This window comes from Schistocerca gregaria, chromosome 3 (assembly GCF_023897955.1).
Source record: "Schistocerca gregaria isolate iqSchGreg1 chromosome 3, iqSchGreg1.2, whole genome shotgun sequence".
NCBI lineage: Eukaryota > Metazoa > Arthropoda > Insecta > Orthoptera > Acrididae > Schistocerca > Schistocerca gregaria.
Genome location: NC_064922.1, coordinates 538,396,405 through 538,973,120, shown reverse-complemented (window position 1 = coordinate 538,973,120; position 576,716 = coordinate 538,396,405). Strand labels below are relative to the sequence as shown.

General features: G+C 40.0%; 2 protein-coding genes across 4 annotated transcripts in view; both read right to left on the bottom strand.

The window, feature by feature from the left end:
* Nucleotides 1-173,421, bottom strand: part of LOC126354257 (coiled-coil domain-containing protein 22 homolog) — a 184,320-nt gene extending 10,899 nt beyond the window's left edge. The window contains exons 1-10 of one of the 2 annotated variants that reach the window (XM_050003775.1): nt 172,648-173,421; nt 113,058-113,226; nt 96,347-96,479; nt 91,325-91,525; nt 63,868-64,148; nt 56,557-56,754; nt 55,266-55,502; nt 52,303-52,442; nt 41,325-41,499; nt 40,460-40,594 (exon numbers count right to left, since the gene is read on the bottom strand). In XM_050003775.1, the coding sequence (XP_049859732.1) occupies nt 40,460-40,594; nt 41,325-41,499; nt 52,303-52,442; nt 55,266-55,502; nt 56,557-56,754; nt 63,868-64,148; nt 91,325-91,525; nt 96,347-96,479; nt 113,058-113,226; nt 172,648-172,697 (1,719 nt within the window). In that variant the 5' untranslated portion in view covers nt 172,698-173,421. Of the gene's footprint in view, nt 1-40,459; nt 40,595-41,324; nt 41,500-52,302; nt 52,443-55,265; nt 55,503-56,556; nt 56,755-63,867; nt 64,149-91,324; nt 91,529-96,346; nt 96,480-113,057; nt 113,227-172,647 lie in introns of both variants that reach the window. The other variant, XM_050003774.1, reaches the window with a different exon arrangement.
* Nucleotides 173,422-278,929: 105,508 nt separating this feature from the next.
* LOC126354444 (1-phosphatidylinositol 3-phosphate 5-kinase-like) lies at nt 278,930-573,148 on the bottom strand. 2 transcript variants are annotated; one of them, XM_050004130.1, is made up of 29 exons: nt 572,748-573,148; nt 537,105-537,211; nt 536,853-536,948; nt 523,353-523,542; nt 503,109-503,370; nt 502,302-502,511; nt 495,447-495,676; nt 487,358-487,519; nt 485,962-486,124; nt 476,805-476,966; nt 453,994-454,192; nt 445,611-445,878; nt 433,296-434,068; nt 423,647-423,826; nt 417,480-417,775; nt 414,032-414,275; nt 411,784-411,956; nt 392,284-392,459; nt 387,910-388,038; nt 360,233-360,409; nt 352,170-352,349; nt 342,185-342,330; nt 339,894-340,054; nt 310,015-310,137; nt 301,339-301,474; nt 297,315-297,495; nt 287,917-288,246; nt 287,601-287,762; nt 278,930-279,690 (listed from the first exon to the last, which is right to left on the bottom strand). In XM_050004130.1, exons 1-29 carry the CDS (start codon nt 572,860-572,862, stop codon nt 279,494-279,496), a joined length of 5,928 nt encoding a protein of 1,975 aa, XP_049860087.1. In that variant the 5' UTR covers nt 572,863-573,148; the 3' UTR covers nt 278,930-279,493. The 2 variants fall into 2 exon arrangements, with proteins under 2 accessions (XP_049860087.1, XP_049860088.1); XM_050004131.1 differs by lacking the exon at nt 310,015-310,137 and having other exon boundaries at nt 572,748-573,037.
* Nucleotides 573,149-576,716: the final 3,568 nt, after the last annotated feature.

Genomic DNA, 576,716 nt, shown 5'->3' with positions numbered 1-576,716 from the left:
AGGTTTTATTCAAATTTCGGTTCCAAGTAGTGACAGGGTTCCTGGAGGGCAGTAAATTAAGGGTTTTGTTATGAATGCTTTGACAGTTTACTGTTAATGTGCTGACATTTGAAGTGTCTTTACTTTGTATACTATCTCTCTCTGTTCTCTGCATATCAACTAACGAACCTCAAACTGTCTCACAGTCACTCAACTCAAATAAGCACTCCAAAAGTAGTCTGTTACCTGAGTAGATGCTTCCTCTGTGTAGTGGACCCCTCACCTATCTAAGCAAATCCTACAGTTCTACTACCCACAACTTAGGTCCAGAAGTCTGTAGCTGTACCATTACAGAATTGACAGAGCCACTCCAAACCAAAAGGACACAAATCATTTCTGGTTGCAATACTGCTAACTGTAAGCTCTGCTTTCAGCCCATGATTGAGGCTAGTAGTCTTTACCACTTCTGCCAGTCACCCATGTGGCCAGAGGATGGCGTCACAACTCTAGCGACATGCATCACTGATGCCAACATGAACCAAAACTTGCTAACACTGGAGCTCCTGACACCTAGCAAACCCCTCTCCCTGTAAGCCTCCTCAAACTCTGCTGAATGAGCAGCCACCAGTCCACTCACAGGGTGAATGTCCTAACACTGAGACTCTGCCTCAAGTGACGCAATCACATTACAATCTTTCACTCACTCAGCAGTGAATGTAGATCCCCCAATGTCAGGCAGGCTGGAAGGTACCTCTGAAGCAGAGCCGTGAGTGACACAAGTTATACCTGAGGTGTTCCATGTGAATGCCACTTCCTCCAACATCACTACACTCTGAGGCAGCAGCTTCCATACAGCTGACTGTGGCCAACAGCATCTTCAGCTGTTCATCATCTGCAGGCAGCTCCTCCTGCATCCACATGCAGTATGCAGACCCCTGAAGTGTTACATGCCATTTAGGTAACAACATTTCACCCTTCTTGTGTAGTACAAGGAATGATGATAGTGACAAAATAATATTAAGTAGGGTGTAAGTCATGGAACATATACTGCACAGGGGTGTTTGATTTCGCATGTACAGACATTAAATGGGAGTGAGGAATACAAGAAAACGGCAAGGTGTAATGGCAAGTAAACAGCTGCAACTGTTGTGAGCAGGGTCTTTTAAGTTTTGGCATCGCGGCTAGGCAGTGGCTTGAGCATGAAGGGGCAACTAGACTATCCAAGAATGAAAAGATAAGACAAGATGGTTTTCTGAGAGGAATTACAATTAAAAGAGGTAACTGTATCCAATTATAGTCCAGAAACTAATCCTTGTGAACGTGTTATGAAGGAATTAGGACAGTTGTGTAAAACATACTGTTCTATGAGGCACACTACCTGGACACAACTAGTGCTGGAATTTCAAAAAATGTTGAATGGATTACTGCATAGGTCAACAGGAATATCTCCTGTAAAAATTATGAACAAAACCTTTATAGGAGAGTCCTTGTTAAAATTGTTTAACATGGACCAATTCACCAGTGAATCTGATTACACACACATACACACAAAAAAGAAAGAAAATGAGAGAGAGAGAGAGAGAGAGAGAGAGAGAGAGAGAGAGAGAGAGAGAAGAGAGGCGAGGGGGGGGGGGTGTCCGAATTTTAAATGATAAGGCTGTTGGGCCAAACTTTAAAATGAATGATTTGGTATTAACACTTTCCTTCCACAAATTTATTTGCTTGGTGCCAGCATCGCTCATTTGGATTACTTGGCTCATCGCTGGCTGCTTGTCACCTTTCTGTTGATGACAAGCTTCAAACACATTGACTTTTGCACGCTTTAATTTTTCTGGTAATCCTCTATTTTCCCATATCATTCCACAAACTCTATTTTTCCTTTTCAAATAACTTCTCTGCAAGTTCTACATTGTTATAATAATTATCCATGCAGAGGTGATGTCACTTTCCATCAAAAGGTGTCAATAGTTCCATCACTGTTTTTGCTAAAGGCTATCCAGTGCCGCAATATACCTTGAATGAGGAAATGTATCCTGTACTCGAATCACACAGCATCCGAATAAGTACATCATACTTCGTAATTTTCGACACATTCTTAACTTTAAAATTTCTTCGTTCACGCCACGGTATCATTCCTTCATAAATTGTGATGTTTTGACTGAGATTAAACATTTCTTTATACTTTTTGGAAAAATAATCAATTACGAATTACACTATGAAAAGCCAGTTGGCATTATGTGGTTTTTTGTTGTTGTTGTTGTTGTTGTTGTTGTTGGAAAAATGTAAACATGATAATATTTGTCTGAATCTATTGTGGGACAACATTTTGCAAAATATCAGTTTGTCTATCACGGGATTCGTTGACCAATAATCATCGATCCTTGCTTTTTTTACAGTTCCCATAAGGATAGCAAACCCAAACCATTTTCTGAGTTCAGATCCTGTAACATCGACAAATTTGGCATTTTTTAAAATCCGGTTTCCTTTTATTGCAAATTTGGCTGTAGTACTTGTTGGTTTCGTTGCTAATATATTCAAGTACATTGTTCCCAAGATATAATTCTACTATATCATCGACGCTTAGCGTATCTTTGGGAAATATGTTTGGACCCAGAGATGCTTCAATTTTATTACTGGTCCTCAGTAAATCAAAGTCTGACCACTATGCACTGTCTTCTTCACCTGATTCATCCGAATCAATTGGCAACTATAGCATTCGCCGAATTCTTCTAGGACATATTCCACTATCTTCTGATGATTCTGCTTTACTTTCTTTCATATGCCATGATGAAAGGGCACAAGTACTTATAAAAACAAAAAAATTGTTGACGTGTGTAACTTCCTGTTACCTAAACAAAACACCAACATATACAAAAGTTACTTAAGTGTTGTTGCCGACCATTGCGCCATACTATGCTCACAATGCCACTGTGGCGTTGCAGGCTGTTGACTGCTATTTCACGCACAACACCACTGTGATGTTGCCAGATGGCAGGGTGTTAATATTAATTTTTCTTCATAGCTCGAATTTAAAGAAGGAAACGACTAAACTTTTTCTGTGTTACAGTGGACCACATCCAAAAACAGTATTTCTAATAGACCATGATACAGGATAATACTATACAGATATGATTAAAAGATTTAAGATCCCAGAAGGGTTTGTGCCCTTCACAAATTCAGTGATTGACGACCACCGGCTGTCCGAGTTAAATTGTTTCCGCATTCCTATCCTACTTTTCTCCGGAAAATTCTATCTTCTTTGATTACTTTAATTTTGTTGTTGTTGTTGTCTTCAGTCCAGAGACTGGTTTGATGCAGCTCTCCATGCTACTCTATCCTGTACAAGTGTCTTCATCTCCCAGTACCTACTGCAGCCTACATCATTCTGAATCTGCTTAACGTATTCATCTCTTGGTCTCCCTCTACGATTTTTACCCTCCACGCTGCCCTCCAATACTAAAGGAGTTTGTGGCACAACTTGACAAGAAGAAGGGACCGGTTGGTAGGACATGTTCTGAGGCATCAAGGGATCACAAATTTAGCATTGGAGGGCAGTGTGGAGGGTAAAAATCGTAGAGGGATTCCAAGAGATGAATACACTAAGCAGATTCAGAGGGATGTAGGTTGCAGTAAGTACTGGAAGATGAAGAAGCTTGCACAGAATACAGTAGCATGGAGAGCTGCATCACACCAGTCTCAGGACTGAAGACAACAACAACAACATCTTTTACAAAAAAAACAATAATTAAGAATAATTTAGATTTGCAGTAAAAACTAGAATTCTGCATGTGATACATAGTATCTATATTTGTGTGCTACATGTAAATCATCATATATCTTCAATATTTTCCTTGAAATGTTGATTTATAGGTAAGTTTATTAATTGAGCTCATGGCTATCTTCAGAAGTGTACAAAGCAATTGTTATTCAATAAACAGAAGATGCTATGAATACAGGTGTTGTGGCTGTTTTTATTTATTTATTTTATAGTGCTATTTCAGGAAGAAGTGGTGGTATAAGCTATAATATTAATAAAAGATAATAAAATAATTTTCCTGTAGGCAGTATCTATCTTACCTCTAGTGAGATAATCCTCTACATCCTCACATTTGTGTTCTATCCATCCCTGCTTAGCAATTTTGCACTTCCTATCAATCTCACTTTTGAGACGTTTGTATTCCTTTTTGCCTGCTTCATTTACTGCATTTTTATATTTTCTCCTTTCATTAATTAAATTCAATATTTCTTCTGTTACCCAAGGATTTCTACTAGCCCTTGTCTTTTTACCTATTTGATCCTCTGCTGCCTTCACTACTTCATCCCTCAAACCTACTCATTCTTCTTCTACTGTATTTCTTTCCCCCATTCTTGTCAATTGCTCCCTTATGCTCTCTCTGAAACTCTATAATCTCTGGTTTAGTCAGTTTATCCAGGTCCCATCTCCTTAAATTCCCACCTTTTTGCAATTTCTTCAGTTTTAATCTACAGTTCATAACCAATAGATTGTGGTCAGAGTCCACATCTGCCCCTGGAAATGTCTTACAATTTAAAACCTGGTTCATAAATCTCTGTCTTACCATTATATAATCTACCTTATACCGTCTATTATCTCCAGGAATCTTCCCTGTATACAACCTTCTTTCATGATTCTTATACCAAGTGTTAGCTATGATTAAGTTGTGCTCTGTGCAAAATTCTACCAGGCGGCTTCCTCTTTCATTTTCAGCCGCAATCCATATTCACCTACTACGTTTCCTTCTCTCCCTTTTCCTACTCTTGAATTCCAGTCACCCATCACTATTAAATTTTCGTCTCCCTTCACTACCTGAATGATTTCTTTTATCTCATCATACATTTCATCAATTTCTTCATCATCTGCAGAGTCAGTTGGCAAATAAACTTGAACTACCGTAGTAGGCATGGGCTTCGTGTCTATCTTGGCCACAATAATGAGTTCACTATGCTGTTTGTAGTAGCTTACTCGCACTCCTATTTTTTTATTCATTATTAAACCTACTCCTGCATTACCCCTATTTGATTTTGTATTTATAACCCTGTATTCACTTGACCAGAAGTCTTTTTCCTCCTGCCACCGAACTTCACTAATTCCCACTATATCTAACTTTAACCTATCCATTTCCCTTTTTAAATTTTCTAACCTACCTGCCCGATTAAGGGATCTGACATTCCACGCTCCGATCCGTAGAACGCCAGTTTTCTTTTTCCTGATAATGACGTCCTCTTGAGTAGTCCCCGTCCGGAGGTCCGAATGGGGGACTATTTTACCTCCGGAATATTTTACCCAAGAGGACGCCATCATCATTTAACCATACAGTAAAGCTGCATGCCCTCGGGAAAAATTAAGGCTGTAATTTCCCCTTGCTTTTAGCCGTTCGCAATATCAGCACAGCAAGGCCATTATGGTTAGTGTTACAAGGCCAGATCAATCAATCATCCAGACTGTTGCCCCTGCAACTACTGAAAAGGCTGCTGCCCCTCTTCAGGAACCACACATTTGTCTGGCCTCTCAACAGATACCCCTCCATTGTGGTTGCACCTACGGTACGGCCATCTGTATTGCTGAGGCACGCAAGCCTCCCCACCAACGGCAAGGTCCATGGTTCATGGGGATAGTTGTAAAAGATAGTTAATAAATATAGTTTAAATTTTAAAAAAATAACTACACAAATTAAATTTTAGGGCAAAAGTGAAAAATCAAACTCTTTTTTTCAGACTGTGTCCACTGTTTTAAGCCACAGATGTAGTTTTACTCAAGTCAGAGTGATAAGTGTCATAAAAACACGGAAAACAATAAACATGGCATTGAGAACAACATACAAATACTGCATGTTTATCACATTTGCTCCTCAACTCACAGGCAATTTTCATAAAAACAATAATTACGTATGTCTTCACTAGCATATATTTGATGAAATTTAAATCTAAATGACATAGCTATTTTAACTGAACAAAACCACGTAATGACCAAAATAAGAGTTGACACGGCAATGGTAAAATCGAAACTATATAGTTGCATCAGGAGGCAAAAAAACTAGCTAATGAGGCTAAAGTCAAAAATATAAAAAAATTAAAAAAAATACAACTGTTGCTTGGTCCTGTTGACTGTCAACTACCAGCACCAGAACTGAATTTACTGAAAGATTTCTCTACCTGTGATTCTCGTTAAGCCAGCTGGTACCATTGAAGAATAGTACACACACTCTACTAGTTCTCTGGCGCAATGTCTTCAGGAATTAAAGATATGAATATTCTCATTTGGCCTGCAATGATTTAATTGGAAGGATAAAGGTGGTGCAGTTTCATCCTCCTAACCACAGCATCTACACTTAGTAGTTTCTTTCTCAATACCCATCATGTGAAGGTGTAGGTTCCATGGCTGGTCATTAGTCTGAGAGTTTAATCTGCTTCTTGTTCCAGCCCAGGATTTCAGAATTTCTTTTGGAACTTGACTTTAGCCTCATTAGCTAGTTTTTTTGCCTCCTGATGCAACTATATAGTTTCAATTTTACCATTGCCTTATTGATTGTTAGGGAAGGTTCCAGTCCAATAAATGGAGCCATTGCACCTGTCCTGGCCAGCCTAGCAGATTGTCCATTGTCACAGATTCCCAAGTGATCAGGGACGCAAGCAGGTTTACCCAGTTGTGCTTTACCCTAGCCTCACAAGAACTTCATGGCATTCTGCAATGATCGTGGACCTCACTGCAAGGACCGAGAGAGATTTCAGGCCTGCTTGGCAGTCTAAATGAATGTAGATGCAGTGTGGCACCTACCCAGATGCTGCTACACACACACACACACACACACAGAGAGAGATAGTTTGGGCATTAATAATGTGATCCTTCTGTAGTCAGAGGGCTACCACTATACAGCTACATGATGACTCCCCACATGCAATGGCTACCAAGCTGGTTATTGGGTGACCTTCCCCACACGGCCTGCTCTTCTGTATATATATATAAAGTGCTCAAACCTGACTGTAGAAACTAAAGAGGAGTTATACAAAATGTTGCTGTTGTTGTTGTTGTTGTTGTGATCTTCAGTCCAAAGACTGGTTTGATGTAACTCTTTGTGCTACTCTATCCTGTGCAAGCTTCTTCATCTCGCAGTACCTACTGCAACCTACGTCCTTCTGAATCTGCTTAGTCTACTCATCTCTTGGTCTCCCTCTATGATTTTTACCCTCCACGGTGCCCTCCAATACTAAATTGGTGATCGCTTGATGCCTCAGAACATGTCCTACCAACCGATCCCTTCTTCTGGTCAAGTTGTGCCACAAACTTCTCTTCTCCCCAATCCTATTCAATACTTCCTCATTAGTTATGTGATCTACCCATTTAATCTTCAGCATTCTTCTGTAGCTCCACATTTCGAAAGCTTCTATTCTCTTCTTGTCCAAACTATTTATCGTCCATGTTTCACTTCCATACATGGCTACACTCCATACAAATACTTTCAGAAACGACTTCCTGACACTTAAATCTAGACTCGATGTTAACAAATTTCTATTTTTCAGAAACACTTTCCTTGCCATTGCCAGTCTATATTTTATATCCTCTCTACTTCGAGCATCATCAGTTATTTTGCTCCCCAAATAGCAAAACTCCTTTACTACTTTAAGTGTCTCATTTCCTAATCTAATACCCTCAACATCACCCGACTTAATTCGACTACATTCCATTATCCTCGTTTTGCTTTTGTTGATGTTCATTTTATATCCTCCTTTCAAGACACTATCCATTCCGTTCAACTGCTCTTCCAAGTCCTTTGCTGCCTCTGACAGAATTACAATGTCATCGGCGAACCTCAAAGTTTTTATTTCTTCTCCATGGATTGTAATACCTACTCCAAATTTTTCTTTTGTTTCCTTTACTGCTTGCTCAATATACAGATTGAATAACATCGGGGAGAGACTACAACCCTGTCTCACTCCCTTCCCAACCACTGCTTCCCTTTCATGCCCCTCGACTCTTATAACTGTCATCTGGTTTCTGTACAAATTGTAAATAGCCTATCGCTCCCTGTATTTTATCCCTGCCACCTTCAGAATTTGAAGGAGAGTATTCCAGTCAACATTGTCAAAAGCTTTCTCTAAGTCTACAAATGCTAGAAACGTAGGTTTGCCTTTCCTTAATCTTTCTTCTAAGATAAGTCGTAGGGTCAGTATTGCCTCACATGTTCCAACATTTCTACGGAAGCCAAACTGATCTTCCCCGAGGTCAGCTTCTACTAGTTTTTTCATTCGTCTGTAAAGAATTCGTGTTAGTATTACTTCATCATTAGTTATGTGATCTACCCACCTAGTCTTTAGCATTTTCTGTAGCACCACATTTTAAAAGCTTCTATTCTCTTTTTGTCTAAACTATTTATCATCCACGTTTCACTTCGATACATGGCTACACACAATACAAATACTTTCATAAACGACTCCCTGACACTTAAATCTATACTCGATGTTAACAAATTTCTCTTCTTCAGAAATACTTTTCTTGACATTTTATCTATATCCGAATCCCGCTCCAGCTACTGCCGGGTGGGTGCTGACGAGTCCTCTCCATTTGGCTCAGTCCTCCCACCACTTTTCTTCCTCCACTTGCTGCCAGGTCACACCTCTCCTTTCAACAGATATTCTCACTCCCATTTTCCACCGTGTTCTTGGGCGCCCTCTAGGTCTTTTCCCATCCATCTTTAGTTCTTCCATAATTTTGGGGAGTCTCTGCCCATGCATCCTCTTAACATGCCCATACCATCTTTCAATTTCTTCTCTCATACTTTCTTGTTTGAGGTCCTTTCTAATCTCTACATTCCTTACTCTGTCCATTCTTGTTTTTCCCTTAACTGCTCTGAGAAATTTCATTTCCCCTGCTTGAAGTCTGCTCCAGTCCCTTTCTGTCATGGTCCATGTTTCTCCACCATAGGTGACAATAGGGATGTAATAATTCTTATACATAAGGAGTTTTGCTCTTTCTGAAACCTCTTTATTCCAAATCAGATGTTTTATTGTTTGGTAGAAATTCCCTCCCTTCTGTAACCTATTAATTTCGTTAGTTATTCTTCCATCCCTAGATATTTCACTCCCTAAATAAGTGAAACTTTCTACCACCTTGAGGGGTTCTCCATTCAAGGTAATATTTCCATTGATTCCTTTCTCTCTTCCAAATACCATTACTTCACTCTTATCTTTATTTATTTTTAATCCATACCTTTTCATTATTTCCTTCCACGCATCAAGCTGTAACTGTACATCTACCTCTTTATCACCCCATATCACCATATCATCTGCAAAAATCATCTTTCTTGACATTGCCAGTCTATATTTCATATCCTCTCTGCTTCAGCCCTCATCAGTTATTTTGCTGTCCAAATAGCAAAACTCACTTACTACTTTAAGTGCCTTGTTTCCTGATACAATTCCCTCAGCATCGCCTGATTTAATTAACTACATTCTATTACCCTTGTCTTGCTTTGTTGATGTTCACCTTATATCCTCCTTTCAAGACACTGTCCATTCCGTTCAACTGCTCTTCCAAATCCTTTGCTGTCTCTGACAGAATTTCAATTTCATTGGCAAACCTCCACTTTTTATTTCTTCTCCTTGAACTTTAATTCCTAGTCCAATTTTTTCTTTTGTTTCCTTTACTGCTTGCTCAATGTACCGATTGAATAACATAAGAAAGAGGCTACAACCCGGTTGCACTCCCTTCTCAACCGCTGCTTCCCTTCCATGCCTAGAACGCTTATAACTGCATTTGGTTTCTGTACAAGTTGTACACAGGTTTTCGTTCACTTTATTTAATCCTTGCTATCTTCAGAATTTCAAAGAGAATATTCCACTCAACATTGCTAAAATCTGACTAAGCCTACAAATGCTATAAATGTAGGTTTGCCTTTCCTTAACATATCCTCTAAACTATGTCGTAGGACCAGTGTCACCTCACGTGTTCCTATATTTCTCCACAATCCAATATGATCTTCCCCGGGGTCGGCTTCTAGGGCTTTTTGATTCTACTGTAAAGAATTCATGCTAGTATTTTGAAATCATGACTTACTGAGCTGATAGTTCGCTAAATTTCACACCTGTTATAACCCACTTTCTTTGGAATTGCAATTATTATATTATTTTGACGTCTAAGGGCATTTTGTCTGTCTTATAAATCTTGCAAGCCTTTTTGTCATGACAGGCCCTCCCAGTTGTTCTGATGGAATGTCTTCTACTCTTGGGACCTTGTTTCGGCTTAGATCTTTCAGAGCTCTGTAAAATTCTTCTCGTACTATCATATCTCCCATCTCACCTTCATCTCAGCCCACTTTCCTTTCTTAAATACTGTCATCAAGCTCATCTTCCTTGTATAAACTCTCTACATATTCTTCCCACCTTTTGGCTTTCCCTTCTTTGTTTAGGGCTGGTTTTGCATCTGAGCTCTCAACAGCCACACAGCTGCTTCTCCTTTCTCCAAAGGCCTCTTTCGTTTTCCTGTGGACAGTATCTGTCTTTCCCCTATTGAAATATGCTTCTAAATCCTTACATTTGTCCTCTAGCCATTCCTGCTTAGCCATTTTGCACTTCCTGTCAATCTCATTTTATAGACATATGTATTCCCTTTCACTCGCTTTATTTCCAGCATCTTTGTATTTTCTGCTGTCTTCAATTAAATTCATGATCTCGTGTTATTCAAAGGATTTCTACTAGGCCTTCTATTTTTACCTGTTTCATCTGCTGCCTTCATTATTTCATCTCTTAAAGCTACCCTTCATCTTCTACTGCATTCCCTTCCCCCTGTTCTAGTCAGTCATTGCCCAACACTTCCTCAGAAACTCACAACCAGCTCTGGATGGATGGATATGGTGGATATGGGCTCAACAGTGTAGTCTTTAGCGCCCGAACGGAAACAACAACGGACAAGTGCCACTAAAATGCAGCAAGTGCTAAAACAGGACTAAAATTAAAGGTGAAAGGCTACATAGGCAGTTTGCACGTCAACAGTTGCAAAGTGGAATGCAGCACATAAGGAGGATAACTGCAAGAGAATGTAGGTGAAAGGGTTAAAATGAAACACATAGCACATGTTTGGAACTGGCCTATTACAAGTATAAAAAGGAGTGGTAAGCCACTCAGCAACACACTAAAAATTCCAACTTAAAATTTTTGGCTGAAGGCCAGAAACATCACAGTACCTTAAAACTTTCTTGACACTCGCCTCATCATCGGCTAGAATCAAGGGCAGATCCCCACTAATATTAACTTCCGCCCTGACAGAATGATATAAATCAGACTCAACTAAAATGTGGCGTACAGTGATTCGTACGCCACAGGCATCACACAGCGGGGGTTCCTCTCGCCATAGTAAGAAGGCATGCGTAAGGGGACAGTGTCCTATGCGAAGACGTGTACGGGGCACTTCGTCACGCCTAGGTGACCGGCAGGAGGAACACCACGGCTGGATGGTAGGTTTCACCAATTGCAGCTTATTTTCCCTCACCGCCAGCCATTCCTCCTCCCACAATTGCATATACTTCCGCCACAGCACAGAAACAATACCTTGCAAAGGAATAGAACATTGTGTCACCTCTGGTAATCTGCAGGTGTCCTTGGCAGCTCTATCAGCTTGTTCATTTCCCTGTATGCCCACATGCCCTGGCACCCAGCAAAAGGACACTTGCTTACCCTGTCGTTTGAGGATGTACAGTTGGTCGTAAATCAGCTGTTCCAACTTCACCGCTGGGTACAGGTTCTGCAGTGACTGTAATGCGCTCATTGAGTCAGAGCAAATTAGAAAGTTTTTGCCCTGAGTACACCGTATCTGCTCCAGTGCCTTCAGGATCGCGTAAAGTTCTGCGGAAAAAACAGTGTATTCCCGGGGAAGGCGAATCATGATGACACGTTCGGGGAACACTACTGAGCAGCCAAGAAAATCCCCCTGTTGGGATCCATCAGTGTATACTACTGTAAAATCATGATGCCTATCTAAAATGTTAAAAAATAAAGACTTGAAAGTAAAATTTGATGTACTGTCTTTCTTAAAATTTGCCAAATCTAAAATCAGTCTGGGCCTCTGGAGGAGCCAAGGTGGGTATCTGCTCCAACCTCGACATGAAACATTAAAACCGGCCACACCCATCTCTAAAATGCAATCCTTTGCACGAATTCCATAGGACCTTGTTGCTCGTTGCCGGTTGCGAAAAAGCCTTTCCAGTGGAGGCCGAGCAACAGTGTCGTATGCAGGCGTGTATGGTGTGGATAATGTTTTATAGGCCTGGCGCACCATTAGTAGACGCCGCCAGAGGTGAAGTGGCGGTTCACCTGCCTCTGCACACAGGCTCGGTATGGGGCTCGTTCCGAACGCCCCAGTGGCCAACCGAATCCCCTCATGGTGCACCACATCCAACAGCTTCAAATAAGTGGGTCTTGCACACCCATACACCGTGATCCATAATCAAGCCGGGACCGCACGAAGGCTCTGTAAAACCGGAGCGGACAAGTCCTGTCTGCTCCCCATGTGAGGTGACTAAGACATTTTAAAATAGACAGTGCCTTAAGAGACATTTTTTCAGTTCCTTAATGTGTGGCAGCCACGTAAGCTTAGAATCAAAAGTGAGGCCCAGAAACTTCACCGTGTCTTTAAAATTCAGAACGGTGTCCCTCATCCTCAACTCAGGCAAGTCAAAAATGGAACGAGAACGGTTAAAAAGAACACACACCGACTTATCAGTTGAAAACTGAAAACCACTCTTCTGTGCCCAGTCATCCAAACATCGGAGAGTGAGTTGCAACTGACGACTTGTCGTTGCAAGGCTTGAAGAGGAGCAAAATACAGAGAAATTGTCCACAAACAAGGAATACTGCACAGGACTTTTCACAACAGACGTAATACTATTAACAGCAATAGCAAAGACCGTCACACTTAAAACACTACCTTGAGGGACACCGTTCTCTTGTTCAAAGCGACTAGACAGTACGTCTCCGACTCGGTACCGAAAATAATGTGGCGACAGGAAGGACCGAATAAAATTGGGAAGACATCCACGAAAACCCCATTCGTGGAGCTGCCTGATGATAAGATGCCTCCAACTAGTGTCGTATGCCTTTTCAATGTCAAAAACTATTCCCAACAGGTGATGCTGGTGCAGGAAAGGCTGGTGTATGGCCGCCTCCAGGAGGGCTAGGTTATCAAAGGTGGAGTGATACCTCCTGAACCCACACTGAAAGCGACTAAGGAGTTGTCTGGATTCTAACATCCAGACAAGGTGGTGGTTGACCATCCGCTCCAAGGTCTTTCCCACGCAGCTAGTGAGGGCAACACTACGATAACTACCCGGGCACATGCGGTCTTTCCCAGGTTTTCAAAGAGGAATTAAAATTGCTTCATGCCACGAGTCAGGGAAGTGACCGGACATCTAAACTAGATTAAAAAGTCGGAGGAGAATTTCTTTATTTCTCTCTGTGAGGTGCCGCAGCATGCTATAGTGGATTCTATCCTGACCAGGTGATGTATCACGAGCTCCACACAATGCAGAATCCAGTTCCCACATGGAAAATGGGCAGTTGTACTCTTCTGTATTGGGTGAGCAGAAGTCAAAACTGCTCCTCTCAGCAGCCACTCTGTGGGGCTGGAAAGCTGGATTCTGACTGGCAGTTGCAGTAATAGCTGCAAAATGAGCCGCCATAGACTGGGGTCGTTTGGAGACTACCATTCCACATTATAGCAGCCATAGGGCACCTCCCACCTCTCCCAGAAATCCTCCTGATGGTCTCCCATACAATGGAACTTCGTGTAGAGCGATTAATGGTGTTAAGGAATTGCTGCCACGACCTCTTCTTGCTCTCTCGTATAATCCGATGACACTTTGCCCTCGCCACCCGAAAAGCTGCAAGGTTCTCTACAGTTGGCCGGCATTTGAACCTACGCAGAGCTGCCCGCCTAGCCCTGATTGCACAGCGGCATTCGTCGCTCCACCAAGGGACAGGCTGCCGCTTCGGTTGTCCCATGGACTGTGGGATGGACGCTTCACTGGTGCGGTGGATCACTTCAGTAATATGATCCACCCATTCCTGGACATTGACCCGATGCTCAAACTGGGCGAGTTGACTATACAGTGCCCAGTTGGCTCTACCGAGCACCCATCGAGGCGGTTTCCTTTCTAGTTCCACTGTATGTGGCAAGTGAATCCGGATGGGAAAGTGATCGCTGCCGTGTAAGTCATCAACTATTTCACATGCAGCAGTGTGGGCGATGGCTGGAGAGCAAAGCGATAGATCAATGGCAGAGAACGACCCAGTTGCAATGCAAAAATGCGTGCTTTGACCTGTATTTAGCAAATGGGCACTGGTAGACAGAAGAAGCCTCTCAATTGCTCTACCCCTGGGGCAAGTACTCACAGAGCCCCAAAGCATATTGTGTGCATTAAAATCACCACAGAGGATGAAGGGGTGGGGGAGCTGTGTAAGAAGATCACTGAGAGCCTCTTCGTCAAGCACATCATGTGGGGGCAGGTAAAGCGAACATACTGTTTGCATATAACGCACATGGACTAATATTTCAACTGCCTGTAAATCCGTCGTGAGGGAGAGAGGCAAGGAGTGGTAGTCTGTGTTGACGAAGATACCTACTCCTCCTCGAGCTCTCTGTCCACTCAGGTCGTCCTTTTTGTGGAGGACATAGCCAGGTAGTTCAGGGGTGTATGTTTCACTGAAATTTGTCTCTTGCAGACATACACACATAGGTCTATCCTGAATCAATAGACGTAGTTCCTCCACATGCGTCCTGAACCCTTGCAGGTTCCATTGTAGTATGGGAGCCATCACGGTGGTTGTATTTTCTGCCTCTCTTTCCGCCGAGGTGGGGAGACTGCAGCGGGTGGAGGCTCAGTCTTGGGGCGAGATGATTGCCCCATATTCTCAAACTCCATCAGCTCTGGGGAAGAGTCTGATGAAGCGTCTAGCGGGACCACATTAACATAATCCGAAGGATTACCAGCCGATTTAATCTGTTGATGCTGCTTCACATGTGCTTTCCTTTGTTTAGAGGGCTTTGCTGGAACAGGAGCTGGGGTGTTTATCACCACGCTGGGCTTTGGAACAGCCTCAGCAATCGGAGATGCCCGGGGCTCTTCAGTGTTAGCTACTGTACCTTTCGCTGCTGTTCTAGGAGGGGTTACAGGCTCTGATACAGTTGCTGCCTTGCAAGTGCACTGACATGTGCACGTGTTCGTGCCTACACTAACAACCTCCGTCTGTGTAGATGCATCAACCTTCAGAGGCGGCTTCTGAACAATGGAAGCAAAGGACGTAACGAATGTGGGGGGCTGCATGGCCTTAAAGATCTTTTTGGCTTGACTGTAGGGGATACGCTTAGTTGTTTTTATTTCTTGTATTTTACGTTCCTCTAGGAAGATTCTACAGTCCCTACTCCAAACAGGGTGGCTTTCAGAACAGTTTATACATCTGACAGGCGACGAACAGTCAATTCCATCATGGGCAGCCTTACTACAGTTGCCATACATCAGTTCTCCCTTACACCCTATAGTTGTATGCCCAAAACGCTGGCACTTAAAACAGCTTATTGGGTTTGGGCCATAAGACCGGACGTTTAGTCGAAGAAATCCTGCCTTCACCTGTTCTGGGAGTTTGGGGGTATTGAAAGTAAGAATGAAGGAGTCTGATTTCACCAGGTTCCCATCCACCCTTTTCATGATGTTCTGAACGTCAACAATTCCCTCCTGAGCCCACTCACTCTTTAATTCTTCTACAGGAATGTCAACGAGATCCCTACAAGTAACAACACCCTTACTGGAATTCAGGGTGCTGTGAAGCTCTGTATTGATAGTGTATTCCCCCAAGCTTTTAGCTGTTTGAGGGTTAACTGCTTGCTGAACAGTTGATGTTTCAACAAGTAGTGTCCCATTCCGTAAACGCTTCACTGATTTTAAAGTTCCAGCTATTCCTTCTAGACCCTTTTGAATATAGAAAGGCGAAACCTTTTCAAAGGAACCCTCTTTCCTTTTTATAATTAAAAACACATTCTGGTTTTCAGTATGTGCTCTGTTCCTCTGAACTGCTGTACGTTTGCTGACGCCGGAGTCAGGAGGACTGGCTAACCGAGCCCTCTTGTTGGATTGGGCGGTAGTGCCTACCAGCGGTCCACCCATCCCACTGGCCAGCGAAAAATTAGGAGGAAAAGAGGAAGAATTCGTGGTATTCATGGTCATCCCACGAGCAGCTAGGGAAACTTACGTCCATCCAGACAGAGCCCCGCATGCTTGGATAAGCCTTGTACAACTGAGGTGCGGCAGGTTCCCCAGAGGTTGCCCGCTAGCCACTATTCCACCTCAACAGCCATGCATCTTATCGGCGCGCAGCACACCTTAAGATTGAAGGGTTTTTTATACAGGTATGTACCGTCCTCGCGATCCAGGCAACCAAGCCAAGATCCCCAGTCCCTAAGACACACAACGTTCCACCGTTGTGCCAAACGGTGGTCGCTGAAGCATTCCCAGAGCTTACGGTACACCAGTCCACGGCTCGAGGACCCCGGGTTCGCCAAGCCCGTACCCAGCAAACAAATGCTGAGCCCCCTGAGGGAAACCAGCTCTGGTTCTTTCAACTTCTGCACATCCTACCTACATTTTGCAATTTCTTCAGCTTCAATCTACAATTCATAGTCAATACATTGTGTTCCAAGTCCGCATCTGTCCCTGGATATGCCTTATATTTTAAAATCGGGTTTCAAAATCTCTGTCTTGTCGTTATATAATCAATCTGAATCCTTCCAGTGTCCCCAGGCGTCTTCCACATATACAACCTTCTTTCATGATTCTTAAACCAAGTGTTAGCTATGATTAAATTATGCTCTGTGCAAAATTCTACCAGATGGATTCCCCTTCATTCCTTTCCCCCAGTCCATATTCACCTTCTATTTTTCCTTCTCTTCCTTTTCCTACTATCGAATTCCAGTCTCTCATCACTATCAAATTTTCATCTCCTTTAACTCTCTGAATAATTTCTTTTCTCTCCTCATACATTTCTTCAATCTCTTCATCATCTGTGGAGTTAGTTGGCATATTAACTTTTACTGTCATCATGGGTCTTGGCTTCATGTCCATCTTGGCTACGATAATGCATAACTTTATTGTTCAAAGTAGGTTACCTGCATTCTTCTTATTATTTTTTTTATTCATTATTTATTCATTATTAAACCTGATCCTGCATTACCCCTATTTGATTCTGTGTTTATAACCCCTACTACAGTAGTACAAGTTTATATGCCAACTAGCTCAACAAAACTGATGAAATGTATGATGAGATAAAAGAAATTATTCAGGTAGTGAAGGGAGACGAAAATTTAATAGTGATGGGTGACTGGAATTCAAGGGTAGGAAAAGGGAGAGAAGGAAACGTAGTAGGTGAATATGGATTGGGGGTAAGAAATGAAAGAGGAAGTCGTCTGGTAGAATTTTGCACAGAGCATAAATTAATCATAGCTAACACTTGGTATAAGAATCATGAAAGAAGGTTGTATAAAGGGAAGATGCCTGGAGATAATAGACGGTATAAGGTAGATTATATAATGGTAAGACAGAGATTTATGAACCAGGTTTTAAATTGTAAGACATTTCCAGGGGCAGATGTGGACTCTGACCACAATCTATTGGTTATGAACTGTAGATTAAAACTGATAAAATTGCAAAAAGGTGGGAATTTAAGGAGATGGGACCTGGATAAACTGACTAAACCAGAGATTATACAGAGTTTCAGAGAGAGCATAAGGGAACAATTGACAAGAATGGGGGAAAGAAATACAGTAGAAGAAGAATGGGTAGGTTTGAGGGATGAAGTAGTGAAGGCAGCAGAGGATCAAATAGGTAAAAAGACGAGAGCTAGTAGAAATCCTTGGGTAACAGAAGAAATATTAAATTTAATTAATGAAAGGAGAAAAAAATGCAGTAGATGAAGCAGGCAAAAAGGAACACAAATGGGCTACAGGAAAATTAAAGAGACATTTGGAGAAAAGAGAACCACTTGTATGACTGTCAAGAGCTCAGATGGAAACCCAGTTCTAAGCAAAGAAGGGAAAGCAGAAAGATGGAAGGAGTATATAGAGGGTCTATACAAGGGCGATGTACTTGAGGACAATATTATGGAAATGGAAGGGGATGTAGATGAAGATGAAATGGGAGATATGATACTGCATGAAGAGTTTGACCGAGAACTGAGAGACCTGAGTCGAAACAAGGCCCCGGGAGTAAAGGTTCCATTAGAACTACTGACGGCCTTGGGAGAGCCAGTGTTGACAAAACTCTACCATCTGGTGAGCAAAATGTATGAGACAGGCGAAATACCCTCAGACTTCAAGAAGAATATAATAATTCCAATCCCAAAGAAAGCAGGTGTTGACAGATGTGAAAATTACTGAACTATCAGTTTAATAAATCAAGGCTGCAAAATACTAATGCGAATTCTTTACAGACGAATGGAAAAACTGGTAGAAGCCAACTTCAGGGAAGATCAGTTTTGATTCCATAGGAATATTGGAACACGTGAGGCAATACTGACCATACGACTTATCTTAGAAGCTAGATTAAGAAAAGGCAAACCTATATTTCTAGCATTTGTAGAATTAGAGAAAGCTTTTGACAATGTTGACTGGAATACTCTCTTTCAAATTCTGAAGGTGGCAGGGGTAAAATACAGGGAGGGAAAGGCTATTTACAATATGTACAGAAACCAGATGGCTGTTATAAGAGTCAAGGGTTATGAAAGGGAAGCAGTGGTTGTGAAGGGATTGAGACAGGGTTGTAGCCTCTCCCCAATGTTATTCAATCTGTATATTGAGCAAGCAGTAAAGGAAACAAAAGAAAAATTTGGAGTAGGTATTACAATCCATGGAGAAGAAATAAAAACTTTGAGGTTCGCCGATGACATTGTAATTCTGTCAGAGGCAGCAAAGGACTTGGAAGAGCAGTTGAACGGAATGGACAGTGTCTTGAAAGGAGGATACAAAATGAACATCAACAAAAGCAAAACAAGGATAATGGAATGTAGTCGAATTAAGTCAGGTGATGCTGAGGGAATTAGATTAGGAACTGAGACACTTAAAGTAGTGAAGGAGTTTTGTTATTTGGGGAGCAAAATAACTGATGATGGTCGAAGTAGAGAGGATATAAAATGTAGACTGGCAATGGCAAGGATAGCGTTTCTGAAGAAGAGAAATTTGTTAACATCGAGTATAGATTTAATTGTCAGGAAGTCAGTTATAAAAGTATTTGTATGGAGTGTAGCCACGTATGGAAGTGAAATGTGGATGATAAATAGTTTAGACAAAAAGAGAATAGAAGCTTTCGAAATGTGGTGCTACAGAAGAATGCTGAAGATTAGATGGGTAGACCACATAACTAATGAGGAGGTATTGAATAGGTCTGGGGAGGAGTTTGTGGCAGAACTTGACTAGAAGAAGGCATCAAGGGATCTCCAATTTAGTATTGGAGGGCAGTGTGGAGGGTAAAAATCATAGAGGGAGACCAAGAGATGTCTACACTAAGCAGATTCAGAAGGATGTAGGTTGCAGTAGGTATTGGGAGATGAAGAAGCTTGCACAGGGTAGAGTAGCATGGAGAGCTGCATCAAACCAGTCTCTGGACTGAAGACCACAACCACAACCACAACCACAACCAGAACCACAACAACAACAACTACCCCGTGTTCACCTGATCAGAAGTCATTTCTCCTGTGAATGAACTTCACTAATTTCCACTATATCTGACTTCAACCTACCCGTTTCCCTTCGCAAATTTTCTAACCTATTTGCTTGATTAAGGGCTCTAACATTCCACGCTCCAATCTGCAGAAAGCCAGTTTTGTTTCTCCTGATGACAACGTCCTCTTGCATAGTTCCTGCCTGAAGATCAGAAAGGGGGACTATTTTACCTCTTAAATATTTTACCCAAGAGGATGCCATCATCATTTAACAATACAGTACAGCTGCATGACATCAGGAAAGATTACTGCTGTAGTTTCCACTTGCTTTCAACCAGTTACAGCACCAGCACAGCAAGGCTGTTTTAGTTAATGTTGCAAGGCAACATCAGTGAATCACTCAGACTGTTGCCCCTGTGATTGCTGATAAGGCTTCTTCCCCTCTTCAGGAGCCACACATTTGTAACAGATACCCCTCCGCTTTGGTTAAACCTACCATACAGCTATCTGTATTGCTGAGGCTTACGTGCCATCTCACCAATTACAAGGCCCATGGTTCATGGCTACTCAAACTATATGGTGTAAAACAATATTATGAAAAGGTAAGTTGCTACTCACCATATAGTGGAGATGCTGAGTCGCAGATGGGCACAACACAAAGACTGTCTTTTTGTTGTGCCTATCTGCGACTCGGCATCTCCGCAGTATGGTGAGTAGCAACTTTCCTTTTCACAATATTGTTACATTCCATCCTGGATTTTCCATTGTTTGATGGTGTCAAAGTTGTTGTTGTTGTTGTTGTTGTTGTGGTCTTCAGTCCTGTGCAAGCTTCATCATCTCCCAATACATACTGCAGCCTACATCCTTCTGAATCTGTTTAGTGTATTCATCTCTTGGTCTCACTCTACGATTTTTACCCTTCACGCTGCCTTCCAATACTAAATTGGTGATCCCTTGATGCCTCAGAACATGTCCTACCAACCGATCCCTTCTTCTTGTCAAGTTGTGCCACAAACTCCTCTTCTCCCCAATCCTATTCAATACTTCCTCATTAGATACGCGATCTACCCAACTAATCTTCAGCATTCTTCTGTAGCACCACATTTCAAAGGCTTCTATTCTCTTCTTGTCCAAACTATTTATCGTCCATGTTTCACTTCCATACATGGCTACACTCCATACAAATACTTTCAGAAACGACTTCCTGACATTTAAATCTATGTTAACAAATTTCTTTTCTTCAGAAACGCTTTCCTTGCCATTGCTAGTCTACGTTTTATATCCTCTCTACTTCGACCATCATCAGTTACTTTGCTCCCAAATAGCAAAACTCCTTTACTACTTTAAGTGTCTCATTTCCTAATCTAATTCCCTCAGAATCACCCGACTTAATTCGACTACATTACATTATCCTCGTTTTGCTTTTGTTGATGTTCATCTTATATCCTCCCTTCAAGACACTGTCCATCCCGTTCAACTGCTCTTCCAAGTCCTTTGCTGTCTCTGTCAGGATTACAATGTCATCGGCGAACCTCAAAGTTTTTATTTCTTCTCCGTGGATTTTAATACCTACTCCGAATTTTTCTTTTGTTTCCTTTACTGCTTGCTCAATATACAGATTGAATAACATTGGGGAGAGGCTACAACCCTGTCTCACTCCCTTCCCCACCATAGCTTCCCTTTCATGCTCCCGGCTCTTATAACTGCCATCTGGTTTCTGTACAAATTGTAAATAGCCTTTTCGCTCCCTGTATTTTACCCCTGCCACCTTCAGAATTTGAAAGAGAGTATTCCAGTCAACATTGTCAAAAGCTTTCTCTAAGTCTACAAATGCTAGAAATGTAGGTTTGCCTTTTCTTAATCTAGCTTCTAAGATAAGTCGTATGGTCAGTATTGCCTCACGTGTTCCCATATTTCTACGGAATCCAAACTGATCTTCCCCGAGGTCAGCTTCTACCAGTTTTTCCATTCGTCTGTACAGAATTCGCGTTAGTATTTTGCAGCCTTGACTTATGAAACTGACGTTCGGTAATTTTCACATGTGTCAACACCTGCTGTCTTTGGGATTTGAATTATTATATTCTTCTTGAAGTCTGAGAGTATTATTCAAAGAAGACATACAAAATGGGAAAAGCCATAATCGATCTCTCCTATGAACAGGCTAAGTTGTCAACAGGACATCTGCCCTAAATGCCACGTGTGAGAAAAAAAGATACAGGAAAGAACCAAGTACTGTGACTGTTCGGGGCTCCATGCTTGCCACTCATACACTAACAAAAGAGTCATGAGCACCCTTGATGAATGACTTTAGTAGAGATAATCATGTTCAGTAACGATCAATAAAGAATAAATTATAATGTATTTTTGTCTACATCTTGTAAATCACTAAAACAGGTCAAAAGCCACTAATGTTTGTTCTTATCCAAATGCAAGTTCAATGTTTTAAAATGCTAGATAACCATGGCACAAATACATCCCAGATTGCAATCAAAGATATTTCTGAAACAATTTACTATAATGTGAAAACACTAACAAGTGAAGAATGTTAAATGATAACAGACAGTCTTATTGATATTTAGTACAAATATTCACACTGTCACAATTTCATCTGCTTCTTAACTGAGCATGTCAAAGTTATGCATAACAGAGCCATTAAAAAATAAGGCTGCATAGTGCACATTTGCACAGCGTGTATTTACTATGTAAGTGGATACATATAAGGAAATAAACTGGCACAGTAAAGCCATGAAGCAGTGTTGGGTTCATAATAGTGGAAAATTTTTCAAGGTAAAGCTAATATTACCCACAATGATTAATATAAAATCTTGTCTTGCACAGCTCAAACATAAAAGCGTAATTTATCTTTACACCTGCACCTTCAAAAGACTGAATGAACAGTGCTTGACAAGGTGCAACTAGACACTACTTTGTCCAGAGGCTGTGGTAAATGATAGCCACAATGCAGATATGAACAGCAAGCAACATTGTTTGATAAAGCAAAATGAGAGATCACCACAATAAAATCGAAGTTAGAAAAGCAGTAAATATAAAATAAAACTTAAAAGACTGTAACCATTAATGAGGCATCAAAGATTCAGATATTTAAATTCATATGGGCATGGATAGAAACTACCCTGACAGACAGGCAGGCTATTGGAGAATGAATAAACTCATTAATGTTGAGTAGTTATCAACTATAAAACAAGATATTAAGAACTCTTGAAATAAATACCAAATGAGCTAGGCATTCAACTTTTGTACAGATGAAGGCAAGTTGGTTGAGGTACGTAACCACTTAACTGTCAGAAATATTAACCATATCAGATGATCTCTCAGGCAGAGGCCAGGTTGAGCCAATTTGCTAACCCTACAAGCACCAAGCATGGGCACAAGTTGCTTGTATATTTTTCTTTTATTAAAAAATCATAACAAATATCCTTCTGTGTTATGGGCCTTTTTCTACTTATCTTTCACCTTATAAAGTACTATACCATACATTTCTTTGGTTAAAATTTTAAAAATTGCAAATAAAAAATAGAAATTTTATGCTCTAGGGCACATTTTGCCCTGGTTTGTACAACATGAGACCATAATTGTATTGTCTTCCCTGCAACCACCAAGCATGGACAAAAATTGACCATATATTCTTCTTTTATTAAATTTCACATGGAAATTTCAAATGTGAGTTATACAGTGCCTTGTTGAGAGTAATTGTTGAGTTTCATTTTCATTTTTGATTACTAACCATCATTATTAGCAATTTGTCACAGTAGAGCAAATGCCTTTCTTGTAAAGTAGTTTTTCTAAAATGAGTTATACAGGCTTGAATGATGCAGAAATTCTTGTGAAACTCTTAGTAGATGATGATTTATCAGATTTCAGTGATTTTGAGTCAGATCACACAAAATAGAAGCAGAGGGCAATGAAGGAAAAAAACATACAGACAATTCTCTGAACAAATATGTTATAAGTTCTGGTAGAGCGTATCTTGCAAAAGCTCCAAGGCATTGTAAAAGGGATTTTGCCAACATAGTCTGTGAACACCAGGGAATGACTACTGATGGGAATAATTTAAGAAATTTTTCACTCCTAAAACAGCACAGGAAATTTTTGACCATACACATGAAGAAGCAAAGACGAGAACATATCTCCTGCTAGCATTTCTGAAACATACGCTTCGATGGGAATTTTAATTCTAGTGGGAATTTCTCAAGACACCTACCTATATTTTGTAATCTGATTTATGGCCAAATTTATTGAGAAGAGCTGTATAAAGAGGAACTGTAATTAAGACAAGAGCATATCAGCTACTGAAAATTCTTTGTTTTGATGATAAAAGAACCACAGCACAAAGACATGTAAGTGTCAAATTTGCACTGCTGCACGCAGTACTTGAAAAATTGAATGGAATTTTCCAAGGTACTTCAGAAGTGGACCTCACAATACAACTGATGAATTTCCAAAGACAAAACTAGAAAATATGCCATACTTGTCTGAATTCTTAGTAGTGCAAGTAAACAATACACTATAAAAATGGAAGTGTGTGCTGGAAAAGATAGTAGACTAGCCTGTGAGCAAGGTCCTTTTGAGATTATGAAGAGACTGGTGGGCCAATAAAGAATACAAGCTACAATGTCACAGCTGACCGTTTCTAACATCTGTGGAATTGGGGGACATTCTGTATGAAGATTACAAAATTAACATTGGTTGGCACACTCAAATCCAGTAGAAAACACATACCACAAGAACTTAAGATGACAGCAGAGAGCTGTATTCCTCCAAATTTGCATTCACAGATTCAGCCACCAAGAAGTATCCAGTAACGATTCTCGCTTACAAAAAAAATCTCTGTTGATGTTGTCAACACATGATGCAGGAGTAGATGTTGATACACCAAAAACGAAAACCCATCGATACCTGTACTATAATTCCACTAAGGGAGGAGTAGATGCCATAGATCAAATGACTAAGACATACTCTACAAAAAGGGCTACAAGAAGATGGCTACTGACAACGTTCTACATTCTACTTGATATACCAGCAGTAAACTCACGCACACTGTTCAAAATGAATGTGCCTAAGTGGAACGAAGGGAAATCAAATGCCAGAAAACTGTGTCTCCATGAATTAGTCCTTGAACTTTTGAAACCATATGTAGAAGAGTGATCTGAGGACTTGAAACGACTATTATTTGTGCTTTGGGAGACATCCTTGAAAAGAAACTAGAGGTAACCAAAATTGCTGCGCAAATGAGGAACCAACTAGGAAATCAAGATGCTTGAGGAATGCAAGTAACCAGATAGCCAGAGACAACATCACGAAAACCAAGTTAACATGTGAAAGCTGTGGTCTCCATCTGTGTAAGAGCCATTCAGGATCAACCATTTCGTGTGCAGCAGGAAAATGTCATCTGTAAATGATAGCACTCTCTCCAAGAGAAGAGTATTTTTTTGAAAGTTTTCATTGTACCATAACCTACATTTGTGCAAGCATTTTATTTCTGTTTTTGAAACTTTGCATCAAGAAGAAAACAGGATTATTCAGTCAATAGATCAAAGACTGCATAGAAACTTTGCACAGCCTGTGTATTCAAGTACAGACATTATGTTTCTAGTCTATAAAAACTTTCATTGTCCAATATTTGACCACTGTTGCTTGTTATATTCAACCTGTGTGTTCAAAAAATTACGTTCTTAGTATGTTGTCCCTATTTCCTTTTGAACTCATTTCACATTACTCATAATATGAAACACTCGTTAAGCAAAATATTTTATACAGAATGAGATTTTCACTCTGCAGTGGAGTGTGCGCTGATATGAAACTTCCTGGCAGATTAAAACTGTGTGCCGGAACGAGACTCAAACTCGAATACGAGTCCAGCAAGCAGTTTTAATCTGCCAGGAAGTTTCAAAATAATTTATCCTACATAATATGTAATGTGTTCAATGCAGAAAAAGTACTAAGAGATTTATCTTGTTCATATCATTTATTCAAAGAAAATTATAGATACAGTATTATGTACTTTATTAATCCTGGTCACATAACTAATTTTTTCTTACTAGGAAGCTATCTATACTCATTTGTTTCTGCCAACGCTCCAACACTTAGCGAAAATGTGACACAGTATTATTGTCAAATAAATTTGTAGCATACATAGCCACTGCCTTATTGGGTGATGATTTTCAGTGTACAATGCAACCGATTCCCATGCTTTCAGCATTTCTCTTATTGCGCTACAAGATTGCTGCTTTGCTGTTATCTCCTCCTCCTCCTCCTCCTCCTCCTCCTCCTCCTCCTCCTCCTCCGAATTCCTCTCCACAACTTCCTGCTGTGAAACACACTGCAACTCCATAAGCTCTTCGGTGGTCATTTCTAGGCTTTGATCTTTCACAAGCTTATCAATATTGCTGTTATCCACTTCTAATCCCATTCTCTTGGTCAAAGACACAATCTCATTGACTACAGGCTCCACATGTACTGACTCTAATGCCTCTGTCACATTCGACAGCGGATTCCGGTCAAACCTTCTTCCAAGCAGGAGTAAGAGTTCCAGAATGAAATTTTCACTCTGCAGTGGAGTGTGTGCGGGTATGAAACTTCCTAGCAGATTGAAACTGTGTGACAGATCGAAACTCGAGCTTGGGACCTTAGCCTTTTGCGGGCAGGTGCCCTACCAGCTGAGCTACTCAAGAATGACTCACGACCCATCCTCAAAGTTTTAATTACTTAATAGAGCTTAATAGAGCAGTTGCTTGTGAAAGACTAAGAACCTGAGTTCAAGTCTCGGTCCGGTACACAGTTTTAATCTCCCAGGAAGTTTCTGCCATAAGAGTTCTCTTGGTAACCACAAACCATGCCTTTTTGATCATATTGATGCAAGAAACGATGTTGAAGTGATATTTCCAAAACTCTCAGAGTGAGATTGGTAACTTCAGTCAACTCAAAGCAACACTCTAATAGAGTGCTTTCGTGTACAGCTTTTTAAAGTTACAAATAATCTGCTGGTCCATATGATGGAGTAATCGATGGAGTTGGGAGGCAGAAATTGGATCCTGATGAATTGAAAGTATTCAAAGACGTGGTTTTTTAGGCCTGTAGAACAGGCAGGAGGATTATCCATAACAAGCAAAGACATGGAGTGGCAGATTCATCTCAAGTAAATTTTTTTTTACCAAAGGATGAAACATTTCACTGATCCAATCACAAGAAAGATGACGTGTCACCCAAGCCTTGTTGTTGGACTTCCACATCAAATTTAACATGCTCATCTGGGCTTTACAGTTATTGAAGGCTCAAGGAGTTTCTGAATGGTAAACAAACAGTTGTTTACTTCCTGGCAGATTAAAACTGTGTGCCCGACCGAGACTCGAACTCGGGACCTTTGCCTTTCGCGGGCAAGTGCTCTACCAACTGAGCTACCGAAGCACGACTCACGCCCGGTACTCACAGCTTTACTTCTGCCAGTATCCATCTCCTACCTTCCAAACTTTACAGAAGCTCTTCTGCGAAACATGCAGCGTGAGTCGTGCTTCGGTAGCTCAGTTGGTAGAGCACTTGCCCGCGAAAGGCAAAGGTCCCGAGTTCGAGTCTCGGTCGGGCACACAGTTTTAATCTGCCAGGAAGTTTCATATCAGCGCACACTCCGCTGCAGAGTGAAAATCTCATTCTGGAAACATCCCCCAGGCTGTGGCTAAGCCATGTCTCCACAGTATCCTTTCTTTCAGGAGTGCTAGTTCTGCATGTTTCACAGAAGAGCTTCTGTAAAGTTTGGAAGGTAGGAGACGGATACTGGCAGAATTAAAGCTGTGAGTACCGGGCGTGAGTCGTGCTTCGGTAGCTCAGTTGGTAGAGCACTTGCCCGCGAAAGGCAAAGGTCCCAAGTTCGAGTCTCGGTCGGGCACACAGTTTTAATCTGCCAGGAAGTTTCATATCAGCGCACACTCCGCTGCAGAGTGAAAATCTCATTCTGGAAACAGTTGTTTAATTTTCAAATCGTCACTTGCATTGACACAGAAGAGCAGTGTGAGATGGTCTTTCATTGGCTTGTGACTGGGCAATGCATTATCCTCTGGTGATATAAAGCTACACTTTGGCATCTTTTTCCAGAACAGACTTGTTTCATCCCAATTAAAAACCTTTTGTGGCACATAACCTTCAGAATCTAAGTGCATCTTGAAATTTCTGATTAAGTTCTTTGAGTCAGAGCTGGCTGTTTTGCTGTACCTGATAACGCTGTGGATGCTGGTTCTCCTCTTCAACATCTCTAACCACCTACAGCTTCCCTTAAACACTTCTTCAGGTGCTGATGATCCTATCATCTTCTTAACCAGGTCGGTGAACATCATTCTCGCCTTCTCACAAATGATATTCTTGTTAACAGTGTTGCCTTGCAATTGCTTTTCATTTATGAATATACAGAGTAACATTTCAACATCATCCAGAAAAACAATTGTTTAGATATTCTGGTCATTCCCTTTGAAGCAGCTGTCTCCCTAATCTTGTCCTTGTTCTTTAGGATAGTGCAAATAAGTTGATGTAGACTGATTGTATGTGCATGCTGAATCAGCAATGCTCCATCACATTCACGTTTTTCAATGATTTTATGTTCCATTTCTAAGGTCATGTTCGTGAGGCTTCATCTTTGGGGACATTTCTATGAAGGTTATTAAAATTGGGGGAAAAAAAGCACTGGGTGAACACAAGTATAGAAAAATATGTGATCAGAAGTTGGCCTAAGATGGTAGCAGAAAGAGCATTAAACCCAGACTACAGTATATAATAAAGACATTGTTCATATGTCACTGCTTACAATGAAAAGGGTTCATATTGCTGAACGTTTCCCCCGTCGCATGCTAAAGGTTGGTGATGTTGCACTAGATCATCATTACTCACTATGCGAAACATAGCTTGTTAAGCATGTCCTTTTTGTACAATTGTTTTGCTTGTTATCGGAGGTGCTCGTTATGGCAAGTACTTGTTAAGCGAGGTTCCACTGTATTTGAAAAAGTGAATATTACAGGATTAACTGTTTATTATAAAAGGGGCAAAATTTGCCTTTGGTTGGTGCTCCATGTAAAACAACATATCTTTGTGTTCCTAAGGCTAAGGAAGTAAGTCAGAATAATGGGAAATCTAGGGTTTATCTAAAGAAATAATAACTTTTAGTGAACCCGAACAGCAAATCATGTCATACATTAAGTGTTTAATTCATAATACAGATTGCAAAACTGTCAAGGAGCAGAAATGTTTGATTGATTAGATCAGAATACCCAATGAATTTACAGAAACTGTGAGTGTGACCATAAAAAGAGACATTATTGGAGACACCAGGTTTGGAGAGACTGGGGTTAAGAATTTGGTCCCCACGTTGAAAGAAAAGTAATGGTACATGGTACGTACAACTATAATCAGGGAAAGTTTAACACGATGGAGACTGGAAGAAATAAAGACCCTATTGAGTGATAGTAAGTCGCTACTGGAAGATAAATTTCTAATTAAAATCCAACTGGTGGACAATATTAAAGACAAATTCATAAAGTGGTTCAAAAATGGCTCTGAGCACTATGGGACTTAACTTCTGATGTCATCAGTCCCCTAGAACTTGGAACTACTTGCTTAAACCTAACTAACCTAAGGACATCACACACATCCATGCCCAAGGCAGGATTCGAACCTGACTGTAGCGGTTGCGCAGTTCCAGACTGTAGTGCCTAGAACCGCTCGGCCACCCCGGCCGGCTCATAAGGTGGGCATGTTTAATATTCCTTCCTTTAAACACAATAGAAGTGTGCTCCCTGTAAGCCTTGTGCAACAGCAGATGCATACTGTACATTGTGAGGCATCCAGAAAGTGTGCTGTCCACTGGAGCATGCATAACCTTGTAAGAGTTCAATGGAGGGACAGAAAACAAAAGAAGACAAAAGTATAGAGGAGAAGCAAAACCAAAATTACTGATAAACTTATCAAAACTGGAAAACAAGTGGTAGGTGAAATAAAGTATTCTGTTATCTTCATCTGTCATACATTATTTTTCTTATGTAAATTGAGGACCATAGAAAAACTGTATAAAGGAAGAGAACTAAGAATTTTAAATGTGGTGTTAAAGATGGATGATGAAAATTAAGTGGGCTCAGAAGATTCTGATATTCTGGTCACATGATTTTGCAGGGCCTTGGGAAGGCATGGGTCTCTATGATGGCTGCTGGACAGTACAGCTGCATCTGCGAGTGCTAGTATTGCCTATGGAACACTGACATCTGAGTCACACGCACCTCACTGGCCAATTAGCACTTTCAGTCGTGCTATAAAGCTAACAGTTCTGCTTTCAGTTGTGTCTTCACTGCACTCTTATATATTCTCTGTAAATACAGTTGCTTTGGTCTCACAAGGGAATGGTCCAATAAGACATGTTGAAACCTACCCTGAAATTTTTTTTCACGGGAAGAAGACAATGAAAGAAATGTACTGGCAAAATTTTAGCTGCTACGAGGCACTGCAAGTATATTGTAAAAAATGATGAAGTTACACATTTTTGCCATGCGAAGAAGAGCTTGTAATAGTGGTTTGTACAGCCCTACCTGCCTAGCATGCGACTCGGTGAATCACTCACGCAGTGCTGCATAGCAGAATCATCCAGAGATCACAACACCAATTTTAAGCAACTAAAGCCTGGTTTACAATGGAGCAAATGGAAGCAAAAATGAGCATTTGCAGAAAACTCACTACCATTCACCTGTATATGGGTAGAATCGTTTATACTAGAGGGAATAGATAAGAACATGAGGTTGTGAACATTGCCTATGATTGCTGTGTTCTTAGTTTTTAGTTTTAGGAGCTAATATTCGGCATACAGGATACAACTCTATCTTCTTAGGGCCACAATGCAAAACTTTGCTATTCGGTGAGGATTATTTTGCTTGACAAGCGCACTGTTCTTGATGGAGTATGCAAAATGGTGCAGGGAAGGAAGAATTTAAGTGTCTCGATTTGTATGGAACCTTGACATGCATGGAGATCATGCACTTTACACAGAACTGTATCTCCGTTTCTCCTTAACAGTGGTCCAAAATTTTCCTTGTATGTCAGCTGCCAGTTTTCCCTGGTTTCTCATTACCATTGAGGGGAGATTTATAACAGAACACTAATTACCAACGTCCAGCATAATCTCAAGAGGTGACAGCTTGCATTTTCACAATGTGTGTAAGGTCTAATGGTCACATTATTTTTCGTTGTTTTTTTCTAAAACAAAAATGGTCTGGTTATAAAATGCAACGTGTGCTCCATGAACACGACTGTAATGTAGCATTTTCCACGAACAATAGCTTAAAACAGAATTTTCTTTGTTTCCGCAATAACAATTACAATAAGCTATTGCAACCAGGAGGTTATAAATTGAAATATAATGATTGCCCGCCGTATTACATAGGACAAACAGGTAGGTCTATAGCCATAAGATATAAAGAACATATGCCATCGAGGATGGGTTTGAATAAGAATGGGTCAATGTTTGCTGAACAAATCATCGAAGGAGGACATACAACCCAATCTTTCAATGACACCAAACTATTATGTAAAGAAGCAAAAGGGTATGAAACTAGATTTATTGGAGAAGGTGCAGATATACACGCACAAAAAGTTTGACAATAGGAATTTACTGAATGATCAATGTTATCTGAAAAGTTCCAGCTTCCTTGAAGGTTTTCAGCCCATATTGGCAGATAGGCACTAGTAGTTACTCGATTGTGCCATATGACTGTATGATTATCTTCTGAGATAAACTAATGTTTTAGGACAATGCTCCTGTAGGAATTTGTCAAAGTCATGAGCTGATTTTATGTTAACAGTGGTTATGTTGACGACAGATATGTTAATGCGCCCTTTGTCATCTTGTATCATGTTACTGCACTCATGTACTAGGGTGCTAGTCATAGAACTAATATCAATCACTGGTAATGTGGCTATGTACAATGACTACGGTTGGCTGGTAGAATTAGCCCTATATGTTATTAGAGCGTATAATGTAAGCTGAAGTTATATTTGCATATGATAGTCTCGTTTCTGAATAGTGCATCAAATAGTGATATAACAAACTCTGTTATATGAAATTGTTAATATTCTACCAATCGAATGATCGTACGCAACAGTATTTCATCTGTTGGACATTCGTATTAAGAAGTATATGATCCTTCATTTGCTCGTGTAGGCTGCTATAAATTTATTATCATACTTTTTGACTAGTTGCCTGATAAACGGTGCGATGTAGCTCATTGTGGTATGTGCCACCTATGGTGCAGGGGGTGCAGCACATTTGTTGACCATGGGCCCAGTATAACAGAAGTAGTGGCGGAGAACACACGATGACATATATAATTTTACTTATATTCTAAACAGGCTTATGTCTGTTGAAATTATTTTATTGGTCTTGACGCAGCTGCTGGGCGACGACATTTTTCATTTATTAGTTTGTACGTAAGTAATATGTTATCACTCACCTAATTTTGAAGTTTATGTGTAGATTGTATCATTAGTGTAGATGTTATTTTGATCATTTTTAAGACTTCTGAAGAAGGCTATATTATTACAGCAGAAGCCATGACCAAGGTTTAAAATAAACATAATTTAGTGCAACTGTGGGCTGTTTTTCATTTGAGGCGAAGCACATGCTTCATGATACAGAGAGTGTGGGGCCAAATCCCATTCAGACCACAACTTTTTCACTATGATTTTTAATGGAGCATTCATTCACTTCTCACTGACGTTGGAGTGGCCACGAAAGACATGTGATTCAGATTCCATGTTAAACTGCAGGTCTCCATTTTCAGATAAGCTAACTGGGGAAGGTAAAAGACATGTAAGTAGCTGTAGTGGCATCCAGTTGAAAGACCTGCAAGAGGCCAACAGGGTACACCAGACAGAATTCTATTTTACTCATTCTTGTTAGCTTCTTTGCTCCAGTGAAAACCTGGCTTAAACTATACAAACATTTTTTTAAAGAACTTCATATTGACAGTTCAATTCTTGCACATGTAATTCTGATAAAAGTGGCTAGCAGAGAAAATAAAATCCTGACAGTGTTTGATGTCACAGATGACATCCATCAATTAGGACTTTTAATTCGTTGAAATGAAATGTGTCTTGCAGTGTCACATTTTACAATAATTCCTGTAGGCCATTCCTTATAATAATGTTTGAATGCTGTACATCTGTCAAACAGTTCTTTGTTTATTCCCTGTAGCCATCACAAAAATGCAAAGTGTCTACTGAATGACAAAAACAAACATTTTTCTTGTGTCAGGCACACCAGATAAAGGAAAAATTGATGCAGTCAGGCACTTCACAGTAACCACTAGTTTTATTTAGACAGAACTGAGGTGCAGTCAGAAACGGTTCTGGCCGTTGTTCTGCATATTGTGCTGCATATCAGACATACCTGATGGAATCTGTAAAGTGTGGCAAAGAAAACTGGTAATGCACAAATGACTGGAGCTGAAGAATACTGCTCTGCAGATAAACCTGAAATGGGAGAGAGGTATCGGAAATTATGCTGTCTGATAATTTCCTGAAAAATGCTTTCCACTGTTGAAAAAATTCTTTGTCAAGAGGTTGAATCGCACTAGTAGTTCTAGGCGGAATCCACATTACATCTACAGATTTTTCGTCATCCTGCATAAGAACATGCGGCATCATTCTGCCCAGGCCATGAATCCAACAAAGGCAATGAATTAGTTTCTGCAGCTGGTAGGTACGCACTTCTAATGAAATGCTGAAAATTATTCTTTCCCATTTTTACAGATTTTGATATGTCGATTACAAGATTTTTGCAACTAAACTGTCAATTTTTTAGTTTTTGTTCCAATTTGCCTTGCAGTTCTTTAAGAAGCCTTTGCACACTCTGGGCTGCTGCAAGTTTCCCCAAGTGAAATTTCCTCATATTTCCCTGATTTTCAAACAAGTTTTAGCACAAAAAAGCTTTAGCATATTTCCCTGACAAATTTTGAGATCTCAAGTGTAAGTTAAGAAGTGAGTTGACAATCTGTCTTTGCAGCCATGGTACAAGAAACAATAATGCAAACAAGATCAACAAAAAAAAAACAAAAAAAAAATTGCATGCAGATTGCATTTCCTGATGTAAGCAAAAATAAGAAAGCAAGCCAAGTGGTATGTGTGTTTCATTGAGACCACTGATGTTATTTTATTTCAATAAAATGAAACACATTTGGTGACAAAAATATGCATTTCCTTGGAGTTGCAATACAGATTTAAAATACCTTCATTAAGCTCAGAAATAACCTCAGAAAAAGTAGGCATCTTGAAAGAAGTGTATAAGGTGGGGAACAATTGTGTAAACCAACACTGTAGGTGACTACCAATAAAATGTTGGTTCTACTATGCTCATTATTGTCAGTTGTTACCCACTGGGTTATATCTATTATTTTTACAGGTATTGTTTGATTTTGCTTCTGAAATATACGAGTATGTAGCATGCAAACTTCCAGCAACTGACAATTTTCTTTTTCTTATCATCCATACTTTCAAACATATAACATATAAACCAAAAAATGTAGTAGAACAAATAAAATGTCTATAAAATGCCACACTGTACAACATACTTGTGGTGAAACAGTCACAATTCTTTAAATCCACTGCCACTGAGGAGCCACTGAAGTCCTGGGTCCGTGGATAAACCATAAAAATTCACTACATTATGCCACACACAGACAGACCTGGCATGCAGTCAGATCTGTGGGACTACATCTGACGGGCAGGACCTGCACATTAGTGGGAACTGAATGGCTTCATATCAGCAGGCGTGATCCATTACAGATACCCACAGACATGGCCTGAAGTTTTAGACCGGCATAGAAATCCACTTGCATGACCAACTATTCACGACCCACATACAGCATGTTGATGAAATGAGACCACAGTGATCAATACATGCAACAGATAACTTGTTCAAATACTCTGAGAATCAATAATAATGAGAATAGGTAGCAACTCACTGTAAAAATGATTGCTGAGCTGCAGACAGGCATGTAGAAAAAACACACACTCAAAACACACACACACATATCCATCCATATATACACAGCACTGCTGCTTTCTTTGACAATGATCAACAAGAACCAAATAATAGACTGTGTATGATAAGAGTTTAGTGAAAATTTTTCTCCATTCGAAAATCTTTGCAGACGCTTCTTTAGTGTATGTATGGATGGATATGTGTGTGTGTGCGCGAGTATATACCTATCCTTTTTTCCCCCTAAGGTAAGTCTTTCCGCTCCCGGGATTGGAATGACTCCTTACCCTCTCCCTTAAAACCCACATCCTTTCATCTTTCCTTTTCCTTCCCTCTTTCCTGACGAAGCAGCCGCCAGTTGCAAAAGCTCGAAATTCTGTGTGTGTGTTTGAGTGTTTTATTCATTGTGCCTATCTACCGGCACTATCCCACTTGGTAAGTCTTGGAATCTTTATATATATATATATATATATATATATATATATATATATATATATATATATATATATATATATATATATATATATATATATAAACAGAAAGAAACTTCCACATGGGAAAAATATATTAAAAACAAAGATTCCAAGACTTACCAAGCGGGAAAGCGCCGGCAGACAGGCACATGAACAAAACACACAAACACACACACAGAATTACGAGCTTTCGCAACTGGCAGTTGCTTCGTCAGGAAAGAGGGAAGGAGAGGGAAAAATGAAAGGATGTGGGTTTTAAGGGAGAGGGTAAGGAGTCATTCCAATCCCGGGAGCGGAAAGACTTCCCTTAGGGGAAAAAAAGGACAGGTGTACACTCGCACACACACACACACACACATATCCATCCGCACATACACAGACACAAGCAGACATATATATATATATGGCAAGAGACTGCTATTTGTTGTTACTAACACTGCTGCTTTCTTTGACAATGATCAACAAGAACCAAATAATAGACTGCGTATGATAAGAGTTTAGTGAAAATTTTTCTCTGTTCGAAAATCTTTGCAGACGCCTCTTTAGTACATAACATTCTGCACAGAAATTAGAGTCATCTTAGATTTAAAAATCTAGTCAACTGCCGTGCCTCATTTCTGACTGTATCACTATTAGGCATAAGAATAATACAAATATCAACATGAGATGATGTGTATATTCTTCCGCATTTGCTGTTGTCTCACTCTAGTTTCGTAGTTTATTAGGCAGACAGGATTTAAATGAGACAGCAACAAACACGAAACAATACATGGCAAAATGTTTATATTTGTATTATTCTTATGGTGAAGAGAATACTGCATGTGATTCACAATTCATAAAACTTCCTATTAGCAACCATCTCTTTTCACAGGTAGAAAAAATTCAGAACATGGAGTTGGCCATATTGACAAACATTCCAAACAGTCTTGCCAGTCGGATTTTCGTAGTACATTGAAATGCTGCTACATTCAAAGATGAACAGTACGGAATTTAGATAATGTATGAAAATGCAGTGGTCGAAACTCAAGGCGGAGAAAAAAGGGGAAGACGAGAATTTTTTTAAATTTATTTACTGACTCAGAGGTTTACGCATCAGTATTTATCTTTGTGCCTGCAAAGCATGCCTGTTAAGCACTACATATATTCAACGGCAGAAGTTAGTTGTGGCGGCACCTACCAACATTTTTCAGAACTTCCGCTTACTTTGCACTCGATTCTAAGCCACAGGCGGTTTTTTGGATTACAAGATCCAGAAAAAAAGTGTGGCTTAGATTTGAGTAAATACGGTAAAAAAAAGATGTCAAACAAGGCTTTCAACAGAATTCGAAAACATACTAGGTCTGTTCAAAAAATTCCAGAACATTAGTAATTTTGTGTCAATAGAGTGTTGGAGCAAAATGTGGCTGATATCCCTACACACCCCTTTTTTAATGTGTAACTGCCAGAAGTTTCATTGTTGTATGTCTGTTAGTTATTGTTCAGTGCTGTATACAGTAGACTGTCTACTCTCACAGTTTGCGAATTTTGAGATTGGAGCGTTAGAGAAGCAACATATTTGCATTAAATTTTGTGTGAAACTCAAGAAAACTTTTACACGGAGACACCAAATGATGCAGGAAGCCTACCGTGATAAGTGCTTAAGCCGCACTCGGTATTACGAATGGTTCACATGGTTCAAAAATGGCTGGACGGAAGTTAAAAACGACGCTCATTCATGACGCCCTGCAACATCTACTGATGACATGCATGTCAGGAACATCAACGAAATTGTGCATACCAATCAAATACTGCCTGTCCAAGAGCTTGCAGAAGAATGTAACATTTAAGTTGGATCACTTCATGAAATCCTGGTGCAACATCTTGGAATGCATCATGTTGTCACAAATTTGTCCCACGGCTCATGGGTCAAAACCAGAAAGACCTTCGCCTCACGATCTGTGAAGAGTTTTTGGATTGTGCAAATGGGAATAAGATGTTTATTAAGAAAATCATAGCTGATGATGAGACATGGGTCTACGTTTATGATGTTCAGACCAAGGTTCAATTTTCACAATAGGTTGGGAAAGGTTCTCCAAGACCACAAAAAGCTTGGTAGATCAGGTAAAATGTCAAAGCCATGCTGATAGTTTCTTTGACTTTGAAGGATTAGTTCATCATAAAATCGTGCTACTAGGAATAATTGTTAATTGATGGTACTATTGTGATGCACTGTGAGCCTGACAATGTCATGCATCACAATAACATACCCACTCCTTCATTCCTGTTGACGCGTAACTATTGCACAAAAAATGAAATCAGTTTGCTACCCCGTCCTCTATACTCTCCAGACAGGCCCCTTCGGACTTTTATTTTTATTTCCTAAGTTTAAAACCCCCTTGAAAGGACGAAGATGAGATAAAAGAAAATTTCCTCCAGAAGTGGAAATGGCATTGGGAGCTGTGTATCAATTGTGGAGGAGAGTATTTCGAAGGATACCATGCACAATACATAAAAGGTAAGTGCTCGTTCACACGTACGTACACACACACACACACACACACACACACACACACACACACGTGTGCAATGACAACTCTCAGACACGACAACGGTCTCTGGCTGCCTTGCTCTATTGAGTGTATTTATGTTGTGTAATTTTGATGAAAGCCTGTTTGGCCAAAAGCTTTGCTTAACAGTCTTTTTGTTGTGCCTATCTGCGACTCAGCACCTCTGCTATATGGTGAGTAGCAACTATCCTTTTCATAACGACTGACAGTTCCATCAGTTCTTGGTACTTCATTTTATGCATTATGTATGAAGACGCACACTGGTGTCTTCTGTGTTTTCATTCATAATACATGTTTATTCTATGAGATGGTGTGTGTGTGTTTTCAGCAGAAGCTGGCCTGACAAATATGAAAATTATGAAAAATGTGCTGACAATATTATTATGTAGCTTGATACAGGTAAAGAAAAATATTGTCTTAGAAATGTGTTGCAAGGAAGTTTGTGGCAATAAAACAATGGATCGTATGTACTTCCAATTGGGGAAAGTTGAAACTTCCCAGCAGATTAAAACTGTGTGATGGTAGAGCACTTGCCCGTAGAATGCAAAAGTCTCTAAGTTCAAGTCTCAGTCCAGCACACAGTTTTAATCCGCCAGGAAGTTTCATATCAGTGCACACTCTGCTGCAGAGTGAAAATTTAGTTCTGGGGAAAGATGTCTGACCTGCCACTTTGGGCATGAGTAGCTAAGCATTCTGTCTTAAAAAAGGAGCACAGTTGTAAGTACACTGATATACAATAACAAATACACAAATTTATGCCAAGATTGATTGTTGGGTTCAGAGTTGCCCACAAAATTACTGAGGGTCAATACCATAATGTGCAAGGTCACTAGTACTGAGAATGTTATTACATGGATTTAATGTAAACGCATTAACAAGCTTCACATGTGCAGTTCTAGAAGTCCAAACAAACAGTGGAACTTGACATTGGATGGTGAATACAAACAAATAGCTCACCAGTCCAACATTGGATGGCACATAAAAACAAACAGATTGCCAAGTGTTGCATACCAATTGGTCACTTCACTGGAGTCATGTCCTATATGCAAGCAAGTGACAAAGATACCACCCAGCTTACAAGAAAGTGTGCACAGTCAACCAGTTTCCCAGAGCACAGATAATTATAATGTATATACACTAATGTTTTACTCACTCACTGCTTTCTTGCAAAAAATGAAATAATGACCAAACTGACTGGACAGCATAATTTGTCTGTCATGCTCATCATGTGACTTCTAACAACAGTTATTATTGTCATGAATTCTTATATAGTCCCTTGTTAAAAAGACTATCAACTCTTTATGTATCACTATAAGAGGTGAGGGCTCTTTGGCACAAGTTACTGTTCTCTACCTATTTGAGAACACCCATGTAATGAAAATATTAACATATATCCAGTTTGGATTCTTAAGTACTTACTATTATCTGTTATTTGCATTGCAAAATTACATACATGTGTAATGTGGAAATCAACAATAGTATTACAAACAGGGATGGGCATTATTCCAATAAATTTGCTTCTATATAACTATTCTAACAAATAGATCAGTTGTAAAATTATATTAGTGAATAAATTATTTATGGATAAGTGGATAATGCAGTTCTGTGCTTACATGTAATTACTTGTTATTTATTAATAGATCTTAAATAACAAAGTAGAATATCACCACCTTTTTCTTTGTTTGCTTCTCAAACAGAGCTGCGTCTTATAAGCAGTGTTTCTTCCTGTGACTCAGTGCAGTTTCCGTTTGATAAATAATTTATCAATGTGTTGTACAGCTGTGTGCCTCGGTGACTCATGGTCAAGTTCCAGACCACAAAGCCAAACATCTGGGATTTGAACCCCCATTGGTCCTAGCACTGTTTCTGTCACTTCACCTCTAGCAATGAAAAGAAGATAAATCATGTTGCACTGCATTTTGGTGTACATTTCAAACTATAGGTACCACTGTAACTGGCTGAGAAGTTGATTCACAGGACAGATGAAGGCAAAGGTAAACGAACTTCAATAGAACAATGCCTAGTAAAGCACAATATTATTCAATACAATGTTCAGCTTGAGCAAAGCTTTACAGTGTAACAAATGTAATGTGTAAATGCTTCATAACCAAATAGTCTTAGCTGATAGACTGACGTGGCCCAAACCAAAGACACGAACACAGCCAACAGAGACTGTAATCTGCAATATCTTCCTCAGCTGTACTACGATTACTAACTGTATTGATGTGGTTGATTGGTTAATTTTGGGGTGAGTACCAAACAGTCAGGTCATCAGTCCCATCAGATTAGGGAAGGATTAGGAAGGAAGTTGGCCATGCCCTTTCAACGGAACCAACCCAGCATTTGCCTGAAGCGATATACGGAAATCACGGAAAACCTAAATCAGGTTGGCCAGATATGGGTTTGAACTGTCATCCTCCCGAATGCAAGTCCAGTGTGCCGACCACTGTGCCACCTCACGACGTGAGTGTCTTTTTGATATAGTCACGCAAATGCCTCATTTTATCATACCCCTAGACCAACGAGCCATCTGACATGGCAAATGACTATTATTCCAGTGCACTGGGTCCCTCGATGTGGTCCAGGGTAACAAGGTAAGGGCTCTGTGGCTGGTAATGACTAATATCAATGGACTATAAATTCTCCTAAAATGGCACTAAGCGAAAAGGCATTGCAAAGTTACACAAACATCCACTGCTTACTTTTTTAAACTTAAAGATTGACACTCATACCTGTTCTTCAAGATCTCTGATTTCTCGTATTATAGCGCCAGTTTCTTCTACCATCTGAACTAGTTCTGAACAATCTGAGTGGAGTGTTGCCAATAACTTGTAGGCACGCCGTGAAACTTCATCCTTTTTGGCATCCTAGAATTAAAGTTGTAGCTGAGTGAGAACTAAGTTGGCAAATCAATTAAGAGGAAAATAAACACATATATGATGCAGTAACACAATATGTCTTCTCTGACAAAAGTTGTGACAGAAGACATAAAAGAGGAATAATGTAGTGAAAGATACATCACAACTTTAGGGCAGTAAGTAGCCCATAGAAAGAACATCTGCAGTAAAAACAGATAAGAGCAATTATGAAATACTGGCTGATAACCAGCACTCAAAGTTCAATTTTTGTTTTAAATAACAGCACTGAAGTCCAGATGCAGGCACTATATTATGATGAGAAAACTTCACACATGGTGACAAACATATCTCTGGAAAAATACTAAGCCACACCACTTCAGCACATGCCAAATTTCATAGTATTTGCATGTTGAGTAACTTTAGCACAAACACATTCCTCCACAACGTCTTTACGTTATAAATGGCTGCATGATATATCCATGTTTCACACATTTTTGTTGCACTGAGAGCACGTGACTAAATCATCACTGTGTGGGTTCACAAATTACATGCTGAGATCAAAAATTGTTTGCAAAATCAAACTTCAAAAATGTCCAAGTTAAACTTTGTATTAAAAACTGAACTGGCTGTAACATACACAGTTTGATACTTAATTTGCATCCTGGGCTATTTTATGCTATAAAGTTTCTTTTTCTAGTAATTACAAAATACATTAATGTGTCACAAAGAGGAGGCATACCCTAAATATAAGTTCATCAGCAACAGTGAATGATCTTTCAAGTTGTCCTGAGAGAGTGTTTATCTCCTTCTGAAGCTCTCGTGTATCTGCTAGGACCTTGGCAATTTCATCACGTTGCTTTCGAATGTTTCCAATGATTTCCATGATACGCCTGGTGTATGCTGTTCTGGATACCCTAGAAGTAAAGGGACTATTCAGTATTACAATTATGAAGTTTTTAATGCTTTTTATTTCCAAAACAAACATTAATATTACATAAATAATCACAGTAAATGATCTTCTAAGGCTCAAACTATAACTGAACAGAACAAAGAGAAGATTATTTCCACTGATATGGGACAATAATGTGTAGAAATAGAAAATGCACTGAGCATTAGACAGGCGTGTAGAAATGGACAATTATGAAGTGTATCTTTTTAAAGTAAGAACGGTTTTAAAATTAAAATAAAAGAAGTAGGTGTTTCTAGCAATTTTGTTTTTACATGAGTGCCTGTATTATAATCTGCTTTTCTACATAATTCACCCCAATATTCAGTGTGTTTTCATTTGTTTGTGATTATTTGAAATGCCTTCTCCAATTGAGAATCCCACTGACTGTGAAATATGTGCTGTGATTCACTTTCTTATTGCTGAAGTCATGAAAGCAGCTGAAGTTCATTGTCAGATCAGTGAAGTGCATGAAGTAAACTTCACAGGCAATGGGATCTTATGGAAATGTGTGACAGCTTTTAAAAATGACCATTTCAATGTGCATGATGTGGACTAAAGTGGGCACCCTTCAGTCATGAACTATGATTTGGTGCAGAAAGTTGATGAAAATGAGGCAGAGAACAAAAACATTACAATTTTGACATTATGTGACAAGTTACCTCAAGAGTTTAGAAGTATGCTTTCTGCAATTGTTGCCTATGAGGGTGGTATTCAAAAACTCGTCGTATGATATATGAGAGCAAATGCTCTACTGACAGAGTGCTATCCAGCCAAACTCAAAACTTGTCCATTGTCCTCTGAAGAATTACTTATATCCTGTAAGGATAGCCAGTAATTGTCCTCTTCTATGGACCTGTCTTCAGCTTGACACCTCTTCTGTTCTGAAATCTATCCCAATGCAGATATTTATTTTGAATTTTAGGAATCTCATGCACTCCGCAATGTTCTCGCTAACAATTTGAAGGCCATTTCACGTTGTTTTGATGAATATAAATAGAAGTGTTCCACATTTATGAACATGGTAGAGCTCTGCAGTCACAAGTTACTTCATGACTCTATCACATTTGTAACTTATATTTCTGTTCATCAAAATAACTTTTGACTGTGTGTACGAAATAATTTCTGTTCTGTGCCATTAACAGTTCACGAAATTTCCTGATCTGTCGAGTGTGCCTAAGTGCCAACCATCATTCATCTGCAGCAATTGGTTGCCTCTTTTTTCCTCCTCTTCCTTGTCCTGCTCCATCACCATGACAATCACCACCATCAAAATTCACAGGTAGCAATGACATTCTTCTTGGAAGTAGGCATAAAATACTTAATTACAATTTTGATTAATGGAATACAGGTTTACTTTTTAAAAAAATGTGAAAATTCATTCAGTTTCAACATGGTGTTTCAATACACAATATTTATATCAAATGTTTGCGTCTTACAGTTTGTTGTTTAGGGAGCATTTAACAGCGAGGTTATTAGTGCCCTTACAAAAATAAGCAGAAATGAAAATGATTAACATGTTGAAAAATTGATGAAAGGCATAAGAAGCAACTGATATAAAGCTACACACACACACACACACACACACACACACACACACACACACACACTCCCCCATTCTCACCCTGAGTAACTGGATCTTCAGGACGCTATCAGAGGAAAACACCCCGGCCACGGATACAGCTATATAGATGTGGTGTTCATTTAAAATGTCAGAAAATGTTGTGTTAAAAACATTTGCAGGAATGCAGCCCGTACTAAATCTAAAATTAGTCAGGGCTTCTGCAGTAACCAATGTGGCAATCACTTCCAACCCTGGATTTGGGTCTGTACTTGCCCCGGGTCAAGCAATTCAGTACATTTTTATTTATTATTATTTTTTAATGCAGATTCCAAATGCAGGGTGATCAGTCAGTCACCCTTCTCACCACTAGTCACCTTTTTTTGCTCTTTTAGGAAGAAAATAGTTTTGTTTCCAAGTTTCTATATTCATGTTCATTCACTTAACTTTCTGGACTGCCCCAAAGAAGAATGTACGTAAAATCTAACGTGAAAGGTTTCTGAATTTTGAGACAGATTTCCCCTTTTATTTTTGAGAGTTTCTGTAATTTGTGCAACTATTATTAGTGTTAAATATTCCTTTACTACAATTGTTTCCAGTTTTATTCCAATTTCTAATTTTTCTGTGGTAATATCGCTGCTGTGACACACTGTCCTGTTTTGAAAAGCAACTTTTTGAAATGTGGAAACGTAAATTCTGTAGTGAATGGTTTGAAAAGCCAGATAGTTCAGTTACATTTATAAGTTTCCATTCAGACGTAACCTTCACATTTGAAAAATGTGTCAACAGTACAGATTTTAAGTACCAATGATAGTTCTACCATTGTTGAATATGTTTGGACAATAAAACCAGTGATTCCCAATTACTCTACGGATTTGTCAAATTCAAATGATATACGTGGCTTTTTAAGTTGATGCTCCCTGATAGTCTTCCTGAACATTCTGCACTTTTGACAAAAAAATGAGGTACCTAATAATTGATGCATTTACACCGTTTCTTGTAGAATATAAATTAGAAAAACCATGTTCATCATACTACACATTCAGTAATGATGAAACTACCAATGTTAAAGACAAAAAAGAATTACAAATGACTATTGCATTTTGGTCAGAGAATAAGTGTTGCATAACAACACTTCGCTTAAGATGATTGAAAGTTACATCAGAAATTATGTGAAGCACTTTCTGAAGCCAACTTATCCCTAAATAAATGCATTACACTCGGATCAGACATACTTAATGTCAATAAAAAAGTGTTTAGCCTTTTAAATAGTGACGTCCAGGAGACTCGGGGTAGACAAACTTATAAATGTCGGAACCTGCAACATTCTTGCAATTCATAAAGCCCACAAAAAGACTTCATAATGTGTAGGTGAAGAAGCATCTCAGTTTCTGGTCAATATTTACCATTATTTTGATGTTTGGCCTATTTGCTGGGAAGAATATGAAAGAATTCAGTCTAATATTCCACACCACTAAGTGCCTTACTTTAGGACCTTCAGCCAACAGGATTTTGCAATAATGGAATGGTATTCAATATTACTGTTTTAAGCACACACCTCCACAAAAGAACTCTACTAGTGTTCAGTCCCAATCCTACAATGCCACTGTGAACACACTAAAAAAAATTCAATGATATCAGAACTTCATTTCGCAATTTCGTGTGCTGAACTATTCAGTAAGTACACACGATTTTTACAAAGCCAAACAACATTGATACATAAGTTGTAAACAGAAATTCTGAGTATTTCTGAAGTTCTTCAAATGGAACTTGTTACATTGGTTAATCTGCTTCCTCTTGAACAATTAGGTGTTAGTGAGCAAGTAACCAAAGAGCTTAGTAAATGGGAAGAATATGACAAGTCGTGGCTTCTAAAGAAGGGCCAAAAATATTACATTGCCACTCGCAAATGTGTGATGAAAATGACGTGCTTATCAAGAGCAGCACTGAAAAGTTTTACATTTTTAGACTACGAAAGAACGAATTAAGAGCACAAGCTACAATGCCATGTTAATGGTTGCAGAAATAATACTGTTCGATGTCCGGCAAGATTACTTGTCAGACGTGTGGAAAGTTGTACAATCTGTAAAAGAGGATTAAACTTTAGAAAACAAAGATATCGATAATTACTGGCAGCAGCGCATCTCAAAAACAGACTCATTCTTCACAGAGTTAAAGTACTAAAAGTTTCAAAACTTGTTAAGGTTTCTTTCATACTGTCCCATGGAAATATAGATGGAGAGAAGAGATTCCATTTTGAAGCACACATAAGGAGAAGTCAATGTGATTATGCTTAAAAGATTTTAAATTTAAAGAGCATTTTGACTGAGGGATGCTTAGGAACAATACCCATTTTTTTTTTTTTTTCTGTGCCCACTGACTCACGGCTCATTACCTGTGGACAGCAAACACATGCAACCTATACTCCTTATAAGGAAGAAAGTTAAATGGAATGAAAACGAATTAGAAAAAAAGCAAGAAAAACAAAACCAAATTCATCTTGAAAAGGAGATTAAATGAATGAATGACATGAAAAAAATCAACTGAATGAGACAGTGGCTCTGTAAGAACAGGGGGGGGGGGGGGGGGGGGGGCTAAGAAGGTACGAGATGATCTTATCTCTCAAGATTTAGCTAAACTGAAGAAAGCACTCGAAAAAAATTACTTAAAGCCAGCAAAACTGGTCCATGATACGCCTGAGGGTGCAGAAATTATGAAAGTAGAAGAAAGAGGGTAAGAAAGGGAAGTGGAAGTCAGTCATAAAAATCTTGAGAAAAGAAATCTAGTGTGATTACTGCTGTATACGTGAATGGTGGAACAACAAATAACGGAAGGCGTGAGTAATTAATGAGGTTTGTTTCACTACTGATGGAGAAGAAAAAACATAATAATACAACACTTTGATAACTGAGTTAATGTTGCCATTGGGATAATGATCAACAAAGCCCGTGGATGAACCTGATGGCTTGAGTACCCTGAAGTCCTTGAATAGTCTAGTTCCATCCAGAGTTGATAATCCAGATCAGGGTAAACTGAATGATATGGGATCAAGATATCCACAACAGGGAAGTATAACACAAGATGGCTGAATGAGGTGCTGTGTGCATTTATAAAGCTGTGGCAGTATAGGAATATGCCACCACCAATAAGTCTATGATGCTGTGATGCAGCGCAAATGGTGTAAGTACCGCCATGCAGCTATCTGACATGGGTACGCCAGCCAGGTGTTACTACTTTACTGTGGTGGCAGGTGTGTGCGTGGACCACGACCATGCTGTACGCTTGGGCAGCACTGCACGAGCCAGGAATGGTCTACCATAGGCTGTGTAACGTGTGAACTGCGGGCACATACTAGCAGGCATCACAGTGTGGGCATTGAAGATAAAAGAATCATTACATTTTTGGCTAAGATATTTAAGAAACATTAATTCAAAAATATTTCTTTTTATCTTTTCCAGTATTGAGGTGCAGAATGTCTCTGGCTGTAAAAATCTGGCATAGATTTTGTTTGTGAATCACATTTACCTGTATAGGATTACTAATGTATCTGCATATGTTAAACTATTATGCAGGAAAAAAAGGCCGTGTTGTTGCTGCTGCTACTGCAGTCTTCAGTCCGAGAAACTGGTTTCATGTAGCTCTCCATCTTAAAATACTCTGTGTGAGGTTCTTCATCTCCGAATAACTACAGCAACCTACATCCTTCTCAATCTACTTACTGTATTCATCTATTGGTCTCCCGACATGGGTGGCTGGAATTCGAGAGTAGGAAAAGGGAGAGAAGGAAACATAGTAGGTGAATATGGATTGGGGGTATGAAATGAAAGAGGAAGCCGTCTGGTAGAATTTTGCACAGAGCATAACTTAATCATAGTTAACACTTGGTTCAAGAATCATGAAAGAAGGTCGTGTACATGGAAGAACCCTGGAGATACTGAAAGGTATCAGATAGATTTATATAATGGTAAGACAAGAGATTTACGAACCAGGTTTTAAATTGTAAGACATTTCCAGGGGCAGATTTGGACTCTGACCACAATCTATTGGTTATGAACAGTACATTAAAACTGAAGAAACAGCAAAAAGGTGGGAATTTAAGGAGATGGGACCTTGATAAACTGACTAAACCAGAGGTTGTAGAGAGTTTGAGGGACAGCATAAGGGAACAATTGACAGGAATGGGGGAAAGAAATACAGTAGAAGAAGAATGGATAGCTCTGACGGATGAAGTAGTGAAGGCAGCAGACGATCAAGTAGGTAAAAAGACGAGGGCTAGTAGAAATCCTTGAGTAACAGAAGAAATTTGAATTTAATTGATGAAAGGAGAAAATATAAAAATGCAGTAAATGAAGCAGGCAAAAAGGAATACAAACGACTCAAAAATGAGATTGACAGGAAGTGCAAAATGGCTAAGCAGGGATGGATAGAGGACAAATGTAAGGATGTAGAGGCTTGTCTCACTAAAGGAAAGATAGATATTGCCTACAGGAAATTAAAGAGACCTTTAGAGAAAAGATAACCACTTGTATGAATATTAAGAGCTCAGATGGAAAGCCAGTTCTCAGCAAAGAAGGGAAAGCAGAAAGGTGGAAGGAATATATAGAGACTCTATACAAGGGCAATGTGTTTGAGAACAATATTACAGAAATGGAAGAGGATGTAGATGAAGATGAAATGGGAGATACAATACTGCGTGAAGAGTTTGACAGAGCACTGAAAGACCTGAGACGAAACAAGGCCTCGGGAGTAGACAACATTCCATTAGAACTACTGACTGAGCAAGATGTACAAGACAGGTGAAATACCCTCAGACTTCAAGAATTATATAATAATTCCAATCTCAAAGAAAGCAGGTGTCGACAGATGTGAAATTTACCGAACTATCAGTTTAATAAGTCACAGCTGCAAAATACTAACGCGAATTCTTTACAGACGAATGGAAAAACTGGTAGAAGCCGACCTCGGGGAAGATCAGTTTGGATTCCATAGAAATGTTGGAACACTTGGGGCAATACTGACCTTATGCCTTATCTTAGAAGAAAGATTAAGGAAAGGCAAACCTATGTTTCTAGCATTTGTAGACTTAGAGAAAGCTTTTGACAATGTTGACTGGAATACTCTCTTTCAAATTCTAAAGGTGGCAGGGGTAAAATGCAGGGAGCGAAAGGCTATTTACAATTTGTACAGAAAGCAGATGGCAGTCATATGAGTCGAGGGATATGAAAGGGAAGCAGTGGTTGGGAAGGGAGTGAGACACGATTGTAGCCTTTCCCCAATGTTATTCAATCTGTATATTGAGCAAGCAATAAAGGAAACAAAAGAAAAATTCAGAGTAGGTATTAAAATCCATGGAGAAGAATTAAAAACTTTGAGGTTAGCCGATGAAATTGTGATTCTTTCAGAGGCAGCAAAGGACTTGGAAGAGCAGTTGAACGGAATGGACAGTGTCTTGAAAGGAGGATATAAGATTAACATTAACAAAAACAAAACGAGGATAATGGAATGTATTCGACTTAAGTCAGGTGATGCTGAGGGAATTAGATTAGGAAATGAGACACTTAAAGTAGTAAATGAGTTTTGATATTTGGGGAGCAAAATAACTGATGATGGTCGAAGTAGAGAGGATATAAAATGTAGACTGGCAATGGCAAGGAAAGCGTTTCTGAAGAAAAGAAATTTGTTAACATCGAGTATAGATTTAAGTGTCAGGAAGTCATTTCTGAAAGTTCTTGTATGAAGTGTAGCCACGTATGAAAGTGAAACATGGACAATAAATAGTTTGGACAAGAAGAGAATAGAAGCTTTTGAAATGTGGTGCTACAGAAGAATGCTGAAGGTTAGATGGGTAGATCCCATAACTAATGAGGAGGTATTGAATAGGTCTGGGGAGGAGTTTGTGGCAGAACTTGATAAGAATAATGGACCGATTAGTAGGACATGTTCTGTGGCATCAAGGGATCAAAAATTTAGCATTGGAGGGCAGCGTGGAGGGTAAAAATCGTAGAGGGCGACCAAGAGATGAATAGACTAAGCAGATTCAGAGCGATGTAGGTTGCAGTAGTTACTTGGAGACTAAGCAGATTCAGAAGGATGTAGGTTGCAGTAGTTACTTGGAGATGAAGAAGCTTGCACAGGATAGAGTAGCATGGAGAGCTGCATCAAGCCAGTCTCAGGACTGAAGACCACAACAACAACAACAACAACAACTATGATTTTTATCCCCCACACATCCCTCAAATACTAAATTGTTGATACTTTGATGTCCATGAGTTTTCTTGCCAATTCTAGACAGTGCCTCCTTGTGAATTAGGCTATCTACCCACCTAACCATCAGCATTCTTCTGTAGCACTACATTTTAAAAGCTTCTATTCTCTTCTTGTTTAAATTGTTTAGTGTGCATGTTTCATTTCCACACATGGCTACATTTCATTCAAATACTTCCAGAAAAGACTTCATAACATTTAAATCTATATTCAGTGTTAACAAATTTTTCTTCTTCAGAAGAAACGCTTTTCTTGCCATTATCTGTATACATTTTACATCAAATATCACCTCTACTTTAGCCAATATCAGTTATTTTGCTGCACAAATAGCAAAAATTCATTTACTATTTTAAGTAGCTAGTTTCCTAAGCTAATTCCCTCAGCATCATCTATTACATTCCGTTAGCCTTTTTTTGATTTTGTTGATACTAATTTTATATCCTCCTTTCAAGACACTGTCCATTCCCTTCAACTGCTCTTCCAAGTCTTTTGCTGCCTCTGACAGAATTACAATGTCATTGGCAATCCTCAAAGTTTTTATTTCTTCTCCCTGGACTTAATTCCTATTCCAAATTTTTCTTGTGTTTCCTTTACTGCTTGCTCAATGTACAGATTGAACAACATACAACCCTGTCTCACCTCCTTCTCAACCACTGCTTCATTTTCATGCCCCTGAACTCTTATAACTGCTGTCTGGTTTCTGTACAAATTGTAAATAGCCTTTCGCTCCCTGTACTTCAACCCTGCTACCTTCAAATTTTCAAAGACAGTATTCCAATCGACAATGTCAAAAACTTTCTCTAACTCTACATATGCTGTAAACGTAGGTTTGCCTTTCCTTAACCCATCACTGATCTGTATATCACACACCCATGTTCTAGCTGCTGTCTCATTAAATCCCTATAAAACTGGAGCAGATTTGTCCTGTCTGTCCCACAAGACCTGTGGCTAACGTACTTTTAAGATATGAAGCACTTTCTGGGTCCTCGTTTTCAGATAATGCAGGTGTGGCAATCTTGGAGGTATGGAATAAAAAATGAGGCCCTAAAACCTCACAAAGTCTTTTAAAGTGCAGAATGATGTACATATAGATAAATGTAAATTAATGCAGATGAATAGGAAAAAGAATCCTGTAATGTTTGAATACTCCGTTAGTAGTGTAGCACTTGACACAGTCACGTTGATTAAATATTTGGGCGTAACATTGCAGAATGAAATGAAATGGGACAAGCATGTAATTGCAGTTGTGGGGAAGGCGGATAGTCGTCTTCGGTTCATTGGTAGAATTTTGGGAAGATGTGGTTCATCTGTAAAGGAGACCGCTTATAAAACACTAATACGACCTATTCTTGAGTACTGCTGGTGTTTGGGATCCCTATCAGGATTGAGGGAGGACATAGAAGCAGGCTGCTAGGTTTGTTACTGGTAGGTTTGATCATCACGCGAGTATTATGGAAATGCTTCAGGAACTCGAGTGGGATTCTCTTGAGGAAAGGAGGCATTCTTTTTGTGGATCGCTACTGAGGAAATTTAGAGAATCAGGATTTGAGGCTGACTGCAGTACAATTTTACTGCCGCTAACTTACATTTCGCGGAAAGACCACAAAGATAAGGGAAATTAGGGCTCGTACAGAGGCATATAGGCAGTCATTTTTCCCCTCGTTCTGTTTGGGAGTGGAACAGGGAGAGAAGATGCTAGTTGTGGTACGAGGAATCCTCTGCCATGCACCTTATGGTGGATTGCGGACTATGTATGTAGATGTAGATGTAGATCATAAGCAATAAAATAAGAACAATTCAAAGGAACACGTGCACAGCACGCACTCGTGGGTGCTCACACACACACACACACACACACACACACACACACACTCACTCACTCACTCACTCACTCACTCATCGGGAGTAAACTGTAAAATGTGTCTTTGTAGCCCACCCCTCCAACCTCTTCACTGTCAGTTGCAACTGATGAGCCACTGTTACATTGTTGGAGGAACAGAAAACTGCAAAATCATCATCAACAAATAAAGAGCTTTCACAGGATCCCTTATTGCAGACATTATGTTGTTTATGGTTATGACAAAGACAATTCCTTGGGGAACACCAATCTTCTGCTCAAAACTATTTGACATCATGTCACCAATTTGGTATATAAGAAAGAATTGAGATACGAAAGATCAAATTAATATGGTGAGGTGGCCATAGAAGCCCCATTGGTGGAGCTGTCAGAGAATAATGTACCTCCCAGTAGCGTCTTGCACGTTACTGATGTCAAAAGAGTCCTGATAAATGATGTCTATTTTGGAAAGTCCGCTAGATAGCCACCTTCAGCAGCGTTAGGTTGTCGACAGTGGATCAACATCTCCGCAATCCACACTAAGAGCGAGTAAGGAACTGCGTGATCTCTCATATCCAGATCAAACAATGTTTGACCATTTGTTCCAAGGTCTTTTCCATACATCTTGTTACAGCAACACACCAGTAACTACTGGGATATGTTCAGGCCTTTCCTTGTTTGAGGAGAGATATCAGAATTGCCTCCCTCTATAAATCACACATTATATCTGACAGAAGGAAACTTGCATCAAATCTTATCACCTCAAAACTAATATTAACAAACCTTGGTAGTATAATGTGAAGCCAGCCACCTTAGTTGTAGCTAAATGAAGTAAGAAGAGTCAGTAATTTGTACTCCTAGAAAGGATTCACCCGTATCCCCCCCCCCCTTTTTCTAAAAACGGATCACAGCTCATGTCTTCCACTATGAAAATTCATCATTTTTATCTTTGAACATTAACGATGAATGAAAATGTATGCCCATTCAATTCTAATTACAGAATGCAATATCATTAATAACAGTCTGCTGAAGCATGTATTTAAACTGTGTTGTTAAATAAGTGCAATACCAACTGACAATCAACTCTTGAAAGCATAAAAGTTTCTCACGTGTTTGTATCCTTTGACACCTTCTCGTAGTCTGCAAGTAACTGTGTATGAAGTTCTTCTTTACTGTGAACCTCGTCGGTAAGTTCACGCATCTTTTCTCGCAGTATTCGAATGGCATCTGCTTGTTTCTGGCTTTCTGACTGAAAACAGATTAATCATTCGATACTAATCAAAAATTTATTCTGATGCCATTTTTGATTATAGCATATTTACAATAAATTTTGGCTGTTCATTCAAATGCTCAGCACATATTTTACATAGGTAGCTGTATAGCAAAGAAACAAAGTGAATACAAAATTATTCCTAATAGTATGATATATTCAAATTCATCTCTCATGGGAGGAGGGGGGAGGGGGGGGGGGACTAATTAGACTGTCACACAAATTGTCCCTCCTGGGTCCTGAAATACAACAAAGTGCACAATGGCATACACAGACAGCAACGACAAATGGTAGTTATGCACATAAAAAGGCCTCTTAGCACGAAGTGAGGTCTGCAAGATTCCAGAAAACTGCTAAGAAAATCGTGCAACAAGACGATAAATGAGTAAGTTGCAGGGACAACCCAGGAAGAACAGAGTGATGACAAAAAGTACATAAAATACAAGACTTGGAGTAACAAAGTCAATGAAGCAAGTGGAGAGAGGAGGGGATAAGGATAGGGCCATAGGACTGGGAAAGGGTACAAGCAGGTTTATGACTGAATGCAGCATACATTCTTCTTGGTAAATATTACATGACTGTGCAGTGTATATTAGGAGCAGTTTACGAAAGGTCTGTTGCGCAAAGTCGAGCTACATATGCTTTGACAACACCTTCCGCTCATTAAGAGAGGAATGGTTCACCACTGTTGGCATAGCACATTTGGAGAACAAAGATGTACAGATGTGATATTTTAGTAAAAGGAAAAAAAAACATGCATTTTGCTTCTGTGGGTTGATAGTATTAATAAATTGGCTTAACACTAGATGCAGTCAAACCTGAATAGAACTGGGAATGAATGGTTGATTGACTAAGCTTTTAAGTCTTGCGAAGGCTGCTTTTCAAGTTTTTACAAAGACAATAAAAGGAAACTATTTTTTGGAACAAACAGTTTTACTGTTTCTCAGAATGTGTGCCTTTAATATTTTATAAACCTTTGCACTCATTCAAACAAATTGTGGACTTTTTCCATGCTGATGTTGAAGCTCAAAACATTTTTTTGAAAGTACTCAAGAATTTATTGAGGCTATGAAATCACTGGATAAGTATTTCGTGTGTTGATGCAAGGGAACAAAACGAAGTCATTTGAAAATAAACCTGGTAAATACAGGCAATGAGACATTAATTCAATGTGTTTCTCTACAAAATAATCCATTATTTGACATGTTGTGTGACAGCTTGCATTGTTGCATAGAAGAATGATGCCATGTTTTTTTATGTTTTTCTGTATTTTATCAATGACTTACGGCAAGTAAAATTTTGATTCTTCCCTGTGCAATTGTTCTCTGATCCTTTAAATCAGTGGTCAAGACACATCCCATGTGTAATACGAAAGTCATTTTCATTGAACTGCTTCACCAACAAAACAATTTTATTGTATTGGTTCGCTGTGGTCATGACACATCCCATGTGTAAAGAGAAAGTCATTTTCATTGAACTGCTTCACCAACAAAACACTTTCATTGTATTGGTTCGCTGTAGTCAAGACACATCCCATGTGTAAAGAGAAAGTCATTTTCATTGAACTGCTTCACGAACAAAACACTTTTATTGTATTGGTTCACTGTGGAACACCACAATCAGTTGACTAAAATCTAATGAGCTTTACTGTGCACCAGTTGACAAACCTGTTTGTGATCTTTGGTCAAACTGTACAGAATCGACAAGGAAGACTCTCTCTTTCATAGCTAAATGTATGCTTAAAACAGAATATACTCCAGTCTTCAATGCACTTAAGCATGTCTCTATGGGTAAACTCTTGGATCACATACTGATCCTCATACTGGGAATAATGAAGATTGGTTGGCCTTCACAAAATTGTTTCACAGAAGCACAACCTCGATGAAATTTTGCAAACCATTCATAAACAGTCTTAAGTGTGTGTGTGTGGGAGGGGGGGGGGTGTCTGAGGGGGGGGGGGGGGGCGTTTGGCAGGGGGGGCGGGGGGTGCCACACTTGCAGGTTGTCTATTTCCGGTGAAGGCCTTGCTGGTTGAAAGCTCACTTTCTGACAGTCTTTTCGTTGTGCCTATCTACAACTCAGCATCTCCACTATATGATGAGTAGCAATTATCCTTTTCATACTATTGTTACATTTATCCTGGACTTTCCATTGTTGAATAAACTGATTCAAAATGCACATTCACTCAAAAGTCAGAACCTCATTATGGTATGATAAAGAGTGCTGTAAACTGGCCAAAAGATGGATATGTGAGCACTTTACATTCTTATGATAAAACTGTTTACCCATTTGTGTGTCTGAAAATACCAGTTCTCCTCCAGGGTTACCTTTATAAATTTTATATGGTATGAAATGCTCTGGCAGAATGTAAATAATTTAGTAGTAAAGATAGCAACTCACCAAACAGGAAAATAATGAAACCTAGCTTTCAGAAAAATCCTTTTTCAAGCTAAAAATTGAATAGTGCGTGTGTGTTTCAAAGGCTGCTCCCATTCTTTTTATTTCCTGTTGTTCACTAAACTTCATCGTTTACACAATTCTCTGATGCAAGTATTACCATCTACAAAGTTTATGATGAAAGAAAATATAATTTGTAAGCAGTGAAATGCCTTAAAGGCACACCATGTGAACAAAATCTATAATGCCAAAATTCACAAGCAATAACTTCCAAGCTTAATAAGTGAGATACCACATTCTGGGTCTGTAATCTAAAAACTTCTTAAGTCAATATTGCAGTACCCTAACAATTCTACAAGAGTAACAATGAAGATGACATATTTAGTTGTCATTATATGTACTTACTGCACGGCTGGAGTTTCTGTGCCTGAGTTCACGATATCTGGCAAGAAGTGGTGCACGATGCTTCTCCCACTGAGCTGCTAGTCCTACAAGCCTCTGAGCACTGTTTTCAACCAGAGATTGAAGTTTTGCAAGATTTTCATCTGCTTCAGGCAGTAGCTCGTAAGTCCGTTGTTTGACAGCCAAACGATCTTTCTGTTCCTGAAGTGTTCGGTCTTCTGCCACAGTTTCTCCTGAAATCTACAACATATTATTGTAAGTCATAAATTGTTTTTCAACAAAAATTACACTGATGTGATACATAACACTTATGAGTAACAACCACTAAGCATGCATTAGACAGAAATGTCTACAGCATTCATGTTTTTCACACAGAGGAAACTAATTATAATATACAATTCACACTTGTGGGATTTTCAATGACAGATGCTAGTTTGATTTACAGTTGTAGCATACATAAAAGTTCAATAATTTCTGCAACAGTGCCAGACTAACAGAGACAGGCGACACAGCTATGCTGAAATCGTTTTGCTATCACCACTCCTCCACACACTACAGAGCTACAGGACTTACTTGCTCCACAGTCCTCATACAACCAACGATGAAGTTATGTAGTTTGTTCAAGTAAATTATTGTCAATGCTAATTTCTAATTCTTTCACAGAACTCTCAGAAGGCTTCAACACAAGTTCAACCTTACAATGTAAGAATGTAAGCTTTTGACTCTTACACTTATATTATTCAAACTAAATCATTAAAAAACAATTGTAGCTCAGAGATAAAGACAATGAAAAAACCAAGGCTTCAGCAAAAAAAGTCATGAAGAAAGTTAATTATTAGATGTCAAATTCAGTTTTTCCCTCAACTGAAGGGAAGGGGGGGGGGGGGGGGGGGGAGGTCAAGAGAGATTATTCGTGGCTTAAGTATGGGAGCCATCTAAGAAGTAACATTAATGAAAGAACATAGGACAGAAGAAGAAAGGAAATCAACAATGGAACATAAAAACATGACAATAGGAACTCAACAATGGAACGTGAAAAAATAATAATTTGGAAGTGGTATACAGGCATTTAAATACATCTGAAATAAGGGAAGAACAGACTGAGACGAAAAGAGAGTTGCTTTTGATGATTTTGGTACTGTAATAGTACCACCTTTCAAATAATTGAAGTACTTTTCTCAATATCAATCGTACTAAAATTTGTGCACAATAACTTCACATATAAAATTAGCCTTGGCAACACACAACATAAGCAGTAGCACAACTACGACTAATTACATTTCAGAAGAATTACCTGGGCAAGTTTAGCATTCAAACTTTGAATATCTAGTTCTAATTCTTCTATATGACGACAGAGCTCTTCAGTTTCTTTACGACCTTCCTCAATCAGTTGCTGTTGTGTTTTTCTTGGTTCTGGAATTGGTACTGTTCTTTCAGCTGCAATTATTTCTGCTGGAATTACCTCATTTTTAGCCTCTTTCTGTGATGTTTTCTGTTAATAAATTCAAACTAATATATAATAACCCAATAACTGAATCTGCAAATATGTTATTAGAATGAAATTTTCATCATACAAAAACAATACTTGACTGTTAAGAATAATGTATGATTTGAAACAAATACTTTTTCAACATTTTTTAAAATTAGAATAAAAGCACATAAATGTCATATACTCAACATTGTAAACCAGATATTGAACAATAATTGTGAGTCTGAAGAATAAAGAATTTCTTCTCTGGAATTTTAACAGATATGAATAATGATACACATTTTCAAATTTGTGCAGTTGACTGCGGAGTCCACGCGCGTTCCCTTTGCTGATTTTAGAGGAGAGGGCAGAGAGCAAAAGACATAAGTTTCAAGGGGAGAAACAGTACAAGGAAGTCAGTACTATCTCCACAATGCAGTGTGCTCAACACGAAGAATGAAGAACACATGAACAAATGTGGTATCATAATTGATACCACTCTCACTGTCGTCTCACAATTGGCAACAGAAATGTACATTTCCAACAGACGCCGATAGCAGTTGCCCAAGGACCAGACAGATCCACTGACGTGCACCCGCTGAGCCATGCCTACAGCAGCTCGAACTCTGAGCACCTTCTGCTGCTGCGATATAGGATGGCCGGCCACAGCTACATGGCCCAGTCTCAGTTTCAGTTGCAGTCGCAGTGATATCTTAGTCAGCCTTCAATAGTTTGCTCATGTATTAGTAGTGGAAGCCTCACACTGCACAATTCTATTTCATTGCTTCTTGTAGTAGCTGGAGCTCATTGCTGTTTGTTCTTTTGTAAAGTTTCTTCGCAATGCTGGGAGAAAGCTATAAGTTAAGTAAATCTTCCGTTTACTGTATTTACAGTTTCACTATTCATTTCTGCTCCTGTCCAGCTTCCCTACAGCTGCTGCACCACTCTGTAGCTCACCTTTCCTTACCGTTGTATACATAGTGGTTTACAACAAACCTGGCGATGAGTTGTTTTCATTTCTATGTGTGGCACTCTTCTGACATTGCTACTTTTGCATCCTTCTTTTTTTTCTCCCTGTGCTGTTTTGTATTGTTTTTCGTTTCTTTATGCATTGCTTAATTCAAAATGACTACCATGCCCCATTCACCTGCTGTACTGCCTGCCACTGATCTAACTTAGGTTAGAGTCACCAAATGGCACAACTGCTTCAAGTGATGAATCATTTCATGGCAGCACAGACGGCTTCAAATACATCACTGGAACCAACAGCAACCCACACCACATGCAGCCATTTCATCAATTTGGCGAGATGAAGGAAGACTGTCATGAATACCTTGCACACTTTAATATGCATATTGCAGAGCATCTTACACAAGGTATTTACAAACATTTTTATTTCTTGGTTCATGGCAGGGGTGACTGCTTACTGATTGTGCACCAAACTCTTTCCCACTTTATGCCTGGAACATGTAAAATATGAGAAACTTTTACAGGCACTTACAAAGTATTTTGAAGATAACAGCACAAGTGGCAGCTACCTATGACAAAATCTTTAGGATGCATAAAAAAAGCTACAAAGACAGTCATATTGTTGGTGGATGACTGATTTGAAAGGCCTTACCCGATAATGTAGATTCAAACGTCACTGTGGCAAATATTAGTGATGCAACGATTTGTGATGACATCATGCACAATGTAGCTGACTAATTTGGGAACAGTATTGCTGGAGGATCAGTCCATTTGCAATTTGACACTCGAGCTTCAGTGACTTTGCTCAACCACATTGCTCGGCAAACCTAAGTGTGCTCCTCATGCCATACACTGACAGTGTCTAATAGCCACAAGGCATTCTTTCCTAAATCTGACAAAGACAGTGACATTTACAGTGCTTTATACTTCTGAGACAGTGCTAACATTTTTGGTCTAGACTAATTTGATTTGTTTGGATTAAGCGTTCAGGACAAAGTACTTTCTGTTACTTCCTTCAATCCATGGGACTGTGTTGCTAAGTTATGTGCAGAATTTCAGGGTTTGCTTTCTGAGGGTTTAAGGAGAGCTAACAATTTTGTTGCTAATGATACAATTAAGAATGCTGCACAGCCATGTTCTTTCTGAGCGCATCCTGTTCCTCATGCTCTTCCAGAATAAGTGGCTCAGGAACTTACTGCTTTGCAAGACAATGAAAGCATTGATGGATAAATTGGATGCTGGATGTTATTTCTCCAAAACTGACTTGAATCCAGTGACGCTTACTTGAAAATATCTCTCGATGAGCAGTCGCAATAGGTCTTTGTCATTAACACTCATCTGGGTTCTACAAATTCTTGAGATTGCCATTTGGCCTCACTTCTGCACACACTGTATTTCAGCACTTTCTGGAGCAGCTGACTGCAGAAGCTCATATTAGCTTGAATTATTTAGATGATGTCTTCATCTCATGTTGCAATCCTGAAGATCATATTAGCAACCTTCATACTCTGTTTCAAGTGTTGACTGTAGCTGGTCTCAAATGTAACAGAGGCAAAAGTGTGTTTTTTGAGACAGAACTTGAGTACTTAGGCTATGTCAATTTCAGCCAGAGTGTCCATCCTATCAATCACATTTTCTTGCTATCTGTGACCTCCCACCCACATGCAATGTGTGAGAATTGCAGTCTGTGTTAGAGAAGCTCATGCAATACATTCTGTTTATTCTTAAAGCCATGCACATCACAGTAAAAATAAAATGTCCCAGAAGTCGTACAAGGGGGTCTCACTACCAGCGCCTCTGTCCACCATCCAATCTGTAGAAGAGCGAAACGTTGGTGTGATACTTTGCCTGACTAGGCAGCGCAAGTGACTTGATCAGGGAGAATGTTCCTTTTGTTTGGTCGCAAGTGTGTCAGTCTGCTTCCCAGAAGTTGAAAGATGCTTTGCTTACTGATGGAGGACTTGTTCATTTTGATTCAGCCAAACATCTGGTCTTGGCTGTGGATGCTTCCTCTTACAGCTTTGGTGCAGTTTTGCCACAAATTTCATTCTGTTGACAGGCTGACTGCCTTTGCATCAAAGATGCTGATCAAACTAATACTACTACTACTACATGATCAGGCCCAGTGGACCACATGCATCTACAAGTTTCCTCCTCCACTGTAGTCTGTCCATTGCTGCTATTTGCCATCCGTTCACATCTATTGACACTTCGTTTAAATCTTCATGGAGTCCATCCCTTCTTGGGTCTCCCTGGCGCCCTGGCAGTCTCTTTCCTGTAGGTGTGAAATCCAGGAGCTTCCGAGGCCATCTGTGATCCTACATCCAGGCCACATGGCCGGCCCACTGCATTCGTTTGGCTTTGACAGTTCCTGCTGTGTTGGGCTGCTGGTATAGTTCCTCAAGCTCTTGGTTATATCTGATCCTTCATTCCCCTGTATCTGCATCCAGAACCAGACCGAAGATTTTCTGAAGCACTTTTCTCTCAAAAACAAGGAGCTTATGGAAGTCCTGTTTCCGGACACTCCATGTCGCGCAGCCATAATGAACAACAGGATGGATCAGGGTTTTGTACAGTCGAATCTTGAATTAAAATGGAGGCTCTCACCATTTTATATGGTGTAACTAAGTTTCACCAGTATCTCTCTGTCAAGAAATTTAACTTGATGTCTGAGCACAAACCTCTTCAATCTTTGTTTAGCCCTTCTCAGTCAGTCGCAACTTATGCAGTCCACAAGTTGCAAGGGTTGGCTGCTCTTTTATCATATTACCAATATAAGATTGTGTATCGGCTCACTTATTAGCATGCCAACACAGATGCTCTTTCTCTTTCAATACTGGCCCAGATTCAGCATTCAATGAGTCCTCTGCTTCTTGTTGCTACACTAATGCATGAGGCGCAGATGTTTTGCACAGCTTTACACTTAATCACCAGAAAATTGCACAGGTCACAGCAGCAGATCCTGATATGAATATTCTAATGCACTAAATCTGCAGTTATTGGCCACATTCAGCCCAACAGATTTGTGCCCCTGTGGTTTGCCAATATTTTGGTTGATTTTGCTTCACACTGTTAATGACCAGCCACGTGTTGTGATTCCATAAGTTCTCCAGCCTTTCATGCTTTGTTCGCTACACCACGATCACTAAGGTGTTATTTGCACCAAACAGTTGACATGATGTCATTGCACTTTTAATGACCTGGACACACAAACTGAACATCTGACTGCTTAATGCCAAGCCTGTGCTGAACATCAATCAGCACCACCTAAGTAGTTCTTTGAATGGCCCAAACCCTCAAGTGTCTCAGCAAACATTTGCACTTCGATTTTGTGGAACATCACTGGAATATGCGTTGGCTCACTGTTGTTGACGCTGTCAGCAAATTTTCCTTCATGGTTCCCATGCACTCTACTACAGTTCAGTCCACAATCTAGGCATTATCATTAATCTAGAGGGATTGCCTGAAATGATTGTGACTGACAATGGACCTCAATTTGTTGCTGTCTAGTTTGAGTAGTTTTCCACCATCTCCGGCATCAACCATGTCATGAATGTACCATTCCACTCACAATCAATTGGCAAAGCTGAATGCACCATACTAACACTGAAGCAACATGTGGACAAACTTTGTGCCTCCCACACATGGGACCAAACTCTGTTGCTCTTCCTGTCTTCCCGCTGCTCCCAGCCACATGACGGACCATAGCTGGTGGAGTTCTTACATGGACAGTGTCCTTACCATTGTTTATGAAGTAGCACACAACAACAAACATTCAAATGTTCCACAAAAGTAAATTTTAATTTCTTTTATAAAGTAACAGATGTACATAATGATATATATGGCTACATCCAAAATCCTAAATTTAAAATACAAAGACTGAAAAAGGTTACTGCAGGTTGCCCCATCCCCTGTGTTTTTCAACTGTAAAGGCACTCTGACACGTGTTTTAACTGCAAAGGCAGATGACAACAGATGCAGATATATTGTTTGTTCCAAGTCTTCTAATGTCTACCAGCAGAACCAGGGAAAACAAAAATTAAAAACTGTGCCACCTGTACACAGGATTTCGGTACAATTAATGCAATGTCATTCAAAAAGGTGCACTAGATTCATTCTCAAATGGCTGAGTGTAATGATTAACCCTAAGTTTAATAAACTACAACAGAATTTATTCTAGCAACAAATAATCTAGTGGTTTCAAATATTGTTACTGACTAAACATATCATGTTAGTTTACACTATTTTGTTTCTATTGTTTGCTCAGTCGTGGCTGCATCACACTTTAAACTACTTTTCAACATGTCTCTAGGTTGACAGATGTCTTCTTTAAATTTATTTATTTGGCTGTAAAATATAAAATAATATATTTAACAATATTATGAAAAGGATAGATCGCTACTCAACATAAAGATGACATGTTAAGTTGCAGACGAGCATAATGAAAAGACTTTTTACACATTGAGCTGCCAGAGATAAAGGTTGTGCATGTGTGAGGTGTACTTCCTTGTATGAATGTGTGTGTGTGTGTGTGTGTGTGTGTGTGTGTGTGTGTGTGTGTGTGTGTGTTCTATCTTCTAAAGAAGGTTTTAACTGAAAGCTCTCTTTTTGTTGCTCCTTTCTGTTAACTCAATGTGTCATCTTTACACCAAGTAACAATCAGTCATTTTCATATTACAGGTTGTATCAAAAAGTATCATCAGATTTTAAAAAATCATAACTGTTATGTTACTTGAGATGTGTGTGTGAACAATGTACTGTTGGAAAGAACACACTCTAGAGTTTTACATGGTTCCCAATAGGTAGCAGTAGTGTGCACCCACTTCACTTCTAGTAAAAATGGTGTCAAGACAATAGAAAGCGTTTTGTGTTCTACGTATTGCGCATTACCGATCTGTGATAACTGTTCAGCGCAACTTTCGTACTAGGTGTGGTGTGGAGCCTCCTACAGCACAGAGCATTACACAATGGCATGAACAATTCTGAGAAACAGGTTGTTTGTGTAAAGGCAAATCACCGGGCTATCCCCGAGTGTCTGACACAGACATTGAATGCAACCACCATAGTTTCACAAGAAGTCTGCAAAAATCCATCTGCCATGCAGCTCGACAGCTCAACATGCCCCCAATGTCTGTCTGCCAAGTGTTGTGTTGATGTTTACACATAAAACCATACAAAATTCAGATACTGCAAGCTTTTCATAAAGGTGACAAACATCAATGCGTTGAGTTCTGTAATTTCATTCTTAGCAACATGGAGATGGGCAATTTTCTTCAACGCTAAGTGTTTAATTATGAGGCAACATTCCATTTAAATGGAAAGAGAAACTATCATAATGTGAGAATATGGGATACGGAATAACCACATGAAGTTGTACAACATGAGAGGGACTCGTCAAAATTTAATGTGTTTTGTACAGTTTCACAAGAAGAAGCGTAAGGTCCATTTTTCTTTTGTGCAGTTTCACAGGAGAAAGCGTATGGTCCTTTTTTCTTTGTCAAAAACACTGTTACAGGAAGCACATACCTCTATAAACTTGAGAAATTTCTTTTCCCACAATTGGAGACTTTGGAGACTTTTCATTTACCAACAGGATGGGGCACTGCCACACTGGCATCTGAAAGTGCGGGAATTTTTAAATCAAAGGCTTACTGAAGAATTGATTGGTCGCACTGGACCAAATGATAGGGGCCTTACATTACTGGTTACTGGCCTCTAAGGTCACTGGACCTGACTGTATGTGATTTTTTCTTGTGGGAGTTTATAAAAGACTGTTTATGTGCCTCTGTTACCGACAACAATAAACGAACTGAGAAATCGCATTACAGCAGCTGTGTTAAGTTGTAACTCAAGACTTGCTTGCTGCAGTGTGAAAACAATTTGAATACCACATTGTCATATGGTGTGAATCTCAAGGGGGACATCCTGAACACCTATTAAAAGGTAGGGATGGGAAAAAAACCACTTTTGGAGTGTCTGGTTCATCAAAAAGCAAAATTCATGGTATATACTTATTAGCTTCATGAACACAGACGTGTCAAATTGGAGGATTCTTTTTGATACACACTGTGCTGCTGAGATTCCAACCTGAACTTCCCATTTTTTGCAATAATGTGTTTCACATTTTAGTTTCCCAGAGTAATTTTTAAAATAATAACATTAAGTTACCTGTAAGAATGCTGGCTTTTGCTTCACTGGTGGTTTGGGTCCTGCTCGGGCTCGTGGTACCGACTCCACACCAGGTGCATGAGAATTTTGTCTTGCACTATCAAGCAAGCAATCAGAAAATTGCTGAGGCCATTTCTTGAGGCTTCTCGCTGATGGTAACACATCACACTGACAGTGCAGTAAGAATGCGTTAGTAGTAATTAAAGCAGGCAAAATCTGTCCATCAGGATTAACTTGCTCCGGAAATGATGGCAAATGAAGAGCTATGTATTCTTGGTATGCTGCAAAATTAATTGATAATCCATAGAACACATAAATAAGAATGAAGAATACATCCAATGAGCAATACAAATACTCTTAAAAACAAACTAACATGCCATGAAAGCCAAGCCATATGAAGTTAGAGCGGGGGGATCTATAATATTTCAAATTTCTGACACAAAACACACACACACACACACACACACACACACACACACACATTCACTTACTTATGGGTTTTTTTAATAATATTTTCACCATGGGCCTCACTGAATGGAGTGCCAGAGGCAAATATTAGTGGTCTCAGGTAATTGTCATGTGTACAATGTGCCCTAAGGCCCCAAACACAAGTAATTTTAATTATTTAAATTTTACAAAGAGGCTGCCTTTTCATCCAATGCCTTTTAGCTGATGGGACACCATCTGATCAGTTCATGCCAGAATAGACCAAATCAGCAGCAGCAAAGACACTGCCTTGCCAATCAAATCTCTCAGTGCTGCAAATGAAAAATTCTCTCTGTTCTGTTCTGTTCTGGGTTGCTACCATGAGCAGACATTTAATGCCTTAGTTCCTTCTCCTTTAAGATGCCCCCCCCCCCCCCCCCCCCCCCCGCCCATGAGCAACTAAACCAATACAGTTTCTTTTTCTAAACTTGAATACCAAACATTAATTCTGAGCCCACACCAGTTTTCAATTCTGATTACATCCTCGAGGTGGTGTACACATAGAAAAAAAAAATCTACTCATCAAGCAGCAGCAGAACACACACATAAAAGACCGTTTTAATTGACAAGCTTTCAAAGCTGGTGGCTTCTCCTCCAGGCAGAAGAGTTGCAGGGTAAGGAAGAAGGGTGAAGGAAAAGGACTGGAGAGGTCTATGAAAAGGGGTTGTGGGAGACTTACCGTACGGGATGAGAAGAAAAGACTGATTGTTGGGGACTGCATTGGACGAGATATGACAACCTGAGAATGTAAAGGTACAAGACAGGGTAATATGCAGACAGAGATTACTGCTTAAACAAGATGCATGAGTTAATATGAGTGAAAAGCTAAGTGGATTGTACATAACAGAGGTGGAAGGGGGTTGTGAAAAATAGAGGGGAAAGACAATGAAAGATGTAAGAAACTAAAATGGAGTACTTATAATGAAGAAATGCTAAGATGGAAGAAATTAACATAAATTAAGGCCAGATGGGTGGTGAGAACCAAGGACATGTTGTTGGGCTAGTTCCCACCTAGGGAGTGTCTGGGGGAAGAATCAAGATGGCGTGTGTGATGAAATAGGTGCCAAGGTCATAAATGTCATGTTGTAGAGCATGCTCTGCAACAGGATATTGCAAGTTGCCAGTATACACCCTCAGTATATGCCCATTCATCGTAATTGATAATTTAGTGGCAGTCATGCCGATATAGAAGGCCAAACAGTGTTTAATTAATATTATATTATATGAGAACCACTTGTATGAACATCAAGGGCTCAGATGGAAACCCAGTTCTAAGCAAAGAAGGGAAAGCAGAAAGGTGGAAGGAGTATATAGAGGGTCTATACAAGGGCGATGTACTTGAGGACAATATTATGGAAATGGAAGAGGATGTAGATGAAGATGAAATGGGAGATATGATACTGCGTAAAGAGTTTGACAGAGCACTGAAAGACCTGAGTCGAAACAAGGCCCCCGGAGTAGACAACATTCCATTGGAACTACTGACGGCCTTGGGAGAGCCAGTCATGACAAAACTCTACCACCTGGTGAGCAAGATGTACGAGACAGGCGAAATACCCTCAGACTTCAAGAAGAATATAATAATTCCAATCCCAAAGAAAGCAGGTGTTGACAGATGTGAAATTTACCGAACTATCAGTTTAATAAGTCACAACTGCAAAATACTAACGCGAATTCTTTACAGACGAATGGAAAAACTGGTAGAAGCCGACCTCGGGGAAGATCAGATTGGATTCCATAGAAATGTTGGAACACGTGAGGCAATACTAACCCCACGACTTATCTTAGAAGCTAGATTAAGGAAGGGCAAACCTACAATTCTAGCATTTGTAGACTTAGAGAAAGCTTTTGACAATGTTGACTGGAATACTCTCTTTCAAATTCTGAAGGTGGCAGGGGTAAAATACAGGGAGCAAAAGGCTATTTACAATTTGTGCAGAAACCAGATGGCAGTTATAAGAGTCGAGGGACATGCAAGGGAAGCAATGGTTGGGAAGGGGGTGAGGCAGGGTTGTAGTCTCTCCCCGATGTTATTCAATCTGTATATTGAGCAAGCAGTGAAGGAAACAAAAGAAAAATTCAGAGTAGGTATTAAAGTCCATGGAGAAGAAATAATAACTTTGAGGTTCGCCGATGACATCGTAATTCTGTCAGAGACAGCAAAGGACTTGGAAGAGCAGTTGAACGGAATGGATAGTGTCTTGAAAGGAGGTTAAAAGATGAACATCAACAAAAGCAAAACGAGGATAATGGAATGTAGTCGAATTAAGACGAGTGATGCTGAGGGAATTAGATTAGGAAATGAGACACTTAAAGTAGTAAATGAGTTTTGCTATTTGGGGAGCAAAATAACTGATGATGGTCGAAGTAGAGAGGATATAAAATGTGGACTGGCAATGGCAAGGAAAGCGTTTCTGAAGAAGAGGAATTTGTTAACATCAAGTATAGATTCAAGTGTCAGGAAGTCGTTTCTGAAAGTATTTGCATGGAGTGTGCCATGTATGAAAGTGAAACATGGACGATAAATAGTTTGGACAAGAAGAGAATAGAAGCTTTCGAAATGTGGTGCTACAGAAGAATGCTGAAGATCAGATGGGTAGATCACATAACTAATGAGGAAGTATTGAACAGGATTGGGGAGAAGAGAAGTTTGTGGCACAACTTGAACAGAAGAAGGGATCAGTTGGTAGGACATGTTCTGAGGCATCAAGGGATCACCAATTTAGTATTGGAGGGCAGCGTGGAGGGTAAAAATCGTAGAGGGAGACCAAGAGATGTCTACACTAAGCAGATTCAGAAGGATGTAGGTTGCAGTAGGTACTGGGAGATGAAGAAGCTTGCACAAGATAGAATAGCATGGAGAGCTGCATCAAACCAGTCTCAGGACTGAAGACCACAACAACAACAACATATGACATGTCATTTCGCAGTTGGCTCTCCCTTTGATAGTATATGTTTCTTCAGTTACAGGGCTGTTATAGGCAGTGATAAGTGCATAGGGCAAGCCTTACAGCGGGGACAGTCACAGGGGTAGGAGCCATAGGGTAGGAAGATGAGTGCTGAAGGAGCATAAAGTCTGACAAGAATATTGCGAAGATTGGGTGGGTGATGGAAAGCTATTCTAGGTGTGTTGGGCAAATTTTCAGACAGAATGCATCTCATTTCAGGGCATGATTTTAGGAAGTCATGGCCCTGTCAAAGCAGCTGATTAACACATACCAGACCAGGATAATACTGCGTCAACAATGGTGTGCCCTGAAGTTGTTTTGTGGAGGGATCAGCAGTACCAGGATTGGATGTGATGGCCTGGGAAATCTGCTTTTTTACTAGGCTGGTGAGGTAATTATGTGCAGTGAAGGTTGACGTGAGAAAGGTGGTGTATTGTTGTAAAGAGTCCGCATTCAAACAAATACGTTTACCTCGGTTGCCAAAACTGTATGGGAGAGGACATTTGACATGGAAAGGATGGCAACAGTCAAAATTGTAAGTACTGTTGTTTGTTGGTAGGTTTAATGTCAACAGAAGTGCATAGCTGGCCTTCGGTGAGGACGAGATCAACATCAAGGAAAGTGGCATAGTATTCAGAATAGGACCATGTGAATCTTAAGGAAGAGATTTGTGTAGAACTGTTGTTTAGGTAGTTAGTATGTAGCGAATTTCCGCTGTCTGCACTTTGTTTTTGGTTTGCACAGAGGAGAAGAAGAAGAAGAAGAAGAAGAAGAAGAGAAAAGCACGAGCAAAGGACATTAGTAAGATATGATGTTCTCAAGAGTCAATATCTGCTGTGAGAATGGCATTTACACTATGGCCTAGCAGTGTTTTGGAAGGCACGGAGCAGGCACCTCTGGCTACAATGACCACACCCGAAACCAGCTGAAAGAAGCTGAGGAGAAATATCATTCTCTTAGGTTCTGTTGAGAGATTTGCTCCAGATACGTTGTTCTGCGTAATGAGAGAATTGTTGCCTAACAAAATGTTGACTATGGGAATGATCAAATACAGGGCGCGGCAGCATTCATAGCGTAATTTGACTTGCGTAGTACGACATACTGCAGGAATGTGCACCAGCTCATGCTGCATTCGTGGTACTAATGAGCTGCCATTTTGAGTGTGACAGTGATATAGAGCGGTGGAGTGCACAGCATCGTGCCTTTGCTGTTGAAAGTTATTTCAAGAATAACGACTCTGTTATTGCTCTACAGCATCTATTTCGGCAACATTTCAACTTGGGATGTCGCGGGGAAAGTTCCAGATGGACAGACCATTTTGAGGTGGGTACGTACATTTCGAACAACAGGTTCTGTTTGCAATGGCAAACCGGGAAGAAGTGAAAGAACTGTGCGGACACCAGAAGCCATGGAAAATGTTCGTGCTGCACTATTGCATAGCCCAAAAAGATCTGCTCATCGTCAAACTGTACATATGTCCGATCGCTCATTCAAGAAAATATTGCACGAGGATCTCCAGTTACAACCATATAAGCTGCAGATTGTTCAGGAAATTATGCCTCGCAATTGGGTTTCACACTAAACATTCTGCTTAACCATGCGTGATCTCCTCACCAAAATCTACAAATGTTGCACACCATCCTGATGTTAGATGAAGCTCATTTAGAGTTATGTGGTTCAGTGAATAAACCGAATTTGCATTATTGGAATGATGTAAAGCCACATGAACTGCACATCAAGCCCTTGCACAGTTCTCATGTCACAGTGTGATGTGGAGTTGCTTCCTTTGGTATTATTGGTCATTACTTCTTTGAGGATGACATTGGTGTGGCTGTAACTGTCACCAATGAACGCTACCTAAAGATGCTACAAGACTTCATTCTTCCCCAATGAGGTATGGTTGATGTGGATGTGGGACAATTGTGGTTTCAACAAGACGGAGTGACCTTGCATACAGCCAGAATTTGCATGGACTTACACATTAATAAATGTCATACCTTTAACTATTACTTGACATACCGATCCCTTCTTCTGGTCAAGTTGTGCCACAAACTCCTCTTCTCCCCAATCCGATTCAATACTTCCTCATTAGTTATGTGATCTACCCATCTAATCTTCAGCATTCTTCTGTAGCACCACATTTCGAAAGCTTCTATTCTCTTCTTGTCTAAACTATTTATCATCCACCTTTCACTTCCATACATGGCTACACTCCATACAAATACTTTCAGAAACGACTTCCTGACACTTAAATCTATACTCGATGTTAACAAACTTCTCTGCTTCAGAAACGCTTTCCTTGCCATTGCCAGCCTACATTTTATATCCTCTCTGCTTCGACCATCATCAGTTATTTTGCTCCCCAAATAGCAAAATTCCTTTACTTCTTTAAGTGTCTCATTTCCTAATCTAATACCCTCAACATCACCCGACTTAAGTCGAATACATTCCATTATCCTCGTTTTGCTTTTGTTGATGTTCATCTTTTATTCTCCTTTCAAGACACTGTCCATTCCGTTCAACTGCTCTTCCAAGTTCTTTGCTGTCTCTGACAGAATTACGATGTCATCGGCGAACCTCAAAGTTATTATTTCTTCTCCATGGACTGTAATACCTACTCTTAATTTTTCTTTTGTTTCCTTCACTGCTTGCTCAATATACAGATTGAATAACATCGGGGAGAGACTACAGCCCTGTCTCACTCCTTTCCCAACCACTGCTTCCCTTTCATGTCCCTCGACTCTTATAACTGCCATCTGGTTTCTGCACAAATTGTAAATAGCCTTTTGCTCCCTGGCCGCTGGTCCTGATGGGATACCAGTTCGATTTTACACAGAGTACGCGAAGGAACTTGCCCCCCTTCTTGCAGCGGTGTACCGTAGGTCTCTAGAAGAGCGAAGCGTTCCAAAGGATTGGAAAAGGGCACAGGTCATCCCCGTTCTCAAGAAGGGACGTCGAACAGATGTGCAGAACTATAGACCTATATCTCTAACGTCGATCAGTTGTAGAATTTTGGAACACGTATTATGTTCGAGTATAATGTCTTTTCTGGAGACTAGAAATCTACTCTGTAGGAATCAGCATGGGTTTCGAAAAAGACGATCGTGTGAAACCCAGCTCGCGCTATTCGTCCACGAGACTCAGAGGGCCTTAGACACGGGTTCACAGGTAGATGCCGTGTTTCTTGACTTCCGCAAGGCGTTTGACACAGTTCCCCACAGTCGTTTAATGAACAAAGTAAGAGCATACGGACTATCAGATCAATTGTGTGATTGGATTGAGGAGTTCCTAGATAACAGAACGCAGCACGTCATTCTCAATGGAGAGAAGTCTTCCGAAGTAAGAGTGATTTCAGGTGTGCTGCAGGGGAGTGTCATAGGACCGTTGCTATTCACAATATACATAAATGACCTGGTGGATGACATCGGAAGTTCACTGAGGCTTTTTGCAGATGATGCTGTGGTGTATCGAGAGGTTGCAACAATGGAAAATTGTACTGAAATGCAGGAGGATCTGCAGCGAATTGACGCATGGTGCACGGAATGGCAATTGAATCTCAATGTAGCGAAGTGTAATGTGATGCGAATACATAGAAAGATAGGTCCCTTATCATTTAGCTACAAAATAGCAGGTCAGCAACTGGAAGCAGTTAATTCCATAAATTATCTGGGAGTACGCATTAGGAGTGATTTAAAATGGAATGATCATATAAAGTTGATTGTCGGTAAAGCAGATGCCAGACTGAGATTCATTGGAAGAATCCTAAGGAAATGCAATCCGACAACAAAGGAAGTAGGTTACAGTACGCTTGTTCGCCCAATGCTTGAATACTGCTCAGCAGTGTGGGATCCGCACCAGGTAGGGTTGATAGAAGAGATAGAGAAGATCCAACGGAGAGCAGCGCGCTTCGTTACAGGATCATTTAGTAATTGCGAAAGCGTTACGGAGATGATAGATAAACTCCAGTGGAAGACTCTGCAGGAGAGACGCTCAGTAGCTCGGTACGGGCTTTTGTTGAAGTTTCGAGAACATACCTTCACCGAAGAGTCAAGCAGTATGTTGCTCCCTCCTACGTATATCCCGCGAAGAGACCATGAGGATAAAATCAGAGAGATTAGAGCCCACACAGAAGCATACCGACAATCCTTCTTTCCACGTACAATACGAGACTGGAATAGAAGGGAGAACCGATAGAGGTACTCAGGGTACCCTCCGCCACACACCGTCAGGTGGCTTGCGGAGTACGGATGTAGATGTAGATGTAGATGTATTTTACCCCTGCCACCTTCAGAATTTGAAAGAGAGTATTCCAGTCAACATTGTCAAAAGCTCTAAGTCTACAAATGCTAGAAACGTAAGAGGTAATAAATAAATTACAGTTGCTGCCTGATGGTGTGTTTTTAATAGCCTACTATGAATGCTGACGCACCCTGTACTAAAGAGTTCTCTAAGAAGGTAGTCACATCATTTTGTAACAATCTGACATAGACATGAGCTCTCTTACTGCTCTCAATTTTCTGCAGATGACAAAGAAGTCGCATGGTACAAGTAGTGGCACGGCGTAACAGGTCCATGGCATCCAGATAACAAAAGACAACCATAAATCTTTAATGAAGTATATTTGCTCATTGCTATCAGGGTGACAGATTGTTCATGGAATCATTGGTTCAGTTACAACCCATAAACGGAGCCCTAACATTTCACTTTGGCACCCAAATGAAGTGACAGGGATAAAAGACACTGAAGCAAGAGAGCTTTTGTTATGATAAAAGCATTTTCTTGAAATAAAGGAAGATTATGTATCTACATCTACATGACTACTCTGCAATTCACATTTAAGTGCTTGGCAGAGGGTTCATCGAACCACGATCATACTATCTCTCTACTATTCCACTCGCGAACAGCGAGCGGGAAAAACGAACACCTAAACCTTTCTGTTCGAGCTCTGATTTCTCTTATTTTATTTTGATGATCATTCCTACCTATGTAGGTTGGGCTCAACAAAATATTTTCGCATTCGGAAGAGAAAGTTGGTGACTGAAATTTCGTAAAAAGGTCTCGCCGCGACAAAAGACGTCTACGCTGTAATGACTTCCATCCCAACTCATGTATCATATCTGCCACACTCTCTCCCCTATAACGTGATAATACAAAACGAGCTGCCCTTTTTTGCACCCTTTCGATGTCCTCCGTCAATCCCACCTGGTAAGGATCCCACACCGCGCAGCAATATTCTAACAGAGGACGAACGAGTGTAGTGTGAGCTGTCTCTTTAGTGGACTTGTTGCATCTTCTAAGTGTCCTGCCAATGAAACGCAACCTTTGGCTCGCCTTCCCGACAATATTATCTATGTGGTCCTTCCAACTGAAGTTATTCGTAATTTTAACACCCAAGTACTTAGTTGAATTGACAGCCTTGAGAATTGTACTATTTATCGAGTAATCGAATTCCAACGGATTTCTTTTGGAACTCATGTGGATCATCTCACACTTTTCGTTATTTAGCGTCAACTGCCACCTGACACACCATGCAGCAATCTTTTCTAAATCGCTTTGCAGCTGATACTGGTCTTCGGATGACCTTACTAGACGGTAAATTACAGCATCATCTGCGAACAGTCTAAGAGAACTGCTCAGATTGTCACCCAGGTCATTTATATAGATCAGGAACAGTAGAGGTCCCAGGACGCTTCCCTGGGGAAGCCTACAGCAACCCAAAGTAAAGAACAAATATGACACAGATTAGCACATGCCGTAGTGTGCCCCAATTTAATTACTGTATTTAAGAAGAAATTCTGTGATCTGGTAAAAAAAGAGTAAGTGTGAATCATCACAACAAAGGAAGTATACGGTATTAGCCAACCAGCGCAACAAGGTCAACAAGATATACATGTATGTGTTGACATAAACATTGACATATCAGTCAAGAAACATTATGTCGGTGAAACGAAGTTTCAGCATGCTGATTATGAGGCTGCAGGCACAGCAGCAATCACTGAGGAAGATTTTGCAGCAGCCAACCAGTGCAACATCTCTGCGGCTTCACTTCACAGGACAGCAGTCAGTCAGCTAACTTGCAATAGAAGCACAGTGGCGATCGTGATACTGCTTTGCGCAGGTGCAATGCATTAGCAGTGCAGTACAGCTACCGGTGTGCCCCATTAAATCAGCTGTGAAAAGCCCCAAGCTGAGATTTTTTCTTAGTGATTTGGTGGGTGGAATTGTAGTTATATACGTTTGTAGTGTTGTGCAGTGGGGTTAAAACTGTGTAATGACATTTTAAAGTAATTTATCAGGCATACTACTGTTCTTACTGTGTCTGACAATACTCACAAAATGTAGGGAAAACTTGTGGCCTTATTTGCTAAATTAGAACTAGCAAAAGTCAAATGGAAGGATTAAAGAATAGTAGCAAAAATCAAATGGTAGAATTAAATGAAGTATTACTACACTTCAAAGACAAAGAAAGGATTTAAAAATTAATATCATAAACCATGGCCAAGCATTAGGGGAAGTACCCATGAAAGTAGATACCATTTCTAAAATAGGAAAAAAACCTTGGTAAAATTACCTAAAAAGCTACATATTAAACTAGTTAAGTCTTCCTCTTGTAAACTTTAAAGGATAAATAACCAAATTTCAGGTTCACGACAATGCGAAAAGGCATTACGACATAGCACAGAAGTTTTTGTAATAACTATTAACCCAAATACCTTAAGTAGTTTTAAGGAATGAAAACAAGCATTAGTTGAGCAGAAAGTACAAGCTACAGTTGAATTTTTCATCACTACACCTGATTCTTTAAATGATACTGTAGAAAACTAAGAAAAGTTAACAAATACTACTGAAGTCAATACAGTAGAGTTATCAAATAACATGACAGATTTAAAACAAAATATAATGAGATAAACACAAAATTGTGTATATCTTAGATTTACCTATGATGTTACATGCCAAACTTAATTTATGTTGTAACCCAGAAGAAAATAAAGTCAATGTGGAGTTTAAAAGAGGTACATGAGATGTTATGATCAAATCTTCAGATATGCGTGGTATATAGGGGCATTAGAAGAAAATAGAAATTTAGATGAAATATTTAGTGTCACAAATACTGTGACCAGTTTGGAAAAACACATATCAGAACGAGATTAACCAAAGGTACAAGAGAATTGTTTGTTTTGTTTTAGGGCGCAAAAACAACTGGGGTCATCTGTGCCCAAGTCAAAATTAAAGAACAAGAAGACAGAGAGGAGTTAAAAAATGACTATACATCAATCCCAACTGATGTAAGAGAAGACAGCTAAAAACATGGTCTTAGAGAAAGGGCTACAAAAGACACTGTACAGAAACGGAAGTCCCAAACTAAAAATTAAATGGCCTTCACCATATTGCTTTTGCAGATAAAAACTAAAATGCAGTCAACAGCCCACGCATAATTTGCTAAAATGGCCAATAACTCAGACGGCAAACGCATGTGAGAAGGTAAACGATTACAAAATAGGCATTCCACCAGGAAGTGGCGGGCAGTTAAAACATGGGCACAATGTGTACAAAGTGGTGGAGGAGCACCACTTATCAAACAACGATGGCAAAAAGGTAGTGCCCAATATGCAACCTGGTTAAAATGACCTCCGCCTGGCAAGAGGGCCAAGAGGAGGTGGTCCAAGGCGCTGTGAGAGGCTTAGTAATCTGGATCTTATTCCCATGAAGGGAGGACCAATGACAATGCCAAAGGGACACCACCTCCTGACAGATGGCAACACAGAAATCACTGGAGGGAATATAGGAACCAGTGGGCTGAGGTATGAGGACTGCAGCACTGGCAGCAGAGTCAGCAGCCACGTTTCCTGGTGGACCAACGTGACCAGGATCCCACATAAACATCACAGTGGCTCCACCAAGAGTGAGTAAGTGACAGTTTTCCTGGACCCACTGCGCTACGAGATGAGCTGTGTATTGCGCACATAAGACTTCAAAGGGCGCTAAGGGCGCTGAGTGAGTTTGAGCAGATGTCACAACTGAAAAGTCTGTATCGCCAGATGTACTCCGTGGCCTGATACAGAGTGAAGAGCTTGGCTATAAATACTGAGCAGTGTGCCAAAAGCCAATATCGAAACATGTGGGCACCAATGATGAAGGCACATCTGGCGCCAAGGTCACTCCAAGACATCAATGCACACAAATGTAGTATCGTGAAGTTCCATGCAAAGGTCGTGAAACTGTGGGCAATAAGGTGAGGCTGCAGTAGTATCCTTAGGAAGCAAATGATGGCCAACGTTAACATGGGCTGCTTCACAAAGCCAAGGTGGTGAAAGGTTCACACCCACCGGGAACGTTGTAGGTAGCGTGAAGTTAAGCTGCCGGAGCAAATGCCGAAAGCAGACTCCAGGAGGTAACAGAGAAGAGGAACACTCCCCCTACTAGTGATCAAAGGAATTATCGAAGGAGGCGGCAGGATGGGTGGCCACACATGGTAGACAAATGGCATGCATACCTGCTGAGGGGAAAGTCATGGCAGTAGGGCTATAGTAGTTCTGCAGCTTCAGCATACAGACTTTCAACAAGGCTAGTGTAAAAGGCGCCAGTGGCCAAACGGATACCACAATGGTGGATAGTGTTAAGACAATGTAAGAGAGATGGACGTGCAGACACATAAACAAAGCACCTATAGTCTAGTTTCAAACAGACACAGGACCAGTACAAACGCACGAGGGTGGTTCAATCGGCACCCCAGAAAGTGCCACTGAGGATACACAGGACATTGAGGGATTGCATACAGCGGGCTGTGCCAGTTTAAGACACACAGGAGGACCAAGAGATTTTCCTATCAAGAAAGAGCCCCAAGAATTTCATAGTTTCAACGAACAGAAGAGCAACAGGCCCACGATGGTAGGAGAAACCATTGGGAGAAACCATTGCACCACCAGAAATTCATACAGACACAGGGTGTATACGTGGACAAGGAAAATAAATTCCCGGATTTTTCCCAGATTTCCCGGTTAAAAACACACTTTCTCCCGGGTGACAGTATATTTTCCCTTATCAATCCTTTGAACGGTTATGGTTTTATACACGGGCGTACTATTTCCCGGCACTTTAGAAAATAAAACTAAGAGAAAAAGACGCGTTTTGAAAAAACCTTTGATGTGCAGCAACATGTAAGCTGCGTATTTTCATATTACAAAAGTATACATTGGAATTCCACCAAACACCGCATGTTACTTTCCGAATCATTGAAATCGAAATTTCGATGTGCTTTTGTAAGCCGTTCGTAGCTCATGTCACGTGATCTCACCAGCCGATGACAGCGGATATTCAGAGTATAAGACACGTGATGTAGTCAGGCAACAGCAACATCACTGTTAAGTAGCACAAACATACAAACAGGGAAAGTTAATAGTTTAAATTAATATACATAGTGTTGCTACAAGAAAAGCAAAGCTTTCACATATAATATTGGTCTCAAGCTGCAAGACAAGCTAAGCTTTCTCATATACTGTTGATCATTTTTGCGCGGAGTTACACTTTAAGATATATCACACAAACGTGCCAGTAAAATTTTTAATAATGACATAAATCTTCAGGGTTCAAAATTCTTCTAAGTGGCTCGTCATCAAAGAGTTGATTTTTAAATGAGAGTCAAACGCTCCATGATTTAATAAATTCATGGTACAATCTTGCACATGGTTCAACTTACGTAAAAGGATATTTACTTCGAAAGTAACACTTTTCAAACCACTATTCTCAATACTTTCCCGCGACCTGTTAGAAATACGTTCGTTTCAGCAGTTGCCAGAGAGCGCAGATAGCAGGCGACACCGCGCTTGGGTAGCTACCATGACATAGGAAGCCCATATGTACTTACATGTAAAACATTGAAAGATCATACATTATGTCATTAAAGAAACAAGACATCAGAGGATACTCCAAGAGCATCGGAATTTCGTGAACCATATTAAAATTTGCACATTTATAATGTACATTTGTATGTCCAGATTCCCAATGAAGTAGACCTCGACCTGATTTAAGCATTTCAGTGTGGTTTTCGGGAAGTAAATTTTCTTGAAGCAGCAGCACTATATTATATCATGTTTGGTTCTTTGTTATGGCATAATGCCATACGTTCTAGAAAATGAAAACATGCACTTGAAATGCAGCGAACGGTTGAAACTAGCCAGCACTGTGAAAATAAACATTTCGTTTCAAATACATTGACTGCCTCTGCGGAAAAGGTTAACAAAAGTCAAATTTCTTTAGCAAACAGACAAAAACAACTTTATTGTTCCGCAAGCCAATTAGACTGTCGGAAAGGTGGAAATAAAATAAAATCTGAAAGTAATGACATATTTTAGCCTTCCGTAATTATGTGAATGTGTTTTAATACACTTGATAATCCCCGGCTACATACATCCATTTTGTTTTCATTTGACGTGGGAGTAAACGAAGGGGAAACAGCAAAATCAATAAATGTAAACACGGGTCACGTGGAGTCTACCCACTATAACTCAGGCTGCTCTGCGCACAAGCCCCAGATGTACGACATTTGCGAACCGGGTCAATACTAAAAAATTCGAATTTTCAAAATATGTTCATCTTATAGCGCACATCTTTCGGAAAAGTCTGAAACATATGTATTCGAGGAAATGTAAGACATATTGTTTGGTCTTAAGTATACCAAAGTGCAGTGCCATGCCTCTTCATAAAGCATTTTTCTACCGCACGTCCAAACTATATTCAGGAGAGTGGAAACTGAAATGTCCGGTGGTGCCTCTCCTGCTCCCAGTCGGTCGGTTTGACAGCCTGCCCATCTTTTTTTAAAAAAAGATTTTAAAAAACTCACAATTAATAGCGGATGGGATTATTTGTAATAGACAGAATAAGAACTCTTGACAAAATCTGAACTCTTTATTGCCTATTAGTTAATAACTTGCTCTTTTGTGTGACATAAAATTAAATGTAGGATATATAAAACCAATACTGACAATAGATAAGCAAGAAAGTACACATTTCTTCAAACCTTAGCTCCTAGCATTCTTTCTCTCTAATCTTGCTGCAGCTTTATTCCTTTCTGAGAAAGAATCTATTACCTCATCAAAGTTCATCAAACGCTTTGCTACATGAAAAATCGAAATGTCATTATCTAATACTGAAAAAGCTGTTAATACAAATAATACCCAAGACTTGTATGGTTTCTCAGTCTGATTACGTCTATTCTATCACTGTCTGATAGGTAAAACAAAATAGGCCTTTCTAATAATACGGTAGCAATTTTGTAACACAACAAATAAACGATACTGTTTTGGCACAAATGGCCACTTTTATAACACGACAGAATATAATCCACGAAGCACCAATATCAAATGCCTGTTAGGCCTGCTGCAAGCAAATAGCTGTATGTTAGGAAATAGTTTCACATTTCCATTCATACGCACCAGCTTCTCAAGCATGAGATTAAAAAGTAGTATTACGAAATTTTTATATAAATTTGGAATCTTCCTATTGTTTCATAATTTCTGTGATGTCCCCGTTTCTTCTCCTTCCTCGTTCTAACAATCAATCTTGCCATCACCAATTCTGTAGCTATTCCTGCCATTGTCAAAATTTGTTCACCGATTAACTTCACTAACCCTGCCAGATTCAAAGGTTTAGTTAACCCGCAATTATTTTCCGCATTACTTCCAGAATAGAACTTAAGTGGCAGCCGGCCGGGGACTGTACTACTGGTCCTTACTAGTGTAGTGGTCCCGCCAAACATTTTCTGTCATAATTTCATTTTCTTGGATACAGCTAGAAGATAATACGTGATCTTCCTCACCTGTTATTCCTGTCAGTCATTTATTTCCATTCTGGTAATTACAACAACACTGATCATTCGCAAACTCAATCAACCACATAATCAGACAGCGACTGGCATTCATCCATTCAGCTTTACTCCCTCATCTCGTATAGCCCCGTCCCCTTTCTAGATGTGACGAGGATTCTCTTGACAGAGACATCATGTACACTATTCAAAAATGAACTTATGATTCGTTCAGAAATCAACTTCAAATGTGTTCAAAAATGTTCAAAAACCAACAGGGAAGCTTTTCAAAATCATATGAATAATCGATAGACAAATGTGCGCTGGATGCTAGGCACTTTGTGAAACAAGTTTTTTTCCTCAAGAATATGAATTTGATTGTTGACACCTCAGGTCACAACTCCCGACAGACATAGGGACCAATCGGCAATTTGGGAAAGTAGAAGCTCAGACGATCACCCCTCCCTGGGCCTGGCCTGTACCAGGGGTTATGACCCGGGGCTGGGAATTACACATTACCTACAATCACCCCTCCCTCGGCCTGACCTGCACCAGGGGTATAACCCACAGATGGGAATTATGCATTACCTAGTCACCTGTTACGGGCATGGACCAGCCTTCAGGAGCACACAGGGAGGACGAAGAAAAAGAGGAGCCTCAAATGCCGAAGTGGAGGAACAAGAGGAGAAGGGAAACAAAGAATGGAAAAGGGAACGAAAAACAGTGGTGATACTGTTTCAATGACAGACAATGTGGAACATTCCCAATAACTCCCCAGACATGTTCCCCAAGGGCGGGGAAAAAGAATATTAATGAGGATAGACATGCAGCACGGAAGGAAGAAGATGTTGTAAAGGCAGGGGGCCCGTGATAACCAAGCAAAAACCTGCCAAAGAGTGGCAAGACTTCGGGGAGGGGGGAGAGCAGGGGGGGGGGGGGGGGGGGGCTACAACAGAATGTTGAGTTTACTAGCACACTCACCAATTGTACACCAGAAGGAATTTATCAATTTCAAACCAGATGACCCTATACATCCCGTGACATTTCTGAAGCAATTTAAGGAAATGTTACCCAATGGTCGAGCAGAACGATGACTAAAATTAATTTTAATCTTCAACACTTACAACAGGAATAGGTGGACTGGAATTCCAAATACCATTTGTGTATTTTAGTGAACTGATTACCAAAATTAAAAAAAAAAAACTTACAATTCAGCATGTAGCCTTTCTTATAAATTAATATGTGATGTGAATGTAAGATGACTTGTTTCACATCATTACAATTTATCATGCAAAATGATAAAAGGAACATAAAACTAACTATGACGAGAGGAAACCTATCTTTGAAAAATATTTCAGATATAAAGAATATGATACTGATGATCTGAACTTTTAAAATAGAGTATCTGATGATTGTGTGACTGGCATTATTGTGTGTCTGTGTTTTAAGACTGAGGATGATAATTGTGTGTACTTTACGGATTACTCGACAGAAAAATTACGATATAATTACATGCCAAGTAAGCTGTCTTCTTGTTTATCACTTATTGAAGGAGGAAAGTTTATCAACAGTGAATTATGTGCTGTATCAGGTGTTCTCTGTTATGTATAGTTCTCTGTTATGTATATGCATGGTATGTTCTGAGGAGAATTGTGGGAAAGGTCAATGAGAAATATTTTGGGTGCATTGTCTCTCCTGATCTGGCAGGGGGCCTCACATTACCTGTCACAGACCTGGAAAAATGACTTATTTATTTCAGTTATATGATTATATTTACTTCATTACTTTTCTGAGATGAAGTTTGGTGTAATTTTCATCTTCGTTTATTGGTCTGTAAACGAAAAGAATTTCTTAGAGAAAGTTTACATATTTATGTATCATAATTAATGTTATAAGGTGTTCATTTGCTTTCGTCTGCTGAAGAGAAAGTCCAATGTTAAATATAATTGCTGGTTCAACAACAAACCATAACCTTAATGTTCAAAACATTTTGCAGACACTTAGGTGTTAATACATGAAAAATATGATAGTTACTGTACTGAAATTGAGTATCAGAATTAGAAGAGGAAGATCATGTGTAGGTAACAACTTTACCCTAAGACAGATCATCAAGGAAAGATTGAAAAGTAGCCTAAGCAGTCATCTGGTTTTCATAAACCTTGAGAAAACATATGACACAATGTCACTAAAGGTACTGTTCAAGATTTCTTTACCAGGACACAGATTAGCTGGCTGTTTTTCAAGGAGTTCCTTGCGGGGTGGGAGAGTGGTCATGAATGTAAAAACACAGTATTCCATTTGAGTCCACAGACGTATCTCTGCACTGCACTGAACAGACATTTGATTGTTGTGCAGGGGCAGTTGAATTCAGTGAAACTAAACTTCTAATTTATGTTGTTTATAGGCCCCCTAACTCTTTACTTCAGAGCATTTCTACTCAAACTAGAGAGGGTTCTTGATTCCATTTATAGGAAGTACCAGAAATTAATTATATGTGGTGACTTCAATATTAATTTTGTATATGATAGTGCAAGAAAAAGGATGTTGGTAGATCTTCTAAATTCATATCATGTGATGCAGGCTGTGTTTTTTCCAAACAGGGTGCATGGGAATAGCAGAACAGACATAGACAATATTTTTATCCATTCTCCATTACTAGATGGGCATTCTGTTAGAGGAAAAGGGTGAATGGCCTTTAGAGCATGGTGCACAACTTTTAACACTAAAAGGCTTTTGTACTGAAACAGATGTCACATACATGGTGTTACAAAGAGGTATGGCCAAACTTTCAGGAAACATTCCTCACACACAAATAAAGAAAACATATGAGGACATGTGTCCGGAAAAACATAATTTCCACGTTAGAGCTCATTTTAGTTTCGTCAGTATGTACTATACTTCCTCGATTCACCACCAGTTGGCCCAATTGAAGGAAGGTAATGTTGACTTCGGTGCTTGTGTTGACATGCGACTCATTGCTCAAGAGTACTAGCATCAAGCACATCACATCAGTACATAGCATCAACAGGTTACTGTTCATCAAGAACATGGTCTTGCAGTCAGTGCAATGTTTACAAATGTGGTGTTGGCAGATGCCCATTTGATGCATGGATTAGCACGGGGCAATACCCGTGGCGTGGTACATTTGTATCGAGACAGATTTCCAGAATGAAGGTGTCCTGACAGGAAGACGTTCAAAGCAATTGTTTGGCATCTTAGGGAGCACGGAACATTCCAGCCTATTACTAGCGACTGGGGAAGACCTAGAATGATGAGGACACCTGCAATGGAGGAGGCAATTCTTCATGCAGTTGACGATAACCCTAATGTCAGCGTCAGAGAAGTTACTGCTGTACAAGGTAACATTGACCACGTCATTTTATGGAGAGTGCTACAGGAGAACCAGTTGTTTCCGTACCACGTACAGCGTGTGCAGACACTATCAGCAGCTGATTGGCCTCCACGGGTACACTTCTGCGAATGGTTCATCCGACAACGTGTCAATCCTCATTTCAGTGCAAATGTTCTCTTTACGGATGAGGCTTCATTCCAATGTGATCAAATTGTAAATTTTCACAATCAACATGTGTGGGCTGCCGAGATTCCGCACGCAATTGTGCAATCATGTCATCAACACAGATTTTCTGTGAACGTTTGGGCAGGCATTGTTGGTGATGTCTTGATTGGGCCCCATGTTCTTCCACCTACACTCAATGGAGCACGTTATCATGATTTCATATGGGATACTCTACCTGTGGTGCTAGATCATGTGCCTTTACAAGTACGACACAACATGTGATTCATGCATGATGAAGCTCCTGCACATTTCAGTCGAAGTGTTTGTACGCTTAACAACAGATTCGGTGACCAATGGATTGATAGAGGCGGATCAATTCCATGGCCTACACACTCTCCTGACCTCAACCCTTGTTGCTGTGTGTTTTCATTCCATGATTAATGTGATTTTAAGAGAAGTAATATAACGAGCTCTAAGATGGAAAGTAAGCATTTCTGGACACATGTCCACATAACATATTTTCTCTCTTTGTGTGTGAGGAATGTTTCCTGAAAGTTTGGCCGTACCTTTTCGTAACACCCTGTATAATTGCAAACTATGTAGGAAAGTTAATCCAACAGCAATAGAGAGTTTTTTAAAACTCATCAACGAACAGGAGTGGCAGGATGTTTGTAGTGCCAATAACATAGATGACAAATATAATGTTTTCCTTAACACATTTCTCATGCTCTTAAAGAGTTGCTTTCAATTGGAATGTTCTGAACAGGGTACTAGCAGTAAAAGGCAGCCTGGGTGGTTGACTTGTGGGATAAGCATAGCATGTAGAACAAAGCGGTAATTATATCAAAATGTTAGAAGTAGTCATAATCAAGCTACAGTAGCCCATTACAAACAGTACTGTAAGGTGCTTAAAAATGTTATTAGGAAAGCAAAGAGTACGTGTACTTAAATAGAATAACTAACTCACAGGCTAAAATTAAAACCAGTTGTGAAAAAAGTGTCTGGTCAGCAGCACAAGGCCGACGATATAAAGTCAGTTCGTTGTTGTTGTTGTTGTTGTTGTTGTGGTCTTCAGTCCTGAGACTGGTTTGATGCAGATTTCCACGCTACTTTATCCTGTGCAAGCTTCTTCATCTACCAGTACCTATTGCAGCCTACATCCTTCTGAATCTGCTTAGTTTATTCATATCTTGGTCTCCCTGTACGATTTTTACCCTCCACGCTGCCCTCCAATACTAAATTTGTGATCCCTCGATGTCTCAGAACATGTCCTACCAACCGATCCCTTCTTCTGGTCAAGTTGTGCCACAAGCTCCTCTTCTCCCCAATTCTACTCAATACCTCCTCAGTAGTTATGTGATCTACCCACCTAATCTTCAGCATTCTGCTGTAGCATCACACTTCGAAAGCTTCTATTCTCTTCTTGTCTAAACTATTTATCATCCACCTTTCACTTCCATACATGGCTACACTCCATACAAATACTTTCAGAAACGACTTCCTGACATTTAAATCTATACTCGATGTTAACAAATTTTTCTTCTTCAGAAATGCTTTCCTTGCTATTGCCAGTCTACATTTTATATCCTCTCTACTTTAACCATCATCAGTTATTTTGCTCCCCAAATAGCAAAACTCCTTTACTACTTTAAGTGTCTTATTTCATAATCTAATTCCCTCAGCATCACCCGACTTAATTTGACTACATTCCATTATCCTTGTTTTGCTTTTGTTGATGTTCATCTTATACCCTCCTTACAAGACACTGTCCATTCCGTTCAACTGCTCTTCCAAGTCCTTTGCTGTCTTTGACAGAATTACAATGTCGTCGACGAGCCTCAAATTTTTTCTCTCTTCTCCATGGATTTTAATACCTACTCTGAACTTTTCTTTTGTTTCCTTTGTTGCTTACTCAATATACAGATTGAATAACATTGGGGATTGGCTACACCCCTGTCTCACTCCCTTCCCAACCACTGCTTCTCTTTCATATCCCTCGACTCGTATGACTGCCATCTGCTTTCTGTACAAATTGTAAATAGCCTTTAGCTCCCTATATTTTACCCCTGCCACCTTCAGAATTTGAAAGAGAGTATTCCAATCAACATTGTCAAAATCTTTCTCTAAGTCCACAAATGCTAGAAACGTAGGTTTGCCTTTCCTTAATCTTTCTTCTAAGATAAGGCATAAGGTCAGTATTGCCTCACGTGTTCCAACATTTCTACGGAATCCAAACTGATCTACCCCGAGGTCGGCTTCTATCAGTTTTTCCATTTGTCTGTAAATAATTTGCGTTAGTATTTTGCAGTTGTGACTTATTAAACTGATAGTTCAGTAACTTTCACATCTGTCAACACCTGATTTTTTTGGGATTGGAATTATTATATTCTTCTTGAAGTCTGAGGGTATTACGCCTGTCTCATACATCTTACTCACCAGATGGTAGAGTTTTGTCAGTACTGGCTCTCCCTAGGCTGTCAGTAGTTCTAATGGAATGTTGTCTACTCCGGGGGCCTTGTTTCGTCTCAGATCTTTCAGTTCGTAGTAAAAACATTTCTGTTACTGATAAATCAGATACATCTACTGTATATAACAATGTTTTTCTGAGCATTTCTGGTGAATTAAATAAAAATTTACTTTCTACAGGGAATCATAACTCTCTTTGCAAATGCCTTTCCGAGTTTGATGTCTGAAGTACTCCTCTATGAGACAGACAAGGGGGAGATTGAGTCAATAATTAAGTTACTGAAGACTAAGGACTCTCATGGATATGATGGAGTGCCTAGCAGAATATTAAAGTACTGTGCTGCACATGTTAGTCCTGTACTTAGCCATATTTGTAATTTTTCTTTTAGGAATGGTCAGATTCCTGAATAATTAAAGTAGTTAGCAGAAAAGCCACTTCATAAAAAGGGAGAAATCGATTACGTAGACAATTTTAGACCTATTTCTATGCCATCAGTGTTTGCTAAAGTTATTGAAAAGGATGTGTATGTGGGGATAACTGATCATTTTGTATCACATAAATTGCTATCAATGTTCAGTTCAGCTTTAGAAGTCTTTTAACAACTGAAAATGCTATTTTCTCTCTTCTCTGTAGGGTACTGAATGAGTTAAACAAAGGGTTTTGAACACTAGGCATATTTTTTGATTTGACTAAGGCATTTGTGTTTATAACAATACATTGCTCGAGAAGTTGGACCATTATGGAATACAGGGATTAGCTCACAACTGTTTCACCTCTTACTTTAACAACAGACAGCAAAAGGTCATTGATCACGTGTTGAGAATGGCTGTGATGTGGGGTCTGAGTTGGGTACGGTCACATGGTGGGTGCCCCAGGGATCAGTGTTGGGGCCACTCCTGTTCCTTATTTATATAAATGACATGTCCTCTAGTATTACGGGTAACACTAAAATATTTCTGTTTCTGATGACACTAGCTTGTTTGGGAACGGATGTTGTGTGCAACATTGGATAGGTTCAAATAGTGCAGGTCATGATCTAAGTTCATGGCTTGCAGAAAATACACTAATGCTAAATCACAGTAAGACTCAGTTTTTACAATTTCTAACACACAATTCAACAAAACCCAACATTTTAATTTCACAGAGTGCACATATAATTAGTGAAACTGAATAGTTCAAATTTCTAAGTGTTCTGATAGACAGTAAACTGTCACAGAAAGCCCACATTCAGGATCTTGTTCAAAGACTCAATGCTGCCATTTTACTATTCGAATGGTATCTAAAGTAAGTGATTGTTTGGCACAAAAATTAGCCAACTTTGCTTATTTTCATTCACTTATGTTGTATGGTATTATATTTTGGGGTAACTCTTCTGATTCATAAAGGATATTTTTGGCTCGGAAATGGGAGGTATGGGCAATAAGTGGGGTAAGTTTGCGAACCTCTTGTCAGCCACTAGTCTGGGTATTTTGACATTGCGCCGGCAGACAGGCACAATGAACAAAACACACAAACACACACACAGAATTACTAGCTTTCGCAACCGATGGTTGCTTCTTCAGGAAAGAGGGAAGGAAAGGGAAAGACGAAAGGATGTGGGTTTTAAGGGAGAGGGTAAGGAGTCATTCCAATCCCGGGAGCGGAAAGACGTCCCTTAGGGGGAAAAAAGGACAGGTGTACATTCGCGCACACACACACACACACACACACACATATCCATCCGCACATACACAGACACAAGCAGACATATTTAAAGGCAAAGAGTAAGGGCAGAGCTGTCAGTCGAGGCGGAAGTACAGAGGCAAAGAAGTTGTTGAAAGACAGGTGAAGTATGAGTGGCGGCAACTTGAAATTAGCGGAGGTTGAAGCCTGGCGGATATCGAGAAGAGAGGATATACTGAAGGGTGAGTTCCCATCTCCGGAGTTCGGATAGGTTGGTGTTGGTGGGAAGTATCCAGATAACTCGGACGGTGTAACACTGTGCCAAGATGTGCTGGCCGTGCACCAAGGCATGTTTAGCCACAGGGTGATCCTCATTACCAACAAACACTGTCTGCCTGTGTCCATTCATGCGAATGGAAAGTTTGTTGCTGGTCATTCCCACATAGAAAGCGTCACAGTGTAGGCAGGTCAGTTGGTAAATCACGTGGGTGCTTTCACACGTGGCTCTCCCTTTGATCGTGTATACCTTACGGATTACAGGACTGGAGTAGGTGGTGGTGGGAGGGTGCATGGGACAGGTTTTACACCGGGGGCGGTTGCAAGGGTAGGAGCCAGAGGGTAGGGAAGGTGGTTTGGGGATTCCATAGGGATGAACCAAGAGGTTACGAAGGTTAGGTGGACGGCGGAAAGACACTCTTGGTGGAGTGGGGAGGATTTCATGAAGATGGATCTCATTTCGGGGCAGGATTTTAGGAAGTTGTATCCCTGCTGGAGAGCCACATTCAGAGTCTGATCCAGTCCCGGGAAGTATCCTGTCACAAGTGGGGCACTTTTGGGGTTCTTCTGTGAGAGGTTCTGGGTTTGAGGGGATGAGGAAGTGGCTCTGGTTATCTGCTTCTGTACCAGGTTGGGAGGATAGTTGCGAGATGCGAAAGCTGTTTTCAGGTTGTTGGTGTAATGGTTGAGGGATTCAGGACTGGAGCAGATTCGTTTGCCACAAAGGCCTAGGCTGTAGGGAAGGGACCATTTGATATGGAATGGGTGGCAGCTGTCGTAATGGAGGTACTGTTGCTTGTTGGTGGGTTTGATGTGGACGGATATGTGAAGCTGGCCATTGGACAGATGGAAGTCAACGTCAAGGAAAGTGGCATGGGATTTGGAGTAGAACCAGGTGAATCTGATGGAACCAAAGGAGTTGAGGTTGGAGAGGAAATTCTGGAGTTGTTCTTCACTGTGAGTCCAGATCATGAAGATGTCATCAATAAATCTGTACCAAACTTTGGGTTGGCAGGCTTGGGTAACCAAGAAGGCTTCCTCTAAGCGACCCATAAATAGGTTGGCATACGAGGGGGCCATCCTGGTACCCATGGCTGTTCCCTTTAATTGTTGGTATGTCTGGCCTTCAAAAGTGAAGAAGTTGTGGGTCAGGATGAAGCTGGCTAAGGTGACGAGGAAAGAGGTTTTAGGTAGAGTGGCAGGTGATCGGCGTGAAAGGAAGTGCTCCATTGCAGCGAGGCCCTGGACGTGCGGGATATTCGTGTATAGGGAAGTGGCATCAATGGTTACAAGGATGGTTTCCGGGGGTAACATACTGGGTACGGATTCCAGGCGTTCGAGAAAGTGGTTGGTGTCTTTGATGAAGGATGGGAGACTGCATGTAATGGGTTGAAGGTGTTGATCAAAGTAGGCAGAGATACGTTCTGTGGGGGCTTGGTAACCAGCTACAATGGGGCGGCCTTCCCCGAGGTCCGCATCTACCAGTTTTTCCATTCGTCTGTAAAGAACTCGCGTTAGTATTTTGCAGCTGTGAGTTATTAAACTGATAGTTCGGTAATTTTCACATCTGTCAACACCTGCTTTCTTTGGGATTGGAATTATTATATTCTTCTTGAAGTCTGAGGGTATTTCGCCTGTCTCATACATCTTGCTCACCAGCTGGTAGAGTTTTGTCATGACTGGCTCTCCCAAGGCCGTCAGTAGTTCTAATGGAATGTTGTCTACTCCGGGGGCCTTGTTTCGACTCAGGTCTTTCAGTGCTCTGTCAAACTCTTCACGCAGTATCGTATCTCCCATTTCGTCTTCATCTACATCCTCTTCCATTTCCATAATATTGTCCTCAAGTACATCACCCTTGTATAAACCTTCTATATACTCCTTCCACCTTTCTGCCTTCCCTTCTTTGCTTAGGACTGGGTTGCCATCTGAGCTCTTGATATTCATACACGTGGTTCTCTTCTCTCCAAAGGTCTCTTTAATTTTCCTGTAGGCAGTATCTACCTTACCCCTAGTGAGATAAGCTTCTACATCCTTACATTTGTCCTCTAGCCATCCCTGTTTAGCCATTTTGCACTTCCTGTCGAACTCATTTTTGAGACGTCTGTATTCCTTTTTGCCTGCTTCATTTACTGCATTTTTATATTTTCTCCTTTCATCAATTAAATTCAATATTTCTTCTGTTACCCAAGGATTTCTAGCAGCCCTCGTCTTTGTACCTACTTTATCCTCTGCTGCCTTCACTACTACATCCCTCAGAGCTACCCATTCTTCTTCTACGGTATTTCTTTCCCCTATTCCTGTCAATTGTCCCCTTATGCTCTCCCTGAAACTCTGTACAACCTCTGGTTCTTTCAGTTTATCCAGGTCCCATCTCCTTAATTTCCCACATTTTTGCAGTTTCTTCAGTTTTAATCTACAGCTCATAACCAATAGATTGTGGTCCGAGTCCACATCTGCCCCTGGAAATGTCTTACAACTTAAAACCTGGTTCCTAAATCTCTGTCTTACCATTATATAATCTATTTGATACCTTTTAGTATCTCCAGGGTTCTTCCACGTATACAACCTTCTTTCATGATTCTTAAACCAAGTGTTAGCTATGATTAAGTTGTGCTCTGTGCAAAATTCTACTAGGCGGCTTCCTCTTTCATTTCTTAGCCCCAATCCATATTCACCTACTATGTTTCCTTCTCTCCCTTTTCCTACTGCCGAATTCCAGTCACCCATTACTATTAAATTTTTGTCTCCCTTCACTATCTGAACAATTTCTTTTATTTCATCGTACATTTCTTCAATTTCTTCATCATCTGCAGAGCTAGTTGGCATATAAACTTGTACTACTGTAGTAGGTGTGGGCTTCGTATCTATCTTGGCCACAATAATGCGTTCACTATGCTGTTTGTAGTAGCTTACCCGCATTCCTATTTTCCTATTCATTATTAAACCTACTCCTGCATTACCCCTATTTGATTTTGTTTATAACCCTTAGTCACCTGACCAGAAGTCTTGTTCCTCCTGCAACCGAACTTCACTAATTCCCACTATATCTAACTTTAACCTATCCATTTCCCTTTTTAAATTTTCTAACCTACCTGCCCGATTAAGGGCTCTGACATTCCACGCTCCGATCCGTAGAACGCCAGTTTTCTTTCTCCTGATAACGACATCCTCCTGAGTAGTCCCCGCCCGGAGATCCGAATGGGGGACTATTTTACCTCCGGAATATTTTACCCAAGAGGATGCCATCATCATTTAATCATACAGTAAAGCTGCATGTCCTCGGGAAAAATTACGGCTGTAGTTTCCCCTTGCTTTCAGCCGTTCGCAGTACCAGCACAGCAAGGCTGTTTTGGTTAATGTTGCAAGGCCAGATCAGTCAATCATCCAGACTGTTGCCCCTGCAACTACTGAAAAGGCTGCTGCCCCTCTTCAGGAACCACACGTTTGTCTGGCCTCTCAACAGATACCCCTCAGTTGTGGTTGCACCTACGGTACGGCCATCTGTATCGCTGAGGCACGCAAGCCTCCCCACCAACGGCAAGGTCCATGGTTCATGGGGGGGGTATCGAAAATAATTTATCAAAAGTTGGAGATTATAAAAAGTTTGTAATTATTTAAGTAAGTCATTTTACACAACATCATTCATCTTAGTGCAAGGATCTGTGGCGTAACAATTTGTTCCATCTCTTACTCGCAATCAGATGATCGATGTTTCCGTAAAACAGTAGTTAGGTAGTTAGCCTGTAGAGAATTTCCACTGTGTGTGTGCGAGCGAGCGTGCGTGCATGCGCACGCACGCGCGTGTTTGCGTGTGTGTGTGTGTGTGTGTGTGTGTGTGTGTGTGTGTGTGTGTCAGTGACAGCATTTTGTAGCGAATTGGCTTAGCTGTGAGCTCTTTTACACCCCTCAACCTTCAACAGACGGTGGAGAAGTCCCACAGCACAAGTAGCAGCACTGCATAGCAGGTCCTTTCACCCGGAAACCACAAGAAAGTGACCATAACTATTTAATAAGGCGAAAGTGCTCACGAACAACATCAAAGCAACAGATCTTTAGTGAAGTTATTGGTTCAGCGAAACACACACACACACACACACACACACACACACACACACACACACACACACATTTTTAATGAGTATGAAGAGCTGCTGACCAAAAACCCTCTCCCCCGCACTCCATTTCACGTGGGAAGACAACAATCACTTACACTTTTCTACACCCTGTTCACTTTATAAGTACACTAGAATATACCTCATTACAGTTTTCAAGTAAAAAATTATATAGCTGATATAACAAACCTTCTGACTGGTTATTAGCATCAGGAATATGAAGAAAGCCATTTGATAAGAAGGGTTTGCAATGCCTACACCCTTCACGACTCCAGGAACCATCATTTCGCCAACGAAGCCCTTCCTGTCGACAGTAGCTTGGAAGCCATGGAGCACATAACTGTCTTCTTACCTCCTCAGCTACCTGCTGTTCCAAGAGTTCTGCACCACCTACTAACACAGAATATTTGTTACAAAATATATTAACACTTTATGTTAGAAATTATCATTAAGTCGCTTACCAAGCCAGTCTTCAGACTGACAACTTTAAGAACAACAAAAAACTAGTCAAAAACGGATAGCAAAAATGCTTACTTACTGTCATTAAGTGCAAAGGTATCACTGTTTCAAAATTATACAAAAGAAAATTTTACTACACCCTCATGAGAAATGTTACTTCTGAGGAAATTTCTTTACTGACTGAAAATATTGAAATTCCAAAAGTTTAATTAGGTCTTCAAGAGATTACTATTACACTCAATACACTTGTAGCTTTGTCAGAATAGTGTGTTTAACCTCCAAGACTGCTACACGTTTAAAATTAAGCAAATCAAAGGATATGGTACTGATGTGAACAAGCAGTAGTTTATTTGCTCTACAGACTTAAATTTTTATGAGATTTATCTTATGAATTTTAGCATAGAAAAACCCTGTGTTTTACTAAAAAAATTATGTGCAGTGCGCCTTGACAAAATGGTGACTAAGCAGGAAAAGAGGTTTTGTGTGTTGGAACATGTGATAGTTATCTGTTAAAATAGTGCCGGGTGCTTTCAGGAGGAATTATGAAAAATAATCACCACATAAACAGTATACTGATGTCAACAATTTAGGGACACTGGACATATCTAAACAGAAAAATATCAGACAACCAAGTTGTGACCTCATAGTCAAGGGAAGGCAGGATTCGGTTACAATCATGGATGGGGCCTTAATCAGTTACTATTGGATGCCTTTTAGAAGTACACACATTTATTTTTAAAACAGTAAATAAAAAATACCACACATTATTAATGAAGGAATAAACAACTGTGTAAATAATAGGGTTTTCAGTGCGTTACAATTTAGCAAATCACCATAAAATACAAATGGTTCAAATAGCTCTGAGCACTATGCGACTTAACTTCTGAGGTCATCAGTCGCCTAGAACTTAGAACTAATTAAACCTAACTAATCTAAGGACATCATACACCTCCATGCCCGAGGCAGGATTTGAACCTGCAACCGTATGGGTCGCTTGGTTCCTAGAACCGCCCAACCACTCAGACCGGCAAGAAATACAGATAACTTTTTTTTTTTATTAAAAAAAAAAAGAAAAGAAAAAAAGATGAAGAAGAAGACAAGCCACTGTGATCAGACTGAAGGCCTTGCATGCCGGGAACGGCAGTTATATAAAAAAAAAAATTTAGAAACCTGCTGTAAACAGCAAATACAAGCAAATATTAATTAAAAGAAACAAGCAACTGCCCACCAAATGGGTGAAATAAGATGATGGTAACCTTGTAAAACAGCCCTTACACTGCTAGATTTATTCCAGAAGGCGACTGCAACTATTAATTAGACATACATAAGCTTTAATGTAGGCATTACAAGGTATGGTAATAAATAATACAATAATAAAACAAGGACTAGTTACAGACGGTGCTCCAGGAATCAACCTCTGAGAAGGTCCGGCAACAATTTGCGAGTGATGAGATAGGCAGCCAAGAGTTGCATTCACTTCACAAGGTGGTAACTCAGCCTAGTGGCAGTATAAAGAATGACTAATGATAATCTTGCTGAAGCTACCAGATGTCCAATAAACCAAATACAAGAATGGAACAACTTGCCAAAGCCAGAACCGTCAGACTGCACCACACCCCCAGAATACTGTGCTTAGAGGGCCTGGAACGAGAAAGGAATCACTACCACCACAGTAGAAGAGTCACAAATGGCCTACAATCATAAACACTGTCAAAACTACAGGCCTTACCAGACAGCAGCGGCAAGGTGAGGAAACGTACACTGCCATTACATACACTAAACCCCAGAGCAGGTAATTGGGGCATTAGCAGCCACCAGGCAGGGAAACTACCGCTGGTTGAACTTAACAAAGTGTAACAAGCTGAACGCAGTAAACAGTAATAAAAAGTCAAGGAAAGCTACTCACATCTGCTTTCCCCCAGCACTCCACTCACTGCTCTTCGCCTCGGCGACACTACGAGCAGCAACACGAACCTGAGTCGCTGGAGAATCGCGGGATATCACAATGGTGGAGGTTTCTCTACTTGAATTGAAATGCACCCATCTTAAAGCCTGCAGGATCTGGTTTACGATGAGTTCGTGCACCCTCATGACCACAGTCCTTCCATCTGGTAGTCCATGTGCGGCACCAGCGGTCCCGGCATGTTCTCGTCCTGCGTGGACCTGGCTCCTCCCCAGTCCCCCAACCAAACTGCCACACTCACATGACACCGAAAAACAATGACGTCACCCCAAAGATAGGGCAACAGTTACTACATATCGATACCGCTGCTGCTGCCGCCACTAGTGGACAGGCAACGCTTGCAAAACAAGTGTCAGTCAAGACGAGAAGAAGACAAACAACTGCAACCATGCCAACTATAGGATACGGTCTGGCCTCCAACAGAGGGTGGAAACCTACAAACAGCACCAATGTGAACCACATCATGGCTCACAAGTATGCTAGATACAAATGTGTCGAGGATGTACGCAGTCCTAAAAAAATCAATACCCACACAAGTTACAAAAATTGAATTCTACTGCTAACTGTGTGGAAGATTTTGCAACAGTGGTTACATTTTACAACATGCTGCCTGCAGCTCACATAACAATTGAAACCAGAAGATTATGGGCCACACCTTCAATTGTAAATCAAAATGGAGGAAGCACTTGAGGATGAACATTTAGCATTCAAGCTGATACTCAACAACAAAGCAACCGTCCATTTATCTGGAAAGGTTAATCGCTGCAATGTGAGAGTGTGGATAAAGAAACATCCTTACGAAATTGTGGTGCAGGAATATGATTCGCCAAACGTTAATGTTTTCTGTGCAATCTCACAGGTGAAGATGTATTGGCTGTTTTTCTTCTGTGAGAAGAATGTGACGGGTACCTGATACCTCAATACGTTGTGGTGGTGGTGGTTGTTTCTGCGACTGACTGTGACTGCTGATTCTTAAAATTTGAGCATCAAAGTCTGTCTCTACCTAAACGACGAATTTCCGGATGGTTGGACTGCGCATCGTGCTGAACATGATGTAGGTCTGTTCCCTTGACACCCTAGGGTCACTTGACTTAATGCCTTGAAACTTTTACCTTTTGAAGTACTTTAAAGATACAGATACTAAAACAGGTCAGAGAATGCATCAATGCTACTGTGAGGGTCCCTGACTGGATGCTGCTACATAAGGTTTAGAATGAATTTGGCTACTACCTCTTTGACAAGTACTGTCTGAATCCACTTGAATTTTTGTAGCGTGCATAATGCAAACTTTGTGAGTTCATGGTTCTATTCATATTTGTAAATGTAATTGTGACCAACGATCACCACCACCACCACCATGAGCAGCAGCACCTCACACACATGAATGTAGGTTAATGATTAGTAATATATTATTTCCAGCTCCAAAACTTTTTATGGTTTGCAAGAACCAAAATATTACAGTCTGGATACTGCAATTGATTTCTGGATTAAAATTTTGACTATTATCATCCATATTGTATATATTCAGATTGGCTAGCAGTTGCCTCTGGGGATTTCTCTCCTTACTACTTTTAGATCTGTATATATTCATAGGAGGGAGTTTTGATGGTTTCATTAGCTATTGTGCACTGATAAATATAAAGGTAATGTCCAAGATGGAAATATTTGAAGAAAGTAAGAATTGCATCATCAAAAATATAGAAATGACTATGTTTGTGTTGAGGAAAAAAAGAAAGTAAGCCAATGAAGTATAAAATTACAGAAACCTGTTGATCTGATTTTTTTATGGCTTAAGATATTGTTACAATCTATCACAATGCATAGAATATGAAGAGGTCGAATATTTTCTTTCATCTTCAGTCTTGTTATTACTCTCTTAAAAAAATAAATAAATAAATAAATAAATAAAGGCACTTGACATGACTTAATTGATCACAGATTCAATTATGCTGCAATTGCTCCCTTTATTATCCGAGTTCAGTTTTATATAATGAACCATCTGCTTAGTTCGAAGCGACTTTGTACTTTGGAGAAAACCAATCTATTTCTGGAGTTTATCAGTGTCTTAACTTTACGACTAAGTGGCTGACTGTGTGCGTATCTAGCAGTCATCCAATAACAAGCTCTCATGTCGCATACCACATTCTCATATTGCCTGGCCACTGCCAGGGAACGCTGGTACTAGCTAGAGCTGTGCTGTGTTTGAACAGCAAAGTAGAAACATTGCATAAGGTCAGCAGTAAAAAGTGGCCTGTTGCATGCCTGTGCTTTGCATGGCAGATGATACTTCAAAAAACTGCTAGTTATTTCTTTTCCCATTGGTAAAATAATTGCCTGTTTGCACCTGTGTGAGCCGTAGCCATTCACACCTTACCTTTGCAGTGCCCATGCATGATGTAAGGTGGAGTAGCAATAAGTTATCACTGAGTTAAGTGTTGCACTGTTGCCTCATTGCTGCACAAGCACATATTCTCATCACAACTCATCCTTAGTAGTTCTCAATCCACAATGGCCATTAGTGCAGAAAGAGACAGTCTTAATTATCTATGATAATTGAACAAGTTATGTGAATCATCATCTGTTTTTTCCCTACCTTTATTATCATACAGCATATGTATATTTTTTTCTCCTTTTAGTAATCTAAACGATGAAATGTGTACAGCAATGAACCAAATGAGCTTCTAATAAACACCAATACATCCAGTAAAAAATATTAATCGGAATAACTGAATGGTACACTACTCGCTGTTCTTTTAAGCTTTACAAGTTTAGCTGATCTTAATACTCACCAGTTGGATCAACTATTGTCTTCTCCGTTTCCTTAGGCAACTTCTCAATCAGGAACATAAATACACGGCGAACATCTGCTTCGCTTGAGTAAAGGAAGGTTTGATATCCTATCTCACCTGGGTAACCAAGATCCTGAAAGAATACACAAACGATAAGAAACATTTTAAATAGCAGGTAATATATTTCACATAAAGCTACTGCTAAACTGGTTGACTATAAACAATAACTTAAGTTCATTTGCATAAAATCTTTACTGTATTTTTCTCTTTCTTTTCCTTAAATGTCCTATTTTTTTCCTTGCTCACAGCTGGTCAACAACAATGTATGCTAGAAGATAAGAACTTTTAGCACAGAGATGTCATCAGAATGACTGAGATGTTTCATGGAATCAGAATGGTTGGTTGGTTTAAAAGAGGGGGGAAAGGGACAAAACTATGAAGTTATTGGTCCCTTGTTCCTAATAAAACAATTTTACAAGTGTGAGAATAAAACAGATAAGACATATAACACAAAACAGAAAAAAAGGAAAGACCACAAGAATGAAAGGCAACGAACACTAAAAGGAACAAAAGGACTAGAAAAACAACATAGATGCAAGAAATAGTTAAAAGAGAGTAAAACAAGGAATCAGATTACAGTGGCTGGCTGACCACGAAAATAAAAAGGAAAAGCCTGCCAACCTGCAACACATTAAAACCTCCACCCTAAAAGCACTAGGGTGGAGAACACAGAGGGACAAAGGATATGCACTAAAAATCAGATCAAATGATAAAACCCACCTTCATGGATGAAATATAAAAGCAAATCAGCTGATGAGGAGTTGTCTGCTGCTAAAATCAATGAATCAATGATAACAAGTCCGGCAACCGAAGAGGAAGTCGCAGGGCAACCAAAGAAGAATATGGGCCACTGTCAGCCAGATGCCGCACCAGCACTCAGGCGAGTCTTTACAGCACAGAAGGTAGCTGTGAGCAGCCCAGGCATAGCCAATGTAGAGCCAGCAGAGAACCACAGAATCCCTGCAATAGGTCCTCATTGAGGGCTTCCACACATCCGTGGTCACCTTAATGGCTCGCAGTTTGTTGTGCATACTTAGATTTTGCCATTCCGTAATAACGAGCACAGATCAGTTTCACGGATATCCATCTCCAGAAGTGGTTTCCGTGTAGGCTGTTTGGCCAGCCTGTCAGCAAATTCATTTTCTGGGGTTCTGACGTGACCAGGGGTCCAGACGAACACCACTGAACGACTGGGCCCTTCCGGGCATAGATGGACTCCTGGATGGACACTACCAAAAGATGATGAGGGGTAGCACTGGCCAATAGTTTTCAAGCTGCTCAAGGAGTCAGTACATAATAGAAAAAGATTCCCCAGGGCATGCAAGGAGATACTGAAGTGCCCGAGAAATGGCCATCAGCTCTGCAGTGAATACACTGTATCCATTGAGTAGGGAATGCTGTTCAATACGGCCACCACGAATGTAGGCAAAAACAACAGTACCATCAGCCATAAAGCTGTCGGTGTAAATCACTTCAGAGCCCCAGAACACTCAAGAATCGAGAGGAAGTGACAGCGGAGAGCAGCAGGGTGATCAGAGTCCTTAGGGCCACGTGAAAGGTCCAGACAAAGCTGTGGCCGAGGCGTACACAATGGAGGTGTGTGTGAACAGACCACAAGTAGAGGTTGTGCATGGAAGGACTCCAGTTCAGAGAGAAGGGACTGCATGTGAACTGCAATCGTTAGCCCCAACCTGGGCCGCCATTGTGGGAGATGGACTGTCGCGGGCGGGAAAAGGAGATGGTAATTTGGATGCTCAGGAGAACTACGAATGTGTGCTACATAACTGGCGAGCAGTTGGGCATGTCTGATTTGCAATGGAAAGACCCCCAGCCTAGACCAGTGCACTTATCACCGGACTCGCCCTAAAAGCTCCTGTTGCAGGTCAAACCCCACAGTGGTGCACAGGGTTAAGTAAATGCAATGCTAAGGGCGTTGCTGAACCATAAACCACACTCCCATAGTCAATTCGGGATTGGACAAGGGCTCTGTAGAGCTGCAGCAGTGTAGAGCAATCTGCACCCCAATTTGTGTTGCTCAGGCACCGAAGAGCATTGTGGTGCTGCCAGCACTTCTGCTTAATCTGATGAAGATAAGGAAGTCAAGTGAATTGAGCATCGAAAACAAGTCCTAAGAATTGATATGTCTCCACTACAGTGAGTGGATCATCATGAAAATAAAGTTGTGGGTCCAGATGAATGGTACGATGCCAAACGGAAGTGCATGACACATGAATTTGCGGCTGAAAACTGGAAGCCGTGGGCTAGAGCACATGACTGTGCTTTGTGAATAGCTCCCTGTAGGCGACACTCAGCAATACCAGTACTGGAGCAGTAGTACGAAATGCAGAAGTCGTCTGCATACAGAGAAGGTGAGACGGAGGGCCCAACAGCTGCTGCTAGTCTGTTAATGGCCACTAAAAATACACACACTCAACACAGAGCCCTGCGGGACACTATTCTCCTGAATATGGATGGAACTATGGGAGACACCAACTTGGACACGAAAAGTACCGAACGACAGGAAGTTTTGGATATAAATCAGGAGCAGCCCCTGGAGACCCCAATCATACAATGTGGCAAGGATATGATCTCGCCAGGTCATGTCGTATGCTTTATGTAAGTCAATAAAGACGGCAACCAAGTGTTGCCATCTGGAAAAGGCTGTTCGGATGGCAGACTCGAGGGACCCAAGATAATCAGTGGTAGAGTGACCCAGGAGGAAGCCACACTGACATGCAGCCAGCAAGCCATATGACTCCAGGACCCAACCCAACCGCTGACATACCTTACGTTCCAGCAGCTTGAGAGTGCCGTTTGAGAGTGCGAAAGGCTGGGGGATAATTCTCCAATGCTGGGGCTCGGCAATCGCGTTTGCGTCGGTAGATAACACGCCATTTATGGTGACACCGGAAACACATGTTGGTGTCTGGTACCCAAAAAGATGTTTGATCTTTGCCCAGACTTGGGAAGGTGACATATGGCAGCCAATGGTCGAGACTTATGTCTCCCAACACTCCTGCTTCCGTCGTTTAATAAGTTGGCGAACGCAGGCACGGAGCTGTTAAAAGGCTATGAGGTGCTCCAGGGAAGGGTGCCACATATGCCGCTGTAGAGCTCGCCGACGCTCCTTAATTGCTTCACCGACTTCCGGCGACCACCAAGAGTCTGCCTCATGCCTTGGGCACCCTAAAGAGCAAGGGATCACATTTTCTGCCACAGAAACAATTGATGTTGTCACCTGCTCAAACATCATTGTGACGTTAACGTGTGGGGGAGATTCAATGATGACAGCAGAGGTGAAAGTTTCCCAGTCTGTCTTTTTGAAGCCCAGCTGGGCAAGCGTCCATGGGAATGACACCAGGGCAGTGACAGGAAGATAGGGAAGTGGTCACTGCCACACAGGTCATCATGTGCTCTCCAGTGGATCGATGGGAGAAGTCCTGGGCTGCAAATTGATAAATCAATGGTTGCGTAACTATCATGAGCCACTCTGAAATATGTGGTGGCCCCAGTATTTAAGAGGCAGAGGTCGAAATGAGACAGTAAAGTTTTGACATCTCTGTCTCAGCCAGTACGCAAAGTGCCACCCTACAACGGGTTATAGGCATTAATATCTCCCAAAAGTAGGAAAGGTTTAGGGAGTTGATCAATCAGTGCAGCTAATACATTCAGGGGTACTGCACCATCTGGAGGAAGATACACATTGCAGAGTGTTATTTCCTGCTTTGTCCTTATTCTGACAGCCACAGCTTCAAGAGGGGTTTGAAGGGGCACATATTCACTACAGACTGAGTTTAGGACATAAACACAAACTCCACCTGACACTCAATTACAGTCGCTACACTTCCTGTAATATCCCTTATAGTCCCAGAGGGCAGGGGTCCACATTGCCGGGAACCAGGTTTCCTCGAGGGCAATGCAGATAGCAGGTGTAAAGCTTAAAAGTTGCTGTAGCTCAGCCAGGCAGTGGAAAAAACCACCACAATTCCACTGGAGGACTGCGTCCTCGTGAGTCTGAGAAGGCATGGAACATTCAACGAGGTTGTTTACACCTCAGAGTCACCTGCTGCCACCAACTAACTGCATGAGCAGTCTATATCCATTGTGTCTGAGGGTCTGGTGAGATCTAGGTCCTCAGCAGGTGCCTGAATCTCCACCCCATCCTCAGACGCAGAGCTCGTAGGCAACGATGGTGTGGGTTCCACCGCAATTTCCTTGGTCTTAGAGGTTTTGTTGCTCCAGAAGTAGGTGGTGCAGGAGCAACAATGAGGGAAATGCCCCCCACCATCAAGTGGACAGGTGTAGTCTTCCGGCTCTGAGAGGTGACTGGGGTTGGAGGAGCTGATGGTGCCAGAACTTGAAGCAGTGGCATAAGACGATGTCATATATACAGGATGCAGTCGTTCAAATTTTCTCTTAGCTTCAGTGTAGGTCAGTCGGTCCAAGGTCTTGTACTCTATGATTTTTCTTTCTTTCTTGAGATCCAGCAGTCTGGCGAGCAAGGTGAATGGTGCTCTCTGCGATTGACACAGATGGGAGGCAGGGCACATGGAGTATTGGGATGTGATGGTTGTCCGCAATCTCACCATGTGATGCTGGAAGTACAGTGGGAAGACATATGGCTGAACTTCCAGCACTTAAAGTATTGCCTCGGGGGTGGGATCTAGGGCTTTACATCACAGTGGTAGACCATCACCTTGACCTTCTTGGGCAATATATCACCCTCTAAGGCCAAGATGATGACACTGGTGGCAACTTGATTATCCCTCAGACCCCGGTGGACACGCCGGATGAAATGTACACTTTGTCACTCTAAATTGGTGTGCAGCTCATCGTCAGACTGCAAAAGTAGGTCCCTGTGAAATATGATACCCTGGACCATATTTAAGCTCTTATGAGGTGTGATGGTTACAGAAACATCAGCCAGCTTGTCACAAGCGAGTAATGCCTGTGATTCGGCAGAGGATGCTGTTTTGATCAAGACTGACCAAGATCTCATTTTGGACAAGCCCTCCAACTCCCGAACTTGTCCTCTAAATGCTCAACAAAAAAAATGAGGTTTCATTGTCATGAAAGATTCCCCATCAGCTCTCGAACATACAAGGTAACAGGGTGAATAAGATCCGTTGCCATTCTTAGCCTGATGTTCCTCCCATGGTGTGGCCAGTGAGGGGAACAATTTGGATTCATACTTCTGTGCGCTGAATTGAGCTCGCGAATGCTTAGAAACTGCTGGTGTTTCACCACCAGCAAGAGATGATGGACTATGCTTCATCGCATGTCATCCGCCATGATGCCACCCACGCTGACCAGAGGCCCTCCCCAAGGGCGCCACCCATCCGCAGCAAAGGCCACCTGGCAGAATGGCCATTGCTGGGAGACCCGATGCCCCAGGGGGATGGGAATCTACCCCTTGGCATACATGGGGAGTTAACAGTGCAGGCATCAGCAGAGCAATCCCTGTGTGGTCAATGGCTACAACCAACAGGGTACATGGTGACCCCACCACAATGGACTGGCTACCGTGCCGGATGACAGGAGCAAAGAAGTCCATGTTCATCGCTGACACAGAAAGCAACACTGCATAGTGCATGGTGAAAAATTCACCCACGAAGGTGTCCTCGCCCAAGAGATTGTGAATGGATGGGACTGCAATGCGACAACGAGAATGCGGGCTAAAGATCTCAATGCACAATGGACAAAATGCGTCATGTAAGGCACCCTTCTCCAATTGGTTCGCTCTTTGGGAAAATTTTGAAAAATGAGAGTCAAACCCTACAGGGGACCATCACATAAAGACCAAAACATGTGGAACTCCTTTTAGTCACCTCTTACAACAGGCAGGAATACCTCGGGACTATTCTTACCCCCAGAACCGCAGGTGGGGAATCAGAATGTTTTAAATTCGTTTCACGCAAAAACAATGACAGTGCTGTTCTTGTGTCACGAGCTTCAGTTCTTTCAAGCAAGTCACAAACCAACTCATTATCTCTCAACAATTTTGAGACCATTTCTGCAGCAAGGATTCTTTTCATCACATTTTCCCTTCACTATATTTGGAAGCCTGATCTGTTGCACACAACCAAAGTGACATGGTCTGACAACTTCAGGTTGAATCTTTCTGAATTTATTACTACTTTTTACTGGATACTGGTTTTTCAGTAATTATGATGAGTTAACTGGACAGCGGGACACAGTGTTTGCTTACCTGACAGCGTTTGCATACTATATTTACTTCTGCAACACAGGTGTCTAGAGGAGACTGGACACTATCGAGCTTGTTTGTCTGATGCACAATTGCAGCTACTAATATTGTAGGCATTACTTAGTGTATTGCTGTAGAAATAACTATCTGCACTATTTTTTTGCTGTTACAGCAAAAGTAAACAATACAGGTGACTGAAAAGTTTTATAGGCTTTTTGTACTGTGGGACAAGTGACAGTTTTTATTTCTTCTAGTTTTCATTCTTTTATTTGAACTGGACAGGACTCAATCCACACCACATGTTTACTTCTACAGTTACCACAAACCAATAATCACGTACCACTCACACTTACCACATTTACTGTGTTGTTTCAGATCCAGACATGTCATGGTTACATGACTGCAGTGCTTGCATTTTTAGGTGAGGAAAACTTGATAGTAACATTTTCCTTGTGATAAATGTATATTAAAAATTTACATTCTCTGCTGAAATGAATGAATGTATGTTATATATGCAGCTTGGTGTCTCAAGCTCTCCATCCACTTGTTTCACAACATTATTTATATTTGTTGCTTCTTCGCTTTAAACTTAAGTCATACATTACAGTTTGCTATGATAGCACCATCACAATAACTGTTTTCTTGGAACTTATGGGATACTAACCAAGAATATTATCAATAAGTAACCATACTTCCTGACAAACCATTACTTTTTTAGCAAGTAAAATACAAATAGTCTCATTACCTGTTCAAAGCATTTTCTGGCACTAACGTTTCAAATATATATTCCATCCTCTCTTTAATAATAACGCAATCTGTACAATGGCATGTGTTCAGTTACTATTTCCTTTCATTGCTGATGACAGAACATCAGATGTTCTTCATCCTCTTCATTGCAAGTGTTTTTGCTCTCTATTGATATACACAGATAGCTGAGAACTGAATTATGTTAACTCTTCAGTGCAATTTTGGTTGCACAAGGAACTAGGAAACCAAAAATGACAAATATACAGAGTCCTGCACATCTGAGCAAACAAAGCTCTGCATTTAAAGCAAGCAAAACAGTTGGGCTATACCAGGTGCCCTGAAGTCGCTTACAGAGTGTATAGAAGGAAAATATATCCCGTGATTTTACCCAGTTAAAAATACACTTTTTCCCTGCGTAAAAGAACACTTTTGCCCCAGTGAAAATACAGTATGCACCTGGTGACAGTACTTTTTGTGAGTTAATTGAAAATATACTTTCCACCGGAGCTATGAAACTTATCAATCCTTTGAATAGTGAAAGTTTTATAATCTGGTGTAGAACTTCCTGACACTCTGACACTTAAGGAAATGAAACACAGCAAAAAACATCTCGTTTCGGAAAGATCTTCAATGTGCAGCAAGGCTTAATTTTTTATTGTTTTTCTGAGTGTTGTGTTAGGCAGGAAAAAACATCTCGTTTCGGAAAGATCTTCAATGTGCAGCAACACTTAATTTTTTATCGTTTTTCTGAGTGTTGTGTTAGGCAGGATTCTAGGAGCACATCAGCTGAATATTTCGGACAAGCAAGATTACACATTTCACTACTGTGCGCCAGAAAATTTCACGGGTTACCTGGGTGAATACATTTTTTGTCAAGCACTTTGACTTTTCCACAGAAACTCAATTACAGGTGAACATGCTAAAGAACTCACTTTACATTTTTTGAGGAGAATTGAAATACTTAGCTGTCATTATTACTTACTTTGTAATCTATGAAAGCACTACAATAAATGTGAAAAGCTAACCTTGGAACTTGGTCTCCATTATTTTGTGTTATTGTTTAAGATATATCAAACACAAATGCGCCAGTAAAATTTTAAATACTGGCGTAAATGGCTAGTCTTCTGGGCTCAACATTTTTCTAAGTGGCTGGTCATAAGTGTTAAGTTTAGAATGCAACTAACACTCCATGGTTTAAGAATTTCATCACACATTCTTGCATGTTACATAGTTCATCTTGTGGAAAAGGAAATTCACTTTGAAAGTAACACTTCTCAAACTATCATTCGCAGTATTTTCCTGTTACCTCGTAGAAATGTAAAAAGTTGCGATGTCGTGCTCATCAAAATGAAGCCGACAAAAAAGACAGGTCATAGCATCTCACAGCAAACGGCACTGCAGATCTTACGAGTGCCAGAAGCCACCTTCAACGGGGAGTGGGTAACTATTTCAGGCAAGTTCAATAATTCTTAACTGCATGTTTAAATGCATAGAAGTTCTGGATAGGACACGATAAAATTAGGGCCTTTAGTGCGTACCTTTTCAATTAAATATTGATTTCCCATGAGCCCTGCATTGAGCAAAGCATTCGCAAAGTGTGGTGGACAAGCAGACTAGTGTGACATCAGGTCCATATATCTTGATGGCCCCACATCGAAATGAGGCCCACAAGAAAGACACATCAAAAGTAGTTTGTTGTTATGAAGTATTGCATAGCCTGACACATTTTGCTGTTGGCATACGCTTTTATGTACGCTGTCTTTTGATATTGTATATGGAACATTTTATTTGCAACTTAAGTTTTATTTTGGTGCTATTCTTGCATCTATGATTTATTACTGGAGTTTTATTCTCGAGTATGGGCTAAAGTAAAATTCTTTGTTAGAGTATCAGTTCCTAAAAGCCAAAATTACAAAAATTTAACTGAAAACTAAAACAATGAAAAGTTCCTGGAATTTAAAACGTTCCCAGGTTTTTCCCAGATTTCTCCCAGGTGAAAAAATTTCTAAGTTTTTGCCATATTTCCCGGTTGCCTCATGACATATACACCCTGCACTTATTAAGAACTGTTTCAACTCCGATAGTATTCTCATCCTCACAAAACTAAAAAACATTAACAGGATATGGTGTTCAAACGATGGTGGCACATGCCACCTCTGGGTGCCTAGCCTCACAATGTCACACACAGCAAATAACATCTGAATGCTTTCGTGTCAGTCTCAGAAACTGGCTGCTGATACTGGATATACATGTGCACCGCAACAGTCAGCCCTTTTCCATTTCTGGCACACATAATGAACAATTTCAGCCATTAATACTTTGCCTGTATGGTGACACTATTTCTTAAGTGAATTTCTTCACTAATTTCTGGTTTATTATGCCACCATCCTCACTGACTACCCATTACATAATTTGTTTTAGATTAAACTTAGCAACAATTAGTAGCATCTAAATTCCAAAAATATTCAAGTATTCCCTCTTCTACAACTTTTCCCTGTGTGATAATTGTACCTTTTGTACAGCTCATATAAACACAGCCGCACACACAATCTGAATATACTTTCACATATAAGGTAGTTATATCACAAACTTTGTGTGGAGACAGAATTCAGAAGTTCTCTTACTCCTTAAATACTGTCATGTAGAATCCAGAATCACGTATTAGGGTTGTCATCAAGGACTAAAAATTGTTTCGTTGCAAGCTAAGTTGTTACATCCTAGACTTGCACCATAACGTTGAGAATTGTCAGGTTGTCCAAATGAGTTAAGTGGGCACTATGCATCAAAAGCTGCTACCTAGGTAGCTGAATGTGGTTTCTTTTCCTAATTAGGAGAATCTCCAGGCAGAGTCCACATTCTGATCACCAGCTGAAGCACTCACAGTAAAATGGCACAATTTAAAGCACTCCAAAAGATAACAGAACTCATATAATACAGAAAGCTGGCTAAAACATAATATTGATAGCAGTGAGATTTTTAGAGCTGCATTAAGGGGCATATCAAAAAGATACGCTACTGGAAAATGGAAGTGGTAAATTTGTTGCAGTAGAAACGATATTCAAATTCACCAAAATAGAAATTGAGCTACATATGAGATTGATTGGGGAAGACTCAGTAACAACGATGAGAATAAAGTTTTAAATGTATCTTTCTACTGACCAGCAGATACATCCACAGGTAACTAATGACATTGAAGAAAACCTCAGTCCACCAACACATGTATTCACCATTCATACCATCGTCATGGGAGGCAATTTCAATCACTCAAAAATCAAGTGGGATAATTACAGTTTTGGAAGTGATAGGAATGACAAAACATCCTGTAAAACAATACTATGTTAGTCTCTGGAAACTAGCAGGAGCATACAGTTCAGAAGCCCACTCATTGCAGAAGTGTAACATATCTAAAGGCAACAAATAGACCTGACCACTTTCAGGATGTACACACTGGTATCTGCAACCATAAGGTGGTTGCAATAAAAATGGCTAACTTACAAAGGATGGAAAAAAAAACAGAAAAATTTATATGTTCAGAACGGGAAATGGATAGGTTAAAGTTAGATATGGTGGGAATTAGTGACGTTTGGTGGCAGGAGGAACAAGACTTCTGGTCAGGTGAATACAGGGTTATAAATACAAAATCAAATAGGGGTAATGCAGGAGTAGGTTTAATAATGAATAAAAAAAAAATAGGAGTGCGGGTAAATTACTACAAACAGCATAGTTTACATATTATAGTGGACACGAAGCCCACACCTACTACAGTAGAACAAGTTAATATGCCAACTAGCTCTGCAGGTGATGAAGAAATTGATGAAATTTATGATCAAATCAAAGAAATTATTCAGGTAGTGAAGGGAGACGAAAATTTAATAGTCATGGGTGACTGGAATTCGAGAGTAGGAAAAGGGAGAGAAGGAAACATAGTAGGTGAATATGGATTGGGGGTAAGATATGAAAGAGGAAGCTGCCTGGTAGAATTTTGCACAGTGCATAAATTAATCATAGCTAACACTTGGTTCAAGGATCATAAAAGAAGGTTGTATACATGGAAGAATCCTGGAGATACTAAAAGGTATCAAATAGATTATACAGGGTGTTACAAAAAGGTATGGCCAAACTTTCAGGAAACATCCCTCACACACAAAGAAAGAAAATATGTTATGTGGACATGTGTCCGGAAATGCTTACTTTCCATGTTAGAGCTCATTTTATTACTTCTCTTCAAATCACATTAATCATAGAATGGAAACACACAGCAACAGAACGTACCAGCATGACTTCAAACACTTTGTTACAGGAAATGTTCAAAATGTCCTCCGTTAGCGAGGATACATGCATCCACCCTCCGTCGCACGGAATCCCTGATGCGCTGATGCAGCCCTGCAGAATGGCGTATTCTATCACAACCGTCCACAATATCAGCACGAAGAGTGTCTACATTTGGTACCGAGGTTGCATAGACAAGAGCTTTCAAATGCCTCCACAAATGAAAGTCAAGAGGGTTGAGGTCAGGAGAGCGTGGAGGCCATGGAATTGGTCCGCTTCTACCAATCCATCGGTCACCGAATCTGTTGTCGAGAAGCGTACAAACACTTCGACTGAAATGTGCAGCAGCTCCATCGTGCATGAACCACATGTTTTATTGTACTTGTAAACGCACATGTTCTAGTAGCACAGGCAGAGTATCCCGTATGAAATCATGATAACGTGCTCCATTGAGCGTAGGTGAAAGAACATGGGGTCCAATCAAAACATCACCAACAATGCCTGCCCAAACGATCACAGAAAATCTGTGTTGATGACATGTTTGCACAATTGAGTGCGGATTCTCGTCAGCCCACACATGTTGGTTGTGAAAATTTACAATTTGATCACATTGGAATGAAGCCTCATCCGTAAAGAGAACATTTGCACTGAAATGAGGATTGACACATTGTTCGATGAACCATTAGCAGAAGTGTACCCGTGGAGGCCAATCAGCTGCTGATGGTGCCTGCACACGCTGTACATGGTACGGACACAACTGCGTAGCACTCTCCATACAATGACGTGGTTAACATTACCTTGTACAGCAGCAACTTCTCTGACGCTGACATTAGGGTTATCGTCAACTGCACGAAGAATTGCCTTGTCCATTGCAGGTGTCTTCGTCATTCTAGGTCTTCCCCAGTCGCAAGTCATAGGCTGGAATGTTCGGTGCTCCCTAAGACGCCGATCAATTGCTTCGAACGTCTTCCTGTCGGGACACCTTCGTTCTGGAAATCTGTCTCGATACAAACGTACCGCACCATGGCTATTGCCCCATGCTAATCCATGCATCAAATGGGCATCTGCCAACTCCGCATTTGTAAACATTGCACTGACTGCAAAACCACGTTCGTGATGAACACTCACCTGTTGATGCTACGTACTGATGTGCTTGATGCTAGTACTGTAGCGCAATGAGTCTCATGTCAACACAAGCACCGAGGTCAACATGACCTTCCTTCAATTGGACTTACTGGCGGTGAATCGAGGAAGTACAGTACATACTGACGAAACTAAAATGAGCTCTAACATGGAAATTAAGCATTTCCAGACACATGTCCACATAACATCTTTTCTTTATTTGTGTGTGAGGAATGTTTCCTTAAAGTTTGGCCGTACCTTTTTGTAACACCCTGTGTAATGGTAAGACAGAGATTTAGGAACCAGGTTTTAAATTGTAAGACATTTCCAGGGGCAGATGTGTACTCTGACCACAATCTATTGGTTATGAACTGTAGGTTAAAACTGAATAAATTGCAAAAAGGTGGGAATTTAAGGAGATGGGACCTGGATAAATTGACTAAACCAGAAGTTGTACAGAGTTTCAGGAAGAGCATAAGGGAACAATTGACAGGAATGGGGGCAAGAAATGCAGTAGAAGAAGAATGGGTAGGTTTGAGGGATGAAGTAGTGAAGGCAGCAGTAGGTAAAAAAGACGAGGGCTAGTAGAAATAATTGGGTAACAGAAGAAATACTGAATTTACTTGATGAAAGGAGAAAATATAAAAATGAAGTAAATGAAGCAGGCAAAGAGGAATACACACGTCTCAAAAATTAGATCGACAGGAACTGCAAAATGGCTAAGCAGGCATGGCTAGAGGACAAATGTAAGGATGTAGAGGCTTATCTCAGTAGGGGTAAGATAGATACTGCCTACAGGAAAATTAAAGAGACCTTTGGAGAGAAGAGAACCACGTGTATGAATATCAAGAGCTCAGATGGCAACCCAGTTCTAAGCAAAGAAGGGAAGGCAGAAAGGTGGAAGGAGTATATAGAAGGATTATACAAGGGCGATGTACTTGAGGACAATATTATGGAAATGGAAGAGGATGTAGATGAAGATGAAATGGGAGATATGATACTGCGTGAAGAGTTTGACAGAGCACTGAAAGACCTGAGTCGAAACAAGGCCCCCGGAGTAGACAACATTCCATTGGAACTACTGACGGCCTTGGGAGAGTAAGTCCTGACAAAACTCTACCACCTGGTGAGCAACATGTACGAGACAGGCGAAATACCCTCAGACTTCAAGAAGAATATAATAATTCCAATCCCAAAGAAAGCAGGTGTTGACAGATGTGAAAATTACCAAACTATTTGTTTAATAAGTCACAGCTGCAAAATACAAACGCAAATTATTTACAGACAAATGGAAAAAATGATAGAGGCTGACCTCGGGGAAGATCAGTTTGGATTCTGTAGAAATGTTGGAACACATGAGGCAATACTAACCTTACGACTTATCTTAAAAGAAAGATTAAGGAAAGGCAAATGTACGTTTCTAGCATTTGTAGACTTAGAGAAAGCTTTTGACAATGTTGACTGGAATACTCTCTTTCAAATTCTAAAGGTGGCCGGGGTAAAATACAGGGAGCGAAAGGCTATTTACAATTTGTACAGAAACCAGATGGCAGTCATATGAGTCGAGGGATATGAAAGGGAAGCAGTGGTTGGGAAGGGAGTGAGACAGGGTTGAAGCCTATCCCCAATGTTATTCAATCTGTATATTGAGCAATCAGTAAAGGAAACACAAGAAAAGTTCAGAGTAGGTATTAAAATCCATGGAGAAGAAAGAAATAATTTGAGGTTCGTCGACGACACTGTAATTCTGTCAGAGACAGCAAAGGACTTGGAAGAGCAGTTGAACGGAATGGACAGTGTCTTGTAAGGAGGGTATAATATGAACATCAACAAAAACAAAACGAGGATAATGGAATGTAGTCGAATTAAGTCGGGTGATGCTGAGGGAATTAGATTAGGAAATGTGACACTTAAAGTAGTAAAGGAGTTTTGCTATTTGGGGACCAAAATAACTGATGATGGTCAAAGTAGAGAGGATATAAAATGTAGACTGGCAATGGCAAGGAAAGCGTTTCTAAGGAAAAGAAATTTGTTAACATCGAGTATAGATTTAAGTGTCAGGAAGTCATTTCTGAAAGTATTTGTATGGAGTGTAACCATGTATGGAAGTGAAACATGGACGATGAATAGTTTAGACAAGAAGAGAATAGAGGCTTTCGAAATGTGGTGCTACAGAAGAATGTTGAAGATTAGGTGGGTAGATCACGTAACTAATGAGGAGGTATTGAATAGGATTGAGGAGAAGAGAAGTTTGTGACACAACTTGAATAGAAGAAGGGATTAGTTGGTAGGACATGTCCTGAGGCATCAAGGGATCACAAATTTAGCATTGGAGGGCAGCGTGGAGGGTAAAAATCGTAGAGGGAGAGCAAGAGATGAATACATTAAGCAGATTCAGAAGGATTTATGTTGCAATAGGTACTGGGAGATGAAGGAGCTTGCACAGGATAGAATAGCATGGAGAGCTGCATCAAACCAGTCTCAGGACTGAAGACCACAACAACAACAACAACAACAACAACAACAACAGCTTTACTAGTGCTTAAAATCTGAATAAAAAAAAAAAGGATCATGTGCCAATGAACTGTTTACAGCAGGCTGAATATGAAAATTGCCTGTCGAATTGTCAATAATATTATGAGACTTTTCAAGAAGGCACGAGGGCTGGTCAATAAATAAGTCAAGCTGTGGGGTGGATGAAGAAGAACAATCCAATATAGTTTTGGGGACCTCTCTCAGGTGCACAGACTTGCAATGTTAGTTCATTTACAGTTTTGTTGCAAAGAACAAACTGAAGTAGTTTTTTTCAATTTCCTGAGGTAAGCACAGCTGCGTGTGTGTGGCTGACCAGCACACAGGAGATTGGACAGGTTTGTGCGACTTTGTTGCGATGATGACAGGCCCCTTGCCCACAACCATCACCCTTTTGTTCACTGTCAGGTCTTTGTAGACTTTCTGCAAGTGCCTATGGGTATCTGGGATGCTTTGGTTTTCCGCCAAAGGAAATGACAGCTCTCTACTTGGAATGTACCTCATTTAGATGCCATTTTGAAATCAATGTGTAGTGTTGCATTATGTATTGAATGCCCCTCATAAATGGTTTATTTCTGTACTATTACTAAAAAGACTTGATCCAAGGTTACCTACTGTGTATGCCATGGTAAGAGAAGAATTAGTTGAGGAGTGTAAGCTCAACTTTCCTCATGCAGTGCAACATAAAATAAGTTGGACTTACACTTAATGCTTCATCCTGAATAGCTAACATGGTAAATATTTCTCTCACACAGGGAGCAAATTTTCCTGTTTCTCAGAGTCAACATTTAAACTGGGATTCTCTTACACACCGATATGTTCATTAACAGTACACAATACAGTAATAAACACAGTATTTCAATCACATTTCAATGTCTTTGATCATTTGATATTAACTAGGGCCACAGTAAAAACAGTTCAAATTATTTGGACTTTTACCAACAGAGCACTAGAGAGTAGAGGGGTCAAGAAAAGATGTGCACTCTGTACGAAAATGCCAAGCTTTTTTCCAAGTTTATCTAATAACCTTTATTTAATCCATGAAACACCTTTAATTCATGTCTGTATTTGCTATTTTATTTACCATATCATGCCAAGAAAATTAACAAAGTTGCTGCATAAAATACACGTGTCAAATTATTGGTTTGAAAGTGTGTGAAAACGATCTTAGCGTCATCTTCATCTCTTTTTGTCAGTTACAAAAAAATTATCATACATAGCATTTTCAGCATGGGTGGTTGGGGAATCCACTGCTACTAATCAAGTAGGTCACTAACATTTTTTTTTTCATATAGGAATAAGTGAAGCTCAATATTTTCCAGACTTTCTATGAAATTAATCAATGGTAATGGTAGAATGTGGCTAATAATGTCCAGGGTAAGCATTTGACATGTTTTGTGAATATGCTCACCTGGATAAACTTGCTACTCAATAACAGCCTCTAAAATAGCAGAATTGCCCAGATCACTAATTCCTCTTCACAATTTCGTTCGATAATAGACCAGCTTGTGTACTGAATTCAAATAGTTATGCGGGAGCTACCTTCATTATCCACTTTTAACTGCTATTTTAAAGGAGAGCTTTCCAATTTGTGTGTAGGAAACCATCTAAATTTAATTAAGTATAAAAAGCTGTTGTTTGTTTGCTTTTTACAGGTATCTTATTCTTGAAATTTGTCAGAGCCATCGTGTAACTGAACAAAGCTGAAAAGACAACCCTGTAAGCACAGTTGATTCCTACATCAACCTCCAGCAGATTAGGGCTATAAAAACTCACCATACAAGCTTGAGCTATGCTTGCACCAACTCGAAACCTTGCTGACATATTTGGTGGCAGAGAATGAGGGAGGCCCAATCCTGGCTGAATGACATCCAGGCAGCGCACAGCAGCCTCAATTACCATTTCTGTTGAGAACTGCTTCAGACTGTCAGCTTCTTCAAGGTCACTGAAAATGAAAATAAAAATGTTCCTTTTGATTGGCACACACAAATTTATTAATCCGTTATTTTCTTTACAAGAAAGTTACAAAGCACAGAGGAAAATTCCAGATGGAAATTAGAATGATAAAAGATAGAAATGGTAAAGATCTAACAGAAGTAAAGGGCATTAAGGAAAGATGGGCAGAATACACAGAAGATCTGTATAAGAAAGAACTGCATACTGGTCATGACAAAGTTAACATGATCTTACAACCAGAGCAGATATATTAGAAAGTGAAGTCAAAGGAGCCCTAGAATATACAGCTAAAAACAAGGCTAGTGGATATAATGATATTCAAGCAGGGCTGTTTGAAGCCACTGGAATGATTTCAGTGCCCAACAGTGGCCAAAAAGGCTCGAAACGTTCAGTATTTATCCCGTTTCCACAGAAGGGAATTTCTAAAGTGCTCAAATCACGGGACAGTCACACTTATCTCACATGCCATCAATGACATGCGTAAAATCTTAAAAAACGGCCTTTGTCTGTACAGTATATAGCCCAAGAATTACCTCAAGAACAAGATGGATTTCATAAAGGAACAGGAACCAGAAATCTAGTTTCCCACATCTGATGCACTACGGGGAAGGTACAAGACTCTCATAAATATGTTCATATCTGCTTTATTATTATGCTTAAGTTTTTGACCAAGGCAGTCACAATAAATTATGGGAAGTACTGGAAACATGGGAATACTAGATTACCTCATTTATATGGAATTTATAGCCTCACCGATAAGTCACAATGAGAATCCTATATGGAGGAACTAAATATGTCAAGGTTCAGAAAGGAGTAGGGCATGGCCACATACTGTCACCAAGTATGCACAGGCCACAACCAGTGGGCCGCATACGGCCAGCTATCGCTCTGACGGCAACCTGCACTTTATCCTTGTTTATTTGCTCCCTAAGCACTGCAGCTGGAACCAATTGACATTTTATACGATGAGACACTGCAAATTAAATCTGATGAAAAAAATTTGTCCAATTTCTATTGCTTGGTCAATAGAAATAATTGTAAGTTATCAACAGAAAATGCATTGAAATGTGCTAGCCTTTCTTGGTCACCTACATGTGAACAAATTTTCCTGTAACAAACAACGAATAAAAAAACAGAGCCTACTTGATGACTGACAATTTTGTGTTTGTCTATGACAAAAATCAGACAGAACGGACTGCCTGGACTTACGGTGTCAGAGTGAACTCCTTAGAGTTCTATGGACTACGGAGAGAATAAAGTAGGTGGTATTATAGAAAATAAATCCAGACCACTCCTTGGAAGGTCTGATAATGAAACAAAAACTGACATATTTTGGGCACATCATGAGAAGACATGACTTACGTACCTGAACGCTGAGGGTGATCAAAGGCACAAGGATGATGAGATGGACTAATGGTTTCATAGCAGCAAGGGAGTCCAATCTGGAAAGCCTTTGGGAGACAGTACACGACAGGAGAGATTGAAGAAGAAATTGGCATGCTTTCGATCAAAGGATTACACTGAGTCAGAATCAGCTAGATGACACAGACAACACACAGAAGAAATATGGAAGTTTTCGATGGAAAATATGAGGAATCGTATTTATGGGAATAATTCAAAGAACATATACAAACATCACTATTTAAGATTAGTTGAGAAGCAACAAAGAAGAGATGAGTAATAAAAGTGGGAACAGTAGACTGTAAGAGAAAAACCATGTCCTAAATCATTGATAATGACCTACACTGATCACACACCATTTGTTAGGCATAACTTGAAATAAACAATTACATCACACTTACAGAAACTGATAATACACTTTGAGAAATGGTCTAGACATAGGATTTTAATTTTTGGTGAGATAAATATTCACTTAAGACTAAGGACATCTAAGCAACAAATTTACTCAATATGCTAAAATTGCATAACCTGTACTGTTTTACTGATAACTCCACAAGACAATCTGCCTTCTTTGATAATGCTATTACTTGTGCTGAGACAAATCAGTGTGAACTAGGTTTGTTCAGTGCATAGTTTTATCAGAGCATGAAGGCATTTGGTTAAAATTAAAAAGCTGGTCTCTGACTCCTGGCATGACATTTTGCTTGAAAGTAATCATATTAAAAACGCATTTATATTATTCTTCAGTGCACTGTCAGACACATTCAAAATTTGTTGTCCTAAACTAGGGAGAACAAAATAAGGGAACTGCCAGGTCTCACATCTTGCTTGACTGGTTCACACCAGATCTACAAAGGCTCAGAATCCTAAAATGATTTCTTATGACAAATCAAACAGTGAAATGGAAAGAAGAAACTACATAAGGTTAGAGAACAAATAAAAGGCAAAAAATAGATTAAGCATGTTCAAGGTAAATGATGATTTGTAATAACAGGTCCCAAAGTAAATGTAAAGCACTCTGTGTAGTAGTGGAGATCTTAGCAAGGGTAATTCCTGTGATGCTGGTACTACACCAGACGATTTCAACACATTCATTAATAGGACAAGGATTTCTGCCTTATGATAGACACCTTTCCAGTTTTGTTGCATAAGGTGGAAATCCTCGTCCTATTTTCATAGCAAGCATGAACATAAGAACTGCAACACCACAAGATGACATTCATTAATGCTAGCAATATAAATTACGCTGCTGCAACTGACCATGTTGACATCCATAATTCAGTAAGTTACTCAAAATCAGAAGGTATTTATGGTCCCACTAATTTTGTGAACAAAGAAATTGTGGCTGTAATAGCACATCCACTATGTTCTCTTCTAAGCCAGATATTTGTCAGTGGAACTTGGCTTACAGCTCCAAATCAGCCAACAACTGCCTGTGAATAATATTCTTAGTGACTCAGTACAACTTCAGGTCCAGCTTGAAAAGTGAATGAAGTTTGAAAATATCACTATCATTATCTGAATCAAGTTTATCACTTGTAGATCTCAACAAGGCATCTGATGCTGTCAGCCATAAAATACTGCTAAAAAACTCTACTACTTTGGTTAGAGTCTCAGGGGTATTTCTGATCAGATCCTACCTGAGTGACAGAAAACAAATTGTGCAGTTCAACAAAATGAAGCCAAATGTCTTGGATATCACAAAGGACACACCACAAAGTTCTATGTTTGCACCTTTGCTCTTCATAATATATGGAAATGACTTGCTCAGCATTCTGTTGTTTAAATCCACACTCTATGCAGATGACACAACTTTTGTTAGAGCTGAGGAAGATTTAGAAACAGTAAAGCATGAATGTAGAATCATTGCAAAGCAAACAGTAAGCAGTTCTAAATCAATGAATTGCAAATTAATCATGAGAAAACTGTAGTTATCTTCTTTAGCTTATGTATTAAAGAAGATACCAATGATTGTGCTCCAACCAAACTTCTTGGAGCCCATCTAAAAAGTCACACTATATCTCTCTTAAGTTAGCATATGCATCATTCGTTAGGTAAACTAAGGTCTTATGTCAGTGATAAATTATTGCACCAAGCATACTATGCCTTTTTCCACATCCACCTGACATATGCCATTTTGTTATTGGGGAATTCCTCTCGAGTAAAAAAGTTCTCATTTGGCAAAAGAAGGCAATCAGACACATGCGTAGAGTCAGAAATATTGAATCTTGTAGACTATATTTCAGAAAACTATAAATACCTTGTTATGTCCCTCTTTACACTAAGTTATGTAACTCACACAAAAGAAAACCAGTGCAGCTACAAACAAAGACAAACTGTTCATTAACGTCAGTAACATATAAAACAGCAGACCAAATGTTCCACAAACCATCATTCAGATTAAACCTATATATGTGTCAATAAAGTGAATCTAACAAGTGCAGTATGAGGGACAATTTTGTATCTTGACACATAGCAATGACCTAAAATATTTTTTACACCATTTATGTAACTATATATGTAAGTGTTAATGTGCACAGAAGATGACATTGATTGCATTTTTCAATGCTTAAAGATGGATATTAAATAAATCTTTATGAATTATACTTTTTTATTTTTGTTAGCACTGCAGACACTTTTTTGTGTGTGCTAAATGAGATAATAGACAGAAGAGAAACACAAATTTGTAGCAGTGTGTCCAGAGTATGCGCCTCCTTTGCTGCTACATATGTTAGATCATTTCTTTTTATTCAAAGATGTCCCGGTTACCTGCTGATCAACACATTTCATATATTGTATTAGAGAGGAAAGTTGCTACACACCATATAGCAGAGATGCTGAGTCGCGATAGGTACAATAAAAAGATTCACACAATTATAGCTTTCAGCCATTAATGCCTTTGTCAGTAAAACACACACACACACACACACACACACACACACACACACACACACACACACACAAACGCGAGAGGAAACGTAACTTGCACCACACAATTGTCCGAGACTGCAGAGGTTGGTAGGTAGGTAGGTAGGTAGGTGTGTGTGTGTGTGTGTGTGTGTGTGTGTGTGTGTGTGTGTGTGTGTGTGTGTTGCTGATGAAGGCATGAGTGGCCAAAAACTATAATTGTGTGAATCTTTTTGTTGTGCCTATCACGACTCAGCATCTCTGTTATATGGTGAGTAGCAAGTTTACTCTCTAATATTGTTACATTCCATCCTGGATTTTCCATCGTTTGATTACGTTTCATATATTGTTGTTGCCTCACATGATCAGTCTGTGCAGAAGGCAATCTATAAATTTGTACTGCAGTCTTCTTATGAAAACTTATTTATTTGCCAATATCACTGTGTTAACACAAAGTGAATTACTAGTTTTGCCAATATAAATTGCCGTCTTGTGATCTACAAAAGAAAATATGCTGAGGTTACAGGTTCAAAGCAATATCAAAACACAATAAGGCGCACATAAAAACTCAATGATAAAAATTTATGTACCCATAAAACCAGTCAGTGGCATTAACATCACAGAATGCTTCAAATCACTGTCACAAGAAGAACAGACAATGTACTGTAAGATCATAAATCTCAAAATTCCCTTCATATGGATGAATGCAATCCAAAGCCAAAACACAGTAATGAACCCATCTACTAAGTAAAATAAAATAAAAACACAGCATAAGAAAGTCAAGGTATTACAATAACATTCCAGATGTTCAATCTTTATGTATGTGCAACTTGGAATTTGTATACCATATGGTCACATTATGGGTATATAGTTTTTTGTAATTGAGTTTTTGTGTATGCGATACTGTGTTTTTATATTGCTGTAGGCCAGTAACTTCAGCATATTTTCTTTTATAGATATGAAGAAGGTGAAATTAGTAATCCACTAATATGTTAACAAAGCAATCTTGGCAAACAAATAAAAGTTTTCATAAGAAGACAACAATATATTTCCTATCTCTTTACGTATTCAATGGTTTAGACGGTAGTGTGTGGGATGTCATATGGGTAAGGAGGGAAATGGACTCAGAGGAGAGGTCCTGGGAAGAGCCTAAGACTTCAAACAGGGATTGGATGTTATGTTGGTCCTCTGGGACGGGATCACTTTGGCAAAGTTTATAGGTGGACAAGTTGGGCAATTGGCGAAGGTCTTCTGCGTTGGTAGTCAAACCTAAAATAAATATGGCTACATGCACCATTTACAAGTTTTTCTTAATGACTAACTGTCTCTACTTCAAAATTCCTCTATGGTATAGAACGAGTTGTCAAGTAATAACATCCTTAATCTACATTTGTAAATAGTTCTGTTTTCTGTCAAACATTTTACTTCCATGTGTAACTAGTCGAAGATCTTTATAAGTGCATATTTCAGCTTTGGCAATGCTGACCATATTTCCTTAAAGTGTTGTAATTGCAAATACCTTTGTTACTCTCAAACTTGGATGGACTGTTAATAAATTTTATAAGTAAACAAATGTACTGTGAGGCTGTGGTTAATATTCCCAGATGTTTAAAGAGAAACCTGCAAGATGCATATGTGAGAAACCTGCACATAATTCTATTTAATTTCTTGTATGCAATGAAATACTGTTTTGCTTAAGCAAGGAGTAACCCCAGGATGTATCCAACAAGATATCAATGAAAGAAAGTATGTTAACCTACTGAGCTCTGTATCCCCAATGCTGTCAGTTATTCTTATGGCGAGAGATGGTGAACCTAAAGATTTTAACACATGTACTATATGGTTTTTACAACTTAAGTTTTCATCAATATGCACACCCTTGAACTTACTGTTTTGTACCCTGTTTATTATTTATTGTTGGTATACTAAGTTAAATACAACCTTATTTCAAGTATCTGATCATTTAAAATTCAATTTATTCATATTCTCTCATTAATTTCATTCCGATATATGTACATTGGTTCAACTGTTGCTAACCAATACTTGAACATAAAACAAACAATTCTCATTGTTGTAATTTCAGGACAGTTTTTGTAAGGATTGAAATTAGAATCTGAATAGTCCATATCAATTCAGGCAGGCAAGGAAAAAAATCTTACCTTCATAGTCTCAGATGTTATTGAATTTAGCATATTTCAAAATTAAGGACTAAATAAAGAACATGTATTTTTCTTGTTTTCTCCAAAAAAAAAAAAAATTCTGCTCTGAGATATAGCTTTCCAAAGACGACAATGCGCATACGATTTTAAAGATGCGACTTTCGGAAAAAAATTTAAAATGCTGTACCTCTGGAACAGTTCTATATACTTTGTTGGGTTTCTTTATTTGGAAGATAACTGCTTTATGACTACAAAGAAAGCCTCCATTTGGACTCATCTGTCAAAGTTCTTTTACTATAGTGTTCTGAACTTTTATTATAATTTGTGGATTTTTTTATTCCAAAAATACCAATCCATAAAATTTTGTTTCTTTTTCTGTTAATTACTATGTCTTCCAGACCAAGTGCCTGTAAAGACAGTCCTTCCTCTCCAGGGCAGTCACCACATTCATGAAACAAGTCTCTCACTTTATGTCACAGACTACTAATGACTTCACGTGGCCAACCAAAGTGTCTTATGTCACATGCTTCAGTAAATTCTTCAAAGTTACCAACAAAGTTCAAAATTCGAAACGTACACACGTAAACAGAAATTTCTAAGTGGGTGTGGAACTACCCACTTAGATCTTAGTGCATAAAATTTTGACTTTCCAATATGTGAAGTTGTATAATTGCTCTTATCAATTGCAAAAGTTTCTTTAATACTACGAGTCATGTACCTATTCACTTTCACAACTTTTTGACCTTCAACTGTTACAGTTGAAGTGTCTTTTTTGTTGGCACTCTGGTGAGAACAGTCCCATTTATCTTCCAGATAAATTGACTGCACTATTTGAACTTGAGCTATTTATACAGGATGACCGTAATAGGGATCTGGTCTTCCAAAGACTCCTTTTACAGACCTCACATTTATTGATTTGTCTACCATTTGATACTGATGGAACATGGTTCAAAACTGTTTTCTTTGAAAATGTCTCTGGAATAATACTTAAAGCTTGAACCTTTTCACTGTAGGATGCACAATATTAAACAGCTGAATTGATATTGGTGAAAAATTCCTGGAAAGAGATGCAAGGGTGCTTTGGTTCACTTTTTTCTGAAGATTGAATTTCTACTGAAGAGCATAGTCAGTTCTGCTGTAGTGTGTTCATCCATACCTTTAGTAATTTCTCTGTGCTTTCTTGATGCACAGAACTTATGACTCAACTTCACTGACCACAGTTTCTTAACAGGACTAACACCTAACTCTGTAGTTGACTGATTCAGGGTATTTATTCTTCTTCTATAAATGCAAAATCTGAGTCATCTGCACCATGGGCGGCGTCACCTTGTTCAGATACTATCATGGATGCTATTCTGTCAAAACATTTAGGGCACAAAAAGCCGTCACTGGAAACATCTTCACTTTGAAAACAAAGTCTTCAAATGAGAAGACTTATTCCCAACCTGAACAAAGTCTGTTTTTTGTTTGTCTTATATATCACTCTTATGGATAAGCAAATAGTCAGCACACTTCACTCTCCTTTGGCCCCAGTCAGAAGACATTTCAAACAGTCCTTTACACAAAATACACTGCAACTGTTTCAACTGGCAGATTCCTCACGAAAACACCGAACTCACTGAATGATCTCAGATTTCTCAGAAGCCTCTTCAGTAAACAAATTAGCATTGAACAACTACAATACAGAAACCTGCAATGAACAACCATGACAAAGAAACTGACAAGAAACTACAACGAAGTGCAAGAAATATCTGCAACAATGAATGTGAAAAGAAATAACTGCAGCAAAGAAAGTGATAATAAATAATTGCAACAAAGATAATAGAAATAAACACTGTAAAAAAGAAATTAGTAAGAAACAACTTCAATGAAGACATACATTACCCTTGGGGGGGGGGGGGGGGGGGGGGAGATTTTATAAAAGTAAAACCCGTCCAACTTAAAAGTGTAAGCTCTTCTTTACAGAGAATATAGTACTACATGGTACTAATCAACAGTAAAAAATAATAATAATAATTCTGGACTGACATTTTTGAAAAAAAAAAAATTCTGTAAGTTATTTAAAAAAATTCAAAAACCGACAGTAAAAGAACTTTGACAGATACGTCCAAATGGAGGATACCATTGTAATTATAAAGCAATTATCTTCTAAATAAAAAACTCTAACAAACTATCTAGAACTGTTACAGGGATACAGCATTCTTTTAAAAATTCTGAGATTCTCATCTTCAAAATGGTGTTCACGGTATCATTTTTGGAGGCCTGTATCTTGGGGCAGGAATTTTTTTGGAGAAAACAAAAAAATAGCTGTTTCTTACTTACTCATGAATTTTAATGTACGCTAAATTCAATAACACCAAAGATTATGAAGGTAACCGCCCTCCCTGAAGTAATATGGATTATTTGGGTAATAAACTCACAGAAATTTTAGGGACATTCTTCATGGTATAAGCCACTGTATAAAAAACATTGTCGACAAACATATTTTACAAATTTTAATAGTAAAAGCTAAAAGTTGTATAAAACTTTATCCTGCAATGTGAGATGAGCGAATTAACACATAACTGAGTGATGACAGTGTGTGTACTTGTGATTTTGATTGTAATCAATAAATTTGATGTTTCTAATAATGGATTACGTAGGCAGCAAGTGCTAAATCAACAGCTGCACTGCCAAGAACTCAGCAAGTGGAGCAGATAACTCACAAATTCTTTTACAGCTATTGCAGCATCGGTGATCACTGAGAAAGAAAGATGAGTGTTTTTTAATTACTTGTTACGCACTGGTATATTTCAATTGTTACGGGGACTTGCATTGCTTGGAGGTTTTGCTAACAGGATTTTGAGTTTCAGGTTGATTTATGCAATAATGGTCACTGATACAAGATAGCTTTTTAAAAAAAAGCACTGGCATGGATATCCAAAACAAACTACATACTAACACAAAAATGGAGATTAAAGAGACAATAACTAAAAAGTGGACACAAAGAAGAAAATGATGTTTCTGACATGGAACTGCATCATCAAGAACAACTGAGATAAGTAACTTGTTTATTCTTTTTCTGTGTGGTAGGAATTTTGTGTGGAAACTACAATTTTAGTATGAGGACTGAAATTTTCATTTAAAATGTTTATAACTGTGTTTGTTTACCAATACAGCAAGTAATAGTAATCTAGATAGTGTGTCCGTAGAAAACAGGATCAGGAAGTAGACAACGTTACGAGTTTAAATAACAAAAAATGGTTCAAATGGCTCTGAGCACTATGGGACTTAACTGCTGAGGTCATCAGTCCCCTAGAACTTAGCACTACTTAAACCTAACTAACTTAAGGACAAGACACACATCCCTGCCCGAGGCAGGATTCGAACCTGCGACCATAGTGGTAGCACGGTTCCAGACTGTAGCGCCTAGAACCGCTCGGCCACTCCAGCCGGCTTTAAATAACAGCAGCACTGAAGTGAAATCAAAGTAAACAGTGATGTAGCTCAGAACCAGATTGGTGACAATAAGGCAGTAGTAAGTGGTAATGTGAGTGCTTGTTCACCATTCCTTAAGTTGTAGCATCAAACAGTGGAACTGCAGAATTGTTGTCAAGGTTATTCAATGAAACTATTAATACTATAACAATATCATGAGAAGGAAAGTTGCAACTTACCTTATAGCAGAGATGCTGAGTTCATATATGCACAACAAAAAGACTCTCACAATTAAACCTTTCGGTCATTAAGGCATTCTTCAACACCAGACACACACAAGTGCACAGACATACACTCTTATGCAAATGCAACTCACACACACAACTGCAGTCTTAAGCAACTGAAACCACACTGCGAGTGGCAGCACCAGTGCATGATGGGAGTGGCGATTGGGTGGGGTTAAGGAGGAGGTTGGGGTGGGAAGGGGGAGGGCTAGAATGGTGAAGGTGGCGGACAGTGAAGTGCTGCAGGTCAGACAGAGGGTAGAAGAAAGGTATGGAGGGTGGGTGGGGGGTAGTGTAAAAGGAGAAAATTCACAAAAAGGATGAAATGGATGGAAAAGGATGAAACAAGATTAAATCTGAGGGAGTCAACGATAGCGATAGGCAAACACTCACTAAAACTGGTGAGAAATCACAAGGAGCAAAGTAAAGAATAACTGATAAAAAATTTATATTACTGTGGGTGGATAAATGTGAAGAAAGGGGACTGCAGATGTGACTTGATGGTGGAATTAGTGGGTGTGAACTGGGACAGGGATAGAACAGAGAAAGTGGAGAGGGGGGGGAGGGTGGTGTGGAGGGGAGGGGGGGGGGGGGGCGTGGTACCTTCGTCCATATCAAACCTGCTAACCACCAGCAATAACTCCACTTCGACAGCTGCCACCCGTTCCATACCAAGAAGTACGTTTCATACGGCCTAACCACCCATGGTAATCGCATCTACAGTGATGTACAGTCCCTCTCGAAATATACTGAGGGTCTAACTGACGCCTTCACTGACCGTAATTATCCTCCCAACCTTGTCCAAATCAAATCTCCCGTGCCTTATCTTTCCAGTCTCCAACCACCTTCTAAAGTCCCACCACCAGGCCACAGAGCAGCATTCCCCTCATAACTCCGTACCTCCCAGGACTGGAGCAACTGAATTACATTCTCCGCCAGGGTTTTGATTACCTCTCGTCGTGTCCTGAAATGAGAAATGTCCTGCCCACTATCCTTCCCACCCTTCTCACAATGATATTCCACCGTCCACTGAACCTAAACAATATACTCGTCCATTCTTACACAATCCCTGCTCCCAATCCCTTACCTCATGGCTTATACCCCTGTAATAGACCTAGATGTGAGATCTGTCCCATACATCCTACCGCCACCACCACCACCTACTCGAGTCCTGTCACTAACATCACCTATTCTATCAAAGGCACAGCTATCTGTGAAACCAGTCATGTGGTCTACAAGCTAAGCTGCGACCACTGTGCTGCATGTCTGCATGAATGGCCACCAACAAACTGTGGCTGAGAAACAAGTGGACCACCTTGTTTCTGAAAACACTGCCAAACATGATATCCTTCATTTCAATGACTGCTTCATAGCTTGTGCCATATGCATCCTTTCCATCAACAACAACTTTTCTTAATTGTGCAAGTGGGAACTTTCCGTGCAATATATCCTATGTTCCCATACCCCTCCTGGCATCAACCTTTGTTAGTCACTATCCTCACCCATCCAATCCTTTCCCTGTTCACATTCCAGCACTACATAGGCTTCATTCCACCACCACACCTAATCTTTTTATTTCTCTCCTATTCTGTCCATGTCCCCCCCCCCCCCCCCAACTCTCCACTGTTGTCCATCTGACCTGCAGCAATTCACTGTCTGACACCTCCACCATACTATCCCTTCCCCTGCCTGTCCCAGCCTCCTCCTTACCTCACCCAGTCATCACTCCCATCATGTACTGGTGCTGGTGCTGCTACTGCTGCTGCTGCTGCTGCTGCTTGCAATGTGGTTCCAGATGCGTGAGACTGCAGTTTTTGTGTGTGTGTGTGTGTGTGTGTGTGTGTGTGTGTGTGTGTGTGTGTGTGTTGACAAAGGTCTTAATGGCTGAAAGCTTTAATTGTGAGAGTCTTTTTGTTGTGCCTACCTGCGACTCAGTATCTGCTATATGGTGAGTAACAACTTTTCTTCTCATGATATTTATTTGTTTATTTTACACAGTTTATGCCCACACTGGACAACTCGAATCAAACATACTACAACAGAGTCTACAATAATTAAGTTTAGGTCTTAGCAGTCAGCAATTTCTTCGTTTCCCAAAAGTTCTTCAATCGCTGTGATCTGGCTGCTCGTTCTTTTGCAGATATGACATACTTCTTCCGTTCTGATGGTTTGAATGTCAGCCATGTGTATTTGTTCTTCAGAAGCAGTTTCTCTTCTCTTTGTTGAATTTGGTGTGTGGCGATGTTCAGTTCATCCAGATCACTTTGTACTTCTTTAAACCACATGTTTTTGGTTTTGCTGTTCCAGAAGTAGTCAAAAAGTTTCTTCAGGATTCTAGTATTTGGCACGAGAGATATGTGGCCAAAAAATGCAATCCTTCTTTTCTGCGTTGTATCAATAATGGATTCAATTTCTTTATACACTACTGAATGTGGTAAAAGTCTCCACTGCTCATTAACTTGGTGTTTTGTACTGATAATTGTTCAGAGTATTCTTCCATCAACTTTCTGCAATTTGTCAGTTGTTGCTTGAGTATTTAGCCTGAATAGTGCTTCACTTGCATATGTTGCTTCTGGTTTAACAACGGAGGAGTAACGTCGAAATTTAGCATTTATTGAGAGTGATCGTTTTTGTAGGTTGGCCACGTGGTTCTCTGTGCTCTCTGAAGTTCTAATGTTCTACTATCTATTAATGCTCTTCCATTAACATCCCAGGTAACAATCTCACCAAGATATTTAAACTTCTTTACTACCTTAATTTTTTTATGATTATGAAGTACGATATGGGATGTGTCAACTGAGAAGCTGGGCATCATTTCTGTTTTCTTAAACAAAATTTGCATTCGACCTTTGCTGCTAATCGTTCTAGTTGTTCTACCTGAACCTTTGCTTCATCAATATTGTTTGCTAACAGTGCCAAATCATCCGCAAATGCAAGGCACTTAAGTTGAATCTTTCTTCCAATCTTAACAGATGGTGGGCATATCTTGTTCCATTCACATACGATTTTCTCCAGCACACAATTGAACAATAATGGAGACAATCCATCGCCTTATCGAAGGCCAGTATGAATCTCAAAAGGTTCTCATGATATTGTTACATTCCATCTTAGATTTTCCATTGTTTCATCATTATTATAAATTCCCTTTACTTTATGTCTATGGTCACAAATTTTTTGTCATCAGACTACCAGTTTTGGACTATAATGACCACCGTCAGATCTGTTTTATAAAAACAGATATTAGGACATGTTTTATCAAAAAGATCTGAAAATGGTCATTATAGTCTGAAACTGGTAGTCTGATGACAAAAAATTTATGACAATAGATTTACAATAACAGAAAATTATTCTGTATTCAGATCACTGTTCAATTTGCGACTATGTTGCAGCTTGTGTAACTGTTAATACTTTAAGTAATATCATAGCTCACAGAATTACCAAGTACCGAACACAGTTTCAAAGTTGTTCAGAAGACTGTAACAGAAAGTAGTGATGCACTGACAAACGTAATAAATAACAACAAGCCAGGCTTAGAATTTAAACTCAAAAAATCAGAAGACTCTTGTAATAACAGGGTATCAGAGTTATACTCCAAACTCAATAATGTAGACAAACTTAAATACCAATATAGATGCATGTATTAGCAAAATGAATAAAACCGCACGACGTGGCACAGTGGTTAGACACTGGACTCGCATTCGGGAGGACAACGGTTCAATCCCGCGTCCAGCCATCCTGATTTAGGTCTTCCGTGATTTCCCTAAATCGCTCCAGGCAAATGCCGGGATGGTTCCTATTAAAGGGCACGCCCGACTTCCTTCCCCGTCCTTCCCTAATCCGATAAGACCGATGACTTCGCTGTCTGGTCTCCTTCCCCAAAATAACCAACCAAAATGAATAAAGTGAACAAGAAATTTACTGAGTTGAAGGAAATTGTTGTAGCTAAAAGCTTTAGCAATAATTGTGTTGGCTTGTGGGGTAACAATCTCAATTAAGCATTTTCCAGATGACAGTAAAATTCGCCCTGTTGATTTTTTACACCAACGTAGAGAGAACTTTGTAAGTGGTATAACTGATAATCTAAGTGTCAATTTTTTAAAAGAAGTCTTCAGATGAGAAGGCACTGTCATGGGCAAATCAAATATTAATACTGAAATGTCTTATGATAAATTTGAGATTTTTTTAAAATAAATTTTCATCTGAAGCTGAGTGAAGAATGAATTTTTGAATGGGCTAATTTATAGAGAGGCACACAAAAGCATGAAATCTTTTGTATACTATTTTCTGAATACATAAAGTATGAGATATAATTTTACTTTATAACAATGTCAATATCCCCTACTACAGGATGTGTGTTCTCTTTGCACAACGTCTAGGGACCCAACCCTGGGCCATTTGATTCTGTAATTCAGTCCTCTGATGGTGCAGTTATTCCCCAAGTCTTCTTTTACTCTGTTATTGCTGCTGATGTCTGACTTGTGAATGTCAATTTTCATTGACCTAACACTGTGGAATTATCGTAAGAAAAAGTTATACAAAACATTACTGAGCAATGAGAGATGAAATGTTAATCTTACAAAGAAGCACAGTCTTTGTGCTGAAACTTTATTTGTTTTCTGTATTAATTTCATCTTATTTGTACTCTGTGAGTCTGCCAACTACACAACTATATACCACCAATTCTCACGAGCAATATTAAACATGTGAGACAGATTTTCCTTGGGAATGGAAGAGTTTGTTGAAGGAGTGGACTGTATCCATTGAGTAACCTATAAATGAACAATGTTTAAAACTAAACTGTGATGAGTTGTTTTGAAGTTAATACTTGACTACGCACACAGAATTTTATACTTTAGTCAGTTGTACTAGCAGTCTTAAAACAGAAATCACACAAATCAATTACTACTGATACTAGAAGATATATTTCTTTAGATTGTTAAGAGATATGGGAGTGACTTTATTTAAACAATTACTTATTACTTTCACACAAGCACTATGTTGTTACGAGAATATTGCTGCAAATTTATGTTATGTACTTTACATGCATCCTGTGGGTAATTTTGTGGTTCAGTCATAATGAGTAAGAAGTATATGGATACTACTTTGAACTAATGCACAGATACTTCACTTGAATCCACTTTATACATACATACCATCTTTATATGCTATTTCACATGATTTCAATTCTACTGGGAATGGAAAAATGATGTTAGTGATACACAAGGAGTATGGTAAAGATTACTTTACACTATCTTTCTTGTCATCAAGCTACAGAGTGACTGATAGACTATTGTGAAGAAGTAGTTGGAGTTTGATCATAAAATATCTCAAAAATATTCACATGGAAGAGTTCTACATTGCCTATGCTGCAGACACTACTAAAAAGTGATTTTAAATGAGCTGAATGTATATAACCTATTATGTTATTAGCTACATCTTATTGACAAAACATGAATTAGCTATTTTGTGGTACACACACAAACATGCCCCCCCCCCCCCCCCCCTCCCCATACACACAGAGAATCTATGCAAACAGATCAGGATGTCTGAGTCACAGCAGTTTGTGAAGTGATTTCGCCAATGCTCTTGTCAGATACTGTCTTGTAATTACATACTGTTCACATATTGTAGGATCAATGGTCAAGGATCAGGATGACTGGTGAGTTTTGTTGTGTATTATGGTATTTTACTGCACTTTGTCTTAAGGCACTTAGCTACAGTGGCACGCTTTTACTTCAGTTCATTTGTTCATTGAGATATGCATTCAAATAAACACAAGTTTCATTGTTACTTCTTTTTTAGAGGTGAACTGCAAAACTAACTAAATAATTTATGGGAGACTACAGAGGTGCTGAAATGCAAGTCTACTATTGACCCATGAGGTGTGAATATCCAGTATATTACATCAAAAAATATTTGTGTGACAAACAGTTAATGCTATTTACATGGCGCATTTAAGCATATTTAAAAGGAGGATTACTTTGGATGAGTTATGATAAAGGATAGTCGTTGGCTTACTGTAATGTAACTTCGTTGGGTCAGTAAAGGACTTACCTCAATAGAATTTGCATATAAGCTATCAGTTGTAGTGACACATCTGACTGGATTAATAATTGTTAATCATACACTGAAGATCCAAGGAAACTGGTACACCTGCCTAATATCATGAGCCCCCCTCCCCCCCACAACCACGCAAAAATGCCACAACACTATGTGGTATGAACTCGACTAATGTTGAAGTAGTGCTGAAGGGTATTAACACCATAAACCCTGCAGGGCTATTCATAAATCTGTAAGAGTACGAGAGGGTGGAGATCTCTTCTGAACAGCACGTTGCAAGGCATCCCAGATATGCTTGTGACATTGTCCTGCTGGAATTGCAGATGTCCATTAAAATGCAAGTGGACGTGAAGGTGATCAGACAGGATGCTTACATATGTGTCATCTGTCAGACTCTTATCTGAATGTATCGGGGTTCGAATATCACTCCAACTACACATGGCCCACACCATTACAGAGCCTCCACCAGCTTGAATAGTCCCCTGCTGGCATGCAGGGTCGATGGATTCATGAGGTTGTTTCCATGTCCGTAAATGTCCATCCGCTCGATACAATTTGAAATAAGACTTGTCTGACCAGGCAATATGTTTCCAGCCATCAACAGTCCAATGTCTGTGTTGACGGGCCCAGGAGAGGCGTAAAGCTTTGTGTTGTGCAGTCATTAAGGGCACACGAGTAGGCCTTCAGCTCCAAAAGCCCATATCCATGATGTTTCATTGAATAGTTCACATATTGACACATGTTGATGGCCCAACATTGAAATCTGCAGTAATTTGCAGAAGAGTTGCACTTCTGTCACGCTGAATGATTCTCTTCAGTTGCCGTTTGTCCCGTTCTTGTAGGATCTTTTTCCGGCCGCAGCGATGTCGGAGAATTGATATTTTACCAGATTCCTGATATTCACGGCACCCTCATGAAATGGTTGTCACGGGAAAATCCCCACTTCAACACTACTTCTCAGATGCTGTGTCCCTTCGCTCGTAAGGCGACTATAACACTACACTCAAACTTACTTAACTCTTAATAAGCTGCCGTTGTAACAGCAGTAACCAATCAATAATTGTGCCAGGCACTTGTTGTCTTATATAGGAAATGCCAACTGCAGTGCCGTATTCTGCCTGTTTACGTACATCGGGTATTTGAATACGCATGCTTATAGCACTTTCTTTGGGGCTTCAGTGTTTATTTTGCACACTTAACATACTGATTTGTAACTTTATGAACATTTTATTACATATCAATGTGAGGAATACTTGCACAAAAGCATGAGCCTGTACAGTATTCCTTACATTATGTCACTGTAATTGTACAGTACTGGGAAGAAGAAGGAAGGAAATTATTAATTGCTAATTTTATTACTGTATGGAAATACACATTACTTTGCTGGCATCAGAGGGAGACTAGCACAAAAGCATGTGCCTGTATCATGTACCCCTCTTCAGGGGGAGGGAGGGGGGGTTATGGGTGGGGGAGATAGAGAGAGCAAGAATAATGTCAAAATGAACATTCAGACACTCAAAGAAACAACTGAAAACGAATTAAATCAATGACAACAAGAGTTATTCATCTTGCTATCTACACAATGTCGTATCTTTTATTCTGTCTTGGAGGATTTGAGAATGTCTGTTACCCACAAATGCCATTTGAGAGAGTCGTGCACCAGTAATGGTAAAATTGACTAAAACTTATCTTGCTAGAGGCTACTTTTAAGAAACAACATTTGTGTAATGATAATGAAATTTAAGACTTCAATATAAGCACTATATCTATGTATTTGAACATCAACCATGTATAACTACTTCCTATTCTCTTTCTTTGTACACTGTGCAGTGTATGTTGCAGCGACTAAAAGTCAACTGTATGTATTTTCAGAAATTACCCAACACAGAATGTGTGCCTGGGAGTTCCAGAGGAATATTAAAAGGCTGGGAGGAGGAGTTACCACAAATGGACTAGAATCTTCTCAAGCAGTGAGACTAGCATACAAGACGAATATATACATTTTTTTTTCTTTTTTTGTGTATTTGATCTACTACACTCACTGTCACATTTTACCAGGTGTACCGGTATGAAATTAGCAGCCTTTTTTTGTGTGAAAATGAAACAATAATTTTGAATTGAAAAATAAAAACATTTTACTCAAAGTACTGGCCATTGCTTTCGATACATTTTGACCACCTTCCTGGTAATTTGTGGACACCACGCCAATAGAAATGTTATACTTTTGAAGAAAACCAATCAGACGCCCAATTTTCGACTTCTTCGTAGGAATCGAAGTGTTCGCCAGTAGCAATTCTATGCAAAATTGATTTTCTTTCATGTCTTTGAAGCAAAATTTGACAATGGTTTTTCGGTTTTCCATCTGTCTTTCATTCAATTTATGTGGCACCCATTTTCCACATTTTTTGATCTTTCCCATAGCTTTCAAACAGACAGAAATTGTTTGCTGTGCAAAATTTAGCATTGCTACCATTTGATTCTGACTCAAAATATCATCTTCATCGAATATTGCTTGGAATTCGGTGTCTTCGAACTTTTTTTGTGGTCTTCCAAGTTCTTCATTTCTTACACCAAAATCATTATTTCTGAACCGTTGAAACCATATTTTGCATGTTGCTTCTGATAGAACATGATCACCATATGCCTCAACAAGTATTCGATGCGACTCTACAGCACTTTTCTTTTTAAATGAAAACAAAAAATTGATGCTTTCCGCAAATCATCACTTTCTGGTACAAAATTCGACATTGTTAACACGATGAAAACAAATGATGATGACTTGATGTATACTAAATATCTTTGACAGATATACCAACCAAACAAAAAAAAAAACTATAGCTCGTTCACAACAAATGTTCCCTATTGACACATTTGTATCTTAACGCTCAGTTCATACTGGTACACCTGGTATGTTCATTGAAGTCAACTTCATATGGTACTGACTGGCAATTTTTGGGGAATTTTCACTATTCTTCTGGCAATTGATTGAAGTTTTATTTTTGACGGAGTATCATTTCTGATTTTCATCAACATTGGTCCAGGAGGTGGGTGTTTAAACGTACGAATATATGATTGTTCGGATAAGTATGGCATTAAGTGTTGACTTTAGGTGCCAGACTGTCACATTTACAGGGTTACATACATTTTGTAGCAACCTTATTTCAATTATCTGACCATTTAGAATTAAATTTATTCATTTTCTGTCATTAATTTCATTCCGATGTGTGTACATTAGTTCAACTGTTACTAACTGATACTTGAAAATAAAACACACAATTCTCATTTTTGTAATTGCAGGACAGTTTTTGTAAGAATTAAAATTAGAATCCCAACGGTATTTGGGTAATAAACTCACAGAAATGTTAGGGACATTTTTCAGCTAATGAACTTTATGAAAAATATTGTTAGCAAACATATTTTACGAATTTCAATACTAAAAGCTAACAGCCTCGTAAAACTATGTTGCAATGTGAGAGGAACGAATCAATATGTAACTGAATGATGACAGTTTGTGTAGAGCAATCAGAGAGGAAAAATTATATATAATTTTTTGTCAGATTTTCCATTAGTTTTTGTGAGCCACTTTTGTTACAGTATCATGCAAAACATGATTTTGAAAGAGGTATCCTATTCACCTGAATTTCTTGAAATTTTTCTTAGCATTTACCAAACCCACAGCTATACTGTTAAGAACTCAGAAAGTTGCAACAAATTCTGATGGAGCAGATAATTCGCAAATTCTTTTACAGCTACTGCAGCATTGGAGATCGCCAAGTAATAAAGTTAAGTATTTGCTAATTAATTATTATGCAGTGATATGGTTCAATCCCGCCAGAGAAGGTGCCTGTTTGTCAGTGGATAGTGCCTGATTCTCAACTGTGTTAAATCCAATTCATTCATCTGTGTGACTGGAGGGAAGTGCACCATATCAAAACTGTTTGCTTCACCACCCTCTCATTCCTCCCACTAATATAAATTTCTCCTCTTCAACAATGAGGTAACAGCATCCAAGTGAACAGCACAGAGTAGTACGTTATTTTCGTTGCACGTGCACTTATCGCCATGTTAGCCAGCTCATATTCCTGGTTTCCCACATAATCCATTACCCAGCAGAATGATACTTACTTTTATTGCCAAGGTAGTATGTGGATTGTGTCTTATGTTTTAGAGCACTTTTGTTTGGTGTGTACATTTGCTAAATGTTTTGAAGGGCACCTAGGAAATCAGAGGAAACAGGGGAATTATTCTGACAATTGCAACTCATCTTCTCCAATGCCATTAGGTATGCACAAGCTCTGCAGCAAAGACTGTAAATTCATTTGGAAGTTTAATTTTATTCTAGAGACAATGCTAGGGGAAAGTACCGAGCAGCTGACTGTGTGGCCCTGGTTATATATAGCAGTTCAGGTAACTTAAGTTTCAGAGATCATCTAAAAGTTTGTAAAAGGCTTGTTTAAAAAATAAACTCTGATGTAAAAGATTTCTTCTACTGTCTCAAGTTTAAAAACAGCCTTGGCCTTACTTTTAACTGGAGAGGTCATTTGCTCCAAATCTGTATTAAAACATTCAGGTTGCTCCTTTACTTTAAAGCCAAATCGTCTTGCTGATCCTGTCATTTACATACATTAAATCTGCTGACAGATGGGGAGGAGACTGAGGATTGGTCATATTTAATATAGTCATATTATGAGAATTTCTACCAGATTGTTAGGTGGTTTCCAAGCTCAGTACAAAGGATGGGTACAGAGCTCATTCCAAAGGTTCCTGTCAGTAATCTAATGCGCTCATGGTGAATGGAGCCACAGCTCCTCAGACAAGATGGTTGTGCAAAACCAGAGAAAACAGTGTTATAAGTCCTCCCAACCTCGTACAAAAGAAAATCTACTGTGCCTTATCTTTCCAGTCTCCAACCACCTCCCAAAGTCCCACTGTCCAGCCACAGAGGAGCATTCCCCTCATAACTCAGAACCACCCAAGACTGGAGCAACTGAATTACATTCTCCGTACGGGTTTCAATTACCTCTTGTCATGTCCTGAAATGAGAAATGTTCTTCCCACTACCTGTCCCACCCCTCCCATAATGGTATTCCACTGTCCACCGAACCTACACAATCTACTCGTCCATTATTACACAACCACTGCTCCCAATCCCTTACCTCATGGCTTATACCCCTGTAACAGACCTAGATGTGAGACCTGTCCCATACATCCTACCACCACCATCTACTCCAGTCCTGTCACTAATATCACCTATTCAATCAAAGGCAGGGCTACCTGTAAAACCATTCATGTGGTTTACAAGCTGAGCTGCTACTGCTGTGCTGCTTCCTATTTAGGCATGACAACCAACAAGTTGTCTGTCTGCATGAATGGCCACTGACAAACTGTGGCCAAGGAACGAGTGGACAACCCTGTTGCTGAACAAGCTGCCAAACAAGATATCCTTCATTTTAATGACTGCTTCACAGCCTGTGCCATATGGATCCTTCCCACCAACACCAACTTTTCTGAATTGTGCAAGTGGGAATGTTCTCTGCATTACATCCTATGTTCCCATAACCCTCCTGGCCTCAACCTTCGTTAGTCACTGTCCTCACCCATCCAGCGCCCTCCCTGTTCCCATTCCAGCACTACACAGCCATCATTTCACCACCAAACCCAGTCTTTTAATTTATTTTTATTTCTCTCCTTTCCACTACTTGCCCCCTCCACACCTTCTCTCCTACCCTCCATCTAAACTGCAACTCTTCACTGTCCACCACTCCCACCATACTACCCCTCCCCCTTCCTGCCCCCACCTCCTCCTTACCCCCACCCATTCGCCACTCCCATCATGCACTGGTGCTGCTGTTTGTGGTGTAGTTTCAGCTCTCTGAGACTGCAGATGTGTGTGCAAGTTGCACTTGCGTGAGTATGTGTGTGCGTGTGTGTATGTGTGTCTACTCCTGAAAAAGGCCTTAATGGCCGAAAGCTGTGATTGTGTGAATCTTTTTATTGTGCCAATCGCGACTCAGCATCTGCACTATATGGTGAGTGAGAACAAAGAATTTGGTATTTTTCTCATTTTTCTCTATCTCTCCACAGCTTTTCATTTTGCTCGCCACCACAGCTCATTTGTGCTTGTCAAGAGCAATGAGTCAAATGTATGGTAATATGACCACATATCTGGTCTTTCACTGACGTATTTGGTTGTGTCAACATTCATTGTCAAATTTCAGTCTTTCATGATAACATTATCTTTATTGTGCTGAATGTTTAAATTTCCTAGTGACAGTGTAATTGATTTGAGAATTATTTCTTTCCTTTATTTAAAAAAAAATTATGCATTATAGCACTGTACTTTATTATGCAAGTGATATCAGTTTGCAACCACTGGGCATTATTATCTCTAGTGCCTGTACATTAAGATTATTGAATGTAAGTATCATGCCATAAGAAAGAAATTGTTGCTGATTCAATTTTAGTTCTATTTTTATACCTGAAGAAATTTTATAATGCTCATGGAATATTGGTTTCAGGGACTGCTGCTCCACATAAAAGCTATTTGATTACACCAATTTTTCTAAATAATGGTCTATGGAAAAACAGTGAGAAGCCTATTTATGAGAAATCAATCATTTTTGACATGTGTATGAAAAATTATTACAATGATTTCATTCCATTCTATGCATTATGTATATTGTCATTTTATACAGTTCCTTAGGTTTATTCAGATACTAGTCTTTGATATCTATTTCTGTTTTCTATGTAAAAGTGCTTCAATCAATCAGTATGGCCATAGACCTTTTAATTAATTCAGACTTTCCCAGTTGGGCAACATCTTCAAGTAAAACGATGGAAAACCTTAATAGAAGTCTTCCAACTGAGTTTTCTGGTCAATAATTTGCAAAATAGTAATGTTGAGTAATGTTCATGAACATGTACTTGAGTTATGTTCTCATATTATGTGCATTGGATTAATTACATTATAAATATCATTTGTTATTGCACAAAACAACAAATTGACACTCATGTCATTTCCTTTGATCACGCAAAGCATTTTGTGAGGAACTCAGAAACAATTACCATAAAATGGGGTGAATAGCAACAAATTTGAACTTCGGTTGAAAAATTTACTTATTGTTTGTCAAGTTTTAAAAAAAGAATACTACCCAAAACTCAGGTCTGTATTACTCTTATCAGCTTATGATATTATTATCAAGTTATTTTCTTTCAATAAATAAAAAAAAACATTTAAACATGGTGTATCTAATCACTTCGCAAATAGGGGTGAATAGAAACAGTGTTATAAAACTATCATTGTTTCTTTTAAAAGCAAAGAGAGCTTTTACCACAAGAAAACTACCAATGTGGACAAGTTGAGAAAACCTTGGTTGACAGATCAATGCTGAGACAGTAGCCCAACAACATATGTAAAAGAAAAATGAAAATAAGAAGAATTTAAAAAGGTGGGAAGGGTAAAGCCAGGCCAAACCACCAAGCAAGAGCAGCCTTGGGCCCCTGGCTTGGAGCAGGTGATGGGGCAACTCTCCAATCCCTTAAGTGGCTGATGAGACCAATGTGCTCTACCTCACAGAGAGGGATAAGACCCACCTTCACATGTAAAACTGGATCAGCCACTTTGGTGTCATTCACTAGCACCAGATGGAGTGTGTCAGAAAGTTTAAGGTTTTGCTATAAGGTGGCCAAATTAGAGCAGTCCAGTAGGATGTGGGCCACTGTCAAACAACCATCACACCTACATGGAGGTGGATCCTCAAGTCATAGGATGTGGCCATGGGCAGCCAAGTATGGCTAATGCAAAGCCAACAGAACAGTAGATTCCCTACAAGAAGCATGAAGGGAAGAGTGCCACCTGTCCGTGGATCCCTTTATTGCTAGCAGTTTGTTCAGCGACATCAGGGTGTACAAAAGTTTGTCCCTAGCCTCCAACAATTGATGGCACACAGTCAACCAGTTTTGGTACCCCAACTCCAAATTCGGCATCCTGGTAGTCAACTTGACCAATCGTTCAGCATGAACCTTCCCTGGCAGGTTTACATGACCTGGGATCTAGACAGAGACGACTGACTATCTAGCTTGATGGAGTTCTGTAAGGAGATCCTGGATAGTCACAATCACGGTGTGTCAACAGTTGCACTAGTCACTAGCCTGAAGACTACTGAGGGAGTTGCTGCCAATTAAGAACATCTCACCAGCGCAAGAACAAACATGACCGAGGTTGGTTGGTTGGTAGGTTTAAAGGCAGGAGAAGGGACCAAACTATGAGGTCATCAGTCCCTTGTTCCTAATAAAACAATGCCACACGTGTGAGAATAAAACAGATGAAACATAACACAAAATGGAAAGAAAGGAAAAGCCACAAGAATGAAGGGAAGGCAGCGAGGACAAGAAAACAACAGAGAGATGCGAGAAACAGAAGAGAGTAAAACATGAAAGCAGATTACGTTGGCTGGCCAACCATGAGAGTAAAAATGGAAAGCCAGCCACCCTGCAACACATTAAAACCTCCACCCTAAAAGCACTTGGGTGGAGGACACAGAGCAACAAAGGACATGCGCTAAAACCTACATAGAAGTATAAAACCAAATGTTACGGATAAAACGTGAAACTAAAGCTGCTGTGGAGGCATTGTCATCCAACACCGAAGGCAGAGTGCTGGGAAAGTCAAAATCTGCCACAGAGCAGCTGAAAGTAGGCAGTCCAGCTAGAGGTGAACGGCTGTCATTTGGAAGCCAAAGCAACACTGAGCTGGGTACTCACAATGGAGTAGGTAACCATGCATTAGCAACGTATGGCCAATGCAGAGCCAGCAGAGGACAACTGATTCCCTGTGAGAGGCCTGCATGGAAGACTTCCACACATTCATAGTCTTCATAATGACACGCAGTTTGTTGTGCGTGCTGTTATGCCATTCTGTCTCACAAAGCCAGAAAACCCCACAGTGTAAGACAGAATGCAGGTCAGCTACGGAGATGCCTATCTCCAGAAGCGGGTCGCCTGTTTCGCCAGCCTGTCGGCAAGTTCATTGCCGGGGATTCTGATGTGTCCTGGCGTACACACAAACACTGCGGAATGACAGGACTGTTCCAGGGCATAAATGGATTCCTGAATGGATGCTACCAGAGCATGGCGAGGGCAGCACTGGTCAGTCGCTTGTAGCCTGCTTAAGGAGTAAGTACACAGGAGAAATGATGCGCCAGGGGCATGAGCGGATGTACTCAAGAGCATGAGAGATGGCCGCCAGCTCTGCAGTGAAAACACTGCAGCCAACTGGCAAGGAGTGCTGCTCAATATGTCCTCAATGAACATAGGTGAAGCCCACATGACCATCAGCCATCGAGCCGTCAGTGTAAACCACTTCAGAGCCCCAGAATATGTCAAGAATTGTGAGGAAGTGACAGTGGAGAGAGCGGCGGGGTTAATGAGTCCTTAAAGCCATGCAAAAGGCCCAGACAAAGCTGCGGCCAAGGCATACACCATAGAGGCGTACGTGACCGGACTGCAAGTAGAGGTGGTAAAGGGAAGGACTCCAGTTTGGAGAGAATGGACCGCACACGAACTGCAATCGTTAGCCCCGATCTGCGCTGCCAATGCGAGAGATGGACTGCATATTAGGTACAAGGAAGTCCATGGTTGTCATCTCCGCTAAAAGCAACACTGCACAGTGCATGGTGGAAATCGCACTCAGGAATGTATCCTCGCCCAAGAGATGGAGAACGAGCGGGACGGCAATGCGACCACAAGAAAGCTGGCTAAAAGTCTCAATGCACGATGGACACAATGCACCATATAAGGCGCCCTTCCCCAATTGGCTTCCTCTTCGGAAGAATTTGGAAATATGGAGGTCAAATCCAAGAGGGGCCCATCACATATAGGCCAAAACGTTTGAGATTCCTTTTAGTTGCCTCTTACGACAGGCAGGAATACCGCGGGCCTATTCTAACCCTCAATCCCGCTGGGGGGAGAAAGTGAGGAGGAGCTGAGTAATTAGTGCAACAACATGTTCAGAGGCTCTTCACCATCAGGAGGCAGGTACACATTACAGACAGTAAAATCGAAAGACATCCTAACACAAACAACCACAGCTTCCAAAATAATATCTTATTCTTATTCCTCCAGGGGCTAGAGGATGGAGTTGATTGGTTGGTTATTTGGTGGGAGGGGAGCAAACAGTGTGGTCATTGGTCCATTCAGATGAGGGAAGCATGGGGAAGGAAGTGAGCTGTGCCCTTTCAAAGAAACCATCCCGGCATTTGCCTGAAGCAATTTAGAGAAATCGTGGAAAACCTAAATCAGGATGGCCCGTTGCAGGTTTGAACCGCTGTCCTCCCAAATGTGAGTCCACTTGCAAATCATTGTGCCATCTCACCTGGTCATCATCATATTGGGTGGCACATGTTTACTATAGACAGTCTCCAGAATGTAAGTGCAAACTCCACCTGATGCTCAGTCACAGTCAGCTTGATTCTTAAAATATGCCTGATAGCTGGAGAGGGTACGGATTTGCAATGAAAGAAACCAAGTTTCCTGGAGGGTAATGTAGAAGGCAGAGGAAACACATAAGAGATGTCATAGGTTAGCCAGGTGGGGGAACAACCATTCAGTTCCACTGGAGGATCACATTATCAGTTTATTATGAGGGCTTGAAGGGATCAAAGAGTTAAGTCATGCCCCAGGCTCGAATGCTGCCACATTTATTCTGAAGCAGATTGTGTGTGTGTGTGTGTGTGTGTGTGTGTGTGTGTGTGTGTGTGTGTGTGTGTGTTTGAAAGGGGGGGGGGGGGGGGTGTCTGGTACCACAGATGTGCCATCTGGAACTCTGCCTCAGGCAATGAGTTGGAACACATGGGGTCCGAAGGTTTGGGAACCACCAGAATCTTATTTGTCTTGGCCTTCTTTCTGTCCCTCTTCTCCTTGGATGATTTCTACATCCGTGATTGCTTGTCTGCCCAAGTTTCAGGGACAGAAGAGGAATACAAAGTTCTATGAGCAGCAACCTTTGGCTCATTCAGCCACTGGCTGGTAGCTAGCTGCTGATCAGCAGAATCCTGGGAGGTGAGCACCCCAACTGACCCCTTCCTGGTGGAGACACTGGAGGAGTGTGTTTCCTCTCTGGCTGGGAGCTGAGTATTAACGTCCCCTGTGGTTGGAGGAATCAACACTCCCAAAGTGTGCACAGATAAACTGCTGGAAGAGGACCCCTAGCCATCAGTAATGTGGGTGTAGCCTAGTGGCCCCAAAGAACCAAAACATAAGGCCTGAAGAGTGGGAGAGGGTACTGTCACTAGAAAGGATGACATCATAGTAGCCACAGCAAACGTCACTGTCATATGTACATGATGCAAATGGTTATATTTCTTTGTGGCCTCCTTACACACAAGTTGGTCAAGAGTCTTGTAATCCTGGATTTTCTTTTTTCTTTGGAAGTCAGTGCAATCAAGTGAGCAAAGGGAACAGTGCTCCTCACAGTTGGTACAGATGGAGGGAGGGGCACAAGAAAAGTTTGTGTGCAACTGGTCTGCACAATCCCAATAAACAGGGCTCGCATTACAATGCAAAGACATGTGCCCAAAACTCAAACCTCATTCAGTTATAGTACCACACGGGTGGGGGAACATTCAGTTTCACAACACATTGATATACCATCAACATGACCTTTTCAGGCAATGAATTGCCTTCAAAGGCCAAGATGAAAGACCCTGTATCAACCCTGTTGTGCTTTGGTCCCCATTGGACATACTGGCACATGACTTGTCATCTGTCTGTAAAAGGAGGTTGTGGTGGAATATGACACCCTGTACCATATTGAGACTCTTATGGGGGTGAATACCATTTTGAGACTGTTATGGGGGCATGATACTTACAGAAATGTCACCCAGCTTGCCACAGGCAAGCTGCATCCGCACTGAGCAGAGGATGCCGTTTCTCAGTAATGAACTAGTTTTAATTTTCGAATTGCTGCTACTTCTCTAAACCTGCCATCAAAACGCTCAACAAAGAATAATAGCTTTGTGGTTCAAAAATGAATCCCAATCAGTCCTAGAGAAAATAAGTATTGTGGGAGGAGTGGCATTTCTCTGCTTGTGTCTGAAAAGGAGACGTTCCCAGCGGTGGGATCAACTTTTTGAAACCATCTACCTGGTGATGTAGGTTAAGATGCCATGTATCATACCCTGCAGACATTCACCCTGGTGAGCCCTCGTTTGCGAGTAATTGACGAATAAAAATTTTGGAATTTTACCGGACACTCAGAAGCACTAAGAGAGAAGAATTTTGGAAAGTGGATGCTTCGTGTAAATTTTTTTTTTTTCACATGCTGAAGGTCATGGGTTCAAATCATGTCAGTCCTTAATTTTTTTTTTTTTAATTTTCAATTTTTGTCACAATGACTTGGATCATTATTTTTATTCAGTTAATTGGTTTAATGGTAATTTTTTATTTATATTCCTTTCTGTTTTATTCATTGTATGATTTTTTTTCATTTGTTTTCAGTTTTTCTTTACATCATTCTTTCCCACAACAAATTTTTGTAAATGTGAATGTTAATCTATCATAGTACTGAAATGCCAATCTATCTGTTAAAAAACAAAAGATGAAATAATTCATTTATTCATCATTTGGATTTGCGGTGCTTGTATTTTTCATGTCTGCAGTTAAAATTGTTGGCTGTAAGATCCGCCACTTACGCAAAACACCCACCCACCCCCAAGTTACCAAACATGTTTCAACACCTCTGTGCCATCATCAGCGATTTTCTGTTTTATTTACTCTGTAATATGAACATTTGCACTAAATGATTACAAATTTACGGAAATATTTAGTTCAAACAACTATTTGATTCTGCTAGTTAATACCTTTACATTTGGGTTGCATTGTTTTGCAGGACCACTTGCATATTATTTCTTACTGGTAGCTTGTCATCTGCAACGAAACAATGTTGATGAGAAATTTCGTTGGGAGTTAACCTACCATTTTATGCTTCAAAGATAATTTAGTTTGTCACGATATTTCATGCATATATTCATTTTTTATTACGTTTTTGTGTAGCAAGCCCTTCTCTATCAGCATCCTGATGAGGTATTGTGAAGCAAATATAAATGTAACACATATTTTCAGAAATTTAGTCGCAGAAGGCACACTGTAATCGTGGCTGTTGTGTGTCCCAGCCCAGTCAGTGTTCATTTGCTCACCAGTGAGTTTGGTGCCAAGTTTGAATTTTGTTTACATTTTGTCTGTGTGTGTGTGTGTGTGTGTGTGTGTGTGTGTGTGTGTGAGGCCCAATGGTGTTAAGACTATACCTGTATGGAGGACAAGAATAACTGGGGTACAGCACTATGCTGCAACTGTGAGGAGATGAGGAGTTTTTAGACCAACTCTGAAAGATTGGTGTGACAAGTGTACCAAAAAAGCCCAAGACAGAGTGTTACCACAAATGATGGTGTCAGGCAGTGTGGCACACTCTTGTTGAAGAAAACCGTACTAAGATGGTGGAGTTTAGTAAAGGCCAATCCGACTGCCAGTTCTAATCTGACCACACTATCAGTTGTAGACAGCCATCCCAGAAATGACACTGGATAGAAGGCCCCACAATTTAAGAATCCTGCATGTTCAATGGGCTGCCATCCTGTTGAGTAAGGCTGATTTTTCTGTACCTAAGAATAGAGGCTGGGTACTTTCATGGCTCAAAGAGCTGGTTAATTATACTATCCCATCATTGTGAAGGGAATTTATCTCTGGACCACATATGACTGAAAACTCTGGGAAGGTAATTTTTCTTATCTGAATTCAAATGTCATATCATTTGATTAATGATCAATGGAGTTGAGGGCAGCACCCAGCTCTCACTCCATAAATTGATCATTATGTGGCTCTAGACAGCATACAGCAAAGGGCAGGAAGGTTGTTTTTACTTTCTAGAAAACACAAAAAGTAAAAGGCAGTCTCTGGTGCCACTGCAAAGCAGATCACAAAATGTAGAGATGGATCGGTGGAAAATACCAGCATTAAACCACAGTCTGAGAACATTCACTTGTCACTGTTGACCCAAAAACACACAGAGTTAGGTGCACACGTAGGTGGAGGGTGTAGGTATTCCAAAGAAGGAGATGTCTTGTCCCTAGTATCCTTTCTTTTGATGTTTAATTAAAACACAAGTTTTTGTGTGCAGCCTTAAAGATGAAGAGACTGACCAGCGCGGGGTGTCATAAATCACTGAAGAGCTCATCATTCATCTCTGACTGTCTCCAAAATTTCCCAAGTCCCCAGTGGAACTGGCTATCAATGACAAAGGCCCTTGGAGAATGGGATCACTACATTTAACATCAGAGGTGTCTATGGTTGCAGTTGTTACATTTTAGGAAACACCATCAGTGAGAACATATTGGGAGACAGCAAAAGTTAAGTTCAAAGTATAGGTCTAACAGTTTAATCTCTTGAATGCTTGAAGGGCAGATTGGACTGGAGGAGGAGGAGGAGGAGGAGGAGGAGGAAGAGGAGCGGTAGAGTGTGGAATGGGAGTGACAGGAGTACTGGAAAGTTGTCACCATTGCAGAGATCATTATATACAGCCCAAGCCACAAATAATTGTAAATTAATACAAATTGCTCGCCACAAAGTGTTTTTGGACAGAAACATTGACATCCTAACAAACCGAGAGGTTGCAACCTTGATAAGAAGAATATCTTTTACTTTTTAGGGGTGTTTTATGCAACTCATAGTGCATGGCTCCACCTCCCATTGAATTGTGACAGGATCAAACAGGCAAAAGATTGTTGGCCTCCAAATTTACAAAATGGCCATATTTATTCTTACATTCAATGGAACAGTATTATCAGAGTGCATAACAGCAGGATATTACAAACAATTTAAACTGAAAATGTTATGGGGGAGGCAAACTCAAGGTTGCTTATGGGCAGAACACTTACCATGAAATAAGGGAGAGCGTATCATGGAAATGATAATTAATAGTCAGTGTGAAATTACTTGGTAGTTGATATCTGTCACTTGCCGCTACGGTGTTGCCATACTGGCTGCCAGCTCAGGTAACATACAGACACGGCAAGTCATTTCACAAATGCTGTTAATGTGTGACATGGAGCAAAGTTGGAAGTGGCTGTTGCGAGGTATGTCAGAAACGTGAGATGCTCTGTCAACAGTTGACTTCAAGTGACCAATGACTGAACTGCAGCATGGGGTGTGTTTTGTAGCCCTGAATTTGAACTTATGTCATAAACCAACTGCAACCTCCTGATGTGTATTGTATATGACAAAGTCGTGGCCAACAATCTGCGGCAGAACTAAAATCACAATTGCTTTGTCCACCTAGAGGTGAAGCTATTAAAGCTAAACTAAATGAAAAAACCCAAGACACAAAGCTTCAGTTTCAGCCCTAAAAGCAAACTGTAGTTTCTTGCTATCAGTGGTTACCTGAAACTATCCTCTCACTGGCTACACGAGCTGTTGTGTTATCAACCAATGAGCAGTTCTCATTGACACTTGGTTGCAGATTATAGATGACACAGGCAGCTTCCAGACAAAAAAAGAATGATAAGTAGAAAAATAAGAGGAAATAAAAAAGTCAATATGAAGATGAAAATCACACGACAAAGAATTAACAATAAAAAATTACTTTTAAACTAATTAATGGAATAAAATGATAAATTCTTTTGATTAAATTTAGAAATAAAAATAATTTCACAACATTTGATGAGATTCGAACCTATGACCTTCAACATAGTATGTTAATATACTAACCACTGCGCTAAAGTACAGCTTTGAATGACATTGTTATACGTATTTTTGACTGTGATCATCCAGTTGCAATGATGAATTGCAGCCTTCAAAACCTCTGTTTGATGTAATGTTGTGCAACGCTTATCTAATGTAAGCCAATCTCTGTTATTATGATAACTGCACATGTGACGCTGAATTGTGTCTTGTACAGAAGTATCCAATAGTGTTTAGTTAGTGCTGTGTATGAAACATATATTTCATTTGCACCGTGTTGTATGTATGGGTTGTTTGTAGTGTGGTAATCATGTATGATGAAAAATGAAACAAAAGTGCCAGACCCATGATTCAGGATCCAAACACTCAAGACAGAATGTCAGATGAGGAATTGGAAGTAAACCGACCAAGAGTTGTGGCAGTTTGGCAATGGCAAACAGTTCAGGTGTTACATTAAGTGCCCTGATTGGAGGAAACAGGCTCCAACACATGAACTGTCAGCTATCATGAAAGTTTAATCAGACTATAGTTGGGGTGGTAATAATTAAAAGAAAGGAGCATTGTGGCAAGATAATATCAAGAAATTACTATCACCAAGTCCTTCCTCTGAACACGAAAATTTATTGCTGGCTCTCTTTTGCCTAGGGAGAAATTATCGTTGTGAAAAAAATAAGAGAAACTAGAGCTTGAACAGAAAGATTCAAGTGTTAATTTTTCCCTACATGCTTTTCAGCAGTGGAGATATATTCTAATAGTGGTTGTATGAACTGCCTGCCAAACAAGTGTGAACTGCAGAGTAATGAAATAGATGCAGATTGTGTAAGGTGACTATGATGGGTGACGAAAGTGTAAGATCAATGGCTGATGACAACCTGCATGCTGCAATGAAATGGGTAGGAGATCATTTGGGCCTAAATTTTAATGACATCTTTTTTTTTCCCTGAACTTTAGGATGCATTTTACAACTTACGCACAAATACAGGAATTATAGTGCAAAAAAAATTATAGTCCATGTTTACACCTTTTTTTAGTAACAGGTCATATTTCATTCAACTTTTGCCACAAATGCACATATTCGTCTTATATTTAAGGAAACAAGAATGAAAACATAAAAATGTTTCTCACATAAAATTGTTTCAACCAATATTTCACAAATAAACACAATTACTACAAAGCCTTATTTATCGGGACTACAGTAGACACACAGCGTAACACTAGTCAGTTAGTTGACTTAACACATTGTTCTGTGACGTCCATAAAACACTCTAGTAGAAAACAAAGGCTGCTTCAAACATATTAAACATTGCACATGTGGTCACACAATTCAGTCTGAATACAAACTTGTGATTCAACATGCCAAAAGTAACATGGTCCACTACCATGAGGTTTCAAGTTATTGTTCATCATTTTGGAGAGAAGTTCTTCTGCACAGATGGAGAAATATTATTTTGTAAACTATGTGACTTTAAAGTTAGTGCCGAAAAGCATTTTAATGTGCATCAAAACTGTAATACTGCTGAACACAGCAGCTGTATGAAGAGATGTGCTGAAAATTACAGCAGACAAATGCTGTTATTTGAGCAGACAGGTCCATCTTCAACTTAGCAATCATTCTTCAAGGACCTGTGTGAGATGATGGTTTCTTGGTTGGTTGGTTTGTGGGATTAAAGGGACCAGACTACTATGGTCATCGGTCCCTTGTTCCATAAAAAAAAAACACCCGAAGAGAATAAAAAAACGAACAACAGGAAAGACAGCAGACGAAACAGGACATGAAATACTCTGACAGAGACCAGACAAAACAAATTAAAACACACAGTGTGACGGTGGTTGACTGACCGTAGAGAAAAAGAGGAAAAGCCAACCACCAAGAACACTTTAAAAACTCAGTTTAAAATCAGAGCCAGAATCAACACTTAAAAAAAAAACAAAAAAAACAAAAAAAAAAAAAAGACACTCAGATTAAAGGATAAAAAACCCCTGCCCGAATAAAACACAAAACCAAGTCCACCATGGCAGAGTCATCTGATAAAAGAGCAGAGAGCGTGTCAGGCATTGCAATAGTCTGCCTGAGCACGGTTAAAAGGGCGCACTCCGACAGAATATGGATCACCGTCAAGGACACCCCACAATGACAAAGAGGGGGATCCTCACGACACAGTAAATAACTGTGCGTGAGTCGGGTGTAGCAAATGCAGAGCCGACAAAGGACACAGTCGTCGTGTCCTTGACGGCACGGAGTTTGTTAGGGGTGGTCAGACCGCGCCATTCAGCATCCCAAAACGAGAGAACTTTGCGGCGTAAGAGTGCCCACAAATCAGCTGCCAGGAGGCCAATCTCCAGAGATGGCGCACTGGTGGCCTCTTTCGCCAGGCGGTCAACAGTTTCATTGCCGGGTATACCAACATGGCCTGGGGTCCAAACAAAGACCACAGACCTGCCGCTACGGGCGAGAGTATGCAGGGACTCCTGGATAGCCATCACCAGACGAGAACGAGGGAAACACTGGTCGAGAGCTCATAAACCACTCAGGGAATCGCTACAGATAACTAAGGCCTCACCTGAGCAGGAGCGGATATACTCTAGGGCACGAAAGATGGCGACCAGCTCAGCAGTGTAAACACTGCAGCCAGCCGGCAACGAACGTTGTTCAGAAATGTCCCCTAGAGTTAGTGCATAACCGACTAGACCAGCAACCATCGAACCGTCAGTGTAGACAACGCCAGAGCCCTCATACGTGGCCAGGATGGAATAAAAGCGGCGTCGGAAGGCCTCCAGAGGGACTGAGTCCTTCGGGCCATGTGCCAAGTCGAGCCGAAGGCAAGGGCGAGGCACACACCACGGGGGTGTACGCAGAGTAGCCCGGAAAGGAGGTGGAACAGGGAAACACCCAAGCCAGGAAAGAAGCTGTTTGACATGTACGGCGATCGGACAACCCAACCGGGGCCGACGTTCTGGCAGATGAACGACTGACTGCGGGAAGAGGACACAATAATTTGGATGACCGGGCAAGCTAAAAACATGGGCAGCATAAGCAGCCAGTAATTGCTGGCGTCGTAACCGCATTGGAGGGACACCTGCCTTCACAAGTATGCCGTTCACAGGGCTGGTTCGGAAGGCACCAGTGGCAAGGCGTATCCCGCTGTGGAGGATTGGGTCCAGCACCCGCAACGCAGATGGGGATGCTGAGCCATAAGCCAGACTCCCGTAGTCCAGACGGGACTGGATTAACGCCTGGTAAAGCCGTAGGAGAGTAGATCGGTCGGCGCCCCACCTGGTGTGGCTCAGGCATCGCATAGCATTTAGGTGCCGCCAACACGCCTGTTTAAGCTGCCGAATATGAGGCAGCCGAGTCAACCGGGCATCAAAAACCATCCCCAAAAACCTAAGTGACTCCACCACTTTAAGAAGCTCACCGTCAAGATAAAGCCGCGGCTCCGGGTGAACAGTGCGTCGCCGGCAGAAATGCATAACGCAGGTCTTGGCTGTGGAAAAGTGAAAACCATGCGCTACAGCCCAAGATTGCGCCTTGCGGATTGCGCCCTGTAGCTGACTTTCAGCAGCTGCAATGCCAATAGAGCTATAGTAAAGGCAGAAGTCGTCAGCATACAGGGAAGTGGAGACAGTATTTCCCACAGCCGCAGTGAGCCCGTCAATAGCTATTAAAAACAGACACACACTGAGAACAGAACGCTGTGGCACACCGTTCTCCTGGACTTGGGAGGAAGTATATGAGGCGGCAACGTGCACGCGGAAGGTACGATACGACAGAAAATTGCGAATATAGATCGGCAGAGGGCCCCGAAGACCCCATCCATGAAGCGTAGAAAGGATGTGATGATGCCATGTCGTATCATACGCCTTCCGCATGATGAAAAAGACAGCAACCAGATGCTGACGGCGGGCAAAGGCAGTATGGCCGGCCGACTCCAGGCTCACCAGATTGTCGGCAGTGGAGCGACCTTTACGGAACCCACCCTGAGACGGAGCCAGAAGGCCTCGAGACTCCAGTACCCAATTCAAGTGCTGGCTCACCATCCATTCAAGCAACTTGCAAAGAACGTTGGTGAGACTAATGGGACGGTAGCTGTCCACCTCCAAAGGACTTTTCCCTGGTTTCAGAATGGGGAAAACAAGACTTTCCCGCCATTGCGACAGAAACTCACACTCGACCCAAATGCGGTTGTAAAGATCGAGGAGGCGTCGCTGGCAGTCCACTGAAAGGTGTTTCAGCATCTGAGAGTGGATGCTATCTGGCCCAGGAGCTGTATCAGGACAAGCGGCGAGGGCACTTCAAAATTCCCATTCACTGAATGGAACATTGTACAATTCAGGATGGTGAGTGCGAAAAGAAAGACTCCAACGTTCTATCCGCTCCTTAATGGAGCAGAAGCCCAAGGGGTAGTTGGCAGAAGCAGAATTCATAGCAAAGTGCTCTGCCAAGCGGTTTGCAATGATGTCGGAGTCAGTACAAACTGCTCCATTCAGTGAGAGCGCAAGGACACTGACAGGGGTCCGATAGCCATAGAGGCGGCGAATCTTGGCCAAGACCTGCGACGGAGTGACATGGAGGCCAATGGTGGACACATACCGCTCCCAGCACTCCTGCTTGCGTTGGCGGATAATGCAGCGGGCTCGCGCACGCAGCCGTTTGAAGGCGATAAGGTGGTCGATTGAAGGATGTCGCTTGTGACGCTGGAGCGCTCGCTGGCGAGCTTTAATCGCTTCAGCGATCTCAGGCGACCACCAAGGCACAGTCCGCCGCCGAAGGGACCCAGAAAAACGGGGAATGGCAGATTCGGCGGCAGTAACGATGCCGGTGGTGACCGATTGAACCACTGCATCAATGGCATCGTTAGAGAGAGGCTCAATAGCGGCAGTGGAGGAGAACAAGTCCCAGTCAGCCTGATTCATAGCCCATCTGCTAGGGCGCCCAGAAGACTGACGCTGTGGCAGTGACAGAAAGATCGGAAAGTGGTCACCACCACACAGGTCGTCATGCACTCTCCATTGGACAGACGGTAAGAGGCTAGGGCTACAGATGGAAAGATCAAGGGCGGAGTACGTGCCATGCGCCACACTTAATTGTGTGTGAAGGCACCATCATTTAAGATTGAGAGATCGAGCTGCGCCAATAAATGCTCAACGATGGCGCCTCGACCTGTTGCCACTGACCCACCCCACAGATGGTTATGGGCGTTAAGGTCGCCCAGTAACAGGAAAGGTGGAGGCAATTGAGCTATCAGAGCAGCCAGGACATGCTGCGCAACATCACCATCCGGTGGAAGGTAAAGACTGCAGACGGTAACAGCCTGTGGCTTCCACACCCAAACAACGACAGCCTCTAAAGGTGTGTGGAGAGGTACAGACTCGCTGTGAAGAGAGTTCAGGACATAGATGCAGACGCCACCAGACACCCTTTCATAAGCTGCCCGGTTCTTATAATAACCCCGATAGCCACGGAGGGCGGGGGTTCGCATTGCCGGAAACCAAGTTTCCTGCAGAGCAATGCAGAGGAAAGGGTGAAGGCTGATAAGTTGGCGGAGCTCAGCTAGATGGTGGAAGAAACCGCTGCAGTTCCACTGGAGGATGGTGTTGTCCATGGCTGAAGAAAGGCTTGACAGGACTGGGAAGGGAGATTACACCGCTGGGCCCCCTGCTGCCTCCGCTTTAGCACCTGTGATAGTGCTTTCCATGGCGTCTGATGGACCGGCGAGATCGAGGTCCTCAGCGGATGCCAGAATCTCCACCGCATCCTCAGATGCAGAGCTGGAACGTTGCGGTGGGATGGCTGCCACCGCGAGTTCCTTGGGCTGAGAGCTCTTCTTGGGTTTCCCACGCCGTTCCTTGGGTCGCACCGGCTGGGAGAGCTTCACCGATTCAGTCTCTGGGACGGAGGAGGATCGTGAAGCCCTACGACCAGCTGATTGCGGGCAGTTACGCCATTGTCGGTCGTCAGGCTTCTCGCTGGCGGAAACCTGGGAAGGGAGGGACCCAAGGGACCCCTTGCGAGCGTGAAAAGCTGAAGAAGTTGGACACTTCTCCAGCTTAGAAGTGGGGACGGACGTCCCCGATGGATGGGATGGTGTTGCTCCTGAGGTAGGTGGTGCAGGAGCAACCCGGTGGGTAGAGCCCCCCACTGGTGAGGGGGCAGGAGGAGTTTTACTACTCGTCGATCCGGCCACAATTGGAGAAACAGATGGGGCTAGCACAGGTGTTGTAGCAGCAGCGTAGGAAGATGTCATTCTCACAGGATGGAGTCGGTCGTATTTCCTCTTGGCCTCAGTATAGGTTAGTCGGTCGAGGGTCTTGTATTCCATGATTTTACGCTCTTTCTGGAAAATTCGGCAGTCTGGCGAGCAAGGTGAATGGTGCACCCCGCAGTAAACACAGATGGGAGGCAGGGCACATGGAGTATTGGGATGTGATGGGCGTCCGCAATCTCTACATGTGAGGCTGGAAGTGCAGCGAGAAGACATATGGCCGAACTTCCAGCACTTAAAGCACCGCATCGGGGGAGGTTGGTTGGTTGGGTGTGGGATTGAAGGGACCAGACTGCTAAGGTCATCGGTCCCTTGTTCCACGATAAAATCACACGAAATAAAAACTGTCAGTCATTAAAAACGGAGAACTGAGACAAGGGACGACACAATACAAGAAAGACAGACAAAGACCAGACAAACGGAACTAAAATCACACCGAGTGTGAAGGTGGTTGGCCGACCATGAAAATAAGGAAAAGCCAACCACCAAATGACATTAAAACCCACAGTTTAAAACCACAGGCCAAAGGCCCAAGTCAATACAGGAAATAAAAGGACAAACACTCAAATCATACGATAAAAACCCCCTGCCCAAATAAAACTCAACACGAGGTCCGCCATAGCAACGTCATCACATAAAAGGGCAGGGAGGGTATCAGGCAGCGCAAACGTCTGCCTGAGTCCTGTTAAAAGCGGGCAGTCCACCAAAATGTGGACCACCGTCAGGGCTGCCCCGCAGCGACATAGCGGTGGGTCCTCCCGGCGCAGCAAATGGCCGTGCGTCAGCCATGTGTGGCCAACACGCAGCCGGCAGAGAACGACAGAGTCCTTCCGAGAGGCCCGCATGGAGGAGCGCCACACACCGGTCGTCTCCTTCACCGCCCGAAGTTTGTTGGGCGTGGGCAGGGTGCGCCACTCGTCACCCGAGGCACCAAGCACTTTCTGGCGCAAAAGCGACAGGAGATCACACTCCATAAGACCGAGTTCCAGAGCCGGTGAACTCACTGCCTGTTTAGCCAGCGTGTCAACCCGCTCATTGCCCGGGATGCCGACATGACCTGGGGTCCAAACAAAGACCACAGAGCGGCCGCAACGGGCAAGAGCATGGAGCGACTCGTGGATGGCCATCACCAGACGGGAACGAGGAAAGCACTGGTCAAGAGCTCGTAAACCACTCAGGGAGTCACTACAGATGACAAAGGACTCACCTGAGCGGGCGCGATAGATGGCAACCAACTCGGCAGTGTATACACTGTTCCCGGGTGCCAGCGACCGTTGCTCACAATGATCCTCTAGAGTAAGAGCGTAACCAGTGCGACCAGAGACCATCGAACCATCGGTATAGGCCACGGCAGATCCGGGAAACTCGGCAAGGAGAGAAACAAAGCGGCGGCGGAGGGCCGGAGGAGGGACCGAGTCTTTCGGACCCTGTGCCAAATCCAGCCGAATGCATGGTCGGCGCACACACCAAGGGGGCAGACGGAGATTGGCCCGGAAAACAGGCGGGAGAGGAAAAAACTCAATCCCACACAGTAGAGCCCGGATGCGAACCGCGATCATACACCCTGACCGGGGCCGCCTGTCTGGAAGATGGACGATCGAGTGCGGGAACAGGAGACGGTAGTTGGGATGCCCTGGCAAGCTACAAACGTGGGCAGCATAAGCGGCCAGAAGTCGGTCGCGCCGGATCCGCAATGGAGGAACACCAGCCTCCACAAGTAAGCTGTCAACAGGGCTTGTCCGAAATGCTCCTGTGGCGAGTCGGATCCCGCAGTGATGGATGGGATCCAGCAATTGCAATGCTGATGGCGATGCCGAACCATAAGCCACACACCCATAATCAAGGTGGGACTGGATCAGCGCTTGATACAGCCGGAGAAGGGTGGACCGATCGGCACCCCATCCGGTGTGGCTAAGGCAACAGAGAGCGTTTAAATGCCGCCAGCATGTTTGTTTAAGCTGCCTAATATGAGGCAGCCAAGTCAACCGGGCATCAAATACCAGTCCCAAGAACCGATGCGTCTCCACCACAGCAAGAGGTTCACCGTCAAGGTAAAGGCATGGCTCAGGGTGAACCGTGCAACGCCGGCAGAAATGCATAACGCAGGTCTTAGCGGCCGAAAACTGGAAGCCGTGCGCTACAGCCCACGACTGCGCCTTGCGGATAGCGCCTTGCAGCTGGCGCTCAGCAACTGCAATGCCAGCGGAGCTGTAGTAGAGGCAGAAGTCGTCTGCATACAACGAAGCTGCGACGGACGATCCCACCGCCTCAGCGAGCCCATTGATCGCAATTAAAAACAGGGAGACACTGAGGACAGACCCCTGTGGGACCCCGTTCTCCTGGACCCGGGAGGAACTATGGGACACAGCAACTTGCACGCGGAAGGAACGAGACGACAGAAAATTCTGAATAAAAATCAGGAGCGGGCCCCTAAGACCCCACCCATGAAGTGTGGCCAGGATGTGATATCGCCAAGTCGTATCGTACGCCTTCCGCATGTCGAAGAAGACGGCAACCAGATGTTGGCGGCGTGCAAAGGCTGTACGGACGGCAGACTCTAGGGAGACCAGATTATCGACGGCAGAGCGGCCTTTACGGAACCCACCCTGAGACGGAGCCAGAAGGCCTCGAGACTCGAGGAGCCAACTCAACCTCCGGCTCACCATACGTTCTAGCAACTTGCAAAGAACGTTGGTGAGGCTTATGGGGCGGTAGCTGTCCACCTCCAGCGGGTTCTTGCCAGGTTTCAACATGGGGAGGACGATGCTTTCTCGCCATTGAGACGGGAACACACCCTCAACCCAGATGCGGTTGAAAACATCTAGGAGGTGTCGCTGGCAATTCACAGAGAGGTGTTTCAGCATCTGGCTGTGGATGCGGTCTGGCCCAGGAGCCGTATCAGGGCAAGCAGATAGTGCACTCTGGAATTCCCAGTCGCTGAAAGGAGCATTGTACGACTCCGCGTGGCGCGTGTGAAAGGAAAGCCTCCAACTTTCCAACCGCTCTTTCCGGGAGTGGAAGGCCAGTGGGTAATTCGTAGATGCGGAACACTGAGCAAAATGCGCTGCTAACCGGTCCGCAATCGTGTCGGAGTCAGTACACACCACTCCATACAGCGAAAGCCCAGGGACAGAGACAGGCAGCCGATAGCCATGAAGTCGCCTAATCTTAGCCCAAACCTGCGATGCAGAGGTACGGACGCCAATGGTGGAAACATACCGTTCCCAGCACTCCTGCTTCCGTTGGCGAATAAGGCGTCGGGCACGGGCACAGAGCTGTTTGAAAACGATGAGGTTCTCCAAGGACGGGTGCCGCTTATGGCGTTGAAGAGCCCGCCGGCGATCTCGAATCGCCTCTGCGATCTCGGGCGCCCACCAAGGCACAGTCCTCTGCCGAGGGGACCCGGATGAACAGGAAATCGCAGATGCCGCCGCAGAAACGATGCCGGTGGTGACCGACTGAACCACCGCATCAATGGTGTCAGGGGAAGGAGGTGCGATAGTGGCGAGAGAGGAGAACAAGCCCCAATCAGCCTTATTCAGAGCCCATCTGGAGGGGCGTTCAGAAGAGTGACGCTGTGGTAGTGACAGAAAGATGGGGAAATGGTCACTACCACATAAGTCGTCATGGACACTCCAGTGGATGGATGGTGAAAGTCCGGGGCTGCAGATAGAAAGGTCGATGGCCGAAAATGTGCCATGGACTACGCTGAAATGTGTCGGCTCTCCCGTGTTTAAGAGGCAGAGGTCAAGCTGCGAGAGAAGAATCTCGACATCTCTACCCCGGCCAGTAATCGCGGCGCTACCCCACAGGGGGTTATGGGTGTTAAAGTCGCCCAGTAACACAAAAGGAGGAGGCAGTTGTGCTATCAATGCAGCCAACACATGACGCGAGACATCACCATCTGGCGGAAGATACAAACTGCAGACAGTAATAGGCTGAGGCGTCCACATCCTTACAGCGACAGCCTCTAAAGGTGTGTGAAGAGGTACACATTCGCTGTAGACAGAGTTAAGGATGTAGACGCAGACTCCACCAGATACCCTCTCATAAGCTGCCCGGTTCTTGTAATAACCCCGATACCCACGTAGGGCAGGGGTCCGCATTGCCGGAAACCAAGTTTCCTGTATGGCAATGCAGAGGAAAGGGTGACTGCTGATGAGTTGGCGAAGCTCAGCAAGGTGGTGGAAAAAAAGCGCTGCAGTTCCACTGGAGTATTGCTTTGTCCATGTCCGAAAAAGGCGTGAAGGGGCCGAGGAGGCAGATCACGCCACTGGGTCACCTGCTGCCACCGATGGAGGACCAGCACAATCTGCTTCCATGGTGTCTGAGGGTCCGGCGAGATCCAGGTCCTCAGCGGACGCCCGGATCTCCACCTTATCCTCGGACGCAGAGCCTGTAGGGAGCAGTGGGGTGGATGCCACCGCGTGGTCCTTGGCCTTAGAGGTCTTCTTCTTCGTCTTGTCTCTCTGGTCCTTGGGTTTCACTGGCTGGGAGGGCTCCAGTGAGTCAGTCTCCGGGACGGAGGAGGAGCGGGAAGCCCTGCGACCAGCCGCTGGTCTGCTTTTCTTCCATTGGCTGACGTCACCCTTCCCAGAGGCGGAAACCTGGGAAGGAAGGGACCCAAGGGACCCTTTCCGTGCTATTCGAGCCGGGGAAGTTTGAGGCTTCCCCAGCTTAGAAGTGGGGACTGATGTCCCCGATGGTTGGGGGGGTGCTGCTCCTGAGGCAGGTAGTGCAGGAGCAGCAGGGAGTGAAGTGCCCCCCACCATCAAGGGGGCAGGTGTAGCATTCCGGCTCCGAGAGGTGGCAGTCTGAGGGAGAGCTAATGGGGCCATAACAGTAGTAGCCGCGGCGTAAGAGGCAGTCATTCGAACAGGATGGAGGCGTTCGAACTTCTGCCTGGCCTCAGTGTATGTCAGGCGGTCCAGGGTCTTATACTCCATGATTTTGCGCTCTTTCTGGAAGATCCTGCAGTCCGGCGAGCAAGGCGAGTGGTGCTCTCCGCAGTTTACACAGATGGGAGGCGGAGCACATGGAGTATTTGGATGTGATGGGCGTCCACAATCTCGACATGTGAGGCTGGAAGTACAGCGGGAAGACATATGCCCGAACTTCCAGCACTTAAAGCACCTCATCGGGGGAGGGATATATGGCTTGACGTCACAACGATAGACCATCACCTTGACCTTCTCAGGTAAAGTATCACCCTCGAAGGCCAAGATGAAGGCACCGGTGGCAACCTGCTTATCCCTCGGACCACGATGTACGCGCCGGACGAAGTGAACGCCTCGCCGCTCTAAATTGGCGCGAAGCTCGTCATCGGACTGCAATAGAAGGTCCCGATGGAATATTATGCCCTGGACCATATTAAGACTCTTATGGGGCGTGATTGTAACCGGAACATCCCCCAGCTTGTTACAATCGAGTAACCGGCGGGACTGGGCGGAGGACGCCGATTTGATCAAAACCGAGCCCGAGCGCATTTTGGACAAGCCCTCCACCTCCCCGAACTTGTCCTCTAAGTGCTCGACGAAGAACTAAGGCTTCATGGATGTAAAGAATTCACGATCAGCTCTCGTACACACCAGGTAACGGGGCGAGTATGGTTCAATGGCATCCTTAGTCTTTCGTTCCTCCCATGGTGTAGCCAGGGAGGGGAACGATTTGGGGTCATATGTAATTGCGTTGTGTTGAGCCCTGGAACGCTTAGAGACTGCTGACGGCTGGCCGCCAGCAAGAGATGATGTACCACGCTTCATTGCGGGTCATCCGCCCTGATGCCACCTACTCCGACCAACATCCCTTCCCACGGGCGCCACCCAGCCTCAGCAACGACCACCTGGCAGGATGGCCATTGCCGGGAGTCCCAATGCCCCAAGAAGATAGGCATCTACTCCTTGGCATACGTGGGGAGTTAACGGCGCTGGCATCAGCAGAGCGATCCCTGTGTAGTCAGGGGGCTACAACCAACAGGGTACATGGCGGCCCCACCACAACGGACTGGCTACCGTGCTGGATTTCAGGTGATGTAGTCCAATATCGTCATTGGCGCATAAAGCGACACAGCATACCAGACTGCAATAAACTGCACCCAAGAACAAATCCACGCCCAAGAGATGGTAGGTGAGCGGGACTGCTAAGCGATGACGACAAACCTGGCTAGAGATGGTAATGCATGATGGACACATCGCTCCTTGTAAGGCGCCCTTCCCCAATCGGCTCGCTCTTCGGAAAATTTAGAAGGATGGAGGTCAAACCCGTTAGGAGACCATCTCACAAGGCCAAAACGTTTGAGACTCCTTTTAGTCGCCTCTTATGACAGGCAGGCATACCGTGGGCCTATTCTTACCCCCGAACCCACAGGGGGGCTTGGGGGAGGGATATAGGGCTTAACGTCACATCGGTAGACCATCACCTTGACTTTTTCCGGTAATGCATCCCCTTCGAAGGCCAAGATGAAGGCACCGGTAGCAATCAGATTTTCCTTCGGACCCCGATGAACGCGCCGGACGAAATGTACACCTCGGCGCTCTAAACTGGTGCACAGCTCTTCATCAGACTGCAAAAGAAGATCCCTATGGTAAATAACTCCCTGGACCATATTTAAACTCTTATGGGATGTGATCGTAACGGCAACATCCCACTACTTGTCACAAGCGAGTAACCGTCGTGACTGGGCAGAGGATGCCGTTTGTATCAGGACTGACCCAGAGCGCATTTTTGACACGCCCTCCACCTCCCCAAACTTGTCCTCTAAATGCTCGACGAAGAACTGAGGCTTTGTGGAGAGAAAAGGCTCCCCATCAACCCTCGTACAAACTAAGAAGCGGGGCGAATAACTGCTACTGCCATCCTGAGACTTACGTTCCTCCCACAGTGTGGCCAGGGAGGGGAACGTTTTTGGATCGTACTTCTGAGCATTAAACTGAGCCCGAGAACGCTTAGAGACTGCTGGCGGCTGGCCACCAGCGAGAGACGAGGTACCACGCTTCATTGCGGGTCATCCGCCCTGATGCCACCTACTCCCACCAAAGGCCCTCCCCATGGGCGCCACACAGCCACGGCAAGAGCCACCTGGCAGGATGGCCGTTGCCGGGAGTCCCGATACCCCAGGAGGATAGGCATCTACTCCTTGGCATACGTGGGGAGATAACGGCGCAGGCATCAGTAGAGCGATCCCTGTGTTGTCAGGGGGCTACAACCAACAGGGTACATGGCGGCCCCACCACAACGGACTGGCCACCGTGCTGGATGTTAGGTAACATGTGGTCCATGGTCGCCGTCGGTGCAGAAAGAGGCACTGCACAGTTTAAGGTGGTATCTGCACGCAGAAAAAGAGTCATGCCCAAGAGATGGAGAGCGAACAGGACTGCAGTTCAACGGTGTATAAGCTGACGAAAGGTCTGATCGCAAGATGGACACAATGCACCAAGTAAGGCGCCCTTCCCCAATCGGCTCGCTCTTCGGAAAATTTTGAGAGATGGAGGTCAAACCCAACAGGGGACCATTATATAAGGCCGAAAAGTTTGAGACTCCTTTTAGTCGCCTCTTACGACAGGCAGGAATACCGCAGGCCTATTCTAAGCCCCGAACCCGCAGGGGGGGATGGTTTATTGCAACATCCCACTGTAGATGCTGACGAATCCACACTTCAGACAGTTATTGGAGAAGAACACAACACATCCAGTTCCAGATGAATCTACAATGAGGAAGAACTATTTATCTGTGTACTACAAGGAGGTTCTCAACAACATATGAAGTAGTGTTGCTATTCACAAGGTCTGGGTGTCCACAGATGACACTATCAATGTGGGTGGGTGTTATGTTGCAAATGTTGCTGTTTGTGTTCTAAAAGTTTACGGGAATGGAGAAATGTTCCTCAGAAAGCATGAAGCTCTCAAGAGAGTAAACAATTGCCATTTTGTTTGACAACTTGATGAAGGTGTCCAATCCCCCCCCCCCACGCCCCGCCAAACGATCAGCAAATTCATTACCCAGGATACCTACGTGGCCAGGAACCCAAAGAAAATCAACTGAACAAGTAGCATCACCGAGATTGGCTAGAAGGTCATGGGTGGCAGAGATCAAGCGGTGAAGGGAAAAACACCGAGCGATTGCCTGAAAGCTACTCATTGAGGAAGGACATAACAAATCTCAGTTGAGGGAGAACCATTTAATAAAGCAGAGAGCCTGATAGATGGCCATCTATTCCACAGTAAACATCCCACACGTGACAGGCAAGAGATGATGTTCTATGCCAACAGAAGACATGAAAGCACATTCCACTATTCTAAGTGATTAGCACATTTAGAGCCACCAATATATATAAAAAAAATGGCATACTGAAACTCCCATAGGAGCATTCAGAACCATCAATGATACATCACTGGAGAGATAGAGGCTTTCAGGGCGGTTGGGAGAAAACATTGGGAAGAGGACAAGGAGGGGAAGAGGACAAGGAGGGGAAATTGAAATTACGGCAGAGGGAAGTGAGGCGGAGCCCAACCAGTAAATCCACCCAAGAATGGGCAATGGGTGGGTAATGGTCTGAGGCCCTGAAAAGAATACAATAGAATTGGAGCTGTGACCAGTAGAAGAGTGGGTAATGATGGCACAGGGAACCAGGAGCTGAGGGGAGAGATCCCAGTGCCAACCAGAAGACTAACAATAGGGCTAGTGCAAAAGGCAGCAGTGGCTAGATGGATATCACAATGGTGAAATGGGTCCAAGAGGAGCAGTGTGGAAGGGGCAGCTGATCCATAAACTTAACAACCACAGTCCATACGAGACAGAATTAAAGGCAAAAAAAGTGTCAAACAATCCATACCCCATGAGGTGTGGGCAAAAAAGTAAAAGACATTGAGTTTACGAAAACAGTTAACCTTCAATGACAGAAATGTGGCAATCAAGTAAGCTTGTTGTCAAAATGAAGACCCAAGAAATGAAACTGGAGGAGCACGGTCAAGTGTTGGGCATCGAGGCAGAGCTCTGGATCACATGGACTGTAGTACAGCAACAGAAATGCACCACAATCAACTCAAGGGGAAAGAAATGAGAACTGTGCCAGAGTAACCACACCGGATAGTACCTGAAGCTGTCATCTACATCCATACTCCACAAACCACCTGACGGTGTGTGGCAGAGGGTACCCTGATTACCTCTATCGGTTCTCCCTTCTATTCCCCCAGACACCAGTTTCTCACAGCTCCGCATTACCTTTAATTATGTTAATTTCTTCAGTTGGTTGGTTGGTTTGGGAAAGGAGACCAGACAGTGAGGTCATCGGTCTCATCGGATTAGGGAAGGACAGGGAAGGAAATCGGCCATGCCCTTTGAAAGGAAGCATCCCGGTATTTGCCTGGAGAGATTTAGGGAAATCACGGAAAACCTAAATCAGGATGGCCGGATGCGGGATTGAACCGTCATCCTTCCGAATGCAATTTCTTCAGTCTCAGCATTTCTTCACAGTAACTATTCCTTTTTTCACTCCCTTTTAGTTTTCTACATCTTTCATTTCCTGACCTGCCTATTTTTCACTGTCCCTCTGCCACCCGTATCACTTACAATGCACTTAGCTTTTTGCTTTTATTAACTCGTGCACAATGTTTTAGCATTAATCTCTCTCTCTTGCATATTACCCTATTTTCCACCTTCAAGCTCACAGGTTTTCAAATCTCATCTGGTGCAATCCCCAGCAATCAGTCTTTTCTTCTCATCCTGTCCGGTAAGTGTCTCCTGACCAGAGTTATGTGCAACTTTTCTGACTCTACAACTTTTCTTTCAACCCTTCTGCCAGGAGATGGAGCCACTGGTTCCGAAAGCATGCAATCTGTAATAAATGTTATATTTGTGGTGAGTAGATTTTTTAAATATATTCAGTCACTTATATTTTGAAAAATTGATTATTTGTTGATATAAAATTACTTTGCAATTGATGTTTCCACAAGTCTAGAGGTAGGGTCCAGCCATCATCCACATCATACTTTTTTCTAAAGTGCCATGTGTTTACATTGTTGCCTATTTTGTAGGTTACATGCAGCATCTTGTGAAGTGTGGATGGCTGCACACCACCAACACTGACCCTCTCTCCCATGGCACTGTTAATGGCAAAGTAATTTTGACCTGAGTATAATGTCCTGAATTCTTGGACTATCTGTTCCTTCCTATGAATGGGACACATCAGCAAGTGGGAGTTGCATCAGTCCTGACGTCTGACATACATTTTAGGATGGACACAAGGTGTTCTGTAATGTGAAGCACAGCCACAATTATGACAGGTGATTTATTGGGACATTTAGATGACTTATGTCTGAAATGGAGGCACTAAAAGCACCACATAGGTGGTGGTATGCAGGGCTTGGCATCACAGCAGTACAACATCACCTTTTCTGGGAGCGTGGTTCTTATGAAGACTAGAATAAATGCATCCCTGTCAACTATTATCCTTAAACCCTCTCTTGATAAGCACATGAATTGCATCCCTCATCATTTCATGTTAGCATGTAGTTCTTTATCAAATTGAACTAATAATTCCTAGTAGTGTTTTTTAGCTTCTACACAGTAAAAGAAATGAATATCGACCAAAGAAGTACACGGAAGCAAGGCTCAAGACTAAATGTTGTCCTTCCACTGTCTTTATCAGTGTGAACCTCCTCCATGTTTTGCAATGCTGCCAACTCTCAAAACTTATTTCCAATTTGTTGAGCTTAGAATTGAAGTTTTGTCATTAAAAAGGTCTTGCCATCATTTCCGGTACTGAGTAAGTGCTGTGATGAATAGAGTTCTCCATGCCAACACTGTTGTATAACCTCCCATGATGTAGCCAATGGTGGGAAGACTTTGGGATTGTACTTAAAAGCATTATAGAGGAAGTTCTGACCTGAAGCGTCTGCTAGGATCTCACATTCGCTGGCATAAGAAAGACTGAGTTGCTTCGTGTAACACTGATCCAGTGTCACCCATTCCAAAAGCCAGGTGCCACCACGACATGGCAAATTCTAGGCTTATGTGGAAAGTTTGTAGTGCACACACCAGCAGTGCATTGTTGGTTGGTTGGTTTGGGGTATAAAGGGACCAAACTAAAGGGTCACCAGTCCATTTTTCCTGACACAAGCAAGGCTCAAGGCACAAAAACACCAAACACCACACCCAAAAAGAAAACAAATGGAACGAACATAAAATGGGGAAAACATACACCACAAGGAAAAGCAGAAGGTATTAAAACCATAGAGCATATGGCCTGGGCTGGCTGATTATAATAATAAAAGGGGATGACCCACCCACTCTGAAACACATTAAAATGTCCGCCCCAAAAAGACAAGGCGAGATGAACACATGTAGGGAAAAAGACAACCACCAACACAAACAAATGCAAAGAAACTGCGACAGAGTTAAAATGGAGGGAGGGTGGTGATCTCAGAGAGAAGGCTAAATGCCCACCCTTAGATGGTACAATAACCCCCCCCCCCCCCCCCCAACAAATGAAATGAAAAACTAAATCTGCTGTAGATGCATTGTCGCGAAACACTGAAGGTAGGGTGCTGGAAGGTTAAAAGTCAGTTGCAGAGCAGCTAAATGTGGGCAGTCCAGCAAGATGTGGACGACAGTCATATGTGAGCCACAGTGACACTGAGGTGCGTCCTCGCAACGGAGGAGGTAGCCATGTGTTAGCCATGTATGGCCAATACGGAGCCAGCAGAGTCCATGCGAGAAGCCCGCATGGAGGTCTTGCCTGGGATTCTGACATGTCCTGCGGTCCACACAAACACCACTGAGCAACCGGACCATTCTACGTCTACATTTATACTCCGCAAGCCATCCAACGGTGTGTGGCAAAGGGCACTTTACGTGCCATTGTCATTAGCTCCCTTTTCTGTTCCAGTGGCGTATGGTTCGCGGGAAGACGACTGTCTGAAAGCCTCCATGCGTGCTCTAATCTCTCTAATTTTACATTCATGTTCTCCTCGGGAGGTATAAGTAGGGGGAAGCAATATATTCTATATCTCATCCAGAAACGCACCCTCTCGAAACCTGGCAAGCAAGCTACACCACGAAGCAGAGTGCCTCTCTTGCAGAGTCTGCCACTTGAGTTTGGTAAACATCTCTGTAACGCTATCATGGTTACCAAATAACCCTGTGACGAAACACAACACTCTTCTTTGGATCCTCTCTATCTCCTCCGTCAACCCGATCTGGTACGGATCCCACACTGATGAGCATTACTCAAGTATAGGTCGAACGAGTGTTTTGTAGGCCACCTCCTTTGCTGATGGACTACATTTTCTAAGGACTCTCCCAATGAATCTCAACCTGGTACCCGCCTTACCAACAATTAATTTTATATGATCATTCCACTTCAAATCGTTCTGCATGCATACTCCCAGATAGTTTACAGAAGTAACTGCTACCAGTGTTTGTTCCGCTATCATATAATCATACAATAAAGGATCCTTCTTTCTATGTATTCGCAATACATTACATTTTTCTATGTTAAGGGTCAGTTGCCACTCCCTGCACCAAGTGCCTATCCACTGCAGATCTTCCTGCATTTCGCTACAATTTTTTAATGCTGCAACTTCTCTGTATACTACAGCATCATCCGCGAAAAGCTGCATGGAACTTCCGACACTATCTACTAGGTCATTTATATATGTTCCCGGGCATAGATGGACTCCTGGATGGTCGCTGCCAAAGGACGACAAGGGTAGCTGGTCGATAGCTTCTAGGCTGCTCAAGGAGTCACTACACAGAAGAAATGACTCCTCAAGGCATGAATGGATGTGGTCAAGAGCATGAGATATAGCCACCAGCTATGCAGTGAAAACACTGCAGCCATTAGGCAAGGAATACTGTTCAGTATGTCCTCCATGAACAAATGCGAAGCCAATGTGACCATCAGCCATCAAGCTGTCGATGTAAACCACTTCATTGCCTCGGTACATGTCAAAAATTGAGAGGACGTGACAGCGGAGAGCCACGGGGCCATGTGAAAGATCCAGGCAAAGCTGCGGCCTAGGTGTACACCATGGATGTGTACACGAATGGACCTCGAGTATAGTTGGTAAAGGCAAGGACTTCAATTCAGACAGAAGGGATCGGATGCGAGCTGCCATTGTAAGCCCCAACCTGGGCTGCTGATGCAGGAGATGAACGGCAGTGGGTGGGAAAAGGAGATGGTAATTCTGATGCGCAGGAGCATTATGAACATGTGCAATGTAACTGGCGAGCAGTTGCGCACGCCTGACCTGCAATGGACGCTGGTCGCCGGACTCGTCCTAAAAGCTCTTGTCGCTAGTCGAAAGCCAGAGTGATGAACTGGGTCGAGTAAATGCAATGCTGCGAGTGCCACTGAACCATAAATCAGACTCCCATAGTCAGGGCAGGTTCGTACAAGGGCTCTGTAGAGCTGCAGCAGCGTAGAGCAATCTGCACCCCAGTTGGTGTTGCTCAGGCAGCAGAGGGCATTGAGGTGCTGCCAGCACTTCCACTTAAGGTGATGAAGATGAGGAAGCCAAGTCAATCAGGTGTCGAAAATCAGTCCTAAGAATCGATTTGTCTCCACTACAGGTTAGGGGATCATCAGTAAGGTAAAGCTCTGGTTCTGGATGAACAGTACGACACCGACGGAAGTGCATAACATACGACTTTGCTGCCAAAATCTGGAAGCCGTGGGCTGGAGTCCGTGGGCTAGAGCTCGTGACTGCGCCTTGTAGTTGGCTTCCTGTAGGCACTGCAAGGCAACACCAGTACTAGTGGAGCAGTACAAAATACAGAAGTCATCCACATACAGAGGGGGTAAGACAGGCGGCCCTACAGCTGCTGCTAGACCGTTAATGGCTACAAAAAATAAAGATGGGAGGCACCAACTTGGACACGGAAAGTACAGAGCGATAGGAAATTTTGAATAAAACACAGGGGTGGGCCCAAAGGCCCCACCCATATAATGTGACAAGGATATGATGTCGCCAGGTCATGTCATATGCTTTTCGTAAAAAGAAAAAAAGAAAAGAAAAAAAAGGGCAACCACATGTTGGTGTCTGGGAAAGGCAGTTTGTACGGCAGACTCGAGGAAAACCAGATTATCAATAGTAGAGTGGCCCTGGTGGAAACCACCCTGGCATGGAGCCAGTAGGCCACGTGACTCCAGGACCCAACACAACTGCCAACTTACCATACATTCTAACAGCTTGCAATGAATGTTGGTGAGGCTGATGGGCTGATAGCTATCTACATCAAGTCGGTTTTTACTGGGTTTGAGCACTGGAAAGATGGTGCTCTCCCATCACTGCAATGGAAAGATGCTGTTGCACCAGATCCAGTTGAAGATGACTAGGAGATGTCGCTTGTAGTCAGACGAGAGATGTTTGATCATTTGAATGTGGATCCGATCTGGCCCAGGAGCTGTGTTGGGGTAATGTACAAGGATGCTGAGGACCTCCCACTCTGTAAATGGAGCATTATAAGGTTCACTGTAACGTTCAGTGAACGAGATGACTTTCCTTTCCACCCGCCATTTGAGGGTGTAAAATGCTGGGGGATAATTCTCTGACACCGAGTTTCGAGCGTAGTGCTCAGCAAAGTGATCGGCAGTTGCATTTGTGACAGTAGATAACACACCACTGATGTTAATGCCAGTAACACCTGCCTGGGTCTGGTACCCACAAACACGTGTGATCTTCGTCCAGACTTGGGAAGGTGATGTACGGCACCCAATGGTTGACATGTACCTCTCCCGACACACCTGTTTTAGTCTTTTCATAAGCTGGAAAACATGGGCACGGAGCTGTTTAAAAGGTATTAGGTGCTCTAGGTAAGGGTGCAGCTTATGTCTCTCTAGAGCTCGCCGATGCTCTTTAATGGCCACAGCAATTTCCAGCAACTACCAAGGTACTGACTTTCAGCGGGGGCATCCTAAAGAACAAGGGATTGTGTTTTCCGCCGCAGAAACAATCGTTCTAGTGACCTGCTCAACTACCACATTGATGGTACCATGGGAAGTAGATTCAACAGTGACAGCAGAGGGTAAAGTTTCCCAGTCTGCCTTATTCAAAGCCCTTCTTGGTAGATATCCGGTGGAATGGTGCTGGGGGAGTGTCAGGGAGTTGGGAAAGTGGTCACTACCACACAAGTCATCGTGGGCTCTCCAGTGGATAGATGGGAAAGCCCTGGGCTGCAGAGGGATAAATCAATGGCCCAGTAAGTGCCATGAGCCACACTGAAATGTGTGGGTGCCCCAGTATTTAAGAGGCAGAGGTCGAGTTGAGACAGGAAGGTTTCGAGGTTGAGTTGAGACAGGAAAGTTTCGACATCTCTATCTCTGACAGTAAGTGCAGTGCCATCCCCCAAAGGGTTATGGAGGTTAAAATCTCCCAAAAGTAGGATAGGTTTACGGAGTTGATGAACCAGTGCAGCCATTGCGTTCAGGGGTACTGCACCATATGGAGGACGCAGACAGGTATTTCCTGCATTGTCCTTATCCTGACAGCAACAGCTTCAAGAGGAGTTTGAAGGGGCACAGATTCACTGCATATCGAGTTCAGGACATGCACACAAATTCCACCTGACACTAATACTGTCGCTACGGCTCTTGTAACATCCCCTTTAGCCACGAAGGGAAGGGGTCCGCACGACTGGGAACCAGGTTCCTGGGAGGGCAATGCAGATAGCAGGTGTAAAGCTGAAGAGTTGCTGTTTCTCAACCAGGTAGTGGGGAAAACCACAGCAATTCCACTGGTGGATGACATTATCAAGAGGCTGGGAATATATGAAGCATGCAAGGAGGCAGATTACGCCTCAGGATCACCTGCTGCCACCGATTGAGTATTTGTATCCATTCCTATTGTGAATGGGGCATCAGTGAGATCCAGGTCCTCAGGGGCCACTGAGATCTCCACCTCATCTGCAGGTGCAGTACTGGTAGGGAGTGGTGGTGTTGAGGCCACCGGAGGGTCCTTTTTCTTAGTAGACTTCTTTACTTGCTTGACCTTTCACTTCTCTTTAGGGGCTTGCTCGAAGGACCTCAGAAGTAGCTTCAGGCATGGACGAGGACTGTGAAGCTCTCTGTCCAGCAACTTTTGGCTCCTTTAGCCACTGGCGAGTGTCTGCTGTGGCATTAGTGGAGACCTTGGGAGAGAGGGTCCCTTGGGAACCCTTCCACACAAGAGGACCGCAGGAGGCTATTGCTTCTCCGGCTGGGGGGAGGGGACCAAGATACTCTGCATTGGGGGGGGGGGGGGTCCTTGCTCCTGATGTAGGTACTTTGGGAGCAACAGAAGGCAGATGTATTTGGGAGGCCCAGAGGACCCAATGTTCGTTGCACAGAGTGTGGTACAACTGGTACTTGTGATGGTGGTGGTAATATAGCTGCAGCATATGTGCCCAAATTTCCAGCACTTAAAACACCACATAGAGTGAGGGGGATAAGGTTTAACTTTACAGTGGTGAACCATCACCTTGACCTCTTCAGGCAATGTATCACCCTCAAAGGGCAAGATGAAGGCACCGGTAGCAACCTTGTTGTCTCTGGGTCCCCTGTAAACGCATCGGATCCCTGCATTGTCAGTGGGCTACAGCCTTGCAGGTACATCGCAATCCACCCTTAAACAAACTAGCTATTGTGTTAAATTTTGGATATGGAAGGACATTTGTGCAGAACTGGGTGACAGGATGGCCACACTCGGTGCTCCTCCTTGCGCAATTCACACTTTGAATTCTGAAAAGTACATTGGTTGAAACTGGACTGGAACCAGAAGGAGTAAAGAAAGATAGGAAGTAATGTGAGGGGACAAGTGACTGCAACCTATATCTATTTGAACCTGTGTACAACCACTCAAAGTATTTTTTAGTTGTGAATGAAATTACAGAATGGAATGAGTAGAAATTTCCAATTTGCTTGGGATTAAGAGACATCAGATTACCTTCCAGCATTAAATTTTTAATTTTCAGCACAATGGCAGGCTGTTCTGACACTTCCTAGTATTTTAAAATTTGTGTGCTGGACTGGGACTCAAAACTTGAACCTTGCCCTTCGTCGATATGATATTACTGACTTAAGCTATCTAGGCTTTATTTCCACCAGTACCTTCCCCCTACTTCCCAAAAGTTTGCCTGCTTATCTTGCTGGACCGTCCTCTGGGACAAAAGGATACTGCAGAGAAATCTCTTTGCCACAGGTTTTGATTCAATTTCAGAAAAATCTATATCAAAACGAGGCATTACTTCAACCTGTGTTAATATACTGGAGAACATATACATCGTGCTACAGTTTCAAATTACGCTTCATCAGTTTAGCAAGAAATTTAGCATCTTAAGTGATTCCATCTCAACAAAACTCCTCTCACGAGGCTTAAAGGAAGTTTTTGTTTTCTTAAATGTCAAAATAATGAAGGAATACTTGCTGGTGAAACATATGTGGACAATCTTTAATTATCTGAGGAGACACTACTCTTTGGCTCTGGTAAGGATAAACTTCAACAACAAATGGCAGGTCTTAATACTATTATCTAGAAAGTAGATAAAACAATCAATTACAATAAAAATAAATAAATAAATAATGAATACAATGATTGGAAAATAGTATACATTATCAATAAAGTCACAGAACCAGAACAACTGAAAAATGCCCTAGCATAATTTGGCTAAATTAAACAGGTTTCAACACTTTACTTTAGTCTAGATGTGTCTAAGAGAGGCTACTTACTAGCAGTAGCAGTCTGTATTCAACTGTATGTGTACACTTGCAGCAGTGAGACAGAAGTTTTAATCCTAAAATTACCCAAAGATAGAGTTGCTTTGCAAGCAACGAAGAGCTGCATGATAGCAACTACTTGGAGAGGCAGAAAAATAAACAAGCCTATCACAGAACATACTGGAGTAGAAATCTTATTTATTACTGTAATGAAACAAGGCAACTGGATGTAAATGGATAAACGAATGTCTCTGATGGATCCCAATACACAAGGAAAGTCTTAAGTGACAATGCAATGGTAGACTGATTAATGACATTGGAAAACATGCAGGAGCAGCACTTGTTCTTATGGCTGGCGCACGGAAAAGTCTCGAGGACACTTTTATGCTGCAGTGAATGACAAATTATTGACAATGATTAAATGTGGTCATTTCATGCCACTTATGGAAGGAAGTAATACACTCCTGGAAATGGAAAAAAGAACACATTGACACAGGTGTGTCAGACCCACCATACTTGCTCCCGACACTGCGAGAGGGCTGTACAAGCAATGATCACACGCACGGCACAGCGGACACACCAGGGACCGCGGTGTTGGCCGTCGAATGGCGCTAGCTGCGCAGCATTTGTGCACCGCCGCCGTCAGTGTCAGCCAGTTTGCCGCGGCATACGGAGTCCCATCGCAGTCTTTAACACTGGTAGCATGCCGCGACAGCGTGGACGTGAACCGTATGTGCAGTTGACGGACTTTGAGCGAGGGCGTATAGTGGGCATGCGGGAGGCCAGGTGGACGTACCGCCGAATTGCTCAACACGTGGGGCGTGAGGTCTCCACAGTACATCGATGTTGTCGCCAGTGGTCGGCGGAAGGTGCACGTGCCCGTCGACCTGGGACCAGACCGCAGCGACGCACGGATGCACACCAAGACCGTAGGATCCTACGCAGTGCCGTAGGGGACCGCACCGCCACTTCCCAGCATATTAGGGACACTGTTGCTCCTGGGGTATCGGCGAGGACCATTCGCAACAGTCTCCATGAAGCTGGGCTACGGTCCCGCACACCGTTAGGCCGTCTTCCACTCACGCCCCAACATTGCGCAGCCTGCCTCCAGTGGTGTCGCAACAGGCGTGAATGGAGGGACGAATGGAGACATGTCATCTTCAGCGATGAGAGTCGCTTCTGCCTTGGTGCCAATGATGGTCGTATGCGTGTTTGGCACCGTGCAGGTGAGCGCCACAATCAGGACTGCATACAACCTAGGCACACAGGGCCAATACCCGGCAACATGGTGTGGGGAGCGATCTCCTACACTGGCCGTACACCTCTGGTGATCGTCGAGGGGACACTGAATAGTGCATGGTACACCCAAACCGTCATCGAACCCATCGTTCTACCATTCCTAGACCGGCAAGGGAACGTGCTGTTCCAACAGGACAATGCACGTCCGCATGTATCCCATGCCACCCAACGTGCTCTAGAAGGTGTAAGTCAACTACCCTGGCCAGCAAGATCTGTCCCCCATTGAGCATGTTTGGGACTGGATGAAGCGTCGTCTCACGCGGTCTGCACGTCCAGCACGAACGCTGGTCCAACTGAGGCGCCAGGTGGAAATGGCATGGCAAGCCGTTCCACAGGACTACATCCAGCATCTCTACGATCGTCTCCATGGGAGAATAGCAGCCTGCATTGCTGCGAAAGGTGGATATACACTGTACTAGTGCCGACATTGTGCATGCTCTGTTGCCTGTGTCTATGTGCCTGTGGTTCTGTCAGTGTGGTCATGTGATGTATCTGACCCCAGGAATGTGTCAATAAAGTTTCCCCTTCCTGGGACAATGAATTCACAGTGTTCTTATTTCAATTTCCAGGAGTGTATGTCACCTGACTCCTCCTAGAACTTGCTCTTATGAAATTTTAACAATAAACCTCTCCATGAGGCACCATTGGTCTCACACTGATGAAATGATCACATTCAAATGGATACCAGAATGTCAGCTTCCTACGTGTACACTCAGTTAGGTATAAACACTCGTGCAGCATAACATATATTTTTAAGCTGCGGTGGCCAGAGTTCTATCACAGAATAATGTTCAGTTGAGGTTTTGGTCAAAACAGTTATCTGTAGAATATCTTTCTTGGTAATTATGAATTCAGTTTAGAAAAATATACCCTACCTCATTTGTATATACTAAAGTTTTGCAGATCTCAGTTGCCAAACAAGTCAATCTCATGTCAGATAATACAATATCAGGTTTTGCATGATCTACATCTACACATTCAAACAGTTTTTATCAATGTCTGTAGGAAGAAACAATTCAGAAAAACTGGAATAATGCTGTGACTATTGTTCAAAGCAAAGTAGACAGATAAGACATAAAAAAGCTCTAAACTTATATCATTCTCACAACATCCAAAATGTTAAGTTTTGGCAGTGATCTCTGTCCCATCCATGCCCTCCAACATACAACACGTCATTAAACTTTACAACATTATTTCCGTAGTTCTTTGATGACATATTGCACAATTTACTGAGAACATTCCTGATCACAAAACCATTATGCCAGAGATGTCTGAGCTCAGCTAACAATGCGGATAAGGATGAACCACTAACTTTTTCAGAATATAAAACAATGTCCATAACATCTGACACACACACACACACACACACACACACACACACACACACACACGTCTGATAACAACAAGTTAAAACCATGTTAACACTTTTATATGTTTGATTTCTAATTTTTCGTTACATTGTGGCAACCTAAGAGTAGCTGAGGGCATTCACTGTTCTATCTGCCTTCTATCAACATGGCATTAAACGAAACGAATACTAATGTTTCCCCCTCTATCCCTCTCTAGCTTCAAATTTGATGAGATATCATTTCTTTAAATATCTGGCAGTGTTTTCGGAGTAGCAGGGATTATGTTGTCATGCAGGTCTATCCCAGTAAGGCCTGAAAACCGCAAATTCTGCAAGACATATTTTCACATGTTACCAGTTGGTAGATAATGCCTCTGTGATGTGCAGAAGTCAGCTGAACATTAGAAAACGAATAAAAAACGTTACCAATAAACAATTGTTCAAAACAGAAGGCGTGATAACTATGACCTCTGCTAAAAGGAAACCTGGAGCACAGAACGATAATGATTATCAATATATTTTCACAAGTAAAACAAAACAAAAATTATCATCTTGTCAACTCGTTCACACAAAGTAAACTGTTTTGCCCTACTTTATTTACTGTCGTGTTGATCACTTTCGTTGCAGTCTTCAGAACATACAATCAGATTTGCTAATAGTGTTGTAGCAGACCTCTGAACGTTCAGAAATATTACCAAACTATCATTCATAAACCGTACACTTCAGTTAGCTTTCATGACACTCGCGTGCAACGACAAAACAATTTTTCTAATTATTAAATTCAGATATGTGTGGTTTGACAGCACAGTAACTAAAGGGTGCTGATTATCAACTAAAATCTATCACAAACTTACCATCCAACCTGCCGCAGTGAGTGAATAATTATTTTATCCACTTCCTCCATCGTAAATCATATGATCACGTACGTGGGAAGTTTCCAGTCAGGCACTTCTCCCTGTGCAGACGTTTATCCGTGTACCGAAAGGAATAACGCAGTTTTTGTCTTGTACAAAACGGTTAGCTAATTTTTTTTCACATCATGTGTAGCGTTTCTCCAAAGAATCGCAAGATAGGATGTACTGTAATTACGTAAATCACTTGCCGTTTAAATGCTACGTTAACATTAGCACAATATTCACTACACTCTCCAGTTTCCCACTCCGGTTAAAATCATTTCCGACACACAGGAAGTTCACCATTGACACTGTAAACATAGTCTCACTAATGTTTCATCCACGCAATTCCTATTCAAAACTTCAACACATTTCTACTAAATCAGAGACTTTATTTTAACCGGCTTAATTACTAACACATCGCCAACTCAAGATCAACATACATTTAGCGCACGCCCCTCGGCTCACGCCGATGTCACAGGTTTGGTTACATCACTGCGCTGTTCGCATTCCACGCTCAATTTATCGCTGCATAAGTGATATGACACCCAGTAAAATAAATTTTTATTTCAACATCTGTCGAGTATCAAAGTACTAAACGTTTGTTTAATAATTTACAAACATTTATTCCATCTATTGATCACCATACTGCAGTATTACTTGATGAGTTCTGGAAATACTTAATAAAACCAAGTAGAAAAAACTGTTAAAAAAGTAATCTGGTGTCGTAACAATGGTGGGACAATGACAGTGTCTAGAGTATATTTAAAATAGGGATTTAAAAGATCATTTCTATTGCGTACGAAGAAGACCTGTGTGCAATGGGTGTTTTCACAGGTTAAATTAACAAGAATAGACTAGAATATAATTTTAGGTTTGCCGATTGTGGTTTTAAAGTAATTGTGAACAATCAGGAAGCAAAGCAGAAGACAACAGCAACAAATTTTATTTAGTTAGCTTCAATTAGACAAAAACAATTTGATTTTCGGGACGGCTTTTCCACTGCCCCCTACGATTTCACTTAATGTCCTTCAAAATATTATAAAAGGTGGTCTCTAAAGGTGTAAATCGCAAAATTATTGATGAGAAACTTCAAACTTATGACTTCCGCGGTACAATCGGTTTGTGATCCACTCCACTTATAATAGATAGCAAGTAAATAGTCATATCAGATAATACATTTCTCGTGGTGAAATCATACTCTGAGTGAGAACAAATGAGTGGTCGTGTTCCACAAGGTTCAGTATTGGAATCGTCCCTTTTCTTGCTACACATAACTAGTCTTTCATTTTTCAGTCATAGAGCAGTGTCTAAAAAGATTATTAAGCATGTGAGTGAAGAAATATTTCAACAACTTTCGGATACAGTGAATAGCTGCTTCAGTCAAGGGGTATTCTGAAAAAGGCTTAAATTAAACAAAGTAGTAGACTACAAAGACATAGGCCGGCCACGGTGGCCTTGCGGTTCTAGGTGCTACAGTCTGGAACTGCAGGACCGCTACGGTCTCAGGTTCGAATCCTGCCATGGGCATGGATGTGTGTGATGTCCTTAGGCTAGTTACGTTTAAGTAGTTCTAAATTCTAGGGGACTGATGACCTCAGCAGTTAAGTCCCATAGTGCTCAGAGCCATTTGAACCATTTGATACAAAGACAAAAGGAAGATGACAAGATGACCTAAATACATATAGAACAGAATCCTTATTTTCTGGTTTCTCAAAAATAACAGAGATTCTTATGCACAGGAGGCATACTATAATTCTAGAGAAACATAGAATTCCGATTCCAGCAAAACGTGGTTCCCAATAAGGGAAATGTACAGAAAAGAGTGCCAAAAGAATCAATAGTCAATGTAATACTTATAAAAACTCGTTATCTGCCAAGTTTTTTGGATTTTTCTGTAACTTTTGATGTATTGATTTTCACAAAACTAATTGAAAAACTTGGAAGCTATGGCATGTGTGAACATGCAGTACAATGGATTGAGAACAGAAAGCAATATATGACTACAGAGATGAGATGCAGATCTGAAGTTAGAGCATGATCGCATCTCAAGCATCAGTACTTGGTTCACTTGTGTTGAGTCTCTTCGCGCAAATATTGAAATCAGTGAAAAAAACAACTATTACAGTATGATGTTGCCATGAGATTAGTAAATATAGAAAAAGAACCTCATATATATCAGCAAACAACATAATGCATTGACTCAAACGGAATAGCTTATGGTGATCATAAATTTAAAAAGAGTGTTCGTGGTGTTCATGTACAGAGAAAATGAAGACCACATAGGTATATACATATATGAAACAAAACTGAAAGAAGTAACCTCTATAATTGTTTTCGTATTTATATTTGGTAGTAAATGTCAATGTGGACGATATATAGACAATGTCCCTCGTAAATCAAGCAATGTAATTTTTTTTCACATTATACCAACAAACAACTTCTATGTACCCCCATGTACTAAGGACTTCTTGAACCATATTTCCTGTAGAGGATAAAGGCCAATTCACACTGCCCATCATGTCACGTCTTATCCCATGCCATCAAAACATTCTGCAATGCATTTCAAATCGCGGCATCTACACTGACCATGCAGTCACATCACATCAAGTCACGGCATTGTCAAGGTTTCCCTGGGGGAAAGTTTTGATGGTTGAAATCATCTGTCCATTGCTGATCACATGAGCAACAAGCTCATTAATTAATCATTTCTATTTCTCTGGAAGATTCGAGTAGTCTGTGAAATTATTTTTGTTTAATTGAGACTAAAGCTAAAATTTGTTTGCCATGAGTGAGAAGTATATGACTTGCTGTAGGAGTGTTAGTTATGGGTTGTGATGTGAGGGTTGTTGCAGTTTCTTTAATGTGGGTGACTGTAGTGGCTTGGGAATCAGAGATATAAACAAGTCTCATTGGTTGTGCAGGATTTGCTGCAGACAGGAAGGCAGTGACACAGAAGGAGAAGACTGCTGCCCTTCAGGTGGAACTGGATAAGGCAAAACAAGATCTGGAAAGGTTAAAGTAGGAAAAGGAATAAGGTGGGAAGCGACAACAGTTATGGAGAAAATAAGAATAGGACTTTCTCGGACAGTGTTGTTGTCAGTGTGGAAAGCTGAGTTGATCTATTGTCAAAGGTGTAAACTGATGAGCCACAAGTGGGTGTAGGAGTAGACAGGACACAAGAAACTTTCACAAAGATTTTGAGAAGTAAGAAGTGAGAAAAAGTTGTGAAGAAGAAGAAAGTTTTGTTATTAGGCAGTTCACATTGAAGAAGGGTTGGCCAACTGTTGCAGGTTCAACTAGGGTCAAGTTACCAGGTCACAAGCTTTTTAAAACCTAGTGCAAGTCTGGATCGGCTGATAGAGGCTGTAGGTTCACTTTGTAAAGACTTCACAAAGAAGACACCATGGTAATAGTGGGTGGGGTGGGTAATAGTATAGATAGGGACCCTATTTATTCGATAGAGGGTGACCTGGTAAAGATAGATTCAGCAACAAGACATACTGGTGTTGGGCTTGTGTTGTTCTGAGGCGCCATGACTGTCCTCATTTAAACTCTTCTGTTAGAAGAGTTAATATAAAGGTGGAACAGCTGCTTGGATCGAGTATGGGGTCTTGTATCAGTGTGGTTCTTGTTGACCCTATCAATAGATGGGATTATATTGGCATTCACCTCAACAGAAAAGGAAAGATAAAACTGTCTGTGCTAGTAGCAAATAACTTAAGGGAGTTGGAGGGGGGGTGGCACTATCACAAACAGTAAAGTGCGAGTGGTTACAAGTGAAAGAAGAGCAGGTTTTTAGGGCAGGAAGGGCAGAAACAAAAGATGTTCAGAGACAGACTGGAAATGACATTCACATTGATAAAAGAGGCAGACAGATAACAAATTTTAATGCACACAATTCATATAGATAGCCTCTGATTGAAACTGTATATGTTGAAAAATTGACAGAAAAATAAGGTTCATCCAGCTTTCATAGAGACAGTGCACAAAAACAGATATCCTTATTACAACAGAATATCTGAGGGGAAAGCTTAGTGAGTTGTTTATATATGCTGAAGAATTAGATGTGAGCAAACCAGTTGGTACAAGTATAGTAATAACATCCAAAAACCAAGAACTAAGTGATGTAATTGTAAATGATGTTTTTCACAAAATTATTAAGTCGTTCTCAGCAAATGGACTCTCTTAAATTTTGATAAAACACAGTATATACAGTTCCGTACAGTAAATGGCACAACTCCAGTAATAAATATAGACTTTGAACAAAAGTCTGTAGCTAAGGTAGAATTTTCAAAAGTTTTAGGTGTGTCCATTGATGAGAGGTTAAACTGGAAGCAACACATTGATGGTCTGCTGAAACGTCTCAGTTCGGCTACGTATGCTATTAGGGTTATTGCAAATTTTAGTAATACGAATCTCAGTAAATTAGCTTACTATGCCTACTTTCATTCACTGCTTTCGTATGGTATCATATTCTGGAGTAATTCATCGTTGAGTAGAAAAGTATTCATTGCTCAAAAACGTGTAATCAGAATAATTGCTGGAGCCCACCCACGGTCATCTTGCAGACATCTATTTAAGGATCTAGGGATCCTCACAGTAACCTCACAGTATATATATTCACTTATGAAATTTGTTGTTAATAATCCAGCCCAGTTCAAAAGTAATAGCAGTGTGCATAGCTATAACACCAGGAGAAAGGATGATCTTCACTATGCAGGGTTAAATCTGACTTTGGCACAGAAGGGGGTAAATTATGCTGCCACAAAAGTCTTTGGTCACCTACCAAACAGCATCAAAAGCCTGACAGATAGTCAACCAACATTTAAAAATAAATTAAAAGAATTTCTAGATGACAACTCCTTCTACTCTTGGCTGAATTTTTAGATATAAATTAAGGGAGGGAAAAAAACTAACTTAAGCATTAGTATCATGCAATATTTTGTGTAATGTAATATCTTGTACAGACATCTTTCATTAACCTGACACGTTCCACATAATTACGAAGTGTCGTATTCATGATCTATGGAACAAGTATTAATCTAATCTAATCTACAATTTGCCTCTCTAAACATCATTTGGCCACTCATAGATATGTTAAATGTTACAGGATTCAAGACAGCTTATTACTTCTATAGAGTAAATATGGAAAAAGGAGGAGTTGCCACATTTGTCAGAAACTGTTTTGATATCAAAAATATTGATTTTAATAAATTTTGCTCAGAGCAGCACGCAGAAGCTTGTGCACCAGAAGTAGTATTTCGTAATATGTATTTTATAATAGTATAGTATAGAGCACCTTCAGGAAGCTCCAACCATTTCATTAGAAATCTGGAAGCTCTATTGTCCCCCTCCCTAGTAAAAAAAAAAAAAAAAGATATAGTGGTTGCCGGTGATTTTAATCTGGATTTATTGAAAACCTCTGGCTGTGAACAATTATTGCAATAAGTAAAACTGCCATTCAATTAGATTCTTACTTTGCAACTAGGGTTGGTAAATGCTCTAAGACTGTGTGACTGTTTGCCAGCTTTGTTTCCTTGTTTGTTGTCCTTGGTGTCAACGTATTGCTACACTGACTGAAAAATGGGTCGTGGAAGTGCAACACTGAGTACTTTAAATGATGTAGCCAACAGATGTACATTTGCGTTTCATAGTACTTTACCTTCACTGTCCACAAACCCCCAATAATACTCAGTTATATAGCCAGTGCACTATTGTTTAACGTCCGATAAGCTTCCTTAATAGGTTGCTGACGAACATCCACATACTGCTACAATAGTTTACTGTTGAACATCAACGAGCAGTAAAAACCTAATCACACATTTCTTAAAGAATATCAAGGTACGTATGGAACAGTCACTGTCATTGCTTTCAAAACACAGCCTAATTCTGGAACATTTATTTCATAGTTAAGCTGAAGCATTGTTGTTGTTCTAACCAACACAGGTTTGTCATCTCAAACTCGGCCATGGACTGGCTATCTCAGGCCCTTATATATCCTCACAATAATAAGTGCTGAAACTACACGTTGTTCGAAGTTTAATTTACAAAAATTACAATTAAAACTTAATTCATTAAATTAACAGAATACATCGAAAACTTCTGACTTTTTAACCGTTTTTCCTACAACAAGGTTTAGGCCGAATTATTTGTTTAAATTATGAAATTAACACACATAGTTACCCAAACAATACTTTTGACGAAACTAGAAATTATTTTGGAATTAATTAGGGGCTGGTTTTTCTAACATGTTTTCAAATAGAGAAAAATAGATCCTTTAAGAATACTATTAGTTGTTCCTCGAAACGTTTATAATTAGTACAGACTTTATATTTGTTTATATATCAACAACATAGTTTAAGTTATGAAACAATTACTGATTCCGCCCTGTGATGAAAGTATTAACTAGGAATAGTCGAAATAAATCAGAAAATCTATTACATACATAAAACTAAACACAAACTTAGATCGATGTCATATTGTTTAAAACTGAGGGCCAACCTTTCTCTTTTATGAAGATGCAAGTTATATTGATGTATATTAATGGTAATTAGTCAAAATAAAAAAATTAATTTAGGAAAGCAGATGGCAAAACATGAGGTGAAATAAAAATATCCAAGCTTGCTTTGTCACAACTGTTATTGATAACATCTTTGTAGACAAATCTAGGAAAAAGAGTCATATCACACAACCAATAGTAAATGGGCTATCTGACCAGGACAAGCAGAAACTTGTGTTAAATGTTGTAATTTGTCAGGCAAAAAAATCTACTAAATCTGAGGATGGGAGGGTAATAAATCAGTAAAAAATTGAGAATTTTAGGAGATATCTCAAAGACATGAACTGCAGAGACGTTTCTGACTTAAATGGAAAATGCAAAGCATGCATTAATAAAGTTACTTCCTCTTCTCAAAACTGTTTTCTCCTAAAGTTAACTCAAATCAAACAGAAGTCTAAAATTAAAAGGTCTCTGTTGGTTTCTTTTGATGTTAATTTCTTAAATCTGTTGTCATTTACGATATACATTCCACTTCTAAATTTACTGTGGTGTTTCTGACTATCTGGGAGGAGACTGAGCAATGGGATGTGTTACTTTTACACATAATCAAGAACGATATGTCACACTACTACACTTTAAAACACAGCTCATATGTAATTCATGTCACACAGTCTTATACGGAACCTACATCCGCTTCCTTTTATGTACTATATATGATAAGATACTGTCATCCCCCTTCCCTTCTGTGTGAAAGGATGAATGAGCAAATATATTTCTAGTTGCATGCTTGATGGTAGCGGACAAGTCTGTCTGTTAGAGAACAGTAGGACCAATGTCGGAACAGGTAACTACACTTTATAAAAGCAGAGAGGTTTCTATTCTTTGTATTCTTAGTATGGTTCTGTCCATCCTTTGTCATGTTGGTATAGGAAGCCGCCTCTCTGATCACTTGCGTTTGTATCTGTAAAGCACCCGCAGTAGGGGGCCCACAGCAGTCTGTCCGTGGCGAACGTCTGAAGTGGTTAGATCTCCGGCTAAGCGCATGTCTGCTAAGTCTGTAGGACAATTGATTTCTTAAGTTCAGCCTAACTGAAAATTTAATCACCTTTATTTCAGGTTTAGATCTAAAATATCTAAAGTTATCTTAAATTGTAACACAGTGTATTTCGAGTGTGAAGTTCAGAATATCTTCCAGTAGTTGCTTTGTCAATACTTTGTGAGTAAAGTGGAACCACGTGTGGATGATCCATAACTCTGGGATCATCAGTCTTAAATGTGAATGTGAGTGAGATTACAACGTCTTGTCTTGACAATATTTTTCAATATAACAACTTTTCCTTATGTTCAACCTACGTGGGGCGTATTTTGTGAGACCAGTACCAAGTGCTTATACAATTGTTTTACCCATCAGGTTAATAGTAAGACGATAGTAACCAGTTCGAGTTTTTTCTTTTGTAATTTGTGTTTCGATGTAATTTATTCTAATTATCAAAATTATTGTGGAGTTACACCCTTTGTGTAAACCAAGTTGCCCACGTGAAGCATGTAGTGTCATCATCAAAGTAGCCCTCAGCTATTCTTTTTAGGAAGATTTCACAGAGAGTTAGTATGAATTTAGTATACCAGTGTGTGGTAATTTCATGACAGGCAGGATTGCGCTACAAACATAACTTCTTTGGGTGAAAATTTAATCGGTTGGTTGTAGTTAATATCCTCTTGCATATGTTTCAATGTTCTTTGTGTGTTATTTTATGAATGCCGTGTTGTATGCAGTCTTCCAATCTTGGTTCCATATTTGATGTGTTCTGTAAGATTACAAACTCACATTTTCACAATCCTAAATAAGGAAGCATTGTAGTTATGCATCAAGTTTAATATGCTGAAATTTTAACGGAACAATGTCCAAATATAAACTTATTTATTTCTTTTTATTTAAATTGTCTGTTTCTATATATCGGTTATTGTAAGATGGCTACTAAAAGATTATAATTAATGTTAGTCTGGTTGGGAATTTGGTAAGCTAGACTGGATACATGGTGAAACAGTTGCTCAGTAATGCAATGTTAACTTCCCCAGATAGCTCACAGCTTTTAACCCGCTTTTACTGTCTTGAATATCAGCACCGCTTTCAGAACAAATTAATGCATCAACATTATACATGCCGACCCTGTTTTGTGATTCCGCTAGACTCTGGAATCTCTGAAACGTTAGATTGCGAGCGTTGTATAATCTTAATTATTTTTTCCCATAGCAGACTTTCAAAAGATTCAAGGCGTTGTTGAGTGGTGTTGTGTTGTTTGTCTTGTTGTTTTGTTTTCTATATTTGTGTGTTTTATATGTGAGTGTGTTTTTTTTTCTCGCTTGTAAATTGCACTGACTTCGATCAAAGATATAAATTTGTTTTGCATGTGAATAAGTGTGTACTAGGTTGGGTACCTTTCGTGTAACTGTCGTAATTTTTGGTGGATCCATTTATTGTGATTAGTGTGTTGCATACTGGATATAAATTAAACTAATGGAGACAGGTAACCAAGCTTAAAGTAGGCGGTCCAACAACTTAAGCAACGTGGACCAAGGGGATATGTTAATTTCGAATATTAACGCGTCGGACGGTTCCGAAACTGCAATGGGGAATACTTCAGAGGAAATGCAACACATTATGAATGGGCTCACAGCAGAGCCAGAAATTAATTTGCCTCCAACTAACCAGCTAACCAAAACTTATAAAAGCCTTATGGCATCAGAATAAAGAAAAAGCAGAGAAATCAGAAAAATCGTTCCGAGAACAAAAAGAATCACTTGAAAAATCGATCTGAGAGCTAGGCGAACAAATGACGCAGAAATCTGAAAAATCGAACCACGAGCTAGGCGAACAAATAGACGAAAAACTAATCCAGCAGACAAATAAAGTCGACAAGTCGATGCAGAGAGTGTTCGATGATATCTCACAAAGAATAAACAATCTGGCAACTGATATAAAAAGTGACACTATGAAAGAATTAGGCCATACATTTGAACAAGTCGATGATCGTCTGCAAGCCTTAGAACAGGGCAAGCGGAGTCGCGGTGCGGAATCGAAAGAGAGCAAGGAACAGCTACTTAGGAATTTCCAAGCGCTGAGAGAAGAATGCCAAAGGGAACACGAGCAGGTATTCCCCAGGGTCCAGGAGACGGAAACGCATTGTCCCGCGTCCGTTAGCAACACAGTAGCGGACAATAGTCAAGTGATTAACGTACTCGAACAGCAAGTAGAACAATTGAAGCAGACTGGGGCGGAGGACAACAGACAAATACATGATGAGATTGCGGCATTAGCGGACATCGTAGGCACCATGAAGTTGAAGGAGAGCGATAGCAATACTACACCGGTACTGGTCGCATAGACCGAAGTAGTGCGTCGGCTTCTTACGTTTCAGAAGGGACAGTTCGAAGTGAACAGGCGGCAAAAAACTGTAACAGGCAAATAACAAGAACGCGTGGTGCATCTGGAAAGACGCAGGGGGTGTGATTCCGAACTCGCCAATAGCACTAAAAAGAGCCGTACGAACAGTGCAGAGAGGGACTTAGGCCACGAAGGAGATTTTGACGACAGGGAAGAATCTATTTTGAGGGGCAGACATGAGATAAATAGAAACATACAAGGACCTCGCCGGGAAGAAATGCAGCGATTTGATTTCAAACATTTCCTTAAAGTGAGAAAGTTTGCGATATTTCGAAATGTGCAAAATGGAATACATCCACGTGCATGGCTCAAGCAATTTGAATCCTGTCTTCCCCCCGACTGAGCAAGTTCACATAAGATAGAATATATGTGTGGCTATTTGGAAGTCGAACCGGCGACTCGCATGAGGTCGGCAGCGCGTCACTGCAACTCCATTCGGGAGTTTCGACAAGCCTTTATGTCCGCCTATTGGTCGGAAGCGGCACAAGATAGGGTCAATCGTGGCATAATTATGCTGCCAAATTTGAACCAGTCTGGTTTCGGCAACCCAGCACGCCTATTCGACCACATGCTGCAGGTGAATCAATTTCTATACAATACATACGGACCTGCGGAACTAATTAGGCTATGCATCACCAAATTGCCGATGCACTTGCGCCACGTTATTCTTGCGGGCCGATGCAAAGAGGACGTGGAAACGTTTAAAACACTTCTCCAAGAGTTGGAATACAATACAGGAGAATGCCCGCCTAATCAGGCACGAACTTATTAAGGGGCACAGCAGCGCGACTGCAGTCGTGACCGTAGTACTAATCAACGGCGTGACTGGTTGTCGCGACTCGAACGAAACAATAATCGTGACCGGCCGTATAGAAACTGGGGTGGCAGTCGCGAACATGGGTGGAACAACGGAAATGATCGAGGACGTAGACAAGGTCGTGAACGCAACAGGTATGGCACCCAGTATCGATACTACGCTGAACATGGTGGGATCAGGACTGTAGGTGGAGCACCACATGATGTTGAAATTCGGCTGGCTAACCCAAGACATAATCCAGCAAATGGAACTGAAACAAAACAGCAATTACAAATGATAATCGCAGGAGGCGCCCAATCGGAACAAATGAGTGACAATGCAAATGAGAACATAGGATATATAGAGAGGGAAGATATTAGAGAGGACAGTGAGGAGAAAGAATTGATCAGTTTACATTTGAGACATATGTGTTTTGAATAATACGTTGGTAAAAATAATGATAAAGATGTTTCTATGTGATTGATTGAAGTGATGTTTGTCGTTTTTTTCCTTCCCTTGTGCAATTAGGATTTAGGTTGTTTTAAAGGTGAAGATAAAGGATTTCTTTGTGAACGAGTGAAATGTTGTTTATGGTTTTTTATCTGTACATTGAAAAGAGTCGCTCCTGAGAGAAGCAAGATCTGTGTTGAATTAATGGAAAACTCAGGGGAATATCCGATCTATTGGTATTATATGGGTCTGGCAAACCCAGGTCCCCAGCTGTTAGTAGCCTTGTTTCCGATTTTATGCCTTTAGTGATACTATCTATCTATTACTATTCTATATCTGTCAGTATAAATGAGGATCTCTTACTATAGTATGCATGCTGTATGAATATTTTAAGATAGAGGAACTCTGAGAAAGGAATGAGTAAGTTTGGAATCTTGAAAACAGGATGCGATAATACGATTGTTTAACCAATGGCTTCCCAATATGCGCTAATATGTTAATATTGATGATATATGTCTTTTTTGTTCTTTATAGGTGAGTACATAAAGTGCTGTCTGTGGACTTCGTAAGTTGATTGATTCCTTTCAAGGTGAAAGAAGAGTTGTAGTTTGTGTAATTTATGTGACCCTGAAATAGTATTATGGTAGTCAAATGACGAGCAGTTTTCCAGAAAATGGAGAATGGAATGGGAATATGGATCCTTTTTGTAGTTTTGACTGATGTTGAGCCAGAGCCTGAAAAATTATTCTGCGTTAATACTTGTCCTATAAAATTGACGTTTATGTGTTTTTCTCATGCTGTGACCATTACAGCTTACTGTTTTCGCTGGTACAGGATACACTGCAGCCTATATGAGTTGAAGTGAAGAAATTTCCCTCTTGAAGGTAGAGGAAGATTACATAATTTTGATTATGGGACCGAAGGAAAGCTTGGTTTAATGTAATAAAGATGAAGCAAAACATTTGTCATTTAAACTACAGGAGGATTCAGATGTTTTGTGTCAGCTGTAAGTTCAATAGGATGTTAAGATGAAACTGTTTTACAGAGTAGAGGAGACCACAATTTTGCCATTCATGAGAAATGAATCCAGAATAACCACCACAGGCGAAATAACTGATTTGGAAGCGAAAGGTAACTTAAAGAAGGAACGAAATTGGAGCAAAATGGGTAAGGAAATGTAGAATAACCTGTATGATGAAAATATTTTTACCCTTCTCAGAGTCGTCTGTGTGATTAGTTCTTGTGATAACGTGATTTTGGATGAAATTCTCTTACTGTTTTATGTGTGAATATATGAGTATGATAAATGTATAATTGCGAGTCTCTTATTAGGTGTGTCAACTGGTATAAATGTTTTGGTGTGTAAATAACCAGCGTTCTTTTTACTGTGTATGTTTAAGGAAAGTTTCTCCATATTTATCATGTGACGAGACATATGCCACGAGTGTCAGGAAGAGGACGAATTAGAACAATGTTGTAGTGGTATAAACACTGTGTTGAAGTAGCATTGAAATAGCTTGTTGGATTAACTAGTAGTGAATTGAAGTAAAATTCTGAGTAATTCATGTTTATGGGTAGTTAGTTTGTAGAATAGACAACAGGTGTGCATGTGTGTATGTGTAAATAACATGTGAACCCTATGCTGTGCTGACCTATACTTGCACAAGGTATAATCCTATTCATCTTAGTGAATTAATAAATAGCATCTGATTTATTAAAAGGCAAGTGAACCACATTAGTGATGTATATTTAGATATTATATTGTCAGTTCTTTTAATTTTTATTTTTATACTGTCAAGTCATTTCACTTTTATTTTTTTATGTTGTCAAGTCATTTAACTTTTATTTTTATATTGTCGATTCATGTAACTTTTTTATTTAAAAAAAATTAAGTCTCACTTTTGTTCTTAAAAATTGTGGTGTTATGTATGACATTTTGTAATCACTGAACTATGATGAACAATTTCGGTGAATGTAGTTGAGATCGTGAAAACGAACTGGCTGAACTGTTACGAGACAGCGGAATCAGCGAGGAGGAGGACTAGTTGTAAACAGGTGGGTTTCCCAGCAACACACACTGTCAGCTGGGCTACTTCTGGGGCACGCTCGACAACAAAAGAAGGGTGGGGAGCAAACACTTTCCCTTGCACCCGGAACTAATGAGCGGCCGCACCAGTGTGACCCTTCGTGGAGGCGATGACCTGAGATGACCGAGCGATCCACTGTGCGGAAATCCATCTGCTGGCAACGCACCACACGCACCGGACCGTTAGGAGACGGCCGTGGTGAAACGACAGAAGACAGGGAGGGGATAAAAAGGCGTGGAGACTTTTGACAGGTACTGTCAACGACGCCTATCAACATTTCCTGGCGGAAGCCCATTGTCAAGCGACTGTAAATCATGGTTTGGTGTTCTTTGGTTGCTAAGGGTGGCACAAAGAAGAGCCACTAAGTGTCATCCTTGCCCAGTAATATGAAACCAGCGAGAAAATTGAGGATAACTCAAGAATTTAACAACAGAACGGGCATGGAGCCTTTTGATACATACTGTCCAGAGAAACTGGCAGACTTCAACGACGCCTATCAACAATTCCTGGCGGATTCCCATTGTCAAGAGACAGTAAATCATAGTTCGATGTTCTCTGGTCGCTAAGGGTGGCACAAAGAAGAGCCATTAAGTTTCATCCTTGCCCAGGGATATCAACCTGGCGAGTCAAACGAGGATACCGCACGAATTTGACAACACAGACATGGAACCAAATCGAGATGTACGTGACACAGGCCACTAAGAGAAACTTCATGAGAGGGCAGTGACGGCAGGATTGCACGCAACAAATGGACAAAATTCCCTACCGACATCTGCGGCGACGAGCCCCCCCCTCCCCCCCCCTCCCCCACTTCTCTTATATTGTGCCTCGGAACAGGGGAACTACTGCGTGTGCCAGTGAACAATGATTATACGGTTCTTAGTCCAATGCACATATGTATGTTCTTTCAGAGAAACTTTGATCGTGAATTTTGCATGGGTTCGATTTATTGATGTTGTTTTTATTAGACTGACTTGTGTATTTTGCAGCTGTTCTATTTATTGTTTTTTTTAGACTTTGACTCTTGCATTTTACAGGCGTTTTATTTATTGGGGTGTTTTTAGAACTGTTTTATTTATCAATTTTTGTTTTTGTGTGATGTATTAGATTTGTGATATTTTGTTTCGTAAATTCATTCCTGTGGCATTGCTAGCTTTTCATTCTCATTGGACTATGATCGATTAGCCTTTGAATGGGGCATATTTATAGTGAGGAACCCCATAAGGGTAACAATCACACAATTAATTGTAGTTTCAGTATAATGACACAGTTATCATTGTTTGGTAACTAACTGAAATATAGTAGAGTGATTAAATTAGTGCCACTAAGTTATTTTAATTCTACAAATTATTAGTTTTATAATATATAGAATTTGTTTGTGATAACCACTTTGTAAAACATGTTTTTTTCTTATTAGCATTTTTTTTGCTTTTGCAGATTGTGTATTGTTATGTTCTGCTTTATAATACTGGTGTTATTTTCACGTTTTTTTTTAAATTGCTGTGGCATGTTTGGTATTTTCATAAATTTTACTTGTTAATAAACAGTCATAAATTTTCCTGTGATCAGTTGGCTCTTGCAATGAACAAAAACTGGTGAAGTCCGTAAGGGTAACATCTATCAATTGTTTTCATATTAATGACACAGGGACCATTGTTTTATCTTTCTGACCGAATTAGGTCCACACTATCTTTTGCATAGGTGTCACAGATTGTTTTTTCTCTTTGAAATTGGTAGATTCTAAAGATGTGTTGAAATTAATGTGTTTTCTCCTTTTGCCTTTTCTTTACATTTTTGGTTTAAGCTGGGTGTGAGAAGCCTGCTTGGGAATGTCCAGAAAATTCCCTGCACAGTCTTTTCCCAGAGCGTTGGGGTTATGAAAGGCCTCTGTTGGATTCCTTTCATGTTAATTTCTTAAATTTATTGTCATTTAGGACATACATTCCACTTCTAAATTTGCTGTCGTGTTTCTGACCATCTGGGAGGAGACTGTGCAATGGGATGTGTTACTTTTACACATAATCAAGAACGATTTGTCACACTACTACACTTTAAAACACAGTTTATATGTAATTCATGTCACATAGTCTCATATGGAACCTACATCCGCTTTCTTTTATATACTGTATATGATAAGATACTGTTATCCCCCTTCCATTCTGTGTGAAAGGATGAATGAACAAATGTATTTCTAGTAGCATGCTTGATGATAGCAGACAAGCCTGTCTGCTAGAGAACAGTAGTACCAACGGCAGAACAGGTAGCTACGCTTTATAAAAGCAGAGAGGTTTCTATTCTTAGTATGGTTCTGTCCATCCTTTGTCATGTTGGTAGAAGAAGCTGCCTCTCTGGTCACTTCCGTTTGTATCTGTGCAGCACCCTCGGTAGGGGGCCCACAGCAGTCTGTCTGCTGCGAGCGTCTGAAGTGGTAAGATCTCCGGCTAAGCGCACGTCTGCTATGTCTGTAGGACAATGGATTTCTTAAGTTCAGCCTAACTGAAAATTTAATCACCTTTATTTCAGGTTTAGATCTAAAATATCTAATGTTATCTTAAATTGTAACACAGTGTATTTCGAGTGTGAAGTTCAGAATATCTTCCAGTAGTTGCTTTGTCAATACTTTGTGAGTAAAGTGGAACCACGTGTGGATGATCCATAACTCTGGGATCATCAGTCTTAAATGTGAATGTGAGTGAGATTATAACGTCTTGTCTTGACAATATTTTTCAATATAACAACTTTTCCTTATGTTCAACCTACGTGGGGTGTATTTTGTGAGATCAGTACCACGTGCTTATACAATTGTTTTACCCATCAGGTTAATAGTAAGACGATAGTAACCAGTTCGAGTTTTTTCTTTTGTAATTTGTGTTTCGATGTAATTTATTTTAATTATCAAAATTATTGTGGAGTTACACTTTTTGTGTAAACCAAGTTGACCACGTGAAGCATGTAGTGTAATCATCAAAGTAGCCCTCAGCTATTCTTTTTAGGAAGATTTCACAGAGAGTTAGTATGAATATAGTAAACCAGAGTGTGGTAATTTCATGACGGGCAGGATTGCGCTACAAACATAACTTCTTTGGGTGAAAATTTAATCGGTTGGTTGTAGTTAATATCCTCTTGCATATGTTTCAATGTTCACAGAGAGTTAGTATGAATATAGTATACCAGTGTGTGGTAATTTCATGACGGGCAGGATTGCGCTACAAACATAACTTCTTTGGGTGAAAATTTAATCGGCTGGTTGTAGTTAATATCCTCTTGCATATGTTTCAATGTTCTTTGTGTGTTGTTTTATGAATGCAGTTTTGTATGCAGTCTCCCAATCTTGGCCCCATATTTGGTATGTTCTGTAAGATTACAAACTCACATTTCCGCAATCCTAAATAAGGCACCAGTGTAGTTATGAACCAAGTATAATATACTGAAATTTTAACGAGGTTGAACCATCGTCCTCCCAGTGCAAGTCCAGTGTGATAGTCATTGTGCCATCTCGCTTTAGAGGTTATGATAACACATCAACAAAGTTAATCAAAAAATACTCATGTGAGTTGAGTTCTTATTTGTGTAATCAATCTTTTATCAGCAGAAAATATGTGGTGTTTCTCAAGGTTCCATCTTCGGCCCGTTGATTTTTCTTGTGTACATTTTTTACCTCTCGTGTGTTAATTGTCACATGATAAGTTTGTTTTCCTTGCAGATGATACAAGCATTGCAATGAGTAGCAAATCAAGAACAGATTTAAGTGGTTGCTAATCAAAGTTTCACTGACATTAATACATGGTTTAAAGCTAGTTCACTGTCATTAAACTTCGAGAAGATACACTAATGTAGATCAGAACCTGTAAGAGATTTTATTCCAGCATGTGTATAACACATGAAGATATGCAGATCGAAGACGTTGACAGTGTTTAAATTCAGGGGTTATAACTCGATAATATTCTTTTGGATATTGCATACCACAGAATTTCTGAAGCACCTAAACAAGTCTGTATTTGCAGTGAAAATGATGTCACAGGTAGGAAAAAAAGCATAACAAATGGCATTCTTTGGCTGCTATCATTCTATTTTGAGACAACTTGTCAAAGCGAGCAAAAGTTTTTAGGGTGTAAAAGATGTAATAGAACTCATTTGTGATGTAAATTCAAGAATATCATGTAGAAACCTGTTCAAGAAAGTTTGTATTCTAATCATTGGTCCTCAGTATGTTTATCATGATCATCATCAACATCATCATTTAAGACTGATTAGGCCTTTCAGCGTTCAGTCTGGAGCATAGCCCCCCTTATAAAATTCCTCCATGATCCCCTATTCAGTGCTAACATTGGTGCCTCTTCTGATGTTAAACCTATTACTTCAAAATCATTCTTAACCGAATCCAGGTACCTTCTCCTTGGTCTGCCCCGACTCCTCCTACACTCTACTGCTGAACCCATGAGTCTCTTGGGTAACCTTGCTTCTCCCATGCGTGTAACATGATCCCACCATCTAAGCCTGTTCGCCCTGACTGCTACATCTATAGAGTTCATTCCCAGTTTTTCTTTGATTTCCTCATTGTGGACACCCTCACGCAATTGTTCCCATCTACTAGTACCTGCAATCGTCCTAGTTACTTTCATATCCGTAACCTCAACCCTGTTGATAAGGTAACCTGAATCCACCCAGCTTTCACTCCCATACAACAAAGTTGGTCGAAAGATTGAACGGCGCACAGATAACTTAGACTGACATCCTTCTTGCAGAAGAGAGTAGATCAAAGCTGAGCGCTCACTGCATTAGCTTTGCTACACCTCACTTCCAGCTCTTTCACTATGTTGCCATCCTGTGAGAATATGCATCCTAAGTACTTTAAACCGTCCACCTGTTCTAACTTTGTTCCTCCTATTTGACACTCAATTCTTTTATATTTCTTTCCCACTGACATTACTTTCGTTTTGGAGATGCTAATCTTCATACCATAGTCCTTACATTTCTGATCTAGCTCTGAAATATTACTTTGCAAACTTTCAATCGAATCTGCCATCACAACTAAGTTATCTGCATATGCAAGACTGCTTATTTTGTGTTCACATATCTTAATCTCACCCAGCCAGTCTATTGTTTTCAACATATGACCCATAAATGATATGAACAACAGTCGCGACAGGTTGCAGCCTTGTCTTACCCCTGAAACTACTCTGAACCCTGAACTCAATTTACCGTCAACTCTAACTGCTGCCTGACTATCCATCTAAAGACCTTTAATTGCTTGCAAAAGTTTGCCTCCTATTCCATAATCTCGTAGAACAGACGATAACTTCCTCCTAGGAAGCTGGTCATATGCCTTTTCAATCAGACAATAACTTCCTCCTAGGAACCCAGTCATATGCCTTTTCAATCAATATATTTATTTCTTATTTAAATTTGTTGGAAGTAGTACAGCTCTATTGCCAACCAATAGCTCAATACATATCAGTACCACAAATAAACACAATCTACATAAAGACCTTAAATCACTTATTGTGGTCCATAAAAGGGTCCAATATTCAGGAACACACATTCAATAAATTGCCAGCAATGATTAAAAACTTGGTTTCAGATAAACCACAGTTTAAACAGAGTTTGAAAGACTTTTTGATAGGCAAGTCCGTCTACTCTATAGATGAATATCTGAACAAGGTCTGCATTGTTACATTTCAGTTTAGGCAGCACTTGGTGACAACAGTCAAGATCAGGTATTCTCTGTATAATAAATTTATTAAAAGAGCATAACTGTATTTCATTCTCACAGTGTATAAATTCTGTAAATGTTAGCAATTCCAGTTAACTGTAGGGTATTCATATATTTTTACGGTCTCCAGACCAATGATCTGGGTAGTAAGTATTATATGAAAACATTTTATGTTATACTTTCTGATGTGTTCCATATCAATGAGAATCACCCACTTTTGGAGTCTATGGGCTGAATCTAATCTAATTTCCTCCCAATACATGGCCATGTACAGATCTCCATGCATTAATTATGCATGAGTGGTAAGGCACAGACAAATGAAAAACATCATCATTCATTTTTCATTATACATGATTTGTTTTTCTCACTCTCTGGTATGTAGAAGTTTTTTTAAGAAGTGCAGATCAGAGTATAACAGGCTACGAGTGTTTTGTATCATATACGTCGTGAAATAAGAGAAGATTTGATACCAATACCGGTGTTAAGTATTTTTTATTGAAGTGAAGTGGAAGCAAGTAAGGAGGATTTTCATATTTTTGTATGCACTGGTGTCCTTGAATTCAGCTGCCTACATCTACAATTGAAATGAAAGAGACGAAGACCGATTTGCCCAAAATCATACAGACACAGCATTTCTAATAATGCAGTTGTATTATTTTGTTTTTTATTTACACAAATTGGCCAACTAAGGACCTTCTTACAAATTTTATTTCAGGTTCACTGTTTTTCTTTCTCTTTTCTTGGGCTGCTCTTCTGCCTGCTGCCATTTTTACCAGATGTTCAGCTGTTAGTTTCCTATTGGTCTTCGGTTTTGGAGCCTCCTGAAAAACCTCGAATTCAGTTATTACTTTTCTTTATTGTCGCTATCCACTGCATGCATTTCTGTAAGTTCAAGTTCATTGAGGTATTTCTTTATTTCTTGCAACCAAGGGTTGGGTGTTTTCTCTGTTGAATTATATCGAAGATTTTCTTTGTTAATTTGCCATCATGCATTATCACCTTGTGATCAAAAAACATCAGTCTTCTCTTTCTCATTTCCGTTAGGACTGGTTTAATAAATTGGTAGATCTTCTCATTGCTCATCTTTACCGATTTTTCACCAATTTTTTTGTGTCCACCAAGAATCTTCCTCAGAATTACTCTTTCCTTCTTCTCGAGCTCATCTATTGGTACTTTGTTCTTGAAGGAGAGTGTTTCTGCTGCATATTAAACTTCTGTTCTCTTCAATGTATTGTTGTTTGATAACTTTGCATTTTGAGACAGGCATTTTTTGTTGTACAGCATCTGTGTTAAAATATGTGCCCTCCTAAGGTTAGCTACTCGAAGTTAGACAGCTTCTTTTTCTATGCCAGTATCTGTTACTGGTTCTCCCAAATATTTAAAGTGTTTGACCCTTTTGATACAACCAATAATTGTGTGCAATTCTTTGATTTCCTAATATTTGTTACACATGAATTTAGTTTTTTCTTCTGATATCTGTAAATCAAATTTAGCTGATGCTTTGCTAAGATTTCTATTTGTTAAACTGCATCTGCTATATTTATGAACAGGAGAGCAATATCATCTGCAAAAGCTAGTGCATGTATTGTAAGGCCTTTACTGATCCTCCAAAAGAAATTCCCTTTACTTTTTGTTGTGTGTATTCCTCCAGTATCTCCCTCATAAGCTCTTAAAAAAGTGATGCTGAATTTAATTATTTATTTATTTATTCATCCATGGAACAATATATATTCTATGAATATCATCAGTTTATAATATATGAGCACACACTTACATTTAAAATGAAACAGATTTATCATATTTTGTGTAGTTTTTTTAACTAGTCATACACACATTTATACACTCCTGCAAATGGAAAAAAGAACACATTGACACCGGTGTGTCAGACCCACCATACTTGCTCCCGACACTGCGAGAGGGCTGTACAAGCAATGATCACACGCACGGCACAGCGGACACACCAGGGACGCGGTGTTGGCCGTCGAATGGCGCTAGCTGCGCAGCATTTGTGCACCGCCGCCGTCAGTGTCAGCCAGTTTGCCATGGCATACGGAGTTCCATCGCAGTCTTTAACACTGGTAGCATGCCGCGACAGCGTGGACGTGAACCGTATGTGCAGTTGACGGACTTTGAACGAGGGCGTATAGTGGGCATGCGGGAGGCCGGGTGGACGTACCGCCGAATTGCTCAACACGTGGGGCGTGAGGTCTCCACAGTACATCGATGTTGTCGCCAGTGGTCGGCGGAAGGTGCACGTGCCCGTTGACCTGGGACCAGACTGCAGCGACGCACGGATGCACGCCAAGACCGTAGGATCCTACGCAGTGCCGTAGGGGACCGCACCGCCACTTCCCAGCAAATTAGGGACACTGTTGCTCCTGGGGTATCGGCGAGGACCATTCGCAACCGTCTCCATGAAGCTGGGCTATGGTCCCGCACACCGTTAGGCCGTCTTCCGCTCACGCCCCAACATCGTGCAGCCCGCCTCCAGTGGTGTCGCGACAGGCGTGAATGGAGGGACGAATGGAGACGTGTCGTCTTCAGCGATGAGAGTCGCTTCTACCTTGGTGCCAATGATGGTCGTATGCGTGTTTGGCGCCGTGCAGGTGAGCGCCACAATCAGGACTGCATACAACAGAGGCACACAGGGTCAACACCCGGCATCATGGTGTGGGGAGCGATCTCCTACACTGGCCGTAAACCTCTGGTGATCGTCGAGGGGACACTGAATAGTGCACGGTACATCCAAACCGTCATCGAACCCATCGTTCTACCATTCCTAGACCGGCAAGGGAACTTGCTGTTCCAACAGGACAATGCACGTCCGCATGTATCCCATGCCACCCAACGTGCTCTAGAAGGTGTAAGTCAACTACTCTGGCCAGCAAGATCTCCGGATCTGTCCCCCATTGAGCATGTTTGGGACTGGATGAAGCGTCATCTCACGCGGTCTGCACGTCCAGCACGAACGCTGGTCCAACTGAGGCGCCAGGTGGAAATGGCATGGCAAGCCATTCCACAGGACTACATCCAGCATCTCTACGATCGTCTCCATGGGAGAATAGCAGCCTGCATTGCTGCGAAAGGTGGATATACACTGTACTAGTGCCGACATTGTGCATGCTCTGTTGCCTGTGTCTATGTGCCTGTGGTTCTGTCATTGTGATCATGTGATGTATCTGACCCCAGAAATGTGTCAATAAAGTTTCCCCTTCCTGGGACAATGAATTCACGGTGTTCTTATTTCAATTTCCAGTAGTGTAATTACATAATATTTTGGTGATAATGTCATATGTTGCTAATAATCTACATCTATGTTAAATATTTTAATATTCTTTTACAGTATAATAACTTTTACTTACTAATAAGGTTTTAAGCTTTTGTCTGAAAGTGAGGGGCTCATTTATTTCTTTAATTTCCTGTGGTAATTTGTTATACAGTTTTATCCCATTATAAAATATGCTTTCTTGCGTCTTTGCCTTGTTCTTTCAATTTAGATGGAGGTGGTGACAAGATCTTGTTTCATGGTCATGTACTAGGCTGTTTGTGTTATACATGTTGAGATTTTTCTTAATGAACATTATGTTCTGAAAGATATACTCAAAAGAAACCGTTAGAATGCCTAGATTTCTAAATAAATCTAGACAGTAGCTGTTTGTTGTTGCTGTTTGTTACTATTCTTATGGCTCTTTTTTGTACTTTGAACACAGTTTGTATGTTACTGGCAGTTGTTCCCCAAAACATGATCCTATAACTGAGGACTGAGTGTAGATATCCATAATATGCTATTTTAAGACAGGTATTATTGCATGCCGGCGCAAGGATTCAAAGAGCATAGCATGCAGTGGATAATTTCTTTGCCAAAATGTTGGCATGGTTTGTCCATTTCAGTTGGCTGTCTACATTCATCCCTAAGAATTTGGTACTTGTTACACACTCTAATTCATTATTATTAACTTTTATTCTACTGGCATTGTGTTTTTTGTTCAATTGGAAGTTAATATAGTTAGTTTTCTTTACATTTGTGGTTATTGTACTTTTTAATGGCCATTTGTGGACATCATTGAGAGCCTGGTTTGCTCTTTCTGACAGTTGTGTTGGGTTTTCCCATGTTATTATTATGTTGCTGTCATCAGAAAAAAGTATTTTTTCTCCATGTCTGATACTTTGTGGGAAGTTGTTAATGTATACAGGGTGTTACAAAAAGGTATGGCAACACTTACATGAAACATTCCTCACACACAAAGAAAGAAAATATGTTATGTGGACATCTGTCCGGAAACGCTTACTTTCCATGTTAGAGCACATTTTATCACTTCTCTTCAAATCATATTAATCATGGAATGGAAACCCACAGCAACAGAATGTACCAGCGTGACTTCAAACACTTTGTTACAGGAAATGTTCAGAATGTCCTCCATTAGCGAGGATACATGCATCCACCCTCCATCACATGGAATCCCTGATGCGCTGATGTAGCCCTGGAGAATGGCGTATTGTATCACAGCCGTCCGCAATACGAGCACGAAGAGTGTCTACATTTGGTACCGAGGTTGCATAGACAAGAGCTTTCAAATGCCCCCATAAATGAAATTCGAGAGGGTTGAGGTCAGGAGAGCGTAGAGGCCATGGAATTGGTCCGCCTCTACCAATCTATCAGTCACCGAAACTGTTGTTGAGAAACGTACTAACACTTCGACTGAAATGTGCTGGCCGGGCGTGGTGGACTAGCGGTTCTAGGCGCCCAGTCCAGAACCGCGCAACTGCTACGGTCGCAGGTTCGACTCCTGCCTCAGGCATGGATGTGTGTGATGTCCTTAGGTTAGTTAGGTTTAAGTAGTTTTAAGTTCTAGGGGACTGATGACCACAGATGTTAAGTCCCATAGCGCTCAGAGCCATTTTTTGAAATGTGTCGGAGCTCCATCGTGCATGAACCACATGTTGTGTCACACTTGTAAAGGCACATGTTCTACCAGCACAGGTAGAGTATTCTGTATAAAATCATGATAACGTGCACCATTGAGCGTAGGTGGAAGAACATGGGGCCCAATCAAGACATCACCAACAATGCCTGCCCAAACGTTCGCAGAAAATCTGTGTTGATGACGTAATTGCACAATTTCGTGCGGATTCTCGTCAGCCCACACATGTTGGTTGTGAAAATTTACAATTTGATCACTTTGGAATGAAGCCTCATCCGTAAAGAGAACATTTGCACTGAAATGAGAATTGACACATTGCTGGATGAACTATTCGCAGAAGTGTACCCTTGGAGGCCAATCAGCTGCTGATAGTGCCTGCACACGCTGGTACGGAAACAACTGGATCTCCCATAGCAATCTCCATATAGTGAGGTGGTCAACGTTACCTTGTACAGCAGCAACTTCTCTGACGCTGACATTGGGGTTATCGCCAACTGCACGAAGAATTGCCTCGTCCATTGCATGTATTACTATATAGATACGGATCACTATATTGTTAAATCTAAAATTAAATTCATGCCAGATTCAGGAAGAAATATTAATAATTCTATGATAAAGCATTTTGAAACCAGGAATATTGAGGCAGATACTCAAAATTATTTCAAATCAAAATTGCAAGGTGAGACATGGTACGAAATAAAGTCTCAAATAATGAAAGTGGCAGAAGAATCTCTTCCAACCAAAACTAAACACATGAATATCAGGTGGAATGAAAATTGCAATGAGGCTTTGGAAAACACACGAAAGCTATGGCACAATTTTAAATCCAATCCGACATAGAACAACCAGGAAAGGTTCAGAGAAGGTAGAAATATAGCCTCCTACACAATCAGAAACGAAAAGAGACTGTATGAAAACTATCCCTTCAACAAATACAGGTATACTTCACACCAAACAAATCCAGAGACTATTACCAATCTCTCAAAAGACACAAACCATCCAGTTTAAATTTTCGTGACAAATTAGGTACAAATGAACAAGAAAACTGCAACATTTTAGCATACTATTTTGGATACCTTCTCAACTGTACAGAGTCTCCAGAGGAACCATAATTCAAAACTCCAGAAGAAATCCCTGCAGAATCAGAACCACCAACTCTAAATGAAGTCCGGCAAGCTATAAAGACCCTCAAGAACAACAAATCTTCTGGTGAAGATGGAATCACAGCTGAACTTTTGAAACTAGGTGAGGAAAAGGTAGCACTACACCTTGGTACAATTATTAACGAAATTTCAAGAACCGAGAAGATCCCAGAAGATTGGAGGATGGCACTTATACATCCACTTCACAAAAAGGGTGACAGATCAAATGTGAACAATTACAGGGGGATTTCCTTTCCGTGCATTCCATACAAGGTCCTTTCGAAGATATTACAAAATAGGATTGAAGCAGTTCTCAATGCACAGATAGGAGAATACCAAGGTGGATTGCTAGAGGACAAATGTAAGGATGTAGAGGCATATCTCACGAGGGGTAAGATAGATACTGCATATAGGAAAATTAAAGAGGCCTTTGGAGAAAAGAGGACCACTTGTATGAATATGAAAAGCTCAGATGGAAACCCAGTTCTAAGCAAAGAAGGGAAGGCAGAAATGTGGAAGGAGTATATAGAGGGTCTATGCAAGGGCAATGTACTTGAGGACAATATTATGGAAATTGAAGAGGATGTAGATGAAGATGAAACGGGAGGTACGATACTGCGTAAAGAGTTTGACAGAGCACTGAAAGACCTGAGTCGAAACAAGGCCCTGGGAGTAGACAACATTCCATTAGAACTACTGACGGTCTTCGGAGAGCCAGTCCTGACAAAACTCTACCAGTTGCTGAGCAAGATGTACGAGATAGGTGAAATACCCTCAGACTTCAAAAAGAATATAATAATTCCAATCCCAAAGAAAGCAGGTGTTGACAATCAGTTTAATAAGTCACAGCTGCAAAATACTATCACAAACTATTTACAGATTCCGTAGAAATGTTGGAACACATGAGGCAATACAGACCTTACGACTTATCTTAGAAAATAGATTAAGGAAATGCAAACCTACATTTCTAGCATTTGTAGACTTAGAGAAAGCTTTTCACAATGTTGACTAGAATATTTTCTTCCAAATTCTGAAGGTGGCAGGGGTAAAATACAAGGAGCAAAAGGCTATTTACAATTTGTACAGAAACCAGATGGCAGTTATAAGAGTGGAGTGGCATGAAAGGGAAGCAGTGGTTTGGAAGGGAGTGAGGCAGGGTTGGAGCCTTTCCCTGATGTTATTCAATCTGTATATTGAGCAAGTAGTAAAGGAAATAAAGGAAAAATTCGAAGTAGTTATTAAAATCCATGGAGAAGACATAAAAATTTTGAGGTTCGCTGATGACATTATAATTCTATCAGAGACAGCAAAGGAGGATATAAGATGAATATCAACAAAAGCAAAACGAGGATAATGGAATGTAGTCGAATTAAGTCAGGTGATGCTGAGGGAATTAGATTAGAAAATGAGACACTTAAAGTAGTAAAGGAGTTTCGCTATTTGGGGAGCAAAATAACTGATGGTGGTCGAAGTAGAGAGGATGTAAAATGTAGACTGGCAATGGCAAGGAAGAAGAGAAATTATTTAACATCGAGTATAGATTTAAGTGTCAGGAAGTCGTTTCTGAAAGTATTTGTATGGAGAGTAGCAACGTATCGAAGTGAAATAGAGACGATAAATAGTTTGGACAAGAAGAGAATAGAAGCTTTCGAAATGTGGTGCTAAAGAAGAATGCTGAAGATTAGCTGGGTTGATCACATAACTAATGATGAAGTATTGAATATAATTGGAGAGAAGAGGAGTTTGTGGCACAATTTGACAAAAAGAAGGGACCGGTTGGTAGGACATGTTCTGAGGCATCAAGGGACCACAAATTTAGCATTGTAGGGCAGCGTGGAGGGTAAAAACCGTAGAGGGAGACCAAGAGATGAATACACTAAGCAGATTCAGAAGGATGTAGGTTGCAGTAAGTACTGCGAGATGAAGAAGCTGTTACAGGATAGGGTAGCATGGAGAGCTGCATCAAACCAGTCTCAGGACTGAAGACCACAACAATAACAATAACAACAGCTGAACTCAAACGTTTCAGCTGATCTTCAGTTCATTTCACCCCCTCATCAATGCATACACACAGAAATTTTGAATATTCTACTTAGGAACCGATTTCTGACCGAAGTCTATATTTATTAATGGTGTTATTCCATTTACGGTGTGGAACTATATGTACTCTGTTTTGTCAATGTTTAATGAGAGCCCATTTGCAGAGAACCACTTAATGATTTTCTGAAAAACGTCGTTTACAATTTCACCAGTTAAATCTTGTCTGTTGGGTGTGATAGCTGTACTTGTATCATCGGCAAAAAGTACCAGCTTTTCATCTTTGTGAATATAGAGTGGCAAGTCATTAATATATATTAAGAACAGCAAAGGATCCAAGACCGAACCTTGTGACACACAATTCTTGATTGTTCTGTAGTTTGAGAAACCACCAGTTTTTTGCATATTATGTGAACTGCTTATTTCTACTTTGTGCACTTTTCCAGTTAGATATGATTTAAACCGTTTGAGCGCTGTCCCATTCATACCACAATACTTGAGTTTATCTAGAACTATTCCATGATTTACTCAATCAAAAGTCTTTGAGAGATGACAAAAAATCCGAGTGGGTGACTTCCGGCTACTCAGAGCATTTAGTATTTCATTAGTGAAAGTATATATAGCATTTTCCGTTGAAAAACCTTTCTGGAAACCAAACTGACATATTGCTAAAACTTTATTTTTATAAAGATGTGAAGCTACTCTATAATACATTACTTCTTCAAGAATTTTGGATAAGGCAGTCAGAAGAGAGATTGGGTGGTAGTTGTTGACATCAGAAGTATCCCCTTTTTAATGCAGTTGTTTAATCTGGAAAATACCCTGCTTCAGAGAGCTATTAGATATGTGGTTAAGAATCCCACTTATCTCTTGGGAACAAGCGTTTATTATCCTGCTGGAAATGGATCCTATTTTCTATACAACATTTAAAAAAATGATTATTCACAATGTTTTCGACTTCTGGCTTGTTGTTTGTTAAGTTTCCATTTGCTTTGATGGTAATGCCATCATCCTGTACTCTTGGTTGCCCTGTCTCCCTTGTAGTAATATTCCAAATTGTTTTGATTTTGTTATCAGAGGTATTAATCTCAGACATGATGCACATGCGTCTGGACTTTTTAATAACCTTTCTTAATGTAGCACAGTAGTTTTTATAATATTCGGCTGTTTCTGAGCCATTACTCTTTCTTGTTGTTAGATAGAGTTCCCTTTTGTGATTAACAAGGCATTTTTATTCCTTTAGTAAGCCAAAGTTTTTTGCATAGTTTCTTACAATTAGATTTAACTACTTTCTTGGGGGAACAGTTTTCAGATTCTCTTACAAGTGTATCATGAAATAAGTTATATTTTAAATTAGCATCGGGTTCCTTGTACACCTCATCCCAGTCTAACTGCTGATAATTTTCTCTGAAATTTCTAATTGTTGAGTCATTAATTGAACACACAATAGGGTAGTTTTGAATTACTGAACGGAGCTATGTCATATACTGTAACTAGCTGGGCACCATGATCAGAAAGGCCATTCTCAACAGGACAAGAATTTATATTTTTAAACCTATCTTGCTCTGTAAAAGTGTTATCTATCAATGTGCTGCTGTCCTTTACTACCCAAGTAGGAAAATTAATGACAGATGTCAAATTGAAATAATGGAGAAAAAGTTCCAGGTCATTCTTCCTATTACACACTTTCAGTGAATCAACATTGAAGTCCTCACAAATAATAATTTGCTTTCCCCTATCTGACAGATAGCACAACAAGGCATCCAAGTTTTCAGAAATAAATGAAAGTTTTCTGAAGGGGACCTATATAATGTTACAATTATAAAAGAGCCCTCCTTCAGTTTAATTTGACAGGCACATGCTTCTATATGTTTCTCCAGACAAACCTTTTTTGTATCTAAGCATTTTACACAGTGATAACTTTTGACATATATGGCAACTGCTACTCTCACCTTATGCTCTCTACTCATATGTGCAGCTATTATATAACCACTGATATTTACCTATTCCATATCAGACACAATGTGATGCTCAGACAGGCATAGTATATCTATTACACCATCAGATTCAGTGTCATATAAAGAAACCAGGAACTCATCTACTTTATTCTTCAATCCCAGAATATTTTGATGAAAAATGGTAACATTATTTTTTATTTTACTTTTGTGAGAATCTACTTTTTTCTTTAACCCACCAATATTTTGGTTATATATGGTAACATTATTATTTACTTTCCTGTTGTGAGAATCTTGTGAGTTTTGGACCTCTTCAGCACCTGCCTGCCTGAACTTCTCATTGGACACTGATATTAGTCTATAAAAGAGGAACATCCATGAGTACTAGTGTCCCCCCTTACGGATTTCGCTAACAGTCCTGCCAGTTTATGCTTCCCTTTCCTATTGAGGTGTAGGCCATGCATTGTGAAATCCCCCATATCAATGGCCTTGACACAAACCAATCCAATGTCTTACAGAGTGGCCGCACTATGCAAGTGATCCAACTCCATATTTACCCTCCTGACAGAGCGGTTCGACAGGGGCTGATCATGCTGCACGAAAGTGGGCACCAGCCCAACATTGGTATGGGTTGTTGCAGAGGCTATTTTTACCAGGTTAACTACTATTAGAGTAAGAAATTTCTGAGATATTGGCATTAGTGACAAAAAAAACTAATTGCCAGTATTTTCTGTTTGCATGAATCACAATGCGGAGCAAGTAGAGCAAAAAGACAAAAATTGAGGAGACAATTCTGGAAAGAAATAAATTTAGATAAAATTTTCCATAGTAATCTGTTTTGTTCAGTGCAGCAAAAGCAGAATGGCTATGAAAGTTGCTTGCATGGTTACGCTTGGTAGCGCCTCTTTTGATGTAGGTAGAAACATTTTCTTCATTATTCCCTGCCTTGAATTTTATTTTGAAAAATTTACAGGAATTTGTCAGTGAGATACACAGTGTCAGTAAAAGATTAAGAATTGCAATACCGTAGTTTGCACATCATAATAGACATAAAACAGGCTGTGTCCATCATGTAAATTACAATTATCAAGTGTAATAATTAGCATATGAAATTTTAACATTTTTGTGAAAATTTTATCTTTGCACATTCATACAACATAGGAGAAAAATATATGTCCATTGTTGATAGCAATAGCGAAAACGCAATCTACCAAGATGGCGTAGTATTGCGAGATCGAACAATTGAAGTTCAGGCGCCATGCATGCCTACTGCAGGAGGTGTAAGTGGGTTAGAGATGAGTGTCACAGGCATGACAAATGATAGTGACGCTCCACAGCAGAACAACCTTGATGACACAATGTTTACAATTGATGAGACAATGTCACGCATTTCCCAAAGTGACATACCGCTCATGAATGAAACATTGGTGAGCGGTTCCAATATGAATCTTGACAACACATTAGAAACACCAATTGGTTACAACAAAAACATTAACTTGGAAAGTACAGCTGGTAACAATGACAGTAGTAACACTGAAACACTGATATGGCAGTCATTATCTAACATGAACACGAAATTTGATGATATGAAACACAATATGAACATCAATTTCAGTGATATAAAACAAGATATGAATACCAAATTTTATAATTTAACACAGAGTCTGAACACCGTTACACAGGGTTGAAATACAATGAAACAAGTACCAGTAGTCAAGAATTTGCAAGACATGCCCTCACAGAAGTTGATGACTTAGTCAAAACCTTTCACACTGAATTCGACGAATATTGGATGATATCACAAAACAAGTAAAGCATGAAGTACTTTCTGAAGTTAAGAGTAACATTATGAAGACAAAACAGAACGTAGATTCTTTTAACGACCATAATGATCCAGTAGAGGACAGGTAAAGAAAATCACAGATGCAACCACAAATATTGAAGCCACACAAAACCTCTTGTGTTCAACCATAAGAAATGTAACCACTGTCTTTAACAAATTAAATAAAGACTATGAAGGTGTACCTCTGGCTGTAGAAGAGCTTACTTTAAGGGTAGCAACATTAGAGGTTGACTCAGCATGTACTAAGAAGGTGAGAGAGAACATCAATGAAAATCTGAGTGATATCATTAGTCAAGCTCAAGCAGGTACGTTAGATAAGGATAACACCATTGCAGAGAAGTTAGTAACAGATTGTAAGTTATACACAGATGTAGAAGAAAAGGCTATTCAGAAAAAAGAAAATGAAATAGTGAACAAGGTAAACATTAACCTACAAGCCACGGGAAATAGGATCCACAAGATTTTAGAAGAAGATATTACCATATCTCGAAATATTTGTTTTGATTCGATTTAATTTTTATTGTTGTAGAGACCTCAGAGATCATCAAGTACGGGGTCCCACAGGGTTCGGTCTTAGGTCCTTTACTGTTCTTGATATACATTAATGACTTACCATTCCATATTGATGAAGATGCAAAGTCAGTTCTTTTTTCTGATGATACAAGTATAGTAATAACATCCAAAAACCAAGAACTAAGTGATGTGATTGTAAATGATGTTTTTCACAAAATTATTAAGTGGTTCTCAGCAAATGGACTCTCTTTAAATTTTGTTAAACACAGTATATACAGTTCCGTACAGTAAATGGCAAAAGTCCAGTAATAAATATGGACTTTGAACAGAAGTCTGTAGCTAAGGTAGAATTTTCAAAATTTTTGGTGTGTCCATTGATGAGAGGTTAAACTGGAAGCAACACATTCATGGCCTGCTGAAACGTCTGAGTTCAGCTACGTATGATATTTGGGTTATTCCAAATTTTGGTGATAAGAGTCTCAGTAAATTAGCTTACTATGTCTACTTTCATTCACTGCTTTCGTATAGCATCATATTCTGGAGTAATTCATCGTTGAGTAGAAAAGTATTCATTGCTCAAAAACGTGTAATCAGAATAATTGCTGGAGCCCACCCATGGTCATCCTGCAGACATCTATTTAAGGATCTAGGGATCCTCACAGTAACCTCACAGTATATATATTCACTTATGAAATTTGTTGTTAATAATCCAACCCAGTTCAAAACTAATAGCAGTGTGCATAGCTATAACACCAGGAGAAAGGATGATCTTCACTATGTTCGGTTAAATCTGACTTTGGCACAGAAAGGGGTAAATTATGCTGCCACAAAAGTCTTTGGTCACCTACCAAACAGCATCAAAAGCCTGACAGATAGTCAACCAACATTTAAAAATAAATTAAAAGAATTTGTAGATGACAACTCCTTCTACTCATTGGCTGAATTTTTAGATATAAATGAAGGGAGGGAAAAAAACTGACTTAAACATTTGTGTCATGCAATATTTTGTGTAATGTAATATCGTGTACAGACATCTTTCGTTAACCTGACACATTCCACATCATTACAAAGTGTTGTATTCATGATCCATGGAACAAGTATTATTCTAATCTAATCTAATCTAATCTAATCTAATCTGAGGCATTACAAAAGTCAATATTACACAGTATAAATGTTACACAAATAATTACAAAAGCAATAAAATATTACACAATATAAATATTACACAAATAATTATAGTACCTTGAAACAAATACAAAACAGACAAACTTCTGGTACAGAATGGTAGACTTACTCAGAGATAGAAGAATATACATACTGATCACATCAAGTGTAGTCATTCCATATTCTCTCTTTTACCTCTTTTAAAAATTCATCAGTCTCATAAATACTGAGCTCAAGAAGAAATACATTTACTTTATTTTTGAATTGTTGAATTGGAAGGTCCCTGATATATTGGGGTATGGCATTAAAAATTTTATGGACTTATATAGGAAGCACTTTTATGTATTTTTATAGTTACATTGGAAATAAACTATGTCCTGCTGGTTTCTTGTGTTACAATTATATCGCATGCCACACTGTTGATAACTGGAATAATTGTCCTTAATAAGCATTACACACTGTAGTATAAATATTGATGGTAGGGTCATTATCTGTAATTTTTTAAAGCTTGGCCTACTGGATCTCTGGGTGCCTTCTTGCCTTCTTTTGTATTTTGAAGACATTAACTGCATTGCTTTGATGTCCCCACAGTATTGTGCTGTAGGAAATGTATCCATGTATTAAAGCAAAATAAACCACTCTAAGTACTGGCACGTTTAGACCAAGACGAAGCTTCCTTAGAGCAAATATTCCTTTGCTAATTTTGGTTCCCGCTTTTTCTATATGGCTGCCCCAGGATAATTTTGAATCAATTGAGATTACAAGGAAATTAACAGCATTTGAACTCTGCTAAAATTCAGTGTTATTACTTTTTTTAGATTGACAGAAAGGGTATTAGCTATACACCAATTTTCAGGCTTTGACAGTGCACTGGTCAGCTTCGTATTTCACCTTCTGTGCTGTTTCTGCAGCTATACAGACTGCAAGATCATCTGCAAATCAGTAAGTCCTAGCTGACATCCCAAAAATGTTACATGGTAAGTCATTTATATAAATAGTAAATAGAATTGGGCCCAATACAGAACCTTGTGGGACATCCATGCACCAAGGTACGTAATATGATTCTGCACCATTAAAAACCACCTTCTGCACTCTATCACTTAGATGAGATTTTATCAGTTCCAGAGCGCTTCCTGTAAAGCCATAGAATTGCAGTTTGTTCAATAAGATTTCATGAAATTCAGTGTTGAAAGCTTTTTATAAATCAAAGAGTTTATTCTGAACCACTAGTTTGCTTTCTAGTTGCTTCACACACTGTGTTAAAAGTGATAAGCCAGATTTAACAGTTCATAACCCTGATCTGAAGACAAATAGACTATCAGTGACGATTTTGTTTTCTCTAAAGTATTTTACTATTTGATTATTTAGTATAGCTTCTATCACTTTAGACAATATTGGCACAATTGAAACAGGCCTAAAATTATCACAATTTGAGAGGCTTCCTTTTTTGTGTATTGGAGTGACTTTAACAAACTTTAGTGCCTTTGGGAACTGAGTGTCCAATATACGTTTATTTACTACATGTGTTATCAATTCTGGCAGTTGAACTGATTCATAATTTAACATGGCTGAACTTAAACCACAGACATAATTACTGAAACTGTTCATTTTCTTCAGTATATTAGTAACATCCTGTACCTTCACCAGTTATATTACTATTCTGTATCATTAATTGTATTTGTAGAATTGCATTGACACATTCCACATCCATGCAAATCACTTGCATGTATGGATCAATGGAATACGTATATCAAATAAAAATAAATGAAATATAAAGCTAAAAGTACTTTCAGGCTTTGTGGCGTTTCTCAGGTAACAATTATGGTCAGTGGCTTTATTGGAAGTGCCCATCATGTTTGTTATTTTTTGAACCTTCTCAGTGATAAATGTATTTAACTGTGTAGTATTAAGATTACTGCTTTCAGCCTGTGAAGTCATTTTCCTATTGCACTCACTATTAATGATCTTCCACATTGCACATGCCTTGTTTTCAGATGTTAACACTATATCTTCATCTTTTTTTAGACCTTGCTTCTTTTAAGGCGTGTCTTAATCTTTTCTTTTTCACTGTGAGCATGTTTTTAATTACTTGAGAACCTGTACTTCTATACCAGTCATAATATTGATCATACTACCTTTTGATCTTCAGCCCCTTTTCATCCTTGGCCTTATGTACTCTAAGTGCCTTTTTATTGTTTGGTAACTTAATGGGAAAGACATCTTAGCATACACAGAAAGAGTAGATATGAGATCTTCCACCTTTTTATCTATTGCATGTTCGCAATAAACCTGCAACAAATTAGTTTTATCAATACGAGACTCAAACATATTTCGATTATCATAATATTTAGATTATCATGTGCATGTATATAATACACAGGCTACAGTGATCAAACCACAACCTGTCGGTATTTATCCTCAAATTGTTGCGAGTCCCACAGCAGATACCAGTGACAGTTGTAGAGTGCAAATAGTAAACATACCCGTTTATTTATTTATTTATTTATTCATTTGTGGAACAATCAATATTGTATGGATGTCGCCAGTTTGCAACACATGAGCACACATTTACATTTACAATGGAACAGGTTTCTCATATTTTGTGTAGTTTTTATAACTAGTCATACACACATTTATAATTATATAATATTTTGGTGATAATGTCATATGTTGCTAATAATCTACATCTATGTTAAATATTCTTTTACAGTATAATAACTTTTACTTACTAAGAAGGTTTTAAGCTTTTGTCTGAAAGTGAGGGGCTCATTTATTTCTTTAATTTCCTGTGGTAATTTGTTATACAGTTTTATCTCATTATAAAATATGCTTTCTTGCGTCTTTGCCTTGTTCTTTCAATTTAGATGGAGGTGGTGACAAGATCTTGTTTCATGGTCATGTATTAGGCTGTTTGTGTTGTACATGTTGAGATTTTTCTTAATGAACATTATGTTCTGAAAGATATACTCACAAGAAACGGTTAGAATGCCTAGCTTTCTAAATAATTCTAGACAGTAGCAGTTTGTTGTTGCTGTTTGTTACTTTCCTTATGGCTCTTTTTTGTACTTTGAACACAGTTTGTATGTTACTGGCACTTGTTCCCCAAAACATGATCCCATAGCTGAGGACTGATAGTAGATATTCCCAATATGTTATTTTAAGACAGGTATTATAGCATACCGGTGCAAGGATTCAAAGAGCATAGCATGCTGTGGATAATTTCTTTGCCAAAATGTTGATATGGTTTGTCCATTTCAATTGGCAGTCTACACTCATCCCTAAGAATTTGGTACTTGTTACACATTCTATCTCATTATTATTAACTTTTATTCTAGTGGCATTGTGTTTTCTGTTCAATTGGAAGTTAATATAGTTAGTTTTCTTTACATTTGTGGTTATTGTACTTTTTAATGGCCATTTGTGGACCTCATTGAGAGCCTCGTTTGCTCTATCTGAGAGTTGTGTTAGATTTTCACCTGTTATTACTATGTTGCTGTCATCAGCAAGAAGTATTTTTTCTCCATGTTTGATACTTTGTGGGAAGTCGTTAATGTATATAAGAAAACAATATTGGGCCTAATACACTTCCCTGTGGAACGCCTATAGTGAAATTTTCTGTGTAAGACAGGTGTTTTATAAGGGAATTGTTTGAAACTTGTGATATCTCAACTCGCTGAACTCTGTTTTCCAAGTATGATTTGAACCACTTCTTTGTCACACCTCTTATTCTTATTTGCCATAATTTATGAATTAAGATTTTGTGCTCAACTGTATCAAAGGCCTTGGACAAGTCTAAAAAGATACCACTTACATTTTCACCTTTGTCCAGTGCTTCTAAAATTACTTTAGTGAACTGTGCAATAGCAGATTATGTGCCTTTTCTGGGCCTAAAACCAAATTGGTCATTGGAAAGAAGGTTATATTTATTCAGGTAATTTAGCAGTCTCTTTTTGGCTAGTATTTCTATTATTTTAGAAATGATAGACAGTATAGAAATCGGCCTGTAGTTCTCTACATTTTCCACATCTCCGTTTTTAAGGATAGGTATAACTTTTGCTTGTTTTATAGGTACTCCGGTAAGTATCTAGATTCGAAAGATTCATTAATGATGTCTGTTAATGGGCCCTTTATGGAGTGTATACATTCTTTATTTATGCAGACTGGGATTTAATCAAGTCCTACTGAAGTTTTATTTTTTAGTTGGTGTACTTCTAGTGGCACTTCCCTTTCTGTAGTTGGCAAGAGCACCATTGAGTTTGTTGGCTGGTTCTGAGCAGGTAAATCATACGTATCTCGAAATTTCTGCTGTAATTTTTTGCAATACTATTGACATATGAGTTTACAAAATCAGCTAATTTTTTAGGGGTACCTACTGGTACATCTTTGTTTTTAATGTGTGAAATGACATCCTTTTTAGCAGAGTTAGATGCTTCCTGTTTGACCTTGTTCCAGGCTGCTTTGTTCTTGCTTTCAGCTTCAAGTAATATTTTGTTGTTTGAAAGTTTTTTTGCGGCTAGCAACACCTCTCTGTATATTTTCCTGTACTTTTTGTGAAATTGCAGAATTTCTGTGTTAGATTGGTTATTTTTTATGGAGTTCAGATATCTAACAGTTTCTGAGGATTTTTTGATACCTGTAGTCACCTATTGATTTCCCTTTGTAGTTTTAATTTGATAAAGAGTTTTGGGAAACATCTCTTCAAATCTGAGTTTAAAAATTGACATGAACTTGACAAACTGCCTATTGGCTTCTGTCTCGGGTTCTTCCGCCGACGTTCATTTAATGCCGGTGGTGAAGCTTTGAGAATGCCAGCCACTCGTGCTGGCGAAACGTCAGAAAAATCATTATATGAACGTCGGCCGAAGAACCCGAGACAGAAGCCAATAGGCAGTTTGTCAACAAGTGGCCACGAAAGCCTTAACAATTTTGTGACATGAACTTGATAAATTTCGGATTTGCATTGGTTTCTGCATAGACTTTCCTCCAATCTTCATATTCTAGCTGGGATTTAAACTGATACAGGGCTGATTTGGAAAACATTTTTGTGTATGTACACAGTTTAGGAGGAGTTTCTACATGAATGTTAGTTTTTAAGATATGGCAGAGGTGGTCTGATAGGCCCAGGTTTTGGACAACAATATGATAGTTTTTACTATCAATATCTGTAGCTACATGATCTATAGATGAGGAAGATTCTTTCGTTGTTCTAGTTGGACAATTAACAAGGGAGGATATTCCATAACAGCTTAGAATATTCACATATATGTTGCTAGCCTTATCAGGCTTCATCACCACAGATAATTACATTTGCTTTTGGTCCAGAAACCTTGTCTAAGCTTTGATTCAGTTTTGAGAAGAATATATCAATGTCTCCACTCGGAGAGCGGTACACACAAAATATGACTAATTTTTTTGCTATGCCAGATCCTATTATTTCAACAGCGGAAAGTTCAAAATGTTTGTCCTCACCTAGATCTAAAAGATCATATCTAACTTTACATGAGATACCGTTTTTTACATAAATACATGAACCTCCACCATTCATTGAGATTCTGCTCTAGTAACATGCAAGGTCAAATGAGGCTAATGCAATGTATTCAATTTCCTTCCCTTTGCACCAGTGTTCATTGATACACAAAATTTGGCTACCAAAATTTTCCAGTTCTACTTCTAGCTGTTGTGTTTTGTTCTTTATGGCTTGAATGTGTTGGTGAAACACTGTTAGGCATTTGTTTTCACTTGTCTTGGTGGCGCCTTTCCCTTTAGCCCTGATGCTAAAAAATCCTTTAGATGAGCTGGTGGCATGGTTATTCTTTTGTTGACGACAGTGTAGGTGAGTCTGTTGCCAGTTAGACTTTGAGGTTGGTTTATCTGAAGGTATCTGCCTTATGTCTTGTAACTGAGTCCGGGTACCAAAAATCCTGCAGAGTTGTAAGTTTCCTGGTTCTTGTGCTTCTTCTGTTTGTTTCTGTTACTGCTGATGATGGTGAAGCTGGTGAAAAGTCTTTCACTGTTGAAGACTGAGGAGGGGCCAATACTGATGAAAGGTCATTGTCTGCTGGCACATCAGGCGTTCTTTTTCTTGTTAATGATGCAGTTGCGTAGTATGTAGCTGCTTCTGCTGAAGCTGCTTCGGAAACTTTTGTCCTAGTTGAATCATTTATCTCAGCTCTTTTTGAGGAAAGTGGAGATTCTAGTGCTGGACCTGTTGTCAATGATTCAGTTTCATTTTCTTATTGGAAATTTTCAGTTGCTGTGTTTGGTGGTCGAAGTGGTATGGTCGTGCTTTTCTTGTCTGTAACTGCCTTCACTGCATTAAGGATTTCTCGACTAATGAATGATTTTCCGAGTTTACTTCTGTGAAGCCCATGCCTTGTAAAATGGCTTCTCTCTGCAGATGGTACGTCCACATATGTGGCATTTGGGAGGCTTCGGCAGATTTTCTCAAATTTGCTGTTAGTAACTGTGATTTGGCACAGGATTGTTCTATAAGATCACGTCTTTGTGGGATACTGGCAATGAAGAAGTTAACATCTGTAATTTTCTGTAATGTACTTCTTAGAGCTCTTGTGGCGAGCTTGCCCTCATTCCTACAAACATCATTAGCACCTCCTATTATTAAACAGTTGCTTCCCGGCTTCAAAGAATGTTCACAGTCTTTTAAAACTTCGCGCAAAGGCGCACCTGGTTTCGTTATTCCACTAACCTTGAATATAGTTTGCATGTTACACAAAATGTCGGCTAAGCCCTTTCCATGACTATCTGAAAGTATGAAAATATCTTCTTTTTTCTTCTTACCTGTATCGGTAGTTATCTCGTTTGCACGATAAGTATGTTCCATGTATTTTCTGGTATTTCCTTTCTTGTTATTACAGGACTTCGTAGGCCTACTGAAGTGATTTGTGGTCGCTGCATTTGATGAAAGTACTTCCTTTCTTTGGCTCTTTTCACGCATTTCATATTCATCACACGTTAAAAATTCAAACTTATTTGCTTGTTTTCGTTACGATTAACACGACAAAAATTTTAGGCCTAATAAAGTTACCGTTTTGTTCGTTTACAACCGTTTCACTACACTTTGAATGGTCTATCACTTCTTCTAGCTTCTGTACACTATCTAACACTGATCCAAGCTTCTCTACATATAGTTTAGCTAACATAAGATCATATTTTAATGAAGAAGTCGTGCGTTCTTCTTCGCATTCCGTTTGTAAACACACGATATGACGATAGTTACCGTGCACATTTCCACAGTCACAGGTCATGTTTTTTTTCCCTCTAAGACATTTAAACATTGACGATGGATCCATTTCTGTGACCACGAACATAATTTAACACCATATTTCACCTTCTTACTGCATTTTACACACACAGGATTTAAAAACGCGTAATTTTCCGCGGATCGGTTTATTAGTACGTCTAGACGCGCCGCCATCTTGCACAGGAATCAATTGCAGAAAACTTTTTCCCATAAATCCGATACCAACAAACAATTACCAACCGGAATTACAGGTAAATACAAGAACATATAAATAGGACCGAAAATGCCACGTGTCTATCAACTATTTTTGCAGACGAAGATTTGCTGAGACATCGACTGTTTCCTACATTCGCTGCCGAAGGTAAAAGAATGAATCCAGTAGTATTTAATAGGACTTTTCGTCATGTATTTCCACGCAACTGGACGGAAGCACGGAAAATCAGATTTGTCGTGGAATATACGCACGGTGTCGTTCTTTCATGGGCAACTGAAGTGACCGAACATTGCAACACTTATATCCAATTTGAACGAGCTTTCCTCGACAAATACTGGGCTGAGGCAGTGCAAGAAAGACTCAGACGTGAGTTTTTCAACCCCGCACCATTCATAGGCAGATACAGTAGTTTACGCGGATACTTTGAAAAATAACTGAACATGACACGCTACAGGACGAACCCAGTATCACAGGTAGTCGTGCTAAAATTTTGAAAAGTCGTTTACCATCGCACATTAGAGAAAAATTAGTCACAACGCTAGAGCACGACAATGAATATTTTCTGTCCGTGCTTGATTCTATCGACTTAAGATAGGAGGAAAGACCTGTACCCAACAGAGTAACAGAAAATCAGGCACAACAACAACATAGTTATGTAAATCAGTCAGTAAAATGTGATCTAAACACACAACAAGGATGGTACACACAACAGCAAAGCTACAGACCCAGAGGTAAAGAGTACGGTTAAGGTAACGAGAACGGAAAAAAAAAACGATTTAAAAGAAATTTTCAAAACAAAAAGAGTAATGTCAACGCACGGCAAATTACAATCCACCGTCGCAAAGCCCTATGCCGAGCGTGAACAGAAACAGTCAGCAGCATTAGTGGCAACAATGCCTTACGCTCGACCGCAGCCGACCTTTGGGCAGCAAAATAACGGCACAGCAGCTAACGACAAAAATTGGCGAAGTACCCACATAATGCAACAAACTGAAATTATTCCACGTAATGAATGAAGTCACACTATGCCGTCGGAAAAAGCCAACCGGTCGTAGTTAAGCCCCAGGTTATTGACTTCTCTTGGAGTGGGGAAAAGCACAACAACAACACACGTTTCATAAGATGATTAGATTAGATTAGATTAGATTAGTTTTGCGTTCCATAGATCCGTGTTGAGGAGATCCTCGTGGATGTGTAACATGTCACTTTTTTTTAAATCTGAAATAACAATACTAATAGTATGAATATATACAACATATCATTTGTTTCTATTAAAAAATGGAGTAGAAAGAGTTGGCCACTAGTAAGTCTTTCACGCTCCTTTTAAACTGTTCTTTATTTGTCACTAAATTTTTTATGTTTGGTGGCAAATTATTGAAGATGAGTGTTCCTGAGTAGAGGACCCCTTTTTGAACTAAAGTAAGTGCTTTTAAGTCCTTGTACAGATAATTTTTGTTCCTGTCATTGTATGTATGAACTGAGCTGTTTGTTGGAAAAAGAGATACATTATTTAGGACAAATTTCATAAAGAAATAAATATACTGAGAGGCTGTAGTTAGTATACCCAGTTCTTTGAAGAGGTTCTACAAGACGTCCGTGAGTTTACTCCACAAATAATATGTATTACACGCTTTTGGACTCTGAAATCTTTTGTTTGACTTGAAGAGTTACACCAAAATATTATACCATATGACGTTATGGAATGAAAGGCAAAGTATGCAAGCTTTTTCACTTCTATGTCGCCTATGTCTGCTAACACTCGAATTGCAAATACCGATTTGTTAAGGCGTTTCTGTAGTTCTGTGGTGTGCTCCTCCCAACTGAATTTATTATCAAGTTGTAATCCCAGGAATTTAAGACTGTTAACATCTTCTATCTGCTCTTCTTCGTACTTTATGCATATGCTTGGTGGAAACCTCTTACAGGTTCTGAATTGCATACAGTGAGTCTTTTCGAAGTTTAATGTCTGTGAGTTGGCTTTAAACCATTTATTAATATCCATGAAAATATCATTACCAGATCTTTCTAGAACTACACTCGACATACTATTTATTGCAATACTTGTGTCATCTGCATACAAAACGAACGCTGCTTCTGGCAGTGTAACTGATGAGAGATCATTAATGTACACAAGAAAAAGCAATGGCCCTAAGATGGATCCTTGTGGGACACCACATTTAATTTCTTCCCATTCTGATGATGACTGATGACTTAAATCACTAGTCCTTTGCACTGACACCCCTTGTTTCCTGTTAGCGAGGTATGACTTGAACCATTTTGCAGCACTGCCCGTGACACCATAGAATTCTAATTTATTTAAAAGAATGTTGTGGTTTACACAATCGAATGCCTTTGACAAGTCACAGAAAATACCTGCTGCTTGTAACTTATTATTTAATGAATTAAGTACATTTTCACTGTAGGTGTAAATAGCCTTTTCGATATCAGAACCCTTCAGAAATCCAAACTGTGTTTTTGATAATATGTTATTTGTGGTCAGATGGTTGAGAAGCTGCCTGTACATTACTTTTTCTAAAATTTTTGAGAATGCTGGCAAAAGTGAAATCGGTTTGTAGTTTGTTGGCACCTCTTTATCCCCTTTCTTGAATAGAGGCTTAACATCTCCATATTTCAGCCAGTCAGGAAATGTCCCAGTTATAATTGACTGGTTACACAAGTAACTTAGAATTGTACTAAACTCACAAGATTATGCCTTAATTAACTTTGTTGATATTTCATCATAACCACTAGAATGCTTTGTTTTTTAAAGATTTTATTATGGAAGTTACTTCTTTTGGTGAAGTGAGTGACATATTCATGTTCCTAAAGCTATTTGTAAAGGCTAGTTTCAGATATTCTAGGGCATTATTTACTGATCCTGACAATCCCATTCTATCAGTAACGGATATAAAGTTCTTGTTAAATAGATTTGCCACACTATGCCCATCGGTTACTAATGTGTCATCAACCCTTATTGCTATTTGCTCCTGTTCCTTTCTGGTTCTACCAGTCTCCTCTTTCACTATATCCCATATTGTTTTTATGTTGTTCCCTGACATTGCTATCTTCTTCTCGTAGTGTATTTGTTTAGATGTCTGAATTACTTTTTAAAAAAAATATTTTACAGTATTCCTTGTATTTAGCTAAATCATCAGCATTGGAGCTATTCTTGGTCAACAGATACATTTTCCTTTTTGTCTTACTGGAAATCTTTATTCCTTGTGTGATCCATGGTTTTATTATAGACTTCTGTTTAATTTGAGTAACTTTTAGGGGAAAACAGTTTTCAAACATGGTACTGACATTGTTCATGAATGTGTTATATTTTTCATTCATGTCATGAGCACTATAAACATCTTTACAGTTCATATCTTTGAGCAGTTTTCTAAAACACTCAATTTTTGGTTGATTGAGTACTCTCCTGTACTCAGATTTAGCAGTCTTGATAATCTGCTTCGAATTTACATCTAAAACAAGGAGCTGCATGTCATGATCTGATAGTCCATTTATTACAGGTTTTATGATATGATTTTGTTCCTTTGATTTGTCTATAAAAATGTTATCAGTGGCTGCCCTTGAGGATTTAGTGATCCTAGTTGGAAAGTTTACAGTGTGCGTTAGATTGAAATACAACATTACTAACTGCAGTAAATGTTTACCGGAAGATTGAATTAGAAAATCTGTATTAAAGTCACCAGCAATCAAAATTTCTTTCTTTCTTCCTGTTAAATAACCCAAAAGAGCTTCTAGATGATTTATGAATAGATTATAATTTCCTGTAGGTGCTCGGTAAATAGTTACTATTATATAGGATCTGTTATGGAACTCTACTTCTGTTGCACATGCTTCTAGATGCTGCTCTAAACAGAATTTATTACTGTCAATGTTCTTGACTTTATGGCAGTTTTTAATAAATGTGGCAACTCCTCCTCCATCCATATCTATTCTGCAGAAGTAGGGAGCTAGCTTAAATCCTGAAATGTCTAACATATCTTTACCAGTGGTCACTTGATGTTCAGAGAGGCAGATTATGTCAACTTGGTTAGATGAATTCATTTCATCGATACAAATGAGTATTTCATCAACTTTATTTCTGAGTCCTGGAATGTTCTGGTATAATAAAGATAACTGATACTGCATACTAATGGGATTATAACTGCTTTGGTGAAGATGAACTGGCAGTTTCTGATTACTTTCTGTTAAACATTGTTTAAATGGAGGCTGTATGTTAAAATCTGACTCCCGTTCATCTATTTTCTCAAACTGAGTGTGTCTTCCAATCTCTCTTAAAACTCGTTTTCTATCCCACTTCCCCTTCCCTATCCTAAAAAAGGCATCTCTCTGACACCTGTGACCACTGGTATTTTACCACTTGTGACAGTGTCCCCCCTTAAGTTTTCTGCAATCAAGCCAGACAGTTTTCCCTTCCCTTTCCTATTGAGGTGAAGGCCATGCTTAGTGTAGTCCCACCTATCAATAGCATCCACAAGAATCAAACCAATATGGGACCCTATATCCGTCCTAAGCAGCCACTCCAACTCCAAGTTCACCCTCCCTACAGAAGAGTTCAAATGTGGCCGATCATGGCATCGCAACACAGACACAAATCCCACACTTGTATCCTTCATTGCTGACGCTATCTTCTAATCTAATCTAATCTAATCTAATCATCAACACTAAGAAAATGAGTACATGCACGTGCGACGGTAGTAGGTAACATTGTTGACCATTACCAACTAGTTCTTAGCCAGTGCACAAGTGAGAAAACTGGCAGTGAGGCTGAAGCAAACTGAACATTATTGTAAGCGTGCTAAATTCAAATATGTAATGGATTTTCATATTATGTGTATATTCTTTTAATTTCTTGTAGAACTCTGTATACATAGGATAAGCTGACATATCCATTTCATTAAATAAAAGAAAAGCCAACAAATAAAGCGCATCGACCCCTATCGCAAATGTAAATAAGTATATGCAAAACATATGTGTAGGTACATGGTGAAAGACCCCCAGGATACTGTAAAGTAAAAATTACTAAAAGCAAAAAAATGAAACACCGATCGACCATAAGTGTCGGCAAAGACATTAATTATGAATGCGCAGTAAGGCGCAGACAAATGAGAAAAAAACAATCATTCATTTTTCTTTATGCATGATTTTGTTTCTCATTCACTGGTATGTAGAAGTTTCTGTTAATAAGTGCGGCTTGTAACATGACAGGCTATGAGTGTTTTGTATCATACAAGTTGTGAAATAAGAGAAGTTTTGATATCAGTACCAGTATTAAGTATTTTTTATTGAAGTGAAGTGGAACAAAGTAAGGAGGATTTTCATATTTTTACAAGCACTGGTGTCATTGAAGTCGACTGACTGCATCTACGATTGAAGTGTAAGTGAGGAAGTCTGATTTGCCAAAAATCGTAGAAGCCCAACATTTCTAATAATGCAATTGTAATATACTTCAAATTAATTTTTTCCATTCATATTTCTGTATTTCTTTTTCTTTTTTAATATAACACACATGACTTCAATTGACTTGACATCTGTAACATAATGGACAGTGTGAATACACCTTGATGTGGTGGTGCCGTGATGTGAAGTTGCAATGACAGACAGTGTAGTTGGTTTGTAGAATAATGGGACTAAACTGCAATATGGGTGCAATATGAAGTGAAAAAAGTGTTGGCGGTAGAATCACATTGACTAATAAGTGAAATTTATTTATATGTTGTCAGATATTTGTGATGTTTCACAAAGAAATGGACTGAAACCTTCAGGGGCTGCAACAGTAGCATAATGATTTTTTGTGAAGTATACATCAAGTAAAGTATTAGAGTTGTTTGTTTAAATATGTGTTTGTGGCAGTCTCATTTAATGTTCAGTAGCTCTCTGGAGTTTCATGGAACAGCTTTACAAGCATCAGTGGTCAATATTTATGTGATTTCACTAGCTAATCCCAATACAAATATGGCACTTGAATTATTAAAAAGACAAATGTGAGATCAAAAAAAACCTAGAAATCTTGAAGGGAAAGGTACTATGGAGGATATGACTATTGCATAAAAATTTGAATTGGACTAGAAACTAAGCTTAACATTACACAAACCAGTTTTTCACAGGATGTGATGACAGCTTGTAACACTGTGTTCCTTATAGTAATTCTGGGTACTCTTGACATAAAAAAATAAACAACTGGTACTTCGAGTTCCTAAAATGCTCTGTAAGATTGAACCAGATAGTAGGGGATTCTATCGTTAATTTATTTCAGAAGGATAATTTCATTCTCTTGTTACAGTCCAGCATTTGCCAGCAGCTTCGGCAGCCTGTAATTTTCTCATCCCACTGTCTGGCATCAGCAAGTCAGCACCGGGGTGGGCAATCTCGATCACGGTCCTCCCTCGTGTGCTGACGAGGTACCACTGCCTGGGCGATGCTGACCAGGCCATGCTTCAGAACTTTACCTGCTGCCCCCGCAGGTTTCTCAGCTTCTGACCAATCAGGGCAGGGGAAGCCGCGTGGCCAGGCTGGATGTATCTTACTGCCCATTAGGAGACTCTCTCCCTATGCCGCGTGCCCTGTAGCTGTGAACACCACCTACCTCTCCCGGTACTGCGGTGCCATGGATGTTGTCTCTATAGCCGCCACACCATTTGGACTTGTCTGAATGGCAGACACCACTATTCATTAACTTCGCCGAGGCTTGATGCAAACTATGCATCGCCTACCACTACACTCTGGATCACCCTCACCTCCCTAGGCCTGACTCATGTTGCCCATTTCAATGCATTTTCTGCCAATAAATGGCCTCTTCATGGAAATTGTCCAAATGATTTATTTTCATCCACCGCCTTAATTGCTCTAGCGACCCTGAAAATACTGGTGTCAGAATTGGGATACGTTTCCATAGCGACTTTGTCGCTAATCCAAATTCTTCTGGTGTATGTATCTTGGCAATAGCCCCATGCAGCAGTATCTTGCATTTCAATATGCTCCTAGCGCCAAGCTGTACGCCCTTATCGAATGCGCTAGCCAGCTGCCACTTTCAAACCATACAGGCTGCAGCTGTGTCAGTAGAAACGCACAGGGCATGTGCTACAGTGATGGGGCCGCTTGAGTCCGAGGGAACCAGCCACACGAGCTGGACACAGGTGTGCTGGCCACCGCTGCACCAGAGGCTTGCAGCTGCGTGCTGGCTGAAAAATTGTCGTCTGCCGCCAATGCATCCGCTGCCACCTGAGGGTCCAGCAGCCGCCTGCCCACATCTATGATGGCTGCCGACACCGGCTCCACCACACCATCGCTGCCGCCAACATGTTGCACTGACTCAGCCTTCACATAAGTCACAGTGTTGCTTCAGACTTTAATATGGCGAGCTGTCTGCCACTGGGTTAGATTATTCTGTGGCCTCTCTTTTTGTAATGTTCATTTTCAGGTCACTAGCACCCATGAGCAACGGAACGGGGTACTCCTGAAGAGGCAGCTGCCTCGCAAGACCCGCTCAAAGCTATCAATACTAGAATGAACCAATCGTTCACCCAAAATCGAGAGTTATCAAGCAGAACTGCATCTTGAAACAGATGCTAGAAGCCAGTGTACGAACTTCTGTACCTGTGGCTAGCTCCACACCTGTAACAAATGTACAATCAGTGACAATTAATACTAATTCCATCACTAATACAACTGCCACAATCTCAGCTAACATGGCAACTGTAAGTAATTTTCCTGCAGCTTCTTTCATTTCCACATTTTCTGGAAAGTCCCATGAAAATGTGGTTATGTTCATACAGACTATTTGTGATGTGGGTTGTACTTGTGCTTGGCCGGATGATCTATTGATCAACATAGCCAGGTTGAAGTTGACAGGGGAAGCAAGAATGTTTATAGAGACAGTGAAGCAGAGTCTGTTACACCAGTAGCCCCAGCCAGGAAGGCAGGAAAGAAAGTAGTAAAACTGCCTAGAACATAACCTAGATATGCTCTAAGGTCAAAACATACCTATGTTTATCGAGTAATCAAATTCCAACGGATTTCTTTTGGAACTCATGTGGATCACCTCACACTTTTCGTTATGTAGCGTCAACTGCCACCTGCCACACCATACAGCAATCTTTTCTAAATCGCTTTGCAACTCATACTGGTCTTCGGATGACCTTACTAGACGGTAAATCACAGCATCATCTGCGAACAACCTAAGAGAACTGCTCAGATTGTCACCCAGGTCATTTATATAGACCAGGAACAGCAGAGGTCCCAGCACACTTCCCTGGGGAACACCTGATATCACTTCAGTTTTACTAGATGATTTGCCATCTATTACTATGAACTGCGACCTTCCCGACAGGAAATCACGAATACAGTCGCCCAACTGAGACGATACCCCATAGGCCTGCAGCTTGATTAGAAGTTGCTTGTGAGGAACGGTGTCAAAAGATTTCCGGAAATCTAGAAATACGGAATCAACTTGAGATCCCCTGTAGATAGCGGCCATTACTTCGTGTGAATAAAGAGCTAGATGCGTTCCACAAGAGCGATGTTTTCTGAAACCATGCTGATTACGTATCAATAGATCATTCTCTTTGAAGTGATTCATAATGTTTGAATACAGTATATGCTCCAAAACCCTACTGCAAACCAAATTCAATGATATAGGTCTGTAGTTAGATAGATTACTCCTACTACCCTTCTTAAACACTGGTGCGACCTGCGCAATTTTCCAATCTGTAGGTACAGATCTATCGGTGAGCGAGCGGTTGTATATGAGTGCTAAGTAGGGAGCTCTTGTATCAGTGTAATCTGAAAGGAACCTAATCGGTATACAATCTGGACCTGAAGACTAGCCCATATCAAGCAATTTGAGTTGCTTCACAACCCCTAAGGTATCTACTTCTAAGAAACTCATGCTAGTAGCTGTTCGTGTTTTAAATTCTGGAATATTCCATTCGCCTTCCCTGGTGAAGGAATTTCGGAAAACTGCATTCAAAACTCCACTTTAGCGCCACAGTCGTCGGTAACAGTACCATTGGCACTGCGTAGCAAAGCTATTGACTGCATCTTGACGCTTGTGTACTTGCCCTCAGGTTACCCACCCATTCTTGCTCAGGTCATTGTATAGAAACCTGACTGTATCACTGACTTGCAGCCTTTTATATCTCAAGATTTCTCTGTTGTTGGTGTGTTCAGCCTTCTGGGCCTCTCTAGCAATATTCGTCCTGCACCCTGACTACTCTTAGGCTATTCCTGTATTGTAATCAAAGGTTTAATCAGTATCATGCAAACTTGACTGTACCATCTAGACTTGTTCAGTAATCGTACAATTGCAATAACACTGCTTTCCCCCTCTTTTCCCTGGCATTGGAGTTAAGCAGAGCTATTCCTCAACCAACAATACAAATATATGTTCACACACTAGTGACCCCGGATATTTGACACTGTCCTCCCACTCTAAAATTCCCTACTGTCAAGGCTATGCGACTTTCATTGTCCTGGGCAACAAGATGCCCCACTTACAAATCAGCTAGCTGACTGATTTTACTGTACAGCTCACGAGCCACCCCAAGAAGTTTTCTCAAAATTACACCACCCATCTTCGTATATTATTAGTACTTACCTGCAACCATGAGCAATTTGTTATATAATCATTATGTCACAACTGACTCACACCTGTGCCTCATCTATCTTGTTTTTAAGGACATCATATACCTTTCCAAAGGTGCTATGTAGTCGATTCACTGCCAATTAACTAAGACCAGACCTGTTTTGACCCTTGCTAAACCCAGTTTACTAGAGGCCAAATTTCGTTGAGTCGGTTCCTTACTCTCCTGCTAGGCTGGGGTAGGTGACCAATTCTGCTGAGGAAGTCACTGTAGATGGTACACCCTACTGCCATATTAGTCACTGGTTGCTGGAGATAATTTATGCCCTCCCCCCTTTTTTCTTACCCTATTGCTGGGTCAACATTTCTATTCTGTCTTTTTCGTATTTTCTGTCAGGGAAGGGTAGCTTGGCTATGCCTTCTGGCAGGACCACAAGAACTAATATAACCCTGCATATTAGACATGCTAATTTCAGCCACTTTATAGAGGTATCACTCCTCCCTTGATTGCAGTGGCTCATTAACTACTTCCTGAGGTATTGCTGTTGTGAAAAATCTGCGTTTCGGCTAGTTATCCGAGCAAGTGTCCGATCACCCAGTGGACGTGTGGATTCAATCTATGTGGATTCGATCTCATACCTTTGTTCCCTGCAACTGAGTTAGTTTTCTCATTCTGAATTACATAAATACGTTCATCAGGCACAGGAGCCCAGAAACATGAAGTTTCTGCTCTGCAAGTAATCGAGAGTACAAAGTACAGTCAGCCCAGTAAACATCATCAGTATGCCTTACAGCCCTCTCGTTCTTAGACCTTGCTTCCTGTGTAGTGCAGTGACATAGTGTGAGAAGTGGCCTTGAAGCCATCTGCTGCGATGCTGCTGCAATGTCCTTGGAATCATCTGACACAAGCCGCTCTTATGTAGTTGACGCACTGAGCCAGAAGTCATTTGCCACGCGCTGCTCTGACGCAGATGCTGCGCTGGCTCCCACCCGCAGTATTAGTACTACCATGATGTTACACACTACCCTTACATCTATGGTGTTATGAACAGTTCTACCTTATGTCTCAACTTTCACTCACCCCATAACAGCATCTGTGCTCTCACTGGCCACTCAGAAGTAATACCACAGCAGTACAATTTAGTCTACCAGGCAATTGGCCAGTATCATTTTATTCTTTGCAGCACTAGCCTGCATCCATCCAAACAAATTCCACTTATTTATGTTCCTGCCTGTTGTGACGAAACATGGCAGCAAACACCGAATTCCTGACTAAAATAGCAATTCTACCCTCATTAGAGAATTTCGAGTGTGTGATCGTACTGACTCGTTCACAGGATGCAACCCAGTGTGAATGTGCAATACACCGGTTTGCTCATCTGTCGTGCTTTCGGATACATCACACATGACATACTAATTATCATACCTGTTTAGTAATTCCCCAAACTTGAGCTGAGTCTCAACAGATCGCAGTGTAGCAACTAATCTACCGAGTATCCTCGCAATAGTGTTACAAAGAAATGCACAATTTTCTTTTGCAATTGATGACTTTAAACAGAACACAGGGTAACAACACATTTTTCAGAACTGAAAATTAAACATGAATCACAAACACGTGTTCGTAACCATGCATTATCTCCTTCTAAGTAACGCTTCTGCCTCTATTGCACAACATTGGCGTTTACCATCGCACATCTTGCACCACCACCACCAACTTTGATGTCGAGCACCTCACATACTGTGTAGTCCGCTGTTCAATGGCCATTGAATTGAGAAATTGCTGATCCAACTCATTGCTCAACAAATATTTCGACTCCACTTCGTATAAAGGGAGATCAACTTTCCTTGTAACCTTCACTCACCTCTTTCACACAGTGTTTGCCAGTCCTATTGGTGTGCAAAGTCTATCTTCATTCACTACTCCACACTCAAGGTAATGAAACAAATGATTGTCGTTTTTCTGTCATTCATGCAATGCATTTTCGCTATCCTGGACTACCAGAAGGATTTCAGACCATCGTTTTGGACACCACATCGTGAAGAGAATACTTCTTCTGTCAGCTATTTGTATGGTTTCCAGTGCCCCACCGTTCACGAATCACCCAGCAGCGTCAGGCATCATGTTTGAAAAACTCGAAAGTCTATGGCATACCCTACATCATCTAGCGATTAACACAGTACTCGATACTATGCCCCTCATAAAGAAGAGTTAGTGTTGCAACAAACTGCCAATCAACTGTTAGGATACGAATCATTACTTGTACAAACAGGTCAAAAGAAAGCTTTACTGGTATTGTGTGACCTTAGGCAAAATATTGATCACCTTCAATGAAAACTGTGTAGTATAGTTTCAACCATACCCGTCCCGCATGTAAGACAAGTCTGGTTCGACGCCAGAGGCGCCATTCTTAAAACTGTGTTCGGAGTTCCTGATCATAAAGATGCCCAACATTGGAATAAAGAAATCTGGCAAATCAGCATGTTTACTCAACAGAACAATGAGATGTTGTTAAGCCAGCAAGTGCAATTAATGCACATTGAAGAGATTCTGTAATCAGCCACCACACAGTGTTGCAGGTATGATACTTCACAAGCATGAATCTTTTAAGAACTCTGTACAACAGGATTTTGTGACTATACAAGCTGAGATATCCAACCATACACTAAACCTTGAAACATTTGAGGCCATTCAAACACTATCACATACTGTACAGACTACCCAACTGCTACTTGTCAATTTATGTGTCACAATACAACCAGGATTATGAGGAATTCTGAGTTCTGAGTTCAGAACTTTTACCACCCAAACAATTTATTCAAGTACTGAAAAGTGTTACCACCAATTTGCCACCATCAGTGTGTTTAGTGTTGTTCATACAAAAAGCTACGTTACCCAACTATTATGCTATGGCCAGAACCCAGTTATTAAAATGCGCCAACACCCTAGAATTTCATATACTTTTACCCCTTGCATGTTCATATTGTCAATTTGAGTGTTACAAGATACATGTGTTCCCTGTTGCGTGGTCAGCAACCAGACAGTATGTGTGCTGGAATACAGCAGACAGCCTTGTCATTAGCCCGAACTGCCAGAGGCATACTACGATGTCTCAGAATCAGGTGAATGAATGCATACACGCTTATGATTTCATGTGCTGCAAAATCAACCTTTGAAACCATCCTATGGGATGTGAGATTAGCCTTTTCTTGGGGAAGTGCCAAATGCTACCCTGCTCATGAACTGTTGTTCACCTAACAGAACCCTGGTTCAGGACCATTAGCACAAACCTGCTATATGCAGTAGACCAACCTACAACATTAACCCTTCATTGCTATAAACACAATTTCCAATTCCAGACATATGAGATAGAAGTCTCGAACAGTGGACCTTTCAGGCCAGCATGGTTTCCTCTGTTAGTCTTTGGGCCCATTTACCTATGTTTTTTCTACCTGAAAGTTCATTCGTGGTTCCTTTGTCAACTGAATTACCCACTTTATCTAATACATCAAATGATCATCTTTTAACATCAATTGACGACCTCTTAAAACATGAGAAAGGACAAATTTCTTAAGACTGCCTGTTAGTACGCTTACATAAATGGCAGCCAGCCACTAAACTATATACAACCATTCTACCCAGTTCCATGGTAACACCGGTCACTGCTATTCTTATTGTTGTTGTTGTTGTTGTTGTTGTTGTAGTTGTTGTCTTCAGTCCTGAGACTGGTTTGATGCAGCTCTCCATGCTACTCTATCCTGTGCTAGCTTCTTCATCTCCCAGTACCTACTGCAACCTACATTCTTCTGAATCTGCTTAGTGTATTCATCTCTTGGTCTCCCTCTACGATTTTTACCCTCCACGCTGCCCTCCAATGCTAAACTTGTGATCCCTTGATGCCTCAAAACATGTCCTACCAACCGATCCCTTCTTCATGTCAAGTTGTGCCACAAGCTCCTCTTTTCCCCAATTCTATTCAATACCTCCTCATTAGTTACGTGATCTATCCACCTTATCTTCAGCATTCTTCTGTAGCACCACATTTCGAAAGCTTCTATTCTCTTCTTATCCAAACTAGTTATCGTCCATGTTTCACTTCCATACATGGCTGCGCTCCATACAAATACAAATACTTCATTCCATTATCCTCGTTTTGCTTTTGTTGATCTTATATCCTCCTTTCAAGACACTGTCCATTCCGTTCAACTGCTCTTCCAAGTCCTTTGCCATCTCTGAAAGAATTACAATGTCATCGGCGAACCTCAAAGTTTTTACTTCTTCTCCATGAATTTTAATACCTACTCTGAATTTTTCTTTTGTTTCCTTTCCTGCTTGCTCAATATACAGATTGAATAACATCGAGGAGAGGCTACAACCCTGTCTCACTCCTTTCCCAACCACTGCTTCCCTTTCATGCCCCTCGACTCTTATGACACCCATCTGGTTTCTGTACAAATTGTAAATAGCCTTTCCCTCCCTGTATTTTACCCCTGCCACCTTTAGAATTTGAAAGAGAGTATTCCAGTCAACATTGTCAAAAGCTTTCTTTAAGTCTAGAAATGCTAGAAACATAGGTTTGTCTTTTCTTAATCTTTCTTCTAAGATAAGTCGTAAGGTCAGTATTGCCTCAGTTGTTCCAACATTTCTGTGGAATCCAAACTGATCCTCCCCGAGGTTCGCATCTACCAGTTTTTCCATTCGTCTGTAAAGAATTCGTGTTAGTATTTTGCAGCTGTGACTTATTAAACTGATAGTTCGGTAATTTTCACATCTGTCAGCACCTGCTTTTTTTGGGATTGGAATTATTATATTCTTCTTGAAGTCTGAGGGTATTTCGCCTGTCTCATACATCTTGCTCACCAGCTGGTAGAGTTTTGTCATGACTGGCTCTCCCAAGGCCGTCAGTAGTTCTAATGGGATGTTGTCTACTCCGGAGGCCTTGTTCCGACTCAGGTCTTTCAGTGCTCTGTCAAACTCTTCACGCAGTATCGTATCTCCCATTTCGTCTTCATCTACATCCTCTTCCATTTCCATAATATTGTCCTCAAGTACATCGCCCTTGTATAAACCTTCTGTATACTCCTTCCACCTTTCTGCCTTCCCTTCTTTGCTTAGAACTGGGTTGCCATCTGAGCTCTTGATATTCATACACGTGGTTCTCTTCTCTCCAAAGGTTTCTTTAATTTTCCTGTAGGCAGTATCTATCTTACCCCTAGTGAGATAAGCTTCTACATCCTTACATTTGTCCTCTAGCCATCCCTGCATAGCCATTTTGCACTTCCTGTCAATCTTATTTTTGAGACGTTTGTATTCCTTTTTGCCTGCTTCATTTACTGCATTTTTATATTTTCTCCTTTCATCAATTAAAGTCAATATTTCTTCTGTTACCCAAGGATTTCTAGCAGCCCTCGTCTTTTTACGTACTTTATCCTCTACTGACTTCACTACTTCATCCCTCAGAGCTACCCATTCTTCTTCTACTGTGTTTCTTTCCCCCACTCCTGTCAATTGTTCCCTTATGCTCTCCTTGAATCTCTGTACAACCTCTGGTTCTTTCAGCTTATCCAGATCCCATGTCCTTAAATTCCCACCTTTTTACAGTTTCTTCAATTTTAACCTACAGGTCATAATGAATAGATTGTGGTCAGAGTCCACATCTGCCCCTGGAAATGTCCTACAATTTAAAACCTGATTCCTAAATCTCTGTCTTACCATTATATAATCTATCTGATACCTTTTAGTATCTCCAGGTTTCTTCCATGTATACAACCTTCTTTTATGATTCTTGAACCAAGTGTTAGCTATGATTAAGTTATGCTCTGTGCAAAATTCTACCAGACGGCTTCCTCTTTCATTTCTTAGCTCCAATCCATAATCGCCTACTATGTTTCCTTCTCTCCCTTTTCCTACTGACGAATTCCAGTCACCCATGACTATTAAATTTTCGTCTCCCTTCACTACCTGAATAATTTCTTTTATCTCATCATACATTTCATCAATTTCTTCATTATCTGCAGAGCTAGTTGGCATATAAACTTGTACTACTGTACTAGGCATGGGCTTTGTGTCTATCTTGGCCACAATAATGCATTCACTATGCTGTTTGTAGTAGCTTACCCCCACTCCTATTTTTTATTCATTATTCTTATTCTTCTTCTTATTCTTATTATTCATTATTCTTATTATTGTACTGATATGGATCGAGTATAAATGGGGTTTTGCAAATGGTTACGATGGTCCCTCCAATAGTCCCAGAACCTCAGCCTCATGGTGAATATCACCCATGATTTGAAAGAAAAAACCGATCAAGGCATGTGCCCTCCTTTAGTTTAAGAGTTCAACTGTGTTATCTACCAATGTGAAAACTTGTGCAGCATAGTGAAGTGTTCCCCCAGTGTTAACCCCTTTTTAAAGGTGTGTGAAATGTGTGAACCTCCCCTCATACTCCACTGCGCTGAGTTCCAGTGAACAGACCTGGCCACCACCACGCCCCCTTCCAGCCAGCAGCTTGTGCACTGCCTGCTGAGGACAACACAATGTGCTGCATCGCGCTACTCAGTTCTGCATGTAACTTTGATGTATACTTATTTAAAAACAAAGACACTTGGCATGTATGCCTGGTTCAAATTGTTACTTTCTAAGGTATTTTATTACCACTTGTTAACTTATGTAATTTTGTTTTGATGTTTTATACTATTTATTCTTTGTTATTGTGAAAAAATAATATGGTTGAAGCTTGTAAACCCCTTTGTGACCCCTAGGAGGACTTCAAAGTCTCCACACCCACCCCTAATTTAAGGCCCCTGCCATCTTCTGTGGGAACCTTTAACTTTAATGTCTACTTTGTTTTGAAAAATAAAATTGTCTACATTTAAATAACAATTAAATTGAGTGTATTAAAACAAAGATTCCAAGACTTACCAAGCGGGAAAGCGCCAGTAGACAGGCACAATAAAATAACACTCAAACACACACACAAAATTTCTAGCTTTCGCAACCAACGGTTGCTTCTTCAGGAAAGATGGAAGCTTGTGTCTATGTATGTGCGGATGGATATGTGTGTGTGTGTGTGTGCGAGTGTACACCTGCCCTTTTTTCCCCCAAGGGTAAGTCTTTCTGCTCCCGGGATTGGAATGACTCCCTACCCTCTCCCTTAAAACCCACATCCTTTTGTCTTTCCCTCTCCTTCCCTCTTTCCTGAAGAAGCAACCGTCAGTTGCGAAAGCTAGAAATTTTGTGTGTGTGTTTGTGTGTTATTTTATTGTGCCTGTCTACCGGCGCTTTCCCGCTTGGTAAGTCTTGAAATCTTTGTTTTAATATATTTTTCCCATGTGGAAGTTTCTTTCTATTTTATTTACATCATTAATTAAACTGAGTGAATTCACATACGTTCTCTGCTCCCATGGAAGGGGGAGGAGTGTACGATTGAGCCAGATAGTATGGGATTCTATCGTTAATTTATTTCAAAAGGTTGATTTCATTCTCTCGTTATGGTCCAGCATCAGCCAGCAACTTTGGCTGCCTGTAATTTTCTCATCCCACAGTCTGGCAACAGCAAGTCAGCACTGGGGTGGGCAATTTCGATCACACAGCTCCCTCGTGTGCTGACGAGGTAATGCTGCCTAGGCGATGCTGACCAGGCCACGCTTCGGAAGTTTCCATGCTGCCCCCCGTGGGTTTCTCGGCTTCCGACCAATCAGGGTGGAGGAAGCCGCGTGGCCGGGCTGGATGTACCCTGCCTCCTGTCGAGAGACTCTCTCAGTGCTGCGCGCCCTGTAGCTGTGAGCACCATCTGCCTCTCCCGGTGCTTCAGTGTCATGGACTTTGTCTCTATAGCTGAGTCCAAATGGCAGATGCCACTATTCATTAACTTCACCCAGGTTTGATGTGAACTGTGCATCGCCTACCACTCTGCTCTGGTTCACCCTCATCTCCCTAGGCCTGACTCATGTTGCCCATTTGAATGCATTTTCTGCCAATAAATGGCCTCTTCACAAAAATTGCCCAAATGATTTATTTACACTCCGGTGATCCTGAATAGCTTATAAAATACAGATTCCTCTTTCTTGAACTCCTTGTATGCTGTGTGAAATTCCCCTTCTGAACCATGTAATGACATTTTTTGTACCCAAATGTTTTTGTATTGTTTTGCACTTCTGTCTTCCTTCTCTGACAGCCAAGTTATTCTTGCAAGCTGCACTTGCAAAACAGTTGAAAATCATTTTGGGAGGATCATAGTTCCTGCAAAAAGCAGTTGAGAACAGCCACGTGAGTTGAGATCGCATGACTTGAATTGACTTCATGTTCTGTCATGTGATGGACAGTGTGAATACACTTCATGTGACGATACTGTGATGTGATGCTGCTGACACACAGTAATAATAAAATGGTGACCATGACAGAACCAATAAGCTGTAGATAAATTAATATCAGAGTAATATATTAATTTATGGAAGTATGTTATTATATCAATGTGTGATTTTATTAAGTGATTTATACATTTTTTGCATGTATTGAGTTGAGCTGGATAGCATGCCATAGCTGAGCTGTAGGAGTCCATCTCATCACTTCTCATCACAGGCAACCTGTATACAAGCAAGCCAAGAACTATATTAGTTTCTCCTGCTCATACCATTGTATACTTTTAATTGAAATTCTGTAGGATTAGAGCATAGTTGTTGTTTGTTATCATAATATTTAAAGTCTTGAGGTAATCTGTTAGTAGTATAAGTCATCTCTTTAGGATTGTTATGACTTATTGAGTGAAATCTTTGTAATTGAGTAAAATTAATTGTGTACTAAATATGAAAAAATTCTTGGAAATTTTTGTAAGGGAATGGTCAAAACCAGGCCATATTTCACCATACAGCAAGAACAAGAAGTAAATGTGCAGTGTGTTAGAGAAGTATATGAGGTACAGTAGCTTGTGACATCAAACCAACGTGCTGTAGCCACAATGACTGAGATTTTGATTTCAGGTTTTGATCAACTACAATTACTGGTTTTTCTGCAACAGTGGGAAATGTTGCTGCTCAGCAATCCAAGATGTCTACAACTGTAAGTAATGTTGCTGCTCAGCAATCTGAGATATCAACAATAATTAGTAATCTTGCTTCTCAGCAAGCTGAGATGCCAAGTTCAATCAGGCACATTCATGGAACGAACAACATAATATCAGTTATGTATCTGGATACATACAAGATGATGCAGTTCTTTGGGCTACTGGTATGGATGTATGCCAGACATACGAGATTTTGATTAGCGCTCCTGAATGAGTACTGGCCTAAAGGATCTCAGGAAAGACGAAAGTGACAAGTATTCAGTCCCAAGCCATTTTTATATTGAAACAGTAATTTAAAGTGATATTTTGAGAAGTGTCTCATCAAAGCTGGCTCTTGGAATGAACCACTTACATTTAACAATATTTTGCAAATTCTCAAGGAAAACACAGAGAAAAACTTATCCATACATCTGAGGAAGACTGAAAAAACTTCATGTCTGTGCTCGACTTGGTCATCTTGATAGAAGAGGATATTTGGTCAAGTACAAACCAAGATAACTTTCATGCACAGGGTGTGAATCAAAGTAATTGCCACACTAATAACAACCAACATAATGTGAAAGAGACAAGCCCAAATTGTCACAAATCTTATCATAATAACAACACTGGTCTATTTTTCAACCAGTGAGCAAATATCAATGGAAATGGCTACTATATGATGAAAACAAACAGAACAGATCAGAACATAGATTTAATCCAGTGCACAATTCCTCACTGTGATTGGAATCTGAATATGAATAGCCCTCAGCCATCAACAAGCACTGAGTGGAGGAAACTAACCCCAGTAATTTCTGAAGTGGTTGATGATGCTGCCCATGCAAATGAGCAACACCCTTTAAACTAAACCTAACAAAATCATTTCCCAGAGGAGTGGTCAAAGAATTGACTAAGGGCTATGCACTTCTGCTACGTGAAGGGTTGAACATGATGGAAGAAATTTCCACAGGTGTGAACAGATGTAATGGAAAACACTCTTCAGTAACTATTTCTGCAGTTTTAACTAATGTAGAATATATTTCAGTTAAAGTTGTGCTTGACACAAGTGCCTCACTTAATGCCATCTCCAGTAACTTCTTTGGAAGAGTTTCTCAGAATACAGTATTACCTAGACTCCCTGTTCAGAAATGCAAAATTATCAGAGTAATTGGCACTTGGGCACAAAATGTAAGGATACAGACAATGCTGGTACTGAAGACAGGAAATGCAGCAATAAAATGGGTATTCCTCATTGTGAGCAAATTAATGGCTGAATGTATTCTTGAATTAGGACATGAAATTAGACTTCTCTACAGGCAATGTAAGTTTTTGGGTTGACAAAGCTGTAGCTGAGGTAGGTATGATAAGGGAGAGAAGAAACCACGGTCAGTACTACTGAGGGACAGCAGTCCAATTAACAGTGAAGGAAGGCTGAACAGCCAACAAGTTCGAGGAGATGAAGCCATGCTACTGGAGTTTTATGAGCAAGTACAAAATAAATGTATGTAATCTGAAAATCTCTCAATAGAGCAAAGAAAACTATTGTCTGAGCTGATAAATGATTATTATCATGTGTCTGATGAAAAACCTGGGATTACAAAGGATTAACCTGCAATTTGGAAGTTTTTCTCCACTAGACTTCTTATCTTGGAAAGTATGACAAGTTGTTGTATGTCGCACTGTTCGAAATATTACAATATCTCAACCATGACCCCATTTATTATGTTACCCTGCAGCACGGATCATACCTGCCCCAAGACCTAAAAAAAGTGTTATTTCCAAGAAGAATTGGCTGCAAAGGAGTCTAAGCTGACAGCGAATAGTTTAGTGTTTGCCTTCAGGAGAGATTCTGGATGTTAAAATGTAGAATACATCTATGAACTCCAAAATATATAACAGGTGTAGAAGTATGATATTAGAATTTGATTGAAATAATTTTGCATCTATTGCTTGAAACAGATAAACAATATTTTATTCAAAATAATCTCCATTGCTATTTACACATTTCTCCCACCACTCCCGCAGCCTATAAATACCATGAAAAAAAATTCATACATTTTCATATGAATTGAAGTCTTGTTCAGTGAGAACATGTCCTAGTGAGGCAAATAAATCACAATTGGCTGGAGCCAAGTCTGGAGAATAAGCCACATGCCCTAGCATTTCCCAACTGAATGCCTCGATCGTTTCCCTGACCCACTTTGCTGTGTGTGATGGGGCATTATCATGGAGCAATATGACTCTGAGTTGCCTTTTTCCACATTCCTGTCATTTTTCATGAAATATTTGATTTAAATCTATCATTTTCTGTTGGTAGCGATCAGTGTTAAACATTTCACCAGGTTTTAGCAGCTCATAAAAGATGAAACCATTCTGATCCTATCAGATACAGAGCATTGTCTTCTTTCCAAAATGATTTGGTCTTGCATTGGATGTCAATGGTTTGCTTGGGTTCATCCATGATTTATGATCCTTAGGATTCTCAAAATATATCCATTTTTCATCATCTGTCACTATTCATCGAGAAACTAGTTTCTTTTGTATCTGGTGAACAGCATTTCATAAGTGGTCTTTTGATTTGCTTGCTGTCTTTCATTCAGTTCATGTGGAACCCATTTTCCCACTTTCTGCACCTTTCCCATAGCTTTCAACAAAGAGGAACAGCTTTCTGTGTCACATTCAGTTGTTCCACGAGTTCCTGCTCAGTTTGAGTATCATCTTCATCCAATAAAATCCACAATTTTGGTAGTTTCTGGCACTCCTCATTTCCAGTGTCAAAATCACCACTTCTGCATTTCTTTTTAACCACTCGAAACACTGTTTTCCAGAGAGTATGTTTCCTGAAAACTTTGACAAGCATTCGATGTGATTCTGCTTCATTTTTCTTCAAATGATAACAGAAAACCAATGCTGTCCACAGATCGTAGTTTATGGGCACGAAACTTGACATGTTTATGGGTTTGAAACAGATACTGATGTATGGAGCTTGGGTTACTGTGTGTTGACATTCATCGTCAGCCATTACAGGAAGCAGATGGTGCTGCGGAAAAATGTTCAAATGTGTGTGAAATCTTCTGGAACTTAACTGCTAAGGTCATCAGTCGCTAAGCTTACACACTGCTTAACCTAAATTATCCTAAGGACAAACACGCACATCCATGCCCGAGGGAGGACTCGAACCTCTGTCGAGACCAGCCACACAGTCCATGACTGCAGTGCCTTAGACTGCTCGGCTAATCTGCGCGGTGGTGCTGCAGACATGGTCTCATGGGCCCTACACTGACAGCTAGTACCCTATATAGGGAAATTCCAGTTCATATTCCTACACCTGGTAAATTAATGCAACTTCGTAAATGGATGATCTAATGATTGTATTTTAGTTCCTTAATAACAACAATATAAAATATGGATGAATATTAAATGTAATTTAATTTTTCCCTGGATTGTCAGCAGTGGTTATGCATAAACCACATAAAACTATGTTGCAGATGTATTCCCATTTGCAATTTTATATAAAAATGTTATTAATCATTCTTATTTAGTAATTGGTGCGATACATGAAGATCAGATTAAGGAAATATATCGATTCTCAATTTAAAACTAATGCATGCAGAGGATCCTTACCTGCATACACCTAAGTGCAGTGTTCTTATGAATTGACTTTGAATTCAGATGCTTAATATATGTTAGTATCAGCTGGTACCTGCATTTGCCAGCTATTATTTTTATCTTGTGTTATGCACATTAAGTGTACTTCTTTTTTGAAGCCAGTACCATGCTTTAGAGTATCAGCCTTGGTGTGTAGTTTTTATTGATGATCTAACTCCTCCCTGTAGTGAATACAGTAGTAGTGATTCATCAATAATTAAGTATCAACTTAACAAATGAAAGATGGACACTATTACTGCCGACTACAAACTTCAATGGAAGTGTTGTAAGATGATATATAAATTGTTTTCAGTTTTTATAATTATATCTTGAGGGACATGAGTGATAAAAATATGAAGAAAAAAACAGGAGAGTGGTATTCTTGGACAGCTGAGAATGTGTGCCATGACCAGGACTTGAACCCGGGATCTCCTGCTTACATGGCAAACGCTCTATCCATCTGAGTAACCGAGGACACAGATAAACAGCGTGACTGCAGGGACTTATCCCTTGCACACTTCCCGTGATACTCACATTCCCAACTGTCCACAATATATCTATTAGATACATTACGTATGTAGATTGTTTACTTTTAGTAAACGGTTCTCTGGCCGGAAGGGGGAAGGAAGTGAAAAGGTTTATGAATAATCACCCTGGTCATGATTTTGTGGAATCATTTATGAGGCGACACAAACATCAATTATCAGTGCAAATGTGCCGAAACATAAAATGCTCTAGAGCTGGTGTTACACCAGAAACTATCAATAGTTACCTTGATGAACTGTCAAAGGAATTGGAGAAAGTGCCGTTGTCTAATATAATAAATTATCATGAGACAAACCTTACAGATGATCCAGGAAAATGAAAGGTAGTCACACATAGGAGAACTAAATATCCCGAAAGGTGGCATTATACTACCCCGTCATGTTGTGTATAAGGCTTTGCATTTATACTGAAGGTGGGCCAAAATATGCAAGATACAATTGGACAAAATCTGGCTGGTTCAATTTGTTCTGCTTCGATGATTGGGTCCTTACTGTTGCTGTCCCAACCTGAAAAAGTTGAAAGGTAAGATATTTCTCATTGGAGACAGAAAACGTCTTGATTCATCATCAGAGGATGAAGATTCATAGTCAGTGCAGGACAGTGATGAAGACTTTGATTTTGTCCTCTTCAGATTCTTCAGATCAAGATGAAAATACTGGTATCTCCCTAAGCCAAGGTTGGTTGGTTGGTTGGTTTTGAGGAAGGAGGCCAGACAGCGAGATTATCGGTCTTATAGGATTAGGGAAGGACGGGGAAGGAAGTCAGCCATGCCCTTTGAAAGGAACCATCCTGGCATTTGCCTGGAGCGATTAGGGAAATCACGGAAAACCTAAATCAGGATGGCCGGATGCGGGATTGAACCGTCATCCTCCCAAATGCGAGTCCAGTGTCTAACCATTGCGCCATCTCGCTCGGTCTAAGCCAAGGTGACCATGTGGCAGTCAAAGTATATGGTAAAACATCATCTTTTCGATGTTATGTTTGCAAAGTTAATTACCTTATTGAAAATGGTTTTGCCCGAACATTTTTAAAAAGAGTTCTTCAAAACAAAAAGTTCACGATGACTGAGGACTTCATCTTTTGTTTCAACAAATGATGTCGTCCTAAATCGGCATCATCGGTTCTCAGTTCAAGTGCTCATTTCAAAGATATGCTATGTTTTGAGGATGATCTGTCTGATTTAACATTTTATTAATAATACGGAACCAGGTTCTTGGTAAACAGCTGTGTTCTGTGTATTTTCCTTAAGTTTGAATAGATTAGCCATGTGACACAAACTTTTTTGTATATTTTACTTACTATTAAAATTAATAAACCATTACTGTTGTAACCACAACCAACAGCGGGAATGCCTTGGGCTGCGGATCGGGGCCACCAGGCGGGGAAGCCGCTGGCGGTGGAGCATGTATCACAGGGTAAACACAGGACAAGTCGGACGACAGACCAATGACAACTGACAACAACCGACCACGACTGACTATGAGCGACACAACAAGGAAGGGATAAACAACGGAGGATTGTGGAAACCACAACACCATATGTAAATCCACTCGGAACCAGATCCAGGCAAATGTTAACAACGAGCAATGACCAGAACACAGTACAGCTGAGATAGAAACGAAATCCAGAGCGAGTACCAGACTGGCTGGACTAGGGCAGAGCGGGTCCCTATATACGAAACTGGAGGGAGTGGCTATTGGCCGCTGTCTGCATGTGGCTTAGTGGTGGCGCCCTTGCTGTGGGAGAGATGCTGCGCGGAATAGCTGCAGAATAGGTTGAAGGGAAGGGCACCACCTCGAGGGATGTGTCTCCACCAGGAAGCAGGGAAGGCGGTGGGGGAGGAATCAAGGCAGGGGACCGAGGGCGGAGTTGGTTATGGTGGCGACGCTCGAGCCGTCTGTGGGTGTGTACAGTCGTCACTCGCCGCCCATGAGCCGCTGTCACCGTAGCGGGCGTCCATGCAGGTGTGCTGCCATAGGAGCAGGTCCATACGGCCATGCCCGGGGTGTAGCGCTGGGAGGAGCGAGAGCGAGTCCCAGAAGGGGATGGTGTCAGCAGGTGAAGGAGGGTCCGAGGTCGCCCGTGAAGGAGTTTGGCAGGACTATGAACAGCCACTGGTGTAGTGCGGTAGCTGCTTAGAAACAAGGTGAGGGCCGAGGTGGTGGCTGACGGCTCCACTGATTTCATCAGCTGCTGTTTGAAAGTGCGGACCAGACGTTCTGCCTCACCATTGGATGAAGGATGGAAGGGGGCGAGAGCGAATGCATTTGATACTGTTAGCGGAGCAGCAGGTCTGGAAACAGGACGCCGTGAATTGGGGCCCTTTATCTGTGGCCAACGTCTGAGGAAGGCCTTCAATGGCCAACACCTGGGCCAAGGCAGAGAGGGTGGCGTCAGTGGTGGTGGACGACATGCAAACCACATATGGGTATTTGGAATATGCATCAATGATGAGGAGCCACATGGAGCCTAAGAAGGGGCCTGCAAAATCGAGATGGATCCTGTCCCAGGGTTGGTTGGATGTTGGCCAGGGTGTGAAAGATTTTGGAGGACTAGCCTGATAACGCGCACACATTATGCAACCACGGACCAGGTGCTCAATGTCTCAATCGATCCCTGGCCAATAGACATGTCGTCGAGCCAACGCCTCCATGCGAGACATCCACCAGTGTCCGCGGTGTAATAAGTGAAGGACGCGGTGGCGTAAGTCCGGAGGGATGATCACCCGATGGGCGTCCGAGTCCGTAGACAACAGGAGGATGTCCTCCATCACCGAAAGTCTGTGTGAGACGTGACGCCATGGGCTGAAGTCAGTTTTCAAACATGGGGTAAGGTAGGGAGGCCAACCATGGGTCACTTAGTGGAGGACTTGCTGCAGAATGGGGTCCTTGCATGTGGAAGCGGCAATTCGCGTGGCTGTCAGAGGAAATCCATCAAGAGTCTCCCTGTGGGCAGAGTCGATGTGGAAGCACAGGACTTCCTGCTGGTCGAACGCCGGATCGGGTCCTGCTGGGAGATGTGACAAGGCATCTGCATTAGTGTGTTGACTGGTGGGCTTACAGCGGATGGTGTAAGTGTAATTACGCAAGAACAATGCCCAGCACTGAAGACACTGAGCCGTCCATTTTGGGAGGTGCGAATGGGGCCCGAAAAGCGACACTAAGGGTTTGTGATCCATGAGGTGGGTGAACTGCGCCCCAAACAGGTAAATGTGAAATTTCTGAACTGCAAAAATAATGGCAAGAGCCTCCCTTTTGATCTGAGAGTAATTCCTTTGCGCAGGGGTTAACGTCTTGGATGCATATGCCACAGGTTGTTCTGACCCATCCTCATTCCTATGTGCCAGGACTGCCCCAATCCCGTACGCTGAGGCATCGGCTGCCACCACTAAGGGACGATCCGAGAGAACGGCGCCAGGCAAGGGGCAGATTTCAGCATCGTCTTCAGGCGGGTGAAAGCCTGATCGCAGGCAGAAGTCCACATGTAAGGTACCCCTTTGCGATGCAGGCACTCGATTGTACTGGCTCGATAACCCCCGCAGCCTGGAGCTGATCGAGTTCCTGCTTTCCTGCTTGACGGCTGCACGCAAAGCTACCGCGATAGGCTGAGCCCGACAAAAGCAAGGCTGTGCGTTCAGCAGTAAAGTGATGTGTGCCTAGAAATTGGAAGCGCAGCCCAGGTCTGCCAAAAACAGGGAGGAAAAGGACGTGCACAGATTGCCTAGGTCCTGAAATGGAACCATAGTTCAAATGAATTGCACTTCGTCTTGAATGGAAAAGTCAAACCGTGTAAACGCATCTAGTCCAAAAATGTCTGAAGCTGACAGGTGGTCCACCACAAATAGGGTAAGGGGCCGGGGAACGTTTTTGTAGATGGCCATGGCTGAAAACTGCCCACGGAGAGGGATGGAACTGTCGCCGTAGGCGACCAACCTCTGAGAGGGTGGGGACAATTCTGGAGACCCGTGATGTGCATATGTCGTCAGATTGACCAAAGAAACTGTGGCCCCCGTATTGACCTGGAAACGGATGTCCTCGTAAAAGATGTGTAGGGTGAGGAATAACTTTTGAGCCAAAGTGTCGGTCCGAGGGGTGACTGCGTGTAAACAATGGACGGCCTCCTGTTGGCCTGCAGGGGTGGGACAGGGGCAGATCGAGCGGCTATGAGAGACAGATTGAAGGTGGCCCTCTTTCTCACAGAGTGAACAGGTCTTCCAGTGATGGGGACAGTCAGCTCAAGTGTGGGCCGAGAAGCACTGGGGGCACAACGGGAGGGGGCCACGCGGCCGACATCGAGGGGCGACGGGCAGTTCGAACCCCATAGAGATGGCAGACAGCGAGGAATCTCGATGGCTGTGCCCTCTGGAGATTGCGCCCTGTCGACGGTGATAAGGAGTGGAGCGGGAAGTGGATTCGACCGCTGCCACCTGGGGCCGCGCCATGAGATGTTCGTTCGCCGCTTGAGCAATTTCGAAGGAATGGGCAATACGCAGAATGTCTTCCCATGAGGGGTTGTCTGACTTAAACGCCACAGTGCGGACCTCTGGATCGGGTGCCAGTTGAATGACCACATCCCGAATTAACGAATCTGCATATGTCGCCTTGCATTGCTAAGTGGTGCAAGTGAAGTTGCATTTGCGGCAGAGGCCTTGCAAATCCGCCACCCAGGAATGGTAGGACTGAGCCGAATGCTTGTGGTATTGATGGAATTCCAAGCAAGACATAACCACGTGGTATCGCTGGGAATAATAATTAGTTAGCAACACACAGATCTTGTGAAAGGAGAGAGCCACAGGGTCGGCCAACGGTGCCAACTTGCGGACCAAGAAAAACGTGTCCAGTGAGGCACAAGACGTTTATCTGTTTATTTCATAATAGAAAAAAAATATTTCATAGCTTTTATAAACCTATCTTTGCTTTTAAAAGAAACAATGATAGTTTTATAACACTGTTTCTATTGACCCCTATTTGTGGGGTGATTAGATACACCATGTTTAAATGTTTTTTTTATTTTTATTTTATTGAAAGAAAATAACTTGATAATAATATCATAAGCTGATAAGAGTAATACAGACCTGAGTTTTGGGTAGTATTCTTTTTTTAAACTTGACAAACAATAAGTAAATTTTTCAACAAAAGTTCAAATTTGTTGCTATTCACCCCATTTTATGGTAATTGTTTCTGAGTTCCTCACAAAATGCTCTGTGTGATCAAAGGAAATGGCATGACTGTCAATTCGTTGTTTTGTGCAACAACAAATGATATTTATAATGTAATTAATCCAATGCACATAATATGAGAACATAACTCAAGTACATGTTCATGAACATCACACAACATTACTATTTTGCAAATTATTGACCAGAAAACTCAGTTGGAAGACTTCTATTAAGGTTTTCCATCGTTTTACTTGAAGATGTTGCCCAACTGGGAAAGTCTGAACTAATTAAAAGGTCTATGGCCATACTGATTGATTGAAGCACTTTTACATAGAAAACAGAAATAGCTATCAAAGACTAGTATCTGAATAAACCTAAGGAACTGTATAAAATGACAATATACATAATTCACAGAATGGAATGAAATCATTGTAATACTTTTTAATTTTTCATACACTTGCCAAAAATGATTTATTTCTCATAAATAGGCTTCTCACTGTTTTTCCATAGACCATTATTTAGAAAAATTGGTGTAATCAAATAGCTTTTACGTGGAGCAACAGTCCCTGAAACCAATATTCCATGAGACATTATAAAAATTTTTCAGGTATAAAAACAGAACTAAAATTGAATCAGCAACAATTTCTTTCTTATAGCATAACACTTACATTCAATAATCTTAATGTACAGGCACTAGAGATAATAATGCCTAGTGGTTGCAAACTGATATGACTTGCATAATAGAATGCAGTGCTATAATGCATAATTTTTTTTAAATAAAGGAAAGAAATAATTCTCAAATCAATTACACTGTCACTAGGAAATTTAAACATTCAGCACAATAAAGATAATGTTATCATGAAAGACTGAAATTTGACAATGAATGTTGACACAACCAAATACGTCAGTGAAAGACCAGATATGTGGTCATATTACCATACATTTGACTCATTGCTCTTGACAAGCACAAATGAGCTGTGGTGGCGAGCAAAATGAAAAGCTGTGGAGAGATAGAGAAAAATGAGAAAAATACCAAATTCTTTGTTCTCACTCACCATATAGTGCAGATGCTGAGTCGCGATTGGCACAATAAAAAGATTCACACAATCACAGCTTTCGGCCATTAAGGCCTTTTTCAGGAGTAGACACACATACACACACGCACACACATACTCACGCAAGTGCAACTTGCACACACATCTGCAGTCTCAGAGAGCTGAAACTACACCACAAACAGCAGCACCAGTGCATGATGGGAGTGGCGAATGGGTGGGGGTAAGGAGGAGGTGGGGGCAGGAAGGGGGAGGGGTAGTATGGTGGGAGTGGTGGACAGTGAAGAGTTGCAGTTTAGATGGAGGGTAGGAGAGAAGGTGTGGAGGGGGCAAGTAGTGGAAAGGAGAGAAATAAAAATAAATTAAAAGACTGGGTTTGGTGGTGAAATGATGGCTGTGTAGTGCTAGAATGGGAACAGGGAGGGGGCTGGATGGGTGAGGATAGTGACTAACAAAGGAGGCCAGGAGGGTTATGGGATGTGTTACAGAGAAAGTTGCCACCTATGAAATTCAGAAAAGCTGGTGTTGGTGGGAAGGATCCATATGGCACAGGCTGTGAAGCAGTCATTGAGATGAGGGATATTATGTTTGGCAGCGTGTTCAGCAACAGGGTGGCCAACTTGTTTTTTGGCCACAGTTTGTCGGTGGCCATTCATGCGGACAGACAGCTTGTTGGTTGTTGTGCCTACATAGAATGCAGCACAGTGGTTGCAGCTTATCTTGTAAATCATATGATTGGTTTCACAGGTAGCTCTGCCTTTGATGGGATAGGTGGTGTTAGTGACCAGACTGGAGTAGGTGGTGGTGGTAGGAGGATGTATGGGACAGGTCTTCCATCTAGGTCTATTACAGGGGTATGAGCCATGAGGTAAGGGATTGGGAGCAGGGGTTGTGTAAGGATGGACGAGTATATTGTGTAGGTTCGGTGGACGGCAGAACACCATGGTAGGAGGTGTGGGAAGGATAGTGGGTAGGACATTTCTCATTTCAGGGCGCGACGAGAGGTAATTGAAACCCTGGCGGAGAATGTAATTCAGTTGCTCCAGTACTGGATGGTACTGAGTTATGAGGGTAATACTCCTCTGTGGCCAGACTGTGGGACTTAAGAAGGTGGTGGGAGACTGACAGGATCCAGCTATTCATTAGAAAATGCAAGGCAGTATATGGAAGAGACAGTACCTATGCAATATGATAAAACTGAAATTCAACCCTATTGACCCCTATTTGTGGGGTGATTAGATACACTGACAATTAATGTACATGACTTTTCAAAATAAATAAGTCACAGCACATTAAAGCAGCCATTCAATATAAATATGGATATTTGATTTTAATTTTTTTTTTACAAATCTTGGATACAACAGCAACCCTTACACATAGAGTATTTAGGAAGCTCAACAAACAGATGGCACATGGTCTCAGTCACAGGACAGTCGACAGCTGCCACCCATTTCATACCAAGAATTCCATCCTATACAGCCTAGCCACCCATGGTCGTCGCATCTGCAGTGACAAGAAGTCCCTCTCTAAATATACCAAGGGTCATACTGAAGGCTTCACTGACCGTAATTATCCTCCCATCCTCATACAAATACAAATCTCCCATGCCTTATCTTCCCAGTCTCGCTTCTTGAAACTCTCTAAGTAGGCTTCTGTGGGATATCTGGTGCGAATCTGTCTGCTGTCTGAAGAAACTGCACAAATATTCAAAGAGGGGGGGCCTTATGGGAAACATTCATAGAGAAATTGATAAAAATTCAAAATCATGCAGAGATTGGCATCTTGCTTTAAAAGTTTAGAAACTTCGCAAAATGCAGACCTGTAATATGAATACAATAACAATGAAGCAGCTGATCTAGCAATTCAGACAGCAGTTCATTATAGATCACTGCAGTAATCTGCAGCAGGTCATACATTATTAATAATAGAGTTTACCAGGTCATTAACAGTATATACAACATGAACACCAAGGGTCCCAACATATTTTCCTGGGATACACCGTACATTACTTCTACATCCGTCGATGACTCTCCATTCAAGATAATATGCTACATTCTCTATACCAGGAAATCCTCAACCTAGTCACTAATTTTGCTTCATATTCCAAATGATTATAATTCCATTAATAAACAACAGTGTGGTACTGACAAGGAAACATCACCAACTCAACCTCATATTTTGAAAAGACGAAAGTAGCCTTGCAAGATACCAGCCCTAGCAACCGATCTGGTGTGAGAATTTGGGCCATAATTCTGATAGTATGTAGTTATGACTGGTTTGATGCAGCTCTCTGTGCTACTCTATCCTGTGCAGGCCTCTTCATCTTCAGTAACTACCGTAACCCACGTCCTTCTGAATCTGCTCAGTGTATTCATCTCTTGGATTCCCTCTACAATTTTTACCCTCCACACTTCCCTCCAATACCGAATTGGTGATCTCTTGATGTCTAATAACATTTCCTACCAACTGATCCCTTCTTCTAGTCAAGTTCTCTTCTCCACAGTTCTATTCAGTACCTCCTCATTATTTACGTGATCTACCCATTTAATTTTCAGCATTTTTCTGTACCATCACATTTCTAAATTGTTTATCATCCACGTTTCACTTCCATACATGGCTACACTCCAAACAAATACTTTCAGAAAAGACTTCCTAACACTTAGACCTATACTAAATGTTAATAAATTTCTCTTCTTCAGAAATGCTTTCCTTGCCATTGCCATTCTACATTTTATATCCTACATTGACCAGCATCAGTTATTTTGCTGCCCAAATAGCAAAACTCAGCTACTACTTGTTGTTGTTGTTGTTGTTGTTGTTGTTGTTGTCTTCAGTCCAGAGACTGGTTTGATGCAGCTCGCCATGCTACACTATCCTGTGCAAGTTTCTTCATCTCCCAGTACTTACTGCAACCTACATACTTCTGAATCTGCTTAGTGTATTCATCTCTTGGTCTCCCTCTACGAGTTTTACCCTCCATGGTGCCCTCCTAAGCTAAAATTGTGATCCCTTGATGCCTCAGAACATGTCCTAAAAACCGGTCCCTTCTTCATGTCAAGTTGTGCCACAAGCTCCTCTTTTCCCCAATTCTATTCAATACCTCCTCATTAGTTACGTGACCTACCCATCTAATCTTCAGCATTCTTCTATAGCACCACATTTCAAAAGCTTCTATTCTCTTCTTGTTCAAACTATTTATCGTCCACGTTTCACTTCCATACACGGCTACACTCCATACAAATACTTTCAGAAACGACTTCCTGACACTTAAATCTATACTCGATGTTAACAAATTTCTCTTCTTCAGAAACGCTTTCCTTACCATTGCCAGTCTACATTTTATATCCTCTCTACTTCGACCATCATCAGTTATTTTGCTCCCCAAATAGCAATACTCCTTTACTTCTTTAAGTGTCTCATTTCCTAATCTAATTCCCTCAGCATCACCCGACTTAATTTGGCTACATTCCATTATCCCATTATCCCCCATGAACCATGGACCTTGCCGTTAGTGGGGAGGCTTGTGTGCCTCAGCAATACAGATAGCTGTACTGTAGGTGCAACCACAATGGAGGAGTATCTGTTGAGAGGCCAGACAAACGTGTGGTTCCTGAAGAGGGGCAGCAGCCTTTTCAGTAGTTGCAGGGGCAACAGTCTGGATGATTGATTGATCTGGCCTTGTAACACTAACCAAAATGGCCTTGCTGTGCTGATATTGCGAACGGCTAAAAGCAAGGGGAAATTACAGCCGTAATTTTTCCCGAGGGCATGCAGCTTTACTGTATGGTTAAATGATGATGTCGTTCTCTTGGGTAAAATATTCCGGAGGTAAAATAGTACCCCATTCGGATCTCCGGGCGGGGACTACTCAAGAGGATGTCGTTATCAGGAGAAACAAAACTGGCGTTCTACGGATCGGAGTGTGGTATGTTAGATCCCTTAATCGGGCAGGTAGGTTAGAAAATTTAAAAAGAGAAATGGATAGGTTAAAGTTAGATATAGTGGGAATTAGTGAAGTTCGGTGGAAGGAGGAACAAGACTTCTGGTCAGGTGACTACAGGGTTATAAACACAAAATCAAATAGGGGTAATGCAGGAGTAAGTTTAATAATGAATAGGAAAATAGGAATGCGGGTAAGCTACTACAAACAGGATAGTGAACACATATATACTCCTTCCACCTTTCTGCTTTCCCTTCTTTGCTTAGAACTGGGTTTCCATCTGAGCTCTTGATATTCATACAAGTGGCTCTCTTTTCTCCAAAGGTCTCTTTAATTTTCCTGTAGGCAGTGTCTATCTTACCCCTAGTGAGGTAAGCCTCTACATCCTTACATTTGTCCTCTAGCCATCCCTGCTTAGCCATTTTGCACTTCTTGTCCATCTCATTTTTGAGACGTTTGTATTCCTATTTGCCTTCTTCATTTACTGCATTTTTATATTTTCTCCTATCATCAATTAAACTCAATATTTCTTCTGTTACCCAATGATTTCTACTAGCCCTTATCTTTTTACCTACTTGATCCTCTGCTGCCTTTGCTACTTCATCCCTCAGAGCTACCCATTCTTCTTCTACTGTATTTCTTTCCCCCATTCCTGTCAATTGTTCCCTAATGCTCTCCCGGAAAATCTGTACAACCTCTGGTTCATTCAGTTTATCCAGGTCCCATCTCCTTAAATTCCCACCTTTTTGCAGTTTCTTCAGTTTTAATCTACAGCTCATAACCAATAGATTGTGGTCAGAGTCCACATCTGCCCCTGGAAATGTCTTACAATTTAAAACCTGGTTCCTAAATCTCTTTCTTAGCATTATATAATCTATCTGATAACTTCTAGTATCTCCAGGATTCTTCCATGTATACAATCTTCTTTCATGATTCTTATACCAAGTGTTAGCTATGATTAATTTATGCTCTGTGCAAAATTCTACCAGATGGCTTCCTGTTTCATTTCTCTCCCCCAATCTGTATTCACCCACTGTGTTTCCTTCTCTCCCTTTTCCTACTCTCGAATTCCAGTCACCCATGGCTTATTAAATTTTTGTCTCCCTTCACTACCTGAATAATTTCTTTTATTTCATCATACATTTCATCAATTTCTTCATCATCTGCAGAGCCATTTGGCATATACACGTGCACTACTGTAGTAGTCATGGGCTTCGTGTCTATGTTGGCCACAATAATGCGTTCACTATACTGTTTGTGGTAGCTTACCCGCACTCCTATTTTCCTATTCATTATTAAACTTACTCCTGCATTACCCCTATTTGATTTTGTGTTTATAACCATGTATTCACCTGACCAAAAGTCTTGTTCCTCCTGCCACCAGACTTCACTAATTCCCATTACATTTAACTTTAACCTATCCATTTCCTTTTTTAATGTTTCTAACCTACCTGCCCGATTAAGGGATCTGACATTCCATGCTCCGATCCGTAGAACGCCAGTTTTCTTTCTCCTGATAACGACAGTCTCTTGAGTAGTCCCCGCCCGGAGATCTGAATGGGGGACTATTTTAACTCCAGAATATTTTACCCAAGAGGACGCCATCATCATTTAACCATACAGTAAAGCTGTGTGCCCTCGGGAAAAATTACGGCTGTAGTTTCCCCTTGCTTTCAGCCGTTCACAGTACCAGCACAGCAAGGCCGTTTTGGTTAGTGTAACAAGGCCAGATCAATCAATCATTCAGACTGTTGCCCCTGCAACTGCTGAAAAGGCTGCTGCCCCTCTTCAGGAACCACACGTTTGTTTGGCCTCTCAACAAGTACCCCTCCGTTGTGGTTGCACCTACGGTACAGACATCTGAATCGCTGAGGCACGCAAGCCTCCCCACCAATGGCAAGGTCGATGGTTCATGGGGGTAGGTTGTACTACTTAGTGTCTCATTCCCTAATCTGATTCTTTCAGCATAAACTGATTTAATTCAACTACATTCCATTATCCTCGTTTTGCTTTTGTTGATGTTCATCTTATATCATCCTTTCAAGACACAGTCTGTTCCATTCAACTGCCTTCCAAGTCCTTTGCTGTGTCTGACAGATTTACATTGTCATCGGAAAACCTCAAGGTTTTTATTTGTTCTCCGTGGAATTCAATTCCTACTTCAAATTTTTCTTCTGTTTCTGTCACTGCTTGCTCAATATACAGACTGAATAACATTGGCTACAATGCTGTCTCACTCACTCCCAACCACTGCTTCCTTTTTGTACCCCTTGATTTTTATAACTGATATCTGTTTTCTGTACAAATTGTAAATAGCCTTTCATTCCCCGTATTTTACCCCTGCTATCTTAAAAATTTGAAAAAGAGTATTCCAGTCAACATTGTCAAAAGCTTTCTCTAAGTCTACAAATGCTATAAATGTAGGTTTGTCTTTCCTTAACTTCTCTACTAAGATAATAAGGTCAGTGTTGCCTTGCGTGTTCCTACTTTTCTATGGAATCCAGACTGATCTTTCCCAAGGTTGGCTAGCTTTTCCATTCATCTGTAAGGAATGCACGTTAGTATTTTTCAACTGTGACTTGTTAATCTGATAGTTTGGTAACTCTAACACCTGTCAGCACATACTTTCTTTGGAATTGGAATTATTATATTTTTCTTGAAGTCTGAGGGTATTTCGCCTGTCTCAGACATCTTCCTTACCAGATGAAAGAGTTTTGTCATGGCTGTTTCTCTGAAGGGTATCAGTACTTCTAATGGAAAGTTATCTACTCCCAGGGCCTTGTTTTGACTTAGGTCTTTCAGTACTTTGTCCAATTCTTCATACAGTATCAGATCTCCCATCTCATCTCCATCTACATCCTCTTCCATTTCCATAATATTGCCCTCAGGTACATTGCCCTTATAGACCTTCTTTACATTCCTTCCACCTTTCTGCTTTCCCTTCTTTGCTTAGGACTGTTTTTCCACCTGAGCTTGATGTTCATAAAGGCAGTTCTCTTTTCTCTGAGGGTTTCTTTAATTTTCCTGTACATGACACCTATCATATCCCTAGTGATGTATGCTTCTAAATCCTTACATTTGTTCACTAGCCATTCCTGCTCAGCCATTTTGCACTTCCCACCCATCACATTTTTGAGACTGTATTCTTTTTCACCTGCTTCATTTACTGTATTTTTATATTTTCTCCCTTCAACAGTTAAATTCAGTATCACTTGTGTTACCCAAGGATTCGTACTAGCCCTCGTCCTTTTATCTACTTGATCCACTGCTGCCTTCACTATTTCATCTCTCAAAGCTACCCATTTTTCTTCTTCTGCATTCCTTCAGCCTGTTCTTGTCAACTGTTCCCTAATCCTCCCTCTGAAACTCTCTACAACCTCTGTTTCTTTCAGTTTATCTAGATCCCAACTATTTAAATTCCTATTTATAAGAAATAAAATACAAGTCTGTGCAAGTAATGTATAATGAGTACACACACTGTAAGTACGGAGATGATCATAATTTCTAGTGTTTTGGGACCTGAATATTCAGGTCCTGGCATGATAAAAACATTCTTTGTATTAATTCCATGTGATATTGTTTTCAATTGGCTCTTGGTGTGTCATTATGTGAGTGGTCACAAAATAGCCTGAAGTGGATCTTTTCAGAAACAGTGAATTTTTATATGAATGTTGTACATAACCTGACTTTATGCACAGAATACACACACTAAGGTGGGTGTGTCTTGACATGAGACTGAAAGCTTTGAGTGAGAAGTTAAAGTGAATGCTGCTGAGATAAGTCCATACAACAGCAACTTTACAAAATACAGAGAATCGTGATTCACCATTTTAAAGAGTGTGGCATGTAGAGCAATTTATTACCATCTGTATAAAGTAAATTAATTGAAGCTCTAATGAGTGAAGAAAAAGGCACAAGTCAAATCTTGTATAATTAATAACTCTAACCAAAGAAAGTACAAAGATGGTCAAAGTCTCAGATTAAAAAACTTTGTGCAACTCATCAGCTGACATTCTCATCTACATTTGGAACATCACTTTGTGTCTGTAAAGGGAATCATATGCAAAGCCAATCAAAAACGAAATAATTAAACATGACAGCTGCACACAACAGCAATGCAGCATTTGCTTTCATACACACCAGACACTAGTTTTGTAATATACATGCACAAGTCAAAATGTAAAGGTAAATTTTAAAAAGAAATTTGCCACCAGGAATATAATGTTGCAATATTTATTTCCCTGCTTAATCTCACCCTCTATGCACTTGCTCCAGCACTTGACAAACTTTCTAATTCGAGTCTGGAAGAAACTTTGTGGCATCTAGGACATCCAGACTTTCACAGCCTCCACAACCTCATGATCTGACAAAAACTTGGATTCATGTTGGTGCCACTTCATAGAAGCAATGTATAAAAATCAGGTGGAGCCAAGTCAAGATTGTACACTGGGTACTCCAGCAGCTCTAAACCAAGATTTTCACACGTCTCATCAATAATTGCTATGTGACTGAGAAAGTATTCTCCTTCCTATGATTTTGACGTTTCTAAGCATTCCTGTTTGTGTTTGTTTGTCAGCTGACATGATACCCAATGAGCACTAATTTTATGACAGTTCAGAGAATTGAGTATGATTACAAATGCTGAACCACAGCTAATGTTCAACTTATGCACAATATCATCAGTTCTGGCATGGCAATCATCCAGCTGTCTCAACTTCCCTTTTTGTGTTCAAAGTGAATGGCCTACTCACATTCTGTATGCCAAATATATATAACAACCACTTTTCAACTGATTTATTCACTCACCAATTAATCGTCACACTGCAGCTGCATTATGCAGATAAGTTCTTCTTTGCTGCATTTGACCAATGGAGCATTCATAACAAAATTCTTTGATATCGCTACTAGTAGAGCCATTCACTGAAGTGATACCTCTAATTCTCAAGAACAGCAGTGAAGTTCATACACATCATTATTGAGTCAGATCTGTCAACCTACATAACAGAAAGAAATTGTCTTTACTTCTTGACTTGCCCGCATATGTTCTCATGATGTATTTGCTAATTTTGAGTTAGTTGTAGTTTTTGTAATGAAGATTTCAAACAATTTAAATTCTACTCATGTTCTGATAAAACAGATTTTAACAGCAGAAAGGAAAGATAATTTCTTGTAAAAATGATTTGCTGTCTTGTTTGTTAGTAAGAAGTTTTCAGCATTATTGGTAATTTAGTAAAACTGTGCAACCCTGTTAATTATTTTTTAATTAATTGTGGCTGAACTCTTCAATTTGTAGCTTACTGCAATATCTCAAAATAATTGGCACAGAAGTGAGCATCTTAGACTTCCTGGAGGGTTGTAACTGTGTACTGGACTGGAATTTGAATCCAAAAGTTTGGCTTTTGCGGGTAAGGTTCTTACTGACTGAGCTGTCTAAGCATGACTCACAGCCCATCCTCAAAGCTTCACTTCTGCTCAGTACTCTCTCCTGCTTTCTGCATACCTTGTGGGACTATAAGTATGGAAGAAAGGATACTGAGGAGAAATGACTTAGCCACAGCATATAAACATCATCTTATGTACTTAGATTTTAGTCAATGTGAACAATGTAGAATTAATAAATTTTTGCTGGTGTAAATTCTGAACCTAATGACTTGTACTTATACCAATTGCAGTCTGAAGGTATAACAGCTGGCCAGAGTTGGAGTAGTACTCAGTTCTGGACCATGAAGGACACCAGACCTGTGATAGTCTGCACAGCATTTCAGCTGTACATTTTGGTCTGAATTTAGTGTGTTTCACCTGTGTTCCTTCAGCAGTTGACAAAGATTCAGAGTTGAATCTTACTTGGGCTCTGGTTTGATTTCATGGTTTCCTGGTGGATTAGTTGGGATTGTGAATTATAGTTATTTGTGGTTTAATGAACAGATGTTAATTGTATTTATTGGTGGACTGTCAAAAAGTGACTTCTTTAAGCATATGTACTCAGAATTTAGAAATGGTATAGTATTGTCTGCATTATACAGGGGCTCATGAATCAGTCTATGAACTTAGACATTTCTTTCAAGCACATTTGGTGCAGGTTTTTGCAAATAATGGTAAGTTTGTATTGAGTTTAGGCTCAAAATATGCACCAGTGAACAACATTTGTGATATTTATTTGCGCAAACTTTCAGTTCTTTCATTTCAAACAATTCATGTTAGTCAGACTGATTTGTAGTAGTATTTAGAAATTATGCACTTTTAAGAAATCGGTTGCATTTGTTTTACTAACAGAACTGACAGTGGTGTATGTGACCACACTCCAAGATCAGTAGTGGTCAGTAGCTCAAACACTAACACAGTGTGAATTATCTGTAATGAGGAAGAAGCCATTGCAGATGTGACCAAGTACAATAATTATGACAATTTGGAGAGATTCATTCATATCAACACTAACAATTTCTTTTGACCTGACTGAAACTAAATTACTTTACCAGAATGGTAAAAAAAAAAAAAAAAAAAAAAACAACAACACTATGCTGTCTTCATGTGTTGTTCTAGGTCTTTTTTAGATTTCCAGTTTCAGTTTCTATCAACATAACCTGACTTACTGTGTCACCAAAAAGTATTTTACAGCTCAAGATAAAGTCTCAATGGAAAACTGACAAAGACATTCTGGTCATACTGGGCATACATTTTGTAATGAAAAAACTTTGATAGTTTTAGACTAAAAATATCTGCAAATGTACTTATGTCATCTTCATGTTGTCAAAATTTCATATAACTTTTTTGTGCTTTCATGTGGCTTGACACATGAGAACAATTCCAACATACAACATATAAAAAAACAAAACAAAAACTCAATAATTCTACACTTTGGTGCATGGAACTACATATATTTCTAATCTATTACAAAGTACATTGAAAGAATACATTTTTCATTAATGTTGTTATAGCAGGTCACCAGCAATCTATGCTGGTAGTTTCTCCCCCTTTTCAATTTATTTGTACTCTTACACAAACTTAAGTGCTTCAGTCTTGTTTCAGATTATTACTTAGCAGCTTTGTCTAACACTGTGACACGTTCCATCATCAACAACTGAGACAGTTTCAAAAGCTTGAGGATGTTATTCAAAATAATGTGCCTTGAAAACCAAGAAGATTTTACTCAGGAAACTGCTGTGAAAGATTATGAGGACAAATACAGTCATTTTAGAAATATTTTGCATGTTTGCCTTGGTAATCTAGCTGTTGGATTGGACTGTGATTTTAAAGGGACTGGTTTTGTGAGTTTGAGGATGAATTGCAGCATCTTCCCTGGCCATCATAGTCACCAGATCTCAATGTTATTGAGTCTTTGTGGTCTACTTTCTAGACACAGGTGCATGATCACTCTCCATTGTTAGTTGAACTTGCCATTATTTTGTGAGAAGGATGGTGTAAGATTCTCTTGAAGTCCATGTTATGACCTGCATTTATCTATTCCAAGATAGTTGAAAGCTGTTTTCAATGCCAATGGTTTTCCTGCACCTTTTTGGTAATGGTAATTTGTTGTGTTGTTGGTGTTTCCATGTTTTTGTCCACCCACTGCAGCTCATAAGGTGCATCTCTGACAGGTGAGTATAGTAATATAAGCCAATTAATTGTATGATAAAAACTGTAAGTGTTGCAGCATGTCTAATCAGACAATAGCTATTATGTTATTAAAATCAGTAGTTGCTGAACATGCGAAGCTACAGAGGCATGCAAAATCTGAAATTAAAGAACTCAGTGAGAACTATTATGTATCAAATCACTCAGTCATATATTTTGTGTATATGAAATGGAATAAGATGATAAGAAAAACTGGAAACACACCATTGACAGAAAATAAACAGTAATACACACATAAGGCAACCAATATAGTTCATCTTGTCCTAATCCTGGCCTCATGGCATCACTAAAATGGAAGGTGATATAGTTTATTTAGGTAAAGTTGCTGTTTCATTATATGTGTATACAATTAATGGGCAGCTGATACAAAACAGTACAAGAGATAATCAAAGGAATAATATTACCAGATATCCTGTGTAAACACAATGCTACAATCTATGTTACTTGCATCGATGGCCCAATTTAAAGGTACATTTTTATTGTATAAGTGAGATCAGGGTTACTAAAATTGATATTTATATGCTTTTTATTAGAATGAATTATTGTATTCAGGAATGCGCTCAACACATAAATCATATTAATACAAAAGTGATATAGGTATGCCTAAAATAATTTGAACGATGGGCAGTGTTAAAAAGTTTCTAGGGTGAGAGTATAAAACGGGTGCTGTCCAATGAACTGCCTAAGGTCATAGGTGATGAAACTGTATCACTTTTTTTCAAGATCTAGTCTCCAATTAAGTGTAGTGATGCACCACACTGCTATGGTGACAGAATATTTTCCGTGTAGATGAACTTACAAACTGAGCAGTGATCCACTGATGCCTAGTTTGAGTGCATCCTCACATTGCTTCTTTGATAGGTGCAACATGTACTTCAATTAGGCCATAGTAAGCATTGACAGATCAACTTGTACTTTAACTTGGTCATACAGTATGTTGGTTTCACATTCTGGAACTTTTGTAATATGCATTATGTTGGAGCATGGCCCAGCTAGTGAATAGTGGAATGTAGCCAGTGAACATATATCCTGGTGCATAAAAGCTTATAGTCTGTGAAAGACTATCATTCATCAACATTAATATTTGGTGAAATAAACCATAATTGCATGAACTCACAGGTCGCCATCATGGTATGGTACAGTAGAACATTGCCTACAACAGCTGAACAGTAATTTTTAAATCTAAACTTCTTCCCCTCCCTTAAGACCAAATAACATTTTTGTTGAGGTGTAAACATGCATACTCCAAAACATAAGTGTGGTGGAGGGTATACCAAGGATTGTTATTAACCTTTCTATTCCATCATAAACTGAGTGAGGTAAAAATAATTGCTTATATGCCACCACAGGAACACTAATCTACCTTATTTCATCCTCAGGGTCCTTATAACAGATGGACACTGGCAGCAGTAGAATCATTCTGCTGTCTCTTACAAATTATGGTTCTCCAAACTTCCTCCACAAAATTTCATGAGAAGATAATATTCTTCCTTCCAAGGATTCCCAGCTACGCACGTTGCTGAAACAGTCCAGTGCCAAATCTAGCACACAGCCTCTGATTTTCTTCAATGTGTCCCCTTACTCTTATCTGGTGGGGGACACCAAATAGTCAAGCAGTATTCAGGAAAAGTTTTCAGTTGTGTGCTTTTTGCAGTCTCCTTTATAGTTGAACTACACTGAACAGAATGTTTCCAATAAACAGCAGTGGCCATTCGTCCTCCCTAAACTGACCTCATTTCATTTCATATTATTTCTGTGTTACACATAAATACTTAATTTACGCAACTTGATTAAGCAGGATTCCAGTAATACTAACAATCATAGGAATTTTTCTCCTACCCTTCCACATTGACTTACATTTATCCACATTTAAAACAAGATGCCATTCATTGCAGCGAGTGAATAGTGGAATATAGCCAGTGGACATATATCCTGGTGCCTTTCATTGCACTAAATGGAAATTATTGTCTAAGTCATCCTCAATCCCCTCTAAAGTCAGTCAATGATGACACTTGTCTATAGACAAATACATCGTCAGCAAACAGTCTGAGATTGCTATCCACTCTCTCTGACAGATTGTTTGTATACAGGTAGAACAGGAGTGCTCCTAGTACATTTTTCCCTGGAGCACTTCTGGCATTACTTTTGACTTAGATGAAAACTCACTACCAGGATAATGTACTAGGTAGGACGATATATTAGGTTCTGTTGTTCAGAGAGGCTTTGAACCATTCACATGTTTGGGGACGCATTCCATATGGCCACACAAGTATTGACAGCCTACAGGAGTATTATACAGCAACCTTGGAATATAGAGTTTGCCTGTTGACCAGCATCTACAGTCTGCAAAATATCATGTGCGAAAAGGGCAAGTTGTATTTCTCATGAACAATGCTGTTTAAATTCACGCTTATTCATAGATATAAGCTTTTATCTTTAAGGGTGATGAAGCAGACCATTGGTGAAGATATTTATCACTATGTATTGTGCATACATGATCATAGGCCTAATTTTTGGGGTATACAAGTTTTGATTTTTAACAGTAGCTTAACTTAATTACATTACTATATTAATAGTATATATGTATATTAGTGTTCCACATAACTTTAGTGACTTTTGTGATCTGTAGTTAATAGAATATTACTGTTAAGGGCTAGATAAATTTTGTAAAAAATATTGTAAGAAACTGTGAGCAAGACGTGTTTGAGCTGCCATAGGAAAGTCAGTTCTGGGGTTCTGTGTAGCTGTTGTGGCAGATGGTTACTTTGGGGTGAATGTAGTGGCATGGGAATTGGGGGAGTAAATGGATATGAAAATGAGCAACAATAGATTTGCCTTGCTGCCTCAGTCAGCTAAGTAAGAGGCTCAAGTAGTCAGCACTCAACAGACTTTCATTAGGAAACCAACTGTTGCAAAAAAGCAGAAAGTAAGAGGAAAGTTCTGTTGTTAGGTAGCAGCCATGGAAGAGGTGTGGGCCAGATCTTGCAGGAAAAATTAGGTGACAGGTACCAGGTCACAGGTCACAGGTCACAGGTATTTTCAAGCCCAGTGCAAGTCTTAGTCAAGTGCAAGGGTTTTTACAAAGCAGGACCATGTTGTGGTAGTGGGTGGAGTGATTGATTGTGATCAGAACTACAATATTGAGTGTGACCGGGTAAAAATAGCATCTGCAATGAACCATACAAATGTTGGCTTGGTTCCTGCTTTCATGCAGTATGACTGGCCACAATTGAACAGTTCTGTCAGGAGGGTCAATATGGTGCTAGATCAGCTGCTTCAGGTGGCTACTTTGTCAGGCATATATTTGATTCCTGTTGATAGTATAGGTAGGTGAGACTGGGACTTCACAAGACATTGCCTGCATCTTAGTAGCAAAGGGAAGGGTGAAGGGTAAACTGGTTGGGATGATGAAAAAATATTTAAGTGGGGATGGGGGGGCGGGGGGGGGGGGGGGGTGTACTGAAACCCATGGGAGTACTTTTTTAGGCTAAGATCAGTGTCCATTCATCCTACATTGATTGAAATTAAACTTAATGAGGATTTCAGACAGGCAGGCACTAGAGATGTGAAAATGTCACAAGATTCTCATAACAGTACAGTGAAAAATAATGTTACTATGCTGCAAGATTCACATAAAAGCACAGAGAAAGATAATGTTAATAGACTGCATGAGAATATCAGGGGATTAAAAAACAAAATAGATGAGCTTCTTGTTTGTTTAGAAGATTTAGAAACTGAGTGTGGAGTAGTTCTACTATGCCTGCCTGAACATCATATTGTCACAGGTATGGAAGTAGTAAACATAAATGGATATAAGCTTTCAGTACATGTAAGTAGAAATTTGGAAACAAAAAAATTTTATGTAGAGCAATATATAGAAGCATTTGCATGTGAACTTAAACAAAATAATGGCACTTTTATGATTGTAGCTGAGAATAGGCCCCCATTCGGAAATTTTCAAATATTTTAGGAAAACTTGGATTATTTGTCATGTCACCTGTCAACAAAGGATAGCAAATTATTGTTTAAGGAGATTTCTGCATATATTTTCTGAAAGAGTCCGATAGAAAGGTTGACCTTGAAGTATTACTTGGTTCTTTCAATCAGTTATTGATATTCCTACTTGGGTGGTACAGGAAAGCAGCACACTAATAGATTATGTTTTCATGGATCACAATAAATTTAATCCAATAAAAACTTTTCCTATTAAGAATGGTCTGCCTGACCATGATGCACAGCTAGTTACATTATATAATATAGCTCCATACACTAATGCAAAACAGTCCTCCAAAATAGTGCATTCCATTAATGATTTAACAATTCAAAATTTTAGGGAAAGCTTGCAACAGTTAGACTTGGATGAAGTGTACAGGGAACATGATACTAATTTAAAATTTAACCTATTTCATGATAACTTTGTGAGTATATTTGAAAACAGTTTCTCTAAGAAGACAGTGAAATATAATTGTAAGAAACCGAGTAACAAGCCATGGCTTACTAAAGGGATAAAAATATCTTGTAAACAGAAAAGGGGAATGTATCTTATAGCTAGGAGGAGTAATGATCCCAAAACAGAGAAACATTATAAAAACTCCTGCATTGTATTAAGGAAAGTTATTAAAGAGTCCAGATGTATGTGCATTATGTCTGAGATTAGCACATCTGATAATAAAATTAAAACAATTTGGAATATTGTGAAAAGGGAAATAGGGCAACCGAGAGCACAGGAAGACTGTATATCTATCAATCACAATGAAAAGTTTGTTGACAAAAGTCAAAAGTAGAAAACATTTTGAATAATCATTTTTAAGTGTTGTAGAGAAAATAGGATCCAGCTATTCATTAGAAAATGCAAGGCAGTATATGGAAGAGACAGTACCTATGCAATATGATAAAACTGAAATTCAACCCTCCTCTCCTACTGAAATTAGGAGAATACTAAATTCACTCAAAAGTAAAAGCTCACATGGAATTGATGGCATTTCCAACAGAGTACTTAAAGCTTGTTCCCAACAAATCAGTAGGATTCTTAGCCACATATGTAGCAGCTCACTGAAACTGGGGATTTTTCCAGATAGACTGAAATATGCTATTGTTAAACCATTGCATAAAAAAGGGGATAGATCTGATGCTAACAACTACTGCCCAATCTCACTTCTGACAGCTTTATCCCAAATTCTTGAAAAAGTAATGTATTCATGAGTAGCATCACATATTTGTAAAAATGAAATACTAACAACATATCAATTTGTTTTTCAGAAGGCTATTCAACAGAAAATGCTATATATGATGAAGAGATGGAAAGAATACATAGAGGAGTTGTATGCTGGAACACCTCTTTCGGAGGAAGTAATAGGAAGAGAAGAGGAAGTAGACGAAGATGACAAGGGAGATGACATTCTGCAAGAAGAATTTGACAGAGCTCTAAAAGAACTACAGGACAACAAAGCAACGGGTATTGATGACATCCCTGCAGAACTAATAAAGAATGCTGGTGACGGGATGAAAATGATGCTGCTTAAACTTATTAGGTCCATCTATAACACAGGAGAGATACCGACAGACTTCCAGAAATGTATCATTGTTCCTATACCAAAGAAGGCAGCAGCTACAAAATGTGAACAGCACCGAACTCTTAGCCTAATATCACATGCATCAAAAATTCTCATAAAAATAGTTCTGAAGAGAATTGAAGAGAAGGTGGAGGATATGCTGAGTGAAGATCAGTTTGGTTTTAGAAGGGGATTGGGAACAAGAGAGGCGATTCTGGCACTAAGACTCATTATCGAAAAGCAATTACAGAAAAATAAACCAACTTATATTGCCTTTATAGACATGGAAAAGGCATTTGATAACGTTATCTGGCAAGAGATGTTCAGAGTGCTGAGGAAAATTGGAATAAAGTACAAAGACATCCACGTGATACTCAGTTTCTATAAGAATGAGGTGGCAGTGATTAGGAACTGTCACCAGGAACAACAAGCAAATATTAGAAAAGGGGTAAGACAAGGATGTGCTCTCTCTCCTCTTATATTCAATGCTTACATCCAGGAAGCTATAGACCAAGTTCGAGAAACTACTGAGGTGGAGATCAAAATTAATGGGCAGAAGATAGACATGGTACGTTATGCAGATGATATTGCTATAGTCACGGAGACAGAAGAAGATCTAGAGGAAGTCCTCAGAACAACGGAAAAAATTCTATACAATCAGTATGGAATGAGAATAAACAAGAGAAAGACTAAAGTGATGGTATGCAGTACAGGAGCAGAATATGAACCTCCGAGAATTAGAATTGGAAGAGAGGAGCTGGAAGTGATACAGGAATTTACTGGGAAGCAAAATCACAAGGGATGGTAGAAGCCGGAAAGAAATTGCGACCAGAATACAAAAGGCCAAAATTGCATTTAATCGGAGAAGGAACTTACTCACCAGCAACAACATCAGTCTGAAAATAAGGAAACGCATCATGAAAGGTTTCGTTTGGAGTGTGGCCCTATATGGATGTGAAACTTGGACAGTTGGAAGAGCAGAGAGAAGACGGCTAGAGGCCCTGGAGATGTGGTGCTATAGAAGGATGATGAAGATCAGCTGGACAGACAAAGTAACAAATGAAGAGGTGCTTAGAAGAGTACAGGAAACCAGATCTCTGTGGAGGCACATCCAAACAAGAAGAGACAAACTTGTAGGGCACATCCTACGACACAACAATATCATTGGAACAATAGCAGAAGGAGTTATTGAGGGAAGGAATCGGCGAGGGCGACCAAGGATATCATACATGCAACAGATCATGAATGACATTGGATGTAACACATATGTGGAAATGAAGAGGAAAGCAGACAGAAGAGAGGAATGGTGCTCTGCTGCAAACCAACCTCAGGGTTGAACACTAAAAGAAGAAGATGATTTCACTGATCAAATAGTAAATGAACTGAATAACCAAACATCATCCATTTGGATATTTTGTGATCTTTTTCGTGTGTGTGAATCATGAAATTCTTCTAGATAAGCTTAAGTTGGGTTGGGCTGGGTTGTTTGGGGGAGGAGACCAGATAGCGAGGTCATCAGTCTCATCAGATTACGGAAGGACGGGGAAGGAAGTCAGCCATGCCCTTTCAAAGGATCCATCCCAGCATTTGCCTGAAGCGATTCAGGGAAATCACGGAAAACCTAAATCAGGATAGCTGGACGCGGGATTGAATTGTCATCCTCCCGAATGCGAGTCCAGTGTGCTAGCCACTTAAGCTTAAGTATTGTAGTATGAGTGGGATAGTGCACAAATAGTTTAATTCATACTTAACTGGAAGAATGAAGAGGGTTGAAATTAACAGTGCGGATAACCTTCAAAAACCAGCACAGTCCTCTAACTGGGGAGGTATCAAGAATGGTGTCCCCACAGGGTTCAGTCTTGGGTCCCTTCTTGTTGTTAATATATATTAACGACTTGCCACTCTATATTCATGAAGATGCAAAGCTAGTTATTTTTGCTGAAGATATAAGTGTAGTAACCACACCCAAGAAGCAAGAATTACCTGAGGAAATTGCAAATTCTTTTCTTCCAGAAAATTATGAAGTGGTTCTCTGCAAATGGACACTCACAAAATTTTGAGAAAACATAGTTTATACAATTCTGTACAGTAAATGGCATAACACCATTGATAAATATAGAATATGAATGGAAGTCTGTTACTAAGGCAGAATTCTCAAAACTTCTGGGTGTGTGCATTGAAGAGAAATTGTATTGGAAGAAACACGTCAATGATCTGCTGAGGAGTTAGGTTCAGCTACTTATGCTATTAGGGCTATTGCAAATTTTGGCGATAAAGAATTTGTCATTAAGAGAGAAAGTATTGATTTCACAAAAGCGTGTAATCAGAATAATAGCTGGATCCCACCCAAGATCACCCTGAAGATATATATTTAAGGAACTCGGGATATTCACAGTACCTTCACAATACATATGTTTACTTATGAAATTTATCATTAATAACCCATCCCAGTTCAAAAATAACAATGAAGTGCATAGCTACAACACTAGAAGAAAGTATGATATTCACTATTCTGGATTAAATCTCACTTTGACACAGAAAGGAGTGAATTATGCTGCCACAAAAATATTTGCTCATTTGCCAAATAGTATTAAAAGTCTGACAGACAGCCAACCAACATTTAAAAGCAAATGGTCATTTGCCAAATAGCATTAAAAGTCTGACAGATAGCCAACCAATGTTTAAAATCAAATTAAAAGAATTTCTGAATGACAGCTCCTCATACTCAATAGATGAATTCATAGATATGAAGTAGTAACTGTAAAAAAATTATTTAATTAATTAATTATACTGTGTAAAGAAAACATATATTAAAGTGACACGTTCCACATCATTACTAAATGTCGTATTCATGATCTATGGAACAAGGATTAATGTATGTATGTGTGTGATAATTTTGTGCATCTGATATTTTGCCTTCCTTACACTCAGGACTAACCTGCACTTCTGTCCAGTCATTAAAGACTGTTCACTGTTTGATAGTCATGATAAATGTAGGTTGTAAAGTACACTCAGTAAAACCAAACTGGAGTACCTTCAGGATCTAGTACCTAATTCATTTTCAATTGGTTTAGTTACTTTTCCACACTATGGGTATTTATTTATATGTGATCCATTTGATAGTTTGTGCAGTAATTGGCCAATGGCAATTCTGTGTGAACTTGTTGTGTGAATGATTTAAAATTCCCTTAATACTTTGTCTTTCCATTTGCTGTCTTCTATTTCTGCATCAGACTGTCAACAAGTGACTGAATGGAAGCAGGTAGTGATTTTATATAGGATGAAAATATTCTAGGATTTTTGGAAAGATCTTTAGGTACTCTAAGAAGGTGGTGGTTGTTACATGTGCTGTGCATAGCTCTACTTACAGACACACAATTTTTTTCTGTTACATAATTTTTTGAACCAAGAGTGTAACAATCCCTGTTTCCTCAGGATTTTCTAAACATTAATCGAACTACTCAGCACATACTTATCAAAAATGTGATGCACAGCTGAGTTGATAGCAATCATCAGGGTCCAAATATGCACAACTGTAAATAAATACAAAAAAATCTGGGTTTGTAGGGATTCAATGAGTAATCTACAAGTGATAGACTTCTTATCCCCACAATATACTAGCTTCAAACCTTCAATATCTAGTTTTCTATCTGCATAGTACTGGAGTATCACTACATTTATCTAGGTCTTGATTCAAAATAGCGATACATTTGTTATCCCCAGAATACATTAGCCTCAAACATTTTGCAATTGATTCCACCTTAGAATTTTGAAAGGCGGAGTTCCATGCACTAATGGTCCAAATGATTGTTCGTATTTTGTTGTGGGAAGGGGCGGGGAGATAATAGGTAGCCATTCTTTCAAAATTAGGTGCTTGAGTCATCACCACAGGTTATTGTTTAGCCCTTCCTGTCTCAAGTGTTTCCTTCATGGTTGCATCACTAGCTAGTAATTGATCAGTGGGTTCATTCCCTGATATTCTTCAGTGAACTGGAATCCAGATAAAAGTGATTATTCTCCAGTACTACAAGGGTAAAAAAATTAGATTGTGAACATTGGCGACTGGTTATCAAGGTAGAGCTAATGATGGGGTCCCCTTGCCTTAATCAGTTAAAGAGCATAACACAAGTTTTATTGGGGGAAACTGATATCCATTGTTTAAGGACTGGTTTTATGTCTTTTCAATGCACCTTGAAGTTAGTGTTCTCTGGCACCTTTCAGCATGAAGCTATATTGCATACAAAAGTTTACATAAACATATAAAGATGGTGAAATTCTAGACCCCACCATTAATTGCTATCATGAAGAGGATCATACTCGAATACACTTGGGGGACGAGGGAGGCAGGGCTGTTCTCATGGATGTATAAGTTACAAAAGCCTGTGCTGACAAAGATCCAGACTATCGGAGCGATTAAAAAAAAAAAAAAAAACACCAACTACTATGCTCGGTATACAGACAGTGGGCAGTCCCAAAAGCCTGGCTCATACAGTACAGACAGGATGTAGAGAAGGCAGTTAGGGTCATATGGCTTTTGCAGGTTGACAATAATGGTGATTAAATGGACAAAAGCCTTTCAGATTATGGTCTTCCAACATATCAAACAGTCTGCAAGTAACCGTTACCCCTAGAAATCACACCAAAATTTGGATATATTTCCCACAGATTCAATGCATCAGTATGCTTGTCTATTAACTATCTGATCAAGCAATTTATATTATATAATCCATTCATCAGGCTGATTGACCCATATATTTCTACGGAGCATGGATTTTTCCCTCTTTTTAAAGTAGGGATGATGGTACTTTCCTGCCACTGGGAGGGAAATTTATCATTGTGCCAAATTCAATTAAACATATCAAGAACATATATTTTATTATTCTTGTTCAAATGAGGCAGCATTTGGTTGTGGATTTTGATTGGTATCAGCACTGTATCACTGCATGGATAATTTACTGAATGGTGTGTGTTATTTTCTAGGTTTTGTATTCCAAATGAGAGCCTGGTACCTTCCACCTGAATCTACATCTACATCTATACTCTGCAAACCACTGTGAAGCGTATGGTAGAGGGTACGTCTCTATGTACCAGTTATTAGGGTTTCTTTCAGTTCCATTCATGTATTCTGTATGGGAAAAATGATTGATTGAATGCCTCTGTGCATCCGGTAATTATTCTAATATGATCCTCATTATCCTTGTGTGAGTGATATGTACCAGGTTGTAGATGTAAAATCTATGCCAGAGTGTTACACTAAAGTTACTGAATTCTGTGTGTTTTTGTGCTTTGAAAGTAGAGTGATACTTGGTAGAATGGATGCTTCAGTGTAATGCGTGGCAAACCATTTTCATTGATATTGGGTCAATGTAAATTGTGCTGTTAATACAGATGCTGGAAACTGTAGGTAACAGTTGATGAAAACAGATAACAGTGTGGCTTACCCAACATCTGAGATTAAGTAATGTGGTCATCCATAAGTTTTACACAGTGTTCTCAGCATTCTTGGCTTATTAAGAAATGTGCCTTCACACAGAGTCTTTCAAAGGTTATTAAATTGTCCTTAGACAATTTGTGTTTATGTTGTTGTAGTGTCCCTCTATATTCTTCAGTGACTGCAGTGACTCCCTTGATCCACTGTGGCACAGGTTTTTCAAGGAGGAAAACACAAGGAATAGTGAGTCATTGCTTCCACACTATGTATACCGTAATCATGCCAGTTGTAAATCTTATAATCAGAATTCTAGTACTGAGAAGTAATTAATGTTATTTCAGGGCAGAAAATTTCTGAATGGGCTGCAGACTGTACCTATCTGGCAGTCTACGTACTACAGATTATTCTGAAGTTACTGAATATTAAATGTATTATATTGTTTGGTTATTTCCACTTGGTGGTTCAGTTACTTGATGTAGTAAATTGTACAAAATGGTTGAGGAACTGGAGAAACAAAGAGGGACATTTTATCAGAAAAGAAGAACAAATTTTAGACCGGTGAGCTGAATATTTCAGTGAACTGCTAAATGTTATCACAAAGACAATAATACCAGGAAAAAATTAAAAGAGAGCAACCAGCCATGACAACATGTTAGCCAGGATGGAATACCTGTACACTCACCAAAAGTGGAGGAAGTCAGTTTGGCAATTGAAAGCCAGAAGAATAATAGGCTCCTCAGAATGCCAATAATAATGGTGTTGAATATCAGATAAGGCTCGTCCACCAGATGTTCACTGAAATAACATAGGAAAAAGAAATGATTCCAGACCAGTGGAGACTGACCATTATTTGCTCAATTCACAAGAAGCAGCTCAAAGAAAAAAGTGAAAATTACGATGGCATTGCTTTACTTAATGTTGTGTACAAAATCTTTGCCAAAGTCATTGCTATAAGACTCAATCCACTTACAGAAGAGATACTTGGAGGCTACTAGTGTGGTTTTTGGCAGGGAGGATCTATGGCTAGTCATATCTTCACTATAGGGCAAATAATGGAAAAGTGCTATGAATATAATGTGGATGTACATAAGCTCTCTGTAGCTTCAAACAGGAGTATGATACTGCTGAAAGGAAAAAGCTGTATCAGGCCCTTATGGATATGGAAATCCCACATAAACTAATTAGATTGGTACAAATAACCCTCACGAGCACATAATGCCAAGTGAAAGTAGAAGAAAACTCAGAAAAGGATTTGAAGTTAACCAAGAGTTATGACAGATGGATGTGTAATGCACACTAATTTGCAACAGTGTTGGAGGGAGTGATGAGAAGGATGAAGATCAATAACATGAATTGCACAAACTTTAACTGCATGAGCCAAAACCCAACCTAAGCTGATGATGTATGTATGCTGTCTTTAGAACATTGGAAGAGCTTGAAGAAAGGTTTGGCAGACTAGAAAAGAAGGCAAAAGAAGGCAAAAGAGCTGGGGCTTCGAATAAATGACACCAAAACACAGCATCTCTTTATTTGCAGGAGAAATGTTGCTGTTAAGGAGGAAGATGACACTTTGAATCGGGTCAGCTATGATAGATGTGGGAAGTTCTAGTACTTGGGAGCATTGGTAACCAATGATAACAGCACAAATGAAGAAATAAAAGTAAAGATTGCTGAGGGGAATACACTCCTGGAAATGGAAAAAAGAACACATTGACACCGGTGTGTCAGACCCACCATACTTGCTCCGGACATGGTTAAAAAGTGCCGAGAAATAGGCTTCTCTTAATGTTTTTCTTAAATTTGTGGATATAATTGGCTTCTAAGTTTTCCCAGTGTTGTATATAATGTAGTTGATAAACAAACTCACATTGAACACGTAGCGCAGTCGATAGCAGAGGTTCATAAAAGTTGTTTAAATTAAGAAAACATAACAATTTAATTTTTAAGGCAAAAATGAAAAAGCAAATCCTCTTTGTTTGGACTATGTCCATCGTTTTATACCACGGAGGTAGATAAGTATCATGGAAACATGAAAGTCTTTAACCCTTCCACTCAATTCAGTGTGACAGGGTCACAATCAGTTCTCATGACAATGCTGCAGAATGTGGCATCTGCTGAAATTTCATGAGCAAGGTTAGTCTTTCCAACCTGTTCTACCAGTCACTCGAATCATCCAACTACAACCTCAGAGTCCAGATGCATGTTTCATTCATTCCAACAGGTGCCAAAATCTACAGCTGGATATACCCTTTTTCTAGAATGGCTGCAGGAAGAGCCTCTTCAACATGTTGAATGTCACACAAGGTGAACTTTTTCAACTGACATTTCCATAAGGTGTACCATTATTTGCTATACATTCCACCTACCGATGATGATTAATAGACAATATCCTTTTGAAAATGCTTCCCCTGGCACAGAACACAGTAGGCTTGTCAATGGGTGCAGTGTGTCTCCCTGGGTCAGTTCCAGTTTCAGTGGTTGACAACTTCTCAATACTTGGTGGTCAGGGGGATGGGTGTAATACTTTGAGTTCACCCTGGTCCCAGCCTCCCAGTCCAGGACCCATTGGCATAACACTGCCATGTCGCTCACAGTCAAGTGGAAGACTGGTGATAGATCCAGGGCCAGTTTAAGACCTAAGCAACACAAGTAGTTGCTTGGCGAGCCAGAGTCTCTAAAGTTGCAAGTTCATATACAAGGTGTGTCATAATTAGAAGTGGAAACTGATGCGGTTAAAGTGTGTGGGTAAGTGTTGCTGAACTTGCTTTGGACAGATCCTGTACTTCGTGTAGGGAAGACCAGATCCACATGAGGTACCTTTGGAACCTCTATTACAAGGCTCTTGGTAGACTTCTCAACACACCCAATCATAGTAGCTACCTATCACTTGGCAGCAGTTACAGCAATCTCAAGCTTCTTGCAAACAGCAGATAATTCATAATTATAATTATTATTAGCAGTGGCTCAATCATTCAGATGAAACATGTGTGGAACATACAAAATTCTGGTTGCTCAGAAGATAGTGTATTGGGCAGAATAGAGGAGTCATGATGGATTTCATAAGACAAGATGCAGGTAATGATGAGAATTTAAAAGAAACAAAATCCATAGTACATCTGAATGGAGGAAGATTAGAGTTTACACTAATACTTAGCTCATTGGAAAGGAGGAATAGAAATCTAGACTCCACAAGCAAATGGTGCTTTTGGTACCATTATAATTTTTCACCTTTACTGTTCCAATTTTCAATGGAACTTGAAACAAATGACTGTTGGTAAGTCTCTATACGAGCTCAAATATTTCGATTTTTAATATCTTGGCCTTTTGTACTGTGTAAAAAAGACAAAGTAACATTGGTTGACTCATATAGGAACACAGTCCTTGGAATTTTAATATTATACTGTACCATGATGCACAACTCCTCTCTTGGAGCAACTGCTACTGACATGTATGAGGAACTTCATAATGCTTTCAAATCTGCTAAATGAACATTTGTATCTCCTCTATCAACACAACCTGAGAAGAGTCCTTGGCTACTGACCAAGACTAAAGAATTGGTCAATCATGGGTTTTGTAAACTATCTACTTTCCTTGGGATTCTACTACTAGTTTTATGTGGATTTTTGACTTAAAATTGCTCCAGATTCATATTTCCTGGTATTTTACAGTTTTTATTCTTTCTGGTGATTGACTATCAATCATACAATCTAACAACAATGGGTTTCTCCATCTATTTATCTGCATTATGTTACATTTGTTTATGCTGATGATCCGTTGGCAGTCCTCAAATCTACAGTCTACCCTCAGCAGGTCTTCCAGCAATTTGCTCAAGCTTTCTGACACTGTAACTCCCTTACCTACAGCAGCATAATCACTTAACAGCAAGATAAAACTCTTATCACTCACCACTAGATAATCTATCTAGATATTGTGGACAATACAGTTACATAACATTACTTGTGACACACTCAAAGCTACTTCCACAGCTGACAATTCGTCCATGTTCAGACTAACATGCTGAGTTCTATCTGTGAGTAACTCTTCAACTGAACTGCAAACTTGGTTGGAGATTCATTAGGTGGCACTGCAGAACTGCACTGAATACCTCCCAGAGTTGAAGAATAAGCACTAACCTGGTTGCCCTTTCTGATGCGTTCCGGACCTTTCAATGATCAGAATAAGCTGAATGTCAAAAACTTGCTGTCTGCATACTCTACATTGGTTAACTCAAAAGATATTTCTTGTCTCCAAAAAGTCATAACATGTGGACATAAAGTGGGTAACCCAATTGCTTCTATTACTTTTCATTCAGGAACATTGAATTCTAGACTTTACGACTCAAAGACAGGTTAGTGGAGTAGGAAGAGGAGATCAAACAAGACGTGGTAAGGTTATCAGTAGTGTGGAGAAAAAGTTAAGTCCATGTTTAATTAATATCAGATGACATGTATTACTACATAGAAAGAGATCGATGTGGAAATTCAGGTATAAGTTTTATTACAAATTGATGAGTAAAAATAACATTCCTTATATGTTTGGAATTTCAAACAAAATAATAAGATCCATTACTTGATGAAGAAATACTTTCATGGTATAGGCAGGCGACCATTCAGATATGGCACAACTTTGAAATATAGAATGGTCTTAATCACACAGTTCTTTATTATACATTATGCATTTCAAACTTTCATCATCAGACTGAAGCTGTGGAATGAAGTGTACAAGAAAATTAATTACACAAAATATATACATAAGTATGCATCTAAGTATTCCAATTTACAGAAATTTCAAATAGCATCATACTTACATTAAAAACAAAATTTAGTATAAACCTTATAAAAGGCTGAATACAGTCACATCTCATCTTATGTAGGCATACTTGACAGTGCCATCGTGTATTTGAATAGAACCAATGCCCAACTAAGTCTGGCAATTAAACTACCCAAGACGAAACCAGGAGGTGGTGATAGCATTAACCATAGAAAGCAAGTCAAAAAGTAACTTTACAAACTTCCATGCACTGTGATTAAGTACATGTCAGCACCTCGTGAACAACTTGACAAAAAACATTTATGCTACTTTTATGGAAGAGAAACTCATATACTGACAGCGTGAAATGTGTGCCATTGGGTAACATCGTGAACAATGTTACAGAGATAGTCTTCAGTCAATAACTAAAACAGAAGACACTTGCAACCAACGACTGGTGTGGCACAATATAAACAAAAAAACTGATATAGGTCATAAGTACAATATAGGTGTAAAGGAATAAATTCACAACCATAACCAAATGAAATGTTACGTAATTGTCACTAAATGTAGTTAAATTACAACAGATGAACATGTAAGGTGTGCTCAGACTAGTGGCAACAACTTGAAATTAAATAATTATGATACGATAAAAGGAGATTTTTTAAAACTTAATGTTATAACATATAACTGTCCAGCTGTTACCAGTTTAAAACCATCACCAAAAGAAATGTTACATGAGTATGACCAACTGTAATCATGACACAAGTCGAACAAACAATGGATGAAATAGAGTATAACCATTTAGCAAAGCATAGATTAATTACAATAATTTGAACTAAAATATTACAGGTTTTTCTTTATTTATATTAAAAATATAGAGGTATAAAATCAGAAATATATAACAACTCAGTTTGAAGTTCATGCATGAGGACATCCAACAACATCCTAGCATATTGTGATTAAGGATGTAATGTTAGGATCATTAACTGACAAAACACAGATGCCTAGACAATCGTAACACTGAAATAGTGTTCATACTATTTTGGAGTTAATGGATTCTGTTTGGACTTATATGGAATACACTGCGAACGTATAAAACAGTGTGGAATTGCAGATCTATATATAACAAAATAAGCTCGTTGAATTGCTAGCAGAATCCAAACATTCATTTTTTGTATGGTTAACCACAATGTGATATATGTAATGTAATTATGTTTAACATGACAAGTTAAATTTACTGCACTCATAATGTGGAACATGTGGTGAGGAGGCATGGGCATGCTACACTAAAATTGTAGAGTAAGTCACATGAATAGCATGAAGTACTAATACTGGTGAAATGTAAAGTACCAATGCACAAATCATCATCTATAATTAAAGGAGATACACAGCACTAAATTTAGCTTCTCATATCAAATATAATTACATTACATGTATGTTACATTGTGGTTAACTTGTTTGTGTTGCGCTAGCAATTCAACAAACTTATTTTTTCAACTATAACTCTACACTTCATTACTTTTACACACATTTGCAATGCATTCTGTATAAATCCAAATGGAATCCATTAACTCTGAAATAGCATGACCACTATTTCAATGTTATGACTGCCTAGGCATCACTTTTTTGTCAGCCAATGATCCTAACTACATACTTAACCACAATATGCAAGGATGTTGTTGGATGTCCTCACACATCAACTTCAAACTGAGTTGTTATACACTTCTGATTTGATACCTTTATGTTTTTAATAAAAATAAAAACTGTAATATTTTGGTTCAAATTATTGACACTAATCTATGCTTTGCTAAATGGTTATACTGCATTTTATCCATTGTTTGTTCGACTACTGTCATGATTGCAGTTGGTCAGATTTGTACTGTATTCAGTCTATGTGCTCACTTTCATGAGCTTTGTACTAAAGTTTGATTTCTATGTGAGTACAATAATATTTGAAATTTATGTATACTGGAATACTTAGATGCATACTTACATGTATATTTTCTATCATTAGTTTTCTTGTACATTTCATTCCACAGGCCCAGTCTGAGAATGAAATTTTGAAAAAATGTAATACTTAATAAAGAGCTGTGCAATCAAGACCTTTCTATACTTCAAAGTTGTGCCAAAATAACAAGAATCATGTGCAGTTAATATTCCTGAAATGTACTGAGTCTCACTTTTATCTATGATAGTGCATAGCCTGAGTAAAATCATAAGACTTAAAAAAAAAAAAAAAAAAAAAAAAAAAAAAATTATCAACAATACACATTCGACAAAAGTCATTCAAGTCTTTGTACCAAAGAGCTCGCATTCTGATGACGAGGTAAACAGCCTCTACAAAGAGTTACATAAGCTGATACATGACAGCAAATCACACAACAAGGTAATAAGAGATCATAATGCAAACTTTGTGTGAGGTAATAGAAAAACAGACCCTTTTTTTTTGGAGTAGAACATGCTTGCTCTTAACACATTATTCCAGTAGCAGGGAACTAGAAAATACATTTGGTAAGGACAACATGCTATCATATACGAAGCTGAATACATATTGTCAAATAATAAAGAAATTAGACAGGATACGATAATCTGAAAATAAGTGTGTATTGCAAGTGATCATTACCTTGTAAGATGCTGAGTAAAATCAAACAATGGAAACCCCAGGTAGGAACCTCAATATTGTAGGAAAAGACAGATTGCTACTTTCTGCAAAGATGACACATTATGTTGCAGACGAGCACAATTAAAAGACACTTACACATAAACTTTCAGCCACACCCTTTGTCAGAATAAGACAAACACATGCTATACATTCACACAAGCAAGCAGACTTCACGCACATGACTGCCAATTCTGGCAGCTCGGGTGAGAATGCAGCTATCACGTGGGATGGAAACAGCAATCTGGAGGGGGTGGGAAGGGGAAAGGATAGCAGTGTACAGTTGGGGAAGAGGGGAGTGCTGTCTGGCAGAGTGCGCAGGGACTAGAGTGCCAACAGGCACGGCGTCAGAAGATTATGGGGCAGGGAGGTGGGGAAAACAGAGTGAAAAAGGAAAGGAGTGGGGAAAGATGGGAAAATGCATTGGCAGAGAGCACGAAAACAAAAAGGGTACATGACAAGAATGGGAAGGAGGAGATAGGACAGAGGAGACGGAGATTGTTGGGTTGGGGGTGTGGGGACTATACGTTACCATAGGTTCAGGAAGTGTTGTAATGGTAACTCCAATCTGCACAGTTCAGAAAATCTGGTGGTAGAGGGGAGGATCCATATAGCTCAGGTAGTGAAGCAGCCATTGAAATCAAGCTAGTTATGTTCAGCTGCTTGTTGTGCCACAAAGTTGTCTGCTTTTGGCTACAGTTTGGTGGTGGTCATTCATTCTGGTGGACAGCTGGTTGGTAGTCATACCAATATGAAAAGCTGTGCAAAGACTTCAGCCTGATGGGGTAAGATAAACCTGTGACAGGACTGGAACAGGAAGTGCTGGATGGGTGGATTGGGCAGGTCTTGCATTTGGGACTTCCAGAGGGATATGATCTTTGGCATAGGGATGGACTAGGATGAGGTGGAGTTCTACATCTACAAGCCCAATGCTGTGTGGCGGAGGACGCTTTACGTGCCACTGTCATTCACTCCCTTTCCTGTTCCAGTCATATACGGTTCGCGGGAAGAACGACTGCTGGAAAGCCTCCATGCGTGCTCGAATCTCTCTAATTTTACATTCGTGATCTCCTTGGGAGCTATAAGCAGCGGGAAGCAATATATTCGATACCTTATCCAGAAACGCACCCTCTCGAAACCTGGACAGCAAGTTACACCGCGATGCAGAGTCCCTCTCTTGCAGAGTCTGCCACTTGAGTTTGCTAAACATTTCCATAACACTGTCACGCTTACCAAATAACCCTGTGACAAAACGCACCGCTGGCATTTGGATCTTCTCTATCTCCTCTGTCAACCTGACCTGGTACAGATCCCCCACTGATGAGCAATACTCAAGTATGGGTCGAACAAGTGTTTTGTAAGCCACCTCCTTTGTTGATGGACTACATTTTCTACGGACTCTCCAAATGAATCTCAATCTGGCACCTGCCTTACCAACAATTAATTTTATATGATCATTCCACTTCAAAACATTCCGTATGCATACTCCCAGATATTTTACATAAGTAACTGCTACCAGTGTTTGTTCCGCTATCATATCATCATACAATAAAGGATCCTTCTTTTTATGTATTCGCAATACATTACATTTGTCTATGTTAAGGGTCAGTTGCCACTCCCTGCACCAAGTGCCTATCCGCTGCAGATCTTCCTGCATTTCACTACAATTTTCTAATGCTGCAACTTCTCTATATATTACAGCATCATCTGCGAAAAGCCACATGGAACTTCCGACACTACCGACTAGGTCATTTATACATATATTGTGAAAAGCAATGGTCCCATAACACTCCCCTGTGGCGCACCAGAGGTTACTTTATCATCTGTAGACATCTCTCCATTGACAACAACATGCTGTGTTCTGTTTGCTAAAAACTCTTCAATCCAGCCACACAGCTGGTCTGATATTCCGTAGGCTCTTACTTTGTTTATCAGGTGACAGTGCAGAACTGTATCGAACGCCTTCAGGAAGTCAAGGAAAATGGCATCTACCTGGGAGCCTGTATCTAATATTTTCTGGGTCTCATGAACAAATAAAGCGAGTTGGGTCTCACTCGATTGCTGTTTCCGGAATCCATGTTGATTCCTACAGAGTAGATTAAGTGTTTCCAGAAATGACATGGTACGTGAGCAAAAAACATGTTCTAAAATTCTACAACAGATTGATGTCAGAGATATAGGCCTATAGTTTTGCGCATCTGCTCGACGACCCTTCTTGAAAACTGGAACTACGTGTGCTCTTTTCCAATCATTTGGAACATTCTGTTCCTCTAGAGACTTGCGATAAATGGCTGTTAGAAGGGGGGCCAAGTTCTTTTGCATACTTTGTGTAGAATCAAACTGGTATCCCGTCAGGTCCAGGGGACTTTCCTCTGTTGAGTGATTCCGGTTGCTTTTCTATTCCTTGGACACTTATTTTTATATCAGCCATTTTTTTTGTTCATGCAAGGATTTAGAGAAGGAACTGCAGTGCAGTCTTCCTCTGTGAAGCAGCTTTGGAAAAAGGTGTTTAGTATTTCAGCTTTACGCGTGTCATCCTCTGTTCCAATGCCATTATCATCCCAGAGTGCCAGGATATGCTGTTTTGATTCACTTACTGATTTAACATAAGACCAGAACTTCCTAGGATTTTCTGTGAAGTCGGTACATAGAATTTTCCTTTTGAATTCACTGAACGCTTCACTTTGACATTGTTTAGCTTCTGTTCGTCTGAGATGTTTTGGCTGTGTTTAAATTTGCAGTGAAGCTCTCTTTGCTTTCACAGTAGTTTCCTAACTTTGTTGTTGAACCACGGTGGGTTTTTCCCATCGCTCACAGTTTTACTCGGCACGTACCTGTCTAAAACGCATTTTACGATTGCCTTGAACTTTTTCCATAAACACTCAACATTGTTAGTGTCAGAACAGAAATTTTCGTTTTGCTCTGTTAGGTAGTCTGAAATCTGCCTCCTATTACTCTTGCTAAACAGATAAACCTTCCTCCCTTTTTTAAAATTCCTATTTCCTTCCTTATTCAGGGATGCTGCAACGGCCTTATGAGCACTGATTCCCTGTTCTGCACTTACAGAGTAAAAAGTTCGGGTCTGTTTGTTATCAGTAGGTCCAAGATGTTATCTACACGAGTTGGTTCTCTGTTTAATTGCTCGAGGTAATTTTCTGACAGTGCACTCAGTATAATGACACTCGATGCTCTGTCCCTACCACCCATCCTAAACATCTGAGTGACCCAGTCTACATCTGGAAAATTGAAATCTGCACCTAAGACTATAACATGCTCAGGAAATTTATGTGAAATGTATTCCAGATTTTCTCTCAGTTGTTCTGGCACTTATGCTGCTGAGTCGGGAGGTCGGTAAAAGGAGCCAATTATTAACCTAGCTCGGTTGTTGAGGATAGCCTCCACCCATAATAATTCACAGGAACTATCCACTTCTATTTCACTACAGGATAAACTACTACTAACAGCGACAAACACCAGTGGTTGCATGCAATCTACCATTTCTAAACACTGTCTCTGTCTTTGTAAAAATTTTGGCAGAATTTATCTCTGGCTTCAGCCAGCTTTCCATACCTATAACGATTTCAGCTTTGGTGCTTTCTATCAATGCTTGAAGTTCCGGTACTTTTACCAACACAGCTTCGACAGTTTACAATTACAATACCGAATGCTGCTTGGTCCCCGCATGTCCTGACTTTGCCCGCACTTTTGAGACTGTTGCCCTTTCTGTACTTTGCTTTCTTTCATTATATTATGTCATTAGGGATCATATTCTGGGGTAACTCATCAAACTGAGCAAACGTTTTTAGGGCGCAAAAGTGTGTGATAAGAATCATTGGCAGTGTAAATTCAAGAGCATCATGTAGAAACCTGTTCAACGAACTTTGTATTCTAACCACTGCTTCTCAGTACATTTATTCCTTAATGAAATTTCTTGTGAGTAATAAATCTCTCTTTCCAACCAATAGCCCAATACATAGCATCAATACTAGGAATAAAAACAATCTACATAAAGACCTAAAATCACTTAAGCCTACCTTGGTCCAAAAAGGGGTCCAATATTCAGGAACACACATTTTCAATAAATTGCGAACAACCATTAAAAATATGGTTTCAGATAAAACATGATTTAAACAGAGTTTGAAAGACTTTTAGATAGGCAACTCCTTCTCCCCCATAGATGAATATTTTAACAGAGTCTGTTAAGCTAGCTTAAGTAAAAATGTCTGTTAGATTTCAGTTTTGACAGTACTTGGTCATGACAGTGAAGATTAGGTATTTTGTGTATGATAAATTTATTAATAGTGCATGACAATGTTTCATTCTGACAGTGTGTTAATTCTGTAAATATTAACTATTCCAGTTTACAGCATTGTATTCACCTATTTCGACAATCTCCTGACAAATGATCAGGGTAGTAAGTATTATATTCAAATGTTTTATGTTTTTATGTTATACTTCCTGACATGTTCCACACCCATGAGAATAATCTCTGGGTATATGGAACAAAAACTGAATGTTATATAATCTATCCTACAAAGCACAGTAGTAGATGACAAATCATCATAAACTTCAATTGAGTAACAATCACATGTGGCTGCATGTAACTACCCAAAACCGATAATAATAAAATACAAGCTTCCTACAGCATTTATGGCAAGCTGTAATCTCCATCAATGTTCTTTAATTTAACTAAACAAGTTTAATCAGTGACAAAATATCTCAAAACGTAATCTACACATGTACATATCTTATATTAGTAAATACTTATCAATATAGCAATCCATCTGCTGGCCTATTTTCAGTACATTTCTAATGAGTGTGCTGTTATTAGACAGCTAGCACTAAAATTCATTGTTCTGTGCATTTGTACTAGTTTTTCCATATCAGTTACCTGCTGTTGGTTCTTACACCATCACTGGCAACAAACTGCTTCAGTAACGCACCACAGAGATTTACAGATACCAACTAATACAGCCTCAGGAGCAAATATGCTTACATGTCTTTGATGATTAATTTAAGCAGAATGATGTTCAGTTATGTAAAAAATCATAATTTTAGATCAGAAATAATTATCAATGAGACCGCACATTTCCACATTTAGCACAAGGATGATGTTAAAGCAAGCTGTAGGAGACAAGCATCACTATGGAATTTACTTGTCAAATACACACATTGAAGATACACAGAATAATAGACTAAAGACATTTATGGACAAACAAATGCAGTCAAACTCCCCAAACACACACACACACACACACACACACACACACACACACACACACACACACACACACACACAATTCTACCCACACCTCGTAAAACTTTTCTTCTTCTTGTCAGTGTTTTCCGTATATTCTTTTCCTCACTGATTCTCTGGAGAAGCTTCTCATTCCTTACCTTATTAGTCCATCTAATTTCCAACATTCTTCTGTGGCACCACATCTTAAATTCTTTGACTCTCTTCAGTTCTGGTTTTCCCACAGTCCATATTTCACTACCATACAATGTTGTGCTATAAATGTAGATACTCATAAATTTCCTCCTCAAATTAAGGTCTATGTTTGATACAAGTAACTTCTATTTGTCAGGAATGTCCTCTTTGCCAGTGCTAGTTGCTTTTTATGTCCTCCTTGCTCCATCCGTCTTGGGTTATTTTGCTGTGTTGGTAGCAGAATTCCTTAATTTCAACTGCTTCATGATCACCAGTCCTGATGTTAAGTTTCTCACTGTTCTAATTTCTGCTACTTCTCTTTATTTTCATTTTTCTTTGATTTACCCTCAGTCCATATTCTGTATTCATTAAATTGTTCATTCTATTCGGCAGTTCACACACTCAGATATGGAAACAAATCAACACACAGAACGGGGAACATCCTAGAAACAAGGAGTAAAAATAGCATACCAATACAATAACTCTATGCACAAATGTCTAAAGAAAGATCACACTGACATGTACCAAAAACCTGGCATTTACTAACTATAGTGTAACAGCTGTGATGCTCTAAACTTATGGCAGACCAGCAGAACTTTTAAAATAAGGTTTGAGGACCTCAAAAGAACATGGAAATATGGCACCAGCCATTCAACATTTGCAGAACACTGTCGGCAGGAAAACCACCAACCTATCACAACAGAGAAGGCCATGAAATAATCAGATGCAGTAACAAGAAACATCTAACCCTACAAGAGAACTTCCAAATCCAAAAAGCAATCATAAGAGAAGAAACACACAATAAATGAGCAGACAAATATCAGCAACCAGACATTATTTAAACTAATAAAACAAATTGTAGAGAAAGAACAACCTCCCAAGATACCACAAAATAATATCACAAATATATATCTGCATCCAATATCACGCAACACAGTACCATAGTAACACAATCATTTACACACAAAATAGTTACGACACGTTAGTTACATTTAACACCCCTCCCACACACACAAAGAGCAATAGCAGATGCTCCCACTAATAACAAAACAATCGAGAGACAAATGTATCCTGCAATAGCAAAACAAAGCACACAAAATGGCAAGATGAGAGTGGTTCTTCACAACCCACAAATGCGAATGTAATTGTTGTTCGTGAAAGTGCTGTACGCTGAAATCTAGCTCATATATGTAAAAGAATAGGAAGAATGACCTAAGCATCACAGAGCCTTGTGTAATGATAATATAATTAATACTTTTTATAGTAATAAGTTAAAGCATGTGGACTATTCATGATCCTAGGGGAAGGAAAAAAAACTCTCTCTCTCTCTCTCTCTCTCTCTCTCTCTCTCTCTCTCTCTCTCTCTCTCTCTGTGTGTGTGTGTGTGTGTGTGTGTGTGTGTGTGTGTGTGTGTGTGTGTGTGTGTGTGAGCTGTCAGCTTGTGTTTCTTATTGTTTAATTGTGTGTACCACTGCAGTCGGAGTCATTATAAGAAATATGATGTGCAACATGGAGAGACTTACAACATTCCAAGAGCCCATGACGTAAAATGCTACTTCATCCAGTACACATCCCTCATAAAGAACATCGTGTTAAAATTCGAGAATTCAATCCCCTGTAGAGGAAAGAGGAATACCAAGTTTTTCTTCCCATGTACCATACGGAAGAAGCAGGGACTATGATCTCAGAACACTATGTACCGAACTCTCCACTATGTATCACATAGTGTCTTGCAGAGTACATATGTAGATGTAGGTTTTAAAACAATGTCACGAACAAGTAAGAACTTTCTTATTTATTGCAGTATTTAAAATACATTATTTACATAAAGTCATATGTTTTTATGCTATTAATACTGATGAATGGTGTTTTATTCCATTTTGGAATGAATCATGCAACGTACGCATTGTTATTTCATAACTCTCACATGCAACAATGTTTTTCCTTATTACGAGAAAAATAACTGTTATAGAGAATGCACAATTTACAAGCATAACAATTAATGAAAATCATGCAGATAGTTACTTTACTTGACTTATTAACATTTTTGATTTTTTAACAAAACAAATACTCTCACTGTTAGCTGTATTTCATATTGACTTAGTTAATGTGCAAGGTAGAAACAATTTTCTATAGATGACTGATTACATATAATTGTTGAAACAGAACAATTAAACTAAGCATCAATGTATGGTTTAAACAAACATGACTAGAAAACCATAATTAAAGCAAACCAGAAAATTCGCACCAGCTGTGTGGACATCTTTATGAACAAAATGTAGGCAATCAGCTTTCACACTCCTGTTATCAATTGTTAGTTCTAGCAACCACAACATCATTAACATTCCAGTCCCTTACCCAGACCAGTCCACCGATCTGGCACAGCTAGGAAATAACGATGCATTGCACTTGTAAAGCGAGCACGGTATAGTTCAGGTGAAACAACAGTTGGAAGCTTTCCTTGGCCACCCAAAATGCCTGATGATTTCACCATAGTCTCCAGCTTCTTGTCCCAAGTGAATGTACGGATGTAATCTGGAAGAAAGGATACAAAACAATCATGAGTATTATTCCTGGTAGACAATGGAAAAAAATATCTCATTTTTTATGCAAGCAGTGATAGTACAGACCACAGTTTTTCACTTTTGTGTAGCATAGCAGAAACAATATAAATTTCATCCTGCATGAATGGAAGACTGATAGAAGTGAAGAAGTAGTAGTGGCACAATTAAATTTCAAATGAATGTAAAAGACTGCTGCCCTCCTTTTCAAATTTGACAACCATCCACCGTCTTCTATTCTTCTATGATCTTGTATGATTATATTGATATTTTTGCACCCTGGATAATTTCTAACCAGCTTTTTAAGTATCAATCAATAGAGAAAAAGATAAGCTGCAAACAGATGAACTATTAAAAATACAGAATACTCAACTGGTTGCTTTTGATGATATGCCACTGACAATTAAAGGGTCAAAGGATGACAAAATACTTGCTTAAAGGAACAGATCTCTTGGAAAATTTAACTCTGAAGATTATCTTTGATCTCTAACAGAAACGGTGGTGGTATAACAGTGAGTGCTTGCATGATTTATGCATGTGATACTGATGTATAAGATAGGCAGGAGGGTGAAGATGCTGGTGAAGGAGTGAGTGGGATGGGAGGAGTAGGAGGAGGAAGGTCAATGAGATGACTCCACAATTTAAAATTTGTTGTAAACATGCATTAATATCCACAAATATAACAATCAATGAACAAAAATTAAATTCATTAATCTCCTTTAAAACTGACTTTGGCTCCAAAAGGGATAAATTATGTTGTACCAAAAATTTTGGTAACCTGCTCAGTGATGAAAAGTGAACCTGACTGGCAGCAGGGTTAGTTAAAAAATTAACTTTAAATGTTTCTCCTTTACAACTTTTCATTTTACATTTTGGACATTTTCAGTAAGTAATATTGCTTGAATATTAAGGAAAAATGGCCTATCAGTATTTTAAACCTATTGCAATAAGCCATAAAAACAGTTCTTCAGATGTAATACACATGATATTCTATGAATGTGGGGTCCAAATGAACAAACACCACATGTTCACATAACTGATTTATCTTGACGGGCAAAAAATCCACAAATACACATTTACGTTTGACCTCCAATGGGAATCTGAAATTAAAAAGCATGGAGCACACGGACAGGAACTGCAAATAGGTGGTGCTAGGTTCGAATGTGAATTGCTGGGGAGCGTGCTGAGTTAATTCATGCTGTGTCCAGGTGGTACAGTGGTTAAGGTAACTGCCTAGTAAACAGAAGATGCCTGATTCGAGTCCTGATCTGGGAACATTTTTGCTCATCACCACCAATTCCACATAAACTCCCAATGCAATTGCTATTATTAGTTCCTTCCCTTTCCTTTCTTTCTCCCCACCCACCTTTAATTTATGTAGTAAATCACAGTCATTATTTATGTGTTAACTGCAAGGTAACAGAATATATGGAACAGCATCATACTCTCACTGGCGTTTTCTACACTTGTTGTAAGCACTCAAGGTCAGTGTACAGAGGGCTCCAGGCTTGATTCCATGTTGGATTTCTCTCTCTTTTTTTCCTAACAAACAAACAAACACACACACACACACACACACACACACACACACACACACACACACACACACACTCTCTTTCTCTCTCTCTCTCTCTCTCTCTCTCTCTCTCTCTCTCTCTCTCTCTCTCTCTCTATCTTTAGGTGAAAGAATTTTATTTCCATGATTAGTGTACAATGCTTGGAGTATAAAATATTAAACATTTTTCTCAATCACGATAATGAAAAATTATGGAAAAGTAACTAAGCCCAAGCCCTGAAAATATTTTGTTGAGCCCAACCTACATAGGTAGGAATGATCATCAAAATAAAATAAGAGAAATCAGAGCTCGAACAGAAAGGTTTAGGTGTTCGTTTTTCCCGCTCGCTGTTCGGGAGTGGAATAGTAGAGAGATAGTATGATTGTGGTTCGATGAACCCTCTGCCAAGCACTTAAATGTGAATTGCAGAGTAGTCATGTAGATGTAGATGTAGAAGGGAAGAATAAATTTTAGAGCCTAAGTCTCACAATCAGCACAAGCTACTAACACTTCAGACTGTGGCAATTTTTTGGGTAAAATTTTTATCACTTGAGCAGTCCACTGAAATCTGTGCAGTAATCCAGAGGTAAACATCAGTCAGTATAAAATTCGTGGTGGACCAGTGCCTCCTATCTATCATACACAGCCTAGCATTCGACATAAAGACAGAAACTGCTTCCTGGGGCACTTCAAATTTAATTCCTATCCCTCCCCAAATAGAAATCTCCCTTGTCACCTCACTCTATGCTAAAAATGTCTCGTACACACATACAGATGTCATTCAGCTGTCCAACACTACATCTCCCAATGTCTGCTTAAAAGTCTACCAAAACCATATTTACTGTCACACTAGCCAGTTTCATCTCCACCCTTAAGTTCTTCTCTTTTATGGGACAAACTTAAAATGAGTGTTCCAATACATTTGTCATCGCGAAAGACTTTCACCTGGCATAACGTGTTATTTTCTGGTAAACATAGTTTCTATGAGAATGCAGGTTAACTGTTTCCAAAATAAACTAATCATTGTCATAAATCTGTTTTGGATGATATGAGACATGGAATGATATTTGATGGCAGAATTAACGAGGAGGACATGGTGAATCAGTGCCATGAAACCTCCAATGAGGAGTTAGCAAAAAAGAAAACAGCATCCCCATGGAGTACTTATCCACATGAGTTAAACCAGCTCATTAACTGAAAAGGACAGCCACCATTACAGTTGCATAGATTGTGTTATTTTATAAGGGGGAATTCATTGTGTTTGTTAACTGGTACTGACTTGGCCTGGTCCGAGGTATGTATTCCACTGAGTGGTATGTACAAACAAATAAACTTCTTTCTGTCTCCAGGAAAATAAAAGGGAGCTACTGAGCCTATGTATTGTTTATTTGTGAATTTTTACATAGCGGGAAAGAAAAGAAAGATAGTCATGCGTAACACAATGATTATGGGAGATATCTTTATTTATGCATTTAAAGTAGCAGGAATTATGGCTGTTTTGTTCTTTTGCTGATGTAAGTTTAGATTTGGGAAGTATAGGCCAGACAGTGGGGCATAAAACTGAGTGACTCGGCATTCTTTTTACAACAAACTGCAAGTTTTCCAAAAAATAAACAACATTCCCAAGCCGGATTGACATACAAATTTGTGTGTTCCTTGGTAGAACATAGTTTACCAGAAAAAACCCCTCACAGTATTCTTCAAACAGGCTTAATGGACTATTATGGCTAGATTGAGACAGAGAACATAGATTCTATTAATTCAGTAGCTATTTACAGTATATGGTAAATGAATGCAGTTTTGCAATACTGAAAATGCAGCCACCCATAACCACATCAAAAGTAATGTACGCTGGAAAGCATTGATTTTGGTGTTTAGAAGTCATTAGTTGAAAGGCAAATAAAGTTGACATCTACAGCAGTACTCCACAGTTTTAACAAGCAGGAAAGAAATTTGTCGGTGTTATATAATTTGTATGGGTTAGCACTTTCACCATTTCTGGAGGTTCCGCAGTATTTGAAATTTGCAACCAGAATGTATGACGGTGGTTTGATGACTCTGGTAAATTTCTATAAAAGAACAGAACAAATTTGTTGCACCTTCATTGTTGGTAAGCTTGATTACTCCAAGGATCATATAAGTAATATCAACAATGTACAGCAAACAGTTCATTGTTGACTGCCATCTGTTATTGTGTCGACTGCAATTGAAAATGGAGAAAACCAAGTTTCATGCTGCTGCTAAACATGGACTCCGTGCCACCACTGAGGACCATTTACTTTTGGTACTTTTGCATTCACGACTTTAAATGTGGTCGGTCACATATCAAAGACAAAGCACACTCCTGCTGTCCAACTGAGATCACCACAAAGAAAATCATTGACATAAACAATGTAAGAACATTGAATAAAAAACTGTGGAGCTGCTGAGACTGAAGGCATCTGAATTAAGTAAGAGTTTAATATTCTGTGCAGGGAATGGACTTTGAAGAAGCTGTGTGTGACACGAGTGCTGCAATCACTCACAGTCAACCACAAGTGCATCAGTACAACATTTTGACACAATGTTTGGAGATGCTTGGTCACAATCTGGAAGATGTTTTGTTCTGATTTGTGACTGTTGATGGAACCTGGATCCATTATTACACACAGTGTCAAAATAGCTGCCAAAACAAGGAAAAATGCTGGTGAAATTGCACCAAAGAAGGAAAGGTCACTTTTGTCACATGGTAAGGTGATGGCCACTGTTTTTTGGGACTCAAAAGGAAAGATACTCATAAATTACTTGGAAATACAGAACCATAACTGGACCCTATTATGATTCATTGTTGGATCTTCTGAAACTTGCATTGGTTGAGAGGCCCTGGTATGGAAAAAAGACTTTCACTAAGATAATGTATCATCCCACAAATCAGCAATAACAATGTTAAAAATGTATTAACTGGACTTTAAATTGGTTCCTCATTCACTCAGTTCACCTGACTTACCCACAAGCGCCTGTCTTCCTGTTCCTTAACTTGAAGGAGGAGAAGGAGGAGAAGGAGGAGGAGGAGGAGGAGGAGATTAGTGTTTAACGTCCCGTTGACAACGAGGTCATTAGAGACGGAGCGCAAGCTCGGGTGAGGGAAGGATGGGGAAGGAAATCGGCCATGCCCTTTCACAGGAACCATCCAGGCATTTGCCTGAAGCAATTTAGGGAAATCACGGATAACCTAAATCAGGATGGCCGGAGACGGGATTGAACCGTCATCCTCTCGAAGGCGAGTCCAGTGTGCTAACCACTGCGCCACCTTGCTCGGTCCTTAACTTGAAACTTTAGCTTGGTGGGAAGAAGTTTTCATCAAACGAGGAATCAATACTTGCAGTCAATGAGAAATTTGCAGAGTCTGGCAGAAACTATTTTTCTGGGGGATGAACGATTGCTGGATCAGATGTATATCCCTCAATGGAGAGTATGCCAAGAAGTAAGGTGAGTTGTTTATGAAACAAACATTTTTCTTACTTTTTTTTACAGATTATCAAACCAACTTCATTATTGGCACAACAGTTTTTTGTTAAAGAAGCTACCTGAATAGCCATGCTGAAGTGAGGCGTCTTTCAATATCACACTGCATGCACTGCAGCTTGCAGTAATATTTTTGGTTGTAAACTTAGCAATAGTGTTACAGTAGGAACTGTTCCATAGATAACTTTTGTGACATAAAACTGGGACAGGGAGGTGTGCTGGCCTGGATATAATCTGTCTGGTGGATAAACAACAAGGGTCAGTTTTTCAGCCAGCTTTGATGTGGTTTTTAGGCAGTTTCCCACATCCCACTAGGTGGGATTAGTGGCATACTCCTGTAATCCAAGCGTCCGGGAGGCCGTTGTTGTGGAAGAGATCTGAGCTCTGCAGATTGACCAGATTGCAATGTGGAATTTTTGGATAGTAGTGGCTCAGGGTTAAGAGAAGTCGAGAGCAGTGAATACTGAGCTTGTAGCAAAGTCCCACTTCAGTTACATTATTTGTAAACATTTAGAATACTCTTGCTCACTTTTACGCAAATAATACCAAATACTCATCCAGTGATATTTCAAAGATAAAACTGAAATGCAGCAGCATACCAAATAACTTCCTGTCACTGCACAGACGTTATTGCTTACTGAATATTCTTAATTTGATGGCTAAACTGAAAATCCCTACATGACCATTAATAAAAAGTTGTACAGGTGTTTTTTTTGTTGCTTTCTATAGCACAATGGACAATCAGTTTCCAATCAAAAAAATAACAACCCCAAAGCAAAAGAAACAAATGAATTTATTTAAATGATTGCTACCAAATCTGGCCTGGTGCTCATTACATTATAAAATTAATTCATAATAAACTGACAAAGTGTTGAATATGTGGGACTTGCTAAAGAATCATGTTGACATGAATTAAAAAGATAAGCAGTGAGAAATAATTTTTGGCTCCCTTCTTTTACCATGGTTGTTAAAATGTAAAAAAAGAATCCAACGATAGATACTGGAAACAGGATGGCTTGGTCTAAGCCAATCTTTTCACTAGTTGCACAGAAGTTTCTTTCTCAACTTCCATAAATTCTGCTCCCTGGCTTGGTACAGTCTTACTGGCAATATTATTAACTCCCCGACAATCTGCAGCATATTTCCTTCTTTTTCTTGACTCAAATGTATCTGGCTCCCCTCCAATTCCAAATTTACGTTCCTAGATGTTGATCTCCATTTCACTACAGCTCATATGCAAACATTAACCAACTCCAAACCAAACAAGCTACTTTGACAGCTACCATTCCTGCCCTGTCAAACACTATTAAAAATTAATCTTTGCTTCCATTATTGCTCAAACGAATGGTTTCCTCAGAGAGTGACTAACCTGCTGTTGCCCCTCCCTCTTTTCCAGTCTTCCATCATCAATTACTCTTTCTATCTGAATTGAAATGTCCAGCTCTACTAACTGGGAGCACTGTTTTCTATTGGCAAAACTAGGAGTCAATACAATTAGAACAAATACATGCATTTAGTCCCATCTCTGAAATGTGTAATCTGCTCTCCATTAGTTTTATGTCATAAAATTATCTACAGAACAATTCGTAGAGTAAGGCTGTTGCTAAATTTACAACCAAAAATATTGCAGCGAGCTGTGGTGCATGTGGTGTGGTGTAGCAATTAGCATTACTGGTTGGCTTGCAGTAGGTCACCAGTTCAAACCCAACCACCAGCAATTGATTGTTGTTGAGTATTTATCATTTCTGCAAGCGTCTTGAAGTCTGTATAAAGAGCAACACTATCCATCCAGGAGTTCAGTTCTGTTATGGCTGTGAATGATGTCCATAATAAATGTGCTTTAAGTGATAAGAGTTGTACTTAACTGGTGACCCTTCCTTTGGATTTGGACTTGAGTGTGGTTACAACACAATGATATGATGAATGTATGTATGTATCAGCTACAGTGTGTAGTTAATATTTAATATTTTCCCCCACATCAATGCACTGTACTAAAGATATTTAATATTGTGGACTTTCATGCACAACATTTAGCATGGAGTATCCTTAAATTCTTTATAATGAGATGTCTTATGATCATCCCTAACCTCTTCCATTCCAAAATACAAAGCTTGTTATCTTTTGACAGTGAGCTAAACTAACTTGTTGGATAATTTTTGTTCATTTAAAATGCTTCCAAGAGAAATAAGGGAGTTGAACAGTGGATGCTTTACTAAAACTGTAGAAAAATTATTACTAATTTAGCAGTTGTCATAGTGAAATGAGCAAGTTTTCAAAAAGGTCTAATATGGAACATGGCAAAAAATGGGGAATGTCTGGGGATGGTGAATGTTTGTTGGTGGAATTACTGAAATATCACTGAATCAAGTGTATGTTTTGCATGACATAGTCGATAATAGCACTGAATAATTTACAACATTTTGAAATCTCTAATTTCTTATTTTGACTTTCTATTTTACTTGCTTAACTAAAATTTCTTTAATCTGAAATGCTACAAGTTATGCTTGGGTTCCGAATATAATGAAGTAAATTATGGACTGTGATCATAACCACTGTCTATTTCTTTTAGATCTGTAAGTAATTTATCGCTAACAGTGTGTTCACTATGGAGAGACCTGGCAAGGACATCATACTCAAGTGGTACTTTATATTCACCTCGTGAGACTGAAGAAAAAATTCTTCAATCAGAGTGGCTGCACAACATGAACACACAAGTTTTCACAGACATTTTACTACTTCTTTATAATACTTGTGAGTCTTGTTAAAAAAGTATATTGATAATATTAATCACACCGTGATATATTTGGAGAATGAAAATACATACCTATAATACCAACAACAAGTTCTCTCTTTTCTTGATCCAGTCCAACTAGTAGAGAGTAATCCATAACTGACTGAGAAGACAGGAACTCTGTGTCATTATTTATAGCTTGCATTAAGACTTTTTTTGAATGGAGGTGTATGTACAATGGAGAATCACATGCCACTAGAAATCAGAAAAGTATAATATTGTGAAATCATATTTCAGTGTAATACACAGTATTTCATAAGAAACACATATAAATGGTAATGACAAGATCAAAGGGAGACACTTTGTGTCTTCATAAGTGAATTTCACCAATACTGGAGAAAGTACTTACTTTTCAACAAGTTTTCATCAAGCAACACAATTTCACCTTCTTGGTCTGTACTTGGATTTACAAGACGATTACGCACAGATCCTTTCAAATCAAATTTGTGTGTGACTAAGCGTGCATGAAAGAGATTCTCCATCACAAGCAAGTTTGAACGCAAGGCTGCATTTGTAACCGAGTTTCGGAAAACAACACGGTACACTCCAAGAATTTTTCCAAGTAATGTAGGCTGGCCTGAACTAAGGCATCGAGACATGTATGCAAAATAGTTAGGTGCAAATTCAAGAAACACTTGCATTTCAAGCCGAGACATCTCTTTCAATATAAATCGATCATCTGAAAGTTTTACAAAACACACATTAAGAGTTCGTACACACATAAGTTTAGGAAACATAATCATTAATAAATTATCTGTCATATATGAAAGGAGTAAACTGCTTCTATAATCCATGCTAAATGGTTCATACAGTTAGATTTATTATCTCATTTGCAATCCATCTGTATCTTTGAAATCTAAAACAGAATTGCAGGAAACAAAACATGCTAATTGTCTCAAAGCTGGAATACAGATTGGAAGGTTCAAACAATACAAAGTTTAGGTTGGAATATCAACAATATTATGAAAATGACACATTGTTACTCACTGTAAAGATGACGCACTTGAGTTGCAGACAGGTACCACAAAAAGACTGTAACAGTCTTTTGGTTGTGCCTGTCTGTGACTCTACGTGTCACCTTTAGAGTGAGTAGTAACCTATCCTTTAAATGAGAAAGTTCTGCTCAGATTCTATCTCAGATGCCAACAATGAGATAACTCGCTGTTAAAACTCAACCCCCACCTTGTGTATTTATTAGCACTTTTACCAACACAGTTTATTGTAGTTACATCAACAGCTGTTCCACTCTTCACTGCAGGTGGTTAACTTGTGTTTGTTGTTACCTGCTACCAATTTTCCTTATAAAATTTGTAGTAACAAGAGGAATCTGAGTGAGGTAGGACTTTTGCAGCTAGTTAACATGAATGACAGATTGGGATGAGCTTATAAATGAATTCTCTGGTGGTGTAAGTATCTATGAACCATCTTCCAGTGAGCATTGCGACTAGCAGCCAGAGATAGACAACAGTGAATGCAATTAATTTGTCAGCACACGGACCATGCTGTCAAACATCAATGCTGAGTGTGCCGAGTTTAACGTGCTGCTGAATCCTCAGAAATGATGTGAATGTGAAAATGGTACATGGGCACTAATGTGGTGTACACAATTGCAAAACACTCCAGTGGCAGTTGTGGGACGTATCTAGTTTGTAAATCACACTGTTTATGAAACAGGTGTGTATAAAATTCTTATGTTAGTGTCATTAAAATGCACAATTCCTCCACTGTTCATATGCTAGTCATGTTGTTCTGTTGTAGTACACATAAATAAAGACTTAAGTATCTGTGGACATGTTTCAAGGCAAAAAGGAAAGCACCATGTCCAGTCAATAAGGACACAGGTTTATAAAAGTTTCATTACAAATAGTGTGATACAAAACATTGTATCATCATTCTCACATTTTAGTAAGATCCTAAAGTCATTCTTACCTGATCACTGTTCCCATTCAGTAGTAGAATCTTTGAACAGGTGAATTACAAAACTTAAAAGAAAACAGGGAAAAATATGTTACTACAAGTAGTGCAAGCTGTTCTGTAGATTAAGCCAAAGAGTGCACTTATAGTTACATAACATACAATGTTAACGTATACACTCATATTAAACTAAAAATAATGTATCAGAACCTATTAAAAATGTGAAAAGAAAGAAAGAAAGAAAGAGGAAGAAGATCTGGTGGACACAAACCACCACATCATTACACATCTCATTAGGAATCTGTAATGCTGCTCGCTGTGCTAAATCAACCACAAATGTTTCACACCCAGTCCTAGAACTTTAGCATTTATTGAAAGCTTTAATTGTAGCTATGTTATTAACTGAAATTTAATTACAATAAATGGTACCAATGACAATACATTTTTGATGGATCCTTAAAGTGCCGTTGCCTTCAAATGGCATACTCTTATATTATGCAAGTTACAATAATTCTTTTGCCACAAATACTGCGTTTCTTGACATTTTATTACAACAAATCACAGAATTAATAATGGGATTTGGAGAGATTTTAATTTGCTAGTACTCAGAAATGGCAGATATACGTATAGGCTTCAACTGAATGATAATATGACACCTCAACTCTGTACTGAAGGGAGATGGCATGCTTGTGATGTAGGGGGCATTCTGCCATCTCACTGGTCAACATTCAGACACACGTTCAGAATATCTGACATGCTGGATACTGCTGGATAATGTTTGGAAAGACTCCATTCATTGAGTAGTAGTAGTTCCAATTAAGACTTACAAAATGTTGGCACCAATTCATTTTTTTTGATTCTTTTCTTTTTTAGCCTTTAAGAAATCATTACATTAATGGTTGAACAAACAAATGTACACTCCTGGAAATGGAAAAAAGAACACATTGACACCGGTGTGTCAGACCCACCATACTTGCTCCGGACACTGCGAGAGGGCTGTACAAGCAATGATCACACGCACGGCACAGCGGACACACCAGGAACCACGGTGTTGGCCGTCGAATGGCGCTAGCTGCGCAGCATTTGTGCACCGCCGCCGTCAGTGTCAGCCAGTTTGCCGTGGCATACGGAGCTCCATCGCAGTCTTTAACACTGGTAGCATGCTGCGACAGCGTGGACGTGAACGGTATGTGCAGTTGACGGACTTTGAGTGAGGGCGTATAGTGGGCATGCGGGAGGCCGGGTGGACATACCGCCGAATTGCTCAACACGTGGGGCGTGAGGTCTCCACAGTACATCGATGTTGTCGCCAGTGGTCGGCGGAAGGTGCACGTGCCCGTCGACCTGGGACCGGACCGCAGCGACGCACGGATGCACGCCAAGACCGTAGGATCCTACGCAGTGCTGTAGGGGACCGCACCGCCACTTCCCAGCAAATTAGGGACACTGTTGCTCCTGGGCTATCGGCGAGGACCATTCGAAACCATCTCCATGAAGCTGGGCTACGGTCCCGCACACCGTTAGGCCGTCTTCCGCTCACGCCCCAACATCGTGCAGCCCGCCTCCAGTGGTGTCGCGACAGGCGTGAATGGAGGGACGAATGGAGAAGTGTCGTCTTCAGCGATGAGAGTCGCTTCTGCCTTGGTGCCAATGATGGTCGTATGCGTGTTTGACGCCGTGCAGGTGAGCGCCACAATCAGGACTGCAAATGACCGAGGCACACAGGGCCAACACCCGGCATCATGGTGTGGGGACCGATCTCCTACACTGGCCGTACACCTCTGGTGATCGTCGAGGGGACACTGAATAGTGCACAGTACATCCAAACCGTCATCGAACCCATCATTCTACCATTCCTAGACCGGCAAGGGAACTTGCTGTTCCAACAGGACAATGCACATCCGCATGTATCCCGTGCCACCCAACGTGCTCTAGAAGGTGTAAGTCAACTACCCTGGCCAGCAAGATCTCCGGATCTGTCCCCCATTGAGCATGTTTGGGACTGGATGACGCGTCGTCTCACGCGGTCTGCACGTCCAGCATGAACGCTGGTCCAACTGGGGCGCCAGGTGGAAATGGCATGGCAAGCCATTCCACTGGACTACATCCAGCATCTCTACGATCGTCTCCATGGGAGAATAGCAGCCTGCATTGCTGCGAAAGGTGGATATACACTGTACTAGTGCCGACATTGTGCATGCTCTGTTGCCTGTGTCTATGTGCCTGTGGTTCTGTCAGTGTGATCATGTGATGTATCTGACCCCAGGAATGTGTCAATAAAGTTTCCCCTTCCTGGGACAATGAATTCACAGTGTTCTTATTACAATTTCCAGGAGTGTATATGCAAACCAGGAAACTGAAAAACGTGGGAAAAGAAGACCAACCAGCCTCTCGAAGTGGTAGGATACAGCTGTTGTTGAAATGAAAGTATTACTGAGGTGGTTGCTGCACTCGAAAGCTGTTATTGTGGTCTTTTCATGTTTTAGACAATTAATTGCAATACACTGGGCAACTCTATAAAATTAGGCTAGTTTTGGTCTGTTTTAATAGCATCATGGGCAATAATGATGTTCCCAACAAGAAGCTCTGCATTAATGGAGCAATGGTTTTATGATGTGGTTGTCTATTTTCCATGTAGCATATGAATAACAAGAAACCAAAGTGTTGTGTGAAACTGAATGTACTATGTAAATCCAATTGCATAGTCCTCAAAATATTTATGTACTACTACAACTCAGAGGCAAATGCAAAGATAGAATTGTTTTACACTTGACAGGAGCCTATCTGGACAAAACATGTTCATTTTATAGGACAAAATTCATAATTCTGTAGAATAATCCAAGATTGTTAGTTACTATAAACCAAACAAAAAGGCACACAGTATGGGTAAGTACTGACAATGTAGTTTTTGCAAGTAGAGAGACACAAGTGAAGACCTCACTATTTCCAATATTCTCTTTGCTCAAATGGTTCAAGTTCATAAGTGAAACAGCAAAGTTTCCAAGAAACCTAATGTAATCATAGTGTACAAAGTGGCACGCCAAGAACTGATTAATTACTTTCTATTACTTAACTCTGCAAAAACTATTTGATGGTTGAAAAATATTGCTCTACAGGCTATGGAAGTATATGAAGTGGGATACATTTAACATCGAAGTAATGGGATGGTGTATCACATATCTCTTAGAAAAAAAAAAATGTGTTGATAGGAGTAAGACATGTCACCTAGAAGAAAACTAGAACAGAAGGCAGATCTCCCTATTTAGGGACCACATCCACCACTGAAAAGATATGACCAACAAAGCTGTACAATGTGTACAATCAACAAAAGAATCATCATGTATCACGGTACTATTGCCTGATTTGTGAAGAAGAGTTAGCTCTGTGTGTAAGAGAATGCTTCAATACTTCCCACTAAATAAATCATCTTAATTTTTATAACCATCTACCTCTATATTATCTGCATTATATGCCCTTTTAAATTACTTTTATCTTTGTGCAAAATGTACATTCTGTTCTGCCATAATCAGACAATTTACTGTGGCTATTTCTGCCAGCTATGTATTTGCTATGTGCATTTTCATACCTGGCTTTATGTAAAAATTCATTTTATATGAGTTAATTATAGTTGGTATAATGAGTCAGACTGTCAGGTACAACATAAATTGTAGTTAATAATCAAATTGTTAAATAAATCAGCTCTTCATTAAAGTCTGTAATCTATCACTAAGGCCTGATAGCATGCAGCTTGTTGGATATCACAGCAAACTATCTGACATCAAGGTTTTAATGAGGACAAAGGTGTGGAAGGAGCCATCAGAGAGGTGGTCAGTATCCTGGAAGGTGGAACGCTGGGTTAAGGAGGACCATATAAGTGGGCAGGAGAGAAGGTATTGAGATTGTGAAGGAGTGAAGATAGGGTCTTGGCCCTGAGATCAGATCACAAAGATATCATCAGTGAACCTGAATCAGACTAGTGGTTTGGCGCTTTGAGAGGTAAGATCACCTCTTGATGACCCATAAACAGGTTGACATATGAAGGTGCCAGCAGCTGCCCATGGCTGTGCCTATTTGTTTGTATAGCTTCCCTTCAAAGGAGAAGTAGTTGTGAGTTAGGATAAACTTAGTAAGATGTATGAGGAATGAGGTAGTGCATTTGGAGTCTGAAAGACATTGGCAAAAGCAGTGTTCAACAGCAGCAGGAGCATGGGCATGGGCAAGAGGGATGTAGGTGTAGAGTGAGGTGGCATCAACAGTCACCATGAGGGATCCAGGAGGTAAAGGGGATGGGGATGGTGGAGAGTCAGTGAAGGAAATGGTTGGTATCTTTGATGTGGGAGAATACAGGCAATTGGTTGTAAGTGTTTGTAATAACATCAAAAATTATTTCAGTGAGGACCAATTACCAGCCACAATTGTTGGGTTTGTGACTTTTGAGGGCCATTTGGAAGGTAGGTGTGTAGGGTGTCGTAGTGGTGAGCAGGGAAATGGGGTTAGGGGAGAGATTCTGCAAAGCTCCTATGGCTTTTAGGCAGGGATTGGAGGTTAGGATTTTTTTTCCTGGCCTCTCCACTGCTGAAAGGTTGGTGTTCTTAGGAAGGGACCTGGGTAAGGATGATGAGGGCAAGGAATTCCTGGGAGGTGACCAGCAGTTTGCTAGGTGAAACAGGGAGGATGATCATGGTTGAATGGTGGTATGAACTGGGAGAGACAGGTTCGGCGTTGGATTAGGTTGGCTTTAGTTAAAGAAGATTGATGGCAAAGAAATGTTTGCATTGGAGGGGTTGAGAGAAGGAGAGTAGGTCTTTGACAATTCCAGCCTGGTTAAATATGGATGTAGGGCTGAAAGTTAGGGGTTTGGTGGAAAGATTAACAAGTGTTACAGGATTGCTTTGACTCTGGATTTGGTGGCATGCTGGTAGGGAGTTTTAGGGGATGTGGCACATTGAACAGGTTACCTAGACAAAGACTGGGCGCTGTGAGGGGCTCATGAGGAGGAATGCTGTAGGTAGAATAGGGGTTGGATAGTGGTGCCCCAAGGAAGCAGTAGGATGTCAGTAGATTGACTGGAGTTGGTGACTGGAATGCCCCTCCTGGTGCTGGAGAGCAAGGGGTTCAATTTCATAGATGTGTGTATGTAGCAGGGATTGCACAGTAGCAGTATCTTTCAGAGGGGGCATAGGTGGTCCTGGGATGCCTGTGCCATGGAGTACCAGGTTTATGAGGGCCAGGGACTGGCAGAATCTGAAAAGGTGAAGGTCACTGTGAAAGGAGGGATGGGATCCAGATAAAGGAATTTTTGTGGTTAGGCCATTGGGGGTAGGGGGGGGGGGGGTAATTCCATAGTTTAGGCAGCATTTAAGAAACGGGATATGGTACTAGGTTTTAGCCAGGAAAAAGATATTTTTCTGAACTGATGCAGGGGTCCATTGTGGCAGGAATGGCACAGGGGAAAGGGTGAATGACATGGAAATGCTTTTCGACAGCTGTCATCCCTTCCACACCAAAAATACCTTCCATACAGCTTTGCTCCACGGGGCCACTATATCGGACAAGAACACCCTTGCCCACTATGCTGAGGGTCTCACTAAGGCCTTCACAGACATGCACTACCCCCCAGTACAAATTCGCAAACATATCTCCTAACCATCCCACCAGCCCCAAGAAACAACTACAAAGGAGTGTTTCCTTCATCACCCAATACTCCTGTAAACTGGAATAACTGAGTCACATCCTTCACCAGGGCTTTTGCTATGTATCCTCATCCTCTGAAATGAGGGAGATCTGCTCTGAAATGAGGGACATCCTACCTGAGATCCTTCCCTCCCTCCTAAAGTGATGTTCCATTGCAAACCCAACCTCCACAACATCCTAGTCCATTCCTATGCCACTCCAAATCCCAACTCCTTGCACAGGGATCATGTCGCTGTGGAAGACCCAGGTGCAAGACCTGTCCAATCCACCCATCCAGCACTTCCTATGCCAGTCCTGTCAAAGGCTTACCCTACTCCACCAGAGACCAGGCCACATGTGCAAGCAGCCATGTCATCTACCAGCTCCGCTGCAATCACTGGACAGATTTATGTATTGGTATGACTACCATCTAGCTGTCCACCAGGATGAATGATCACCCCCAAATTGTGGCCAAGAACAAAGTAGATCACCAATGGCATGACACGCAGCTACTTCATTACCTGAGCCATCTGGATCCTCTCCTCTATCACCAGATTTACTGAATTGCACAGATGGAAGTTATCCTTACAACACATTCTCTGTGCCCAAAATTATACCAGCCTCAAACTACAGTAACATACCATCCAAAACTCTCCACCCAGCAGTTTCCACCACCACTGTCCTGTAACATGCTCCCAATTCTTGTCTCCCACCCTGTTTGTTTGCTATGCTCTGTCAATATACCCACTCATGTTTCCCCTTCCCAGCTCCTTTCATTTTCACTTCCCCCCCTACAATCCTTGCACATCCCTGTCTCACAACCTCCTCCTGATGCTGTGCCTGTTGGTTGTCAGTCTAGTCCCTGCACACTTCACCAGACACCCCCCCCCCCCCCCCCTCCCGCATACTGCTATTCCTTCCCCTTCCCTGCTCCCTTCAGACTGCTGCTTCTGTTCGACATGACAGTGCATTTTGGTCCAAACTGCTGGAGGTGGTGGTCATATGTGTGTGAGGTGTCTTTCCTTACATTGCTCATATTCCAACTGGGAGTTTCCATTGTTTGATATACAATTTTTCATATTTACTGAGCGGATAAAAATTTAACATCCATTTTCTTGGATGAGACATGGACATATAATGCTTTGTTATTTATATTGGTTGCACACGTTCATAGAGAGCGATCTATCACTGGTGAATAAGAAAATCTCCTGCAGAAAAGACTGCTTGGTATTTTTATTTTATTTCACAGACACCAGTTTTGACAGAATATTGCTGTCATTAGAGTGTCTTCTTTTTTTTTTTTTTAACATGCATATATGCCACCAAGACACCATGTTGGCTTGTCAAGCACATAAAAAAGAACACAAATATCCACTGCACCAACTGTGTGCCCAGAAGTGGGGCTGGACATACAAGATGTGCAGTTGTGGCCAAAGAACATCATAGGAAAAACTTGTGTGATTTATAAATGGCTTCACTGTCATTCACTTATTTATAACAAGTACTAACAACACTGAGTTTCATTTCCCCTATAACTTGATGGATAAGTATTTTCACAACATGGAGAAATGCAATGGTATACCATCTCTTCTAACAGGACATGCACGGCAGTGTTCAAACTAATCTTCAGCTTAAAGACAAGTTCACTATTATTTACATCATTATTATTATTATTATTATTATTATTATTATTATTATTACTGTTTTAGTAATCACATCAATAAGCGGGTGGGAGCATTAGGTTTTGATTTCTCATGGATGACAAGATAATTAGAGGTGAAGCAGGAGCTTGGATTGGGCAAGAATGGGGAAAATATGTAGGTCATGCCCTTTTCAAAGAAATCAACTCAAAAAATAACAATTTGCTGTTAATTACACCTTATGCATTTAAAGAATGTGTTCCAAGTGGTATCCTGACAAGAAAGTTAATTATTTGAGTTGTTGGAACCACGCCAGAACAGCAAAAACTTTATAAGTTTTTACTATGAGCAACAAATAAAAGGACGACTAGGAACATCAGACTTGTTTAGTACCACTAATGCAACGATTTATATATCCATTAAATACAGTCGTTCATGGAAAGTGGTAAAATGACACTGAGTGCAAGACTTGCACAGAAACAACTGTACTATGTGAATTGACCAAATAAACTACCCTTACCTCTAGTTTTACAAAAGCTTGAGCCTGATTTTCCACCACGAGCTGCCCACTGTACACACCGAGACAAAGAGCGAATGTAAGCTTCTTCTCCTGCTGGCAGTACTTCAGCCCTAAGAGTTGCAAACTGTTCCACAAAATATACTCTACAGTAGAAGTTACAGCTTGCATCTTCAAACTGCACCTGAGAAGAGACCGTTTAGCTATAGTACAACTTAGAATACTGTTTCACAACAAAATTAAGTAGTAAGCAAATAAACATGCAACAACTGACAAAGCACTATCCAGGTTGAGAGGATAACATTCACACACATCCCCTTACTGCTTTCTAATAGATAATTTCAGTAACAATTACTGAGATTTTTGAACCTCACTTAAGGAAGCCTAAACTCAGTCAACAACACATCTTTATTGTGTAACAGTGAAAGAGTTTTTGTTCAGACAAGAAAATGTTTGCGTACTGAAAACAACATGTTCTTTAGTTTCTTTACAGATTTATTTTTATCAAGCTTTTTACCTGTGGTGTTGCCCATGTATGTGTATGTCACATATACTGCACACACATATAGTTCTAATTCTCTGCTGTTTCACACCATACAGCTTCAGAGAGGGTGTTAAATTTATCTGTGGTATTCACCTGTATGGCATTATCTTGGCGGCAAAACACAATGAAAAAGTTATTGGCTTGCTACAGTGCTCATTCTCGTTACCTACACACACTAAACAGCATGGATATGAGTGAAATTGCTCTTAATGCTTCTGAAGTATTCCAAGTCAACTAAATACAGGAAATAAATACCAACAGGTCATTTTAGAACATTTTTACATATCACTTCATTCTCATCCCAACCCCTAAGGGTAGGAGGTTGTCTTACTCCCATAGTACTTTTATACAAAAAATATGAGTCATGTATACACCAAATATGGTTTAAATTGCTCCAGGCCTATCTGAATTATGCTTTTATCTTACACTTTTTCACTCTCGCCCTCAGCTTAGGGGTGCTAGGAGAGTCTTATAATCACAGTAACTTTTTTTTCGAGCTTGTATATGATATGTTTGCCCAATATGCTAGAAAATACATGGATGGGCTGATACAAATAATGAGTATTGTATATATAAAATTTGGTTGCAGTTTCTTCAGATATTCCTGAGTTATGCTTCTATGTGGCACTGTCTTTGCCTACCCTAACTCGACCCCACCCTGGATGATAGGTGGTGCTTACTCACTTTTCAGAAAGAAGATATGTGTGCATCAAATTTGGTTGAAATGGATCTAATGGTTTAGGATGCGATACAGAAAACAACACCCCCCCCACACACACCTCACTGGTGCCTTCCTCCATTTTATATTGTTATATATTAGATAACTATTGCAATTTCACTTGGTTAACAGGTTTGGATGACTTTCAATTAAATGATGGAAAAAGTCAAAGGTCATACAGAAAAGATAAAAAATGATAACTAGAGACCAGATTATATGCATCATATAAACCTTAAAATATGCATGCAAACATACATGAAAAATGCTTAAAATGCATTAAAAGTGTCAAAATATGCAAGATCAAATAATAAAAAAACATGGTAATTACTGTGTGCATTATATCTCAAAATCAAACCTTTGCATATCAATTACAAGAAAGAGCACTGCCTACACAAAAAAATCAGTACATTTAGAATGCTATCATTTTCTGAATACTTTCTGGTAGATGTTAGGAAGGAGACCTTTTGGAATTATTTTATAAAAATTTGCAATGGGGATGCACACCACTTTTCAAGAATTGTTTCTTCTTTGCTATTGTTGTTGGTAACAAGCAGATGTGATGCAAGTGAGACGCACTGAAACTATTGATATGTACAGAACAAACTTCGAAAGATATCGCACGCAGAGGGGCACACTCAAAAACTTCATGATATTTTATTAAAAAATACTATCATGAACTTTTTTTATTTTAATTAATACTATTGGACCAAAGCTTCATTTACAATTTATTTTACATTTTTCTACTATTGTAAACATAAACAATCAAGTACTGTTCCAAATGTTTGTTAGTGAGATTGTGTCTTCAATCACTCAAAACATATTTATAAGCAGAAAAGGACCATCCTACATCAACTGAGGTAACTGGGCAGTATTTGAATTTGGGTGCTATGTTGGCACTTATTTTTTCTAATATAAGTTCACCCATCCCATTAATAAAACTATCAATTTGGCACAAGGGCTCAAAGCCTGGGTTATTGTTTAAAATTTTTTCAAACTTTTCTTTAAGTTTTCTTGGGAATACTTCCAGCACTGAGGAGTTTACTAGAATAATTTTATTCATTAACTGAATAGATTCATTTAATGACAAACCTTGAGTTTCAAGCTTTCTAATACCCGCACGTATATGGGAGAAGTGAGTGCTAATCACAGCAACCCTTTTTTAATACCAGAATCACTAAAAGCTTCATATCACTGGCAAACTGCCAAAGTCTCTGCACTATCAAAGTCATTTACTACCCCCCTCCAATGGCCTTGAAATGTTCATTGTAAAACAACACAGCTTTGACCCACATATCCCAACGAGTTACCACAGCTCCGGGAAGTAAAGGCGCATTTGGTAGTTTTTCTTTATAGGTCTTGATGCAAGCAGGAGTGTTTAGAAACATTTTCTTTGTGAATGAAATCAGTTTATTTACATTCACAAATGTGGAACATACTTCTTCAGCAAGGCGATGTACTCCATGAGCAAAGTACATCACATGAATCAAATTGGAATAAAATACTTGGTGGGCTTTTCCTGCTTTGATCATAGAGGGAGCAGCATCTCAAATATACACAAACACCCTTTCAACTGCAGTAGATTCTGGAAATATTTTTCTAATACCCTCGTTCACAAATCTGGTTATCATAGAAGGACTTATTTTTTCAAGTTCTTTGCAGGCCACTACGTAGGAAGAATAAGGCTCTTCTTTTAAACAACCAACAATAAAATTTGTAATGTAATGGCTATGAGAGTCTGTAGTTTCGTCAACTGAAATCCAGATAATGCTGTCCTTGAGTTCACTGCGTTTTTATTCCAGAACATTTATGTAAATTGTTGGTATGTAATTTTTACGCAATGTTGATTCATCTGGTACATTTTGATTTAATCAATATTTGCACAGGATGTCTTTGAGGTTAGGGTTTGTAACTCTGTGAAGAGAAATATTGTTAGTGATGAATGCTTCACATAGATCCAAGTTAAACTGACTTTTCTCGTTATCTTTGGACAAATCCTTGCTACTATGCCTTGCTGTTGTCAGAAATTGTTGTTGTGGTCCTTTCTTCTGCATTCCTGCGATATGAAGACTTGTCTCAACATGCTGGTCTATTTGAAACTTTCTTTTGTGCAAAATGTTTCTCTCATAAACTTGACAATATAAAACAATTCTGCCATATATAAATGTTCCAGGATGGTCAGCTATCCATGAAACGATGTTTCTTTTTATGGGCGGCATAGTGCACAACACGTTGCATTCAATACATCATAAACACATTCAACTGTGTACAGGTAAATAGAGAGCTTAAGTGAAACAATGGACGTGCTACTAAAATCTTGTATAGTTTAATTTAATTGTTGCTGGCGGTTACAGTATGACAGCGGAGGAGATTAATCGGGGGCGCAGGTGCAGTAGAACTGACTTGTCTGCCTGTTCCTGTTTCTCTTCTGTAATGATTTCTCTAAGCAGTGGCCTCTCGGTTAGTGGCTGAACGCACTTCTAGGTCACTGTCAATCTGTGAGGCATCAAAACTAGATTGAGATAGAGACTGCCAGTCTAAATTTTTAAAATATTGTAAACATAGGGCAAAAATATGCATCATCCCTAGTGTTTAGTTAAAACATGCAATAACCAGTGAAAAGGAACCAAATATGCAAATGCAACAGGTAAATACATATAATCCGGTCTCTAATTATAACAATACCTGTTGTTCTTATGAACCAACATTTAACTTGTTACTAAGTAATTAAGAGTTCCATTAATTTCTTAAGTTAAATATGGTCTCACTTCAATGTGCTGTGAAGGCTGTGATTTAGCAGCCTTCGAGTTAGGGGATGCTTCTTCTTGCTGTTCCACCGAGTCCCCCGGAACTGCCACAGTGGTATACTGAACACCATCCAAAACACCACCTTTATTGGGGCCACTGTTGGAATATTAAAAAAATTGAAACTGAAAATGCAACATAATAGTTAATTCTGACATTAATACTATTATCAGAGATCCAATCTAATGTCAGATGATCTTTGTCTTGGTCAAATTTGTTCTTTAGTTGTGTTCACATAAACAAAATCACTAATTTCTCCACACCAGCTGCAGGCATTGCAATACAAAAATTAATGAAATATTAATGTATACTGTGGTGGATATAAATACAAATACAATTCAGCATCATACAAATAAAAATTAGAATGCAAATTTACAATACTGTTCCACAACAATTTTTAAAAAATGCAGCTACACTGATCAGCCAAAACATTATGACCACCCAACTAATAACCAGTATGTCCACCTTTGGTAGGGATAACAGTGGCGACCTGTCATGGCATGGAAGCAATAAGGCATTGGTAGGTCGCTGGAGGAAGCTAGCACCACATCTGCAGACACAAGTCACCAATTCCCCTAAATTCTGGGGAGGGGGCAATGAGCTCTGATGACATGTTCAGTCACATCCCAGCTGTGTTTGATCAAGTTCAGATCTGGTGAGATGGGGTGGGGGGTGGGGGGTGGCGGCACGTCAACTGAAACTTGCCACTGTGTTCCTCGACCAACTCTACTGCCTCCTGGCCTTGTGACATGGCACATTATCTTGTTGAAAAATGCCACTGGTGTCAGGAAACATGATCATCATGAAGGGGTGTACGTGGTCTACAACCAGTGTACAATATTCCTTGGCTGTCATGGTGCATTGCACGAGCACCACTGGACCCATTGATGTCCATGTGAATGTTCCCCAGAGAATAATGAAGCTGCCGTCGGCTTGTCTCTGTGCCGCAGTTCAGGTGTCAAGAAGCTCTTCCCCTGGAAGACAACGGATTCATGTCCTCCCATTGGCATTATGAAGAAGGTATCACGATTCATCACACCATCAACATTCTGAGACTGCACCAATGTCCACTGCCGTTGGTCACGTGCTCATTTCAGTCATAGTTACCAATGTCATGGTGTTAACACTGGCACAAGCATGCTTTGTCAGCTGTGGAGTCCCATCATTAGCAGTGTTCAATGCAATGTGTGTTCTGATACACTTGTACTCTGTCCAGCATTAAAGTCTGATGTTAGTTCTGTCACAGTTTACTGCCTGTTCTATTTTACCAATCTGTCCAGCCTACAATGTCCAACACCTGTAATGATGTGTGGCTGCCCAACCCCATGATGTCTGAATGTGGCATCATCTTGGTTTTGCCACAAGTTCAAGACAGTAACCACAGCATTCCTGGATCACCCAACATGTTGTGGAGTTTCTGAAGAGCTCACGCTGAGCCTCCGGGCCATCACAATCTGCCCTTGGTCAAACTCAGTTAGATGGTACACCTTCCCCATTTGACATATGGACAGTATGCACACTGGTACTACATTCATCATGCAAGTGTCTTACTGGCACTCAATCCTCGTCAGGTGATGCTGATCAGTCTACATACTACACATAAAAAGATTTTTTTAATGTGTTTGGTATATGTGTTTATGTGCTTAATATGAATGAATAATGAAACTTATCAGGATAGTATTTTCCCAGGTAGATTTAAAATATTTTACTGTCAAACCACTTCACAAAAAAGAGATAAAATAACAGCAAAAATTACTAACCCCTCTTATTATCGTCAGCATAAAAATATGAGATCATATGTGACAGGATTTATAATTACTTAGTACACAAAGTGCAGTAACATACTGATTTTCAAAAAGAACTATTAATTGAACAGACTACATTTAGCCTGACAGAAATTGTATCACAAGCAATAAATTATTACCATTGGTAATCTTTTGTGACTTTGCTAAGGTTTTGATTCTGTGAAGCGTATCCTCATGTGAAAGGTAAAAAATTATGCATAAAAAGACACAGCAAATTCATGGTTTTTATTTTTTTATGTTCGATGTCAATCAGATAGCAACAGGCAATTGAAATTTGAAGCATTCAGTAATTGTGTACCATTTATTGAAACAATATACGTAACTGATTTCCAGTCTCATTTGTCACAAAATACAAATTTTGCCCTCCTTGTAGATGATACGAGTATAGGAATAAAGTAGAAGAACCAGTCTCCTAACTGAAAAGCACTGATAAATGGGCATTTCAGTACTCCTTAAAGACCTATACATGCTATTAAACAATCTATTAAAATACTGAAAGACATGGCAACTTTTGAGGACTACATGTAGATCACACACTTAATTGGAAAAACTACATCCTAGAATTAATAAAGCACCTTATCTCAGCTAAATTTGCACTACATATGCTTATAGTTCCATTTAAAATTGGAGAAATTAGTTTATTCTGTGTATTTCCATTCACTAATGGGTTAGAAATGAGATCTGTTTTTCCTTTTTTTTCAGTGGCATGTTATAAGAAATTTGGCAGGTATTATTTCTAGGCCATCCCGCAGAGATTGCTTCAAAAAACTTGTTACTTTGGCACTTCTTTCACACTAGGCATGATCATTAATGTCCTTCCTCATTACGAATATTTTTTTTCTCAATAAGTAGAGCAAAACATTAATCTACATCACTGTAAGCCACCAAATGGTACACCAATACTAGTCATTCCATTTCCTGTTCCACTGAAAAAGAGAGCTTTCATATGAGCCCCAATTTCTATTACCTCACCATCTGGTCATTATGCAATATGTATGTTGGTGGCAGCAGAATTGTGCAGTCAGCTTTAAATTCCAGTTCTCTAAATTTTCTCAATAGTGCTCCTTGAAAAGAATGTCACCCTTCCTCCAGGGATTCCCATTTGAGTGCCCCAAGCATCTCCGTAATATTTTTGCATTGTTCAAACCTACCAATAACAAATCTAGAGTGGACAACCTCTGAATTGTTCTGATGTCTTCCTTCAAACCAACCTGGTGCTCATGCCAAACACTTGAGCAGTATTCAAGAACAGGTCACACTAGCATTCTACATGTGGTCTCCTTTACTGATGAACCAAATTTTCCCAAAATTCTCCCAATAAATTAAAGCTGACCATTTGCCTTCCCTATCAAAATTCTTATATGCTCATTCCATTTCATATTGCTTTGCAACATTATGTCCAGATATTTAAACGATGTCACTGGGTCAAGCAGGAGAACACCAATGCTATATTCAAGTATTAGGGGTTTGTTTTTCCTTCTCATTCGCATAATTTAGTTTGTTCTATATTTAGAGCTAGCTCCAATTCATTACACCATCTAGAAATTTTGTGTAAGTCAACTTGCATCCTCCTACAGTAACTTAACTTAGATACATTACTGTACGCCACAGTATCATCAGCAAACAACTGCAGATAGTTGCCCACACTGTCTGCCAGATCATTTACCTGTATAGAAAGTAACAATGGTCCTATTGCACTCCCAATGGGGCACTACTGATAACACCTTTGCCTCTGATGAACACTCACCATTGAGGATGACATACTGGGTTCTATTACTTAAGAAGTCTTCGAGTCAGTCACGTATTTGGGAACCAGTCCTATGTTCATACCTTTGTTAACAGTCTGCTGTGGGGTACTATGTCAAATACTTTTCAGAAATCTAAAAATATGGAATCGGGTTCTTGCCCCTTCATCTATAATTTGCAGTCTATCATGTGAGACAAGGGCAAGCCAAACTTTGCAGATACAATGCTTTCTAAAACTATATTGTTTCGTGGACAATAGCTTTTCAGTTTCAAAGAGATTTGTGATATTTGAAATCAGAATATTCTCAAGAAATCTGCAGCAAGCCGATGTTAATGATATTGGTCTGTAATTTTATGGGTCCATTTGTTAACCCTTCTCCTACACAGGAGTCACCTGTGCTTTTTTCCAGTCTCTTGGGACTCTGGGCAATAGATTTATCATAAATGCAAGCTAAGTAAAGGGCCAGTGCTGCAGAGTACACTTTGTAAAACTGAACTGGGACACCATCCTGGCCTGATGACTTATTTGTTTACAACTCTTTCAGTTTTTTCTCTGTGCCAGGGCTCCTTATTACTAAGTTGTCGCTGCAGAACTCTGTATGATCGTCAAACGAAGGTATGACACTATGTTTCTCCTGCATGAACAATTTCTTAAAAGTAAAATTCAAAACTTTGGCTTTCATTTTGCTATCTTCTAATGCCACACCAGGCTGGTCAATACCATACTACCATACTAGGGCGAAAAGTATACTACCCAAAGCCTTCAAATGTTTAACATTAGTACAAAATTGAGTCAGAGAAAAATCCAACCATATGCCAGAGCATGTAAAATACCATACATACACCATAGTGGAGTTTAAGACTGAGTTAAAGAACTTACTGTTGGGCATCCTTAAAATTAATGTGCAAGGTTATAATGTTGTTAGTGGCTGCGCAGTTTGCAGCGCCATGCCACGGATTACACGGCCTCTCCTGCTGGAGGTTTGAGTCCTCCCTCAGGTGTGGGTGTGGGTGTTGTTGTTAACATAAGTTAATTTAAGTTGTGTGTAAGTCTATGGACCGATGACCTCAGCAGTTTTGTCCCTTAAGAACACACACACATCGTTTTAAGAAGAAGATGATGTTAAACACCCTAATCTTCCATCAAGTTCAGTAATTTCATTATATTGCTTTTAAATAAAATGTACATCCATGATACTGTGGATAATTATAAGGCAAGAAGTAATTCTGGATATAAACTTTCGACTTGATGATTACCCAATGAGTGATTTTATTGCACACCAGGTGGTAACCAAAGCAAATGCAAAGAATAATAAACAAAATTTTACATCAATAATAAATACTATCTGCCAAACCAGGATTCCTCTTTTTGTCTCTTGTGCCAGCTTCCAGCACAGTAACTTATGTTGACAGAATATCATAAAATCTGTGAAATGTGCTGGAGATGAAGTCATGGTATGGATGGATATTAAGCATAATGTATCATCATTACTATGTATCTCTGCAGAATTGTCAACTGCAGGAGAACATTATTTCATCAAGATATCACATTATGTTCAAGTTTCTCATGGTAAAGTGCATTCTGACTTCATTTCCATAGACAAATATTACCAACTCCACAGATGTGCCCACACTGCTGATGCAATGGAGGGAGAGATCAAATGAATGGAATGGTCTGCATATCACAGAAATGCTTCAGAAACTCAAATGGGCATCCCTGGAGGGAAGGTGACAGTCTTGTTGAGGTACATTATTGAGAAAATTTAGAGACCTGGCATTTGAAGCTGACTACAGAATGATCTTACTGCCGCCAACAAACATTTCACATAAGGACCATGAAGATATGATATGAGAAATCAAGACACATATAGATAATTGTAGATGGCTTGACAAGGTGGCCCAGTTGACAGGCTATCAATGGTATGTGCACTTATACATCACCAATGATGAGTTGTTTCTTACTGGTTATAGCATACATGAGCTGAACTGGCAAGCACTGGCACTCATTCCTCTTTACATATGAAAAGCAATTTTCTCGAGCATGTAATTTTCTCTATGTTGAATCAGTGTTACTGGAAGTATTTGAAATGATTAGAGATGGTAAAACTTTGGAGGCTGGACAGATTGCTTGGCTTCTAAAATGTAGAAGAGTGATACTCTAACTAACTGTGTTATGTAATGTTTGAAAGAAATAGCAGAAGTAATCATTCATAAAGACAGTAATGCTAATCTGCATAGAGAATCTGTGATTAAAAAACATACAGGGTGAAGTATCATATTAAAAACTGAAGGACTAGTGGTGTCCATGGGCCTTCTTCACACTGTGTAGTATTGAAATGTTCTTGACAGATGCTTGATTGCTAATGTTACCATCCAATGTCCTACAAAAAATATAAAGGGCACTCCAAACACATTAGATGTATCATAAATTTAATTATTTTTATTTATTTCTCCCTGGATATTAGTGTTAAGAAACATCATTTTCTCTGAAAAATATTACCACTGTATTATGTATCCACAATGGTCATGGCCTCAGAATTTGTGATTTTATTGCATTATTCAATCTCCTTTCATCATTTGTTTTATAACAGGCAGTGTGGATTTTGGACTGACAGCATTAACAAGCTTAAAGGAAATAAACAAAAGATTAGACATGTGTCATTTAGCCCCACCCCACAAACACACACTTAAGGGATTAACAATTTCCTCTACTGAGGTACTTTAGGAAAAAGGAAATAAAAATATGTAATTTTAAAATAACAAAAATAATAGTCTTCACCAATACAAAATTAGCAGCATGTAAATGCTCATTAAAAAACTGAGCACCATGTTTACATGATTGTACAGGTAATATCATAAATGTTTTCAACATTTTGACAATCTGCTATTTTGTGTGTGTGTATGCATGAAGACAATGAAAAACAAGACAAAAATACATACTCACACGCGTAAGTTAACTCTATTTGACAGTGAAAGGTATAAAGATTACCACTCCCTATATAACTGAAGTGTTGAGTGGCCAACAAGTATATAACCAAGACCATAATCATTGCTGAGCTTTTTGACAACGCCCTTTCTTAGAAATACCCAAGTAACAAAAACCACACATGCACAAACACACGAGTGTATAAATTTATATTGTCCAACCTGGTTACATTGTTATGGCCACAACATTGCCATACCTGTGTATGTTTTTGTTAGTCAGTTAGCTCCAGATGCTTAGCAATGATTTAATGTTGTTTATGTCCTCTTCACCACTCAGTACCTCAGTTTTATGGTGAGTGGTTAATTTTATTTGTTCCATTTTTTAATTTTGTCCAGAACTTGCCAGTACCATAATATACACTATCTACATCATAGGGCACTTAATTATTGTTGTTATTGTTGCTGCTATAATGGTGTCAGAAAGTTCAGCTTCGCAAATAGTAGGAAATGCATAAAATGGATTTTGATTTTTCTGTGCAGTAACGCATTTTGTAGTGTGTGTGTGTGTGTGCGTGTGAGAGAGAGAGAGAGAGAGAGAGAGAGAGAGAGAGAGAGAGAGAGAGAGAGAGAGAGAGAGAGAGGGGGGGGGGGTGGGGGGGCAGGGGGGCAGAAACCAGTTGACTTTTTCATTGTATTATATAGTCTTATACTGAGCTATTGGATGTAACAAGAAGTCAGAGATTTGTTTCTCAGTCAACTGCAACTGTCTTCTCTTTTCCTTCCAGTCTACAGATTCTTAATTTCACGGCATGCAACTCATCTGACTATTAGCATACAAATGTGCAAAGCTGATTTCATTGTAATTACAGGCCTACACAGTTTTATGAAATTTAATACTATCCTGGTTGAGTTTTGGATGTTTGTAACTTGTTGCCACAGTATTTTCACACTGGGTCTTCTGTCCATCTTCATGTGAATACTGTTGAAAATGCATCAGATCCCATATTCAAGATCTTGACGACATATGCGTGATGTACTCAGTTGACGTTGTTCGAGCGCAGGCACCTGTGCTGCAAGTTATAACGCTGCACTGTACGCCCTTTATGGTGAAAGCTCACCCCGGTATCAGATCGATTGCTTTCACATGATAAAATCACAAAATGATGGCAACTACACATAGCATGAAGTTTTTCTATTATGAGATGAAGTATTTAATTGGAAATCACCATCTTGATTGATAAGGGACTCAGACAGTTGTTTAGTTTCATTGAATTTCATCAAATGACTGGTAAAAATTCAGTGTTTGTTGATAGCAGACTTGCTGGCTTGGTGGAGGCAATTATGCTGCTGGTCTTCCAAGGTATGATCCCAAACAATGTGCATCAATTGCTGTGTGTAAGATTTGCAGCACTTGCACAGAATCCTGTTAACACCTGCCTTGTGCCACTCTAAGTCATCTTTGATATATCTCAAAAGTGCAAAGATTTTTCATAGAGGATAAAAGATCACATTGACCTTATGTCTTCTTAATATTCTACCTTTTTCTTTAGAAACATTTCCAAAATATGGTAGATAAGTTGAAATCTCGTCCTCTTCCTTGTTCTACGATTTGTACTTCTGTAGCACCCTTTGTGCCTGCCAAGATGAATATCCACTGTTCGGGAAAACAGTTTGTACATGCTCAAGTTCAACTTGCAGATTTTCATATATGAGATGGTATAGGCTCTGTTGAAGACCCTGACTATATCAGTAGGTTAAAGCTCAATTACATAGTTGGTTTCAAAAAATAACATTAAAATATCCTTTTACACTTTTAGTATATTTGTAAAAGATGATCAAAAAAGTGATTTTCATATGTCAGTATTTGGAATGTTTCCCTGTTATACAAGAAGAGCCAATATTACTACACAGATTTACTGCCAAAGTTCTGTTAAAAGGAATGAAATAAAATCTAAATTATAGAGATATGTATATATCTGGTCTAGTACACAACAAATGCATAAACAAGCTGCAAGCTGATTATGTCTACTATCACTGGAAAATAAGTTGACTGATTACAACTACAGTAGAGTCACAGGCCATGCTATTTTTAGGAAGAAAATAAGAAAAAAGAATAGAAACCACACAAAAACAAAATGTTATGAGGAAGAAATATGAACAAACCTAGTAGATGCACCACGCAAGAATGAAAGAACTCCAGAACGTCGTATTTCAGATGTCTGCTGACCACTGGCAACAGTATCTCGCTCACTAACTGCACCAGTAGATTTCCTCTTGTGAACAGGACTATCAAGCCAACACAATACTGAATATTATCTTGATATCATAATTAAGAATGGAGGCAATAAATTGTAAGATTGAGGTTTTAGTGTACTACGGTTAGTCAGATAAAATTAGTAGTAGAGAGGCACTGTACCACATGCAAATGTTACAAGCTACTGTATTTAAACCTTTTACTAACACAACAAACAGTATGCTTAAAGACTGCCAATTAAATACTAGAAAAAAGTAATTGTCTTTTCCATTTCTGTCTTGTGTGGTGCCTCTCTAGATCTGATAGATAGTTACATCAGTCCTCTAAACAATGTTGTTTAGCATTTCCTAACTATCTATGAATGCGGTAACAACAGTGAGACTGGTCTTATGTATGGCAGGATATCAACTACAGATGTGATGTGAATAATACAATTGTTTTCACTGAGATTGACCTGTCATAAGCATACGCAGTGCCATTTTTATGAGATGTGAATGTACACTTGTTAGTAAATTTAGCTATAATAATTACAGACATTTGAGAAGAATTACAATTTTTAGCACATGTCCTTAGCATACCACTTTAAGTAAGCTTGATATGACAAAGTTTACAATAAAGAATTGGTCAAAAAGACTGCAATATTGGGACTAGATCATAAGAAATGTATAAAATTAATGTCATAAACACAAGAGTGAATGAAGGATTTAATACTTCAAGCAACAGAAAATCTAGGATGGAAAAACGACAGTATGAAAAGAAACAAAACATATATACATGCGTAAAATGCGCGCGCGTGCGTGCACACACACACGGCCACTGATGTCTCTGGATGCCTAAGTCTTAATCCGCAGAGATGACAGTGACCATATGAGAGTGAGTTATGCATGTGTGGATAAGAGTGTGTTTTGTTTTGTCTATGTCCAATTAAGGACATAGTCTCACAGCTCATAATTTCTAACAATTTTTTTAAAATGTGCTGGCCTTCCACGCAATACCTTCTCCATGCAGAGAGAAGTGGCAATTATTTTTATATTGTGATTTATGTTCCACACTAAGGTAACAACTTTAATCTAAATGAAACTCACATTCTGTGATACCATTACAAAATGTACGATACTACTATGAACTGCAGTAATAATTTATCTACATCATGGCATGAGATCTGGCATAGGCTTAATGTCTGCCTGACTGTCTGTTTTGCATGGTTACTCTTTATTAATATTGAATTCAGGAGGGCAAACTGAGGTTGCTTAGAGACATCCCAGACATTTATAATCAGCAGCGCCCAGGTAAGCAAGTAATCTAGAACTTAAGTGTTATTGCCTTCATTATGAACAAAGGGTCCATATTTTCAGTTATTTGTGATAGTGTACTCTTTCATTGAAATATTGAACCCAGAGCTGTGCTGAATTATTTACATGCATTTATCTTCTCCTCAGTAGCACTAAAATCCTTGGTGAGCCTTGGCTTCTTCAACAATCTTCCTCCATACTTCTCGGTTATTTGCTGCTCTTTTCCATCCCTGGACTCCCATACTGGTAATATCCATTATCATCTTATCGATCCATCTTCTTCTATGTCTCTCTTTTCACCTAGCTGAATGGATCACACCTTTCATAATTTTCTTTGGAATTCTATTGTGCCATTCTCTCCACGTGTCCAAATGCATTTGCTGTCCTAAAATTTCCAGTTGTTTTTGGAAACTGTTGCTATTTGTGATTGCCCACACTGGTAATGATAACCAAGATCTAACATACCGTAGCAGCTACTTTTTTCCCCTGGAATGGCTTTTGAAAATTTATGTAGAAGTCAAGTGATCTTTCATGAATGCATAATACTGCCTGTATTCTATTACACAATGGTAGTTTAGTTTTAAATAACAACACACAATTAGGGCATAGGCAGAGGGTGTATACCAGCAACACACATTATCTTGTTGCAGAGCATGCTCTACAAAATGACTGTCATGACCTTGGTGTCTGTTTCAGCCCACGTGCCATCTGGATTCTGCCCAGATACCAGTTTCTAAGAACTTCGCGGGTGGGAACTAGCACTGCAACATGTCCTTGGTTGTTGCCATCCACCTGTCCTTACTTTCCATCAATTCCTTCCATCTCTGCATTTATTCACAGTAACTACTCCTTCCTTCATTCCATTTTAGTTTTCTACAGCTGTCATTTCCTGACCTGTCTCTTTCCGCCTTCCCCCTCCCATCTCTGTTACATACAATGCACGTAGCTTTTCACTGTTACTAACTCAGGCATGATGTTTTAGTAGTAATATCTGTCTTGTATATTACCCTGTCTTCCACCAATAAATAAGCTCTCAGGTTTCCAAATCTCGCCTAGTGCAGTCTTTAACAATCAGTCTTTCCTTCTCATGCTGTCTGGTGAACCTCCTCTGACCCAGGGTTCTGGGTGGCTTTTCTGAACTGTACCCCTTTTCCTAAGCCTCTCCAGTCCTTTTCCTTCGCCCCTCTTTCTTCCCCTTCATTTCTTCTGCCACTGCCTCCGAAAGCTTCTAAGAGTTAAACCTTTTTGTGTGTGTTCTCCTGCCGCTTGGTGAGTAGATTTTGTATCTATCCATTTACATTGTAATACATAATTAGTGTTAATCAAACAATGGAAAATCCAGGATGGAATGTAACAATATCATGACAAGGAAAGTTGCTACTCACCATATAGTGGAGATGCTGAATCACAGATAGGCACTGGCCTTAATGACCAAAAGCTTTAATTGTGAGAGTCTTTTTGTTGTGCCTATCTGTAACTCAGTACCTCTGCTCTATGGTGAATAGTGACTTACCTTCTCATAATACAACTAGTGTTAGACAGAATAGATTGAAGAAGTAACACTCTAGGAAACTGCAAGACATCACTGATGATCATAACTAACTATTACTAACTGCTTAGTACTTGAGCTACAGTGTTAGGTGAATGATTACCTTTATTCATTCCATTATTTGTATTTCATCGAAGATTTCCAAATATCATACTACTTATATACAATTAGATATTACTATTAGTCATGTGAGATACTTGTTTCGTGTCTTCAATTACTTGTTAGTAAAGTGATAATTTTACAAGCAGTGATGAATGAAAGATAGCAGCATAGCCATAGGGTATCACTGGGAGCTGATAAACAGAGCAATTAAGAAAAAAAAAGTGTTACCGGTATGTAATTTTCTTTTAGTGAAATTGGATGACAAAAAAAATATACAGGACTTTACATGCAGTCATTCAGTGGAATAAGAGATATGTATGTATTCTTTTTACAGTAAGCTGGTAGTAGTAATATCTGATCTTCAAAACTGTTAGGATGGACAGTTTTCTTACAGTTTACAAATTGTGAAGGGGTGTAATAATACAGATGCTTTGGTCCGAGACCACTTGCAGGGTTCTCACAGAAACACAGTGAAACCCCTATTTTATGTTCCCATGTGGTCCAGACTCTAAAAACGCAAAATTGAGGCTAATGCGTAACTGAGGAAAATGTTAAACCCCCCAAAATATGAGCAAAAACATATGTTATTGGCATATATGTTTAAAAATTGGAATCCTTTCCAACACTTTGTATAAAATATAAGTGAAGGAAATTAAATGTACAATACAATGTTTATACAATAATTTGTGGTAATGAATTTCATCAGTTCTTAAAAAATCACAGATGTGTTACAGCAAGAAAAATTCATAAGAAAATTGAAACTGGTATATGGATACAAGGGAATCAAACTATTTCTGACATGCTACGACCACAAATTATACGTTCAAAACAGGTTTTTATTTTGAGAGATCATCCTTTGTGCTGATCCCCCCCCCTCCCCCCCCCCCCCCCCAAAAAAAAGATGAACATGTAGAATTACGCCAAAAACATCACAGCTGCCAAATGGTTAAACCATAAGCGTACATGCAGACATCTGCTTCATGAAAAGTTTTGTCACCAATGTTGTCACAGTTTAATGCTTCCCAAGACCATATTCCATATGCTCACCACCATTAGAGTGTTATTTTAGTGACACTACAAACTTATTAGAAGTCAGCTCAGTGAATTTCTGTCACTGTGTAAAATATAAATCTGAAAGAAAGGTTAAGTGCTACAGTTTCTTGTCTCACTTTCTGTCACCGATGCCAGTCTTTACGATCTACAGTGTGTGGTGCGTCTGGTGCAAAGTATACAGGTGAATAGTGTATGTAGTTGTTGCAATTGTATCATGTCAGATTTCAACATAAAAGTCTTTAAAATGTGCTACCACAAAACCCTTGTTCTATTTGCGTGTGACATCTCTATCACTGCACATCATCTGTATGAAACATATGTTTTCAGCACTTCACAAAATGCTTTCACCCCTACCTGCACTCCTGCTGTTGAAGGGCCACATACCCAGTAGATGAGCTCATTTTACATGTGTTCGTGTGGTTTGGTGGCTGCACTGACTGTTGGGTGACTTAACAAGTCGCCAGCCAATAAGAGTTCACTAGCTGGAAATGGGTAACGTTTCCTCGATTATGAACAATCATATGCTTCAAGACTCAGTGTTTGAATTTAAAAGGATGATAATTGATATTGTTGCTGAATACAGTACATTGGAACTACATGCAAAAAGATGAGACTGAGTTACATGTGACACAAGGAAAGATGGTGACTGAGCCCATTCATTACATATTGGCTTTGTCCAGAAAACTTTGTGTTATCAGTCTGCAACCTAGCAGTAGTTGTATCATAATTGTGTGGTGAAGTTGAATGTTGCAAGATGTGTTGGCAACACTGATTGTGGATTACACCAGCATTTTCTCTCTCATGTCTCCCCTTTCCACAGTGGCTTAAAATACTGCCTTAACTCCACCATCACCCGTGGTGTGACCATCTGTATTTTGTGCCACTTAACTCGTTCAGTCACATAAAATGTCGATTGGAAGAAAATGGGAGGGAGTCAAGTGAGGCATCAAGTAAGAACTTAGAATCGAGATAAAGCTTACTAGGAAGAAATGTAAAATCAGGGAATTTTTAGCATTGATCTTATGGGTTTTTCACTGGGGCTACAAATTGTAGTGTACATGAAAAATCTAAAAGTTGAGGAAACCTTTTTTTAATTTTTTTTAAAAAAAGAAACTTCTGTGAAATAAAAACAAAACAAAACAAAAAAATCAGGCAGCCTTTCCAAATGTGTACCTGTATAAAACTGGAATCAGCTGGTGGTTAACACTCAACAATGTGTTGCTCTATCCTATGCACTGTAACATGCTTGGATTTTCTGTGGCATGCTATCCACAAGATGGTCAAGATGTTTGTTAATGCCAGTCTGTCCCACTCCTTGATGCTGGACCTTCTTAGGTCATTTATCATTTTAGGTTGATTGCTGCAATGGTGCCTGCAGGCTGATGATGTCAGCAGATATTACAGGCCAGGCTATTCAGTTCACTCTTGTGTCCTTGAGGAAGGTGTGCACAAGGATGAGTGTTGTGTGCTCTCATGAATTATTATCTTGAAAGATGAGCCCATTGTAAAATTGTTGACTGCAGGGTTCCACAATAGGTTGAAGGATCCTGGACTGATTCTGAACAGTTTTACAAATCACCATCAATAGCTATGAGAGATTTCCAACATCTGTACATGATTCTGAATCAAAACATGATTGCCCTACCACCTCACTGCTGAACCCATAGGACTGTATGCCGAGACTGCATTGGTACCTGGTCAGCACCACACTCTTCTACTACAATCATCAGACAAATCCTGCACTTGTCAGTGGAGATAACCTGATGCAGTTTATCCAGGCTTCGTATCAGGTGTTCCCTTGGCCATGTTTTTCACATACCATAGTCCTGGAGGTTTGTACTGATTGTAATGGATGCCTAGAAGGCAAATTAATTGAGTGGAGGCAGTTCCGCACTATCTTGCTCAAAACAAATCTTTCAGATGCCTCCAAAATGATAGTATGCATTTGTGTTTCACTGTTATTTGGGTACCTATAAGCTTTGATTTGTAGGTAGCAGTTGTCAGATACTGGTATTATGTGTGGACATCCAGAACACAGATTGTAAGACTTGCATGTCTCATGATATTGGTTAAACGTGCTAGCACTGTTACACTAGAGTACACAAATTTCGTGGGCAACTTCTTATGCAGACAACACTTCTTGCTGTAAAGTGACAATTCATACATTATCTAAACTTGGAATGGCCCTTCAAGGCATGCTGACAGACAGAACTACATAAAGACGCCATACTGCCCCATTCACATTTTAAGAAAGAGTTTACTCTTCTGAACTGCACTGAAAATGCCACACACACACACACGTAGCTACATTGTGCCACACAATCAAATTGTACTGGAACTTCCCTTACCATAAATTTAGAAGAAGTTGTAATGCACCAGAAGTCCAAATGTATTGTCTAATAACAAATGAACTAAAACATGTTTGACAGGTTCTGTCTATATAATTATTTAGTAAAACAAGAAAATCGGTAATAATTTCTGAGGTAGCTCTTTAAAATAAATACTGTATTTAAAAGAGACAAACAGAAACTTGACCAGTCACAAAATTTCTATAAAGCTACGTACCAACTTTACCAATATTTGAAGATCATAGTTCCACAAGTTATAAATAATGTATATCAAAATGACAGAGCTAGAACTGTTTCAGACCCAGAAAACATCAAATGTTCCACTGACATGCTTTTCAAGAGCCTTGAAGAAACTATGTTAAATACTGAGAAACAATAGCATCTGGAACAGAAATGTTTGATCTTTCATCAGGAAATACAGCCACGCATGAATGTTTTTTGACATGCCTTGAGCTATGACCAACAAATTTTGTTTATATCTATTTTTCCCAGCTTTGCTAGACCAGAAGCACTGTTAGGTCACTATGTTTGTCAGGACTGTAAGAGCATTTTGTTTGTCATTAGAATTGTACCAAGAAAATGAATGACAGCACCATGATTTGGCTTAGTTATTGAAAATGCTTAAACAGCCCTTCTGGTAGTGCAAAAGGTAAGATCTAAATGACACACATTTTTACTCTGTCAGGCACATCAAATCAATGAAGAATGAATAAACAGCACATCCTTGAAAAAAGTTTTGTCACCAAATAAAATGTCAGTGTCACTCAATAAGGTCAAGGAGTAGCACCATGATAGGTTGAAATGAAAAATCCATGTGCCTCTGAAAATTTTGGCTGCACAGCTCGGACAACTGCAAGTGGATATAAGACTGCTTTGATTTGTTTTGTAAGTGCAGAGGAAATATTTTTCTTGTGAGGCATCTGAGGTAAAACGAATGTTGCAAGACAGTCAGAGCTAGAACTGTTTCAGATCCAGAAAACATCAAATGTTCCATTGACATGCTTTTCAAGAGCCTTGAAGAAACTATGTTAAATACTGAGAAACAATAGTGTCTGGAACAGAAATGTTTGATCTTTCATCAGGAAATACAGCCACGCATGAATGTTTTTTGACATCATGCTATATATGGTATCAGTGCACAAACTGATGAAACATTAATCTATTCACTGAAGTTGCCTACCACTCTTTCGGTTGCTAATCTAAAAAATTTATATGAAAACATTTTGATATGAAATAGTATTTTCTCTGTAGTTATTTTGCGAGCACTGGAGAGGTACAATGTGGATGGCATAATGGCTTCAAATCTTATATCATTTTGAACTCAAATAGAACATCTTCCATTAGAAATATGCTAAAACTTCCACCCTTTAGAAGAGTATGAGAGCTGTTCAAAAAATTCTGGATCATTCGTAATTTCGTGCCAATGGTGTCCAGCAAGAGGCATACCAAGACTGCTTCTGAAGTGGACATGACACTGGGAGCGGTGTATCAATTGTGGAGGAGAGTATTTCAAAAGAGACCATGCACAATAAATAAAAAGTAGATGTAGAAACATTTTGTGGACAAAGTTCCAGAATTTTCTGAACAGACCTCTTATGCAACGTTTTGAAACTTCTTGGCACATTAAAACTATTTGTCAGACCAGACTTGAATCTGGAATCTCACTAGTCCAGCACATATTTTTAATCTTCTAAGAAGCTACAATCTGATAAGTTATTGTGAAATTCTCAAATGCACGCTTTTCCCACTTACATTTACAAATAAATCAATTACATTAGCATTTTGTTACGGACTTCACCTACTGCTATAGCCCACATACATATAACACTGTCCATTTTCCTAAATTCTGCTTGTGTACTATGGTGGTTTCCATCTTGGAAAGAAAAACAGAGAAACAAAAAGAACAACAAGAAGATTTATAGCATTTATGACAAATTAGATTTATAAACTCAAATGAAAGATCCACATAGTTATCAGTCTTCACGTGATGTACAATATTGCTGATATATATTTAGTTCAGGGAGAGGCATGAGAAGGGGGTGCCGAAGGGAGGAAAATGGCAATGGAGATGTGAGGTGGGAAAATAAGAAAAAGAAACTAAGAAAAACTCCAATAACGGATTTGTGAGTAACTGTTTAAACATCATGATGATGGGATGCAAGTTAAGGAATTACAGTCATGCGTCACTTTCTTGAAGTACTTTGATTTGCAGTTCTTTTACTAAGTCTTCTGGAATCAGGTTACACAAAAGATATAGCTGGTTTTGGCTACTAAACTGATTGTGATACCATTTATATGACCCAAGGTTGAAAGATACAATAGCAGGAACCGTATGATGACTTTGAAAATTGTGACGATACAATTTATGAGACACAAGGCTGAAAAACATAATAAAATAATTTTGTTTAGAGGATGGTCACAGTGTCTCCATAAGGTTCTATGCCTAGCCTGTCTAATTCTGATCTGACTTTCCCATATAATTTTTTTTTTTTTTACTGAACACTGCACGCGATTTCAAGGTGATTTATACTGATAAACTATAGCAGACACCTGTCTTTATCCTATTTCTGGCAATTTTAGGCCATTTTTTATTTCCCTGGTTATTTGATTATCTCTGTTTTTGCTATACTACTTGTTTTATAAAAATCTTCTTCTAACGTCCAGAAGTTCTCTTATCATATCACTGCAAGCTAAGTTACTTTCTACTGATTAATAATTGGTGTAAGGGAATTGTTTGTAGTGTAATTTGTATAGTTTGTATTTGTGTTGTTTGTTTGTAGTGTAATTTGTATTGTTTAATCTGCCGTCATGTGTGACAAATGTGGATGTTGTCGTAGATTAGAGAGCACGGGAGTGAAATGTCAGATTGTGGGTTGGTGTTTTACTGGAGAGATTGTGGCGGTGAAGTTATTATAGTGCCAGATGAGGCTCGCCAATGGAGTTGTAGATTATGTAGCCGTGACAAGAAAATCGTGGAACAGGGAAAAATTCAGATAGACTGAAGGCAGAAAGAGACATTGGGAGATGGCAACAGGTAACAAGCTGTAGTCAGAAGGAGAAAACCTCAGAAATCACTTTTCAGATTCCAGTGAGCAAATCAGTTTGATTTGTTACCTGAAGTAGAAGAGCCTCAAACAGTTTTTGAGCAAAGTAGGGTGCAGCAGACTCGTAGTAACAATTGTAATGCTATGTCGGAAGTAAAGTCAAGCAGAAAGAAAAAAGAGTCCCGCTGTTAGGTAGCAGTCACGGGAGAGGTGTAGGTCAGTTGCAACAGGATAGGCTAGGAGTCAAGTACCAGGTCACAAGCGTTGTGAAACCTAGTGCTAAGCTTAGACAGGTTACAGAAAACCTAGGGGCCTTGTGCAAAGATTTTGATGGTGAGGACCATGTTCTTATGGTAGGAGGAGCAGGAAAGAGCCTGGCTAGCAATTCGGACTATAGTATTAGGTGTGACGTGGATGTAATAGGTGCAGCAACAGCCCACACTCGTGTGGGGTTTGTGGATGTTTTGCAGCACCATGACCAGCCCTGGGTTAATACAGCTGTCAACTGAGTTAACAGAGAGCAGGGAAGGGGGGGTTTACTGTTTACGGAAACTAAATCTCATAATTGTGCTGTGCCTGTTGATGCACTTGGGAGGTGGGGTTACACTAATCATGGCCTGCACCTGAATAGGAGGGGAAGGATAGATTAGTTGATCATCTTGCAGAAAATGTAAGGGGGCACACATGCACACAAGACAAAATACCTGTGATTACTGGAGTCACAGGGACACATTTTTTAGGTTAGAGTCAGGTTACAGACAGAGAATATTGAAAGAAATTAAAACACAACAGTGCCATAATATCTGTAGCAGTATCCAAAGAAATAAAATCTGTGTGTTTCATCAGAACATTAGAGGACTGAAAAATAAGATAGATGAGTTTCTTGTATGCCTAGAAAATGGGGTAAATTCTGAAGGTATAGAAGGTATAGAAATGTCTCTCTGAACATCATGTAACTGCAGGGATGGAGAAGTTAAATTTAAGGGTTTACAGATTAGCATCTTATTTATGTAGAGTCCACATGGAAAAAGGAGGAGTTACTACTTATATAAAAACTGGACACAAAGTCAAAAATATTGAGACAAATAGTTTTTGTGTAGATCAGCCTTGAAGCATGTGTTTGTGAGTTGCTACTGCAGTATACTTCTATAGTAATTGTAACAATCTACAGATCCCCCTAAGGTAACTTTCAGCTATTTAGGAAAAAATCTTGCAGCATTATTGAGCTACCTGTCAGGCAAAAAGCAGCATTTAGTCATTTGTTGTGATTTTAATGTAGATTTCTTAAAAGATACGGATAGGAAAAATGAGCTTGAATCTTTGTTTGGTTGTTTCAATCTAGTATCTGTTGTAACTTTTCCAACTCATGTGCAGCAGGATAGTAGGTCACTTATCAATAACATAATCATAGACAGTTCTCAGGCAGAAACAATTAATGTGTACCCAGTTGTTAATGGGCTATCTGATCATGATGCACAGTTAATGGAAATAACACATATAGCAGGATTCAGGCAGGTTCATACAAGGCAGGGAGGCTTAATAACGCGAACAGGATACAGATCTTTAAGAGAAGCCTAGAAGAGGTAGAATGGGATGATGTATGCACAGAAAATGATGCCGATGCCAAATTCAGTTTATTCCACGATAAATTTGTCTCAATATTTGAGAGTTGCTTTCCTGAAATGTTATCCAAAAAAGCCATTACAAAGTCAAGTAAGCCATGGATTACTAAGGGAATTAAGATATCGTGTAAGAGGAAGAGGGAAATATATGGAGAGGCCAGAATAAGTCAGGATCCAACGTTACTTACTTACTACAAAAGACACTGTAATATTTTAAGGAAAGTCATTAACAAGTCAAGAAGCTTGTGGGTTCAGACAGAAATTAATAATGTGGATAATAAGATTAAAACTATGTGGAATATTGTCAAACGGGAGATGGGGCAGCCTGACAGTGCACAGCATAACATAGCAATAAAGCTAAATGATGATGTTGTGAGTGATAATTCACAAGTTGCAAGTATTTTTAACAATCACTTTGTGAATATAGCAGCAAAAATAGGGTTAAAGGGTTAAGTTGAAGAAGCAAAAAAATATGTTTAAAATGTTAGTCCCCAGGACTTTAGGCAGTTAGAAATAGCACCAACATCCTTCATTGAAATTAAGGGAATTATAAATGTATTGAACAGCAAGAGCTCATGTGGTGTTGATGGAGTCTCTAACAGAATTTTGAAGTGTTGTTCTAATTTAATAAGTGGAGTCCTTAGCGATATATGTAATGCTTTGCTGGCAAAGGGAATTTTTGCAGAGAGATTGAAATACGCAATTGTCAAACCTCTTCATAAGAAAGGGGACAAGAGTGACTTAAATGATTATAGACCAATCTCATTGCTCCCTACATTTTCTAAACTATTTGAAAAAGTTATGTATTCCAGAGTAGTCTCACATTTAAGTGAAAATAATTTACTCAGCATGTCACAGTTTGGATTCCAGAAGGGTTACTTGACTGAGAATGCTATCTACACATTTACCCATCAAATAGTACAAGCCCTAATAACAAATTATCGCCAGTAGTTATTTTTTGCGATTTCTCCAAGGCATTTGACTGTGTGGATCATGTCACACTCTTAGAAAAACTCAGGTTTTATGGAACTGAAGGTTATGCATACAGCTAGTTTGAATCATACTTAATGAACAGAAAGCAAAAAGTTGTGCTGAATAGCACAAATAATGTTGGGAAGGTGGTAAATTCTAATGAATGGGGAGTTATCACAAAGGGAGTCCCACAGGGTTCAATTTTAGGTGCTCTGCTGTTCCTTATTCATGGGAATGACCTCCCATTTAACGTTGAGGAATGACCTCCCACTTAACGTTGAGCAAGTGGAACTAGTACCTTTTGCAGATGACACGAGTGTTACAATAGATCACATTCCAGAAAAAATAGCTGAAGATTTTGTTAAGGATGTCTTTCAAAGAATTATTAAGTGGTTCTCAGAAAATGGACTCTCCCTTAATTTTGAAAAAACTCACTGTATCCAGTTCTGTACACCGAATAGAGTCATACCAACAATTGATGTAGCATATGAACAGGGCTCAATTAACAGGTTAGATTTCTACAAATTTTTGGATGTTCATACTGATGACAACTTGAGCTGGAATAAGCATATTACTGAGCTTCTCAAACAACTAAGTTCAGCTTCTTTCACTCTTCATATAATCGCTAGTCCTGGTAATAAAAAGATCATCCTCCTAACGTACTTAGCATATTTCCACTCAATAATGTCTTTGGAATAGTTTTCTGGGGTAACTCACCAATTAGACAAAGTATTGATTGCACAAAAGAGAGCAGTGAGAATAATTAGTGGTGTTCACCCAAGGACGTCATGTAGGCACCTTTTCAAGGAGTTAGGTATTTTAACTGCACCATCAGAGTACATATATTTGTTAATGAAATTTGTTACAAATAATCTATCCCAATTCATGAAGAACAGTGATGTTCATATGTACAACATTAGAGGGAAAAATGACCTTCCTATCCATTATTGAAACTGTCCGTTGCTCAAAAAGGAGTACATTATTCAGCAACAAAAATCTTTGATCATTTTCTCAACAACACAAAGTGTCTAGCAGGTAGCAGGTCAAGTTTTAAATCTAGCTTAAATCATTTCTTTTGGACAACACCTTCTACCTCATGGACGAGTTTCTGTTTCAGAAATGGTAAAAAAAAATTGTACCTCTAAATGTAGTTGCATGTGTAGAACTAAAAATTTCAGTAATATTAATATCAGCATTGTTCATGTTTGTGTATATATATCTTTTAATCTGACTTGTTCCTTGTCATATCGATAAAATAATCGGGAAAATGATCTATGGAACATGACATAACTAAAACTAAACTAAACCTAAAACATGGTATTTGTCTTGCTTCTGATACCATTCTCCTGCTCCTGATATGATCATAAATGTTTAATCTGCATTTTCTAATGTAACTGAGAATGTCTGTACAAGACCTCACTACAACATTAACATCAACGTATGAGGGTAAATCAACAAATAAAACAGAGTATTCTATATTCTTAGGTGTTTCTATTGATAAGAAACTTGATCTGTAAGTCACACGTTAAAGATTAGCTTAAACATGTAAAGTGAACTTCTGTGTTACAGATAACAAATTTTTGAAATGAAACTGCCAAAAAGTAGAATTTCTTTTACTTCTTTCACTCACTCTTGCCTTATGACATCACAGTCTGGTAAATTGTTACTGAGAGAAAAAAGTTTTGTTGCACAGAAATCTTTAAGAATAATAATATTGAATGTCCCATTCAGAAACACTTGTATGCTACCCTTTAAATGCTTGGGCAAAATAACAATGGTGCCACAGTACATGTACTCTCTTAATGAAGTTTGTAGTCGACAATGACTCACAGTTTGAAAACAGTAGTTACATATACAAATACAAGTAGGAGAAATGATTCACTTAATTAACTCAATCTTATTGAGACAAAGAAAGGAGTGAGGTATTCAGTTATAAAAATATTTGTTCTCCTATTCAGAGAGGTACAGAACTGAACAGATACTAAAATTACCTTCAAACACAAAATAGCATGGTGTCATTTTTTTTATGAGATAGTATACTACATTTGCAAAATTGACTCACTGCACATCTCAGCAAGAGGTCACAATTATGATCCACAGAACATACAAATAACTAACTACTGTTCAATCTCTTGGTCTGTTCTTATGCTACACTGACTGCCTATGTAATTTTTGACTGAAGATTTTTCTTTTTAAGTTTTCATTGTTTTCAATTACTGCTCTCCTGTTACAAATTAGTGCTTGTGAAGCATAGATAGATAATGTTTAAGTGATGGAAGAGTTATAACTCAGTTCGGTGTGTCTGGATTTGCACTTCTCATTGAACTACTGTCCCGAATGGCTAAATTAATAGGTTAGACACTTCTGTTTACAATTTCTTAGCTACAAAAATTTAATTTTAGTGCATTTACAGCTACAGCTACACTAGCACAACTGTGCCTAGAAGATAACACGTACTATATTGCGAAAATACATTGCAACATCACTGTCTTAAAAAAAAAAGTGTGCAATATTTAGTTTACAAAAGATCAGTAAATTTGTGCAACAACTAATTTTGTGTAACTTCAGTATTTCATATAACTGTTACTTAAATATTATCTAACTGAGTTATATGAAGATTTATCTTGATTGTGTAGTGGCTTTATCTAACCTAACCTTTGTTCCTGCAGCAGTAAACATTTGCTTATAAATTAAAATTTTCACCAATCATCACATAAGAACAAATAATTTTCTCTTATTCATTTTGTGAAAGTAATATTTCCTAAATAATTTCGATTCTTTTTCATAAATAAAGTTAAATTCTGTGATTAATTTTCACTTTCTTTCATAAGTAAATTTCATTACGCAAGTATTTACATTAATATGCTACATTAAAATTATGCAATGCAATTGTCCCTACATAATTCTCATTCTTACAAATTTTATCAGACAATCCATTTTTGAAATCCCTTGGTTTTATCTTTCTTTGAACAAATGGTTTAACTTGAGTGTCCCAGTGGATAAGTATGCAAACTGCTGCAGACTCTTCAGAAATGGAAGCCAGTGTGAGGAATTCAGGTATATTTTCATGTGGGATGTTTTGCTACAGCATAGATGAGGAATGATGCTGCTCACTTCTAGAGATACATTGACTGTCATACTGGTACACAATTCTAGAAAAGAACAGTGTATCTTGAAACTCAAGCCAGTGAAGCAGTGTTGTCAGAAAGAGTGTTTCTGCAGTAGTAGTGTTAGGTCCAAACCAGAAGACTGGATTACAGTCAGGCCTTCCTAATCAGATACTGCAAGTCTGATAGCTTTGTCTAGCTGTTTCCAATAGTTTCATTGCTTTTGAGGTAAAAAATAATTCAGAAATCTCAAGAATTTTTGAAGTAATCTGACAGTATAGGGCACAAAGAGCAAGCTAAATGTAAGTAGAAAAAGTTTTAAGAAGACTAAAAAGGTCTTACAGCTGGCTAGTAGTCATGACAGCGGAATGCCAGAGCTGCTTCCAAACTCTTTAGGAAGTTATTACCAGGTAATTACTATTTTTAAGCCAAGTGTATGGTATATTGACGTGACTTGTTTTTGGCTTTTTGGGGAAGGATCTTGGAAAAAAGGTCATGTAATAATAGTAGGGGATGCAGGTGGTGGTCTCGAGAATAACCTCAATTACACAGTCAAAAATAGTGCCAGGCACATAGCTGAAAATGTTACTAACACTACTGTGCAGATAATGTCACTTTTTGAGCAATATAATAAGCCAATAATGAAGCATTCTGTGGATCATGTTAATGCAGAGCCTGGAGAATCACTCATGGATGAGAAACATTCACACAGGAGTGAGATTGATGCGTTTACCTTGCTCGCATCATACACAGCATGGTTTGCATCTGATTGGGTCTGATAAGAGGTTATTTGCATGGCCATGGTAAGCAACCAGTGTGACCATCCATCCTATCCCAGCGATTTACTATATAATTACTAGATTCTTTTTAGAGCAAATTTTTCCAAAACACAGAGCTGCAGAACATACATAGTTGCAGCTGGTTCAGGGATTAGAACAACAAAATACTGAAGCTGGGACAAAACAAACAAGGATATAGAGCTTTAATAAGGTTACACAGGCTTAACTGTAATATCACCATTTGTGGGAACTTTAACATTAGTTTTCTAACAGACAGCCCCAATCGAGGGCACCAAGAGGTGATGATATGCAGCTTAGGATTATTTTCCACAGCAATATTCCCTTGAAGGGCATAGTGCAACATCTACTGAAAATTTGTTTTTAGATCCAAAAACCTGTAAAAATTTAGCTGTAAAACCAATAGTCCATGGTTTGTATGACCTTGATGGTTAAATGTTATCAATGAAATTTACCAACCAGTTATGTACAGGTTGTGGCCACACAGTTTATCAGAGATCTGCGCACGTTCACTGAGTGAGACTAATGTAAGATATCTTTGACTCTCTCTTCTTTGTTCAATCTCTCTTTTCCTTCTATATGGTCAGTCGTGACTGATTTGTTCTTGTGTCAAATGTTTTTACAGAAGCGCAAAATAAATCGCTTTTATCCATCTGTACCAGTTACATACTGTTTTATTGTGGATAGTGTTCCCATAAGTGGTGACCTCATAAGAACAATTAATAACAAGCAGCACATCAAGTGTGAACCTATAACTACAGTTGTAACACACCCCATTTAAACTGGATAGCCAGTGAATGATTCACACTGTGTAATCTTCATTCCCAATCAACCACAATCAATAAAAATTCTCCAGCACTACCACACTTCGTGCAGCCTACAAACGTTCTGCCCATTGGTTGCCGCACAACATCCTTGCCACATATCAAAGTCTTGATACTGCCGTATATGCTACAACAGTTGGACCAGTGGTTCATAATAAAGGAACTTTCATTTACCATGCAGGGTATGTGTGATTATGATATACAGTTTATACTTACCACTGGCCCATTGGATGCTCAGACTCTATTACTGCTGTTGGACATTATTCACGCACCCCCCCCCCCCCCCCCCTCCATCTCCCCCTCCTGCTCTGTGCAAATATCAAAACCTGAAAGATAAGTACATAAACCATATGAGCTATACACACAACAGGACCTAAATGATGAGATTATTGTTGACAAATAATCCTCATACTACTGAGATAATCTTCAAACATCAGTTAAGGAAGCTGAATTTCTGGAACAATTCTGCAATTCTGTGCCTTGTGCAGTTTAATTTCCAACAGCAGTCGTGACACGTCTTCACAGTTGAATGATCCTTACAAAATTTACAGCATTTTACATAATGATAGTATAGATGTCTCAGTGATTGTTTTACCCAATGCTACAAAAGGACAATAGCTTTTATTAGTGGAATAGATCTGCACACTGCATCAAGACTCAAGTGCTCTCCAGTGGCAAATGAAGGACCCACAGCATTGACTCACAACAGCTGAGGGAGCAATGACCATCGGAGGATGTGCAGAAGGGTCAACAAATGGATACCGACTTGGTGTTTGTATCATGCACATTTTGCACCACGAGTAAGGAAATGCATGCCTCCATGGCGACCCAAATGATTACAGCAACTGGGTAGGTTTGACCGATCATGTAGAGAGAAATGCCTATCTACCAACGTTCACAGAATTCATGGTTCACCACAAGTGCGAGATGCTTCTGCCCCCAACTGCTGACACCCAATACTCATCAACAACTCAACCAAAGGATCAGTCTTCATGAACAGCACTGGCTACATAAATAGATGTGAAGTACCGGCACAACACAATGTTACAGGGACATTTCATGGGTCACACCAGTTATACGTCAGAGACATGTCTCATGCACATATCTCATCAACTCTGGGTGAGGCAAAGTGCCATAATTACTTGAATCTAAGCCGCACTCGAATCTAAGCCGCACCTGAAAAATGAGACTCGAAATCAAGGGGAAAAAAAATTCCCGAATCTAATCTCCTGAAATTTGAGCCTCGAAATTCAAGTTGAGAGAAAAGTTTTAGACCGCCCCTCCAGATCGAAACAAAGATGGTCCATTGTAAAATGAAACACAGTTGAGGTTGAATGGATGAAGATACAGCTACAGTAGTTTGGTTCGAGTAGTGAGCTTAACAGTTAAGCTTTACGAAGTAGCCATTGCTATGTGCCAGGCACTCCGTCCGTATGGTTTGAATCGATAGCTTATTTTGATTTGATCTGGTAAGTGCTGTTCTCTTTGTAATTGGTGTTTATGTCACTCTAAGCTGAAAATGCATTACTGTGTCATGCATTGTTTGTCACATCCTGATATTGACTGTTTATGACCTGTCACCGCTTTAAAATAAGAAGAAGAAGAAGAAGAAGAAGAAGAGAGAGGAATTGTCTCATAAGCGAAACAATGGCAAGAGACTGCTGCTTTCTTTGATAATGATCAACAAGAACCAAATAATAGGCTGCATATGATAGAAGATGTGCTAAACAAGAGTTTAGCGAAAATTTTTCTCCATTTGAAAATCTTTGCAGACGCCTCTTTAGTACATTATGTTCTGCACAGAAATTAGATTAATCTTAGATTTAAAAATCTAGGCATTTTCCGTGATTCATTTCTGACTGAAAGGCCTATAACTATTTGGCATAAGAATAATACGAATATAAACATGACATAATATGTACATTTTTCCGTGCTTTCTGTTGTCTGACTCTAGTTTCATAGTTTATTAGGCAGACAGAATTTAAGTGTCTCATTTCCTAATCTAATTCCCTCCGCAGCACCCGACTTAATTCGACTACATTCCATGATCCTAGTTTTGCTTTTGTTGATGTTCGTCTTATATCCTCCTTTCAAGACACTGTCCATTCCGTTCAACTGCTCTTCCAAGTCCTTTGCTGTCTTTGACAGAATTACAATGACATCGGCGAACCTCAAAGTTATTATTTCTTCTCCATAGATTTTAATACCTACTACGAATTTTTCTTTTGTTTCCTTTACTGCTTGCTCAATATACAGATTGAATAACACTGGGGATAGGCTACAACACTGCGTCACTCCCTTCACAACCACTGCTTCCCTTTCATGCCCCTTGACTCTTATAACTGCCATCTGGTTTCTGTACAAATTGTAAATAGCCTTTCGCTCCCTGTATTTTACCCCTGCCACCTTCAGAATTTGAAAGAGAGTATTCCAGTCAACATTGTCTACAGCTTTCTCTAAGTCTACAAATGCTAGAAACATAGGTTTGCCTTTCCTTAATCTTTCTTCTAAGATAAGTCGTGATTCTTAATTCTTAAATTCTTAAGAATCATGAAAGAAGGTTGTATACGTGGAAGAACCCTGGAGATACTAAAAGGTATCAGATAGACTATATAATGGTAAGACAGAGATTTAGGAACCAGGTTTTAAGTTGTAAGACATTTCCAGGGGCAGATGTGGACTCTGACCACAATCTATTGGTTATGACCTGTAGATTAAAACTGAAGAAACTGCAAAAATGTGAGAAATTAAGGAGATGGGACCTGGATAAACTGAAAGAACCAGAGGTTGTACAGAGTTTCAGAGAGAGCATAAGGGAACAATTGACAGGAATAGGGGAAAGAAATACAGTAGAAGAAGAATGGGTAGCTCTGAGGGATGTAGTAGTGAAGGCAGCAGAGGATAAAGTAGGTACAAAGACGAGGGCTGCTAGAAATCCTTGGGTAACAGAAGAAATATTGAATTTAATTGATGAAAGGAGAAAATATAAAAATGCAGTAAATGAAGCAGGCAAAAAGGAATACAAACGTCTCAAAAATGAGATCGACAGGAAGTGCAAAATGGCTAAACAGGGATGGCTAGAGGACAAATGTAAGGATGTAGAAGCTTATCTCACTAGGGGTAAGATAGATACTGCCTACAGGAAAATTAAAGAGACCTTTGGAGAGAAGAGAACCACGTGTATGAATATCAAGAGCTCAGATGGCAGCCCAGTTCTAAGCAAAGAAGGGAAGGCAGAAAGGTGGAAGGAGTATATAGAAGGTTTATACAAGGGCGATGTACTTGAGGACAATATTATGGAAATAGAAGAGGATGTAGATGAAGACGAAATGGGAGATAGGATACTGCGTGAAGAGTTTGACAGAGCACTGAAAGACCTGAGTCGAAACAAGGCCCCCGGAGTAGACAACATTCCATTAGAACTACTGACGGCCTTGGGAGAGCCAGTCATGACAAAACTCTACCAGCTGGTGAGCAAGATGTATGAGACAGGCGAAATACCCTCAGACTTCAAGAAGAATATAATAATTCCAATCCCAAAGAAAGCAGGTGCTGACAGATGTGAAAATTACCGAACTATCAGTTTAATAAGCCACGGCTGCAAAATACTAACGCGAATTCTTTACAGACGAATGGAAAAACTTGTAGATGCAGACCTTGGGGAGGATCAGTTTGGATTCCGTCAAAATGTTGGAACACGTGAGGCAATACTGACCTTACGACTTATCTTAGAAGAAAGATTAAGGAAAGGCAAACCTACGTTTCTAGCATTTGTAGACTTAGAGAAAGCTTTTGACAATGTTGACTGGAATACTCTTTTTCAAATTCTAAAGGTGGCAGGGGTAAAATACAGGGAGCGAAAGGCTATTTATAATTTGTACAGAAACCAGATGGCAGTAATAAGAGTCGAGGGGCATGAAAGGGAAGCAGTGGTTGGGAAAGGAGTGAGACAGGGTTGTAGCCTCTCCCCGATGTTATTCAATCTGTATATTGAGCAAGCAGTAAAGGAAACAAAAGAAAAATTTGGAGTAGGTATTAAAATTCATGGAGACGAAGTAAAAACTTTGAGGTTCGCCGATGACATTGTAATTCTGTCAGAGACGGCAAAGGACTTGGAAGAGCAGATGAACGGAATGGACAGTGTCTTGAAAGGAGGATATAAGATGAACATTAACAAAAGCAAAACGAGGATAATGGAATGTAGTCGAGTTGAATCGGGTGATGTTGAGGGAATTAGATTAGGAAATGAGACACTTAAAGTAGTAAAGGAGTTTTGCTATTTAGGAAGTAAAATAACTGATGATGGTCGAAGTAGAGAGGATATAAAACGTAGAATGGCAATGGCAAGGAAAGCGTTTCTGAAGAAGAGAAATTTGTTAACATCGAATATAGATTTATGTATCAGGAAGTCGTTTCTGAAAGTATTTGTTTGGAGTGTAGCCATGTATGGAAGTGAAACATGGACGATTACTAGTTTGGACAAGAAGAGAATAGAAGCTTTCGAAATGTGGTGCTACAGAAGAATACTGAAGATAAGGTGGATAGATCACGTAACTAATGAGGAGGTATTGAATAGGATTGGGGAGAAGAGAAGTTTGTGGCACAACTTGACTAGAAGAAGGGATCGGTTGGTAGGACATGTTTTGAGGCATCAAGGGATCACAAATTTAGCATTGGAGGGCAGCGTGGAGGGTAAAAATCGTAGAGGGAGACTGAGAGATGAGTACACTAAGCAGATTCAGAAGGATGTAGGTTGCAGTACGTACTGGGAGATGAAGCAGCTTGCACAGGATAGAGTATCATGGAGAGCTGCATCAAACCAGTCTCAGGACTGAAGACAACAACACAACAAGATAAGTCGTAAGGTCAGTATTGCCTCACGTGTTCCAGTATTTCTACGGAATCCAAACTGATCTTCCCCGAGGTCAACTTCTATATTTTTCCATTCGTTTGTAAGGAATTCGTGTTAGTATTTTGAAGCTGTGACTTATAAAACTGATAGTTCAGTAACTTTCACATCAGTCAACAACTACTTTCTTTGGGATTGGAATTATTATATTCTTCTTGAAGTCTGAGGGTATTTCGCCTGCCTCATACATCTTGCTCACCAGATGGTAGAGTTTTGTCAGGACTGGCTCTTCCAAGGTCGTCAGTAGTTCCAATGGAATGTTGTCTACTCCCGGGGCCTTGTTTCGACTCAGGTCTTCCAGTGCTCTGTCAAACTCTTCACGCAGTATCGTATCTCCCATTTCATCTTCATCTACATCCTCTTCCATTTCCATAATATTGTCCTCAAGTACATCACCCTTGTATCTACATCTACATCTGCATCTACATCCATACTCCGCAAGCCACCTGACAGTGTGTGGCGGAGGGTACCCTGAGTACCTCTATCGGTTCTCCCTTCTATTCCAGTCTCGTATTGTACGTGGAAAGAAGGATTGTCAGTATGCTTCTGTGTGGGCTCTAATCTCTCTGATTTTATCCTCATGGTCTCTTCGCGAGATATACGTAGGAGGGAGCAATATACTGCTTGACTCTTCGGTGAAGGTATGTTCTCGAAACTTTAACAAAAGCCCGTACCGAGCTACTGAGCGTCTCTCCTGCAGAGTCTTCCGCTGGAGTTTATCTATCATCTCCGTAACGCTTTCGCAATTACTAAATGATCCTGTAACGAAGCGCGCTGCTCTCCGTTGGATGTTCTCTATCTCTTCTATCAACCCTACATGGTGCGGATCCCAAACTGCTGAGCAGTATTCAAGCATTGGGCGAACAAGTGTACAGTAACCTACTTGCTTTGTTGTCGGATTGCATTTCCTTAGGATTCTTCAAATGAATCTGTCTGGCATCTGCTTTACCGACGATCAACTTTATATGATCATTCCATTTTAAATCACTCCTAATGCGTACTCCCAGATAATTTATGGAATTAACTGCTTCCAGTTGCTGACCTGCTATTTTATAGCTAAATGATAAGGGACCTATCTTTCTATGTATTCGCATCACATTACACTTGTCTACATTGAGATTCAATTGCCATTCCGTGCACCATGCGTCAATTCGCTGCAGATCCTCCTGCATTTCAGTACAATTTTCCATTGTTGCAACCGCTCGATACACCACAGCATCATCTGCAAAAAGCCTCAGTGAACTTTGGATGTCATCCACCAGGTCATTCATGTATATTGTGAATAGCAACGGTCCTATGACACTCCCCTGCGACACACCTGAAATCACTCTTACTTCGGAAGACTTCTCTCCATTGAGAATGACATGCTGCGTTCTGTTATCTAGGAACTCCTCAATCCAATCACACAATTGATCTGATAGTCCGTATGCTCTTACTTTGTTCATTAAACGACTGTGGGGAACTGTGTCAAACGCCTTGCGGAAGTCAAGAAACACGGCATCTACCTGTGAACCCGTGTCTAAGGCCCTCTGAGTCTCGTGGATGAATAGCGCGAGCTGGGTTTCACACGACCGTCTTTTTCGAAACCCATGCTGATTCCTACAGAGTAGATTTCTAGTCTCCAGAAAAGACATTATACTCGAACATAATACGTGTTCCAAAATTCTACAACTGATCGACGTTGGAGATATAGGTCTATAGTTCTGCACATCTGTTCGACGTCCCTTCTTGAAAACGGGGATGACCTGTGCCCTTTTCCAATCCTTTGGAACGCTTCGCTCTTCTAGAGACCTTCGGTACACCGCTGCAAGAAGGGGGGCAAGTTCCTTCACGTACTCTGTGTAAAATCGAACTGGTATCCCATCAGGACCAGCGGCCTTTCCTCTTTTGAGCGATTTTAATTGTTTCTCTATCCCTCTGTCGTCTACTTCGATATCTACCATTTTGTCAACTGTGCGACAATCTAGAGAAGGAAGCACAGTGCAGTCTTCCTCTGTGAAACAGCTTTGGAAGAAGACATTTAGTATTTCGGCCTTTAGTCTGTCATCCTCTGTTTCAGTACCATTTTGGTCACAGAGTGTCTGGACATTTTGTATTGATCCACCTACCGCTTTGACATAGGACCAAAATTTCTTAGGATTTTCTGCCAAGTCAGTACATAGAACTTTACTTTCGAATTCATTGAAAGCCTCTCGCATAGCCCTCCTCACACTACATTTCGCTTCGCCTAGTTTTTGTTTGTCTGCAAGGCTTTGGCTATGTTTATGTTTGCTGTGAACTTCCCTTTGGTTCCGCAGCAGTTTTCTAACTCGGTTGTTGTACCACGGTGGCTCTTTCCCATCTCTTACGATCTTGCTTGGCACTTACTCATCTAACACATATTGTACCATGGTTTTGAACTTTGTCCACTGATCCTCAACACTATCTGCACTTGAGACAAAACTTTTGTGTTGAGCCGTCAGGTACTCTGTAATCTGCTTTTTGTCACCTTTGCTAAACAGAAAAATCTTCCTACGTTTTTTAATATTTCTATTTACGGCTGAAATCATCGATGCAGTAACCGCTTTATGATCGCTGATTCCCTGTTCTGCATTAACTGATTCAAATAGTTCGGGTCTGTTTGTCACCAGAAGGTCTAATATGTTATCGCCACGAGTCGGTTTTCTGTTTAACTGCTCAAGGTAGTTTTCAGATAAAGCACTTAAAAATATTTCACTGGATTCTTTGTCCCTGCCACTCGTTATGAACGTTTGAGTCTCCCAGTCTATATCCGGCAAATTAAAATCTCCACCCAGAACTATAACATGGTGGGGAAATCTACTCGAAATATTTTCCAAATTATTCTTCAGGTGCTGAGCCACAACAGATGCTGAGCCCGGGGGCCTATAGAGACATCCAATTACCATGTCTGAGCCTGCTTTAACCGTGACCTTCACCCAAATCATTTCACAATTCCAATCTCCATCAATTTCCTTCAATACTATTGCACTTCTTATCACTATAAACACGCCTCCCCCTTCACTGTCCAGCCTATCTCTGCGGTATACATTCCAATCAGAGTTTAGGATTTCATTACTGTTTACGTCTGGTTTCAGCCAACTTTCTGTTCCTAGTACTATATGGCCGTTGTGACCGTTTATTAATGAGAGCAGTTCTGGGACCTTTCTATAGACGCTCCTTCAGTTTACTATTAGCACATTAATATTGTTATTCCTTGTTGCATTTTGCCTACTTCTGCCTTGCCGCGTCTCAGGAGGCGTCTTGTCGGGCCTAGGGAGGGAATTCTCTAACCTAAAAAAACCCCATGTGCACTCCACACGTACTCCGCTACCCTCGTAGCCGCTTCCGGCGTGAAGTGCACGCCTGACCTATTCAGGGGGACCCTACATTTCTCCACTCGATAGCGGAGGTCGAGAAATTTGCAGCCCAGCTCTCCGCAGAATTGTCTGAGCCTCTGGTTTAAGCCTTCCACTCGGCTCCAAACCAGAGGACCGCGATCGGTTCTGGGAACGATACTACAAATAGTTAGCTCTGATTCCACCCCGCGAGCGAGGCTTTCCGCCTTCACCAACTCCGCCAACCGCCTGTACGAACTGAGGATGACCTCAGAACCCAGACGGCAGGAGTCATTGGTGCCGACATGAGCAACAATTTGCAGTCGGGTGCACCCAGTGCTCTCTATCGCCGCCGGTAGGGCCTCCTTCACATCTCGGATGAGACCCCCCGGCAAGCAGACAGAGTGAACACTGGCCTTCTTCCCCGACCCTCTATATACTCCTTCCACCTTTCTGATTTCCCTTTTTTGTTTAGAACTGGGTTTCCATCTGAGCTCTTGATATTCAGACAAGTGGTTATCTTTTCTGCAAAGGTCTCTTTAATTTTCCTGTAGGCAGTATCTATCTTAGCCCTAGTGAGATAAGCCTATACATCCTTACATTTGTCCTCTAGCCATCCTTGCTTAGGAGTTTTGCACTTCCTGTCGATCTCATTTTTGAGGCGTTTGCATTTATTTTTGCCTGCTTCATTTACTGCATTTTTATATTTTCTCCTTTAATCAATTAAATTCAATATTTCTTCTGTTACCCAAGGATTTCTCCTAGCCCCCGTCTTTTTACCTACTAGGTCCTCTGCTGCCTTCACTACTTCATCTCTCAGAGCTATCCATTCTTCTTCTACTGTATTTCTTTCCCCCATTCCTGTCAATGTCTGCTTGTGTCTGTGTATGTGCGGATGGATATGTGTGTGTGTGTGTGTGTGTGTGTGTGTGTGTGTGTGTGTGTGTGTGTGTGTGTGTGTGTGTGTGTGTGTGCGAGTGTACACCTGTCCTTTTTTTCCCCTAAGGGAAGTCTTTCCGCTCCCGGGATTGGAATGACTCCTTACCCTCTCCCTTAAAACCCACATCCTTTCGTCTTTCCCTCTCCTTCCTGAAGAAGCAACCATCAGTTGCGAAAGCTAGTAATTCTGTGTGTGTGTGTTTTGTTCATGTGCCTGTCTGCCGGCGCTTTCCCGCTTGGTAAGTCTTGGAATCTTTGTTTTTAATATATGTACACACACACACACACACACACACACACACACACACACACACACACACACACACACACACACACACACACACATATATATATATATATATATATATATATATATAGACTTACCAAGCGGGAAAGCGCCGGCAGACAGGCACATGAACAAAACACACAAACACACACACAGAATTACAAGCTTTCGCAACTGGCAGTTGCTTCGTCAGGAAAGAGGGAAGGAGAGGGAAAAATGAAAGGATGTGGGTTTTAAGGGAGAGGGTAAGGAGTCATTCCAATCCCGGGAGCGGAAAGACTTCCCTTAGGGGAAAAAAAGGACAGGTGTACACTCGCACACACACACACATATCCATCCGCACATACACAGACACAAGCAGACATATTTAAAGGCAAAGAGTTAAGGGCAGAGATGTCATTCGAGGCGGAAGTACAGAGGCAAAGAAGTTGTTGAAAGACAGGTGAGGTATGAGCGGCGGCAACTTGAAATTAGCGGAGGTTGAGGCCTGGCGGATATCGAGAAGAGAGGATATACTGAAGGGCGAGTTCCCATCTCCGGAGTTCGGATAGGTTGGTGTTGGTGGGAAGTATCCAGATAACTCGGACGGTGTAACACTGTGCCAAGATGTGCTGGCCGTGCATCAAGGCATGTTTAGCCACAGGGTGATCCTCATTACCAACAAACACTGTCTGTCTGTGTCCATTCATGCGAATGGACAGTTTGTTGCTGGTCATTCCCACATAGAAAGCATCACAGTGCAGGCAGGTCAGTTGGTAAATCACGTGGGTGCTTTCACATGTGGCTCTCCCTTTGATCGTGTACACCTTCCGGGTTACAGGACTGGAGTAGGTGGTGGTGGGAGGGTGCATAGGACAGGTTTTACACCGGGGGCGGTTGCAAGGGTAGGAGCCAGAGGGTAGGGGAGGTGGTTTGGGGATTTCATAGGGATGAACCAAGAGGTTACGAAGGTTAGGTGGACGGCGGAAAGACACTCTTGGTGGAGTGGGGAGGATTTCATGAAGGATGGATCTCATTTCGGGGCAGGATTTTAGGAAGTCGTATCCCTGCTGGAGAGCCACATTCAAGGTCTGATCCAGTCCCGGGAAGTATTCTGTTACAAGTGGGGCACTTTTGGGGTTCTTCTGTGAGAGGTTCTGGGTTTGAGGGGATGAGGAAGTGGCTCTGGTTATCTGCTTCTGTACCAGGTTGGGAGGGTAGTTGCGGGATGCGAAAGCTGTCTTCAGGTTGTTGGTGTAATGGTCGAGGGATTCAGGACTGGAGCAGATTCGTTTGCCACGAAGGCCTAGGCTGTAGGGAAGGGACCGTTTGATATGGAATGGGTGGCAGCTGTCATAATGGAGGTACTGTTGCTTGTTGGTGGGTTTGATGTGGACGGATGTGTGCAGCTGGCCATTGGACAGATGGAGGTCAACATCTTCATGATCTGGACTCACAGTGAAGAACAACTCCAGAATTTCCTCTCCAACCTCAACTCCTTTGGTTCCATCAGATTCACCTGGTCCTACTCCAAATCCCATGCCACTTTCCTAGATGTTGACCTCCATCTGTCCAATGGCCAGCTGCACACATCCGTCCACATCAAACCCACCAACAAGCAACAGTACCTCCATTATGACAGCTGCCACCCATTCCATATCAAACGGTCCCTTCCCTACAGCCTAGGCCTTCGTGGCAAACGAATCTGCTCCAGTCCTGAATCCCTCGACCATTACACCAACAACCTGAAGACAGCTTTCGCATCCCGCAACTACCCTCCCAACCTGGTACAGAAGCAGATAACCAGAGCCACTTCCTCATCCCCTCAAACCCAGAACCTCTCACAGAAGAACCCCAAAAGTGCCCCACTTGTAACAGAATACTTCCCGGGACTGGATCAGACCTTGAATGTGGCTCTCCAGCAGGGATACGACTTCCTAAAATCCTGCCCCGAAATGAGATCCATCCTTCATGAAATCCTCCCCACTCCACCAAGAGTGTCTTTCCGCCGTCCACCTAACCTTCGTAACCTCTTGGTTCATCCCTATGAAATCCCCAAACCACCTCCCCTACCCTCTGGCTCCTACCCTTGCAACCGCCCCCGGTGTAAAACCTGTCCTATGCACCCTCCCACCACCACCTACTCCAGTCCTGTAACCCGGAAGGTGTACACGATCAAAGGGAGAGCCACATGTGAAAGCACCCACGTGATTTACCAACTGACCTGCCTGCACTGTGATGCTTTCTATGTGGGAATGACCAGCAACAAACTGTCCATTCGCATGAATGGACACAGACAGACAGTGTTTGTTGGTAATGAGGATCACCCTGTGGCTAAACATGCCTTGATGCACGGCCAGCACATCTTGGCACAGTGTTACACCGTCCGAGTTATCTGGATACTTCCCACCAACACCAACCTATCCGAACTCCGGAGATGGGAACTCGCCCTTCAGTATATCCTCTCTTCTCGATATCCGCCAGGCCTCAACCTCCGCTAATTTCAAGTTGCCGCCGCTCATACCTCACCTGTCTTTCAACAACTTCTTTGCCTCTGTACTTCCGCCTCGAATGACATCTCTGCCCTTAACTCTTTGCCTTTAAATATGTCTGCTTGTGTCTGTGTATGTGCGGATGGATATGTGTGTGTGTGTGCGAGTGTACACCTGTCCTTTTTTTCCCCTAAGGGAAGTCTTTCCGCTCCCGGGATTGGAATGACTCCTTACCCTCTCCCTTAAAACCCACATCCTTTCATTTTTCCCTCTCCTTCCCTCTTTCCTGACGAAGCAACTGCCAGTTGCGAAAGCTTGTAATTCTGTGTGTGTGTTTGTGTGTTTTGTTCATGTGCCTGTCTGCCGGCGCTTTCCCGCTTGGTAAGTCTTGGAATCTTTGTTTTTAATATATTTTTCCCATGTGGAAGTTTCTTTCTGTTTTATATATATATATATATATATATATATATATATATATATGAACAAACAAACAAAGGTTATTGGCCGGGCTGCAAGTGAGTGCAGCCTTTCTTCTTTGTTGCGTTACTGGGAGGAGGAAGATGTCAAGCCCATTTCCCTGGCCACCTTTTACCCCTAGAAAAGATCTCCAATACTTATTTAATAGCAGGTTTAGTGGACCCAGGGCCATCCTGGAGAGACTATAATGCAGAAAAATACCCCCTCCATCCCCCACCCCTCTCCAGGATTGAACCTAAGACCTCCAGGGCTATAGTACTGTGCCCTAACTCCTAAACCACCACACCCATATATTTATTGATTGTTTTACTTAATTGAACTTAATGCAACACTGAATTATCTTTTAAAGTACAATACCATTTCATGTCTTATTCAGAAAACTTTTTATGTTGTCAAGCTACTGGATGGGTTTTTCTCCAGAGCTGACAGAATACCAACACATATCTACATTTGTGCATGGCTACCCTGTCCTGACTGACTGTGCTGCATGTTGATTGTAGGACTCATCCAGAAGCTTCACAAAATGTTCAGTCCTGTTTATGTATATCTCGGTCACTCAGTACCTCAGTTATAAGGTGAGTCAACATTTTCAGTTCTCCCATTATTTATAATCCACCAAAGACTTTACATTGTTATATGTATGTTTTATTTAAAGACGTACCTTGACATGACCTGATCGTTATTCATTTCATCATGAAATCGTCGATAATCCTGCGAACTTAATGCATATGCAATAATAGAAGAAGGTTCAGTTTCATACACAACAATTGGTACAGCTCCATCTGTTGGTGGCAGATGATGCTCCTGGGGACTCAGTGGACTCTGTAAAAAAGTTATTTGTCACAAAATCACCCTCATATGAATTTCATTGACATTAATCTTATCTTAAATGAAAGCATCTTCAAACTTGATGCAAAATTCTGGAATAAGTATCCCAGCTCTTCATTCAGAAAAAAGTTTGGATTTCATATTATCTAACCAAAAACTATACATATACAGGGTGTTTCAGGACGTCCTCGCCAAACTTTGAGGGACACTAGATCATACTTTGATGATCATTTTTTATCATGGAACATTTGTTTTGGTCCACTGTTTATGAGTTATGTGCATTGTCATTATGTGCACCACCACCTAGTGACCTGCTGTGCAGGTTCTAGGTAGGTCATTACTCTGTGGAATCATACCTGGCCTGTCACTCAGCTTGTGCCATTGTAATATGGTGCCTTCAGTGGTGTGCATCATATCAGTGCTGCATTCAGCTTGTGTTCTTATAATGGTGTATCTTCAATGGTGGGTGTCTTATCAGTGTTGCTGTCAGCTTATGTTCTTATAATACCGTATCTTCAGCATTGTGCATCTTACTAATCTTGAATTCAGGTCTTGTTGTTGTTTGTATTCAATGAATCATGGGGTATGGATTTGATGAAGTCACCAACATGATTGTGTGTTATGGTAAGGGGACGGGAAATGGAAGAACAGCTCCTCATACCCAGGAAAATTGGTTTCCTAACAGAAGAGATCCACTAACTCTTCTGCAACTCATGGATGCTTACAAGAAACAGGGAGTTTGCATCCTAGCATGTTGGTGGTGGTAAGTTTCATGTCAGAACATCAGATTTTGAAGGTGAATTGATCTGTAGATTTAGGACTAGCTCGTTACCAACATCTTATGCAGTTTGTGCAGCAATTTGTACACAAAAGTGTGAATGATGTTTCCTTCCATACAGCTGTTTTATCTACAGTTGTGGCCTCCTTTACAAAAGATGGGTATTTTAACAGCAGAAAAAGCCACATCTGACACTATGAAAACCTGCATGTGGTTGCTGTTAGATTGTGCCAATGAAGGTTCTCCATAAATATGTGGATGGGAATTGTGGATAATCTTCTACTAGGACCTGCATGTGGTTGCTGTTAGATTGTGCCAATGAAGGTTCTCCATAAACATGTGGATGGGAATTGTGGATAATCTTCTACTAGGACCTGTAAAACTGTTACCTACATTAACAGGAACAGCTTGCTTGCAATTCCTGCAGAGTACATTTCCAGACCCGCTGGACAGTCTACTGCTTGCTGTGTGCAGAGGCCTCTGTTTCCAGCTTGATGGAGTCCCAGCACACTTCAAGGTTGATGCAAGAGTGCAACTAACTGGCAATGTTTGGGAACACTGGATACGACGTGGAGGGCAAGTTGTTTTTCCAGCACATTTGCCTGATTTGACATATTTTGATTACTGCATGTTGATTGTAGTGACACTACAGTGTCATTGATTAGAACAATGTAATCATCCAGGTGTATGTGTATTCTGGTAGTTCCCAGGAAGGGCTCATCCAGAAGCCTCACAAAATTTTCATATCAAGAGTATGGTTTACATTATTCCACTTCCAACTTGAATTGAGTTGATAGTCTGAATCACTGATCAATTCCACCACATCTGACAAAATGTTGACATGCTCTCCAGAGTAGTATGGGCAATGGTGTGCTGCACGCGATGAGGCACATGGTGTATTTTTGAACCATTTGCGATATTTACTGTCAGGGCATGACTAATAATAATAAATGGTAATTTTTGTGCAACTGTAGTTATTCATTACTATAATGTTAAGGATGCATTAAAGACTGTATGTACCCTCATAAAAATGATCCTATATGGGTCTTCACTGTTCAATGTTTTCAGTGAGGTCCTGAAACACACTATATATAATTCAAATGTTTATATGTTTCATAAAGAATATGGATTTTGTCATTAGAAGATGAATTCAGGATGAAACAGCTTAGAAAGCATTTTAGATACTGGATATTTGCATAGTAGTATCATGTTGCTGAACTCTGTTCAGCAAAAGAAGAAATAATTGAAATGATGGTTATCATACAGTTTCTGAAATATTATTTTGGATTCTATATTGCAAATAAAAAGAAGATGAAGAGAAATTACATACTACATTAGATGCAAACCTGTATAGGAGCTGAAGATGTGGCAGAAGGCAAGAGTTGTGACAATATAGTTTTAACACTCTTCTGTGATGATTTTCCATCATGACTGTCTTCAAGTGATTCAGAATGCATTTTTATTTGGACTTTTGGAGATGATCCTTCTAACACTGAAATGAAATGAAAAATGATTATAATGATTACAGACACAAAATTTCTAAATTGTGTGCTAAGGAAAAAATTACATTCAAAGCTGCACTTATAAAACAGTTTTTTTAATGTCCATTACACAAAAGACTTACATCTGCAGCATATGAAGATTTGCTATAAACAAAATACTTTCACTTTTCTCAATAATTACGTGAATGGTATATGGAATGGAAGGCATTAAGAAACTAGTTTCACTTTAGTATGCTGTATCACTTCTAGTGTCGCATATAAAAAATGTGCACTACTGTACCATCTATTCCTTGATGTCATTAAACCCACATACTTTCAATAAAAATAATGAAAACAAAGTAGAAAATACTACAAACAAATTTCCAAAACATGATAATAACAGTGCTAAAACATCTATAGGATATAATTCTATGATTTACACACATCTGAGAGATTGTATTGGAGTCATGCCACAAAACTATAATAAAAATAGGGTATAACCAGTTGGAATAAAAAGAAGGAAACAGAATGAACAATAAAGGCAAAAACTGTGGTAGCTGAACATTGCTTAAATGAGGGACACGAGATGAAACTTTACGAGACTCCGATACTTGCCAACACTTATGGTTTATGGAATTGGAATAGTGTTTATAAAGAGGCAATTTAAGTTAAGTTGGCTGACAATGATTAATGGAGGCAATGGCTATTCCCTTAGCAAATGTGGAACCCTGTCTTACCCCCATCATGTAAGAACATTCTTCAGTGCAGCTAGATTGAAAATGATCATTGAGTGCAATGTAGCATTGCCGCCAGTGCCCTACCAACGGCAGTGCTACCTGCCCAGTCTTGAAGGGCAGCAACAGTGATGGGTGGTGCATATTCTGTGTACAGTACGGAGGCCTACACAGGATGATGATTTGCAGCCTTGGCATCAGTTTTCAGCAGGAACAGTGTTCTGTTGGAGATTGGTGATAGTTGGATCATGAAATATTGAATCAAGTTGATTTTAGAACCCAGTAGCAAACCTGAGGAGACTTTCAAGACTTATTATGCTGAGAAAACCTACAAAATCACATCTTATTCTCCTTCCATTTGATGATCGCAGAGACAGCGATGCTCAAAGGTGGCTTCTATGGACTGAAATAATTGTACAAAATATCAAACATAAATCAAAGGTTTAATATCATTAAATAGTTTAAAAAACAATTTTAGAAAATTCTATAAACACCATCTCTTACCCTCGTTCAACAATTGTGGAGTTTCTACTGTGCCAGACCAAACACCGCACCACACTGAAGTTGTCTCTGCCGTGTCCAATTTCCCACTGCCAGTGTGCTGAGGGTCACTGCAGTTGATGTTTCATAAAGAGTCACACCTTCTCAAAGTAAGGCTACAACATTATATTTTTAAAAAAATTCTTAATAGTTACTGCGCTTAAAGTCAGTTTTTCTCAATCTATCATTTGGTGTACATAAATTTCCAGTTTCTCTAGCACATTCAAATAAAGACATCTAGGAGCTCTGTGTAGTACTTCCACTTGTTTACTTATTGTGTTAACTTCATGCTTGTTATCTTCTACAATTTGCACATTTGATCTTGTACATCCTGGAGTATTTTGCCTCATTGTGATTAGACCATGCTGCAATCCATGGACTGTTCTCCACTCGTGCTGAAATGCCATGGCGATGTTTTTTGAAAAGAGCTTCACACTTATCTTCAACTCATACCCTTTGTAGACAAAGCAACAAATTTCTTCGTACCTTTAATATTGTTACTCTCTTCCCTTATACCAAGAACTTGTTTTCAATTTTTGTAAACATACAAATGACATAATGAAATTATTATTCTGCAGCAGAGTGTACACTGATATGAAACTTCCTGGCAGATTAAAACAGTTTGGAAGGTAGGGGACGAGGTACTGGTGGAAGTAAAGCTGTGAGGGCTGTGAGGATGGGTCATGAGCAGTGCTTGGCTAGCTCAATGGTAGAGCACTTGCCCGTGAAAGGCAAAAGTCCTGAGTTCGAGTCTCAGTCTGGCACACAGTTTTAATCTGCCAGGAAACTTCATATCAGTGCACACTCCACTGCAGAGTGAAAATTTCATTCCAGAAACATTTCTCAGGCTATGACTAAGCCATGTCTCCGCAGTACCCTTTATTCCAGAATGGCTAGTCTTGCAAGCTTCACAGTAGAGATTCTGTGACGTTTGGAAGGTAGGAGATGAGTTATTGGTGGATGTAAAGCTGTGAGGACAGGTTGTGAATCATGCTTGGGTAGCTCAGTTGGCAGAGCGCTTGCCCACGAAAGGTAAAGATCCTGAGTTCGAGTCTCGGTCAGGCACACAGTTTTAATCGGCCAGGAAGTTTCATACATGTGACATCTTGTTTCCTACCTCTATTCGCTGTAGCTATTTGGTTAATGACATCTATTTCTGTTTGCAATTCCTGTTCTTTGAAGGGCAATCTCAGGACTTTGTTGCACTCTGCATAAAAGTATGCTCTTTTATGTTGGGCTGCATGGTGTGAGGACACTCTTACTATACTATCCAAGCATTTATACCTTCTAAAGGTGATAATAGCATGCCTTCCTCCCTCTCATCTTACAGTCAAATCCAGAAAGTTAACTACACCACTGTCCTCCACTTCTAATGTAAAGTGCATTTATGTATGTTGCTCATTTAATATTCCTACTCCTCCTACTTTACTCTCTTTAAAGAGCAGAATATTGTCATCAATGTACCATCTGTAATAAATCATCTTGTCCTTAATTTCTGGAAAGAGCTGAAAAAGATGTGCTCAAAGTTAGTCATAAAAATCTCAGCCAAAATTCTTGATAGGCAATTTCCCATGGCCTACACATCGTCCTGCAAAAAAACCTTGTTGTAGAAGATAAAACACTTAACAGCTATTTGAACTCCAGCATATCCGTAAGTTTAAAGATTTCGCTCATGCTCACTGACCTGTTTCTTATTAGTTTCTTACTAATAATGTCTAAAGTTTCTGAAACTGATATATCAGTGTAAAGGTTCACAGTGTCTAATGAGGCCAGGATGGCATCCTTCAGAATACTTATATCCTTTGTCTTCATTTGCAAAACACACTTTTTGATATTCTATGTATGCTTGAAAGTGTACAGTAATTTCAACTTATGGTATAAAGCTTTGTTCAAGAGCTCTTTAAGTATTTCCTTCCAGTATAAATAACGTGCATATATTATTTTCTTCGTACAACTCTTGTCTGCTCTTTAAGGGAAGGAAAGAAGTAGTAGTAGAAATAATGGGAATATTAAATGACCAACACCGAAAAATGCACTTCACATTAAAAACTGAGGACATTGGAGCAAATAACTTTCTAGATTTGTTTGTAAGAAGGGAGAGAGGGAGGCATACCTTCGGGATATTTAGAAAGTATACATGCTCAGATAGTATTATAGCAGTGACCTCACACCACCCACACTCATATAATATTACAGGGGTGATGTCACACCAGCCATCCCAACATAAAAGAGCATACTTTTATGCACTGTGCAACAGAGCCATGAGACTGCCCATCAAAGAGGATGTTGCAAATGGAAGCAGATATCATCAAACAAATAGCTACAGCGAATGGATATAGGACACAAGATGCCATGCAAATGTTTACTAAAATTAAAAACAAGTTTCTCAGTATAAACAAGAAAGTAAAAAGATTGGAGTTAAGAAGAAATTCGTCATTTTGACATACAAAGGGTATGTGTCAGAGAGAATTGCAAAGTTCTTTAAAAAAAACACCATCACTGTGACATTTCAAAATGAGGGGAAAATGGCGCATGGATTAAAGCACAGACCAAATACAATGAAGCAAAGTAACTACAGCAACTTCACGATGTACAAAATTAAATGTGCAGTGCGTGATAGGAACTGCATAGGACAGATGAGATGAAATTTTGAAATCCAGTACAAGGAAAAATCTAGTAACAGTGATCAGACAGTATTTGGAGCCCTTGCAAAAGACAGCAAGCATGAATTTAGGACAACAAGTGAGCGAATGGAAGTGCTACACAGAGCACCAAGAAGTCTTTATCTGAATGTACTGAATGAAATGGAAATTTATATACACGAAAGGAAAGATCTAGAGAAACTCCTTAATGAGGAAAGTGACTGCATGGATAGTAACTATCACAAATTTTTTTCAGGCATGTTATAGCCTTACTATAGGAAGGCATAAGAAGCTTTAGAAAACATCAGCTGTGGCAGTCCACAGCACACTAGCAGTAGCAAATTAGACATGACAGAGGAAACTTCAGTGTGGCACAGTGTTTGATCTGACACAGTAGAAACTCTGTGATTGATATATAAGAGGAAGAGAAGACATTTACGGAATTTTATAAAGTTGTCTTTTGATATTTTTACTGATATAAAAAACCTGCGATTTATGTTTGATGTGTTATACTTAGAATTTTTATGCTTAAATTATTTAAACTCACAGGGGGCACCTTTGAATGCCTGGCTCTACAATCATCAAATGGAAGGAGGAGAAGATACTTTTGGAGGTTTTAAAGTTCTTTTAAATTTTTAATAATATTAGTATCTTCATATATATTTTAATATGTAACACTTAGGAACATATTTTATGTATTATATTATTCCATGGAAGGCACTTCAGAGTACTACAGACTTTGCACCAGTTAGGTATAGAAAGAAACTTCCACATGGGAAAAATATATTAAAAACAAAGATTCCAAGACTTACCAAGCGGGAAAGCGCCTTTACAAATGTCTGCTTGTGTCTGTGTATGTGCGGATGGATATGTGTGTGTGTGCGCGAGTGTACACCTGTCCTTTTTCCCCCTAAGGGAAGTCTTTCCACTCCCGGGATTGGAATGACTCCTTACCCTCTCCCTTAAAACCCACATCCTTTTGTCTTTCCCTCTCCTGCCCTCTTTCCTGAAGAAGCAACCGTCGGTTGCGATAGCTAGAAATTCTGTGTGTGTGTGTTTGTGTGTTTTATTTATTGTGCCTATCTACCGGCGCTTTCCCGCTTGGTAAGTCTTGGAATCTTTATTTTTAATATTAGACCACATTTGGACATATTTACTATCAAAAACAGTTTTATCACAATTTATTTATTACGGTGACCAGTTTCAACCACTACTGTGGTCATCTTCAGATCAATGAGTAAGAACCTCCTTCTGATGGCAATCACACAATTTGAGTAGTGATTTGCCACCAGAAAGAGGTTCTTACTCATTGGTCTGAAGATGACCGCAATAGTGGTCGAAACCAGTCACCGTAATAAATAAATTGTGATCAAGACTGTTATTGATAGTACATGTTTGTAACACATTGATCACTGTTCACTACCATAATGTAATCAAAAGTAACAAATTTGGACAGTTTTGGACATTCTGTTATATTCAAACTTAGAATATGCTCAATAATTCTACAACAAACCAACAATAAGGATATTAATCTGTAATTTTGGGGTCTGTTCTGTTACTCTTCTCAAATACAGTGGTCACCTGCACTTTTTTCCATTCACTTAAGAAATTCCACAGATCGAGAAATTCACAATAAATGCAACCTGAAAATGGGGCCAGTGCCAAAGAGTGCTCCCTGTAAAACTGAATTTGGATTCCTTTTGGACCTGATAGCTTATTTGTCTTCAACTATGGCAGCTGATTTTCAACGCCAAGGAATGCCTGTGTACGTGCTCCATACGGGAGTCTGTGCTGCAGTCAAACTACGGTACATCTGTAAGATGCTCCTAAACAAATGGTTTCTTAAATGTGAAATTTAAAACTTTACCTTTCCTTTTGCTGTCTTCTACTGTCACACCAGACTGGTGTACCTTTACAAGGTACTAATATGTCATCACAAGGCATTCCCCCCCCCCTACCCCCCTACACACACACCCCCCCACCATGCATCGCATAGATGACCTGAGAGTAGGTATATACAAGCAGATTCTACTTGTGTTGTCTGCTCAGACTGTGGTAAAGTGTTTAATGCTATTTTGGATACCTAGGAAGAGGAATCTAAATGTTCTACATCTACATCTACGTTTATACTCCGCAAGCCACCCAACGGTATGTGACGGAGGGCACTTTACGTGTCACTGTCATTACCTCCCTTTTCTGTTCCAGTCGCGTACGGTTCGCAGGAAGAACAACTGTCTGAAAGCCTCCGTGCGTGCTTGAATCTCTCTAATTTTACATTCGTGATCTCCTTGGGAGCTATAAGCAGGGGGAAGCAATATATTCGATACCTCATCCAGAAACGCACCCTCTCGAAACCTGGACAGCAAGCTACATCGCGATGCAGAGCACCTCTCTTGCAGAGTCTGCCACTTAAGTTTGTTAAACATTTCCGTAACGCTATCATGGTTACCTAATAACCCTGTGACGAAACGTGCCGCTCTTCTTTGGATCCTCTCTATCTCCTCCGTCAACCCGATCTGCTACGAATCCCACACTGATGAGCAATACTCAAGTACAGGTCGAACGAGTGTTTTGTGAGCCACCTCCTTTGTTGATGGACTACATTTTCTACGGACTCTTCAAATGAATCTCAACCTGGCACCTGCCTTACCAACAATTAATTTTATATGATCATTCCACTTCAAATCATTCCGTATGCATACTCCCAGATATTTTACATAAGTAACTGCTACCAGTGTTTGTTCCGCTATCATATAATCATACAATAAAGGATCCTGCTTTCTATGTATTCGCAATACATTACATTTGTCTATGTTAAGGGTCAGTTGCCACTCCCTGCACCAAGTGCCTATCCGCTGCAGATCTTCGTGCATTTCGCTACAACTTTCTAATGCTGCAACTTCTCTGTATACTACAGCATCATCCGCAAAAAGCCACATGGAACTTCCGACACTATCTACTAGATAATTTATATATATTGTGAAAAGCAATGGTCCCACAACACTCCCCTGTGGCATGCCAGAGGTTACTTTAACGTCTGTAGACGTCTCTCCATTGATAACAACATGCTGTATTCTGTTTGCTAAAAACTCTTCAATCCAGCCACACAGCTGGTCTGATATTTCGTAGGCTCTTACTTTGTTTATCAGGCGACAGTGCGGAACTGTATAAATGCCTTCCGGAAATCAAGGAAAATAGCATCTGCCTGGGAGCCTGTATCTAATATTTTCTGGGTCTCACACGATCGCTGTTTCCGGAATCCATGTCGATTCCTACAGAGTAGATTCTGGGTTTCCAAAAACGACATGATACTCGAGAAAAAAACATGTTCTAAAATTCTACAGCAGATCGACATCAGAGATATATGTCTATAGTTCTGCGCATCTGCTCGACGACCCTTCTTGAAGACTGGGACTACCTGTGCTCTTTTCCAATCATTTACAACCTTCCGTTCCTCTAGAGACTTGCGGTACATGGCTGTTAGAAGGGGGGCAAGTTCTTTCGCGTACCCTGTGTAGAATCGAATTGGTATCCCGTCAGTTTCAGTGGACTTTCCTCTTTGAGTGATTCCAGTTGCTTTTCTATTCCTTGGACACTTATTTCAATGTCAGCCATTTTTTCATTTGTGCAAGGATTTAGAGAAGGAACTGCAGTGTGGTCTTCCTCTGTGAAACAGCTTTGGAAAAAGGTGTTTAGTATTTCAGCTTTATGCATTTCATCCTCTGTTTCAATGCCATCATCATCATCCTGGAGTGTCTGGATATGCTGTTTCGAGCCACTTACTGATTTAACATAAGACCAGAACTTCCTAGGATTTTCTGTCAAGTCAGTACATAGAACTTTACTTTCGAATTCACTGAACGCTTCATGCATAGCCCTCTTTACGCTAACTTTGACATCGTTTAGCTTCTGTTTGTCTGAGAGGTTTTGGCTGCATTTAAACTTGGAGTGAAGCTCTCTTTGCTTTCGCAGTAGTTTTCTAACTTTTTTGTTGAACCACGGTGGGTTTTTCCCGTCCCTCACAGTTTTCCTCAGCACGTACCTGTCTAAAACGCATTTTACGATTGCCTTGAACTTTTTCCATAAACACTCAACATTGTCAGTGTTGGAAAAGGTCCGCAGTCAGTCCTGTCGACGATGCAGCAGATGGTGAGCTCTGCTTTCATCCCGCTAGCGAGACTGGCAGTCTTCACCGAATCAGATAGCCGCCGGAAGCTAGAGAGGATTTCCTCCGATCCATAGCGACACACATCATTGGTGCCAACATGAGCGACCACCTGCAGATGGGTGCATCCTGTACCCTTCATGGCATCCGGAAGGACCCTTTCCACATCTGGAAAGACTCCCCCCGGTATGCACACGGAGTGCACATTTGTTTTCTTCCCCTCTCCTGCTGCCATATCCCTAAGGGGCCCCATTACGCACCTGACATTGGATCTCCCAACTACCAGTAAGCCCACCCTCTGCGACTGCCCTGATCTTGCAGACTGAGGGGCAACCTCTGGAACAGGACAAGCAGCCATCTCCGGCCGAAGATCAGTATTGGCCAGAGACAGAGCCTGAAACCGGTTCGTCAGACAAACTGGAGAGGCCTTCCGTTCAGCCCTCCGGAATGTCTTTCGCCCCCTGCCACACCTAGAGATGACCTCCCACTCTACCACAGGTGAGGGATCAGCCTCAATGTGGGCAGTATCCCAGGCAGCCACAGTATCAGTCCGATCGGGGGATGCGTGGGACGAGCTGGCCGTCCCTGACAAACCCCCATCCGGACCCCCACAGTGATGCCCATTGGCAACAGCCTCAAGCTGTGTGACCGAAGCCAACACTGCCTGAAGCTGGGAGCGAAGGGATGTCAACTCAGCCTGCATCCGAACACAGCAGTTGCAGTCCCTAGCCATGCTAAAAACGTGTGCAAAGAAAGTCTGAATTAATCTACAGAGATCACAAACAAATCAACACAAAATTTAAACAGTTATTAAAATACAAGATTGCCTAGTAAATGTAGTAATGCTGCTACTTGCGCACTGCTGACACACTGCTCGGCGGCGGAAGGAGACTACGCGATTTTACACTATTCACGTACTAAAACGCAATGCTACAACTCTCAAGTACTATAATATGCACGAAATTTATGAATTAAACAATGCAAGTACCAAAAACACGCAAAGAAAATAAGAATTAAACTATGTAACAAATGAGTGAGCTAGGAGTATATGACTTGCTGCTGCAGCTGCTTATCCAATGGCAGCAGGGAGCGTATGTTATTTCCAAGCAACCAGCTGTGTTTCTCATGAGTGGCTTGTCCTTGGCCCATGCTGATTCTTTATGAGGAAGTTATTTTTTTACTGGACTGGTATGTAACACCTTTATTTTTTCTATCAGAAGGTTCTGGTTCTTGTTTTACACTTTATTTCATTTTATTTTGTGAGAGTCAGCGAGCATCACAGTCAATTGGGGTTTGTTTGCCGTGAAGCACAGACTGGTCGCTGTTGCGTCTGTTGAGCAGGTCATAGATGATAAGAGGACAAGCTGCATGATGAGCCACAGATGCTGTATTTTTAACAATAATTTATTGTTAGTTGTTTTCCTTTTGATAGAAGAAGGTTAATATAAAAGTAATGAGACTTGGTTTTTAGCTAAGTTGAGCAAAATGTAATGCAGTTGTAAAATATTTAATGCAGCAGTTTATGTCATAGCAATATAAAAAAATTGTAAATTAATTTTTTACAAGTTATCTGCCACTAATAAGAATAATTACCAAACCCGCAACCTCATGGAATAAAACCATTATAATCTTAAAAATTTGGTAAATATAAAAAATCACAAGAGATAAACTTGTTCTCGAAAGAGAGTTATCTGCTTGCGCAAAATCAAATCCTGCTCCAACACTATTTATTGCAACAAATTCTGACAAGTATTTTTTATCAAAATTACCATCCACAGTTCCAACAACTGTATCTGGAGGCAAATTGTAGTTATCTTCAGCCAGATCTTCATCAATAATATCAGAGCCCCCTTGCATACTTGGAGACGAGAGACATTCAACTTCTTGGCCTTCTGAGCAAGGACTGGTGGATCCTTCACATGTCTCTGTATCATTAATATCCTGTGGCACTGCCTGTAACAAACAATGCAATGTGTACACCACATCACAGTAAATAACAAACTGACATTCCAAATGACAACAACGCATTACGTTCACAGATCTTAATACAGTCCCTTTGAAAACTGATATTATGCAAAGGGGAATAAACCGCAATCTATTATTACAAGCAACTTTTTTTATTATCTGACACAATTAAAGTATGATGGTTTTTTAACTGATTTCCATTGTACATGGAATCCATCTTTACCCTGTTTTAAAAAGAGCATACCACATAACACAGAGAAAAACCAAGAGTCAAATATTTAATTTCAGTCTAATTCAGAAGTTACACGTGTTGGTGTCTGCATGGGTACATAAGAGACTACAAATCTAAAGTTATGCTTCTACTGAATATACTTTCCTCTCTCAAAGAGCTTTATATGTGGGAAAAATGTCAAGTTGAACAATGCTGGAAATGGGATTAATCATGTCTCCTGTTAAGATGATGAATGAGTCAGTTCTCACATGAAAGGGAGGTAATAGTTCATGGTTGTGTACATGCTGGCCAGTAGGTGCATGTCCAGTAATGTATAATGGAGATCAAATTAACATTTGAGTTACTGACATATTTATTTATAAAAAAACCTGATACATTTTAAAATTTCGAAAGTTTGTCTGCCTGAGAATGTACTGTTGTCCCAAGCATATTGCAACAAAAGGTGTATTTCTATCGCTGCTCGTTTAGTTTGTATTGCCGTTTCAAATATACCGGTCATTTTTGAAACACCCTGTATTAACACACACACACACACACACACACACACACACACACACACACAAAATGTGCATAAACAACAAGTAGTGTTTGGCTAAGTCAGTTTTAAGATCCACAATGTGAATTATCAGAGTAACGCTGGCGAAGCCGAAAGTACCTATGAAAAGTAGGAGGGTATGCATATTGTAGTTGCAACCAAATTTATTTACAAAATGCATTAGAAGAGATTTTGAAAAGGAAAATATCGTTACACCAGGCCTCCAAAATATACTCTACACCTTCTACAGGACAAAACGAAAGAAATTCATACAGGAAACACCCAGTGTTCTCGCATCCTTTCTGTGGAGGTCTGTTAATTTTCTTATCATTATTTTTAATTAGAAATTTATATTCTGAAACTCTTAAATTTCATGACATATCTTTTCAAGAATGTCTTCCAATAAAAAGAATTGTATTTAACCTATAGGCTATGATGTTGTTTCAGCTTACTTTTCAATTCACTTAATAATAAAATTATTTGTGTATTTAATTTCCTAATACAACATTTAGTGCAAGCCAGTTAGAGAAAGTTATTGTGATCTTATAATGTTCACTTTAAGTGACCAATGCTAATGTAGGTGGCTGTAACTTCATCTTTTCATAATATTTTATTGCTGACCAGAGTTACCCCATTTCCTGGGAAACTTTCACCACAGCTAAAAATTTTATACAGCAAACAAAATGCTACAGTTATGTTTTCACATCACTATGAGGTAAATGGTCTCTAATTCAATTACAACATTTAGTTTTAATCTTCACATCAAAATTCATAAAAAACCTTAAAAAGTGACCAAATTTAACCCATTTTTATGGCACATAACTGGATGAGGTGTGAAACATGAAATCTCGTGTGCATATTTATTAACTGCTGACTATGTCATCCTTTAAAGTTAATTACGATGATTTTGAATAAAAACTGGATATTATCTTTCTTCTGATACGCAAACACCACTGAAACATAACATTCCATATTGTTCCTGATGGAACACTTACTTTAACCTGAATTAAAGTAACACAATGAAATGAATGTCACCCATGTATCATCATTTCACAAACAAAGCACATTATACATTACTTTGTACTGGATATACACAATGAGATTGCAGGCAGACGCTACAAGTCATTTAATCACAAATTCATCACATGTGACGTCCTGGCAGATTAAAACAGTGTGCTGGTCCAAGACTCGAACTTGTGAGTTGTGCCTGGGCAGCTCAGTTGGTAGAGCACTTGCCTGCGAAAGGCAAAGGTCCTGAGTTCGAGTCTCAGTCCGGTACACAGTTTTAATCTGCCAGGAAGTTTCATATCAGTGCACACTCTGCTACAGAGTGAAAATCTCATTCTGGAATTATCACATGTGAATTAAAGTAAACAATATATGCACTTATTGTATAAACTGTCATGCAAAAATGCCCTTGATGAAAGCTGTACTGATTTGAATGTAAATTCTCATGTCTTTTACCTATCATGCATATCTTAATACAACTGTTTCTTATAGCTCTGGAAATGAACGTTCCCTAAAAGAAACCCGTCTGCAATGATTACAGAAAACTGTAGACAAGCAAAAGTAGCAAAGTAGCATGGGGTAGGATGACATCTGATCTTGTGTCTCCTTGATATAAGTGCAATGTAATAATTGCTTCATACTTTCATGTGTTTCATTTGGTAGTATATACTTAAATACTAATTGTTCCACAAGATGCATCTGTATCAAAGGTAGCACAAGATTTTGTACAACTTTACAATGAGCTGTTTATGCTCAAACCTCATACTGCATGTTGGTAAAATCTGTTTTGAGTGGTCATGGAAAAATTTCATGGTGGAACATTTGACATGTATAGCCACAATGTGACAATGTTTTTGTCTCCATCACAGGAGTAATATTAAGTTATTAAACAAAACAGTAACTGCTACCTTCGATACACCAGAGATAACCAACATGGAGAATAAGGTAGCAATTAACATATTTAATCACTGTCTGACAACTGACACATTCTCATGTACATAAATTAATTTTATTACAACAGAAACATGGCTTACAGTCACTGGTGAAGTGCAGTAATGAATTGCACACCATAAGGTTTCTTCTTGACTTAAACTTAACCAAAAAAGCACTCTTTTGAAAAGTAACTTGTAAATTTTGCTATGAAACTCAGCTGTATTAGTCCCTTTTGAATATGAAATTAACTCCTGCTGAGCAAGTAAAAAAATATTTTGAAGTCCAAAACAGAAGTTCTACAGCCTGGAAAAAGTATGGAATAGTCACCAATTACCACTCTACATCTACATCTACATATACATCTACATAGATACTTTGCAAGCCAAGGTATGGTGAATGATGCCCTGTATCATTACTAGTCATTTCCTTTCCTGTTCCACTCGCAAATAGAGTGAGGGACAAACGAGTGTCTATATGCCTCCACATGAGCCCTAATTTCTCGTATCTTATCTTTGTGGTCCTTATGTGCAGTGGCAGTAGACTCATTCAACAATCAGCTTCAAATGCCAGTTCTCCAAATTTTCTCAGTAGTGTTTCTCGAAAAGAATGTCACCTTCCCTCCAGGGATTCCCATTTGAGTTCCAGAAGTTTCTCCGTAACACTTACATGTTGTTCGAACCTACCAGTATCAAATCTAGCAGCCCACCTCTGAATTGCTTCAATGTCTTTCTTTAATCTGAGCTGGTATTGATCCCAAGTACTCAAGAATGGCCCACACCAGTGTCCTATATGCGATCTCCTTTACAGGTGAACCACTTTCCTACAATTCTTCCAATAAGCCGAAGTCAATCATACACCTTCCTTATCACAGTTCTCAAATGCTTGTTCCATATCATATCGTTTTTCAACGTTATGCCCAGATATTTAAACGATTTGACTGTGTCGAGCAGTACACTAGTACTACTGCATGCGAACATTAAAGGTTTGATCCTCCTACTCATCTGCATTAACTTACATTTTTCCACATTTAGGGCTACTTGCCATTGATTACACCAAATGAAAATGTTGTGTAAGTCATCTTGTATCTTTCTACAGTCGTTCAACTTTGACATCTTACCATACACCACAACATCATCAGCAAACAACCGCATATTGTTGCCCACTCTGTCCGATAAATTGTTTATGTATATAGAGAACAACAGTGGTCCTATTGCACTTCCCTGGGGCACTCCTGGTGATAACCTCGTCTCTGATAAACACTCAGCATTGAGGAAAACATACTGGGTTCTATGAAATAAAAAGTCTTCGAGCCACTCACGTATCTTTGAACTTATTGCATATACTCATACTTTCCTTAACAGCCTGCAACAAGGCACTGTGTCAAATGCTTTCTGGAAATTTAGAAATATGGAATCTGCCTGTTGCCCTTCATCCATAGTTTACAGTATATCATGTGAAACAGTGAAAAGGGCAAGCTGAGTTTCACACAAGTGACGCTTTCTACAACCATGCTGATTCATGAACATAAGCTTCTCAGTATGAAGAAAGTTTATTATATTCGAACTGAGAATATGTTGAAGAATTCTGCAGCAAACAGAAGTTAGGGATATTGGTCTGTAATTTTGTGGGTCCATTCTTTTACCCTTCTTATACCGGAGTCACCTGCAGATTTTTCCAGTGCCTGGGACTTCGTGCTGGGTGAGAGATACACGATAAATGCAAACTAGGTAAGGTGACAATGCCGTAGAGTGTTCTTTGTAAAATCGAACTGGGATTCCATCTGGACCTGGTGATTTATTTACATTCAAATCTTTCACTTGTTTCTCTACACCAGGGATGCTTTCTATTATGTTTTCCACATGGGAGTTTGTCTGATGGTCAAATGATCGTATGTTTGAACAATTCTCCCATGTGAATGATTTCTTGAACATGAAATTTAAAATTTCGGCTTTTGTTTTGCTATCTTCAACTGCCACACCAGACTGAATGGTTCGCTGTCAGATCTTTTGCTAAGGTGTGATCGTGGTAGCAGTTGTCTGTTTCACACATAGATCTTTCCACAGACGCACAAATCTCTACTAATCTTCAGTTGTCATCATTTGTGCGTTCCCTTTTGATCCAAGAGTGCGACAGCCTTTGCTTCCTTAGCAGCCTCTGAATCTTGTTTATAAACCATAGTGGGTATTTTCAATCTTTATCCACTTAATAGGCACATGACTCTCCAGACCACAATTTACAATCTGTTTAAAGTTTGCTCATAATTCCTCTACAGCCATCTTACTGGAACTAAGTGATGCCAGTTCACTAAGTGAGACGCTAATAAGTGCTTATCTGCTTTTTCAAGCAGAAATGCTCTCCTACTCTTGTTGTCTCATTTATTAACTTTCGTAATCACAGTTGCTATAGTGACATCATGATCGCTAATCCCCATAATTACACTGACATTGTTGATAAGGTCCGGCCTATTTGTAGCTACAAGGTCTAAGATATTTCCACAGTGTGCGGGCTGCCGAGCTAACTACTCAAGACAGTTTTCAGAAAATTTGTTCAAAAGTATTTCACATGACTGTCGGTCTGTGCCCTCCACAATGAACTCATAGACATTCTAGTCTATACTCAGTAGGTTAAAGTCGCCTCCAACTAGTATTGCCTGATCTGGGTATTTAGATGCTATTGACTTTACACTTCCTTTGAATGACTCTGGAACTGCCACAGCAGAATTGAATGGCCGGTAAAAACATACAACAATTAACTTTATTTCACCTACACCTGTTATGTGTGATTCTTCAGGGAGCCGATCAGAATGCCATCACAGATCCAAGTGGTGAGGCAATTGCAAGAGCTGTGAAGTCATGAATGATTTCAGTGGTGATCTTCGGATGCACACTGGAAAGGTTATGGCTTTGAGATCCGCTGCTTCAAAGTAAACAGGCCATGGCATGGAGTTACAAATTTTTGAGTGGCTGCGCTTGCAGCTTTGGTAGAAAAAGATAGTTCCACATATGTGCATCTTCTACGATGTGCACACTGACGAACGTCCTGGAATGCCTGAAGCAGCTGCCCTCTGGTGGCTTTACTGTGAAGCTGCTCTCTGAGTAGCACAGGGTGTCGTCAATGAGAAGTGGTTGTTGCACCACCACATCGACATTAATGTACTAAGTGTTACAGTGCAATAAAACTGAGTGTTCAGAGAAAAACACATCACTTGTAGGGGCAAATACAAACAAACATGTAATAAATATTTTTATTGTGACACACATGCTGCAGGACTCTGGACACAAACATACAGAAAATACTGGAAAATGAAAGTGTCTGCTTCCAGGTTAACATGAACCTACAACAAAACATCACCATTCAACCTAAGCTACACCTCACAATAAGCTACAGATAAGTTTATCACCACAATCTACATTTACAGATTCACATTCACTGACTTTGGCAACTCTCAACCAACTTGTCACTTTCCTAGCTAACCTAGACATCAGCTGTGCTAAGTATCAGTTTGTCACCAAAATCTAGATTTGGTATTCACATTCACTGGATTTTCCAAGTCACAACCAAACTTTCACCTTCAAATCTATGCTAGACCTTAGTTTATACTACAGATCAGTCTGCCACCACAATGTAGGTTCAGTTTTTGAGATGAAATCATTAACACTACTTCCACACAATGAAAAATTGACATTTATATAAATAAAAGAAATGCCTGGAAAAAAAAGGCAGAGTAGAAGACAAAGCCATCTGTATAACATGAGTAATTAGCATAATTTTGTCATCACAATCAATACTCATATTTCAGATGAAATCTTAAACAATATTAGAACATGAAATGTGCAAATGTGCTGTAGAACAGCTGTTCATAAGCTACCACATGCTGTCCACTCACTGGCTGCCTCCAACTTGACATGGACATACTGTGGTAACATCTGTCGTATATCATGAACAAGTGCAGGGCACAGATGGCATATAGTAAAGTTTACCTTAAGATGCGACAGTGTGATGTCCTACAGGACAATGTCATTGTATTTTATAGTTAACAGATAATAACTGTAGTGTATCTTGCTTCCCCACTGCTCAGTGTGTATACTAGTTCTCTATCCATTAGAGTTATACTTTTGTCTTTATCTCAGCCTTTTTTACTCCTTTACATCGTGATATATCATCCCTCTTCTTCTATAGCTCATTCCAAATTATGAGGTCTCAATGCAGCTAGTTCTAAGTCTTGCAAATACACTTCTCGGGTTTGCTGCCAGATCTTATTGTGCAAATCCCACAATATTTCATTGATACAACTGTTTGACTTCAGGTGATAGGAGATGCTGTTGCCACTGCTACAAGATGCAAGTAATGATAATCGTATGGAAGCATCAAATTTTATCAGGCCAGGAGCAGGTAATTTGCGTGCATGGGAAGATGCTTGCAGTTGGAAGAAAGCAGCACTCATTGTGTCCTCTGACAGAGTCACAGAAAGGCCTCCACATGTGGACTGTGGGCAGAGACTGTGTTGCCAAATATTCCTGTGGTTAAAAGATGAATTAATTCACAGCAGTCTGCTGTGTCAAATTATAACTCAGAAGTTTTTATTTCATCTGTTTTAATTTAAAGGCAGCTACTGCTGGATTCCAGACAGTGCTTAACTGAAAAGCGGAATGTATGGCCTCCTTAAGAACACAGTTCCAGAAAGATTACGCTGAGGAGAAAACTTCAGTCTTCTCATAAAATATGCAATGCACTGTGTCCCAGGAATACTCCACTACCACTTATTTATAAGGTTGCCCCACGTGTGTTTGACAATGGTGTTCAATGCAACGATCTTGCAAGATTTGCTCAATATAAGATTTCCCCATGGCGTGGGATCTTTTATACACCACATCTCCGAAGGACAAGATTATTTTTGACTGAACACAACAAATTCCTCAATTTTGCTGGTGAACAAAAAACACACTTGATGTTGTGTCTCTTGACGATTCTTCCAATTCTTGACAGCATGCAACCAAAATACGGCAAGTTCTAAGTCCTTGTTGTCAAGAAGTCATTCACAGAAATGTTAGACAAAACTTTTAGAACTGGACTGTGGCTATATAACAGCAAAATTGACTAGAACTAACTTACAGCTAAAATGATAACAACAACATCAGTTTAATAAGAAGGTTAAACACTTGCCTCTTCAATGTCAAGAGAAAGACTACTTGAACTGATGCCTCCACTCTTCCGTTGACGTCTTGTGGCAGCCAGCAGCTCAGTAAGACGCGCATTCCAGGCTGTTACAACATCCCAAATGTGTCGTTTCAGCTGCACGACACAATCATCAATGTGCCACATCAATTGATGGACATCTGAATCAAAACAACACATCAGTAAAGTGTAATCTCGGTTTTTTACATAAATAAGAATGATACATTACAAAAGAATTCAGATTAGTATTTTGCAGCCATGAATTATTAAACTGATAGTTCGGCAATTTTCACATCTGTCAACACCTGCTCATCAAGATACAATTGATAAAGCGGGGACTAGGTGGCAAGTGATCACCCTCATTACCATCTCTACCACTAATAACATATTAGGCCGTGTTGTGACAGGACACACGAGTGTGGATGTAACATTGGCTCTGGTAGCAATGTGTTGGGTTTGGAATGCACACTCAGACTGTGATGACTTCATAGCCTGCCTTAACTCTTCGATGGAAGTACTACTTGATCAATTGAGAGAAAAAGAGTGCACTTAGGTACTAAGTTTGCATCAACCTTTTCCACTACCCAATGGACTGTAGTGATGCGTTGTTGAGAGAGAGAATTTTGGATTTCCCTCTTGGGCAGACCATCAAGCAGCCAAATATAAATAACCCCACATGAAGAATTCAGTGTACAATGGCCGTCACTATAAACAGAATAGCCACATATTAGTAAAGCTGTAAGTAGTTGTTGGGTTTGAAGATCACAATTGGTCTACAGAAGCAAAATCCATGTAAGTGAGAGCAAGGTTTCAAAGGGACTCCAATTACATCGACACCTTTCTGAATTATAAGTGGATTACCTGACACCTAGAAGAATTGAGGTGCAGCTGGGAGAGTTGCTGAATCTTTAGCATTATTCTGTTTATGTTTAGTAGACATAGACTGAGATGAAGCTGACTGACTCATTCTGGAGCGAAGCACAAACCCATCAAAGAGTGGTGAAACCCCGGGAGAGGGGGGGGGGGGGGGGGGGGGCGGCGGCATAGTGATTGTCCATCAATACCACCCTTCAAGTGTGGTCTGGAGTACTTGATGAGAGAGTAGTACAAGGAAAATCCCAAGAAAGATCAAATAAATTTAAATTGCTCAGAATTCCCAGATGACTCAGCATTACTAGCTAATAACATACACGAAGCCACAAATCAAATAATTTGCCTAAGAGATATGGTACAAAAAAATAGGACTTCAGAAATCATACAAAAAGACTGAGATGATGGTAACAGACCTGCCAATAATAAACAACATAACAATGAACAACATGAAAATAAAAATAGTGAAACAAAACAAAAAATTAAAGCTCTGCAGGGCAAGAAAGAACAAATAAAATAAAGGCTCAAAAACTAACATGGTCTACAAACAATAAATATGACTGTTGCTCAAAATGAAATTAAAACACTACAAGACAATGGTTTAGTAAGAGGTAACACATACAAGTGAAACCCTTTTTTTAAGTCACTCAGAGAAACAGAACTGACAAAACCCTGAAAGTGGAGAAAAGAATAGCCAGAACATGTATAAATAAAAATCATCAATAAGAGGGACAATGGAGGATAGTGCCAAATGAAGCAGTGTATAGGGGACTGGAGCCAATTACAGATACTGTATGTACAATGAGTATTTGTTTCTTTATCTACATCATGAGGACACTAGAAAGCAGATTAACAAGAAAGATTATGGAGAAACTCTGGAATCTGAAGCATTAAATAGGATGGATCATGGAAATTAAAGAGAAGATGGAAGAATTAGATATCAAGCTGGATGATCTGTAAAACAAATTTGAAAAACACAGAAATAAGATAAACGACACACAGTATTTACAGACTAGGAATGGCAGAAAAGACCAAAATTAATGAAAATATATTGGATAATTCAGAAGGAATGATACATAAACTTGTTGGAGGAGATGAGCAGCAACCACTACAGTGGTTCAGTGAGCCCATAAAAGCAAAATAATAAAATAATGGAGTGGAAGGAGTTGGCTATCAATAAATCATTTAGGCTACTCTTGAAACTGAACTTTATTCGTAGTTAAACTCTTTATTTTCATGCCTGTTGACACATCATTGAATGTGTGTTTTTCTGAATAATGGACACTTTTCACACTAAAGGAAGTGACTTTGCGTCTTTGTGAAGCTCATTCTTATTTCTAATAGTGATTACATGACTAATAGTTATTATATGAACTGAGCTGTTGTTTTCACAACACAAATAATTTGTATTACACGCTTTTGTCATGGGAAACTTTAAAATGGCTTTACAATTTACCCCAAACATGATTAAAAAAATAATAACATCCCATATGACATTATGGAACGAAAGCAATCAAAAGTAAGCTAGCTTTTTTATTTTCGTATCACCTACACATGACAACATCTGTACTGCAAATGTAGGTTGTATTGTATTTTATTTATTGGTCCAGTAAATCTTACATGTACAGTATAGCACATCAGGTAAGGTTTGTTCAGGAGCTTCAACAGTTCCTATAGCGGTAGTAGTTTTATTTATCTGTAGATCTCTTTTACAAGGATACTGGACATGTCTTAGTATTACAATATAAAAACAACAAAAGTATAGTAATTCACATATACAGCTGTACAGACTCAGAATGGTAAGGATGTTAAAGGTAGTCGGCAATGGCCTTATAGTAGGAACACCCTGGCATTTGCCAGAAGTAATTTAGGGCAACCACGGAAACCCTAAGTTAGAGTAGCTAAATGAAGACTGGAGCCTCCATTCTCCCAAAGTAATGGCCACCTGTTTAAAAGAGTGCTACATCATTCAGTTTACCCATGGTGTATAATACCATTTTACAAATAAGTGAATTAATAATGATGATAGGCTAATTGTACAATGTTCATTCATTTATCACTCCCCAGTCACAGCACAAATTATATACACACTGTTCCATAACACTAACTGCAATATCAGCTTATGTCAGGGCCATTTTGCGCACCACAACTTCCCAATTGCTAGCCTTAAAAACTGAGTCAGCACCCCTCTATAACAAGTGAGATGTTGAGCTCAGAAAGAGGATAAGGAGTTAGTATTATACATTGCATAAGTTTGGGAGTAAGTTTTCACAGAAAAGGAAAAAAAAAACAGAAGGAAAAAATATAGTGTGAAAATATCATGTGGAATGATGATGTTTTGTTATTGTTATTTATTTATTTGCGTTACTTTTTTACCAAACCCTTACTCTGTGTTATCTAAATAATCCTTCAACATACAGAACGTATTTCTTAACATGTACTTGTTAACGGCCTTTCTAAATTATTTTATTTTAGCAGTTTCTTTACCCACCTATGGTAATTTATTGTACAGCTGTATTCCTTAGTAGAAAATGTTGTTTTGCTGTTTCTGATTATTGTTTCTTGTAAGCCTAAGACCAGTTCAGATCTTGTCCCACAGTCATGGACAAAGCTGTTTGTGCAGTAATTACCAGTGTTATTTTTGATGGGTGTAACTGTTTGGTAAATGTATTCACAAGGTGCAGTTAAAATCCCCAGTGTTTTGAACAGATCTTTACAATGAACTCAACTACTACTTTTGGTTATTCTTTTGGACCTATCCAGCAAACTGAAAATTATGTTCAGATTTTATACGTTTGATTCCCAGAATTGAATGCCGTAGCTAAGAACTAAGTGTACATTTAACTAGTGTATAATTAAAAGACTGGCTGTTACACACCGATGGCTGGGCTCCAATGGCAAGACATGCTAACAAAATTCTGATTAAAAGTATTTTTCTGTGTTCACACTACTTACACTGTGAATCAATATTCATTCCTACAAATTCTGCATTTGTTACACTGTCTATACATGTTACAGCTACATTTAATTTAATAGTGTCACTTTCCCTCTGCAAACACACATTCATGGCATTTGCTTTCCTAAGGTTTAGTGTCACTTTATTGTTTATTGACCAATTGTAAACATTCTTGAGGGTTTTATTTGCTTTCTCTATGAGGAGTTCCCTTGTTCCTTCAGTGACTTTAATACTGTTGTCACCAGCAAAGAGAATTTTCTCCCCATGACTAATGCTAGTGGGAAAGTCACTGCAGTATAGCAGGAACAGTATTGGTCCTAAAATTTTACTCAGAGGAATTCCTATATTAACATTTTATGGCTCTGGTAAGCATTTTACTCAAATTTTAGACATACTTGAGGTATGCATTATGTCTAACTAATTAACTCTACCATATATTAACAAATTTCTGTCTTCCTTTTCTTGCCATTGCCAGTCTACAATTTAAATTCTTTCTACTTTGGCTGCCATCAGTTATTTTTCTGCCCAGAAAACAAAACTCATCTACTACTTTCAGAGTCTCGTTTACTGATCTAATTCCCTCAGCATCACCTGATTTAATTTGACTACATTCCATTAGCTGAATTTTGCTTTTGTTGATGTTCACCCTCGTCATCCTTTCAAGATGCTGTCTATTCCATTCTACCGTTCTTCTAAGCCCTTTGCTGACTCTGATAAAATTACAATGTAATCGACAAACCTCAATGATTTTATTTCTTTTCTGTGAACTTTAACTCCTACTCCAAATTTGTGTTTGGTTTCCTTCATTGATTGATCAATGTACAGATTGAATAACATTGGGGACAGGCTACAACCTTGTCTCACTCCCTTCTCAACCACTGTTTCACCTTCATGCAAATTGACTCTTATAATTGCATCTGGTTTCTGTACAAGTTGTAAATAGCCTTTTGCTTCTCGTATTTTACCAACGCTGCTTTCAGAATTTCAAAGAGAGTATTTCAGTCAACATTGTCAAAAGCTTTCTTTAAGTCTACAAATGCTATAAATGTATTCTGCAGCCATTTCTTATTAAACCGATAGTTCAGTAACTTTCAAAGGAACTGCTTTGGAAGTATTACATTGTTCTTGAAGTCTGATGGTATTTTGCCTGTCTCATACATGTTGCACATTAGATGGAAGAGTTCTGTCATGGCTGGATCTCCCAAGGCCACCATTAGTTCTGATGTATGATCTGCATATTAAGCCAGCTGCCTTCCATTTACAACTATTGCCTTGGACACAGTCTACACTTGGACTGTGTGATTCTGTACTTCTTGTTCACCATTTGCCTATCCAGTGAATACAAAACAGCAAGTGCTGGTAAGAATATGCCTCAACAGTTCCAACACTGCAGTAGTAACAGCTGTGTTATAACAGAGGACCTACATCTCACCCATGGCTACTACCCATCAGCAGCACTTCCTTCTTCCTAACACTCTGCACATTCCTAATCTTCCTGAAATTGGTTGAGGTGTAGTGAACATTTCCAGCTCCTAACCTTGCCTGACTGCACTGGCAATACGGCATGTTCCTCCGAAATGAATTTGTTATCTAGTTGTAACTCCACAAATTAAGTACGACAACATTTTATATCCACTTGTCATCATATTTTGGAAATATATTGGGAGAAATCCTCTTACAAGTTCTGAACTACATATAATGGGTCTTTTCAAAGTTTAGTGACAATGTATAGGCTAGGAATCATTCATTAATGTCCATGAAAATTTCATTAACTGATCTTTTTAAAACTACATTTGTTTAGAAAAATGTCTTTGACAGATCACAGAATACAACAATAGTCTGCAATTTATTGTCCAATAAACTGAGTACATTCTTGTTATATGTATAAATAGCTTTCTCAATACAATAAGACTTTAAAAATCTCGACACAGTGACCCTGACAAGATATCATTTGCAGTCAGATGTCATGTGTATATTATATTTTCTAAAATTTTCAAGACTGCTGGCAAAAGTGGAGCTGGATGCTAGTTTGATGATACTTCTTTATCACCTTTTCTGTATAGAGAATTAATTTCAGCCAACTGGGAAATGTTCCAGTGATGAACGATTACTTACACAAATAACATAATACTAAACACTGAAAAAGGCCCTTCAATTAATTTCACTGATGTTTTACCACAACCACTAGTTATTTGTACTTCTTAAGATTTTCTGGTGGACATTGCTTCTCCTATCATAGCAAGGGTCATATTCATATTACTGAAGTTGTTTGTAATGTCTGATCAGAGACATTCAATAGCAGCATCTAGTGAACTGATATTTTCAGTAACACTCACCAAATACTTATTAAAATGTTACACAAAACTGCACACAACTGTTAGCAATGTATCATTTACTTCTAATGCAATCTTCTCCACTTCACCTCTAGTTTAACTCCTCTTTCGCTATATCTCATATTGTCTTTATTTTATTACCTGATGTAGCTATCTTTTTCTGAGAATGCATATGCTTTATGTCTGTATTACAGTCTTCGGTATTTCACAGCATGTCTGATAATGTAGTTCCCTTTCTGTCTTCAAATAATGCAGTATCCTGCTGCTAGTGCACACAAGTGTGCGTGCACCAAGTGTATTGTCACTCTGTGTGTGTGTGTGTGTGTGTGTGTGTGTGTGTGTGTGTGTGTGTGTGTGTGAACTTAAATCAACTGACAATTGTGTCAAATTGGGCCAGCTGCTAGAGGCAACCTGTAGGAAGCGTGCACATGGCATGCTCTCTGCTGCATGCTCTACTGGTGACTTCCACCCATATATGCACGGAGCAGTGAGGACTCACTCACACTATGTTCCTTTAGGTTGTACCACTCACATCAGTTGTTCTGTGTATCACCTATGTTGCACCTTCTGTGTGAGTCTTTTGTCTTGCCCTGTGTGTGGAGTCACGAGGGGCTTATTTCCATTATTGTTCAGAGATTTATGAATACAGCCATATTTGTGTTATTTGGATCGGTTTCAAGTATTACTTGATTACTAGACAATTGGTGACAAGTTTGGAATGGTTTCATGTATGCAGTCTTCAAGTGCAGTTTCATCTGGTTTAGTCATTATGGATGCCTTGTTACCAGCCCTGACTGAACAGCTTACTTCGGCAGTGACTACTTCCTCAGCTTCCATTGACAGATAGGGTACTGTTCCACTGGTCTACCCACTCACTTTTGCTCTGTATGAGTATTCAGCTGAAGATTGGGAAGCTTCAAAAAAAAGAGAGAGAGAGAGAGAGAGAGAGAGAGAGAGAGAGAGAGAGAGAGAGACTCAGATAGCATTTTTTGGCTTTAGGTGTGACAGACTTCAGTTTCTGCAATGTCTTCTTCCTCTCATAGATTCCGCCTAAGGTGTATCAAATACTGGTCAGCTTCCTCCTTTAAAAGAATTTTCAGCTCTTACTTTTGATCACATGTGCAGTTAATTGTCAAAATACCATTGCAAACAAATGCATGTCACAGAAGCAAGAGCTGAATTCTACCAATGCCGCAAGAAACCAGATCACTCATACAGAGCCTGAGCAGCCGAACTTCACAATCTTAGCCGTAAGTGTCAATTCGTTACTGATACCCATTATGACTATGGTGTGCGACACAATTATCTGTTTAACACTGGACAAGGAAGTGCACCAGAAGGCTTTATTCCCCCCCCCCCTCCACCCCACCCCTGCAGAAAATTTCCAAATATCGTATTAACTCGAATTTAAGAGGCACTTTTTTTAATCCAAAAAACCACCTGCGGCTTAGAATCGAGTGCAAAGTAAGGGGAATTTCTGAAAAATGTTGGTAAGTGTCACCACAACTAACTTCTGCCGTCGAATATGTGTAGTGCTACACAGGCATGCTTTGCAGGCACAAAGATAAATACTGGCGCCAAAACCTCCAAGTCAGTAAATAAATTTTTAAAAAAAGGTGGAAGACGAGATTTTTTTCCTCCGACCCGAGTTTCAACCACTGCATTTTCATACATTATCCATCGAAGTAAATACAAATTCCGTATTGTTCATCTTCGATTGTTGCAGTGTTTCAATGTACTACGAAAATCCGACTGGCAAGACTGTTAGGGGTGTTTGTCAATATGGCCAACTCTATGTTCTGAATTTTTTCCTACCTGTGACAAGAGACAATTGCTAATAGGAACTTTTATGAATTGTGAATCACATGCAGTGTTCTCTTCACCATAAGAATAATATGAATATACACATTTTGCCATGTATTCTTTTATGTTTGCTATCTCATTTAAATTCTGTCTGCCTAATAAACTACGAAACTAGAGTGAGACAACAGTAAACGCGGAAGAATATACATATCATGTCATGTCTTTATTCGTATTATTCTTATGCATAATAGTGATACAGTCAGAAATGAAGCACGGCAATTGACTAGATTTTTAAATCTAAGATGACTCTAATTTCTGTGTAAAATGTAATGTACTAAAGAGGCATCTGCAAATTTTCAAATGGAGAAAGATTTTCACTAAATTCTCATTCATAACATCTTCTGTAATACACAAAGAAAGCAACAGTGTAAATAACAACAAATAGCAGTCTCTTGCCATTGTTTCGCTAATGAGACGATTTATCTATCTCTCTTTTTTTTAAAAGTTGTAAGCAGCGGTAGCATGCACAAAAGCAAGCCATGCCACAAGCGGCGACAGGCCGTAAACACTCATCATCAAAATGCGACAAACAATGCATGACACATCTTCAGCTTAGAGTGACGTAAACACCTATAACAAAGAGAACGGCACTTATCAGATCAAAGAAAAATAAGCAATCAATTCAAACCAGACGAAGCACGTGAAAACGGAAGGGTACCCGTATAAATACGGACGGAGCGCCTGACACATAACAATGGCTACCTGGCAAAGCTCAACTGCTAAGCTTACTATCGAACCAAACTAATGTAGCTGTATCATCATTCATTTGACCTAAATTGTGTCTCATATTACAATGGACCAACTTTGTTTCTATTTAGAAGTGCAGCCTAAAACTTCTCTCTCCCCTTGAATTTCGAGTCTCAAATTTCAGGTGCAGCTTAGATTCGGGAAATTATTTTTTCCTTGAATTCGAGTCTCATTTTTCAGGTGCGGCTTAGATTCGAGTAAATACGGTAGCACAATCTTTTGAAATTTCTTGGACAGCAGGTAACGAAATTGAAGTGTGAGGCGATGTGGCAGTAGTGTCACAAGATGTGCCCACTAGGACAACAGACATCTTACATCAGGAAGTGGCAATGGCGGTGGAAACATGCACGCCCAGTGTCGAGCATACCAAGGCTGGTCCAAGCAGCCGTGACTGCCACACCACCAGCATCAGTGTTCTCTGATTCCATCTTGCCCTTTATGTTTTGTACAGCATAAAAATTTGGCGTGCCCTACACTCTGGGCTGCTTGTACAAGGCTGGTCCAAGCAGCCGTGACTGCCACACCACCAGCATCAGTGTTCTCTGATTCCATCTTGCCCTTTATGTTTCGTACAGCATAAAAATTTGGTGTGCCCTACACTCTGGGGTGCTTGTAGTTCTTGCCGGAGGAATATCTCCATGTGTTGTTCACCGAAGGTAGCTCAGGATATGGACATGGATGTAAACTGTGTTACTCCATTGCTTGTGATTTCTCTCAAGTTGTTTATCGAGTTAAGTGTTTTTCACCAAGCACTCTGGCTACACGTTGACACAGGTGCTGCAGTGATGTTATTGAATTCTCAAACCTTTGAGAGTTTAGGCTTGCTGCCATTGACACTAGGCAAGTGGAAGTTGGTGACTTATAACAAATATAACACTGTGCTGTTGGGGCATTTTATGGCACCTGCCTCTTACATGTCAGTGGTTCGTTCCATTATATTTTTAGTGGCTGCTGATGCCAGTGTTGAGAACTTGTTCTGAATGGACCTATTTCAGACATTTGGATTTTCTACCACCAATGCTGCTCACCTTGTGTCTGATCAGATACTGTAACCTCAATTAGAAACACTGTGTGAGGAGTTGTCAGACTTTTTTTCAGATGGTATAGTGTGTGGTACTAATTTTTGTGCTCACATTTCTTTGAAATCCATGGTTCGGTCTCGTTTTTGTCATGTTGGTCATATTCCTATCACCCTGAAATGTCACGTGAAAGCAGAATTGGACGTCAGTCTCTAGGGGTGGTGCATCTTGTTATCTTAGTGAATGGTCACCTCCACTGGTTGTAATTTGGAAGCTGTTGGGGAAACTTCACCTCTGTGGCAACTTCAGTACTACTGTCAATGCGCAATTGATCGAGGATACGTATCCTCTCCCTTGCCAGGAGGAATTGTCAAAATATCATGTGCCCAGTATTTCCCTAGAATTGATTTTTCTGAATTGTATCTGCAGCCTCCTGTGGATGAAGTGTCTTGCTGAGTTCTGGGTTTGAATACGCCTTTTGATCTCTATCAATTTTTGTGCTTTCTTTTTGGTGAGGCTAATGCCACTGCTATTTTCCAACAATTTTTAGAGCAGTTGACTATACCAGTATCAGGTTGCATTACTTATCTGGATGATATTGTTGTCATGGGCTCCTCCATGAACTATCACTTGAAAAATTTGCACACTTCATATTCTGTCTCACAGAATGCAGGCTTACAGTGTAACTTCACAAAATCTCTGTTTTTTCAACCTTCCACTGTTTATTTTGGGTTCGACATCTTGCTGGATAGGGTTTGACCTGTACCAGACCACATCACCACTGTTATTCCTATCCCTCACCACTCATCCTCGAAGGAGCTATGGGCTTTCGAACAGAAGATAGCCTAGTATCATAAATCCCTGCCGGGGGCGGCCACATTGGACCACCCATTGCCTGCATTCTTACACAAGAGTGTACCTTTTCGCTGGTGCTCGGATTGTGAGCATGCTTTTTAAATGTTGAAATCCAAACTATTCTCAGCCCCTTGATTAGCTACATTCTCTCGGGACCAGCAAATAGTTTTGGTGACTGATGTCACACACTACAGTCTTCGCACAGTCCCAGTGCACATACGTGCCGGCAGCTCTGAATGGCCTATTGCTTTCACCTCTAAATCTCTCACTCCGGTCCAGCAGCGTTACTCTCGGGTGGAAAATAGAAGCTCTTGCCATGGTCTATGCTCTCAAGAAGTTTAATATTTTTTTTGTGTGGCTCCATCTTTCACCTTATTACAGACCATAAATCCTTGGTTTCCTTGTTTCACCCTCACAGTTCCTTGCCTGAGAAGGCAGCACACCACCTACAATGCTGGTCGCTGATCTTGTCTCACTACAATTGCGAAATCCATTTTCAAACTTTATCTAAACATGCCAATGCAGATGTCTTGTCCCACTTTACTGTGAGTCCCAATCCAAACTTTGATCATAAAGAATTTCTTTTCTTCTATCTTGATACTGAAATGCAGGCCATGGCCGAGGATTTTTCATCTATAAGATCGTGCACAGCAGCTGCTGTTGCTGCTGACCCTGTACTCTGCCAGGTGCTTCAATTTGTTCAACAGGGTTGGCCCGATAAACTCTTTGATCAGGTTACGGTTCCCCTGCACAGCTATTTTCCCTTGAAGTTTTGCCTCTCTGTTTCTGATGGTGTTTTACTGCTGTCCACAGAAGCCTCTCTCCTAGAGTAATCATTCCCAAAATATTATCGCCTGATGTTCTCCACCTTCTCCATCAGGATCACTGGTGGGTTTCGCACACTAAAGTGTTAGCTAGGAAATGTGTTTTTTGGCCCGATTGATGGCAAAATTGTCATGACTTGTGAACAGTACGGCCGACAACAGGCAGCTCTCAGGACATCTCTTTCCCCCTTGCTCACTCCACGCCAGCTGTGGGAACACATTCATGTAGACTTTGCTGGTCCCTTCTTGAGTTCCTATTGGCTCTTTGTTGTGGATGCATTTTCCTAATTTCCTTACATTCTCTGGTGTGCACTGACATCAGCCGAGGTCACAATTCATATACTTTTGAGTGTTTTTTATACTGAGGGGTTGCCTTGTGCCTTAGTTTCCAATAATCGGTCTCAATTCATTTCTCACGTCTTTCCATTGTTTTATTCCCATCATGGGATTTGTCATGTTATGGCTCCACCATTCTATTCTCAATCAAATGGCGAGGTGGAATGACTAGTGTGTACACTGAAGTCCCAAATGAAAAAGTCTGTGATGGATTCTTCACCAGACAATGTTATTATCTCTTTTTCTGAGCACCTATTGCTTCATGCATATGAGGGAGTTGAGCCCGGCTGAGCTGCTTCATGGACAGCAGACATGCATGCTCCTCCGCTTCTGCGGCCTGTGCTGCTCCTGCTGCAGTCTGCTTTGTGCCGGTATTGCTGGTGTGGGTGCAAAGGTTTGGTCATGGGTCCCAGTGGATATTGCCCACTGTTCAGCACCAGGGATGTCATCTTTGTATGAGCAAGGGTTTGGTCGCTGGCCAAAGTGGATATTGCCCACTGTTGTCTAGCATCAGGGATGCCATCTCTGTGATGTCCATATGGCCAACAGGCTTGTGGCATGCCACTTTGATCAGTTGCATCCTCGCTCATCGCTACAAGCTACCAATTCATGGGTGTGGCACTTTTGCCACAGCCCGCCCCGTTGCCCTCTGTCTTAAGCCCAGCATTGCCTGCTGTGGACAAGCCCCCATCCCATTGACTGCCTCCTCCATGTGTGGTATCTTGGGGCTCCAGCTTTCTGATGGATGTATCCAGAAAAGCATGCTGCAATACACTTCTGATACCACAAGCATATACAAATGAAAATTATGTGCCATTCTGCGTTAAATCATCTCACATTCTCCGCTAATTAACGAGACTGACACCCATTAGATTTCGAGTTATCTGCTTTATTCTATCAGATTTCAGTTTCCGTGTAACAATTCACAATCCTCCTCCCAATTTCCTTACAATTATACTTAGTTCAACCATCCTGTACCTTACAAATAATTATGGGCAGAGCTAAGTTTCTTTCATCTTCTGTCTTCTAGCAGGGCATTCTGAAAAGTAATTTCTCTGAATTTATGTGAACCCTCTTAAAGTTTTTTAAATAAAACAAACATTATTAACCTTCTACATCCTTATTCTTCATGTCTACACATTTACTCCCCGATGTAGTTACCCTGGCAGTGAACACATTTCTCCCAATGACAGATCAGTTTGTTGATGCCGTCACAGTACAATGTCTGACTTTCTTGATGGAGCCACAGCCTCACCTCTGCTTTCACTGCTTCATGACTATCAAAGTAAAGTCCTCAAAGGTGTTCTTTAAATTATGGATAGGGCCAAGTGAAGAATTATGGAGTATGATCGATGACAGTGAACCCAAGGTGTTGGATTGTTGCAGATGCTGCAATGCTCCAGTGTGGTCTGGTATTCTTGTACTGATGGAGTAATTTGAATCAGTGCATACGAGTGAAATGATTACAAAATATAGGAAAAGTATTTCTGTGGAAGAAAAATGAGGATTCCAGAATGTGTAGATTTGTATGTTGGATAGTGAGTTCAATTAGCGAAGGCCCTAAGACTGCTTCCACCCTGCACACAACTGTGAAAAATTGGTCCAACATCAAGGCTAATGTGAGATTGTCTGGTTCCATGGCAAAAAAGCATAAATACATTTGGCCATCGGCATATGATCAGTTGGATAAACTCATTGCAGAATGGTTTGTTAGCATGAGAGCATCGTGAACTCATTTGATGGCAACGTATTGCGAGAAAAGGAGCTTCAATTTGCTGCAAAAATGGGGGATCATCAACTTCACAGCATCAAATGGTTGGACTCACTGTTTTAAAACTCGTCATATTATTATTTATAACCAACTGTGTGGTAAAAGTGTGATAGTGAAAGTGTGGACCAATGGAAGGAAGAACTGCAAAATATCTTCAATGATTGTGATCCTAAAAATATTTTTAATGTTTGTGAAACTGTTGTTTTTTTATAACAGATTACTGAGTAAGACCTTGTGTTTTAAAGGTAAGAAATAAGATGATGAGGAACTGAGTAGGCAAAGGATAACCTTTTTACTGATGTTCAATGCTGATGGGTCTGAAAAATAACCTCATTGGTAAAGGTGTTTCAAAAATTTGAGAACTGTGTCTACTGATTATGATTCCAAAAACACTGCATGGATGGCCAGTTTCATCTTTGCATCCACCAGGGGCACTCTGGGTGTTAAAATGTGGACAAAAAACAGGAAAATAATGCTGCTTCTTGACAGATATCCAGCACATCCTGACAATCTGCAACTTAGAAATATCAAGTTAGTGTTCCTGCCTCTTAACTGTACAAGTGAGCTTCAGCCATTAGATCTGGTAATCATACATTCATTTAAATGGAAATATACAAAAACACTCGACCAAAAGGGTCTTCTAATGCACGATAATGGCATGGACCAAAAATCTATGATCATATCATTTTTGGATACTATACATCATACAGCTAAAGCACAGACGGATGGGATTCATTCAACTATTTCTAACTGTTTCATGAAATCAGGATTTAAGTTCACAGGAGAAACACAGTAATCACTGAAAGAAGACTTGTCTGAGCCTACAGGTTTTTATGTGATATGCAAATTGTCTACATTAACAAATATTTTTAAGAGGAGGAGAGAGGTCATTGGTGAAGAGGATGATGATGATGAGACCAAAAATCAGAGCTGCCAAGCAGCAGAGAAGCCATAGATATCATTAACGTTTTGAGGCAGTACATTGGTAGAGCATCAGGTGATGATAATGTGTTTGATGCTTGGTATACTGTGCAGAGAAAAGTAGATATAATTGCTGTTAGAAAGAATAATTAAATATTTCTAATTTTTTTAAATAGGCAAAATTTAGATTGTTTTAATTTCATATTTTGGACAATATAAAGAGAATGACAGTAAGAGCAATTTATTCATTTTCACTTTTTGTGTTTACTATGCTTTCTCGTATTTTATACTTTACTGCATTTTATGCTTTTTTGAGTCAGTCTGTTGAAAAATGTAAAAAGGGGGGTTTTAATGTAGTGATGTGTTAGAATAAAGTTAATAATGTATGGGGAATGAGGTGGTGGGTTTGGTTTCTGAAAGACGTTGGTACAGGTAGTGTTCAATAGTGGCAAGACCATGGACAAGTGGCACCAACAGTGAAGAGTAGGGATCCAGGAGGTAAAGTGGTGGGGATGGTGGAGAACAGTTGCAGTAACTGTTTGGTGTCTTTGAGGTGGGAGACTAGATTCTGGACAATGATTGGAGGTGTTGGTCAACAAGGACCGAAATCCTCTCAGTGGGAGCACAATAACCAGCTACAAGGGTAATCCCAAAAGTAAGGTTTCCTATTTTTTGTAAGTACAGTACTCTGTTTGTATGGCAGTTGGTCACACTGTTATGAAGAGTGCTTCATGCGCTATGTTTAAACATGCGCACACCGTGCTGAGGTGCTCAGTCTTGGCTTGGCAGCTGTTGAGAATGGGGCTCCTGTTGGATGTTACCACCAAGTGTGAACTGCGTGCAGTTATTCGGTTTTTGAATGCAATGGGCACTGCACCCATTGAAATCCATCGCCAATTGATGGAAGTGTATGGTGATTCATGCATGGATGTCAAAAATGTTTGTAAGTGGTTTAGAGCTGGTCGGACCGAAATTCATGACAAACAAAGGAGCAGGAGACCATCAATTTCTGAGGGGACAGTGGTTGAGCAAAGTATGTGTGAAGATCGGCAGATCACCCTGGATGATCTCTGCACATTGGTTCCTGAGGTTTCCCAAAGCACCACTCACAGAATTTTAATAGAAACATTGAACTACTGGACGGTGTGCACAAGATGGGTGCATGCATGCTGACTGAGGACCACAAGTGGCAACGAGTTGATGCTTCCTGTGCATTTCTTCACCGCCTTGCAGCTGAACAGGACAGATTTCTGGACTCAATTGTACACCTGAGATCAAGCAACAATCACACCAGTGGCGGGATCCTTCTTCACCAATGCTGCAGAAATTCAAACAAACACAAAACTCTAAAACTCAAACGGGCAATTCAGAACCAGAGAAGAGGAATGTTGAGCAAGGGTGTACACATTCTCCATGACAACGCTCATCCACACATCGGTCGGCAAACCATTGCTCTCCTGCAACAGTTTCAGTGGAACATAATCACCCACCCACCCTATAGTCCTGACTTGGTGCCCAGTGACTATCACCTATTCCCTAAATTAAAAGAACATTTGGCTGGAAAATGATTCAGCTCTGACAACGAGGTGAAAGAAGAGGTTCATAGCTTTCAGAACAGCATGGCAGCGAGCTGGTACGACATGGGCATACAAAAACTGCCACAGCATCTACAAAAATGCATCAGCAGAAATGGTGATTATGTCGATAAATAGCTAAATTTTCAAGCTGTAAACTGACGTAAACCATTGCAGAAATAAACAAGGCTATGTACTTATAAAAAAAATAGGAGACCTGACTTTTGGGATTACCCTCATACAATGGGGACCCAGGATTGTTGGGTTTGTGGTTTCTTGGGAACATGTAGCAGGTGGGTGTGCGGGGTGTCATAGGGGGTCAGGAGGGAAATGAATTGAGGGAAGAAGTTCTGGGAAAGACCTAAGGCTTTAAGCAGGGATTGGAGGTTATCTTGGGCTTCTGGGATGCGATTACTATGCCAGTGTTCATAGGTAGTAGAGTCAGACAATATTGGCAAAGGCCTTGCACCAGTAGACACTGCAATTCATAAGAACAGTTGTGGAACGTTTGTCTGCAGGTAGGATGATTAGGTGAGTACCTGTTTACAGGCTGTGTATAGTCATCCTTACATCTGCTGAAAGGTTGATGATCTCAGGAAGCTAGTTTGGAAGGAGGTACAGAATTCCTGAAAGATGACCAAGGTGTGGTTAAGGAGGAGGGGGTGCAAGATCACAGTTGGATGGTTCTATGAATTGGGAGAGACAAGATTTAATGTTGAGATTAGGTTGGGGGGATAACAGAGTATGGGTGGGGGGAGACAAGAGTGCTGCCTGGCAGAGCATGCAGGGACTATAAGGTGGCAGTAGAAGGCTACCAGGAGCAGAATACGGAGGCTGTGAAGGGGTAGGGGTGGGGGTGGGGGGTGGGGTGGGGGGAAGCAGTAAAGGAGAGGAACAGAGAGGGGACAAAACTGGTGGGTGCATAGGCAGACAGCAAGTGCAATGACAGTGTGGGGATGTGAACTGAGAGGAAGTTATAAGACAAAAGAGGCAGAAACAGTTGGGTGGAGGACGTGGGGACAGCAGGCTATTGTAAATTAAGGTAAGGACAAATTTGAGATGGAAGAATGTATTGTAAAGATAACTCCCATCTGCACAGTTCAGAAAAGCTTGTGGTCGAATGGAAGGTCCAGATGTCCTGGGTTGTGAAGCAGCCTGTGAAATGAAGAATGTTATTTACAGTTGCATGTTGTGCCACAGGGTGGTCCACTTTGCTCTTGACCACATTTTGGCAATGGCCATTCATCCTGGTTAGAAGTCATACGAATATAAAAAGCTGTGCAATGATTGACATCAAGCTGGTATACAACATGGTCACATGGTTTTGGCTGAAAGCTTAGTGTGTAACAGTCATTTCATTGTGTGTGTCTACATCTTTACGGTGAGTAGCAATCTACCCTTTTCAAACAATAGAACATCCAGGATGGAATAATGAAAATATTATGAAAAAGATAGTTGCTATTCACATGTAGTGGAGATGCTGAGCCACAGACTGTCAGCAAGTAAGCTTTAGGCCAAAAAGGCCTTCATCAGAAATACACAACATATACACATACACTCATGAAAATGCAACTTACACACATGACTGGCTGGTAATTCCAGACTGTGAGCATCACCACACGACAGGAGAAGCAACTGGGAGGTGAGGGCAAGGAGGAGGCTCAGGCAGGGAGGGGAAGGGATGGCAGGGTAGTGGTGGAGATGGTAAAGTGCTGCCTGTGTGAGCATGCGGGGATGAGATGGGGAGAGGGTAGGACAGCTAGGTGCAGTCGGGAGATTCAGCAAAGGACAGAAAAGGGTCAGCCGCAAACGAGAGAAGTAAAAAGACTGTGGGCACGTTGGTGGAATGGACTGTCTAGTGCTGAAATGGGAACCGGGAAGGGGTAAGTGGGTAAGAACAATGACTATTGAATATTGAGGACAAGAGGGTATTGGGAACGTAGGATATATTGCAGAGAGAGTTCACACCTGCTCAGTTTAGAAAAGCTAATATTGGTGGAGATGATCCAGATGGCACAGGCTGTGAAGCAGTCATTGAAATGAAGACTATTATGTTGGCCAATGTGTTCAGCAACCGGATGATTCAGCTGTTTCTTGGCCACAGTTTGTTGGTGGGCATTCAGGTGGACAGACAGTTTATTGATTGTCATGGCCACATAGACTGCAGCCCAGTAGTCGCAACCCAGCTTGTAGATCACATGACTGGTTTCACAAGCAGCCCTGTCTTTAATGGGATAGGTGATGCTTGTAATCAGATAGGAGTAGGTATTGGTCAGAAGATGTACAGAAGAAGTCTTGCATCTAGATCTATTACAGGCCCATGAGCAATGAGGCAAGGAGCTGGGAGGAGGGGTAATGTAGGGATGGATGAGGACATTATGTAGGTTCAGTGGGTGGTGGACTACTACTATGGGAGGGGTGGGAAGGATAGTGGGTAGGAAATTCCTCATTTCAGAGGGGTAGCTGAAACCCTGCTGGAAAATTTGATTCAGTTACTCCAGTCCTGTGTGACAAGGAGAAAGCTCCTCTGTGGGCGGAGGGTGGGGCGTGAAGGAGGAGGAGATTAGTGTTTAACATCCTGTTGACAACAAGGTTATTAGAGATGAAGCACAAGCTTGGATTATGGAAGGATGGGGAAGGAAACCGGCCATGCTCTTTCAAAGGAACCATTATGGCATTTGCCTGAAATGATTTAGAAAAATCATGGAAAACCTAAATCAAGATGAGCGTATGTGGGGTTGAACCACTGGCCTCCTGAAGGCGAGTCCAGTGTGCTAGCCAATGCACCACCTCACTTGGTTGGTGGGACATGGAAGGTGGTGAATGACGGGAGAGATAAGGCATAGGAGGTCTGTTTTTGTACAAGGTTGGGAGGGTAATTATGGTCTGTGAAGGCCTCAGTGAGACCCTTGAGAGATTTCGAGAGGGGCTGTTTGTTACTACATATGCGACAGTCATATGTGGCTAGTCTGTATGGAAGAAACTTCTTGGTATAGAATGGCTGGCAGATGTCAAAGTGGACGTATTGCTGGTGGTTGCTATGTTTGATATAGACGGAGATACTGATGTAGCCATTTTTGAGGTGGAGGTAGCTTTTCGGGTTGACAAGGATTAGGTGAAGGGAATGGGGGAAAAGACATTGAGGTTCTGAAGGAACATGGATCGGGTGTCCATACCCTTCCTTGATGCAAATCATGATGATGCCTTCAAAGGAGAAGAGAAGTAATTGTGTGTGTGGGGGGGGGGGGGGGGGGGGGGGGGATCCAGAACTTGAATAGACCCAAAACACAGTCATGAATCATTTCTACAAAAGCCTTAGCCAGACAGAAGAATCAGTCCTTTCCAAAGGCCTCAATTTTTGACTGACACTCAAACTCAATCGTAAAGGACTTGTTACAGACCTCCTCTCCTTCTCTCATTCCCTACAGTGGAAACACTAACTTTCCAGGATTTCTGAACCTTGAACCTTGCCTCATCATAGTGGCCCAAATCTCTCAACATCAAACTAACTTTACATCCGCAGAAAGAACTGCAATCCACCATATAAAAATTGATACCAACTTTAAAATCCTAGCTGCTGACAAAGGCTTCACCACTGTTGTTTTGAACCGCAAGGATAACCTGGTGGAAGAACTCTGCCTGTTGCCATATTCATCCACCTACAAACCCTACAACAGTAAGCCCATTCCAGAAATCCAGCAGGATATTCAACCTCTTCTTAAATCCTTAGGCGGATCCCAGAACCTCTCGCCAGAGTCCTTCTTTCTCCTCAGCCATACCATTCCCTCCACCCCTACCTTCAACATGCTTCCCAAAGTCCAACCACCCAAGACGCCCCATTTTGGATGGCTACTGTGCCCTCACTGAGAGAATCTCTGCTCTTGTAGACCAACACATTCAGTCTATTACTTGCAACCTACACTGCTGTATGAAAGATACTAACTATTTCCTCCACTGACTCCCCACAGCTCCTGATCCTTTACCAAATAGTGCCCTGCTGGTCACTACTGATGCCACCTCCAGTAACACTAACATCCCAAATGACCATGGACTTACCACTACTGAACACTATCTTTCCCAATGCCTGACAGATTCCAAACCTACAACCTCATTCCTAGTCACCTTGACCAACTATATCCTCACTTACAATTATTTTTCCTTTGAAGGCATCACCTATAAACAAATCTGAGATATGGCTATGGATACCCACATGGCACCCTATGTCAACCTATTCGTGGACCATCTAGAGGAATCCTTCCTAATCACCATGGATCCCAAACCCCTCACCTGGTTCACATTCACTGATGTAATCTTCGTTATCTAGACCAAGGTGAGGACACCCTATTCACATTCGTCCAGAACCTCAACATCTTCTGCCCCATTTACTTCACCTGGTCCTCCTCAACCCAAGAAGTCACCATCCTCAATGTTGAACTCCACCTCAAAACTGGCTACATCAGTACTTCCGTCCACATCAAATCTACCAACCACAAGAAATTCCTCCACTTTGACAGCTGCTACTCATTCCATACCAAAGAGTACCTTCAATACAGCCAAGCTACCCATTGCCGTCACATTCGCAGTGATAAGCAGTCCCTCTCAAAATTTATCAAGGGTCTCACTAAGGCCTCAGCGACTGTAATTACCTTTCCAACCTTGTACATAAACAGATCTCTTGTGGATTATCTCTCCAGTCACCCACCACCTCCCAAGTTCCACAGTCTGGCAACAGATGTGCATTCCCCTTCCAACTCAGTCCCACCCAGGACTGAAGTAACTGAATCATTTTCTGCACCAGAGTTTTAACTACCTATCATTGTGCCCTGAAATGAGGAATGTTCTACCCACTATCCTTCCCATCGCTCCCAAAATGGCAATGTGCTACCCACCAAACCTATACAATATCCTTATCCGTCCCTACACTACCCCTGCCCCAAACCCCTTGCTTCACAGCTGATAGACCTGTAACAGACCTAGATACAAGACCTGTTCCACACATCCTCCCACTACCACCTACTTCAATGTGGTCACAAAAATCACCTATCCCATCAAAGGCAAGGCATGTGAAACCAGTCATGTGATCTACAAGCTGGACTGCAACAACTGGGATGCAGTCTATGTAGTCATGACAATCACTAAACTGTCTGTCAGCAGAATGGCCACTGACTAACTGTAACCGAGAAACTGCTGGACCATCCAGTTACTGAACACTTTGCCCAGCACAACATTCTTCATTTCAATGACTGCTTCACAGCCTGTGCCATCTAGATCCTCTCCACAAACACCAGCTTTTCTGAACTGCATGTGTGTGAACTCTCCCTGCAATGTATACTATGTTCCCATAACCCTCCTGTCCTCAATCTTCAGTAGTCACTGTCCTTACCCATGTACCCTGTCCATGCTCCCCTTCCAGCACAAGACAGCCCTGTATTTCACCAACACATTCACAGTCTCTTTACATCTCTCCTTTGCCACTGCCTCCTCCCTGGCCTCTGTCTAAGTTCCTGACTGCATCTAGCTGCCCTATCCTCGAACGACCAGATGTGGTTTAAATTCAAAGAAATAGCAATGAAGGTAACAGAGAGATATATTTCCAAATAAATTAATAAGAGATGGTACTGAACTGAAATAACAGTATGGCTTTTTGGTCAGGAGATGCCATCAGGGGCAGAGATGATATTGTCCCCAATGGTACACAAAACAGGTCAGAACACTGTTGCATATGCAACGAAAAAAGCATGCCAAAGTTAAGAGAATGCAGAATCTCCAAGAGTGATGAAGTTTTAAAGAAGAAGAAAAAAAGCACAATTGTCAACGTAATATGTTTTAGGTAGAGTCCACAATGAAACTCTGTTTCAAAAGCTGGCAGAACAAATGGCTAAATGGTTCAAATGGCTCTGAGCACTATGGGACGTAACATCTGTGGCCATCAATCCCCTAGAACTTGGAACTACTTAAACCTAACTAACCTAAGGACATCACACACATCCGTGCCCAAGGAAGGATTCAATGGCAGAACACCCAAAAAGATTCTGGTAGTATGCAAAGCACTGCAGCCTTGAGATGCAATCAATACCCCCACTGCACAAAAGCGATGGTAATATTGCAGATGACAGTTTTACTGACAACAGTGAAAATAAAGCAGAATTACCAAACACAGTTTTCCACAATTATCTAACATAAGAGGAAGTAAATGTTCCAGAATTCGAATCAAGAACTACTGCCAACACGAGGAACATAGATGTATACATCCTCAGCATAGCGAAGCAGCTTAAATCACAGAATAAAGGCAAGACTTCCAGCCCAGACTGTAAATCAGTTATGCACCTTTCAGAGTATGCTGATACAATAGCTCCATACTTAGCAACCATGTACAACCTTTTGCTTGTCACATGTTTGTGTGTGCAGGTTTAAAATCAGTTGCGGGAAGAAAGTAGATGCGGTGGTTGAACGGCACCAACAAGTACCTGTCGGGCAATCCATAGCTGTGTTGGTGAGTATGTATGGAGGAACCGTGGAATCTATATGCAACGTTGAGCTTTGTTAGAGGCAAGATGTTTTTTCAATCACCTTTTCTGAAAGTCATGGTGTCTAGGCAGACTTTCTTTTGAATGAAAATCAATTTGTTTCTAACATACGACTGTAGGAGATACATACAGAAGTTACATATTATGTTGGAAGTGAGATTTTTTATTGTGCTTGAAAGTCAAACACATCGCAGACTGATGAAACGTAAAGTTTGTATGGCTACTTATTTCACTAGTAGAAAGAGGCGTGGAGTTCCTATATCTAGCGTTATACGATGGAGAAGAAGTCAAGAGAATTTCCAGCAGCTGGCTATCCAGTAAAGAAGAGTGACTGCAAACCCCAAGTAAGTCATCTCATAAAGAAGTGGAATTGGGTTTGGAGAAATAAATCAGTATAACCCAGACCCACACTCACACTTTAAGCTGTCGAAACATTAGACTGAGTAGTACTTACTTTCAGGAAGTACAACATACAGGTCAGCTAACTGACACACAAAAATAAATAAGGACATCACTCTTAGCTTTCTGAACTGTACTTTCCTTCTTCATGACAAAAAAGAAAAAATAACTGATGTAGGTTGCAAAGGGATTTATGTTAGCTCAGAGCCCAGCTTCAGAGTGACCACTTTGCCTGAGGCAAAGATGAAGGATAGAATCTAGAGAGAATGTGTTACCATAGTTACCACTAATTTAGATCCAACCCCTCTGCCCTATGCCAACTATTTTATGGGCCTCATAAAACGGGGACACTTTAATCCCCAGAATCTATGTTTTATGGTCTAGAACATACTCTATTTTTCTGATTTTAGCTCATTATAAAGAAAAACTACTCCTTTTCTTCCAAAAGGTTCATGCATTTTTTTCAACTGATATTTACTTTGTCTTGCATCAATTCACAAACCACCTTCCTGCTTGTTGACCTTTTCCTTTCTGAGGCTAAATTCCCTACTTTAGCATATACAAAAGGAAGCAACACTATCTCCACCTTGACAGCTACCATCTATTCCATCTCAAATGATCCTTTCCCACAGCCTAAGTATCTATTGTAAACAAACCACATCCAATGTAGAATCTATCAACATTTATTCCAGTAACCGCTACCAGATTTTCTTCCCATTTAACTACCCCACTGGCAGCGTCAAAAATCAAACCTTTCTTGTAGCTACTTCATCTCTCAACCTCTTCCCCATCACATCCAAAAAATTCTTAATAGTATAGCTTTTACTTCCAAACAACCCAGAACTACTCTCTTTGCAATCCATAACCATCCTGGCCTTGAATTTTCAATATATTAGTCCAGAATTATGAATTTCTTACGTTATGTCCTGAAATGAGGTCAACCCTCCCCATAATCCTCCTAACACCACACATACGTGTCTTCCCTCATCCTTTCAGTCTTACCTACTTAATTTGATAAGATTACATGATATATTTTGTGCTAACAACAACCCAACAAGACAGTCATTATGTCTTGATATCATCATTACCAATGCTGAAAAAGATCTATATGAGTTACGGTTGTTCAATGTTGTTGTTGTTGTGGTCTTCAGTTCTAAGACTGGTTGTTCAATACTTATTTTATTTCAGGTTACCAAGGTATGCAGTTAAAATTAACAAGTCTGTATCAGTCTACATCAAAGCAAAGCATATTAGGCTACTGTATGATCAATATTGACAACTGGAGTAAAGTAGTAGACTATTACATGGAATGACTTCCTGCTTAAAAGTGAGAACAGAGAGAATGTCTTTGCTGTTTTTATCAATGTACTTGCATGCATTTCTAAGAGCTGTTGCCCCAAGGTTCCGAAAAGAAATAAGGCAACACCTTAAAAACATGACCTTACATTAATGCCTAAGTGGTTCACACTCACTCTGTAGAGGCTTAGAACATTAGTTATGATTTATTATAATACATATAAAAATTATAAAGCAAACAAAGCTAGTCACATCAAGTTAAAGCATAAATATAGATTAGAAATCAGGTTAGCGAAGTATGAGGAAAATGACAATTATGTTAATAACTCACACAACAAGTGTAAAGCTGTTTGGAATGTTGTAAAGATTGAACTGAGGAGAAGCAAGGATTATGAAAGTGATTACTATAATGTTAATATCACACCACACAAATTCAGTGCGTATTTTCTTAATGCTTGAGGCGTAAGTTCTCCTATAGCAATGAGTCAAATTACAAATGTGAAAAACATGCAAAGCATGCTGTCTTTTTCTACGACATTTTGAACATATATCTTCTGAATCCGAATGGAAAGATGTCCAGTTACGTGATATCATGAAATCCATTGCAACATTAAGCAACTCAAAAGCAGAATCCATTTATGGTTTATGTAATATAGTAATTTTTTTTAAAAAAAAGGAGACACATACGTATCAATCTGTTTACTTGTAAAATGAATACTTACCAACGTTTTTTTCTCAGCAAGTTAAAAAATAACACCTGTCACACCACTACACAAAAAACGAGGTAAGTTATGCCCTAATAACTATCGAGCAATTTCTATTGAAATTAGTAGAATACTGCATGCAACTCTAAATCCATAAACAACCATCTGCTAACAACAGTTTTAGTGATTCAAAGTGTGGGTTCAGAACTGGCTCATCAACAGTGATAGCAATGGAAAATATCAGTTTCTTGAACTCTGTGGCATTCGAATCCTAACTTTCTGTAAATGCCACATCCAAAGACCTAAGTAGAACAAGTTAATATTTCTCATTACATCTTATTTAAGCGAGATAAAGTAAAATTCACATTTTAACAAAAAATCAGACATACTGAGTGTCTCATGAAGAGTCTCACAAAGTTCCATGCTTGGACCTCTGCTTTTCATAATTTATGTAAATCATTTACCTGGTGTGATACCATATAAGACCATATGATATGCAGATAATGCGCCCCCCCCCCCCCCTCCCACACACACACACAGACACATAACTTTGTTACATTTGATAGGGTCATATACGCACACAAGCAGAAAGGTGCAGAACAACTCATAATATCCAGTATAAGTTCAGGTACATGAATTACAAATTAATAGCTCTACAACTGTAAGTATTATTTTTAGGCAGTATAACAATGACAACTATAGTGCCTCAGTTCAGCTTCTTGGAAGTCATCTCGATCCAAAATTAACCAGGGATGAACTCACACTAACAATGTATACAAGAACTTAACCTGAATCACTTAACTGCTAAGTAAACTTAGGACTTGGGTGACTAAGAAGCTATTGATGAACTCTTATTACGCCTTTTTTCACACCCACTTATGTATGCTGTGCTGCTACAGGGCAACGCCTCTGGAGCAAAAAGAACTTTTACCTGGCAGGAAAAGGTCATTAGATGGATTGCTGGATTAAGAAATCACATACACATAGGGAATACTTTAAGGAGTTCAAAATACTGACAGTTGCATCCCTGTTTATTCTTAGCTGCTTGGTGTATATCCAGGAACAGCAGACATGAACTGAGAGAGTCTATACGTAAGTATGACAAACATCAAAGACAAATGATTCACATCCTAGTTGCTAAGCTTTTTAAAAAGTTGCAAAAAGCCTACTACATGATAGTAGAATTTAAAATATGTAACAAAACTCTAATCTACTAAAACTGCTGTACAATCTGACCACTAAATTATTTGTGTTTTTCTTAAAACTTTAACTGGGTCATGTTATCATGCTCTACTTTCATAATACATTTTTTTCAGCATATGCATTGTGACACACACACTGTTCTGGCCTCAGCAGCCAGAGACAGTGATCATGTGTGTGTGAGCCCGTCTGTGACTCAGCATCTCTGCTATATAGTGAATAACACAGTCTATGATCTTCATAATATTGACATACTGTTTCTTTTTTCATTCTATATGACACATTTATACTTAATGATTATTACATGTGTCTACTATAAACCATATACTGTGAAATCCCGAATTTTTTCTAGTTGTCAAGTGCAAATATGTACATAAGTATTTTGTGTGGTGTTTAAATATGTGTTATTCTGCCTCTCATGCACTGTAGTCATCTTTTTGAGGTTATCAGGTACTGTGCCTCCTCAGTTATGTAGAAAACCACACACATGCAAACTATCACTCACACTGTTTGCTTAACATCACAAAAAATAATATGAAAATACTGCACCTGATAATGAGAATAAAATCTCAAAACATGTTTTGCTCAGAAAAAAAAAGTGTAACTGGTGTTGTATTTAAACGGAAAACATTTGAGCAACGCAAAGTGAATGACGGTATTAACTAGCACTGCACGAGGCCAAATGCTGAAACACACTAAATATGGTTTGACAAAGGTGTCACAATGATCACAATAATCATGAAACTTCATTTGCGCAGTAGACTGTTTGGAAATGGTTGCAAATGGTCACGATATCTTTATTCAAACCAACCTAGTTACTCCCATCAGCCACCATACAAAGTTCAAATCTGTTGAGTAGAGTGCCCTGGTGTCAAGAAACTTAACCATGTAATATTTGTAAACACTACTGGATGGCCAGCACCATGCCAGCATTTTTTTCTCGATGAATATTTTTTCATAATGCGTAAATCGTGGGAAAAAATATAAATATGTTGACGCAAAATCGGGTACAAACTAACATTGAGAACATAGGAAATTTGACAGAATGTTAATTCCAGGAACGAGAAAGTGGGGTTGTATGGTATATTCCGTTCTTATGTTCAAAATGTGTAACTTTATTATGCAGCTACACAATGTTTGTAAAAAGATGACATCAGCTGCATGGTTGATGATTAGAGATGGATGGATAAATAAATAAATAAATAAATAAATAAATAAATAAATCATTGACAGCATTTTTGTCAATCAATCAATCAATCATTCACAATATTGTTGTCAAATTCTTTCATTTCTCAAACAAACATCCATAACTGAAGGTATATCTTCTATAAATGGCAAACGATTGCAACTCTTAGTTACCACTCACCTATAAATTCAATACTACCATTAAAAATGGTATATATCCTGTTTGGACTATGATGAAAGATGCAACTGGACAACAATTTAAATGTGATGACCTAACTTACCTTGTTCAGCCATTTTTCCTGCCAACTTCTTTGCCTCAAGAGTAGGTGATGTCAGTTTCAGCTGAATTTCTTCAATTCTTGATTTATACAAAGCCTGCTCTTTCATCAATATTTGTTTCAAAGCACTAACTGAAAAAAGTACAACCTTACAATAAATGATACAGTGAAACGTACGTAAGTATGCCTCTAACTATTAATTTATAAATTCTATAGACAATTTAGGTTCTCATCTGATATCTCATAACATTAAAATTTATAACCAAATAATCAAATGTATAGACAATAAGAACCAGTTTATTCCTGGCTGCCTCCCATACAACAAACAAAAATAGTTCCCACATGGGCTAATATAACAATGAAATCAATCAATTATTGATAAAATCATTTGTAAATTAAATAATTTTATCAAAAATAGTTGCCAGTCAGATGCAGATTTATACCTAACACAGCATTCCACGGACAACATAATGCTTCATCCATTCTTCAACACTGTTACTTAAATTGTATATGTGCCAAATACCAAATGAGTGAAAGGGTTTCCACACTGTCAAATCCCATCAAGTTCTTAAAAGTAGTTTTCAGATCATATATGATAGATCAAACAAAAAATGGTTTCTCTAGTTAATGACAATATTATGAAAAGGATAAACTGTTACTCAACACGCAATGCAACAATGGCACAACAAAAAGATTGTCAAATACGAAGTGTATTCAAGTTCTAAGGCCTCCGATTTTTTTTCTCCGGACTGGAAAGAGATAGAAACATGCGCATTATTTTAAAATGAGGCCGCGTTCATTGTCAATACGTCCCAGAGATGGCAGCACCATACGGCAGATGGAATTTTACCGCCAGCGGTGAGAATGAGAAATGTTTTAAATACCTAAAATGGCGACGTTTTCCTTACTCGAACAGTGCGCAATCATTCTTTTTCTGAATTTGCGTGGTGTGAAACCAATTGAAATTCATCGACAGTTGAAGGAGACATGCGATGATGGAGTTATGGATGTGTCGAAAGTGCATTCGTGGGTGCGACAGTTTAATGAAGGCAGAACATCGTGTGACAACAAACCGAAACAAACTCGGGCTCGCACAAGCCGATCTGACGACATGATCGATAATGTGGAGAGAATTGTTTTGGGGGATCGCCGAACAACTGTTGAACAGATCGCCTCCAGAGTTGGCATTTCTGTGGGTTCTGTGCACACAATCCTGCATGACGACCTGAAAATGCAAAAAGTGTCATCCAGGTGGGTGCCACGAATGCTGACGGACGACCACATGGCTGCCCGTGTGGCATGTTGCCAAGCAATGTTGACGCGCAACGATAGCATGAATGGGACTTTCTTTTCGTCGGTTGTGACAATGGATGAGGCGTGGATGCCATTTTTCAATCCAGAAACAAAGTGCCAGTCAGCTCAATAGAAGCACACAGATTCACTGCCACCAAAAAAATTTCAGGTAACTGCGAGTGCTGAAAAAATGATGGTGTCCATGTTCTGGGACAGCGAGGGCGTAATCCTTACCCATTGTGTTCCAAAGGGCACTACGGTAACAGGTGCATCCTACAAAAATGTTTTGAAGAACAAATTCCTTCCTGCACTGCAATAAAAACGTACGGGAAGGGCTGCACGTGTGGTGTTTCACCAAGACAACGCACCCGCACATCGAGCTAACGTTACACAACACTTTCTTCGTGATAACAACTTTGAAGTGATTCCTCATGCTCCCTACTCACCTGACCTGGCTCCTAGTGACTTTTGGCGTTTTCCAACAATGAAAGACACTCTCTGTGGCCGCACATTCACCAGCCGTGCTGCTATTGCCTCAGCGATTTTCCAGTGGTTAAAACAGACTCCTAAAGAAGCCTTCGCTGTTGCCATGGAATCATGGCATCAGCATTGTGAAAAATGTGTACGTCTGCAGGGCAATTACGTCAAGTAGTAACGCCAGTTTCATCGATTTTGGGTGAGTAGTTAATCAGAAAAAAAATCGGAGGCCTTAGAACTTGAATGCACCTCGTACATTAGCTTTTGGCTTTTGGTCAAAAAGGCCTTCACTGGAATTAGACAAGTAGCGCACGCACGCACACGCACACGCACGCACACACACACACACACACACACACACACACACACACACACACACACACACACACGACCCCAGTCTCTATGTGTCTCCATGTGTGTGTGTGTGTGTGTGTGTGTGTGTGTGTGTGTGTGTGTGTGTGTGTACATTGTCTAATTCTGATGGTGTGTTTTTGACCAAAGGCTAATGTGTTTCACTGTCTTTTTGTTGTGCCTATCTGCAACTCAACATCTCTGCTATATGGTGAGTAACAGCCTGTCCTTTCCATAATATTGTTATTATTCCATGCTGGATTTTCCACTGTTTGAATGTGTTTCTCTAGTTATGATTGTCAAAAAAATATTTAATAAAACTGTCTCTGTCACACTAAAAGTAATGATAAAGGTAATGGGTGTTGTATTATGTGACAGAGGTGTAAACACAATAGCTGTGACACATTACCTTCTAACAGACAGACTCATTTCTGATAATGACTGCTTAGCAACTGAAACTGATCAGTTTTATCATTATACTAGCTGACAAACTTGGCATTGTTTAGATGTTCATTTTGCCAATTTTCTGTTAGAAAGAAAAACAAAAAATGAACTGTGTTTGTAGTGTAATATGAAAAAAAAATTATTTCCAAATATTTGTGGTGTGTTGGGGCTTATGGGAGGTCAACATCGAGGTCATCAGCACCCTCCGAGTATTTGTGAAAACACCTTTTAAGTAATACAACAGTTTCTGTATGCTGGGAGCAGCTGCTCTGCATGTCTGCAATGCAATTTTGTAAATGCCTCAATGGCAATGCTTCTCCATGGCCCTACAGACGGCTATCGTTTTTGCCTACAACTATCTGCGTTTCAGAATTAAGTGTTGTCAAAAAGTGCTGCATGGTGTCAAAAGCGCTGCATGGTGTCAGACACTCCCGCAGTTGTGTCAACTTAAGGAAATCCCTTAGTAGCACAGAGTAACTGTATTAAACGTTCATGCTTGGCAAATTTTTTCATGCATCTCAGTGTTTATGACGTCATATCTCTTGAACTATGAGTTGTAAAATGATATACTTGTGTATGTACCTTCAGTGGCATATGTAGATACTATCTGCAAAATATTTTGCAAATAGAGTTAGTGCTGAAGAAGTAATAAATTTAAACGTCATGATGATCCGGCTCTTTTTACACATCTCAATTTTTATGGCACCATATATCCTGGTCTACGTGTCATACAATATGATTTCTTAGGTACGTACAGTGAGATATGCGGATACTGTCTGAAAAATGTGTTGTGAACAGAGTAAACAGCAAAGAAATACGTTTAAATGTCACACACAATGCGACAGTTTTTCTTGCATCTCAGTGTTTATGACATCATATCTCCTGTGGTTCTTATACCAACAGGAACTGCTGAGTCACAATAATGGTTATATGTACCAAATTTGGTTGAAATTGTTCCAGTGGATTAGAGGATGTGGAACATACACACATACATATATCTATTTTTATAATACAGGGTGTACATAAAGTCTGGGAACACTTTCAACTATTTATTGCACAAGAACTAAACATTGCACAGATGTCATACATTTTTACAAACATTCAATATGCGAACCATGAGTGACCTTGCAGACGTCAATACGGTAATCGAATTCTTGCCATACCCATCCCAACATGGCATCATCGACTGTCGCAGTCGCTTCCGTATTCTCTCCTGGAGCTCTGCTACATCACGTGTTAGAGGCGGTACATACACCAGATTTTTAATGTGTCCCCACAGAAAAAAAATTCCACGGAGTGAGATCTGGTGATCGGGGAGGCCATTTCATGAACTCCAAAACACAGAATGCTCAATCCGCACCTGAAATCACCATGTTTGCAACTAGCACTGACTATCGGCAAATTATCAAACTACATTGTGGTGGTATACATGGGGGAGGGGGGGGGGGGGGGGGGGGAGGAACTTTCAGGTTTTCTCTTCAAAATGACACATGTATGATATCTGTACAATGTTTGGTTCTTGTGCAATAAATAGCTGAAAGTGTTCCCAGACCTTATGTACACCCTGTACGTACGGATTTAAAGCAATCTTGACAATTTTAATGAGATATTTGAATCAATTAGATTGTGTGACAATGTCAAGTTCCATGAAGGTTAATAGTCTACTGGATTTCACATGGCAAGCAATGTAATTTAATTTACTGGAAGATCGTTAGAAACAAAATACAAAATTGGTCTCCACAAAATAGTGGAGTGTAGAAAACCAATAAAGAACAAGATAAAGTGCCAAAATAATTTGGCACAAATCCTTACCATCTGCATCAACTGCCAGTGAGCAAAGACGTTCTAATATACTACTGTAAACATCATAACCCTTAAGGGCTAATTTTTTTATCTCTTCAATGACATTGCTCTGCTGTTGGGGATTGTAACTCATTTCTATAATAGGAGGCGGCAGACAGATTTCCCATAGTGTGATACCAGTGTACCTGAAAATTTTGAACACAAATTATGTTTAAATTGTTCTAACAACACATTCCCATGTGGTTCACAAAAATATGAGAAATTTTGCCAGTAGAGAGGGATTTTGGATTTGGGAAGCAGTTGGTCAAGTGAATTTAGAGCATAATCCACAGCTGATGATAGTAATATATTTCTGAGAAAGTAATCCATTTGGCAAATATTGTGGTGTGACTGAAATCATTGACTCTATTTTTCACAACACAGGCCTCACATGAAATCAACAGACCCACAATAATTTTCTTGTGACCATTACCACCGACTGAATCGATTCAGTTGAAGGATATCCCAAAAGAACCACCACAGATGAAATCATCTAGAAAAAGCACAATATGGTATTAAATGATTAGCAATTATAAAATATCTGACACTGTAGGTATAGGAGAGGAAAGATTATGGCACATTTTACATGAAGAATTAAATTTGTCCACGAAGGGTGCTACATTTGTTGAATGCTTACCAAAAGAAAATGAGAAAATAACTCAATGTTTAAAAAAAAAAATTGATTTTGTACGTCAATTTCGTACTCTGTATGACATGTTCGTTCATCACTTCATGCCACAATGAAACTGAACCCAGAGCAGTGTGTGGAAACTGACAGTCGTATGTAAAAAAGTAAAAAAGAAGGGTTAATTCAATCTGCTGAAAACACTATGGCTAGAGTTTTCTGAAATGTAAAAGGGATTATTCTTATTTATTAACTCAAAGTGTAAAATGAAACTGCCAAGTCTTCTCGACCACCTACATGAGCAAATATAAGAAAGACCACTCTGAGAAAGGAAACACACTGTCTTCCACTTGGGCAATGCACCTAGCGAGAGAGGTGCTTTAGCAATAAGATAACTTAGGAACTTGATGTTCAAAGGACAGGCTAATGGGAATTAGTGGTTGTGTACCTATTACTAAACACAAGAAACTCAGATATGTTTGAGCTATGAATAAAAGCTACAAATTAGATTATTCAGACAAGGCTCAGTATCAAGGCTAGGCACAAACTTGTAATTGTTCCTTTCTGCTGACCAGAGTCATTGACAGACGTAGAGCAACTTTCAGTGTGTTCCAGGGAACAATGCCAGGACCTTCCTGTTCAAATCGTAAATTAGTGTCCTGGTAGACAATACAAATAGTACTCTCAAACTTTTGCTGGTGGTGCAGTTATTTATTTTGAAAAAAGTTGAACAAATATGCAGTACGATCTTGAGAGACATGGTGCAACAATTTGCATTAAATGTTTATAAAATTCTTCAATTCACAAAAGAAAACGTAAACAAAAACATAGTATACTTATGAACACAATATTAATAAGTTGCTATTGTGATCAGTCAAGCATTTTTGAAGATATGTAATTGGGAAACAAAGTTTTGGAGAAATGAAAAGTCTTGTACAGGATAGAACAGCATAAAGACTGGCATCAAACTAGTCTTCAGATGCAAGACCACAACCATAGCAACAACAACCAACAACAACAATCACAACAACCTGGAACAGAATGATCACACAAGCTCAGTCACAGATGAACCAAGCCACAGACTTTGGTTTATTTGTAGGATACTGACTAAAATCATTTAGTCTACAATGGAGAATGTATACAAAATGGTTGTGTGTCCCATCTTGGAATATTTCTCAAGTGTATGGGATCCATATTAAAGGGAACTAAGAGGGATGCTGAATGTATACAAATGATCACAGCTGGGTGTTGACCCATGAGAGACCGTCAGAGGAATGATGGAAAACCTGACCTGACAGACAGCTGAAGAGAGAGACAAATTATTCCATGAAATAGCACTTACAAAATCTGAAGAACCAGCTTTAAGTGAGGAATCTAGGGATATATTACAGCTTATTACATCTGTTTCCATAGAGACTGCAAAGACAGGATTAGACTAATTACAGCATGTACAGAAGCATTTAAACAACCATTTTTCCTGCATACCATATGTGAATGGAATCAGAAGAAATATTAATATGTGGTGCTATGGAAAGTACCCTCTGCCCAGCGCATCACAATATTTTGTGGAGTTTGCATGTCGATGTTGAACCTGCAATAAAGATACACAGTAAACATTGCAAATCAATGGACTGTAATGATTGTTATTTTGTTAAGATGGGATACTGCTGGCAATTGCCCTATTTTGAGAAATATTCTGATGAAGACAATGACACATTTGATACAGCTGAATGAGGAGTGATGCAAGAGTCACATCCATATGTAAATGTCTTTCCCTCCTTGTGATTCAAGACTTGTTGGACTGGTAGAAGAGAGCCACATTCTTCTTTCAAATATGAGGAGCATTCTCAAAGGTGTTATTGATACCATTCTCAGTTGTATGAACGAGACAGGTGATCCATCCGTAATCATAATCACTTGATCTTCCCTGTGGGGGTGTAAACCACAGGTGACATCACTGAGCCCATATTTGGTTTTAAAATACTAGTTACTTGATAATCATCTCCCAAAATGTTATGTAACATTCCTCACATGTCTTTTTGTTACTATTACCACCATATTCTTAATCCTTTCCCTTTTTCTGAAACATCATGCCCTGCATTTAATCATTCAAGCAATGTTCTCCGTTAATAACAGACAAAGAGACTAATGTTTATGAAACATGTTTATCAGTGTACTAAATCAAAGTTGTATACCTTATTGGGTCTTTCTGCTGATGTATTCTTGAAGGTTCTCCATCACTGAATGGGTTATGAACTGTCTGGCAGAATAATCTAATTTGGGGAGTTATTGCTCCAGTGCAATAAGTGGAGAAGAGATATGACAGATGAACAGTAGAGTACAACTCTACTGAGGTACTGTAGACTTTGGGCTGTCCTCTGTTCAAGATATAAAAGTCCTTTTCAGTAACTCTCATCTCTGGGGCACATGTCCATAAATCCTAAATTAGTTTAGTTATTTACATGTCCTGTAGGTCATATTTGTGAAAACTCACTATGATATTGACCTTGTCAGTACATTTATAAATATACAATTTCTCAGTGTGGATGTATTATGTGCAGCATTTACATGACTGGATATTTACTTTCATAATAATCCATAATAAATTTAGTAAATGTTGAAATAACAAATACAAAATTTAATAAATGTAATCCAGACACACAAAGGGAGTTGGAGGAGTTGTCAAAATGAACTGATTTCAGTGTGTTTCTGAAACTGTTTTCATTTTCTGCCAGCAATTTAATTCCCTAGGGAGGCCATAATAAAAGTCATGCTGCACGCTTTGTTCCTTTCTGTGCTAAAGTAATGTTAAACTGGGTATAGTGGAGACAATTTTTTTTTAGTTTTATATTTATAAATTCTACAACTATTTTTAAATTATTACTGGTTCTTCACAACAAACTTCATGTATTGAGTAAGTTTTGACAGTATGCCTTTTTTTAATAGTTTCCTGCACAAGGTTCAAAAGATTGGCATTAGATGTTATCCTTAATTAAATTACACCTTTTACTGAGGTGTTGTGTAACACATAAGTTGGGTGAAGTCATGTGAGCCCAACGTCGATAGTACCTACGAACGATGATCGCTACACGAAAATATTTTTTTAGTTTGAATATTGAGTTAAGATTTGTATGCTTTGGGAGGATTGCCTCATTTATGCACTGATGCGGAAGGACACAGCAATTCTGCAAGGCAGGATGACAATAGCTGCATTATCACGCTTCGCAGTACCTGTTGATTTTTGCAGTTTTTCCATGCAATTTTGTCCTGGTTTGGAGGTGTGTCATGTACTATAGAGCAATGAGTACCATAATAATTGGCACCACATCATAGGAATGAAAAGAAGCTTAATTGTTAAGACCTGAGAGATCTCTCATTCATGTCATGTCATAGAAATTCATTTAATAGCTCATGTTATGACTGTTATGACTTGTTTTTTTTAATGAAAACAAAGAAATGATACATGAAGGTTTCTGGAGAAATGTTATGATTATTTGGAAGAGCTTTACATCGGCAAACATTTCTCAGTTTCCAGCACAGAAGAAGTTGTAGACGAGACAGAGTCTGAGTACAAAGAGAAAAGACATGGGTTTGCTAGCACAGTGGTGGTTTTTTTTTGTGATGTACTTTTGTACCAAAAATTACACAAGAGGAAACATGACATTCTGGTGCCCTAAGTGACAGACCCAGAATACTCCTGTGCTGAAAAAGTAAACAGCCAAGGTTATGACAGTGCAAAAGTCATTACCACACTGTGATGAAAAGTTATTAAGAAAAACTGTGTAGTCAATGACTCATCATTGAATCCACTGACTACAATTATACTGAAGAAGAACTAAAAAGTCCATGTCTCGGAAGATCGTTAAGTGCGGCTTCTAAGGGCCACAATTCTTTCATCACTTCAGATTACAGCCCAGCATCCAACTGTGAATACATCAGCCACTTATCATCCAGCAGCAATGACAGCTTACAATCACACACTCACGATCTGGCAAAGTAGTTCATTCAAGTCCAACTTCCAACTTCTCATCAACATAACAACACAGCGAGCTATGCCAGCAGAAATTGGTGAGCTGTATTAAACCCAATATGATTTGTTATTGATCATGACAGTGTTGTGTATTGTGGGAAATCAGAAGTGAATCTGTTTATCAAAGCTTTTCCCTTTTGGTTGCTGGCAACAAAGCTGTCCAAAAACACTGTCATTGGTAATGACTGACTAAGATTAATTACAGGTTTAGTACTACGGTCATGGTATGCCACACTAAAGAAAAGCATGGAGCAAAGTTTAAGGGAATTTTTGACAAACTATTCTGAGCAATTTGACATTCAGCTCAGAGCAGATTTAAGGGTGGATGTAAAAGCTGATTTGAAGGCTTAAGGTGAGGATTTAGAAATTGAACTATATGCGAGTATTGAAACTCAGAATATTAATTTTGAAGTCCTTGACAGAGACGTGTATTAAGGTTAAGCAGAATTAATAATGTAGTTAACTATGCAATTAAATAACTTCAAGAACTGAAATACATACTAACAAAGCACGTAATAATTGAATCACATAATGAAAAAAAAACTTATATATGTAGTATGATTTCTAAACAGCAGACAGCATTGTCTATCTTGATGGATGAGCTACACCCTGAAGTAATTAGTGTCACTCAGAATGAAGTTAATGTGTTGTTCAGGGATGTAAATAATGACCTGAAACAGATTAAAGATTTCTTGGAACAGGAATTTTTGTAAATGTCAAACAGGTCTCAGAAACAACAGTCCAGTTAAGTATTTTAGAAGAGAAAAAAAGATTTGGACATAACAGCAGGTTCACGGTGAACACTTGCGACTTTGGAACAATGTGTTAGTGAGTTAACAGAACAAAAAGGACAGCACATTCATTTCATTTGAAAACAGTAATGATCAATTCACATTAAATATATATGTGACAACTGGAAAATTAATAGCAGCAATCGAATATTTATTTAAGAATATAAAACAACCTCACACTAATTTAAAAGTCAGGAGTGACAACAGCAATGCCGACTTGAAGGAAAATCTAGCAATAAGTAACACCATTATCTAACTGGAGTCTGCCATCGTAAGCCCGGAGGGTTGCATTATGACATAGCTGAACAGTCTGGTTCTGTTATAAATCCAGTAAACGCATGTTATGATACAGATAATACCGACTCAAAGAAAAATTCAGGCTAAAATGTCAGCTTAAATATTTTAGAAACATATACAGATTTAAGTAAGGTTAGCATTTCAGGTTCTATTTTACAACTTCAGAGGAGCATAATGATTATTTAGTTGGCAAGATGGTTCAGGCAATTATTAATTTGTTGGTTAACACATCTCTTTAACCCAAAGATGTTTGCAATAAGTCTATTTTGATTCTGATAGACAGTTGCAATTAAAGTGGTGGAACAAATATGACAGATTTCTGTCAAAAATTTCACAATAATTGCATAGATTTAAGTTTTTTGTCATAATTTCAGGTTAACTTATACGACATGTATGATATATTCGTAAGATTCAGAGCAGATGACTTAATGTTAACATCCATGAAAGTGTTTGTTTAAGAAACAGACAGATGTAGAGCTCATCATACCTCTATGTTATGTCAAATGAACATTTTTAAAAAGAAATGACATGGCAGGTTTGAAGTTGAGATCAGACAATCTTGCACCTGTATTAAGCATACAGAAGTGTGTGGGTCTACTAGGGACATACAAAATAGCATCTTGGCTACTCTGTTTGACACCAGGAATAAAAACTGCTGCCAGGACCTCATAAAAGTCTGTGTTCTTTATAGACTATGCTGGGTGATGGTTGCAATGCTCTCAGTTAGCTGATATGTTATTCATTAATTAAATTTCTGTACAACAGCTGCTATTTCTCTTACAGTTCTTTTTTATATAAATTATATTTACTTAAACTGTTCTGTCCTAAGTACTGTTTTGAAGAAGAATTAGTCCCGACTTGTAATGAACATGTCCATAACAATTCATGACAAATGTAATAAAAACCATGAAACTTTATATTTAAGTCCTATTCATACTACATAACAAAGGTGGACAAATATGAAACAATAAAACAAAAACAAAAAATACTTTAAAATATCATCTGCATTTATAAGATGTTACCAGATCATGGGTAAAGTTTCATTATCACAACTTAATGACACTCTAAGTAGCATAAAAGTAACAAGATAATCATTACTGTCATCCTTTAAGTATTAGAAACTGGTGAATCTTATAATTAAGATATCCTACCTCACTATGAATTTGTTTAAGTCTGTTTCATAAAAAACATATGTACAATACCATATGTTGCATAACCACAAACACTGGGCAGTTCACTACTACAGACCTACAGCAAAAGTAAATTAACAAAAACATTTTTTCTTTTGAGAACTATCTTCATAGATGCTGGCTGTTAGCAATGTCATACAAAATTGGGAAAGAAAGGGAAAGAAACCCATCCTAAATCCTGATGAAACCCAGGTAATGATATCTGGAACTACAGCAGAATAGTATGTGGATAATAAATCTGAATGGTGATTTGTGGCCACGTATAGTGGAGTACGCTTAAGACACAAGATTTGAAGCAGCTCAGGAATCAAGTACAGGTTCTAAATAGAATACATTACCTTAAAATATATGGGGAAGAAGACAGCAGAGCAGTATATAATGCTGCCCCCATGCTACCTTCCACCCATCACTCACCTTAAATTGCCGCGTTGGACACAGTCGTAGTTGGGCCACAGTGGCTGAAGACAGTGGCCGTGTGTGTGTGTGTGTGTGTGTGTGTGTGTGTGTGTGTGTGTGTGTGTGTGTGTGTTTTGTTTGTTTGTTTTCTATTTTGAAAGGACTTTTTTGCCTGAAGGATTAGATTAGATTAGATTAAGTATTTAGCATTATTTTCATGGTGCCCGTCTGTGAGACAACACTGCCTGTTTGTCATGAGTTACAGTCTATACTTTTTCACAATATTTTCATGCTTTTTGGTAATTCCATCAAACCAGAGGAGCTACAGTTTTTAAATTATTAGTAGCATTCTTCTGTTACCTTACATACTAGTATATTCTTTATTTTACACAGGTGTAGGTCATCCTTTTTTTATGGATGGAAGCATCCTTGGTACCCTCCCTGTTTTCCTTTTCCTGTTGCTTCATAACCTGGGTTGTGAGTAACTAAATCCACTTTCCCTTCTTCCCTTTCTTTCCCCTCTCTCCTCCCTGATGAAGGAACATTTATTCCGAAAGCTAGGAACTTAAATTTTCGGTTTTTTGTGTTTCTATCGGCTGTACTGAGCTGAGGTGAGTACTGGCCAGCCCCTCTATCTTTTTTAGTAATTGTTTCACATATATGTGTTGTTACTCTTTCCATAGGCTGCAAACAGTAGGATGCTAGAAGCAATTTTGGGTCTTGTGGAGGTGAACCCAATGATGACTGTTCTGTAGGACTGGCAAACATCATCATCTTCCAGCCCACCAGAGGAGGATTTCCCAGGGAGGGATTCTTGGGGTGGAGGACTGGATGAGCATCTGCTTATTGGTCCTGTTTTCTTTTCTTCTTCTGTTCTAACATTCCTAGTATTTCTTTTCCTTTCTTTCTTCCTTTCTTTCTTTCTTCTCCACCTGAAGTACCATGTCTATCCTCCCTCTTCCCATACACAGTAGTTCCTGTCATGGAGACCATTCTCTCACCTGCCTGTAAAAATCTGTTTTCACAGGAATGCCAAAGACATAACAAGTACACCGGTAGTTTCTTGATGAAGTAGAAACAATGTCAAAAGGGTAAATTGAATTCATAATTAATTCTAGTGCAATAAGTAGAATACAGCTATGAATATCCATACTAGGCAATGAAAGAATTGTTAATTGTGACTAGAGGTGTAACTGGATGGCCAGTTCTCTTGGTGACGAGCCTATGCCCAGTAAGTAATAAAAACACTGTAAAGGGCAGTTTATGCTCAAAACAGATAATAATTCATGTTAAAAATGTGATTACTTTACAACCATACTTAGAGCACATTGAGTAAAATGATTTTAGGTTTTATCTATGATGACAGTTATACAATGATGTAGTTGTTGTGGTCTTCAGTCTGAATACTGGTTTGATGCAGTTCTCCATGCAACTCCTGTACAAGCATCTCTGAATAACTACTACAACTCACATCCAGTTCATCCTGCTTACAGTATTTGTCTCTTGGTATCCGTCTGCAACTTGTACCCCCACCCCCTTTTCCTCCAATACTAAAACTGATGATCCCTTGATATCTCAGAATTGGTCCTATCCATGAATCCCTTCTTTTAGTCAAGTTCTACCAGATATCTATTCTCCCCAATTCTATTTAGTACCTTCCCATTAGTTAGGCTATTTATCTATCTAATTGTCAGCATTCTTCTGTAGCACCACATTTCAAAAGCTTTTATTCTCTTCTGGTCTAAGTTGTTTATTGTCTATTTTTCACTCCCATATATGGCTTTGACACACACTATATTGGGGATAATTTTAAGATTTTATATCTTTGTCCGCCATGAATTATTATTATTATTATTATTATTATTATTATTATTATTATTACTATATTATTATTATTATTATTAACTATTAATTATTATTACTATTATTTCCTCTTAGAAAGTCTTCAGAAATGTTGGAAGGGGGGGTGGGGTGGGGGTGGGGGGGGGGGGGGGGGGAACCCAGAAAAGTCCAGGTACTGTTTACAGATTTTCGAAGAACTTCTGACATTATTCATTGAGATACTCTCTATAAAAACTTGAAGGAGTTTTGAATTCCAAGTAAACTCATTGAGAACCCACAATAATCACCATACCAGCAGTACAATACAAGCAGACAGAACTAAATATGGACAAAGGCACTTCACAGTTGACGAGACAAGTTCAAGTCTATTGATCAGTTCAGCTATTCGGAAAGCTGGTACAACTGTCATATGTAAATACCCATGGCGTAAATGGAAGAATTTCAGGTGGTTCAAGATGTTTATATGCCCTCAAAGATACGTTTAAGCCTAAAGCCATATCACATCCTGCGAAAATCAAGATCTACAAAGACATTATATGCATGACTGTCATCTATGGTTGGGAATCCTGGACATTAACTAAGAGGGAGATGAAATAATTTCTATAGAAAGGTGACAAGAAGATCCTAGGGCTCAGTAAGAGATGGTGACACTTGGAGAACAAGAAAGAACTATGAAATTTATTAGATCATGAACCAATTCAACGTTTTACAATATTAAAAGAGTAGATAGCTCCAATAGGCAGATTAGGTAACCCATATGCGAGAAAACTTAGTTTCTAACCAAGCCTTCATTGCCCACATTACAGCAAAGAGACCCCTGGTTAGGTCAAAAAACACATGGGAAGGTGACATAACAAAAGATACAGAATCTTTGAACATAGTCAACTGGGAGTAAACAGCAACAGGCAGATTGCAGAACATGATCTAAATGGCTTGTGAATGCCATATAAATGAGTAAGTATTATTTGTATACAAATACACAAAATTGAAAATATTGTAAAGTTCTAAACATAACATCATATTGTAATTGGTGTGGTCTCCACTTCGAAGAATGGTTTGCTGCAGCCCACCATGCTAATCTATCCTTCATCTCCAAATAACTCTATACTTCTGAATCTGCTTATTGTATTATCCCTTGGTCTCCCTCTTCAATTTTAGCCCCCCCCCCCTTCTCCTATACTTCCCTCCAATACTAAATTGTTGATCCCTTGATAACACTCAGTATGTATCATTTCAACTAATCCCTTCTTTTACCCAAGTTGTGCCACAAATTTCTTGTGCCCCTAATTCTATGCAATACCTCTTTGTTAGTGACCTTATTTAGCGTTCGTCAGTAGCACCACATTTCAAAATCAAATTCTCTTGTTTAAAATGTTTATTGTACATATTTCACTTGGATACATGGCCACACTCCAGACAAATAGCTTCAGAAGAGTCTTCCTAACACTTAAATGTATACTTAATGTTAAGAAATTTGTCTTCTTCAGAAATGCTTTTCTTGCCTTTAACAGTCTCCATTTTATATCCTTACTAGTTTGGCCATCATCAGTTATTTTTCTCCCCAAATAGCAAATTCATATACTGCTGTGTATGTCTCATTTCCTAATCTAATTTCCCCATCTCACTTCATTTAATTCTACTACATTCCATTATCCTTGTACTGATTTTGTCAATATTCATCTTGTATCCTCCATTCAAGACACTGTCCACTCTGTTCAGCTGCTCTTCCAAGTCCTTTGCTATCTCTGACAGATTTACAATGTCTTTGGCAAACCTCAAAGGTTTTATTACTTCTTCTTGAACCTTTATTCCTGCTTCAGAACTTTCTTTGGTTTCCTGCTTGTTCCATGTACAGATTGGATAACACTGAGGATAGACTACAACCCTGTCTCATACCATTCTAAACCACTGCTTCCCTTTTGTGCCCTTGTACTGTTGTAACTGCTGTCTGGGTTTTGTAGAATTTGTAAATAGCCTTTCACTCCCAGTATTTTACCTCTGCTACCTTAGTAGAGTATTTCTGTCAATGTTGTCAAATGCTTTCTCCAAGTTGATAAATGCTATAAACATCTGACTGCTCTCCTTATCTATCTTCTAGGAGAAGTAGTAGGGTCAGTATTGCCTTGTATGTTCCTACGTTTCCCCAGAATCTAAACTTATCTAACCTGTGGTCAGCTTCTACCAGTGTTTTCATTCTTCAATAAAGAATGTGTTTTAGGATTTTGCAGCCATGGCTTGTTAAACTGATAATTTGCTAATATTCACACCTGTCAGCATCTGCTTTCTTTGGAATTACTATATTCTTCTTGTGGTCTGAGGGTATTTTGTCTGTTACATATGTCTTGCACAGCAGAGGGAATAGTATTGTGATGGTTAGCTCTTCATCAGTAGTTCTGAGAAAAAGTTGATTACTACAGGGGCCCAGTTTCAATTTAAGTGTTTCACTGCTATGTCAAATTCTTCTCATAGAATTATATCTCCTGTCTCAGCTCCATCTATGTCCTCTTTTCTTTTTATAATGTTGCCTTCAAACACATTTCTCTTGTATAATCCATTTGTATACTCCTACCACCTTTTAGTTTTCACTTCTTTACTTCGTATTGGTTTTCCGAGTGAGCTCTTGATGATCACACAACTGATTCTCTTTTCTCCAAAGGACTCTTAAATTTTTTTGCAGGGGGAATCTATCTTTCCACTAGTGATATATGTTTCTAAATTCTTACGTTTGTCATCTAGCCATTCCTGCTGAAGTCATTTTGCACTTCCTGTCAATTTCATATTTTCCCCGTTCATCAACTGACTTCAATATTTCTTGTGTTATTCAAGGATTTCAACTACAGCTTGTCTTTCTTCCAATCCTCTGCTCCTATTTCATCTAGCAAAGCTGCCCATTTGTCTTCTAATGCATTCCTTTCCCTCGTTCTAATCAAATGTTGCCTAATACTCTCTCTGAATCGCTCAGCCACATCTGGTGCTTTCAACTTATCTGGGTCTCATCTCCTTAATTTTGAATGTTTTTGCAATTTCTTCAGTTTTAATCTTTTTAAGTGCATAATTAATAGATTGTGGTCAGAATCCACATCTGCCCCTGGAAATGTTTTACAATTTAAAATATGGTTCCAAAATCTCTGTCTTATCATTATATAATCCTGTGTCTCCTGGACTTTTCCACACATATAACTTCTTCCGTGGTTCTTCAACCAAATGTAAGTAATGATTAAATTAGGCTCTGTGTGAAATTCTATCATTTCTATTTACAATGATGCCATACACACTTCTATGCTGTCTATTGCACAGTGATCCAAGGCCATGTATGGTCTCCACTCAACTGTATTTTTTATTTCCACTGTCTTCTCTCTCTTTCTCTCCCACTGCTTCTGTCTCCATCCATCTTTCCTTCTCTTTAGCTACCACTGTATCTGACCGACCATCCATATCTCATCATTGTCTCCTCTACCTTTCGCTCCCATGGCACTGTCTTCTCTCTATTCCACAATCACTGTTTCTCTGTTACTCTCATTCAGCATAAAAAATTGTGAATAGGTTCACATGACAAAATTTTTGATGAGGAATGTGGAATGAGGATTGAGGCAGCTTGTTGGCCATTTTTCTGTCAGAGTCTTTAAAAGAGGAACATATTTGCCCTTTTGTGCTCCAACAGGAGTATTTTTCTACTGGTTCCTTTCTTTTCACTGCTGTAGCTGGATGTGCTGCTTGTCTAAAGCAAATTATATAGGTTAGTAACGTTCTGACACTTTATTTATATACCTTAAAAAACGTGTGAATTCCTGAGGGGCCAAACTGCTGAGGTCATCAGTCTCTAGACTTAACACTACTTAAACTAACTTATGCTAAGAACAAAACACAAGCTCACACACACACACACACACACACACACCCATGCCCGAGGGAGTACTCAAGCCTCAGGCAGGAGCGACGTGCAATCCATGACATGGCACCTCTAATAGTGCAGCCATTCTGTTATATACCTCAACACATTTATAATTATACACTGACACATATAAACAACACATAAGTATGCATAATATAAAGTTAACACAAAATCATTTGCTTTACATTTTTTTCCATATACTTTGCTCATAGAACATAGCTCATCAAAACTGCCCAGCTTATCATGTGTGTCTTAAAAGAGAAAAACCTTATTAAAAACATTTTACTGAATTTACAGTCTTTCCAGTTTTACATAAATTTTGGCAGCCATTTTAAGTTATTTTCAGATGTGTTAAGACCATTTTTAGCCTTTTTTGTCACTGCAGTACCACTTTGGGCATATTTGTACAGGCGTGAAGTGCCCACTATACAGAGACAGCATGTGATCAGGTTTTATTAGTGAAAATATGTTGACTAAAAATATAGTTTGGTGACATCAGAATTCTTTTGCTGACCCTAGAACCCTTGCCATGTATTCACCAGTTAATATTATACTTAAGTCTCAGACTGGATATTACATGCACATTTCATGTGGATATATGTAGTAACTTTGAACCTCAAGATATTTGAATCAGACATTGAAAAGTTGCAAGGTTCCCCAAGATCATCATCTTAAAAGCATATGGTACACATTTTGACGATTTGCCATGAACAGAAATTACAGAGGTGGGCATCCCCAAAGCTGACACTCAAACATCATCGTTTTTTTCTGGGTGTATCTTGATAGCAGATACAGATTTTCAAAAACTGGAAAATTGCATTTCTACATAAATGTGTAAAGAACGTACTGTTAAAATTTGAGCCATTTTCTATGGTTAGTCATTTACATAATTGTGACCCATGGCGTAAAAATATGTTAACTTCAAACCTCTAGATCTCGGTAACTAATAATGATATTTAAAAAATTTGAAGTTTTTTTATAATATCAATAAATGTCAATGATCTGCCTTGAACAGAAATTATTGACATCCCCACAACTGCTACATTTTGTACCCAAAAAACATGCTTTTTTTGAGATTTTCTCTGGAACAACCCATGACGATATGGTGCTTTTGTGAGCCACCTAAGGTCCACCCTAGACTACACCTAATGCAAAAGGACCAATCAATTTCCTCAATTTTGCCTGGGCTGGAGGAAATGTGTAATGTTAAATGACATTGTACAGTGTCATGTTAAATGACACTGATAGCTACAGAATGTAGGTTGGCTCTTACACAGAAGATTACAGCAACCAGCCACTTTTTACAATGCTATTTATTTATTTAAACAGTGCCGTTACCAGTTTTGAGCAGATAGGTTCATCTTCAGATGGCTAGTTCATGTTTTACATTACATTTTGTGTTTTGTTTCCCCACCTGATGAAACTTCCTTGGGGTGGTGATGCCAATGAAGAATCCATGCCATTAAGTTCCACTCTTCATTGGAATCACCCCCCTCAGCCCCCCCCCCCCCCCGCCCCACCCCTCCGAATGAAGTTTTGTTAGTTGAGGGGGGGGGGGGGAATAAAAGGTAGGGTAAAACATGAACTAGCCCTCTGAAGATGCACCTACCAGCTCAAAACTGGTAATGGCACTGTTTAAATAAATAAATAGCATTGTAAAAAGTAGCTAGTTGCTGTTACCTTCCGTGTAAGAGACAATATATTAGTTTTTGACAAAATAGCAGCTACAGAATGCCCATTCTTCCAGTAGATAAACAAATCATTCTAAGTCAAGGGCTATCAACAACATTTGACTCCTTACCTCTCTAATCAATTCAATCTGTGGGTATGACCCCTGAAAAGAATCACATATTCACACATGGCTTTTTGGCACATACTGGTACCATGCATGGACTGACCAGTTTACTGTGAAAGCAAAGAAACAACTCTGCAGCACTTTAATAGAAAAGCTACATGTAATTTGCATTCCAAACATGTATATATAGCAAACTTTCATTTTCACAAAGCGAAACCACAATTTTTGAGGGCCTCTCCAACAGTGCAAGACTACACAATGTTTACATACTTGTTGAGCTGTATGTAGGGCAGAAATATAGCTGAATGCTACCAATAATTACTGGAGACCATGAGGAAGTTACATGTTACCTAGCCGCAGACTAAAGACGCTTGAATAAACTCAACGTTATATGGGCATGAAATGTATAAATAAAATTTAATAGTGGAAGTTTGAACTAACTCTATAAAATATTGAAACAGACATGAAAACACATCAGAAAAGTAAATACTGTTATACAGTAAACAAATTTTTGAATGATAAACCTGTAAAATATTATCTGTCTGAAGAATTAACGCCATACACAGTGTTATTCAGGACACATGTCAATAATTTGTGGGGTGATTCTACTGGCGAAAATAAAGTGATGTAGTCCTATGAACATGTGTTTGATTTCTTATTATTTCGGAGCTGGAGTGGGTTGAAGACTACACACATCCAAGAAGGAATATGAGTCACGTGTGACTATTACTTACAGAAATTCAGTGCAAGCACTGTGGTGGACCAACTAATGGTGCAATAGATGACTGATCTATCCTACAAGAGACATGCGGGTTTCCAACAGATAGCAGCAATGTGACATTGCACCAAGGCAGCAGCTGCAAATGCCCAGTGTGCAATCGTGAGATGGATCAGTGAGCAGTCGTGATGCTGTGTGCGTGTCATGCTTGAGTGTTGTTTAACTGAGGAAGCTCACTGTGCCCAATATGCCACTTACATTCACCTATGCAGAATACGCAGACATGCTGTTTGTGTGAAGGTACTGTAATGACAGTGCACATGTGACTGTGACAGAATGCCAAAAATGTTTCCCTGATCAAAAAATCCCCTATGCCAAAGTATTTCCCAGGATTTTTCAAACATTATGTGATGCCAGAACACTACCCAGGGTATATGTAACAGCAGAACATGAACCCATCCAGTCAGTCGTGGAAAGGGAAGACATTATAGAAATGGTACAATGGAGTCCCACCAGTACACAATGCATTAGCCGTCAGCTCGACATTCTACAAACACAAGTCTGATGAGCAATATCTTCCAAGGGCTTGTACCCATTCCATGTGCAGCCTATCCAACATCTGCATCCAGGTGACTCAGTAAGCAGACAACAATTTTGTAAATGGTTGGATGTTCACAGACATGTTGTCCAAGACATTTTATTTACAGAAGAATCTACATTTACACATACTGGTATCATGAATACCTACAGTTCTCATACATGAGGGATGGAGAAACATTGATGACCTGGTGATAGGACCTCTGCTCTTGCGAAATTGATCGACAGCTGCAGCATATGCTCATTTTCTTATAGAAGACCTACCTGCACTTTTGGAAGATGTGACTTTAAAGCAACAATGGCAAATCTACTCAAAACATGATGGAATACAGATTCACAGAAACAAACAAGTATTCCAATATCTGAATAATGCATTTCCTCAACGGTGGACTGGCTGTTGTGGACCCCTTAATTGGCCTGCCAGACCACACAATCTAACCCCTTTATCTGTTTATGGGTCTGGTTAAAGGAGATGTGTACGCTATGAAGGTGGATACGTATGAAGAACTTGGCACTTGCATCACTGATGCTGTTGCCTGCATTAAAACCCACTGAGATGATGATCGATGCGCAACAAAACACACCCTCCAACGCATTAACAAGTCCAATGAGATGGGTGGGGGCTTTTTGAACACCTTGGATGGATCAGTCATCTGTCCCACAATTATTCTGTCCACCACAGTATTTACAATGAATTTTGGATATAGCCACACTTGTCTTCATAATCATTGATGGATATGTGTAGTCTTCAACCTGCACCAATTTGGTAATGATCAAAAATTGGTCACATGTTCATAGAACTTCTTCACTTCATTTACACATGTAGAATCATCTCACAAATTATGTGACATTCATCCTGAATCACCCTGCATATACTACAACTTTATGAGTCCATATATAGTCTTAGAATTGAAAAGACCCCTATGGCACAATCTTTGATTGAATGAGGTATGTAATGTGATGATAAAAATTTGATTTAACATCACTACTGACATAACATGTTTATATTATAGAAGAGCTTTATGTACTGTGTGAGAGAGCACAGGGTTTAGAGCCATATATTTTTATAATTTTCATCATACTCAGAGTCTAGAAAGCTTTAACTCTTTAACTGCCCTGGACGTGTTAATGTACACGCCTTTGTACCTATCCCTGTGTGCTCTGAACATGTGTATGCGCGCCACCAGTCCTTCTACCTGGTAGTCTAAACGTGTCTACATGTAGACACATTCAGAGTACCAGGTAGAAGAACTGGTGGCGTGCATAAACATGTTCAGAGCACACAGAGACAGGTACAAAGGTGCGCGTGTTAACATGTCTAGAGCAGTTAAAGGGTTAAATAAAGAGTGGCTTGCTCAACTTTTTGTTCCTTTTTTTTTTTTTTTAATCAAATACAAATAAATTTGAAGATAAGGCTATGCAAACACTGCCATTGAGAACTAAAGGCCTCTTTTCCAGGAAGAAAGAGGAGGGGTTAAAGAAAATAAGACTGTTCAAGGCCTAGTAAGAAAGGCATCCAGAACCCTGAGTCACGGGAGGGAGAGCATATAAGAGGAAACAAAAATTAACAATGAAACACTAGCAAAGACAAGACTGTAAACAGAAGTGGCAGCGATAAATGTATAGAGGAAAAATAAACAAGGAGTGGGAACAAAATGGCAGGAGCAGATGGGCAGTTAGGGTGTGGGATAAGGTGGAGCAAAAAGAAGAAGACAAAGCTCATGAGGAATGAGCATGCAGTACAGATGTCTAGCTGATAAGAAGTCTGAGCTGCTAGTGCAGGAATGAAGACTTCAAAACCTATACAAGATGAAGCACAATATCAGCTTCTACCACATAGTAAATCAGTTTTTTATTGGACTGCAGTGGTATTTATTTATTTATTATAGATCTTTAAGCACATGGGTTCAGCTTCTTCACAGATTTTATATTATTTACCTTTAAGGTGTAAAATTATTGAACAGTTAGTTATAAGCTACTTTTACATGCACCTACTCACTACAAAAAATTTATCCGTCAGAGTCATACAAAGTCTGACATAACAGCACACACACACACACACACACACACACACACACACACACACACAGAACATACTCAAAGGTGGAGGGTGTGACCTCCAACACATGCCAAGTGCCAAGTGTTCTTTCACGTGAGGTTGAGATTTTAGTGGAACCATGTCGAGTGACATGGTACAAGCACAAAATGAGGCAGTATGCTGTCAAAATTGTGTTGTACTGAGGAAATTGGGCGCAGAGACAATGGCCATGAGTCGCCATTTGTTCAAGAATGAAAGCATGACATGAACTATAGTTTTTAAAGTGGCACAAGTTCTTCAAAGATAGCCGAGAGAATGTAGAGGATGAGCCCCACATTGGATGGCTGTTGACATCAAGGACCAGCAACAACATGCAATGTGCACATGAAGTGCTGGTTTCAGACTGTCGCTTAAAAGTGCGCATAGTCACAGATGCAATTGTTACTGATGACAGTGCACACCATTAACACTGAAAATTTGGCAATGTGCCAGATCTGTGTTAAACTCATTCAAAAGGTCTTTATGGATGACCAACAACAGAGGCAAGTGCCTGCTTGTACAGACTTCTGCAACACACTGAACAGGACCCATAGCTTTTGAGACAATGTAATAATGGGAGATGAAACTGGGATATTTGGATAAGACCAGGAAACAAACTGGCAAAGTTCCAAATAGCACCTCATCCAAAAAAGGCTCAAATGAGCAAATCCAGAATGAAAGTAATGGTTATCATTTTCTTTGATGCCAAGAAGGTAGTCCGCTGTGAATTTGCACCTGAGGGGGCCAATAGTAAAGTACCCAGAAGTGCTACAAAGACTTAAGAGAAAGGTGAACCAGATGAGGCCAGCCATCACCTGAAATTGGGAATTGCATCATTACAATCCACTCAGCCACATCTGCTCCAAGGTCACTATTTCCTATTCCAAAAGTGAAATCCTCTGTCAAAGACATCATCATGTGATTCAAAGTGCCATCAAAGAAGCTTGCACTCGTACCCTTAAGGATCTTCCAGAATCCATCTATCAGGGAGCCTTCAAGTTGTAAGAAAGCCACGGGCAAAAGTGTGTTGACACTATTTAGGGCTGTAATTTGAAATATTGCATCAATATCTGAAATAAATCTATTTTTCCAAAAGTTTTCCTGGTATTTTTTATACAAATCCTGTACATTGGCCAAAAATTAGCTTTATTGGTAAGTGATTTGAATTTATCAGAGATTGCATGTAAATATTGTTGTTTAGATCAGATCTTGTTACTTACTTGAAAGATGCTACAATTTTTCCAAGTCCAAAGTACAGATAATGATCATGATGTAATGAATGCTGGCAGCTGTGATGTCGCCTTGTATACACACCACCATGAAACCTAAGTTCCAGGAATTTCGCAAATGACAGTGACCATGCATTGTGTGTCATTGGCACTACAGGAGAAGTCTGTGACATGAACAGAAAACACATGTAAAAATTTCTTTCAAAAACCTATACAAATATTAGACAATCAACTGCAAAATGAGACAAAGACATGCACCTTCTGAGTAATGAGGACAGTAAACAGCTCTCTCTCTCTCTCTCTCTCTCTCTCTCTCTCTCTCTCTCTCTCTCTCTCTCTCTCTCAATGTCTGTCTGTCTGTCTGTCTGTCTGTCTGTCCCCCCCCCCCCCCCCCCCCCCACACACACACAATAGAGAGAGAGCTACTCAACATATGTAGCTGTAAGTGTAAATTAAAATTAAAATTAAGGTCAAGTTTGTTGGTGTGATTTCCAAAGCAACATATGAATTATTGTCTATAAATGAAACATATTTTTCTTGCTATACTATTAACATTTTATTTTCCAGACATGTTTCCCCTTTTACATAAATCACATACTAATGATGCCTTCAAATAAAAGGAAAAATGCACCTGAGACATTAAGTACCAACAGCGCAGTGCAGAAAAAGGTCCAGTTTATAAATGAAGAAAATAAATGTTAATCTCAATGTTGAAATAAAATTTTTAAAAATCAGTAGTACAAATGAAATTAGAACATTTATTTCAAACAACAGAGGACTAACAGACACAACTACAAAAAATAATCAGCAACAAGAATATGTTAAGTAATTTAGTGTAATGGTATTTTATGTTCAATAATGGATAAAGCAAACAGCAAGCTTTAATTGGCTAGTAGCAAACTGAGAATTGCAATTAGTCTATGAAAACTCATAAAACTGCTTAAGTATGTGAGATCCACCAATGACTTTCAGAAGGCATAAGTTGATGAAAGCAATGTGCATACAAACAGCTATTTTTCACATGACACTGTGCACTCTTGTGTTTTCAGGAAATGATGAATCTGACCATAATATTCTAAAATTTTAATTTTTTCATACAACCTGTGTACATAATTTGCATATGGCAGTCGTGACATGTTTTGACTGGTCTGTTTCAGCATTAAGCATAGTCTGGCTTACATTATACTGATTTTTTCTTAAACTTATTGTGCATTTTCAGTAATAATAATTGTTGCAAAAGACAGCAGAGGAATGAAAGATCAGTTGCCTCGAATGTATAGCATCTTGGAAACAGGCCATGACATGAACATTATCAAAAGTAAAACAAGAATAATGGAATGTAGTCAACCTAATCAGGCAATGCTGATGAAATTAGACTAGGGAATGAGATGCTAAAAGTAGTAAAGGAGCTTTGCTGTTTTGCCAGCAAAGTAACTAATGATGGCCAAAGTAGAAAGGGTATAAAATACCGACTGGTAATATATAAAAACAGAGTTTTTGAAAAAGGGGAATTTTTTAACAATGAATATCAATTTACATGTTGCAAATCTTTTTTGTAAGTATTTGTAGGGAATGTAGTCCAGTAGGAAACCCAAATGTGGATGTTAAATTGTTCAGATAAGAAATGAATGGAAGCTGCTGAAAGGTGGTGCTACAGGAGAAACTAGTCTCCAGACTGAAGATAGCAGCAGCAACAACAACAATATAACAAGCAATTATTAAGGACTCCAATTTTTAAAATTAGTACTCCAGTATGATACAATAACACACAGATTCAATGACTTCTATTGCTCTGTATCAGTGGTAGTCAATCTGGTCCCCACCATCCATTACAGCTTTCATGGTGGGATTTAGACGCCAGGAGTTTTAAAACCATTTTCATTGGGCTTTCATAAAATTTTGATATAAATTATTTTGTGTCTAATTATTGTTATTATTGTTATTGTTATTATTATTATTGTTATTATTGTTATTGTTATTATTATTATTATTATTATTATTATTATTATTACATGCTTTAACTTGCTGTAACTTTGCTTTATAAATTATATAGCATACAGTTCCATTACTGTGAAACCAGTGGGCTGTTAGAAATTTTACTACTAACAGAGATACAAAACTGAATGGTAGGTAAAACACCTTGACCAACCCTGCTCTATATCAAACGACTGTTACCAATTGGCATTCTGACACGATTTTGATAAATTGTAATTTTATAATAAACAAAACAAATACTAACAGTGTTGCATAGATTACACCAGCTCCACATAAGAATCTCGTTGTTTGTTGCAGGAAGTGGCTGATCCAGTTCCTTTAGCAACACATGTACACAGCCAGCATCATGAACAAATCGTCGTACATGACTCAACATTGGAGTGTCACAAGTGTCAGAAGGACATAAGTAGGATGGTCGGAAGCAGTAACGTTCCAGGAAATTCCCCAGTGAAATATCATTGCGACCATAAAACTCCATGTTCACAATCCTGTAAAACACATTTAAAAGTTTCTGTAACAAAAAATATGCTCACATATTTGATACTACACATAAAAAATTTTAAAGTGCTTAAGTACCGCTATCAGTGGACACTTTTTCACAAGATGTACCCAGAAAATAAATTTGCTTGAATGAAAAATTAAATATGATAGCACTGACATCCTGGGCATCAGTTACAATGATTCATAATTTACATTTGTCAAGTTTATTAGTATATATACAAGGATGTGTGGCATAATTGCAAAAGAGATAAGGCATGAACTGACAGAAGAACTTCAAGGTACCTGTAGTAAGCCACTGATTCTATTGGATGCCTAAACGAAAACATTTTAATAGTCATCTTCTTTTAATTCTTTCAAAAGGCAGCTTAAAAAGTATCATCAGTTCTAGCACATTTAGAAATGGGCAGTACTTTGGGTGGAATGAAAGAAACTTTCAAAAGCCTTTGGCTGCAGATGGGGGCAATGAGTAACTTAGGAGATACCCCCAGTGTAGTGAAGCAAATTAAGTCACTCAACAAAGCACATCTTCCAATCCAGACTGAATGAACACTAGTCAGGTTCCTTTCAGAGTATGCTGACATTATAGTTCCCTATTTAACAGTCATATACAACTGCTTGTTCAACAAAATGTCCCTACAAAAGGACTGGAAAGGTGCACAGGTCACACCCAAACAGGAGAACGGAAACAGAAGTAATCTGCTGAATTATAGACCCCACTGACTCAATCTGAGGTAAGATTTTGTAACATATACTGTGTTCAAACATTATCAAATATCTTTACAAGAATTAGCACCAACTGACACACAGTGAGCAATGGGTTCAGAAAATATTATTCTTGTGAGGCATAACTGGGCCTTTATTCACAAAAAGTAACGAGTGATGTTGGCAAGGGATCTCAAGTTGGTTCCATATTTCTACATATAAGTATTCAAGGGAAGTAGAAGAATCTGTATTACATTTCTTTCCAACTGATCAATGCGTGGTAATAGTCTCATATATCACCCAAGATAACAATCAAATAACAACAAAAGCCGAGCAATATTAAATCTCTACTGAATCAAGTGTACTGAATCAAACCCAATACTCTACACCACATATTTTAGTGTTTTTATGCTCTCTGCAAAGGTAAGCACACATTTCTGATTATACCAACAGGGGCTTTATACCATACAAATGTGAATGACCTGCTCATTTGATTTACTGCTGAAATGAAATGGGATTTCTCTAAAAACAAGTATGGTAGACTCTCAACTATCCAGCTCTTGACTATCCAGCCTACTTAATTAATAGCATAATAATGCTTCTCTGTGATAAAATGAGGATTAATTTATTGCACACACTGTACTTTTTCAAAGCTTTAGTGAGTGGGTGCCAGTTACAATGCTGTGTGGCCTTTCAAAATGTTTTATGATTCTAGCAATTCAGAAGTTAAAATTATAAGGTACATAATCTATTGTTAATAGTGAATAAATTACCAGAATCACTCTTCAGTCAATGATACTTAGAAGCCCTCTTCAGGTGTTCACATTCAACAATGAAGACACATAGAGAGCAGTTCTGCTAGTAACCCTGTGTTCTTTGTTTCTTCAGTTGCATATCAGATGTACAAAGGGTGTAAATTGTTAAACTGTTGTTTTGTACAGTCCTTTGTGTTTTGATTCAAGTGTCCAAAATGGGTGATAAATGAAAAAAAACCTTGTAGTGTCTATGGATCAGAAATTATGTTCTGTAATCCGACCGGATCCTGGGGCAACAGGCAAAACTATTGCTCTGGAGTTAGGGATAGGAAAAAGTACTACTGTGACTGGAAGAAAAATCCAGCAGAAATTGTGAAGTGATGTGCTTTCCTAGCTAATGCAAGTGGGGAAGAAAAGTAAGAGAGACACTGTTGAAAGGTAAGCATATGAAGCTGAAGAAGTTTTATTTTTGTTGCATGAATATTTAAGAGGAAAAGGTTTGCCCATTACTGGGCTGATACAGCAGGAAAAGGAATTGTAGTCTGAGCAGCAGTGCATCAATGTCAATGATGGATGGTTTGATCAGTGGAAAAACAATTCAGTACACACCAGATAACCATTAGCAGAGAGGATTTATCGCCTGACAAAGAAGGTGTAAAGGTTTGCCATCATTTAAGGATATTTGAAGTTAAATGAATAGGTGGGAATTTCTAACAAACAGTCATACAATTGTGATGAGAGTGGTATAAATTACAAGACGCTTCCTACGAAAATGCTTGCATCAAAAGAAGGGAGCTGTGGCACCCACAAACAAGAAACATAAGGAACAAATTATCATATTGGCTTGCAGTAATGCAATTGGCAACCACAAGCTAAGGCTTACATTAATAGGGAAATCATGGGAACCTAGAGCTTTCAAAATGCTGAAAAATCAGGAACATATCAAAATATATCAAAGACCTTTTTTAAAACCTCAAACCTGTTAGTTTAATCTCTTTATTTGGTCTGGCTTTTCATACGTGTGTAATCGTATGTGTGTACATACATACATACAAAGGTACTTTACAGTACACTTCATTTTGTGTTTCCTGTAATAATTTTTGACTGCTGCAATATGTCATACAAGACAGTTATAAGTATCATGTATTACATAATAAGACAGAAATGCTAATAAAATTAAAGAAAATTTACTAAACTCTGAACATTTTTTTAAAAATTATTTATTTACTTTTTTTATACTTACATTCTTGCACAGCAGTGTCAACTGCTAGGTGCCCAACTTTGTTGCTACATGTTAAAACTTCAACAAAAGTAGGCAGCATGACTTCACATGTAAGCATTTTCATAGGCAAGACCAAACTATGTTTTACAAGGTTTTGTGTTCCCAACTGCACATTTTAGCAGGTGTCATTAAAATGTCAACTATCACATTTTCTCCACTGCCATGAGGGGCAACCACTGCTTTTTCCTTTACATTTATAAAGACAGCCTTACTACATTGACTTTCTATATTACCAGTAAACGAAGTTGTCAAGGGTGACTTACTCCCAAATTTTGGCTAAAATGGTACTGGGCAATTTGAAGAAAACAATGATGATGAAATTAAACGATGTGAAACCACTATTCCAAGCCTTTTGTGTCACTTGGACAAACAGCTGAAAAAATAGGCATAACAGAACTAAATTTACATTAAAATCTTTATTAACTTATCTAAGAAATGAGAATGCATCTTACCAAGGATTCACACAGAATGCGGGTGCATTATTTGACTCATATGCATAGCTACAGAACAACACTGATATGTGTTGGTGATTGGCTGGATGGAGGGCATCTATAACTTCCTGTTCCTGCTGCTGTTGCTGCTGTGATGTTGGGGAGTTGAGGAGTGGCTGAGGCAGGCATACGGGTCTATCATATGTTAATGGAAGACGCCCCCCACATGCTCTAAAATGAGCGAGCAGAGCTTGTACTTCACGGCTACCAGCAGGGCTCGTCAGTTTCGCTTTCACAAATGGATGTTGTGGCTTTACCTGTAAAGAAGTACTGATAAAAAAATAAAGAAAAGTTTACGTGAATGAAGACAATAAACAATTAGTAAATTATGATATTTTACAACATCAATCCATCTTTATGAAGAAAATAATACTTCCTACCACACTAATTCAATTTACATATCAGACATAGTTTTTTATTCTTCAAAACAAATGTGATTAACCATTGATCTATATTCCTGAACAAGCAATACCACTTCTCGAATGAAGGCAATATTATCTTCATACTGTGCAAGCTGTTTTAATACAAAGAGGGCAGACAATTGAAAAGGGCCACATCTTGGATTTAGATTCATAGCTGCCCTTATAGGTACAGGAGTCTACTATGGTCAATGTCATATGTTAGAGAAGCTACCAAACTACTACTTCAATGGCAAAATACTGATTCGCCGAAAACGTTAACTTCATTGATAGCGAACTACTTTTAGGAACAGTTTATAAACATAATTTACTGACTTGGTAATCCCATTCGATAAGCTTCAAAGTAAACTTGGTAAGTGCCTGTTAGCTCTCTCAAACACCAGCTGAGGTTTAACATTTGAGAAGAACCATCAAAGAGTAGAATGATTTGTCACAAAAGAAAAGATAGTACGTTTTCCACATCTTAATGACTGTATTGTGTCAGTGTGTATGGGGGAGGAGGGGAGGCGAAGGGGGGGGGGAAGAGGAGTGGAGGGGGGTGGAGACAGGAAAATGATTGTGTTTTGCCTTTCTTGAGCCATTTGGTACAAACTTTGACACAATAACAGTAATCACCATTCAGTTTCCAAATACTCATCATAATAATTATATTTGTATTAATTCCACTTCTAAGTTGTGTGCCTGTCCAAGTAAAATTGAAATTAATTCTTTCTTTCTGTTGGAGACAAATATTGCCTGCAAGCTTAATGGAATATCCACTGCTACATGCTGTTCTTGTCCTATATTTTCTTATACTTTTATAGGTTAGAATTATTGTTGGATGCAAACACTCTTTTGCTGCATCAGACTGTACGAAATTCCACAAAAATGATAATGGACAGAAACGATTTGAAATCAACAGGGAGGGATTACTTGGTGAAGCACTACTTTTATACAGCAAGAGAGTATCTATAAAAACATAACTATAGCACCAATTAGAATTGTTTTTGTAAAGTGAATAGTATAGTAAAATATTCTGTAACGTTACCTTTTGCTAAACTCTCAATTTTCAATTTATTGCTTGTAATGTGCACTTTTACTTGCATCTGCATTTTCAGCAAAGTATAAAGTTTTTACAATTACAGTTGGTTTTTGTTTACTTTATTTATTATTACATTATAATTCATGATAAATTCAAGTTATAAGGGCATTTTTGAATACACCACTGTTTGACTTGCTTTTTAAAAGTATCCCCTCTCAATATCTTAACTTTGTTTGATAACAAGTTACTAAAATCAGCTCCTTTGACATAGGGGCTTTTCGCTGTTAATCTTCTGTTAACCATATGAAAGTCTTTTCATGTCTTGTTTCATAGTTATAAAAATCCATTTCTCTTTTTGTGATCTTAATTTCTTCTTTCACTAGTATTATAGTTTCCAGTATATACATGGAACAAAATGTGAGAATATTGTGTATAATGAATAGGGATTTGCAAGAAATTCCTGGTTTCACTTTTGCTATGATCCTCAAAGCTAACTATTGCAGTATGAAAACCCTTTTCACATTATTTGGCATGTCCCACCGCACAGTATTATTCTATAAGACAAGAAAGGGTACACTAATCCTTAATATACAGTCCTTAGGGTTTCAGAATTAAGGTATGGTGATAATTTTCTTAATACATATAGACTGGATGTAATTTATTTTGACAGACATAACCAGGTTGCCACTTCCATGAAAGTTGATCATCTATGCATCAACTCAGGAATTTACAATCTGCACAGGTTTTTGGTAGAATTTCATCAATCACAGTATTTTGTCTGTTTGGAACACTTGGTTCAAAATGAATATTAGTTTTTTCTATGTTTACTTTTAGGTTGTCTCTTTCGAAGTGAGCTCTTGCCTTTTCAATAAGGTTATGTATCTCTTCCACTAGGCTGGGCTCACTGCCTGCACAGCAGACAACAGATGCATCATCTGCATACATAGTGATCAATTGCTTATTGTCAAGAGAACTTGGGAAATCATTTACACAGCATATGAATAGGACTGGACCTATAAATCCCTGAGGAACACCAAAATGTTTATTTCTTATAATTGACTCTTCCTCTCCAGTATTTCTCTGTCAAAGTATATAATTACCAAGCACTGCTGTCTACCCTTTAAATATGTTTCTAGCAGTTACATAAGTTTTCCAGTGACACCACTCTTCCAATTTTTGATAAGAGCACATCATGATGTACTCTATCAAAAGCCCTTGACAGGTTCAGGGATACTCTTGCCACTTCGGATTTTTCATTTATTTTTTTCAAGTACATGATGGACAAATTGTATTGCTGCTTAAACCTCTTCTGAAACAATGCTGGAAATCATATAATGTGTCAGTATTGGTGTAATGTTTCAGGATTTTTTTAAATATAATTTTCTCTATCAGTTTGCTGAAAGTTAAGATTAGGGCAATGCGTCTGTAGTTCTATACATGCTTTATTTCCCACTTTTTGTGTATTGGTTTAACTACAGCTAGTTTCAACTTGTCAGGGAACACAGTTTATTAGATGAACTAGTGGTTTCATTAGTTCATGTTAGCATTTCTTCAACAGATACGGAGAAATTTCATCTAACCCTGCTGATATTTTGTTTCTAAGGCTATCAATATGGTGCAGAATGTCATATGTGCTCACTGCACGTAGTGTACAGCATTTCTGTTTGATACTTTATTCAAACGTGTGCTGTATATCCTGTTTCATAGATACATCATTTTTAACAGTATCTATGAAGTAATCAATAAAAACATTGATGACTAGAAGGAAATTAGAGATATCATCACTATTCACAGTTAATTGTACACTACTAATTTTAGTTTCCATTTCATTGTTTCTGATTTTATTTACAACTGACCAGCAAACTGGTGTGTGTAAAAATTTCACGAAATGTGTATATATAAACGAAATTAACCATTTTTGAAAATATAATGTAACTTAATAAATAAAAACAATTTGTTCACAAAGTGGCAGCAGAAGAAAACATACATAAAGTTTTAGTAAATGTGCAAGCTTTCAAAGCCAGTGGTTCCTTTGTCTGGAAGAAGAGTTGCAGGGAAAGGAAGAGGGATGAAGGAAAGAGTACTGGAGAAGTTTAGGAAATGTGGAGAATTTGGGAAAGTCACCCAGACAAGACTTGCCAGATAGGATGGGAAAGAAAGACTTTCCTTCTCATCATGTCCAGTAAGCCTCCCCTGGTCCAGTGTTATGGGTGACTTTTTCGAATTCTCCCTATTCCATAAACCTCACCAGTCCTTTTCCTTCATCCCTCTTCCTTCCCCTTCAACCCTTTGGACAGAAAAAGGAGCCACTGCCTCCAAAAGCATGCTCATTTACTTAATCTAATCTGCTGCCACTTGATGAGTAGATTTTTTAGGTATCCAATTACATTATATTTTCAAGAAAGGTATACAGTAATTAAAGATTGACCCAATATCTTTTGTACACTTTACAGTTCTAGATTCAACAATAAATAAATAAACCTAGTAACAACTTTGCTGCCCTCTTCACACCATTCTAAGTTCTTGTGTATTTTTCCTGGTATTTTCACATGAAGAAATGTGTTCAAATATGCTTTATTTCAACAGATGTTGGACACAAGACTCATAATTCTGAATCACATCAGGATTTTTCACGAGCCACATAAAATGACAACTGAAATAATCTATTTAAAAATTTGTCAAAGCAGACATCATATTTTTTTCCAGATGATACAAATGTTATGATTAATCCAGTTACAGATACAGTCACTGATGAAATTCTTATTGACTGCAAGAAATTATTAAGAGCTTATTTATAAACAGATATTATCCTAGTAATCTCTATGAATATCTGAATTTATGTAAAGAACTTATGTACATGTTTTTTTTTCCAGTTAATAACTCCCATGATATAAGCGACTTAGTATAATGCATTGTTAGTGAACACATTTTGTGAATTTTAATCTAAAAATTTAAGAACCAAGTAAAACTATTGTGCAATGTGGGAGGAGCGACTTAATACTTAAAATTTTATACTATCAGTCTGTAAATGTCAACAGCTTTTTGATTGTAATCTTTAAATTTTATGTCTGTAATGATTGGAATGATACATAAGCAGTGGAATATCAGCCATGATTGGAATGATACATAAGCAGTGGAAAATCATCCATGAAGAAGCAATTTTGCTGCGATTGTAAGTAACCCAGCTTCGTTGCTGTTTTTCGGGGTTAGTTTTCTATCAGTTTTTGTGCAATGAACATGTAATTGTGAAAGTAAAACTTCATGTCAATCTGATTACTTACAATTTCTCTTGGCATATCGAATCATTAGCTACACTGAGAAGAAGTCAGGAAGTTGCAGCAAATTAGGTGGAGTAGATACTCGCTGTTCTTTTACAACCACTGCAGTGTCAGAGTATGCCAAAAAACGAATGTAAGTATTTTCTGCTAAACAGTAAATAAAATAAACCCAACAATTAACGTATCATACAAACAGGAATCAGTCAATAGAGCAAAATGTTCCAGTGAGCAGCTACATTCAGCAAATTTTGCTCTTCACAGTTTTACTAGGTTAGAAAACAAATGAATGGTCATCTCAACATATTTGCTCTCATTAATTTACTATTTAGAGTCATCATTCAGAAAGTAAGTACTGATTGTTCCAAAATGAAAATAATACATAATCTTCACCTATAGTCATCTTGTAGGTTCTTCTTCGAGGAGTTAGATTTTCTAATACATATTCTAATGAAGTAGATATAAATAATCCATAACAATTTGAAAAGAACAGCTATCACAGTTTTTATTTGGCCTTATGGTATTCCCAAATTTTTTTGTGCTTGACATGCTTTGGATTTACAAACAAACCATCTTTAGATTCATTTAAGAGTGGCTATGAGCCTAAACTGAAGAAGTCACTCTTCCCTTAACATAAAACTAAAGCTCTTGTCTGCTTGGTCCTCAGGTTTAAATCTCTTTGAATTAGAATGTAACTCATTGGTCTTACTACCAAGAATTGTTAAAACAATTTTTTTTCATTAGCCACAGAAATCCCAAGGTTAGCCTGTCTTGCATTCCAAAAAAGAGCTTGAACCTTCTGCATGAAGAATCCACATTTAATGCAATCCATTTGAAGATGAGCAAGTAATGGTTGCAATTGATCACAATCTAAATATTTTATGAAGTTTTTGCAAGGCGTTTAACTAGTTGCTGTCATTCTAATAACAATCAGTATTAGATGTTAATACTGTGAAGTAATTACTTATGGAATTAGCAGACTTTTTTTTACAAATTCTGTAGTGTTGTTTTTGTTACAAATACAAATAATAGATTTCTCATGAGACCAAATGAGGAAGAAGAACTTTATCACACTTGTTGTAAGTAGTCTTCATTTAGAACAATTTCATTCAAATCATCATGTAACTTAACACATTTGTGCATATGAGTGGGAAACCTCATTCACAAACTTAAATTGTGATCTCCATCTAAGTGTTTTAATGCAGGTTGTCACTACTTAGTGATTACATATTTTTACAGTATTCAAAGTTCTGAACATTACAACCAAAGGTAAAAAGAAACAAACAAATCACCTATTAACCACTCCAAGTTAGCTACAGAAGACAGAAACAAGTTCGTCTGTCTTCATAATTTAAGAAGAGGAAGTACCAGACAAAGATAAACATACAAAGGGGAAAATCAGACTTTTCCTACCTTGGCTGTCTTCACTGCGTGATTATATTCGTGGTTAACTGAACAGTTTGCTGATAATGAGTTTCTATTTGCATTTCTATCTGAGCTACAAAACTGCTCTGAGAAAAATATTTCTTCAGGAAAAAATCGACGAAGAGTGCAGTTTCTTCCTGCTTCTGTCTCAAGGTAGGGCACTGCAAACTAAACACAAATTAATTAAGATGAATATCAATGCTTATAGGCTTTCCAAAACTTGAAAATTAACAATAGTGTAACAGACAGAAGCTGAACTTTAAGTATAAAGAGATTTACAGAACATTTCTCACTATGACAACCACCAAATCAAAATTATGAACTTTATAAGTGCCATTAATGTTTATCTCTCTCAGTTTTCCTGCAGTATTACTCATATAACAGTTAAGCTACACAACATTTTTACTGTTTACAAGCATTATGCTTGGAAAATAACTGGTTAATAATTTATGATGTACATCAGACATGTAAATGTAGGAAAATGGCGCAAGCAAAATGTAAATAGGCAAAAAATTGTTTTTATTTTCTGGTATGTGTGTGTGTGTGTGTGTGTGTGTGTGTGTGTGTGTGTGTGTGAGATCAGAAGGTCCTCCAACACTACTTGTGGATCTCTCTTAATATAATCCAGAGAGCTATCTTATTATCTGGAAATAGTCCTTTCCTCACCATCTTTTGTTTAGATATCTACATTCTCTCTAAATTTCAGCAAAATGTGGGTACTGGCAGAAACATAGGCAACATTGGAAGGGTTGTTCAAAGTAGGTCAATACTAAGAATGTTGTTGTTGTTGTTGTGGTCTTCAGTCCTGAGACTGGTTTGATGCAGCTCTCCATGCTACTCTATCCTGTGCAAGCTGCTTCATCTCCCAGTACCTACTGCAGCCTACATCCTTCTGAATCTGTTTAGTGTATTCATCTCTTGGTCTCCCTCTATGATTTTTACCCTCCATGCTGCCCTCCAGTACCAAATTGGTGATCCCTTGATGTCTCAGAACATGTCCTACCGACCGATCCCTTCTTCTAGTCAAGTTGTGCCACAAACTCCTCTTCTCCCCAATTCTATTCAATACCTCCTCATTAGTTATGTGATCTCCCCATCTAATCTTCAGCATTCTTCTGTACACCACATTTCGAAAGCTTCTACTCTTCTTGTCTATACTATTTACCGTCCATGTGTCACTTCCATACATGGCTACACTCCATACAAATACTTTCAGAAACAACTTCCTGACACTTAAATCTACACTCGATGTTAACAAATTTCTCTTCTTTTCAGAAACGCTTTCCTTGCCATTGCCAGTCTACATTTTATATCCTTTCTACTTCGCCCATCGTCAGTTACTTTGCTCCCCAAATATCAAAACTCATTTACTACTTTAAGTGTCTCTTTTCCTAATCTAATTCCCTCAGCATCACCCGATTTAATTCAGCTACATTCCATTATCCTCATTTTGCTTTTGTTGATGTTCATCTTATACCCTCCTTTCAAGATACTGTCCATTCCGTTCAACTGCTCTTCCAAGTCCTTTGCTGTCTCTGACAGAATTACAATGTCATCGGCAAACCTCAAAGTTTTTATTTCTTCTCCATGGATTTTAATACCTACTCCAAACTTTTCTTTTGTTTCCTTCACTGCTTGCTCAATATACAGATTGAATAGAATCGGGGAGAGGCTACAACCCAGTCTCACTCCCTTCCCAACCACTGCTTCCCTTTCATGCCCCTCAACTCTTATAACTGCGACCTGGTTTCTGTACAAATTGTACATAGCCTTTCGCTCCCTGTATTTTACCCCTGCCACACCAGAGAAAAACATACCACCATGACCAACAATAGCTTGCTTCAATGACAATAACATTGCACACCTTCTTGTTAATTACAGCACAGTTTAGTTAAGTTGTTCATTCATCTGATGCACAGAAACCACACAAAAGTTATGAAACATTAATGATATTGAGTTTCACAGATGTTGGAAGACATATTTTTATGTACATGGTATTCATCAACAGTGGGAGCAAACCAAACACAAGTCTTACTCATGAGATTTCAAAACCACACAGAGTCAATTTTTGGCGACATCCGACTGCTTATAAGATAGGTACAAGAATAAACTGTTATTTTGTGAACTACCAGAACTAATGTGATTTTGGCTTGTAAAAAATATTATTCATTAGGGACTTAGAAAAATTTATGGACATTATTATTCTTCTCCAATGCAGATCCCCTGTTTACAACTATGAGTGCCATATTTCAAATAAAGGTAAATTACATGAAATTAATAAACAGTGAGTTACCTGTATTTAATCAATGCTGTACTTCACTTTGCATAGAAAAATTAAAGTAACAAAAGTATGTAGTCAAAGTTCAGAACCTAACAATAGATAAGACAAAATCTGCCATGGAAAATGGTAATTGTTTGGAACTTTAATGTTGTTTATTTTGTACAGTAATTAATTTCAGATGATTCCTAAAGCTTCACAAGCAAATAGGATTGCTGACTTTCTGTTGGTGTGGGTAACCTTTCACAAATATACTAATTAGCTCATAGGTTTTTGCATGTTGTGAACTGTAGTACTAACATCAATTAAACATATTTTCAAATTAAAAGTACCCTAACAAAAACTAATTGCATCAATGTAAACAGAACAATCAAAATAACAACCCAAATAATAAATTCGAGTGAAATTACATCTACATAAGATCTTGAGATTTTCATGTAAGTGATGCTTATGAATAGATTAATGTACTAGCATTGAGATAAAAATTAGCAAAAAAGTTTTGTTATTTCTGGGAGTAGAAAAAACATAACAGATTGGAGGAATCCACCTTGCTATATCACATGTGTGACACCCTATTGTATTTTCATGCTGATAGTTGCAACCCCCCCCCCCTTTCCCCCTTGAACCATGGACCTTGTCGGTGGTGAGGCGGCTTTCATGCCTTAGTGATACAGGCAGCCGTGCCGTACCATAGCTGCAACCACAACACAGGGGTATCTGTTGAGAGGCCAGACAAACGTGTTGGTCCTGAAGAGGGGCAGCAGCCTTTTTAGTAGTTGCAGGGCAACAATCTAAATGATTGACTGATTTGGCCTTGTAACATTAACCAAAACGGCCTTGCTGTGCTGGTACTGCAAACGGCTGAAAGCAAGGGGAAACTACAGCCGTAACTTTTTTGAGGGCATGCAGCTTTATTGTATGGTTAAATGATGATAGCGTCCTCTTGGGTAAAATATTACGGAGGTAAAATAGTCCCTCATTCAGATCTCTGGGTGGGGACTATTCAGGACGACGTTGTTCTCAAGAAAATCAAAACAGGCGTTATACGGATCCAAGCATGGAATGTCAGATCCCTTAAGCTGACAGGAAGGTTAGAAAACTTAAAAAGGGAAATGGACAGATTAAAGTTAAATATAGTGGGAATTAGTGAAGTTTGGTGGCAAGAGGAACAAGTCTTCTGGTCAGGTGAATACAGAATTATAAATACAAAATCAAATAGGGGTAATGCAGGGGCAGGTTTAATAATGAATAAAAAAAAAATAGGAGCATAGTGAACGCATCATCGTAGCCAAGATAGACACAAAGTACACGCCAGACACAGTAGTACAGGTATATATGCCAACTAGCTCCGCAGATGATGAAGAGATTGAAGAAATGTTTGATGAGATAAAAAAGTTATTCAGATCGACAAAAATTTAATAGTCTTGGGGGGACTGGAATTGGATAGTATGAGAAGGAAGAGTAGTAGGTGAATATGGAATGGGGGTAAGGAATGAAAGAGGAAGCTGCTTGGTAGAATTTTGCACAGAGCATAACTTAATTATTGTTAACACTTGGTTTAAGAATCATGAAAGAAGGCTGTATACACGGAAGAGGCCTGAAGGCACTGGAAGGTTTCACATAGATTATATAATGGTAAGACACAGATTTAAGATCCACATTTTAAATTGTAAGACATTTCCAGGAGCAGATGTGAAATCTGTCCACAATCTATTGGTTATGAACTGTAGACTAAAACTGAAAAAACTGCAAAAAGGTGGGAATTTAAGAAGATGGGACCTGGGTAAACTGAAAGAACCAGAGGTTGTAGAGTCTGTCAGAAAGAGCATTAGGGAACGCTTGACAAGAACGGGAGAAAGAAATATGGCAGAAGAAGAATTGGTAGCTTTGGGAGATGAAATACTAAAGGCAGCACAGGAACCAGTAGGTAAAAATGCAAGGGCTGGTATAAATCCTTGGGTAACAGAAGAGATATTGAATTTAATTGATGGAAGGAGAAAATATAAAAATGCAGTAAATGAAGCAGGCAAAAAGGAATATAAATGTCTCAAAAATGAAATCGACAGGAAGTGCAAAATGGCTAAGCAGGGATGGCTAGAGGATAAATGTAAGGATGTAGGGGCATTTATCACTAGTGGCAAGATAGATACTGCCTACAGGGAAATTAAAGAGACCTTTGGAGAAAAGAGAACCACTTGTTTGAATATCAAGAGCTCAGATGGAAATCTAGTTCCAAGCAAAGAAGGGAAAGCAGAAAGGTGGAAGGAGTATATAGAGGATCCATACAAGGGCGATGTACTTGAGGAAAATATTGTGGAGATGGGAGAGGAAGTAGATGAAGACGAAATGGGGGATATGATACTTTGTGAAGTGTTTGGCAGAGGACTGAAAGACCTCAGTTGAAACAAGACCCCGGGATTAGGCAACATTCCATTAGAACTACTGATCGCCTTGGGAGAGCCAGCCCTGATAAAACTCTGTCATATGGTGACCAAGATGTATGAGACAGGCGAAGTACTCTCACACTTCAAGAAGAATGTAATAATTCCAATCCCAAAGAAAGCAGATGTTGACAGGTGTCAAAATTACTGATCTATCAGTTTAGTGACTCACGGCTGAAAAATACCAACAAATTCTTTACAGACGAATAGAAAAACTGATAGAAGCCGGCCTTGGGGAAGATCAGTTTGGATTCCGTAGAAATGTTGGAACACGTGAGGCAATACTGACCTCACACCTTATTTTAGAATAAAGATTAAGGAAAGGCAAACCTACGTTTCTAGCATTTGTTGACTTAGAGAAAGCTTTTGACAATGTCGACTGGAATACTCTCTTTCGAATTCTAAAGGTGATGGGTAAAATACAGAGAGTGAAAGGCTATTTACAATTTGTACAGAAACCAGATGGCAGTTATAAGAGTCGAATTAAAAGCCATGGAGAAGAAATAAAAACTTTGAGGTTTGCCGATGACATAGTAATTCTGCCAGAGACAGCAAAGGACTTGGAAGAGCAGTTGAATGGAATGGACTGTGTCTTGAAAGGATGATATAAGATGAACATCTACAAAAGCAATACAAGGATAATGGAATGTAGTCGAATTAAATCAAGTGATGCTCAGGGGAGGATTAGGAAATGAACCAGTTAAAGTAGCAAATGAGTTTTGCTATTTGGGAGTAAAATAACTGATGATGGTCGAAGTAGAGAGGATGTAGACTGGCAATGGCAGCGAAAGCGTTTCTGAGGAAGGGAAGTTTACTAACATCAAGTATAGATTTAAGTGTCAGGAAGTCTTTTCTGAAAGTATTTGTATGGAAGTGAAACATGGGTGATAAATAGTTTAGACAAGCAGAGGATAGAAGCTTTCGAGATGTGGTGCTACAGAAGAATGCTTAAGATCAGAGGGGTAGATCACATAACTAATGAGGAGGTACTGAATACAATAAGGGAGAAGAGACATTTGTAGCACATCTTGACTATGAGATGAGATCGGGTGGTAGGACATGTTGTGAGGCATTAAGGGATCACCAATTTAGTATTGGAGGGCAGTGTGGAGGGTAAAATTTGTAGAGGGAGACCAAGAGATGAATACATTAAGCAGATTTATAAGGATGTCACTTACAGTAGGTACTTGGAGATGAAGCAGCTTGCACAGGATAGGGTAGCATGGACAGCTGCATCAAACCAGTCTGTGAACTGAACACCACAACAACAACACAACAGTTGTAATCATCTGGCTGAGCCCCAAGGAGTCTTTCAACCTTTGGCTCACAGGGCACTAGAGTTACACCCACTATTATAATGTACCTAGAGATAAGATTGTCATTATCAGTTCATCAAAAAGTGCTTAATATAGATACACACATTCACAAAAATAAAAGTGGGTATAAGTTCTTTTTGCTTTTAAGGAGAATGATGTGGATTTAAAAAATGTCAGTCAAGTGAAACCCAACTTGCACTTTTCTCTTATGGCATCCTGAAAGCCACAGATCAAGGCAGACATGTAGATGCAGTACTTCTTGGCTTATGAAAAATATTTGGCTCAGTACCACATCAAAGTTAATTAACTGCAGTACATTTATATTATGTATCAGAAAAAAATCTGTGGGTGGCTAGAGGATTTATTTGCATGCAGGCCAGAGCATGGAGAACCATCAACATAAGTAGAAGTAACTACAGGCCTGTCCCATAAACACAAGGCCCATTATTATTCCTAAAATCATGCCCTGAAACAAGAGCCATTCTGTCTAAAATCTTGCCCACCACACTTGGAATAGCTTCTCATCACCCTCCCAACCTTGGCATGACTACCACCAAATTATTAATTAGGATGAATAGCCTTAGGCAGAGGGTGTAAACTGGCAACATGCAATAGCATGTTGCAGAGCATGCTCTACAATATGACAGTCGTGACCTCGGTGCCTGTTTCACCACAGGCACCATCTGGGTTGCTCCGCCAGACACAAGTTTCTCATAACTCTGTAGGTGGCAACTAGCGCTACAACATGTCCTTGGTTCTCGCCACCCACATGGGATTAATTTACATTAATTTCTTCTGTCTCATCATTTCTTCACAGTAACTGTTCTTTTCTTCACTACGTTTTAGTTTTATACATCTTTGTCTCAGCATCTATTTTTCCCTGTCCCTTTCCATCTCGGTTACATACAATGCATTCAGCTTTTCACTCTTATTAATTCATACATGATGTTTAAACAGTAATCTTTGTCTTGCATATTACCCTGTCTTCCATCTTTAAGCTCTCAGGTTTTCAAACCTCGCCCGATGTAGTCACCAACAATCAGTCTTTCCTTTTCATCCCATGTGGTAAGTTTCCCCTGACTCGGAGTTCTGGGTGACTTTCCCAAAATCTACCCCATTTCCTAGACCTCTCCAGTCCTTTTCCTTCACCCCTCTTCCTTCCCCTTCAACCCTTCTGCCTGAAGGAGGAGCCACTGGCTCTGAAAGCTTGGCTAATTCAACCCTCTTTTGTGAGTGTGTTCTGCTGCTGGTTGGTCAGTAGATTTCTTTATCTATCCAATTAAGTTATTTTGTCAAAAACTGATTGTTTTCACAGTTATATTAGAATACATATATAGATCTAGATGTAGATTAAGAAGAAAATCATGAAGTCATATACAAATAGCAAAGACTGTACTTAATATTACAGTATGTTGCTAATTTTTACTTATGGACCATCTGACAGCATTGCATTAAAACAAGCGTTCAGTGCATAGTGCTGTGGAATGTGGAAAAAACCGCAAGTTGGCGTTCATAAGAAGAAGAACAACAACAAAAATGCAACAGGAGCGTAATATGTAAGAAATTGTCCACGCAACCTGCCACTGATGATGCCTTCCAGAAAATAAAGGCGAAACACGTATGCCACTAAAATTGTGTTTTACTCAGTTGCTGCCAGACGGTCCATAAGTAAAAATTATCAATATACTGTAATATTACATGCAACTGAGGAAAACAGGACTACAAAAGTTGACTGTACTTAATGTAAATAATGCTGTAGGTAATATTTGATGCCTCAGTGTGTGTTCCATCAACCTCTCTCTTCTTCTACGCTAGTTGTGCCATAAAGCTCTTTTTTCCCAATATGATTCAGTCTCTCTTCTTTACTAATTTGATGTACTTAGCTAATCTTCAGTATTCTTCTGTAGCAACAGAATTCAAAAGCTTCTATTCTCTTCTAAAAATACTTACAGAAAAGACTTCCTAAAATTTAAGTCCTACAAGGTTGAAGCACGGATGTCATGAGATACAGATATAATAAGTCTGAAACATGGACAAATTTGAGATTTATATCACAACAATATAAGGCTCCATTATTTTGACTTTTGTTACATCTGCGATTATTAGAGTAAATTGTTCCCTGAACTATGCTGATAATCTCATCAGAAACTATATAGAAGTATGGTAATAGCTATTATGAATGCTATTCTAATAGAGAAATAAACATTTTTAAGAATGAGAAAAAAGGCAGATGAATAAAAAGATGGTCGTTCTCTTGTTTATATCACATAGAGAGGTAGAGGACTGTATACTTATTCTCTCAGTAAGTCAGAATGTGGCAAAATAAGGCAATTCAAAACAGAGAATAACCTAAATTAGTTGATTAAACACAAGCATACCTTGTCAGTTGTTTTTAAACATATGATTTGGTAGAAAAGTGGCACAGGTGACTGGTGTTCCCTCATTACACTGTATGTAGGCATCATGATATGCACACCTTTGTTCTTCCATACATTATTTTTTGTTTTCAAATGAAGAAAGCACCTTTAATTTTAACTTAACTCCAACTACAGTTTTGGGAGTGTACACTGTGAAGAAGCCTAGCACTGGTCTCAAGAATTTCGAAAGCCTTGATGTGAATGAAACCACAGGTAAAATGTCTTATCCATTGTTTAGTGTCATTGTCAACATATAAATCCAATTTGGAAAAACTATTCAAATTTAAAATGGATTATTGATCCATGGAGGAGACAATATCTGGTAGCGAAATGGTGAGTCAGAGGTGGTGTATAAGTGATAGTAATTGAAAGGTCTTGGTGGTTATATCATCAAGATACACTGCATGTAGACATCATTTTATCGTGTATATAGCACTCTGACAATAAAAAATTTGTAAGGACACCGAGAACACACATTAGTTAAGAACACTTTATAATAAGAATTAAAATAACTCAAACAATGTAGGATTTCATGCCCACGTTCACTTCAGCTGAAACTTACAGCCCAATAGTATGTGGTACATATATGAAACTATTTCCTGATCTTTCATTTCTGACTGCAGGAGAGAGCTTCAGAGGTAAAACAGCAAACCCATAATTTGTTTGAAGGGATAATGAAATCGCCATTCACTGTGTGATTCCAAATGCATGATTCTCTCTGTCTGACAGCATCATTCACTGTAATCAAGAACAATGATGCCGGCAAGAGATAATCACAAATTTGGTATTACTTGACAAACTGTGGTGCCCTCTACACAGCTCTACAAATTTGGGTGTCCCTTAAGCCCTTGATGCACTTGCCATTTACTCTGAAGATGTCACCTGCATTCAGAGACACAATGTTAGGAAGTGGTCATTAAAGCCCAGACGTTTCAACTGAAGAATTCTGATAACTGACTACAAACACAACTGTTCTCAATTAATGTATCAAGAATCTGCCTGTCTGGCAAATAAAATGCATGTTTTGTTGGAGGAAACAATGTAGGCCAACAAAATCCTGCTTTTATAATTTGATCTGTCACCAATCAATTTGTTAAATTGAATTCAGTTTATATCTGGAAAAAATTGTTAAATTGAATTCAGTTTATATCTGAAAGCCAAATATAAATATTCTCCTAATCTTACCTTTATATATGGTGAACCTGACAGAATTGTATCATCTAGAGCTTTCCTAAACCGGTTACAAAGCGGAAGCTCTGAAACTGAGAGAGAGGGTCCATTCTGACTGTCAGTACTAAAAACATCATCTTCAAGGTTGAGGTATGAATGTAGTGGATCACTAAAATCACTGATAGATTCCACATTCATCTTCCTGTCATCTGAAGGTGATTTTTCTTTATTTGAAGGATGAGAACATGTGCACGTGGAGATATTTTTTGTGTCCAGTAACTCTTTTCTAACACTAAAATCCTGCACATTTTCATTCTCTGTTTTTTTGTAGGGTTCTCCCATTTCTACAGAAATATTTTCTATAGTTTCACAAACACATTTAGTAAGCACAGTTTCTTGATGGAGCATCTCACAAATTTCTTTCATGTTTTCATTGGAATAGTACTGTTGTTGAGCAGAGGAGACAGAATTTTGTTTATTTTGTTTCCCATTTTCTTTAGGGTATGCACACGTAGAACTCAAAATTTCTTCTCGCACTGACTTAATGGGTGCAGCTCCAGAATAACTGTTCTCCTCCATAAACGTATCTTTTGGTAGTGGTGGTGGACAAGCAAATTCATCCATCAAGAAGGCTCTTTCCAAACACCAGTTGTAACGTACATAAGTCATAAAACTAGTCACTCTTTTAAGTTTGGCAAGTTCTTGTTCTGAAGCACCGCGCAGCAAGACTGTACATCCAAGGTGTGGTAAAGGACATCCTTCAAAAACCATAAGTGTTTTTATGGCACCTGAAAACAAAACTGAAAATAATTATAAGTAAACAAGAACATACCAGTATTTTTTTAACTTCACACTAAAAGTGATTAACAATATTTATTTGATGAATAAATTCTGACACACCAAAATAGCATTAATGTAACAAAAATATAAATCAGCAAATATTACTTAATATCGTACAGTACTTTTTGGATGGTGAGGGACAAAGTGGGGTTGGTAATTGTACGGAAAACCTCTGGCAACAAAAGTTCCCACAAGCACCAACCAATTGTTAATAAGTGTAGTTTTATAACATTTTGAATGGTGGACACAACAAAAATCAAAAAATAGCAACTACCATAAATTATTCATTAGAGTTAATAGAATAAATATTGAATAATTTTAACAGTTTCAACAGAAAATTAAATCGAGCGAGGTGGTGCAGTGGTTAGCACACCAGACTCACATGCAGGATGACAATGGTTCAATCCCACTCCGGTCATCTTGATTTAGGTTTTCTGTGATTTCCCTAAATCGCTTCAGGCAAATGCCGGGATGGATCCTTTGAAAGAGAACGGCCAACTTCCTTCCCCATACTTCCCTAATCCGATGAGACCGGTGACCTCGCAGTTTGGCCTCCTCCCCCACATCAACCAAGCCAGAAAATTAAAAACTTTAAACATTTTCTTCCATGATTTTTTCATGTAATATATTTAAATCATTTGTGGTCATCTTTACATCGTTTTGTCTGTGTGACAGTGTTCATAATGCATAAATGATGTTTGTGGTTATTGTATTTACACTCTGTTGTTGTTGTTGTTGTTGTTGTTGTTGTTGTTGTGGTCTTCAGTCCTGAGACTGGTTTGATGCAACTCTCCACGCTACCCTATCCTGTGCAAGTTTCTTCATCTCCCAGTACTTACTGCAACCTACATCCTTCTGAATCTGCTTAGTGTATTCATTTCTTGGTCTCCCTCTATGATTTTTACTCTCCACGCTGCCCTCCAATGCTAAATTTGTGATCCCTTGATGCCTTAGAACATGTCCTACCAACCGGTCCCTTCTTCTTGTCAAGTTGCACCACAAACTCCTCCCCAATTCTATTCAATACCTCCTCATTAGTTATATGATCTACCCATCTAATCTTCAGCATTCTTCTGTAGCACCACATTTTGAAAGCTTCTATTCTCTTCTTGTCCAAACTATTTATTGTCCATGTTTCACTTCCATACATTGATGGCTACACTCCATACAAATACTTTCAGGAACGACTTTCTGACACTTAAATCTATACTCGATGTTAACAAATTTCTCTTCTTCAAAAATGCTTTCCGTGCCATTGCCAGTCTACATTTTATATCCTCTCTACTTCAACGATCATCAGTTATTTTACTCCCCAAATAGCAAAACTCATTTACTACTTTAAGCGTCTCATTTCCTAATCTAATTCCCTCAGCATCACTCAATTTAATTTGACTACATTCCATTATCCTCATTTTGCTTTTGTTGATGTTCATCTTATATCCTCCTTTCAAGACACTGTCCATTCCGTTCAACTGCTCTTCCACGTTCTTTGCTGTCTCTGAGAGAATTACAATGTCATCGCCAAATCTCAAAGTTTCTATTTCTTCTCTATGGATTTTAATACCTACTCCGAATTTTTCTTTTGTTTCCTTCACTGCTTGCTCAATATACAGATAGAATAACATCGGGGAGAGGCTACAACCTTGTCTCTCTCCCTTCACAACCACAGCTTCCCTTTCATGCCCCTAGCCTCTTATAACTGCCATCTGGTTTCTGTACAAATTGTAAATAGCTTTTTGCTACCTGTATTTTATCACTGCCAAGTTTAGAATTTGAAAGAGAGTACTCCAGTCAACATTGTCAAAAGCTTTCTCTAAGTCTACAAATGCTAGAAACGTAGGTTTGCCTTTCCTTAATCTTTCTTCTAAGATAAGTCGTAAGGTCAGTATTGCCTCACATGATCCAATATTTCTACGGAATCCAAACTGATCTTCCCCAAGGTTGGCTTCTACCAGTTTTTCTATTTGTCTGTAAAGAATTCATGTTAGTATTTTGCAGCTGTGACATATTAAACTGATAGTTCGGTTATTTTCACATCTGTCAACACCTGCTTTCTTTGGGATTGGAATTATTATATTCTTCTTGAAGTCTGAAGGTATTTCGCCTGTCTCATACATCTTGCTCGCCAGATGGTAGAGTATTGTCAGGACTGGCTCTCCCAAGGCCGTAAGTAGTTCTAATTGAATGTTGTCTACTCCCAGGGCCTTGTATCGAGTAAGGTCTTTCAGTGCTCTGTCAAACTCTTCACGCAGTATCGTATCTCCAATTTCATCTTCATCTGCATTCTCTTCCATTTCCAGAACATTGTCCTCAAGTACATCGCCCTTGTATAGACCCTCTACATACTCCTTCCACCTTTCTGCTTTCTCTTCTTTGCTTAGAACTGGATTTCCACCTGAGCTCTTGATATACATACAAGTGGTTCTCTTTTCTCCAAAGGTCTCTTTAATATCCCTGTAGGCAGTATCTATCTTGCCACTAGTGATAAATGCCCCTACATCCTTACATTTATCCTCTAGCCATCCCTGCTTAGCCATTTTGTACTTCCTGTCGATCTCTTTTTTGAGACGTTTGTATTCCTTTTTGCCTGCTACACTTAATGCATTTTTGTATTTTCTCCTATCATCAAGTAAGTTCAGTATCTCTTCTGCTACCTAAGGATTTCTACCAGCCCTTGTCTTTTTACCTACTTGATCCTCTGCTACCTTCACTACTTAATCCCTCAGAGCTACCCATTCTTCTTGTACTGTATTTCTTTCCTCCATTCCTGTCAATTGTTCCCTTATGCTCTCCCTAAAACTCTGTACAACCTCTGGTTCTTCCAGTTTATCCAGGTCCCATATCCTTCAATTCCCACCTTTTTCCAGTTTCTTCAGTTTTAATCTATAGTTCATAACCAATAGATTGTGGTCAGAGTCCACATCTGCCCCTGGAAAGTCTTACAATCTAAAACCTGGTTCCTAAATCTCTGCCCTACCGTTACATAATCTATCTGATATCTTTTAGTATCTCCAGGATTCTCCCATGTATACAACCTTCTTGTATAATTCTTGTACCAAATGTTAGCTACGATTATGATGTGTGCAAAATTCTACCAGATGGCTTCCTCTTTCATTCCTTACCCCCAATCCATATTCACCTACTATGTTTCCTTCTCTTCCTTCTCCTATTCTCAAATTCCAGTCGCCCATGACTATTAAATTTTCATCTCCCTTCACTACCTGAATAATTTCTTTTATCTCATCACACATTTCATCAATTTCTTCATCATCTGCAGAGCTAGTTGCCATATAAACTTGTACTACTGTAGTAGGCGTGGGCTTCGTGTCTGCCTTGGCCACAATAATGCGTTCACTATGCTGTTTGTTTGCTTACCCGCACTCCTATTTGGTTTATTCATTATTAAACCTACTCCTGCATTACCCCTATTTGATTTTGTATTTATAACCCTGTATTCACCGGACCAAAAGTCTTGTTCCTCCTGCCACCAAACTTCACTAATTCCCACTAAATCTAACTTTAACCTATCCATTTCCCTTTTTAAATTTTCTAACCTACCTGAACGATTAAGGGATTTGACATGCCATGCTCCAATCCGTAGAATGCCAGTTTTCTTTCTCCTGATAATGACGTCCTCTTGAGTAGTCCCCTCCCAGAGATCTGAATGGGGGACTGTTTTACCTCTGGAATATTTTACCCAAGATGACGCCATCATCATTCAACCATACAGTAAAGCTGTATGCCTTCGGGGAAAATTAAGGCTGTAGTTTCCCCTTGCTTTGAGCCGTTCGCAGTACCAGCACAGCAAGGCCATTTTGGTTAGTGTTACAAGGCCAGATCAGTCAATCATCCCAACTGTTACCCTTGCAATTACTGAAAAGGTTGCTGCCCCTCTTCAGGAACCACACATTTGTCTGGCTTCTCAACAGATACCCCTCTGTTGTCGTTGCACCTATGGTACGGCCATCTGTATCGCTGGGGCACGCAAGCCTCCTCACCAACGGCAGGGTCCATGGTTCATGGGGCGGACTTACACTCTATACAGTTGTCTTATCAACTGCTCAACATGGATATGTAACAGATAAATAAAAGGCACCTTAGTGGTGAACAAATGCAACCCCTGTGACTGATTCCTTATTAACAGGCCCTTGGACATAGCGAACATTTTGTCTCAATTTCACAGCATGCAGGAGCACCTTGCGCTGAAAGAAATGCCCAGTGTTGTAGCCTCGTCAATTAATATGGCACTCTCATTTTACAGATACTATACTTAAGGCAAAAATTATGGATTTTTTCAGTGCAAAAGGAGAAGAATAAACATTAGGTTTAAATTTCCACCATCAACAAGGTCTTTATGATGATGTTAAGAGTCATATTGGACAAAGGTCAAGGTTAAAATTTCTTCAAAGGAACCATCCCAGCATTCACTTTAACACTAAGAAATTTAGGGAAACCACAGCAACCCTAAATCAAGGAGAGAGGACTGAAATTTGAATATCATTCCTCTTCTCAAAGTGAAACCAGTGCTCCAACCACTACACCACCATTTATCTCACATACCTTTCATTAACTGTACAAACTACATTACCATTACTGTCCACACAATAGACACAAATTATACCATGAAGCCTAGTAACAAAGTTTCTTGAATCAGCTTTAAATGAGGAAGCTAGAAATAAATTACAACTACTACAGATTGCTCCCAAAAACAATGCCTAGATAAAATTAGGCTAATCACGGCACGCAATATAAGCTTAAGTAATCATTCTTCCTGCACACCATATGTGAATTGACCTAGAAGAAACCATAATAACCATTACGAGGGTTGACCGAAAAGTAAATGCACCCACCTTTGCAACTCTTCAACAATTGGCAGCATTGGTACACGGCAGGTACTGACTTGTTCCGTAGCCTCTTCTCTACAGCTCCAGTTGGCAGGAGCCCTTAGCGTTGAACAGTTGTGTTGTTACAGTGTAAAATATGGAACCCTGCATAGACGGTCAGCCAATGCAATTTAAGCAACATGCAATCATTGAATTCTTAACAGCAGAAGGTGTCACCTCGAAGGAGATTCATCAGAGAATGAAAGCAGTTTATGGTCATTGTGTTGGTGTGAGTACTGTGCATCATTGGGCAAGTAAGTTTACAGATATTGAGGTGGGAATATCTGACCTGCATGACAAAGAGTTGCACATCCTGTAACAACAACCACCGAGTTTCACAAGCAAAATGTTGACAGATTGATTCAGGATGATAGTCGTATTGTAGTGCCTTGACAATTTCGGGGTAAATTCTAGAGACCCTCATATTTCCACTGTCTCAAACACGCGTTATTTTAGAGATGAGTGTGGTAAAATACAACTGTGTCTATTGCACCACAATTGTGTGTGTGCAGGACGGACTCGTATCGGACAGATAATCAGCATGGGCAGGTAGTCATTGATCCCACCTAAGAAGTTACACGTCCAGCTCAAGGAATAAACGTGCCGTACTCCATGCAACATCAAACATTATTGTGTGAACATTTGAATGTTGTTGAAAGAAGAGAAGAGACAATTACTTATTCATTCATTTTCTTACTTTCGTAAGGTCAGGACAGTTGTTTTGTCAAATTTGAGATAACGTCGAAACTGTATTTATTGAAAATGTATATAATAGTTTCTGACATTAAGACAATATACGGGAACTTACCAAACGTCAATATACATGTGTCAAAGGATCGAGAGAACATTAGCGGGTATATTTGCTTTGTCCACTTGAAGTGTATAATGGCTGTTGTGTAATTAATAGATTAACTGCTAAAGTTAATCGTCACATAAAAACCGCCAGAACAGGGTGACCAAAATGAGCACTACACGAAAAGGAGGAATTTTCGGAAGAAGATTGAGATGAGAAAAAGTTGAGAGTTGCCATAACAACATATAACAATGAGACGAAAACATTTGTCTGCAAGATTCGATTAAGATGATTTGGTTATGGGGAGGAAACAATCCTCACAGACACAGTAACCAGCTGACACCGATGCAGTAACCAGCCGGTGCTGACGCAGTAACCAGCCGGTGCTGACGCAGTAACCAGCCGAAGCCAACTCAGTCGCAGTAACCCGCCATAGTTGCTGGTTGCTGTTTGAGTTGCTGACTTCGTGCCCGCCGACATCGATGCCGTGACCAACATTTGACACTGCCGGCACCCATTTGGTTCACCGGTGCCGTTTCTACACCTCACTGACACAGTCTACAAACCTAAGCTGGGTGAGCTCAAGATAATAGCTATTTGAACGTAAACTAGGGTGGTTTAATGATCACAAGATCAAAGAAACTTAGAACTACGGAGAAGGAACAACCTACAGAAACTGTAGAACCAGCCATGGCAATGACAGTGACTAAGGTCATGTCAGACTAGACTGAAGTAGCAAATTTAATTAAGGGACTAAGTCTGAAGTTGAACTCAGTGAATACTCAGTTAAATACTAAGTTAGATGTACAGAGACAAGAACTAAGTGACCAAAATCTGCCTTTAAGTGAAAAACTAGAAGCACAAGGTGAAGCTTTAAATTCGAAATTTGAGGTGTTAAATGATAGAGTGGAAAATTTGTGAGTAGATTTAAAGAATGAATTAAGTAATTCTTTAACTGTACAAATGAATCAAATGTTTACCGACTTTAACCAACCCCAGGATGATCAATTTCAGAAGTTAGAATTTGATATTGAGGAACAGTGTACCAATATAGTGTCTGAATTTAATGAGAAGTTGGGGTCATTTCAAAGTGTGTGTAATGTTACATTCAAAGCAATGAAACAGAGATTACATACCTTAAAAGATACCATTGCAAATTGTAGAGGCAAACAATCATGTAGATGTGGTAGAGAGGAATTTTAATGAAAAGCTAGCAACCTCAGATGCCATAAATATAAGTGGTCTGGAGGAACAGGTAGAGGAATTAATCAACTGGAAAGCTGCCGAAAGGGTAAACACAGGCAACGTTACACCACGTTTAGTGTTGGAACTTGATGATACTAAAAAAGGCATAGACAATTTGTGGAAGGAATTTAAACTTATCCAGAATAAGATAGAAAAAGGGGTAGCTTCACAGAATGTAGTGTTGACTAATAAAGTGGTAGTTGTTTTGTTGAGGGGAGACTTTCACACAAAATGTAATGACAAGTGCTGGTCTGCACTTGCTCAAGTGAGGTTAAGAGCAAATCCATGGGATCTGGGTGAAGTCACATTGTTCCCCAAGGACGTTAACATTCTGTGTTAACGGGTGGAGTGACGACTGTCGGATCCTGAGTTGGGTTCAGTGTTACTTCCATATTCATTTTCCTACATCAAATTCTCTTCAAGTCTTATAATATCCTGTATTCCGTTTTCTTCCTCTTCTACTGTCATATAGTTCAGTACTTGGGCATACTCATCTAGACATTGCAGACAAGCAGGGTTGATATCAAAGTCATACTTCTTTGTGTATATTGACGAGATCACTTACTAGTACCTCCACACAGTCTTACTTGTTTTACGAATGCTGTGATTCCTCTTTGTATATTCACCGTGATGAATTGGGTTGTTATAACGAGTCAACACTGAAGCACTGGGTAATATATCGTAATATGTGAATTGACAGCATGCTCCGCTCTAGTCATCAAGGATCTTGAATCCGATCATAGTAAGGTTTCATTTTTGCCGAAAGTAGCCTTTGAACATAATCTCTTCACCAGTTTTCCGTATGAGCCTGTGTGCAGAGATATTCATGGATGGCAATGGAAAAAAAAATTGTAACTGCTGGAATGTCCTCCTCAGTTATTCCGGGAGCATCATTGCTGGTCTTCGTGACTGGTCCTGGGGTCTCATTTGTAATGTCAACAGCAGCCAACGCAGTCTCCATGGATTGTTAGGTCATATTTTTGCCTAACCAGTCAGTCTCTCTGGCCATCCGCATATAGTTAGGTCATATTTTTGCCTAGCCAACCAACATATAGTTAGGTCTGATTTGGGCCTAAACTATTGGAGGATATGATACAATATGAATCTTTCTATATTTTCAATGATATGATACATAGTATTTATAATTTTTACTTATGATGATATGGTACATAATTTCTACTTGCGATGATATGATACATAGTTTTCTACTTATTATGGAATAATTTATACCTTTTGTGAAATGGGATAAGAATGGGGAGGGTTTATATAAATTTTGAAAGGGGTGGGTAGTGTAGGTACAAACATGACTAACACTACACACACACACACACACACACACACACACACACACACACACACACACACACACACCTTTCCTTTTCCTTCCCTCTTTCCTGACGAAGCAGCCGCCGGTTGCGAAAGCTCGAAATTCTGTGTGTGTGTTTTATTCATTGCGCCTATCTACCGGCGCTTTCCCGCTTGGTAAGACTTGGAATCTTTGTTTTTAATATATGTACAGGGATATATTTATATATGTAAGAGCTAAGAGTATTTATGTTTATGATGATGGTATTACACTAGTATGTGTACATGAGAGGAGGAGGAACATATTGTGGTTCGTAATGCTACATCGTCTACTTTAAATAGACAGAATTGGTGTCATTCTAACGACTATTCTGACGAATTGTAGGGTAATGGGATATATATAATTTCCAAGTGTGGTGTCTATTGGGAACATAGTACTGGAAGAGTAATGGAGGACTCTAAAGGATTAAAGAAAATATTGAGAAGCGAGTGTAAGGAGTGAAGTAGGATGTTAATTTCTCTAAGAGGCATTTGAATTCTAGGGTTTATACAGATGTATGCTAGGGCAATGGACTATGAAGCCTACTCAGGAAGGAGGAGGAGGGCGCACCCAGCGTTGATTGGATGGAAAAGGGCAGAGAGGCAGATCCAAGAAAGGCTGACCTATACTGTGAGGGCAGGGGCACCCAGAAGAGAGTCGATTTGTACCACAGGGTCGATTTGTACAAATTTAGGAATTTGTTTAAAGGGTCATACCAACCAAAACAGAAGGAGGAAGTGCTTTCGTAGTATCAACTCGGATGTGAGGTATAGGTACTGTGCCTAAAGCAAAAGGGCAGTATCGTGACAAAAGTCACACATTTTGTGGAGATTATTCTGGTAAGTTTGAATTCTTGTTTCCACTCGCATTATTATGTTTGTGTGAAGTTAAATGTGTTGAAAAGAACACCTTTATTTACCCAGAGTTCCTCCAGATTGTAAAAGGTATTGAATAAATCGATACTTAGAAAAAGCAGTATGCGAAATAAGGGCAAATAACAGCATATGCTTGGGTAATGCACACTTGGAGTTTGTGATTGAAAAGGGAACAGAAAGATTCTTGTCATTATAATGTTTACATTGGTCAAAAGGTTCATGAGAGAGGTATAATGAAGTACCCAATGGCTAAAACAATAAAAGTATAAAATATCGTGTGTTCAAGCTAAGGGGAGGGATATGTAGTGCCTCGAGAAGGTGAAACCTTCTTATTTCCACCGTCTCGAACACGCATTATTTTAGAGATAAGTGTGATAAAGTAGAAGTGTGTCTACTGCATCACAATTATGGGTGTGCAGGACGAACGTGTATCAGACGGATGATCAGTGTGGGCAGGTAGTCGCTGAGCCCACCTAAGAAGTTACATATCCAGCTCAAGGAATAAATGCACTGTACTCCGTGCGGCATCACACATCATTGTGTGAAAATTTTAAATGTTGTTGAAAGAAGAGAAAATACAATTACTTATTATTCATTCTCTTACTTTCTTAAAGTCTTGATAGATGTCTTGTTAAACTTTGAGAGATTTGTAGACTGTATTTATGCAAAAATGAATGTGATAGTTCCTGACAGACCGGAAGGTGTCGAGCTTATGACAATGTTTCAGTTGTAGGAAAACTGTTATGTGTGATGAAAATACAGTGCGATTGAGTTCAAAGTATTCTTCAGTGTACGGAGTTATTTTAAACGTTAAAAAAAAGAAACAAGAAAAAGAAAAAACGCCAAAGCAGCATCTTATCTTCCTGCACGGACATCGCAACCGGCTATCATAAAAAGAAGATTGGCGAAACAACTCCATGTAAGTTCGATAGCCAAGGGGGAGTGTGAGTTTTGCACATCAGTACCAGACTGCCACCCTTTATCACCAGAAACCGCCAAAGTATCACTCAGAGAGAAATTGCAAGCACAATTGGCATTTCACAAGAATGTGTGGGTCACATTATAGCTTTGCTTCGCTATCGGAAGATCTGTGCATGGTGGATGTCCTGGATGCTGATTCCTGAAATGAAAGTGCACAGACTTGAAATTTGCTGGGAACTCCTTTCACGTTATGAGAATGAAGATGACGCCTTTATTCCTTAAATTGTGACAGGGGATGAAACATGGGTACACCATTATGACTTGGAGACGAAATGTTGGTCTATGGAATATCGACTCAAAGACTCGCCACAGAAAAAGAATTCAAGACTCAGCCTTCGGCTGGAAAAATCATGGCCATAGTGTTCTGGGACACAGATGGTGTTATCCATGTTGATTTCTTTGATTGTGGAACAACAATAAATTCAAAGCATTACATCACAACACTGCAAACTCTGAAATGACAGCTGACAAGGTCTGAAAGGAAAAGGGAAATGTTTTCCTGCAGCATGACAATGCCAAACCAGACCCTTCACGTGCCACTACAGCAGAACTTCACAGACTGAATCTCACCACCATAAGGCATCTTCCATACAGTCCAGATTTAGCACCATCTGACTTCTGTCTGTTCCCGATAATGAAAGACGAGCTGTGGGGAAATCGTTATGCTTCTGATGAAGACGTTGAGAGAACTGTGAGACTGTGTTTGTGGAAACAGAGAGTCGACTTCTTTCGGGACAGATTCAGAAAACTTGTTCATCATTAGCAGAAACATATCCAATTGGCTGCTGATTATGTGGAAAAGTGAACATTGGTAATTAAAGATCACATTCTAAGGATTATTTCTGCATTTGATTTATCAAAATAATCCTATCCAAACCCTATTAATGAAATGGAGGCATTACTTTTCATTCAACCCTCATACACTGGGAAGGTGTAGATGTTTATGTATATGTAGATGTAAATGTAGATGTAAATGTTCATCATGCAACGTACTCAGAATACGAACTCAAAGTCAGGTACAAGGTGTCAGACCTGGGGTTGCTGACAGTTTTACTTACTCCCAAATAATGACAGGCTGTTCCAATAATTTTGTTCCTATCCTTTATGACGAATAAAAAGAGTTTATACAGAATCAAATATTATGAAGGAATAGGTATCACTGCCTGTGAATATTACAACTATTTGTACTTTCACAGTTTAATTAAACTATTTGGTTTATTATTATATAGCCATATAACTAATCTTGAAGGTGCTCATTCCACGGACGAAAAAGTACACTGAAAAAATAAAATTAAAAATATTCTGCTAACTTTACACAAGTTTCAGTATAAATATGCAAGATAATAAACAAATAAAAATTTTTAGAACCTGATTCCATGTGGAATGTACGCAAGTAGAATGAATGGCAAGTTCCAAGTTGAGGACGACCAATGTGTGCGTCAACAGAAGACACAATGTCTGCCTTGGTGCAGCGTGCCACTCTATTCAAAACACTTGAACGTACATTCAGTGCTAGGGTTATTCCTTGTGCAAGCAACAAATCCTGTGCCAGACGAGACACTCCACGCCCTACAAGCAAAATATCTGGTTGCAAGGCCACAATACGTGCAACTGCATTACGCAGATATTCGTGCTCCTGAAACATACAGCAATTTTGATCATGAAAAACAGATTTTTATTTGCACTATATAATACCAATCAAAACTTAGTTTGTATACAGTGATTCAGTCGAGGATTTATAACACATAATAATTAAGTAATACTTTGAGCTGTATTGATGTCTACGAACAACAGTTTAATATTAAATGTAAAACAAAACAAACTGAATCTTAATATCTCCCATATTTGCTAAGGAAGGGGTCCTCACAACTCTATATCTGCCAATGATGCTTAACTCTTGATGAAATGGACAAATGCTGTTAGATCTAATTTTCCTGGATGTGCCTTTCAATGCAAACAATTAAACATACATTTCAAGACTCTGTTGATGAAATGCTATCATACAGAAGAAAGGATATAATATGGAATACACGTCTGAAACAAATGAAAATTTTTGATATGACCAGAACTCACAGGAGGAGTTCCTGCTCTAAGGGAGCAGTCACCTTGCCATTGGGATATTTAAGCACATCTCTTGGCATTACATGTATTCTCAGTGTCACTTTGTGATCTGTCCAACAATGGAAAATATGAGATGGAATAACAACTTTTGAGTCTAGGCAGCTGAAGATGACAGTTGCTATGTTTGTGAGAGTTTTCAATGTGGGGTGTTATGCTTTTTCTACATATGATGCAGGACAAGTTCGATAGTTAAATAATATCTTGCAGTCTCTTTCAGTGTACCTGGCTGCCACTCAAAGCCTATTCTTTAGGTTCTGAGCCATATTCCTTATTTTTGTGACAGGTTAGCCATCTCAAGCAGATCACCACTGGAAAGGAATGTCGATGGAGACCATTAGTTGGTTTTCCCCAACCAGGGAATGTTTCTAAATACATACAATGCAAGAAATGAAATATTTGTTGGTGAATCATTAATAGTCATGAGAAAAGGGTCTCAGGGAGTCCATCTGGAACTTTAATGCTATGAGGCTCTGCTTTATTAAACAGAGAAAATCCTTCTATATTTACATCACTCAGATCAGTCTGTGAGCTTAGTCTGGTTGATTTTGCATGATCATCGACTACCCTCTCATGAAGACAAGATGTTAATGCAATTCAAATTTGGTTTGCAGCAGCTTGTTTAATCATTCCAAGTAAAACAAAGTAAAAAAAAGGAAAAACCACAAGACTTGTCATAAACTGATGTATTGAATCACATTATTTTTTCATTGTTTTCTATATAAACTGAACGAATTCCAGACAGTGCCAAAGGCAAATTAACAAGTTATTTTGTGGAAAGGATAATGTTTTGATACATCGTTAAATATCTGTATGAAACAAAGTAAGAAATACACACTTCAATTTATTAATTCATGTACCTTCACAGTAGTGTACGGATGTATGCTTGGATCCAGCATTGTTAAAAATGTGTATTTCAACTGGTCATTAAAAGTGTTATGGAAAGTTATTAGAAAAGCGATATTTACTCGCATGGTTAAGAGATCAACTCCTATCTGTTCATCATTTCCCTCGCTGCCAAGATCCTGCATCAAAAGCCTCAGTGCAGACAAGAAGAATTTACACAGTGTCCAGAGGAGCATTCCTGTATCGACATTGTCACAACAAACTAAACACAATACAATTAATGTGAAGCAGTGCATAATATAAAATATGTTTATTGATATTGAATGTATTGATATTAAAGGTCTATTCATGTTGGTCAATTAAAGTTCACCCAGGATTGTGCAAAGATTCATAAATTACCTTCAAATTTTTAAACTTTTCTTTCCCATCAATTTTTCCAATTATTCAAGCAATTATTAATCAATTTTGATTCCCACATACCTATTCATTGACTTCTGGAAGAGGCTTGAGCACTACTATACTGAAGATGATGAAACCTTATTTTAATAAAGAAAATCTCTGTTTATCTAAACCAAATGGTGACTGGCAATTACTCAGTTGTCCCTGTAAAGGTAAGGCTTCTTGATGGTTGCTGTACCTTCTACTGTGTCTCCTGATTTTTGAACAAGATGGACTGCCTGAAGCCTTAGAATATATACCATTCACACAAACAACAATGCGTGTTTTAACCTAAAAGTGCACTACAACACTTTTTGTGCTGTCTTAGGGCACCCCATGGAGATTTAGAAATACATTTATAAACCAAAGACAATCAAATATAGCTCTATTGGATTTGTTTTCTATGAGTGAAAAGGAAGAGTCATTTACGAAACCTGACATTCAGAAGAAATCCTATGGCATAAATAGCATCAACAAAACATATTTGCCAGTGTATGTACCAAAGCATGACTCACAATGGCATTATTTTTTTTAAAAAAGTTGACCACCACTCTCAAGCACGTTCCTGAAAGGTATTGGAAAGAGCAATAGTAGTACTGACTTTCTCTTTTCCACAGAGAAAAGAAGAAAACTCTGTTTTCAGTGATGAGTGGAATTTAGTAAAGTTCTGTTCTTTGATCTTGCATAAGCTCGAATGTAATAGACATTTGGGCAATTTCTGAATTTGTTGTTGTTGTTGTTATCGGATCAAAGAATTTTTGGTGCAGATGTTCACACTAGTATGTCCTGCACAAGCTTCTTCATCTCTGATGCTTACTATATTCATGCTCAGGACTCCCTCACAATTTTTTGCTTTCCTCATCCCCCTCACCCTCCCCTTACCAGGTAAACACACACTTTCCTTCTGAATCTGCTTACCATATTTACTCGAATCTAAGCCGCACTCGAATCTAAGCCGCACTTGAAAAATGAGACTCGAAATCAAGGGAAAAAATTCAAGGGCAGAGAAAATTTAGAGGCCATAGCTCCAAATCGAAACAAAGTTGGTCCATTGTAATATGAACACAATTTAGGTCAAATGAATGACGATACAGTTACAGTAGTTTGGTTCGAGTCGTAAGCTAAGCAGTTAAGCTTTACCAGGTAGCCATTGCTATGCGTCAGGTGCTCCGTCTGTATTTATTCAGGTACCCTTCCTTTTTCGTGTACTTCGTCTGGTTTGAATTGACTGCTTATTTTTCTTTCATCTGATAAGTGCCGTTCTCTTTGTTATAGGTGTTTACATCACTCTAAGCTGAAAATGCATTACTGTACTGTGTGATGCATTGTTTGTCGCATCCTGATAATGAGCATTTACGACCTGTCGCCGCTTGCGGTTTGGCTTGCTTTTGTGCACGCTACCGCCACTTACAACTAAAAAAGAGAGAGAGAGGAATTGTTTCATTAGCAAAACAATGGCAAGAGACTGCTATTTGTTGTTGCTTACACTGCTGCTTTCTTTGATAATGATCAACAAGAACCAAATAATAGACAGCATATGATAGAAGATGTCCTGAACAAGAGTTTAGCGAAAAATTTTCTCCGTTTGAAAATCTTTGCAGACGCCTCTTTAGTAAATTACATTCTGCAATGAAATTAGAGTCATCTTAGATTTAAAAATCTAGTCAATTGCTGTACTTCCTTTCTGACTGTATCACTATTAGGCATAAGAATAATACGAATATAAACATGACATTATATTCTTCCGTGTTTCTTGTTTTTCTCACTTTAGTTTCGAAGTTTATTAGGCAGACAGGATTTAAATGAGTTAGCAGCAAACACGAAAGAATACACAGCAAAATGTTTGTATTCGTATTATTCTTATGGTGAAGAGAGTACTGCATGCGATTCACAATTCATAAAAGTTCCTACAAGGAACCATCTCTTCTCACAGGTAGGAAAAAATTCAGAACGTAGAGTTGGCCATATTGACAAACATCCCAAACAGTCTTGCCAGTCAGATTTTCATAGTACATTGAAATGCTGTTACATTCGAAGATGGACAATACGGAATTTGTATTTACTTCGTTGAGTAATGTATGAAAATGCAATGGTCGAAACTCGAGGTGGAGAAAAAACGCTCTTCTTCAACTTTTTTTATTTTTATTTTTTTATTTATTTATTTACTGATGTAGAGGGTATGGCGCCAGTATTTATCTTTGTTCCTGCAAAGCATGCCTGTGTAGCGCTACATGTATTCGACGGTAGAAGTTAGTTGTGGTGGCACCTACCAACATTTTTCAGAACTTCCGCTTACTTTGCACTCGATTCTAAGCCGCAGGTGGTTTTTTGGATTACAAAAACCGGAAAAAAGTGCAGGTCCGATTCAAGTAAATACGGTAGTGTATTCATCTCTTTGTCTCCCTCTACGATTTTTACCCTCCACGCTGCCCTCCAATGCTAAATTTGTGATCCCTTGATGCCTCAGAACATGTCCTATCAACCGGTCCCTTCTTCTTGTCAAGTTGTGTCACAAACTCCTCTTCTCCCTGATTCAGTACTTCATTATCAATTGTTTGGTCTAGTCTTTAACATTTTTCTGTAGCACAACATTTCAAGAGTTTCTCTTATTTTCTTATCTCAACTGTTTGTCCACATTTTGCTGCTGTACAAAGTTACACTTCAGACTGCTACTGCTACACAATACTTTATAACATTTACATTTGTGTTAGATGGTAACAAATATTTCTTTTTCAATATAATTTTGTGCTAATTCCAGTCTGCCTTTTTTTATCCTCTCTGGTTCAGCCATCATCAGTTACATTAATGTCCAAATAGCTTAAACTCACGACTACATTACTGTTACATTTCTTAATCTCATTTCCTCAGCATCAACTGATTTAATTCAACTGCTTTTTACTACCCTTATTTCAGTTTTGTTGATGATCATCTAATAATCTCTTTTCAAAACCAGTGTCTATTTCGTTCAGCTACTCTTCTATGCCCTTTGCCATCTCTGACAAAATTACAGTATCAACAACAAAGCTGAAAATTTTCATTACTTCTCCATTAGTTTTAATCCTATTTCCAAATTTCTTCTCAGTTTCCTTTACTGCTTCCTCAGTGTGCAGATTTAATAACTTGGAGGTAGGCTACAGCCTTATCTCACTCCCCTCTCAACAATTGCTTCCCATCCATGTATTCTGGCTGCAACCTAGTAAGTTAAATAACCTTTTTCTCCCCATTCCTTACCCTTGCTACCTTCAATATCTAAGAGAGAGCAATCCAGTAAAAAAATGAAACTTTCTCTAAATCTATAATTGCCTCACGTGTTCTACATTTCTTCGGAACCCAAAACAAACTTCCCCGTCAGCTTCTACCAGGTTTTCCACTTATTTATAAATTAATTTATGTTGATATTTTGAAATCTTGGCTTTGGTTGTACTCTCAGTTGTCAGTACCTACCTCCCTTGGAATTGTAATTACTACCTTCTCCTCGAAGTACAGGGATTCAACAAAAATATGGAAACATCAAAAACACAATCCATTACCATGCCTAATATGGTGTAGGAAGAAAACAGGCCCTGTATGGTTCTCAGGGGAATCTTATACCATTCTTATTGAAAAACAGTGGCAAATTCAGGTAATGATCATGGAGACTAATAGCAATCATGCACCCTTTTCTCCAAAGTAGATAACAAAGCCTTGATAATACTGAGTTCTGATGACTATGGTGACCAGGGAAGATGTGAAAAATTCATCATTGTACTCCCAAAACCTGTCCTGGACTATGTGAACTGTGTGAAGAGAGATCCTGACATCTTGGAACACAGAATCACCACTGGGGAATAAACACTGTACTATGCAGTGGACCTGATCAGCCAAAATGGTCACATAATCCTAGGCAGTAATGCGACCTCACAGAGCAACCATGGAGTAAATGGAATACCACAATCTAACAAGCTCCTCATCCAGACAGTGATGGCCCAAGGAGTGTTGACTGTTTATGGTGTCATCCCCTCATCCCCTGTCTTGATGCATCATGTGGATGCAGTGTGTGTGTGTGTGGGGGGGGGGGGGGGGGGGGGGGTATGTGGTCAGCACACTGCACTTCTGGCCATTTTACCATCTACTCAGTCAAGTACCTCCTCAATTGGCATCATGAGGCTTAGAGCACCCTACACTAATCTTCTCACCATGGAAAAATACTTGGCAGTACTGGGAATCAGTCCCAGGCGCTCGGCATGCCAGCCTTCTACAATGACCACTCATCTATTAAGGTGGATGAGTATCACATTACGGCTACTGAAATCATCACCAAATCCCTGCCGTGCTTCTTGGGATGTAGACTCGACTACAAGTAAGAAAAGTGTGAAACTAGACTCACCCGATCATATTACTTTCTTTCATTGCTTCATGGTTCAGGTTTTAAAGCTTTGGCACCATGTTTTACAGTTGTGGGCATTTGCATCAATGACGAATGGTTTTGGAATTCCAGCTTGCTCTGCAATTTCTTACTTACAGAGCTCCCTTTGTGTTCTTTTGGTGCTGACAAGGTTCACAAGCGTCACATTCAGTCCTGCAATGACTTTTGCAGCTGTCATCCTCTTTATTTTTCATCACAATCCTCTTCAATGACTGACTGTCATGACAACTCAACACACACTTTCAACCAAATTGTGGCTTAGTGAATAATGTTTTTCTGCTTTCCCTGTATGCAGCATAAATCTTCGACATGGTGCCTCTTTAAACACCAAACACTTCAGCTGCGTTGCTTATGGAAGCACTCACTTAACAAGCAACAACAAATGTTTGTATTCACTTAGCTCTGACATAAAGCACTCACATCTACATAGAACACTGTTCTGACTGTGACTTTCAATGTACTGAGAACACTGCACAGATGCCATTTGTGGTCAAATACAACAGTGCAACCTACAGGCATAAATAGCATCTGCGTTTCAGTTGAAACATGCATTTCTTGCAGTGTCTGCGTATTTTTTTCCAACTCCTGTATTTCATATCCCTTTTATATATTGCACACCCAATGAAATACTTTTCTTGTGGCTGACTCTCCCAAGGATCTCAATATGGAATGTCATGTGCTCAGGAGTCATTGTTTTGGCTTAAATCTTTCAGTGTTCAATCAGATTCTTCTCATACTAATGTATCTCCCACCTCATCTTCATTTACTCCCTCTTCTCCTTCCATAACATTGCTTTCAAGTCCATTTCCCTTGTACAGTCCTCCTATACATTCCACTAACCTTTTGGCTTTCCCTTTCTTGCTTCGTAACAGTTTGCCATATGAGCTCTTTATATTCATATAGGTCCTTCTTCATTCTCCAAAGGTCTCTTAAATTTTCCTGTAAATGGCAAATATTTTTCCCCGAGGCGTGTGTGGTTTTACATGCAATCATCAACAAACTGATACATAAAGTGAATAAGCACACACAAACATCATTGTTATCAATGTCCAATATGTAAAAAATAGTAAACATCCATGTGCTTACAAACATCTCAGTTCATCTAGATCCCTCCTTGTTGGAACAGTGGTTTCAAACACTTGGGATGGAACAGATGCTTTAACAAATGTCAAATTATTTTTCGTCAAGTTCATTTTAGTTCATAATAGTGTCTTCCTCATCCTTCTTCTTCTTCTTCTTCTTCTTCATCTACATCTACAAAAATACTCTGACAGTCACCGCATGGTGCGTGGTGGAGGGTACCCTGTATCACTACTAATCATTTCCTCTCCTGTTGCACTTGCAAACAGGGTAAGGGAGAAACGTCTGTCTATACTCCTTCATATGAGGTCTAATTTCTCTTATCTTCAGGGTCCTTACACACAATGTATGGTAATGGCGGTAGAATCGTTCAGCATTTTGCTACAAATGATGGTTCTCTAAATTCCAGTCCACTTCATGGGCATTTTCCACAACTGGCTCATACTGTGAAACTTCATACCTACTTTCAATTGTACTCTATTCTGCTTCTTAAAAATTTTATGTCTATTTATTTATAATTTATTTTGTACCTACTTCCTATGTTACTCTCTTCTCCTTCTCTGTTTCAATATATTCTCTCTCTCTCTCTCTCTCTCTCTCTCTCTCTCTCTTTCTCACACACACACACACACACACACACACACACACACACACACACACACACACACACACACACACAAACTTCCACTTCACACCTACCTTTTTTCATTCCCTACCTGTATCCAAAAAAGGAATTGTATTTCCTGACTATCATGCCTGTTACCATTATGACTATTGATTATATACCACTTTTAATTTGTTTCTCATGCTATGAATAAAAAAGAAACAACTGAAATGTGTAAATGTTAGAAACTTCAGACATACCTGCATCATGACAGGTTCAAGAGACAGAAGTCGCCCTTCAATGCGTTGATAGACTATTGAGCATCCCAAAAGTAGTATTCTGGGGTTTGTTAATCGAGCAGCCATGGACCTATGAGCCACATTTTTAGTACACACAATTCCATTAACTATACAGCTTTCTTGTCGATTCCCTCCAGGTACCTTCTTGAACTGGACGTATCTACAAACAGGACAATTAAAAATAATTGTGACAGACATTGTAATTGAAAATACAAAAGTAAAAAAACTAATGTTCAGCAAAATTTGTAACAGTAGAGGAGCACTGGCATATCGACTGCGATAACAGGACCAATATATGACTGTCTACAGACACAGAAACCTTGCAATTTAGGAAGCAGCCCAGCCAATGCCAAACACTTAAAAACATTTCCACATTTCTCTCATAGTCACCTCAAATGTAAAGATGAAAGGCAATGTCCATGCAATTCTCAGGTTATCTTCCTCCCCCCCCCCCCCCTCCCCCCATGTGTGGATGGTGGATGGCAACTTTGAAATTTTCCATGGGAACTCAAGTTTTTTATTGCAGATTACAATTCTATGGCAAAATCTACGTAGATTTTGTCCAAACTATTTTCTTTGTTTCAACACATATGGCACTGTATTCGGAGGCACAGAAATTGGTTCCCAATCATAATTTACAACATACTACTCAATGGCTCTTGAATATCCAATGGCATGTGGGTCACCACCTCCATGCGAGGGTAAGACAGGCCAGTATATCATAACTTCTAATTGGAAACGCCATTCGCAACAGTGTATTCCTCCAACACAATGAACGGAGGACTATTTGACATGTTACTGTGGCCATGGCTACAGGTGAATGCTACTGTAATTTTCCAGTTAGAATAGGTGTTCAAACATAGTACTGCCAACTTCAATACACTTAGTATTCCACTTTTCAAATGACCATACACAGCAGAGAAGCATATCTGCGAGAATGTCAGCGCAGGCATTTTTGATTCAGTCGACCACGTCTTCACAGCATGTTGGTACTTGCTGGTACACCATATCATTTAAATATACTGACAAAAAGAAATCCAGCAACGTCAAACCCAGTGACTTAGCAGGCCAATTAATAGGGTAACATCTGCCGGTTGACCAACAAGTGTAAACACAGTCTCATACCTCAAGTGTTTCAATTGTGTAATGTGCCAGGCAACTGTCATGCTCGACCCATATAACGCTTACCTGCGACTTCTGTATTATTCATTCATCACAAATAATGAAAAATGAAAGTTGATTAATGTACAATTTATGACACTAGGAATCAAAAATCAAAAACTGATTTTTGGAATCTGTTTGCACACTACATTTATTAAACATAGCACAGCAGTAAAGTCTACCAAGTGTAATTAACTGTGTCTGAAATAACAATTACATCGTCATCATCATCGTCATCGTCATCATCGTCATAATCATCATCATCATCATCATCATCATCATCATTGCCATCACTTAAGAGAGTGATACTAATGATAACTTCATCAATAGCCATTGCCATTATTCCATTTCATGTCCAAAACTCTTGCTCCAGCTGCTGCACTTCTCCTGCAATAACATTGCCAGTCCAGTGCACAATCTGAAAGGAAAGCAGCATTCACGAGATTCTACAATATTTCTTTTGACATGCCATCAGTAACATTTTTCTCACTGAAATTTTGTTTCACTTTGGCCCATGCCAGTTCTGTTGGATTTAGATCGCAGTTGTACAGTGGTAAAGGGACTATTTTTGTAGCCTCTGCTCTCCTAGTTTTTAACCACGATGTTCATTCTGACTGCTGGTTTGTTTTCCTTTACTTTACATAATAGTTCAGCCTTCCTAATTGAGTTGTTGCAATTTATTCATTTAACTCACAACCACTCTAAATTCATAATCCTGAAATCACATTTATTAAACATTCTGTTGAACTTCTTGTTGTGCTATGGTGCACTATTTATACAATCACATAATTGGGTGGAATAATAGGAACCATCATATCTGCATACCCCCCTCTCCCCTCTCATCGAAGTTGCTTTGTTTCAACAACTTATAGAAGTTTGCAGGTTAGTGGAAATAGTTTCCTGTATGAAATTTTCTGACAAATTAAAAGTGTGTGCCAGACTGGGTTCCTACGTTCGAGTCTTGATATGGCACAAAGTTTTAATTTGTCAGAAAGCTTCAAATCGGCACACACACTGCTGCAGGGCTAAAATTTGTTCTAGTTTCTTGCATCTTGCTGCAAACACTTGCCACATTTTGTCATTTCATGGACGTTTTTCTCAAACTTATAGAGGTTGTGTGTGTTCAGTACCAGTGCAAAAATATCAGTGTTGAAAAGGAGAATGATGCAAAGACAGATGGGTCAAAACAGATGTACCACTGGAGTCCCTAAACACATATAACTGGCACCACCAGTCAATGAAATGTGAAATGTACAGATGTCCTTAAATTTCAGCTGATTTTTTTTATGGTACCTTAACATAAATGTACTACATTTGTGATAAAAGTAATAAAAACTGCTTGCAAAAATTGAAGAGTAATTAAAAAGCAGTCTCTTGGTGAGACACCACACCACATTTTTGTTTCCTGTTATTGTATAGTTGATTATACAGAGAGAGAAAATATTTGAAATTTGCATACGACATCTTCAAAGATTTTAATACAGGTAAGTCTTCTGATTAATTGTATAGTGTTTCAAGGTAAAATCAATATGTACTCCTCTAACATTTTTTTCTATTTATTTATTTTTGTGTCTTGTCGCAATTTTTATTCATTAATAATAATGCAATGACAGTGACCACTGCTCTGATTTTAGAATTACTGCTCTTCTGCAACAAGTACTTGCAGCAAGTTCCTGAACTAAGCCTGCCCCAGTGACTTGAAGAAGTAAACTTGAGTAAGTTTTTGTTCTAGTGCAAAAATCTCAGCAAGTGCTTACAGAAGTTACTTGCTAGTGCATGCGGGCCTTTCATAATAGTTCACGTCTAAGAGGCAGCTTAACGTTGGCAGCACTTGGAAATAAATGAATATCTTTCAAGTAGTTCAGATTTTCCTTGCTTCTAGCAGCACTAGCGAAATTGTCAAGTTATCATCACCAAACAGTACATTGGCAAATGTCCAGGGCAACGTCCTGCACTAGTACCTGTAGTTCCTTTTTCCAAAAAAGTTTGATACTTACATACTTTCAATGTCCTGTCAATAAAATACGGACCACTGAGTTTGTTCCCCATGACGCCACACCACATTTGAACTGCCCAAGGATGTTCATGGTCAACTTGTTGCAATCAATGGGGCTTTGCCAACACTCTAGTAATGCAAGTTAAGCCGGTTAATGCTACCATGGTTTGTAAATGTAGACTCATCAGAAAATACCTTGGCAAAGAAAGTGGGGGTCATTTGCAATTGTTGATGTGCCCATTTACAAAACACTGCCCAGTACCATGAAGTTCTTGATGCAATAACACATGGTATGGATGATACTTATGATGATGCAGTATTATGACAATACTACTTATGGACATACTGGAATTGTGGTGTAATTGCTGGGTGCTTATCCATGGGTTGTGGTGCACTGCTTCGAGTAAAGCTATTTGATTAGCTTCCCCTGCAACATGTTTGCTTTGTTTCCTTTTGCCGGTCTATACACTGCAATCAGTCATAGAGGTGCTCACAAAGTTGTAAAAGACTGTACGAGAGTGAGCTTTCTCTGAAAAATGTTTGGCATACAAGGCAACAGCAGCCTCAACATTTCTTTTACATTCTCCATACATCAGAATCAGTCCAATTTTTTCTTGTGTGTTTGCAAAATTCATTGAATCTTGCATGTCTGTTCTCCAAATGATAGGTAAGTGTGCAGGCAATAAACACTGCAAAAGTATTATAATGTTTAGAGCTACTACAAGTTCTACATCTGCACAGTACATTAGCTCCTGTCGTAGTTTGCTACACGGCCAGAGTGGTGTGTCAAGCAGTCCCCTGTTCAATATATAGGAGGAATAAAACGTTGCAAATGGGCTTTCCAATTAGAAGTTATGAAATACTGGCCAGCCCTACACCCTTGCGGCATAGGAGTAGAACCGTATATGCTGTTGGATATTCAAGGGCCACTGAGCAGCATGTCTTTAATTACGACTATGTACCCATTTCTATTCCTCCAATTACAGTGCCATCTGTGGCAAAATGAAGAAAATGCTTCAGACAAAACGTGTAGATTTTGCTGTAGGATCATAATCTGCAATAAAAAATGGGAGTTCCCATTGAAGATTGCAAAGTTGCATCCTGCCACCCAGGCACAGAGCGGGGTGACATGTTGAGTGCGGTATTGTTGGATGTTCCCCTCTGAGACAAACAAATTGGCATTATAACTTTTTTTTATCTGATGTGTAGTTTCCGAAATATTTCAATATCTTCGGTTAAAATGAACACACTGTATATAGGGTGAATGTTAATTGGTGTATATATTGTCACATAGTTGTAAAGAGGTATATACAGGTCTTGTTGTAAAGAGGTATAGACATGTCTTGTCATTATTATAGTTGCCAAGGCATTGGTCTCATGGCTGCTGCCAAAAGAGACAGAGGCTGCTTTGTGTGTCATTCATCACAGTGTGAGTGCACAACTAGAGAGCAATGGATGCAACATCCTAAATTTGTGAATTATTACATAACCAGCTGCTGTGACGTGGATGACAGATGAGAGAAAGTTTACTAGAAGATGGTATCAAACAGCTGAGGGTTACTTGGGCTGAGCAGGCACATGGAAGAACCTGAATTCTTCATACATACATAAGCCCTTGTGTATGCCATACAATGACAAGAAAAAAGTGTTTTGCAGACGAGTTCAAGTAGCAATGTAAGGTCAGCTCATGCATGCATAGGATATCACCATTAATTAAAGCACGTATCTAGGATAATAAAGTTTATTTCAGAGTCCAATACCAAAATTTTTATTCCTTGAACTGTGCTGAAAGTATCACTGTATATCATCACTACATATAAACTGATGCTTACAACAGATGTGTAAACAAATCAGTTTTAAGAATACTAGTACCATTAGTATGAAGTTGGTACTATCTTTAGATTCATACTGATTTTTATACACAGAAATTTACAGTTAACAATTTTTTTTTAAATTTATTACAGAGAGAAAATATGATAAAAAGTCTATGAAACTTTTCTTATGGGAACTAATATGTACTATGGCTCTGCCATCTGCAAGAACGTTTTGAAACTTCAACGGGACACAGAACAAACATCAAATGTGAAGCACCAACAAGCAGGTTTGTCTGGCTCTTTAAAAAATGTGGAGCACTACTTACTGAACGACCCTCCTACGTTAGCAGGCAAGTGAGCAAAAACTTTTGTTGTTATATATTGAACTATTTTCTGCACCACTGATAGCTTTAATAATGGGTAATGAAAATCATTTTTCCTCAAATTGTGCTGGATTATTTGTGACAAATTGTATTAGTGAATGTACATATTATGATGGCGCATTTCAAAAGTCTAATTTTCTGCCAACATGACGACCACAGATGAACACCACATATTATCCTTACAGCTCAAATTCGTGCAATTAGTATTTTCTTTCAATGTGACAAATTACCCCAAAAAATTATTCCATAAGAGGTTATTGGGTGAAAATAAGCAATATATATCAGGAAGTTGGTATGTTTGTTTCCAAGACTAGCAAACATACAAAAAGCAAAAGTATCTTAACCTAACTGTTTGAACAGCTTAGTAATAAGACTCTTTCAGTTCAAATTTCCATCAATATGTACACCCAAAAGTTTGGAAAATTCTACAATGTTTACTGTCTCCTGTTCATGAGATACATCAACTGTTGGTATGAAGTATTTTCTCAAAATTTTTGGAAAACCACTTAATAACTCTTTGGAAAAAACCATTAACAATCTCTTCCATTGATTTCTGTGTAATAGGATTTACTATGAAACTAGTATCATCTGCAAACGTACCAATTCTGCTTGAGGAATAGATGGGGACACAAAACTGAAACCTGTGAGACCCTTAATATTGTTTAAATAATTCAGCACAACTTTTTGCATTCTGTTTATTAAATACCACTCAAACAAGTTGTGTGTGAAACCATTAATTATATAAACATCAAATTTCTCTAAGAGAGTATAATGCTCTACACACAATTGTGTACAGCACTTCAGAAAGATCCCCAAAAATTGAAACTTTCAATATTATATTATTTAAGGGTGACGACTGAATGTATATATAGAACTCTCAGTTGAGCAACCCTTCCGGAATCCAAAAAGTGTGATGTGCTAAGTAAACTGTTTGTTCTGAAATGTGAGATACTCTCAAGTACTTTACTTCCTTGGTAACAATTGTAAAACCATGCTGTGACATATAGTAAATTAGAATAAAAGAACCCGCTGATGATGATGATATTTGTTACTGAAACTCATTTGGGAATGAATGAATAAATAAATAAATAACACAAGTGCTTCGCATCAAGATGGACCCACAATCCCATATTGTTTTTCATTGAATATTTTGGAAAAAGACATCTGTAAGAAAACTGGACAACAATTAAGTCTTTCTTGCAAACTTTCTTATAAATAAATTTGACAATTGCATATGTTAATCTGTCTGGAAAAATTCCCTGTGCCAGTGATCCATTACACGTATCACTAAGGACATTGCTTTTTAAGTTGGAACAGCTTTTCAAAATTCTCTTTGAAGCTCTGCCAGCACCACATAAGATTTTGTTTTTGGGAATTTTTATAGTTCTATTAAATTAAGTGAAGGTTTGGTGCTACTTTCAATAATACTGCTTAAAGTTTTGTAGAATGGCATTTTAATGTATTCCCTTCCTTTAACAGAATCATTTAATTCTTTCTTGCAGCTACATTTGGAAACTTATTGTTAAAAATACTTGCAACCTGTGCACTATAAGTCACAAAATTGTCATTTAGTTTCATTATTGCGGTATCTTGTTCACTGACTGTCCTGTTCCCCATTCACAGTATTCCATTTATTTTTAATCTTATTCTCTGCAGTATTAATTGCAGGTCATGCATATTTCTGGACATTTTAATTACTTTTCCTTTTTTTAATGCAAGTAACATCAGATCTTGACTTTTCTGGCCTCTATATAAATTTCCCTCTCCTCTTACATAACATCATTTTAATTCTCTTAGTTACGCGTGGCTCTTTTATTTTTTTATTTTTTGGAAAGCTACTTTCAAATATTTAGACAAATGCGCTATGCGATAAACTAAATTTGACATTGGCATCTCATTCTATATATACCACATTCCATACCACTCTTTTAATTTAGTTTTAAATGGTCGTAACCTGCCCTCATTAGTAAGCCTTACTACTTCATATAAACATGTCTCTAAGTTGCAGGCTGCACACTGTTTATTTTCATTAACTACGCATTGCAGTTCGATAGCCCATTAATAATTGGGAACACATTAACTTTTTCAGCCTGAGCACTGTCTATAAAGGTGTTATCAATCAGAGACCCACTATCTTGCTCCATCATCACTGGAAAAATTACCACTGTGAAATGAAACATCATGAAATCAGACTGAAACAGCCAAATGATTTCAGTTCATTTTTTCTGCCAGATTCTTTTATGAAATCTACACTGGAATCTCTACAAACTACTTTCTGTTTTTGTCTGACATAGCTCCATAATGCATCTAGATTTCTCATAAATAGCAGAATATTTCTAGAGGGAATCAGCAGACTGTTACAATTACAAGAGGAGTATTCTGCAGTAACAACTCTCACGCACAAGCATCCAGCTTTGGATCTACACAAAAAATGCTTGTTTCAACATTTTTGACTTTGTGTCCAACTTTTACACATGTTACAACTCCTCCTTTTTCCATGTACATTCTACTGAAAATGATGCTATCTATAATCCCTTGAATTTATCTTTTCATCCCTATGGTTATACGGCATTCGGAGAGGCAAAGAACATCTATAACTTCAAAACATTTCAAACCTTCAGGATACACAAGAAGCTAATCTACCTTCTTTTTCAGCCCACTAATGTTGTGAACGAAACAATTTTCCTTTTCTGGAAACTATTACACATATTATTGGTCCTTTTCTGCTCTAATTTCTTCCAAGACTGTCTGTCTACAACTTGACTCAAACTTAAAAGATGTGCCCCTCTGACTCCTGTAGTCACAAGGATTTGGTCTTGTGAGCCTCCTTAAAGTTTCTTCATAATGTTCAGCATATCTGTCCTTGCCACTCCTATTGAGGTGCAGGTCAAGAAATGCTTATCTCCATCCCCCAACTGAAGCAACAGGTGCACCACTGATATGTGACTTTGTTTCTGTCAACAGCAACCCTCTCAGCTCTGACAGCTGTGTTAACCCTAGACTGATCATGTGCTCCAGGACTTCCACAAACCCCACACAAAGTCTGCAGCTCATGGTTGTGCGGTAGCGTTCTCGCTTCCCACGCCCGGGTTCCTGGGTTCGATTCCCGGCGGGGTTAGGGATTTTCTCAGCCTCGTGATGACTAGGTGTTGTGTGATATCCTTAGGTTAGTTAGGTTTAAGTAGTTCTAAGTTCTAGCGGACTGATGACCATAGATGTTAAGTCCCATAGTGCTATTTTCTTCAGGTCTCCTTTAATTGCTAACCATGCTGTTTCCTGTTGCTCCTAATATAAGTATCTGACTTTGTTCATCTAAGTCTCTGCACAAGGTACCTACGTTCCCTGTCACCTGGATAACCTTGGCACTATGATTCACGACACTTGTGAGCTGGTATTCTACATCTAGCTTTTCCTGATGCTCTTATCCATTGATACTATTTTTCAACTTTGGGTACCCTACCAAGAGGTCGATTCTAATTCATTGTAATAGCACTGCTGTAGCTGGGGTTGGTACCAGATACTCTGTAGGTAATTGCTGCACATACTTCTGTCATTGGCATTCCTTGCAGTGGCTCACATAGATCTTTAGAAGCTTGACCACTGTTAGCTCAACTGATTCTATCTGTCTAGAGTATTCATGGATCCCAGATGACCAGATGTACAATTGGTATGGAAATACCTCAGGATAGCTGGATGCAGATGAGCAGGGGTGACGGGCACCCATTCCCACCCTGCTGGATCAAAGTTCTTCTTACATATGTTCTATTTTTATTAACTGGAATTCTTCTTTGGTTGGTTTCACCTCCTTCAAGGCTTCCACGGCTTTCTGCAGTGCTGTATCCTCTCTGCTTGGCAGCAATGATATTTAGTGCTATGACAACAGATTTCATCCAAACTGCTGAGTTCTGCCAAGGGATTCCTTGAATAGCAGTTGACATCCTTGTGTTTTGGTCTTCCTTTGTTTAACACTGTGACAATGTACTCTGAAGCCCCAGTGCTGGTGGCACTAGTAGATCCAACTGATCCTTCAAGCTGGTCAGATATAATAGAGAATGGTGATGCAACACAAACATGAATGGTTCGCCAAATAATTATGGATGGAAGCTATCACTTTTTAAGCCTCTTACTGAATTTGCACCAGAACTGTACCTACACCATAATCACTAGCACCGGTGTGAAGTTCTGTCTCACATTCTGGTCATACAATGCTAGGAATGGAGAAGATGTTAGCATCTGCTTAAGGACAAGGAAAGATCTCTATTTCATGTTCCAGTAGTTACTTCATGGGTCATGCCTCAGTACATAACTCCATTATGAATTGCTGCCAGTACTACCATATTCCAAGAAAATTTCTCACATCACGAATGTGCCCATGAGTCAGAAAATCTGTGGCTGCTCTTATTTTTCCTGTATCAGAAAGACTCCACTGCCATTCACTAGATGCCCTAAAATTTTTATTTCTTAGGTGGCGATGAGACACTTTTCTGGTTTCAGATGGAGGCTGCAGTCTGAACACACTTCAACGTAGTTGTCTGGTAACTTAGATGTTCTTAAAATGTCTTCAAAAATTGACAATGTCATCCAGATAGCAAAGGCATGTCATCCATTTAAGACAGAGAAGCAGGTTGCCTAACATACATTCAAAAATGACTGGAGAGTTATACAGTCCAAACTGCAAAACTTTGAACCCATAGAGACTGACAGGTGTTATGAATTAACTGGCTTAATTCCTATGGCCTCTATAGGGCATAGGTCATCCAAGAGAACTCACCATCCACCTCTGTCTTTAGAATTTTCCATCAATTCCACCCGGTATTACCACCTCTCCTCACTTCCCCTTCCACTATCCCTCTTCATGTACCTCTAGGTCTGTCCCTCTTGCTTGTTCCTTGGGGATTCCATTCCATCTTCTTCATGACTGCTCCATCTGGGACTTTCTTTCACAAATCTGTTCTTCTACAGATATCTGGTTTGTTTCTCTCCAGAGATCCTCGTTACTTATTTTTTCTGGTCACCATATATTCAGTATGTAGTCTTGTCTAATTCCCAAGGTTTACTGGTAATTAGAAAGACCGCTTTCATTTTTGAATTAAAAAACAAATTTTACTTTTGCATGTGTTGTTTCTTTTCTCCTTATTGGTTGCAGCTATAAGAAGCCAGCATTGACTTTTGTTTATGTGGGTCTTCACATTATCTCTGGCTCCACCGCCTTCTATCACCAGGGATGAATCAACACTGACACTCCCATGTTCTCAGAATTTATTCTGATTTCCTTTGTTTTACCTATATTTATCTTGAGATCAGCAATCTCTGCCCTTTTTTGTGAGTTTAATTTAGAATTCATAAATGTCACCCTTTGAGCAAATGAAACTATGCTGTCTGCAAAATTTTGATCCTCCAGACATTCAATGATTCCCCATTGGATTCCTCATCTCCTGCCTGATGTGCACCCATAACTGAGTCAAGGACAAGTAGAAAAAGTGCTGGTGACAAAATAGAACCCTGTCGGACTACCGGTGTTACTTCTATTGGCCCTGTGAGAGTTCCCTTGTGGAACACACAACATTTGCAGTCATGCTACAGATTGCAGTCATCATACAGATCTGAGTTGTGTTTAGTGGCTGCAGCATAAGGCCAAATTCATTACGCCTGGCATGTTCAACTGATGGCAGAGATTAGTGCTAAAAATCAAAACACACTTTCCTTCTTCAACATCCTCTATTACCTCCTGAAGTATACAGTTGACATTCATGACTGTTCTCTCTTGTTTACTTAGCTCAACAGTTCTGGTTGCAAAAAGTGCAGTAACTCTTCTCTCATTACCTGGCATATGAGATAGGTGAGGTTGCAGTGGTCTTCCACAACTACCGTAGGGAGTACATTTGGGAGTAGGTCACACTTATTTTGCCTGTATGTTTTCTGTCACATTTCTTTGCTACACTAGCCAGCTCCTGCAATATTCAGATTCACAATGTGGCAGAGTGACAAAGCCATCTGTATGTAGGATTTCATCATTGCTCCATGATGTTGGGCCCTGTTCTTCAATTGTTTTACCACTAAGCAGACTTGTTGTTCATTGTTATCAAACATTTTATTTATTTTGTCCTAGAATTGGTCCCAGATGTCGAGCTTTCCTTCACTGTTCTTGAACCACTGCTGGGCTGTGTCATCAGCAAAAGTACACATTTGCCAAATACATCATTTCATTCCATCTGTTGTATACGTATTTGGCAAATCTGTTTTATTCCTATCAGCCATTTCATTGGATCTTGACCAGTATCCCTGGAATACGCTGATGGGTGCCTGATTGCAGCCGACTTTCTTGCTGGTTTTGAAAGTCATTGTTATCCTCAAAATATGGTCCTTGGGAATGAACTGCATGTATTCTGGTTCCTGTCCATGTAGGTGCATGGCTTCTACACTGCCTAATTGGAGCCAGAGCGATGTAGATTTTCTGAAGTGCCCAGCATCTCCACCAAACAATACCAAGTCATAATCACACTCAAATCCAAATCCAAAAGCAGGCTCATCAATGAAGTACAAAACTTAGCTCAGAAAGCAAATTTATTACGAACACCAATGTACAGCTAATGGAGAGTGCTGTTATTTATGCAGACAGAATAGTCCAGAGCATACAAATAAAGAAATTTTGAAAGCCTTCCAGAAATGACTAACACTAAATAATAAATAGGTGATACTGGTCAGATTTGAACTGGCGATCTGCAGTACACTAGGCAGTGATGCTAACCTCTATGTTATGCAATGCGTTCGCCCATGTTCTAGCAGTAATCAGCATTTCATCTGAAATTTTTATAGTTAAATTAAAAGGAAGGTCAGTGTTGGCCATAATATTGAAGTTTTATTGATAGCAGTATCGATTTTCCATCACATAGTGATCATCCTCAGTGCTGTGGTGAACAAATTAAACTCAGACACTGGTATCAAGTTATCAATAACCAAAACTGAGAAGTGATCACAATAAAGTTATTGATGACACCTCGGTTTTAACTGAAAATGACAATTTAGAACAAATTCATGATACTGTGGAAAATATAATGGGAAACATAGGATTATGGTTTCAGCAAAATGGATTAAAACTCCATGTCACAAAAACACAATTAGTGCAGTTCAGTGCTAAATTGTCATCAGCATCTCCCATAAAAATCGTGCACAGGGATCAGGAAATGACTGAAGTAAGTTATGTAAAATTTCCAGGTCTAAATCTTGACAAAAATTTAAATTGGAAGGCACATGTAGACTTCTTATCAAACAAACTAAACAGCCATACTTATGTGATGAATGTCTGATCTGGTTCCACCTTTATGCACACCACGAAGATAGTCTACCACAGCTAGTTTGAGACTATAATTCGACTAGGAATAATTTTCTGGGGAAACTCTACGAACAGCCCGAGATTACTTACACTTCAAAAGAGAATAATAAGAAACATGTGTTTAGTCCAAAAAAGAACATCATGTCACCCATTATTTATAAAATTAAAATACTAAACATTCCTTCTCTGTACATCTACGAAATTTTAATTTTCATCTATAAAAATCAAAACTCACTTGACAATTTTAATTTCAACCACAATTACAGTACTCGTCGCAGAAAAAGTTTCAAACTTACCTCTCATAATTTAAAACTTTATGCTCAAACACCACTGTACATGGAATTAAAAATTTACAATAAATGTAAATAACACAAATCTGTTAAATATGGAGTTTGGCAATTTGAAAAGAAAAGAAACAATACAGATTATGTATTGTATAATAAATTGTTAATATATTGTATAAATTATATTGCAAGCTGCAAAATGACAGTAAGTGTTATACATGTTATTGTTAAATTTTTCATGCGTGAAAATACAGAAATTCTTGCTAAAATATGTTAACTATTATAACCTTATTTTTTAAAAGTAATTTGATGTGTCTTCAGTACAAAAATCTTTGATTTGTAACTGTACATTATGAGATGAATAAACTAGATTCTACACGCCAAACTTCATGCACCAGATTTCATGGCAATATTACATGGCAGCAACACTACACGTACAGAGTAGATCAGATTTAGGAAGGGCTTATCCTTTACTGCTGTTAAATAAACTTCCTCAGCTACTGTTTGTCCTATATCACTCTGTGATTCACTATTGAGGTCAATAAATCAGGGTGCAGGGCCACCAAAACATAATGTCTTTTGGAGCAGTTTGAAGTACAACTACTTCCCTAGGATGGAGAAGAAGGTTCATTTGTGCTCAATCATGATGTTATCATAACCCTATGTATTGTAATTAGAAATGAATGTGGTTAAAATATCTGAAACATCAAAAAGAGGTAAAATACAATATTGATTATTATTCCACTGCCTCTTCCCTCATCTCTCATTTTCATCTGCACAATCACACTGTTACACAACTTTTAAGATACTGTAAATCTGATCTTAACTTATAAAATTTTCTGTTAAAACATAAATAATACAAGTAGGAGGCTAAACTAATGACAAAGGGCTATATCACTGGCTGATCACTTCCACAAAATATAGATGAGCCAGCACTCTGATACCACATAAAAAACGCCCTCCTAATATTTTTGGGATCAAATCAGGCATTTCACACAATCTTAAAATATCACATGAATCACATTTTCACCTAAAATAGATTGTAAATCTGCAAGTAAATTAGACACAGCACTCTTTTCTGAACATAACTACTGTGAGCTGTACACCACATACTGGAGGGTCCCTCTCACTGGAATAAGAGCCATTCTTCTTCCAAACGTTTTGTACCTCACCAGCAAGGTGACAGTGTGTGGAGTGGCAGTACACTGAACCACATTTCATTACACACCTCCTTGGCTGCTAAATCTGCCAACTTGTTTCCAGGAATTCCCCTGTGCCCTTGTACCCAGAAAATGTGGCCTTCATGCTCGCCCTCTGTAGGTGAAGCAGAGCATCCTGGATACTCTGGACTACTACATCTGTTGGGCACAAGCATTGTGGAGAGTGAAGTGCTCCCAGGGATTTTGAAAAGATTGGGAATTTGGCCATTTGAACACATCTCACCTGTTTCAGTGTCCTGAAGATTGGGTACAATTCTGCATCATACACAGTGCATTCTTTAGGTAGTAGGATCTTGAGGACACAATCGGGGAAAATGACAGAGCTGCTAAGCTGGTCCCCATGCTTACACCCATCTGTGAATACAGCTATGTAGTCACACAGCTTATTTAAAATTTCGTAACACATTCTATTAAACAAATAAGCACGAATCACCTCTCTTATGAAGGAATCTATTTCAGTTTATTTTATTTTAATTTTTTAAAGCATGTGTACTAAATTTCTCTTGCAGTTGTAAGGTTAATTTCTCCGCCAACAACAGCATGAAGAAAAATTTAGTACACATGTTAAAAACTGAAGTATATCCATTTACAAACTAAGGCAGCTACACACTGTAACAGTTTTCCTAACTATTGTACAGGGCAAACTGGAAGGGCTATTAAAGTCAGGTGTAAGAAGAAAGAAATGTGGCAACATAAATAATTTTTCTTTTGTACAGCAAAGTCTCCTAGTCTCCATGGTGTGTGTTAGAGAAGAAGCTCATGTTCAGCAAAAGTGGAACTGTACACATTTTCCCCATCTTTACTTTGCAGATGATCTTTATAACTTACTTTTAAAGGTTTCTAGTCTGACCTATGTAATAGTTCGTGCAATCATTATGTCTAATTTTATAATCACCAAAATTAACAAAACAACAATATTTGATAATATTATGTAATTGGAAGGCAATATATCTACTCACCAAGCAGTGGCAGGTGCAAGAAGGTTATAATTAGATAAGCTTTCTGAGCCAGTGGCACCTTCTTTAGGCAAAACATATACTATCAAAGGGAGAGCCATCTGTGAAATGACAACATATACCAGATGTTATGTAAACACTGTTCGGCCTTTTACATTGGCATTACTACCACCAAATGATCAGTTAGAATGAATGGCCATAAGCAGAGGGCGTATACTGGCAACACCAATATCCTGTTGCAGAGCATGAACATGACAACTGTGATTTCGGTGCCTGTTTCACCACATGCACCATTTGGATTCTTCCCCCAGACACCAGCTTCTCGAACTCAACAGGTGGGAACTAGTGCTACAACATGTCGTTAGTTCTCAGCATCCACCTTGCCTAAATTTACATTAATTTCTTTTGTCTTAGCATGTCTACTCCTTTATTCACTCCATTTTAGTTTTCTATATCTTTCATTTCTTACCTTTCCCCCTCCCACTTCTATTACATACAATGCACTTAGCTTTTCACTATTATTAATTTATGCTTGGTGTTTAAGCAATAATCTTTGTCTTGCATATTACCCTGTCTTTCACCATTAAGCTCTCAGGTTTTTCAAATCTCATCCGATGCAGTCCCCAACAATCAGTCTTTCCTTCTCATCCCATGCGATAAGTCTCCCCTGACCCGCAGTTCTGGGTAACTTTCCCAAAATCCACCCATTTTCCTGGACTTTTCCAGTTATTTTCATTCAATCTCTTCCTTCACCTTCAACCCTGCTGCCTGAAGGAGGAGCCACTGGCTCTGAAAGCTTGCTTAATTATGACCCTTTTTTATGTGCGTTCTGCTGCCACTTGGTGAGTAAGGGTTTATATCTATCCAATTAAACGATAAAGTTAGTGAAACAATTTTGTGTCCTGATTGTATTGGTTGGACTTACTGCTCTCACTTCCCGTCTTCATACCACTTTTGTCTGCATTTGAGCAATCAACAGTAGTTTGTTTCTTTACAATATGATTCTTAGCCCAAGCGTTGCGTACGTGATGCTAGTGCAATAGCTCATGTTGTTAAAGCACTACTTAATGATGACCATTTTGTTGTGAATGTTTTTAATATTAAGGAGGTGAAATTTTACATTTTAGTAATGCATTTTGGCCATATCTCAACATGCCTCCATTACAACATGTAACCCAGTTAGTTTGAATAATTTTTGTATTTGTAATGAGTTGTTATTGTTCCTGTATGTATTTAACTTAACATGTATTCACTGTAAATCTGTTTAGGTTGCCACTCTTTTCCTTTTGAAGATGACATTTTTATAAACATTGAAACCGTGGTCAAGATGTTTAAATAAACCCTTCACTTTGCAATTGACTGGCTGTTTATTATTTCTTGATGAAGGCAACCCATTAATTTCTGAACAAACATATCTCTTTGATGAACACATAATCATAACAGGTCTGAAATAGCAGGTGTTGAGACCACGTTTCACAGCCTGTGATTGTGAACCTGCTGGTGATCACTGAAGGAGTGACACCCACTACTATTCTCTGGCCCACCAGCGATGCATCCCCTTAGGGAGGGATTGTGTGGTGGGGAGGCGAGAAGGATATTTGAGTACTTAGTAACTCATAAATATATTTGTAGCTTGTATATAACAACTACTACTTGCAAGTTAGTAACCAACGAGTGGTATGTGTTATTTATGTATGCAACTACTCCCTCACCTAGTCCCTTTCTCCAATAAGGTTATCCCTGTAGTGGAGGGTACAGCACTTCAGCACTGAAGTGGCAATATGTTTAAAATGTGTTTCTGCAAATGCACAAACTGAGGACTTCCCTGTACTAGGAGTTTCAGCTTCTCTACATGTGTTTGGGATCCACTGTTTCTCTGTAGTATGGAAGCCATTTTATTAGGGGAGACGGGGGATCCAGCCATGATTCGGGGATTAGTTAGAAGTCTGTGGCATAGCCTCAGCCATTCTTCTCATCCCATAGTTGTCAAAGTGAAATCATTAGATTCATAAGATCGAATTAGATGTGCCAGCTCTTAAGCTTTGCAAACAATTTTCTTGTGTTTGACACTTCTATATCATTTTCACTGTCAGAGGAGATTTCAGAGTAACTGATATGGCACTGATAGTGCTTTCGTGTTAACTTGAGTATATGTCTTGAGAAGCTAGAAGTTCTGTAGAACACTGGATTGGGTATACAAGACCTCCCATTTAAATGGATGGATTCTGTCTTGACACACTTTGCAAGTGCTGTTTTATTAAATTAATACAGGCAACCTTTCTCGAACATTCATCGTCTACTCTAATCATCATTTTTTGCATGCAGACTTCTTGATCCTACTTTTATTTTACTGCTTCTTTTGGAATGTCTATAATATTCCTGCATGATACTACACCATCTTGGCTGCAGGTTAGCTGATTGGGGTTAAGAGACTAAACAACAAGGTCATCAGTCTGTTGATCTAGAGGCAATTCATCCAGAATTAATGAAGTCCACAAAGTACGTGTCTGAGGATGAAGGGACATAGGAGAGGTAAGAATGAGTCATTGAAGGCAATATTAATGCCATAGCTGAGAAAGAATTTATAGAAAACTGTATGGATAGGATTGGTACGTAGGTCAGAGCAGATGAAGGCTGTCCCAGGCTCCATTCAGTGGCAAGAAAGGCTCCACCCCACATCCAACCCCTGCAATCCCAAGGGCAAAAACAGTTACAGAACAAAGAATGTCTCCTAGTTGGCATATTCAGGACAGTAAAAGTGAGAAACTAAAAATGTAATGAAAATCGGTTGGACCGTCAGTAATAAGAAAAAATTATGTGAGAAATAGGTAAAGCAGCAAGTGCATGTCTGCGAGACAACGTACGGAGGGAGTTGCCCGACCCAAAGCCATCTTACATCTGCTCCAGTGTAGTCAAAGCATTAAATAGCGCCATATATTCAACAGAAAGCTACCTTGACAATGGAAAACAGTGTATGGCAGTAAAGGAGACAAGATGAAGTAAGAGAGGGGTGAAACAGGAAGCTGGCAAATGATGTAGGGTTAGGGGTCCCCAGAACAAGCATGCAGTGGGAGACGCCCCAACTCACCCACCCCATCCCTGCCTCAAAGGTGGCTTAAAACTTTACACCTGAAAATAAAAAGCACTTTCACAGAGGAAACAGAGAACCAGTTCAATCATCCACAAATCGTCTGCCAATACGTGAAGCAAAGAATTCAGAAGACTGTGCTTAGCATGGTGGGCCAGAAGTGGGATTCCACCAAGATCTGAACTACCATCTGTAATATTCCACAACTATAACGTGGGGAAGGCTCACTACGTAATACAAAACCATGGATTAGCCTGGTATGACCAATGTGGAAGTGACATATGACAGTGGATTCCTTCCAGGAGCAACAGGAGGAAGAGTACCATCCTGTGACAGTCTCCTAGGTAGTGTGGAATTTATTAGACAAGACAGTAGCCAACCAGATGTCATTCCATCTCAGAGTAATCAGGGATCTTATTTGCACCTGGAAACCTGCATCTGGTATTGGTAAAGTGAACAGTGGGTGAGTAATCATTCCTCTGGCCAAATGGTTGGTCTCTTCATTCCCTGGTATACCCTCATAACATGGGCCACAGAGAAAGACAAACAAGCAGTCAGTATGACAGAGCTCAGTGATAGGGTCATTAACAGCAGAGATCACAGGGTGACAAGAGTAAAATTGGTCAGTGCTCTGAAGAATGCTTATTAAGCAACTACACATTAAAATGTGGTAAAAGGAGACCCATTTAATAAAGAGAAGGGCTCTGTTAATGGCAATCAGTTCTGCCATAAAAACACTACACTTTCCTAGTAATGACTAGTGTTCCTGAATGGCAAAAGTTTAATAGCATGTCCTGTCTTAGCCATGGTTTTAGAATTGTGTGTTTAGAAGACAGCAGCACCCTGAAACTGCTAAAGAACTGAATGTGAAACAAATACTAACAAAGAGATAGAGGGGCTGGCCAGTACTTACCTCAGCTCAGTACAGCCAATAGATACACAAAAAACAACCAAAAATTTACGTTCCTAGCTTTCGGAATAAATGTTCCTTCATCAGGCAGGAGAGAGGGGAAAGAAAGGGAAGAAGGGAAAGTGGATTTAGTTACTCACAACCCAGGTTATGAAGCAACAGGGAATGGAAAACTGGGAGGGTAGCAAGGATGGAGGCATGGTTGTCAGAGGGAAGCCAAAGATATTCTACTGTAAGTACTGTGCAGGCTTCAAACCAAAGAGGATGCATACAAAAGTAAAGACGTATATAGTATAAAGATGTAGGATGAAAAGATGCATGAATGGCTAAAGAGGAAAGGGAAAGAGGAGAACACTGAAGAGTAAATGGGAGTGAGGTTGTTTAACGTAGGTTCAGTCCAGGGGAGTGGCGGGATGAAAGGATGTGTTGGAGTGCAAGTTCCCATCTCCGCAGTTCAGAGGGACTGGTGTTGGGTGGGAGAAGCCAAATGGCACATACGGTGCAGCAGGTTCCTAGGTCCCTAGAATTATGCTAGAGGACATTCTCCGCTACTGGGTATTGGCCATCTCCTAGGCGGACATGTCATTTATCAGCTGACATGCCTGCACTGCACAGCCTTTTACATTGGTATGACAACAACTAAACTGGCTGAGCGCATGAACGGACACAGACGAACTGTCCGCCTAGGAGATGTCCAATACCCAGTATCGGAGCATGCCCTCCAGCATAATTCTAGGGACCAAGGAACCTGCTACACCGTATGTGCCATTTGGCTTCTCCCACCCAACACCAGTCCCTCTGAACTGCGGAGATGGGAACTTTCACTCCAACACTTCCCTTCATCCCGCCACCCCCCTGGACTGAACCTACGTTAAACAACCTCACTCCCATTTACTCTTCAGTGTTCTCCTCTTTCCCTTTCCTCTTTAGCCATTCATGCATCTTTTCATCCTACATCTTTATACTATATACCTCTTTACTTCTGTATGCATCCTCTTTGGTTTGAAGCTGGCACAGTACTTACAGTAGAATATCTTTGGCTTCCCTCTGACAACCATGCCTCCATCCTTGCTACCCTCCCAGTTTTCCGTTCCCTGTTGCTTCATAACCTGGGTTGTGAGTAACTAAATCCACTTTCCCTTCTTCCCTTTCTTTCCTCTCTCTCCTCCCTGATGAAGGAACATTCATTCCGAAAGCTAGGAACATTAATTTGCGGTTGTTTTTGGTGTATCTATCAGCTGTACTGAGCTGAGGTAAGTACTGGCCAGCCCCTCTATCTCTTTGTTAGTATTTGTTTCACATCTTTAAACAAGATTTTCCATTAATTAAAGAACTGAATGTAACAGATGCCAAAAGGTTGTGGGGGGTGACAGAGACTTTAGGACCTAGAGGTCAATCGGTCCTAATATTTGACTTGGGCAACAACGAAGAGGGAGCAGAGGGGGAGGTACATGAGAAAACACATGACACTCATTCCAGGGAGGAGAGGCGGGGATCCTGGCAGAGGGCTCTCAGATGCACTGGAAATGGTCAAACAACTCTAGAGTGGGTATGAGGAGGCTGATGTCACTCATATGCAAAAAGAATGGGATGTGAGTGATGTTCAGGGAACTAACGACTGGGGATTGTATGGGACACCAAGAGTTGCTTCCATCCTAACTGAAGAGGTAAGATTCACATCCCAAGACATGTGGGCAATGAAGCAGAGAATGTTAAGCTTTTGCTTGCAACTATCTTGAGTTGATGAATATGAGGCAGCCAAGCCAGCTTCTTATCAAAATGGAATCCTAAGAAACATAGCTATGTAACAACTTCCAAGTGCTGGGTAAACAAGTAGAGTTCTGGATCAGGTGGTCCATTGTATGATGACAAAAATGCTTGACCCTAGTTTTTGCAGCAGAGAACTGGAAACCATGAGAAAGAGTCCACACAGTGGCAATCAGATGGTGCCTTGGAGCTGCCATTCAGGTGGGGCTAATGAGTGGAGCTGCACCAAATGCAAAAGTCATCAACGTACAGTGTAGGGGTGACCAGTGGCCCCTCAAAGCTCATTGGTGGTGATGAGGAAGAGCCTGAAGTAGGTAACACAAAAAAATAAAATGTTTATCTGCATTAACAATTGTATTGTTATATTCCATCCTGGATTTTCCATTGCTTGATTTTATCTGCATTAAAATTGATTGTAGTACCATGTTCTCGAGACAAAGCTATTTTCTTCCAATATTTCACATATTCCATGTCCACAGTCTCACTTTCTCAACTTAAATTGAATAAAAGAGTAAGATTTTTTAAGCAATCCACACAGTAATTCTATGTGTGAGAGGAATTTATCAGGCAAACTCTTCCATTAAGTTCCTGTCAACAAGGAATTCCCTTTCTCTAGCCATGAAACCTACAGAGGAAACTGGGTGTAAAATAATAATGCTTACTTTTCCATGCCCACATTTTAATGCACAAAACAAAGGATTGGTTGGTTGTTTGGGGAAGGAGACCAGACAGCGTGGTCATCGGTCTCATCAGATTAGGGAAGGATGGAGAAGGAAGTCGGCCGTGCCCTTTCAGAGGAACCATCCTGGCATTTGCCTGGAGTGATTTAGGGAAATCACGGAAAACCTAAATCAAGATGGCTGGATGCGGGATTGAACCGTCGTCCTCCTGAATGAACCGTCGTCCTCCTGAATGCGAGTCCAGTGATAAAACATAGGAAAATGAATTATTGCACATGGAGCTGATGACAACTCAGTGTCTATGATGTCAGATCATGTAGTCTATATTGTATGGCATCAACACACTTCTTAATTTCTACGCAGAAGTATGCTTATTTAAAGACCAAATTCATGTGCATCAGTAAGCTAGAAGTGTAAGGACTTCACATCTCAATGACAATGAAATGCAGTTGTTTCACATAAAGATATAGCTTGACTTGCGACTATAGATCTGTGAACTTGTTAACAGAGATTTCAAAATTATTCATTGAAACACTGTAATTTGCTTTCAACTAAAAGAATTAATTGTTAATTACTTTCATTTACTCTGTTAGCAATTCAGCATAATGTGTTTGAAAATAAAGGGACTCAGACATATAGGAATTTTGTTAAAATTGGCTTTTAATTTTCACACAGTTTCATACCTATTACTTTCTTAAAGTGGGAAAAGTTAAAAGCTGTGAAGAGATATATTTTATAAAGAAAGTAATTTCTTAAAAGTAGTTCATTAATAGAGGGTTTTACAAAAATTCCTTTTATGGCATTTTAGAGTAACAGAAAGGAAAAAATACCTGAAAAAAAATCATCAGTTTTGTATAAACATAACTGGTTCTGTGTCTGTTTTGTTTTTATGGTGCACCTGTGCTCAGACTTTTTTCTGATAATACAAAAGTTAGCCAAAAGCATGGGTTCATAGTGGCTTTTCTTTTTCTGTTATTATCTTCCACACTTCCCAATGCACTTCTGTTGTGTCTTTTTTGTCTCAAACAATAAAAATTAAAACTCACAATATAGCATAATTTTGTTTTGTGTGTTCCCACTGAGCAGGAAGTATAATCATTCCATTTATATTCAATGGTTTTCAGAACATGGTTAGCCAAAGGAAGAAAAGAGAAAAAACTGTTCACATTAATATACTTACTGTCTTATATCCATATTGTCAATATCGTTCTTAGTATCAGGTTTTACCATGTCTACAATTCGCGAAATGAGAGGAAGTATAATATCAGTCCAAGATTGGGACAAGCCTTCTGAATTCAGCAACTGCCTCAGAAGACTAGATTCAAGGTGGCTGTAAGCATTCCTAGAAATAAGAAGACCAGTCAGGTTATTAAGAGAGAAGATGAACCAAACACAACAATTAAAACATATTCTGGTAATTAATATCACAAAGAGAATATAACTGTCCAACTGATCTCAAACATAATATCTGAATTGATGAACAAACTAAACAACAAATGTTTCAGGACTTCTAATTTATATAAACTTCAAACAATACAGGAGAAACTAGATGAATAATATAGGAGGAACTACTCGAAAAACCTATGGAAAATAGGAATGTTCACCTAAATTATGAAATAAAATCAAATAGGGACCTTGGAGTTTTTCACAGTGGCATGCTTCAATAAAATCTTCTCGGTTTGACAGCCATGTCACTTCCAATATACACACTCGAGCTATCTGTAGCTGTCTCTGCCATTGCATCACGAGTTAAAATCATTGACTCCCAGGGTTGGCATAGTTTTCTGCTTATATAGATTAAATCCAGTGCCTGAAACTTCCAGACAGGATCTGATTGACACTTTTGCATGGTAAGTTGGGCAGTTCCTAACAGCTTTGTCCCACCGTCGGACCGAGTGATATCAGATGGCACAAGCATCCAACAACATGTCTGAAACTGCTGCTCCTGCATCCCCACAAGCTTCAAGACTCCATACTTGCTTTTGTTCAATGTCCAAAGCCCACCCCCCACACCCTGCTAAGTGTGTACCCCTGGTCTCTGTTAAAACTGTTGTTGATTATTCTGGTCTTGGCCACTTCTTTTATAACAGAAACCCAATGTGATGATGATTGATCAAAAACTCTCTTCCTTTTAAATTGTATTTTGTATCCATTTTCGATGCTATGTTTAGCCATGACTGTCGTATCAAGCCCCCTTTGTTAGTATGTTATGAGTGCTCTGGCCAAACCAGCAACAGTATGAACAGTTTGACATATGTCAATGTTACCAAATTCACAGTGAAACTTGAAAAGATGAGAGTTTTGGCTCAAATAGCATAATATTCTGAGTCTCTTACACATACATCAAAAAGAGTTTTGCATCACTCTGGTCTAAGAGTTCTAAAACCTATACAGAAAACTGGAGTACAGATCAACGTCAACATCATTTCCGCCCTTTTTATTGCTCATGAAAACCACACATTGCATGTTGTACCAGCACACAGCGAGACCTTCAGAGGTGGTAGTCCAGATTGCTGTACACACCAGTACCTCTAATACTCAGTAGCACATGTTCTTGCATTGATGCATGCCTGTATTCACCGTGGCATACTATCCACAAGTTCATCGAGGCACTGTTGGTCCAGATTGTCCCACTCCTCAATGGTGATTAAACATAGATCCCTCAGAGTGGTTGGTGAGTCATATCGTCCATGAACTGCCCTTTTCAATCCATCCCAGGCATGTTCAATATGGTTTGTCTCTGGAGAACACGCTGGCCACTCTGCTCGAGCGATGTTGTTATCCTGAAGGAAGTCATTCACAAGATGTGGACGATGGTGGCAGGAAATGTTGTCCATGAAGACGAATGCCGCGCCAACATGCTGCCGATATGGTTGCACTATCAGTCAGAGGATGGCATTCACATATTGTACAGCCGTTACAGCACCTTCCACGACCACCAGCAGCGTACGTCGGCACCACAAAATGCCACCCCAAAACAGCAATGAACTTCCACCTTGCTCCACTTGCTGGACAGTGTGTCTAAGGCATTCAGCCTGATCGGGCTGCCTCCAATCATGTCTCCAATGAATGTCTGGTTGAAGGCATATGCGACACTCATCTGTAAAGAGACTGTGATACCAATCCTGAGTGGTCCATTTGGCATGTTGGGCCCATCTGCACCGCACTACTTGGTGTCATGGTTGCAAAGATGAACCTCGCCAAGGACGCTGGGAGTGAAATTGTGCATCATGCATCCTATTGCGCACAGTTTGAGTCATTACGTGACATCCTATGGTTGCACGAAAAGCATTATTCAACATGATGGCGTTGCTGTCAGGGTTCCATAATCTGTAGGTAGCAGTCATCAACTGCAGTAGTAGCCCTTGAGTGGCCTGAGCGAGGCATGTCACTGACAGTTCCAGTCTCTCTGCACCTTCTCCATGTCTGAAGAATATCGCTTTGGATCACTCTGAGACACCTGGACACTTCCCCAGTTGAGAGCCCTTCCTGGCACAAAGTAACAATGCAGGCATGATCAAACTGCAGTATTGACATTCTAGGTATGGTTGAACTATAGATAATACGAGCCATATCAGCTGTCAGACACCCTCTTTCTAATAGGCACTGCTCATGCATGGTTGTTTACATCTTTGGGCAGGTTTAGTGACATCTCTGAACAGTCAAAGGGACTGTGTCTGTGATACAATATCCACAGTCAATGTCTATCTTCAGGAGTTCTGAGAATCGGGATGATGCAAATATTTTTTTGATGTGTGTAAAAAAATGGCCAAAATTTGAACACACAGCAATAATTTTAACAGAGACCAGGGCTATTCACTCAGTAGGGCATGGGGGAAGGATTTGGACTTGAGTGAAAGCAAAGAATGAGGCTCAATGCTTGTAGTGGTGCGGGAGCAATAGTTCCAAATGCGTTTGTGCCATGTGATGTCACTCAATTCAGTGGCAGGATGGAGCTATTAGCTGCTGCCCAATTTACCTTCCATGCATGTGTTACTCTGGCCCTGTCTGGATAATTCTAGGTGTTGCCATTGCATCTATATAAGCAGAACACTGTGCTAGCCTTGGCAGTTACACATTTTAATTCCCAATGACAATGGTGGAGACAGCTATAGAGAACTCAAGTGTTTTGGTCGAAGTGACATGGGTTGTAAACAAAGAAAATTTTGTTAATATCAAATAGTGCAAGATTAATGGGCATTACAAAAATAAAATTAAAGAAAAATGTTGATTCTGGGCGTTCCAGAATTTCCTACCCAAGGCCAAATCCAGACTTGTGTATTTTTTATCTGTCATCTTAATTCTTCCAATTTAAACAGATAGTAAGATGACACTCTTCCTCAATTTCATAAAGAGGAAAATATAGTAGCCATCAATTGAAATGTAGTCACTATCTCAGACATTACCACTATTATTACTGTCATCATTTAAAGCCTGATAACAAAATAAAGACCTTTCAGATAAATGAAAAATACCATTGTTGTGATATATTCCACTTACAACCAGATTTCATCCTAAAACAAAATTGTGCCATTGAGGAAAAAGTTAACAATGTTTGCCTATTTTCATATTTGCAGTAGAATTACATGAAAAACACACATCCTATACAACAGTGTTTCACAAATAACTTTTGTGGGCAAAAGGGAGTAAGAGATAAACACATTAGTTTTATTCTATATGAAACTCCAATCCAAGAAGATTTATTTAACCATTTTTAATCCCCCCCACACACCACTTTACACTATATTATGATTTTGTGATAAAAATAAAGTAAATTTTACCTGATACTTGTTTTACTTCGCTAACAGACAGCATTGTAACTGGCAAAAAAGAGTAAAATTCAGTTTTTAAATAAGAAATCCTATTTTAATTGCATATGATTTTACATGGAAAACAAACCCATAAAAATAAATTCTATGGAACTGCATTTCTTGAGAAGTGCATTAGTCATTTGCTTTACGTACTGTGCACCACAAATGAACTTCACACAGCATATAGCCACAGAATGTATTAATCTTCATCAGCACACTAAGTGTTTCAAAGAGATCCAAAATTACTACTGTCCTCAGCCATACACATTCAACACAGAATTTTAGTGTTACACTAGCGACTGTTGCCGTTTCAACTCTCCAACATTGTGAACGGAATTGGATATAAAATGACAATTTGAGGAGCGATCGTATGATGTACATAAATTTTTATGTAACTGTCTTGATTGAAAAGTTTTTTCAATAGAATTACTAGTTTCAGCTCTACAATAGCCATCATCAGGATCTATAGTATACGTAAAGGAAAAAAACTTACTTTCTACAACGATAAGGAGTAGAGATGAAACTTCATAGTACAGAGTTTAATTTGTGAGTTATAATGAGCTTCTAATAAGGAGAAACTTTAATTTACTGGCCGCATTTTAGTCTCAGTTCTTAAATTTCTTGTGGGCTTGTGTATCTAGTAGCCACAGTTCCACATTTTAATTACTGTCTAGTGTTAGTTCTGCCACCTTTAGCAGAGATATAAACTGTGACTGCTGCATCCAGATGCGAGTTTAGTTGGTGACCCTTCACTCACAGCTCTGTACAGTGATGTCTTCGGTCACACAGCTTGGAGTGGCTGCTAATAGTCATCACTCTGTGTGTGTGTGTGTGTGTGTGTGTGTGTGTGTGTGTGTGTGTGTGTGTGTGTGTGTGGGGAAGGGGGTTTGAATGTGGCAATCCAAGGGATGTTGAGCACATCCCATGTATCCCCTGATCAGTCCACTACTGTGACCAACCCAGCTACTGGCCCCACTGAGTGAGACCCCTCACCCAGGGTCAACTGAGAGATATCTTGAAGCTGTAAAAGGTTGTGAAAAACCTTCTGAGGGCTGACTGAAAGGCCTCCCAGGTACATCTGATGTTTAGTTTGCTATCTGACATTGAGAAAGATCCCGAGCCAGATGGAGTCACTTGGCCCATTTCATAGGAAGCCTCTTGGCCTGCAAGATCTGATCAGTTATAGAAGTTGGATTGGGAGTACTGGTAATTGAGAGCTCCAGCATTAGGGTTGGGGTTGGGTTGTTTGGGGAAGGAGACCAGACAGCGAGGTCATCAGTCTTACCGGAATAGGGAAGGATGGGGAATGAAGTCCGCCGTGCCCTTTCAAAGGAACCATCGCAGAATTTGCCTGGAGCGATTTAGGGAAATCACAGAAAACCTAAATCGGGATGACTAGACGCGGGATTGAACCTTCGTCCTCCCGAATGCGAGTCCAGTGTCTAACCACTGTCCAGCATTAGGCACATAACAGAGCCCCTTAGAAATATGGCTGCCAAGGCAGCACTCTGTGTGCATACAGTCAAGTATAGCTCCCACCCAATCAAACTCACAGGAACTATCTACTTAAGTTTCACTACAAGATAAACTGCTTCTAACAGCAATAAACACTACACCATCAACAGTATTTAACCTATGCTTTCTGAACTCTGTTAGGGTATATGTAAAAATTTTGCCTAAGCTTATCTCTGGCATCAGCCAGCTTTCAATGCAAACAGTAATTAGAGCTTCTGTGCTTTCTATTTGCATCTGGAGCACTGGTTCCATTCCAACATGCTATGACAATTTACAGCTACAGTACTGATTGTTGCTATAACTACCCTTGTCCTGAGTGTGTCCTGTACCTTTTAAGACAAACACTTCCTGTACTTACCGGAGCTCTGCCTTCATCTCACAAAAAAGACTCATTCCAGTTGTGAAGCACATGCATCCAGATGCAATGAAGGGCACAGGGTGCAGCCAACTGCAGGCAGTGGCTCATGTCAGTACTGATGATTTGTGCCACTTTGGATCAGGAGTGATTCTCTCTGGTTTCAATTGGCTATTAGACTTGGTAAGGACTAAGTCTTGTCTATGAGATGAAAGCAGATCTTCTCAGGAAAGTACACAAAATCTTTCAGTCTCAAAGCATGCAGGACAAACGTAGGCCAAGGGCAGACATAGCAACAATTAATATTATAGTTGTAAATCATCATAGTGTGATGGGATGCAACCAGAGCTCCAGGCACTAATAAAAAGCACTGACGTTCAAATTTTTTGGCTCCCAAAAGCTGGTTAAACTGGAGATAAGGTCAACTGAAATTTTTACAAAGGATCTTACAGAGTTTAGTAAGGATAGGTTAAATACTATTGGTGGTAGACTGTTTGTGAACTTGAAGTAGATGGTTTCTGTGAGTTTGCCTGGATATGAGTTATACTTGACAACTGGAACAAATTGATAATTGGGCCTTTTACCGACCCCACCCCAAATCGGCTGATACAATTTCTGAACAATTCAAAGAAAACTTGAGCCTCATTTCAAATAGGTGCCCCAGTCATACCATTATAGTTGGCAGTGACTACAAACTACCCTTAATAAGTTGGCAAAAATACAGGCTTAAATTCTGTTGTAGGTATAAAATATCATACAAAATCATGCTAAATACTCCAAACATTATTTTGAATAATTAGTTCAGGATCCTACTCAAAGTGCGAATGGTCATGAACACATACTTTATCTCTTAGCAACACACAACCCTGAGCATAAAGGGAGCATCATGATTAATACAGAGATTAGTGACCACAAGGCCACTGTACAAAGACTGAACACCATAAGATGCAAATCACTAAGAATGAACACAAAATATACCTATTAAGGAAAGCAAACAAAAAAAATTGCTTGATGTCCTCCTAAGAGAGTGTCTCCACTCCTTCCAAACCATGTAAGTGTAGACAACATGTGGCTTAAGTTCAAAGAAATAGTATCAGCTGCAATTGGGAGATTTATACCAAATATATTAACAAAGATGGTACAAAAACAGGTCAGAACACTGTTACTGAAGCAACAAAAAAAGCATGCCAAATTCCTAAGACCACAATACCTTCAAGACTGGTGACATTTTATCGAAGTCGAAAACGTAGCATGGACTTCAATATGAGATGCTTTTAATAGCTTCCAGAATTAAACTCTGTTTCAAAAATCTCTCCACCATAAAATTGAAGAGATTCCGATTGTATGTAAAGTACATCAGCAGCAAGACACAATACTTTCACTGTGCGATACCAATTGTAATATTACCAATGACAGTACCACTAAAGTGGTGTTTTCCAAAATTTCTTCACTGAAGAAGATGGAGCAAATTCTCTGGAATTCAAATTAAGAACAGCTGTCAACATGAGTTACTTACAATTAGATATCCTTGGTATAGCGAAGTAGCTTAAATTATTTAATAAATGCAAGTCTTTTGGTCCAGACTTTGTTCGAATTAGGTTTCTTTCAGAGTACGCTAACATGACGGTTGCTTACTCAGCAATCACATGCGACCATTCACTCGATGAAAGATCCGTACCTAACGACTGGAAAGCTGCACAGGGGAAACAGGAGAAATTTGACGAATTACAGACCCATATCACTGATATCAATTTGCAGTAGAATTTTGGAACACATGAATTACCAAAAGAAAATAGTCTATTGATGTATAGTCAAAACGTATTCAACAAATATCCTTCTTGTGAAACACAACTAGCTCTTTACTCGCAGGAAGAAAGGAGTGCTACTGACAGCGGATCTCAAACTGAGTGCATATTTCTAGATTTCCAAAAGGCTATTCCTCATACCTGACTTCAAATTATATTGCATGCCAGTTGTGTGACTGCTTTCATGGTTTCCTGTCGGAAATGTGACAGTTCATAGTAATTGATGGAAAGTCATCGAGTAAAATAGAAGTGATATCTGTTGTTTACCAAAGAAGTGCTGTAGGTCCTCTGCTGTTCCAAATCCATGTAAATGAATTAGGAGACAATCTGCGCAGCCTTCTTAGATTGTATGCAGATGATGCTGTCACCTACGATCTAATAAACTCATCAGAAGAACAAAATCAATTGCACAATGACTTAGACAAGACATCTATATGGTGTGATTAGTGGCAATTGACTCTAAATAACAAAGTGTGAGGGCTTCCACTTGAGTACTAAAAAGACTGCATCAAATTTCAGTTACATGATAAATCACACATCTAAAGGCTGTGAATTCAACTAAATGCTTAGGAATTACAATTACACATAATTTAAATTGGAACAATCACATAGAGAATGTAGTGGGGAAGCCAAACAAAAGACTGTGTTAACACTTGGAAGATGCAAAAGGTCTATTAACGAGTTTGACTAAACTACGCTTGTCCATCCTGTATGGAATGGGAACCTTGCCAGATAGGATTGACAGAGGACATCAAAAAATTCCAAAGGGCAGCTAATTTCGTATATGTGTGAAATAGAGGAAAAGAGTGTCATAGATGTGATATGCGAGACTGCCACCCAATCATTAAAATAAAGGCTTTTTGCATTTTGGTACCATCTTTTCACAGAATTTCAATCACCGAATTTCCCCTCTGAAAAATTTCACTGACTCCAAACTACAAAGGAAGAAATGGTCATCATAGTACAATAAGACAAATCAGAGCTTGTATGGAATGATTTAAGTGTTCATTGTTTGCAAGCATGGTTAGAGAGTGGAATGGCAGAGAAATAATCTGAAGGTGGCTCAATGAATCCCCCAACAGGCATTTTACTGTGAATTGCAGAGTAGTCATGGAGAAGTTGGTACTGAGTAAGAGATTAAAAACAAAGGACAGAAAATATAAAATAAACAAGGTAGACCTCTCATTCAGCTGCACTGCAACAACTCATAATTATGTAAAAATATGAGTCAAAATAACCATGCATGCTTGAACTGTGTACAGGGTGACAATTATTGAACTATATGAAATAAAACCATCATTGCTTCTGAATGGTGTGTGTTAGGACGTTCAAACTGCACAGTTGGCCATGGGGCATGATGGGAATTAGTATATGCATTGCTGTTTGGTTTAGCGACGAAGCCCACTTTCATTTTTCAGATAGGTTCATCGATAGGTAAAACTAGCGCATTTTGCGGGACTGAGGATCCGCATTTTGCAATCAAGAAGTCTCTTCACCCTCAACAGGTTACAGTGTGGTGTGCAATGTCTAGTCACAGAATAATCGGTGTGATATTCCTTGATGGCATGCTGACTACCGAATGGTACGTGAAGGTTTTGGAAGATGATTTCACTCCCATTATCCAAAGTGTCCCAGATTTCAACAAGATGTGATCATGCAAGATGGAGCTCGACTCCATTGAAGCAGTTGTGTGTTTGATGTCCTAGAGACACACTTTGGGGACAGCATTCTGGTTTTGGGGTACCCAGAGGCCACTGGCATGAACCTCAATACTAACACCATCTGTATAAGTGCATTCACTATCTCTTGACTTTTGTTACGTTAGTGTATGCCCAATTACAATTAACCTACTCAAGTCTCGAGAGTGTTTCCTTCTCCATATCTTCTTGCTGTTGACCAGAGGCCTGTGGCTGCTGAATTGATTCTTCATGGGGAGACGCCTGTTGTAGCCAAAGTGTGCCAGACAGGAACTCCTTTGTCAGTCCAGCACATACATCTTGTGAGCAAGCACTTCCTGCAACAATTGTAAGAAAATTGATTGCACTTCAAATAAATTTATCAACATTAAAAGAAGAGCAACAGGAACCATCAGAAAACATGGTGCATATTATTTTGGATCACAGGGTTTTCAGACTACTCATACGGCTGTCACTATTTGCTGCTGCCTGTGGAGAGTTACCAATAACCAGTAAAGTATAACGTAATTACAAAAGCAATTGTCATCAAATAAACACATGTATAGTCTCTTCTTCATGCAAATCAAAGGAGAAGACAATTTCTTATATAGAGCTTTTTGGTATTTACCACAAATAAGAGTGCTACAGTTAAATAATATCACATAGAAGAAAAAGTATTTGACAACTGATCAGAAGTGTGTTTTGTGACAAAGAGTATACATACACAATATTTACAGATACCATAAAAACTTTGAGAGTTTGTGTTACACATATTGTATCATTTTTTACAATGTTCCTGGCCATTTGTCTGTACCGATTTTTCAAAGTGGTCCATGGACATTAAAACAGCACTGTATCTGCATCTACACAATTACTCTGCAGTTCACACTTAAGTGCCTGACAAGAGGGTTCACTGAACCACCTTCAAGGTATTTCTCTACTGTTCCACTCTCGAACAGCATGTACGAAAAATGAACACTTAAATCTTTCTGTGAGAGCTCTGATTTTCCTTATTTCTTTATGACGATCATTTCTACCTATGTAGGTGGGCACTAAGAAAATATTTTCACACTCTGAGGAGAAGTGACTGAAATTTCTTGAGAAGATCTTGCCACAACAAAAAAGAGCCTTTGTTTTAATGAGTGCCACTTCAACTTAGGCATCATATCCATGGCACTCTTTCCCCTATTTTACACTAATACAAAATGAGCTGCCCTTCTTTGGAATTTTTCAATGTCCTCCATCAATCCCATCTGATGTGGAACCCACACAGCACAACTGTACACCAGAAGAAGGTGGAGAAGTATAGTGTAAGCAGTCTCAGACTTTGTTGCATTTTCTAAGTGTTCTGACAATACGTCATCATCTTTGGTGCTTTCCCCACGACATTAACTATATGTTAATTAATTTGTTATTGTAATCCATAGTTGATTTCATGACTTTAAATTTGTGTGATTATTCGTGTATCCAAAATTTAGCAGATTCCTTTTATTATTCACGTGGATGGCTTCATACTTTTCATTATTAAGAGACAACTTACATTCAATATTAAAGAACATAATAATACTCACTGCTAGTTTTCTCTTGTTTAATGCTATGCTCTCCATCATTCTCCTTTGGGCGTGATAATGTGACTATATTCTCTTCCACATTCATGTCCAGATAAAATGATGAATTTGATGATGGAAGGCGTGGAGATTCTAGTTCAGAAATCTGCATTTCTGGTTCTGAGTCTATGTAAGACAGTAAAAAATCATATTTTAATATTGGTTTACTGCCTATTATCTCAAATATTGTTTAACTACTTACATTTCTTGTTCTATACACATATATGAAATGATCAGAAGCTGAAAAATGTAAAATTAACAAATTAGTTCTGTTCACAGTAAAGATAAAACAGTAGGCATGATTTTATGGAGTAGGTTGGACTGTTTCAACAAGTAAAAGGATATACAAAAAATGGTAAGTCCAAGATGGAATAACAGCAATAGTCAAAGGAGGATAAATTGCTACTTGCCATACAGAGGAGACATGAGGTGAAGACAGGCACAACAAAAAGATATCTGTCGATTTGAGCTTTCAGCCAAAAAGCCTTCTTCTGAAGTATAAAACACACATTTGCACTAGCACATGTCACACACACATGATCACAGACTCTGACCAACCAGAGTCAGTGGTCATTCCAGTGAGAGTTGTGTTTGTGTGAATGTGTATGTGTTTTCTACTTTAGAAGAAGGCCTTTTGACCAAAAGTTCAAACGTATAGCTGACTTTTTGTTCTGCCTGTCTGCATCTCAACATCTGCACTATATGGTAAGTAGCAATCTATTATTTTCATATTAGAATGACACAATGATTTATTAAAACTCATAGCAAGCCAGTGTAAGTGACAGACATTTAAGTTAAACAATCGAAGAATATTGAAAATGTAGGAAAAGACAGATTGCAACTTACTGTAAAGGCACACAGGCATAGTTAAAAAGACACTTACATGAAGCTTTTAGCCACATCCTTCATCACAAAAAGAGAAACATACACCATTCATACATACAAGCAAGCAATCACATATCACATCATGCACACAAGACTGCCACTTCCAGCATCTGCTGTCTGGCAGTGTGTAGGGACTGAATGCCACCAGGCACAGCATCAAGAGGTTGTGGGACAGGGAGGTTGGGGAAAAAAGAGTGGAAAAGGAGAGAAGCAGGAAATGATGGACAGGTGCATTGGCAAAGGACAGCAAAAGAAGAGGGTCAAAGTCTCGTCTCCTACCCTCTTTGTTTGCCACCCTCTATCAAAGCACCTGCCCATCTTTCCCCTCTCCTCTCCTTTTTCACTCTTTTTTGTACCCATCTCCCTGACAGACACCCTCCAGATGCAGCAACTGCTGCCATTCTAAACAATGCACACACTGCCAGACCATACTCGTCTCTCTCCCCACCCGTACACAACTAACCCTTCTCCTTGCCTACCTTCTCTAGATTGCTGCTTGCACCCCCATGTGATAGTTGAATTCTGGCCTGAGAGGCTGAAGGTGGTGGTCATGTGTGCATGAGGTGTGCTTGCTTGTGTGTATGATTGGTGTGTGTTTCTTTGTAGGGGAGGAAGGCTGTGGCCAAAAGCTTTATGTAAGTGTCTTTTAATTGTGCCTGTCTGCAACTTAATGTGTCGTCTTTACGGTAGGTAGCAATCTATCTTTTCTTACATTGTAGACATCTGAATTATTTATATGTGAAAGTATTAAGCACACGCATGTAAAATAGAGTTTAACAATGGTTGGATAAAGTTAATGGAATGCATCAATACTGATTAATGACAAAATTCAAAGTGTTTGTTTTGTTTTGTTTTGTTTTAGGGCGCGAAAAACAACTGGGGCCATGTGCACCCAAGTCAAAACTACAGAACACAAACACAGAGACAAGGTAAATGACTATATGTCAGTCCCAATGGACATAATAGGAGACAGCTAAAAAAGGCATGTGGAAAAGGGCTAAAAAACAACAAAGAAACAAAAAAAACACCATACAAAAGTGGAGGTCCAAAACTAAAAATTAAATGGCCTTCACCATATTGCTTCAGCGGATAAAAAGGAAAATGTGGTTGACAGCCCACGCATCATTCACTGAAACGGCTGATAAATCAGTTGGCAAACCCAAGCTGGAACGTAAATTGGTAAAAAAAGGACATTCCAGCAGTAAGTGGCGGACAGTTAAAATGTGGGCGAAATGCGTACAGGGTGGCGGGGCAGCACCACTGAGCAAATGACGATGGCTAAAAAGGCAGTGCCCAATACGCAGCCGAGTTAAAATAATGTCCTCCCGGTGGGAGAGCCAAGAGGAGATTGTTCATGGCATCATGAAGCAAAGCAAGCGCTGTATCATGTATAAGATACAGAGGCGAGCGAGTGCACGGGACTTACCCTAGTTCACTGCTAGTAGCGTCACGTCATCGTAACGCGCCTGCATATAGTATTGCACCACATTTAACATAAAAGTAAAAATTAAGATGTGTGTGTAAAACTTTGTTAAAGTATAGTTCTATGTAATAATGTTTCAGGTAACAAATCTTAATGTTATAAAATTAGTAGTTTACGTAAAATTCACGTTTTGAAAGAAAAATAGGAGGCGCTAAATAATGACGCTAGGAAGCCAAAATTTGGTGAGAAGGTGCAGTAAGAAGTCATTAATGAGTGGTGCTGGTTTCCAAAACCATAAAACTAAAATTGACTCCAGAATCCGCGTTTTTCGGAAAAATCAGAGGCGCGAAATAATAGAGCTACAATATTGAAAATTGGTAGGATGCTTCAGTTCACCCTAATAATAATAATGGAAATACCACAATCAGTTACCTCTTCTAGTTTTTTAGTAATTTAGTAAAAACTACTTTTGTGAGTAAAATGTACATAAGCATTATAGATTAAGTACTTTAAATTTTAATGATAAAACAAATTCTTTAAGACCAATGATCAGATAGGACAATTAACAAAGCTACACCAAGTTTTAGTCTTGTAGCATAATTAACAGCTGATACAAGACTTGATAAAGCTATGGTTCAGAGGTAACAATCTACCGTTAGTTCCATTGTAAAAATTCTAGAGAGTAAAGTTTTAATTTTAGCGGGCTGAGATTTTCTACGTGCTTCTGTACTGCTCAGATGTATGTATACAAAAATTGAGAAGTTTGTAAAGCTATTATTAAATGTGATATTTAAGATTATGTGCCTGAAATAGCGATCATTTGGAGGCTCCAGGCATCTGCATAGGAACGGAAAGAACAGATGCTCTCTTGGCGGTACGCGCCGGAGCTATATAAAAAGAGCGGCAGAGGCAGTAGTAAGCTCACTCCGCATTAGACCAACGCCTAGTCCACGCGAGCTTAACGTCCGATCGCGCCTCGCCTCGGGTGACGTCATAGCGGGCTGTGACATGCGCGTACTTAGCAATGTAAACGGACATTGAAAATCGCGAGGACTGTACACCGTCCTGGATCGTTTAGACTTCGGTAACAAACTGTTATTGTGCCGTCCGTGTGAAGTATAATTCCGCGTGGCAAGTGGTGACTAACTCCACTTTTAAGGCGAGCATTAATCTTTTTTTTTAACATTATTGCGAACTATTAATAGAGCACCGTTAGTTAGAGTAATGAACTATTCGGGAGGAACTTGCTGTAGAAGTCGCCTCTGAACTATTAAACGATTGGCTGAATTAACAATATTTAATGTATTTAGCATTTTCAGAAGTTTCGAGTAATTTGTGTGAGCCTTTAAGATAATAAAATCTTGTTTGGAACTTTAAATTTTATTGATGCAGCCCTAATCCCGTGAAGAACTATGGATATTTTTCGTTTAGCTGGGCTGTACAGGAATGTGGCCGTGCAGACTGGGAACTAAGGTCAGTAAGTTTCCCTTCGCTTTCTGACTGGCCACCAAATTAGTTGCCAGGCTCGCGTGATTTAAGGTGGCAATGTTCAACTTTCATTCAACATTAAACAACGACTTCTTCGCCGTCCCACATATGTTGCATCGGCAATAGTCTGTTACGTGAAATGAACATTCAAACAACTCATTCGACAACTTCTTCGCCGCCCCACAATCAGGAGAGGCTTAATAAGACAGAGCATATTCCTGTGAAGGGAGGACCATTGGCGATGCCAAAGGGACACAACCTCCTGACAGATGGCAACACAGAGTTCATCAGAGGGAATAGAGGTACTTGCAGCCTGAGGTAAGAGGACTGCAGCCTTGGCAGCAGCATCAGCAGCCTCGTTTCCTGGCAGACCGACATCTCCAGGGACCCACAGAAACATGACATTGGCTCTACCAAGAGTGATCAAGTGACAGTTTTCCTAGACACACTGCACTAAGGGATGAGCAGTGTACAGCGCACAGAGACTTTTGAGGGTGTTGAGTGAGTCTGAGCAGAGGACGCAATTGGGAAGGCTGTGTTGCTGGATGTACTCTGTGGCCTGATACAAAGTGAAAAGTTCAGCTGTAAATACTGAGGAGTGTGCCAAAAGCTGATGTCGAAAGATATGGGTGCCAATGATGAAGGCACACCCAACCCCATGGTCAGTACGAGTGCCATCAGTGTATACAAAGGTACTAACGCTAAATTCCATGCGAGGGTCGTGAAACTGAAGCCATAGACTGAGGCTGCAGTAGTGTCCTTAGGAATTGAATGAAAGCCAAGGTTAACATGGACCACTTCACGAAGCCAAGGTGGTGAAGGGTTCACACCCACTAGGAAAGTTGCAGGTAGCATGAAGTTAAGCTGCCATAGCAAGTGGTGAAAGCTGACTCCAGGAAGTAGCAGAGAAGAGGGATGAGCCCCATACTGATGGTCTAAGGAATCATCAAAGAAGGAGGCACAGGAGGAGTGGCCACGCATGGCAGACAAACGGCATACATACCTGCTGAGGAGAAAGTCATGGCAGTAAGACAGTGGTAATTCAGCAACTTCAGCATACAGGCTCTCAACCAGGCTGGTGTAATAGGCACCCGTGGCCAAACGGATGCCACGATGATGGATAGTATTGACAAAGCGTAAAAGGGATGGGCATGTAGATGCATAAACAAAGCACCCATAGTTGAGTTTCGAATGGACAGGGGACCGGTACAAATGGAGGAGGGTGGTTCGATCGGCACCCCAAGAAGTACCATTGAGGACACGTAGGACACTAAGGGACTGCTACAGTGGGCTGCAAGAAAAAAGACATGGGAGGACCAAGAGAGTTTCCTATTGAGCATGAGCCCCAGGAATTTCATAGTGTTAGCGAACGGAAGGGCAACAGGCCCAAGATGTACAGATGGTTGGAGAAACCATTTGTGCCATCAGAAATTCATACAGATGGTTTTGTCAGTGGAAAAGCGAAAGCCACTGGCGATGCTCCAGGAGTAAAGACGATCAACACAGTGCTGAAGACACTGCTCAATGAGACAGGTCCGCGAGGAACTGCAATAGATGGCAAAATCATCGACAAAAAGGGGGCCAGAGACGCCCGGCAGCAGACAGGCCATTATAGGGTTAATGGCAATAGCAAAAAGGATGACCCTCAGGATGGAACCTGGAGGCACACCATTTTCCAACAAGGCAGAACCCACATGCACCTTGAAAACTCGGTCTTGTAAAAATGCCCAAAGAAAACGGGGCAGGCGCCCAAAGAAGCCCCACGTTTAAAGAGTATGGAGGATACCAGTTCTCCAGCAAGTTTCATAGGCCTTCTCCAAATCGAAAAACACGGCCACAGTCTGGAATTTCTGCAGAAAACCATTCATGACATGGGTGGACAAAATAACAAGATGGTCAACTCCAGAAAGTCACGCTGGAAATTCACACTGTACATTCGTGAGTAAATGGTGAGACTCGAGCCACCACACCAGCCAGGCATGAATCTTATGTTCCATCACCTTGCAAACACAGCTGGTAAGAGAGATGGGGCAGTAGCTAAAAGGTAGGTTTTTGTCCTTACCGGGCCAGCGTCCAAGAAATGTGCCCTCAGCCCAGATGCAGTTGGGTGTGTTATGCAGAAAGTGCTTGCCCGCAATAGAGAGGTGCTGCAACATCTGAACATGGATAGCGTCTGGCCCAGGGGTGGAGGACCAGGATGAACTGAGAGCATGATCTAGCTCCCTCATAGTGAAGGCAGCATTGTAGCACTCATGATTCGGAGAAGAGAAGGGTATCACCCGAGCCTCCTCCACTCATTTCCAATGGATGAAGGCAGGGTGATAGTGGGAAGAGCTCGAAACTTCCACAAAATGGTGGCCCAAGGTGTTGGAGATAGCAACAGGAACCATGATGACATTGGCACCTAGAGTCAGGCCTGAAAAGGGGGAATGGATCTTGGTTCCAGAGAGCCATCGAAGGTTGGTCCACACGACAGAGGAAGGTGTGGAACTGTTAAAAGAACTAGTGAGTGAAATCTCACTAGCTCTTTTGCTATCCTGAAGAACTCGATGACACATTGCATGCATCTGTTTATAACGAATGCAGTTTTCCAGTGTAGGGTGGTGGTTAAAAATTCAGAGAGTACATCTCCATGCGCGAATGGCGTCGCGGCATGCCTCAGTCCACCAAGTGGCTGCGATACAACATGGGAAGGAGGAATGGAATGTGCTGCAGCAGTAAGGATAATGTTTGTGAGATAGTCCACCTGGTCATCACAACTAGGGAAATCTTGCTCTGTGAAGGTCGCCAAGGAGGAATAAAGCTGCCAGTCAGCCTTAGTAAGTTGCCATTTGGGTATGCATGTGGATAGGGTAGGATTCAGCAGATGGAGAGCACACGGGAAATGTTAGTTCGAGTAGGTGTCAGAAAGAACAGATCAGTCAAAATGATGGGTAAGCTAGGTAGTGCAAAAGGATAGGTCCAAATGGGAATAGGTGTGCAAGGAGTCAGGAAGGAAAATGGGTGCTCTAGTGTCAAGGCAGAAGAGGTTGAGTTGGTTAAGAAGGTCAACCAAGAGGACACCTCTTTGGCAGGTCCTGGGAGAACCCGAAAGGGGATGATCCACATTAAAGTCACCAAGTAGCAAAAACAGGGGAGGTAGCTGCCCAATAATCTGAAGGAAGTGTGTCCTGGTGATATCGAAGGACGGAGGTACATAAATGGTACAGAGGGAGAAAGTCAGGTGGCGAAGGAAAAGGTGAATGGCAACAGCTTGAAGACGGGTAGTCAGGGAAATGGGTTGACCATGAAGGTCATCCCGTATGAGCAGCATGACACCCCCATGACATGGGATACCGACCTAAGGGGGAAGGTCAAAACGGATTGGTAAATAATGTGAAAGCTCAAAGCGGTCTTGAGGGTGCAATTTCGTTTCCTGAAGGCAGTGTACAAGGGGATGCTGCAATGCTAGAAGCAGCTGTAAATCCTTTTTGTGGGACCAAAGGCCACAAACATTCCATTGGAGGACAGTCGTGAGGAGGAAGAGATGTAGGGGTGTCAGCTTGGTGGCCGCCAAGGGACAGCCAGAGGAGAGTCGCTACTACAGGGCACAGAAGCATGAAGATCTTGCTCAAGGGGTCCACAGAAGCATTGGCGTGCTTGTGCGGTCGGTCTGTGGAGTCCAATACTGAAAAATGGTTGGTGGTGTGCACCAGTGAGACAGAGGCCGGCCTGGCTAAGTGACCATTTGCCAACACCATAGAGCAGGATCTTCGAGTTGGTGAAGGAGAAGACCATTTGTCTTTAGCAGACTTCTTCGAGCCATTCTGGTTAGAGGAGGACTTGGGTGTTGCTTGACTGGAGGGATGGAGGAAGTTGTCTTTCCTGCCTGTCGGTTGGCCTGTACCAGGGGTTATGTGCGAACCCTACTTGTCGACCCAGGGCTGGGAATTACGCGTTACTCAGTCACCTTTTACATGTCAGGCACATGGGCCAGCCTTCATGAGTGCACAGGGAGGAAGAAGAAAGAGGAGGATCCTCAAACACCAAAGCAGAGGAATGAGAGGAGAAGGGGAAAAAAAGAAAGGAAACGGGAGCCAAAAAAACTTACCTTTTTGTAATGCCTTTCTTGGCTGTAAGGGTGGCAGTGGGATCCATAAGGCATTATGAATCAGGTATTATGAAAGAAAGATAATATAGTGTTAATGTAATGTAATAGAGAGGGTAAAAATTGTGTAATATGAAACTGTATGAAAATAAGCAATAGATGTTTCATACCGGTAGTAGTAGCTGAGTCTTGCTGAGGGATCTGCTTTACCCAAAGTGGCTCCTGACTGTCAACATGCACTGTGTCACCAATCTCTTCTTCATTTATTTTTTGTTGTTGGTATTTTTCTTCTTGCTTCAGATGACGGTATAGAGCATAGCCATCAATAAAATATTGTTCTGATACACATTCCAGAAAGTTGCCTTCAATTAAAGCTTGGCCGATTGCTGTTGCTTGTGACCTAGATACAACACCGATCTTTACATTGTAAAAAATAATATTTGTGACAAATATAGTAATTAATTACCAGATGCAAACAGTCAAACATTTATAATGTATGTATGTTTTTCATTTTTTTTAATTATTTTAATTACTCAATCCAATGACAGATTATGATGCAAATCAAAGCTCCCGTTTTTCTCAGAGCAATCATTCAAAGTGTTTACCAACTTTATTAATCTTAAATAATATGCTGCTGAAAGGAAAGGATTTAGTAAAAGTCAGATACTACTGATTCATTTATAGTCAGTTCCAACAATGCAAAAATATTCTTTTTTAACTAATCACATTGTGTAGCAGTGTTCTGTAATTTTTAATCAAAAGATTTAAATTCTGGCTGCAAGAAATATTTAAGTGACTGTTACCTTCACATTTTGCTTCTGCTTTCGTAGGTAAGTGAAAGTCAGATGCACGTTTCCTTTTTTTATATGATGCCTTCCCCGTACAACTAGTACAATGTGTGAGGCAGAGATCACATACATCTGCTCCAAGGACATCACTCATGAATTGACATGTTGTTGCCCATGTATAATATACAAACTAATCTGACAGTTTAGTCAATTACCTGTGAAGAAAATCTACTTCACTTTTTACTTGTTATATGTTCTTTTCATTTTGTAGCCATTTAACTGCACTTTATTTCCAAAAGTATGCTTTTTTATAACTAATTTCTATTTGTATTCGATAGCTCGTCATTTGCTACTGCCACCAAAGCTTTCCTTTTTCTTTTTCCTAAAATATTTTATATTGTTCCAGTACTGGTTTTGCCTTTTCATTGAGTGTTTTGATGCTGTTTCTACAGTTCCTGACTTTTTTTTACATTTATCAAATATTGTATTGATACACAAAGACAACATGAAAAGTTCTCAAATGGCAGTGGGGAAAAAAAGAAAATTGCACGTCCTTTTTTATATAATCCTCTTTTAGGTCAGTGTATTTGGACCAATGTTTTTCTAATGAGTAGGTCCCATAACATAAATGAACTATGGAAAGTCTTAAAAAATACCAGTCTGTAGCTGTCATAATCTCTTCACTGGACACGAAGAGTTTTTCCAAGCACAAATGTCTTTAGAAATGAGAAGATGTGGAGTTTATAGAATGCCAAGTCTCATAAACTGAGTGGATATTCCATCAGTTCACATTTCAAATCCTTCAGTTTCCTGTTGCTGAAGCTTCTTTGTGGGCAGGTATGCTATCCTGATGACAGACAAACCCGAAACCAATTGTGGCTCGTTGCTGTAAGCCATCAACAATTTATTTCTGTACACCATCAACAACAGATGAATTTTCCTTTTATGATCAAGGCCTCTTCCAACATCATTTTTCATACACTTATTCCATAAGAGTTGCTTAGTATTTCCCAGTTATTACTATACCCTTTGCAAGGTAGTCAAGAAGAAGACTCCTACAAAGCATCAGCATGAAACAACATGGTTATATCTCTGGACCACCAGCTTTTTACATGGTTTTTATTGTTTTATTTCTTGCATGATCTAGCATCACCACATCTTGTCCATAGTAATAAAACTACAGAAAACAAAGATGCATTGTTCTTTTCAACAGGGCAGCATTTCCTGAGAAATTTGTTTTAGTATTTGTTTACAGGCAGGATTCAACAATTATGGCACACACTGTGAACAAACCGTTCTAATATCACCATCTTTTAAAATTAAAGACACACTGATATGTCTATGGCACTGGCAATTTCATACATCTTTAACTACTGTTCATCCAATACCATGTTATATACTTTATCTATGTTTATACTTGTGAGAACCATCATGTGAATCATCATCACAAACTGTTTTGCTACATTTGCAATCAGCTGCCGACTTCCTAAATATTGAAGATGATGATATAGTCATAATCTTTTCCCACTCTTGCCCCACTATGGCTGGAACATCATCTTCAATGTAATTTCATTAAGATATCTAAAACACTTACATCTTACTCCCAACTCTGAAAATTTCTACCCATGAAAGATCCAATTACTCCCCTCTAACTTCCAATCAAACCATCATAACTACCAGACCCTGATTACTGAGCTACTATATCTTACACCCTCCTACTGAACATGGTATCCAGGCTCCCAACATTGTCATCATCCTATATTATGAAAATCATACCTTTCTAAAGTTTCAGTCCTCACAAAAAACCTCACCCTCATTCTCCATCCCAGATTTATCAATGCTTAACTGTTGAATTTGTTAATGCAGTGATGATCTTTTATTAGTTCTTTTTAGTGAAAGCATTTCTTCACAATATAACCTAATGACCACAATAAGTTAGAAACCAACAATCAATATTATTTTGAAAAAAATGCAAATTTCTTCCAAGCAAGATCCTGCCACCCTACCATGCATTCATTCCCTTGGGAGCTAGAGAAACTTTCCTTCCTTAAATTACTTTAAAATGAGCCCCAATCAGGGTTATGAAACAGGACTTTCAAATCCAACCTTTAACTTATCAGTCTTAGTACTCCAACACAATGAAGGATGGAAAATAAAGGTTTAATGTTCCATCAACAATGTGGTCAATACAGGTGAAGCACAACCTCATATATGAGGATGGGGAGAAAATCAGCTATGCCCTTTCTGAGGAACCATTCCTGCATTCATATTAAAGTGACTCCTGGGAAATCATAGAAAACTTAAATCAGGATGACTGTAAGGAGATGTGAAACACCATTCTTCCGATTATTTGCCCAATGTCTGACCACTGCACCACTTTGTTCCCTCCCATCACTGACCATGGATGGCAGTTACTACGGGGCTATGAATCTCCACCAGTTTTTTATACATACATATTACCAAAATAAATATATCTTAAGAGTCAAATACGGCCTCCAACAGCGACTGACTTCATTAGGTCAGTTACTTCAAACCTATGTCTTATATTGCATTGCATGTTACCTGTTGCCAATTTTGTGTAAATCAAAGAATATTGTACAATAGGGACCAACCCAATTAGGCAATGCGTAGATATGACACTGACCTCATATCCAGGAGTTTGCTTTGTCCAGCCATCTGATCCCAAATCATTTCAGGCCTTTACAAATGTCTGCTTGTGTCTGTGTATGTGCGGATGTGTGTGTGTGTGTGTGTGTGTGTGTGTGTGTGTGTGTGTGTATACCTGTCTTTTTTTTCCCCCTAAGGTAAGTCTTTCCACTCCTGGGATTGGAATGACTCCTTACCCTCTCCCTTAAAACCCACATCCTTTCGTCTTTCCCTCTCCTTCCCTCTTTCCTGAAGAAGCAACCATTGGTTGCGAAAGCTCGAATTGTGTGTGTCTATCAACCTGCCAGCACTTTTATTTGGTGTGTGTGTGTGTGTGTGTGTGTGTGTGTGTGTGTGTGTGTGTGTGTGTCTATATATATATTAAAAACAAAGATTCCAAGACTTACCAAGTGGGAAAGCGCCGGTAGACAGGCACAATAAAATAACACACACAAAATTACGGGCTTTCGCAACCAGCGGTTGCTTCGTAAGGAAAGAGGGAAGGACAAGGAAAGATGAAAGGATGTGGGTTTTAAGGGAGAGGGTAAGGAGTCATTCCAATCCTGAGAGCGGAAAGACTTACCTTAGGGGGAAAAAAGGATAGGTATATACTCGCGCGCGCGCGCGCACACACACACACACACACACACACACACACACACACACACACATATCCATCCATACATATACAGACACAAGCAGACATATTTAAAGGCCTTTAATCCAGTGCTTGCAATAATTATATTCTTGTTGAAGTCTGAGGGTATTTTGCCCATCTCATACATCTTGCTCATCAGATACTAGAGTTATGTCTGGGCTGGCTCTCCCAAGGGTATCAGTAGTTCTAATGGAATGTTTTCTACTCCTGGGGCCTTGTTTCAACGTAGATCTTACAGTGCTCTGTCAAATTCTTCATGCATTATCATATCTCACATTTCATCTTCATCTATGTCCTCTTCCGTTTCAATAATATTGCCCTCAAGTACATTGTCCTTGTATAGACCCTCTATACACTCCTTCTACCTTTTTTTGCCTTCCATTCTTTGTTTTTGAACTGTTTTTCCATCTGAACTCTTGATATTCGTAGTAGTAGTTCTCTTTTCTCCAAAGGTCTCTTTAATTTTCCTGTAGGCTGTATCTATCCTATCCTTAGTGATATATGCCTCTACATCCTTACATTTGTCCTATAACCATCCCTGCTTAGCCATTTTGCACTTCCTGTCGATCTCATTTTTGAGGCATTTGTATTCCTTTTTGCCTGCTTCATTTATTACTCTTTTTTTATTTCCTCCTTTCATCAATTAAATTCAATATCTCTTCTGTTACCCAAGGATTTCTACTAGCCCTTGTCTTTTTACCTACTTGATCCTCTGCTGCCTTCACTATTTCATCTCTTAAAGTTGCCCATTCTTCTTCTACTGTATGTGTTTCCCCTCTTCTTATCAATCATTCCCTAATGCTCTCTCTGAAACTCTCTACAACCTCTGGTTCTGTCAGTTTGTACAGGTCCCATCTCCTTCAATTTCCACCTGTTTGCAGTTTCTTCAGTTTTAATCTATAATTGATAACCAATAGATTGTGGTCCGAGCCCACATGTGCCCCTGGAAATGTCTTACAATTTGAAACCTGGTTCCTAAATCTCTGTCTTAGCATTACATAAGCTATCTGAAACCTTCCAGTGTCTTCAGGTATCTTTCACGTACACAGCCTTCTTTCATGGTTCTTAAACCAAGTGTTAGTTATGATTAAGTTATGCTCTATGCAAAATTCTACCAGGCAGCTTCCTTTTTCATTCCTTACCTCCATTCCGTATTCACCTACTCTTCCCTTTCCTACTATTGAATTCCAGTGCCCCATGACTATTAAATTTTCATCTCCCTTCACTATCTGAATAATTTCTTTTATCTTCTCATACATTTATTCAGACTTTTCATCACCTGTGGACCTAGTTGGCATATAAACTTGTACTACCGTGGTACGTGTGGGCTTCATGTCTATCTTTGCTACTATAATGTGTTCACTATGCGGTTTGTAGTAGCTTACCCATGTTCCTATTTTTTATTCATTATTAAACCTACTCCTGTATTACCTCTATTTGATTCTGTATTTATAACAATATATTCACCTGACCAGAAGTCCTGTTCCTCCTGTCACCACACTTCACTAATTCCCACTATATCTAGCTTTAACCTATCCACTTCCCTTTTTAAATTTTCTAACCTACCTGCCCTATTAAGGGATTTGACATTTCACACTCCAATCCGTAGAACGCCAGTTTTCTTTCCCCCGATAATGACGTCCTCCTGGGGATTTAGGTTAGTTCTCATCAGTAAATGTCACAGTCTCCCTCAGTATGGAAACCGTGAGCCATGTCTGGTGCAGACTTTCTTTTTTATTGCTAAATACACATTGATGTTTTTTGAGTGTTCAGTAGCCCTGAAACATGTGCTTTCAGTTTGTAAATTCCGTTCTGCCTTGGTTTATTGTTAACCCAATCTTTCAAATACATGATTTTACAAAGAGATATAGCTGTTTCAGTCCATCACTTCATTTTCTCAGCAGTAATCTATCATCTGTGTATGTTACAGTGTTGTACAAGTGTAGTTAGAACGTGGAAAACACATTTAATGAATTTGTACCATTTGCAGGTAGTTGACATACACAATTTTCCCTCCTATTTCATATTAAATCAGTAATGTAGAGACTGGCATCTAGTCACAGAAACATATACATTTAAATCCAGTACCCATGTGAGCTCATCAAACACTGCATCACCACAGGGCAAACACTACAAAAGAAGAAGAAGAAGAAGAAGAAGAAGAAGAAGAAGAAAAATAGGAGGAGGAGGAGGAGGAGGAGGAGGAGGAGGAGGAGGAAGAAGAATCACCCTTTCATCACAAACTCCATATGCTAATTTATGTCCCAGATTCCAAAACCAAATAACAGTATGAGATTCCACATTATTCATTACAGTAGTAGTTTTTTTGAATTCTCTGAAATGATGTCATCAGTAAACTGGGACTAACACACAGAAACAATAGAAAATGTCCATATACTTCTCTGGAATGTGCACCATTTGGGTATTCACACTATTTCTAACTAAAGGTATGAATCCTGTGAAGACATTTATGAACAAAAATGTAAAAGAGCATGCACGGCACTTATAAAGCATTAGAGCCAACAATCTAGCTTCCTTTATCACCTAAAGCACTTAAATGGAGGTCACAATAGTTCTCAGAAAAATTATTTTAAATTGTAAGCATTTACCCTCTAAGTACTTTGTGATCATACATGTATCATCATTCTGTTAGGGTTAACGATGCAGAGGCAGTAGTTTCTACTACTAATAGGGAATTCTTGCAAAAGTCATTGTTCACCTTCAATAATTTATTGAGAATAATTTCCATTTCTAGTTGGTGATACCAATGACAAAAAATAAGGTGGTGTTCCCATTATGTTCTTAATGAATATTATCAAATTACAATATTGTCTTATAGCTGTATTCAATTATACAGAAAACCACTATCTTCTCCTTAAAATAACTTCACAGCCACTTTTAAAGTGACATGTTTCTCCCACAGAAAACTATACCTCGTGCCTGCTCTCTCTCTCGCAAGAAGCCAGTCAACAAGTTCTGAGCCAAGAAAGCAACCTCTGTAATTGCGAAGCCTATAGCGATGTGTGTGCAGCCCCAGACCTGAAACTGGATCACGCAGTTCTTCTGCCAAAGAGCAAAGTGAGGCCGATTCCTGTAATGCACGTACTCGTTCCTCCATGTTCAGGTAGCCTGAGCCCTGAGCCCTGTAAAACAGAAACACATTAGACATTAGCATTGCCATTTCATCACAATTCAAGAAGAAATTTGTACATGATTTTTATTATGAGTATGAATGTTAATCTTATCACTAAGCTCAACAGTTTTCTATTGAAAGGTGAATGAGACTCCAATGAGTGCAAAACATATGGGAAGGAGAAGCCGTAGACAGCAATAATTATTAGAAGTTCAGCCAATGCGCATGTATGAAATTTAATTTCATTTTAAGCAGCCTCTTGGAGATTATGGTCTCATAACTGAAAAGGTACTGCAGCAATAAAATTTTTGGTAGCACTATATATTACTGTATTATTTCAGTAACTATCAATCAAATAATTTCTCTTGGGTAATTAGCATAGATGGATAATTAACAGTGTATCAAAACACTGGTATGTGCACACATACACTTTCCCCTCAGCTCCATAATTTCAAGAAACAATGCAGCATATTCTGAGCATGCAGAATTTAAAGTCATGCTGAAAAGGAACTCAGAAATCGAGTTCGAAACACGTACAGAGTGCACACCATTGAAACACTACCTGCAACACATGGAAAAGGTGTTCCAAACCTCAAAGTATATATACCTTCCAAGGGCAAAGCGATCTTCTTGAAAGCCAACAGATGTTTTCCTACGTGCAGTTTGGGCATCTTGTGCATCTGCTGCAATAACACTGCTGCTACCTAGACTACCCTGAACTGCTGTCTGTACAACAGAAGAATTCCCGAACTTCACCTGTAGGTCTTCTTGCACCAGTCGCAGATCAGCTGATAGATCAGCTGCTGTGTCTGCTGACTGAAGATACGAAAGCACAACTTTGCAACAATATGTGCACACTCGAAGATCACCTAAGGACATAAAGCAATTTATTATTATGTCTGACACAATTAAAAAATACATTCAGTGAAAGCTATGTTTCTAATATGCAACAGACAATTATGCCAAAATTTATTTCAATGTCATCACAGGCTTATACTATCCTATAAAAGTAGACACACTTATGGAAACAGTCGTGTCAGATACCACTTCTACTGCAATTTTTGCACAGATTCATATGAGGGCATGATCACCAGCCATCTTTGCATCTGAATGAATGGCCATTGCCAAACTGCACCTAAGAAAGGAGTTAACCACCCAGGGACAGAATACAATGCCAAGTATGGCAGGCTCTATTTCAATTGCTACTTTAAATGTGTGGGTATTATCAGCACGGGGGGAGGAGGCATGCAGTGAGAGAGAGAGAGAGAGAGAGAGAGAGAGAGAGAGAGAGAGAGAGAGAGAGAGAGGAGGATGAGGTGACTTACACTGTATCTCAATTTTATGGAATGCATTGTGAGCACATTAAAAAAATATCTTTTTGAAATTTTGCTGAATTACAGCTTGGGCATGTCTGCAAGAAGTAGCAGGCTATTTTTTTTATTTTAATTTATTCATTAGTTATTGCAAATAACATGACCAAAAATTCTTGACAAAACTACATCTTCATTTCAAACACCCATCATTTTATTATCTATTGGAAAAAAACTGTGCTATTACTCCATGTGTAATACCCTATAGATTAAGAAAAATTTTTGTTTTTTGATTTCAGGTAATATCTGCCAACTGAACACACCTCAGCTTGGATTCTAAAATCAGTAACACAGGCCAATGAAAAAGAAATTTTTTTAAAAATCGTTTTTTACTTTGATAGCTGATGTTCGTAGATTTTTATGGGCTAAATCCAAATCTAGCCTTAGGTTTTTTGTATCACCTATAGTTTTTGAGCAGAGCGGTGTGCTGACCACATGCCCCTCCTATCCACATCCTCATCTGAGGATGATACGGCGGTCGGATGGTCCCGATGGGCCACTTGTGGCCTGACCACGGAGTGCTATAGTTTTTGAGCAATATGCTTTTTATCACATAGTATAAAAATCCTACGCTATATGGCAAAGGAGGAAATTAATGAAACACTTTGTTGCAACATAAGCATGGTTTGTATTTACAGTAAGCTACTTAAAACAATGATATGTGTTAATAGAGGTTTCACTTGTCAGCTGAAATTGGTTTGTATTTTCTTTCTCTTTCTGCATTGAAGCTTCTTGTGTAACTTTTTTATAATGAGTTGCTTGCTGAACTTCTCAGTTAAGTGACCAACAGTAGTCCCCCATCATGTTGGTGTTCCAATGGCCTTGGTAGCATTTTTCCATCACTTTAATGTCCTGGTGAAAATGCTCTCCTTGCTCCTCACTAACATCTCCCATATTGTCCCGGAAGTAATCAAGGTGACCGTTCAAAAAGTGAACTTTCAGGTTCATTACACATCCTAAAGTTTTAAACTTCTTTAACATTGTAGCTATAATAGAAACATATTCTGGGTCTTTTTCATCTCCTAAGAACTTTGTAACGACTTGCTTGAATGATACCCATGCTTCTTTCTCATTTAAGGTCATTGTGGATTCAAAGTTAACATCAAACATCACTTTTCTAATGTCAGGTCTGACAAAGACACTTCTTTTAGTTTAGCTTCTGAAAGATGTGGAAACTTTTGCGAAGATAGTTAAAACATGGTCCATCTTTAGGCAAAGCCTTCACAAACTGTTTTATTAGTCCTAACTTTATATGTAGAGGTGGTAGGTGTACGTTTTTTTGATCTACAAGGTTTCTGTGTAGAATGTTCTTCTCACCAGGTTTCAAAGACTCGCTCACAGGCCAGTTCTTTCTGCACCAGTGTTGATCCCTAGTCCTACTGTACCATTCACACAAGAAACATGGAAATTTGGTAAAGCCACCTTGCTGACCAAGGAGCATGCATGTTACTTTTAGATCACCACATATCATCCAACCACTAGAAGAATAGCCTATTTTATTTAGCACTATTCCTAGGTTTTCATAGCTTTTTTCATATGTACAGATGTCCAACAAGTATAGATGCATACATGTTACCATTGTGTAATAAAACAGCCTTTACACTAGTTTTGGACGAATCAATAAACAGCCTCCAGTCTTCCTTTTCGTATTCAATACAAAACTCATTCATCAGATCAGCAATGTCTGAGCAGTACACTAAATCACCTTCTTGTTGAAAAAACTTGGAAAATTGCTGCTCTCTCTTTCTATACATGTATATGCTGGTTCCAACTGCCAATAAGTTCTTTTCTTTTAATCCAGAGCGAAGCAATTCAGCTTTTTCTTTTGCTAAGCCCAGATCCCTAGCCAAATTGTTAAGCTTGGTCTGAGTAAACAATTTTGGCTCTAGACTTTCTGTATTACAATGGAATTCATCATCATCTGGTTCATCTAAATCAGATTGTACAACAGAAAATACTTGTTGGAATAGAATTTAAATCATCTGGTGGTTCAGGAACTGGAAAATCTACACCGTGCCTTGCTGGTCGGATGGCAGACGGAAGGCTAGGGTAGCTTATTACCTTCTTGTTTTTCGAATTATAACCAATAATATCAACACTGCAAAAATGGAAATCATCGGAATGGTTTCTTGGCTCCCTCCATATCATAGGAACAACTAATTTAAAGGCTTTTTTTCTCCTTTTTGGACCATTTTCTCAGATCTTCAACACACACATAACATACGTTATGCGCCACCCAAGATTTATCTTGATCACCAAGTTTAGATCCAAAGTATGATAGGTAAAGCTTTTTCACAAAGTCTGTAACATTTATTTGCTGATTGTTAATCATAAATTCACCACAAATATAAGAGAAAGGAAAGTGAGGTTAGGTTGCCAGTAAACAAAACATCATCTGCTAACACAAAAATAGTTGACTTTTTTCTGCCAGCAAATGTTTTTCAGCTGTGTTACCAATGTCATCTACATTAATTACACCTCCATTTTAAATTATTTTAACTATATAAAAGCTGTTAAATTCTTTAAAAAATTGCTTAATTTTATAAATTTAACTGTGAAGTCTGAAGAAGTGGTGGGTGATACAGTATCACATTTGGATTTCTCACCCTAAAAAACATAAGAATAAGGTATTTTCATCAAAAAAGTTTATCCACCCATGGCCTGTGTAATTAATGCACAAAAAGGTTTATGTAGCTTGCTTCATTAGTTTTTTCAAAAAAATAATAAAAATTGCTTATATTATGAGCTGACTGAGGACAATAAACCCTTAAAGCATTGTCTGGAGTTGGTGATAAATTAGTCATTAATATAGATCCTTTAGATTTACGTGTCACAACCAATGTAGAATTGCAGTTTTTGATCTGACATGAACTTGCTGTGAGCAATTTCCCTTTTGCCTGTGCCCTTTCCAGTGATGCTATCACGTTTGGGTAAATCAGAAAAGCTTTAGGTCTGGATTGCTGTATAGGAATTTGGATCCTATCTAGTGAGTCCATTATCTTTAACTACTGATGCCTTTTGATCATTAGATAGCATTACTCAACCTGTCAGGGTTGCTAGAGCAGCATAATTGTCCACATACAATTAAGAATACTTACATTCCAATTGAGTTAACTCACTCACTACTAAGTGCCAGCCTAATCTCACAGAGCTTTATACACTATAACAGAAGGAAAAAATAAAAAAATAAAAAAAACATATGCACAACAAAGGAACTGGCTGAATGGGGTCAAAATTGTACAGAAAAACATGTAATTACAATTTCAGAAAAATTGGATGATATATTCATGAGAAAGAGCATCACAAACTGAGCAAGTCAGTATCATGTTGGTCGACTTCTAGCCCTTATGCAAGCAATTATTCAGCTGGCACTGTTGGAAAGAGTTCTGGAATGTCTTCCTAAGGGATATCACAATAAATTCCATCCAATTAGCACTTTAAATTGCCAAATCCCCACCTGGTTGGAGGGCCCTGTCCATATGCTCCAAACATTCTCAATAAAGGCAGAGATCCAACGACCTTGCTGGCCAAGGTAGGGTTTGGTAACCAACAAGACATGCAGTAAAAACTCTTGCCGTGTGTGGGCAGGCATTATCTTTCTTAAATATAAGCCCAGGTTGCAGGTACAACCAAAGGGGTCCTGCTATGAAATAAAATGGCACCTCAGACCATCACTCGTGGTTTTCAAGCCATATGGCAGGGCTGGTCATTGGTGCTCAATTTGAAGCAGGAATCATCACTGAACACCAATGTATGCCAATCAATGAGATTCCATGCCAAAAACATCTAGAGAAGCTCCAGACAGTGGTGGGATACCAACCTAACATCGCCTGCGGTATGGCTTGACATCCAGAAGGGATAGTCTGGGGTGAAATTTCATTTCATAGCACCACCAATTTGCTTGTCATCTGTGCACTCTTACAGCACAGTAGTATGTTGATGACATTCTACACCCAGTTTTGCGTCTTTTTATTTATTTATTGAATGTATAATAATTTCAAACCTTATACACAACCAGCATCAGCAGCAGAGCTATCACTGCAGACAGATACAAACATCGAAAATCAACATCCACATATATTAAAATGTGCATCATGAAAACATTCATGGCACATACTTACAAAGTAGAAATATACAAGAAGGAATAGTGGAGATGCTGAGCCGCGATAGGCACAACAGAAAGATTTTCAACATTATAGCTTTTGGCCATTAAGGCCTTTGGCAGCAATAAACACACACACACACACACACACACACACACACACACACACAATTTGCAAACATGTCTGCAGTCTCAGATAACTGAAACCACACTGTGTGGTTTTAGTATGTATGTGTATGCATGTGTGTATGTGTGCCTATTGCTGACAAAGGCCTTAATGGCCGAAAGGTATAATTGTGTGAACCTTTTTGTCGTGCCTATCATGACTCAGCATCTCCGCTATATGGTGAGTATCAACTTTCCTTCTCTAATACTGTTACATACAAGTTAGAGTGTATATGTGTATGTCCAGGTTCTGCTACCAAACCCCTGGATTGACTAAAGGCATCACAAGTGTCAGCACAGTGGGGATTTGTAATCTCCCAGTGCCAACATGAATGGAGATAAGGGCAAACACGTTACCCCCCCCCCCCCCCCCCCCCCTCCCCAGGACACACAAGCTGCTTTGCACAGTAGCCTGTACGTCGTGAGCAAATAAATGATTTTTTGATTTTTAAAGCCCCAGATGTATAGTCTACCCTACATGACAGACAGACATTTTGTGGGAGTATTATCAACGTGCTTTATTGAAATGTATTGCAGGGTGCCTACATGTGGCAATCAGCACGGCTGCAGACAGGAGACGGGCAGAGGAGAAAGGGGAGGAGAAAAGAGACAGAGAGAGAAGGGAGGCAGGGGAGATGTGTGAGGCAACTGAAAGGTGAAGAGCGGTAGTGGGCTGGTGGAAAAAGAAGGAGAGAGGCAGAGATGAAATAGAGAGGCGGAGGATGATACAATCAGAGGGAGGTAAGAGGAAGATACTCCCAGAAAGAGGGGTGGAGGAAATGGACAAAAATAAGGGGGAGGATGAATACACAGAGGAGGAAGGGGGGAGGAGGGTTTAGAGAGGTAGAGGTGGGAAAATGGGGTGCACAGGCAGGAGTAGGAGGAGGAGGAAGTGGGCATAGACAGGAGGAGGAGGAGGAGGAGGAGGAGGAGGAGAAGGAGAAGGAGGAGGAGTGTTCAATATATGTGTCGAATGCATATGCACGAAAAAGGCTAGTAATATAATAAAACAAGAGTTAACAATATATTCAGATGTGCAGACTAATACCATAATAATCAAATGGGACATGAGATCTCGATAAGAGCTCTAGATTTTGATGTCATTCTAATCCTGGCCAGTGAAATTTAATTATTCCCTGCACAGAATTTGTTGCCTGTGAACTGTGTCAAAAATTTATTCCATCATAAGCTATCTCTTGATGGTAAGCTACTTCTGCTGTATCCTGTGTTCAAATATTACCTTACAAAGTGTGAATGTACTTTCCAAACCTAAATGACTAATGGGCAACCAGCAGGCCTGATCCAGCATGCGACTGGTTTCAGTCCAGCCCACCGAAGAAATTTGTGAAGATTGAGTGAGGTGCTTGCATTGTACTCTACTCAGAAGACATTTTTTGGACATATCTGTTGACACTCAGTTTGCCTTGGGTATGCAGCTCATGTTCTGGTTGTTTTGCTTCCGCAGCAGGTGTACAATACCATTTCGCTGCTGCTGTATTTCAACAAGATGCAAATGACCTGCTTGTGGCCAAAAATCACAAAGGTTCTCTTAATTGCTTGTCCATTGGGATTGTCTGTTTCATTGTTTTTCTGTTCTTTCTTGAAACTGGTAAATAATACTGTCCATTATGGATGTATTACAACACTGCAGCCATTGAAACTGAAGGTATATTATAATGAATTAGCTGCAACCAATTGGTTTTATAGGTGTCTATTTTTTCATGACAATGTTTCAAGATGCTTGGTATCCCACTGTCAGATGTTTACATTTATTTGTGTGTCATGAACATTGTTACTTTATTTCTTTAAAGTCAGTACCGCCATTAGACTGTTGTTTATTTACAGTGTTACATTTACACTTACACAATCATGATTTTGGCTTCAAAGTGCCATTATCAAGTACAAGTTTCTGAAAGCAGATTAGAAAATAATTGTCTAAGTGTAAATGTAACACTGGAAATAAACAACAGTAATGGCGGTACTGACTTGAAAGAAATATGTTATGACTGTGGCCCTGCATTATGAAAAAATTATCGTTTCTTTACTAATGGCATTGCAAAATTTTACAACAGAAGCTATTAAGGCAGCTATTGTAAAAGTCATAGATAAAAAAAAACCTTGTTCATGACATGTAAATAAATGTAAACACTGGAATGTGGGGTGAACATTAAAGAAACAAACTTAGAAAAACACATTTTTTCTCAGCCATAATTTGTTGATGTGACATGTCAGGAAATGGGTGCCATTCATTTGGTGTGTTTCCATGTAAAGATTAAGATTAACATCACAGATGCTGTAGTTTTGAGTATACGTGCTGGGAGTACTGCTTTCATATCATGTGATGAGGTGGCCTGTGAGCTTACATAAGTATGTGAATCAGACCCGCTTGGTCTAAATGATAAAATACATGAAGACTGTCATGGCCCATGGCTCTTTTAAAGTATTGTCTTTAAGAATTACATAAGTAATGCCACTGTTCTGAAAATTGCTGTTAACAAAATTGCTAGATACATTTTCAAAGAATTATATAAGTAATGCCACTGTTGTGAGAATCACTATTAACAAAATTACTAGATACATTTTCCAAGTCTTGAGCCAGGTGCAAGATTTTGTTTTCCTACACAGCACCTTGATTAGTGGCCTAGTAATCTTCATTGACACTTCAAGCAGTTTTATTGCATTGCTTTGAACTTCAGTCTGAAAAATGAAATTGTCAACCTGGCTGGACACCCAAAATATATCTTTGATTGATTACACTGGGGTAATGGTGGTGATAGTATACTATTCATTAATTGGATAATTAACATTGAAGGTTTAAAACTGATATGAAAGTAGCTACACAATAAATTGTTTTGAACATGTGGAAAGAAAGACAAAATAAAAGCTTGCACATGTTCATGTGCATCCATCCTCATTCACATAAACACATACAAGCAATTTGTAATTAATTTGTAATTGGGCATATAGGGAAGGATAGCGTGTATATTGAAACTGTAAACAGGGATACCAGATCCATTCAGCTGGCTTATCACCTACAAATATGTTGAGCTGTAGACATTTAAATTTCATTCCAGATAATTTAGTAATTAGGCATGGGGACACACAAAATACACACATAAAAAAAAAAATTGCATCACCTCGGTTCCAAGAGTTCTGGAACCTGTACAAAAAATTGACATAGAGATCAACATAAACATCATTCTGCCCTTTTTATTGCTCATGAAAATGACACATTGCATGTTGTACCACCATACAGCGAGACCTTCAGAGGTGGTGGTAAAGACTGGTAGGTTGGTTGGTTGAAAGGAAAGAAGAAAAGAAAGGAGGCACACAGCACGATAATAGGAGAAAGGAAGAACAAGAAGAATGACAGAAGGACAACCAACACTGCTATGGACAAAACAGGAAACGAAAAATACAGAGAGAAGCAAGAAACAGGTAGAAGGGATAAAAACAAATGAGCAGGAGACTGTGGCTGGCCAACCATGAGAATAAAAGGAAAAGCCAGCCACTCTTCAACACATTAAAACATCCAGCCTAAAAGCATTAGAGTGGAGAACACAAAGGGACAAAGGACATACGCTAAAACTGATATAGCATAATAAAACCCACTGCAATGTATAAAACATAAAACTAAATTAGCTGATGAGGCATTATCAGCCAAAATTAATGGCAACAAGTACAGTAACTGAAGAGTCCGTCGTTGGGCAGCCAAAGGAGGACAGCTGACCAAGATATGGGCCACTGTCAGCCGGGCGCCGCACCGACACTAAAGCGGGTCATCACGGCACAGGAAGTAGTCTTGTGTCATCCAAGCATGGCCAATGCGGAGCCGACAGAGAACCACAGACTTCCTGTGAGAGGCCTGCATGGAGGTCTTCCACACATTCGTAGTCTCCTTAATGGCACACAGTTTGTTGTGTGTACTGAGGTTATGCCATTCCATCTCCCAAAGCCAAAAAACCTTGTGGTGTAGTACCGAACGCAGGTCAGCTGCAGAGAAACCGATCTCCATAAGCAATTTTCGTGTAGCCTGTTTGGCCAGCCTGTCGGCAAGTTTGTTGCCTGGGATGCCAACGTAACCTGGAGTCCAGACAAACACCACTGAAGCCAGCCTGTCGGTAAATTCGTTGCTTGGGATGTCGATGTGACCTGGGGTCCAGACAAACACCATTGAACAACTGGACCGTTCCATGGCATAGATGAACTCCTGGATGGTCGCGACCAAAGGATGACAATGGTAGCACTGGTTGATAGCTTGTAGGCTGCTCAAGGAGTTGGTACACAAAAGAAACGACTCTCGCAGCAGCCATTGAGCAAGGAATGCTGTTAAATATGTCCTCCATGGACATACGCAAAGCCGACGTGATCATCAGCCATCAAGCCGTCAGTGTAAACCACTTCATAGCCTCAGTGCATATCAAGAATCGACAGGAAGTGGCAGTGGAGAGCTGCGAGGTTAACTGAGTCCTCAGGGCCATGTGAAAGGTACAGGCGAAGTTGCGGCCTAGGTGTAGACCATAGAGGTATACCTGAATGGATCTCAAGTATAGGTGGTAAAGGCAAGGACTCCAGTTTGGAAAGAAGGGATCGGACATGAAATGCAATTGGAAGTCCTGACCTGGGCCACCGATGCGGGAGATGAACTGCTGTAGGTGGCAGAAGGAGACGGTAATTTGAATGCGCAGGAGAACTATGAACATGTGCAATGTTACTGGCCAGTAGTTGTTCACACCTAACCTGCAATGGAGGGATTCCGGCCTCCACCAAGATGCTTGTCACTGGACTCATCCTAAAAGTTCCTGTCGCTAGGCGAACACCACAGTGATGCACTGGGTTGAGTAAACACTACGCTGAGGGTACTGCCGAACCATAAAATAGACTCCCATAGTCAAGGAAGGATTGAATAAGGGTTCTGTAGAGCTGCTGCAGCATAGAGCGATCTGCACCCGATTTGGTGTTGCTCAGGCAGCAGAGGGCATTGAAGTGCTGCCAGGACTTCCACTTAAGCTAACGAAGCTGAGGAAGCCAAGACAATCGGGCATCGAAAACCAGTCCTAAGAATCGATATGTCTTCGCTACAGTGAATGGATTGTCATTAAGATAAAGTTGAGGTTCTCGATGAATGGTACGATGCCGACAGAAGTGCATAACACAGGACTTTGTGGCCAAAAACTGGAAACCATGGGCTACAGCCCACGACTGCACCTTGTGCATGGCTCCCTTTAAGCGCCGCTTAGCAACACTAGTACCGGATGGAGTAGTCTGAATTGTAGAAGTCGTCTGCATACAGAGAAGGTGAGACGGACGGCCCTACAGCTGCTGCTAGATCATTAATGGCCACTAAAAATACAGATACACTCAATACAGAGCCTACGGGACCCCATTTTCCTGGATATGTGGGGAACTATCGGAGGCACCAACTTGGACACGGAAAGTATGAAATGACAGGAAATTCCGGATAAAGATTGGGAACGGGCCTTGGAGACCCCATTTGCATAATGTGGCAAGGATATGATGACGCCAGGTCGTGTCATATGCTTTTTGTAAATCAAAAAAGACAGCAACCAGGTATTGCGTCTGGAAAAGGCTGTTTGGATGGCAGACTTGAGGGACACAAGATTATCAGTGGTAGAGCAACCCTGACAAGAAGCCAGTAGGCTACGTGACTCCAGGACCCAACCCAACCGCTGACACAACATACGTTCCAGCAACTTACAAAGAACATTGGTGAGGCTGGTGGGCCAACAGCTATCTTCATCAAGCAGGTTTTTACCTGGTTTGAGCACCACAATGATGGTGTTCTCCCACCATTGCGAGGGAAAGACATCGTTGTACCAGATGCGGTTGAAGATGATGAGGAGATGTCACTTGTAGTGAGATGAAAGATGTTTAATCATCTGACTGTGGATTCGATCTGGCCCAGGAGCTGTGTCAGGGCAATGTGCAAGGGCACTGAGGAACTTCCACATAGATAGGGCTCAGCAAAGTGATAGGCAATCGTGTTTGCATAAGTACATAACACCAATTATGTTAACAAATGTTGGGGCCTGGTACCTGAAAACACATTTGATCTTTGCCCAGACTTGGAGACTTGGGAAGGTTATGTATGGTAAACAATGGTTGAGGCATATCTCTCTCAACACTTCTGCTTCCGTCATCTGGAAAGTTGACGAATGCGAGGGTGGAGCCATTTAAAAGCTATTAGGTGCTCCAGGAAAGGGTGCCACTGTAGAGCTCGCCGACACTCCTTAATTGCTTCAGCAACTTCGGCGACCACCAAGGGACTGCCTTTCACTGGGAGCACTATAAAGGGAGAGGGATTGCCTTTTCTGTCACAGAAACAATTGTTGTCAACACCTGCTCAACTATCACACTGAAGTTACCATGTGGGGGAGATTCAACGATGATAGCAGAGGTGAAAGTTTCCCAGTCCACCATGTTTAAAGCCCATCTGGACAGGCATCCATGGGCCTGATGCCAGGGCAGTGACAGGAAGATGCAGAAGTGGTCACTACCACACAGGTCATCATGTGCTCTCCAGTGGATAGATGGGAGAATTCCTGGGATGCAAATAGATAGATCAAGGCTGAGTAACTACCATGAGCCACACTGAAATGTGTGGCGGCCCCAGTATTTAAGAGTCAGAGGTCGAACTGAGACAGTAAAGTTTTGACATCCCTGCCTCAGCCAGTAAGCATGTTTCCACCCTACAACGGGTTATAGGCATTAAAGTTTCCCAAAAGTAGGAAAGGTTTAGGGAGTTGATCAATCAGTGCAGCTAATACATTTGGGGGTACTGCACCATCTGGAGGAAGATACACATTGCAGACAGTTATTTCCTGCGTCCTCCTCATTCTGACAGCCACAGCTTCAAGAGGGGCTTGAAGGGACACAGTATCACTACAGACTGAGTTTAGAACATAAACGCAAACTCCACCTGACACTCGATTATAGTTGCTATAGTTCCTGTAATATCCCTTGGAGCCATGGAAGGCAGGGTCTGCATTGTCGGGAACCAGGTTTCCTGGAAGGCAGGGGTCCGCATTGCCGTGAACCAGGTTTCCTTGAGGGCAATGCAGAAATCAGGTGTAAAACTTGACAGTTGCTGTAGCTCAACCAGGCAGTAGAAAAAACCACCAAAATTCCACTGGAGGATGATGTCATCATGAGACTGGGAAGCCATCGAACATTCAATGAGGCAGTTTACCCCTCAGGGTCACCTGATACCACCGACTTATTGCCTGAGCAGTCTATATGCACTGCGTCTGTGTGTCCGGCAAGATCTATGTCCTCAGTGGAAGCCAGAATCTCCACCTCATCCGCACATGCAGAACTCGTAGGTAGCGGTCATGTGGGTGGGTGCCTCTGCAATTCCCATGGTCTTGGGGTTCTTCTTTTTGGATTTCTCTCACTGCTCCTTGAGTTTCCCTGGCTGGGAGGGTGTCTTCTTTCCCACTAGCAGAAACCTGGGAAGAGAGTGACCCATGGGACCCAGTCCTAGTGAGAGGAGCCGACGAAGACTTACACTTGACCGGCTGAGAAGTGGAGTTGGAGGGGCTGTGCTCCAAAGGTAGGTAGTGTGGGAGCGATAGGGAGGGAAGTGCCCTCCACCATCAAAGGAGCTGGTGTAGTCTTCTGTCTCTGAGAGGTGACTGGGATTAGCGGAGTTGATGGTGCTAGCGGCAGCATAAGACGATGTCATTTGCACTGGATGTAGGTGTTCAAAATTTCCTCTTAGTCTCAGTGTAGGTCAGTTGGTCCAGGGTCTTTTACTCCATTACTTTCCTTATTTTCTGGAGAATACTGCAGTCAGGCATGCAAGGCAAATGGTGCTCTCCGCAGTTGACACAGATAGGAAGCGGTGCACACAGAGTATTGCGGTGTGATGGGCATCTGCAAACTCAACATGTGACACTGGAAGTAGAGCGGGAAGACATTGGTATACACCACTTCTAACAAACACCAAACAACGCGCTCCAGTACGCGGCCACCAAATACATCGCTGGCCGCACTTCTCTGGACAGCTTGCTGCTTCCATCGCTGGCCGTCTTCACATGCACGCTCCCTTACGTGGCCGAGAAATACATCACTGGCCGCACTTCTCCGGGCGGCTCGCGGCTATCATCGCTGGCTGCCTTCGCGCGCGCACGTTTGTCAGCACACAGCAATTGGCTACGCCCGGAAACATTGCGATTGGTTTTCCCTTGAAAACAGCGACCCCAGCCGAAGGCTCCATTAACTAGCAAGCCTTATATAAACCCGGCCGCCGCCGCAAACAACAGTTCTCATCAGGAAGTGCAGTACGCCGTGTTCCAGCTGCTTTTGGATGACTCGCCGCACCACTCGAGGTTACCTGGCTGCCCGGTGGAAATCTTGCGACTTAACTCGGAGAGACTGAACTTCACTGGACTTGGAAATAATTACGGGACGTGCACCCCACCATGCACATTTGGACATTGGTATAACCAAACTTTAATTATGCATTACTTCTGAGTGTGAGCCTGGGTAGAAGCTTGGCTAACATAATTGTTAAAAAGTGATTTGTGATTTAATAAACCAGACTGAAGAGGTTATTGTGTTATTCCTGGTTATAACAAAGACATATGGCTGAACTTCCAGCATTTAAAGCACCACATTGGGGGAGGGATATAGAGCTTTACATCACAGCAGTAGACCATCACCTTGACTTTCTCGGGTAATGTATCACCCTCGATAGCTAAGATGAAGGCACCAGTGGCAATCTGATTATTCCCCAGACCCCGATGGACACGCCAAACAAAATGTACACCTCGCAGCACTAAATTGGCGCGAAGCTCATCATCAGACTGCAAAAGAAGGTCCCTGTTAAATATGATACCCTGGACTATATTTAAGCTCTTATTGGGCGTGATGGTTACAGAAGCAACCCCCCGCTTGTCACAAGCTAGTAATGCCCATGACTGGGCAGAGGATGCTGATTTGATCCAGACTGACCTAGATCTCATTTTGGACAAGCCCTCCACCTCCTCAAACTTGTCCTATAAATGAACAACAAAAAACTGAGGCTTCATTGTCGTGAAAAATTCCCCATCAGCTCTCGAACATACAATGTACCAGGGCAAATAAGAGTTGTTGTTATTCTTAACCTGAGGTTCCTCCCATGGTGTGGCCAGGGAGGGGAACTATTTGGGGTCATACTTCTGTGCATTGAATTGAGCTCATTAATGCTTAAGAGACTGCTGGCATTTGACTACCAGCAGGAGATGATGTACTATGCTTCATCGCATGTCATCCGCCCTCATGCCACCCACTAAAACCAGGGCCCTGGGCGCCACCCAGCTGCAGCAAAGGCCACCTGGCAGGATGGCCATCGCCAAGAGTCCCGATGCCCCGATGCTCCTTGGTATATGTGTGGAGTTAAGGGCACAGGCATCAGCAGTGCGATCCCTGTTTGGTCAGGTGTCTACAACCAACTGGGCACATGGCAGCCCCACCACAACTAACTGGATACTGTGCTGGATATCAGGTGCAACCAAGCAAACAAGTCTATTATCATTGTCAGTGTAGAAAATGATACTGCACAGTTGATGGAAAAATATGCACCTAGGAGGATGACCTCACCAAACAGTTGAAGAATGAGCTGAAGTGCAGATCTATGTCGGCGAAGGATGCGATAGGTCTCAGTGCATGATAGACACGATGATGCACCTTGTAAGGCGCCCTTCCCCAATTGGCGCGCTTTTTGGGAAAATTTTGAAACATGGGATTTCCAACCCTAAGGGGGACCACCAGATAAAGGCCAAAACGTGCGAGACTCCTTTTAGTCACCTCTTATGACAGGTAGAAATACCTCGGACCTATTCCAACCCCCCGCTCCATATGGGGTGGTAAAGACTAATGTACACTCTAATACCCAGTATCGCGTCTTCTTGCATTGATTCATGCCTGTATTCATTGTCTTATACTATCCACAAGTTCATCAAAGCACTGATGGTCCAGACTGTCCCACTCCTCAACGGCGATTCAGCATAGATCCCTCAGAGTGGTAGGTGGGTCACATTGTCCATAAACAGCACTTTTGAATCTAACCCAGGCATGTTCAATAGGGTTCGTGTCTGTAGAACATGCTGGCCACTCTAGTTGAGTGATGTCATTATCCTGAAGGAAGTTGTTGTTGTTGTTGTTGTTGTTGTGGTCTTCAGTCCTGAGACTGGTTTGATGCAGCTCTCCATGCTACTCTATCCTGTGCAAGCTGCTTCATCTCCCAGTACCTACTGCATCCTACATCCTTCTGAGTCTGCTTGGTGTATTCATCTCTTGGTCTCCCTCTACGATTTTTACCCTCCACGCTGCCCTCCAATTCTAAATTGGTGGTCCCTTGATGCCTCAGAACATGTCCTACCAACCAATCCCTTCTTCTAGTCCAGTTGTGCCACAAACTTCTCTTCTCCCCAATCCTATTCAACACCTCCTCATTAGTTATGTGATCTACCCATCTAATCTTCAGCATTCTTCTGTAACATCACATTTCAAAAGCTTCTATTCTCTTCTTGTCTAAGCTATTTATCGTCCACATTCCACTTCCATACATGGCTACACTCCATACAAATACTTTCAGAAACGACTTCCTAACACGTCATTCACTAAATGTGCACAATGGGGCAGGAATTGTCATCCATGAAGAAGAATTCTTCGCCAATAACATGCCAATATGGTTGCACTATCGGTCGGAGGATGGCATTCACATATCGCACAGCGATTACGATGCCTTTCGTGATGACCAGTGGCATACGTCGGCCCCACACAACACCACTCCAAAACAACAGGGAACCTACACCTTGCTGCACTCGCTGGACAGAGTGTCTAAGGGGTTCAGCCTGAATGGGTTGCCTCCAAACACATCTCCGACGATTGTCTGGTTGAAGGCATATGTGATACTCACTGGTAAAGAGAACATGATGCCAATCCTGAGCAGTCCATTTGACAGCTTGTTGGATCCACCTGTACCATGCTGCATGATGTCATGGTTGCAACGATGGACTTCGCCATGGATGTTGGGAGTGAAGTTGCGCACCATACAGCCTATTGTGCACAGTTCGAGTCATAACATGATGTCCTGTAGCTGCATTGCTGTCACGGTTCCTCTGAGCCATAATCCGTTGGTAGTGGTCATCCACTGCAACCTGAAGGGCGGCCTGAGCAAGGCATGTCATTGACAGTTCCTGTCTCTCTGTATCTCCTCCATGTCCGAACAACATCCCTTGGGTTCACTCCAAGGTGCCTGGACACTTCCCTTGCTGAGAGCCCTTGCATAAAGTACCAATGCAGACACGATCGAACGTCAATACTAACCTCCTACGCTCGGTTGAACTACAGGCGACATGAGCCATGTGCCTCCTTCCTGGTGGAATGACGAACTGATCGGCTGTCGGGCCCCCTACATCTAATGGGCACTCACACATGGTTGTTTGCATCTTTGGGCAGGTTTAATGAGATCTTCGAACAGTCAAAGGGACTGTGTCTGTGATACAATATCCACGGTCAACGTCTGTGATACAATATCCACAGTCAACGTCTATCTTCAGGAGTTCTGGGAATTGGGGTGATGCAAAACTTTTTTTTGATGCATGTGTATCAGATTTGTCTCATTACCAAAGCAGCAGGAGCAGATCAGTAATTACAAGGAGAATTACCCTCTTGTAAACAAACAAAACTTGGTACAATAGAAAAGGGGATTGGGAGAATGTGGAGATGGCACACTACGTTTTGTCTTTGTATATACCCTAATGGCTCTTATCTGTTACATCTACTATCTCACTCATATGCAAAAATATTTAGCACAAATAGACAAATACAATTTCTTAAATGCATACACTTTCAATGTGGTGTTCCTACTAAAATTCCAAACCACGAAATATTTTAATTGAATTTTCTGTATTGTACAGCACATCATACATGGGATACAAGAGTGCCTGCAATTTGTATTCTGTGCACCAACAAATTAGTCTTCTGCTTTAGATATTCATCCTGTTATCTGCTCCGTCTATATCAAAATCGGAGATAAACCAAGTTTCATGTCAGCCCTACACACACACACACACACACACACACACACACACACACACACACACACACACACACACAAGCGCGCATGCACCCACACGCATGAGCATGCGCAGAAGCAAAGTCAGTAATCTTCATATTGGAAAATTTTACCGTAGAAGAAAACAACTGTATAGGTGTTCATGGGTCGAAAATTCAAGCAGTAACTAACATTTTATGTGGACAGACATTAGAAAAACAGGTTTACATAATATTTTGCCCTTTAAGTAGCTGCAGTAACATAAAAATGGTTTTAATTTGGAGATTTCTGTTTTTGCTATTCACATGTGGAATTTATTTATTTTGCACCTCAGCCAGGTCTGTAGCAGAGTTGTGACTGTGTAGCTTAAGATCTGAAATTAAATATGGATAACAAAGATTATTATTATATTATCAATAAAGCATACTCCCACATATTTATATTTTATTTTTCATTCGTTGAAGTTACTAGAGATCACAATATAACTTTTCTACGCACACAGTTCTGGAGACACCCTCATTATTTCACACTCACAGTCATTATTGTCTGTCTCATTAGGAATACAGATGGAGGCTTGTAAAAATCCAATTTCATACTCTGATGTCAGTTCTCGCTAAAATGAATTTCAAGCAAGCGTTTGACATCAGCCAATTTCTTAGGATTGACAAGGTTGTTGCACAGTGGTTGAGTGCATTGAGCAATATAGGTATCCTTTTTTGTTACATATTTAAAGTAGCCTAAGTCAAACATGTAGTAGTTCTCACCTCTTACAAGTACACTATGTGATCAAAAGTATACCAGACACCTGGCTGAAAATGACTTACAAATTCGTGGCACCTTCCATCAGTAATGCTGGAATTCAATATGGTGTTGGCCCATCCTTAGCCTTGATGGCTCTTGCAGGCATACACTCAATCAGGTGCTGGAAGGTTTCTTGGGGAATGGCAGCCCATTCTTCCTGGAGTGCTGCACTGAGCAGAGGTTTCAATGTCGGTTGGTGACTCCTGGTACGAAGTCGGCAATCCAAAACATCTCAAAGGTATTCTATAGGATTCAGGTCAGGATTCCGTGCAGGCCAGTCCATTATAGGGATGTTGTTCTCATGTAACCACTCTGCCACAGGCCGTGAATTATGAAAAGGTGCTCAATCGTGTTGAGAAGCGCAATCACCATCCCTGAATTTCTCTTCAACAGTGTGAAGCAAGAAGATGCTTAAAATATCAATGTAGGCCTGTGCTCTGATAGTGCCACACGAAACAACAATGGGTGCAAGCCCCCTCCTTGAAAAACATGACCACAACATAACCATTGCCGCCTCCGAATTTTACTGTTGGCACTACACACACTGGCAGATGATGTTCACTGGGCATTCGCCATACCCACACCCTGCCTTTGGATCGCCACATTGTGTACCATGATCTGTCACTCTACACAATGTTTTTCTGCTGATCAATCGTCCAATGTTTACGTTCCTTACACCAAGGGAACAAGCAAGGTGTCGCTTCACATTTACCGGCGTGATGTGTGGCTTATGAGCAGCTGCTCAACCATGAAATCCAAGTTTTCTCACCTCCCACCTAACTGTCATAGTACTTGAAGTGTATCCTGATGCAGTTTGGATTTCCTGTGTGATGGTCTGGATAGATGTCTGCCTATTACAAATTATGATCTACTTCAACTGTCGGTGGTCCCTGTCAGTCAACAGACGAGGTCGGCTGTATGCTATTGTGCTGTACGTGTCTCTTCATGTTTCCACTTCACTATCACATCGGAAATTGGGATGTTTAGAAGTCGGGAAATCTCAAGTACAGACGTGTGACACAAGTGACACCTAATCACCTGCCCATGTTCAAAGTCCATGAGTTCTGCGGAATGCTCCATTCTGCTCTCTCACAATTTCTAATGACTACTGAGGTTACTAATATGGAGTACCTGGCAGTAGGTGGCAGCACAATACACCTAATATGAGAAACATATGTTTTTTGAGGGTGTCCAGTTACTTTTGATGGTGTAGTGTATATTGTCCTGGCTGTTGGTAGACGTCTTGAGCATGTCTCTCAAACAGGGAGAAAACTGAAAATGTGAGGCATTCAGAGGCTTCAGGATCCTTTCTGCTTCAGACTTTTATCTGTGCTATTCATTTTAAAGTATATCTTACAACCTAATAATAGCTACCGCTGTAAATGTCTCAACAGAAGCACTATTAACACAATGCATGACAATGTAATGTCTTGCTACAGTTTAACAAATGAAAAACAATGGCTGGCAATCACATGGAGAAAATGCATTCTCTGACTGCTCAATTTGGATATAGCAGGCTTCGCTTCTCAGACTGTAATGGATGATCACGGAGATTAGAGACTTTGCTTCTAACACCAGTTTTCAGCAGGTAAATAAAACCATTTACAGCTGCTTTTGCTTCTTTAAACTGATGGATGCTACTAAAAACCATCAAGGAGAATCCCTATCTGACAAAGTAACTTAAAAAATAATAAAAAAATGAAGATTGTCCACTTTGCTTCTAGGTACTTCAAATGTAACGCAACAGATGCCATTTTATATGCTAGCACTACTGCAGGACACTTGGTAAATGTGAAACAACCTAAAAGCCATTTTGTAAACAACAATGAAAGAAAAAGTTTCATAAACTCAAGCTAAGCAAATAAGAAAATGACCAGTCAACACACAATACTAAAGTTAAAATTTTTGTCTCTCCTTATTATGGGTTCACAAAGTCTCATTCAAATGACACATACGCAACAGATTTCCCCCCCCCCCCCCCCCCTTAAGGAACACACTGCCATTCGACTGTTTTATTGCTTATTTAAGTACAACCCAGGTTTTAGTCTTTTATATCCCTTTCAAGTATTTGATTTTATGTCTTTAACATATATTGCAGGACACTTAACATGTTGTCCAGGTATATATGTTAAAGAATAAAATCAAATACTTGAAAATGGCATGAAAGGCTGAAACCTGGGTTGTACTTAAATAAACAACAAACAGTCAAATGGCGGAGTGTTCCTTCAAAAAATATTGTATGACAGTTGCTCAACAAAATCAAAAACTACTCAGCAATGCATAAAATGTTCCACTGCATTGGACATAAAGCTATACACTCTTAAAAATATAATGAACTTATCAGCATACCAGTACATCCCATTATCTTTCCAGGAATTTCTTGATTGCAACACCGAGAACAAAATATCTGTCCACAAACACGGCAATGATGTTTTCTACGAAAAGTGGTGAATTTTTCACCACAGTCATAACATTCCTTACTGACTGAATCAGGCATCCAGTATTGTTTGAGGTCAGTATCCTTATATGACTGCAATCCCTAGAAAAAGATAAGCTTTCATAAGTTAAACTACAGAACTCTTGTGTGACCCAATTAATCATAAGTAAACAATGGTGATTATAAGGGTACGAACAGTTATAAATAATAACAACTGTGATATCTCTTACACATTATCACTTTTACAAATTTTTCCAAAAGTTTTACGTCAGTATTCTGATGTTACAGTTACTGTTACCCTTACTAGCGAGTAAATTTCAATCCTTCTGAAGATTAAGTTAGTAGATGTTTACATGTAATTGGACAAAAAAAATTTCATAATGGAAGAATATTTCTCTGGAATGCCCTCTGTAACAATGTTTCTTAATTTTTCAACCTTTTCTCATGATAAGTCAATACACTTTTCTAGTGAGAAATAAGTTTACTGAAGCTACCACAGAAGAACTAAATATTTTATTCTCCAACCAACAGCTACAATGTGCATCACATCAGAATGTGTGTGTGTGTGTGTGTGTGTGTGTGTGTGTGTGTGTGTGTGTGTGTGTGTGTTTGTTTGTGTCAGAGAGAGAGAGAGAGAGAGAGAGAGAGAGAGAGAGAGAGAGATTATGAGCACTGCCTACCATAGGACTGAATGCCATCTGATAACAGAGCAGGCATGTGACCTGGTATGGTAAGTGAAAAGTGGTGTAGTGGTGGGAATCATTTTAGTGGCAATTCGAGCAGTCGATGGGGAAATCCACTGACGTAAACTACTTTGACAAATGGCAGACTGTCGTAGTCAGCAATGCCCTAGAACAAACATTTGGAAAGAGCAAAGCTGGTAACCTGTTCACATGCCACTGTCATGAGAATTAATGGAAGTGGTTTAAGAATGGCAAAACCACAATTAGGCAACTAGGTGTTGGACATCCATGGCTCAGCACAGAATGTGGATGTCAGAAACTTGCCTGCTCTGTAGCAGCTTTGAGGACAAAGTACAGTGCTGGAGTAGTCATAAGTGTTTCTGAGCTCACCATTCAGCATTGTTGAATATGGAGCTTCGCAGTAGACAACCCAATGACTTCATCAATTACTGCAGTGTCTACAGGATCATTGAAACTGAACCATGGATGAATGAAAAAGTGTTGCCTAGTCGGATTAAACACATTTCTTGTTACAAAAGGTTGGTCATCATGTCTGGGTACACCATCATACAGGTAAACAACTGCTCAAAAAGCACATCATATCATGGACATGGGCCATTGGGGGCAATATTATGCTATCAGAGACAGGTAGCTGTGCTTCCATGGAACCTACAATAGTAACCAAAGGCACAAAGATGGCAGTGAACTACTTGGACATTACTGAGAACCTAACACATCCCTTCATGCCTATGTCTTCCATGACGGTTATAGCATGTTTCAGTTGAGTAATCGTCCATGTCACAAGGCCACAATCACACTACAGTGGTTTGAAGAACATGATAGGGAACTCATGTTGATGTCTTAGCTACCAAATTTGTCTGATCTGAATCAAATGCAACACACATGGGATGCTGTCAGGCAACAGCTCCATGGCCATAAACCACCAGCCTGTAATTTGCAGGAATTGCACAACCTGGGCACAGGCAATTCATGCCAAATCTACCAAGGACTTTCCAAATCTATCACACATGGAATTGCTGCTGTATTGCATTTCAAAGGTGAACTACCATGCCACTAAGCAGTTGGTCGTAATGTTTTGGCTCATCAATGTATACATAATGATTAAGAGTTAGACATCAGAATATCCTGTAAGTTTACATTTTAAATACCATTGACAATTCACGAAATAAATTTCTCTTCTTATTCTCATTTGGCACACTATTACAGTAGAACTGATAGGCACTATGAGGGTGTAGCTGTAGTCACTAAGGAGGGTTAGAATTCACAAAGATAGTAAACATCACCATGCAGAAGTGTAGATGATTTTGAGATCTCAACATAAAGAATTCTGAAATTAAATTTAATAACAGACTCAGTGTATCAAATTCCATAAAAATGTCTGAAGTACTTTAGAAAAAAAAAGAATGTTACATAAACAACATAAGTTCAACAAAATGTGAGATTATAAAGAAGAATTTAAATGGTTTGAAAAATAATACAATAAAGTGTTCAGAAACAGTAAGATTCAAATACTAGCCATTACTGTTAAAGAAGAACTCTAAAATATCAATATGCCAGCAGTCAGAGAGAGATTTTTGTCAGGATATGAAGCAAACTACTGCAGAACTTCCTGCTATAAAGAGAAAGTAACGCAACAGATCTGGAAGAAAATGACAAATGTGCATACCCACTAAAACAAAGGAAAGTTAAGGTTGGAAGAGCAACAGTTTTATGAAAAGGACAGATTGCTACTCACAATAAAGATGACACGCTCAACTGGATACAGGCACGGTGAAATTACTGGAATGTCCAGAAATAGCTGTTATGTGTGTGAGAGATGTGAATGCATGTGTGTGTGTGTGGTTTTTTTTTTTTTTTTTCCCTTTTCTTGTCTGCAACTCAACAATCATCTCTACTGTGACGAGTAATCAACCCATTTCATAATACTGTTCAAACCCACTAAAGGATATCTATGAATACAATCTTACAATAGCTCATTTGACTGGCAAAACTAATGCATAATATTGATAGATACCAAAAAATTCCACAAATAAAGTAAAACAAATAGTGTAAATAAAATAGAAAGAAACTTCCACATGGGAAAAATATATTAAAAACAAAGATTCCAAGAATTACCAAGCGGGAAAACACCGGCAGACAGGCACAAGAACAAAACACACAAACACACACACAGAATTACTAGCTTTCGCAACCGATGGTTGCTTCTTCAGGAAGGAGAGGGAAAGACGAAAGGATGTGGGTTTTAAGGGAGAGGGTAAGGAGTCATTCCAATCCTGGGAGCGGAAAGACTTCCCTTAGGGGGAAAAAAAGGACAGGTGTACACTCGCGCACACACACACACACGCACACATATCCATCCGCACGTACACCTGTCCTTTTCTTCCCCCTAAGGGAAGTCTTTCCGCTCCCGGGATTGGAATGACTCCTTACCCTCTCCCTTAAAACCCACATCCTTTCGTCTTTCCCTCTCCTTCCTGAAGAAGCAACCATCGGTTGCGAAAGCTAGTAATTCTGTGTGTGTGTTTTGTTCTTGTGCCTGTCTGCCGGCGTTTTCCCGCTTGGTAAGTCTTGGAATCTTTGTTTTTAATATAAAACAAATAGTGTGCATCATAACAATGGAAAATGTGAAAAATCAGGAAAACCAATGAAAAAACTGTAAAAAATTCAAATTAAAAAAAAATTATACATATTCAGTGTTACTTTAGTGGGACAGCTAAAAATTTAACACAAGGGTCTTGTGGAACGTAAGTTCCTGTTGCTTCCCAAGATGGGATGAGTAGTCAGAACAGATGTGTATGAGGGGTAGTAGAGGGGGGTATGAGACAATAACGTGGAGCCATTTCAGTGTTGCTATGGCAGAAATTATTTCAGAGAGCCAGAAGAAGATAATAGTAATAATACTATCTCCCATAAACAGCAAGCTTTGTGCAGTTAGGTGGTGGTAAGTGTTTAACGTCCCGTCGACAACGAGGTCATTAGAGACGGAGCGCAAGCTCGGGTTAGGGAAGGATTGGGAAGGAAATCGGCCGTGCCCTTTCAAAGGAACCATCCCGGCATTTGCCTGAAACGATTTAGGGAAATCACGGAAAACCTAAATCAGGATGGTTGGAGATGGGATTGAACCATCGTCCTCCCGAATGCGAGTCCAGTGTGCTAACCACTGCGCCACCTCGCTCGGTCTTTGTGCAGTTATTAGGTTTCTGCACTGCCAGAAGCAAACTCCAGCAGAAATCCACCACCAATTTTGCCATACATATGGACTGAATATTAAGACTTACAGTGTGCTCAGATGATGGTGCAGACTTTTCACTATAACCAATGTGAACAGCAAAAGCAGTAATGGTCAGGATAACATGAAGGAAACACTAAAGGCTGTTAATAACTAAAGGATACACACTGAACAGTGGTTAATGTGATAATGAGCAGGGTTTCACAGTACTTAGCTCTGTAAGAACTCTTTACAGTGAAGCATCTTTATGTAAGTGTTACTAACCTCAAAGGTGTTAGCAATTTTAAAAATTCTTGAGAGATATGTACCATGAGAATATACTTATGTATGTATAGAGTACTGGAAAAATTAATGGGTCAAAAAACCTAGGTAACTCAATAAACAAGAACTGAATGTCAACTATTCTCAAGGAGGAGGAGGAGGAGGAGGAGGAGGAGGAGGAGGAGAAGAAGGAGGAGGAGAAGAAGAGAAAGGCAGTAGGAATATTTTCTGACCTAAAACAAAACATTTGAGATTGTCACCAATACTCCTCTTCTTACTATGCTTGAAAGTTACAGAAGTAGAGGACTGTAACAATACCAGAGAAGGAAAGCTGCTACTCACCATATAGCAGAGATGCTGAGTCACGATAGGCACAATAAGATTCACACAATTAAAGCTTTCGGCCATTAAGGCCTTTGTCAGCAGCAGACACACATACACAGTGCGTGCACATGCACGCACTCAAACAAACACACACACACACACACACACACACACACACACACACACACACACACACACACAAATGCAACTTGCACACACATCTGCAGTCTAGGAGAGCTGAGACCACACTGCGAACAGCAGCACCAGTGCATGATGGGAGTGGCGACTGGGTGGGGGTAAGGAGGTTGGGGCGGGGAGGGGGAGGGATAGTATGGTGGGAGTGGCGGACAGTGATGTGTTGCAATTTAGACGGAGGGCAGGAGAGAAGGTGCGGAGGGAGGAAAGGGTAAGTAGCGGAAAGGAGATAAATAAAAGAAATTAGAAGACTGGGTGTGGTGGTGAAATGACGGCTGTGTAGTGCTAGAATGGGAACAGGGAGGAGGCTGGATGGGTGAGGACAGTGACTAACGAAGGTTGACAAATAGAGGATTATCAAATGAATGGATTGATTTGCTTCTTAAAGATTATAAACAAACAAAAGTAAATATATTAACAGGGCAAATAACAAATAGTTTCAGAATATCAGTCCAGAGTGACTCAATGATCTATGGTCTCTCTCTCAAGTCAGTAATGCAATCACTTTTGTTGTTATTGTTATTAATCATTTGAACTTCCATGTTGAAACAAGTAAAAGAGTTGAAGTATTCTTTTGGTTAAGTCACAAAGCAATGTAAAACAAAGCATATGATCACTGAAAACATTTTGTAGACACAATAATCAATAGTACATAACCTGAATAACTAGGAGGAATCATGACTTTGTTTCTTGTGCTGTATATTTTATTTGCAGATAGAACCCATGGCATGCACAAACGATACCATTGGCATTCCCTATTATCAACAGGGGCCAAATGGAAGTGATTTTGCTCAAATACATGGCTGATTGCTCAATACGGAGGAGGAGACCAGTCAGCAAGGTCATTGCAGAAATCAAGGGAAGAACAACACAAACAGCAAAGTCCAGTCCAGTCGAGAGAAAGGGATAACATGCAAACAAAGAGGGAAAAAGGATGTCAGTGCAGCAGGAGGAGGAAGCCACAGGAGGAGGTTGGGTAGAAACCGGGAGAGCAGGGGTGCTCCAGATACGCTATGTGCTGTGTGAAATCAGCACTGCCACCAACCCATCCTGACACCCACACCATACCATTATCACAGTACAATGGGGACAACACAAGGGGAAGAAGACACAAGAAAAGGGAAAACAAAACAGCACAACAGACCAGATAAAATATAGGGAAAAGGATGGGAGAACCTGGCTGGTGTGGAGGCAAGGTCAAGGCCTCCATACCAACACTTGCGCTAACTGAGGGATTCAAACTCCAGAGGCAAATTCAAGGACTTATATCTGAAAATACAAATGACTTTCATGAAGAAAACCGAGGACAGATGTAACCGCACGAGGGTCATCCACTAACACCTGAGACAGCATTGGTTGGCTGACTTGGGGGAGGGGACTGAACAGTGCTGAGACAAGGAAGGTGAGAGGGCATATTTAGTGCAAAGGTTCATTCAGCAAAATATGGATCACTGTGAGGGGATCCACATAACTACAAAAGGAGTGGGGAGGGGGTGGGGGGGTAGGGCAAGCAAGGGGTAGCTCACTGCTGAGTAAAAGCCGTGGGTCAGTCCAGTGTGGATAACACAAAGATGGCAGAGGATGGTAGATTCTCACTTAGAGAGGCAGTGGGAAGGAGGTCACAAGAGGGGGAGAGTCTCCTTGATGATGCGAATTTTATTAGATGGGGGGTAGCCTCCCGAGAGTCAGCCCACAAATTTGCCCCCACAGTGGTCATGGAGAATGGGAGACAAATGGCCGCTCCTCCCCACAGCCAAATGATTAGCAAGTTCATTACCACTCATGGCCAGTATACCACCGGAATAAGCAGCATCATCTAGATCAACAAGAAGGTCATGGAGGCAGAAACCATAGAGTGGTGGGATAAGTGGGCATCAATTCCACAGTACTAACACATGGCAGGCAAGAGACTGTGTTCCATACTAACAGAAGACGTGAAAGCATATCATAAAATCGGCAGATTTTGAGGCATGGGTATAAAAAAAATGGCATCCTGAAACCCACATTAAGTGCATCCAGAAAAAACAACGGAGCAAACCACTAGAGCGATGGAGGCTTTCTGAACCCAGAAGAGATCCATCACAATCCACGGCCAAGGAACTAACCAACAGAGGGGGGGGGGGGGGGGGGAGTTAGAAGGGAATGTGGGGAAGAGGACAAAGAAGAGAGATGGAAGTCTCAATGGTGAGATGAACTCATCCGAGAGTGGGTAGTGGTTGGACAACAGCCTGACGCTGTGAAAAGAATAGTATAGGAGGGGTGAGCAGAGAAAGAAGGGATAATGAATGCAAAGCAAATCAGGAGCTGGGACAGACAAATCAAAAGGGGTAGGATGCCAGCGTCAACCAGGAGACTATTGAAAGGGCTGGTGCTAAAGACACCAGTGGTTAAACGGACAACACGATGGTGAAGCAGGTCCAAAAGGAGCAGTGCAGAAGTGGCAGCTGATCCATAAACCTGACAACCATAGTCCAGCTGAAACAGAACTAATGTCAAGTAAAGGCAGAGAAGGGTCGAACAATCTGTGCCCCAAGGTGTGTGGGCAAGGAAGTGAAGAACATTGACTTTACAAAAACAGCCAACCTTCAGATATCAGATATGGGGTGACCATATAAGTTTGTTGTCAAAAAGAAGACCCAAAAAATATAACTGGGGGACCACAGTCAGATGTTCAGATGTCAGATGTTCAGCATGTTCAGCATTGAGCAAGAGCTCCAGATCAGGAGGGACTGTAGTATGGCAACAGAAATACACAACCCTCGACTTAAGGGGCGAAAATTGAAAAACGAGTGATTATGTCCACGTGGAAGCGTGCCGGACTGCATCCTGGAGCTGTCATTCCACATAGGCACCACGTGGGAGCTAGTCCAAATACAGAAATCACTCACATACAGAGCAGGGGTGACCAACAGTCTGGCAGAGGCCACAAGTCCATTAATAGCAATGAGAAAACGAAGGACACCTGTGGAATGCCATTCTCCTGGGTCCACAGAGAGCCAAGAACAGTGCCAACATGGATTGTGAAGGATCGGGACTGGAACTGACAAATGAAAATTGGGAGGGGCTTCGTAAGACCCTGCTCATGGAGCATAACGAGGATGTGATGGTGCCAAACTGGGTCATAGGCCTTACAAAGATTGAAGAAAACTATGATGGCGGTGTTGAGGAAAAGTCTTGCTGAATTGTGGTTTCCAATCAAAGCAGATGATCAGTCGGAGACCGTCGCTCCTGAAAGCTGCACTGGCAAAGAGATAAAAAGTTCCTGAGATTCAAGGACCCAACTGAGCCAACAAACCACCATCCATTTAAGTAACTTGCAGGTGACACAGGTCGGGCTGACTGGTTGGCAGCTGTCAAAGGACAATGGATCCTTGCCAATCGTGGGTAATGGTGGTAATGGCTGTGCTCCACAACACAACTGGCCAATGGTGAACAAGGTCTGACGTTGTGACAGCAATGCCGGCAGCCTAGTGTGGCAACAGGGTCACTGGGAGGCAGGAAGGGAACGAGAGAATCAATGGGAAGTGGTCACTATCACAGAGATCACTGTGTAGTGACCAGTGTAAGAAAGGAAGTAGGGGGGAGGGGGGTGGGGCAGCAATCAAATGATCAATGACAGAGAAAGGGCCATATGCAACACTAAAATGAGTTGGAGAATCACCATTAAGAAGGCACAGGACATGGAAAGCAAGAAATTGGTTAATGAGGAGCCTCCGACCAGATGGAAAAGCACTGCCCCACAAAGGGTGATGGGTATTAAAATCCCAAAATGGAGGAAGGGATGGGGGAGATGCTGAAGGCAGGGAGTTAGGGCAGCAGATGTAGGTGGCCTGTCAGGAGAGAGCTCGAGATTGGAAATCATGACCGCAGAGTCCAAGTGGACTTGAACAGCCACTGCTTCCAATGGGGTATGAAGTGGGACCTATATACTAACAATATCCATATGGACCAATGTACAGACACCACCAGAAGCCCTCAAAGGGCCGACCTGGTCCCAATAGAAAGCATGGAACCAACTAAGGGTTGGTGAGTAAGCATCAACAAAATGAAATTCCTGGAGAATGAATCAAGATGCCGAGTAAACGGCAATAAGGGATTACAACTCTGGGAGGTGATGGTAGTATCCATTACAGTTCCATTGAATAAGCACAGAGTGGGTAACCAAATGGAAGGCAGCTGGGCCACCTGGTTCACCATCTGTCACCAACAAGGACAGGGTGACATCCATAAATAAGAGGTTAGACTCAGGTTGCATGAGGGGAGGTGGCACCTCTGAGAGCACCAGGGGGACATTGTCCTGTGACTTACATTTCCTCTTCTTATTCTTCTCTTTTATATGTTGAGGGGGGCAGGGTATAGAGGGAGGCCAGGCTTCTTCAAGATCTGAAATCGAAAGAGACAGGTGACCTTGGGGAACAGAGATTGTGTGTACCATGTCCAAGTTGTGGTAGCAGGCCTACGGCTTCAACCACTACAGGGGAAGGTGTCCCAGGAGAAAGGCCAACCTCTCCCGGGTGCTGGAGAAGGGGGGCACTTCTTCAGCCATGGAGGGGGAGAGGCACATGGAGGGGAGGGCATGGGAATCACAGGGGAGGGGGAGAGGAGAGGGCTTTGGGACTGGTGTAAGGAAGTGGGAGGAGGGAGTAAGGATGTAACAGAAACATAAGTAGAAGTCATCGACACAGGGTGAAATCAGTAAAATCTCTGACATGCATCAGTGCAAGTTAAACAATCCAAGGACTTAAAGTCTTGTTTCTCCTTTTCTTTCTTATAAGCCAGGCAATCTGGTGAGCATGAAGAGCGATGATCATGAGAATTAACACATATGGATGGCAGAACGCAGGGGCTCCCCTCATGGAGTGGGTGTCCAAGTCATCACAAAAGGAGTCTGCCGTACATCAGGAAAATGTGGCTGAAACATAAGCCTTGAAAGCACCACAGGAGTGTTAGGATGTATGGCTTCACATCACACTCATAATGCATAACTTAGACCTTCTCTGAGAAAGTATCTCTCTCAAAAGCCGGAATAAAGGCACCGGTATCGGTGCGACTGCCCTTACGATATTTTTTCACACGCTGAACAAAATGAATGCCCCGTCATTCCAGATTGTCCCAGAGTACCTCATCAGTTTGAAGGATCAGATCCCTATGAAAAATTAGTACCTAGACCATATTCAAAGACTGGTGAAGTGTAAGGGCCACCGGGGCTTCATCAAGATGATCACAAGCACAAAGAGCTGCAACTTGGAGAGCAAAAAAGTTTTGATCAACGATCAACAGGGAACCTGACCACATCTTCCTGAGGGTCCTCACTTCACCAAACTTGTCTTTGACATTATCCACAAAAAATAATGGTTTCATGGCACACAATGTGTCCCCATCCATCCTAATACAGACTCGGGTAGCGAGGAAAGTGTTTTGTCCCAGGCTGGAGAGCCTGGCCCTCCTCCCAGGGTGTAGTCAGAGAAGAGAAGGTCAAAGGCTCATAAGAAGCAGCATTCAATGATCCATTACCAACTGAAGAGACAGCCATATAAGAACCATCAGATTTTTGGAGATTGATATATTCCATACACAAAGCATCCACCCTGGTATCACCCACTCCAATCAGGGGCTCTACACACGGGCATCACCCAGTCACAGCAACAGCCATCTGGCACAATGGCCACACCACTCCTACGCATCCATGGGGAAGCAATCATTCAGGTATCAGAAGTGTGATAGCTGTGTTGACAGGGGCTCAGCCAGATGGGTACATAAGAGCCCCAACACACGGACTGGCTACATGTGCTGATGACCTAGCAGGGAAGAGGGGAGCTGTGTTAGGGAAGGAATAGGGGAAGCAAGGGGGTAGAGGAATCCACACTGTAGACACTAGGGGGCAGGGGGAGTTCTTTCCCAAATAGTTCACACTACAAAGAGAAAATTTAGAAGTCGAGATCTAACTCCAAAGGGGGACCAAAAATGCCAAAAAGGAACGGTGAAAGAGAAAAGGCATGGGGAACAAAGCCACAAGGAATACAGGAAACACGGTGGATAGCTAGGTCGATATAGTAAGAACCGTGAGAAGGGGGAAGGAGGGGGCAGTGGGGGAGGAGTGAGAATGGGGAGGGAGGGGTACGGAGAAGAAGTGCAGCCCGGGAAGGAAGAAAAGGTTGTAGTAGCTAAGGGCCCTGTGGGAATCACATATGAATTCATGAAAGAATTGTGAGCCACCTGGGGATGCTCAAGTACATGATGGATTCATGACCCAACATGACGAACTCAGGTGTAAAAGGTGAGGAAAAGTGATATGATACTTTCTTCTTCTGGGAGTGAGTGAGACTTATTGGAAGTTAGTTGAGAAGTAGTAGTAGTGGTGAATGGGTTCACTGTGTATCGCAAGCAAAAGATTGAGGTCTCCTGGAGTGGGAAGTAGCAGCAACTGTGCAATTGTCTCCCCAGAGCAGCCAAACACCATACACTATATGCAGCTAGCACTTTTCATATTCATATTCATATTCATATTCATATTCTTTATTCACCATCGACCACCTGAGGTGGAATAGGCAATTTACATGGATATAATATAACACTTTCCTTGAATAATATCTTAAAGCTAAATGAACATTGCAAATAGTACCCATAGATGCTAACATACACCATAACATAAGATAAACACATTCAGTGACATCACATAATGAGATACTTAAAAATTAATGTCAATTGATTTTATATTCATAAATTCTGTTATATTGTAAAAAGGATTGATTAGTAACCATTTTAGTAGCTTGCTCCTGAAGCTACTTATGTGAGCCGACCGAGAAGAAAATGGAAGTTTATTAAATATTTTTATACTATTGATTAGATGGGCATTTCCTGTTCTTGTCAGCCTGTGCCTAGGTATGTCTAATTTTGTTTTGCCTCTGGTATTATGGTGGTGTATGTTTTCTCTCATTTCGAAATCTGCTATATTGTTTTTTGCATACAATGCTGAGGTGTATATATAAAGATTAATAACTGTTAATATTTTCAGCTGAATAAACAGTGGCCGGCAGTGCTCTAATCTACCAGAATTGCTCATTGCCCTTATCACTTTCTTCTGAATTTTTAGAACTTCAGTGATGTGAAGAGAGTGTCCCCATATCAGCAGTCCATATTCTATATGTGACTGAAAGAGTCCAAAATAAATAACTCTTAAATATTCTTTTGTCACTAGGCTTCTCAGTTTCCACATTAAATACATAACTCGAGACAATTTTGTGCAGATATGGTTGATGTGTGTTTCCCACGTTAACTTAGAATCTACATGAATTCCTAGAATTTTAACTGCTTTCACCTCTATCTCTTTTGACAATCCAAGTATAATCTGCTGGTTTTTATCAGGATTGCAAAGCAGTGTATTTGATGAGAACCAATTTAGTGCCGCTTCCAGGCCATCTCGCATAATATCTTCCAGAACTGACATGTTCTCATGCTGAGCAAGCAAAGTTGTGTCATCAGCATAACAGATAACAGTATTGGGGACACAATGGGGTAAATCATTGACTGCAATTATAAAAAGGAAGGGCCCAAGGACAGAACCTTGTGGAACTCCTGTCTTAACATCTAGCAATTGTGAGTCTTTGTTTCCGACAGAGGCAAACTGCTTCCTATTGTTTAGGTATGATTCAATTACTGCCAATGCAGAGTCTTGTACACCATAGAATTTGAGTTTTGCAAGTAAGATATCATGAGAAATGCAGTCAAATGCCTTACTTAAATCGCATAAAAGAAGTGATGCTTTATTTTTATTTTCAAAGGCTGTTATTACTTCATTCACAATTGAAAGAACAGCATTGGTGGTATTTCTTCCCTTGCGGAAGCCAAATTGACTATTAGAGAGTAAGTTATTTTGGTAGCTTTGGGTACAGTAGAACCACATATACTTACCATGAACTTCTGTAATCTATGTCACATTGTGGACAGAGTAAATAATTGCATGTGGATAGTTGCTACAGATTCAATCCTCCCTATTCTTTGTATTTTCAATTAGATCCATTCCTGAGCAAGTCTCTATTCACTTTTAGCGAACTAAGTCCATTTTGCCTACCTTCATTTCTTTCCATTATTATTAAATATTGTTCTCTCTTTAGAATAGTGAGACATGGTGGGTACAAATAAATATATGAGAACTATAGTCTGCGATGAACTGACAATTTACAGATCAAATAATGGACCAGTACAGCAATCACTCACCATATAGTTAAAACATTGAGCTGCTGACAGGAAAATTAACAAGATTGTGCCATGCCAGTTTGTTACACCAGTAAATGCCTCCGAACAACACATTTATTTTCTACATAAAACACATCAAACAAAGTTTTGATGCAGAAGCATGCCATCAGAACTCCAGTTTGTTGCAAACACGAAGAATAACATTCTTTTTCATTTTTATCCCCTTAACAAAGAAGTAACAACTGGTGAATTTGAAAGACCATTGTCATCTACTACAGTGAACTGGAAGTTCTCCAAAAGGTACAATAAAAAAATAATAACAGGTTCAATCAGACAATGGTTGAAGCAATACTAATGTAATATTCCTCGAGTTCCATTCTGGATACTACATCACAGACATAACTGATGCTTTTTACAATCACAAACACCTATTTCATAATGTAATATTAAATGCAAAGAAACTAAAAGAGAGATTCCTCTGTGTGTAAAAGCATCATACTAACTGTACTTTTGAGGGCAAGAAGATTACTTATTCTCCTCAGGACATTTGGTAAGCTTCTTCCATCTGTTACATCAATGGTAAATGGTGAATTTTGCTCCTGAAATAAGAACAAGATTAAAAACACTAAAATAATTTAAAACCACTTCAATAACTAATTAATGATAGAAACAATTACGAGAAATAAGATATGAAATACTGCACAACTAAATCATTTTAAATAGTTCTCAAGGCTATCTGAAAACAAAATGCATACCGGGTTTGGATTTTCCTGCCAATCAGGAGAATGAGAAGCTGACACTTCATCTGTAGATTGAGATTCTGTAGTCTGAACACTGCTAGTTCCTTCAGATGTTGCTTCACCTGTAATGAACCAAACCATCACACTTTTTATTGACATTTTAAACAACAATCTAATTCAGTATTTGCAGTGGGTAGTATATTCTATTATGCTAAACATTTGCTGAATTAAAAAACTGTTGTACACTTTTTCTTCCTCCAGGGATAAGTTAAAACTGAAATAGATTATGCAACAGATGTCTATGTAAATTAAATTAACATACTGGTATGTCCAAAATGAAAATGGTAATAAAGTAATGTTTAAACTGTCTTGTGTGTATGGTATGAGTAAATAGTGTAATGTAACAGACCAAGCTTAACCAATTGAAGTACACGATATGTTAATAAACTTCCCAATACAATGTAATTTTGCTCTGTAAACATATATTTATGATTATGTCTTGATTTTAGGCTTACGCTTATCATTGTATAACTGTACTTGGAACAATAGCTCACATACAGAATAATGTGTGGCAATCATATCTTATAGCATGAGAAAGCAATATTATTATGTAAACAAAATTAACATTTCTAGTCTTCAGTAAACACTGGATCGCCTTCATTTGTATAGAATGGTACAAAGTAGGCATTAGACTTAGCATTATTGTAAACAATTAAAATAATTACTATGGAAACTTACGTCCTGTAATACCAATGGTTAAGGAAATTTATTTTACAATATTTAGCTTACAAAAACTATGAAAGTCATCAAACAGTTAACTGAAGATACTATTATGTTAACCACTCATCTTGATGACACATATGAAATAATTTCTATTAATCTCTTTTCTTTGTAAGCTACATAAAATATTAATTGTAATAGTACCAAAAATTGAATGCATTGCCAAAATTCTATATATGGGACAGAATCAGGCCAAGATAAGTCAGCCAAGGTTGTTGCAAAGCAGTTGTTCAGTAGTTATTAATATTAGTCAAAGTTCAGTTCTGCCTGGAACAGTTCCATCCTCCATCACAGTGGGACCCACCTTCTCTTCCTCAAAATCACCCTCTTGGTTCATCCCTATGAAATCCCCAAACCACCTTCCCTACCCTCTGGCTCCTACCCTTGTAACCGCCCCTGGTGTAAGACCTGTCCCATGCACCCTCCCACCACCACCTACTCCAGTCCTGTAACCTGGAAGTTGTACACGATCAAAGGCAGAGCCACGTGTGAAAGCACCCACGTGATTTACCAACTGACATGTCTACACTGTGAAGCCTTCTATGTGGGAATTACCAGCAACATTCGCATGAACGGACACAGGCAGACAGTGTTTGTTGGTAATGAGTATCACCCTGTGGCTAAACATGCCTTGGTGCACGGTCAGCACATCTTGGCACCATGTTATACCGTCTGGGTTATCTGGATACTTACCACTGACACCAACCTATCAGAACTTCAGAGATGGGAACTTGCCCTTCAATACATTCTCTCTTCTTGTTACTCACCAGGCCTCAACCTCCACTAATTTCAAGTTGCCGCCGCTCATACCTCATCTGTCACTCAACAACATCTTTGGTTGGTTGGTTGGTTTGTGGGGGTTAAAGGGACCAGACTGCTACGGTCATCGGTCCCTTTTTCCAAATACTAAAAACACCCACAGAGGATAAAAACGATCAACAGACGATAAGACAGACGACACAGAACAAGAGAAACATAGACAAAGACCAGACAAGACGAACTAAAATCACACAGAGTGTGACGGTGGTTGGCCGACCAAACAAACAAAAAGGGAAAAGCCAACCACCGAGAAACACATGAAAAAAAAAAAATCAGACAAATCGTAGGCCATAGGCCAGAATCAACACAAAAACACACACTTACATTAAGCGATAAAATCCCCATGCCCGAATAAAACGCAGAACTATGTCAGCTATGGAAGAGTCGTCAGATAAAAGCGCAGAGCGCGTATCAGACAGCGCAAAAGCCTGCCTGAGCACAGTTAAAAGGGCGTACTCCAAAAGAATATGGACCACCGTCAAGGACGCCCCACAACGACAAAGAGGGGGATCCCCACGACACAGTAAATAACTGTGCGTGAGTTGGGCGTGGCCAATGCGGAGCCGACAAAGGACGACTGATTCCCTGCGGTTGGCTCGCATGGATGACCGCCACACAGTAGGCGTCTCCTTGATACGGCGGAGTTTGTTTGGCACGGGCAGGTTGCACCAATCAGTGTCCCATAAATCGAAAACTTTGCGGCGTAATAATGCCCGCAAATCAGTCGCCGGGACCCCAATCTCCAGAGATGGTGCACTAGTGGCCTCTTTCGCCAGGCGGTCAACAGTTTCATTTCCGGGTATCCCAACATGGCCCGGGGTCCAAACGAAGACCACAGATCTGGCGCAACGGGCAAGAGTATGCAGGGACTCCTGGATATCCATCACCAGACGAGCACGAGGGAAACACTGGTCAAGAGCTCGTGAACCGCTCAGGGAATTGCTACAGATAACTAAGGCCTCACCTGAGCAGGAGCGGATATACTCTAGGGCACGAAAGATGGCGACCAGCTCAGCAGCGTAAACACTGCAGCCAGCCGGCAACGAACGTTGTTCAGAATGGTCCCCTAGAGTTAGTGCATAACCGACACGACCAGCAACCATCGAACCGTCGGTGTAGACAACGCCAGAGCCCTGATACGTGGCCAGGATGGAATACAAGCGGCGTCGGAAGGCCACCGGAGGGACTAAGTCCTTCAGGCCCTGTGCCAAGTCGAGCCGAAGGCAAGGGCGTGGCACACACCATGGGGGTGTACGCAGAGGGGCCCGGAAAGGAGTTGGTACAGGGAAACGCCCAAGCCCGTAGAGAAGCTGTTTGACGCGTACGGCGATCGGACAACGCAACCAGGGCTGACGTTCTGGCAGACGGACGACTGACTGCGAAAACAGGACACGATAATTTGGATGCCCGGGCGAGCTAAAAACATGGGCAGAATAAGCAGCCAGTAATTGTTGGCGTCGTAACCGCAGTGGAGGGACACCTGCCTCCACAAGTATGCTGTCCACAGGGCTGGTCCGGAAGGCACCAGTGGCAAGGCGTATCCCGCTGTGGAGGATTGGGTCCAGCAGCCGCAATGCAGATGGGGATGCTGAGCCATAAGCCAGACTCCCATAGTACAGACGGGACTGGATCAACGCCTGGTAAAGCCGTAGTAGAGTAGATCGGTCGGCGCCCCACCCAGTGTGGCTCAGGCATCGCATAGCGTTTAGATGCCGCCAACACGCCTGTTTAAGCTGCCGAATATGAGGCAGCCAAGTCAACCGGGCATCAAAAACCATCCCCAAAAACCTATGTGACTCCACTACTGAAAGAAGCTCGCCGTCAAGATAAAGCCGCGGCTCCGGGTGAACAGTGGGTCGCCGGCAGAAATGCATAACGCAGGTCTTGGCTGCCGAAAACGTAAAAACATGCGCTGCAGCCCAAGACTGCGCCTTGCGGATTGCGCCCTGTAGCTGACGTTCAGCAGCTGCAATGCCAATAGAGCTGTAGTAAAGGCAGAAGTCGTCAGCATACAGCGAAGCGGAGACAGAATTTCCCACGGCCGCAGCGCGCCCGTTAATGGCTATTAAAAACAGACACACACTTAGAACAGAACCCTGTGGCACACCATTCTCCTGGACTTGGGAGGAACTATATGAGGCCGCGACGTGCACGCGGAAGGTACAATACGACAGAAAATTGCGGATATAGATCGGCAGAGGGCCCCGAAGGCCCCATCCATGAAGCGTAGAAAGGATGAGATGACGCCATGTCGTATCATACGCCTTCCGCATGTCGAAAAAGACAGCAACCAGATGCTGACAACGGGCAAAGGCAGTACGGATGGCCGACTCCAGGCTCACCAGATTGTCGGTGGCGGAGCGGCCTTTACAGAACCCACCCTGAGACGGAGCCAGGAGGCCCCGAGACTCCAGTACCCAATTCAAGCGCCGGCTCACCATCCGTTCAAGCAACTTGCAAAGAATGTTGGTGAGGCTAATGGGACGGTAGCTGTCCACCTCCAAACGGTTCTTCCCCGGTTTCAGAATGGGGACAACAAGACTTTCCCGCCATTGCGACGGAAACTCACCCTCGACCCAAATGCGGTTGTAAAGGTCGAGGAGGCGTCGCTGGCAGTCCACTGAAAGGTGTTTCGGCATCTGAGAGTGGATGCTATCTGGGCCAGGAGCGGTATCAGGACAAGCGGCGAGGGCACTGCGGAATTCCCACTCACTGAATGGAACATTGTACAATTCAGGATGGTGGGTGCGAAAAGAAAGACTCCAAGGTTCTATCCGCTCTTTAATGGAGCAGAAGCCCAAGGGGTAGTTGGCAGAAGCGGAATCCAGAGCAAAGTGCTCTGCCAAGCGGTTTGCAATGACGTTGGAGTCAGTACAAACTGCACCATTCAGTGAGAGTGCAGGGACGCTGACAGGGGTCCGATAGCCATAGAGGCAGCGAATCTTGGCCCAGACCTGCGATGGAGTGACATGGAGGCCAATGGTGGACACATACCGCTCCCAGCACTCCTGCTTGCGTTGGCGGATAATGCGACGGGCTCGCGCATGCAGCCGTTTGAAAGCGATAAGGTGTTCGATTGAGGGATGTCACTTGAAACGCTGGAGCGCCCGCCGGTGAGCTTTAATCGCTTCAGCGATCTCAGGCGACCACCAAGGCACAGTCCACCGCCGAGGGGACCCAGAAGAACGGGGAATGGCAGATTTGGCGGCAGTAACGATGCCGGTGGTGACCGATTGAACCACTGCATCAATGTTATCGTTAGAGAGAGGCTCAATAGCGGCGGTGGAGGAGAACAAGTCCCAGTCAGCCTTATTCAGAGCCCATCTGCTAGGGCGCCCAGAAGACTGACGCTGTGGTAGTGACAAAGATCGGAAAGTGGTCACTACCACAAAGGTCGTCATGCACTCTCCATTGGACAGACGGTAAGAGGCTAGGGCTACAGATCGAAAGGTCAATGGCAGAGTATGTGCCATTCGCCACACTGAAGTGTGTGAAGGCACCATCATTTAATATCGAGAGATCGAGCTGCGCCAATAAATGCTCAACGATGGCACCTCGACCTGTTGCCACCGACCCACCCCACAGATGGTTATGGGCGTTAAAGTCGCCCAGTAACAACAAAGGTGGCGGCAATTGGACTATGAGAGCAGCCAGGACATGCTGCGCGACATCACCATCCGGTGGAAGGTAAAGACTGCAGACGGTAACAGCCTGTGGCGTCCACACCCGAACAGCGACAGCCTCTAAAGGTGTTTGGAGAGGTACAGACTCGCTGTGAAGAGAGTTCAGGACATATATGCAGACGCCACCAGACACCCTTTCATAAGCTGCCCGGTTCTTATAATAACCCCGGTAGCCACGGAGGGCGGGGGTTCGCATTGCCGGAAACCAAGTTTCCTGCAGAGCAATGCAGAGGAAAGGGTGAAGGCTGATAAGTTGCCGGAGCTCAGCTAGGTGGTGGAAGAAACCCCTGCAGTTCCACTGGAGGATGGTGTTGCCCATGGCTGAGAAAGGCGTGACGGGACTGGGAAGGGAGATTACGCCGCTGGGCCACCTGCTGCCTCCGATTTAGCACCTGTGATAGTGCTTTCCATGGCGTCTGATGGACCGGCGAGATTGAGGTCCTCAGCGGACGCCAGAATCTCCACCGCATCCTCAGACGCAGAGCTGGAAGGTTGCGGTGGGATGGCTGCGACCGCGAGTTCCTTGGGCTGAGAGCTCTTCTTGGGTTTCTCACGCCGTTCCTTGGGTCGCACCGACTGGGAGGGCTTCACCGATTCAGTCTCCAGGACAGAGGAGGATCGTGAAGCCCTACGACCAGCTGATCGTGGGCACTTACGCCACTGTCGGTCGTCAGCCTTCTCGCTAGTGGAAACCTGGGAAGGGAGGGACCCAAGGGACGCCTTGCGAGCGTAAGAAGCCGAAGAAGTTGGACACTTCTCCGGCTTAGAAGTGGGGATGGACGTCCCCGATGGGTGGGATGGTGTTGCTCCTGAGGTAGGTGGCGCAGGAGCAACCCGGTGGGTAGAGCCCCCCCACTGGCGAGGGGCAGGAGGAGTTGTACTACTCGTAGATCCAGCCACAATTTGAGAAACAGACGGGGCTAGCACAGGTGTTGTAGCAGCAGCGTAGGAAGATGTCATTTTCACAGGATGGAGTCGGTCATATTTCCTTTTGGCCTCAGTATAGGTTAGTCGGTCCAGGATCTTGTATTCCATGATTTTACGCTCTTTCTGGAAAATTCGGCAGTCTGGCGAGCAAGGTGAATGGTGCTCCCCGCAGTTGACACAGATGGGAGGCGGGGCACATGGAGTATTGGGAAGTGATGGGCGTCCGCAATCTCGACATGTGAGGCTGGAAGTGCAGCGAGAAGATATATGGCCGAACTTCGAGCACTTAAAGCACCGCATCGGGGGAGGGATATAGGGCTTAACGTCACATCGGTAGACCATCACCTTGACCTTTTCCGGTAAGGTATCCCCTTCGAAGGCCAAGATGAAGGCACCGGTAGCAATCTGATTTTCCTTCGGACCCCAATGAACGCGCCGGACGAAATGTACACCTCGGCGCTCTAAATTGGCGCACAGCTCTTCATCAGACTGCAAAAGAAGATCCCTATGGTAAATAACTCCCTGGACCATATTTAAACTCTTATGGGGTGTGATCGTAATGGCAACATCCCCCAAATTGTCACAAGCAAGTAACTGTCGTGACTGGGCAGAGGATGCCGTTTGTATCAGGACTGACCCAGAGCGCACTTTTGACAAGCCCTCCACTTCCCCAAACTTGTCCTCTAAATGCTCGACGAAGAACTGAGGCGTTGTGGAGAGAAAAGACTCCCCATCAGCCCTCGTACAAACTAAGAAGCGGGACGAATAACTGCTACTGCCATCCTGAGACTTACGTTCCTCCCACGGTGTGGCCAGGGAGGGGAACGTTTTCGGATCGTACTTCTGAGCGTTAAACTGAGCCCGAGAACGCTTAGAGACTGCTGGCGGCTGGCCACCAGCGAGAGACGATGTACCACGCTTCATTGCGGGTCATCCGCCCTGATGCCACCTACTCCGACCAAGGGCCCTCCCCACGGGCGCCACCCAGCCACGGCAAGAGCCACCTGGCAGGATGGCCGTTGCCGGGAGTCCCAATACCCCAGGAGGATAGGCATCTACTCCTTGGCATACGTGGGGAGTTAACGGCGCAGGCATCAGTAGAGCGATCCCTGTGTTGTCAGGGGGCTACAACCAACAGGGTACATGGCGGCCCCACCACAACGGACTGGCTACCGTGCTGGATGTTTAGGTAACATGTGGTCCATGCTCGCCGTCGGTGCAGAAAGAGGCACTGCACAGTGCAAGGTATAATCTGCACGCAGAAACAGTCATGCCCAAGAGATGGAGAGCGGACAGGACTGCAATTCAATGGTGTATAAGCTGGCGAAAAGTCTGATCGTAAGATGGACACAATGCACCAAGTAAGGCTCCCTTCCCCAATCGGCCCGCTCTTCAGGAAATTTTGAGAGATGGAGGTCAAACCCAATAGGGGACCATCATAAAAGGCCGAAAAGTTTGAGACTCCTTTTAGTCGCCTCTTACGACAGGCAGGAATACCGCGGGGCTATTCGAACCCCCGAACCCGCAGGGGGAAACATCTTTGCCTCTGTACTTCCAACCTCTTTGCATTTACATATGTCTGCGTGCGTGCGTGTGTGTGTGTGTGTGTGTGTGTGTGTGTGTGTGTGTGTGTGTGTGTGTGTGTCCCCTTTTTTTTCCCCCTAAGATAAGTCTTTCTACTCCCGAGATTGGAACGACTCCTTACCCTCTCCCTTAAAACCCACATCCTTTCGTCTTTCCATCTCCTTCCCCCTTTAATGACGAAGCAACCTTGGGTTGCGAAAGCTTGAAATTTGTGTGTGTGTGTTTTATTATTTTTATTGATTATCAACATACCAACACTTTCATTTGGTAAGTTACAGCTTCTTTGCTTTTAAATATATTTTTTGCACGTGGAATGTTTCCCTCTATTATATTCATATGTAAATTGTAAGATATTTTCAAAAGAGGCACCCTAGTGCTTTCTGCAGTGAATGATGATGGAAAAAAAACCCTTGTTTGATCAACAATCGTGGACAACTCCAATTGAACAAGTTAAGTATCAATACAATAATGAATTATTTCTCACTTCAGAACTTCTTTTTATCACCCGCAACAAACTTATTATCATCTTTGTGTACAATGCAATGTGTAAACTGAAATTTACACCTAATTTATAGCATATATGAGAGCAGGAACGTTTCAAGTGGTGGAGATGAACTGTAATAAGAGCACAGAATTAGCACCCTAATACAATTTTTAGAGTTTTCAAATAATCAACAATTAAACCACAAAAATGTTTTTTAGAATGTCAAATACTAGATGTTAGCCAGAAATATGAATGTCATGATGACAAGACTCAGTCTTGTTGACCACATTTTATGCTGCCTTATGGAAAACTAAAAATACAAGTACTCAAACTTAATCTGTATTATCTTTCTGTGTTCATTTAAAAGGAAACTTTTAGGAGAAACTGCTTGTGAAATTTCACAATTTTTATCACAAAAACTAAACACATGAGAATATGTTGAATACAGAAATTAAAAGTGAAGCAGATGGTGTGGAAACAACTGGGGAAAATAACTCAGTATTTGATCAAAGTTTCGGACTTTCTTTTTTAGGTGAAAATTCAACTCTTGAACATTTTCTGAAGCAGATTAAAATTGTAAGGCACTCTCATAAGGTAAATTTTCCAACCAAATTGCAGAAATAAAAAGTGAACTGTATATTATGTAGCAGATACAAAAAGTGAATTGGTTTACAGGTAACAGAAACAAAAAGTGAATTAGTTTATCAGGCATCAAAAACAAATAACCAAATATTACAGGTAAACAGCACACTAAAAAGTTAATCTTTTTGCCAGATTGTGTAAACAAAGGATGAAATTTCAAGGTTGAAAAAGTGAACTTCAGAATAACTGCATTCAGCTTGCACTAATTAAATAACGAATCAATGAGTTAAAAGTTAGTGTCAAATCAGGGCAGAAACAGTTATATTCTTGGGTGAAATTTGATTCATAGATGAAAGAAATACTATGGTTAATGTTGAAAACGTTGATGTATCAGATTTAGCTCAGACTGATGACAATGCAATTAGTTCACAGATTTTGTAGAAGTCATTGTTTTGAGTGAAGTAGATGATCCTCTCAGGGGGACACCATCTTGACAAAGCACTGTCCGTGCGAGTGGAGAGGTTTGCGTATCTGGATGAAACTGAGGGCTATGCCGAAGGTAGAGAAAGGCCTTAGCTGCAGGATTGGCCTAAGAGTGTCCCACAATGTACCGTCTTCCTTATCCACTCCTAGTCCTTACCCAATTCCCTTTCCCAACCCAAGGGGAGATGTGATCTGTGTCGAGAGGTGCATAGCATGTGGGAAGATGTGTCGCAAATGGAGCCTCAGGGGTACCGGGTAATCTCCATGAGTAAGTAGCCTTGCACTGTGTGGGGTTTCCGTGGTGTGAACCGCATAGATCCCCAAATCTCGTGAGACCAAGTTTGACACATTACAAAAGAAAATAAATTAAAACAAAATGAGGGGCAAACTGGGACCTTAGACATCAAGATTAAAGCCTTGTCTGGGGCCCAGAGACACAAAGAAGGGAAAGAATGGCTTCCTACACACAAGTGGAGGGAATTAAAAGGCTTGAGCCAAGACCTCCAAGAAAAAAATGTCTCCGGTTGAAGGGGATACGCAGACCCTCACAACATCAAAGACAGGCAGCAAGAGGATAGGGGAGGAATCTTGGACTCTCTCCTCCCTGGATAAGCACACCAAGAAAAAGCTGAGACAAGAAATATGGAGACAGACCTATAGTTCTGCAGTCTCGGTTTTTAAGTTGGCAGTTATCAAAGAAGGCTATCCAGAGTTAGCCACCACCTCCCAACAGGAGAAACTCGTACAGGTGGCCCTCTTCGAAAAGACTGGAGGGGACACTGGTCCAGGAACCAAATTCAGGAGGGTCTATCTAGATTGTGCCTTCATTTTTGTCTGTGAGGGGGTGCACATGGTGGAATGGCTTAAGGACAAGGTGCCCATGATATCCCTGTGGGAGGATGTGAAGCTGCTGGTCAAGACAGCAATGGAGATTCTTAAGACTGCAAAGGTATCAATATGGCTACCAAATATCCTTAAGGATGTCTCCCAAAAACTTTGTTCGAGAAAACAGAGGTCCAGAACACAAAAGTCTTGACAGAGGATTGGAGGGTAATCAACCAGAGGGCTGTACCAGAAGGACAAACCCTGGTGGTGGAGGTCGGAGAGAAGTCCCTGAGAGCAAGACCTGAAATTGTTTTTAAGGTCACCGTCAGGGTAATCAAATACTTCAAAGGCAATGATGGCAGCAAGATGGAGACTGGAGGTGCTGCAAATTAATCTGCAGCACAGTAAAAGGGCCACTGCTGCCATGAGCCGCTGCCTGGGGAGAGAGGAAGTGGATGTGGCCCTGATACAAGAACCCTACTTATATAAAGAGGGCGTATAGGGCCTCGGTGGCACTGGAGGTAAGCTGATTTATGCTAGAAATCTAAGAAACTCCAGAACATGCATCTGTGTAAGAAATGGAATTTCTTTCATCCCAATGATGGATTTCTGCTCCAGGGACCTAGTGACCATCAGGATGCAGTAACATGAGGAAGGTGTCCGGAGGGAAATTGTTTTGACCTTAGCAAACCTTCCTTATGAAGACAGCTCTCCTCGTCTTCCTTTGGAGGTGAGGAGACTGACAGAAGCTTGCCATCAGCAAGGTGACCAACTGTTGGTTGGATGTGACGCCAATGCCCACAACCTAGTGTCGGACAGGAAGGATACCTACAGTAGAGGTGAGTACCTCTTTGAATTTCTTTTAGCTAACAACTTGGAGGTCTTGAATAGAGGCAACGTACCTACATTCAGGAGTAGCAGAAGGGAAGAAGTAATTGACATAATTTTTGGTTTCATGATGATGGGCAGCTATGTCAAACAATGGCATGTGGCATTAGAACCATCCTCATCGGACCACATGTACATTAAATTCAAGGTTGAAATGGGAATCAGACAGACCATGACCTATAGTAATCCCAGTAAAACAGACTGGGAGACATAGGAGGGACCTTGATTTAAGCTTGTTGGAAATTAAAACCTCAAAAAGGAATCCAGTAGAGTTCGAGGAAGTAGCAGAGGCTGTTACCTCTGCCATAGTGACCTCATAACAGGACAATTGCACAATCACCAAGAAGTGCACAAATAGGAGTGTGCCTTGGTGGAACAATAACTTGGAAACACAAAGAAAACAGGTAAGAAGACTGTTTAACCCTGTGAGATGTGAAGGACAATGGGCAAAATATTGCGAGGCCCTTGTCAACTACAACCTTGCAATTATTGCAATTAGACAAACAAAGGAGGCATCCTGGAAGGCATTCTGCGGAGAAGTGGAGAGCATGGCTGATCAAGCCAGACTTCACAAAATCCTCTCTAGAGTACCAGCTAATCCAGGAGGTACGTTGAGGAAAGAGGATGGGGAATATACAAAGACGGCACATGAGACACTGGAATTGCTCCTCAAAACTCACTTTCCTTAATATGCTCAGGTGGATAGCACAGACTAGAATGTGATCCCAGAGAGACGGTGGTTCTCAAGTACTCAACGAGAGAACTGGGAATCAGCCAAGGAGTGTGTCGACTTCAATAAAATGCAATGGGTGGTGGGAACATTCCAACCGTTCAAGTCACCTGGCCCAGATGGAATCTTTCCAACTCTCCTGCAACTGGAAGGAGAGAATCTCATAAGAGTTCTATGCAGGTTATTCAGGGTTAGCCTAACAATAGGAATCATTCCCAATGCCTGGAGGACAGTGAAGGTTGTCTTCATACCAAAGCCAAGGAGAATTGATCATACCAAGGTCAAGAATATGAGACCAATCAGCCTGTCCTCCTCCATTCTTAAAACATTGGAAAAACTGGTTAATGTATATGTTGAGGAGTGGAGGCTAATTAGGGCCCCTCTACATTCAAACCAAAATGCATATCAGCCAGGTACATCATGTGAGACAACTCTCCATCAACACTTTGGGAGAGTGGAGAAAGCACTTCACTTTCAGGAATAGCCCTCTGCATCTTTCTGGACATCGAGGGGGCCTTTGGTAACACAACCTTCAATTCCATGGTAAGGGTAGCAGAAGTGCATGACCTGGGGACCACTATATGTCAGTGGATAGGGCCATGATTAATGGAAAGAAGGAAGAGGCTACCACGATGAATGACAAGATGGTAATTACCACCACTAGAGGTTGCCCACCAGGAGGAGTTCTGTCCCCTTTATTGTGGGATCTAGTGGTGAACGAACTCATTGAGGAACTAATTTCCAGACAATGCTTTTGCCAAAGATTTGCAGATGAGCTTGTCATAGTAATACTTGGCAAATTTACTGACAGAGTTAGACTGACAAGGTGCATTGGACATTGTGCAAGACTGGTGCATTAAACAGATCTAAGGGTTAATCCCAAAAAAGACTGCTGTCATGCCACTCACGAAGAGGCATATCCAACACTCAAGTTGGAATCTAAAGCTCTTCGATGAAACTCTACCTGTAAAGGGGATAGTAAAATATCTAGGAGTAACCTTAGATGAGAAACAAACATGGACCCCTCACATTAAGAGCATCTGCTCCAAGGTGAAAGGTACTCTGGTGAGTACCAGAAGGGCTTGTGGCAAAAACTGGGGCCTAATCCCCAGAGGTATGACTGGATATACACCACAGTGATTAGACCGAGGGTTTCCTATGGGGCCATAGTGCAGTGGAAGAAGGTAGAAAAGCAGATTGCAGCTAAGGAGCTTGCTAAGGTGCAGAGACTTGTATGCTCAGCAATAACAGGCGGAATTAGCAGCACACCAACTGCTGGGATGGAAGCCATGCTGGCCATGCCTCTGCTACACCTGCGGATCAAGATGGAGGCAGCAGCTGGTGCATACAGACTTAAAACTAGTAAAAACTGGATCTCATTGGGATATCCAGAACCACACACTAAAATAGTGAGTGAGGTAAATACAGGAATGGTTGGGGAAATGCTGGCCAACTATATAATAACTAGGGCCAGGATTTTAATGACAAGTCATATTTTTTTCTGAACTATAGGGTGAATTTTAGAACAATTTATACACAAATCTAGGCATTTTAGTGTCGAAAAATGTATTTTTATTGTGCATATAAAGTCATATTTCAATAAATTTTAGTAATAGGCCATATTGAGGCTAACTTTTAAAATAATAGGTCATATTTCTGTCAACTTTTGCCAAAAATACATATACCGTTTTTCTCATATCTTACAGGACACACGAATAAGAAAATGAATATGTTGCTCACGAGACAATGTTTAACGTGCTATTAAGAAAGATAACAGGTAAATTAGTACACAGTTTTATTTCTCAGGACTGTAGCAGAAAATTGGTGTACCGCAACAGTCGTTTCGAGAACATAAAACATTGTTGTACAGAGTCGACAAAATGCTCTCAGAGCCAATAAAGGTGGCTTCTGCCATAACAATCGCCGCAGTCGCACAGGTGTTCCCAGTAACCAGTTTGAATACAGCCTCTGCCTTGTTCAACACGCCTAAAGCAAAGTGCTCCGACAGCATGAGGTTATGAGGATGTGTTCGAGAATTTGGAGAGAAGTTCTTTAGTACTTATGGAAAAATATTATTTTGTAAATGGTGAAGTTAAAGTTAGTGCATAAAAGCATTTTAATGTGCAACAACACTGTAATACCGCTAAACACAGTAACTGTGTGAAACGAAGTGCTGAAAATGACAGCAGGCAAACACTGTTATTTGAACAGACAGGTCAATCGTCAACCGTGCAATCATTCTGCAAGGATTTGTGTGAGATGATGGTGTCCTGCAACATGCCATTGGAAAAGCTAAAGAATCCACGCTGCAGATGGTTCTCATAGAAGTACACAACACATCCAGTTCCAGATGAATCTACACTGAGAAAGAACTATTTATCCGTATGCTACAATGATGTGCTCAACAAAATACGAATTACTATTGCTGAGCAAAAGATCTGGCTGTCAATAGATGAAACTACAGATATTAGTGGGGGATATATTGCAAATGTTGTTGTTAGTGTTCTAAAAGTTGATGGCCCTGGAGATATGTTCCTACTAATGTGTGAAGCTCTTGACAGAGTAAACAGTTCAACGATTGCTATTTGTTTGACAACTCTCTGAAGCTACTGTGGCTGGATGGTGTGAAAAGAGATAACTTTTGCTGCTTGTAACAGATGGTGCTTCATATATGACTAAAGCAGCCAAAGGGCTTCAGATTCTCTACCCCAGTATGGTGTACGCCTTTTGCGTTGCAGAGAGTTGCCGAAGAAGTGCGATCAAATTACCCTGACATGAACAAATTAATTTCCTGTGGCAAGAAAATCCATGTGAAGGCACCGCTATGGGTGCACAAATTCAAGGAACAAGCGCCTTCAACGCCCCTCCCACCTAAACCTGTTCTTACATGATGGGGTTCTTGGCTTAATGCTGCTGAGTATTACTGCACCAACTACACCCAAATAAAGACAACCTTCTGTGACCTTTATAGCGATGAATCAAGTGCTATCAAAATTGTGGAAGAAGTTATTACAGATACATTGCCTCGAAACTTGGGATACATCAACACCAATTTTTCAGTGATATCAGAAGCCATCAAACAACTGGAAGCTGTTGGCACTCCGCTATGTGAAGCCTTGAGTATTGTGCAACATGTGCAGAGTGAATTAGGTTGAGCTTGTGGTCATGTGGCTGACAAAGTGAAAACCAAATTGCAAAGCGTTCTCCAATGGAACCCTGGATATTCTACACTGTGGAAAATTAGTGACAGTCTTTCAGTGGATGCCACAACATTTGAAGATACTGAAACAAAGCTGAACTCCAGTGACCTGGCTGCCCTCAAATACGCTCCAGTGAAGTGGAGAGGAGCTTTTCCAGGTACAAAACTATCCTCAGCGACAGCCGTAGATCTTTGAGAATGGGAAACCTGAAAACGCACCTTGTGATCCAGTGCAACTTTGCAGACACTAAAGATTGACATACGGTATTAAATAATGTGAAACGCTTTAAATACTATGAAGAAATAAAAACATTGTTTTACTGTTTCGATAGATGATCTTTTCACTGTACTTTGTGTTTGGAAAATAAAACATTCAGACATTCAAAAAATAGGTGCAAATTAGCCACAAACCGTACAGAAAGAAAGAACTATACTTACAATATTTTGAGAAGTGAATTTTGTATTGCTTTATGGCGAATAAAAAATTAAATAAACAAACAAGAATGCTTTAAATAAACTTCTATTAAGTCATATTTTATTTTCTAAGGTCATATTTATGTAAGTTTTAGGCCATAAATGATTGCATATTTCACTGTTTTTCGGTAATTAAAATCCGGGCCCTAATAATAACTCCCAACTGCTTTAACAAGCCTTACATTATAAAAATGGGGGACACTGTTTGGTTCACTGATGGGTCAAAATCAGACCAAGGCACTGGGGAAGGGGTGTACGGGGTTCATCCAAGACTGAAGGGCATCATCTCTCTAGGTAAACTGCCCTCAGTATTCCAAGCTGAAATTACTAAAATCAGGGCATATGTGGAGGAGAATATGCATAGGTGCTACAAAGACCGTAGCATCTACATATATTCAGACAGACAGGGAGCCCTGAAATCATTGGCAGCTCCTGCAACGAGATCTACTATTGTTGCAGAATGGCACAGGACTCTGGTGGAGCTAGGGGGAAGCAACATGGTAAACCTAGTGTGGGTCCCTGGCCACTCTGGGATCCGTGTCAATGAACAAGCTGACAGATTGGCCAGGATGGGGGCAACGACTCCATTCATTGGACTGGAACCTGTCCTGACAATCAACAACACTATGATCAATCTAGAACTATGGAACTGGTTTGGGAAACAGCATGTAGAATACTGGACCACGGTCTATAAACAAAAACATCAATGAAGGTAATGAAGCCTAAGCCGTGTTTTAAAAGAAGCTCTGTAATCCAGGATTGAACAGGAAAGAGATTAAACTCATGACTGGACTGATGACCGGCCATGTGAACTTCAAAAAACACCTACATACAATGGGTATAACGGAAGAAGACCCTACATGTAGCATCTGTGATGAGTGTAAAGAAACTGCATCACACTTCATCTTCGAATACATGGCATTGGAGAGCAAGAGATACAGAATTTTCAGAACAACTAGACATGAAAAAATTGTATCTAACAAAAAACTGGTAAAGGGACTACTTGCACTCTCTAAGGGCACTGGCTGGCTTTACTAGATATACAGGGATTAATACCACACAATAAACCCTGTTTCGGTGCAGGCATCGGCAGGTTAGACCAAAGCTGTTTTAGCCTCCTTGTCAAAATCAATCAAATCAAGTAGATGATGCTGATGATGAGATAATCTGTTTTCTTGTTTTAAAAGACATGTACCTGCCATAGAAAAGAGAAATTGTTGTATTTGGGTTGTCAAAAGCAGACAAATTTTCAAACTTAAAGCACAAAAAACTATTTGATATCTATTGTGTATAAAGAAACTGTTTGAGAAAGAATATCTAAATTTGGTAAACTACTGCATTTTGACTCCTGGAGAAATGTCTGAACAAATACAGTAAACATTTAAAAGTAACTGGAGAGAAATTAGTGGTACGGTATTAAAAGATGTATATCTGCATGAAACAGTTTATTATGGTGAGAAAGTTTGAATTTTTGACATGTCAGTAACATCAAGGGACACAATAACTTATGTGAAAGCAGAGTTGTGTTTGTTTCTGTTCAATGTTAAAAAGTTTTCATTTGCTTGATTTAATGATGAGACTGACTATAACCTTTTAACTTAGGATTGTATATAGTTATCAGATTGTGATGGAGATGGTACCAAACTATGTATAATGTAAAAAAAGTAGAGAAATCTGTCTCCAGTGGAGACAGCTAATGAACTTATGATCTTATCATCTTGCTCTGTTGAGGTTTATACTATGATCTGTGATGTACAAAGACTACCTGATGATTATTTGGGGATTTTGTCTATTTTGCATTAGGATTCTTGTTGTGCTGTGCCTATTATGTGTTTTCGTCTTTCTTATGCATTATGCTAGAAAATATGATTTACTTACCAACTCTACTATGTAGGATTTTATGCTAGGTATCTTATGCATTATGATGACTTTAGATACAATAATTACGCTGTATTTTGTAATTTCGTAGGAGCTGAAGTGAATTATTTTATTCTTATCGTGTAACGGTATGTTACTTCATTTTGAAAAAATTATGAAGGTTTATATTGTCTAAACCCTCAAAGGGATTTTTTTCACACTTTCTATGTTATGTGCTTGGCAAACACAGTGGCTTGAGTTGTTGTAGTTCTTTTTCTGTTTTCATTTTCTGTGCTCTATCTTTCTTCCATTATCCTGACAATCCATCATAGCTCTCTCTTATTGCCATTACTATCTACTCTTTGTTAGTTTGCAGTCATGAGTTTAATTATTTTGCAGTTTACATGATTTCATTCATTATGATCTCACAGTTATTAAAGAATTTGCAAACATTATACCTAACTGATGAAAATAAAACTTTAACCTTTGAAAGTAACTTCGTGTTTTCTGATTTCTCATGTCTCTGGCAAAGTGAAAAATATTTCACACTATGGCGATGTTTTGTATCATCTGTACAGCATCATAGTCTGTGTATCGGATGCTACAATACTGTTTTGTATGATCAAATGTTGGTACATAAAACACATAGGAAAAAAATACAATGGATAATGGTCATTTTTTTAATAGAATGGATATATTGCAGATTTTATACTGGAAACAAGACATGTGAAATGATGTTAGTAGAACAGTTTGTACTGGTTATCCCATTCATACCTTGAAGAGAATGTTAGGTTGTGAAAGAAGTGTGAAATTCTATGTAAATTAAGAGCATATAATGTAATGTAAATGTTGAAAAGTAAGTGTATATTCTTGTTATGACTATGATAAAGTAACATTGAAAATGCACTTCCAATGATGTTGAGAAAGTTTTGTCTGTAATGAAGTTTGATGAAATGGGATACTGATGCACTGTTTTCACATGATGCAGTCACAGGAGATGTGACCGAGCTGCAAATCACCCTCAAGTGACTGGCAGAGGGTTCATCGAACCACCTTCACAATAATTCTCTGCTATAACACACTCGAAAAGTGTGTGGGAAAAAACAAACACCCATATCTTTCTGTACAAGTTCTGGTTTCCCCTTATTTTATTATGCTGATTGTTTCCCCCTACACAGGTAGGTCACAGCAAAATATTTTTACATTCAAAGAGAAAAGTTGGTACCTGAAATTATGTGAGAAGATCCCACCGCAATGAGAAATGCTTTAGTTTTAATGATGTCTACAACACTCACTCTCCTATTCCTTGATAATACAACACATGCTGCTCTTCTTGGAACTTCCTCAGTATATTCCATTAATCCTATCTGGTAAAGATACCAAACCATGCAGCAATATTCTAAAATTAGGATGGACAAGCACAGAGCAGGCAGTGTCTTTAGCAGGTCTGTTGCGTCTTCTAAGTTTTCTGTCAATAAAACACGGTCTTGGGTTCACCTTCCCCAAAACATTTTCTGTGTGCTCTTTCCAACTTAAGTTGTTCATAATTGTAATTAATAGGCACTTAGCTTAATTTATGGCTTTAGATTTGACTGATATATCATGTAACTGAAGTTTGACATATTCCTTTTAGTACTCATATGGATGGCCTCATACTTTTCATTATTTAGGGTCAACTGCCAATTTTTGCACCATACAAATATTAAAATTACAAAATTTAAAAAGGGAAATGGATAGGTTAAAGTTAGATATAGTGGGAATTAGTGAAGTTCGGTGGCAGGAGGAACAAGACTTTTGGTCAGGTGAATACAGGGTTATAAATACAAAATCAAATAGAGGTAATGCAGGAGTAGGTTTAATAATGAATTAAAAAAAATAGGAGTGCGGGTAAGCTACTACTACAAACAGCATAGTGAACGCATTATTGTGGCCAAGATAGACACAAAGCCCACGCCTACTACAGTAGTACAAGTTTATATGCCAACTAGCCCTGCAGATGATGAAGAAAATGAGGATATCTATGATGAGATAAGAAATTATTCAGGTAGTGAAGGGAGACGAAAATTTAATAGTCATGGGTGACTGGAATTCGTCAGTAGGAAAAGGGAGAGAAGGAAACATAGTAGGTGAATATGGATTGGGGGGGAAGAAATGAAAGAGGAAGCCGTCTGGTAGAATTTTGCAAAGAGCATAACTTAAACATAGCTAATACTTGGTTCAAGAATCATAAAAGAAGGTTGTATACATGGAAGAATCCTGGAGATACTAAAATGTATCAGATAGATTATATAATGGTAAGACAGAGATTTAGGAATCAGGATTTAAATTGTAAGACATTTCCAGGGGCAGATGTGGACTCTGACCACAATCTATTGGTTATGAACTGTAGATTAAAACTGAAGAAACTACAAAAAGGTGCTAATTTAAGGAGATGGGACCTGGATAAACTGAAAGAACCAGAGGTTGTAGAGAGTTTCAGGGAGAGAACAAGGGAACAATTGACAGGAATGGAGGAAAGAAATACAGTAGAAGAAGAATGGGTAGCTCTGAGGGATGAAGTAGTGAAGGCAGCAGAAGATAAAGTAGGTAAAAAGATGAGGGCTAATAGAAATCCGTGGGTAACAGAAGAAATATTGAATTTAATTGATGAAAAAAGAAAATATAAAAATTCAGTAAATGAAGCAGGCAAAAAGGAATACAAACGTCTCAAAAATGAGATCAACAGGAATTGCAAAATGGCTAAGCAGGGATGGCTAGAGGACAAATGTAAGGATGTAGAGGCTTATCTCACTAGGGGTAAGATAGATACTGCCTACAGGAAAATTAAAGAGACCTTTGGAGAAAAGAGAGCCACTTGTATGAATATCAAGAGCTCAGATGGAAACCCAGTTCTAAGCAAAGAAGGGAAGGTGGAAAGGTGGAAGGAGTATATAGAAGGTTTATAGAAGGGCGATGTACTGGAAATGGAAGAGGATGCAGATGAAGATGAAATGGGAGATACAATACTGCGGGAAGAGTTCGACAGAGCACTGAAAGACCTGAGTCGAAACAAGGCCCCGGGAGTAGACAACATTCCATTAGAACTACTGACGGCCTTGAGAGAGCCAGTCATGACAAAACTCTACCATCTGGTGAGCAAGATTTATGAGACAGGCGAAATACCCTCAGAGTTCAAGAACAATATAATAATTCCAATCCCAAAGAAAGCAGGTGTAGACAGATGTGAAAATTACCGAACTATCAGTTTAATAAGTCACAGCTGCAAAATACTAACACGAATTCTTTACAGACGAATGGAAAAACTGGTAGAAGCGGACCTTGCAGAAGATCAATTTGGATTCCGCAGAAATGTTGGAACACGTGAGGCAATACTAACCTTACAACTTATCTTAGAAGAAAGATTAAGAAAAGGCAAACCTACATTTCTAGCATTTGTAGACTTAGAGAAAGCTTTTGACAATGTTGACTGGGATACTCTCTTTCAAATTCTAAAGGTGTCAGGGGTAAAATACAGGGAGCATAAGGCTATTTACAATTTGTACAGAAACCAGATGGCAGTTGTAAGAGTCGAGGGACATGAAAGGGAAGCAGTGGTTGGGAAGGGAGTGAGACAGGGTTGTAGCCTCTCCCCGATGTTATTCAATCTGTATATTGAGCAAGCAGTAAAGGAAACAAAAGAAAAATTTGGAGTAGGTATTAAAATTCACGGAGAAGAAATAAAAACTTTGAGGTTCGCCGATAACATTGTAATTCTGTCAGAGGCAGCAAAGGAATTGGAAGAGCAGTTGAACAGAATGGACAGTGTCTTAAAAGGAGGATATAAGATGAACATCAACAAAAGCAAAACGAGGATAATGGAAAGTAGTCCAATTAAATCGGATGATGCTGAGGGAATTAGATTAGGAAATGAGACTCTTAAAGTAGTAAAGGAGTTTTGCTATTTAGGGAGTAAAATAACTGATGATGGTCGAAGTAGAGAGGATATAAAATGTAGACTGGCAATGGCAAGGAAAGCGTTTCTGGAGAAATTTGTTAACATCGAGTATAGATTTAAGTGTCAGGAAGTTGTTTCTGAAAGTATTTGTATGGAGTGTAGCCATGTATGGAAGTGAAACATGGACAATAACTAGTTTGGACAAGAAGAGAATAGAAGCTTTCGAAATGTGGTGCTACAGAAGAATGCTGAAGATTAGATGGGTAGATCACATAACTAATGAGGAGGTATTGAATAGAATTGGGGAGAAGAGGAGTTTGTGGCACAACTTGACTAGAAGAAGAGATCGGTTGGTAGGACATGTTTTGAGGCATCAAGGGATCACAAATTTAGCATTGGAGGGCAGCGTGGAGGGTAAAAATCGTAGAGGGAGACCAAGAGATGAATACACTAAGCAGATTCAGAAGGATGTAGGTTGCAGCAAGTACTGGGAGATGAAGAAGCTTGCACAGGATAGAGTAGCATGGAGAGCTGCATCAAACCAGTCTCAGGACTGAAGAGCACAACAACAACAACAACAACAACAACACAAATATCTTATCTAGATCATTGTGAAATAAGTTTTGATCTTCTGATGCCTTTACTAGATGATAATTGACAGTATCGTCTGCGAACAACGTAAGATGGCTGCTCAGATTGTCTCCTTAAATTGTTTATACAGATAAGGAACTAGATCTAGAAAAGGCATATGACCGGGTTCCTAGAAGGAAGTTATTGTCTGCTCTACGAGGTTATGGAATAGGAGGCAAACTTTTGCAAGCAATTAAAGGTCTTTACATAGATAGTCAGGCAGCAGTTAGAGTTGACTGTAAATTGAGTTCATGGTTCAGAGTAGTTTCAGGGGTAAGAGAAGGCTGCAACCTGTCTCCACTGTTGTTCATATTATTTATGGATCATATGTTGAAAACAATAAACTGGGTGGGTGAGATTATGATATGTGAACACAAAATAAGTAGTCTGGCATATGCAGATGACTTAGTTGTGATGGCAGATTCGATTGAAAGTTTGCAAAGTAATATTTCAGAGCTAGATCAGAAATGTAAGAACTATGGTATGAAGATTAACATCTCCAAAACGAAAGTAATGGCAGTGGTAAGAGATATAAACGGACTGAGTGCCAAATAGGAGGAACAAAGTTAGAACAGATTGCAGGTACTAGTAGATGGGAACAATGGCAGGAGGGTGTCCACAATGAGGAAATCAAAGAAAAACTGGAAATGAACTCCCTAGATGTAGCAGTCAGGGCGAACAGCCTTAGATGGTACAGTTATGTTAGACACATGGGAAAAGCAAGGTTACCCAAGAGACTCATGGGTTCAGCAGTAGAGGGTAGGAGGAGTCTGGGTAGACCAAGGAGAAGATACCTGGATTCGGTTAAGAATGATTTTGAAGTAATAGGCTTAACATCAGAAGAGGCATCAATGTTAGCACTGAATAGGGGATCATGGAGGAATTTTATAAGGGGGACTATGCTACAGGCTGAACGCTGAAAGGAATAATCAGTCTTAAATGATGATGATGATGATGATGATGAGATAAGGAACTTGTGGAATACCAGAAAACACTTCCGTTTTACTCGATAACAATGAAGTGTGACCCCTCTGACAGAAAACCACGAATCCAGTCACATAACTGAGATGATATTCCATAAGCACACAACTGAATTACAAACCGCTTGTGAGTTAAGTGTCAAAAGCCTTCTGGGAATCTAGAAATGTGAAATCAATTTGATATCCCCTGTCGATAACACTCAAAACTTCGAGTATGTAAAGAGCTAGTTGTGTTTTACACAAACAATGTTTTCTAAATCCATGTTGACAATGAGTCAACAGATCTTTCTCTCTGATTTATTTCATCATGTTCGAACACAATACATGTTCCACAATCCTGCTGCACATCGACATTAATGTTATAGGCCTTTGATTTACTGGATTACTGCTATTGCGTTTCTTGCATATTGAAACTTTCCAGTCTTTGAGTACAGATCTTTCATCAAGCAAGTGGTTTATATGATTGTTAAGAATGGAGATATTGCATCAGCACACTCTGAAAGGAATCTAATTGGTATACAGTCTGGGCTTTTATTAAGTGATCTAATTTGCTTCACTACTCCAACTAAATCGACTTCTAAGTTACTCATGCTGACAGCTGTTCTTCATTTGAATTCTGAAAGGCTGCATTTAGTAACTCAGCTTTAGCAGCACTGTCATCGATAGTATTTTCATTGCAGTGTGCAGACAAGGCATTGATTGTGCCTGTTGTGTCATTCAAACAAGACACGGCCTGGGAAAGAGCACCACAGGAGCAAAGATGTGAGCTGGTGCCAGTGCCATAGAGACTTGCCTGTTGTGCGATTTCCACCAGCACCACGGGTTGGCACTGAGGATGAAGATATTGACTTCGCCTTGGCCAATTGTCGCACTAGTATAATCCACCAATGACCAGATGACAATGGTCAGAAGCGTACTCTGAGGGCAGAAGAGCAGCTTTCGCCCACTTCGTAACAGATCATAATACAGGATTGAATTAGACAGGGATCATCATTTAGTGAACTCTTAGAAGTGAACATAGTTGTAGTAAATGGCATTGCTATATACTGTGAAGTTTACCTACAATTATTGGCACTTAGCCATTGAGGGCCTTTTTTGTTTTATATTACATGCATTGTTGCAGACTTAATCATTCAACTAGTCACAAAGATAAGTAAACCTTTTACCTCATTTGTGTGACTGTTACTAATTACCTTCATTCTCCTATCCTGTTATGTGACCCTGGGGCATGGCGATGTAATAATGGCAGGGAGAAATTTTCTTAGAGGTGTACTGCCTCAGAAATTTCACAAATCCATAAGCTCGGCCCACCGTAACAGTGCCAACTCAGTCTCCACAGCAGTAGTGACGATGTCTTTACAAAAATGTCTTGCGGCTAGAATACTTAATGTACAACCAGAATCTCTCTGAGTTTTCTGCCAGGTTTCATTGTGGAAATTATTATAAGCATCTCACATTGAAGTTCATGCTAAATTTTGAGCTTCTGTAAAGAACAATAATCTTGGAGAAGTGTGTTCGTTTAAATTTGGCATGCTTTTTTCATTGTTTCTGCAACAGTATTTTGACCTGTTTTGTGTACCATAGGGGATCAGATCAGCTCCATAGCTTAATTTATTTGGTGTAAATCTCTCAATTGCTGTAGATACTATTTCTTCAAATTCAAGCACTATCTGGTCTACATCTAAATTGTTAATTTGAAAGGAATGGAGACTGTCTCTCATGAAGGCATGGAGCAAATATTTATCTGCTTTTTTTGAACAGATATATTCTTCTTTTCTTCTTGGTGGATTTGGTAGTTACAGTGTTCAGTCTCCTTACGACAACCCTACGTTTACTAATCCCTGTATTTGTTTTGGTGCTTGTTCTTAGCTCAGGATTATTTGCTGCTAAGAGGTAAAGTGTGTTTTTGCAACCATTTACTATCTGAATGGGCTCATGGGATAATTGATCAAAATAATTATCAGACAATGCATTTAGCACAATCCTGGATGATGTTTTGTGTGTGCCTCTGGATTTAAACATGTATTTTCACCAGGTTTAATTGTATGAGTTGGGTACATGTTTGAAACTAGATTTAGGTTTTCTTTAAATCTTTCAGCAATTGTATCATCTGATTTGAGAGGTCAGTAAAAGGATCCAATTATTATTTTATTCTGGTTGCCAAGAATGACCTCCACCCATACTAACGTACAGGAACTATCTACTTCAATTTTGCCTCAAGATAAACTACTACTCATAGCAACAAACACGCCATTCTGAACACTGTCAGGGCCTTCACAAAAATTTTGGCTGAACTTATCTCCATCTTTAGAAAGCTTTCAGTGTGTATAATGAATCAAGTGTGAGTGCTTTCTATTAGAGCTTGGGGCTCTGGTAGTTTCCCAACACAGCGATGACAATTTACAACTGTTATCTGATTGCTTCCTAGGTCTACATTCTCCCTGTGTTCGACCTGCATACTTTGAGACTGAAGTCCTTTTTGTGTTTCCTCGAGACACTCTAAACTAAAAAACTTCCCAGCCCAGGCCACACAGACCCTGCTATCCATTTAGCCACCTACCGAGTGTAATTGACACATGGCCCATCTAATGGCACCTGAACCCCCACCCTATGGTGCAAGTCGAGGATCGGCAGCCTGCACAGTTGCAGAATCGTCTGTGCCTCTGAGTCAGACCATCAACTTAGTTCTGCACCATATATCTGCAATCAGGCCTGTCAGCTGCACTGCAAATGGTGAGCTCTGATTTAATCTTGTAAACAAGACTGGGAGTATTTACCACCTCAGATAGCCACTTGAAACCAGAGAGAATCTCTTCTGATCCAAAGTGACATACTGTGCATCACTGGTACCAACATGAGTCACCACCTGCAGCTGGCTGCACTCTGTCTATTCAGGCATCCCGAAGGACCTGTTCTGTGTCTGAAATGACTCCGTCTGACATGCACACTGGCTTTCTTCCCCTGCCCTCTCCCCAACAGCCATGTCCGTAAGGGGACCATAACATGCCCAACATTGGAGCTCCCAGCTACCAATAATCCCACTGTCTATGACTATGTAGATCTTGTAAGCTGAGAGGTTTCCTCTGAAACAGGACAAGCAACAGCATCTGTCACACTAAGTGGGGACACCCTATGTTCAGTTCCCTGAGAAATCTTTCACAGCCTGCCATTGCCCGAGGTGATCTTTCACTCAACCACGGGCAAGGAGTCAACCACAATGTGAGCAGTAACTGGGCTGGCCATTTGTGTTTACAGACTGGCGGACTCATGGGTTGTCCTCAATGTCCGTTGGATCCCCACGGCCAATCCACAACAATGATTCCCATCCACTGCAGCCTCAAGCTGTGTAACCATAGCCAACACAGCCAGGAGCTGAGAGCAAAGTGTCACCAACACAACATGGAGCTGAGCGTGGAGTGTCACCAACTTATCTTGCATCCACACACAGTAATCACAGTCCCCATCCATACTAAAGACTATGGAAAACTACACTACACAGACAAACAAATGACCATCAACATGTGAGAGGAAACTCTATTGTAGACACTGACAGGGATACAAGAACTGTTTGTAATAAAACAGATTAATACACAAAGATTCAAAAACTAAACTAACAAAGCACACGTGCAAATTAAATAATTCGCTCCTGGTTAGGAACTTGAAAAATGACAGAAAATCGGTTACTTTCTGACACAAATGAAAATGTAAGAATTGTGTCTATCAAATATTAAATTAATATGCAGAAATTTAAAAACCAAACTATCAAAACACACAGATGAAATTGTACAATTCACTCCTGGTCAAGAACTCATCAAATGTCACAAAATCGGTCACTTTCCCATTGCTGCAGTCTCTCAGCCAGCAGATGATTACAGGAATGAGGTGTGCGGGACATTGCATTAATGATTACTAAATGATTAATTAGTGTAGAAATTGTGTTGCTATTTATGTTGAGTACTACTGTAAAGTACAGTTAAGTATAAACAAGTTCTGACAAACAAAAATGTTACAATTGAGAAAGTAATTGGGGGAATAGTATTGCGAGAATGATGTGGAAAATATTTACTATTATGGAGTACTTTAGACAATGTGCAGATGCTTATTTTTTATTTTCAATTTTTATGTTAATTACACTGCAAATAAACCAAAATATCGCTCAGTACATTGTATTTATTAATAATTTCATAAACGGCATGAAAAGGAAAGGCAAATAAAAATCTGGTATTGCAAATAAATTTCCATGAAAAGATTGCACTTGCAGTGCCCACAAGGACGGTGCATATAACATTCCAAGTAGGGATTGTAATTAAAGTGTACAGGACTTAAGGCCTTCATATTCTGTTACTTTCATTTTGACCCTCGAGTGGACTTCGGAGGCAAATGCCACCCAGTGATGTCTAGTTTTATTGCCAGCTAAGGAATTTGATCAAAATGTTTCACTTCTGCTCTTATGTCATTGAAGGGGAAAAAGAACAACCCCCCAAGAACACTACATAAAAATAAATACCACCAGTAACACCAGTTATTCTCTCCAACATCTGGCCAAATGAGGCATTATGAGTGGTTTGCAGCCAAACTGTGCAATGAGAGAGAACCAAGGGTTTTTTCCCCTGTAGATGCTTTAAAACACACATGTAATTCCAAAAATGTGACATTTATAATGTGTGCAAGATACCAACAAAATTACTGCTTCCTCTGTTTTTATTATGAATATCACACCAGCAAGTGCAAATCATTAATTATACAATAATAGAAGTATCTAATTCTGCATACAAGGTTCTTGTGAATCCCTTCCTGGAAATTTATTTGCAATCCCAAATTTTTCCCTTGCCTTTCATGTTAGCACTTTTTATGAAAATATTAATAAATACAATACACTGAGCATCATTTCATTTTATTTGCTGTGTAAGTAACTTTAAAACTGAAAATAAAAATATTCCGCAAACAGACTTGACACCATAAACCTCGGATTACCTTTATATACTCTTTCTGCTTTGCCAACCACTGCCGCCTGGAAACTACACTAACATAAATAGCTAATGCCTCCACTCGACCCCGCACCAAAAAAGCTATATTTTCTAAATATTTGGGCATATGGAGATCCCACTATTGCTACTTTCATTTCTGACCAAGCCCTACATATATCATAAATTTGGATGAAATTGGTGACGACGAATAGTTTTGGTCCCCTAGTCAGATGCTATTCCTCGGATTAGTCTCACTTAAGTATGTTTCAGTTTGCTCGAAACAATGTGTACATAAGGAAAACATGGAGATTTTTGAGACTTTGCTTCAGTATGTCACTGAAATCACTATTGTTCACTAGTGTGGAGAGGAACTAACTTGTATATATGATGATAGGTGTGGGACTGAAATGTCACAGAATTACAGCGTAACCACCAGGATGGAAGACCAAAAGATTTCATCAGCAGTACATGCCAGAAAAGTCTACCTTCATGTTTAATGATCATCTTTCTTTCCCTGTTGCTGAGAACATGCTAAGTAGTTATTTTATTTCAGAAGGATAATCTGTGTAAGAAGATGCAGCGTATTTTTTTGTAACAGTTAGGAATCTATTCCAGCACCATAATGAGAATGCTTAAGAGCTGCTGAGATGCTGTCTTGCTTAGTGAGAATTGTTATAATTTTGTATATGGGCGAATCAAATATGGTATTATTTGTTTAAAAATGAATTTACTGAAAAAAAAGGGAAGTCATAATTTACAGCCTTGTAGAGTGGAGCTGGTTGTGTCAGGAGCCAACTGCGCATGAATTCCTCCATGCTCTTATGGTCCAGCACATGCCTGGTGATCTGAAAACTGTAACAGCGGCAGCATGGGGCCTCACACTGTCGTGGAGGAGGATGACCTATTGAATTGGTTGCAAGTGTTTTGTGGGAATACGCATCCCTCACCTTCAACAGTTTGCAGTAGTATGCAGCCCAAGTTTTGTTGCAGGTGAGGATCCAACTCAAAAATGCATCGCCTCCTATGCAAACCTTGCTATAAGCCTCTGCCAGACCTCCAAATGTCTCAACATCTGATTTTTGGCCAAAAGGCAAGGGGCCAATCTGGAACTGTAGATAATTTGCGATGATCAATCGACAGCTACCATAACTTATTCCTACCTGCTCTGCAATTTTTGATAATATCACCCACTGATCAATTTCATGAATGTCTCTAGGTGCATGAATGTTTCCGCCTGTAATGCTAGTCTAAAGACGTAATCATGTTGCTGATTTTCCACATGTTCCTATCCTTCCTTGAACACACTATGCCAGAGAAACACATGCATCCTTGACAATATTTGATCAATAAACTGTGCAGTCAATTTCTGGAAATTTCCGTCACCTGAGCTCCTTCACAAAAAATTTTATAATTATGTGTTGCACAGTGGAGGGGCACACCTGTTGCTCTGACATCGAGAGCATTACTGACAAAGCTGTTGGAAGTACGTAATGGCTGGCTCCCCCCACTCCCAGCGGAAAAGTATTTTGTCAAAATCTATCAGAGTTCTCATTCTTGTTTATATTCCTTTCAATGGCTCAGCACCCCTACTGATTGGTAAGTTGTTACCTTCACTTCTTAAATAATGTATAACTTCATTCATGTCACAGTTCTTTAGGCTCTCCATCATAACAAGGTACATATAAAAAGATATGAAATGAGAAAAAGAGAACTGTCAGCCTCTGTGGCTGCGATCATGTCATCATGGTTGAAAATATGCATGGCAATGACTTTAGCCAGATAGTTGAAATGAGATAAAAACTAGGCAGCTAAAACCAACAACTGGTCACTGAAGCATACAACAAGAAAAGTCATAATAATGAGTAGAATTAAAGGGTCAACTGAAGCATCCAATTCCACCCGTCTGCTTTGGTCCATGGCATATGGATGTTGTGGTGTGTAATGTCATTACAGTGTGGAGTTTGAGCTGGCTGTGTTGGATGTTTGAGTTTTTAACTTTAGGGGTGTTGTGGTTTTGGTTTTGTTTTTCGTAGTTGAAGGTGTTGGTTTTTTCGTATCAGTAGTTATAGTTGACCTGTATAGGTCAAGGGAAATGAGCGATTCATATTTTTATAAGTAGGTATATGTGTTTTGGTACCGTCAGCTGTGGCCAAGGGAAATGTCTGATTCCAGTTTTCGTAGTTTTTGCTGTTGGCGTTAGTGTTTTGGTATCGTTAGCTGCCGTTGACCTATATCATTTTTTAAGTGTTGTAGAGAAAATAGGTTCCAACTATTCATTAGAAAATGCAAGGCAGTATATGGAAGAGGCAGTACCTATGCAATTTGATAAAAACTGATTCAACCCACCTCTCCTACTGAAATTAGGAAAATAATAAATTCACTCAAATGTAAAAGCTCGCAAGGAATTGATGGCATTTCCAACACAGCACTAAAAGCTTGCTCCCAACAAATAAGTGGGATTCTCAGCCACATATGTAGTAGCTCACTGAAACAGGGAATTTTTCCAGATAGACTGAAATGTGCTATTGTTAAGTCACTGCATAAAAAAGGGGATTGACCTGATGCTAGCAACTACTGCCCAATCCCACTCCAGACAGCTTTATCCAAAATTCTTGAAAAAGGACTGTATTCAAGAGCAGCATCACATATTTGTAAAAATGAAGTACTAACAAAATGTCAATTTGTCTTTCAGAAAGGCTTTTCAACAGAAAATGCTATATTTGCTTTCAGTGACCAAATAGTAAATCCAATGAATAACCGAACATCACCCATTGGGATATTTTGTGATCTCTCAAAGGCTTTTGATTGTGTGAATCATGACATTCTTCTAGATAAGCTTAAGTATTGTGGCATGAGCGGGACAGAGCACAAATGGTTTAATTCATACTTAACTGGAAGAATGCAGAAGGTTGACACTAACAGTACAGACAGTCTACAAAGATCAGCAGAGTCCTCTAATTGTGGAGGTATCAAGAATGGTGTCCAACAGGGTCCAGTCTTGGGTTCCTTGTTGTTCTTAATATATATTAATGACTTGCCACTCTATATTCATGAAGATGCAAAGTTAGTTCTTTTTGCTGATGACTCAAGTATAGTAATTACACCCAAGAAGCAAAAATCAGCTGAGGAAATTGCAAATAATGTCTTTCAGAAAATTATTGAGTGGTTCTCTGCAAATGGACTCTCACTAAATTTTGAGAAAACACAGTTTTTACAGTTCTGTACAGCAAATGACATAACACCATTGATAAATATAGACTATGAATGGAAGTCTGTTGCTAAGGTAGAATACTCAAAATTTCTGGGTGTGTGCATTGATGAGAAATTGATTTGGAAGAAACACATCGATGATCTGCTGAAATGGTTAGGCTTAGTTACTTATGCTATTAGGGCTATTGCAAATTTTGGTGATAAACATGCCTATTTTCATTCACTGCTTTCATAAGGCATCATATTTTGGGGAAATTCGTCATTAAGAGAGAAAGTATTCATTGTACAAAAGCGTGTAATGAGTATAATAGCTGGAGCCCACCTAAGATCACCTTACAGACATTTACTTACGGAACTTAGGATATTCACAGTACCTTCGCAATACATATATTTAATCTTATGAAATTTGTCATTAATAACCCATCCCAATTAAAAAATAACAGCCAATTGCATAGCTATAATACTAGAAGAAAGGATGATAGTCACTATTCTGGATTAAATCTCACTTTGGCAGAGAAAGGGGTTAATTATGCTGCCACAAAAATCTTTGGTCATTTGCCAAATAGTATTAAAAGTCCGACAGATAGCCAACCAACATTTAAAAGAAAATTAAAAGAATTTCTCAATGACAACTCCTCCTACTCAATAGATGAATTCTTAGATATAAAGTAGTAACTGTAGAAAAAAAGAAATAATTAATTAATTAATTAATTAGTGTAAAGAAAACTTATGTTAATGAGACACGTTCCACATCATTACGAAATGCCATATTCATGATCTATGGAACAAGGATTGAGGTATGTATGTAAGGAAAGTGTCCGATTCCTGTAGATTTTGTAATTATTTTTTTTTTTTCGTCGTCTTGTGTGTTTTGGGTTCATGGTGCGTTTTTTGTACTGTTATATTTAGTTTATCCCTTCCCTAAAACCACCAATTTCCCGTGGTTGCCCCATTAGTTCAATTGTATTTTTGAAGGGAGATGTTATTGTCTTATTTATACATATTTTTGTTTTTGTTGCATAGTGATATCATAGGCGTCATATTGGAGATGCTTAGGATAGCCATATCCGCCACATTGATGACGCCATGGGTCAAAGCAGATGGGTGGAATCGGACACTTCCGTATTCCCGAACTAAAGGAGAAGGGGGGAGGCAAAAATGAAAATGGGGTGAGAAAATGCAGACTATATAGACTAGAGGGCTAATTACCTTAATCAGTTAGATAAATAAAATATGTACATGAAGGTTTATAAAATGCACAACAGTGCAGAGGGAGAAAGTAGCCCTTAGACTAATCCCTCCACAACTGCAAAAGCCAGTATCACAATCTCCAGTTAACGTGTATAGCTCAATTCTACACCAGGATACCAATATAACTCAGCCCTGCATCAGGATACCAATAACATATCCCCCCCCCCCCCCCCACAACTACAAAACCCGTATCCCAATCTCCAGTTAACCTATACAGCTCAACACTAGACCAAGAGGCCAACAACATAAACCACTAGATCACACCACCTCTCCATGCACTGCATCGTCTACAACAATATACTCTCCATACACTGCATCCTCTACAACAATATATCACTTACACTCCAAAAAAATACACACCGCGGCTCAATTACATCACACAATACATCACTGCACAGCCCAAATATGTTACGAGTACTGATCAAAGCAGACAGGCAGTACCCTACAACCAAGTATACCCTTGTGGAGCTACAGTGTGTATCGTTACACAATAATCTGCCAATCTTCTTTTGAGAAGAGAATTGAAGGATACATTTCTAAAAGGATCACACTTCACTGTGAATGATGGAGACACATTATTTGTAAATAATGTGTAGATTAGGTGCAAATTTGCAGATCCCGGCCTGGAACGCAGGGGCAATATAATTAATTATAAGTTTGATGTTAAAGTTGATACCATTTAATTTGGTTGCTGTGGGCTTGGATACCACCATAGATGGAACTGTAAGTATTACTGTTTCATCTCTTCATTACTTTTTATTATGCTGGTTGTAAAAGCACACAATAGCTGCATTTCCATCAGTTTTTTTATTATGCAATGTGAGTGGCACAAGATGTAAGGGTAGCACATATGAAACAATTCTGCTTATTTCACAAGGACTATTTAAAAATAGTATATTTAATTAATTTGTTTTTCAACTGACCAAGGAAGACAAAAAGAGTCATATGTCTAAGCTGGTTCATGAGCAGAAATATTTGAATATGTTTAAGAAGACATTTCCTGTGTCTTTTTTCTGTAATGTGAGTGACAGTTTTGTTTTTCATATTCTCTGAAATGTAGTACAAACAAATTATGCAAAGTAAAAACTAAAATGAAGTAAATTCTATTAACAAGATTATTTCATTGTAGCTTAACATTTACTTCATTTAATTTTGATATAGGCCTACGTAAATGAAGAAAAATGAAACACTGACTCTGGTGGATAAGAAATAATTACAGGAAATGGATTTTCAAGAAAAAGAATAATATAAAGTACAAGGTTAGTCTAGCTGCAAGAGGATTTCAACAGAATAGAACATAACTATTTTAAAGAAATTTTTATTTTGCTGTACAACTAATTCCCTAAGATTCATATTCGCAGTTGCTGCACAAGATGATTTGATAACTTTGACATTTTCTTAACAGAGATCTGGAAGAACTAGTTTTCATGGAAGTCTTGGAAAGATACAAAGCACCCTAGGAAATTTGCCTGTTCAAAATGCCACTGTAGGGATTGAAACAATGTCCTCTCAAATGGAATAAGAAACCAAAAAAGTTTCATAAGAATGAAAAACTCTTTCAGCTGAGATCTGACCAATGTGTTTATAAATCAGATACTGAGAAGAAAATGTATCTTGTCATAGGCTTACATGCTGATGATCGGGACTCTGCTTGGAGAAGACACCTATGAAATGAAAAATCTCCTGCAAAAACTGAAGAAAACATTTGACATTAGAACTTTCAAAAAACCAACATTGTATCTAGGACTTGAAATCAAAAAAACAGAAGATACCTACATTCATCAAGAACAACATGATAAATAACTTGTGAAAAGGTACAGAATGGAAAAATCAAAAACTGTAACAATTCCAGTTTCGCCAAAGTAAGAAATTGAAGAAATCGATGCTGCAAAATCAGAATTTCCATGCTATGAATCAATGGGCAGTTTATTGTATTTCACATGTAAAACAAGACTGGACTGGGAGATAAAAGTTATGTATTGGACTGCTCTTTCATTTTTCAACATGGCATGAATGTAAACATTACACTACACTATTGGTCAGTTTATTACCGCAACCAGGTATTCTACTTTCATCTTCATTGGCTTCAGCAGCTCACAACCAAATTGTCACCTTCCAACCTAACCTATACCTCTGAGTATATGACAGATCAGTTTATCACAATCACCAGATCCAAGATTTGAATTGAGGGGGAGGGAAGGGGGGGGGGGGGAGTCCAATACATTACTTTAGCCAACTGGGCATATGCTGTGAAATGCCAATGCGAGCAATGAGTGATCTAAGTCAAATAGACACCCATAATCTGAAGAGAACATTAAGATATGTATCCAAATTCAACAAGAGGGAGTGACTACTATACTCATCAGAAACACAAGAACAAGAAATAGTGGCCGGTTTTGATGCACATTTTGCAAGTGACAAGAGAAACAGAAAAAGTACTATGGGATATATATTTTTGTACAATAACGCTCCAATAGCTTGGTGCTGCATGAAACAGTGTGTGTGTGTGTGTGTACGTGCACTATCAACTATTGAAGCATAAGACACACCCAAAGCTCAGTGTTATCAAGAGATGAAGATTTTGAACGCTTTCATAGAACAATTTCCGAATAAAAACATAAAAATGGCACTTTGTGTGGATAACTAACAAACAACAGCTATGATAAAATCAGACAAATGCCATTTGTTCAGTGTTAAAGTGAAATGGCCTACGGGCAGTTCAGCACACAATAGGCCTACTATCAAACTCAAGAACAACTTGCTGACATAATTAAACCTCTTCAAAATGTTGCTTTTAAAAGACTAAGAAAAGCTGATGTTTAGTTGAAATTAAAATCTTCTGTTTGTTTAATATATAAATTTTTAGAGACATGGTTGTAGAAGGTTTGTGAGATAATACCATGTTGTTTTCTTTGTGCTGAGATTAAAAGAAGGGATCGTAGTAAACAAAAGCAATAGGTACCTGTTAATGTAAGGCCACAGTTAGGATGGATTTCACGAAGTACGAGTTGACTGTAATTTAAAATGAGCAGTAGCTCGACGTTAAGACATGTTTCTCCTCAGTGTCGTTAATATTAAAGGTGTATTGTTTGCCAGTCTGTCGCTCTGACATTAAACACGCGTCGGAAGATGATGTTACTTATCTTACGTTAGTGTTGTTGCGTCGGGTAGCATGTTAACTTGTCGTTTGATTCTAGATATCTGGAATGATGGCAACAATACTATGCTGGTGACTGGAAACATGTTATCACCCAATTTACTTGTGGTAATCATACGGTAACATGGAATGTACTCTACTTGTTGCAGTTCCCATTAAGCCAAGTTCACAAACTCCAACAAATTAACAGGTATTTCCAATAGAAGTTACTTACTTCGACTGAATTTAAATAGTTTGGATAGGAATACACTAACTCCAGGTTGACCTGTTTCTGGGCTGAGAGGTGCAAATTCTGTAAGTTTCGACGGTGACTCTAAGTTTTTACTCATTGTTGCCGAGTTACGCAGAAGAACCAGTCACGTTTATCAGTATTCACTTCATGAAAAAATCGCGGGCCGCTTTACATCTTTCTTGTTACGTGTCATTCACAGAATACATAAAGGAAACATTAAGTACATTTCACTAGTTTGACATTTGACACGCACACCCGCACTGTTTCAAAACATTACCAACGATGATGATTATTTTACAAAGATGATATCAAATATCTAACGCAGTTCATCACTGTACACAGTTTCGTCACCGAGACATCCCAGTTAGCAGACGCCTCACTATGACAACCGAAGGCATCAGCAGGTCTGTCTGGGATCAGATGATTATTCTCCGTGGACTATATCCAGTGATCTCTACGCTATCACGATTTAGAACTGTGGTCTTTCAGTATGGAACTGAAGCGTCCACAAAATTCCTCTCGTCTGCACAGATCGCCATGGTTTAATTTGTCAACACATTTCTACTGATCTGTACGTGAGCAAGGATTAGTGACTCATTTTAGATCATAAATCTTACGGCCTGGACTAATTGTTGCTCACGAAAGAAATTCTCACTTAATCATAATATTGCAATACTTCAATAGAAAACATCTACATAAGCAGAAGAATTGCGTCCTTCACCGAATCTACGAATTTCACGATCTCATTCTTAACTTTGTTCCTTCAGATGGTATCAGGAAAGTTAGTGCTCCAAATATATTTGGGTCAAGTGCAGAGTCCGATTCCATTTGTCTGCTTTGCCCATGACTAAAATCGTTGGGTGGACTGCTGTATCTGCCGTCCAGCCTTTTACATTGCACATGTCTAGGTCTAGTCTGGCTGCAGTACAAAATACAAACTCTCAAACAAGAAAATGAACAAACACTTAATTGCTTGGCACAGGGAAGGAAACTGAGTGGAAACCTCCTGTGTTGTAGAATTTTTACATACATGTAGAATCTTCTTTCGAAAATACATGAATATTTAGTGCATAACCAAGGAAATAAAAATAATCTCTCTGAAAAATAATAGGTAACCAGTCTAAGAATTAGAATAAAACAGTGCCTCTGCCAGCTGGAGCCAAAAATGTTTTGACAGCCGTGATGTTAACAAACACAGGCAACATAACACTGCACAAAGTGGCCAGTAATCTCAGGAAGCGTGCATGGAAATGCACATCTCATCCTGATCGCAACAAACTTCTGGAAGATAATTTATGGTGGATGGTGTGGGTGGTGTTACTGCAAATAACGTTGGAACCATAGCTTAGGACAATAGTACTCTAATAGATAACGTATTTGTACAGCAAGAGGGTGTACAACAAACACAAGCTTTCCCTGTGGTAAATGGATTATCTGACCATTATGCACAACTGATTAACTTACAAAACTTAACAGGCTGTACACTTCAGAAACTATTAAGTAAAAGTGTGAGGGTGCTCAACCCGGTATCTATAGATCACTTCAGAGAAAGTTTAGGAAATGTTAACTGGGAAGATGTATATAATCACCCAAATGCTAATGATAAATGCAGCATATTTCTTGATGAATTTATACCCCTCTTTGAACATTGTTTTCCAAAGAAAATTACTAAATATAACACCACAAACTTTTCAAAGAAACCTTGAATTACTACAGGTATTAAAGTGTCTTCAGAAAGAAAAAGGAAACTGTATGAGACAGCAAGGACTAGTAAAGATCCAGAAGTAGTTTTATACTATAAAATTTTTTTAACATACTGAGAAAAGTTGTAATGAAATCAAGAAATATGTATGTTAGAGAAGAAATTAACACTCTAGTAATAAAATCAAATCAATATGGAATGTTGTTAGAAGCGAGATGGGAAAAGTAACCACTGGGGTAGATAGTATTACTGTTAAAGAGAATGAGACCATCTTAACCAACAGTACACAGGTAGCCAATGTATTTAACAATCACTTCTTAAGAGTAGGAGAAAAAATTGGTGAGAATAGTTCAAAAGAAAAAGCTAGTTCTGAGAAATTTTAGTCAGATTTAGTTTCAACTAACAACCTCTTCTGAAATAAGATAATTATTAAATCTTTGAAAAATAAATTTTCTGTTGGAGTAGATGACATCTCAAATAAGCTATTAAAACAATGTGGAGCAGTTACAGCTGATGTTTTGAATCACATACGTAATACATATGTGCCGCTGCCTCGGAGTGTAGCGGCAGTGGGGAGTCTGGTGCATTGCATGGTACACCCGAGGGTTTACATGCTTCACCCACTGACCCTGCTGTCGAGACATCTTCGCGGGCACCGGGCGCGGTAGGGTCACCATCTCCCCTAGGGGAGTGGCGGGTTCAGCTGCATTCGCGACGCATGATGCGGAGGGTCAATGTGGAGGCTGACCGTGTGGCATCGCCCGCTCTGCCTGTGAGTGGACATGTGGGGTTTATTAGTTATTGGGAACTCCAATGTTAGGCGGGTGATGGAGCTCCTTAGGGAAATAGGGGAAAGGTCGGGGAAGAAGGCCAGTGTTCACTCTGTCTGCTTGCCAGGGGTCTCATCAGAGATGTCGAGGAGGCCCTGCCGGCGGTGATAGAGAGCACTGGGTGCACCCAACTGCAAATTGTTGCTCATGTCGGCACCAGTGACTCTTGCCGTCTGGGTTCAGAGGTAATCCTCAGTTCGTACAGGCGGCTGGCGGAATTGGTGAAGGCGGAAAGCCTAGCTCGTCGGGTGGAATCAGAGCTATTTGTAGTATCGTTCCCAGAACCGATCGCAGTCCTCTGGTATGGAGCCGAGTGGAAGGCTTAAACCAGAGGCTCAGACGATTCTCCGGAGATCTGGCGTGCAAATTTCTCGACCTCCGCTATCGGATGGAGAAATGTAGGGTCCCCTGAATAGGTGCACCACGCCGGAATCGGCTACGAGGGTAGCGGAGTATGTGTGGAGTGCACATGTGGGATTTTTAGGTTAGAGAATTCCCTCCCTAGGCCCGACAAGACGCCTCCTGTGACTCGGCAAGGTAGGAGTAGGCAAAATGCAACAGGGAATAACAATATTAATGTTCTAATAGTAAACTGCAGGAGCGTCTATAGAAAGATCCCAGAACTGCTCTCATTAATAAACGGTCACAACGCCCATATACACTCCTGGAAATGGAAAAAAGAACACATTGACATCGGTGTGTCAGACCCACCATACTTGCTCCGGACACTGCGAGAGGGCTGTACAAGCAATGATCACACGCACGGCACAGCGGACACACCAGGAACCGCGGTGTTGGCCGTCGAATGGCGCTAGCTGCGCAGAATTTGTGCACCGCCGCCGTCAGTGTCAGCCAGTTTGCCGTGGCATACGGAGCCCCATCGCAGTCTTTAACACTGGTAGCATGCCGCGACAGCATGGACGTGAACCGTATGTGCAGTTGACGGACTTTGAGCGAGGGCGTATAGTGGGCATGCGGAAGGCCGGGTGGACGTACCGCCGAATTGCTCAACACCTGGGGCGTGAGGTCTCCACAGTACATCGATGTTGTCGCCAGTGTTCGGGGGAAGGAGCACGTGCCCGTCGACCTGGGACCGGACCGCAGCGACGCACGGATGCACGCCAAGACCGTAGGATCGTAGGCAGTGCCGCAGGGGACCGCACCGCCACTTCCCAGCAAATTAGGGACACTGTTGCTCCTGGGGTATCGGCGAGGACCATTCGCAACCGTCTCCATGAAGCTGGGCTACGGTCCCGAACACCGTTAGGCCGTCTTCCGCTCACGCCCCAAAATCGTGTAGCCCGCCTCCAGTGGTGTCGCGACAGGCGTGAATGGAGGGACGAATGGAGACGTGTCGTCTTCAGCGATGAGAGTCGCTTCTGCCTTGGTGCCAATGATGGTCGTATGCGTGTTTGGCGC

Bases quoted from the DNA above. Each gene is read 5' to 3' on its own strand.
- LOC126354444 (XM_050004130.1), bottom strand. From the start codon at position 572,862: ATGAGTAAAAACTTAGAGTCACCGTCGAAACTTACAGAATTTGCACCT. The intron at 454,193-476,804 runs GTAAGTATATTA...TCCTGTTTGTAG, and splicing joins GACAATATGGATATAAGACA to ATACGTCCAGTTCAAGAAGG. The intron at 417,776-423,646 runs GTAGGAAAAGTC...ACTTCTTTACAG, and splicing joins ACGCAGTGAAGACAGCCAAG to GTAAAGCCACAACATCCATT.